The sequence below is a fragment of the Manacus candei genome, unplaced genomic scaffold, assembly GCF_025592945.1.
Source record: "Manacus candei isolate 608988 ecotype Guabito, Panama unplaced genomic scaffold, ASM2559294v1 h1tg000021l, whole genome shotgun sequence".
Taxonomy (NCBI): Eukaryota; Metazoa; Chordata; class Aves; order Passeriformes; family Pipridae; genus Manacus; species Manacus candei.
In genome coordinates, this window is record NW_026138069.1 from 3,687,796 (window position 1) to 4,187,269 (window position 499,474).

General features: G+C 35.9%; 1 protein-coding gene and 1 long non-coding RNA gene across 11 annotated transcripts; one reads left to right on the plus strand and one right to left on the minus strand.

Moving 5' to 3' along the window:
• Positions 1-44,861: 44,861 nt before the first annotated feature.
• On the minus strand, positions 44,862-49,254 carry LOC127470466 (uncharacterized). 2 transcript variants are annotated; one of them, XR_007904305.1, is made up of 5 exons: positions 49,158-49,254; positions 48,869-48,907; positions 47,168-47,278; positions 46,561-46,662; positions 44,862-44,983 (listed from the first exon to the last, which is right to left on the minus strand). It is a non-coding gene; the product is annotated as an uncharacterized LOC127470466 (long non-coding RNA). The 2 variants fall into 2 exon arrangements; XR_007904306.1 differs by having other exon boundaries at positions 49,079-49,244.
• A 68,919-nt stretch (positions 49,255-118,173) lies between these two features.
• DGKB (diacylglycerol kinase beta) lies at positions 118,174-463,898 on the plus strand. 9 transcript variants are annotated; one of them, XM_051785972.1, is made up of 27 exons: positions 118,174-118,237; positions 147,493-147,757; positions 177,756-177,832; positions 183,901-183,921; positions 204,699-204,852; positions 206,186-206,221; positions 207,723-207,863; positions 212,694-212,743; positions 215,616-215,690; positions 216,219-216,338; positions 226,101-226,218; positions 228,841-228,929; positions 229,010-229,126; positions 233,236-233,334; positions 240,924-240,956; positions 244,615-244,731; positions 249,135-249,208; positions 256,028-256,102; positions 263,686-263,771; positions 266,065-266,154; positions 268,417-268,577; positions 323,733-323,797; positions 383,102-383,192; positions 388,757-388,952; positions 448,266-448,386; positions 449,702-449,762; positions 459,104-463,898. In XM_051785972.1, exons 2-27 carry the CDS (start codon positions 147,688-147,690, stop codon positions 459,209-459,211), a joined length of 2,445 nt encoding a protein of 814 aa, XP_051641932.1. In that variant the 5' UTR covers positions 118,174-118,237; positions 147,493-147,687; the 3' UTR covers positions 459,212-463,898. The 9 variants fall into 9 exon arrangements, with proteins under 9 accessions (XP_051641932.1, XP_051641930.1, XP_051641931.1 ...); XM_051785970.1 differs by lacking the exon at positions 118,174-118,237 and adding an exon at positions 118,544-118,633; XM_051785971.1 differs by lacking the exon at positions 118,174-118,237 and adding an exon at positions 118,692-118,806.
• Positions 463,899-499,474: the final 35,576 nt, after the last annotated feature.

The window sequence follows — 499,474 nt, forward strand, 5'->3', positions numbered from 1 at the left end:
GGTTTTTTCCCTAGTAGCTCACAGATGGATAATTCATCAACTAGTTCTCAAAATAAGAAGACAGATTTTCTTCCTTTTAATTATCATGTATCTCTCACAATAACTCCTATTTAGGACCATCTTAAAACTTGAAAAGGTGTAAGAATAAAACTCCCTTTCCTCTGCCCTTTTTCCCATCTAATGACAGTGAAAATGTTTTCTGAAGGAGCTTCTAGAAACCCTTCCAAGATAAACAATTGCCAAAAGAATATTAACTGTTTGGAGGAGTTTTAAAAAGAGGGATGGATTAACACTCTAAACTTTGCTTTAGGGACAAATCTGACTGTGTCAGAGTCTCCTTATGTAACTTAACAGCATGAGCTTGTCATACAAAACAGTTACTTATCAACCAAAAACAAAAAAAAAAGGAAGGGAAGGTAGAGACTAGTGTCTTAGAAATCTGCTCTGTGTTAGCTACTTTTCATCTAGTGCTTTTCTAGGCAAAATTGTAGCAGTGGATAGCTATTTGGTTATTTAAAGCAGAAATATTTTGCAATCTTAGTGGGTCTTAATGTTGAAATGTTAATGTCTTCTTCCTTTTCACCTTCTCAGTGCTTTTTGAGTTGTAGGATATGTTAGACACAAAAGGCTTTCACATTTAGGAAAAGCAGTAGATCCAGTAAGACACCTGACTAAACACAGACAATACAAATTTATTTTTTGTGGTTCACTCCCACCCATGTGAGTTAATTCATCTGTGTTTTGTCTTAGTTGATCTGTCCTCATTCACTCAGCTCTTGACCTAGTCATGTACTGACAACCAACTTTGTATTCAAATACAGGCATTGAGCTGACTTCACAACCCTACTGAGATTACAAAAGCCAAATGTGCCTACATCAAGCGAGACAGTGATGAAGTCTTGTAACAACTCAAGCACAAAACCAACTAGGCCAGGTGAGAAACTGTCCAATACTTTTCCCTAGATTTTAAGAGGGAAGAGGGAGGAAGGAAAGAGCAGAGCCATGTGAAACTGTCTCAGTGACCAGGGTGTGCAGCTGTGTCAACACTGCATTGTTGCTGCCAAATGTCTTTGTGACTGCAGAGAGCAGCTTTTATTCCATCTGGGAATAAGGAACTATTTTTCACAAACATTACTTTCCTTTTAATAAATGAGATACACTAGGATCTGTTTTAATGGTCTAATGGACTTAAAATTACCCTTTGCAGCCAAATCATTGTCCTGTTTTGAAGTCTGCTGGGGCCAATGCAGACATATTGCACATGTAAATGAAATGATACTTCAGAGCAATGAAGCATCTGCAGAAGACACCACTGTGCTTGTTTAATGCCTTCTCCACATATCTCATGAGTATATAGTTAATAAAAGTTAAATAACATGCAGCAAAGCAAATTCTGTCAAATCTTGTACCAGATCACCTACTAACACAATCATAGAATCGTTTAACAGCCCAGATTGGAAGGGACCTTGAAAGATCATTTGGTCCAATCTTTCATCTGAAAGAGACTCTAAATGAGATGACGTAGCACCCTATCTAACTGCACCTTCAAAACCTCCAGTGATAGGTACTCTATAGCAGCCCTGAGTAGCTTGTTGTGTTATGGATTGTTCTCACTGTAAAAAAATTCTTTCTTTTATCAAGATGAATTGTGTGAATGTCTTCATCCGAATTCATATAGCTGCCATAACAGATGAATCAGAGGGGAATTAGGCTCAATGCCCACTATTATTCTTGAGTCAGTAGAATCAAGAATAACCTAATAATCTAGATCTCTGTTCCTGTAATATCCACTCCCACAATGTTTAGCAATGGTCGTCAGATAATTAGGGATACCAGGCGCTTAGTGAATTCAAACATAGTTTTAGACAAGCCTATATTGAAACTGCTTTGTTACTTTCTAAGAGAAGTAAAAAATTTCCTTTCAATCAGCTTAATCATTTGTCATGTTTCCAGGCTTTTCAGTGAGCTACTCAGGGGGCAACAGAAGGAGTCACATGACAAGCTGCATGTGGAGCACAGGCACTCAGAGTAAAAGGACAGGGTTTGAACAGTGGTTTGTGCTACAAGGGCAGCTCACTCAGTGCTTTAGAAATCATCTAGAATTGTGCTTTGGGATTCACTGATGTAGACCATGGAACTGGTTGTATGTATTTCTGTGTCAAAGCCTTTTTTAAATTATCCTTTAAGAAAAGAAATACTTTGAAATTTGCTTTGGCTTTGTTTTTCATGGGCATTTGATATCAGTTTAGAATCTAAGTATGTAGATTAGGTATAAATATCTAGGTATGTAGAATAGAGATTTTTCATTTGATGAAGACTTGGTCTGAATTGCAAGGGAATGGTTTTGGAGGAAATGCTAAAATGGTTCCATTCTGAAGACCAAAATAGAAATATTTTTTTAAAGTGATATAATGTTTTCAAGGGTAGGAAACTAGGTATTTCAACTTAAGTTCAGATTTTTCTGTCTAAAAAACAAAACAAACAAACAAAACACCAAAAAGCAAACACAAAAAAGACCTCAAGCAACAACCTCTTTCCTGAGTTTCTTATTGCTACTATACAGTATTGATATTTTTTTAAAAAAAGCCCATATTTTAATTAAAAAAAAATTTGCTTTAATTTAGAAAGCATGCAACTATATTGACCCAAAATACCTAATAACAATGAATCAGCTTTAGACAATAATAACTTCAAAAAACTCTCATAATTAGTGTTCTTCGTTTTATCTTAAGCTTGTAATATTCTGAAGCCAATTTATACATTACTAAATATTAAAACACCTAAATCAGCAAGTCAGAAATTTGGCTTTAATGATGGGCTAAATTTCCTGTGTTATATCCAGCAAAGAACTGGTAATGAAGCACAGAGTGTTTCACAAATACATACATACTTCATAGGATTGTCTGTCAGTGCATGTGGAAGAGATAAAAGTACTCTGGAAGAAGTTCAAAGGAAATATCCTAGTAACTATGGAAACAAAAGCCCTTCTGCCCTATGTTGTGAAGAAAAAAGATTAAGTTAGACTAAATGAACATCTTCTTTTTAGTACCAGTTTGGCTGAGACACATTGGTCTTGCAGAGATGATGAGGCTTTAAAAGAGATAATGATGAGATATCTCCATAAAACTCCAAATGCTTTTCTTATGACCTGGGGACAGCCTTGAAACAAGCACCTTACAGCATCATTCACTCACATATGATTGAAATCAAGCTCCAATTCAGGAAAACTCTTTCTTATGTTTGGCTGGAATTCCAGATTTTGTGCCAAATATGGGAATCGGTTATTTCAATTCTAGTATGGCTCAGGCTCTGGACTTTTTAATAATAAATAAATAAATGAACTTCATAAGTTCAGTATTGCAGAAATTACAACTCTGAGTCAACAAATGAGAAACATGAGCATCCGTATTCTGGTCCTTACATAAACCTTTAAATAACATTTTATTATATTAAACATAACCTAATAATAGTTACATAAAGAGGGTAATATAAGAAAATGTTACAAAAGGACTGGAGTCATTCGGTGTGAGATTTATACAAGAATTCTGGTCCATCTAATCTTCTTCAACCATTTCACTACTGTAATAGCAATGGGCAGAAAAAGCATAGTACGACATTATATATTCCATGCTAATATGAAACATCCATTATTATTATTATTATTATTATTATTAACATAAAAAAAATTCAAGTTTTCCTTATACTTTTGACTCATATATCTCTTCTATGTTTATCCCTGTTCATTTATTTATCTATTTTTCTTTTATTCTAAAAAAGTGTATGTGGGGGGAACCTTGTTCACTTTTGTTTGAGTTACACCAGAGTCAGAGTTTGGCAACTGAGAAATATTACTTGTCAAAGATCTCTTGGAATACTGTAGGTATATTTTTAATTTATTGTTAATTCCCTGAAGACAGTTCTTGAAATGCATTTGTCCTTTCTACTGACTTCTTTCATTTCCTCAAAGTTCATTTGCCCATTTGAGAATTTTTATCTTTTAGCTGTCTTTCCTAACTCTGTGTTTTCATTAGGTTATCAGCTGAGGGAGCTCAAATCAGTCCAGCAGTTCGACTACCTAGGCAACCTCATCTCCTCAGATGGTAAGATTGATGGAGAGATAGACAACAGGTTAGCAAAGGCATATAGTGCTTTTGGAAAACTCCATAAAAGAGTATGACATAATAAATGCTTGAAGAAAAGCACAAGATCAGTGTTTACAGAGCCATTGTGCTGTCTGCTCTTTTATATGGTTCCGAATCATGGGTCATCTACCGCCACCACCTGTGACTCCTAGAACGCTTCCATCAAAGCTGTCTCCGTACAATCCTAAACATCCACTGGTCAGATTATGTGACCAATACATCTGTTCTAGAACAAGCAGCAATCACAAGTATTGAGGCCATGTTGATGAGAACACAACTGCGTTGGGCAGGGCACGTCTCCAGGATGAAGGACCACCACCTTCCTAAGATCTTGCTTTATGGTGAACTTGCCACCGACTGCCGCAAGAGAGGAGCCCCGAAGAAAAGATACAAGGACTCCCTGAAACAACATCTCAACCTCGGCCATATTGATCTTCATCCCTGGTTTACTCTGGCCTCCAATTGGGAGGTCTGGAGACACACCATCTATAATGCAGCTGTCTCCTTTGAGAAAGCACGCAGGATCACCCTTGAGGAGTAAAGACAATGCAGAAAGAATCGTGTCTTGCAGAATGTACCACCTAAGGAGTCTTTCTGCTGTGCCTTTTGCAATCGGACATGTCTATCTCGTATTGACCTTACTAGTCACCAGCGTGCTTGTAACAAATATGGGTAGAGCCTTTCCCAAATCTTTGTTCGCGAAGCCTAGCCATGATGATATGTCATATTATAAAGTGAATTAATTGTTTTTGCATTTACTGCATGTAAGTAATTTGAAGTACTTAGTACTTTTTCTCTATGTTAATAGTTGTGTAAAAAAATACTATATTTAATGTGAATTGCAAGATATTTCTGTAGACTCATCTACACTTATTTTAAAATTACATTAACTGTGTTTTAAGCTTAAAGGATTTGCTCCAAATTTTGAGCATTTTGTTTCTATGCTAATGAGCCACCAAGTATTATGAATGATTTCTCTACATTTTACATGCAAGTTTTATAGAGATTTTTCCTTTCTGCTGTCTCTTCAAGATTCTTACAAAGCCCATAAAGGTGTAAGTTGAAATGTCTCATCTGAGGCAGTTCAAGACACAGTTTGGCAAGAGAGGTCTAAAGCACAACTTGCATTTTTCAGTTCTGCATTATGACTTACAGCATGCCAGCTGTAATCTCACTCAGAATGAATAGAATTTACTGTAGGAACTATGTAACAGTAGGATTTACTTATCTTTATCAGAAAGGCTTTTAATTTAGCTGGCAACAATGCCTTGCCAGGGAAAGTTCCTCAAAGCACTTTACTCAGATTTCGATAACTAACTGATGAGGCTTGGTTACCATCTTTTCCATATGTCAAGAACAGAACTTAAGATACCAATGAAATTGTTAGACTACTGTATTCAAAAATGTAACCAAAGGTATTATTTTATTCTCTTTTATTCTCACATAGTTAATTATAGGTATGCTTAACCCATGCCCAAAAATCTAAGCAAACCAAAAAGCCCTCCACAACATACCTTTCTGGCCTTGTTCTCTGTCCTTAGCTCTCCCTACCTAAAATGAGAACTGTTGCAATTACTAACCTTCTGCAGAAGACTTGGAAATTGATAACTCAGCAGACATAATGAATAGCTTTTTCCAATTTGGGTCTGTGGCCCTAGGCAGAGATAAAGCTCTGAGATCATCCCATTCTCCTTTTCTACTACATAATTATTTCTGCTACAGCAGCACCTTGGAGCTTTAATCAAGCCTGAGATTCCTTGATGCTACAGAGCAAACAATTACAGAATAAAAAAAGGTCTCTGCCTGAGTGCACTGATGCACAGAGTAGTAAAAAGAGAGACATGAGATGGGTAGAGACTGATGGAGAAACAAAATGAAAAGAGAAGTAATACTAGACAACCCATGACAGTCAGAGATCTCTCTGTGTACATGTTCAGGTTTTCGCACTGCAGAGGTTAAGTTTTGCAGGCTAGCTTGCAGAAGAAGTAACTTTTCAAACCTTAATGGGGAGCTTCTCTCCAATGGCTGCGTGGGCGAAGGCCGTGATTGCACCTACAGCTCTCTGTCAGAGCAAAGCACTTGTAGCTGTTCCAAAATCCTCAGCCATGCTGCTTTGATGATTGGTTCCCTTAGCAAAGGGTGGTTGAAAAGCAGAGCTATTTGTACTGTGTTTCCTACATTGCAGGTAAATTTACAATTTACATTTAAAAATTTACTACACTTTTGAACTGCCCTTAAACAGCTTAGTATCACGACACAGAGTGCTGGCTCCGTTACACACAAGATGGTGTCTAAAGGCACAAACAATGTATTTCAAACTGAAAACTAATTGCCAGTATAAAATTCTGCTTTCTTATCTATACTTTTCTTGTAAGTATATCTCTGCACACTTTGAGAGACTGTGAATATTATTCTGTTCATAATTATTCTTCCATGCAATTTCTTAAATACAGGAAGTGAACTTAAAAGATAATTACATTTTTAAATTGACAGAAGAGCCCCTCTGACAAAGTTAAAGTTATTTGAATATATAACAGGATCACAATACTTCTTGTGAGGATTTAAAGGTAAATGGACTGAGGAGAATGAAAAGGATTCTTCTGATATTGGTACTGTGCTTTCAGAGAATCCACAGGGTGTCCCCATCTATACTGTGTCACAAATCTCTTCTTCAGTTTGAGTAATTTCAATTAACCAACAGCAGTGCACTGGGAAAGTGAACTTGTCTTCAGTATCAAAACAGAGGATAAAAATAATCTGTGCTTTTTCCAGAGCTATTTCTTGCCTTTTGTTTCAGCTGATTGCTTCTATTTTAACTTAAAGCCTTAGTGTCAGCTGTGCTATTTCTACATGAGGAAATAGCCATGGAAAACTAGACTTGATCTTTACAATTTTAGAGAGATATCTAATAGTCTTAATCTACTATTTCTTTTAAGTTATATTCTAAGTCATGGTACGGAAAAGTTCTATTATATGACCTGCTGACATAGCTGTAACTTGGAACCCTTTTTCTGCACCATGTTCTCTCACTAGTGTTTTTGCTTCACACTACTCTGGAATCATTCATAATGATGATAATATCTATGTAGGGTATGCTTCTACTCCTCTCAAATCGGTATCAAGTTAGAAGAAGTTCTTTTCAGCTTATTTCCCAAGTAGTCAGATGCACTGTGCTGTTTCAAATTAATGTCCCAATGAGGGAGTTAGCATTAATAGGGAAGTTAAACAAGATGATATCATAATAAGTTGTTTCAGACAGCTTCTTCCTTAACATCTCTTTTTGTCTAAGTGGCTTCCAGGGAAATAGGTTGCTCTAAGGTGGGTGCAAAGCTGATGGGGTAACTATCAAGAGTAGGAATCAATTGCTATTTGTCCCACTGGAATGATGTGTTAATTGAAGGTTTTCATTGATCTTTGAGTCTGGAATGGTTCTGTATTTCAACAAGGACCAATAGAATAAATTCACTTGTTGAACTTGCTGGAATGTCCAGCAAGTGAATAGTAGCTACAACTTTTTTGGAACATTTGTAATCCAAAAGATCTTAGTCAACTGGAGAAATCATAATAGTTGATAGTAGGAGTAGTAGTAGCAGCGGTATTATTAGTAATATTGTTGACATTTCTGTTTTATTTTGCCTTTTAAATATGTGCAAAGTTCTGTCCTTGATAGAAATCATCAAATGTGAAAACACAGGTTGGAGAATTACTCTTAAGTAGTACTAGTTCCTGAGAAAAGGATTCTGCTTACTGTGAATTATAACTGAACGTGAACCAAAAATCTGAGACTGCTATTAAACCAAACATTTTAGGAATTGGATAAAGAGCATAATTTTTAATGCACTCAGTGTAACATGTCTATTCTACCTTGGCAATATGGGAACTCAGTACAGAATAGCTGTGTTGCATTCTAAAAGTAGGCTATCTCACTTTCTCTACTTGTAAAATTCAATGGGAGTGTCATTGTACTATATAGGTTTAACGTAAGGTTTGGTCCATGTTGCTGCACAATTCTTTAAGGATAAACATAAGAAAAAATTTCTTAAAACTGGGAACTAACTAGCAGAAGGAAAAAAACATAGAACTACATTAAATATGTCAGTGAAAAATCACAGAAAATTCTCTAAAATAATTATATTGCAATGTCTGTTTGTCCCAAAAATGTATGATACTAAAGCACTGAAAAAACAGCCTGTACATGCTTACCAACCAGAAGTAAAATCTGCTCTCTAATGCATGGCTTGCTTGTGCACTGCCATGTTTCATCCTTTCTTCCTTAGCTGATGATATATAGGTCTGTCAGTGAGCTAATGAGGTTTTCTAAGAAAGGGTTTTCTCTTGTAATGAAATATGTAAATAAAACAAATTCAACTGGAAAGACTATGGCAACCTGTAAATTATTACAGAATCAGATAAAGGCCAAAAATTATTTTCAGTTATTCTTTTCACTGCACTTTAAAACATTCGTACAAAGTGAGTAATTAGCCTCTGAAGCCCAGATGGACACAGGCAAGCCTGTATGCGCATGGGCAGAATCCATCCCTATAAATCCCTCAGCTGAAGTTTGTGAATGTTCAGGAGGAAACCATACATCACTTCAGCAGTACTCAGTGAAGAAAAAGGGGAAAACAGACTTGCTTTAAACCAGTTCGTACAAATGATCCTTTGGTTCCTTTGGAGGGCCAAAGAAAGAGAGTGCCTTTTTCAGTTTCTTTATTGACATTAGAACTCCCCAGTGGCTTTCCATCAACACATTCCCAGTTTGCATCTTCTACAGAAGTTTCACACAAGTGTCAACTCCAGATGGTGGCTTCGGAAAGGGGTGGTAAGAAGGGAAAACTAAATCCTTGAGGAATAGTGGGCTGCTATCCAATTTTATTTCTAAACATTATCTTACTGAGTTTTTTTATGCCCTTTCAGTTCCTTTGCGGTAGGAATAGCTAAAATGACTTGATACTATTTTGCTGATGCTTAACTAAATCAAATTAGATGTCTTAGGTTTTTGTTGTTTTGTTGAGGTGGGGGTGTTAGTATTATTGCACGCTACTGTTTATTTCCTAGAGAGTTGCAGATAGAAACTAGCAGTTCCACTGGTTATCCCAAGGGGATGGGAAAGGAAAAAAAATAAAAAAATATCTCTGTGGAAAGATGAGTGAGTCAGAAAATTTTACACTAAGGGAAATAATTGCAATCAAAGAAAATGTACCAGTGCTCTTAGAGAATGGAATGTGTTTTGTGTCTTGAAGCATCAAGTAGAACATATGAAGTCAATATGCAGGTAAGAGAAAATGTTAAAAGGGAAAGCGATAATGGCTTTTAGTTCCTTTAGAGCTAGCCTAGCTTCAGATTTTCTTGGATGGTGGATTTGCTCTTAAAATAGCATAGACAACTCTAGAGAGTGAAAAAATTCTACTTGAGTATTTGTTCTCCATAAAGTGACCTGGTACTAACCCTATCTCTTATTCAGGAAATCAGGTCCACATGGTTTTAGCTGAATCTGGTCTGTTTCAGTAGTAAGGTCACCAAAGCAACATGTGTCCTAAATCCTACATTTTCCCATGCATCCCCAAAAGAATTGCAAGAGATGATATAGTGATGTTACAGAAATGGCAATAGCACTTTATTAGGGACACTAGAATAGAAAGAAAGAACAAGAAGATTATAGCATGCTAGATATGTTCTCATTGTTAATATAAAAGAAGAAACTGCCTATCTTGTGCTTTAAATTTTAAAATTTGCTTCTGTTTAGAAATGCACTTATTACGATTATCATTAATGTTATCATTAACATTATGAATAACATCTGAAATGCTCAATCTCTAATTAAAAATTTCTAATTATCATCTTGGAAATTCTAATTATTGTCTGTTGAAAACTTCATTGTTGCCTCTTATATTGATACTGCTGTATCTAGTATAACATCAAGTTTCAGCCTTTGAGTTTTGTAAATTTTTTTGGTCTTTGAAGATCCTTTTGCTGTTGATAATCCAGTTTCTTTCTCAATCCAGGAAATATAATACATCTTGAGCATTTGAAATACCATTTCTGTTGAACCACTTTTACCTACTTAATTCCAATGTATAGTCAATATTCAGTAGGAGATATGTTGGGGGTTTTTCCCCTGCATGTGCTTGAGAACATTTCTAGGCTTCTGGAATATTATTCAAATATCTAAAGCTAACCACACATGCAAGTTCATTGACTTTGTGATAGCTGGACTCTGCAGAACATGGAGATTTTCAGAGATCATATTGGTGGAAATTGTACATGAAATTAATCATGAATGATCTGATTTACACATAATTACTTAATTGTAAAAGTTAAATAATGGCATGAAGTAATATTTTCAGATATAGGATGACTGTAGGTTTTCTGGCAAAATTTTTAAAAAAATATTTCTAAATTTTTTTGCTCTACTGATTCCTGCTTCAATTTTCAACTAATTAAAACATGACCAGTGGTTATAAAGCGCTATAAGGCACGAAGGAAATGACTCATAAAAAATGAAGGGAAATTAAACAATAAAAACTACTGTGATAGTTTTATGGTTTTCTGCTCAGAGAGAAAGAACCAGAATATGTGAAATAAGTACATAACAAGTAATATCACCAAGGTAGTAAGGTATGTGTTGTAAGTCTCTTACTTGCTAGAAATAAGCCACCCTTTCTCTTCTCCTGTGCAGGCATATATACTTGTATCAAGCTAGAATGATGGCAAAAAAGTAGAGACGGATCTTTCAGAGATGTCTAAAATGATGCCAAGTAGTGCAAGAATAAGGTTCCAATGCTCTCTCAGTGCTCTCTTGGTCAGAACGGTACGTACCAGGCACAGCTGTGCTCCAAGGAGCCCGGAGGGAGCCCTGCCCATGGGCAGTCACATTTAGGGTGGGTGTGAGGCTGCTGCTTAGGGCTCTATGGCAATAGAGCAGAGTGGAGGTGGTGGCATAGTCTGGCAATTCGGACACCCTCTGTAACTGTCTACCTTACAGTGGGAGCCCATCTGGAAGGAAGGAAGGAAGGAAGGAAGGAAGGAAGGAAGGAAGGAAGGAAGGAAGGAAGGAAGGAAGGAAGGAAGGAAGGAAGGAAGGAAGGAAGGAAGGAAGGAAGGAAGGAAGGAAGGAAGGAAGGAAGGAAGGAAGGAAGGAAGGAAGGAAGGAAGGAAGGAAGGAAGGAAGGAAGGAAGGAAGGAAGGAAGGAAGGAAGGAAGGAAGGAAGGAAGGAAGGAAGGAAGGAAGGAAGGAAGGAAGGAAGGAAGGAAGGAAGGAAGGAAGGAAGGAAGGAAGGAAGGAAGGAAGGAAGGAAGGAAGGAAGGAAGGAAGGAAGGAAGGAAGGAAGGAAGGAAGGAAGGAAGGAAGGAAGGAAGGAAGGAAGGAAGGAAGGAAGGAAGGAAGGAAGGAAGGAAGGAAGGAAGGAAGGAAGGAAGGAAGGAAGGAAGGAAGGAAGGAAGGAAGGAAGGAAGGAAGGAAGGAAGGAAGGAAGGAAGGAAGGAAGGAAGGAAGGAAGGAAGGAAGGAAGGAAGGAAGGAAGGAAGGAAGGAAGGAAGGAAGGAAGGAAGGAAGGAAGGAAGGAAGGAAGGAAGGAAGGAAGGAAGGAAGGAAGGAAGGAAGGAAGGAAGGAAGGAAGGAAGGAAGGAAGGAAGGAAGGAAGGAAGGAAGGAAGGAAGGAAGGAAGGAAGGAAGGAAGGAAGGAAGGAAGGAAGGAAGGAAGGAAGGAAGGAAGGAAGGAAGGAAGGAAGGAAGGAAGGAAGGAAGGAAGGAAGGAAGGAAGGAAGGAAGGAAGGAAGGAAGGAAGGAAGGAAGGAAGGAAGGAAGGAAGGAAGGAAGGAAGGAAGGAAGGAAGGAAGGAAGGAAGGAAGGAAGGAAGGAAGGAAGGAAGGAAGGAAGGAAGGAAGGAAGGAAGGAAGGAAGGAAGGAAGGAAGGAAGGAAGGAAGGAAGGAAGGAAGGAAGGAAGGAAGGAAGGAAGGAAGGAAGGAAGGAAGGAAGGAAGGAAGGAAGGAAGGAAGGAAGGAAGGAAGGAAGGAAGGAAGGAAGGAAGGAAGGAAGGAAGGAAGGAAGGAAGGAAGGAAGGAAGGAAGGAAGGAAGGAAGGAAGGAAGGAAGGAAGGAAGGAAGGAAGGAAGGAAGGAAGGAAGGAAGGAAGGAAGGAAGGAAGGAAGGAAGGAAGGAAGGAAGGAAAAGGAAGAGGAAGGAAGGAAGGAAGGAAAAGGAAGGAAGGAAGGAAGGAAAAGGAAGGAAGGAAGGAAGGAAAAGGAAGGAAGGAAGGAAGGAAAAGGAAGGAAGGAAGGAAGGAAAAGGAAGGAAGGAAGGAAGGAAAAGGAAGGAAGGAAGGAAGGAAAAGGAAGGAAGGAAGGAAGGAAAAGGAAGGAAGGAAGGAAGGAAAAGGAAGGAAGGAAGGAAGGAAAAGGAAGGAAGGAAGGAAGGAAAAGGAAGGAAGGAAGGAAGGAAAAGGAAGGAAGGAAGGAAGGAAAAGGAAGGAAGGAAGGAAGGAAAAGGAAGGAAGGAAGGAAGGAAAAGGAAGGAAGGAAGGAAGGAAAAGGAAGGAAGGAAGGAAGGAAAAGGAAGGAAGGAAGGAAGGAAAAGGAAGGAAGGAAGGAAGGAAAAGGAAGGAAGGAAGGAAGGAAAAGGAAGGAAGGAAGGAAGGAAAAGGAAGGAAGGAAGGAAGGAAAAGGAAGGAAGGAAGGAAGGAAAAGGAAGGAAGGAAGGAAGGAAAAGGAAGGAAGGAAGGAAGGAAAAGGAAGGAAGGAAGGAAGGAAAAGGAAGGAAGGAAGGAAGGAAAAGGAAGGAAGGAAGGAAGGAAAAGGAAGGAAGGAAGGAAGGAAAAGGAAGGAAGGAAGGAAGGAAAAGGAAGGAAGGAAGGAAGGACCTTTTCCTCCCTACTGTCTTGGGGACCATGCCTTGCTGATCTCTGAACCACAGGCAATATTACCAGCATATACATCTTCCTGGTTATTACCCTGGCCCAGGAAGCCACCAAATTACTCCCTTATTGCATTGTGATATAATGTATAAATGTGATTAAGATATAGTTCGAAGGAGATACTGTAATTAGCATGAAATAAAATTGCATTAGAGACAAATAAGAAATCTTGGTAATTTACTAGAATTTCCTTAAGTGTTGTTTGCTAATACATTAATGAACAAGGAGAAAAACTGTGCACAGGAAGGATGCATGAAATGGTGACACTGGAATACCTGGTAATGGAATTTCTTCCCATTTAATAAATATGCTCTGTAGCATCAAAAGAGCTACTGTTTTTCACTGATAAACACAGGACTGGGTTATAAATCATTAGGAGTGACAGATAGTATTTATTCAAGAAATGTCTCAAGAAATCTACATGAAGCTAAAGATATAGGAAGACGGCTGGGGAGGAGATTTAAGAAGTGAATATAATGCTGTGAAGTATTTAAGTATTTTTTTTCCTCAATTTTGTTTCCAAGAATGTTTTACATTTTAAACCATGTAATTGTTAAATCACTATAAAGAGTAGAAACTTTCAGGAAAATAATTACTTGGATCCAGTATTTATTGTAATAGAGATCTGTACCAACATTTGTAGAACAAATAGTCAATTTTACTACCTGGTTAAGCAGTTTAACTGTTTCAAACCCTGTATGGTCTAGAAATACCAATCTGTGATGGAGAACATGGTAATTCAGGACCCTATTCCATTTAAAGGCATGCAAGAGCTAGGAAGCCTTAAGGTACTATGACATAACTACTATTTGAATAGCAATCCAAAGACATCCTCTTGAAATGCAGTAGAACAAATTTTTTTTGTAAATAAAGGACCAAATCCTTAAGGGTGTTCTCTGTTTCCTTCTTGAACAGCAGAAAACATCTGGACCTTACTTGCCTGGAATATTAGAAGAAAAAAGGCTGGATGTAAGAGAAATCAGAGACCAGAAGTTCCAGGAATGTAGCCAATTTTATATTATAGTCAAAGATTATGTAGCTGATTCAAAGATTATTGTGCCTCCAGGATATTTTTCGAAACAGAGACACTGGGGAAATTAGGAGGAATGAGCTAAAGGTGTGAGGTTAGACTGCAATGCATTACATCAGCATGGCCATTCTTTTTCAGAAGCATGGCCTTGAGTTATTTTAGTCTAGTGAACCTTTGTATGAAATAAAGAGCAGCACAAAAATTGGGTGATGCAGTTCAGTTCACACCTTCAGTTAGTTCATTTTAACTTCCCTAAATGTCCTTTTACAGATGGGTCAAAATTCTTGGTCAGTGATATCATAATGTCATGGAGGAGAGCAAAGAAGAAAAGACAATAAACCCAACTAAAAGGGTTCAAGGTTTAGCAGGAAACAAACTGGAGTCTCTAAAGGTGTTGAAAGTTTGACAATAAAAGTGGATTCCCCCACTTTATACATTAAAAATTAAAATAAAAATATTCCAAATCCCACATAATTACTAAGTGTATAAGAATTTATTGTTTCTCAGGACTTAGGTGCCCTTTACTAAAGAAACTAAAGTGCAATATCACAAAACACATCCTAAGTCATTGACTGAAGTGTACTGTACTCTTATTGTTTCTTCTCCTGGGGTGCTGGACTCACATCCAAACATATCTCTTAATGTCCTGTCCCATTTCATACATTTGCAAGTGTCAGATTCTCTCAGCTGTAGCAGTCAGTTCACAGAGCTCAGTTAATTTAATTCCAAAGAAGTTACTACAATCACTCTTTCACTGAGAATGAAAATATCATATATGATATAATAACATTTTTTCAAGGAAATACATATGCTTTTTTTCTGCTGCCTAGTCTCCTTAAGCTCTTTCCCAAGTCAACACCAGCTCAATTTTTTATAGTTACTATGAAGCCAATTATTTAAAATTATATATATTTTTTTTTTTTTAACTGGACAAGAGAAATTATTTGCAGCAGTAGACTTATAACAGTGTTTAGGGTTTGCATTTTCCAGAATGTGCTATTACCATACTGCAGAAGGTATGAGCCAATAGGAAATATCCATGTCTTCTTCATTTTTTTCCCATCGATTTCCTTCATTGTTAGCTGACCTTAACAACTGGATTAAGATCAGTTTAAACATTCAGGATTTATAATGATTTCACCTGTGAAGAGTAGTAGCAGAATGCAAGGACACTGTCAGATAGAAGTATGAGAAATGTCTAGAAATTAGAGTGAATGGGATTAAGTATCTTTATGGAAATCTCTTCTGTAACCCTTTTTAAAGGGAATTTAAAGCTGCTAAGCAGCGATTTCGCTTTGAAAAATTAGTACAATTGAAAAATAAATGCTGAAGTCAGTAATGTCTCCAGCAAAAATATACTTGAGACATCTAAAATTAATCAGCTAGCAAAACGCCTATTCAGTATTTTAAAATACCTATAAATAACTTGGTATTTTAATTTTTTATTTGTTTTTAATGATGGAAATTAAAATTCTATTTGAAAAAATTAACAGAAAGCAAGGCAAAATTTCTAAATAAATTGACATGACCCATGTTTGTAAAAGCTTATTAGTCACTCTTCCTTTTCTGAATTTGCACTCTAGGTGTGGAACATATGATGTTTTTTAGGCATCTAACCATTGCATTCGTATGGACAGAGGCCAAGGCAATGGCCAGTAGCCCAAAACTAGACATCTGATTGAACATGTGTCTCTTCTCCAGATTTATTCTTCAGGTGGGAGGCTAACAGGACCCTTACAAATCCTGTAGATATTGTTGCTGAGAAATACTATGCTTCTACTTTGGGAGATGGTTCATCCTTTCAGGTTTCCTAACTCTTGTAAGGAAGAGCAGATCCTTTGTCTTTCCTGGTTGATGTAGTAGTAATAGTCAGAGGAGAACTGTTGGTATTCCCATCCTCCTGCTGCAAAAGTTTTTCCTCTTTTATTTTTATCTGTTTCTTAAGGAGCTTAAGATCACATTGTTTATGTATTAATGCATTTTCTTTACTATAATCTTCACATTACTGGATTTTCTCCTGGAACTGTTGAACCATTCATTTTCTTCAGACAGTCATTTGTTATACAGGTAAATAATATTTCATAGGATGAATTCAACATTTTTAAAAAATGCAAAAAAATTCTTTCAAAATAATTAAATAGCCAGCAATTTTCTAAGCAGCGCTAAGCTATTAGTGCAATCATCATGATGGAAAATTTATTGATTGAGTACCTTAGAAACAGACATTTAAAACTGCTTTGCTCTCCTCTACATGCATTCCAGCTTTTTTATTTCAAAGCTTCCCTAAATGTGTCCATATATTCAAGCTCTTATAAACTCACATATAGGGATATTTCAGGAGCTTTTAGTTTTTCACCTGATATCAGACAGAAACAGAGCACACTATGTTCTTAATAATCATACTTCTAAAAATTCTGTGTATTTATTTTTTCTTTTTTTATAAGTCTTCCATGGTATTTGAAAGATACTGTGCCTTTCATGTTGCCAAATCAAATTCCTGAAGTGTAAGTAGACAAAAATAGGAGACAATGAAAATGATGAGTACAACAAAGTGAACACACTCTCTGTGTCTTCATTCGTGATGTTACAAACGCTTCAGAAAAACATCCAGATATTTTTCTTAGCAGATTGACAATTCCTTTTTTGGTATATGGCCATATCCCAACAATCCCTACCTTCATATTTCAGTCAAGTTTAAATAGTGGGAGCATGATCATACTACTTCCAGAGAAGAACAACAGTCCCTAGAGAAACTGAAAGGAAGATCTATTCAAATAGTAGAAGTTTTGGTTCAGTGGCTGATCCAGAACTGTTGCACAGTGAAGAAGGAAAACACTGCAGTTACATTTGAGCTTCTTTTTCAGATTTATTTGTGTAATTTCTAATATACTTCAGGAGTGAAAAGAAGTTTGGAAACAAAAAAACATATTTAAGTTTAAATACTTCCTCTTGGAAATGTCAAATGAAAAAAAACAGTATTATTTTGAACTCACCTTCTTGACTTGTTTTTTTTTCCTTTTTTTTTATCTTTTTTTTTTTTTTTAGCTTTGAATTTGCTGAAACTGTAACCAAATTCAGGAAATTGCACTTCTTAGGAAATTTATTAATGCCAACTGGTTTTGCTCAGATCTCTCTAAAACTGCTTCTAGAGTTAGAAGTTAGTTGGGTGAATCATCCAAAGACTAAAAGATCAAAGTAACTGTATTTCCCTCCATTATGTTGTCAAAGACATTTTGGATTAATTCAGTGATGTACATAATATCGTGTATTACTGAAATGAGTGTATAGCGATGTACTCCTAAATAATTCTGACATTATCCCATTTCACAATGTGCACTTTTTTTCCTAAATTTGCACTGTAATTCTCTGTTGTCAAGAACAATAAGTCAAACTATTTTTCCCAAGTTCACACTGTGATTTTTATCATCTACCCTCTCTTACAGCCAAGAAATGCCTATGAGTAAGTGCTAAATGTTCAGTATTTCAGAAGGAAAATATTTTCATTGAAGCAGATGCTTCACGAGCCTAAAACATTTCCTGAAAGAGTTGCTATTCCCCACAGGATAAATAAAAGCTTTACAGACCAATTATTTCTTTGAAATGAATATGACTACCAGTATTATTTTCTGTGCAACACAGGAAAACAAAATTACCTTCTATATGAAGTGAGTTATCAGTTTACAGAGGGGATTTATTCCTTCAAACTAAATGTTCTGCTACAATCATAAAAATGGCTCCAATGTTCATTGACTTGTTTATGTGAACATCTGATTAATTGCTTCCATCACATCAACCTTCCTACAATGGCTTTGATATTTATTTAATGAATTGAGTTTTTTTCAATTTCGTAAGTGTCTGAGGAAGTACTAGAATATGAGACTCTATCAGTAACATTTAGAATATTTAATTGAAATGAACCCTATGAACTAATCATTCACTGCAATGGCATTAATTATACGTCACATTCTTGTGACATATTACTATGATTAATCTCTGCTATGGGTACTAGGTACCTATGAGTTGCAACCCATTAAAACAATGCCTTTTACATAAAGATATAATATTTAATTAACTGAAAAATGAGTACTTTTTTTTACAGAAATAAACATAAGTGATGCAAAACATTACAAAAAAATTAAATGGAGGCTCAAATTATGACGTAGAAAGCCAAAACACATTATTCTGTAAAAAGAAAAAAGCTTAGAATATAAAGGCAACAAGGAAACACTATAATAAGTTTTGTCACTTTTTACTTTGGTAGTTTTACTGAAACTGCAATATTAGCTAGTGAGCCTCTATCAGACACATTACATTAGTTACCTTTTTTAACCCCTCAAAAATACTTGTAGTAAACACATTAAAACATAAGAAACAGCTCTCTTCTAAACTGAAATGTTTACTTAACAGTCATCACTGTAATTCAGTCACTAGATTCAGACACCTCCTTCCTTAGTTTAAATGAGAAAGCTTTCAGACCCTTAAAGGCAACAGTCTTGAACTGTGAATGAAAACTGCTTTTGTGTCTACTGGAATTGCATTGCTGAATGTTATGATTCTGTTATATTAGAGACCAACAAAAACCAGCTTATACAGAGGTTGGAGCATAAGCTTCTGGTTCACCCTGGAAAAGCTGTAGATGTTTTTTCTCTTTTTCCCTTCCTTTTTTTCCCTTTTTGATTTGTATTTTCTTAAAGTTATTTGTAAAAGATGCTAAAGCCTATTGTAAAAGCAAAAGAGGAATTTTCTTCTTGGACGGTTCTAGGGTCAGTGTAGTGCACATTAATTGTAATTTAACAATCCTAGTCCTTAGTCGTCTGGGGCTGTATCCAAAGATTACTGACGTCAATGGGAACCTTTCCACTGCCTCCATTTTGGCTCAGGTCCTAAATTTCTGTGGCAAAATATAATGCTGTGAACTAAGCTGTCACAAAAAAAAATATGTACTGCAACTCTTCAAATCTCAAAATAGCAGAATGTGTACAGAATTCACAGTAAGAATTGTATTGCTATTCTGAGATGCTCAAGCAGAAAAGTACTGCTGCTTTTACCTCCAAATTACTGGTTTTCCTCTATGGAATAAAATAACCTATCTCAGTCACGTATATTCTGTATAGGGAGAAAAAATTCACTTTAAACTATTCCATGATGCTGCTTCTTAGGCAATTCTGATGAGATTAGGAATGCTGAAAGGGTGATGAAATAACTTTTGTGCTTCTCAGTAGTAAATTCAGTAGAAGAATTAAGCCAAATACTTCTCTATTCAGTTGCCATAGAGTCATTTCACAAAAGTAAAGTGAAATTTTTCCCTTGCTGTTTCTGAGTAAAATGATTCATGCAGTCAGAGAATTTAAGGATAGCATGAATTATTAGGAGCTTAGCTTTCTGAATACTATACTGTTTTGTATAGAAATTCCTGCTTATTGCCTTTCTGTTCATTGGAACTTTTTAATGACTCATTTGGATTTGTGTTCAAAGTAACAAGGCTCATTGGATTCTCTTGATACTTGCAATCTAAGATGGCTTTGCTGTTGCATCAGCAACCTTTAATTAATAGTAATTGTTCTGTGTTAAAAGACAAAACACTGAAAAGGTCATAAAAGATAATTACACCTCATATAATATATATGACGATAGCTTGTTAATGTTTTAACATGAAGCTTACAAAAATGTAGCCTGTTAGGCTCACTCTGTGACTACAGTTGTGTATTGTACCTATCTGGCTTTCAGGGAAGACAGAACAGATATTCATTTGGAAATGAGGCATTGTGGGATGAAAAAATTTTAGATGGGACATTCTTGTCTGACATTATGGTAGTTTTGAAAGACCTGCACTAAAATTGGATTTACCAATGATTATGGGGTTTGCCACATTTCTTTCCACTTTGGAATTGCTGCCTTTTGGAGTCAATGAGTAACTAAAACATGATACTTACCATAGTTAAGAAGCTTGTTATCCTCTGGGCTGGTAGAGAATAATTCCAAGAACTTCAAGTATTGTTTTATCCACAGGAATGGTATTTAACATAATTTAGCAAACTTGGGAGGATAGCACTGAAAGTGGGCAATATTACACAATGGATTTGGGGGGAAAAACAAGGCTGGGCTCTCAAATTTCTGCATGATTTGGGAATCTGACATAAGGTTCACTTTTTCTACCAACAGAGACAAGTGGCGTTAAAGAGATAAATACTACACATTATAGCCTGGCATCATTTTACACACAAGCTGTGAATCACAGCAATTTTTAATTAAATATAAACAATTTTTAATTAAAGTTCATTATTCTCCACTCACTCAACAGTGCAAGAAACTATTGTTCTGGAGAATGATTCACTCACTTTCTACATGAGGGTAAACCAAAAATGCAAGGATTGGTAAAAAGATCAATAATAGAAAATAAGGAGACACAGTTCCCCTGAGAAAAGATAAAAGAACTTCTCAGATATTTCCTGTGAACATTCCTTTCCCCTTTTTTTTCCCCCTCTGTTTTAGGGAGAAGGGTTTTTTGCAAGACTGTTCACTGCAAGCTGTGGGAGCTATATATAGCAGTATTTACTGCTACAGTAACACCTCAGCAAGCACTTTTTTCTTTGCACATCTAAGCCTGTCTGGCCCATTTTAGACTACAAATAGCTCTGCTGCAGCTGTTAAACGTGACCAGTTTTTCTCACACACACTCTCCACTCAGAAGTGCAAACTCTTTCTGGAGAATTTCCCTGAGATAGCAGGTATCAGTATATTTGAAATAGGGACACAGTGTTTCAGAGAGGGATGCCACGAATAAAGTAGAAAAGGGATTATGGATATGAAACTTTGCTTCCATAAAATACCTCAAAATAATAACTCATGTATCTAGTTGCTAATGGGAACAATGTAAATCCAGGTTTATGGGTTTTAGGTAAGGTCCAGAAACATTTCAGCGTCTGTGGTTTTAGAGTAGATCCACAGAAGTCTGTTTTCAGTAATAATATTTTCCAGTGTATTTTCATTCTGTCAGTAAGAACTTCTAAGGGTCCAGTCTGGTACAATAAAAAAAGTAAAAAAACAAATCTGATACAGCAGTACTTCTTTACATAAGAATGTTGATCCTTTTGTAAAAAAAACCCCAGAGCACCTCAAAAATTTAAAAGAGTAATCACGGTTTACAGGACAGGGATTTCATTGGATCAATTAAATTAGAAGACTATATGATTAACTGTTTTGGTTGGGGTTTTTTCCACATATTCTCTATTTATGTGAGAAAACTAAGCTCTAAACCTAAGCTTTAAAATTAAGTCCTTTCAAATTGAAATAGAAAAGTGCTTTTTAAATGATGTCTTAATGTTACTGAAAAGTCATAGGCATTAGGGATGCCCTTTTCCCCTGGGAGAAGATAAACTCACGCTGAATTCATTCTGTTTCTAACCAGAACAAGTGCATTTGTTTAATCCTGATTTAGGTGGGTATATCCAAGATTATGGTCATGTCCTTAACAAATAGAACTGCAGGTAAATCTAAAGCTTTAATTTGAAAAGTAAACAGTAACAGTTCAAAGCACAGATATAACAACTATAGATTCTATAGATGTGGAATAATGGCCTATGAATCTATAGATAATCAAATATGACAAACCTCAACTTTTAAAACAAAATGTGCAGCACTGAAGATACAGTATATTGATTTGCATTCCCAGGCTCTGTAAGCCAAACTACAAGAAAATCACTGCTGATTTTTGAGGGCTTTTTGTTTTCAAGCTAGCTGCTAGCATGCAAAATCCACTCTTGATTGCTCAGCTTGATGTTCCACTTGTATTTAATCTTTCAATGAACAGCAGTATAGATGCAAAGTAATGTGAGGAAAGCACTTTGGTGATTTATTCTGTGTTCTGAAATGTGAGATTAAAAAAGAATTACAGAAAACATTTGCCTATTTTGTGGGATAACAGAGTGATTTTAAAATCACAAGTCTTTTGGAGAAGATAGCAATATTGTATATGCTTTTTTTCCCAAAGAGCTAAAGATAAGAACATTTTTTTCACTGTAATGAGTTTTAGTCTTAATATGAACTCAATTTATAAAAAGTAATATAAGTCTTTGATGAACATTCTTGATGGGTAAGATTAGTAGCACCTTGAATATTTTTTTTTATCGTGTGGGATGAACCAATGGAATAAACTCAGGTAGCTTCATTTTATAATGGGAGATTCTAAAATGGAAGCTTTGCAATTTTTAGTTGCAGACTACCTAGTGGTCTGACTGAACGTCAGAATCACAGAACCACAGAATCACAGAATGTTGGAAGGGACCCACAAGGATCATCACCTCCAACTCGCAGTACATTGAAGAGGCCCTTTTGCATTTGCATCCAAAACCAATAGTCCAGTTAGGATGGTAGTTTGGATATAAGATTGGAATGTCATTTTGATGTCATTTTGAGCATTACACACAAAATCCTTCTGTGGATTTTAAAAAAATTTCATTTAAAAAAAATTTCTTCCATCTCCTGAGGTATTTTTTTAAAATAAATTCTGAAGTCATATTTCACAATTTAGTTACTGGTGAAGGTCTGAAAGGATGGTGCTCTAAGAAACCTTTTTTATCTAATTGAAAACTGTTAGGAAAAATCAGATATCTGTAAAACAAAATAATTCTCATATAAGAACATTTTCTTTTCTTTTTTTCCTTATGAAATCTGAGATTCACCAGAGAGATTAATATGAGCTGAAGATAACTAAATAGAGTTTAGAAAGAGTTAATGTGAGAAGAAAGAAAAGTAATAAAATACTTCATCTTTACAAGCAGAAGCTAAACCAAGAACAAGTTTAAAATACTCTTGTGGTGCAAATCAAATGTTTCACACAACACGTTAAACACTAGAAGATAGACCACGATGGAAGTGAAAGGCTCAGTATGTCATGAGTCATCCAGACTCCTGTCAAGAGCTTTATGAGATAAAATGCGGCACAGCTGAACTTTGGTGCAGCGACTTTTGTTTGTCGCTGTCCATGGTGCTGTTGGACAGCGCCTGAACATGTTGTCAACCAGGAGGACGGTAACTGTCTCTGTTAAGAACAGTCGTTCTCATTTTCGTTGATATATTATGACTATGATCTTCAAATACATAATATATTCCCATCACAATATGTCGTTTCCTTCCACTTCTTTTTGTCTCAAGCATACTGTCAGACACAACATTAATTTCTGTATATTCAAAGTGCTGATTTGTTATGAAAATGTGTAGATTTTCAGCCGGAATGCTTTTAAGGGTAACTATTAAACCCAAATTTATGACTCTTAGTAAATGTTATGATCTTTAGAAAACACAGTATATCTCTCGTGAACAAGAATCAAATGCCTTTGAAGTAGAAGGAGAGAAGAGGTAGAACGTGGATGGTTGGATGGGAGTTACATAAATGGAGACTGAAAAGAGGGAGATACGCACAGGAAAAGCATAATGAAGACAGGAAAATAAAATAAAAAATAAAATCTAGGCATGACAACAGAATAGTGAAATGCTAGTGTAACAAACCAAAGAAAACAAGAGAGTGCACTCCTGTGCCGAAGTACCAGATTCTGCTAGTTCTAATTTTTTCCAGTAACACCGTCAAAATCTCTTCACCCACATCATCTGTCAATATTGCCCCTCTGCAACGTTTTACTGGATATTACTATCTCTTTTAATTTTCTTCGTAGTCCTTTCTACCAGCTATTTCCCTAAGACAGGTTAGCTCTTCATCAGAACTTCTTGCCATATGACAAAGGTGGAGAAAAATACACTTATGTAAACACTAGACTTTCCCTGATTTGGGTCATGTTGGTTATATACACCGGTCACCATTCTCACGTTAATGGAACAGATGAGGGCTCATGTTCAGAGTGAAACATGTTCAGAGTGAAACAGCCTGGAGTGAAATGGGTATGTTGTCCAGAGAGCTGAGTATATAGTGCTCTTGAGAAGGCTTTCTTGTTGCCCATCTGTTTTGTTGCCAATATGGCAATTGCAGCAAGTTTCTTCTGAATGTCTGAATTCTTTCTAACACTGTGAGAAAGAGACCAAACCTTTCAGCTGAGGGACTTTCCCAAACCCAATCAGGTAATGAGGCTTCAGTACAAACTTGCGCTGATTTGTCCAGCCTACAGAAAAGTTCATGACCGCTGGAGATTACTCATGTATACATTTTTCTTTCTAATATCTATCATTATTTCACTTCAGATTCTTAAGATATGTCACACTGATTTCATGTTCGAAAGCCAGTTTTATACCCTTTGTGATCCTCACTGTTTTATATCAATGAGCACTACAAGTAACAACTTATTTCTTTTTCCCACTAACCTAATTTATGGTTTATGTCTTTTGGATACAAACCTTGTTGGCATTATGTTCTCTTTTAGTTTTTTAGAAGCTATGTCTTTTGGATACAAATCTTGCTGGCATTATGTTCTCTTTTAGTTTTTTAGAAACAAGTAATTCAAAATGTGAAACATTTAAAGGCTTAAGGTTAGGTACATGACACATTTATAAGATCTACTTTTCCTTTGAAACAACTCAATTTTTATTAGATTTCATGAAGCACTTGAAGCCATTTGAGCCCTACATAGCACAGCTTCATAGTACCTATAAAATGAGAAGATAAATGGAACTCGTTGCAAATACTACAAATTACATTCTGATATAAAATTGATCTCTCTAAAATTAAATTATTAAAATCTTGTAACCTTTCAAATGTTTACAAGGACATGTAGAACAATAGGCTGTTTGAAAATAGTACATTATTGAAAAATGTATTTCTACCATTCCTTACTGGAAACCATATCTAAAGGTTTCCCTGAAAATCACATCAGTAATAAATCTAGGGTTCTTTTTAAATGTTTCTATATATTACTAATTTGAATACTTGTAAAATGCAAGGAAAGTTATATTTTGTATATCATGAGAGCAGAATATTTCAGAATTTGTGGATACTTTATGCTCCATTAGACTGTATTGCATTGTACAGTATGTAATTGTGACATGAATCAAGCAGTGAAGTATGGCATTAATAAAAATTTGTTACTGTATTGTTCATTTTGTATTGCAGCGTTCAGTCTCAGAGGTTCTCATTACAGAAAAGGTAAAAAGGCTCTGTTTTCCCTGCTTTTTAGTCTTCTAAAGCTCTTAATTTTGAAAAAAAAATTGCTAAACAAAAGTGAGTCCTTAGACTTTTTTTGGAGGCTAGGTAGCCCAGATGGTAGCCAGTTCTGAGTTATGGCAGTTTCCTAAGTATCAAGGTCAAGACTTGAAGCACAAAAAGAAAGCTGTTTGTTAAGCATTTTGCATTCTTGTGAGACATTCAAAAGACAGACGCACCTGACACATTTGACAGCATCAGAGGAAGTAGCAAATGTGATGACAAAATGTGTCTAAGAAGGCAAAGAGATACCGTGGAGTTTATCTCCATGTTTTCATAAGAAAACATAATTTGGGAGTGGTTTGTATGCTAAAAATGTTAAAGAAATGCTGAATTTTTCATTATCACTTTCTTCTCAGAACATTTACTTACCTACAAACACACAAAGTTTGCTGAAACTCAGCAAAATGACCAAATCCTCACACTATTTTCTTGAGGTTATTTATTGGTTCAGTGGAAATACTACATTTTTTTCACTATCCAGAAGACAATGCCCACACAGAGATTATCTGTCATTCATTTACCAAATATTTCCAGAGGAGGACATAAGTGCAGTACTATTTGTTGATTTACTCTCTGACAGTGAGAAGGACGAGTTAAGGGGTGACAAATAAAACTGTGTTGAACATCAGAAATGGTAAAAGAATAAGTATAAATGCTATGTGAATCTGGACAAAGTAGCCTGCAGTGAGGTTGAAATCATCAGACTCCTAGTTATCTTGCCTGAGGAAGCTCTCCTTGCCAACACGTATAAAGTTGTTTTCAGACTAAGCTTGTGGACTAGCTTGGCATTTCAGCGTAGAGACGAATATCACAGGAAAAGTGAATTTTTCCAGTCCAGATAAGGCTGGGTATGATCAGATAAGATAAGAGGAGAAATGTGAAAAGGAAGAGGGGAAATTATTGAAACAAGCAAAAAAAACAACAACAAAAAATAGATACTAGAAATTTGGCTGGGGTCTAATTGATGGCTATTCTAAGGGAACATTGGTTTTAATAATAGCTGTCAGAAACCTTTAGTGTACCTATGTAGCTCAAATCTGAAATTATAACTGAAGCTGAAGAAAAACTGAATGTGGCTTGAGTACATATTTCAAGAGGAATATTTTCTCCAGTTATTATTGTAGTTAAGATGCTACCTGATTTGCCCCACCTTAGGTTGAGTTCCTTCATGTGAAGTACCTGAATTATTTTTATTCTTAGCCACTTGACAGCATTTGTGTGAGGCAGAAAAAAAAAAAAAAGAAAATACATTTTCAGGTGAAACCTTTTCACACTGAAGGCAGCAGTAGGTTTGCATTCAATGCAGTGGAGCCAGTTGTGAACTGATCCTTTTTCTTTGTGCAGAGAAGCAAAATTAGGGGTTTGTGCATGAAAATAAAAAAATCACTGGTACATGTAAATTACATGAAGAATTCCAGGTGCTTTTGTGGTGACTATGGGATTGAACATAACACATCTTTAATGTAAATATAGACAGTGTCATTATCCCATTCCCGTATTCCTTTGCATGGGAAATGGTGGTTGCTGACTATCAAAAGCTGTCGTGACTTTACATGATCTGATCTTCTAACTGAAGACTTTTTGTTTTCTAGTGTATTATCCTGTTTTATCCAGAGTGAAGTGGTGCTCTGAAGTGATTTAATGTTGCCTCCCATAACAGCATATGGGCAGATACATAATTTTCATCAGTCCTACGTTGCATTTCAGTCATAATTTAACATAATTAAGAAAGTTCTACCTTAAATGTGAATTGCTCCATGTTCAGAATTGAAGGATCAGTAAATTTTATCATTCCTCAAATATCAAGTGTTAGAAAAGGATTACAAAGATGCTTAATGCAGAATGACTCTCTAATTGAATGATCAATGCCCTTTATGATTTATTGATTTATTTTTTTGAGAGTATTTGTGTTGGTTTGAACATGTCTGTGAAGTAAGGAGAGTTTTACATGCATTTTAAGGTTAAAGAGATGTTGCAATATCTCATCTGAATTGTAAACAAAATTTATGCTTAGCCACTTATTTTATTTACCATATTTATACTTCAGGCCAAACATATATCTATGTTTGACCAGAAAAATGTATTCCTGCTTGACAGTAAAATTTGAATGCTTTATGGCATTTTTTTACCTTAAAAAACACGCAGTCTGTTTTCTTGCTCAGCACATGTCCTGTGCACGTAGTATGAACAAGCAAGACAAATATATTTTGTCTAGTTTAACTTAATCATTGTTTCTTCTGCAGAGATTAACTTTGATTCATGGTCAAAACTGAAGGCGACATAACCATTCTTCATATGTTTTCTTCAATACACAATGATGGTGTTAGATCTTCAGTTTCTAGTAAAGAAAATTATTGCAAATATAACTAGATATAAGCGAACATCTAAAGACCTGTGAAAGTATTTCAGTCAGAAGCTAATTTCAGCCTTCTTCTAAAACTGTAACAATGTGGGGAGGAGAAAAGTACTCATGAAATAATAATACATTTATATATAAATAATATGCTTTTATTATCTCTTGTTCTCTTGTTAGGAAGCACTGTCCTCAGAGTGTTATCAAACTGATGATGTCTCATTAGCAAAATAGGATTGTAGGAAAAGCTTTAAACACTATCTCTACCTTATCTTCCCACTGTGAAAGGGATCAGAAATTGGCTAATTTTCAAGAGACACTTAAGCAGAATAAGTGCTTACATAAGTAAGCACTTACTGAGCAAGTAACTTCTCCTGAACTGTGCTACTTTGCGTGGCAAAAGTGCCCTTGTTACAACAGTAGACAGAAAAGGTCTATAACGCAGAAGGTCTCTAAAATCTGTCTGTAGTACCATATTCATAGCAAACTTTACAATGCATGGGTAAATGATCAGCCTAATTCCATTTCTTATACCCATCATAGAAGTCCTTTCCTTCTGTTCCCCCATCTGTCTATGCCCATCTGTTTTCTCCTTTATTGACCTGTAAGGTCTTTGGGGCAGGGGTTGTTTTTTATGTACAATATCTAAGGGGATCCTGCTTTACAACTAGGAATGATAAGTAAAACAGCAAAATAAGTATTTCATAACTGAACTTGCATATGTAAGAAACTAAGCTATCTGTAAGTTATAAACACTTGGAGACCTGAAAACTTCAGATTTAAAGCTAGTTAAGGGGTTCTCTTTAGCATATAGACAACTTCTGGTATCTGTTTAACCTGTGTGTTAATAACCTGTGTATTTTTCCTTACGTCAGAAGTACACAATTCATAATTTTAGGATTTGCATCATCTGTGCCACCTGTCTCTTTGTGTGTATGCTAATTTGTAAGTCCTTTAGCAGCACTCCTAATTTGTCTAGTTAGAAACTCACATTTCCCCATGAAGGAGTTTCACACATATTTTCTTTAAAATTTCAGTAATATAAAGGATGCCAGAGGAAAGTTTAAGGGTTTATAATGGAAGCAAGAACAGTTAGGGTTTTAAGTTTATGACAGAGGCCAACTTGTAGATATCTTCAAAGCCTGACTAAGAGAAAAACAGATTGTGGGAAAGTAAACAAGTTTAGTCCATGGCAAAGTAATTTTGCTTAGTTTACCATTTAGTGCAAAGTATTTATAACAAGCCAAATTACCTCATTTTTGCATTAGGCTGGGCATGTCTATAGGAACAATTTCCATGTTTGCTTCAATAATCAAAATATATGCACGCCAAGGCCCAGCTATCTATTGCTATTGACATTTAGTGACCACTACTGGTAATCCTCTGGTTGTAGCAATTGCAAGTATTTAAATTTGCCAATTATCTAAGAACAATGATATCTATAATTTCTTTATTACATAGCAATTTTTACATAGGCTTTTTCTTTCAATTTCATGATACCCCATGGACAAATGTGCTTTGTCAAAACTCTGGAAAGACCTAATGTATATTTCTTATCTTAAATATGTAAGAGTTGTTTGTATGAGAAACACAGGAGAGGCTTGTCTCAACACTGGAGTGATGCCTTCCATGATGTGCATTGGAGTCCTAATCCCCCAGTATTTCAATCTATAGGATATGACCTCTTGTATTTTCCTGTCCAATCTGGCTTTCCTTCTAATGGACCCAGCAGTGGTTCATACCCAGCTTTGCTTCAACAAGCAGTCAAGGTGAGGCAACAATTCAGACAGCAGGGTTTCAATTCACATGCATTCCTTGACACTTGGTACATAGTGAGATGGTCTGCCTTTCCCGCTTCTGCCTTAAAAGCTTTTGAGTGCCTTAAGTTATACAAAACTAAATAATTTTAATAACCATGGAAGGATACTAGCCAGACATTACTTTAAACGTGGAATATAAAATATTTCCAAGCAGTGTCTCCCGAAGGAGACAAGAAAATATTTTGCTAGCATCCCGTAAGATTACAAGGAACAATCGCATAATATAGTCAGAAAAAAAACCAACCAAACAAAACAACTCTTTGTCCAGAAAATAAGAATAATTTCTAGGAAATTTTAATCCAAAGATATTTAGGGTCATAGAAGAGGATTTTAGCCATTGCCAGTTCAGTATACATGAATAAAATAAATAAGTGAAAATAGGGATACAACAAAAGGCCACTTTTGCTGTATGTGTGGAAGTGGACAGATCATTGTATTGAAGGGAACATTGTTAGTAACAGAAAACACAATTTATGATATATATATTTCACCACTGTCCTCAAAGTCTTATCAGAAAATATATTTATTTTATATTTAAAATAAAAAAAAAAGTGACCTAATAACCAGAGTTGTTTCTTTTTTTTTTTTTTTAAGCTCTGGTCACACTGTTTCAGGTGGATCTTTATACTGCATACGGAATTCCAATTCCTTCTTAAATCCACCTGCTTTTGTGTGTAGGAAGTAAATTGTAACTGACAGATTTTATGGGAAAAAAAACTCAGAAAACCAACAAAACCAAAAAACCTCATAGAACCCCACAAAAACAAACAGTAGAATAGCTGAGTTTAGATGTAATTAGAAAAAACCCCATTTGTATTCCATGTAAACACAAGACATTCCCTGGTGAGTTGTACTTTCCAGAAAGAAAAATACAGCTATATTTAGGCATCCGTACTTTTTGCTTAGATGCTTGTAAAAAAAAAACAACCACGCATCATTTTAATCCTACTGTTAAAAAGAGATGTAGAAATAACAACTATCATTTCCTGCAATATTTTTCTAATTTTTATTCATTTCCATTTAACGATGGAAAATTGTTCATACCATTCTCATATAGGTGAATTTTTAGCTTATAACAGATGATATGTAAGTGATAAAAGATAAACAACTGAAAATTATTCTTTTTGCTTCTTGCTATCTGGAACTCTGTGATTTGTGTAACAGTGCATTCTAGCCATGTTAATCATGACCGATGCTATCTACGGTGACTCAAAACACTGCTGTTTATGAACAACTATTGTCTTTGCATGTTTCATGATTTCATGTCTGTTTAGACTCTTTCAGAGGAAGAAAAAAGATGAACATGTAAAGAGGAAAGCTGAAGAAAGGTGAACCACAAAGATTTTAGAATTGACAAAATGTTAGCAATGTATCAGTTAGTTTCTCTGAGGTGATTATGTGAAAAGACATATAAATAATAGGCCATAGTAAAGCAATTTACAGCCACAGAATAACCTAGATTAATGCTCTGATTGCTCATGTGTTTGTATCTTATAAATTTTAATAGGATAATCTGTCATCAAAACTTTATTGTTTGTATGGTAACAATCTGCAAATTGAGAGTGAATGTTTCAAGGATGTGAAACTGAATTTCTAGAAATCAAACGGCTTTTGATGAAAGGTACTTCTGTATGTCATTTCATTGCTTAGTGTGTTGTCATTCACAATCAGAGCAATATTGTTGTCTGAAGCTGTACTACACGACTCACATTTTTTTCATATCATATATTGCAAATAATTTTAAATATGTCTTTAAAAAACTCTAAAATTTTTTCTGTCAGATAAATGTTTTCTTTACCTACATAGAAATATGTAAATCCCTTTAGCAGTAGCTAAGGGCATAAAATTGTTATCTGGCTGTACCTCCTCTAGGAAAATGGAAACAAAGTTTAAACCTCCAACAACAGCAAGAATTGAGGTCTCACAAAGTGTTTATCCAGGAGGTGAAACATTAAATCACTCTGATGAAATCTTAAATTAAGTTTAAAAAATTCTTAATAGCACACATGAACACATAACAAATAAATTTTGATACCTCAGGATTTACAAAAAGTTGTATATTGTATTCTTAAACCACTGGACTCTTTTTTTAAGAAGGATAGGATAGCAGGAGCCTGACTGGGGTTAATGAAGAGTTTAATGATCTGCTGCTCTGATGAAGACTCCAGGACGCAGCTACTGTAAAAGGAGATGTTCTGGTACGAGATGAGGAGCAGTTTGGAGCAGTCATGAAAAGATAGTTTTTGTGGGGAGCATAGTTGACTTAGAAAGGTCACCGGGAAGAGAGAAGAATGGTTGCCAGATGTCTAATTCAAATTTTGGTCTTCTGTTCAGAGGGGAGGTGTCTGGACTGATTCTGTTTACTTCTGAAGGGCAAGCAGTGGCAAAGATGCTGCGAGTTAAGGCATTCTAGATTACTGCATAACCTAAAGAGGATATTATTTGTAATTTCCTGCCTCTCTGGGAGAGAAGAGATATTAAAAGCAGTACGCCAACTGTGGTCTAGGGCTCTCTGGGGCTACTTCAAACACTGGTATTCCCAGAAGTTCTTCAAACCAGGGTACAGTGTCTCCTGCTGATGGAATGATGAACTTATACCTGTTACCGTGCACATCTGATCCATCTGGATGTGACCATCAGCTGCAGATTTGAAAAAGATATGTAGTCCACCTTTTGCAGAGGTCGGGTTCTATTGCTATAGTTTAACTATGTAAGAATTAAAGAGTTCTATTGCTATAGTATAACTAATAAGAGTTATTTAACTATAATTCTTTTTATTGCTATAAATAAAAAGATCCACTGCACAAACTGAGCAGTGCAGAAGTTCTGTGGGTATTGACTGTTTTTTTCTGCCAGCATACGTGAGCTGGAAGAGCTTGTTCACAGTTCTGCAGGTTATGGTATGTAGAGGCTTGAAAAGTTGTGGGTGAGTGATGAAGTGTCCTCTAAGAAAAAAAGAGCTCTCTAAACTTCTTGTACCATCATGTTAATAGCCCCTGTGTTAAGCTGGTTTAAAGTCATGCTGGCGTAGCCCTTCTGGATGAGAAGGGGAGAGATGCTGAGGTACGTGGGCTATGTGAATGATTTCTTTGTTTGGGGCTGTTTGTTTTTCTTGTTCTATCACACTGGATTTCAATGAATCACACCTTTCTTAATGAATGAATGAATGAATTCCCTAAATAAGAAATAACAAGTTCATTACCAACCACATCCTGGGCTATATCAAAAGAGGTATGACCAGCAGGCTGAGGGAGGTGAATTTCCTACCCTCTGCTCAGCTTGGAGGAGACACCACCTGGAGTGCTCCCAGCTCTGGGGTCTTCAACATAAGAAGGATGTGGACTTGCTGGAGTGGGTCTAGGTGAGGGCCATGAAAATGATTAGAGGTCTAGAGCACCTCTCCTATGAAGAAAGCTGAGACAGCTGGGGTTTGTCGGACTGGAGAAGAAAAGGTTCCAGGGAGACCTTATATCACCCTTCCTGTACCTGAAGGGGGCCTACAAGAAAGTTGAAGAAAGAACTTTTTATAAGGGCATGTAGTGACAGGACAAGGGGGAATGACTTCAAACTGAGAGAGGGTAAGTTTAGGTTAAGTATTAGGAATAAATTCTTTACTGTGAGGTTGTGAGACTCTGGAACAGGCTGCCCAGAGAAGTTGTGGATGCCCCATCCCTGGCAGTGTTCAAGTCATAGAATCATAGAATCAGAGAATCCACTGGGTTGGAAAAGACCTCCAAGATCATCAGGTCCAACCCTTGATTCAACACTGCCATGGTTACTAGACCATGGCGCTAAGGGCCAGATCCAGTCTTTTCTTAAATACCTCCTGGAACCGTGACGCTACCACCTCCCAGGGTAGGCCATTCCAATGTCTGATTACTCTCTCGGTAAACTATATCTTCCTAATATCCAACCTAAACCTGCCCTGGCACAGCCTAAGACTATGCCCTCTTGTCCTACTGCTGGTTGCAGGGAGAAGAGACCAACCTCCACCTGGCTACAACCTCCTTTCAGGGAGTTGAAGAGAGTGATGAAGTCTCCCCTGAACCTCCTCTTCTCCCGACTGAACAACCCCAGCTCCCTCAGCCTCTCCTCACAGGACTTGTGCTCCAGTACCTTTACCAGCCTCACTGCCATTCTTTGGACCTGCTCCAGCACCTCAATATCCTTCCTGAACTGAGGGGCCCAGAACTGGACACAGGACTCAAGGTGTGGCCTCACCAGTGCTGAGTACAGGGGAAGAATCATTTCCCTGGTCCTGCTGGCCACACTATTCCTGATCCAGGCCAGAATGCCACTGGCCTTCTTGGCCACCTGGGCACAGTGCTGGCTCCTGTTCAGCTTCCTGTCAATCCAAATTCCCAGGTCCCTTTCTGCCTGGCTGCTCTCCAACCACTCTGTTCCCAGCCTGTAGTGCTGCAGGGGGTTGTTGTGGTCAAAGTGCAGGACCTGACACTTGGCCTTGTTGAACCTCATCCCCGTGAATCAGACCATCTCTCCAGCTTGTCCAGGTCCCTCTGAAGAGCCCTCCTGCCTTCCCGCAGATCAACAGTCCCCCTCAACTTGGTGTCATCTGCAAATTTGCTAATGGTGAACTCAATCCCCTCATCCAGGTCATCAACATGTCCAGGTTGGGTGGGGCTCTGAGCAGCCTGGTCTAGTGGAAGGTGTCCCTGTCCATGGCAGGGGGCATTGGAACTAGGGGATCTTTAAGGTCCCTTCCAGTGTTCCACAGAGTACTACCTGGACATGCTGCTGTCTCAGTCTCTGAACTAGCTTTTCATAGTAAACTGAAACTTGTTTCAGACATGGGGTTATAAACAGGATCAGAAGGTGTGGATGAAAAGCACAGCCCAGTAGACCCATTCCATGGTTGAAAGCCCCCTGTGTTAGGCTGCTTAAGCTGTGGTACTGGGGCTCTCCCTGAAAGTGGCGAGATGTATTAACATTTAATGTTCATAGGTGGATGAAAAGCTGCTACTTTTAATTATATTAGTCAGATAGTTGTTGCCAGACTCAAACTAAACTGATGTCCTGAAGGACAGGGAGCTGAACTAGATCTTTACCTGCAATTTAGGATACTGACTCTATGTTGCATCATCTATGACCTGTGCAGTCTAAGTTATATAACTAATAAAAGGAACTGCTTAGTGTGTCACGAAGATAAGGTAGCACATTTGATCTAAGTCCTGAATCTGAGGATGGGGTAGGGAGAAAGGAAAAGCCTATGTTGACTAAGGTGTTAGGATAGTGATACTTATCCCTGTTTTAACTGTTGAAGTTGCCTTCCAAATCCTCAGAGATGTACAAATCACATTGAATAGTAATTACAATTTTAAAAATAAAGATTTTTCTCTCAGTTTATAATCCTGTAGATGCCTCCTCCCACATCTCTCAAGTTCCTTTTCCACTGAGTTAGTGAAGTTAGCAATGTCTGTTTGGGAGGGCACTTAGCAATGTGTGCATTTTTCCTGCTGCTATGAGCTAACAGGTTTTTTTTCCCTGAGTTTTGCTAAGGTCCTTTTGTCAGTCCTTTCTAGTCCCAGATAACTATGTGTGAAAGCTGTTTCTAGTCTTTTCAATGGTTCATCTTAGGCACTATTCCTGTATAAGGAGCAGGTTGTCACCTATGCTTTAGTATCTTATCTCTCTACCAGGTGCCTTCAGTATTTAAAACAGTAAACTCCAAACAGATTTCTTTTTTTCCCTCTCTCTAATATTAATTTTCTTTTTGGTGTTAGCTGTCATTCATACCAGGAGTGAATATAGAAATTCAGTGACATATTTAGAACTTTTAAAATGAATAAAATTATTTCCATTCAAACTTTTCCACATGAACTTTTATTATTTTTTTCCCAGAAGGAAGACAATGTGATTATTTCTAGTTAAACGTCAGTTCCTGAATGTTTATAACAATTTTATTAAGACCCATGGCTGTGCCAAAAAATTTCACTGTCAAATGTGATTAAAATTGTATGTACTGCTAAAGGATTTTTCACAGATGGATAGTTAATGAATTTCATGAGAAGTACCTGTAAACATAAATGATAACATTTGTTTTGGTTAACAAAAACTAATTTGTTAGATTTTTATGGGTTTCCAAAATACTTTTTAAATACCCTGAATGAGGAAACTACTATGCTTAAAAGTTAAGATGTTTTGAGCCACATGTACTTTTCCTGCAGCTTTTGCCTGCTAGGCCGTGCAGGGATACTTAAAAAGTTAGAGGGCAACCATGGATATCCCCTTTTACTAAGGGTTTGTATAATTCAATTATGAAAATAGATGGAATCTGGTGGTCCTACTACTTTAGAGATCCGAAACAAAAATAATAAAATTTAGGAAGCAAGGAGTGTGAAAAGGGTGTTATGAGGATATTTCTGTATCACCGAATCATATAATGGTTAGGGTCGAAAGGGACCATTTAGCTCCAACCACCCTGCCATGGACAGGGACACCTTCTGCTAGACCAGGTTACTCAAAGAGAGTTGGAAGGGTAGTGAGAAAATTCATGGGCTGAGATAAAGACAATTTAATAGGTAAAGCAAAAGCTGTGCACATAAGCAAAACAAAACAAGGAATTCATTCACCTGGTCTTGAACACCTCCAGGGCTGGGGAGTCCCCAGCACCCCTGTGCAAGCTGTCCCAGTGCCTTACCATCCTCTCAATAAAGAACTTCTTCCTAATATCTAATCTAAACCTACTCTCCTTGTCCTGTCACTAAATGCCCTTGTAAAAAGTCTGTCTCCAGCCTCTTTTTTGTACTGGAAGGCTGCTGTAAGGTTTTCCTGCAGCCTTCTCTTCTCCAGGCTAATAAACTCCAACATTCTCAGCCTGTCTTTGTAGGAGAGGTACTCCAGCCCTAGATGATTAACTTAGTGGCTTTCCTCTGGATGAGCTCCATTAGGTCCAATCCTTCTTTTGTTGGGAGGGCCCAGACCTGGATGCAGTACTCCAGGTGGGGTCTCACTGGAGTGGAGGGAAGAATCACGTCCCTCAACATGCTGATCAGCCTCCTTTTGATGTAGCCCAGGATGTGGTTGGCCTAGATGGGGGTGATATTTCTGGACAATATCAGAAGACCCACAAAACGATTCAATTTTTTTCTAATTTTATTGTAAACTCTTCAGTGTTTTTGCTGTGTGTATATAATGCACATATCTTCATGCAACTCTTTATTAAAGAGAAGAAAAACCCCAAAAATATTCAACAAGACTTGTGATGAAAGAGGAAAGAAAAGGAAAGAAAAACACTACTGAACTCAGATTTTTCTGCTGATTATGGCTGGGCAAGAGTTAATTTTCTTCACTGTAGCTTGTATGGGGCTGTGTTTTGAATTTTTGATGAAATCAGTGTTGATATTTTAGCTGTTGCTGAACAGTGCTCACAAATAGTCAAGGCCTTTTCTGTTTGTCATGCTGCCCTTCCAGTGAGTAAGCTGGGGGTGCACAAGAAACTGGGAGGAGGCATAGCTGGGACAGCTGACTCCAACTAACCAAAGGGATATTCTATGCCATATCATGTTCACCAGTAAAAGCTGGGGGAAGGGGGAATGGTAGGAATGATGATGTTTGTCTTTCCAACTAACTATTACATGTACTAGAGCCCCGCTTTCCTGGGAATAGCTGAACACCAACCTGCCCATGGAAAGTGGTGAATGAATTCCTTGTTTTGTTTTGCTTATGTGCACAGCTTTTGCTTTACCTTTTAAACTGTCTTTATCTCAACCCATGAATTTTCTCACTACCCTTCCAACTCTCTCAAATTGGAACAACTGTGTCTGGCTTGGTTTTTGGCTGGGGTTACATCATAGTACTTCCTCTGTCAGGACCCTTGACCATGATTCTTCTTGCTTTTTTCTAAATTGGCAAATTTCAAATTTTTTTGTTTTGTTTTGTTTGAAGTGTGATTTCTTCTCCCTTTAAAACATGACTACAAAACAAAAAAATTAATCATAACTCATTTAACTGAAACTTTACTCATCAGTCTATACTGTTCCACTAAAAATAATTGAAATTAAACCCTTATTTGCATTGCTTTAATAAATACTTCAGTAATGTATCTTCAGCACTTATTAAGTTATCTTCTGCTGATGTCTTAAGTTAGTTTCAAAGTTGTCTTGAAGACAGTTGAATTTTAACAATATTGTCTTGTATGGTCCATAGTACAACACTTTAGGGTTAAAGATTTTTCAGATAAAAATATATCTCATTTTATAGATAAAATTCATAGAGATAAAGAAAAATTGAGACAAATTTTGCACTAAGAAAATGAGGACAGTAGAATTTGTGGGTGATTATTTTTGTTAAAGGGCCATCTATTCATTTCACATCCTAAAATATCACTTTGGGTAATTTAGTCCAGCTCAAGTTTAAGAGTCTCTGATTCTTGGCCAGACTTTAAAGGACTTGAACACTTGAGGTTGCAGTTAGAGGCTTAGGAGTGCTTCAGAATCCTACTAGGCTGTTATTTGCAGCTACCTGTAATCTGCAAAAACTCCAGCAGCCAGAGTAAACTGCACCAAAGTGTTTGTTGTGCCCGTTGTTTAGCCAAATCTCTGAGTAAAATGCCTTTGAAGAGAAAGGACTACAGGAGAACTGAAAGAAAGCTTAGGTGGAGAGCTTCAAACAAGGCTTTCTTTTCTTTTCCACTTTAAAAGTATTTTTGAAGAAATTATGTCATGTACCAGCATATAAGCAGGCATATGCTGTGAAAATTGCTTACTGCCCTGTTCGTACCTGCCTTCTCTTTATTCTTGACACTTTTCTTATAGTTTAGCTTTGCTGAATAGGTTCATTTCTCTTATTCTGAGGTTGCAAATTCTGTGTCACAGAATGGTCTCTCTATATAGTTGTATGCTTCAAATTTAATATGATTTGAGTCATACTCTAGAGGTCAGTTCAAACACATTTTAGAGAAAAGCTGTCAGTTTGAGACACAAAGTTGTTTTGTTCTCTTCCTAAACCTCAACTTTCTGGAAGATTGATTTCAATGTAGTTGCTCTTGAGTACAATTTGTGGCAGAAAAACTTGCTTTTTTCCTTGATTGATACCTCCTGGGATGTGTGCCATGTATAACTGATCAGTCATCCATCATGACTTTCCACTGTGGTTTTGGGGGTTTTTTTGTGTTGTTGTTTTGGTTTTGTTTGGTTGGTTTTTTTGTTTTTGCTTTTATTTTGGTAAGAGCTGTGAGCTGAGACCCAGTGGGTGGAAGTCCCAGGTGAGATGCATACAGTTGAAGCCCTGTTGGTACACTCAGGGCCTTGGCACCAGGTTTAAATAAATATTTATAACAATAGCAATAACACTGAGATGCTGAATTCATGGTCATTGCCCTTACCCTCTGATTGACAGGGCGTTTTCCACAGCTTTACTGGTTAAGGTTTCCATACTATCTCTTGTCTGTAGGCCATAGTTCATCCATTGACGAGACTCTGTCATAGAGGGGAAATCACAGAATCAACCAGGTTGGAAAAAGACCTCTGAGATCATCAAGTCCAATCCGTGACCCTGTCCACTAGACCATAGCACTAAGTACCACATCCAGTCTCCCGGAACCGTGACTCTATCACCTCCCAGGTTAGGCCATTCCAATGTCTGATCACTCCCTCTGTAAAAAATTTCTTCCCAATATCCAACCTAAAACTCCCCTAGCTCAGCTTGAGACCATGCCCTCTTGTCCTACTGCTGGTTACCTGGGAGAAGAGACTGTCCCCCACCTGGCTACAACCTCCGTTCAGGTAGTTGTAGAGAGTGATGAGGTCTCCCCTGAGCCTCCTCTTCTCCAGGCTGAACAGCCCCAGCTCCCTCAGCCTCTCCTCATAGGACTTGTGCTCGAGTCCCTTCACCAGCCTCACTGCCATTCTTTGGACCTGCTCCAGCACCTCAATATCCTTCCTGAACTGAGGGGCCCAGAACTGGACACAGTACTCAAGGTGTGGCCTCACCAGTGCTGAGTACAGGGGAAGAATCACTTCCCTGGACCTGTTGGCCACACTGTTCCTGATCCAGTCCAGGATGCCATTGGCCCTCTTGGCCACCTGGGTACACTACTGGCTCCTGTTCAGCTTCCTGTTGATTAGAACCCCCAGGTCTCTCTCCACCTAGTCGCTCTCCAGCCACTCTGTCCCCAAGCTGTAGCGCTGCATGGGGTTGTTGTGGTCAAAGTGCAGGACCTGACACTTGGCCTTGTTGAACCCTATACTGTTGGATTTGGTCCATTCATGCAGCTTGTCCAGGTCCCTCTGTAGATTCCTCCTACTCTCCAGCAGATTGACACTCCCTCCAAACTTGTTGTCATCTGCAAATTTGCTGATGGTGAACTCAATCCCTTCATCTAAATCATCAATAAAGATATTAAATAGGACTGGGCCCAACACTGATCCCTGGGGGACACCACCAGTGACCGGTTGCCAACTGGATGCAGCCCCGTTCACCACCACTCTCTGTGCCCGGCCCTCCAGCCAGTTCTTAAGCCAGCACAGAGTGCCCCTGTCCAAGCTGTGGGCTTCCAGCTTTTTCAGGAATATACGACTAAGAAATGAAAAAAAAGTATATAAATGAAGCTTAACCGGGAGCAGAAATTGTTAAAGAAACATAAAAGTGAAATTTTACAAAAACAGTGACTTGTCTGCTGGTTTTGTCACAGGTTCTCATTATTAATATCTCACCAATGATACACAGTCTATAGACATAGAGTTAATAAACCTGAAGATATCATACCAGAGACACTGCAGCTATAGAAGAAGTTGCACACTACAAAGAGAATTTTTCAGGTCTTGTTCATTTCAATTAACATTTGGATAAACAGGATGTTTTGGTTTGGGGTGGTAAAGTTTGTTTTTCTGGGTTCTTTTATGTGTTTTTGAATTTTTTCCCCCTAGTTCTCCTCTATTAGAAAACAGATAATACCAACAAAAGCAGAATCAGTGTTGGACTTGATAGAAAAAGAGTGATATATGTAACAATAAAGTCTTAAAAGAAACCGGAAAATTCTTTTAGTATTACTTTTTTAATAGGAGTAACACCTTGGGAATAAGTTATTTACTAAGAGGATTGATGTTCAGATATATACTATGTGAACCCTAGAAATCTTCTTTTCAAAATTGTTTTGTCCCTGTAAAAAGCCACAAGTGAGTGAGATAGGCTCCCAATAAGAATTGATTTATGATCCTTTGTCCGTGAAACTGCTATAGACATAAATTCCTAAAATGCAACCCTTTGCTATCACCCAGATAAAGCAAAATACCCATAGCAGAAGTTACAGCAATTTTTTTGCCCTTTCTCACCCCTAACTAAAATATATTTATTCCTAACAGGAGTAAGTTTGCAAGGTTTTTGATGTTGTTGCTGGGTTTTGCTATGGAAAAGCAATGATGGGGTTTTTTTTCCCTGTGACTATATTTTGAGGTTAACATAAAGTCATATTTGAGTTGGAAAAGGGGTGAACTTGTCACAAGCAAATCTGGTTTCTTAATCTTTGCTGCCAAAATCTTTCACTAGAAAAGCTTCAGTTTGTTTTCTAAAATTATATTTATTCCACCTCCTCAAACTCCTACTCACTAACCCTTACTCGTGGGGTGTAATGAAATTAATCATTGTTAGAAAGTTGGGGAAAGCACAGCAAAATGACACTAACCTGATGAAGAAAAATCATATGGTGTGCACAGACAGTGTTTAGCTTGATTGAAGATTACACAATAAACCCTTTTGCCCTCTAGTTTTAAAGTTGCTGTTTTGATGTCAGCGTAGTGTCTGCTGTCTGGAAAGCATAAAGCAGAGGTTTTTTATTACTTTGGCTTTACTGGAGTTGCTATTAGGGCCTATCATTCTGTGGAACGTAAATTGCGTGTGTGGCTGCAGAATAATAAAATTACTTTCATTCATTAGATTATAAATCTCTGGGAAGAAAGAGCACTGATATTTTCTAGCAACTGCAATTCAAATAATGCTTAGTTCTTACTGGTCCCATAGTACAACTTTAGCTTGAGGCTTAATTTCTGCTAGGAGTGGTGCTCTCAGGTGGTTGCACAAAATATAAAAAGTAAGAATTTCTTATCCTTCAATATGTGTGACCAGTAACTCTCCTGAGAGGAAGCATAGTGGGAAGGGAGAATTCTATTTAGCAGAAATTACTGGGGCAGAGAAGTATGAAAAATAAATAACACTTACGATAAATTTGATTTACTGAGGTACTTAGTGTACAAAACTGTGTGAACAGTCAAAGCACTTAGGGTGTCTGTCTTCAGGAAGTCCATGAAGATGAACCTTAAAACTCAGAGTGAAGAGCAGCGTATCTACTTTATCAGTTTAAACTGGAAATGTTTGTATACTGTTAAGCAGGTCATAATCATAGTTCATAAGAGATGAAGCAGACTTTTTTTTATATTTGGGAGATTTTAAAGTGACTCCATGTGCCTAAATGTGCATAAATTACCTAAAATGAGGAGGTTATGTAGTCATCCAACTGTGCTTTATTTTTCCTCTCCCCCTATCCCGAGTACCAGCAGCAGTTATACCTGTGCTTCCATTAATGTCTTGACCTGTGGACTGCATGATACACCTTATCTCTTGACTACTCTGGATGCTAAAAATTCCATTACTTTAGAAAACAACTAAACAAATTCATAAAAGAGAAGTTTCGTATTTTCTGTTTTAATAAGAGCTGTTAAATACAAACATCTTTTACTCAAGTTGTTCAAATAACTGAAGATTTGCAGTTATTTAGAAATTATTGCCATATAAGCAGTATGCCCATATAAGCTGTTATAATTGATGCCTATGGATTTTTTTGATTTTTAGCTTTTGTAGATTTTAGAAGTAGCTCACCCTTTAGCACAGTAGTTTACACATTTACCCAAACCCTTTTCCCCATTTGATATCAAACCTTCTAAATGCCTTTAGTTTGTTTAGACTTCCCTCAAGGTAGGACTTCTTTCTGTTTAAGAACATGGCATCCCAGGCCTCTACAACAAGGTACCATGACAGGCAAAGCATCCTTCAAACCCAGAGCCTTGGAGGAGCTCCAAGGACTGGATGTGCTGTGACAAAGAGGAAGATAAGAAAGAGGGGGTCTTAGGACCCCTGACTCAGTTTCCAGAGAGGTATGCCAGTGGGAGGATCTGGGGGGCAGATAGATCTGGGATTGGATGGACAAATACCTTGAATTTTGGAACCCCCTGGACACATGGCCCACGTCTCTGTAACCTCATGGTGGAAGACCTTCTGTTAAAGCTACTCTCTACTTTATCTCTACTAATGATTGCCTGGAGAGTCTATTTTTCGGATCCCAAGTGTGATCTTAAGGCAACATAATACCGGGCAAATATCTTACTGTATTGAAGCAGAATATTGAAATAATTAATGCTGAAAACAGTCTACTTCATCCTAGAAAGAATGGAAGATATGAAGGAATTATGATTCACAAATTGACAACACTCAATTCTCCGTTAGGAATCCAATAGCTCTGAAAAAGCTGGCAGCCCCTAGCTTGGACAGGGGTACTTTGTGCTGGGTTAAGAACGGGCTGGAGGGCTGGGCCCAGAGAGTGGTGGTGAATGGTGCTGCATCCAGTTGGCGGCAGGTCACTAGTGGTTTCCCCCAGGGATTAGTGCTGTTTCATATCTTTATTGATGATCTGGATGAGGGGATTGAGTCTACCATTACAAATTTGCAGATGACAACAAGTTTGGAGGGAGTGTCAATCTACTGGAGAGTAGGAGGAATCTACAGAGGGACCTGGACAAGCTGCATAAATGGGCCAAATCCAACAGTATAGGGTTCAACAAGGCCAAGTGTCAGGTCCTGCACTTTGACCACAACAACCCCATGCAGCGCTACAGCTTGGGGACAGAGTGGCTGGAGAGCGACTAGGTGGAGAGAGACCTGGGGGTTCTAATCAACAGGAAGTTGAACATGAGCCAGCAGTGTGCCCAAGTGGCCAAGAAGGCCAATGGCATCCTGGCCTGGATCAGGAACAGTGTGGCCAGCAGGACCAGGGAAGTGATTCTGCCCTCGGCACTGGTGAGGCCACACCTTGAGTCCTGTGTCCAGTTCTGGACCCCTCAGTTCAGGAAGGATATTGAGGTGCTGGAGCAGGTCCAAAGAATGGCAGTGAGGCTGGTGAAGGGACTCGAGCACAAGTCCTATGAGGAGAGGCTGAGGGAGCTGGGGCTGTTCAATCGGGAGAAGAGGAGGCTCACGGGAGACCTCATCACTCTCTACAACTACCTGAAAAGATGTTGTAGCCAGGTGGGGGACAGTCTCTTCTCCCAGGTAACCAGCAGTAGGACAAGAGGGCACAGTCTTAAGCTGAGCCAGGGAAGGGACATTAGGAAGAAGTTCTTTACAGAGAGAGACTGAGCACTAGAATGGGTTACCCAGGCAGGTGGTGGAGTCACCCTTCTAGGAGGTATTTAAGAGACTGGATGTGACACTTAGTACCATGGTCTAGTTGGCAGGACAATGTTAGGCCAAACGTTGGACTTGATGATCTCAGAGGTCTTTTCCAACCTAGTTGATTCTGTGATTCTGTGATTTTAATTTAGTGTACAGTTGTTGCAGAGTTCAAATCAATCAGACAAACTGTAACTGGGTTAAATTGAAGAACAATATACAAAATTTTCCTTCACCTTAAAACTTCATGGAATCAGATGAAGATAACTAATTAACTTTAATCTCATTACTTCCTTGATTTTTTTCACAAATTATTTCCATTAGGTGCACTAGAAAAGTGGTCCATTCCTTGGTGATGGGCCTCAAGAATTTGTTGGAAGTACCTCTCTATAGACAGTTTAATGTGTTATGTTTAATGTTATTTTGAAAACCCAATGAGATCATAAAAGATCATAAAAGATCCCACATCCGGTGTGATGTGGGAAATTAGCATTTTTGTGTCTTCTTATAATGGACAACAAAGGCATGAAGAATTCTGGATTGCAGCATGTAACAGCAGCTACCTTGGCCTTTGCTCAAACCAAAAGAAATGTCTGTGACTTTAACCATGGTGGGAATCACAGTTGCTTTGTACTGTCAAAATATGGGGATAAGCCTTTATGAAAAAGCTCCTACTGTCAGGGAAAATATGCATGGCAGAATCTGAGGAGGGAAAAAAATACCCACAACAATGTAATTGGTATGACAAGGCTACATAGGTTCTCTTACTTGGATAGTAGTTTATCTGAGGTTTTCTGATCCTGCTTGCAAGTATGTGAAGGCCCTATCCAAAGGAAACATGGTGGAATTTCAGGTGTGTCTACCATTTGAGATGCCTTCTCAGCACTGAGAGCATGACCATTTGTTATGTTGCATTGCTACTGGTGCTAAAATTTAGGGTTTTGATACAACCTTTCAATTCACAGTAATTTGTTGTATAAGCTAACTGTAGTTGCTATGGAATCCCAATGAAGAGAAACATTGCTGATATTTTTTGCTCCTGTCAGCTGCCTGTTTCTCTGTTTAATTCAAGCTTGATTTTTTTCCATATCCTTTGATGGAGGGGAACGACCACTAAAAAATAATTCTCCTTGTGATGTTATCGAGCTTTTTGACTTGATTTTCCAGAGAAAGTTCTGACCTGAAATAGGAAAAAGAACGTATAAAATAAGTCAAATAATTTTAGGGTTTTTTAAATGCTAACATTGGCTAAATATACATCCTCTTTCACTAGTGATGTAATTATGGTTAAAAAAAAATGAAAGCAACTGGCATCCATTTTTTGGTGAAGAAGAAATAGTATTTACAGGGGGAAATATTACTTAAATGTAGTAATTTATTTCTTTGTCTTTGGATTTGCTAATACTTCCACTTATTTAGTGTGAAGAATCGGACCATGCGGGATGCATAATTTGATATGCAGTTTTCACTGACTGTTGTGGGAACTCTTCTTTTTGACTGCTGTGGTAATATTTGTCTTAGCCAATGATAATGGGCACTGTTATATATTTTAAATGTTATATTAGGCCACAACTTCTTGTGTAGTGTAATCTTCAGAGGAATCATTGATTCATATGTCACATAGTCATCTATTATTTAATTAATTCTTTAAAATTAAGTATAATTTAAAAATAATGGTGGCTTATACGCTGCAGCAATAAAGAATAAAATGGCAAGGATGTTTTTCTGTATCTGTAAGAAAGTCTTCGCTCCCATAAAAATGAAAGCACACTGTAAGGTTTTTTTCTCTTTCTACTATTTCATGGCCTGCCAAAGACTTAAGGAAACCCCTTACTAAAAAATCTCCATCATAAAAATTAAATTTTTCACTTGACTGGACATCAATATGGCAAGCCCAAACCAAAGTGCAGCCAGACAAATACCTTCACTTTTTTGGTCTTTGATAATGTTTAAGTCCAATTCACTGTCTTGCTTCTGATGCAATGAAAATAGAACACTTTTAACATAAAGTTTCTAAAACTACTGATAAATGATTTTTTTACTCACAAGGAAGGAAACAAGGGTTATATTTTTAGTCTTTAGTCATGGGAGAATGGACTTGTGTGTTTTGTTTTTTTTTTCATTTAAACTGACTTGCATTATTGGCAATAAAGCTGATTTTTCTTTTAAAGTGTTTACAAAATTGCTCTTCCGAAGGCTTTAATCTCTTAATCCAATTTTCAAATTTTCTCAATAGGCTCCAAGCCACCAACGAAAACAAATTGTTGCTCTTGCTGCAGTCAGTCCACTTTCACTGTGATTTAATTATAAATTTTTGAGTGTTAGTATTGTCTAAATATTTCCCTAATTTTGTTCCCTCAAGGGGAGACTCAGTCTAATGACTTTATGCTGCGGGGAATTTAGTCCCATGCACTTACAGTTTAATGCTTTTGTTGGTATACAGGTAATTCTCTTTTCAGAGACAGGAGCACTTTCTCTGTCATGAAAACTTGAATCAAATTCAAGTTATTCAGTATTTTCGTTTATTTAGAAGTGAGGAGTAGGAGTCCATGTATTAAAAACACTGACACATTTTGATTTATTTTTCCAGTTTACCAACAGTTAGGCTTATTCAGTGTTGTTTGGTTAATGTTCCCAAATGTTAATTGATTAATGCATTAACAAGTGATTAACTACTTACTGAAACATTTTTAGTTGTTTTTGGCTGTATATTTTGTTCTTCATTGGAACTGTCTACTAATTTCAGGATCTACCTACCTATTTATCAACATGGATACATCTCCTGATGAAATAATCTTTTCTTCCCTGTTCTCACATTTAAGGTTCTGTTTTCCTCTGGTTTCTTCATCTATGCTACTCCTGAAAGACAGGGAAATCTCTTTGCAGTTAAATAAAGCATCTATGACCCAAAGAGGGTATATGTTTTTGTCTGCAATTTTCTTCAGTATTTCTTACTGTCTATCTTTAAATCCCACTTGGAAATGACTTACTCACAGGCGAGGTGCCCAAGACGGAAGTTTACGGTTCCAGTTTAGTGACTAGTGTACTAAAAATATAAGCTCTTAAGTGCTAAAATGCTGTAATAACATATTCTTAATACATTTATTGCTTCTCACCTCCATTGACGCATAGAAAGAATCTTTTTCCTCCGTGCTTTTTTCTTAATTCCCTCACAGTCCAGTCATGGGTAGCATATAGACCCTACTTTTTAATGCAGAATCTCCTACCTATTTAAACATTAATACTGGCAGAGGCACCACCGTAAAGGGTGTGTGTCAGGCCTTTATCTATCTAGGTTTTTAGGAAGGTGGTAACATGTAAGAAAGTGACAGTTTATATCAGGAATAAAAGTCTGTACATTTACCAATTTTAATTGTAATCTTCACTGATTTTTCATGTTGCCTGTGAGACTTTCTGCAACTCTTTTTTCTTTCAGCTACTGGGACAGTGCAATGAACTGCAATACTAGATGGTTCTGGAGAATTCAGCACAGAGAAAGACATTAGTCAAGCAGGCCAGCAGATTCTCAACTTCCAAAACTTATTAGATCATTGAGAATTTCCTGTGCAAATATTGAATATTAAGAAACCATTTGGGCAGCTGCATGTTGACTACTTTTTATAATATATACAAGTAATATTACTTCATTGAAGATAGATTGACACTATGTCCTTTCCCATTGAATTTGACTTTTTGTATTGTTGCTTTAGGAATTATTCTTTTTATTCATAGGTAGTTAATTGTGTTATAGTCCCAGCTGGGGCCATTTTCAGAGCACTAGTAAAATGTAAATACTGACAGTTTGGTTCTTTAAGTCTGCCCTCTGTGCTGCAGTGTTGTGTTTTTCTGATTTGGGGCTAAGCCTATATCAAAAAATATCTGATCCAGCTAAAGCTGTTTTACTGTTTAAAAGAAATTTACGCAGGATTTATTCCACAAACTCACCAGAAACTTCATTTTTAAAAGCAAAAAAAATATTTTTATCTGGTAAAAATATAGTCTTCAATATTAAATTTTGATTCAATATTAAATTTACAGGTCAGAAGACTACATTCTGAGAAGTGCTAGATGTTCTGTTTTCATTTTTTTCAGAGAGAGATCAATGATGCAAGTTGACAGGGTGAGGAATAATCTGTCTGTTGAGAACTATGAATATTCAGAGTAAGCCTGATGATAAGGAGAGAATAAAGCATGTGGTTCAGTGCCTCTAATATGATTTGGCACTGAAGTCTCAAATTAAAATGCATGAAATGAGAGATAACTATTTTTTGGCAAATTCTCTGTGTTTTTTGTTACCGTATCTTCAATAAGTGTTTTAGCTATTAAATTTGTAATCTCAAGTGACTACCGATGCACTTAGTATATTAAAATAACCACGACTGACAAACATCTATGTTGTATTTTTTAACTAAAGTAGGTAAGCATGCATATTAAACCACCTCGGTGTAGTCAATTGCCTTACTTTAGGATTCAGTTAAGGATAGCAATACTGAGCCCACAGTTGCAGGTGGGAAGGCGATTGTGCATGAAATGGGGACATGGAACCTAGAAGTCTCAGGACTTGATTTTGTTCATCTAGCTCCCTCACTCAAAGATCTCTTCAGAATGTGGAAGAAGGTAATATATGGAATAATTTTAGAACTAAAATATATAAATAAACAGACTACCGAGAGATATTTTGGAATCTCCCTCACTGAAGATATTGAAGAACTATCTGGATGCAATCCTCTGTAACACACTCTAGGATGACCCTGCTTGAGCAGGGAGGTTGGACCAGATGACCCGCTGTGGTCCCATCCAACCTTAACCATTCTGTGATACTGTAATCTATTAAGATCAGAAATCCAAAATGCCATCCACACAACTACAGTTACTAATCCGACTTAACACTAAGAAAGTTCAGGGAAAAAACCTCAAATGAAAGAAAAACATAATTTAGAATATAATTTAGAAACTGATAGATATTGCCTTTTGGCCAAAGCAAGGTATATCCAATTCATTTTGTAGGCTTCCCTGATCATTTGGGCAAAAGAAATGTTGCAGATTTAACAGCAGTCATTCTTACCGCTGATCAAAGATCAAGCTGATTGAATAGCCTGGTAGACTGTGAAATGAAATTGGGAAAACTGATTAAACATGAAGTAATGGAGACAGGTTTTCAGATGACAAAAATAGGTTGCCATGTTCCTGTTATATAAAAAATCCCACAAAAACAGCAACAACAAAAAAACACCAAATGAACCAAATAAACAACCAACCAAGCCAAAAGAATAACCTCTGGAAAACAACTTTTGGCTCCAGAAGGGAAGCATGCTAAAGCCATCTAGTAGAGACCAGCAATTGTAAAAGGTTACCTTAGTGCGTATCTCTCAAAGTTTCCCTTTCCAAGCCTCTTTACTTGATTCAAATATGGAGCTATCTTCTGAAAATGCAACAGAGGAGGAAATACTTGCTTTTTATGCAATACCCTTGGATTGTGACATTGAAGAAACAAAGCCTACCTTTCTATATGTCCCTAACCTCACGGATCTTGAACATAGAGATCCTGTAGCAAAAGAGCTGCCCTAGTCATAGGGCAAGATTGAGTGAAGTTTTTTCTTTGCTGCTGTTGAAGCTAAGAGGCAGTCCAGAAAGGCATACAAACTTATTTGGTTTAGTGGTAAAGCAAAAAATTTCCTCTCTAATCCAGTGTTCCTCACTGAACTAAAATTTCAGGCCAAGGGTTCTTCTGGTTTGTGATATTTGTGGGGAGGATAGTGATTTTTTTTCTCCCTATCCCATCCTGACTCTAAAGTGAAATGCAAAAACATTTTGCTCCACAGCATGATCAGAAATCCAAACTACATTAGAAGCAAACTTGCTTCGCCTTTTGTGTTCTTGGAGAACAGAGGCTCATCTTTGACTGGAAAAAAAAGGTTACTTTTATTAAGAATACATCAAAAACTGGAAAATAAGAAACTCTGGGATGTGAAAAATATAAAAGCCTGCAAGTACAGCTTAGAATTCAAGACTATTTCTTATGAAAGTCTTTAGCCTCTAGCCTTTTGCATTCAAAATTGGTATTGAGACTCTGATGTTGTTTTAACAGGTCAGGAGTTCTCTTACAAATGCCAGGGGAAGGAAAAGGATATAAGTTGCCATTATCATAAGTTGCATTTGTCAAATATTTACCAGCAATGTATTTCGTGTCTCAGAGGTATTAGTGAGTCATGTTTGAGTCATCTGAATGAAAATTTAGGTGAATAAGGCTGGTTCTCCATTGACACTGGCCAGTGATGATGTAAAAGGAAACTCCATATCTAAACTTCCTTTATGATTTTCTCTTTGTAACATGACACCAGGATTATTTTTTTAATTTTTTTGTGAGTCGTCTTGCTGCTTAGAGAGAAGTGGTTTATCATTTATGAAATTGATGAGGGCTTTTAAACATACATGGATGTTAAATAATCCTTTTACTGTTTCTAATTGAATTTTATATTTTTGCCTTTCAAATGTCTTGCATAAAAATATTGCATGCCAAATAAACTGGAAAATTTCACATCAAGACAGAGTCACGGAAGAGATTTATCACATTAAGGCTTATATTGTGCAACCTGTATATGAATCACAGAATCATTTAGGTTGGAAAACACTTTTAAGATCATCAAGTCCAACTTCTGACTGATCAACACCTTGTGCCAGGTAGACCTATGTGGCACTAAGTGTCACATCCAGTCATTTCCTGAACACCACCAGGGCGTGGAGAATCCATTACCTTCCATTAGAATGGGCAGTCCATTCTAATGCTTAAAACCCATTTCCGTGAAGAAATTCCTCTTGATGTCTTGTCTGAATGTCCCCTGGTGCAGCTTGGGGCTCCATCCTCTTGTCCTGTTGCTAGCTGTCTGGGAGAAGAGGCCAATGCCCACCTTGCTACAACCTCCTTTCAGATAGTTGTAGAGAGCAATAAGGTCTCCCCTGAGACTCCTTTTCTCTTGGCTAAGCAACCCCAGCTCCCTCAGCTGCTCCTCACAGACCCATCACCAGCTTTGTTGCCCTTCTCTGGACTCACTCGAGCACGTCAATATCTTTCTTGAAGTTAAGGGCCCAGAACTGGACACAGTACTCAAGGTATGGCCTCACCAGTGTTGAGTACAGGGGGACAATCCCTCCCCTGGTCCTGCTGGCCACACTATTTTTGATCCTAGCCATTGGCCTTCTTGGCCACCTCAGCACACTGCTGGTTCATGTTTAGCCAGCTGATGATGCTAGACAATTAGGCTTCACACTTCTTTTTATGGTTTTATATTGAATTAATAAATCACTTAATACAGTACCTACCCCTATGCATGTTGGTTTATTTTCCTTTTTGGAGTCAGTCCCTCCACTGTTCCAGTGGAGCTAAGTGGTGGTAAATTCAGATTAGCAAGAATGTTATTCTGTGAGTCTATGGTTCTGAAGGGGTTTTTTTTTTGTGTAGCAGAAATAACAACAAACAAAAGAAACTCCACACAAAACCAATACCAAGAAAGAAAAAACAGGCCTCTTCCTTTAGTTAAGATGCACATCACTGTCTGGTGCCAGGAATGGTCTGCTTTTAATGCTGCCAATGAGGTTCTCAAAAAGCTAATGCTTGACAAGTTCTTACTAGTGGGAAATTTCTTGGATGGGTGCCTATTTTGTTGAAAGGTCTACGAAGTTTAGGATTGCTATAGAAGGCAAACACAATTCCCTCTAAAACTTACACTGTTACCAATGCATATCACATCCCCGTTACTGTATTCCTTTTAACAAAATCTATCACAGAGAGTTTCACAAAACAAAACTTTTCTTTTCATAGGGCATTAACTGTTTATTGAGGGGAGTAGATGGTGTGATTCAGGAGATGATCTATCTAGAAGGTTTCTGTTTGAAGGTAAAGACATTTTAAAAGACAATTGAACCAAGATAACTCTTAGAAGTAGTAAAGTTTTTCTGGTTTTTAAACTTTAATTGGTATAAATATGTATTTAAAATAATTTGTCTGGGATATAATAGACTATTATACAAGGCCTTTAAATCATGATTAAACATGATTAATGCTATTGCAGCTCACTTAATATGAGGCAGGCTAAAGAAGTGAAATAGTGGAGTCTGTTATATAAATTACAAAGTCATCCAAAACACTACGGGGTCAGAATTTATGTCTGGAAAGCAGAAAGACACCATATTAAAGTTCACGTAATCTTAAAGAGTTTTGAAAATCAAGCAGCTTCTCCTTCTTGATTATGATTTGAGGTTCTGCATGGCTCTGTATCCTTGCAGGGTTTGCTTTATCTAGCCTATATTCCTGCAAAAAAAGAGAACGCAGGCACCACACACAGTGTTTTCTATACAGAAAATTTGCTTGATGCGTGAAAGGAGAGAAGAGCTGAAGTCTCTAAAGGCTAATACAGAAAGGCATATATGGAGTCTGGAGGAACTAGACACCTGTGCTAGGCTGAGAATGGCATTGAGTAATCCCATGATCAGTAAATATGTTGTGCTCTTAAAAATCAATTATCCTCTTCTTTCTATGATCCTAGCACTGTTCATTTCTTTTTTTCCTCAGTTTGTCCTTTAATTATCTATAATTTTTATCCAATGACATTTTGACCTTGAGATTAACTCAGTTAGTTAGAGCGTGGTGCTAATAACACAAAGGTTGTGGGTTCAATCCCTACATAGGTTATTCACTTAAGAGTTGGACTCAATGATCCTTGTGGGTCCCTTCCAACTCAGAATATTTCGTGAAACTTTTTTTGTCATTATTATTTTCTCTCATAGATTTCCTGTATCATCATAAAAGTTGTATCTTGCTCTATTCTAGGCTTTTCCTGTGTTCTACTCCTTTCTCTATAAGAGAAGTATCAGTGCACACCCTGCTGTAAACATTTTCCAAAACCTACAGTCAAAATTTCTGATGAGTCCTGCACCTGCTTTCTATGGGAACACCAAGCTTGAAGTTGTGTGTAGCATGGAAGTAGCTTTGACATTCCCAGGTTCACTGGAGTTTCTCACTGGTATATCTGCAGTCTGTCATGTGTTTTGCTTTGGTCTGACAAGACAACACAACCCATTCTACCTATTTCTTCAAATCCTACCTGGACATACCAGGTAGAACTCTAGAGCTGCATGTTTGCAATACTTTGTGTATGGTTGTTTCTCCATTGATACTGGATAAAGGGGGATGAATATAATTCACAAAGAATTGATTCTGTAGTGATTTGTCCATTTGGGATAAAATAATAGCAAAAAAAGCCATATGCATATGAAAGCCTAAAACTGAACTTAACATGACAAGCATTAGCTTAGCATTGCTCATCAGTTATATCACAGCTAATATATGTACACTTCACATAAATGATGTATTGAGAGGGTCAGCATCTGCACCCACTGAAATTTTTTGGACTAAAATATACTCAGCCAAACTTGTGAATTTCTAAATTCTTATTTCAAATCCCAGATACTTTAGGGATTTGCTAATAAATTTGTGCATGTATGTATAGATGTACATATTAAATGTTATAGAAAATAGTATTTCCCTGGCTATACTTTTTTCATTTGCCATCTCCATTTACACTTCTTTCCTTCTTCATTGTTATAGCTCATTTAACTTTCTTCTCTTTTTGCTTCCTTCTTGCTTTTCTTCCTCTTCCATTACCTGAACCAGTATGAATTTATGGATCTGTTCAGTGTAAGTAACATAAATCACATAAATTAGAGCCACAGATTTCTTTTGTATTTCAGCATTAAGTATAAGTAATTTTTATCAGTTACATAATATCCTAAACAGAAAGCTATTAATTTGAAAATTTGGAAGAACCCAGTACCATATTGTTATAAGTCTGAAATTCATATTGGGATTGTACAGCAATATGTTCAGACATCTGCACAGGCAAATGCTTCATAAACTCTAAAGTACTAAAAAAATATACATTACCATGACTCACACTTAGTCAGATAAATAAGAAGCCAATAATGGAAACATAAGGAAAACAAGACGTATACAGAAATAAAATTTCAGGGTGAAAGTTACAGTATGCATTTGAATCACTTATATGGCAAATTTAATGGGATTAAAGTTTAATCCATATTCTTCTTGGAAATGTAACACATCGATATACACGATGCCAAAGTCAGTTATAAAAAAATGTTTTGAATAGAGCACCAAACAGAAATTGGTATTGAAGGATTAGAAAGGATTAGGAACTAGCCTAAATGAAATAACACTGAGGTATTTTCTAGTCCACTTTTAAATTCCTTTTGAAACAACACTTTTAAGAGTTTAGAATCCAACCAAACTGTAGTAAAGGTTTATTGAAAGTGTTGGAATGCATTAGGCAGAGTCAACATTTTGTTTACAGGTCCAGACACATTTTTTGGACTATAAAAGTCATTGGAAGGAAGTGCAAATCTTCAAGTGAAAACTGTTACAAAAGTAGAATTCTACTTTATTTATTAAATCTTGTGACTTAACTGAATTTCTGGACTTTCCTGGGAGATCATTTATTTTATGTATTTTTGGTTAGACTATAAGGCCAGATCCAATAAGTATGCAAGAAAGTAGAGTATCTCAGCAAGAAATAGTAACATTGAGGCTTTTGTGACTAAATTAGTAAAACATAAAAGGTTTGCTTAATTATATTTTCTTTTTAATAGCCTCAAAAGAGTATCAAACATTTTTATTCGCATTAAGTTTTCTAAAGTGACGAAAATTATAATTCTGAATTGCAGTTTATTGCCTACTGTTTTCTTTGCTTAACTCTTCTTTTCATCATCCTATTTCCATTCGCCAAAGTTCTTGCATTCATCTTTCTCTCTCCTCTGGAGTGATTCTTTCTCTGAAATTTCAAAGAGCTGAATAAGAAAGGGTGAAGTATCTGTATTGTGAGAACAATATTTGTCAGAAAGCCTGAGACATGCTAAAGAGCCCTTACTGTGACAGAAGCATTTTTCAGTGCTGGGTGACACAGCACAGAGACATCAACAGGAGTTCTGTTGGCAGCAAAATGAATTAAGCATGGTTCCTAAAAAACCTATCTCTTAGTTGAATTCTCTCACACTTAATATATTGAAAACTGGCATTATAGGGTGTCTGTCTCTCTTCCTGCCCTTGGTCCACAGAGTTTTCATATTCTATCTTTCTGTTTTCTAATGAGAATTAAGGTCAGTGGGAGGCATTAGTGAGTATTTCCTCTAACCAACCATGAATTTCGCAAATCTTTTACAGATACAATACTATTAGGGTTTGCAATTCTCTGGAAAATTGATGGACATCAAACCATATACTCAGCTGGGAGTAAAAGAAAAACCTATAATATATTTATGCTTTACTATACAAACCTCACTTTCTTAGGAAACTAGGCTAAATATGTTTCTGTTTGCACGTTTTATGCTAAAATTCATGCGCTATAGAGGTCAGGCAACAGTATGCTGCTAACAGCAAGCTGTGGACTGAGCTGTAGACAAAACGAATGAGGTGAATAGGGGCCACAGTTTTAATAAAAGTTCCTTAGCTACATTTTTCTGCCTGCAGGCAGCTATAGACATTCTTCCCCTATTGACAAATTGTCTGACACTTTTCAGATATAAAATGATTCTGCTTTGAGGTTAGTGTCATACTCCTCAGGCCAGCTGTGGAGTCCAGCTGAGGGTTTTTTCCAGTTCTGTAATACCCTTTTATTTTATCAGTGCTTTTTTGGAATTAATCTTCTGAAAGTAAAGATATTTCACTGCTATTGATGGCATTGTGGGGGGCAAGGAGGGAAAGAAAAGCATTCAGCATGAAGGCAAGGTTCCACTGATGGAGCACAAAGGAAGGCTTCAGTCCCCCCAGCTCTATCCCTGTAGCTGCTCACAAGCTTTTAACACTTCAACCAGATTAACAATGTGCAGCCTTGCTGAGTGTATACACAGAAGCAGCTCCTTGACTAAGCTTATTGAAGGCAGAAAGATGGCAGCAACTCTACCCTTAATTTCTCTTAAAGCTTTGGAGTCTGAGGAAGCGCAGTTAAGGAATGCCTTCATATCCTTTTCAAATAAAACAGGATTCACATTCCACTTTTTATGGTCAGAAACAGGGGATTGATGATTTTAGCTAGGAAGCTGAGAAAGTGCCTGGAAAATCTTCAGTGGGTGATCTGGGCGTCAAACCAGTACACTGTCAGTGCTTCAGGAGTTCAGACAAAAAAACATCATAAGTATTTTGGGCACATCATTAATAGGATGTTGGAACTGGAGAAATCTAGTTACTACCATCAGAGAAGGGCAGAGAGACTGATGAAAAAAAAGTGCATAGTGGTGGTGGAGAACAGGCATGAAGGGAAAAAGCTGACAGAAAACATTTGTAAGTTGTGCTGACATGGAGGAAAATAGGATGGAAAGGGAGCATAAACCAGGCCTGTGTCATTTTAACAGGCTCTCAGATCCTAGATTTTGTGAATAAAAGGGCTGAAAATGAGGTTTGCTATATGATAGTTTTCAGAATTGCTATAACTGGCTTGAATTATGCAGTTACCTCTTTTTATCTGTGTAGATTATAAATATATTTTGATGTGAAAGCAATGATTTCCATAGTCTGAGTTTTAATACCTCTGTGCTTTACTTGTTGATGAAAAAGCAGGGAGATGGAGTGGTAGGACCCAGTCTGGTCTGTGAGAAGCAAAGATTTGTGTTTTATTCTCTGTAGAACTGTGGGTAGGTCATAAAGAAGTCCACAAAGCAACCCAGGGGTTTAGAGCCTACAGGCATAAAAACTAATTTGACTCCAAGGGTCTTTATCTAGACTGAGATACCGCAGAATTGATTGTTTCAATTATAATTTCTAACACACACGCATATCTATATATACATCACAAATAAAGCAAACAAAATCACTAGTTATTAACAGCTGCAGATATTTCTGTTCTCATAACAGAAGCCATTTAAGTTCATACTCTCTGACTTTAAAGCCTTTTTCATGTAGGTAATTTTATTGTTTTCACATGAATTTCTTTGAGGGTGTTCCTATTCTGCAAAATACGTTTTTAGCTATTTGGGTATACAGCTAGACCCTAGTATTTAGATTCTTAGCTGAGAAAAACTTCAGTATGTCTAGGTTTTGTACATGGTTTCTTGCTGTGACTTTTGAATGATGTATAAAATATTATGACTTACATCAAGTCTTCTGAGCCTTTGTTTTCCATTCATCTGCTCTATGTTTCAGCTTTCTACAATTCTAAGAGATGTCTTTTATTGTTAACGCAATTACAGTGCTTTGAATGGAATATTTGTTCAATAGAACATACAGAAGGTATTGTTTTTGAAAAAAAATCTAGTGTATGTTTTTGAAGAATGTCAGAATTGTGCTAATTTCTATTAACTTCATCTTTATATTCCAGCATACCACCAAAAATAACCAACTCATACCTGTTTTCAGCCTCTAGGTGATTCAGTTCTCATAATGTAAAGATTCATCTGGCATTGCTAATTTATTTTCTTACCTGGAAATTCCAGCATAAGGAAACTTAGTAAGAATTTAGCTGGATTAAGTGCCTCATTTCATTAGCATGTCTAGGTTAAGAGTACAGTTACTAAAACTGGTTAGCTAAAATGGTGATTTTTAAAATAAACAAATTTGAAAACCTCACCCTATGCTTACAACCTAGGAAAGAATAAAAAAAAAAAGGCAGTAGTGGTCTTAAGGCAGCAAAAACCTAATTATGTTACCCAGACTAGCTAGCAGCTGTTTCTTTTTTTTCATGCTAGTATGCTAAGCATACTAGTTCAATAGTTAGAATACCCCCAAGATGTGGATATTCTGAAACAAGCCTGTTGGTTGCAAGAGGAAGGCAGGGGCAAGTACTTTCTTTTGGGAGTTCACTAGTCCACATATATTTCTTTTTCTTTTTTCAAAACAACAGGTTTTGATAATTGTAATTAATATACTAGTATGTTAGAACAAATTCTTTTTTTTTCAGTTCAGTTTCTTTCAAAGGCTGCAACAGAACACAGCTACTACTAAAACTCCAAAAGTGCTTTCTACTTTTATTTTTAAGAAGAAGTCCTCTAATATTAATAGATTTGTGGTTTCCTTTAAATACAGTTATGAGTTTATTACTGTAACTTAAGCTTGTAAGAAGTGGAATCCTTTTTGAATGACTGTGGTAGCATATATAATTCCTGCAGGGAAAATGGATGTGCTTCAAGGTTTTTATCAGGATGTAGGAGGAAAAAACCCAACAGTAGCTGCACAAGCCTAGAAAGAGTTTCTGGAAGAGAAAACTAATAGGATTTAGCCTGTGCTGGACATCCTGTAGAGATTCATGACAGATAGAAAGAAAGAGACATTATCAAAAGAGTATTTTACATTTTTAGGAAATATTATATAAACTTCTGTTAAATTAGAAATGAAAAATGTCACAACACCTTTTTCTAGTTGGTCTTGAGACTAAAGATTTTTATATTTCCAGTTCCACTAACTGTGCATTCCTAAGTAATTCTACATAACTTCAATATCATGATACAAGAGTGACACACCCATAGATACACCATTTGTGCTTTAAATAAGTTAGCAGGAGTCTTAGGTTGTAGGGATTGTATTTTACGTATTTTCTGAGTAGCTTCAAGATTAAACTTAGAGATCTGCATGAGTAAATAAGCCAGAAATCCTGAAAGAAAGTAGAAAATTATGTTCATGCAATACTAATGTCTCTCAGCTCTGCCATATATGAATTTGCCAGGCTAAACTTGCTTACTCTATGAAATTTGATAAGACTGAAGCCTACTGTGGTTTGGTTACAGGCTGAGACTTTGCATCAGGAGACACACAAAGAAGTGTGATAAGTAGCAACAAATTCAAGTAGCACTGGCATATTACCACTCCTTCAGCAGGCAAGAAATAGCATAAACGTAACATTTCTAACTATGTGTATGTTCTTTATTATGTAAAGAACATACAGTCAGAGCAACTTCTGTGGGATATAATTTAGGAAAGCCTCAGGGAAGAAAAAATTCTTTCACAATATCTAAGGGAATTGATATTCTGTAGCAGACCAGACAAATAGTAGCCATATAAGCTACTTAATTAGAAAGAGTTTTGGTTTAACTGCTCTCTCGTTTACAATTAGGTGTGTTAATTCAATGGCTAAAGGTCAGGAATTACTCACTGTGTCCCAGAAGCCTATCCAGGAAATGGTCATCAGCTCAAATCAGAGATGTTAATATGCAATTAAAGGTCACAGTAGCTTTTGCTGAATGAAATTAGCTGTTCCCTAGATGAACTTTTTCTGAAGGGATGGCTGCTTAGCTGAGGTGAATATGCCTTCAAGGGAACATTCTAGGTAAGCATCTGCTTTTCAGAGGAGCCAAAGGCTGTCGTGAGACAGTTTTTGTACCTACTTGAGATATTTTAAAGTGTTTTTCACATTACCTGGATAGAGATGAATCTAAAAAAGAAAAAAAAGTGAGTAAATTTACTATTGTGGTCCACGATGTTGAGCAGTTGAAAGAAGGTAAACTTTATATAAATCAAAATTAAATGTAAACAAAGGTAAGCATGTTTACCCTAAGCTGTAGCTTGTAGGTCTGTTTCCAGAGTATTTCACACTGATATTCTGCAAATTACTTTCCTGTTATTTCAACTTCCTGTTTTACCTAGTCGATACCACAGCTGTTGAAAATACACAGAATTACCTTATCACTTGCTTCTGCTTGAGCAGAAATACATGCATGGGCAGTCTTAAGCTGATTATGTTCTTTTAGGCAGCTTGTTCAAATTTTTTGTGACTCTTTTTCTGAGGTCTTAAAATCATTCTACAGCAAGTCTTAAGCCTTTCCTAGCATGGTGTTGACTGCAAAGAAAAGGGACTTTTCTATTCTATTAACCAAAACATTGAGTGATGATGAAATTCTTGTCACTATTGAATATTGTCTGTAAAAATATTGAGCAGAATGAAAGTCAGGACATATCTGTAAGAAATTTGATTCAACAAAGCTTTTCAGCTTAAAAATGAATGTGATAACTACCAAGATTAGTTACTCAACCAGTTATCATCAATTAAATTCATCCAGACTAGACAGCATGTTCCTAAATACATAGATGCATCTTCAAAACAGAGATTACAATCAATTCAAATACAGCCATGGGGAGGAGAGTTCTCCGAAATCTCAATGATTAAGCATAGTTTAGTAAATAGACTGCTAATCAAGCTGTAGTAATTTTCTGTGTGTATAGATTATGAGCCTGTCATCATCTTCTGTAAATGAGTCATTTTACTTTCAGTTTGGTGAAGGCAAGGTAGCACACATAAGCAGTCAGAAATGGTGTTTCTGAACCTTCAGTTCTACTATAATTTTTTTTTTTTTAAATACTGTTATGTTCATCCCTATTTAACTTTACCTTTGTCTTCTAGTTAACAATCATGGTTGAAAATCATTTGGAAGTTCACTCAATTCAAAGGACACCTGTACGACCGACATGTTTGTGTTGCTGTTGCAGCTTATCACAAACATGTGTCTGACTTACATGCATATAGTGAAAACTCTAGTTTTACACTTCAGATGTGCTAGTGTCACAATCTCTGCATGAAAATGCATGCTGTCATCAGAAATGTTACTTTGATATCAAGAACAGTCTTCAGGGCAGAACTCAATTACATTATTCCTTTTCAAAAGACTTGTCCTTCCATATTGCAGTTCTGCATCTAAAAATGTCATAAATTATCATGTTGTTCCATACATTGCAAAGCACACAAAGATGTTAAGTTACTGACTTTCGTTACATTTTCCAGGATCTAAAGGTAGTTCCCTCCAGCAGATTAGACTTGGACTGTTCTGGCCATCTGTTCCATTCCACCAGCATCCTTCAGCACTCACTAGATGGCTGTGTATACTTATGTATGCTTCCTTGTAAAGTTTAGGAGTATGGTAGTAATCCACTCACTATCAGAGGTGGTCTAGGAGTAGAGTGTATTCCCATATATGGTTTGTTTACTTCCTCATCTGGGTCATCTTGCTTTAAGTTTGGCTAAAGTGAGCCTTGAGTTAATTTAGCTAGATTCATTTGCTATAAAAACATGTCTATCTCTCTGCACTGAGTTTTGCAATGTTTCCTCAGTCAACCTCGAATATCCTCTATCAAACACAATTGAATATGCTGGCTTCTCGGCAGGAGTATCCTATTTGCATATTCATTGTTTGGCAGAGAAAAATAGCTAATTATAGCTTATTGTTTTCCGGTATATCTACTGTGACGGTTTTATCAGCACAGTCGTGAGGAGGAACACAAAATGAGGCAGTCTTCGAACAAACACACAACCTCTCAAAACCAAACCGATGAGTTTCTAAACTGCATTCTGAGAGAGCCCTTAGTTAATGCATATGTCTGGATTGTGCTCTCGAGTTAGTGCAACTCAACGCTGGTTGGAACCATGCTTGTTAACCCAGCAGCTGAAGCCTTGTCATACTCAAGAAGTGCAAAAGACAAATGCATTTCATTATTTACAGTACTGGCTACTTAAAAAGCAACCACCAGATACTCCAAAATAGGAAATTACTTCAAGTAACTTACAGTTAAAACATGACATTTCAGTTCCCTTCTGAATTTTTATTTTAGCCAGGGAAATATGCTTTTTCTTGTTGTATATATATGAACCTTTTTTTCTTTTTTTCTTTCATAAGTTTTTACATGAAGTCATGTATTGCAACAATGTATTCCACTTACAAATGTAGGTGAGGGGGAATGAGTATTTCTCATTTTTGTTTCTTTTAAGCACCCATTCCTGTTTTATACAACAGTAAAAGACAATTTTCAGTCTTTGTACAATTTTATCTATCTTCTGTTATGCATCATCTTTCTACAATAAACAGTCAAACTTTATGTAATACTCTCTTCATGAGAAAGGATTTTTTTTTCACTTTTATTAAATAATTGTAGTCTAGGTGGAATATTTTTTAGGATATTTGTTGACAGTTAAACCATACAACTATGCTATGCAGGTGGACTCAATATTACACCATTGACTAAAACATCATATTAACCTCTGCTTTATTTCCTACTCCTCATCTTGCATCTTAGTATCTATCTTGTCCTCATGTTCACAGTAGGATACTAAGTTGAGTTTTGGGTCTAAATACCTGCATCACTCACAGTGGAGTAGTTGTTTTTAAGATATTTAGCTCTGGTCCTGCATGCTTGACTTTGAATATCCTGCCCCAAATACTACTTGCCATCATTCTGCCCAATTACCTAGTCAGGCTCAGGCCCTCTATAGATTCTTGATTTTATTTGATTTTTTAACTGGCTCTTTGATTTTCTGTTGGCTTGACTAAGTAATTGTATAATCATTAGATGAATTTCCTAACGTTAATATTTTTCTTCATTCTGAAACTTCTGCATAATTAGAAGGGCACAAAAATTCTTGAGAAAAATAGGACAACTTAGCTCTTTTAACTATATTAATTTATGATGACTCACTGTTATTTTACACAGCCCAGACTTCTGTCTCTGATTGCAGCAGTGAGTAGGATTGCTTATGCATTGGTTCCCAATATGAGACACTTTCACCAGTTCATTCATATTCTACTTCCTCAACTTCCATATTGTCAGAAATATTGTTTCTGTCCTGGACATTAGTAGGCTGAGAGAGGACAAAGGCTAACTATCTTCTGAAGTACATGGGGAGGAAGAGTGAAATCTTAACCCAAATTTCTATTTGTATGAACGTGAATAAAACGTTGAAACCTTAAAATGATAAAAATGCTAGGTTTGAGTTTATTAAAATAAATAAATAATTTTCTATATATATAGCAAAGAAAACATACTCTGAGATAGCTGAAGCCATAGAAAGTCATTAGGAAATAAAAAAGGGACAAACTTTAAATCTAGTTCCACTTGTGTTTATGCGTGCATCACAATGAGCATGATTAAGGCTGGAGTTGGAGGTGAAGCTCTAGTGTGTGATGCGCTGGAGTATAATTGAAAGGATTGAGTGATGGGTTAGAATCATTGCTTGCAGCAGGAAAAGCAGTGTGATTTGCATGTGTGTTCATACTTCAAGCTTTAATAAAACAGTAGGGAAACACCGTAGATGTTCTTGAGTACGCTGCATACAAATTTTCAGTAGGAAATATATGCTTGACTGTCATTCTGAATGCTGATAGATTAGACTGAACAAAAGGATCTGGCTCTGTGTAGAAGATGATTCTTCAGGTTTCTATTTTGTCATATGCTGCTTGTCAGTCCTGTCTCCAGTTTCTTAAGCTTCCCCAACACAGTGTGTTTTATCAGCATGAGCTCTTGTTAGGATGATCTCTACAGTCTGAGATACCTGTTCTGAACTCTCATGTTGTTTGTATGAGTTCTTGGCAGTGTATCCTTTGATTTATAGGGAAGGAACCATCATCACAGTTAAAGAACTGGTGCTGGACTCTGAAGCAGTTTGTCTTCATGTACTTGAGTATTAGTTACTCAGATCTTTCATTTGGTTTAGAAACAGTAAAGATAGTGAGTACTAAAGGCAGTATAGCACAAATAAAACTAATCCAAAAGTACTAGGGCTGCAAGGAACTGATGTTTGTCAATGTTATTTTATTGCATCCCAGCAGCAAAAATGTTAGTTTAGAATAAATTCCTCACTTCAGATATGGGTACTAAATTAAACATAAGCAGTGGGAAAAGTCTAGTAATCCTGTTATTAAGCAGCAATATCAGTAATGAAAATACTTTAGTGGATACCTAAGAGCAATTAGTCACTTTAAGAGACCTGGAACATTCTGCTTTAAACCTACAGTTAGCAGAAGCAGCGGGATATATTGTGTAAGATTCCCATAGACTCATCTTTTTCCCTACAAGTTTTCTATCTACTATCTACTTCCTCTGTAGTTATCTCTAGTTCAACTTCCAACTAGAGAATTCCCTCTTATTATGTACATAACTAAATGTAAAAAAGAGATGTTGAATTCAAGTACAAGCTAGCTGATTGGTGTCAGAGACCTCTGGAAGGTAACACAGGGATTTGAAGACACCTGTGTATCTTCACTGAGCTTCAGGAAGAGATGTCTTTTAAAAACTACATGTAAGTCAGTCACATTTATCATGCAATGTTGTGGACAGAAGTTCACTACAAGGAACAATCTAAATCAGGTTATATAACTAACATATAAAAGTAGTAGTGCATTAGCTGTGAATTTTAAAGAAGCTATATTGACTTTGTAAATATTGTTTCTTATAGTGTGATATTTGGGAAACTGCTGAGAGATGCTGATCAGCTCTCTTATCAACAACAGTTGTGCAGACTATCGTATGTGAACTATTTTACCATGGGTTAGTAAGGAGTTTCTCTAAAATAAATTAATTCTAGCTGTTCTATATATGTCCTCACTGTTGAAATAAAGCACAGTACAGTAAGTATTTTATTTTTTATTCATGTGTTTTGCAGTGAGCAAGAAGACAAGAGCAATTTCAACTTTTAAAAATAAAAAAACCAACCCCTGATAGCTATTATAAACCCCTGGCAGATAGCTTCTCTTCTACAGAGTGCTACCCACAGTGTAGCACAGTGGATTTATAACTACAGTGTAAAATAATAATAATAAAAATATCAATTTCCAGTATTAGATGACTGTAAATTCACATTCTTAGGGATCAATGATGTGCAATGATATCAGATCGATGGGGAAATTTCAATTAAACAGAACTTCTACTGTGATTTCTTCATTTGTTTTCCTATGCCATTTCTTTCTGCCCGCTGAGATTTCTTAGCTGGACCTGTTTTAATCAATGTATTTCAGAGCTAATGTTTGCAATAATAGCAGCTTTTTTTGTAAGTGTTTTTTATATGATGTTTTATTATTAATAGTTCATAAAAATTACAGGGCCATGAAGTAAAGGAGTTTTCATTCAATAAAAGGCCATGAAGAAAACATATCATGTTCTCTGTCAGTTCTTTAATTATAGAGATTGTGAGTATCTAGGAAAGCAGGGACATCCTCTGCCATGATTCATCAGTCCATATTACAGAATCTGTTATTTGGGTTCATTATATATATCGCTTAAGAAATGTTCTAACTTTATTATTTGCAAATACAGTCACTTTATACAAGTAAAATATATACCCATTCACAAATGTCAGCTTGCAAAGTCATGAATTTAAACCCAAGTTGAATTAATAACACAAAAGAAGCCTGAATGCACTGTTTAATGTGAAGATTTATTTTCTTTTTTCTTTTTTAACTCAAGTAAACTAAAATTACATATATTATCATTACACAATAATTTATCGCAAAACTACATCATGTTAGTGATCTTCAAGGGGATTTTTTTCCAGGTATTTACGTTTTAGTGGTTTATGATTAGAGTTCATAAACCTGGGATAAGTATCTTTTTCTTTATTCCAAAAGATAATTAAGAGTATCCCAAAACAGAACTAGTAGGAGGACTGCTCTATGATTAAGTTGAGCATTGAAGGTCTGTTCCATCACACTTGTTGTTGTATTAAAACTTCACCATGATCTTAATTTAAAATAGTGATACCCAAACTAACCATATGGAAAGAAAAAGCTGAAACATCCGCTGTGACGAAGAGTTAGGCACTTGTTTTAATGTAATGAAAGGTGCCATACGTATTTCTGAGCTGCTGGATTTTTTTGCTTTACTACCTTGCTTAACTAACCTGAATGCTAGGCTAAGTTGTGACTATGTTTTATAAAGTGTTGGGTTTTTTCCCTGCATTGGTCAGTCAGCTAGAAGGCTTGCTGTCTGCTATTTCTATGTACTCCTGAAATAAAATTTTCTTGTGTTTTCACTAATATGATTAATTCTGAACAAAATCCATTTAGATGTGCTTGTTATGTATAAAGTAAGTGGTTTCCGTGAGGAAGACAAGCTAAAGGTTTAAATATTAAGGTATCAGTGAAAACTCAGGGAACTTCTGGATTTAGATTTCTTGTATTTTTAAAGTTCCTTTTATTTTCACAGCTGTTCTTATTACTTTGAAGAAAAATTGTTTCAAATATCACCATGGTGTTTAAATAAGATCATTTAACTTTAAAGCAGTCAATCAAGGAATTATTTTGGGTCAGTACTGAGCCTCTACCTTGTACTATTCTATAAAGGCATAACATGTTATACAGTGATAACAATGAAGAATTCATTGTCAGATGATTAAGAGAAGCAGCTGGTAGATGCTGTCTCTCTGTTGGCCTTTTGGATGAGTAATCCACTAATAAAGGTATCAGTTATGAAGAACAACTTTAAAAATAACTACAAAAATATTCCAATATTTGTAATACTAATAATCAACAATATTTTGTGATTTAGTAGTTTTAAAACTGTTAAATAATGTTTTTTCTCCCTTAGGTTTACTTTATAAGGAACTAAAACATGCTTTTTTTGTTTTGAGTTGTATGCTGTAGACTAGAGTACTTATTCCCCATTTGTGTGGTTAAATCAGTGAGGCTGTTTTTCTACTTAAATATATGCGTACTATGATATAAATATACCTGACTTCGTGCCAAGTACCAAGCACAGGACAAAAGACTCTCTCATCTATTGCTCATCCTTTATAATACAGTTCTGGTCAAACTTTTCAAAGCCTATAATATAATCATTCAGGGATAGTCATAAAATACTCGAGGCAGTCAGGCCTCCCATTAACTGCTGCTGATAGCAAAGAGCCTAAGTCTTACAAGTACTACAGTAATTGTATTTCAAAATAAAAGACAGCCTTTCTGCTGAATATAATCTTAAAATAAAATGTGGCAATCTAAGCATTGCAAGTCAAAGTGTTCAATGTATATTTATTTAGGGACATCCTGAGAAAAAGGCTGTGGTTTGACCATTTGGGAATAGCTATTGATGAACCTTGTTCCTTTGTGAGCTGGTTTATATTCTGAGTTTCACAAGCTTTTTTGATTACAAAGTCTTTGATTATAGATATTTGGCTAATATAGATAGTAGCAACTTTTTTCCCCTAAATCTACTACCTCATAACTTGATTAGATATAGCATATATGAATTCATATTTATGTATAAGAGGATGAGCCTTTTAGGAGACCCAGGCCAAGCAATGTGTTCAGTTTGAAATAACTGTAGGTTATGGTAGACATCAGTAACGTATATGGTAGTTAATGGGTGGGAGAGCGAGCTACCTTTGGAGGATGAGTGATCTCAGTTAACAAAGATGTTCACACAGCAGAGTGAATTGCTTTGGCAGGTTGTGTGAAGTACAGACGACTAACCCAAACTGCCTACCTAATGTGGCTAATATTAAGGGGTTGGAAATTGTTTATAAAAGTCATCCCACTTCTCTGTATTTCTCTTTATTCTACTGTGGCTGTTATTTCAGATACTTACAATTACAAACACATCAAATGTTCAAGATATGGGAATATACTGGAATTGACATTTCCTTTTTGTTTATAAACTGGAGAGGTGTATTGGGTTAATTTCCATTTAATGTGTTGAATAAACAGGAACAAACAGGTCATCTGGTTCAAGATTCAAGCTATTGCTAGTTGTTCGTGAGTATTAACATCAGAAAACATTTTTTAAAAGTAATTCATTTTTTGTTTTAACAAGGCTGCTTACAACCAAAGGAATTAGTGCAGTCACATTTGAATTAAAGAATAACGCAAAAAAAAAAAAAAAATCTAATGACATTGGAAAAGGAAATCAATAAAAAATACACTCAGGAATCAAAGCTGATGTTTTTTCCAGAAAAATTGCTGTACTGATTGTCATGAAGTATGTTGATGTCATTGTCACTATGACAACATTGTGACAAGAACTAGACACTCTAGGCTACCTTGTAAAAAGATCTTTCATCTATTTTTTTTTATAAACAGTAATTGAAATGAGAACCTCCCCCCTAGCACAGGGTTCCATTTAGAGTGAGACGATTTGTTATAGACATCGAGTGAAATTTCTTGAACAAGTGACAAGATAGCTTTTCAAGACAGGTAAGAGCAATGCATTCAAATACAATATGCTTTTACTTTTCGTCTAGTAAAACAAGGAGAAAAAAATTGCATTATCTGAAACATAAACATTTGTATGTGGAAAACTAATGTTTTGACATATTTCTCAAAAGTATTGCAGGACTCTTTATGTCTGAGGATGTAAGAAACATTTGGAAGTAACAGTGTGTATGATGTAACTTTTAAGAGGATGGGGCTTTTTTCCATATGTGATTCTTTCTGTCCTTTTAATTAAAACAATCTCTCCATCTTTATCTGTTTTTGGTTCTGTGTATTTTGATTAAGCCACAGAATCCATTATGTACTACACTTCTTTCTTTTTTTTTAACCATATTTTACTGTCCACAAATCTAGTTTATTTTCTCCTGATCTCTATCGTCTCATAGATTTAAATGTTTGTGTCTCCCCACCCACATAAGAGGTACTGCACTGGTGTCAATTGGTGTCTCATAACTTCAGAAAATTGCAGTCTCTAGAAATACCACAATATTAACAATATTTTCTGTGCTTGGTAATCTACAGGTTACTTTTTGTTGAAAATCTGTTCATTAAAAATAGTGCTTTTTTTTCTTTTCTTTTTTTTTTTTTTTTTTAATATATTAGCTCTTTAGAAACAGAGTACCAACATGATATCAGCATGGAAATACGCCTAGATAAGTTTTTCCCAGAGGTATTTGAATTCCTAGTTAATCCTAAGTGGACCAAAAACTCGTATGAGGAATCCTTTGCATGTTTGCTTGCTGTCTTTTAACTGTGCAAGCCTAAGCGAGCAGATTTATTAAGCTCTGGCTCTCTTAATCTTGATTTTAGTTAAAAAACTTTTCTGGTGTTGATTTCTAAACACATCCAAATATAGTTATCTTCAAATGATCATTATTTCAAAAGAGAATTTTAGTCATTTATCAAATACAGCATTCAAACATTAATGAAAACAACAGTGACTTTATAAGTTTCCTTTTTACATTAATATATTGTTCTGTTCTTTAATTATTCACCAAGTAAGACTAATTTAATTGAAATACTGGATAAACCAAAAAGTTATTATTTAGCTAATATATTTTGCTGAGACATAACTAAAAAATACAATGTTGAGGCAAGATTTGGGCATATAGAGTTTGAGGACAGGTGTAAGTATTCAGGAGTTTAAAAGCAATCCCATCTGAGGGGAAAAACTATTAGAACAGTAGTCATTGCACCATCAGTGCTTAATATACTGAGATCAAAGAATCAGAGCAAGTTCTATCTCCTCTAAATATAGGCTTGAAAAATTCCTGTTACGTTGTGGAGTCCAATGCACATTATCTTAAAAAACCAAACAAAACCAACGAATCTAACAAAAATTTCCCTCCTGTATACCCATCAAAAAGGATGAGGTCCTGAGTGGGTTAGCTGCCTTCTTCCCAGTAATTGAAGAGCATTTAAGTTTTCTCCATCATAACATGTTAGATTACTTACTTTAAAAGCATTCTAAGCTTCAATGAAAGTTCTCTTGTACATGCAGGTTGAAGAAATGTAAAATTTCACACCACAATTTCAATTAGTTAAATGGAGTCATACGAACACACAACCTTTGTATAAAGGGAAAAAGTAGCAACAACTAAGGTGTATGGTGTGGTCCATTGGCTCTCTTTCACTCTGTACCATGTCAGATCACTCTAAAGATGTCTATCTAGAAGTGAGTTACAATAAAACTCTTCCTCTTCCCAAATGCACTCAATGCTCACCTTTAGCTGAAAAATCTTACCCTTAAGAGCAGAAGGTGACTAGTTGCTCTGTGGATGAATCCTAGGCACAGGTGAGATAGGAAGACACCAGAGCATTAGTCTGAAAGAGATGGCTTTTTCCATAGAGGAACCTGGGTTAAAAACTGGCTGGATGGCAGGGGCCAGAGAGTGGTGGTGAATTGTGCCACATCCAGTTGGCAGATGGTCACTAGTGGGGTTCCCCAGGGCTCAGTACTGAGCCCAGTTCTGTTCAATATCTCTATTGATGACCTGGACGTGTAAGTTTGGAAATGATACCAAGTTGGGTGGGAGTGTTGATCTGCTGGAGGGCAGCAAGGCTCTGCAGAGGTACCTAGACAGGCTGGATCAATGAGCCGAGACCAATTGTCTGAGGTTCAACAAGGCCAAGTGTCGGATCCTGCACCTGGATCACGACAACCTCATGCAGTACTACAGGACTGGGGAAGAGTGTCTGGAAAGTGGCCCAGTGGAAGAGGACCTGGGGATGCTGGTCAACAGCTGACTGAACATGAGCCAGCTGTGTGCTCAGGTGGCTAAGAAGACCAGTGGTATCCAGGCTATCCAAAAATAGTGTGGGGCCAGTGGGACCAGAGAAGCGATTGGCCCTCTGTCCTCAGCACTGATGAGGCCACACCTCGAGTACTGTGTCCAGTTCTTGACCCTTCACTCCAAGAAAGATATGGAGGTGCTGGTGTGAGTCCAGAGAAGGGTAACAACGCTGGTGAAGGGTCTAGAGAGGTGGTGAAGTCACCATCCCTGGAAGTGTAAAAGAAATTACTGGACTTGGCACTTAGTGCCATGTAGGTCTACCTGACACAAGGTAGTGATGAGTCAAAGGTTGGACTCAATGATCTTAGAGGTCTTTTCCAACCTAAATGATTCTGTGGTTCTGTGAAAAACCTGCTGCAGCCAGCAGAGGCTGGGGGGGTACATTGGCAAGGGCAGAGAGACTGCTGCTCCATCTGATAGCACAAGTTGCTACCTTCTCTGTGCTTCCTTGCTGGCTTCAGAAAGGTACAAGTCCAATTTCCCTGGGCTCCATCCTAGCTACAGCCTGTTTCTTGAACCCTGTTCAACTCTCAGCCTTGTGTCCTTTGCACAAGAAAATTTAGTTTTGACCATATTGTTGGGAAATCCAGAGCTGATACTATTACTCCATGATTTTACTTCTGATGGAGGTTAGTTTAACTCTGATGTTGCTTTATGATATAAAGTTTGACAAATCATATCTGGTTTCTACAGCCAGGCAGTGGGATTGAGACCTTATTATTAAAATTTAAATGCTTTTTTAAACTTGCTTCATTATCTGACCACTAGAAAGATAATTTATTAGCTTTGTCATGATCAATAAAATTAAGAAAATAATGTATTTCATGTGCAAGTATAAATTCTGATTTTTGAAAAATTTAGAGAATTAATTACCTTAGTGAAATGACTGTGTTATATGCATCTCAGATTCTGTGCCTGTTTTAAATGCTATTAGTGTTTATAATATTTTTATGGTTTTGATATTGGAACCTTCAGTACTTTAGAAAAGAATAAATATTTGCAAAAAAACATTATACGAAAAGTAGAAAACCCCAGCATTTTCAGACCCAGATTTAACCAATTAAACCTATCAATTTATAGTAGCATAAGCAGTAACCTGTTTTGGAAAATCTAAAACCAAGTTGTAGTCAGTATTCACTCTGATGTACTTTATGGTTGTATATTATATTATCTTAATGAGAAACATTCCATAAACAACACAGAAAGGATTAATAATCAGATTAATTAATATCAGCTCTTATTAGCTTTTAGAATATAAGACAGATGTGAAGCTAATTCTTCATTAGTGTTTCAACTTAAGATGATTTTGCATTGTTTAGAATAAAATTATTCTCCATTTCCTCAGTTTTTCCACGGATGTCATTCTGTAGAGTTCATAATAAATAAAACCACAGTTATTGAGTATTTTTTAACTTTAAGCTATAAACTGAGAGCTTAAGGGGTTTTGGTTTTGGTGCTGGTTTTTTTGTTGTTGTTCTACATGGAATACTAGAAATCTTTTGAAATGCTGCCATCTTAATTTCAGTAAACTTTTTTTAAATTTTTCAAGTTTTTAAAATTTACTATTACTCTTACATGAGAATACCTACTGTATGACCACCACATTTTTTTCAGAAAGACAAACTGGAGTCCCCAGCAGAGCAAGAAGAATGATAAATTTGAAAAATTTGACTGATCATGAAAATTTGAAGAAAGTATTTAACACTCTTCCATAAAATAAAACTTATTATTTAAATATCATGGCGATCAAATGCTTCCTTCATTATGAGACAAAACAGTCTATTTTGCAATAAAGAAAGGTATTGGGAAAACTTATTATGTCTTAGGACAAAAAAACTGGAAATGTAGAATCTCTCATTGGGAATTTTGCTCGACCACTAACTGTTATGGGAGCCAGAGTTTGTAAAAGATTTAGAATAAACACAGGTTTAGATTGCGTATTTTCAAAATCATATTAAGAGGTATAAATCTGTAAAACAGCATAATTCTGAACAGTGCCACTCTAAAAGTAAGCATTTTTACCTGCTGAGTATATTCTGAATGGTGGTTTGTGTTCCACTCAGAACAGATGATTTACTGCTTTTAATCATGAATGATTAATGAACACACATGAGGGAATGACACTGATTCCATTATTTCTTTAACTCTTCAGGGGAATTAGTGAATCCCTAAATATATGCAAAACCACTAAATACCAAGTTTTAAGCAAAGACGTCATACAGATCCTGTAGGTACTGTTGCAAGCAGTGATATGCATGTTATGAAGAATTCAGTCTGAGCATCAGGTTATAGTAAGTGGGGGTTTTCTTTTGGTCTTTTGGGGTGTTGGTTGGGTTTTTTGTTTGTTTCTTTTGTGGGTTTGACTTTTTTTGTTGAGGAGCTTGGAATATTTAAAATTTCGTATCATATGTATCTCTCTGACTGTGAATTACTTATACATGTATTTTTCTTTATTTTTATACTTATTGATGCTGAGGGTTTATTTAGAATAACAGTTTTACTTTTTAAAGGGTTTAATTTTTTACAGTAGCAACTTCAACTTTAAATTAATCGCATTTTGGCATTACCTCAGATCAATCCTCACATAACCATCATCCACAAAGGGACAACATAACCATCATCCACAAAGGGACAATTGCAAGTTCCTTTCAGATTGCTTTTAATACCCTTCCATGATTACCTATTCAAAAATAAACAGGAAGATAATCCTCTATTTCAATTTCCCACTCAGCTCTGGAGTAGATTCTTTTAACATGTTGGATTCTTCATACAAATCTGCACCTTTTTAGAGAAGTAGTTGAGAAAGGAATGTGACCATGTTTCTTTTACAGATGGCAGATTGCTTCCAGTGTCCTAGTCTTCTGAAATAGTTGAGTGGCTAAAAGGGAAAGTATTTTTTCATTGTTCTAGTATATTCTTTTTTGATCTCACATCTCCTCTGTGATGAGATGGAGGCAAGTAAAACTGAGCATTTTTATTATGAATACCATGTTTCAATGAAACCTGTGCTATGTGTAATAGAAAATCTGAAAAATCAGAAATAATGGATACATTTTCTGTTGTTCTGGTTACCAACAAATGCCTTGGTGACGCAAATGTTGTGTGCTTTGTGTGCTGCAGGAATATTGAGGCTGCTGCTGCATTCTGGGCAGTACATACAGATGGGATCAAGTAAAGGATCCCAATGAACTTTGCACTTATCAGAATGCGGATACATATTATTGTTAAACATTTTTTCCTTGTAAGGGAAGAATTATTATTCCGGATATTGATGCATTAGTAATTACTGGAAAGTCTGAAAACAAATGGGCAATAGTTATACTAGTGATCTGCTTCTTCTCTGCTTTTTACAGTTCATTTATTGCTTCTGACTCAAAGCCTGTAAATCATTGTCATTGCAAGGATCAGTTAAGGTTTCAGATAATGTTTGACACTTTCACTGTGTATCTGTTCCTCAGCCCTTTGGTGTGGTAGAGTTTGCTTGAGTACAGTCTCATCCAAAATATAGGCATCTTAATAGTTTGTCTTGCCAGTGGTGTTTGTGAAGGGTGTGAAAAAGTTTCTCAGTCAGATTTGAATAATTATTTCTGTAGCATAGTATTTTTTGTATATAAATCACATCACCCAATCTCCTTTCTTCAGAGAAAAAATACGGGTAACATCAGTAAAACTGACAATAGATATAAAGGCATTAATAAATAAAACAAAGAAAACAAATAAGCCCTTTTATTGTTTGAATAATCTTGTTCCTCTCATCTCACTGCTTATAGGCAGCAGCTTTTCCCAAATATTTGTGTCCCCTCCAAATCTAAAAAATAATGATTGATGTATGCTATATTGCTACTGATGAATCAGTGCAAAATGTGCCACATATAGTCAGACATGACATAGGTAAGAATCTGATAGAGAGCCTTTCCACAACTCAATCCTGCCAACACTGGTTTCCTGATACTGTTGTCTTATTAGAGATATGTACTTATCAAAGGTACTTTAACCCAGTATATATCCCACTTTAAAGAAAGCTACAAGACCAATATAATTTTTAAATAATAGTGATGAAAAATGTATTTTGAAGTTCTCTGAGAACTTAAAATTTATGTGGTGCTTTGCATGTTTAAAGCTCTGTGTAAGCACTAATTAGTTTTTCACCTCTAGTTTGTAGCTAAACATTATATCAATTTTATGACCTGGAAAACTGGGAGAGCAAAAATTAACAATGGAGTGAAAGACCCAAAGCAGATGTGAAACATTCCAGATAAGATTTAGGAAATTTACTTCCAAAACTATCACCAGCCATATGGGGTGAGCTGATTCTTAGATTAAAATTTTGACTATAGTCTTAATATAAAGGAAGTAAAGAAGGAATAGGTATAAAATATTTAGCATTTATGCTAGAAAATATTATTTTAAAGGGAACATTTATAATGTTTTCTATGTTGTCAGCAATGTGTTTTTTTTTTTATTTGGGTCATTTGGATGGTTTTTTTTTCTGTTTCTTGAAATACTATAACTTCACCAGTTTCATCAATGTCTTGTTTTGATAACAAATAAATAATGAAAGACTATGTTTGCTGTACTATCAGTTTTCTTCTCAAGTAGATACAAAGGTCTTTGGATACCCTAATTGCTGCAAATGTGAATTAAATTTTGAATTAATTTAATGAATGAACTTTGAGAGATTTTTGCTTAAAAATGAGATTGCTAGCCAGGTAGGCTACTAGAACTTCTCCCATGTTCAGTCCTCTTTACCAATTTCTGTGAATTGCTAAGGAGAATTTTTTAAAACAGAAGTTATATGTAATTTTTTTTATTTTTTTTATTTGTGAAAAATTCTCATAGAGTTGTTGTAGAAAAAAGCCATAATTTAACTGATTTTTTTTTTTAATTAATAGAAAGCCTCTTTCAACTTGAATTTCCTTGGAGGTTTTGTTGTTTTTCTTTCTGAAGTTTTGTTACATAGAATACATTTCTACTTTGATACATTTCAGCTTAATTATCTAAAAACAAGAATCTGGGAATTACTGAACAGTGCACAAGTACATTATTAAATTACCTCATTGCTAATAGCAGACTCATTATGAGCACATTTTATTTGTTTTCCATATTAAACATACTATATCAGGAACTAAGGGTATCCACACTGTGGTCAGTAATGGATGATTCAATTTATGATCCATCAGGTTGCAACATGCCTCGCCCATGGTCAGTCCTTTCCCTCTCACAGGAGCACATTGTTAGTCTTTCTGACCCTGTATTACAACTGTATTACAGCTACATGGTGGGAGCTGTTGTCAGTCTCTTAACTAAGTAGATACATATTTTCTATAATTTATGCTATTTATATGTACATGTGAAAATCATGTTGTAGTACATTCAATTATCTTACATATTTAAGTGCCTTTATTTAATATTAGCATATTTTAAATGTCATGCTAAATAAACACCTGGAATCTTAATGCAGGTGTCTAGGAATTATGTGCCAAATATTTCCATTTTTTCCTATGTTTAATTACAGTTGATGTATGAAATTACTGAGAAGAGTTAATCTTTGCCATTTTCCCATAAGACTTGCATTTTGTTGTAGTCCTGACTCTGTTTATCATAACAAAGTAGTTCATCACAACAACTCCTATGAAAAAATGGTTAATTTTTTTCTGTATGTAATTTGTGGGCAAAGAAGTTATAAGATATAGTGAAATACATTAAAGTCTTTATTTGGAACCTGTAAATACTGGTGACTTCTTATCTGGATCTGCATCTCTCCTGCTTGCTGTGGGGATTACTGCTGGAAGGTTTCCTGACCTTTTAGGCTGGTACCACATAAAGTCTTCTTGGAGAACTGTACTGTGTTAAGGAAGTATCCAGTCACTTCAAGCATTGGCTGTGTTTTCCTGCCTGACTGGAAAAGGGGCTGTAGCAGCTCCAGCGACAGGCTGCATTGGAGCAGCTTTGTTGCACTTAATGGGTGCACAGACAGAGCTTGTTTCAAGCAGACCTCTGCAAAAGCAAGGATCTAGGAAACATTAAGGGATTACAATGCTCTCTGCATCTTGCTGTCTTTTGAAAATGTTATTTAGTGAAATTTCAGAGAAATCAAAAAATAAATTTGAAGGAAAACCTTCTTTGAGATGGGAGTTTTGATTGGAGTATGACTTCTCTGAACTGACACGTCTTTCAAAAGGTTCTGAGCTTCCCTCTTCTGCTAGAAAAGCGAAGAGAATATTAGTGGGTTGAATGTATATTAATGTGGCATGTAATACATTCTTAGTGACAAAAGAATGTAGATGTTTAGAGATTAAATAAAATATCAAAAACTGGGTGAAGATATGCAGCTGGGCTAAGTAAGCTGATCAGGAAAAACCTCTGTTAGGAAAATAAAGTATTTTTCACCTCTGAAAAAGAAAAATGCACTGCTAAAGCACTGAATAAATAATCTTGACTTCAAGGTGAAAGGTTTTAAAGTATCTCAAAAATATGAAGTAGTCAATAAAATCTTGAAGGGGAATTTAAAGTGGAAATTCATGTATATGCATGAGCAAATATCCATTCAGTTAGAAAAGGGAAAAGTAAACTTCATAAAGATTTGGGCTACCCCTGACATGGTCAATATATCTTCTCTAAAACTGTTATGAGAACTCTGTGCTGTTAGACAAAAATCCCAGCAACAAAGTGAAAATAAAAGTGGAAGATTTGAACCACAGTTTGCATGGAAAGAAAACCAAGTTTGTCATTGCAGATTATAAGAACCTACAAAGATAAGGTATAAAATAAAATATGGCACACATGATGACTTTCATGTCCCTTTCATTTTTTCTTCATAAAAGGAAGCCTTAAGACTTGCCTGATGCTCTGAGACACAGAGAAAAAAAAGGAGGCTCTGATATTAAACAAATGCTTGATGGCATTTCAGTTTGAAGGCTCAAAAATCAAGGTTAAAGGAAATTGAGATGTCAATTTGTGCAAAATAATGTACAATTTTTTTGTGCAGTTTGTTTTTGCAATTTCTTGTGCACAAAAAATAAAAGGGTAAAAGTAGTATCAGATGGAAGAACATAGGAAAAAAAAGATCTAATTCACATATTTGAGAATGAGGCTGATGAAGTTGCATTAACCCTGATATAAGAAAAAAAATTTTGAATGGTTGGTATTCAAATGGCACAATTTCTAAATACCAGTATAACAGTGGAAATTTTTACTAGATAAGAACCTGCTGTATTTGGTTTGCATGGCCAGGTTTTGGTAGCTGGGCGCTACACAGGTGGCTTTTGTGAGAAAGCTGCCCTAGGTATTACTGTATATTTTTATTTCTACCTTTGCCCCAACAATTGTTAAAATCTTAGGAATATGAATATAAAATTTATATATATACATTAAATTGCTTGACGATACTGACCACTGAAGGATATTCCAGTTATGGGTTAATTTTTAGAAGTAATAAATAGTTCAATCATTTTAGAAGCCTGATGTTTTTTATTAGACTTAAAGAAATCTTCATTTTTCTGTAGGAATGGTGGTGGTAAAAGAATGGTGTAGGAATCTCTGAAACTTGAGTAGATATAAATATACAATTTAGTTATGGACTTTAAAGTTCATGAAAATATAAATCCTTGAATTTGATGAATTTTTGATTGTATTGTAATTGTGTACAAATATTAAAATATCTTCACACAATATATGGGCTCTTCAATAAACATAGGATCTTAAAGGTGATGATAAAACCACAACACTGACAAAATGTCAACCATCTAAAAGGAAAATAAATCTGATTGACTTCCATAAGATTATATTTTAGTGATGACTAAAGTTTTGAGGGGTTTTTGTTTCATAAAATCAATAAAAGGAAGAGCATGCTTGCTTTATTTTATTTTTACGTAAGAGCTTATGTTGATCAAACAGTCATTGAGGTAAAATAATAAAAATAAACCTCAAAAAAACCATTTAATTCACAGAGAAAGAAAAACATGCAACATCCTCCTTCACAGTCAGGTTTTGAAATATCTTCAGGTGTTGCTGTCTGCCAACATGAACAGTTAACATCTTGACAGCTAAAATCATGAAACATGGAAAAATTAAAGTAAGCAAAACTTGACTGAACTTCAGAAAACAGTGTTTATCATAGGCACTGCTGTCAGATCCCATCAGTTGTTTTCCCTCGTATGTTTTGAATTGATATTAATTTCATTATGACAGAATATGTGGATTGATGTAAACAGGCTGGATTCTGCACAGTGTTCAGTTTGTAAACCTTGCTGATGTTCTAGGCCGGCTACCTAGAATTTTAACCATTATGCACCATGGATATAATATTAAATGTCCAACACTACAAAAGAGGAAAAAAAAGGAAACAAAACCCCCAGGTTTTAAGCAAGGATATGGTGATGCTCAGTGAATCTCTCTCTTGGAAAAAAATTGAAGATGCTTACCTATTTTTGTGGCACTGTGATTCAGCTCCAAGCAAGGTAAAAAATGGACTTTCACACAGAATCAGCTGGTGATGGCATAGTGGGTGGTCTGCCTTAAACCAAGGTGGTTTTTATCATCTTCTCTTTCTTAGGAAAGTTAGTTCTCTTAATGCTAAGCTGCTGTGAAAGACTGAAGAGTTAAACCGTCCTTATGTGTTTTCTTAGCTGAGTGTTGTAAAGTAACTTCATCAAGGCCAGAGCACGCTCAGTACATCTCTAAGGGGCTTAACTGCATAGTGTTTAGATCCTAAACACTTTATAACAGGAATTTCAGATCTGCCACAATGGTATTTTAGGTGGTATTTTAGGTTAATCAATCACATACTTGATAAATTTTAATCAAATTATTTATTCAAGGAGAAATTCTGTAAATTAGAAAAGAGAAAACATAAGGTTACAGGAAGAAAGACTGCAGAATCTTAGTCATATTTAGAGTTGGCTTTAAATGTTTTATTCTTCTTCAAGGCATAGTTGTAATGGTAGCTTATAACAGGTAATCCAAAACATCATCTACAAAATTTTCTTACAGTATTTCAGTTAAAAAAATCCTCTAGAAATATACTGAAAATTTATCTTCAAAAACTCTAGGATGCAATAGCATTATATTAGAAGAGTGTTGATTTCCAGAGAGGATATTGTTGAAGAGTTGAAACAAGTTCAATATTTATATAGAACATTCATATCTAAACTGGATAAATTAGACAAGATTCACCAATATTCCCTTAGGTTTTAAAGGATTTTCACAAACAGAGCAAACATAACAGATAGATTTGCAATAGTGTTGGTGCATCAGTAGCTTTAACAAGTGAACTATTCCATTAAACACAAAGAGCTATGAAAGATCAACTGAAATTAGATTCACTATTCATCCTTGCATAGCACTGCATTCAACTTTTCTCCAAATATTGATAAGAGAAAATTAAAGGGCTCTAAATCCAAATAGTGTGTTAGCCTCAGTAATATGCAGCTCTCTGGACCTGCACTCCATCTGCAGCTAAGGGATAAAAGGGTATAATAAATGAACAGGCTTTTTTTCCCTCTGGAAATATGTTTTTAAGCTATTGCCAGTCAGCAAATAATAGTTTGCTTTGAATGTGCCTGGGACTTTTTAAACTTATACATTTATGTGTATGTATGTACACTGCAAATAAACAAAGATGACCTCACTGTTTCTGGCATACAGAGGAGCCTGGATGTACTCAGCACTAAACAGATATTGTAAAGTAAAAAATGTTGTTCTTTTTGATTTAAATATACTATTGAGCAAGAAAAAGGAAGACGTGAGTCTTCATTTGAGTTCTTTAAGTGTGTGGAATTTAAGATGTCTGTTGCTGAATTCAGTGTGGTAAAACCAGTTGTTTTTCTAGTTGTGAATTTTGGTTTAGCTCATAATTCTCTGAAACAAATTAAGTAGTCCCTGGAAAAAATGTGAAACATTCCAAATACATATCCCTTAGAAGCAGGGGAAAAGAATCTAAATAAATCTTGCAATAGAAAAAATCATTACATGAAATTTTTTTTCTAGAAATTAAGCTGGTACTCAAAATAACTTAGCTGTTTATAACAGCTACATGTCCTTGTAAGTATAAGCAGAGTTAAACAAAGGGATTTCCTCAAAATTTTTGTGTCAAAAAAATAAAAAATGAAGATGTACTATTTGGCCCACTTTTTGTGCTACACTGTTTCAGATGTGGTGTAGAGAGTTGCCATTCCCCATATAGGGCTACTTTTCAAATAAGTTCATTGTGTGTCCCCACAAAAGGTGACCACTGCATACTGGGGGTCATTTCAGAAGGAGGACTTATATGAGCCACCACCTGGTACTTGAGGCAGTAGGCAGGAGGATCTGCCTCTACAGATCTTGGCAGCAAGCAGAGAGATAGACACAGTGAGCACAGGCTGTTTAGTTGCACTTTGCAGTGTTAATGCTGCTGGCACTGGAGAACTAGGTTCCTGAACACCTATTGCAAGGGGTAACAGAGGGATAAAGGTTGGGAAAAGTTGTAACTTTTACTGGTTTTGTGAAGGGGAAGAAATCTTCAAAACAAGTGTGACATTATATTTCCTTCAATCTACCTATTTTCTTCAGCTGGCTCTTGCCTCTGGATCTCAGAATAGAGAAACAGTAGCTCTGTAACATCTCGCTTTATGCTTTAAGAGCTTTAAACTTACTACTGGTACTTAATATTTTATACTCGATGCTAACTTCCTTTTGAGAAATACTAAAGGTTAAAATGTGTAAGGCAAAAGAGGTTAGAAAGCTGAAGAGACAACAAAAAGAGGAGCAAAGCACTGGAGAACAGTTCAAAGGCCACAAAGAGCATCACAGCACCTTGATTTTAATGTTGGCAGACACTCTGTCTTATGCTATGTCCTCCCAGCAAGAAATGTATATTGTTATTCAAGAGGTACACCTTGTAAAAGAGAAAGCTGAATCCTATGTTCTAAATAGCACAAAAAGCATGTTATACAGTGAATTCTGTTTAAAATCATCCAGGTATAAAACCATTTCAGTTAAAGTGAGAAAAGAAGGCCCTCATATAATAGAAAAGTCAGTTTTTGATAATTCCTGTCACTGGAGCTGCTTTTCAGGGTTGACAGGTCTGAGAGACATATTCAGTCTGAAGCCTTGTCAGACAAAACCACTGAAATGAAGGAAAACACTATCAATGGAATACTAATGTTTTCTTTGCCTAAATGAACTTCATGTTTCCTCAGAATTTCTGAATCAGTGTGGCACTTTGCTGTTTAGTGTCCAGTAGCATTTGCATCACCAACTAAATATTTCTCTGTTCTTTATCTAACTGAAGGTAGTTAGACTTTTGTTGTTGTTTTTTTTTTTAAATAGATTAAGTTTGTGGTTGATAGCATCAAAGGCATCTCCACAGATGATTTTGAAAGTTTCCAAAGCTGCTTCTGCTTCTGTGTTTGAATATTATTCTAAAGAACTAACAAGAATTCTTTTCGTAGCATCTCCTATTTAGAAATTGTTTTGACACTCTCTACAGTCTTTTGTAGACAAAAAATGGTTGAATTAGCTAACCAGTTATAAAGTACACCAATGATGGTAGGCATAAGAAAGAAAATATTCTCAATCCTGAAGAACCTAAATTGTGGTATTTAATTGCTTCACCTTTCAAAAGTTGATTTTTGAGAACTATGAAGTCAGCATATTTGTTTATTTACCCTCTGTTTTTTAAAAGAATTTTTTTTTTTAGTTTTTATACAAGTTTTATTCGTTGTGTTTTTTATAGTATTATGTAGACTATTTTCCCTCATCACTGTAACTATGGTGTGTGTAGAAAAACAAAATTAGAGGAAGGAAGGAAAATAAATTATGTCAGTATTACAGTAACTTTTGCTCCAATTATTTTGGAAACTTCTCCACATCCATATTATGAAATATAGTTATACAGCAATGCTTATTATTTTTTAAGTACCAGGGAACTCTACAAGATGAAAAATGAATGCCAGTTTTGCCCTGTCTGACGAACAGTAGAGTCAGCTTTGTTGTTGAGTGCAATTGTAGATATCCCATTCTTTCTATATGGCTTCTTTCTTTCTGTCGAAATTATAGAGGCTTTTAACAGAGGTTTGATTGAGGGGATTGTGTAAAATATGGATGAACTATGTCAAATGCAGAGTAGTAAAGAATTACCATTTCCATTCCTGAGTTTAAATTCCTGATCTAACAAAGACTTGTCAGGTTATGTCATCATGTGGTATAGATATAATATGTAAATTCTATTCAGAGAGAGAACAGTGGAGAAGACTCCAGTGAGTTGTCTCTCCCTAGAAATTTTGGATAAATTAATTCTCTGATCTTTATTTTGACAGCTATTCTTACCCAGCATTACAGCAGTGCTTGCAAAAAAACTTACTGTGGGTTTGAGGCTTGCTGAAAGATAGATATACATAAGCATTCACTCTTACTGAGTAAAATTTTAGACTAAACTGAAGGACATACTCCTATTGTAGTTTATCTATATCTTTAATTGATGACAATGGGTTATAGAAGGGGTGTTTAGCAAATTTACTATGACATCCCTTATAATTACAGAAACAATTGTCTTTAAAATAACTGCATAGTATATGAGTCATCAAGTTAATCCTGGCATATAGGTATTTTCCACTATTGTAAGGAAACTGTTTGATTACAGGTAGTCAACTGGAATTCAGAGAAAATAGGCTGATACACTTGTTTCTCATATTGTATTAATAATTACAAAAGGTTTCAAGGAACAGACAGACCTAAATACTACTTAAAGTTCTATGATATATTATCTCTTGCATTCAAGTCTGAACTACTTAAAAATGCAATAAAAAGATTATTTTAATTACTGCTTAAAACCAGAGTAATTTCATATGACTTTGAATATTATTTCTGAAAAACTGAAACTATTTTCAAATATAATTAATCATTCTTTTCTTGTAATGTTACTCAATTTCAACATCAGGCTTAAACTCTTAAGTTGCTGACTTCTGTAAGCATTTGCAGGTTATAGAGTTTTTGAGTTAAGGCCATACCTCTATATGAAATCTTGCAGTGAATAGTTCAAGAGGGATCTTTTATGACCATTTGAGATCATGCCATTTCCCTCCCCTCCCCTCCCCTCCCCTCCCCTCCCCTCCCCTCCCCTCCCCTCCCCTCCCCTCCCCTCCCCTCCCCTCCCCTCCCCTCCCCTCCCCTCCCCTCCCCTCCCCTCCCCTCTCTTTCCCTTTCTTTCCTTTCCCTGTAGCCATATTCCCACAATTTATATAACATGTTAAAAAGTTTGGTGTTTAATACATGCTACCATAGCCTCCTTGTATTCAACCAACTCAAAAATGCAACTCGTGAAGACAGCTCATACCATCCTGAAAAATATCAGATGATTCACCCTCTGCCATTTTCTATATTTTACCATTAGCTGTGGAAGAAGGTTAGCAGACAGATTTTAAAAATGCTTATCAAAAGTTTAAACTTACACATGGTAGTGTAGTTTATTTCAGATGCATTAAATGCTATCCCAGTGTGTAGAAATATAAATGACTGTTAGGAAAACTGCAAGTGAATGGTTTCAGGTCAAGCAGACAAATGATGAAAAGAATTTCTAACAGTCAGATTGGTATCACACTTATTTATGTCAAGTAGCTGTTTAAACAATACTTATAAATGCTACAACCTTGTTGTGGTGAGGTTCCCTCATGCCAAAATCAAAGCCTTTTTGTTGCATTTTAGCAAAAACTAGAAGGGTTATGAATTTGCCAACGGCTGCTTTGTGCAAAACTATTTACACAGGTGAGAACTTTCTTATGTGATCTGTTCACTAACTTCACTGGAATTCCTCATATAAACATGCTTCACCATGTGAAAAACTGTGTTGTCCAGTGCTCGAGTTTAAAACCAGGTCCATTTAGTGAAGTGAATGTATCAATTCTTGACAGCTTGACAAAGGCAGTATAAATTCCTCTAGATTGTGATTTAGATTCTGGTATTTTCTTAGTGTAGAATATTGTGGAGATTAAGATTGTTTCTTAATATTTGAAGATCATAAGTTTCTTGAAAACGCTTTGCATTTATAATATTGTTACTGTTCTTAAGAAACCAGGGATAGAAACTGTGTCAGGTGTCCCCTGACATAACACCGATACAATATGTCACACATGCTATAATTCCTGCAAAGCAGGCCAGTGTTGGAAATCATAATGCTGTCCTGCAGATGGGAAGATTTCTGTTCAGAAAACCAATAAATGTCCTCTTTATCTGGAGCTGACACCACTGAATTAAAGGAGATGAAGACTAAATTGCTAAAATGGAAAGCAATATATATACACATTTAGTTCTGAACTGATCACAGATGCATATTTTTCTTATCGCATCACAGTTATAGCTTGGTGAGACTGTTGGAAAGAAACTTACGCCATGAGCTGATAATTTCATACAGCAGATCCTTTTCCATCTAAAGTTTAGGGATGGTTGACACTACCCTTAAAGAGTGATATGATTCAATATATACGGTGAGTCTTGGGCAGTCATTTAAAGACATCTATATTTGCTATAAAGGGGTATAGCTGCTAGTCCATTGAAGATGGTGATAACTTCAATAATATGGTGGAATGTAGGAGTGACTGAATTTCAAAACCAATTCTCAGTGTTTGAAATAGCAGTGAGATGCTTGCAATTGCTTTCTGCGCTCAGTTTGGGGGTGGGAGGAGATATCAAATCTTCCCACTTTTTTAAATTTTAAACCAGATATAATGCTAATTTAAAGAACTATCATGAAGATTGTGCTGAAAATTAAGAATATAATGCAGATGAACAATTAAAGGTTAGTTTTTCACTTAGAGGAGATTGTTGTTCTGAGGTACAGTATACCTCATTCCATATTTTGGCAGGGCAATTAAAAATAGATCCTGCAGCATAATTTATCTTTGCGAAACCTTGGAAAGAATCCAGAACTGAAATCAGTTTACTTTTGTTTCAACTGATTCTGCGACCCATCAATGTTAGGTCCAAGTATGAAAAGGTTTTGCAGGTTTCTGCTGCCCATTGCAATTAGATTATGTAGATGGCATTGCAAAAGCTTTTGCCTTCTGGAGTTCTTTGTTCTGATGCATAACATGGCTCCATTTTCACTCATATGCAGTTGAGATTGACTGTCTTCCTGGGCCTATAATTATTTATGTTGTACTTCATGCCTTGTCTGTGATTTTTTTTTCTAGATTGGTTGTAAATTAGGTCATGAATTTGCTATTATAATTGGTTAATTTTGGAATTTCAAAATTTACCTATTTCCCCCCTCAGTTATTATCCAAAGTGTAGCTTGTTATTTGAACAACTACTTTGAAAAATTATGTTGTTGATGTACAAAAAAAGATCAAAAAGCACATAGAAGGCAAAAGCTTTTCCGATTTTCATTTTCTATTTTTTTAGGAATATCTAACTACGGCAGTTTTATTTACTGACAATGAAATGTTGCTCATACCAATGGTGACTCACTTAGCGTTTTGCTGAGTCTCTGTGATCAACAAAATACAATAACAGTACAAAATTACTGTAATTTGGGACTTGGATCTATGACACAACTCCATTTTGTGTTTGCTTTTCTTTGGGGCTGAAAAGGTTAGATTTCTAAAAATAGGACATGATCCAATAATCTGTAGAATTGCCCATCCTTTGCTTTTGAGAGTCTGTGACATTTTCTTTTTATGACACTGGGTTCAGTGGTTTTAGAGAAGTACATTTGTGCTGGAAGGAAATGGTACCAAGAGTGATTTCTGATCCATTCCCCCTTTTCTGTAAATACTTGCAATTTTTTTTTATTATAATTTCCAAGAGGCAGTTTCCAGATGGCATATTGTTGCTGGGGGGAGGGGGAAACATTAAGTATGACCACACCATACTGTACAATGTGGAAAAGTATATGTTCCCTTGTGAAGCCTATCTGTATTGCAAGGTATAGGCAGTAAAGATGCTAATAAATGCTCTAAAATGTGTTCCCAGTTCCTATGTGTACTAGCATATCAAATACCAATCCATTCTGACTGATACAGACAGTTTGGCAGACACCAAGACCCTCACACTTGGCTGTCTACAAGCAAACTTGAAATCCATGTTTAGGCATAAAAGTTCTAGTGAAATAATTTTCAGTGGTTTTGAGCCTTGGCAGCTGCTTTTGGCTTCAGGATAATTTTTAGTTATTCGCCGTTTCTGGAATCATTAATGATGTTAAATGGCAGTGAGTGGGTTGTATCAATTGTAACTTCTCAAAAGAAAAAAAATAGAGGAAATATAAGAATTTAATCGTGACTTGGAATCATTGGAATCTTATTTGTCTATTCTAAAAATAATTGTTGCCATGAATAAATGAAAGCATTTACCATGTTAACATCTGGGCAGAAAGTCAGGAGGTGCATTTACTTCAGTTAATTTACATACAGAAGAATAATTTTCATTGTAGGCACTGTGAGGATTAAGGGAAGTTTAATGCATTGGTAGATAAAGGTCAGCTATCAGAGCATGCTAATCCCCTACATTAGAAACATATCGTGTTCCAGGTAATCCACTGTCCTAGAATGTCTTCAGGGCAAAACACCATGGAAGAACAAGGCCAGTTAGGTTATTTAAAAAAGCGTGGGTTTTTTTAGATAGAACCCCAAGAAAATGTCAACATTGCACTTTCTCCATCTTTTATGTAGGAAGACCTCTACAATCAGTGTCATTCATAAACTAACTGAAGTAAGAATGCCTCTCATCCTACATTTGAATCATCTGAATTTCTTTACAGGACTTGTACACTGAGGTTCTTTTTTTTTTAACCAGTGTCCTTTGCTGTGCATACTTTGAAAAAAATACTCCAGAAGAATATCAAAATACTACTGGAAAATGGTAAATCCTAAAAAAAGTCATTAATATCAGTTCTTTGGCCTTAGAAAGCAAATTCTTCCCCTCTGATGGTACATTACATGTGTGATATGTGCTGGCTTATGATGACTTCCCTGTGCTTATCTACTTCCAAGACAAGTTGGCATAACACTTATTTGCATTACATTTATTAATAACAATTAAAAATTGTAGGTCACTGAAGTCTGGTATGGGGGCTGAAGAGAAATTTGCCACTACCTGTGTGGATAACTGTCAAAAAGACTTGATTGTCCTATATCTTCTCTCTTAAACCTTTTCAGTCTAGATCTCAAGAGAGCAGCAGAAACAATTGTTTCTTCACCATTGAGCAGAGTCAGGTGACCTTTTCTGTCATTCTTACAATACATAAAATTAGTTTTAATGTCACCATGCCTCATCCTGAGATCAATTTTAGAAGATTAAAATCGTACTTCATAGAATGTACTACTAATTTTCTTGAATTTATTTCACTAAATGAGCATGAATAATAGCATTTGTAACAGGGCCTCATTGCAGCAGGTGATGTGTGTTTATTTTCATAAAAATGCAAATATACTGAATATATAATATTTTAACCAACATGTTTAAATAAAGCAATTTAAATAATGATATTATATTTCCCTAATACAGAAATGACAACAGTTAAGTGTTTTGGCAAGATTACTATATTTCAACTCATTGTATACTAGATAAGAAGCTCAGAAAGGCAAAAAATTTTTATTTACTGTTACCAGTAAAATCAACAAAGCCTTTCAGAAGCCTTTTAGTCATTTCCTTGACCTCCTTTCTAATGAATATGGTTATCATTAAAGTTGAATTCAGATATTTCCGTACTGAATTGGGTTTTACTCCTGGACCCATTCCATTAAAAGCACCACATTTACCTGAAGGTAACTACCATTATTTATCTATTACTACGCATGTTTTGCTGTTTTCTGTTTTTACAAACAACAGAGTATTTGCACAGCACTTTGTTTATGGCATCCTGACTTAAGTCCGTTATTTCATAGGTAGCAAGAAGTAAGGAAAAGATTTCATACTGATTCAAGTATGGATGGTATAATTAATTTGGAATGATGACTATAATGCCTTCCAGATCAGCTGGATTGAAGAAGCAACTTCATTCAGTGTCAGTACTTATAATCATTTACTGGAACATGTCTTCCATTACTCACTACACATGATAATATATGTAACTGATGGAATGAAATATGTGCTTCCTCACATTCCATAGAATAGGCTGTATATCACAAACAGTTGATTGACAAGTGTGTACTTATTTTTTCTAATTTCATTGCCCAAGCAGGGTGAAGTAGAAATAAATAAATAGTTTAGATAGTGAGAGGTAAAGGATATTTTAATAATCCTAATGACAGGGATGCAAAGAGCTTTTGTTTGTTCTAATTATTTCAACAGTTCTTTAGATGATGTATAAAAGTAATCAGTCAGTTAGGAATTTTCTGAATTTTTTTTTCTTGTGTCTAATTTTTTTTTTCAGTGAAGATAATCTCTGATCAGTCAGATCCCAAAAGCTGGAAACATGACTGCCCTATCTTTCATGAACGTATTTCATGCACTTGTGAAAGTGGACAACTGTGGACAGTGATGACTGCAAAAAATATTGGTGAATGTTGCAGGGAATAATTGGTCCATGTGTTCTACATAAATTCTGCTTACATATTGCAATAGTTGCAATAGTAAGCCATTTTTCATTCATGACCTCTTCCAAATTCATTACCCTCTCTGAATATCCAACATAGTTGTCTATTCCGCATCTTGTAGATGAAAAATATCTGCTGAATTTATATTATGCAAAAGATAATAGTAAAGGAAGACTATTGTTTCTATGAATCCATAAATATTAACCATGTATGGAGGTTGTGTGAATTATAATACGCATAACATCAAAAATGCATGTTATGGATGCAGATGCCTATTTGGGAAAATATAAAAAAACCCACCTTTCTAACTAAATTGGAAGATAACTTCCATTATTCAAAGATGTCTTATTTTTACAGCTTCATACATAATCAAAAATGTAATCTTTGTGGCCAAGCGTTTTGTAGGTGTTGTTCAACACCTTCAATTTAGTTTGTATAATTCTCCTACCCGAAGATATGTCAGTTCTGTAACTTTGAAATCAATTGGGACAGAACATTTTCTCAGCAAAGAACACTGTGCTTCTGAGGCAAATACTACCTCTAATTTTTCAAGCAGTCCAAAAGGCAAGAAATATATCCTTTATTTTTCCCCTTTATTTTTCTACTGTAGCTAAAATTCATGCAGTACTTTATCTAAACAGGTTTCTTTGACTGTGGCAATTGTTGAGACTGAGCTGCACCTATATCAAATAAGATTAGTTCATATTTCCTATATAAAATCGCTCTGCTTATATCGTACATGGGTTTTGACTCTTAGTGTCTCTGTGGTTTATTACTATCTTTAAACCTGATGCATAGTCAGTTGTTTCTCCTCTTGTATTTTTCCAGCTGGGGATTATTCCTACGTGTGATACTTTGTACTTTTCTTTATTGAATTGCATCTTGTTATCTTTTTTTTTTTTCTGGATCACTTTTTCAATTTGTCAAGGTTACTTTCAATTCAAATCCTATTCACTAAAGTGCTTGCAGACGCTTTCAGCTTAGTATTGTCTGCAAATTTAATAAATGTACTCTCTATTCCATCATCCAGGTCCTTAATGAAAATATTGAATAATACTGAATCCAGGACAGGCCCTGTGAAATCCCACTCAGTATTTTCTTCCAACTTGAAAGCTGGTAACTGCCCTAAGTATAGCTTCGTATTTATGGTGCGGGCAGTTACAATAGTGTCATCTGGATTACTTAATTCTTAGTTTATTTACGAGTATGGTACATAAGAACGGCAAATGCTTTGAAGCAGTGCATGTGTGTTACATTTACTACTTCCACCTATCAGTAAGGCCTAGTACTAGTCACAGGGAGAAAATAGATGAGATTGATATTTTCTCTTGCCAAGTGGATATTTGCTCTAGATTGTCTGTAATCTTTAGCCAAAGATGACTATTCCATAATTTTTGTGAGAGTTGAATTTACACTGATTTATTTTTTATTTCTGGATCCTTCTATTCTATTTTTTCTAAGTTAGGCACAGCTGTTTACATCTTTTGATCTTTGTGTCCTCCATATTCTCAGAGGAAAGACAAATGCTAAGATTATTCCAGTTCATTCCTCTATTGGTTTCAGTAGCCTGTAAATTGCTATTTACTTCATTGAGCCATCCCTTTTGAATTAAAAGTGAAAAAAAAATCTTCAGTAATAAGTTGGTAGCTTCCCTTTTTTCCTAATAAGTCTTTGACAAGTTCTTATTATACTGTATACTTTCTACAAAGAAGTTCTTAGTATACAGGTTTATGTTTCAATATCGTTTCTTTTCTGTTTTCCTAATCAATTTATTTTTTCAGGTACTTTTGCAATTAATTGTAATTATTTCTTCACTTTACAGCCACGACTAATTTATTGTCACCAACAACTTTGTCATCTTACTGCTGAGTTTTTTATAAAAATGCTGAACAGTATGTCTCTGGGTTTCTGCTGGCAACCCCCCCCCCCCGATTTTTTGTCTTAAATGGTGTCTCCATTATTTGGGATATTCCTCAGTTCTCACTTTTATTTGTATGACTTAGTTTCCACTCTTTTTAAAATCCTTCTTGAACCTTTGAACATCATTTTTTTTACCCAACCTTATTGCATTTCCTAATTTCAGGTTTCTTTTTTTCTTTAAATAGTTCATATTGTTCCTTCATGTGATGATCTTTAATGACCAGAGGGCTGGAACACCTCTCCTCTGAAGTCAGACTGAGAGAGTTGGAGTTCTTCAGCCTGGAGAAGAGAAGGTTCCAGGGAGACTTTAGAACAGTCTTACAGTTCCTGAAGGGGGCCCAAATTAAAGCTGAAGAGGGACTTTTCACAAGGACATGTAGGGATAGGACAAGGGCAAATGACCTTTAGCTGAAGGAGAGTAGGTTTAGATTAGCTATTGAGAAAAAATTTTTTACTGCGAGATGCTGAGACACTGGAACAGGTTGCTCAGGTGATTTGTGGATTCCCCTCCCTGGAATTGTTTGAGGCCAGGTTGGATGGGGCTTTGAGCAACCTGGTGTAGTGGGAGGTATCCCTGTCCAGGGCACGGGGGTTCAACTAAGTGATCTTTAAGGTCACTTCCAACTCAATACATTCTATGACTCCATGATTCTATGAGATTTTTAAGAAGCTTCTAAGACTTCTGTCCTCTTTTATTAAAATAAAACTTACTATTCTATTCTAGTGATGTGCCCACAAGTACTGAGTAGACCAGTGCTTGAGGTACAAGGACTTCAGGTTAGTAAGATTTGTTTGTCTTTAGTATCATCTGACTGTGCAGTATTTGAGGCATTCCTAGCACAGTCTCAGTAGAGAGGCTGTGTAAAACACAGGGGGGAATTTACAGTAAAAAATTACCTAAATCTGTTCCTGTTTGAAGAGATAGCAAACCTGCATGAAGTTTAATGGGAACAAAATTAAATAATTTTGAGTGCTGAAGTATGTATTAACAAATGCATTTGCAAATTATATTTTGTTTTCATCATTCAGAGAACAGGAAATACAATTTAATTTAAGAGCTCTTATCTTCAGCCACTAAATGATAGATCTTGATTAAAACAACTTGCAATAAATTAGAAAACTTTAAAGTCTCTAGAAAATATAGCAAGGAGTGAGGAAAAAAACCCTAAACTTGAAGTCTCAGGTTAAGCTTCACGCTTGTGAAAATACACTGGAACTGCATTTTCATAAACGTTAGACACTGTACACCAGGCTTAAGAGCAAAACAGTCCAAGAAAATGTCAAGACAGATTTTCCTGATAAACATTCTCAAAAAAGGTTTATTTCATTGGTATAAGATACAGCAATTTCTGATGGAATGAAAAATTTATGTTGAAAGAGTATATGATGTAATTAATTATTTGTAGGCTAAGAAATATTTCAATTTTACAGTAGCTTACCAAACAAAGTTTAAACAGAGGAAGGAAGGACCTGAAGTTGTTTAAGATATCTCAGCTATCCAAAGACATCTTTTCATTTTGAAAGTTGGGATTAATGGAACCTGAATTTTGTTAGGTTAAATCTATGAAACAAGACTTTTAGTTGAATAAAAGGATGAGTTTTGATCAGAAGCAGTAAACTGCTTTTTAGTTAAAAATGTTTTATCTTAGCTTTAGCCTCTGGAGGAGTAAACCATTATACTCTGATGTTGCTAGAGGCAATGTTTTCTTCACAGATGGTCAGTTACTCCTTTGTTTTGCTTTTCTTTTGATTCACAGTAAAGAAATCTAGCTGCAACCATATAAAAGGGGTAAGATAATTATGAAATAAATGACTATAAACTCCTCTGGGTTATCTTAGCTTTTTGATTTAAAAAAAGTATTAATAAATGCATCTAAAACATTTATAAACAAGATTAGAAGTCTCTTAAATTTTTTAGCTCTGACACATATAGTTTCTATGATGTTTGGCATCATGCAAAAACAATAATCCTAAGGCTTCTGGGAAGTCTGAAGAAATTCAGTAATTGTTCAAGGGAGTAGACTTTTAAGATCTGATTTAACTAGTTAACATCAATCACAAAATTACTTGTCAGAACAAATAATTTTAAAGATGCCTAAAAAAATCATCTTTGATATTCTCAGATGAAATTTTGGAAAACATGTTTGCTATCCAAGCTGTTTTCAGCTAAGTAATGAGTCACCCATGAAAATAAAACTCCAATTACTTTGGCAGATTCCCCATTTGCAAATGCCTTACAATAATGCCAAAATCTCTTCCACTGCTCTCAAGTTCAACTTTAGCTTTGGAAGTTATGTGAAGTGATATCTACCAAAATTCTGTCAAGCAGAACATACACTCTGAGTACTAATGCATACAGATAATCTATTATTTTTCAATAAATAAAGTTACAAAAAATTTTACTTCCATCAATGAAGCTACCTTCACTAAAGATAGCATTTTGCCATTAATTTCTACATATTCAAGTTTTAAAAATAACTTCAAATCTCAAAATAAGTCCAAAAAGTGCTGTGGAGAACAATGTCATGTAGACTACCATAAGGGAATACAAATATGTCAGTCTCACCCTTATTCCACAGTAGCAAAATTCTTCTGGAACCTACAGGGATTTGTTTTACATTATTTTTCTTTATTTATCTTTCTCTGGGGTTAAAGCTTGATCTTAAGGGGTTGTTTGAACTTTTCTCTGACTATAAATTTCCTGTTTACATTTTAAAAGCTTTCTTGGGTATGGTAGCATCAGCTGGAAAAGCAAGGGAAAGAAAATCTTTATTAGCAAGACCCCCATCTGAAATTTTATTGTAGTTAAGACTGTGTTAGTGAAATCCAGCTTGCCAAGGCCATCCAAAGTAGTTTCTGATTGACATTTGTAGAAATTGTTTCCAGGTTAGTATTTGATTATATTAATGCAAAATATATAAGTACACAGACTCCATGTTTATATATGTAAAATTAAGGTTCTCAACACACCTCTGAACTTATTTATGATAATTCGTGCATCCCACCTATTAACAAGTGAAGATGGACTCCACTGGTGTAAAAAGCACTTCTGTCTTTTCACTTGGGAAAAGTGAAAAGTCTCTTCCAAGTTTCTTCCACAGCCCCTGATGCTGCAGTTCACACCTCAGAAGTAAGCCATACAGAGGCCACCCTCTGATACCTCTGGAACTGCTTGCTATGATTGCCAAGAGCTCTGGTTTTATAAACTTTGAGCCTGCAGCCTTAGAGCACGTGGCTTTGCCTGTCTACAGTGGGAAACTGAAAATCCTGGATTTTCCTTTCAGGGAAAACTCTTTTTTTCAGTCTTTCATCATTATCTCAGCACTGCGTAGTCATTTGAAATCAACAAAAATATCAAATCTATTGCAATACAACATTAATAAGTATGTTATTTTTATCAGACATGAGATGATTTTTTTGTTTGCTAAATAGCAGCTCTCATGTTAGTTCTGGGCCATAAAAAAATGGAACCTAGTTTATGAAGCCAATATTTATGTATAGAGAACTGATATGGTAGCCAGTATTGTGGTGTTTGTCCTCCAAACAGAAATCAAATATCACCATCAAAAAGCCTATTTACAGACAAGTGTATATTCTAAGTGTTCTTTTCTTATTTTATACTGCCAATTTCTTTTTTTCTTTTGAAGCTTCAAACTACAGTCCCAGAAGGCTTTTAATATCTAGAAGATCTGTCCTTAAATGGGTTATGCTGAGCGTAAGTGGGTTACACTAAGGAGAGATTTCTCCAGCAACTGTGAGTCACGATTTAAAAGATTGAGGAGCTAAACATAGCCCCTGCTGCTTTTTGCACATGAAATATTAGGAATTGAATTTTGAATACATTATTTACATTTAATCCATAAATGAAGTTGTTGTCAATTATGCATGTGCAGGTTTTTCCAGTTGTGGGTTTATTGTGTTATGCTTGTGTAGACATTAAAACAGATTCTGTGTAACCACAGCTCAACTTTGCCAGCACTGTTCTTTCAATTGAAATGTTGGGGAGTTGATTCCTAAGTGAAGGATATCAACAGGCAGATGAGAGGGGATGTGGGAGAAAGATAAGAAGTAAATTAAAGGGTGGAAGGTAAACCTTGAATATACACTACTCTTATATTACCTTGAGGTTTATTTATTCTCTAAAGATCAGATCCTGCAAATCTTGTTGAAATTGAACTTTTATAGGAGCTTGTTTTAAGGAACAAAAGTAAAATCCTAAGTTTTTTATTGTGTATCCAAGTCCACTTAGTAAACATATTGAAACTTTGGAGGTTTTTTATTTTCAAATTTGTCATCAATTTATTAATCATATTTATTTCATTTTGAAAATAAATTAAGAAATTGCTCATGTATACCTATCTGAAAATAGACAGAAGAAACTATATTATAAAATAACAACATAGCAGAAAGTGTTTCATTCCATCATGCAAAACTCAAAAATAAATTCCTTTCTCATCTTACAGACTTCTGCTTAAGAAATTTATCCTGCCACCTACTTCACCATATGGCGAAGCTTTAAGAGTGCTAAGTCACAGTAGATGTTTCTGTAAGCATTTGTGATAGTGCTGAACACGTGTCTAAGTCAGTGAAGAGGGTGAACTCGCACATTTGTAGCACAGCTGATTTGAGCACTACTTTCTTTTGTAATCTATTTGCTGAAGTAGGGCTTTACACACCTTATATGTTCTCCAACACACTTTCCTAATATAATTACTGTTCTGAGATTCAGATTGTCCTTTCTGCCATCCAGTGTTTGGTTTTATTTTTTTTGTTACAAAATATATTAACTTTGCTATTTTAAATACCCTGGAAGAAAACATTTCGTGTCCTTTTTTGAGATGCTGTTATCTTTCATCTGATTGATCCTGTAAGTTTATAACTGGGGATAAACACAGTTCTAATGATATAAAGTGATATTATTTCAATACTTTAAAAGGATTAAAAAAAACCCCAAACCAAAAAACAAACCTGCAAACAACAAAGAATAATAATTTATAATGTAACTCATGTAACTCATGTCTGAAATCTCTAATGGCCAACTTCATTTTCTTCTGGCCTGTAAGCAAATACTCTTTTCTACTAAAAGTACTGGGAGAAGAAGACAAAGAAAAAAATGCCATTCCATGCTACGTAAGACATCTTTTCACTGGTTTTATTAAATATAGTTCGATCTTTTTCCTGCAGAAAATAGTATTTATTATTGACCATTTCAGTAGCCATTGTCAAAAGTTTAACTGTAGAGCCAAAGTTTTAGCCTGGCATGCTGGGTAAAAGCTGCTTTTTCTTTTGCTATGAAAATCATAATTTAAGATATTTGCTAATTATATAGTTTGATAATTATAAAGTTTTCCATCCACAAGCCTAGATTTTCTCAATCCCAAAGAATATGACTTTTTAGCCAAAATGTAAGATGTTTTGCTCTTGATGCTTTATTTTTTTTCACAAGCTAAAATTCTTACATACAGATCAATAATGTAATCCTTAAGTTTCTCTAAATGGTACTATTATAATGGAAATGCTGATACAAGAAAATGTATTTTTTGTGTCAATATATGTCATGTTGTCTATGGAAGTTCAATAATTTCCCACTCTACTGGCAACCTTAAACATCCTCTAAAACAAATGTGGTAAATGCTTACTGGTAGCATGTAAATGATGAAGAGTTACAGATCCTTCTTAAAAAAGTAAACATATATTAGTTTCTTCTTTAACAAAAAGAAGAAAAAAACCCCTGCTTTTCAGTTCAACTGGGTACATTTGAAAAATCTTTTGACCAAAGTATAAAAGGAAAAAAAATAAATTGTGTGTGAATTGTTAGGAAATATGTTTTGATAACATCAGTATAATAGACTTATCACTACAGAAATATAACTTCCCTCTGATCTTTCTGTGCCTTTTTCTGCACTTTTTTCTGCTTCGGTTAGCTATTTCAACAAAACTTTGCACTCTTGCAGCAAGTTCACCTTCAGAGAATAAACTTTCTCACTGAGCAGCAAAAATGTGTACATTTACTTACAATGAATTTTCCAGAAATACTTGAATGAATGGGGAGATTCTGCATCAGCTTCTAGCAAAAGGCTTATCTAATGCCCCATGTGAATGCTCAGTGTATTGTTTTGATTAAAGCTTGAATGGAAAACTGCTGATCTGAGGTAGTACACATTATTGAAGATGCAGACAAAGCTGTTTTCAGATGTGTAAATTGCAAAAGTGTTGGTAGTAGAACAACATAAATTGTGTGCCGTTCCTAAGCTGTGCAATATGGGTTTGGACACATGGTATATATGAATAATGTTTCTACTAAATTTATTTGCAAATACAACTTATTTGCAAAGAGTAAGTTAAGCAGGAATATCAAGGGATATGTGGGATAGCATTAGAGAAACCATTATCTCTGACTTTTCTGCTATATAGTGTTTTCATTTCTACACTCTTCCACCATATACCATCTGGTTTAGCTGCTTATTGTAACTTCACAGTGGTTCAGTTTCCTACAGTTTACACACTTCTATCTGTTTTATAACCAGCCTAGGATACTAATTCCATTGGTTATTACAATGCAAGGCTGATTTATTTTTTTTTAAGTCTGCCTCCAGAAATGCAGATATAAAAAGCAAAATTACTTTGCTGATGTAAACACACTCATTCAGTAATGCAGAAAACTTGATTTCAATGGAACTACATTATCACTAAAAGTGTTGGTTTTTTTTTTAACAAGGATGCAATTGCTTTACTGTTATTTACTTCACATGAAGTGATATACTTCATGTGTAAATGCATTTCAAATGTTTTAACTTGCATATTAAAGGAAACTGATTTCAAAAACAAGGACAGGTTTTGAAACTATCTGCTGCCCAGCTCAAACCTGTCAGGTAATCAAATTGTTTTGTTCTCCTCCTGATGTTCCACAGTTATAAATGAATAGAAGATATGCAGAGCCACAGGTGGTAAAAATGTTTGGAATTAACAGTAGCCCACGGTAGTATTATTGCTGCTGAGTGCTCTTGTTCAAATGACCATGTTAAATCAGAACACATGGTAAATCAAGTACTTGATAATTGATTATTCTCTGCATCGTACTGTTTATTTTTAGCAACCTGGTTTATATTTTTATGGAAATATATTTTCTTTTTATTTCCTTTTTTTAATATAATAAATTTATAACACCTCATTCCCTAACTGATGCAGTTCCAGGAGGAGGTAAGCTGTTGTCTATATACTGCTGAGTAGGAGTAAGATCCTGACGGGGCTATAAAGGGTACATTTTTTGCCAACACAAAATATTTGCCTTTTGGAAAATTCTTTGCAGGATCTATGAAACACTGCAGTGAGTATTTCTCATGGCCTTATGAGAGTCTCACGGTTCAGACCATGCAATAGAAACTTCACACTTGTCCCATCTAACTGCAACACTTCATCTATGCCTGCTGTTCTTGAGGTTCACCTAAGGGTGGAGGGGATCTTAAATGATCCTACAAGGGCCCTGTTGCCTATCCCAAAGGTGGTTAGCCTCAGAATGTGTTTTGAAATCAGACCAAACTGCTTGGCTGTTAGAAAAGTGGGAATATGAAATACCAAGTCCATGAGACACCCAAGTGTCAGGGCTCTACTGAGATCTCTCAGGTCAGAGAATTGCAGAGAATTGTTCAGCCATGACATCTAGAAAAACACATGCTGTTTGTAAAAGCTGGACTGGCAAAAGAACCATTGTCCTGGTCCACATTTTTAAACTGGAAGTTTTGCAGTATTTCCACAGAGACAGAGTAATCTGATTGATTTAAAAGGAACTGCTACTGATTTTAAAAAAGTAAAGAGTTAATTACAGGAAGGTCAAGGCTGCATGCTCCACTTTAATTAAGTGTACTCTCAATATTATTTAAAATATGCAAGTCAAATAGTCCTTTAAAATAAGGAAAAAAAGAACTCTTAATTTCCTCTATTTTAAACACAATTTTAAAGAAGTCCTCAGTGACAGCAACAAGATTCAGCTTGCAGATTGTGACACTGGAATTTAAATTTCCATATATGGATGTCTAGGTAGAAAAAAGTATCCACCCTTTCTAGCTGTTGGATCTGTTGGATACAGCCTGGACAGCTCACTTCAAAGCCAACACCCACACTGGGGTTGCTGAATGTCTCTAGGTTCTATATGCTGCCTTCATTATATTTTCACTGCCTCTAATGGAAAATCAGTCATAAACTGTAAGTTAATTCTTACTTAAACAACCCTTAGGGTTTATACTATACATTTGTCATGGGCTTCTAAACCCACTTTCTATGATACTATGGGGGGGTGAACAAATCCGTTCTCCCACTTCAGTACCAAATCCAGTATTTACTATAAATGTCCAAGAATTTGAGATAAATCATTATTAGGAAGAATGAGATCTTCTTTCAAAAAAGTCTGGTCCAGTGGGCTGATGATACATTTTCACTTTTTGAATGATCTTTCAATAAGAGCATATCCATCTAGAGAAAGTTTTCATTCCAAATTCATTAATGGTTTTAGTTCTGCTTTTGTTCCTGATTTTTTTCAAGAGTTGAGTCTTCTTGCATTAATTCTATATTCTATAAATTATTTTGACTAAATAACTTTAATACTATTGCGTGTTCATGAGCTTTCCCTTCAACTTGATGCACAACAGTGATGTTCTCTATTTTATTTCATTTTTTTGGATGAACAGTACAGTTTAAAAAAGAGAAGAACAGCTTCTCAGACTTTTAGGGGTAAATGGTTATGCAAATCATAAAATTATGAACTGATGGTAGTTCTTGAACAGTGTGCAATTACCTTAATGTCTTCAAGTAATGTAACTTCACAGTCTACAGCAGTCTAATTGGGTACCTTTCTATACACACAAGGTACAAAATATTTATTGTCAGTCAAGTTCCAGTGACAATATACAGAAGTGGAATGAAACCCAAAAGATATTAAAAGAATCCTTCCATAAGAATCTCCCTGTTTAGAACAAATTAAAAAAAAATAGAGAGGTATACTGACTGGTATCCAGAAGAATGTTAATTACTAGCAATACAGGAAGTGCTTCTTTCAGATCAGGCTGTACATATATTAAAGTAGGAGAATTTTATATCTGGATCTCACAGGTACTTGCCTGTTTCTGTTTGTACTGTGTGTAGCACTTCTGATGTATGATTCAGTTGACATAATATATACTTTATATATAGACAAGTACATTTAAAATCAATATTTGAAATTACTTCTAAAAAAAGGTGAACATTATTTCCCACTGCTACAAACCATTTTTTATTGTTAATTCATGAATAATAAACCAGGATTTCCCCTTTTTTTTCAAGGCTGAGTATTCATTTTGCAAGATATAGATTACTTTTGCATAACTATCAAGTGATAACACGGTAGCAGGGTTATGGAATGTTGTGTGATGTAATTATCCAATATACAATACAAGTTTATGTTCATTTTATTGCTTGAATTCTGAACAGCTTAACAGTCAGTCCATAGCAAATCTTGCATTAGAAGTCTCTAGTTAAACTTTTTCACTATGCTTAGTATTCTTCTCTACTGTTTACAGTTAAAACTTAGTAACAAGTAGGACAACTAAAGAGAGTGTTCTTTATACTATCCAAGGAAGAAAGGATCTGTTATTCTATTTAAATATACTTTGCTTTTTCTCTGTCTTTGGTTCTATGCGATGATTGGCTTAATGCAGAAAATCTACTCATTACATAAAAGTTACAGTGAAACAGATATTTTTTCTGATTATAAAAATTAGGGCAAAACGTAAATACTAAAGGTAGTCTGCCCTCCCCCCCCAAAAAAAAATTGTACTGTATTTTGAGTAGTTTGTTCAATCAACTTTTTGTAATGATTCTGTGGAAGGAAATTTCACTGTAATCTAATGGAAATTTACTTAATAGGTATAGACAGAAAGTTAAGTATGTGGTTTCATACTCATCATTTTCAGTGTTTCTGCATTTGTAAAGAGAAAGTCAGGAAGAACTTAGAGACCACCCCCTCTGACTTCTGTGGAGGTATACACCTCCAAAAGATTGATTTTTCATTATTTAACTATTTCCAAAATATCTCTTAGCTGTCTCACCAAAATGTCTTAAGCCTATAGGAAATCGTACTGCATGTGTTCTACCTGTTATTCAGAAAGAAGCAGTTCTATCTAATTCACATTTGCACAAGACAAATGAGTGGAAGAGCAGAACTCAACAGAAACAGGAATCTCAGAGTTATCCTGCAAGTCAGCATCAGAACAGTGAAGTGAAAGGATCTCATGATTCTCACTGTGATATCCTGGTTTTTAGGTCATAAAATCTTTCTGATTCTTTATAAAAATGAATAACTAATTTAGTTTGAAAAGCACCTTGAAAGGTTCCATCCGCTTTGCAACCTATCTATTTTTTATTTTTAGTGCAGTAGCTGGTTGTTCCACAGGAGCTAAGTATCTACATCTCTTGGATCAACTTGGAATGTCTGGGAAAAAAAACAAGTATTCCATGACTCTGCAGTATTAATCAGTGTCCACTGTGCTTTTCCTATGATATGTTTTCTAAGTAAAAATCAACTGACTAGTTGCTGTGCAGATACTATTCTGCTAGTTACACAAAGGGAAAAAAAAAGTAAAATCTTTCAGCTGTCATTACATAGCACCAAACTTGCAAATGACAGACCTACAAAACCTGCTATACATTCAGGGAACTCTTTGTCCAGACACAATTTCTTTTACAAAGCGTAAATTTCAGGAAGGGCTGGCTATTACAAGAATAAAAATCCCAAGATTTCAATAAGACTATTCATTACAATTCCTTTCATATGTTTTTCTCTTAGTATAATACAGTGGTCCTTAGCTATCTGATCTAGCTATTGCAAGGGAAGGCTGCTGCTCTTCTTTCTCCTATGTTTTCTTTGCCTTTGAAAGTATATAGATTTAAGGGAGCCGAACTGTAATTAAACAATGAAATAACTTTTTTTTCCTTTAAAATTATCAAACACTTGATTCTGCTTCTTTTCTGAAACATATTCAGTCCCATTCCTGCTTATATATTATTTTGTCAAGGCCATAGCTTTGGTTCTGATGCTATCGTTCCAGACCGAATATCAGTTGAAGTGATTGAGACTTTTTTATCTAGTTGGTATGGAATTATATTTTAGTAGCCCAGTGGGGAATTAGAATTACTTTTATTAAGAAGCTTAATTCAATGAAAAACTTTTTCAACGAACTTAATTGTCAGCTTGTTGTGCCACTAAAAAGAAATACAGGACTAGGGCATCAACAAAGCAAAGTGTTGCTTCTTTGCAAGTGTTTGTACAGTGAGAGCTAATGATTTTGTACTTTTGTGAATTACAGATCTTTCTTGAATTTTTAATCTATTAATTCAGTTCAGCTGGGAAAATTGGAATGTTTCTAACTGCAGCATCATTTACTATGAATATTTCATACTTTGACAATTATTCTGAATGCCTTTTAGTAAGAAGGTGTTTTTCAAGTACACTTTTCTTAAGAATTAATATTAAGCACTTCTTATTCAAGTGCATAATTTGTATGCAGATGTAGTATCTCTGATTTTGACCCATTACTATAGCTAACTTTTCATCACTGTTTATCTCAGGATCAGTAACATCTTGCTGACTGCTTCCTGAAAACTGTCATCGCTTTTTGAGTGATGACAAAATAGAATAACTACTAAATTTTTCTAAATATTACTAAAATAGAAGAATCCCTACAGATATCTAAAATAAATAACTAACCCAGTGTTATATTTTTTTCTAGTTGAGATTTTATTATTAGGAAAAAGGATTGCAGACTGAGAGCATTATAATGTGGGGAATATATCTTTGATTTTATCTTCCTTTTATATATACATAAATATATACTCATTTTATATATAAAAATCTAAATCTCAAAATTCTCCTGAATTTATAGATCATTAAACAAACCTTCCATTTCTTTGTGTTTTCAGGATATTTCTCTGTTTCCTCTTTGCCATTATTTAGTTTCTTAAAAATATGGAAAGTTAAAATGAGTTAGTATTTGGAAGTTTTCAAGGCCAGGCTGGATGGCACTTAGAGTAACCTGGTCTACTGGAAGGTGTCCCTGCCATAACAGGACGTTGGAATTAGATGATCTTTAAGGTCTCTTTCAACCCAACCCATTCTATGATCTATGATTTCATCTGTTTGCATCCATCAGTTTTTCCTCTGACCTATTTATTTAACATTGTCTTTCTACTCTTTGCATATAAGTCATCAGTTTAATTTTTTTTCTAAGAATAAGAATAGAGTATATTTATGTAATTCTAACTAACAAAGATCTCTCCATTTTCACATATCAAGGATCCTATCTGTAGCCACTAATAATGGAAAAAGAAAATCACACCAACCTTCTCTATGAATATTCACTAATAGAGACTAATTCCTCCCGCTGTATCTTGAATAGTATAATTTAATAACTTCTAATTGATTACAGTTGTGACATCTAATTAAAACTTTAAAATAGTGTGAAGTGAAGGATATTAAAACTCTAACTGAGGTCTTTTCATTTACTGTGGTTTTCAGTCAAGTCAAAGCTCAGCATTTTTCCTAAATGCAGGGCACTTTTTCTTTAAGAAGGGGAGAAGCAGCTCTTGCGTACTTTCACTTCTAATAAAACTTGCAAATTTGGCCATTATGGGAATAGATTGATCCCTTGGGCTAAAAAAAGTAGCTCAGTTATTTAAGAAGTAGCTTCGAGCAATTAATGGTTTTATCTGCATACTAAAATTGTTTTGCTGCAACATTTCTATTTTAAATGGAAATGTGTCACTGTATGGCCAACTTTGCCACAAGTCCTTAGTGGAATCTTGAAAAACCTGCAAAGATCTCAGTCTCAGGAGGGGCTGTACTGTAACTGTACAAACTGTACAATACTGTATTAAATCCTTATAGTGACAGAGTGTTTGTACAGCATCAGTCTCGCAAATTCTTCTCTCCTGGCAATTTCCAAATGCTTCATGCCAAATACGTCCAGTGTCTAACAGACCTTGCACTGAGTCTTTGTAAATTAGAATCCCTATTCTTATGTGGAAGTAATCCAAATTGTCCCTGCTTCCCATTGTGTGCATGTGGGTCAGCTGACAGACCAAAGATAATAGGTAAGTGCTTCACTTATGCTGAAACCTTTCTCCCAGTCAAGGTGCTAAACTGAGTGTCCCTTACCTGCTTGCTCGTTGGCTTTCATAACATTTACAAGAATTTATCATCCCTGAGATTTCTACCCTTCTGTTCTTCTTAACTGTCTGTCAAGTTTAGTTGAAACTGACAACTGTATTAAAATATTACTGAAAGACAGATCCAAAAAGAAATAGGAAGACATAAACCTCCTTTCTTTTCTTTTTTTTTCCAAAAGACCTGAACCTGGTTAAAGATAAGTTAAACCAAAATCCTCCCTAGTCATAATGTTATTAGATCATATGTTCACTTTTGAAGAGTTTTATACATGAGGAACACATTTTTTAATTGTTATTTTACTTTAGAGAAGACTTCCAGCTTCAATTAGTCCATTAGTTCCTCTTGCCAATATGTACTACACTACACTAATTAATGCTACACAAAAGTATTTCTCTTCCAGAAGTGATCTTGAATACTTTTTTAAAATTACAATATATCAGGGCAGTCACGACTTCCTGGTCTTCCCAGATGTCCGACTTAATGAATTAATTTTTCTGTACCTAACTAGAGTACTTTCTTTGTTGTTTCTGCTATCTGATTTCCATATTTGTTACCTGTATCACTGCTGAATTCTATGTTGTGTGTCAGTGTTAAGACTGCAATATATTATGATTCTGGCAGCTTATAATAACTGAATTGGGAGTGGATATAAGTAATAGCTACATCTATATTACTCTTCTAAACCATTCCTGAAGAACCATCCTGCTAAGGGTTCTCTGTATGGAGGAAACTTTTGTTCAAATCATCTTTTTAAATTCTGTGGACTCTAGGCCCACCTTGCTATGCTACAGGTTACAAGAAGTCCCTACTGCATACTAGCAAAAGTGCTTTTTGTACTTGATCTCTCTCCTCTGCCTTTTCTTTCTGCCTTTGTTTTCCCTGCATTCTGCACTTCTTATATGATGAAATCCCTGGTGGGGAACCCATCTGACTCTTTTCATCTCTGCCACTGGCTTCTAGGAGGTGGAATAGGAAAGATAGTGTGGAGCAGACAAGAGTATTAAAGCCAGTGCTGCCCTTCTTGTAGACAAAGTTCATTCATACATTACATTCATCATAAGTGAGTTCTGAACACGGACCATAACAGACAGACATATACAAATATAAATCAGCAACTGCTGCAGACTCTAGAAAAGGAGTACAAAGGACCATGGATGCATTTCTAAGAACACTTCAGCTATTTTAAGTTAAGCTTTTCTACTAAATCAAATGGGCATTAGTTAATAAAATGCTGTTATATCACAGAATCAGGGAAAGTTAAGGGGTTAGAAGAGACCTTAAAGATCATCTAGTTCGAAACCCCCTGCCATGGGAAGGGACATCCCCTACTAGAGCAGTTGGCTCAAGGTCTTATCCAACTTGGCCTTGAACATTGCCAGGGTTGGGATGTCCACAGACTCTCTGGGCAACCTGTTCCAGTATCTCAGCACCCTCACAGTAAAGAATTTCTTCCCAATATCTAACCTAATTTTCCCCTCTTTCAGTTTGTACCAATTATACTTTTTCCTGTCATTTACAGTTCCTGACAAAGAGTCCCTCTCTGGCTTCCCTGCAGGCCCCCTTTAGACACTAGAAGATTGCTATGAGGTCTCCATGCAACCTTCTCTTCTTCAGGCAGAACAGCCCCAACTTTCTCAGCCTGAAATATGTCTTAGTTTTTCGAACAGTAAAATCAGCTTTGCAAATAAAAATAATTCCGTTAAATATTCTGTCACCTTTGTTAAAAGCTGAAAGTTGTTTTTAAAAGCAGAGTACCAATTTGAATAAGACTTGAATTTACACTCATCTCTAAAAAAAATGGAGCTGTACATTTATGATGAACATCACAGAATTAAAAAAAAAATCAAAACCAACCAACCAAATGAAACAAAATGGGAGATTGTTGAACTTCGGCAATTTTAAGCAGTTTTTACATTTTCTGAAGGTGGTTCAGGTGAAGAGCTGGTGGTTCAGGTGAAGAGCTGGAGAAGGCCCTATGTATATCTTACACTAGAGCCCCATACATAATTGCAGCTCTGATGGCTACTATTTGGAAATGTTGAGCAGGATATCTCCCTTTCCTCTCTACCAGGCTTACTTCCCTCAGTATCTATGTCAGGTGAAGCCTCCTACCTAAAAATCAGGGATCAATCAATAAAGAGTAAAAGTGGTGCATGATATCTGAAATTCCTACTCACAAGTGCTAAAACACTGCACCAAGAATAACTGTACGCAGGTGGATGACTATTCATGCATATGGAAATGTACAATATCAAGGAGGTAGTTTCCAGATAATAAGCCTGAATATATAACTGAAAGAAATTAGCAAAATTTTCAGCATCAGGACTGTTTTTTGTTCTGAGGGAGGCTGTGCATGTGTACTTATATTAGCAGACAGACAGATGTAATTCAAGACAAAGAGACTAGTCTTGAAAATAAGGGCTCATCAAAGTGTTTGTTATACACTGAAACAGGCTCAGCATTGCAAAGCTATTAACACTAAGGAAGAGTTTAAAAATATAGTTAGGTCACGTAGAAAGAAAATTAGAAAGATGAAGGCACAACTTGAACTTCATCTTGCCACTTCTGTGAAGGATAACAAAAAGTCCTACAGATACATCAATAGCAAAAGGAAGGGCAAGGAAAACCTCCATTCTTTGTTGGACATGGGCAGGAATATAGTTATCAAAGATGAGGAAAAGGCTGAGGTATTTAACACCTTCTTTACCTCAGTTTTCAACAGTAAGACAGGTTGTCCTGAGGACAGCTTGTAGACAGAGATAAGAATCTGAATAGCCCCCCTGTAATCAAGGAGGAAACAGTTAGTGACCTGCTAAGCCACTGATGGATCCTCAAAGTTTATGGGACCAGATGGGATCCACCCATGGTGATGAGGGAGATGGCAGAAGAGCTTGCCAAGCTGCTCTCCATCATTTACCACCAGTCCTGGCTCACTGCGGAGGTCTCAGATTACTGGAAGTTGGCAAATGTCACACCCATCCACAAAAAGGGCTGCAAGGAGGACCTGGGAAACTACAGGCCCGTCAGCCTGACCTCAGTGCCTGGCAAGGTTATGGAGCAGATCATCCTAAGTGCAATCACACGGCACCTACAGGATGGACAAGGGATCAGACCCAGCCAGCACAGGTTTAGGAAGGGCAGGTTCTGTCTGACCAACCTGATCTCCTTTTATGATCAGGTGACCCGCCTGGTGGATGAGGGGAAGGCTGTGGATGTGTCTACCTGGAGTTCAGCAAAGCCTTTGACACCATCTCCCACAGCATTCTCCTGAAAAAGCTGCAGCCCACGGCTTGGACAGGGGCACCCTGTGCTGGGTTAGGAACTGGCTGGAGGGCCGGGCCCAGAGAGTGGTGCATCCAGTTGGCAGCCGGTCACTAGTGGTGTCCCCCAGGGATCAGTGTTGGGTCCAGTTCTGTTTAATATCTTTATTGATGATTTAGATGAGGGAATTGAGTGGGCTATCAGCAAATTTGCAGATGACAGTAAGTTAGGGGGGAGTGTCGATCAGCTGGAAGGCAGGAGGGCTCTGCAGAGGGACCTGGACAGACTGGAGAGTTGGGCTGATTCCAATGGGATGAAGTCCAACAAGGCCAGGTGCCGGGTCCTGCACTTTGGCCACAATAACCCCCTGCAGTGCTACAGGTTGGGCACAGAGTGGCTGGAGAGCAGCCAGGCAGAAAGAGACCTGGGAGTTTGGATTGACAGGAAGCTGAACAGGAGCCAGCAGTGTGCCCAGGTGGCCAAGAAGGCCAATGGCATCCTGGCCTGGATCAGGAACAGTGTGGCCAGCAGGACCAGGGAAGTGATTCTTCCCCTGTACTCAGCACTGGTGAGGCCACACCTGGAGTACTGTGTCCAGTTCTGGGCCCCTCAGTTCAGGAAGGATATTGAGGTGCTGGAGCAGGTCCAGAGAAGAGCAACAAGGCTGGTGAAGGGACTTGAGAACAAGTCCTATGAGGAGAGGTTGAGGGAGCTGGGGTTGTTTAGCCTGGAGAAGAGGAGGCTCAGGGGAGACCTCATCACTCTCTACAACTCCCTGAAAGGAGGTTGTAGCCAGGTGGGGGTTGGTCTCTTCTCCCAGGCAGCTATCAGTAAGACAAGAGGGCATGGTCTTAAGCTGTGCCAGGGGAGGTTTAGGTTGGATATTAGGAAGAAATTCTTTACAGAGAGAGTAATCAGGCATTGGAATGGGCTGCCCACGAAAGTGGTGGATTCACCGTCCCTGGAGGTTTTTAAGATGAGACTGGATGTGGCACTTAGTGCCATGGTCTAATAACCACAGCCATAGTGGATCAAGGGTTGGACTTGATGATCTCAGAGGTCCCTTCCAACCTGGCTGATTCTATGATTCTAACATATAATAAAAACTGCTCAAATGACTACAGAAAACAGATGAAGCATTAAATTTGCTGGTATACTCAAAATCTGAATGTAAAATGTTAGCCAAAACAGTGCAACTAAGGCAGTAGCAAATGCATGCATTGTACCTGATTTTTGTTAAATTTAGCTTTTAGAAACAAACATTTCCTTTGCCACTTAGCTATAAGGTTGGAGTTCATATAAGCCAGATGAATATACACACTCCCATGGACTCAGTTTATATTAGAAACCAAACCAAATCTGGTACTCCTTGCTTGCCACTGTATAAGTATTCACATAAGAGAAACATTGCTCCAGATAACTTCAGTATAGAGAAGTAAAACATATATAAGTAGTCAAAAGGTTTGCTGTAAAACTAGTATAAATGATTGATTTGATTATGTAGGTAAACATTTAAAATCAATTTCCAAGTATGTGGTTCTTGCATCTTGCTGCTTAATGCTTAATTAAGCTAATTGAGCTCTCGTTCTTTAAAACTTTTTAGAAACCTAAGAAACATTAGAAACATATCCATAATGGCTCTAGTTTTCGTAGCTGGGACATTATGGTAATTCATGCAAAAGCTGAAGTAGAGTCAAAGGCAAATTTATAGCATAATCTTTTAAACAGCTTTATCTGATAGACCTTTCAGAGCATCTCCAGCAGGTACTCACATCATCTTCAAAAGTGTCACCATTTCTTTTTTAAAATTTGTCAGGACAATGAGAAAATGACAACACCAAAATTCGAAGAACTTGTTTCAAACCTTTTCTGAAGGGGTTCAAAGCCCTTGCCTTACCTATGCCAGAATTTTAACATTCAGTCTGGTCTTGATGGAATCTGTCTCTGTCACTTCTTTTGAGGTAAAGAAGATAAATTTTATTGTATCAGAATTCAGTTCAAAACATGGTTTTATAGACCCCCATGTGTGGAAAAGCATCCCAGAAGAAACTGAAGACAAAATTAAGTTCTTGGCCCTTCTGGAGGAGTACCAGTACAGTACCATTCCTGGGGTTTTGGTCCTATTCAACTTTTCCGTGTTGGTCAGCATTCACAAGTAGTGAAGGTTGATGAATTATCTTCTTGTGAGGTGAAATTTGCAAGTTTTAGGAAGAGAAGTCTGGACTGGGGCACTCAGGTCATGTACTTCAACCACTGGGCAACTCTGGGAAACCTGCTCTTGGTGATGTTGACTGAGCCAGGAGGCTTAGAACAGATGACCTCCAGAGCTCCCTTCCAACCTCAACCATTCTGAGATTCTGCTAAGTTTTTTTGAACATTACCTCTTTCCTTTGTGGCAATATTTCTGAGTAAAAAACCAATTCCCCTGTGGTTTGCACAGACCTTGATTGTGTGTTTACAGTGGAAATGATTGAAACGTATTATATTTAGTCTCCCGAAGGTGACATAAAAGGAAATAGCCCACAGAAGGCCTAGGCATTGATCTGTTAAGTACCAACAAAAATAAGGAATTTGTGGACATCTTTACAAGTAGAACTTTAGTTACACATGGATTTTTTTTTTCTGACTGAATATTTGAGGTTTTTTGTCCTAAGGGAGGATTTAAAAAATTGCAGTCTTAAATCACAGTGTTGGTTTTATGTGCATAGATCCTGGATGTCAAAGTCAAGTAGTTGACCACCAGCAGAACTGAAGAATACAGCAAAACTATCTAAGCATGCCACTGAGTGCTTTACTTACAGGACTTTCTGCTCTCAAAAAAGACTTCCCCTATTTTGATCCTATTCATGTGGTGAAAATCTAAAATAAACTATGTTTGTATCTGTGACAGTGCAACTAGAAGAGAACTTAACTTTTAACTAGCATGTCTCATAAAACAAAATACAAGCCCAAAAAATGTATTGATAAATTTCTACATTTTTCCCTGAAATCTGCGTGTGCATATGTTCCCAGAGAAGTGAGTGAAATATTTTTTGTTACATACATGTAGAAAATGCTAAAAGACACGAACATTTTAATGACAGTAGGCAGTATTAAAAATAAAAAAGTTTATTAACTTTAAAAAAATATTTATATAAAAATGAGTTAATTAGTATCTATAGTGTAACGCTGATGTGTATTTTATATATAAATATTTCTAAATATATCAGTGAGGAAAAACAGCAGTACAAGGTACATAAAAGTAAAATGTATGTTCCTGTAGGGATCTACTGTATTTAAAAGATAGTAAAATATCCTTTATTACATTGCTACAGAATACGTTATTCAATTTGATTTAAATAGATCCCTGACTTTTCAGCAAAACAAAACTCAGATAAAGAAAAGAATTCATAAATTCCACCAAAAACTGTACAAGAATCTGAGACTCAAGGACTATAAATCGAGTAGGTGCTTGCTAGCCACTATTTTCCATTCTTGATTTCACTTTTTTTTCTGATTCTCTTAAATCCACCCAAAGTTTCTTTTTGGAGACTGTTGGTGGCTTCCTTTTTAGTAACTTGAAGGAAAAATTCTTTTCTTTTTTTTTTTTTTCCCTTCACCTTTTCTGCTTTTCCTACTTAATTTTCACTGATACAAACAATTTTTGGACAATGTTCTTCTTTGTCTTTATTCCATCAGCCCTCTAGAAAACCTTTATTTTAAAGTAATTAAATGTAATTAATTCTGTTCGTATTATTTCTTTAAATTTCCTTTAACAGATAAGTCTTCTTAATGATTTCTAATTTATTTCATCTTTCCAAATCTAAACACTCTGCCTTGCTTTTAAGTTCTGTTCTCTTTCAGTCATAATAATACACATACCTCTTGAGTATGTAGCATAATGGTACAAACCCCCTAACTCTAGATGCTGATTGTGTTGTTAATTATTCGCAGCAGTCAGGTATACTCAAGTTAATATAGTTTGATATATATGTCTAGCTTACTTACATAGCATATTTCCTTCCCTCTCTTGTTTTTCAAAAAAATTTCTCTCCTGAACACATTTAATGAAAACGCAAATGAACTGGGACTAATTACTTAGTTAGATCTAACTAGTTAGAAATGCAAGTTTTGAATTCTTCTAGTTCACCTGACTGTTTTATGACAAGTTATACTCAAAAAAGTGAGTAACAGGGATATGTGTAAATTTTAATTTCATCTGTACTTTAAAATAGTTTCTTATAATTCACTTTCTAACGCTCATATTTTATATGTTGCTTTTTCAAGCTAAGGAAAATTGTAACACCATTAGTTCTCTATGTATTCTTTTTCCTCTCTTCTCTTTCCCTGTGCTGCATCAACCAGGAAAATGCTACAGTTTTCTTTTATGGTTTACGTTGAGAGTATTTTCACGGAAATTCCTAGATTAAATTAAACCCATGAATCCTTCCTCTGTTTTTCTCTTCATTATTAATTCCTTAGCTGTTTAGTCAACTCTGTCCTTCTTTCTCATCTTTGTAAGTTCTGCACCTTTGTTCTTGGTTGTAAATCATTTTGTACTAATACTTGTTTAATTATTATCTGCTAACTATAATCTGTACTGTGTCTGTGGCAGACACATATTCTGTTCTATGTTGCCACTGTCAACCCTTAAATCTAAGGAAAAGTAGCTATTCTCACTTCTGTTTTGTTCCTCTCATCAGAAATAATGTAGAGAGATGATTCTTAGAAATTCCTTCTGTATATTTATTTTTTTAGACATGACATCTTACTGTTGTCCTTTCATTGATCTACCTGCAGGAAGCGCATGTGCAGGCATGATGTTAAACATAAGTAGCATGAGCAAAGCAAAATTTAGAAGAAATTTGGAAAACAGAGGAAGAAAGATACTAAACCCATGAATCCCTCAATGTCTTTCATTTGGTATTTTAGTGACAAGAATCATCTCTGCACCAGACTATTACAGTGAGTGAACTAAAAGCATCTAACTTTAATAATTTTGTCCACCAGTTTTTTTGATTACAATTGACCGGAGATTATATTATACTTCAATTGCACTTGCACTAAGTTTAAAATATAGCAGAAAGCCTTCCTATAACAAATTACATTGTTTGTTGAATGATAAATAATAATTCTGCCATACGTGTTAAAATTCAACAAATGTTTAAGGACATGTCATATTTTTTCACACAGTTGAGACTGTTCAGTAAACATACATATGGTAATTAATGTATTAAAACCATACTTTAAAATATAAAGCCATATTTGAGATATTTCATATAAATATATCTCTTTTTTAATGTCTGCTAGACATATGCTTTTTTTTTTATATCCTGCATATATATATAATGAAAAGTAATTAAAAATTATGCATGTTACTGTTATAATGCTACATCCAGAAACAGACATTTTGCCCATTACCTCCTGCCCCAGTAAAGTACTAAAAGATTTTTATAGAGCTTAGTAGTCTTTACTTTATAGTTTCAGAATGACTGAGCCACTAGACATCTGCTTCTTAAGTAATCTTTAACTAAATAGTGTCTTTTCAGACTGAACAAACATTTCTCATTTAGTATGACTAAGAGCTCATTCCTGCATCCAGTTGAAACAAATAGTATCTTTCACGTAAATTTTATTAGCTTGTCAACCCACTGCCCACTCATACCTCTAAAAATCCTCCCACTGACTTTAGATGGTTTGTCCAAGGTCCATCTTTGAAATAGGAACGACAAAAGGAAAAAAACCCTGCATATGTACATGGAAGACAAGAATGAGAGTAAGTTATAAGAAAAAAAATAGCTTTAAATTCACTGAAAGGTACTCAAGTATAATGCCTTTGTCTTTACTTCATTTACACTTGTCATTCCTTTCTTTAAAGTACCACTGATGACACAATGAAACCAGACAAATCCCTTAGTAACTCAAGCATTGTTTCACTCATACGACAATGTATAACCACTGGCTCATATAGAATTTTCCAGTCTGGCAAAAGGAAGACTTCAAGGACACCTAACAGGAGCCAATGGAATTAAACCCATGAGGAGTCTATCACGAAGACAGAGACATGTTCTTCATAGTTATGTGTGGTGGGAAGACATAAGGTTATGGTCATAAGTTGAAATGAGAAGCTCAGACTTGATATATGGAAAAACTTCTTCACCATGAGGATACTCCAGCACTAGACTACGTTGCCCATAGAAGTTATACAGTCTCTGTCCTTTGAATAAAGCCCCTTAGTCTGGCCGCAGATTTAACTCTTACTAAAGATGTCCTGAGAGTCTTTTCAGCCAGAATTATTCTATGATCCAGTTTTCAAGGTGTGATCCATAAAACGCTGGATGGAGGGGGCTAATGACACCCCTTGTTATTGTCCAGGATGGTATTGGCTTGCTTTGCTGCCAGGACTCAATGCAGGCTCATGCTCAGCTTGCTGTCTGACAAAATTCCCAAGGCTTTTTCAACAGAGTTGCTCCCCAGCCAGGCCCCATCACTGAAGTTTTTATCTTCCGTAATGCAAGGCTTTGCATTTGTTCTTATCAAATTTCATAAAGTTTCTGTCAAACCTTTCCTCCAGCATGTCTGGGTCTCTTTGGATAGCAGTCCTGCCCTTAGCATGTCAATTAGCCCTCCTAATTAGTCCTCTTACCTGCAGACTTGAAGAATGAGTACTCCTGTGCATCCTCCAGGTCACTGGTGAAGATGTAAGGACAGACCCTTAAAGATGTAAAGATATATCCCTGGGTAATGACACTTGCATATAGATAGAGTACAGTGCATTAACCCAACCATCCAACCAGTTGCAAACCCATCTAGTTTCCACCCATACAGTCTTCTATATCCCAGCTTGGACAGAAGAATGTTGTGGTGGAAAGCATAGAAAGCCTTGCAAAAGCCAAGATAAGTACCATCCACTTTTCTCCTCTCATCCATATATTCAGTTAGTTCATCACAGAGGACAATCAGATTTATCAGGCTAGATTTACCTTATAGTGGGTTGACCCTGGCTGGATGCCAGGCACCCACCAAAGCCACTTTATCACTCTGCTCCACAACTGGACAGGAGAGTGAAAATATAACAAAGGTTCATGAGCTGAGATAAGGACCAAGAGAGATCACTCACTGAAAACCATTGTGGGCAAAACAGGCTCATCTTGGGTATAATAATTGAATTTATTACCAACAAAATCAAAATAATAAGATAATAAGAAGAATAATAAGGATAATAAGAAGTAAAATAAATCTTAAAAACATTTTTCCCCCACCCTTCCCTACTTCCCAAGCTCTACCTCTTCCTCCCTTAGCAGTGCAGGGAGACAGGGAATAGGGGTTATGGTCAGTTCATCACATGTTCCTACCTGCACCTACTCAGGGTGCAGTCCTTCAGGCACAGGCTGCTCCACTATGGGTTTCCCGCAGGGTCCCAAGTTCTACCGGGAAATCTGCTCCAGTGTGGAGTCCTCTCTCTAGAGGTCAGCAGGTCCCTGCCAGGAGCCTGCTCCAGCATGGGCTTCCCATAGGTTCACAGCCTCCTTTCAGGCATCCACTTGCTGTGGCGTGGGTCTCCTCCACGGGCTGCAGGTGGATCTCTTCATTGCAATGGTCCTCCTTGGCCTGGAGGGACACAGCTGCTTCACCATGGTCTACAGCATGGACTGCAGGGGAATCTCAGCTTCAGTGCCTGGAGCACCTCCTCCCCTTCTTCTTCACTGAGACCTTAGTGACTGCATAGTTGTTCCTCTCACATATTCTCACTCTGCTCTTCTCTGGCTGAAATTACATCTGCGCAATATATATATATATTTTTTTTTCCCTTCTAAATATGTTTTAACAGACTCATTACCATCATTCCTGATTGGCTCAACTTTGACCAGTGGTGTGTCTGTCTTGGAGCCACCTGGCGTTGGCTCTGCTGGACATGGAGGAAGCTTCTTGCTGCTTCCCACAGAAGCCACCCCTGTACCTCCCTGCTACCAAAACCTGGCCATGCAAACCAAATACAACCCTTAGTAAATTCATGTAGGTTGTTCCCACACACTCACCTGTCCTTCATATGACTCAAAATATGTTCCAAGAGGACTCAGCCTAGAATTCTCCCAGGGACAGAAGTGCAACTGACTGATCTGTAGCAGTTAGATTATCAAGCAAATATGCTTGTATGTCAGTGTTAATTCAAGAGGTGTGAATTTAGATGCTTTCAGTTTTACATCTTGATTGCATTAATGAAAGAATAGCTAAAGATTTGGCTAGAGTATCTCGTATACTGGATAACAAGCCCACAATCAATAATTCACCTAATTAATGTAATTTCCTCTGGTTTGCCAACAGTCCTTGATTTTCTCAAGTACAAATGTATGCTCTGTGGCACATTTTCCTTTAGATTTTATACAGATATATATTGACTATCAGTAACGTGAGTGGCAGCAGACCTGCAAATGGCTCTGCGTATTTCACAAGAATCTTTTCTATCTTGAACAGTGCAAATAAATATGTTACTGTATGTGTCACATGTACTATGCATACTGTTCTATATTATATTCTTATCACTACAATAACTAATTTAAAGTAATGCAAGCATGATCTATGAAAGGTCTTATTTCTGACAAAATGGTTTGATTCCTCTTTGGATCCTTATTACTGATTGCTTGTGAATTTGCTGTTTCTGGAAGGGAGTAATGTAGTCCATCTGTATATTGACATTTTCTGATGAAAATACACGAAGTATAAAATTACTATGAAGATTTTTTCACTGTATTCCATTTTGTCTACAAAAACCATCATATAGTGTTAAAATTTCCTTAGTTATATGAACAAAGTTTTGAGAAGATTAATTTTTTTCTTTAACCAATTCCATGAACTACATTTGTTTCTGACAACCATATATTCTGAAACAGGTTTTCTTTATATATAGCTTGCTGTTACCTCAACTGATTTCACATGGAGTCAGACTACTTTTCAACAGTTTGTACCTGTGACTTCGTACAGTCATGACACCACTGAAGTCAGATTCGTAAGCCTGAACCCCATTTCTTTCAAAACCACTAACATACAGTAACCAGAGATGACACTGTTGCAATGTCTTAAAGGCAAATAAAAAGTACTGGAGACTGAAAATTATTTTTGCTGTTAAGGTTCTTGAGTTTGGTGCTTTTTCCTTTCATGAATCATATCAAAATTTAGGGTCCCAAGTTCATCATAGTTTTATTTAAATGAGCATCTTAAAGTCATGCTCAGTAACAAAATTCATTTAAATATCTAAACACAGATCTAAGTATATAGCATAATAAATTTAATATTTAAAATTCTGGCTGTGGTTTCTAGACATCTGTTATTTTCTTTTCTGTGAGGGAGTGAGCTTTTAAGAGACAAACTTTTTGCATAATCTGTTTATGGTAGGAGCTTGATTAAAGGAGGACAGGAGCATACACAATTTGGGAAGCATCCTGTTTCTGGAAGAGGATGATGAAGCTTTGTATTGAAACCAGAACAAAGCTGCTTACACGAACGGGCCACTCACAAACAATGCCATTGAGCTCTGTGCTGAGGAAGCTTTTAGACATTAACCAGAATCCATCCATCCCCATCCTCTACCTATTCTCAAATCTGCACATAATGCAACAATGTTTCTAAAGCTAGGCATGGGGGTAGCAATCTCCTAAGTATTTTCCAGTGGAAAAAAAAGTCCTAATGTTAGAATCCTTCAGTTTGACATCTTTTACATTGATCTTTCACAGCTCAGCCAAGCAATACAGGTTGACTTTGGCCTGTATTGAGGGTTGCTGCTTTTCTAAGACAAATGAAATGTTTAGTGAAGGGGTTAACTTTCCTTCTTGTGTCATAAGACCTTCAAATTTAACTTTGGAGTTTTAAAGCTACAAATGTCATTGGAGTTGTCATCCCACACTATACATGAACTTGAGGGACCTTTCCATTTCAATAGGAACTGAAGTTGAACACTGTTCTACTATGTAGCAGAAGAGAACAGTAAAGGCCCAGCTGAAGTGAGTATATGGAAGTTATGCACAACATAAAAAGATGTATTTTTAATTGTGAACATAATTTTTGGTAGGAATTTTCATTTTTTATATGACCTTGTGTAACTGAGAGTGCTTGAAAATGATTTTTAAGGCAATAGGGTCATTCAAAATCAGTCCACTCTCCCTCAAACCACTAGATCAAACATTTCATTGCAAGGCCTATTAAATTTTTGTGTTGTATTGGAATGATTGATCACAATTAAGTATCTACTCCCTGTATTTCAGGGTTTTGATCCATATTTAGTAACTTGTGGCTGAAATATACTGGGACTAAATTCCTTCCCTGGGAGAAAAAGAACCTCTTGAAATCAGCGTTTTAAAGGGAAAGCTATATATTAAACATAGGGGACTAAAGCCAAGTACTTGACATGTGCTACTATGAAGCTACTGTTTGGAAAGATATTTATAAGGTTGACTACTGGATGAAAATTTAAAGTCTAATGTCTGTGATACTACATCTCTGAGAACATATTATTCCAAAGTTCTAGAAAAATTGTTGTTTCTTTTGGTTTTGTGAGCATATGAGGAGAGTGGAATACATTGATTTAAACAGGTTTTGAGCTTATTAGAGACCATCAAAACTATATCAAAATGAAATTTTAGTTATGAGTGCCTTTATATCAGTGTATGTTATAAATATGTATTTGTTGCACCACATAACATAAAGTTGGAAGAAGGAAGAATGGATACAGGTACAAAAGAAACAAAAAACGCTGGTAAATGTTTTGTATTTTCAGGTTTCTATAGATTTATTATATAAAATTATTAGCATTTATAAAATAAAATTTTATTTATTATATAAAATTATTATCACTGCTAAATCTCAGCTAGATTGCCTGAAACACCCTTCAAAGCTGAAGTATTTTAGTGCCATATTCCAACAAAGCTAATTTAAACGGGAATTAATAGTCACTATAATTAATCAAACCATCAGATTCACAACTGATGTTCTGAGGCTAACCCGGCCACTCAAGACTCGGTTAAGAAAGAAGTTTGGCAGTGTTACTACTGCTTAGAAATCTCCCAGTGTTTCAGAGAAATTTCTTATGGTCAAGACAAATTGCCATTAAACACCCTGGGAACCTGTCACTGAAAGTTTGATAAGCTCCGTTGTTCCCCAAGTGGGAGGCACTGGCACAAAGATATCAATTTCCATGCCATTGCTGCTCGGGTTGCTCTTCTATTTCTTTTCCGAGTAAATCTGCTGAGGTGTTGCTACCCACAGAGAGGTTCCGAAACAGGTGTTGGAGGAAAGCGGGGGCACAGGGCAGCATTCCGAGCAGCGAGGTTCGCGAAGGTCCCTCGGCAGGGACGGCCGGATGGAGGCTGGCGAGCGGGGAACAGCGTGTAGCTGCTGAAAGTGGCGCGGAGCCGGGCACTGGGCTGGCCTTGTCGGGGGCCGGCGGCTGCTGGGGACCTGCCGGAGCCGTGGCAGCAGGGGCGCAGCCTCTCCTGGCCCCTCGAGCCGCGGGCTCCGGCGGCGCACCTGCCTGGGAGCGGCTCGGCGGCCGCCGCTCCTGCCGCGGGGCGCAGGTACGCGCGGGGTCGCCGTGCAGGTGCGCACCGCCGGCCGCGCCCGGCCCCTCCGTGCCCCGCGACTGCGCGGGGGCGGCCGCGGCCACAGCCCCGCTGCCTGGCAGCCCGGGGCGGTCGCCACCTGCGGGGAGACCCGGTAAACTTTGGGTAAGTGTTGCGCGGGCGTAGCGCCTATGCGCGCCGTGGAGCGGGTGGAGAAGGAGAACGGAGCTCTGCGGAGCGGTGCGCTGCTCCTGCCGCATCGCCGCCCCGGCGCGGAGCGGCCGCGGGGCCGCGGGGTCGGCGGGCGGCGCCCGGGGGATGCGGGCGCCGGACAACAGGTACCGCAGCTGCGCGGGGGGCGGGAGGGGCCGCGGGAGGGGTGTCTCTGTGTGTGTGAGTGAGTGTGTGTCGCTTCTCCCCTCCCCCGTGGTGCCCGGCCGGGAAGGGGGTGGGAGATGTGCTGGCGCACCGCCGCTTAAAACCGCGCGGCCCGGAGGCGGCTGCCTGTTCCCGGGAACAGGGCGGCTGCGGGGTCCGCGCTGTGCCGCGGAGGGCGGTGAGAAGCGGGGCAGAGGGCGGCGGTGACCCCGCGGGGCCGGGCCGGGAGCGCTGGGCTGCGGCAGCCAGCGGCGGGGCGGGGCGGGGGGCTGGCGGCGGTGTCGCCGCCGTCGCTGGCGGTGGCCCGGCTGGATGGCCGGTCCCGCAGCTGCCCAGGGCGCCGGGCTCGCTCGTATCGCAGGGCCGCGCGTCCCTCCGCCCGCATCGCACTGCAGTAAGTTCGCGAGTCGCTGGTCGGCCGAAGTGGTCGCAGCCGCGGAACTGGGAGGGGGGTCCGTGGTGCGCGGGTGTGTGTCTGGGCGTAGTGAAGGGGCTAGACTGAAAGTTGTAGCTAACCGTGCCGTATTGAATTTGTCACGACGTGTCGCTTAGATTTCTTGTTGCTGCCAATTTGCCTCGTTGACCTACATCACTTTGCTCAACCCCAGCCAATGTCCTGATGCTGCCCCTGATAGCCGGGTTCAAAGCGGTGAAGTGTGAGGCATCCACTGTGGATGTGAGCAGAACGAGGGCAGGAAACAAAAGATGCAACTAAAAACTTACGCTTTAAAGGCTGGTCTTCTTAAACTTATCCTTTTTTTTTTTTTTTTTTGTGAGTGCATTGTGAGTATCCTGCTTTGCAAATGGATTAAAGGGTTTTTTTCAGCAGATTACTGTATTATAGGTATTTTATCCTCCCTAGCTGAACAAGCACATTGTAGGTCTTCAGTTCTTCATTCTGTTTGACTGTTTTTCTACAAATTTAGTGAAAACTTTATTATTTTTCAAAGGTATTTTTATCTGGTTGATATAGGTTTAGAAAGACGATGGAAAACTTATACAATCCTACCATAAAATAAAAAGACAGTGCAACAGGGTGGGGAAAACCAGTAATTGTAGCAGGAGAAATAGTCTTTTTAAGTTTTCATAAAAGCCACTCAAATTTCCTACTCCCATTTAGGTCAAATAACCTAAGGTAGCAAGGTAATAGTTGCTCTTTGCACTTGAATGGTATGATGCACGTATTTAGAAAGTCATTATACATCCGGAAAAAAATCCATACCAAGAACCTAATATGCATTCCCAAATGACTGGACTTGTGCTATGCTTTATGGATAAAATGACAGGAAATAAGTCCCTTGTTTCTCCCCAAAGTGGTAATCTGGTATTGCTCAGAGCCTGAAATGCCTGTCTGGTAGAGAAGGAAAACAAGCATCAAGAAACATGGGGCATCACGAAGCAACAGTTTCCTCCAGGGGCTTATGTCATCTCTTGTTCATTTGTCAAGTTAGAAGGACTTCATTATATATCATGGTACAGAAGGCCTGGAACAATTATTCAACAGTCTGAAATGGTTTTGGAGTGATATGTGTTATGCTATGGATTTGAAATATTTGGGTCCAGTTGTGTTTAATCTAATTTAGGTACCTGCAAACAGAAGTTGCTGCTCTTAAGCAGCTTTAGGAAAAATTATGCTTTCTGTGTTTGTTTAGGAAGAAGGAATATATATGAATTGTTACTTTCAAGCTCAAATCATCTTTTCTAAACACCTTTAGGTGTCTTGAACATTTAAGGAACAGTGTTCAGTAGCAATACATGAATGAAGAGATATTTTTTTAAGCCTTTATACAGTTTGAAAATAATAAAGTTAATAATTGTTTTGAAGAGCACTAGACATCAGGTTTTTTACTTAGAAGGAGGTTCTGCACTGTTTCTGCTCTGGAACTAAGTGTCATTTAGGTGCCACTTTATAGGACGGGTCTAGGTACCTCTTGCAAATGGAATGAGATCACAGAAACAGGAATAAAGAGGAAGATAAGAGTTGTAAGAAACCTGTTAGAGCAGCATTTTGATAAAGCAGGGTGTAAATAGCACACTTGAGAGTTAATACTGGAAAACTTCAATCATTTGGCTGGATAGCTGGACTGGACTTCTTTTGCTTTGTGTGTGTGTATGACAACAGCACTGAGTTCTTGTGAATGGTACATATAGAATGAAAGATAATGGTTTGAAGTCATGCTTCATATTAAATGTAATAAAAATTAGCAGCATATAGGATAGAATCATAGAATATCTCAAGTTTTAAATGACCCATAAGGATCTTAGAGTCCAACTCTCTGTTCCTCACAGGACTACCTAAAACTAAACTATATGACTATAATCATTGTCCAAACGGTCCTTGAGTATAGATGATATATGATGTTTAATTTTCTTTGAATTGTTATGGTCTTTATTAGATCATTGATAAATTAAGCCTTCTGCATACACTTTCCACAAGTCTTTTAAAGCCTGGGTTATTTCTGGTGTTTCCTTGGTTAAAGTTAACTTTGTTGCAAAGAGCACTTTACATAATCTTTATATTCAGTGTATCTTCTCATCTTGTGTAATGGTAGGAGTTGTGGATCCATGTAAAAAGTGTATGATGAAACATTCCCATCTGTATCTGGAATTATGGAAGAGTGGCAACAATCAGAAGGGTTACAGAAACAACAGGTCTTGTTTTGTTGTTTGGTGTGAGGGAGCAAAAGAATTTCAGCCAGATTTTTACCTGTGGAAAGGTCAAGGTATTTGTGAAGGACACTGATGTTTATTTTAAAGTTATGATAAAGCTCTCTCAGTGAAATCTGGGAGACATCAACAGAGTGCAGTGCTGTTGAAGAACAGGATGCTGGCCTCCTGAAATCATTATTCCAGCTCCCTACTTCTTGTTTTTATCAAGTAAAGTTTGCAAGCTGCTTCAGGAGTTCCCAGCTGAGCTTTGCAGTACTGTCTAAAGTAAAAAATAAATCAATAAAATGTACTGGGCCTTGCTCTAAATGTCATTTCCAATTTTTTTTATGCTTGTGCAGAATAAGTTTTAGGTCTTATTCTGAAGGAATTTTAGCATTTCATAGCCAGTTCAGTCAATAATAGATGGTATAAAAGGTTAAAAAAATCTTTCTGTGACAACAATTCCACATAAAGGATCTCTTGACCTTCAGTAGAGTTTCTTCAGGGAGTCCATTGTTTCCTGTGGCACTTGCAAAATAATTAGTAACAGTAGTAGTAGACTTAGGGCAATTACTTGTCCAGAATTTTAGTTTTTCATTGCAGTATTTTATTAATAATTTTCTCTTTGGGGACTACTTTTATAGCTAAACCAGCAAATTCACAGTACTTCAGGAAAGCTGAAGTGACATACTGGGTCTCACTGAGAAGAGTTTGATGTTTTTAGTTATTTTTAATACCTTGTCTAAAAGAGTGAAAAAAGTTATAAATTTGAAACTGGTATCTTCAGTTTGTCAACCTGACCTAGTTTTCTTGACACTAATAATGCTCTTCCTATGGGTAGAAACGATCTGATGCAGGTAAGGTATTTTGGCTAATTTGGGAAGTTGAGAAGTAAATATTTATATATTTAGTTGGAATTGAGATGAGTAACTGTCCCCAAACACCCTGTAAAACAGCTTTAAGCAATGTAGAACACATTTTCTTTTTTAATTGTTTCTGAAGAAAATAGAAAATTTCTCTGAATAATGTTTGCAGCAGTGTAGCCCTGGGGGGATATAGTTAGTTTGCCACAAGTTTAAAAGCCTAACAAATGTAAGTATTTGGAGACTGTTTAATTATTTCTTGTCCAACCCCTTAACACAAGTTTGGAATGTAAATGTACAACTCTGATGCTATTGTTTTGCCCTGAAAAATAAAACAAAGACAAGCAAAGTTTTAGACATGTTTGTCAGTACAGTGTTACTAATTAGACTTCCCATCGTGGGGATCAGTTAGCTTTCTATCTTTAGATAATGTTTGTTGTTTACCATAGTAAACCATAACTAAAATGACATCTAGCTGCTTCTTTCTTGTCTGCTAGAGATTTTATGAATGGACTTTTTTTTATGCTGGCAGGAATATTTAGTTAGTACAAATGCCATGAATTATTTAATTTTTTTTTAGTTTGATTTTCATCCACATTTTGATTACTTGGTTTGAAATTGTTGTGATTTTTTTATTAGACATACAATGAGATGTCTAGTGTTCAGTAATTGTAATAACTAGCTCATTCTCTAGTCCATTCAGTAGGATCAATCTCAACAGATATACAATGCAAATTTTCGTGAAAGTTTACGTTGCACTACGTACATGAAACTCTGTGAGCCTTCTGCTATGACATGTGCTTCACTTCCCTTTTGAGTTGCCTTGTGGAATATTATGAAGCATTCCAGTGTAGTGGTGGTTTAGTCAGGGAATGTGGAGAACTCACACAGTTAATAGAAACTTGATTCTCGTTTCCTTTGTCTTTTAAAGCACATTGAGTCAAGTAAAAGCAGCTAGCGAAATTTATTCTCTTTAGTCTAAGTTTGTTATCAGGTGGACAGTTCTGATGTTTACACTGGTTTGAGTTTGGAAATTACATGAAATCATTCCTAAACACTGTTGAAGTATATGTGACTTTTTCATGCAATTACATATTTATATGTTTGTGGTCTTAGAGGGTTGACAAGCTAAATTTAAGTAAAATAGAGAAATGGCAAATAGTAAGGCAGCTGTATCAACCTTGGAAAGAATCACAGATGGTGTGAAGTCAGCAAGTTTTCTTGTCTTGTCTTCTGAATGGAGAAGTAGTGTTTTCTTGTAAATCTAGATTGTAGAGATTATGGTCTAGAAATAAGCAGTATGAACCACTGCATCCCAAGACTCAAGAGTCCGCTGCTTTTTTTCCAATGGCATCTTTTGTCTCTTTAATTGTGGATTTTCCCATGTTTCCTGCATGAACTTATGAATTAGTCAATTGAATGGGAGGTAATATTATGCCAGAAATAGATTTTAAGAAGGGATTAAGGAAAAAAGAGAAAGAAAGAAAAAAAGAGAATATTTAATAGCTAAAAAATCATACTGAAGTAGATGAAAACTAAAAAATATGTGAGTACAGGCAGGAATGAATTAAGCAAGCAAAAGGAAGTTTAATGCTTACCATTAGTTTTTGGTTTTGTTTTGGTTTTTCGTTTGTTTTTTTCCCCAAGGCTAGTCTTCGATGAAAGTTTTTCCTCTAAAATTTAAAAGAACCTGAGCTAGTGAATTCTGGGAAAAGGTTTTAGGATTAGAAATGTAAAACTTGGATTAATCTCCTTTATGTAACCAGACTGCTGCTTCTTTACACCCCTAGATTTTTTTTACTCAATATCTTTACTTTGTCTATTTCTTTATATTTTGATAATTTAGTCATCATTTAGAGTTAAAAGTTTTGAAAATGTTAAAAATATACATCAATGGGTATAATTTCTCTTCTATTCAATATCTAAATACCATCTGGTTACCTTCTGTCTCTTCTATTATTGCTAATGGAAAATCAAAAGCACCTGCTGGGGGAAATTTTAATTTTAAGATGAGCATCCTTTATAGGTCAGTTGAAGTACATTCTGGATGTATCCAGGTCTCTCAATTCATTATAAGGGGTGCCTGGCTGGGATGACTCTTTCACAGTTTAAGGTCTAATTTTAAGGCATCCGACTTTGGGTGAGATAAATTATACCCTTGGGTATTTTCTCAACTAGAAGTGTAAGGAAGAATTGAACTCCTAAGAATGTATCAAATCTTCTCCATGCATTACTGAATATAAATACAAAATAAAATAGCCTTAAAACAGTAGTTCATTAGAATGGGCCACATACCAGAAGTTAAATATCAAAGGACCTATTTTTAAATGTATCTAAATAAACAAGTACTCTGGAGCATTTCTGTTTTTCTTCATGTCCCAAAAACATGACTATGGTATGTTTTTGTCAAAAAGTCTCTGTCCTAATTCCTTATGGATATAAAATATTCCAGTAACGCATTTTAATGGAAAATAAAATTACAGAGTTTTCTAAAAATTCTGGATTTACTTTGAAACTGTGAAGCCTTACACAGGCATTTAGGTTTACTTTGTTCTACATGTCACACACATTGAAAAACGACTACATCTGTGACCAGGTTTATCATCATATGCTGTTGTAAATTTAAAATTGTGTAGTACTGCAGTGACTTCTGCTCAGGAGGGGCAGTGGGTCATTTTACCTGTTTTTTTTTTTTAAACACTAATGACACTAATGACAGTGTTTGTGTTTAAACAGGCTGATAACTTCTATGTCAAAGAATTCAAACCTCCTAAACCATATTATCTTTTATAAAACAGAGGTGTAAAACTGTATTGCCCTTTGTTAGGTTTAGTGCTGTTGACACAACTGTTACTTCATAAAAGTAGAATGACTGGAAGAATCCTGGGGAAATGCCCAGCTTTGAAGATTAGGTGTTCTTAAAAGCAGTAGATTACTCTGATAAGAATATTCTTTTACTTCCTCTTTAAATTTAAAATGCCAAGTGGTTACTTTGTGTTCCGCATGTAGTAAAATATCATATCCAGCTATGAAATCTTTTGCCTTTGTGAATTCAAAATAGTAACTTGTAGAAGAACTTTATGTTCTGTCACCGACTGTAGTTCCTGGGTGCCTATTTAGAGAAAACAAAGCCAGCTTACATGAGTATTCAATAATTTAGTTTTCTACCCTGTATTGCACAGTACACCAATGTTGTGATTTTTACCTATCTCTGTTGCTGTTAAGAAAAATAATCTTGATAGCTGATCCAGTACTTATATCTAGTGGCTTCTCCAATGAACAAGGGGAAGTTCAAATCTCTACTAAGGATTTTCGTGTGTTCTTATTCAGGTCTGTTGAGCTAATGAGGTCAGGGTAACTCATCTGTCAATGACAGAAGAATTTGTAGAATCTCACAACTACATTTTTCCAACAAATAGTAACATAGTCATATTTCAATGTAGTTAAACGAACAGATAGCTGTAGAGGAAACTAATAAGAAAATATGAGAAATACAAAAGATCTTGTACTTTTAAGAGCACTCTTTCAGAGTTTGGACCATACTCCCTCTGACCTTATCTAAGTCCAGGGTACATGCCTGATCAACTGTGGTCACTCAGTGAAGCTTTTTCATTTTGAGTCCTACATTAGTGACTCTCAAAATGCTGTCCAGCTAAAGAAAGAGCTGACCTCTTACCCTTTCAGTATCCTGATCTGCTGATGTATTGAAACAGTGAATTCTGCATGATTAGTCCAGGACCCTAGCTAAAAGGATAACCACTGCTATGGGCGTGGAATAATGCTTTCATCATCGAGAAACCTTGAAAACTTCTGTAGTTCATCCTTAATTCATCTGCTATCTTAAAGTAAAATTAAATAAAATCATTCTTTTCAGAATCCAAAATCCAAAGTAAACTACTGTGGAACATGGACTTACAATGACAGCATTTGTAGAACGGAAAGACATTCTTGCTTTATTTGTACTAAAATCAGATCAAAATCTTCTATATATTCTGACAAGGTGCAACTCCTTAGATTTGCTTTGAGGTCAAGCTCCGATTTGTCTTGCATTATTTACATTCCTGGCCAACTTTCACTGGAGAGCATCAGAAGCAGGAAAAGTTTGCCAATTCTTGTACATATTTCTTGGCATCTTCTGCAGTTTTCATTCAGATTCAAATGTTTAATTGCTTCCCCATGTAGAGTTCTTTCATTTATTCAGGAAAAGTTTCATTACCCCTCCCCTTGTCTTGTTGACTGCTCTCATTCTTTGGAAATGCAAATATGTATTTGGCAGAGCAGGTGCCATCTCTTTAAGTTATGAGCAAATTATTAACCCATGAAGGAATCAAATGCTGTTCCTCCCCAGGGAACTTGATGCATGCATGCCAATATGAAAATCTTGTTGCTGAACATTGTATTTTCATATCAACATGCATGCCGGTAACTTTCATATTAATATGAATCACACATGTAGATCATTATTACATGTTGATATAAAAATTGATTTTCATTCAATTCTGTGTTTGAGAGACATGTTGACACCTCTGTAGGTGTATCGTACCTGTATGTATACTTTCTTTATAGAACCTAAATGTTTCAAAGATTTAAACCCAGTATCTACTACATCCATTTAAATGTTTTAGGGATATGCAAGAAATAGTGAGGCTGTTTAAAGAAAAGTTCCTTGTGCAAAGCACAAACTTTGGAGAGATTTTAGGCTATTTAATAATCAAACAGCTGAAGACAGAACAGATGTGGTGATGATTTTCAACCTGTGGGTGTTGTAGAAGGGAAGATAATACTTAGTCTTGCCTTGTCTTCAACAACGTTGTCATTGTTTCTGCAGATTTAACACAAATTCTACTGAATCTTTCTTTTTTAAGATAACCTAATGGAATTCAAGAAGGGGAGGGAAAGAAAGACAGTTCACAATGGAATAACCCTTCTGTTTTAATAATTTAAAAACCTCATAATACTCTTAAAAACCTTATAATTGATGTAAACAGCATGATGAAGACCCTAAATACTGTCATGAAGTTTATGATGGAGAAGAATCTTATGCATAGTAGATGTATTCTTTTGAAGAGTTGATAATGCAGATTACATTCCTTAATATAACTGCAGTTGGATTCTGTAAATGACAGCTGCACAATTACAACTAAAAGGGATGTTTCCATTAGTTATTATCTAGTTATTTTTGAAAACTATACATATTGCCAGTAAAATCTTTTGTTTGTATGCCCCTTTTGTTTGTGGGAAGCATGTTTCATATATGTGGCAAGTGAACATCCACACTGCAGAGTGTGTAAATAGTGTAGCATTTACCTTTTTTTTTTTTTTTTTTATTCAGAGGAAAATATTTACTATTAACCAGTTTGTCTGGACTTTTTTTTTTTTCTGGTAGAGTCATATTCTGTACATTGTCCTTAAATTTCCCTGTGGCTTATTTATATCCATATCAAGATGAGGCACTGTTAGTAGGGCAGGTGAATGGGATCATTCTTCATACCTCTTCTTAGAAGCATAAGGATTGCTTTACTGAAGTCTGTCTGGACTAGTATGATGTCTCTTCACAGTGAGTATCAAGGGAAGAATATAACAATAGGCTGAGCATCTCCAGAGCATTCCCCCAGGCTCCAACACTATACAGATTTTTATTTTACAGATATCTGCGATAGCCCATTGTTTCATTTTGAAGCTGGAAGAACTCTTGTTTAATCTTTATAATCAGGTTGCTCCATCTTTTTTTGTCCTCTTTTTCCAGTTCTGTTGTAATCAGTTTGAAAATCCAAAATACTGTGTCATTCAGAATGCAAGCATATCAGGGACCTATACAGTGAAATAAATTGTTTTATTCTCTGTTTCTTTCCAAATACTTTTATTTTTAATTCCATTAAGCACTGATCTGATGTTTGCTAATTATAATTCCATAATTTTATTTTATTTCTGAGTGATAATTCATCACTGATGAGCTCACTGCTCATCACTTTAAGTGTATTGCTAGAAATTTTTTTTCTATGTGCGTTACTTTGGATTCATCAATGCTGAACTATTCCAGTGGGAAGTGGAGGATAGCATTAGCAAGGAAGAGAAAGGAGAGTCAGCCTATTGCGGGATTTAATACCTATATTATATCTAAATTCTACTTCAACTCTCTAAACCTTTCCTGTATCTATCCTTAAAAACATTACAGTGTCTGTGTTAAATATTTCATTGGTATGGATTTAACAACTAGAATAATGACTTGATAATCCATTGGAAAAGGGTTGTTTTTCTTTGTGAATAAAATACACAGTGAACTTTATTTAAAAGATACACTTCATAACAGTCTAATGTATCACACCTCTTGCATAAATGTACTAATTTAAAGAATTATTAGAAATAAAAATGTTTTTAAAATATTTTTGAAATGTTTAGATTTTTTGTTGTTTTTCTGTTTGCTAGTCTTCTAACCTTAACCATAATACAAAATATTCTGCTGCATAATAAATAGGTACTTGGATTATGTTACTTAACAGCATAGGTGTGTCCATATAAGAATGCATACCTTCTGTTCACCATTGGTGAATCAGAGCTCAGATCAGTCCAACAGTTTAATTACCTAGGCAGCCTCATCTCCTCGGACAGTAAGATTGACGGAGAGATAGACAACAGGTTAGCAAAGGCATACAGTGCCTTTGGAAAGCTTCATTAAAGAGTTTGGTGAAATAAACACTTGAAGAAAAGCACAAAGATCAGTGTTTACAGAGCCATAGTGCTGTCTACTCTCTTATATGGATCTGAATCATGAGTCATCTACTGCCACCACCTGCGACTCCTAGAACGCTTCCATCAGCGCTGTCTCCACACAATCCTAAACATCCACTGGTCAGATTATGTGACCAATACATCTGTTCTAGAACAAGCCGCAGTCACAAGTATTGAGGCCATGTTGCTGAGAACACAGCTGCGTTGGGCAGGGCACGTCTCCAGGATGAAGGACCACCACCTCCCTAAGATCCTGCTCTATGGTGAACTTACCACCGGCTGCTGCAAGAGAAGAGCCCCAAAGAGAAGATACAAGGACTCCCTGAAACAACATCTCAGTCTTGGCCATATTGATCAACATAACTGGTCTACTCTGGCCTCCAATTGGAAGGTCTGGAGACGCACTATCCATAATGCTGCTGCTCCTTTTGAGAACACACGCAGGATCACTCTTGAGGAGAAAAGACAATGCAGAAAGATTCGTGCCTTGTAGAATATACCACCTAAGGAGTCTTTCTGCTGTGCCTTTTGCAACTGGGTGTGCCTGTCTTGTATGTGCCTTTTTAGCCACCGGCGTGCTTGTAACAAATGTGAGTAGAGCCCTTCCCAAATCTTCGTTTGCAAAGCCTAGTCATGAATGAATGCATACTTTCTATATAAATTTATATTGACTACATGTTGAATATGCCACTCATAGATGTTGTGAATGGGATTAAATTTGTAGTTGTCAGAAAGTGTCTATTACAGTTTAGTTACTTACAGGAATTGAAGTTTTGAGGTGGCAGTTAGAGAAACAGTTCCTAGTAATATAAATGAATACTGAATGCTATCAAATGACTGTGTTAGTCTGTAGATTTGAACTTAAGAAGGTGAATATGATAAAGCAAGGAAATGGTAAATGAGAAAGGCTGATGCTGTCAGACTCCTGTTACTACTCCTTTTAAAGTTTACTTGTTTTGAATATGTTGAGATATGAGCAGTGTTTCTTAAACTTTGAAGCTTTGATGAAAAAGTGATATATAGTTTAAAATTAATGCATCATAATGCTTACTATTGAGGTGTGACCTCTGGTATTGTGGGTTTATTTTCTGTGTGTTTTCTCTAAGCTGTATTTGTGTCATGGCCCCCATAGCAGATGCATAGAAACCATATGCAGACAGCTTCTAACCTACTCATATGCTGAGGGAGTTAACGTTAGACCATGATGAATTCATGCCTCTGGAACTGTCAATGACCTTCCTCCTGCATGTGGAGCTCCTGCTGACATATGTGGGGATTTCACTTGTGTGAAGATCATGGCACCTGGTCCCTGAGGGAGGCTTTGGTTGAGCAATTTGCAATCGGTAACGTGGGAATTGTTAGTGAGCTCTATTTGAACTGCCCCACTGCAGTCATGACACCTAGTTTCAGTTCTCCAAAATGAATGAAGATGGGTGGATCTGATATTTGATTAGTTTTGTAACCTTCAGGTCTTTAGGTGATTTTTCTCATAATGGACTTGCACATAGAAGAAAATGGATGTGCAGGTGTGGATATAATATAAATTCTTTTTACTTTTAATACAAGAAAAATATACTTGATTTTTTTTTATTATTTTTGTATTTGTCTTTAATTTGTTTTTAATTCTGCTTTCTAGAAATATGTAAATTATATACATTAATTTTTAGCAAATGAAAATTCCAGTCATGAGGCTCCAGATAGAGCCCTCTGCCCTAGATCACTTGTTTCTGTATACTGCTCTATACTGATAGTCAGCTGTAGTTTTTTTTCAGTTGAGCAGATGCCATGACGATAAGAGTCTTAGAAATATGGAAACATAGTAATATAATCTAGGGAATTCTTTAGCAACAATTATATATTTCTTTTGCTACATGAAAATACATATTCAGTTATACATAGAACTAAGTCTTGTAAAATAAAAATGTTAATGTGTGTGTGTAAACCTCTTCCTACACCAGAAAATCATAGAGTCAGTGAAATGTGCATCGGAAATGAACTCAGCTTTGGGTTACTCCTCTTATTGCCCTTTCTTTTTTATAGCATTTTAGAAGAAAATCCTGTTGCATTTCCTAAAACAGACTACCAAAAGAGCAACTGAGGAAAGTTCTAATCATGTTAGTCTTATACCCCATCTTAGCATCTTCTGACTGTCAGTGCAGCCTTGTTTTTTACATCTCTGCTGCTACCTCTTGACTTGCCATGTCCTTGACCTATTCCTGTTTTTCTTTTCCACTGGATGTTGATAATGCACTTTGGGGAGGAACTGTGAAGGTGGGACCTACTTGGGCTGATCTCAAATGGTGATAAGGCACTGCTAGTGGTGACTATGGTGGAGACAACTGCAGCAGAGAGAAACTGAATTTTTGCTCCACAAGTCAGCAATTTTATTGGGTTTGGTGTTTGGGTTTTTTTTGTTTGTTTCTTTAATTTTTGTCATTGTTGTTTGGGTTTGGGGGGGTTGTGTGTGTGTGTCCGACCATCCATGTCCCAAGAACTTGGGGCAGCTGGAGAGAACTGGTGTGTCTAGGAAATGAAGGGGGAAAAGAGATAAAGTATTATAATTTATTTTTTTCCCAAATAATTATTGCCATGAAGAGGTGGCAAGAGGTTTTTTACCCCCCTCCCCTTCTGAAATGGAATTCCGGTAAAAATTGAGGATGCTTTCATGTGTTTGACTTAGTTGTGTATTTTTTCTTTCAATTTTTGTAGACATCTGGTTTGGTTCCTACAGTCATGATATAGGGAGTAGGCAGTTTGCTGGTATTCTGTTACCAGTGGGCAGGCACTGACAGGGTTGTCATATGCACAGTCACACTTGATTTGCATTTTCTTTCAGAGTGGATTGGGTGTATTTCCGTATCAAAATATTTATTTTTCTACTTGGGATGATTACAACGGTTAGTGATATATGAAAAGTCAGTCTGCTCTCCTATTTACCGAGTGCTGTGGCTAAAATTTACATTGTATAAGAGCAAGCAGGTCCTAGGCAAAGATGCTCAGAGTTGAATGAGTCTTTGCTTCTCAAATGAAGGAATGGACTGTATTATTTGTATAAATTGCACTCTGAGGATTTCTTCTTCAGAGAACCAAAGTGCAACTGCTAAGGATGGTTTGTGAGAGCAGATAACAGATTGACTGCCAGAGTAAAGCAAAAAGTCGGTAGGAACAACCAGACACAATCAAATAAAATCTGTCACTGTCTGCCTTTCCTCCCCTCCCCCCCCCTTTGTGTGTGTATGCGTGAGTGAGATATTTAGAATAATTTTCCTGGTAGATAAAAACACAGTGGTAAATGATTGTGCATGTTTGAGAGGTTCTCTGGAACTGCTGTTGTGTTTTTTAGGAGAACCTCTTGACCTGAGTGGAAACACGGTGAACTTATTCTGTTCAGGTAGAGCAGGAAAACTGCGGCTGCTGATAGGTCCTCTTGTGCTTGATAGGTCCTCTTCAGGCAAGAATGTGAGACTGGGAGGTAGAAGAGTCAAGAAGGGTGAGAGGAGCCAGGACAGCTCACAGTCAGTGGGTGAGGCAATGTGCTGTGGCTTTGGAATGGGTAGAGCAAAGAATTTTATTTTTGAAGGCATAAACTAAGCCCTTGGTGAATTCCAGAGCCCAAACAAAATGTTGTGGTAAATGAGCAACATCCAGTTAGAGAGGTGTGAAATGGTGCTCAGAAGAAGCACACTGGGATCAAGGATAAGTTGGAACTGATGACTGGGAGATGTCCAGAGGATAAAAGGTTTTTCGGCAAGGGAAAGAAAGATGTCTTCATGTTGATGTTACAATTGCTGTGATTTCATATCAAATTGTTAGAAATTTTTTATGATGTTTTGCATTTCACCTTTTTTTTTGTTGCTAGTGTTCCAGTTTGGACCTATTTTGACAGGCACATCATCTGCATGACTAAAGCCATTCTAAATATAAAAAAAAAATGCTCCCTTACATCATTCATATTCAAACAAACCCAGATCAAACCAATCCAAAACCTAGATCACCCATAAGAAGTTGTATTGCAAAACCGATGACACCCCACGTGTGCTGTGAGGGGGGTGGGGGTTAGATTCAATTTGCCTCTTGGGTATTTTAGAATTAGTGTCTGTAAAATTTGACTAACAAATACTAATAGTCTAGAGCATTGGTTATGCTATGAAAACATTGGAATTCTTAGATAATAGAAATTTAATGAAGTTCATAGAAGCTTTTGTCCTAATTGTAAGTCAGACATGAGATAATATGAAGCTGTACTGATGCAGAAGGTTATTGTTCTTTTGAAAGGGGTTTCAGATGACTTCACCAGGGAATTTCTGAGGATGTTCCTTTGTGTATCTTGTAAAATAACAGCTCTGGTGCAGTGTAAATAGGGATAGTATACTTCCTAAAATAAAGTATTTGTTTTGGATTTAAAGCAGAACTTTATGCTTACTTTGGTGTTTTACAGAGATCTCATTTTACAAGGAAAGTCGTGATGTTTTTGCAGAGTTAAAATTTATAGTTGCACTTTGTGTCAGAGAAATGGTCTTGAAAGAGAGAATAACAAGACATAACAATATTTTTTTCGTTTCTTGATATTCTGTAGAGCAGGTGAAGTGCATCTAAGGTATTTGGCATGATGAAATTTATTCACAGTGTTGACAGACTAAAAGAAAGGTCCAACTCCCTCCCCCCAGCCTGTTGTCCTTTGTGTCCCTGTGGCATCTGCACTGTTTGTGGTGTATCTTTGTAAGGACTGAGATGACCTTCAAATGTGAGGGTAATGTTAAACTGTCAGATTCTAAACTTTTTGCTCATGGCCATCTGGCCTCACTAGATCCTTGCCCCTGTGCCTGCTTGGTTTTGCTGACGTGGATGAAGCTGTTGGCTGTTCTGCTGCTGTGACAGCATTGCCTGGTACCTGTGGCACAGAGTATTACTGATGGGAGTGTGAGTGGAAGGGAAGGGAACCAGCAGGACTTGTCTTCTGGGAAAGCTGGGACTCCCCATGCAGCCCCTGCATCACAGGGATCCTTACCAGCTCTGCAGCCATGGAACTGTCTTCCATGCATTACTGTCAGTCCATGAACCCTTCTCACCCATTTGGGAATAGATGAAGATCAAGGGGATAACTTAGTGGTAATGGTACAGCTTTCTAAATTTTTCAAAATATTTTTCATGAAAAGTATTTAAGTTAGGTAAAAAAAGTACTTTGGGACATGTTGTTCCATTTATTTTTGAAGACTATTCTCCATAGAAATCACTGGAGAGTTCTTAAAACAGATGGCATGATGTGGGCCATTGTAATGCAATTTTCTTTGTAAAATGCTGTGTCCCAGGGCAAATTTACCACAAATGGAGCAATCGTGATGTCCCATAAAAGAGAAGACATGTGTTTTTGCAGCGTTTGATAGATCTGAAAAATATGCATAACTCTGCCAAGCAAGCAAGCCCGCTATTTTCAGTAAAGTATTTTGGGGCTCTTGGAGTATTTTGAAAGTGCTAGTACAGTAACTACTCTGACTCTTCAGGAAAAGTTTGTATAACTAAAATTTTAAACATCAATAAATACAATATTATCTGGAATTATGACTGTCAAGAAGACATGTTAGATCTCTCTCCTGTTGAACTTTTTGGCAGAAAAAGAATATACATTTTTTTGTTAATATAGTTTACTGGAACTTTTTAGTTTATAGATATAGATTTTGAGACCCTAAAGGAATACAGCACAGATATCAAAATAGAATTGATATTCTATTAGATTTCTGGTTCACAAGTAATCAGTGGAAGTATTTATCTCATCTGTTATCTGTGCCAAGTAGGACTTAGTAATTAATTAAGCGACACTATTGTAGGAGGTCTGCTGCCATTATAGGTGATACCTGTTATTAAAAGGGCTAGATAAATTTTGTGAATAATTAAAATGGGGAGAAATATGCAAAAGAACATGAGATTATGTATTTTAATCAGAATATTCTGATGTATTCTTTACTGAAATATGTGTGTTCATAATTTCACCTGTATCATAGGTAGGTTTCTAAAATACTAACAAGATAGCATAGCATTTATGTTTGGTATACTTATCTCAAAGAGAAATGGAAATAGAAAACATAAAAATATGTTGTACATGTATTTGCAACAGGATATTTTACAGTGAATTTTGTAGGTATACTAAATCTATGTTTTTCATTCTTCTAACATGCCAAAAGAAATAGCTTGCTTATTTTAGCTGTGCCAATTCAAGAAATGTAAGCTAAATCTAGTGATGCAATTTGTGCCTGGGAACCTTGAGGACTGGAAACTGCTAACAGACGTGAGACATCTGTAGTAATCTCTTGAATAATCTTTTGTGTATCTGAGAAGGCCAAAGTCTAAAAAAGGCTAAAGGCACTGAATTGTCACTTGCTTGTGAAAGCAGAGGATTTGACATTTTGCAATTTTGTATTCCAAGTAGCAGCAGCTTTTTCATGATTTCTCTTTACTCGTCTTCAGGTACACACCTTTTCTCCTCTTAAGGGGGAAGACAGCACAGGAATTGAGGTTCAAGACAAGATGATCTGTATTTGTTTTTGGCACATTGCTCAGAGTCTCCATCTTCCTTGAACTTAGGATTCTTTTGCTGGGACAAAGAAGTGGGTACATAGGAGTGTTTCTGGTCCTTGAGATGTAGGCTCAGGCCCTGGGCACCTCCTTCTACCACCATTTTGGACAGGGCTTGCTTGGCCTGTGCTGGCCCAAATCTGTAGAAAAGGGATGGAGCCACTGGAACTGGATGGGAACCGTGACATTTTCTAACCAGCATGTGTGACTGGAAAACCAGGACCCTGAAGCAAACCACAGTACAACTCTTAAGTAATCTAAAAAGAGCCTCAGATTTCTGGAATGGTGTTATTATTGTGTATATGTAGTTAAATCTGTAAGTGACGAGGTTTCATCAGAAGTATCTATTTCCTTTTAACTACTTGTTTTAATTAATGGTATATTAACTAGAGCTAGCTGTATATGAGAGCTGGAGAATTTTAATAAAATTATGTGGCTTGGGTAATGAAATAATTTTTATAATTTACAGCTTTATTTTAAGTTATTAAATACATTTTTAGGCATTTAGACTTAAATTTACCAATTCCAACTTGATAGGATAGACAAAAATAAAGCTGGTAAGAAGTAGAACTGTCTTATTTACGTGCATAAATTATCACTGTTTATGTTTAAATATACTCAATTACAAATCTCAGTTCAGTTCCTGACTTTTCCACACATGCTTCCTGTGTGATAGTGAGCGAATTATTTAAGAACAAATGTTTCACTGTGTCTAGTGAATTTGAAATGCAGTAATTAATGCCAGTTGATACCTAGCCACTTTTTAAAATTCAGCACTAGGTCTATATTATTTTGTAGGAATTTAAGTTGTCCACTTCTTTTCTTTAAATTGGGATATTTCTCATTTGATATTTTCTGGTCCTTGTACTTAAAAGTTAGCAGGTCTGTACTGTTGTGTATGCTGTACTGTCTCTGATGTAGTCATAGAATCACTGAATGGTATAAGTTGGAAAGGACCTTAAAGGCTATGTAGTTTCAAACACCCAACCCCCACCTCCCCAAACCATGAGCAGAGACCCTTCCACTAGACCAGGTGGCTCAAAGTCCCATCCAGCCTGGCCTTGAATGTTTCTAAGGATGTGGCATCCATCACCTCACTGTGCAGTCTGTTCTAGTGCTTCACCACCTTCACTGTAAAGAATTTCTTCCCAGTATCTATCTAAACCTGCCTTCTGTCAGTTTGAAGTCCCCCTTGTAGTGACAGGACAAGTTCCCCTTGTCCTATCACTACCCGCCCTTGTAAAAAGTCCGTCTTTGGCTTTCTTGTAGGACCCCTTTAGCTACTTGAAGGCTGCTACATGTTCTCCCTGGAGCCTTCTCCAACCAAAAACCCCAGCTCTTTCAGCCTGTCTTCATAGGAGAGGTGCTCCAAACCTCTAATCATCTAATGGCTCTTCTCTGGACTTACTGCAGTAGGTCCATGTCCTTTTGTGTTTGGGGCCCCAGAGCAGGACACAGCACTCCAGATGGGGTCTCATAAGAGCAGAGCAGAGGGAGAGAATAACCTCCCTGAACCTGCTGGCCACACTTCTTTTGATGCAGCCCAGGATATGGTTGTGGCTTTCTGGGCTGCAAGCACACGCTGTCAGCCATGTCAAGCTTCTCATCCACGAACACTCCCAAGAGCTAGTCTTGATCTATTCTTTGCCCAGCCTGTATTTGTGCCTGGAACTGCCCCAACCTTGCACTTGGCCTTGTTGAACTTGATGCATTTGCACAGACACATCTCTTAAGCCTCTCAAGGTCTTTCTGGATGGCATTCCTTCCTTCCAGTATGTAAATCTTATCTCAGTTTCTGCTTTATAATACAAGCACATGATAACAACATAATTAGTAGTTACTTGACATTTTTCATCTGTTCCATTGGTCAAGCCAGCCTGTAAAGAATGAGCAGGAAAATGAAGTGTGTTTAGGCACTGTCGAACATCAGAGTGCAGACACCCTATTTGGGTCAGAAAAGCAGCATAGTGCCCAGGCTGCATAGTCCCAATTGTCCAGTTCAGTTCAGCTCAGGTCTGGGATTTCTGCCTGTGCAGTCTAAGCAGCTGAGTGTAAACAGTAGTATCTCAAATTTGGAGTCGCAGATTTGTATGGATGCACATCACCTGATATGCATGACCTTTCTCTGTGGTGATTTTTGTTTGTTTGCTTTTTCTTCTTGTGGCTAAGTAATTTTTTCTTGGGTAAAACATCATATATTACTTGGCATGCCTTAAATGAGAAAGCAGAGGGGTAACTGTCTTTTGGTTTACTGCAAACATTAGCAAAAATAGTTAATTATGAAAGTTGCAGGAGTACAGCAATATCAATTGGAACATATAAACAAGTTAATTTTAAATGAATTTTATATTTTTGAGGATAGAGAGTTTATGAGGCTTTATGTGATCGCTGATGAATGTTCTCAGAAGATAAAATTTCTGTTTCATTAGTAAGTATGACTTTATCATCTCAAATACAACCTTTGGAAAAAGAACTTATGGAATGGTTTTAAATAACAAATAGTATAAATTTTCTCTCTTTTTTTAATGTCATAAGCTATACCAAAATAGGATGACCTTAATAAACTGAGTGACTTACAGATTACATAGTTATGATATTCCTGTGATATAAAGAGGATACAGGCAGACCAAACTTTTTTAGGCTTATTTCATATTTAGAAGAATTCAGTTGTGCATGTTTTAATACAGGGCAAGTGAAAGGAATGACTCATAAAAAATAATTTAGTACAGTTAAACAAAGATTCTGAACTGTGAGGGTGGTGAGATGCTGGAACAGGTTGCCCAGAAAAGTTGTGCATACCCCATCCCTGGGAGTGTTCAAGGGCAGGATGGATAAGGCTCTGAACAACCTGGTCGATTGAAAGGTGTCCCTGCCCATGGCAGGGGCTTTGGGATTAGATGACCTGTAAGGTCCCTTACAACCCCAGCCATTCTATAATTCTATGATTTCTATTAACATAACTGTTTTTAAAATTCACATGGTCTCTAATTGATGAAAGCAAGTTTTACACGGGTGGCTTCAGAGAATAACGTTATACATGTATATCCCATACTCTTATCCGATGTTGATAAGAGAAGACCACACAAAGGACTTTTGAAAACGTCTTCATTTGAAAATTTTCATCAATTCAAAATGGTAAAATAGAGAATAATTCTTAACCCTAAAAAAATCTACTCGTGGGGTTTGGTTCTCCCCCCCCAATTGTCTTGATATTCTGTCTTACAAGATTTCAATGGAATTCAAACTCTGTGATATAAATATTTCATATACAGTCTTCTCATAAAACATCTAGACTTTTAGTGATGACTGTACAAATAGATGGAAGAAGAACTAGTACAGTAGTTGCTACGTACAGACTGAGCTGCATAAAGCAATTATAGGGTAAAAATATTGAAAACCATTGAAAGTTGAAATGTGACTTAAGCTTGTGCCTATTGATAACTAACAAGGTTTTTCTTCATAATTTCTCCTTAGTAATAGAAAGCTGGGCATAAGTCTGTAGGCAATTTTGCCATTTTCAGCTATAGGATGAATGAATTTTCAGGATCATTTGGAAGTTCTGCAGGCCAAATTTTAACTCCTTTAGTTATCAGTGTAAAACAACTTTTAAACATTTCTGTTTGAGACACCTTTGTTTCACTGACTAGACCTTCAGTTGGCTCAAAATAGTTATGTAGGCATGTTCTGAATGTTATGTTGTAGGATTATAACGTTTGAAGCAAATAAAACAATTGAGAAGGACTTGAGCTTCTGACTTGCAATGCATCAAAAGCAGTGTGTGCATCCCAGTGCATCAGCTGAGAGACTAACAAAACCTACAGAACTGACTGCAGGCTGAAAGCAGAAAGGCTTCTTTAGGTGTGAAATACTGTAATAGATACAGCTTTGCAATTGGTTGTAATTAGTACTGCTGCTTTTCAAGTTAAGAATATAAATTCATGGGGGCGGTACATCTCTAATTAGTATTACCAGTGCTCTTATCTGCTACCTCTGTTCTGTGTGGGAGTGAAGTCCAGAAGATTGAATCATGTAATTATTCCACTTATAGAAGAACAAATGTTGTGTTACCCAGCTGCCATCCATTTTATTATACTTTTTTGTCATTGAAGAGGAATTCTTCAACAATTTAAATAGAGAAACAACAATGAATTGAGTTTCTTTTTGTGTTTGTGTATTTATTCTACTTTCCTCACTTTATCACCTTCTTTGATTTCTAGCTTTTCATTAGTTACCTTATTCTAATACAATTTTTATAATTCTAATATAATCTTTTTGATGTAAGGCTAAATAATATATTCAGAACAGACTAAGGATTTTTTTTCTTTCCTTGCTAGATGTATTTGTTTATTTATTTTGAAAGAAAACAAAAGAAAGTGTATCAAACATTGTTTTTATTTTGCTTTTTAAAACTATGGTAAAAATGAATTGCACAGAAAATGACTGATATTTTAAGCAGCAATGTTTATGGTTGAGAAGTAAATCCCGCTTGGTATCTCACTATCACTGAACTCTTTTGTAGTAATGCTAATGAATAAATATGAAACCATTTGTAGTTGTCTAGAAGGCTCCATGCTATCCCAGTGGACAGTGACATAGCGCCAGCTATTCATATCCCAGGTCTGCTATAATTTAATCAACTCCATGCAGCTCTCTCCCTAGGGGGAAAAAAGAAAAAAAAAAGGAAAAAAAAAAATCCATCTAGTATAAAACAATCTAGAATGAACTTCTGCTATGAAATCCTTTAACCTGCCTGCTAACCTGATCTCTATTATCTGTAGTTTTCCTGTTGATTAAATCAGGTTCATATTTTCATAAGTTATTTAAAAGGAATTCCAGCACCTTGTTCCCAGTTTATTTTAAAAGTGCATAAAGCATTTGAATTAGGACAGCAGTGAACAAATCTTTTCCTCAAGCACTGTGGAACATTTTTGTCACAAGACTAAAGCACATCTCTTCAAAGGCTTATTTCTGAGCATGAAGTAGGAATTTCTGCCCCAGGAAATTAAGAATCATCAAAATTCTTCCCCCATTGTAAATTACACTTTTCAGCTTTGCTTTCCTCTAATATAATCACCCCTAGAGCACCTAAATATGGAGAGATTAATTAAGTCCAACAATTAAACAAAGAAATCCCGGTATCTTATTGCAAACAAAAGTTAATTGTTAGACAGAATTTACGGGTTGTCCCATGAGAGGGAAAAGAAAGAAAAGAGGAAGAACATGTGACAGAAAATAGTTAAAGAGCTTAACCTCCACTGATATGGGGCTCAGATACTTGTGGTGCTGGTTGTGGGGAGATCTATGTAGAGGTCACATTGAGGGATGCACTTCTGGAGTTGGTGTTCCTGGAGTAGGTGGTAGAGACATAATTTGGAAGTCAGAGTTTGTCCCTAAGATGTTTGTTGTAATGCTCTAGATTTTGTAGGAGTTTTGGTGGATATGTAGAAACAGAAATGGATGACATGAAAAGAATTGTTTGAGTGATTGATTAATCCTCTCATCAGAGTGATTTATCCAGTGGACAGCCTAATGTGCTCTGTTGCAGAGAACTTACTACAGATTACATAGCTATATACCTATCAAATCCAGTCCTTTCTGTCCCAGATTGCTTTGTTCTGTATATTAAAGAATATCAGTCATAAACCTTAGTGATCCAACCTTCTTTTAAGGCTTTTAATATTCAAATAGTATATTTTTTTAAATTCACAAATTTGAAAATACAGCTGTCTAGAAATCTTTCTACCTGAACAGTTTATTTTCCACTTTTTGGTACTGTCACATTTTTTTTCTCCCTTTTTTTTTTTTAACTCTCCACCAGTTTCAGTACAATGTGATCATTTAGTCATAAAAAAAGGGTACCAAATTTTAATGGCCCTGTGGGCAAATTTGCTTGTTTAGTCATCGTTGTAAAATAAAAAGGATGAGTAACTCCTCAAATTTCTTTTTTTGAGTATTTACTTTTTAAATCTGTTTTTGTAAACAGTTATTGAGAAGTTTTTAATGTTGGGGACAGCTCCATGACTCTCACTTGGTGGAGCTTTTTGAATTATGTACTATTTCTCTCATAAGCATAAATTAAATTCTGGTCAAAAAGGTGTCAGTTTATTTTTACTTTATTCAGTTATACTATTTAAAGCAAGAAAAAAGCCTTTATGAACTCATGATGCATCAGTACATCTATTTTGTGGTATTTCCTTGTCCCAGATTGATGTTCGGTTTTGTTTATTTCAATATTTCTTTCAGTGAAGAAATCACTGAGAAATTTGAGTGTAGTTCTTCTGACTTGGTAAGTAATTAGTGTAGCAACTTGGAAATAGCAAGCCTAGGAGTTGGAAAACTGAAGATCTGTCAGAAGTTGCTTTTAAAGAAATCATGTGATGAAGTTAAGGTACAGGAAGAGTGTCTTGGTTTTGGCTAGGATAGAGTTAGTTTTCTTCTCAGCAGCTGGTACAGTGCTGTGTTTTGGATTTAGTATGAGAATTGTGCTGATAATACACTGTTTAGTTGTTGCTAAGTAGTGCTTACCCTAAGTCAAGGACTCTTCAGTTTCCCATGCTCTGCCAGTGAGGAGCTGCAAAAGAAGCAGGGAAAGAGCATAGCCAGGGCAGCTGGCCAAAGGGATATTCCATACCATGGAATGTCATGCTCTCTTATAAACTGGGAGAAATTGGCTGATCACTGCTCAGGGATGAGCTGGCTAGGGGAGGCTGGTTGCTGCTAAGGTGAGCAATTGTATTGTGCATCACTTGTTTTTCTCCCCTCTCTCCTTTTGGTATCTCCCTTTTCATTATCATTATTGTTCTTAACAACTTTGTTTCAATTATTAAACTGGTCGTATCTCAGTCCATGAGGTTTACCTTTTTATTTTTCTTTCCTGAATTCTCCAGCCCATCGCACTGGGGCACAGGATAAGTGAGTGAGTGGCTGCATGCTACTTGCTTGCCAGCTGGGGCTAAACCATAACAGAGTAAAGCAAAAATTACAGTCAAAAGTGTATGCCTGTATTTTAAATGTAAGTAACTATATTCAGTGATGTTGCTGTCTTGCATTCTGAGCAGTTTTTATCGAAGCTCAGCTTTTGTTGCTAATATCTTTCACTGTCATAAGCTGTAGCATTAGTGAAATATTTTCTCAGATTCATTTTGCTTATCATGCCACGATGGGGCTTGTGTTGCATGTGTTCCAAGTGTTTACTGATATATTCCATATAAATAATTCAAGGAAGTGAATTTGAATAATTGCTTCTCTGAGGAATACAGTCCATATCTTTGTATTAAAATTTAAATAGCTGTTTTTACATGTCCCAGACTAGTACACCTGGGAATAGTCAGGAAAATAAGTGTGCTTTTGAGTTGTGCTGGTCACTCTTTTAAAGGGAGAGACTTTCAGCTTGATAAGCAAATTGTCACTGATCTCAGTGTATCAATGTTTATAGTTTATATTTCAGAATTATGTTAATTTACATCAGTAAACATCTTTTGCTAAATTGAAAAAAAATTGTACTATATGCTAAATATGGTGCAAAACAAGGGATATTGTTATGTAAAATACACAAATCATATAATAAAAAGCAGTGTTGTTTTGTTATGGACCCTCATTTTTTTTAATCCATGCCAGTCATCTAGCAGCAATTATAATTAATTACACTACTTCTGTATTTGAGAGTAAAAAACCCAGAATGGTGATTAGCAGATACTTTAGATTTCTTGCCCATCAAACTCTTCATTATTAAACTTTCAACTATGCAAATTTTGAGTATTTCTGTCATTACAGACATTGTTCTCTACGAAGTATAAAATGAATTGCAGGAACACCTACATATGTCTTGTATATCTGTACATAATGCCTGTATTTCCAAGAAATTAGAGATTACTAGCATGTTTTTGTGTGGAGAACAGAGAAAAGTGTTTCAGGCACATGTGGAAGCATGTGTTATCTGACATGTAAAAATTCTCCTTTGGAAAATGTGTGATGTCACCCACGCTGAAATCACAGGATCTGGCTAACGAAGTTCTTGAAAGGCATTATTGCTTCAGCCTCCATACCAATTAAGGTATAAAATATTCTGTGTTATTTATTCCTATTGTTTAGGCAAAAATCACTTATCAGGCCTGTTGTGGAAAACTGTAGTTTCCCTAGAAGGAAACTTGCTGTAACCCCAGCAGTGAGGATGGACCTCAGAAGAAGCTCTCCTACCTTTCAGGAGGAAACAGAGGGGGTTGGGTTGGTTGAGAAGCTGGATGTGTTTCCATGGGCCAAAGTTGGAAGCTGAAACTGCTGGTGGGACTGATGTAATTTTTTTTTCTCCATAGTCTCCAAAAACTCCTCTTTTCTTGCAGTGAGGACTGTACTGAGGTGGAATGAGATGATTTGAATGGTTAGGTTGGCATTTAGGGGATGCGCCTCTATATTTTTTTCTCCACTGCATAATTCTTTCTCTTCTCTCTTCAGCCTGGCTTCTGCAGAGCAGCCGAGGATTTCAGTGGCATGGGGAATTCCAGGAAATCTGTTTGTTAGCATTGTTGGCTGAATGCTAAATAATTTGATTTGTATAGTTTTTTTAACAAAGCTTTGCTTCCTAGTTTGGGTATATGGTAGGAATCCTGACAGAACACTTAATAAACTCTCAAATCCTGAAAGGAAAATGTTATAAAAAGGAGACTGGAATTCTAAGACTTATTATAGTCAGTAGATAGTGGAGGAAGATTTTTTTGTTTTTGTGATAAAATGAATAGTTTATTAATGCAGTGTTTCTAATTTCTCTTATTTGTAAGGTCTGCTTTGTGTCTGGTTGAGAGGACTGTGAATCTTGCCTAAGGGTATGCTAGCAAAATGTATACATAGATCTGAGTTTTCCAGAATAGGTCAAACTCTTAGAGGATTGCTGAAAAGCTCCCTACCTGACATCGTATGTATTTTAGCTGTGTGCTGTATTGTGTTCTTCAGAGTAATTTATCTCTGCATGAACATGTCAAATCACTGTGTGTGTCTGTTTAGAGCTGCTGATCTTTATTTTGCCTGCCAGCAAGCACATTTGATTATTGTTGTAGTTAAACATTCTGTTTTTTCTATGTGATAGTATCATCCCTGTTATTGCTTTCCTCTTCATGTACTTATGTATAGGTTTCTTACTGCGTGACCTTCCCGGAGTACTTAAAGAGCAATAAAATAAAGTGTAAAGGAATGCATTTATGTTAAACACTACTGGAAAAAGTTATATAAATTAATGTTTTTTTGTACAGAAGTTAGGGTATTTATATAGTATATAGGTGGTCTTCCATCGTTTACCTTAACAAATGGTAAACATCATGTAACACAAATAGGCATTGATGGCTTTTGTCCTCAGCACCTATATACTGTTCTTGATTTCTTATAAATACAATATTATCTATATAAAATGGAAAGATGTCTCTGTAAAAAGTTTAATTGTGAAAAACTAAAGGATGCAGGGATTTTTCCTTATTTAGGACTCTGCTTCAGCATAACTTAACAGGAAACTGAAAAAAGGAAGCCCCTATAGAGTTCCTTTTGCCAAGATCTTTCCCGTTATGTTTCTGTTTATTCCTGCATCACACACACTGAGGTGGTGTACAGGACCTGGCTGGAGGCCAAAGACCAGCTAGCCATCCCCAGAGAACTGCCTACCTCCCCATTCCTATTCTGAAATACACCTGGCAAATTTGCTCCACTACATCCCCCACAACCTTCCCTTTCAAAGGACAGAAATTGGATTTAGAGTTTTCCAATATAAAAATGTAGCCTTAAATTCTAGTTGTCATCTATTCCATGACAGCTACTGTCTTACACACAAATTACATCTTCTTTCCTGTGAGCTGCTATGCCCATACTAAATTTTTTGCTGTCATCTCATTCAGGTCACATACCTTTTCTTACAACAGTAGTTTTAGGCAGTAGAACCTAGCTGTTGCAGATAATGAAGCTAATGTAGTTAAGGAAACAAATAGTAAAACTGGATGAAATTGTGGTAGAAAATTTTGGTTATATTAAATCAATCATGCAAATATGAAAAAGAATTCAGTTGTCAAGAATATAAGAAAAATATACCTATTTGAAGAAATAAAACTGTCTTCAATACAATCTAATCAATTGTCGGAAATGAAACATCTCTAATTTGATTAAAATGGCCCCGTTGACCATAGTTATTTTTTTTGTTATGAATATGAGGATTGAGGTTCACAATACAGAATGATAGCTTTTCTTACTGAATATCACTTTCAGCTTTTGTAGTAGCTGACCTTTTTCTGGTACTGATGTTGATTCACTGATGTTTGAGGGCTGATGTGCCTTGCACTTGGCCAACATTATCCCCATTAATGTTGCTTTTTTTCATCCCAATCTCCACGCTCCTGTTAGTTTTTGTTATTTGTTCAATCAGTGTTTCCACGTCTTCCAACATATCATTTATCCTCCTTTGAGGAGATGAAGAGCATAGGAATCTCTTGTGGTACAAATTTTTAAAAAACAAAGCAATTGTTATTGTATATAGTTAGCCTTAGTTGCTCATAGTCCATGCATTCAAATCATTCATCAGGAAAGGCCTGAGAGCAATGAAAGCATGCTCTGGGACTAAGGCATCTTCCTGTGTGAGTTTCTTTGTCCAGGAATGATACTTACGTATGTAAGACAGAAAAAATAAAAGAATAAAGGTCTTGTCTGATTAAGTTATTCTGGGGGGAGGGGGTGTTATATATTTCTGTTCCTAGCTTTTTTCCTTTCTGCCTCTTTATGACATCTTTGTGCTTTTTCTGTTCTTTTTTAGCTACCAATCTCTTCCTCCTTAGCACTCTTTCCATTACTGTGTTAGTATCTTCTGGTCTGAATTTCTTCTTTGCTCTTTTTGTAATTTGACCCTTATAATTGATACATTGCTAGGCATATGAAGAGGTTCCATTTACAGTCTAAAATTAGCTTTCTAGTCTAAACTTGTCTTCTAGGCAACCTCTGTAATCAATAAAAGATAAATACCACAGGAAGGCAATTCATCACATTTCAAGATTATGTTGAAACTGGAGGGATTAATTGCTGTCTGGATCACCTGTCTCTGATGATTAAAGGGAGTACCTGAGATGACAATCTCAAATGATGTATCTGACTTTCAGATGGCTAAAATTAGATGAAAAGTAGCCTACCTGTTGTTCCAGGAGTGGTGTTGCTAATGCATTGTTTTTGTGAGGTCTGTCCTACAGAGGTAGAAACTGCATGAAAGGGGGATGAGAAGACACCCACAGTTTGATCTTTTTTTTTTTTTCCTGAAGTACGAGCAGTTATACTTGAGTTTTCACTAGTAAACAGCAATGTTGTGATGTTCTAGAAATCAAACCCCTATTATTTTAGTAGAATAGTTAATTGTATAGCTCTCGTGTAAACTTCTCACCAAACTGCAGAACCTTTTTCATTTCATCGAGAGAAGCTTCAGAGCATTTCTGACAAGGCCACACAGTGCTGTAACACAACATAATGGGGTACAAACCCAGTTATAGCAATCCAGTTTTAAAATCAAAAAGAACTCCAAGTTTACTGATAGGTAGTATCTACTATTGTGGTGGTTGTTACTAAATCAGAAACGTCCCCACACAATCTGTCCAGATGCATTTCATCAGAAACAACATTGATAATTTTTGATTATCAATGCTGCACATAAGCATTTGCAATTAAAAAATAAATAAAATTTGGAAATACATGTAAAATTGTTTATGGACAAATACCATATGGAAGGATTTTGAGCAAAACTGTGTATCAGAAAGTATTTATCAGTGACAATTATTCCCATAGGAAAACTGGTATTTATTGTTCTAATATTTGATCTTTTAACAGTGTTGTAACGTGCCACTGAACCAACGCATTTGGAACAGTCCGTAGCACCAAAATCTTCATCCATGTAGACTGATGCCATCTCTGCACACCCCAAACACTGTGAACTGAAGCTAAAAGTCTTTATGGAGTTTGTACCACCTGGGTCAAAGGGAATATTCTACTGATATATATATATCGAGGACCTTTACTGCCGATATGACGAGCCAGGAGAAGTGGGTTAACCTTAGCCCTGGAGAATTCTCTCAACTTCAAAAATATGCAGAATGTAAGTAATTTTTAAAATATTTTGATTTATGGCTAATTAAAAATTAGGAATATTTTGAATGCAGAATATAAAATTGTTATATTATTGATATTATTCACTGTCAAGTAAGAGGTTAAATTATAGTTTATGTTTATTTTTTTAATCCAAAAGGTATGTTCTTTAAAAGGAAAGAACAAAATCTGTTGGAATCTGTAACATTTTTTCTGCATGACATTTTTCCAGTATGATACCATGTCGACTGACTATGGGTTATGTGACTGTATTTGGAGAACATATTTTTAAGGCTTTACCTTAATTTGCCTCAATTTGCCATAACAATTTGTAGGCCACTAGAGTGGGGTTTATAGTTGAAAAGAAGACTTGCTCAGTCATAGAGGAAGCATGGAGATTCCAAGAGAAACACATCTAGGTGTCCAATATGAAGATAATAAATGCTATAAACAATGTGAAGGAGTTGTCCTGTGAAAGAGCAAGAAACAAAAATCTCTCTAAGCTGAAGGTTCAGTTCTTTAGTTATTGCTCAGGCAAAACTTCCTTTCAGTTTCTTGAGCAACTTAAATGGCTCAGAATTATGTGCTTGGAGAGCAGATACTGAACATGAAAGACAAAATTAGGAGATGGTTCGGAAGCCTGATAAGAAATGAACTGAAAAAGTTGAAGAACATTTTGGCAGTTCTCCTGTATGACAAGTAATCTAAATTTATGTTTTTAAAAACAGAGGACATCTGATATGATTCATGAAAGTTATTGATTTATTACTAAGGGAAACATATGCTTATAAGGTAAAATGAATACGGGTGATTGCGTTTGGGTTTTTGTGCCTGTGACATCACAGCATATACTTAATAGTATTTCAGTGTAGTCATCTAACAGAATAATCATCAAATGATTATTAGAATTAATAATGGGATTATTATTGAATAGTACATTCCACTGGAATGTGATTGAGATTCATAATATTTTCTTGTTATCAAGTTAGACCATGAATTACAATTTATATAATGCAATGTCATTTAACAACAACAAAAAAAGAAATCAGGTAGAAATATTTAAATTGTGCTTTCTTGAACAAGTATATTTGAGTCTCACAGTTTTCTACAGCAGTTGCTGTGCAGTTTGGCGTATTCTATTTCTTAAAGAGTTTCCGCCCCATGTCACATTCTCATCTCAAACGATAAGCTATAGATTTGAAGGAAATTTGTATCATGTACTGCTTTAAATCCTTAATGATGTTACTGGGCAAAGAGCTATTTTGTTTCTCATTTCATAGTGAAATATAAAGCATTGTATTTAATCACTTAGGATTTTCTGTTTGAAAGAAGGTCTTAAGAATCTGGTATGAATCTGAGAAGTGAAAATATCCATGCTTTTTAGTAGTTCTTTTATTTGTACGTGACACAGAAACAATAAATAAAGGGAAACAAAGTCCAATTACTTGGATTTTAGAAAGAATACATCTGAATTTTGTGCTGATGATCCACTGCTTTCAGAGACCATTGCAAAGAACACTTTGCATTTCACATTTTTGATATGAATAAGCTTGTTTGCTTTAAATTACATCACCAAAAAATAGTAACTATAATGGAGCAGGTTTGTTTTTTTTTTAATTACTTCTGAAAATATTTAATATTTCCTGGGAAAATATTTTAAAATTATTCTTCAATATTTTTTTCAATACCAGAATTAGAAGATTCATAATAGACATAGAATAGTTATGTGGGTTTTTTTTATTTCCATTTATTCTTATAGTTTAAGCCTCCAGTGCTGCGTTTGCCAAAATATTTGTTCTCTTCCATGCAGGGAATAAAGACATTTAAGATATTCCTTTCCATTCTGCTTCCCTTTGCTCCTCCAAGACTTCTTGCACACATTATAGTTCAGGGCTGTTGCTTTAGTAGAGCTGTTGATACCAGAATAAAGTATTTGGGGAAGTTGCCTGAATTTATGTTCAGGTTTGCGTGTGTAAATAAAGATATGTTGTCTTTCATACTTCCTCTGCTGTTCTGTAATAAAAGGGTGTTAGTTGTTTGAAAATGTGAAATGTGACACAAAGATGTGTATAAACAGTTCAATTTCTGAGGCAATTAGAAAAAAAATTGTTAATCGTATATAAATTTTCATGTAAAATGCTAAGGGAATAAAACCTAGGTATAGACCTTATTTTGAATTTCTATGCTGTCAAATTTAATTTAGCTAAATGACTACAATGTCTTTAAATGTATGACTTAAGACTTTGAAATGCAATTTTAAAAAATAAATATTTAATTGTGTTTAATATATTTGAATTTGATACATTTTAATGTAACATGCAGAGATATACAATGTGACAGTAGATATCTTTAGTCATTCTTAAATAATAATTAGATTATGGGGAATTTCATGAAGTTTGAATTTAGAATTTCTTTGATATTTCATTGTCTTTGTTGAACATACCAAGATAGTGAACAGAAGAAACACCATATTTCGGTTGGTGACTTGGTAGAGTTTGATTTACTTAAGAAAATAAAAATAATAAAAAATCCCCAAACAACAAAAGCCCTCAAACAATTTCTTAAAAAAAGGCATTGCTCATTTCTCTCCAGTGTGGGATTTGAAGTACCAGTGGGTCTCCTTCAGAATGGAGGGCTGATACGTGTGTCAGAAGAGAACACTGTAGGGAGATTTGACTTTGTGGCAGTTGCCCACCAACAAGTGGTAGTGATGAGTCCCCAGCCTTGCCTCGTGCTAAGGAGTAGGTTTCACCAAAGGACTTTGGAATAAGTAGTGAATTCATAGTAAAGTGGTTTGTCTTCCACTCACCTGCTGATATGCAGGAGTGTCATTTGCTCTGGTGTAGAGACTTTACTTTGTAAATCTTACCTAAATTGCATTATTTTAACTATGGAAATTTTGAACAGATACACTGTCTTGAATTTAAAAATACAATGTTTATGAACTGTATTTTAATTTGAATCAGGCCTAATGTGAGTATTGGGACAAAGAGTATAGTCTACCAAAACTTGTCTACCTTGGATGTCAGTGCCTTCGATTATACTCTTAATGGCTGATAGTCACAGTTCCCTTCGGAAGCTGAATCCCCTCAGCCTAAGCTGGCTACAGAGCGAGATAGAATTTTGCTTATGTGACAGTGCCAGCCTCTGCCCTGGGCATAAGCACACACCACCTTGCAGATCTGAAAGCCTTAGTTTGGATTCCGTATAGCTGATAACGCAGACTATTCTCCTGCATAGCAGACAGGGCATACTCGTAGGAGTGAGGGATTTAGGTTTGAGGGTTTTGAGATTAAATCTCGGTTTGAAAGCATATCCTTGATCTTTCCCCTATCTAGAAGCAATCCTGTCTCACTTCTACCTATTTTATGAAGAAGACTTGCTGCCAGGTTTTGCTGAAATCAGTCACACCTGCAAGTGTTACAGTTTCTGAGAACAGAGGAATGGGTCCACCCAGCTTCTAAGAGACGGTGACTCTTCTGGTCTTTATGCTGAAACAGAACTCATGAGGCATCTAGATGAGCTACTTCTCTTCAGCATCAATTGACTTCAGTCATTTAAAGAAATTTTCAACTATATTAAGATACAGACTGCACAGATAATAAGCTAAAAGTACATGAAGAGTTGAGCTGTATGGGCACAACTGTAACTGATTGAGTGTGGACATTATGTATCTGTCTTGGACTTAGAGGTCTGAATCCAGTTTTTTTTAGTCACCAGAGTAGGGGTTGGATCTTTCACTGTATAAAGCCCATTAATGAACTCATGTGGATTCTAGTGCTCTGAGAGGGACATGTACTTTCCACTTTCTGACTGAAAGACACTTGGCTCTAGTTCAGAGTAGTTCTGCTTTTAATTAATCTTCTCTTAGCTTGATGATAGCCTCTCTACTCTGGCAAGTACAGTTAAACAAGGCGCACTCCCCAGCTCTGTGTGCAGGTACTGTCCTTGGTATCACTTTGAGAAGTTCCTACCACATCTTTTTTGCCCTTTTTCTTCTTCACATATTTATAGTATGGTTTGCTGCTTTATCCAACTATATTGTTTGGTGAACACAAACCCTGAATGTAAAATTTCTTGCTTGAAATACATACCAGCTTTTCTCAATTTCCATAAATATAACTCAACAGCAAAGGAGAATCAGTTCTCCATCACTGTTCCTACTCGCACAGTATTTCCCTCTAAGCAACACTCAGAACTTCACAGTAAATGAATATCTTTCAGTAAATTAATCCAAGAAATATCTGTATTTTGTCTTACAGAATTATTTTTGAGCTCAATTCAAGGCAATTTTATACTTCCAATTTAAGCCCTTTCTTCTTTTGCCTGCCATACTTAAATAATTGGGGGCTTCAGTGAATTTTTGGAACAGTTTAAATATTACTTAAAATTAAAGTATTTCTAGAGTTCAAAGAGCATATTACCTAATACTTGGCTCTTTGCAGTTAATATGCATATGTGTGGTTTTGGAAGAAAAATTATTTCCAGAGACAGTTCCTCTGTGTCCTTCTTGCCAGTCAAATTAAAAATGTCCTCTCTCCTCTTGTTTCAAAGAGGAAATAGTAAAAAAGATTTTGCATTAGATCTTTGCTTAGTTTTAAATTGCCTCAGAAGAATTTGTGAAGAGTAGAACAACTGAGATTACTGGTGTACTTATTATAGAATACTGATAATAATGACAACAACAATAATGTAACCCACACCAAATGCTGAAGATTCTAGGAAAATATATGCACTCAAGAGAAGAAAATTCATATTTTTTTTTCTCCTTTAGATTTCATGATCAGTGCTAGCTGTGGGAAAGAAAGGTGAAAAGATGTAGGGATTTTTCTGCATATAAATGTCATGGCATAGGGTAAGGTATGTACAGGACTCTTCAGGTAGAGACAGTTTCTTCTAAGTTATATAATACTAGTATATGTAAATCTTATGAGAAGCAGCTCAGGGTTCCAGGGTTGTTTAGCCTGGAGAAAAGGAGGCTCGGGGTAACTTTAGTGCTCTCTACAACTTCCTGAAAGGAGGTTGTAGACAGGTGGAGGTTGGTCTCTTCTTCCAGGCAGGCAGCGACAGGAAGAGAGGACATGGCCTCAAGCTGTACCAAGGGAGGTTCAGGTTGGTACAGATTTTCTTTGTAGAAAGAGTTGTTAAACATTGGAACAGACTGCCCAAGAGGTAATGGAATCACCATCCCTGGAGGTGTTCAAGGAGCGATTAAATGTGGCACTTAGTGCCATGGTCTAGTTGACAAGGTGATAATTGGTCAAAAGTGGCACTCGATGATATTGGAGAACTTTTCCAACCTAAATGGTTCTGTGGTTCTGTGATACGTTGTTCTGTACTACTCCCTACAGGAGCCTGAATTGTAAGGGCATTAGAGAGAAATAATATAAATAGTTTCATTGTGATTATTATCTGTATGGTAAATTGGATTAGTTTGGACAGGTTTTTTTTTTAATCCCTTTTATTAAATGAATTTTGTATCTCCTTTTTATTAAATGAAGTTTTATGGCTGTTGGAGTCCAAATTATCTGTTAAGGGAAATTTAAAGGATCCTGCTCCAAAAGCAAGTGAGGAAATATTGAAGAGATTGGAAACAGTTAAATCAAGACTATTTAATGAGTCAGCTAGGCATTAAAAAGAAGAAAAAAAAAAAAGAAGCTCTGCCGTTCCCTCAGTAGGCGGGGAAAAAGACCTCTGAGATCTGGCAGCATGTACACTCTGGGGAAATAGCTTGGTTTTGTGTTGTCCTTTCGAGTTTGTCAACAAAATGTGCCCTGAGGAAAAAGCCTGAAAAACCTTTTTGCAAAACTTTTGGCAACGATTTTTTCCCAGGCCAGTGGAGGAGGCCTTGGACAGTCTGTCACAGCCTGAAGATAGAAATAGATGCTGAGTGCTACTGAAGTGACTGTGAGAACAGAAACAGCATCAGCAGCTGCAGCGTCTTTTGATGTAGTATCAATAGCTACTGCAAGAACTAAACAGTGTAACAATTTTACAGGGGAACAGAAAAGAGGAAGTTGTGAAAAGATCACTGAAGAAAAATGGGAAGGTCAGCAGAAGTTTTGGTTCAAAATGAGGTTGCCAGAGACAACCTCTTGAGTAGTTTGATTCTGTGGTCCTCACAGATGGAAAATATTTTCTTTTACAAGGGGTATAAATGATAACCTGGGGGGAACTTCATAAATGTGGCAGTTGGTCAGCAGCAGCTATGGGCTATTACACAATCTCTCAGAGTGTCCCAGGCTTCTAGTGCCACATGGAATTGTGCTACTTTTAATGAGTGAATGGACCTCATCAAATACAGATTGCCAAAACCAGCTATTTTTGAGTGTATGGAAAGTGGAGAGAGAAAATTGATGGTGATTACTGAGAAGAATTTTATCCTAAGTATTGGATTTCAGGATTATGGTGTTTCTGCTCCTGTTAGTAAAGGTGGAGGAAATTAGGTTCTCAAAAAGTTTTGTCAGAATCTGTCAGACTGGCTGAAAGGTGGAATCTGCCTGTACAATATCCCATGCACTTGGGTGAACTTAACGGAGAAGGATACTGGGTCTAGTAAGAAAGCCACTCTTTGCATGCAAAATGGGGATGGAGTGGCCAGAAAAACAGACCAGTTGATAATTCATGGAGTCTGAATCCCGAAAGGTGGACTATGAACTATGCTTATTGATATAACACTGTACATTTTGTCTTCAGATATGTGACTTTAAATCCCTTGTGCACATTCCTGTGTTGTACCAATTTAGAGAAAATGGGATAGAAACATTATATGTGATATATTTAGGTTCTAGTCAGATTTACTCGGTCCAAAGGAAGGATGTTACATACAGTCTGCACTAATGAGGATATTAGAGCCAACTTTGACTTGTGTTAGACTGAAATCCAGGATAGAAAAGACACAAAACTGTGAATTTGTTTTTCATTTAACCAGTCATAGTTGAGACTTGGCCTCTGAAGATCGTATCATAGAGTAGATTGAGAGCTGGGCACCAATATCAGCTGCAGAAGTATTAATGGGTTTCTTTCCTTTCTTTAATGAGGGTTTCTGTGTTAGGTCTTGAAGAGGATTTAAGATACGGTGATGAACTGAGCATTTCTGAAGGAAAAAAGCTGATAAACACACAGTAATACAGTATGATCTGGAGCTCTGTGGTGGGCTTTCTAATGAGGTAAAATGCTTAGTGTTTCTGCCTTGATATGTGCCTTTCAGTGAATAGCAGTTGCCTTTTTACCCAAACAGAAGTGAGTCAATTCTCCAGCTAACCTGTCAAGGGTAAACAGTATCATATTGACTCTGTCCACAACTGTGAGTAAGGAGGAGCCTTTTACGTGGGTCAGGTGGGATACTTGTGTATGCAGAACTTGTTTCCTGCTTCCATACTGAAAAAGGGCATCCAACTTGTTTAAGGTATAATAAACTATTTAGAGAAAGGAATGATGTAGAAGAGAGTTCTGAACTCCTTGCTTTGGTTAAAGGGTCTATGAAGTTATTCCTGAGTTACTTAAATACATTTGCCTTCGTCATGCAATAAAGTACTTTTTGTTCCTCTCAGGCTACTATATATTCTAATTTGATGCATTCTTTTAGGAACTGTTGAGTTTCACAGAACTGTATTTGAATTTTACATAGTAATGGCAAAAAGTAAAGTCACAAAGTGACTTTTGGAGTATCTTATTTATCTTATTACACTATTATGTTCATGTCTTAGTTAATTACAGGGATCCTCTCCTGTGTTCTGGCTGCAAGAAACTCTATAGGTCAGCTGCAGGGAGACAAGTTTTAAGAGCAGAAAATAGTGAATTTATATTTGTTTGCTACTATCAGCTAGCAGAATTGGGACACACCTGCTGTTTATTAGATCCCTCAGAATCATAGAATTGTAAAGCTTGGAAAAGACCCTATTCCCCTACAGAGCAGAAGTTTCTTTCAGATTATCTGACTTGTTAAGGAGTTCTGATTTAAAGTGGTTATAGTCAACAAAATGCAAGACTACTGTTGCTGCTTTGTGCTGTTGACTGGAGACTGCTAACAAGAGGTCATATATAATAACATGAAGAGACTTAGTCTATTTTGTAAAAGCAGAGAATGCAGTAGGCCCTTAGAGTAAACTTGTAATTCAAAATTTTTGAAGATGTTGACAAATTGGTCCAGGGTCAGATCAGTTCGATGAAGCACTAGCTGTTTTTTAGCTTCAGTTTCTGTCCGAAAGAGCTGTTTCTAGTTCCTGAATATTTGATTGCCAGGGTCAAAAATATGATGGTTCAGAAAATTGTAACTTTTATTTAGGGGTAACAAAAGTATTATGAAGCAAATGGTGTCACTTGTGCTAGTGCTAACACACTTTATTTGTCCATTTTAGGAAAGCTAGTGGAAGTGTCAAAGTTTTCTACCTATTTAGATCTCTTATGAAAGAAACGTTAGAGGAACTGAAAAAGGAAAAAAAAATGATTCAACCTGTTCAGTAGTACCAAATTGCATTGATCCCAGAATCCAGAGAGAAAATACTGTTAAGAAAGGCTGTTATTACAAACCCATCATTTGAACATATAGAGGCACTGGAAATGCATGCTGTGTGATGAAGAAGATACTGTCTCATCATCAAGAGCATTTGGTGGCCTTACTACAAGATGACAATTTACCTGCAAGCATCTTGTACATCTGCTTCATCTGGGACAATGTGGAAGAGATGGCAATCACTGGAGAAGACTCTGAGATTTGCTCAGTCTTGCTGAGCAATGAAACACGGTAGTTCAATACAGTAGGGATGTTGAATTGGTTGTGTTGAGACTGGATAATGTTAGACCCTTATTTTCATATTATTATTTTCTAAATTATGTTACTAAGTTTTCAGTGTTTCTGCTGAGGGCGTAGTGGGTGTTTTTGTGCCTGGGAAAGATTAAGTTAGTCAGAGTTCTAGCACTGCCGATAGTATCAGGGCTTGTGTTAACTCTTATACATGTAGATAGATCCATAATAGAAGGAAATTATGATAAAGTCTCTGTGGGAAAAGTTAATAACTATGAATTTTCATTTTCAGGGAAAACATTGCAAGAAGGAAATTTTATAAAGAGTTCTTAAAAAGTCCAAAATAGAAACACTAGTTCACAGAATCACAGAATGGGTAAGGTTGGAAGGGACTATGGTGAGTCATTTGGTCCAACCTCCCTGCTCAAGCAGTGTCATCCCAGAGCACATTGCCTGGAATTGTATTCAGTTGGTTCTTGAATATCTTCAGTGAGGGTGACTCCACAACCTCTCTGGGCAATCTATTTCCATGTGTGGTCACCTGCACAATAAAGAAGCTCTTCCTCACATTTAGGTGGAACTTCCTAGTTAGATGCACGAGTTTCTGTCCATTGCCTCTTGTCCTATTGCTTGGTACCACTGAGAAGAGCCTGGCTTCATTCTCTTGATGCCTTCCCTTTAGATACTTATAGACATTGATGAGGTTCCCTGTCAGTCATCTTTTCTTGAGGCTGAACAGGCCCAGCTCCCTCAGCCTTTTCTCATAAGAGAGATGTTCTCAAGTTTCTGTGGCTGAGGAATTCATGGTGTGCATCAGCTGGTCTTTGAATTCTGAAAGGCAAGTGGTGTCATCTTACCTTGCTTTCTGTTTCCTAGGTCAAAAATAATGATTTCTTTCTAAAATTGAAACTGCACAGATACAAGTCATCAACACCTGGTATTGCATCATCAGCTGTTACTGGTGTTGAACATATATTGTGGCTATTAAAAATCTGACATATGATCATCAAATTACTGAATGTGTATTTATACACTGTAAAATGTATAAACATTGATTATGCCTTTGTTATATTTCCTGTGTTTCTATGTATCTTCCATATTTCATTTCAGTTATTGTTTAGTTGTTTCTATGGACATTTGCATGTAAATAGTAAGAAGCTTTTGTTTCTTAAGAGTTCATCTGTTCCTGTTGCTTATTCTTATTTGGGGGATAATTCAATTGGTTGCTGTGGAAATGAGCCTGATGTCACAAACAGAGAATTACAGTTCACCAAGCCTTGAAGAAACAAAATGAAGGGAGAATGGACTAATTGGGGAGCCATGTGACTGTAGCAGAATCTCAGCTCCCATTAAAAGCATGTATTTTTAGTCTTTCTGTTTCCATAGAAGAGCTGGAAAGTGTAATTCAAATGGTGACAATTCATGACTCATCAGACAAACTGAAAAAAAAAAAAAATACTTGTGAGAGAAAGGATGATCCAACTTCACTTTTATGGGATTTAAACTCAATAAACCAGTAGCCCATGGTAGGTCCTCTCAGCACAGAAAAGCTTCATATGCCTAAAAAGAGAAGGGGAGAGCTGCTTGTCCAGCTCATCAACTGAAAAAATATACTTTGCTGTTAGTGTTACCGCTTATGCTGTTCTGCCTCTCCTGGCTTTTTAAAGAAAGAAGAGCCAAAGCTGCCTTCCTTGTTCCTCTTGAGGACAGAAAATATGTTGCTCTGTGTGCCTCAAATCAAGAATTGGAGGTGTCTGTTTGAAAAAGAGTGGGCTTAGGGCTGCCTGATAGTGTCAGAAGGCCTCCCTTCTTCTGACATTGGTTGGGGTTGAAGGGCTCTGGATTACATTCCTCTCTGTTGCTTTTTGCCAATTAAAAGAAGCAAAAATTTAAAATGTGCTCATAATTGCGTATGTTTTCATTGTGTTTTTAGGCCCTAAAAATACATTGCTTTTTGTGTGGCTCTGGGAGATTTTTAGTAGATGTTATGGAGTGTCACCACATAGTTTTGTTGGCTGCATTGCAAAATTGAATGCCTTTTTGAGGACATTACTGATTGCTAAAGTTGTCTTTGGAACTGTCAGATTTTGTGTAGATCATAATTTTATTAAAACCAGTACAGAATATGTAGAAAAGAACTTGTGATTAAATTCCAATATAACCATTTTCTGAAAATACAAATTCTTGATTTTATTTTAAACATAAAAAGTTACAAATAATTTGTGTTATTGCAGGTGACCCTGCCTTGGCAAGGGGGTTAGACTAGATGATCTCCAGAGATCCCTTCCACCCTAACAATTCTGTGATTCTGTTATTGAGATACTCAAATTAATTGTAGCAGTCATGATAGTGATAATGAGTTTGTTTTGAAGAATGTATTTCCTAGAATTAACTGGACCAGTAATAGATGCTTTCATTCATGAAGACATACGGAATAGCTTTAAGATGCTTTGTTAACTGTTGTTTCTTTGTTGTTGGTTTTACCTTTGCTTGTTGGTTTTTTTGGGGAGGGGGTTATTTTGTGGTTTTTTTTTTTTTTTTTTTTTTTTTTTTTTTAAATAGAGGGCCATTTCTACTTTTAATATGATATTTGTTTGAAATTCACTACAGAGATGGGACAGACTCCAGCATCCTCACCTGTATCAAAATAAAGACCTTGGCAATCATTAGAGACATGACTTCTTTGGAAGAAAGCATACACTGTATATTGTTTAAGAGCCTGTATATTGTAGCAGTCAAAATGCATGGAAGGGAACAGTGAAGATTTTAGATGTTTATGAGAGGAGGATGGGAAGATGGTTTATATACTAAGTATATGTCTGAGTTCTTTAATGAGCAGAGGCACCTCAGTACTTACTAAGCTTAAAGAGTTTGAGAAATTACTGAAATTGTACTAGAGATGATGAAAGCAGATTGAAGAGATGCAAAGAAAAGGAGTGAGTGACAAGATAAGTATGTTACTCTAGCTTTGAACTGAGGTTACAATTTTAGCAGCACAAATATAGGAGAGTCAGAGTTCCTGGGTAAAAAAATATGAAAGTCCTGAAAGGGAAAAAATATTAAAATAAGTGAAAACTAAGATAAAGCAAAAAAATTGGCTTCAAATGAAGGTGGAGCCTACCAACTCTTGTTAGACCAAAATTCATGAATCTGTGCTATTTTTACAACCCCTAGGTAGTGCTGTGAGTGATTTAAGGAAACTGAGATGAACAAATTTTAGAAATAGGTTATTAAGGCAAAATCTAAGTTGGCTTTTAGAGAACCAGAACCGCAGACAGGAGCCAAAATAGAACTCAGTATCTAAAGCTTAATTTTTGGAAATTCTGATTTGACATTTGGTGTTTGGTTATGAAAAATAATAATTAAAAGTAATTGTGAGACTGATAGAATGACTGTAGCTGAAGGGAGTTCTCATAGGGGCTAGCCAAATTTTATCATGTAGCAAGGATTTAAATTACTTCATGCTATTTTGTCTTCTGTAGAGAGCCCTCTAGAAGTTTTTCTATGAATTCATTATTATTAAAATCTGTGAAGATGTACACAAGCACTATTATTTTTGATTCTAAAGAGTCCCTTCCAACATAGCATATTCTGTGATTCTATGATACTTATTTTGCAAATTTTGTGTTAGGATGAATCAAAACATATGCTCAAACTGGAATTTGAAAAAAGCCACTTACCGTCCCTTTGGAGGTGCTCTTATTCTAGAATAAATCAGAAATGGTTATTCATTCAGAATTGTTTTAGCAGATAAGAAGACGGTTAATTAAGAATTAAATAATACTTAGAGTATAGATGCATTTCATGTTTTAAGTATAGAACCATATTTTCATATTTTCAGACACAATGAACCTTGTCACATTGCTTGTCAAGTCCAAGCTCATTGTTTTATCTGTGGTCTAACGTGATACCTTCAAAGAAGACCATGCTGTCTCCAAACAGTATATGACAATATGCTGCAAATTTAAATGATCCATACTTTAAGAGAATTCTAGGATTTTTTGGGATTCAGAGAAAGAATGTTAATTACGTTGTCCCAAATGGTACAAAAGCACGTTCTGAAGTATTTCCCAGTGCAACTCTGTATTTAAATAAAAGCAAGTGCTGAAGTTTTTCTGGATTAGGTTTCAAGATGGAAGTGCCAGAGTTAACACTTTCTTCTAATGGTGTTCTAGAGATGTAATGACTGACTATGTATGAGGACTACTAAACTGCTCTTCAAATTACAAACTCTTCCAAACAGACTCTACTCTTAAAATACTTTTCAGTTCTGTGTAAACATTGGAGCTTAAAGTTATCCAGTCTCATATTTTTAAAAGTAACCTGGGTAAACCTAAGTTTACTTTGAATTTCATGGTTTTCCTACCATTAATGTATTTCAGAAGAACTTGAGTTCCTTTCCAACACCCATCCCTTTTTTGTTTTTTAATCTCTCTTTTTGTTATCTGTCCACAAAACCTATGTAGCATCTTTGGCTAGCTACACACTCTCCTCTCTCAACCCCCTAAAAAAACAAGGGAAAAACACTCAAACAAATCCAGTCATCTCTACAGCTTAGTATCCTGTCCCTGGAAGGCACACATCTAAAAGTTTTCGAAGGGTTCCAGGCACAAATATGTCGATCTTTGTTCAGGGTCTTTCTCGACAGAAAAAGCAATACTAAATTTTGCATAATTATGCACAAAGGATTATAACCACATCTTCATTTAGTTCTGTTAGTGGAAACTAGCAATATGGTCTGCACTATAGAAAGTCTTTGGGTTGAAACTGAGTCAGGCCTCATTGTGTTGTGTTCTATCTAATGAATAAAGCTGCAGAAACTGCTCTATATAACTTGGGTTAATGAATAAGGAATATATTATGTCATATAAAACTTGCCAGTTGATATGTACTTCAGGTTTTATCCTGAAAGATGTTATTTAAGATAAGAAATGACATAATTTTCTTGGATAGGAATGTCCACCTAATATGTTATATGTACAGAAAGTTATTCTATCCCATGCAGAAAGAATTTGTCATGTCCTGGTTTTCCCCTCAGGAGTTATGACACCCAGGGATATGCAAAAGCTCTTTCCATACTAGTTTGCTCTTCATGCTGGCAGTGATAGAAAAGTTGTGTTCTCTTGCTACTGGCTGCTACACATATAGTGCCAAAGAGTAGTGTGTGTAGTGTTCAGAGGTGATGATTAAGGTAAACTTTTAGAGTTTTTAATTGTGATTAGTCCTGTATATAGCAGGAGGTGAGTTTTTGTAAGTTTTTCTCTTATTCAGACCACTAATACGTCACTATGAACACTATGTCACTCATAGCATTCTAGGGTTTTTTTTAAGACCAAGATTCTTACAGACCTCGCACTCTTACCACTATCTTTCAAAAATAAAGAATGATAATAAGAAAAAAAAACCAACACATACCACAGTTGTCAAATAGTTTTAGCTTGGAAGAGTTCATAATCTACTTTTTTTTAAAGATTGTGAAGCATCTCTGGGGATTTGATTTCTGCATTGTTTTACTAAATGCCTGTTTTTATCAGTTCAGTTTTTTTTTTCATAAGCACTGTCTCAGTGCCCTGTTCTGTTTTTCAAAGTGTATTCTACATTTTTTTTTCTCCTTTTGTGAAAGGGATGAAAATGCTTCCCATTTCTCCCACCTGTTCAGTTATTACAAACCAATAATAATTACTGTGCAAAATTGAAACAGATGGAAGAAATGGGAAACATTTTCATCCCTTTCACAAAAGGAGAACAAAGTCCTTTATCATTGCAGATTTTTATTATTTTCACTATATATTTTTTCGTAATCAGTTTTTAGTGTTAATAGTTACACAGAATATCAGTTTTGTCCTAATCTTTCATGAAAGAACACTTCACTAGGAGACATTCCCACTTTTATTGATACAAACTTTCAGTTTAGTGTAAGTAATAGTCTTCCATATAATTCTGAAAAAAAAATTTCTTTGCATAGATATTCTGGAGTTGTTTTCTCCCCCATTTACATATTTAGTCTTAGATAAAAGTCTAGCAGCTTATGCTGCATAATTTCAGTGACTGATGGAGCTTTGTAAAAGTTGCCAAAAGTTAGCCAGCCCTTGCCAAATGACCATAAGTAGATAGCTTTGGAGGTTGCAGATCTGAGATTTTTCAAACTTTTTTGGTTTGCATCCAGTTGCATTTTGAGATTTTATGTAGTAACGCTGTTGAATTAGTAATTCGAATAGTCATTTTAGGGGAATGTTCTGCTATGTTCCCACTTGCAGGTCTGGAAATTCAAATGGTGTCTTAAAACTTCCAAGCAGTCTTTAGCATCTGCTTTCGGAGTCCTGAAAAAACTGAGAAAATCAAAAATTATGTTTTGTTTTAGGAGTGTTAATTTGCACTGTTTTCTATGAAATTAATTCTATACATCACTCTTTTCTATGAAATTAATTCATTATCAGCATTTCTTCTGAAAAGACTACTCCATTTCATTTTATCAGGTTTTTTATCTATTTTTAACCATAGTCAGAACATAATAGATTTTTAAGGTTACATTAATCCTTTGTCTTAAAAAATTATGCAGATCAAGTATAAACACAGAGAGAGTGAAGGAGGCAGATAAGATCTTTTTTTAGAAGTTATTTCGATTAAATGATTGCAAGTATGTAGCCATCAGAAATAAAAGATAAGTAGTTAGCAGGCACAGGTGAAAAAAACAGTAGCAATTAAGATCAGAGAAATTTTGGATTAAATAAAAATAAAGAGGAAAGAAGGCTTAATGGGAAGCAAGGTAGTAAGCATGAAATGATCAAGGGTTTATGTGAGGATTGGAATAAAGAGAGAAGCCACAGAACTGGGAAGAAGCTGAGGTGCGAATAAGTAAGCATACAGTATTCCTCCAGTGAAGGATTCCATTGTGTTTTCAGAAAGATTGGGATGTTAAAATTAAATATTAAAAATATATTTGGTTTTCTATATTTAATTTATCTTCTTTTTAACAATTTGAATCAATTCTTATCTTTGTAAAGTGCTGAATGTCTTCACAGGCCACACAGTCTGAATGAGAAGCCTTCATTCTAATTTTCCAGCTTTTATGTGATTACAGTTAACTCCATATGATGCACATTGTTGTATTAGTGACTGAAGTTTCTGATAGCCTGAATTCTGATAGCAGGAAAATTGTGTGTTTTCTGTGTGCATTGTGAGTCCAGCACCGGTAGCTATCTTGTTTTGTTGAGCTTTTGGGAAGCTCTGGCAGCCTGCAGGCTGTCTTTCTGAGTTGTGCTCTCAGCAGTAGTCAGCAACTGTCCCACCCCTTCCCTCTCAGGATTCATGTCCTCCCTTCATCTCTTCACCATCCTCTTGCAGCAGTGCCGTGTCCAGTCCCCACACAAGCAGCTCTGCGTTTCTCCTTAGGGCCATCCTTACAACACTGTTTGGCAACGGACTGAATGCTCACGGGTGGAACTGATAACCTGTGCAGAACTGAAAGGGGCTCTGTGTGAGTACTTGTGTTGTGGGTGCTGACTTGGACATTCTGACGAGGATAAAAGCCCATTATGTTTGGGAATTTCCCAGAGAAGCAATGTGCTTGTGCTGTACTTTGCAGTGTAGTGTAAAGATTCCTAAGCTAGGAATGAGCAGTAAAGTGGTGCAGCAGCACAGCTGGAGTCTATTTTCAGCTTATTTCAGGATCTCTAGAATTCCTTCAGTGCCTGATTCAAGCTAATCTCAGTCTCTTTACATAATAGTGCCATTTGTAGGCACACAGAACAACACTTTTTTTGAAACAAAACACTGCAGTATTCCTTTCAAAACATTTGGATGCTTACAGAATTGAATATTTCAGTATTTTACTTGGTGGGGGAGGGCAGGTGAAATAAAGGAAAGTGAAATTTGATTGTCAAAGAACATGTCCTGGGCTGCGTGAAAAGTGTGGCCAGCAGGTCAAGGGAGGTTATTCTGCTCATCTACTACACTCTTGTGGGACCCCATCTGCAGTTCTTGCCTGTTTCTGAATACTCTAACATTACTTTGCAATTTTTTATGGGTTTTCCCCTCATGTAGAGAGCATTAGGTGAAGTATTTTTATTTTGAAATGGAAGTCATCCTTTTGGATCATTGGAAAGCTAAGGTCTCTGGAAACTTGGAAAATTATGAGATCATAATTTTTAGATTTTTCCAATGTCTCTGTAAGTGATATAGGATTTCTGAGCTTTTTCTGTTTAACAGACATTAGTTAGAACTTTTTAAAAAAAGGCATGAAGGAACAAAAGAAGAGAGGTGAAAGAATAGGAGATCAGAAAACTGAACTTTTTCCTCTTCTGTCTTTCTATTTTTGAAGTCTCATCTACCTCTTCCTTTCTTTTCTTCTCCCCATCTTTTCTTTGTTTCCTCTTGTTCCATTCGTCCTTTTTGGTGACTAACTCTTCATCTTTCTTTCCTTCTCATGTCTTTTCTGCTTACTTTTGCTCTAATTATCTGGATCTTAGATGCTCTGGAGAGTATAATTGTTAATCTTCCTAATGGAGCAATATAAAATTAAATAAACAAACCTGTCCAGTGTGATCATACTTGGTAGAATTGGATGGATTAGGAAGGGATATAAATTTGAATCCTGGGACTTGGGAGTGTTGATAGTTCATTACTGTTATGTTGCCTTTGTCTGTGGCAACATTAAGTTGATGAATACCAGCATCATGTTACTGATGTTCTGCTACTAGGTTAGACAACTTAATGTTGTTATAATACCTTTATTTTAGGGCTACACATTCATAAAACATTTGAGTAAGCTTATGTTAAGTTTGTATTAAGCTTATAGTAAATAGACATTTATCTCTTTCTTTTAAATACGCATCAAGTTTAGCTTAGGGGCATATCTCTGTAGTTTGGCAATAGGTGACAGAAGATATTTTAGTAAATTGATTTGTTTGTCTCCTTTCTATTCCCCCCTCCCCCCCCAAGATGTAACATTAATTGGCAAGGTAGATGCTTCATGCTGCAAAGGTTACTGGTTGTTATCAGGAATGATTTAAGGAAGGACCTACCCAAAGATGGGGGACTCATTTGTGATTTGGAAACAGAGTTTTGCGAGGAAATTCTTGGTGAACTTGCCAGAAATCAGTAAAAGATAAATGACAAAATTGCTCTATAAAAATTTGTGATTTGATCAGTATGATGCTTATAGCAACTGTCCATAGTGGGTCCTAGCCTCTAATGGTTCTTTTCATGGAATAAATTCGTACAGTATATGCTCAAGATATTTTATATGTACCATGTCATTTTACAGTAGACCTACCATATGGCTGCATGTTTCAATAGAGCAGAAAGATACTAAGTTGGATGATATAGATAAGCATAAGTAAAACTGTCTCAGGGTATGCTCACATTGCAGTCAAATTGGGAGTATGTCTCCCACAGCTTTAAAAGAACTGGCTTAATTTAGGTACTTTTGGTACCTTAGAAGTAAATTTTTGACAGAGTGACTGGTTGCTCTCCTATTCCAAACTGTTAGTTAAATATACAAATAAATTCCACAGATCACTCACTATTTGGTGGCTCTAAAAAACCCCTAGTGAATGTTAGAAATGCGTTTAAGATGACTTACGTCTTGGAAATTATAGGAATGAAACCCCAGTTAATAAAACTTAACTCTGAAAGATTTGGACTTGTTTAACAAGTTCTTTATCTTATTATTCATGTTCTTGGCATTCTCGTGAGTAAGAAGCACTCTTATTGTGTTACGTATCTGGAATTTGTAGAACTTTGTTTAACCCATCTGTAAAAGTTCTTCCCAGTTTATTTGATGGAGTTTTTAGTTTCTTGGTTGATTTATTTCATGATATCATCATGTATATCTGTCAGGTGCACTCAGTGACTAAACTTCTATAGTTAAGTATGAGTTGCTTGACTTTCATCTTTATCACATGATGCCTTCAAAATTACATCTTTTTTTATTCACAGAATCACAGAATAGTTAGGGTTGGAAGGGACCTCTGGCGATCACCTAGTCCAACCACCCCACCAAGGCAGGGTCACCTAGATATTCACTCAAGTATATTTATCCAACAGTTCATCATTAGTGTTTTAAGGAAAAAAATCAGTCTGGATCTGTAGTACTTGTCATTCCTTTCCCTTTGAATAAAGGTCTGTCTTCCCTGTGACTCAGATTTGCTGAGAGCAATTCATTTTGCATTTACCTAAAGTAAAAAAAGGTGATTTTTTCAAAGGCAGAGGAGTAAGCTTATAAAAGTGAACAGACAAGTTTTAAAGTTTTAAAACACAATACCTATGTATTACTCTATCCATCACACAGTAACTATCAATTGGTGGTAGCACACAAAAGAGCAAACATCTGTTCTGGGGAATAAGGTTGGAGAAAAATGAGGTAAGTGTGGGAAAATATACATGAAGAACAGATTGATGGGATAAAGCCATGAAAAACTGATTATAGGATAATTTTAGGATTAAAGATATTTCTGAGGGACTGGAACAGAGATGGCTGATAATTTGTGTGTTCTTGCTTGCCTTTTTTTATTAGCTGAAAAGGGAATTCTAAGAAGTGATAAGAGAGAAAGAAATAAAGCTTGAGAGCAAATGGGCTTTGGCTTCTAAGCCTCTAGAGGACAACTAACCCAAATGTATTAAACTGCTTAAATTAAATAGTCAAGCAGATATTTTTTAGGATTAGAGATCATTGCTTGTGGGAGCTGCTTATCTAAATAATGTTATTACCTTGCCAGGTAAGTTTCTATGAAAATGATCTTGGAGTGTCTCTTTCTGATGCTCTGACACAAAATACCATTTGATAAAGTCACAAATAGTCCTGGTAGTAGGGTTTAATGCTGCCTTTGTCATATATAGTATGTCAATATAGTATAATACTATAAGGTTTATTCTTACTTGTTGTCTCCTTAGAATCCTGGAATGAGCAAAGAATTATCCTAGTCCAGTTTTGATATTAAATTGGAAAGGTAGAAGATGAACTAAGGCAGATACAAAGTTCAGATCTAATATATTTGTGGAGAAAGGGAAAGTATTTACAATGCATCAAGCAAGGATCAGTAGAGCACAGCTCTTCAGGAGTGTTAACTGATCTTATGAGCTTTCCTTTCTTTGATGTCCATGCATGATACCTCTCTCCTGTACTCTGTTTCTCAAGTATAGTCTGTTATGGTCCATATTGTCTATAAAATTCTATGAGAAATTAATGAGATAAAGCAGTTAAATAATAGGAGAAAATATTTAATGCTGATATAATAAAGATTTGATATAGGAATGCTGTAAAAAATCTGTTTATACCAAACTTGGACACAGTTGGCTTAAATGGAAACAGAATTTTTAAAATTTGGAACTCCACAGATAGAAGATTTATGGAATTACTACTTGAAACATCTGTTTCTCAGAGTAATGAACATAAAGCAGACTTCTCAGGATAGGTTTGCAATGGTAATTGTTAAGATAAATGAGCATATATTAGCCTTAGTTAATGCATGAAGCTATAATATAGATACTGAGTTGCTTTGCTGTATTAATGAAAATAGGAAAACTCAAAGTCTTCCTAACATTTAAGACACACTATTAGCCTCTTACCAATTGTTTATTAAATTTCAAGTTTCCGGCAATGAGGAGAACAATATTTTCCCAAAAGTTAGGTCTTGAACTGGAATTGGGACTTTTGACTTTTTAATGCTCAATCTGTAGCCTTTTTTCCTTCACTTTTATTTTTTAATTCTGTCTATTTAGCAGTGAGCTTTTTCAGTAGCCTTATAAGGTAGCTGAATGTGTAAATACCACAGTGGAAACAATCTCTGCATCATATCATGCCTTTGTAATTAAGCAGTGGTTGGGAGACTGTGACTTACAGGCAGATGTCTGCTAGCAGCTCATTCCTATGGACAACAAAGCTAGTTATTTTTTCAGTGACTAACTTTAAACTTTCTATATTAATGTTTCCACAGTCTCAACACCTGTAATACTATAAATACTCAAAGACTGTACTCAAAATGGACTTAACAGCAATCTCATCAGCAACAATGATAAATGAGAACTGCTCTTGCAGTGTCAACAATTTCAACACTCACAAACTTAATGTTCTACAAAGGAAATACAAATTGGCAAGACTTTATATACGCAATAATGATTTTTTTTTCTTTAGTCAGGAGTATTGAGTCAGGAACCTTCAGTCAATTTCTTATTGCATAAACTGCAGTACAGTTTTAACAAATATAGAATATTGTATAATGCCCCAAGAGGCCAGATCTGCTTATGCTGTCTATAGATGTGTAGAAAGTTAAGAAGACGTGTTCTTTTTCCCTTACCCAGATTTTTATGGGAAATTGATAGATTAGATCAGGTAATTTCTTACTGGTTGCAAAAACTGATCTGAATTCACCAATTTGAGCATATTATGTATATGTGCATGTATATATAAACTACAGTGCAAGCACTTGGCAACACTGAATGTATGTATACAGTGTCCATATAACTGCATCATTTGGAGTTTCCACGTCCAAATGCAGTTGGGCAATGGAGAATTTTGGGCATGCCAAAATACCATTACACAGTGACATTACTACCGTTCTTGGTAGAGTTTCTGATAGTTCTGATTGCCACTAAATGTTGAAAAGCTTTTGATAGAGTTTTTTTCTCTGAATCCTGGGGACAACAGGCTCTAGTGAATTCCTTTTTATCTGCCCTTCACTGCTACACCATGCATGGGATCACAAATTAGGAGTGATATTTAAAACAGATAAAGTGCAATTCAGTTAATACTCATACATATCCACAGCAAGTGCAGGAACCTTCATCATTTGTAGTTTAAGATCCAGAGCCATGTGTACTTGTGTTGCTAATTCTTTTAGTTTAATGGCCTAGGTATGTATCTGATTGTAAAGCCTTTATTCCTAAGAGAAACTATAATAGAGAATCATGATTGTAAGAAGTGTAGATTTTTTTTTTTGAGTAATGTTTCTTTTCAATAGTAAGTAAATAAATATCAAAGTAGAAGATAGATGTGTCTTAGTAGATCAGGAAACCATTAAGCAAAAAAAACTAAATTGAGTTGGAGTTTTATTTTTAAAAATAATCTCTTGATTCAATATTTATATTCCCTTATTGATAAGAGAATAAATTACTGTATTTTGAGAAAATTGCTACAGGCAAAAGTCAGAACAAGTGTTGACTCCAGTGTTCAGAGAGCTAAAATTTCGTTTCTGAAATACAGTTTCAGCACATAAGATGTCAAGAATTGTCCCTGTATAAACACTTAAAACTTTGTAAGAGGTAGAGTAAAATGAATTTGATACTTTGGAAGTAAGAAACATGATAAAGCAAAATGGGGAAAAAAAAAAAATAATTGCTAAAGCTTCCCGCTTCAAGAAGAGCACAAGACCATTTTAGGGACAGTCTATGCTGTATGGAAGAATGGAAGAACCAGATGTACCTTTAAAATTTTGTCTTGTAATGAAAGAGGGACTTTAAAAAAAGCCTGCTTATAAAGAAAGGGGGAGAAGGGAAGACAAAATGACAAGCAAAACCCCAATTGCACAGGGCAATTTATACCAGCTGAGGAATTTCCCCCAAGATCTTTAAAATAAGGGCAGGCAATCAAAAGAAGCCATGGTACCTTGGTGAAATATGTTGCCAATTTTTAGTCACCCTCATGGTGAACAGGTAAAATGCATTATCTTAAACTGCTTCACACTTTCCCTTTGCACAGTTACTGTATTTTGTATGATATGTGATAATTTAAGTGGTAATGTAAATTCAAACCTGTAAGTGTTTAATATCTTTGCATGCCTTGGTATTGCATAACCACTTTGGTGATTTTATATTTGGGATATATGTGGAAATATAAGAGACTGTGTACCACTTCTTAGTAAATATTTTATATTAAAGGAATAGATGAGGAAGCTAAAATTTGCTGATAGGAAAAAAAATCATGCATAATAGTAACATATTAGGTAGAAATAGAGTATCTTAGACCTATCTGTAGAGGCTTAGAAAAAATATATGGTAATGTTTTCTTAATTCTATTTCTAGCATTTTTAATTTTTGATTTCTGAGACAGATTATCAAAATATTTCATTTTAGGCATGTAAGCAATTTTCTGCCATTTTTACTAGCTACTTCTTTTTAGAATAACTACCAAAGTTATTTACTTTTCTATATACCTGTGTACATACATAGGTATGTAAGAATATACAGTATGCTCATATATCCTATTCAATAACTTTTGAAGCCATAATAAAAGTTTTGGTTAAATAGATAATAAGTTCAAGGTATACAGATTAAAAATTAACAGAACCATAGAATCAGTAAGGTTAGAAAAGACCTCCAAGATCATCAGGTCCAACCCTTGACTGAATGCCACCATGCCCATTAAAACTTATTGCAAAATACCTCATCCACTCATTTTTTGAACACTTCTAGGAAGGGTGACTCCACCACTTCCGTGAAGAGTGCCTGTTCCAATGCTCAACCAGCCTTTCAGAGAAGAAATTTTTCCTTATAGCTGACATGAACCTCCCCTGATTGAGTCTGTTTCCCCTTGTCCTGTCTATAGTTGCCTGGGAGAAGAGGCTTACCCTCACCTGTCTGCAACCTCCTTTCAGGCAGTTGTAGAGAGTGATAAGGTCTCTCCCCAGCTTTCTTTTCTCCAGACTGAACAACTCCAGTTGCCTCAGCCTGTTCCTCAAAGGTCTTATGTGCCAGACCCTCCCCCAGCTCCGTTGCCCTTCTCTGGACACACTCCAGCACCTCCATGTCCTTGTTGTGAACACAGGATTCAAGGTGCAGCATTTTGGGAAAAACAGGAACAAATGAACTAGTGTATTTTTTAAAATGTAGATTTCAAAACCAGTAGAAATATTCTCAAATTCACAAAGCCATTTCCCTGTTTCCACTTAAAATCAGAAATAATGCCTGCTAAATTTCAAACCAAACTAGTTTGGTTCTTCACTGCTAGTTAATGCTTAGATTTAGTGGTTGGGGTGAAATATGTTGTCATTAGCATTCATTCCTTAATTTCATAGAGAATTTTTTCATCATCATTCTAACTGAAAAAGTTTTGAACTGGCAGCCTGTATCAGATATTTTGACCATCTATAAACAGGAAATTAGAAAAGAGACAGGACAAACCCTGCTGAGGGTTTGTACGAATTTTCAGGCTCAATTGTGGTGATGGGATCTGAGGTCTGGAAAGGACTCCCGAGGCTTCTCCTCCTTCCTGGTCTCAGGGCAAGGTGTTTGTTAACAGGCTGACAGCCTCAGACTTGTGCTGCCTCCAGGGAGGCGCCTGATGCCCAACCCTAGGGCTTCCCCCAGCTGTGATGATGGGACAGGCCCTGGTGGCCAGGGCCTTCCCTGCTGACCCAGAGGATCCACAGGGTCCCAACCCCAGGGAGCCCAAATCCTCACAGCACCCTGACATCCTGAGTCTTGCTCCTAGAGATGCACTGTGAGGAGCTTTCAAACTACTGCAGACTTGATTTTCTGATTATCAGGAGACAAAGGAGTCCAAAAGATGCTGAGAAAGTTAGTTGTAGTCATCTTAAAAGTGTGAAAACCAATACATTCTTTTTCTTCTTCAAGTGTTTTGAGGTACACACAGGACTTACCTGCAGTTCCACTCAATTCCTGGAGTCTGTTTTTGTCCTTTACTTGTTTCTTTCTTTGAAAGTTTATCCCAGTAGCAAACAAAAATTAAGCCTCCCCAACTCCCTGTTGTTTGCCATATACTTTTCATTTGAACATCTGCTGAGGGAAGTGGGATTTGGTGGACGTTTTTTATTAATGTGGACTAAAGATGTGTTGGTACATGCAGTCAATATTCCTTTTTTCACAAAGAAGTCCTTGTCTGTGTGAGTATCATTTAGTACATAGCAACGGTTAAAATGGATCTGTCTTACTCCTTGTGTTGCTGAGCCCTAACAGGGAGGATGGGTGGAAGAGGCAGATCCTGCATTGGGTGTCAGGAGGAAGTTTTCCTCTGCAGCAGGAGATTCTGTTCCTACCTTCCTCACCTTGCCTCTTCTTCTACCTCCTCCATTTCCCTTTACAGAAGTCACTTTCCATGGTATTTATTTAGGCAGCACCATCCAATTCTGTCTGGGTTTCTAAGAAGCTTTTCTCCTAATTGATTGTCACAGAATTCAGTAAGAATGTAATTTTCTGAAGGGTGGAATCAAATTCTTGTGATCAACGGGTGTTATCCAAACCATTGACCGCAGCTAGCGAAGGGAGGTCTCCTTTAGACCATGGGAGAGTGATTGCCTTCTCTGCCTGGCCACTCTTTTCAAGGTCATAATAGGTTTTAAATTCTCACTACAAGAAAACCAAAACTGAATGTTTATCCCACTAAAAGTTTTAAATGTTTGTCTTCTTTGTGAAATTTGCATCAAAGAACTCACAAACCAAAACCAAGGTGTGACCTAAATTAAAAGAGCTTTGCTAGTGAGCCTGCAGCCGTGCATATGGGAAGCATAGCATATGTAAGCTACTGCCTTCTACTAGTTCAGTAGCAACCATTAGGCATCTCTTACCAACACAGACATGCTGCGAGGCTGAGTCACACTAGATGAGCCATGTCTTTACTGGAACAACCTTTTTGTTGAGAGGTGAACAGTTTTTACTCTATGGTGCTGCATACAGGTTTGTTGGCAGGCATGGCCTTTTTAACACACTGGCATTTCTAGACCAGTGAAGCTTTAGATTAAGCACAGCAATAGCTTGAGTAAAAGCATGCTCTGAACAAAATGAACTATTCCAAAGGGAAAAAAAAAAGCTCTCTGTATAAATTTATATATACACATATTACTATAGGTTTCATCCACAAAAGTCCATAGAATAAGAACCTATATAAAAATTGCAATGTGAATTGATTGCTGGATTTCTCCCAACGCTTCTCATTGGCTTATCTGTCAAGCAGAGCTTTCGAGTTCAAGCTAGGCTTTGTTGCCATGCAGAAAATTGTGTATAGAGGGTTGGACCTTTTGTTTTTCTAAGTCCTGATAAGATGTATAGGAAATCTCTGTGGAGCTTTTCTATATAAATTTTAAACTTGACCTTAGTAGGACTTTGTATACCTGTGGTATTTTTCATATTGCATTAAGTTCACAAAAAGGATATAGAGGTAGAAAGTGCTTTACTTTTTGTTGTAGGTGTTAAAATTAGATATGGTCCAATAGATATGCAGGTTGTTATGAATTGCTGTTGAGAATAAGAAGGGAATTATAATACAAACATTGTTTTCTAGTGCTGATTTCCCTTTAAATTGAAAAACAATTCTGAGTACATAGCTTGCGATTTATTCTGAGTTTTATGTAAGTTGTCTTATATGTCTTTTTTTAAAGAAAAAAATCCTTTTCAAGGATTTTTCTGGGATAACAGAGAAAAAATGTAGACAAAGTGTGTGATCTGGGCAAGCTTTCCTTCTGTTTTGTGTTTTCTAATTATGGGAGAAATGGTACACCAAATTCCAGTCAACTGAGTGCTCAATTTTCTTCATCTGAAGTTGAGTCACTGTAAAAAATGAATAATAATTTTTAATGTGGGCTAAACCTCAAACAGTTTTGAACTTAGTATGTAAATTTGTCTTCAGTTATAAAAAGTATCCTTGTTAGGGCTGAAAGATAGTTAAGGAAAAATAGACGTTCTGATACTTTTGCTGTTATATATGCAGATTTCCTTTTTCTGGTATCATTGCTTTAATTGTTTTGCCTTTATTCTAAAACAATACAACATAAGCCCAAGTCTCATCTATATCTCTATTGTTTTGGAGCCTTTATTTTAAAATAGAATTTCTACAGCACTATATGGAATCCAGCTACTTTTTTCCCATGTACTAGTAATAGCTTTTCAGTTAGGACTCTTCCACATCGTGCCTTCCTGGAGCATGAGGTAGGATATGTCATCTCACCTCATCCAAGGCAAACTCTGATTCCTGGGCCACAGTTTCCCTTTTTCTCCTTCCACCTTCTTGACTAAATGCAAATTGCAACGGAAGATGGGTTGAACAGTAAGAGTTTTAAATGCTTTCAACCAGGGGAGAGAATTGAAGACCTTCTGTATTTTGACTGAATCCCCAAAACACTGCCCTAGTGGGTAATAAAAATAACAGAACTGTAAATAACAAAGAAAAAAGAGATTTTTCATGGCATACTGCATTTAAAGCTACATGAAATTTGCACTCTACCAGCTATAACTTTGCAGATAACATGGATTTAAGTGCTACCATGACAGGCTATGTACTATATCTACATGTATTTAGAAACTTTCTCTTGAGGAGAGCTTGGAATACAGAGACTTAGACAAAGAAGGCATTTGTCCTTTATTTAAAAAAGAGGTAGGCGTAATCCAACAGAGTTTAAGACCATATTTGTGTTTTAACATGAGTAGGGCTTATGAATTTACTGAGATTGCTTCGAAGTGCTAAGTTAAGCAGAACATCTGTACTTTTGGGTAACAGTGAGAACACAGGTTCTTGTTAGATGCTTGTGTTTACATCATCATTTTCCAGTGATTATGTAGATGATTTGTATCAGACAAAACTATAATGGAATCCATAGCATTGTTGTTATTTCCTGCTTAGAAAACTTAGGAAAAATATCTAGTTACTTCTGTGTATATTTCCTGGAATTTTTTGTTTATTTCTTGATGGAAAGCATGTGCTTGACTTTTTTTTTTTAAACTAGACTTGATAACATTTTATTGGAGTTTCTCATTTCTGTCGAATAGAACTTTCTAAGACACTGTCTCCTGTTTTTACTTTTTTTTAATTTGTTCTCCAAACAAGAGTGAAACTTGAAAATTGTGTATTCTTCATATCTCTTTAGGTCAACTTATGAAAGATGGACCATATTCCTAGTACTAGTTTGCCTGCTAGAGGCTGAGGAAGGAGAATTAATTTTTCTGAGGATTGTCAGCACTGTTGAAGAGTACGCATGCAGAAGATTGTGCGTTGGTGTTTGACTTAAAATATCGATATGTCATTTTGAGCATTTTGAAAGATCTCTATTCTAGCTTGGATACTGTCACATGAACTGAAAAAATGATTGAATGACTGTGAACAAAAGATTGGAAAACACGATTCTGCCTTGGTTCTAGTACTCAAAACAATTACAGCTCCTGACCAGAATGTGGAAATCTCTTGAAAAGTTTTGCTGGACAACTAAAGCAGAAGTTACATCCACAGACCATTTTTATCTTGAGAGTTATTTCAAACATAAAACTAGCTGTGCTTCTTGGATATGAACTGTTTTAAGCATGAAAAAGATGTCCCTATGCATATTGACTATCTTGGTACTTGACTAAGAAAAGTATTAAAAAAATGGAAAGTAAGGATTTAATTTATTTCCAATAAGTAACATAACACAGGTTTTGCTTTATTATGCATAAGCATAATACTGATTTAAAGATGAACAGACCAACAAAATTTGAAATGAAAAAGCATGGTCATTGCTGGACAAAAACCTCAAAACACTGTTTTTCAACCCCTAGAAAGTGGTCCATATGTATTTTATTTATGGGGTTTTTTTTCATAAAAATATGTGAGGAGACCTTACTGTCTTTCTGTTTGATGTCTGTTTAACCTCTTTCCTCCAAAGTTCAGAAAAATCCTTTTTTTAGCATGACATTCAATCACCTCTGTTATACATCTCATCTCACATTGCTGCTTTCATAGTTATTGAATTCATTATCATAAGATGCAATGATGCAATGATTTTTACATATAACCATCTATATGAATACTGGAAAACATATTAAAATAATAGAAAACAAATAAAAAATAAATTTTTGTCAGTCATCAGTTTGTGTGCTTGTCCTAAACAGTAAATGTCTAATCCACCAATTTCTAATTACAGCTCATAATAAATTTTATTTCTTATATTGATTTATTCTTTTAATAGTTCATTTGTCTTTTTCACATAAAGTTGTAAGTTTTGCTGTATTTCAAATGACACAGCAATAAGACTATAGATGACTTTATCAAATAAATATTTGCTCTGACTGTCCATAAGACCTGCTAAACTCCATTGCTTACAGTTGACCATACTATTGGAATACATCCATTTAGTTACAATAGATGGTCTATAGCTGTTATGAACTGTTACATATCTATTTTTCAAATCCTTTTCACTATATTGTCTCCTTACAGGTCACATACTTTGCTAAATATATGTTTTAGAGTCAGGTTTAAGATACTGGATTTCTTTGAAGTCTAAGAACTATTACAGTACTATATTTTGTTTATATAATTAACAAAAGCCAGGTTAGGTTCTAATGTTTGTAATATTAAGTGTTTGACTAATTGCTCATGTGATAGTCCTTGCTTGTCTCCTTTCCTTCCAGGTTTTGTTGTAGAAATAAAGGTGCAGACATTAAGTTTACCTCTTCTTCATTGCATCTGGTACTCATTACTAGTTTATGGTTTACTTCAGTCTTGTGGCCATTATGCACATTTGACCATTTTACACTCAACTATTGTATTTTAAAGAAAAAAATGGAGTTAAAATTATTTTTATTGTATTGCTGAGATATTTAATGTGGAAAAGACAATTATGTGCATGATGAATTCCAAGTGAATCTGAGTTAAAGGGTTTTATGTAGCGGCTACTCAGTGAGATAACTACTTTGTTATTCTGCACATGGACTGTTAAAAACAAGTTGGAAAAGTTATATCTACATGCTTCTGAATTCCAGGGATTTGCACAATTCTGTTAGACAAAAGACATCCAGAATTTACTGTAACTGACAGCTGTTAGAATATCTTAGAGGTCTGCAAAAATTGAGGTTTCGAGAGCAACATTTGTTTTCTGTGACATGACCAATGAAGATTTTTTTTCTACAAGGTTCCCCTTTATCTTCATATTGTCTGGCTCCTCTGACAGTTCCTCTACTCACTGGCAGCTCTGCCAAAGGAGATTTAGTAGGTGGGAATGACCATGTTTTTTAGGTGACTCAGGTTTCAAGGACAAGATAAGTGACTTGAAATAATCCTGCAAACAACTCCTTTAGAAATATCCTACTTAATAGTTAAGGATTGGATCATGTGTTTGTTTCTGAGCATTTTTTTTGCTTGATGCTTTTACAGTGTTTAGTGAGAGGGTATTGTATGCTCTCATTTTCTTTGTGCCCACAGCTCTCTTGTACAGCTAAAGAAAATTACTAATGTGCATTGAGAAAAGCTATTAGCAGTTTTGATTGTTGTTTCGTTAATTACAGTTCATATTATGTAAATCAGTTTTCCGTATTTTCATTTTCTCTCTCTTTATTCTTTATTCAGATTCCACCAAGAAAATTAAGGATGTCTTAGAAGAATTCCATGGCAGTGGTGTGTTAGCAAAATATAATCCTGAAGGGGTAATTCTTTTTCTTTCTTAATGATCAGAAATGGTGGGGAGAATTTGCATATATAACCAATCTAAGCATTTGAAATAGAAGATTTTTTAAAAATCAGCTGTTTGGGGTATTTGAAACTGTTAGAAAAACAAAAATATGAGTATTTTGAAAAACTAAAAATGTATGAATATCACATTAGACAGACCGTCTTAATAATTTACATAAACCCACTTCTTTTTTTTTTTTTTCCCTAAGATTTAGGAAACAAACTGTCATGGTTTGACCCCAGCTAAGCTCCAAACAGCCACTCGCTCACTCCCTCCTCCCCAGTGGGGTGGAGAGAGAATTAAAACAGACAGTTTAATAAGTAAAACAAAAGCTGTGCACACAGGCAAAGCAAAATTCACCACTTCCCACATGCAGGCAAGTGTTCAGCCATCTCCAGGAAGGCAGGGCTTTGACACATAATGATTACTTGGGAAGACAAATGCCATCACCCTGAGTGGTCTCCACTTCCTTCTTCTTCCCCCAGCTTTATATACTGACCAGCATGCCATATGGTATGAAATATCCCTTTGGCCAGTTGGGATCAGCTGTCTTAGTTTTGCCCCCTCCCGACTTTTTGTGTAGCCCCAGCCTCCTTGCTGGTTGGTGGGGTGAGAAGCACAAAAGGCCTTGGCACTATGTAAAAACTGCTCAGCCAGAACTAAAACATCTCTGGATCACCAACACTGTTTTAAGCACAAATCCAAAACATAGTCCCATTCAAGCTACTGTGAAGGAAATTAGCTCTATCCCAGCCAAAATCAACACACAGACATACCTCCACCAAAAAAAAAAAAAAACCAAAACCAAACCAAAAAAACCAAAACAACCCCACAAACCTAATTATAAGATTAACATGCTTTTCAATTATTTTTAAAGATTTGACATGTTAAGCATAATTTCAGAAGTTAGTAAAATCTGTTCTTTTAAAATTCTGTTTCCCTTGTACTGTTTCTGGTAGTGGGATTTTCTGATGTTATGAAACAAAGAATTGAGCTGGAAAGAAAAGTGTTTGCGCATTGTCACTACAGATTCACCACTACACAGAGTATTCTGGTTTGGCTGGTAGAAAAAAACAGATTGTTTTCTTTTCTTATCCTCATTTGAAGTTTGTATTTGCTTAGCACATCCTAGTAGTGTGATTCAGAATGTAGCTAAATAAAAACCTGTTTCAGTAATGTTTCTAATATTAATGTTTCTAACTGTGCTCACACTGCGTGAAATTCAGGACAGAAAAATGTGCTAACCATTATGAAAATTACTTAATCTTACATTTCAGGGTGTAAAAGACAAGAATTACTGGAAACTAAGATAGTTATAACTCATTAAGTATTGAGAAAGTATTTGACACTTTGTACTTGGAAAGCAAAATGTTGGTAATTTTAGTCAGTTTCTGGGGAAAAAGTTTTGTGATTCAGTAAAATAGTATAAGTTGATGCTGTAAATGATCATCTTAAATTTCCAGGCTTTTAGTTAAATGCAATCATAGAATATAAAAGGATGGGAATGTTGTGATCATCTACTCTATTCTCCAGTGTAATGTAGGCTGTAGGAGCTATTGTTTTTTATTAGAATATAGGCACATTTTTGTTTGTTCTTTTTTTTCAGGAAAAGTCTGAACTGTTGATTTACAAACTCCATGTTTGCTTTTTTTTTATTTTACTTTAACTTCTGCAATTTTCTCTGTGCTCTTAGTGTATGTGATAAAATGGTCTTTATATATTATTCATGTTTTTTTTTCTAATTTTTCACTTTGTCATCATACAATGTCTTCAGTTTTGTGAAGGGTCCCTGTTAAAGTTAAAAATGTGTATTTTATGGGTATTTTAATAATATGTTGCCAAGCAGGTAATATGTTATCAAATTATCAATTGTGTATAAACATCGTTATTTAAAGTGGTGTGATTAATCTCTTTTAACAAAGTCATTCTTCCAGCTTGGGGGTGTGTGGACGTTGAGTCATGGCAAAATGTGATCAGTATGGGCACCCAGGACAACTGCTCTAATTTGAAGCCAGGTGAATTGGCAAAATTTGTGCAAAGCTGGAATTAATAAACACAGCTGGTCTTGAGACGAGTCTATGACTCTGCATAGTGTCTCCCAATTCTTCGTTTCACAGCTATTTGTTTGCAGAATCCTGCTAGTGTATTGCAACATCCAGGGATTATAGAGCAGGAGAACACGCAAGGCAGTGAGCAAGACAAGAGGAGGGAAGGGGAGGAAGAATGCAAGTCAGACGCTCTGTAGTGACTTCAGTGTCTTCAGGAGGGATCAAGGTCTCACTGACTGCTGAGTCTGTGTTGGACCTAGGCTAAATCTGACAGCTTTTGTACTTTACTGGTTAGGACTTAGACTTCAGGGAGTACAACATAAAGAAAACATACCTAGCAACAAAGCTACTTTGGATCTGGTAGGATTTGTTAGCTCAAGTTTCATGCCATAGGCTGCTGAACTGAAAGCAAAGTGACTGAGCTTTCCTCTGCCGCAGAGTGACTATTGTGTTCTGACAAGAGAACTGCCTCTACACAGGTGTACCTGTATTTTTGTCATGCATTCAACCTGCTGTGTGGATAAACTCTTTACAGAATGATTTACACATTGATTTTATGTGGTTGGATGAGGACTTCATGGGTTAGAAGTAAATAATTGATTATCTGTAAATGGGCTGACGAAAATTGACTGATCCAGCTGAGATCAGTCATAGTCCAGCTATTTATTTACACGTTATAGACAGCACTTCCGTTTTGTTGCTGTATTTTGTAGAGGATACCATCATATTTCCATTTTAACTTTCTACTTCCTATATTGTTATCTTATAAGCACTCAAAGTGTTTTTTTCAAGTCTTGTTCTACCAAAGGATGGTGCTATTTTTTACCAATAAACATGGGACAGAAGAGCTATGGCAAAAATAGCAGAGAGATATATTTATGTACTTAAGATAAAACCTTAGGAACTTCCTGATTCAAGCTTCCCTCTGCTTAAAGGGTTCAGAAATTTACTCCACTCCATTGCTTCTATATTGCAGTTTTTATCACAAGCTGATCCAATGGGATGCAAATAGCACAAGAAAAGTTACTGGTATTTGGAGTTTGTTACCTGAAGTAATCTGAGTGGATTTTGGGCTTAGGGGAAATGATGTATCTGATTATCAGAAAATTATCTATTATAGGGAATTTATTTATGAAGCTTTTAATCTCTACTTTCAATGTAAAAGCGATAACCAAAATTTCTGCGAATTCTACTGAATCTCTGCCCTTTCACCTTCTTCGCTAAGTCAATATCAAATGGGTAGTTAAGAATGGATTTTATACCTGGATATAAGACACATAGGTAGGTTAAGACTAGCCTCTTGGAAAGCTGTGATTTGCAAATATTCTTTTCATTATTTGAGATTTATTTGTATTAATTATTTTCAGTCTTTTCACTTTTAGGGGAGCATTGAATAGGTTAACAAGAATTAGGAAAGCAGATAGAGCTAAAGGTGGTATCTAAATGATCAGTAAGTATACAATATTGTGTGCTTGTAGTCCTAGTGTTGTCATCCTTTTTGAATGCATCATAATTTCTTGTTTGCCAAGGATGTCATTGGTCCTCTTGGCCACCTGGGCACACTGCTGGCTCATGTTCAGCTGCTGTCAAACAGCAACCCCAGATCCTTTTCCACTGGACAGCTTTCCAACCACTCTCTCCCAAGTCTGTAGTGCTGCATGGGATTGTTGTGACCCAGGTGCAGGACATGACACTTGACCTTTTTGAACCTCATACCTTTGTTCTCAGCCCATTGATGCAGCTTGTTCAGATCCCTCTGCAGAGCCTTCCTACCCTCAAGTAGGAAATGAAAACTCCCACCCAACTGACCAAGCTAGACTTGATAAACTTGTCCAGATTGTTGACAAGGATATTTAACAGGACTGGCACCAACACCAAGTCCGGGGAAACACTACTGGTGACTGACTACCAGATGGATATAACTACGTTGACCACCACTCTCTGGGCTCAGTCATCTGACCAGTTTATTACCCAGCAAAGAGTGCACTTGTCCCAGCCATGAGCAGACAGTTTCTCCAGGAGAATGCAGTGTCAAAGGCTATTCTAAAGACCTTAGAGGTTTTCCAACATTAATCATAACAATTCTATGGAAGTCCAGGTAGACAACAACTACAGCCTTTCCCTCATCTACTAAGTGGGTCACTTTGTCACAGAAGGAGTTTAGGTCAAGTAGGACCTGCCTTTCCAAAATTCATGCTGGCTTGTTCTGATCCCCTGATTCTCCTGTATGTGCCATGTGATGGCACTGAAGATGGACTCCTCCATGACCTTCCATGCCACTGACGTCAGGATGACAGGTCTGTAATTACCTGAATCCTCCTTCCAACCCTTCTTATAGATGAGTGCAACATTTGCCAACCTCCAGTCAAGTGGGACCTCCCTTGTTCACCAGGACTACTGGTAAATGATGGAAGGTGGCTTGGTAAGCACTTGCACCAGATCCCTCAGTGCTCTTGGGTGGATCCCATCTGACTCCATAAACTCACATATGTCTTAAGTGGTGTGGACAACGATTTCCCTTTGGATTCTGGAGGCTTCATTCTGCTCCCTACCCAACCTTCCAGCTCAGGGGGCATGGTACCACGAGAACAACTGGTCTTACTATTAAAGACTGAGGCAAAGAAAGCATTATGTACCTCTACCCTTTCCTCATCTTTTATCGACATGATTCTGCCTGCATCCAATAAAGGATGAAGAGTCTCCTTAGCCCTTCTTTTGTTGTTAATGTGTTTATCTTAGAATCACAGAATGACTTGAGTTGGTAGGGACCTTAAAGATCATTTAGTTCCAACCCCCTCGCCATAAGCAGGGAAGCCACCTACTAGATCAGATTGCTCAAGACTCCATCCAACCTGTCCTAGAACACTTCCAGGGATGAGGCATCCACATTTTCTCTGGGCAACCTGTTCCAGTGCCTCAATACCCTCTGTGTAAAGAATTCCTTCCTAACAGCTAATCTAAATCTTTCCTATTTTAATTCGAATCTGTTTCCGCTTGTCCTATCACTATTTGCCCATGTAAAAATCCCTCTCAGTCTTTTTTATAAGCCCACTTCAGGTACTGAAAGACCACTATGATATCTCCCTGGAGCCTTTTCCAGGCTGAACAACTCCAACTCTCTCAGCCTGTCTTCACAAGAGAGGTTCTCCATTCCTCTGATCATCTTCATGGCCTCCTCTGGACCCACCCAAGTAGGTCGATGTCTTTTTTGTGCCGAGGACCCCAGAGCTGGATGCATCACTTCAGGCAGGGTCTTACAAGGGCAGAGTAGAGGGACAAAAGCACTTGCCTCAACCTACTGGCTACACCTCTGTGGATGCAGCCCAGGATGGAGTTGGCCTTCAGGGCTGCAAGCAAGGACTGCTGGCTCACGTCCAGCTTTTCATCCCTCAGAACCCCCAGGTCCTTCTCCACAGGGCTGCTGTCAATGAGGTCTCCCAGTCTATACTTGTACTCGAGATTGTCCCAACCCAAAGTAGCACCTTGCACTTGGACTTGTTGAACCTCATTAGGTTGTTGTGGACCCATTCTCAAGCTTCTACAGAGCTCCCTGGATGTCATACCTTTTTCTCTTGTCTTTTTTTTTTTTTTTTTTAATAGGATTTATGTAGTTTATAATTTTATTAATTCTGATAAGTTCTTACATTAAACAACTCTTCTTGATAACAATTTTTTTTATTTTTTTTATTTTTTAAAGTACACAGGGATGAAAGGCAAGCATTAGATTTATTTTTTTTTCCTTGGTTAACTATCACTGCATGTTTAAAAGTAAATTTCTTGCACTGTCTAATCAAGACTAGCATGCTGACTTTGAGCCATTTTCTTGAGTTATGTGCTAATGCAAAAAAATGGGATATTCTATCTAATCTCTTAAACCTGTTCATTTAAATCACTAACCTTTCACCAAGAATATTTCTTTTACAAAAACAGAGCTTTAGAGTTATGACACTGCACTAATGTATGTGTCTTCTTTCTTTCCTTGCATGCCTTACAGAAACAGGATATACTTAATCAAGTAAGTAATCTTAATTTGATTTTTTCTTTTTTTATGCATGGGTTCAGTATCTTTTATTTTGTAGGCTTTTCATTGAGATGTACTTGTTAATAAATACTGCATGTGGCTATTCTGTCAGATAATAGATGAATATTTAAAGCTGAGAGCAGAGTGCACTCTGTTTATGGTGGCAGACTTTTCCACTAAACTTCATTTTTATCATTCACAGTACATAATTTTGCTAACATTAATTGAGTTGAATATGAGAAATAAGTTAAGAACAAGTAATTGACTTGTTCCATATTTGTCACAGAAATTTCTGCTTCCTGTGAGATCTTGTAATGGTTTTTATTATTCTAAAAGGACAAGAACACACATCGGAAAAATATTACATGCAGATTCTATAACCATATAATACCATTTATATGTAGCAGGCTTAAAATTGAAGGCTTAAAAAATAGATTTAATAATTTGAATAAGGCTTACAGTGTGCTTTAAGCGATTGTGACTTTGCAGCGATTGCAAGAGAAATGGTTAAAGAGCTGATCATCAACCCAAGAGGCTACTCCTGAGAAGCTTCAGTAGCCTAAAACCAGGTATAAAAGTAAAATGAAAAAAAGAAAAAAGCTAGGGAAGAAGGACTAATGAAATGAACAAGTTTTTTTAAATGACCCAGTTATTCTTTCTTTGTAGCATAGAGGTGTTAAAAAGCCCCTTCTCTGCTGTTCTGGCAAGAGGCAGCCAGAACATGAGAACAATGAAAAAGTCAAGAGAGTGAAAGGATTAGTTTTGTAGGAAACCCTCACTTTCTGGGGTCAGAGGCCAGTTGAGTTTTTGGAGGTGTGTTACTAAGAGCAGTACTCCCTGTTCACAAAAGGACTCAGTTTTCTTCAGATTACCAAAGTTACTTTTTTTAGAAAGCTAGAAGAGTGACTACAGTGGGTCTTGAAAGAGAAGGTTTTCAGGTTAAAGCAGTGTGTCTGTGACCAGTGTTGAGACTAATATCATCAATATTTAGCTAATAACTTTGTCAAATTAGATGAATACTAATAGAATCAACATACTAAACCAAATTTAGGAATTGTTGCTAAAATTGAGAAATTCTGGATACTACACTGGAAAAGCTTGATGATTTTATGGACTATAGTAAATGGAATGAAATGCACTCATGCAGAGTACAGTGTGCTGTACCCTGGCACAAGAGGCATTTTTAAATAAATTGATGTGTATCTAGTTGATCGCAGGATGAATGCAAAGCATCATTGTGGTTTGGTCGTGAAGAGGAGAAATATGTTACTGGGATGTTGTAATAGTACTCCTGTGGCCATGGTGGTCTGAGAACAAGACAAAACTTGTAAAAAAAGGTAGTGTCTTAGGCCCATTGACACACGTGGAAAACTAATTAAAATTTCAAGCACACAGAAATATGGTTTGAAAGGATTCTTTATGCTTTTTCCCTAAGCTATGTTCTTTGATGTAACTGAAAATATTAACTTACTTTAAAGACCTTGCCTTGTTATAATATATAAAGTGAAGTATTTCTACTGCAGATAGGAAGATTTAATTTTCTATGAAAAAGGTACTGCAAAACCCACATGTGACAAAGTGAACTCAATTTGGAACTAATTTACAGAAGGGTTAGTGCGATGTGCAGAACTATAGCATATATATTATGTTGGAGAAACCTGTCCCTCACGTTTAGGAAGCTGGAGTTGTATAATTCTAGCTATGTGTCCTAGTTAGGACAGCTGAGATCAGTTCATCATGGTGGGTGTAACCCAAAACTGTATTCTATAGCCTTCCATGTCATTTCCCAGAAACTAGACTATTGTTGTCAATAGACTATTCGCACCCTCTGCCCATAGAGCATGGTGGGTGTAACCCAAAACTGTATTCTATAGCCTTCCATGTCATTTCCCAGAAACTAGACTATTGTTGTCAATAGACTATTCGCACCCTCTGCCCATAGAGCATGGTGGGTGTAACCCAAAACTGTATTCTATAGCCTTCCATGTCATTTCCCAGAAACTAGACTATTGTTGTCAATAGACTATTCGCACCTTCTGCCCATAGAGCCTGACTCCTCAGGCTATAAACTAGGTGTTAAGAGGCCTGTGAGATAGGAGGATGTTTCTGTCCTCACACCCTTTGTGAACTCCCCGCCCTGAGGAGAGTACCAAGCATTCCTGCCTGAACTGGAGGATATATAATCTTGGAGTTTTGGAACATTTTTCAACCCACTCGTGGGATCCAGAGGACGGCTGCATCTCATCGCTCTCAACCAGACTTAGACCACCACTGGACTGCGATCACCAGTTCTGGCCAGACTGCAGCAGCTCTCCCACCAGCAGGTTCTTCCCCTCTCCCTTTACTTTGGACTCAAACAGGGCCCAAGGAACACCACTTTGTTCAGGCCCCAGGGTACTGGGTTATACATTTGGGTTTTTTGTGGGTTGAGACCAATTGTTTGTTTGTATTATTGTACTTACTGTATTATTTTAATAAATTGTTATTCTGACTTATAATCTCTCCTTTGAGTTGGGTTCATTCCCCCTGCTGGTTAACTTTTAAACCAGCACATTTTGGCGCCCAACGTGGGGCAGAGAGAGAGAAGTCAGAATCACAATTTCATTTGAAGCATTTGTCTATTTGAATATAGAAACTCCCTGATCACCATGTTGTTTGATGCACTCACATGGATGTTGTATTTGAGCCTGTTCATATTTCCACAGATGGCGTATTATTTGCCTGTTTTGATGCTCTCTTTAAGACCAGGGAGAGGGATCCAAATTGTTTTATTAATATATTATGTTTATGTCATTCTAACATCAGAAGCAATGAGTTTCATTGTAAATGTGTATTCAGTCCTGTTTGCCTGTCCTGGTTTGGGTTGCTACCTCTGGGGCCTCATTAAAAATCGTACCCAGCTTTTTGGGGGAACAGGGGTGGATGGTTTCCAGCCTCCCACCTCCTTCTTCCCCTTCAGACCTGCTAAAACAGTTTTTGAAAATATTGAGTTCCCTTTTGATGTTAAGGACAGCATAATGTTATTGTTAGTGTTGCTCTGTCTGCTCTGTACTGTGTACACCATGTTTAGGGTCAGAAAAGTGCCTTTTAGGGAGGTTGGTTGGACACCTGCCCTGGGAGCAGATAATGCTGAATGGCACGGGAAGTGGGAGGCCATCAGCCAGTATTTGGAAAAGTTTTCTCCTCCAATGACCTGGAAATTCACCCCTGAACAACTGCAGGATCCTGTTAGCATGATAAGACTGGTGAAGGAAAAATGCTCTGGCAGCTCCAGAGATGGCCAGCTCACAGCAACCTGCTGGGCCCTGGCCACTGCCTACCGGGCACTGCTTGACATGATACAGCACTGTCAGGGCGAGGAGAGAAGGACCAAATCCGCAGACACCACGTCCACCCAAACCACAGCTGAGTCAGAGGGAGAAAGAAATGAACCAACCAGCACCGTGTCCACACAAACCATCGAGGAGCCAGAAGAACAAGCAAAACCAATAGCAGTCGCCCCTGTCCAGAAAAGGAAATCAAAGACTAAATCAGTTCGCATAGCAAATGATGACGAAGAGGCGGGACCTTCACATCCACCGGAGGAGACAGAGCCAGAAATAATCACTCGGTCCCTATCCCTGGGTGAGCTACGTGAGCTCCGGAGAGAGTTCACACGACAGGCGAACGAGTCCATTCTGACCTGGCTGCTCCGAATCTGGGATGCCGCAGCTAACGATACGATCCTAGATGGGAGTGAAGCCAGACAGCTGGGATCCCTGTCTCGAGATGTAGTCATTGATCAGGGGATTGGAAGGAGGCAGGAAACTCTCAGCCTCTGGCGGCGACTGTTGTCCAGTGTGAGGGAGAGATACCTTTGCAAGGAGGACCTCCACGTACAGCAAGGACAGTGGAACACGATGGAACAAGGTATCCGGTGCTTAAGGGAGTTAGCTGTACTGGAGATAATCTTTTCAGAGGATGAAAGATTCCCTAAGAGTCCAGATGGCGTACAGTGCACCTCCCAAATGTGGTTAAAGTTTGCACGACTCGGGCCAGAAATGTATTCCCGCTACTTAGCAACGCTGCAATGGAGGGAGGGAGAGGACAAGGTGGGAGCATTGGTTAGCAAACTCAGGATTTATGAAGACACTGTCACCGCCCCATTACGAGCCCACGTCTCATCTGTGGAAACCAAACTGGCTGAACACGTCCGAAGCCTAGAAGAGAAAATTGAAGAGGGACACCAGAAGCTAAGAGAAGAAATTAAGGAAGGGATTTTCCATATCTCGCCAGGACGAACAAGAGTCTCTGCTATCAGGAGCCAGCGTCCCCCAGCTAAGGAGAGAAGGTACACTCCACGTAGCGATCTATGGTTTTACCTCCGTGAGCATGGAGAAGATATGAGGAAGTGGGATGGGAAACCCACCTCTTCCTTAGCAGCCCGGGTACGTGAACTGAAAAGAGGAACAAATACCATAAAGAACTCTTCAAGGGTAAACGTTGCTCCAGTCTCTCGTGGGCAAGACTCCAGACGGTACAGGAATGATGATATGTCTGATCCTCTTGAAGGGACCTCCAGGTCATACCCACAAGAAGAGCACAATGAGTACCATGACCAGGACTAGGGGTGCCCTGCCTCTAGCCAGGTAGAGGAGAGGGACAATCGAGTCTATTGGACTGTGTGGATTCGGTGGCCTGGCACATCAGAGCCACAAAGATATAAGGCTTTAGTGGACACTGGCGCACAATGTACATTAATGCCATCAAGATACGTAGGGGCAGAATCCATCTCCATTTCTGGGGTGACAGGGGGATCCCAACAGCTGACTGTACTGGAAGCTGAAGTGAGCCTGACTGGGAAGGAATGGCACAGACACCCCATCGTGACTGGTCCAGAGGCCCCGTGTATCCTTGGCATAGATTACCTGAGGAGTGGGTATTTCAAAGACCCAAAAGGACTTCGTTGGGCTTTTGGCATAGCTGCTGTGGAGACGGAGGAAATTAGACAGTTGAACACCTTGCCTGGTCTCTCAGAGGACCCCTCTGCTGTGGGACTGCTGAAGGTTGAAGAACAATTGGTACCGATAGCCACAGCAACAGTGCACCGTCGGCAATACCGCACCGACCGAGACTCTGTGACCCCTATACATAAGATGATCCGCGAACTGGAGACCCAGGGGGTGGTCAGCAAGACTCGCTCACCCTTTAATAGCCCTATATGGCCAGTGCGTAAGTCCAGCGGAGAGTGGAGGCTGACGGTGGATTACCGTGGACTCAATGAAGTCACACCACCCCTGAGTGCTGCTGTGCCGGACATGCTGGAGCTCCAGTATGAGCTGGAGTCCAAGGAAGCCAAGTGGTATGCCACCATTGACATAGCCAATGCCTTTTTCTCCATTCCTTTGGCAGCGGAGTGCAGACCACAATTTGCTTTCACTTGGAGAGGTGTGCAGTACACCTGGAATCGACTGCCTCAGGGGTGGAAACACAGTCCCAGCATTTGCCATGGACTGATCCAGACTGCACTGGAAAAGGGTGAGGCTCCAGAGCACCTACAGTACATTGATGACATCATTGTATGGGGGAACACAGCGGGCGAAGTCTTCGAGAAAGGAGAGAAGATAATCCAGATTCTCCTAAGAGCCGGTTTTGCCATTAAACGGAGTAAGGTCAAGGGACCTGCTCAGGAAATTCAGTTCCTAGGAGTGAAGTGGCAAGATGGACGCCGCCTAATTCCAATGGAGGTGATTAACAAAATAGCAGCCATGTCCCCACCAACCAGCAAGAAGGAAACACAGGCTTTCCTAGGCGCTGTGGGCTTTTGGAGGATGCATATCCCCGAGTATAGTCAGATTGTAAGCCCTCTCTACCTTGTGACACGGAAGAAAAATGATTTCCAGTGGGGCCCCGAACAACAACAAGCCTTTGAACAAATTAAACAGGAGATTGCCCATGCGGTAGCCCTTGGGCCAGTAAGGACAGGACAGGACGTGAAGAACGTGCTCTACACCGCAGCCGGGGAGAATGGCCCTTCTTGGAGCCTCTGGCAGAAAGTGCCTGGGGAGACCCGAGGACGACCGCTGGGATTCTGGAGTCGGGGATACAAAGGATCTGAAGCCAGCTATACACCAACTGAGAAAGAGATCCTGGCTGCCTATGAAGGAGTTCGAGCTGCCTCAGAAGTAATCGGCACCGAAGCGCAGCTCCTCCTGGCACCCCGACTACCAGTGCTGGGCTGGATGTTCAAGGGAAGAGTTCCTTCCACACATCATGCCACCGATGCCACGTGGAGTAAGTGGATCGCTCTGATCACGCAGCGAACCCGGATAGGGAATCCTAATCGCCCTGGGATTCTGGAAATTATCACCAATTGGCCCGAAGGTGAGAGTTTCGGACTATCCTCTGAAGAAGAGGAGGAGAAGGTGACACGGGCTGAGGAGGCCCCACCATATGACAAGCTACCAGCAGATGAAAGGCGATATGTGCTCTTCACGGATGGCTCCTGCCGCATTGTAGGGACAAACCGAAAATGGAAGGCAGCTGTATGGAGTCCCACACGGCGAGTTGCAGAAGCGACCGAAGGACAAGGTGGGTCAAGTCAGTTTGCAGAGCTTAAAGCCGTTCAGTTGGCTTTGGATATAGCTGAACGAGAGAAGTGGCCAAGACTCTATCTCTACACTGACTCATGGATGGTGGCCAATGCTCTGTGGGGATGGCTGGAGCGATGGAAAAAGGCCAACTGGCAGCGCCAAGGGAAACCCATCTGGGCGGCGGAGATGTGGCGGGACATCGCTGGCCGGGTAGAGAAGCTGAGTGTGAAGGTCCGTCACGTAGACGCTCATGTAGGCAAGAAACGGGCTAATGAGGAGCATCATAACAACGAGCAGGCGGACCGAGCTGCCAGGATTAAAGTCTCTCAGGTAGATCTGGATTGGCAGCACAAAGGAGAATTATTTCTGGCTCGATGGGCCCATGACGCCTCCGGTCACCAGGGGAGAGATGCAACATACAGATGGGCTCGTGACCGAGGGGTGGACTTAACCAAGGACATTGTCTCACAGGTCATCCATGACTGTGAGACATGTGCTGCCATCAAGCAGGCCAAGCGGGTGAAGCCTCTATGGTATGGTGGACGGTGGTCAAAGTACAGGTATGGGGAAGCCTGGCAAGTTGACTACATCACACTCCCCAAAACCCGCCAAGGCAAGCACTACGTACTGACCATGGTAGAAGGAAGCACTGGATGGTTGGAGACATACCCCGTGCCTCATGCCACTGCCCGGAATACCATCCTGGGCCTTGAAAAACAAGTCCTGTGGCGACACGGCACCCCGGAGAGAATTGAGTCTGATAATGGGACCCATTTCAAGAATGGCCTTGTAGACACCTGGGCCAAAGAGCACGGCATTGAGTGGGTGTATCATATCCCCTACCATGCACCAGCTGCTGGAAAAGTTGAGCGGTGCAACGGACTGCTGAAAACCACTCTGAAGGCACTGTGTGGGGAGACTCTCAAACACTGGGAGCTGCATTTAGCAAAGGCCACCTGGTTGGTCAACACCCGAGGTTCCATCAATCGAGCTGGCCCTGCCCAATCAGAACTTTTGCATACTGTAGATGGAGATAAAGTCCCCGTGGTACATATGAGAGGAATGTTAGGGAAGACTGTTTGGATTAGTCCCACCTCAAGCAAAGGCAAACCCATCCGAGGGATTGTTTTTGCTCAGGGACCTGGTTCCACGTGGTGGGTAATGCAAAAAGGTGGGGAGACACGTTGTGTACCACAAGGGGACCTAATTTTGAGTGAGAATGGTCTGTAATGTTTCATTGTATATATATAGATAGATAGATAGATAGATAGATGTATATAGTTTTAAAGGGATATAGTTTTTAAAGGGGGTTAATTTGGGCATGACATGGATGGCATAGAATAAGGGGTGGATAATGTCCTAGTTAGGACAGCTGAGATCAGTTCATCATGGTGGGTGTAACCCAAAACTGTATTCTATAGCCTTCCATGTCATTTCCCAGAAACTAGACTATTGTTGTCAATAGACTATTCGCACCCTCTGCCCATAGAGCATGGTGGGTGTAACCCAAAACTGTATTCTATAGCCTTCCATGTCATTTCCCAGAAACTAGACTATTGTTGTCAATAGACTATTCGCACCCTCTGCCCATAGAGCATGGTGGGTGTAACCCAAAACTGTATTCTATAGCCTTCCATGTCATTTCCCAGAAACTAGACTATTGTTGTCAATAGACTATTCGCACCTTCTGCCCATAGAGCCTGACTCCTCAGGCTATAAACTAGGTGTTAAGAGGCCTGTGAGATAGGAGGATGTTTCTGTCCTCACACCCTTTGTGAACTCCCCGCCCTGAGGAGAGTACCAAGCATTCCTGCCTGAACTGGAGGATATATAATCTTGGAGTTTTGGAACATTTTTCAACCCACTCGTGGGATCCAGAGGACGGCTGCATCTCATCGCTCTCAACCAGACTTAGACCACCACTGGACTGCGATCACCAGTTCTGGCCAGACTGCAGCAGCTCTCCCACCAGCAGGTTCTTCCCCTCTCCCTTTACTTTGGACTCAAACAGGGCCCAAGGAACACCACTTTGTTCAGGCCCCAGGGTACTGGGTTATACATTTGGGTTTTTGTGGGTTGAGACCAATTGTTTGTTTGTATTATTGTACTTACTGTATTATTTTAATAAATTGTTATTCTGACTTATAATCTCTCCTTTGAGTTGGGTTCATTCCCCCTGCTGGTTAACTTTTAAACCAGCACACTATGAAAGAGAAAAATGTAGCATCTTGCGAATATCACCAGCAGAAAAGTTTATGTTTTAGACACTGGGAACTCAGTGTTTTTCTGGCGCTCTGGGCAAAATTTCTAGGGAGAGCTTCCTGGATACCTAGAGAGTTGGGAAGCCTGCCAGGCAAAGATGCTGGCAGTCTGGCTGTGAGCCTGTTTTCTGTGGAGTGTGTTGAGGGCACTGAGGTGTAAAATGTTTCAGATAGTCAATTTCTGCTGCAAAACTGTTTGCATTTGAACATTTTGTATGATCTTTAATGGTCCCTCTGTCTCCTTTTCCTAGTCTATGCTAACAGTGCTAATCTCCCTCCTTGATATCTTCCTTTCCTTTTTATGCTTCCCTTCTCTACCTTAAGATCCCATCTTTGTCCTTCTTTTGCTCTACTTTTTTGTATTGCACAGCACCGTATTTTTAAGCTTTATGAGCCTTGTTATGTTAAGACAATTTTAAAACCTTTGCACAGAGTATTTCTTTATGAGTAGGTTTTTTTTATGTGTGTGTGTTTTGTTTTGGTTTTTTTTTTATTTACTGTTTTCATTCTGAAGAACAATATATTATCTTCTGGATTGGTTTCTATGATGATGGCTGCAGCTACAATTGATTCACCTGCATGGTGACATCTAGATAACATTTATGAAACTGCATAGAGAAAAAAAATATAGAAAAATATTTTAAACTATAATTTATTGTAGGAATTAAGCAACTAATGAAAATGTCTTGAAGTCCTCTTATGCAATACAGGTATTGATATATATGAATGTATGCATATATAACTAAGCAGATGCCACTGCTCATATCTTTTTACCTCTTTCTGAACTAAACTTTTAAATTCTGGTAAGGAGAAACTCAAACTTAGTTATCATAGCTACACTTTTACTAAAACCTGTAAATTTACTTGGGGTAAAGTAGATGTAAGTTGTTGACAAATGGAATGGGACATTTTAAACCTTTTTCTATTGGTATAAGAGATTATTTCAAGTGAAAGTTCCAGTTAGTCAGGCTCAAAATTAGTTAAATCTCAGAAAACAGTTAATTCCTGAAGTGGAAGTTTGTCAAGTATACTTCAAAATTAAAGAGGGAGGGATGGACAGTGACTGGTTTCTTACAAAAAGTGATGTAGCAATTATTTTTAATAAATGTAGCTGAACTAACCTCCACAAAAGTTTACAATGGGCAGAGAAGGTCATTACAGGTAAAATATGTAAAAAACTACTGATACAGAACATGTACAGAAAAATTATTTTTCTTAATTTTAACCACATTATGAAAATGATAATTCAGATATGTTTGTAACTAAGTTTTTACACAATCTTCACAAGCAGATAAAATGTTTGTTTCAACCCGAACTTTTTGTCATAACTGACTTTCTTTAGGGACTTATTCATTTTGCTATTTTATTTGGTTTTAGTCTGAACCATGCTGCCTACTCCATTTTTCCTAACTTCTGTAGTAATTGTAATTTTTGGATGACAAATTCTTCTGGGACAGAATGCAATCTACATACTTGTCACTTTGTTTGGTTTGTAGTAATTTCAAAAGACTCTGAGTGGTGATCTCCTACAAGATCCTTCTAGAATGTGCCTTAACACTCTTTCTTCTTAAGAAACTGCCACATTTGTATAGTAAATATAGCATATTTAGTAAAAATAATGTATTAAATATACGTATTTATATGTGTAATACCTATGGATGTACGAACTTGTGCATGTATAAAATTATGTACTAAAGAAAAACTGCTGGTAATAAAGTGTCTTTGGTTTTTCTTTTAACCAAATGTAAGATTGGGATGAGACTGCAGTGGTTGGTGTATACATTTCAGACTTATTTTGGTATTGACATCAATTTGTTTTAATAACATGAGAAAGTGCTAGAAGATTATGCTTAAAAATCTAGTTATTGCATAAAAATTTTCCTATTTCCATTTCAGATGCTTTGTTGCTTTTACTTCTTTGAAGAGCTGAGGGAAAATTTTGGCAATACTATATGTCTGTGTATTGGTAATATCCAAATATTATTTGGCCATATGGAATATTTGGTAGGAGCAGCCTGTGAGAGTGTGTGATTTTTATTTTTTTTTCTCTAAACATTCATATCAGCAAATGAGAATTTGAGGCTGCTTTAGCTAAGAACTAGTTTTGTTTGGTTACCAGAATTTTCAAAATTAATCATGTAAAAACTGTATTAGAGCAAATGCTTAGATCAGAAAATGCTAAGGACTTTCAATTTAAATCAAACTTTACTCTGATGAACAAAGCCAATCTTCATGAGGAATTCCAAAATTAATTTGACTTTCTACCTTTGAACATTAGAAATACATTTTAAACACAAAAAAATATGTATTCTCAGTAATTAATGGTTTTTAGCTTATTAACCCTCTCTATATGGTCCCTGCTTTTTTTTTCCCAAAAACCTAGAAAATTTTTCAGTAGTTCTTTTTTGGGTCAATACAAATTGTTTAAAAATAAATAATCAGTTAAAGGAACTTACCCAAACCTAAAAAATAACTCAGAGGTATTACTGTCAGTAGATGAAAGCTGATTATAACTCTACATTTTTGGCACCATTTTGAGATCAGGTAACATAATTTAAAAAGTAATTAATTGATAATTACATTTCACTGTAATTCTCTTTCCATTATCTCTGAAATTTTCTCTGTAATAAGTAAAAATCGTATTTCATGCAAGTCTCTTGAAAGAAATTATTTATCCTTTTTCTTTCTTCTCCCTTCCATTCTGTTTTTCAGGAAAATAAAAACAATGGCTTATGTTGAAATATTTTTTACAAATCTAAAAGAAGAAAAAAACAAAGAGAATGTGATATTTTAAAAGAATTTATGGGTGGAGATTAATTTCAAAAACTAGATCATGTCTTGTTCCCATTTATGTGGCCAGTGTGGTGGGGAGGATTAAAAGAAGTTATTATTCTACCCCTCCCTGCCCTACCCCATCCACAATGGGGTCCACAATAGTCTTTTGTCAAGAGACTATTAATAAGTTGCTGTTTTGGTGTCTTGTAAGGAGAAAGAAAGTGGAGTGATAGAACTTCTCTTCCTTCCAGTGGAACTGGTTGTTGCATTTACACCAGCTAGGAAAATATAGAAGACCATTAGACTGCTTCAGTTGCAGTTTGTTGTTAGGGTAGAGCTTGGGGCAGAAGCTGCCACTTTCTTACTAAATTATTACTTCTCTTCAAATGTCTTAGTATGGTAGGAGATAAAATATTATAGAGCATAGTTAAAACTTCTGTATAGTTTTCTCTAAACTACAGTAAAGGATGCCAAAACTTGCTTCACTTGTATATATCCTTGTATATTCCTCACTGAGGAACCATGTTTTATGTATTCTTAGTTTCAGGATATACTGACTTGTGATGTCTATACCATGTAGAGTTCTGTGTGTTGGCATAAATCTTAAAATATGCATACTTGGATTTTTTCTTGATCTTACTCTGTACATCAGTAAAGCAGAAAAACAAATGATAAAATTGCACAGCTTAACTGCTGTAAGAGAAAGAAAGAAGTCAAATACACGCAGTATTTGTAGATGGAGTTCAGCTTCTTTCTCTCTGTTGTACAATGTAGTAGAAGCCATTCTGCTGCTTGGGACAGAATCAAGCATTTTATGGCATCTCCATAGCCTGCTGTAGCCATAAACAGAATACAGAGACCTGAGCAAGACCTGTGGTTTTAGTTGAGTGTTGGTCTGTATATCTCTGATACAAAATTAGAAGACACCTGAAATTGTCTGGTCTTTTGCCAAACATAGTCATAACTGCTGCTGGGAAACCAGTCCTTCAATTCCTGAGACTGAAAGACACCCTCTATGAACTAGCACTATATTAGTGTTACGTACTTATCAGCGAGTGCTTGAGAAGAAGAAACAGAACTCTTATCGTAGTCACTGGAGATTTTTTAAAGCATGTTAAGCATAGAGTGATGTCCATTTTTTTTCCTTTGAGTCCCTCATATTCTGGGAATCTGGGATTCAAAAGAAACTGAAGAATGGAAAGCAAGAGCTTTGTTTTATGCCATTGGTTTACAGTAGAAAGAGAAGTAAGATATATGCATTCTTTAGTGGTGTTAATAAGGTAAAAAGCATCTTATCACATGTGTTACAGTGGGTAACTGCAAAGAAATTCACATATGGTCATGATAGCACTATGGAAAATAGTTATTGCTTTATTTTCAGTTTGGTAGTATTCTGTGCATTAGCGGGAGAATAAAATCCCTGACTATTTTGTTAATCAGAAATAAAGTGAGATTTTTAATGCCTCTGAATCCAAAACTAGTTTTAATATTTTCTTTTCTTTATGGTTGTTAATCCTTTAGATAACGTAATCAGTGTCATCCTGGATACTCTCCTGAAAAATATTGTTTATCCTGAAAACTGTATTTTTATCTGATCAGTTGCCAGATCTTTAACCTCTTTGTGACTTCCAACTCTTTGCAGTTAAGATTCCTTAATAACTTTTTTTTTCTGGTTCAATGATTGTCATTTGTTCAAATGTGTCTTTTTATGTGTGCTTGCTGTTCTGTCATAGGATTTTCTGTGGTATGTTAAGAGGGATAAACCAGTGTTCAGATTCAGGGAAATATAGTATCATCTAATGGATTGAGCTGGAAGATCATCTAGTTCCAAGCCCCTTGCCATGAGCCCCCTTCTGCTAGACCAGGTTGCTCAGAACCCCATCCAGCCTGGCCTTGGACACTTAAAGGGATGGGGCATCGAAGCCACCTCTTCTCCAGGCTGAACAACCCCAGCTCTCTCAACCTGTCTTCATAAGAGAGGTTTGCTCAGATGGAGAAGGACAATAAAAACCCAGGCTAAAGAATTTTCTATATAATTGGAGTTTTAAATGTATTATTATAGAAAAATAGGTAAACATCTCAGAATGCTTGGTGAGCCATTAAGACGTTTGCCAGGAGCTTTTAGCAGATGGGGATGAAGGAAATACAGTGTTCTGTGGAGAACAGTGTTCTTTTAGATCTTACCTCAGTTCTTCCACTGAGTGCAGATTATTCTTTACAACTTGAAAAAAACTCCTTTTGTCTGCTCCATCACCATTTTCCTTAATAACGTCAGGCAGCTGCTCAAAGAAGGTTGCCTTTAGATGTGGTTGAAATCTCTCAGGAGTCCAAATCTGGGGTCTGAAGCTCATTTCCAGCCTTTCTTCCCACACCATTTATGCTTAGCCAGTGATCCCTCCTTGACAGCAGAGTTAGTGGAGACAGCTAAGAAGTTTGGAAGAAGGATTGATAGCCATTGCTATTTCCCCCTATGCCTACCTGGCCCAGGTGTTACTCCCCCACATAATCCAGTCTGTCCACAAATGGCATCGTCTCTCTCTCTCTCTTTCCAGATTTTTATTTTAGACAAAATAGGTGCTATATGGTGTTACCTTTTGCAGCTGCCACTTTTTATATCCATATAGCTAGTGTTGCTTTAGTATTATATTCTTGTATTTTGCAAAATGTGTAAGACGTTGTAGCTGAGTTCCTTGGGAAACTGTTTTTTATTATATTATTCTAATAATATTATTATGAGGATAATTCTTGGCCTAATTATTTCTGTTTTATCCTGGTTCTAAAAGGGCTAATTGAGGAAAGGAATTTTCTTCAAAGTCATGGGAGTTGGCAGAGCAAATCCTAATTGTTTGTAGCTTCCTTGTAAAGTGAAGGATACCATAAGCCATAAGGTTCAGAAAAATTTTCACCACAACATATTGGTTGGATATGGGTTCTTCAACAAGTAGATTTCAATTGAAACTGAAGATTTGGGCATATATGTCTATATTTTCTTAGTCAAACATCGCAACAGGAATGTTCTCCTAGTATCTGGAAATAAGACAGATTTAGTCTGCTTTGTTTCACTGTTATGAAAACTGCTTCTACTGTTTTTAAACATAAGGAAGTAACAGTGAGTTGTTTGTACTAATGGAACTTTTTGTATGTAATCTGTTCATGACATTAACATTAAAATACCCACAACTGTTAGGTGTTTTGGACTAATGCATATTTGCCAAAATGTCATTGTGAAATATATGCAGGATATGAGATGACATGTTATAGTCCCGAGGCACTGAATTACCTCTCTGAGCAACTTACAATGGCTGTTTGCTGCTTCATTTAGTACTGCGTATAATAGTATGTATAGATGAATATTTATTTATCTATATGCAGTACATATTTTTGTTCTTTGTTTCTTTCAACATAGGCATAGATTCAAAATGGGTTATTTCCACTCTGATTAAAGGTAGCACCCAACTCTGGTATGGCAATATAAAAAAAAAAAGAAATAAAAAACTTGTCTCAACTATTTTCTATAGAATTTACCTAAGCATCTTGAATTTTTCCACGTGTCCAGAAGTACTGCCTGAACAGCTGAAACATTTTGACATCTGTTTTGATACCTCTCTTTTAGTAGCCTGATCTCTTAAACATGTTCAGTTTATCTCCTCATTCAAAGGAGTATTTCAGTAATTAGTTTGGTCACATTTTTATAAACAAATATTTAATAATTTTGTTGGCATAGACAGTACAGAAACCTCTTTTTTTTCCCCTTAGTGAATCTTCAGCTCTTTCCTGATATTTGGATGCTCTTTAGAGAAAGAGACATAAGTTTGAATTTCCTCAGGCAAACAGGGGAAATCAACCAAGGTAACTCCCACTGGTGAGGTGACTACCAGGAGCTTTTTTCCCAGAAGCAGGAAAATCTGTCGCTTTTTCTATGCTTTCAGAAGGAAATGATAGTCTCAGTTGCACTTGGTGCACAGTGCCTTTTTTTTGTAGATGGTTTTTATTTTTTATGAATATGTACAATGAGAACCTTTTTTCTGTGGCCAGTCGGTGACTTAGACCCCATTAGAAACTTTGGGTTGTTTCTTCTTTATTAATTTGGAAGGAGCTTACAGGAAAAAAAAATACTTATGGATCAAATGCTTGTTGGCAGTTTAGGGCTAGGATTAATTTTGAAATTTTATGGATGGTTAATTAAATGTTATGGGTTTTCCCTGACAATTTATCATGGAGGAAAAGATGTGCATTTTTAATTTCCTATGCATTGAGCCATAGTGAGTCCAGTTTCATGTTTCCTTGCGGAAAAGATGAAAGTTGTTTATTGGTTTACACTTTTTATTTTTTAAAAATAATTGTAAAGTTAAAATTATGCAGTGTTGCTTATGCCTTCTGTCTCTTCTCCTTTTCTTTTCTCCAAGGTGAATATATAACTTTTTTTTTTAAATTCAGTTAACTGGAACCAATTATAAAATCTATAAATAGGAACTGATAATAATGACTACTTCTAAAAGTATTAACAAAATAAATTTTATAAGGATGTTATGGTTTAAATTAGCTGAAACTCAATGGGGCTTTTGAATGTTTTGTTACCCAGTAATACAGAAGATTATAAAGATTTATGAAGTCTTATTTTGTAAAGTTTCTTTTTGTAAGACATAAGAACAGGAGCTCCAATAAACTTGGTGAATCAGATATTTGATATATAAAAATAGGAATCCAGTTATATATGACTAGTATAAAAAACCATACCTTTCTGTGACCTACAGAACCCTTTTTATTAGAGTCAAAGCTAAAACTGCATAGATTTTTTTTTCTTCCTTTTGACTCCCCTCTCTCCTCAGAAGATTTAGGCCAAGTTATTTGAAAGTTCTTTCATGTTCCCCTGATTCAACTATGTCCTATTTTATCTCTCTGTTATGTTGAAAATTTTCCTGAGATCCCTAAACTTGTGATCATAATCTCCCTATGCCCTTACAGTCTCTTGTGAAATGGAATGAATTAATTCATGTGCCAGGCTAATTGTTGTCAGTTTGGTACATCCTCTCATGCTCTCATCCCCTCACTTGGGAAACGTCATGGAAAATGCCTTCTGAAATGCTAAATCCTTCTCTCTCAGGTTCATTTAAATTCAGCTGCAGCTTCTGGAAGGCAAGCAACTGTTGAAAATTAAGCAATTAGCCTGCGTGCTTAAGAAAACAACATTCACCATTATGGCTTGTACATTATTCTGATGTTATTGATCTGAACTGTTTAATTAATGTTTGAGAATTCATTAACATAAATTATTTTCAAACCATATCAAAATTTATTGAACTTTTCATCCGAAAAATTCTGATAGTGAGATTTAAAAAGAAAATATTGTGGTTTACATAGCATATTGGGCATGATGCATGTAAAGATGGAAGACTATTGTCCTCTGCTTTCCTTATTTTGTTGTCTTGCTTACCAAAACATTGTGCAGTACCTTTGAAAAGTGGTTGGGGCTGGGGAGAAATGTAAGTAATTAAAGAAAGGGTAGCTACTTGCTGCAGCATTTCCGTATTTCAGAAGGGTAAAGTTCCATGAGGAAAAAGAAAAATAGTGTATAATTTCAGAATAGAGAAATGTTTATAATATTGTGTTGTTCACTCTCCTGTGAAAGTTATTTTAAATTAAGCTGAGCAAATGTTTTGTATCTTTCAGTGTTCTGTTCTAAATGAACTTACTTAATACTAAAACCTCTGCCTGGTGAGAATGACACCTCTCAGTGTCTTCTACAGTGGTCCTCACAGGATTTCTTTTAAGAAATTATTCCATTTTTCTACAGTCATGTAATAGGTTATGTATATTACAGTAAGAGAGAGATGATAGAGAAAGCACTGAAATCAATTTAAAAGTGAGCTGCTTTTTTTAAAGCTCACTCCTTTTTCATTGGAAAGCTAGATGGATAATCTAAACTACTTCTAGATCTGCTGTGGTCTATCTTAGTTCTATTATTTACTGTATATACATTTACAAAAACATATATCCAGAAATGACTGTACTACTTTAGAGTTCAGTTCTAATAGGATAATCTTCACTGATTATGTTAGGTCCTCTAAAATGTTTTTCAGCTATGGAGTACTAGAATCACAGATTTTGTGGTTTTGGGCAAGAACCTAAACACAAGGCTCTACACATAGATCTCCCTTGGGCAGGACTGGTTTTGCACATTCTTTACATACAGCATGTGGTTTTACATCTGAATTTTGGGCTATTCGAAACATTTATGAAATGCATTCAAACCACTTACCAGCTCCTAACTAACTTTCAGCATAGTTTAAAAGCTTTTGGGTGAGCAATGTCTGAACTCTGGTTGTATGAATGTTGCTTCTTCCCTTGGGGACTACAGGTCACAGAACACAATAGAACAGAGGATAAAGCACTTTCAAGTGAAGAAATCTGGCTGTGGAACAACCACCCACTTTCCTTTGTTCTTTGCTGAGCACCCTGATTGGTGGCAGTCAGGATGTCAAATATAATAACAGGATGTGGCAACCAAGTCATGTGTTTCTTTGCTATCTGTTGTCTTCTCTGGCCAGAAAACATGAGGCAGTTTGGAACAAACATCTTGGAGGACACTGGCATAAATTATAGTTTGACCATCATTACAAAATATTGAAAAGTTTGAAGGTTTTTGAGAAAGAGAGACTTCAGTAAGAAGAAGCACAGAATTTTAACCTTATTTATTTATCCAAATATCTACCAGGCATAATTCTGAACTCAAAAGTGGAAAAAATGTAGCATTAGGGATTTAGTTATGGCTGGCAGCTTGGAGGACCAATGTCACTTGGGCATTAAAAATATTCAAAGAATATTTTTAGCAGTATATACATAAAATCCACAGACAAAGTAAATAAAGAAAATATTGATGTAATGAAAAGATATTTTCATGTCCATCCATGGTTTTGCTTTCCTTTTTCACTTAGCTATTCTTTTTTTGTGTATATGATTTAGTGAAATAGCTAATACGCATTTCATTAATGCACAATTAACAAAGTAATTTCACATTGCTAAAGTTGGTTGATTTAGTGATTAATGTATTTGTTATGCTTGCAGTTAAAAAATACATTTATATAGTGTAGACTAATCACCGGTTTACTTGGATGCTGATACAACTCCTTTTGCCGTTGTGGTTTGATAATTTATACACAATGAATTAAATGTCGGTAACTATTAGAGAGAAAAAATATGAAGTTTGTAGCATGAGTGAAACAGAATATGATTTGCCAAAGTAAAAGTGTGACCAGAATTCTATGATGAGGCAAAGATAGTGAGTCCATGTCCAAGTTGATTATTTCCATTTTACACCCAGCTTGAGCATTGTCGACACTATTTTTTTAGATCTCTGCTATTTTAATCTTCAAGAGGTGACAGTTTTATTGGTTTCACTGAACTTCTTTCTCCAATGAAGTTCTGTATTAGAAGCTCAGCATAGATACCCCTTTGCCAAGCTTTCATTCCTAATAATGATGACTTGCACAAGAGCAGTCAAATTTTGCAATCTGTGCTGCTGGTCCCTCATGAGGGTATTGATACACATTTAAAACATTAACCTGAGGCAGTTAAGTCTTGGTCTTAATGGAAAAACCTTGTTTCATGTTGGCATAAAATGTTTACATCTCATAAATACATAAAAATAAATCGAAGAAGTCAGGGGAAGAGAAATCTCTGCTCCAGAGTGTTAAAATGATTTTAAAATAATTGTAAAAAATTATTTATACTGTGACTCAGATGTCAAATTCACTAAGGTGTTTGGAAAATTTAGTTTTGATTTTCTTTTTTTCTGGCATGGTTTCAAGATGATTCTTAAACTAAAGGAGTTGCACTAGAGTTTTCTATGGAGAAATGGAGTCTTCCTGAAGCATGGGGAGAACTCTCAAAGTCAATTTTGTGGTATAATTTGTCTTTGTCTCTTAATTTTTTAATGATGACAGGTTACTGTTCTGTTTGATCTAGAAACAAAGACAATAACGCTATTTTGTACAGATTAATGATAAGCTGTTTTAAAGTCATTTATGTAATGAGCAGCACCATTGATAAGTATGCAGTTGTGTCAATATCTTTCAGGATAACTTTAGTAGTTCGGTATTAGCAGGATGGGATCATAATGCTTCACATTGCTGTGACCCCATTGCGGTCTAAACCTTCCTCGAGGGGGAGGTGCTGATCTCTCCCTGGTACCAGGAACAGGACACAAGGAAATGGAATGAAGTTGCATCAGGGGAAGTTCAGATCAGACATCTGGAAAAAGTTCTTTGCTGAGACGGTGGTCGATCAGTGGAATAGGCTTCCCAGGGAAGTGGTCATGGCACCAAGCCTGTCAGAGGTTGAGGAGCATCTGGATAATGCTCTTAGTCATATGGTTTAGTTTCAGGTAGTCCTGTGAGGAGCAGGGAGTTGGACTCAATGATCCTTATGTATCCCTTCCAACTTGAGATATTTTACGATTCATTTTATTAATTGAAACAGACAATGCTGTCTTAACAGGATCAGTCATCAATGGAGTTTTATTAATCAGTTCTTACCTTGATGGCAAAAGCAAAGCCAAATTAAAGTAAATAACAAAAGTTTTGAACCAACAACTTGTTTTTTCCCCCCGTAAGTAATGCTGTATATCTCAGCACTCTCATTTGACTACTGAGACCTACCCTATTTAAAATAGGGTGATTAGTGACTCTTTGACAAACACCAGCAGAACATGTTACCACCTTGGAAAAGACGGAAGGACTTCAATTCTCTGAATTAGACATCCAAAAATCCCCTGCTTTTTGTCTAATTATAGAAAAGATAAGATATGCTAAGTACATCCCTGTGAGCTCCATAGGTGCCTTTAGTTGCAATTTTGTATGTGCTGTTAAGCCATATTCTAATCAACAAACTAGAGAGCATGAAACTTGATTTCAGGGTCTGATATGAGGGCTCTGAATTTGCTCTGGGCTATCTCATACTGAGGTATTGTAGCAATGCTGTCAGTTTTCAAAGTAATGCTTAATTCAGTAATCGCTTTCAAGAATAGCTGTGCCAGTCTGTATCTTCAGAAATCAGTGTTTCAAATACAGTCCAAAGTTTTTGTTAACAGAATATTATTTGATGGATTAGTATGAATTTTTTTACAAAACATTCACTTTTTTTTTTCTTTTCCCCCTCACTCTAGACAATTGATTTAGAGGGGTTCAAGCTGTTCATGAAGACTTTTCTGGAGGCAGAGTTACCAGATGATTTTGTTGAGCATCTTTTTACATCATTTAGTAACAAAATATCTCACTGCAGCCCATTAATAAAAAACAAGCCACAGCACCTTTCTGGAGGTAAGTGTTAAAATCACAGTAATATAAGAGCTAAAGGTTCCCTCACTCTGCTATTTTACTTCTAATAGCTTTAAATATATGGAGTTCTAAACTATATGCTGGTGGGGGAGGTTGTTCTGGTATTTGTGAAATTAGAGAAACTAACTCACTCATGATAAGAAATGCTGTGAAAAGAAATGGAAATTAAATGGTTTAATCTTTTTAATTCATAATAATGATGCAGCTGAGACACCAAGTGGACGGTCTTTGTCATGTTAATGCTAATCAGATTGCTATGGTTACATGATCTTGCTGCCTACTCTACTGTATAAACAAGTAGAAGCCTTCAGAGCTTCACACCCGAGGCTCCTGATGGAGATCTATTGTTTCTGTGCCCAGTTACTGCTGTTTCTTTTAATTGTCTAGGTGTGATTCTGTTGGTAGTAATCCTACATCCTTAGCAGCTTTTATTTTAAAAAATCATCTTTTATCATTCTGGTATTGTACTTCTATGATTTTAACACTTCATCTGTAGAAATTATAATAACTGGTTTTAGGTCATTGCCAGATTTACAGATAAATTCTGCCCAGTATAGGCCATACTCGAATTTCTTCATTTTTACTATAATTCTCTTTCATGTATTTTATTCTTATGTGTGATAAAATTATAATAATGATAATTATTATAACATCATTGTTAAAGTTGTTATTATTGTTGTTGTTTAAACTGTATGCTAAGTTTCTTACTCAAATGCTTCTTCCAAAAATTTTTTTCTCCTGCACAAACTTTTCCCACTTTGTAGTTAGTTTTCATCTTTTTAAGTTACTAAGGACTTTAGAAATAATATAACAAAATACCGGCTTAGGAATCTTCCATTTGTATATAATGTAATACCAGGAGGACTGTTTGATAAATTGTTATATCAAAAACATATTCAGAGGGGCAATTCAGTTCACCTCATGAAAGAGTTACTTGTGCTTGAAAATATACTGTTTATATTGTAATTCAATTACATGAGATTTAAACTAAATGTTGTGTCTTGATAATTTGTAGCATTTAAAGGGAAAAACTGTGCATTAGTACATTTTGATGTGCAAATGGCAATTATGCAAACTTTTGTTTTAGGATATCTAGTAATTTTTAAATATTGCTAATAGTGAAAAAAACCTGACTGGTACTGCAAAATAAATTTGACAGAAACATTTGACATTCTTCTGGAAAATGAAAAGATACATGAGAGCTAGAGAAGATGACAAAAAAAGTAGTAGAGTTTGTCAGTCTTTCTGGTACATGTTTGTTTTTCACTTAATGTCTTTTGGTCCACTCATGTCTGTTTATAAATTGTATTTTCAGTTAAGGCATCTGAAGAGAGATGGAAACAGATGCCAGGTAAGCAGAAGCACTGCGAGTCATCTGTAAGTCAGAACATTGCAGTCAACCTCTCCCACCTCTGTTTTAGAAGTAATAATTTAACCTGTACCTTGCAGCTGATGATAAGTTAAAAGATACCTTAAAATTTGTATTACTTTTCATTTGGATGTCAGGACTACATATTTTTGAAAAGAGTTATCCCAAGTTTTGAAATACTTTTTATTCTGTGAATAATATTCACATGACTGGAATGCGAACTATTTGTGTAAATTTTGTGATTAAAGCTACCATCTGAATTGGATAACATTTTATAATGTCTTAATTTTAATGACAGTTAACTGACATGCAAGCTCATTAAATAGAACACTGCCCTGTTAAATATTTTTATTCATTTAAATATTTATTTTCAGTTTATTATTTGCCTGAAACCATGAACATGGACTTGATTCCAAGATACATTTTCTGCATGCCAATTTGCTCTTATTTACCAAATTTTATTGTTTTAACATGTGTAAACATGTATTGTTTTAACATATAGAACTACCTTTTAACATGTAGACTTTTACAGATGTCTTCAGAATGCAATGAAGTATTTCAAAGTAAAAATAGGGCAGTGAAAAAAACCACACCAAAATTCTATTTCCATTTGCTACAGTAATTAACTTGTTCAAGACAAATGGATGAGAGAAATTATGTATTCAGGTTATGTGCGCAATGATGAATCTGTACTGAATTAGTTACAGAAAATTTTTAAGAACAGTGTATCCTTTTGCAAAGTTTCATCTTTAACATCACTAAAATCAGAAAGAAACGTAACAACTTGTAAAGAAGGTTTTATTACTGCTTTCTCCGTGTTCTGCTGTCCTTCCCAGTTTTTCCAACTTTGATCCTGCAGATTCCAGTAATATCATCAGGACTGGTCATACTTTCAGGTTATCCTGAAACAAAAGAAGTTTGGCAGTTTTGAAACTTGTATTCTAAGTGGTACACTGGAACTGTTGTTAATCGTAATGTCTGAGTACATATTTAAAATCTATGTTTATTTCCTCAGTAGTTTGTCACTGAGGCTTCCATGTTTTAAATATGTACTGCACTGACATGCATCTGGCTGTGTTTTGGGGATAACAATACACTTGGGTGTTGACAGAGTTTGACACTAAAACATCTTCAATTAGTGTAGTCGGTGTCAATTTATAAATGTAGTAGATTAAAATTATTCACCAGATTGGTTTATAGCCAAATGACATCAGATCAATGCAAATGAAAAAAAGGTTATGTCATTTCCATAATTGGGCTGGTATTCTGATAGTTTGCTTTATTTGTACAACACTTTAAAACCTTACTATCATTTAAATTCTACCTTTACTGGATAAACTATGAACACAAATTGTTTAGAACTTTGGATGAAGAAGTAATCTGAGATTCACATAAAACAAAGATGCATGTATGCAAGAGTTTTGTTTTCATTTTCTGCTTGTATCATATGTGAAGACTAACAACAGCTATTGGTTATTTCCAGGTCTGAGACTTAACAAAGGTACCTCTACATCCAGACCTCCTACTCCTGCCAACTTACATTTACCCGACATGATCCAGCTGAAAGATATTGTTTGCTATTTATCACTGCTAGAAAGAGGAAGACCAGAAGACAAGCTAGAATGTATGTTCTTTTTTAAAGTTAATTTTATATATTTATTTCCACAAGTCATCAAATGTTCTGTTTCTGAGTTTAAGAATCAGTTTTGAGACAGCTGCATTATAAAAATATGGTTCTAGGTGACTGTTATTGCAGAAATTATTTTTTAATCTTTCTAATAGTATTATTTTGATGAGATTTTAACTAAATTTGCTCTATCTAGCACTCGTAAAGATGAGGAGTAAGGATTCTACATTCTGTAGTTAAAATAATCTTTTCTATACTGTCATCCCTTGATTAGCATCAGATCTGAGAAAAACAAATGATATATACTGAGGATACCTGGATATATAGATGGAGTGAATAATCTGTACTAAACAAGCTAATTCAAAAAAAGAATAGTTAGTGTAGGCTGTGGGCTCTATAATGTTAGTGAATACTGAAAAGCCAAGAATGATCCAAGTCTGCCTCACTGTTGGGAATGAGTTTTTGTCTGAGTCAATAAAGCACAACACCTCTACCTATTAAAAAATAACTTTGAGTTTGATCTGTGAATTGGAGAAAAATGTCCTCATTGAGATCAAATATACTTCAATATACTTAGCTAGTCTGTCTATAGACAATCTGTGGGATCAGGCTCTAATATGGTAAGTAAACATTCAGTATGATAGGACATGCAAACAGTAGGCTTCTGTCAGAGTAAAAATTCATTACATGGTTACATGACCACATATTGTTGAAGTATCTTGTTGTATTGTTGAAGTAACCTGTAGTTAGCTTACAATGGCAACTTTGTACTATAAGATCATTGATACCTTTGCCTCAGCAAAGATTATAAGCAGCTATTCCCCAGATTTAGTGATACCAATTTGGTATCACATGATTAGAATACGAGAATGTACACATGAATGTGCATCCAGAACACAAGCACAGAAAAACTAAGTTCTTAGGATTGATTTTAGCTTACAGTGTAATAACTGTTTCACGGTAGCAAGTTATGCAAGCCTTATCAGAGCTCTGAAGAGCTCAGTGCACAAACCATAGCATGAAATGTAGATTAGTTGCCTCCCCTGGTGTCAGGAATTGGTACAATGAAAAGGAGGAGAGACAGAAGAGCAGGTGATTATTATAGTTTAGGGAATTTTCCATGAACTTCCTGCAATAGAAACTACATGTGCAAAAGACTGTGTTCTATATGATTTAGGAGGAAGAGAGCATGATCTCATAGGTGTATGGCCCTTGAATATTCAAGGTCATTTGTATTTACTGTGTATAATTATGGGCATATTGTTTTATAGGTTTATTTTCTACTTTTTTATTGTATTAGGGAGGGTTCGGAACATACTGAATCCTGAAAACCATGACACCATGGTTTTCATATAGCATGCCTATAATTACCCATAGCAGAGGCTGCATCCTTGGTGAGTCAGTAAGTTCACAAACTGGCAGGCGTCCCCGCCAAAAGGCAACGTTGTCCTTGGTGTGAAGCTAGCTCACCTCCAAGAAAGCACTGTCTGCTTTTATACAATTAATTGAGTGACCTCAACCTCCCAGGTGTGGCCAGCACGGCCCAGCCAGAGGCCCTCAGTCCCACCCTCTTGGTTATGTAAGTGCATCCCTTGAGCGCATGCGTGAGATCTTTGGACATCCCCTCACACACGCACAGTATGCCTTGGGGGTCTTTCTTAATTGAGTCTGGGAGCGCTACTTCATCCTCCTCCTCCTCAAATTCTCCTTCCAGTGACATTGGAGGACAATTAACCAATCACAGAACACCAATTAAAACAGTTTATACAGAAGTTCTCCCTCCAAGGACGAATTCACTGTTTTATCAGCGAATTTGGCAGAGAGAATATAAACTACTACAGGTGGCTGGGGCCAAACACAGACAAAAAGTATCAGCATAAATTCACCCTGGTACAGTCATACAGACTTAAAATATACCATGTATTGTCACATTTTAGTATCTAAATTTTGGCTTATACTATACCATTAGTATGCAGACTTTCCCATTGATTTTAGTTGAATTCTTATAAATTAATGGTATAATTTCGCCCTTTGTCTGAAATAGTTTTATAGCAGTAGATCCTGTGGCTGTAAGGTAAATTATAATTTTCAACAATGAAGTGAATAAAGAAAAATTACCTATTGTGGAGTTGTTGACATTAATATTAATACTAATCTCTAATCATGATTTTTTTATTATTTCTCTGATGACAAAAATTGAAAAAATTAATCACAGCTGAATGTTTGGAAACTTACTTCAGGACAAGCAGAAAATTAAAGTGGTGCTTTCAAATAGAATCTGGTATAAGCTGGAGGATAAAATACACTAAGAGAAAATAATACGTAGGTTTTGGATCTGTATGATCTACAGATTTTCATAGATTTACAAATATTCCATCAGTTAAATGGATTTTCCAACCTATTAACAATGTATTTCTAGAGGTCTTAAGCAGTGCAAACCTCACCTATTTGACATGTTCAACATATCTATTATTTCTAATCTATGTTTGGCCTGAATATAAAGAAAATCCCACAGTCCTCAAAGAGATACCTTAGAAGAATAGAAGATATCCTTTAAGGTCATATTACTGTCTAGTAATAGAAATAGAGTGCTATCAGGTAAGGGAATGGGAAAAGGTGACTTGAGCTCTGCAGTTTGCATCAGAGCTTCTGTTGGGTTGTTTTTATCATTTTGTTGTTGTTTTTTTCTCCTAGAGTGTGTAAATCAGTGAGAACATGAATATTTAGCAGGGTATGAATAGAAAAGAGATTGCGTGCCAGACCAGTAGCATAGTTTTTCAGAGTCTAGCCAAGAACACAGATTGAGCCTTTTTGCTACCCAATACATTTGTAATTGAAAAGACTTGTTTGCTACAAAGTGAAGCAGTTATAATTATGCTAATGTCTGGTTCTAAATGTCTGATTAGAACTACTGATTCATGTTAAGTGAAAAAAAAGTTGTAAGCACTATTTCTCTGGAGTAGGTAAAGATCATGGAAATGCTAAACCTTGCCTTCATGATAACTGTAAAATGTTCTTTTAACCACTGTATTAGAATCATGGAGGGGGAGGAAAGAGAACCAAATGATTTGAACTTTATCACTGAGTGAATCAGTGATTCATCCCTATGGAAACTGAATGCTTAATGGTACCTTTGTCAGATAATATTAGCTGTCAAGCTCTGAGATTTGGTAGAAGGCCTACTAGCGGGGGCAGCACCAATCTCTGGTGAATTTTGACATTAACTGTTGTTTTACACTGAAGTGTCTCTGCTATGTAACTCCAGGCAAAGAAGGAGATTTTTATAGGCTTTCTTAGCCTATAACTAATGAATAGTGGGCCTTTGTGGCTTTAAACAGTGTACTACAGTAAACATCATCAATCTCGTATTACAGCTCTTAAGAGCAGTGCAATGTAGTGGCAAAAATTGTTGAAGTGGTAGAGCAGTGTAGTACCTACCATTTTTCCCCACAGTTAGATGAACAATTTATTCCCCAGATGGAGGATATAAGGGAAGCAAGCCAATCCATATAACAGTTAAATATATTTTACTGTAAGTCCCAAAATAATCAAATTCTTTCTGAATTTTACTTTCTAATTGCTAAGAATTTTCTCTCACTTCTCATTATGGTGTTTCCTGAAGACTATTATAAACTTTGCTTGCAGAATTTATTGGACTGTAACAGCATTTGCTGTGGATCCAGTGTGCTGGAATTCTTCACTGTTATATGTTATGTTTCAAAAAACATCTGATAAGACAGTTTGTAAGCAGATTGATTGGGTTTTGTTGTCAGTGACAGCATTACAGTGTCCTGTAAACCCCTCAACATGGGTTGACTTCTTCATCCCTAAAAAATTGGTCTAGCGCTAAAAAAATTAGCACTTTTGAAGGGGATGGTGGGTGTTTAGATTTCAGAGCTCTGGCAAACTGTCCCAGAAAGTAGGGACAAATAGCAAGGTATATGTGGGCTTCTGCATTTCATCTTTAGTCTTTTAACAGTATTTCCTACCAAAGCTTTAGACTTCTTTCTACTCTGCAGTCTGATGCAGTATATGATCAGCTGAGGAAGCTGCTTTCAAATATCTTGGTAGACTTACCCATTGTTGTCACTGGAATCAAGTCTTGATACAATCTTGAAAGTACATATTTTCTGGATATTCTCAAAGTGCATCTTCTTTTCTGGGTGACTTCCGAAAATGTTTGGAACACATTTTCAAATTGATGAAGCAAGTTAGGTTCTGGGAGAAGCCATGCTGGCAGTTTGTGAGGAATGTTTATTGTTGGATTGGAATGATTAGATACTTAAAAAATTGATCATCTGTTTCATTTAGTTGGTCAAAAAATACTTTCTAAAGTAATATTACTATTCAATAGCGATAGCTGCTACCAAGGGCATAGGATAGTATTATTAAAATTTAAACAGGTTTATCCATATTTGCCTGACCAATTGTATGTTATCCAATATTTGGTGAGATGACAAAGAAGGGCCTTTTGGGAGTACTCACCATGACTACAGATCATCTCTAGAAGGAACAAAAATTAAGTTCACAGACCAAATTAGCTGCTGGAGTGACAATGTGGAAAAGGTGCAATTACACTGTCCAGCTAATATGTCTTGTTGGAGGCACTGGTAGTTGCTGAGTGAACCTCTCACATAATATAACTTATGTGGTGAGTCTGCAGTTAGAGTGATCATTAAAAGTAAATGTTAATATTTGCCCTTTCTTTGAAACTCAGGTTTAGTTGTTTTGTGTTTTGGTTTGGAGTTGTTTTTTATAAAAAAAAAAAAAAAAGGTATTTACTATGTTTTCTAACCAAGTTTCCCTGTCTCTGTGTTTTCTTTTCAGTTATGTTTCGCTTGTATGATACAGATGGGAATGGATACCTGGATAGTTCGGTAATGTTATTTGTGTATTTTGATGCATTGTAAGAGTATGTCATCATGGAATACCTGTGCAAAAATACATTAATCCAAATCAAGTTTATATTTAACCTGAATTATTAGAAGCAGTATAAACTGTAGTCGATAAAAAGTCAACAATTTTAAAAGTATATCTTGAGTTTTCTTTTCCAATAAGCTGCTACTTCTACTATTGTATAAATTTTCAAATGTTGACACTGCTGTCATGGAGTCCTATTCTATAGTCTTCTGATTTTTCATCATATTACTGTAGGGGACACATTAATGTAATTCCAAAAATTCTAGTATGCTGCTGGGACCATGTGTATCTCAAAGCACCGTTTGTAAAGATTTCATTAAAAAGAGTAAGTATGAGAGTCACACAGTGAATTTATGTGGAGGCATGTCAGAACTTCCACGCTGTTATGAAGAACAGAGGAACAATGTTAAAGGCAAACTTTTGAGGAGTAGCCCAACCAAATGTTTGAAGAAAAATCAGAGGTATAACAATAATTAAAAAAAAAAATGTAGCTATTTTTTTCTGTTAGCTAACAGAAAGCAGTATTTTATTGGCAGTGATTTTTTTTTTCTTTGGTTTTTTTGCCTCTCCTTTTTTATCTCCTGGAAGCAAGATAGCATAGAGTGAATTGGTAAAGAAGAGGAGCTGGTTCCCATAAGTGACAGGGAAATTTTTGCCTGCAGGCCGGTTCATGATAAGGCACATACTGGCGGCTGAAATCTTTTCACATATCTGGCAGCTCACCCTGGGATAGGGATGAAGTGATTATCTCTGGCCCTACCTCTTCCTCCTGTTCTGAAGCCCCTGCTTCCTCTTCATCCCTCACTAAGTGAACTGATTTTTGTCATGGGTTTCTTCTTCTGTGAAGGGACAGCTGCTACCAGCACAGGTTCCTCTGGTTCAGCTGCAGTTTTGAGTGGCCCCAGTGCCTGTTGGTCTGCTTTCCTCCTCCTCCCCCTGAGGGTGCTGTCTAGTATCGAGCAGTGTCTGATAAACAGTAGCCAGGCCCCAGCCCACTGCATAACTTTGCACCTCTCTGAAACTGCCACGGCATTTTTCTTTCAAATATTCTGTCACTTTATCAGAGTTGTTCGGGGGTGAACTTCCAAAGCATTGGAACAGAGTAATCCTTTGAAAGCTGGCCCATTTTCTCTTGCTTTCCATGCCACTCATGGCTCTATCCATCCTCAGGACAGACCTCTGAACAACCTCCCTGGAAATCTCTTTCTTAACTCTAAACATCGTGTGGATCGCCCTGAGGAAAACCGGCAGACTTAGCAACAAGAACATTTTTTCCTTAACATCCAAAGAGAATTAAAAATTCTGAAATGCAGTTGTAACAGGCTTGAAGGAGGAAAAGAGTGTGAAAAGCTAGGGAAAATCATCCTCCCCTGTCCCCCCACAGACTGGGTGTGATTCTTAATGGACTCCGAAAGGTAGTACCTGAGGTATGAGTAGGTATTCAGCAACACTGAATACATATCCCAAATGGCCCTCATGGCCCTTGATGTCATGTCATAAACTGATATTCCACAGTACATCAACAAAGCAATCCTGATCCCTCTCCCTGCTCTGAAGAATAACATCCCGAGGAGCACATAAAGGAATATATATACAGGGTTAGGTACCATGCCCATATGAACAAACCAAGCAGTATTGTGACCAGTGGCTCTGTACCTAATACAGCAAATGCTGAAGTAAAATTGTTTTCCAGCCTGTTCTGGGCAGATCTGTTGTTATCTCAACCCTTCATGCCTCACAGTAGGCACCAAATAAGGCTGTCATGGTTTAGGAACGGTACTCCCCAATTTAGGGCTTCCACTGAGACTCTCCAGACCACACTCTCTCTCCTTTCCCACTCCTGCAACAGAATGGAGAGGAGACTTGGAGACACAAAAGGTAAAGATCACAGTTTGAGATAAGAACAATTTACTAGAAACAGCAATTATATAAGGAAAAGAACAGTAATAACAGCAACAATATTAGTAACAAAGATGTACAAAAGAGAGTAAATTACATCCAAAATGCTCGCCACAGAGCCTGCCCCTACCTAACTGCAGGCATGCTGCCCTGACTGCTCTCTCCAACTTGGAACTGGCATTACCCAATCTCTCTGCTGCCCACATGTACTCAACCAGAAGGACCCCTTTCTTTCCAGAAGAGACTCCCTTTCTCCTGCACCTAGCAGTGACTTGAAGTGGTATAGAATAACCTCCAAGTCTCAGCTATGCCTCTCCTGGCTATGGCAAAAATTTACCTTGGCTCCTGGCTGGAACCAAGACAACACGAGAATTCAGAGTGGTCCTAGGTAAGCACTGGAAATGTTTACTAAGCAAAATTATATATATGAGTATAGAAGAGCAGTAGTGATACATGATCATGGGGAAATTGCAACACCGTTATGGTAAGAAAACCTCGTATTAGTTTATAGCATCCACTTTATGTCTTATTTCCATTATAAAGTTTTGAACCACGCAATAGCTGTCAAAAAAATAGTTTGTTAGAGTGCTGGAATTTAAAGATCATTACAGCATTATATCACAGTGTGGACATCAAATAGTAAAAACAGTGCTCAAAAGACAACTAGGAAAGAAGAATCTATTACTACTTTGAATTACTTTAATTGTGGGGGTGTATTTCACCTCCCTGAGTGCTTTGCAGTCCATGCCTGATGTTTTGCTCATGAAGCAGATTCACCTGAGTGGACAGCTTCCTGTGTAAAGGACATTCGTTTGGAACATTGATGAAACAGTGTCACTGAATTCAATATGGTTGAATTATAAGTTGCTTTGCAATAGAATGTTTCTTTATAATATTGCATTAAATATCATACTTTTCATTCATCTGTAGGAGCTGGAAAATATCATTGCTCAAATGATGCATGTTGCAGAATACCTTGAATGGGATGTTACTGAACTCAGTCCAGTAAGTATCCATTTCATCACAATTTTTTAATGTTGCTAGAGATAGCATTTTACGATATTTCATGTCGACATGTGAATCTATATGTTAATAAGATAGAAATAAGAATAGTCTGTGTTCCACTATGGCACTGTCAATTAGCACTTTTACAAGTATTTTGCTGATTGAATCTAATCTGTGAAACATTCTTGCTACAGTTTAAGGGTTTTTTTTAATGCATGTAGTAATTAACTTTTATAACACAACTGGTTCATCTCTGAAAATTTCTTAAAAGCAACTGCAAGTACAGAGGGAACCCAACTTAGTTTGAGATCTTTCAATGATAATAAAATGTAAATAGGAATATGACACTTCATTTTCTGAACTGTCCATACTCGTTTTACTACAGCTGCCATACAAATAATATTTCCCTTACTTTTTGTGCGTGGGTGAGGGAGTTGGAGATCTGCACATATTCTAAGAAGAAGTTGCTATATTAGAATATAATAATAAAAAATTAGAATTTATGAGATTTTTCATTAAACTGTGTAGATTCTTCATGAAATGATGGAAGAAATTGACTATGATCATGATGGCACTGTTTCTCTAGAAGAGTGGATCCAAGGAGGAATGACAACAATACCACTCTTGGTCCTCCTTGGGTTAGAGAATGTAAGTATTTAATACGAGTGTCAAGTCTCTGCTTGCATGTAAGTGTGGACCTCAGGCTGGTTTCTCTGAGGCCTGTATGAAGAATACTTTGCTTTACTTTTCTTCAGTATGGCTGAATGACATGCAAAGAGCAAAAATGCATCTTCAAAGGCAGAGTTACCATTACCATGTTCGAAGCTCCACCAAATAAGCAAGCTCTGGAGCTGGAAGCTGTAAAAAGCTGATTAATTTGCCCTGCTAACAGCATGTTGTTAATTCCTAGCTGTAGTATTATTTGTTAAGAATGTCTTACTGTGCATGTGTATGTTACAGCTGACTTGGAGCAGTGTCTAGTATTCTCAGCATGGTACTGGATTCTGTGGCCGAATTGTACTGAGTCACAGAACAATCTGCATTGAAAGAACTTCTGGACATCTGGTCAAGTCTCTTATTAAAGGCAGGGCCATGGATTAAGTTATCCATGTCAAACCTAAATAATTCCAATGAGGCAGATTCCACCAGTTCTGTGGGCAAACTCTCCCTGTGTTAATTGTTCTTAAGGGAAAGAGCTTTTGTTCTTATGAGCAGAGGGAATTTCTTCTGCAGCAATTATTGCCTGTTGGCTCTTTTCCTGTCAGAATACATCCCTGAGAAGATATTCTGTCTCTGTAACTACCTTAATAAACTATACTAAGTAGCAATATCAAAGGGAACACTTACACCAAAGGATAGAGTGTTATGAAAGATGAACTTGTGTTCTGTACATTTACAACTTCGCATTAAGGATAATACAGATGTAATATGATCAGTTTTGGACTAGTTAAATGCAACTTTTTAAGACTGGCATGTTGCCAGTGCCACCTGCTGTCCTGTATCTGAGCTAATTTTGAACACCTATCTAAGCATATGTTTCAAATGCATTTCTGTTATTTGAAAGAAAATATTTTTATTTCATCTTTTCCTAATTAATTTTTAGATATTGAGGTGAAATAATAAATAATATTTATTTTCCTCATATAGTTCTATGGCTTCAACTAAATCTAGACTGCTGTAGTTGCTCTATGGTATTTTATTTAGACAAAGAATGGTCAGACTGAGACTTTGTGTAGGAAAATATGTAACAAACCAGTTTGTTGAACAGAAGATCTGTAAGTCTTGCAAAATCTTAATAATCAAATTACAAGCAAAATACCTGAATTTCAGTGTACTTGGATTACTGTAAATAGTAATTCTCTAATTCTATATATGAGACTGAGTAACAAAAATGTTAAATTGCTTCCCTGTCATCAAAGAGATATTTGTCAAGCCGAATTCAATTATTTACGCGCAATTACTTTAAACAAAGGGCACCAAATGCTCTCAAGCAATCAGTACAGTAGATAACTGATAGTCACTTTCAGCACAGATTTTTCTTTTGTGACAGGTAGTATAGAAGTTCTGGGAGTAGTTTTCAGTGTCTACATTTCATTCTTTCTAAATTTGAAGCTCATTAAATTATGGCATAAATTAATGTAGATCCTTCTGTAGAGGTTTATTTTCATATTAAAGCATGGTTCTCCTTTTGAGTGTTTTTACTTGTTATCATGCTGCATGTAGCTTTACTATGGAAATAGTAAAAATGCACAAATAGCGATCAAAATTCTATAACCTGGTATCAGTATGGGCCAGTAATACTCATCAAGAGTATTACTAGTTCTTGATTCATTTAACGGACATAAGCGTACAGTTGTAGAAAAATAGCATGTAAAATATATTTTTTATTATATTTTTGGATCAATAAGCATAGTTCATTATTCTATGGGTTTTTAATGTTCTGCTTTACTGTGAATGAAGTCCATTACCTACACATGAGCTAATTTGCTAGTCATTTGCTAATGATTCACTAGGATGTGATGCCACCCTTTAAAAGGGCTCTCCTATTTCTTTTGATGTTTAAAACTGCTTAATTTTTTAAACCATTTGCAAAATATGTAGAGAAAAGCAAAATTTTTATATTTTCATCAAATGAGCAGAAATTTACTACTTCTGTTTGTACACAGTTCTAAATGATCAAATCGAAGTGTATTTTAGGACACTGAAAAGTGAAATCAATAAAGTTAAAACTCTAATGCCTGTCTGTCATTATTTTGTGTAAACTGATAGCATGGTTTTAATGGTTTTAGAGCATCTGATGTATTACCCAAGCACTTCATTCCAGTGCATAGTTCCCATTAATGGGATGCTGTCATTATTTTTACATGTTGTTGTTAGATTTTGCAATCCTAGCTTCCCAAGACTCTGCTTTTTTTGGCTGTCTTTCTCCTTTTAGTTATGATAATAAAAAGTAAGATAAGAATCTTTTGAATTCATTAATCAAATAATAAAGTGCTGATATCTTAAAGTTTTTCTCAAGCTGGTTAGTATGTGAAAATAAGGGGCATAACCTACTGGCTTATGATGCATAGACATTTCCAGCTGCTCATCACATGTTGAAAAAGAGAGAAAAACCCCCCAACTAAAACAACAAAACCACACAAAATCAATCAAACAAAAACAAGCAAACAACACCCTAAACCAAAACAAAAAATGGTCAGGAAACCAAAACCCACCAAACAATTCTACCACCTTCTTTTACCTTTAGTTGAGTATGATTTGGTTCTCTACTGAACTCAGCAATGACAAAATTTTAAATCCAAGAATTCTCTCTCTCTCTTTCTTTCTTCCTTCCCCCCGCCTTTTTCCTAGACTTTCATGACATTTCCAATGCCCTTTTAAATTTCTTTGAGATTACTAAACTAATTTCTAAGTTGCTGGCACAGTTCAAAGATCAATTCCAGAGCTTGTCTAGTATGATAGTGACAAAGAATTGTCACTGTAGTTTATTTAAATAAATTATGACACCAGTGAAATGTTTAATTTGTTTTGGGTTGGGGTCCATTAACACTGTAATATACTTAACTCTTGTACAGGGCTTGTATGAACGATACAAAATTCTCAGCTGGTGTAATTTGTTATGCTAATATCAGTGAAGCTATGATAATTTATTTCAGCTGCAGATTGTCATAGTACCTTCAGCTACAATGTTTCTACTTAATCCTTGGTTTCCTTTAATAGCTATACAGAAAGGTCAGGTACCATAAAATTTCTATATTACATTTAAATCCTTTCAATCAGTTTTTATTACATAGTGTATTAAGTGATTTAGTTACAATAATTGAAAAAAAAAAGGATCATTTAAGCGAAGTACGGAACTGTATTATACAAAAATAAAAGAATAAACAACTTAGTGTTTATGAACAGCAGTGTTGAGATAGCCTAATCTCTCACAGGTTTGTGGTCTTTGCCCTCTGACCACAGCAGTCATCCCAATATATATAAGATAATATTAGGCTGTTACTACAAGTATTAGCTAGCCACCTGTTAGCAAGTCAAAGGAGTAACAAGGAAATTTGCCTGATTTCCCTTCTGTGCATGCACTCTCTCTTTCTCTCTCTCTCTTTCTTTCTTCCTTCCCCCACCTTTTTCCTAGACTTTCATGACATTTCCAGTGCCCTTTTAAATTTCTTTGAGATTACTAAACTAATTTCTAAGTTACTGGCATAGTTTAGAGTCAGGGAGATAAAGGGACAAAGACCATAGAAAGGTCTCATTTCCCTAGGAAATCAGCCTAAATATCCAGTTTGCTTTATCCTTCTGGGTTTTATGCTCTATTTCCTCCTAAGATTTGATTTTGAAGTTGCTATGAAGGTAGACTTTATAAATACTGAATTTTATTTTATTTTATTTTATTTTTATTTATTTTTAAAATACATTTTATCTCTGAAAATGTTGCAGAATAGAAACAATGTATTTGAAGTGTGATGCTTTACAAGGCAATTGATCTGCTAAACAAAACAATTTGGGTGCAAGATAAGGAATTTAAATAAGAACTGAATTAGTTCTTTTTCTGTGGGGTTCTGTGGTACGCATACTTTTTGGCAATTTGTTTTAGAAGAAAAGACCTTGGGACTGTTTACATGTATAATCCATTTGTACTTGGATGACTATCCTTTTTCCAATTAGAAGTGGCTGAATGTGTTCTGTGCAGAAGCTACTGAAACCTTGGTTGTTAAGACCAATAATTCTTTATCTGATGTTTAGTTGTTCCAGTTTTGTGGATTTTTTTCATGCAATTCCCTCATGTAAAATGAGAATTTCTTGAATAAAAAGAAAATGTTAACTGTAGAGGAAATAGTTATCCGTGTGGTGTAATTTTTAATAATAAGTGTATGAGGTAGAGTTTTTTGCTGAGTGGTACACTTTATTCTGCAATTTTCGCAATCCTCACCAACTTTCCAAATTTAATTTTGCATCTTAAGGGAATAGTTTGTCTCCCATCCAAACACAAGTTGGACAGAGATATCCCTGCAGTACTCCCGGTTGGTAATTACACTTTTGGGAAGTGGCCTATTGCATGCTGGTGACCACTAGGCTACTTATTCTACTTGTCTACAGTAGAAACCTTCAGTTTCTGACCTTTTTATTCCATTCTGCATTAATTTTAGATTAACATTGTAAGTGAAGGTGGAGAGTTGCCCTATTGACTCTCCTAGCATTGCTTAAAATTTCCTTGGTAATCTGAGCACAAAAAGCCTCTGAAGTACAGGTTTGGTCAGCCATTTGCATTGTACTCTGCTCTTTGGTAGGAGTTCCTCACTTGTACCATATTATTCCACCCTGTTAGGGTAAAGGCATTTGGTTTCTCTTGTAAGGTAATTCTGTGCAAGATATTTTGGTCCCACTTCTCCTGTAACAGATCATTACTACCACCTCTGTCAGTGATTGTGCAAAACGTAGGTATAAAATGCAAGTTCCAAAGTACTAGAGTTTAAAGAAATCTCATGTTTTAGGAAATGTTTTTATTTCCTCTTCACTGGCCACTAGATGTCATGGTTGCACTGTACCTGGTACTGTACGGTTGCTGAAAAGCTGCTTTAAGGTGAGAGACAAATTGAACACCAGCAAATCCTTCATAAAGTTATCAATAATCTGTAATCAGGCCAATATGCCTTACTTTTAAGTCACCGATTGTAATTTTCAACCCAGTTCACCTTTTAAGTCAAGGTAAATTTCAATGTGACCAACGTTTTTGTTTTATTGTGACTATGCTTCAATTAAATAATAAGAAAATACTCCAAAATTTTATTTTGGATCCTCAAGCAGCAAATATTATGTGATTTCACTCAAATAATTTAAAAATCAAATTTTTAATTTTTTTTTAACTAAATATGGGATAGAATACTGTAACGTGAGTCTGCACTTGGGAAATACTGCTTCTTACGTTGATATTATGTTATTATTACCTTACTATTTGAGCTCTGCGTATGTGAAAGTGGAACCAAACTGGAGGTGTGCAAACATTTGCAAGTCTAAAGTTGTATCTGTTGTGTTGTGAGTAGTCCCTCCTAGGCTGGGCAGACTGCTGGGCAGTTTCATAGACTTTTATTTTGTTCAGTGAGGAAAGAAGGTGATACGGCCTTTTATTGTCCTGAGAGATCTTTCTCTAAGTCCTGTCTGAAGTACGGCAGGTAACTTTTCTAAAAGGCTGAAGTGCCGATACACCATATGCTATTTCCATACGTCCAGAGGGTAAACTCAAGCCCCTTCTAGAAGCTGTATCTTGCCCGATTTGTGCCAGATCCTTCCCAGCTGGAAGCAGACTCCCCCAAAGTGATAAGGCGAGCTGTTTTACCGGTGTCATTTCACAGCATCGCCAGCAGAGACCGCGATGTTAATGCTTTGTGAGACTTTGGCAGCGGGAGCTGCTAAAAAAGTGCTCGTCTCTTTTCTTGACGGCGCTGCTGACTTTTATGCTGTGCTAGCTCCCACTTGCTTGCAGGAAGTTTGCAAATGCCTTTTCTTACTACAGTCACGCTTTTCCTTTTGTCTTTAGTTTGACAGAAGCTCAGGAAAAGCCAGGAGTAACTAACCTGTTCTGTGTATAAGGTGTAAAATAGATGGTATTTCATGCAGGTATACAATTTATTTACAATTTAATTTCTGCAGCATTAGAGTCTCTTTAGATGAGAGATGGGGTCGGGGAAACTTCATGCTTTGGCTTTTCATGAAGCTTTTTTAAACAATTTTCCCTCTAGTGGGAAAATTTTATTTCTGGATGAGTGCGTGGATGAAGGCTGTGGAAGTTTTTTGTTTGGTTTGCTTTCTCCAACACACATGCACAATATATCTCAGAAATTAGAAGTGAGAAGCCTTCCAAATAGGATATCCCTCGAATGAGGTTACTCCCTCTCCAGCTGAACCAGAAGAGACTTAAAACCCCCTCTTCCCAAAACAAATTGAATAAAACGAAACCTGATATTAATTCTTTGCTGAAAGCAGTATAGAACATAACTGCATTTGTAATAAAAGGAAATGCTGCATAGTTTAATGGACACTCTTCTCACCTTTCACACTGGCTGAACAGTACCCAATGATCAGTCATAAAATTGTCTTGAACAAGTCATGTAAATAAATTTAAATATATTTTTTAAATAAATGGAAGCAAAATAACAGGCAGGGGAAGAATAACAGCTACTCAATAACATCCTTCTCATTTGGATGCTTGTTACTGACTTCTCACTGAAAAGACTGAGCATGCTGGTATTGCAGACACACTGTAGCTGTTTAAAGACGATGTGTTTGCTAGGATCAAAATTTATCAATGATTTCATTACCTTTTTTAAGTCTCAGAATCTTGAATTTTGTGCTTGAAATCTGAAGATCACTTTGGCTGCCTTTATCTACAAATATCTAAAAAGCTGAAGTAAGTTAATATTAAACCAGATTAGGGATGTGTAGCTGAATTCTGTGACAGCATAAAATTTTCCACTAATTCTAAGGCTGACTCTTTTATGGTTGACTTGCTTTTTAAGGTCAGGTCATCTCGGCAGTCAAATCCATGGTAGAAGGGTCAGGGCCATAAGTTAAGAGAACTGTTGTTAACAAAATAAATGTTGCTATTGTCATTATGTGTTAAAGTCTGCATGTGACATATGGAGGCTTGATTTTCAATGATGTGTATAATGAAGTGAGGAAGAGATTTTTACTGTACCTGCCCTGCTTTGAGTTCTTCTCAATGTCTATTTGTTTTTAAACTCTTCCTCAGGATATGGATGCAAAATGAGTTAATGTCAGTAAATGCACTGATGTGTCAGAATTGTGGATTTTATTCATACTTAAAGACTTGCATTGAAGGGGCTTTATTTTGTATTATGTCTTTTTTTTCTTTGGCAGTGTTTTAAAAAGTTATGTGCATGCATAATCATACGCAGCACTTTATTGCTTATTTTTGGCAGTGCACAAGAGCAAAAATTTAATTTGTTCTTTTCCAAAAGTGCATTGTGTTTATGTAATGGATTTGCATCAGTTGCAGTCTGTAACACAGCTAAGTGTTTTAATTGGCAGAACACCCACATCAAGACTTGTTTGTTTTTCTGATAAGGAAAATGCCAGCTAAGTTAGACCATATGTTCTGTTCAAATAAGAAGTAGCATATTCACATGTAATGGTCATTCTTTAAAAATAAAATTAAAATGAAAAAGTAACGCAAAACTAGTGTAGAAGAGGGGCAAGTTTATGCATAAGTATGAATTTCTCTTAATTTTCACAAACAGCAAGTATTTTGCCAAGGAAAGCTGGTCAGCTCACATTTTAAGTGCTTGTGGTTTATGACTGTATCTGTTGATGACCTGAGTGATGTTAAAATCAAAGTGTTAATTGTTTGCTGTTTTTTCTCAGAAGGATTTAGATTGTCTTTATTGTCTACTTTCAGAAGACTTGAAACTCACAACCTATATTGTAGTTTAACCATACTTTAAAAATGTGTGGAATATGGGAGTAAGATGGGAAGAAAAATAGACGTTACAGAGCTCCATGTAATGAAATACATCCTCTTCAGCTGCCAGTCATGAAGGAGCTTGACAGGCTTCTAGTGCTTCACAGCTGCAGAATCTATTTCTGCTTCTTCAGGGGAAATTGGAAAACTTCCACACTCTTTGCCAGCCTAAGAATCCCACATTAGGCATCTGCTGTGCTTTTTCTGCAGAAAGGGGACCCTGACATTGCCCAGCTGTCAGAGAAGGCATTTGAACTCCTGCTGATAATACTGGGGAAGCTCCACTTAGGCTCTGATCCTGATATCTCACTAGAGAAAAAAAGTATTTCAACTGACTTCAGTTCCTTTTGTTTCTAGGTAGTTTGCAGGAAATATTCAAAGTGGTGTTCTGACTTAGACCTAGCTCCGAACCAAACATTCTTAGTTTGTTAGAGTGCTGATTTTCCTTCAGGATTTATTTTCTTTTTGCCCACGAGGATGAAGAAGTCTTCCTCATATTTGACTTGTTGTAACAGCTAACTCCTAGAACAGAACAATACTGATTTTAAGGACATAACGTGTATAGTATATGCTAATATAAGACAAAACTGAATTTTTATTAAAATTTATGCCCACTGACTTACATTGGCTGTCCTTATCAGTGAAAACCATCATACTATTGAAAATCTAGTAAAAAATATTGTCTATACATGATGACAAGTAATAGTAGTAGTAGTTGGATGTGAGAAATCAGAAACTAGATAAGAACCAGCTGTTGATGTGGTTTCTGAGAAACAGAGATTGGTGTGACTCCCTTTAGCTGTGTGACAATTTCTTTTTGGTAATGACATGACCAAAAGACTATAGAGCTTCAGCAATACACAATGAAACATCAAACTACTGCATCTGCTTTCCAGCTGATAGTAACTGCTGTTATTCCACTGGATGTTATATTTGTTAAAACATAAATAAAAATTTAAAAAAAATCATGATATTGCATTAGGTTAATGTAATTATTTTTTTAAAAAATTAAAACCTCTGAAGATTAAAAAAAGCAAAAGCCTCATGGCCAGACTTGCCAAGAAGCCAGGAATTTAGAGAATTAATTTAACGTCTGTATCAAGTGCAAATAATTTTTTAAACCATCAAATAACAGTGGGATCTCAGAATGATTCCATTAAGGAAGAGAAGAATCATGCAACAGAAAGCTTACTTTCATAAATATAAATGATTTGATAATATTTTAGTGGTTTGTATAAGTTACAGTGGGCCCCTAAGTTGTTTAGTGCCGATCAATTGATCAATTTATTCATGCAAGATTTGAGTATACTGCTACAGCTGACTGAAAAATGTGGGCTTAAAACTAAGGAATTCTCTTTCTGGAGAAGAGGTCCAGGGTGTAAATCTCACCCTTAAGTAGGTGGGTTTTGATAGATTATTGGCTGTATAGGGTAACATAAATTAAAGCTGGCAATAGTTATTGTGGTGTGGTTAGTTTTCCCACTTCGCAAATGTTGGTATACGTTCCTAATTCTAAGAGTCATTAAGAATATCTGTGCAGTTTTAAAAACTCCTTTCTATTGTTTGTTTTGGCGAGTTTTATCTTCTAACCTGCAGCACCTTTATTTTTAGGATTAGTCTAGAATAAATTTTATTTTTAATACTAGTTGTAATAATGCCTAGATATCTGGATAGAATTGTTTTTCAGGGACGACAGCAGCCTGGTGAGTTTTTTTGAAACACATGGATGTCCATGAACTTCTGAAGAATTTTTTTGTTATATCATTGCCTGTGTATTTAGAATGATTATGCTGTGATCTGGTACAGACTATTAAAATGAAGTAACAGCTTGTCTTTTACGTTCTTGAGTCAATCTCCAATTTTTATTGGCACTTATATATTTCATTGTTTATTTTATTAAGTGAAATCTGTTTCTTTTATGTCCTGTGCAGAATGTGAAAGATGATGGGCAGCATGTATGGAGATTGAAACACTTTAACAAGCCTGCCTACTGTAATCTTTGTTTGAATATGCTAATCGGAGTAGGCAAGCAAGGTCTCTGCTGTTCTTGTGAGTATAAGCATTTCGGTGTCCATGTGTATACATGTCTATTCCTAAAAATGTTGCTCTTGCTGCATAATAAAGAACTCATAGCTTCCCAGTACAAAGCCATTGCTAGCACAGTAGTGTCTCCCTCTTGTCTTCTATGCTTGAGCACTCAAGGTTCTTTTTTTTATTTTTCAGCTTATTTGGCTTTTAAATGTGTTGTTTGAGGGATTTTTCTCTTTTATCAGAAACAATTTTAGAGTTATCACTATTAGTTCCCTTTTGAGTCTGCCACTTTTTTTTTTTAATTCTCGTGGTGTTTTTTATTTTCTATTAGCAAGTATCATGCTTAAGTTTCAGCCCTATAGTTTTGTTATTCCTCTTTTTTTTCTTGTTAATAATTATAGATATTCTTTAAGAGGTACATTGACAAACATCTAAGTCCCATGTTTGTTGATTCAAATTTTGCACAGAATTCTTTTTCTATTAATTGTGAAGGTCAAAATCCCAGTTTCCCAGAAATTGAGTTTCTGTAACAGTTCTAAAGTTTTGTATAGTAACTTGGTTTGTATTCATTAATTTCAATCCACGTATTTACTGATTATATATTTTAAGGTAAAGGACAACAGAAAATCTATCTAATTTGACCTTCTTTAGACTATTAGGTGCAATCACTGGCATTCAGTTCCTTGAGTTGTATCTATGCATATCCTAATAATCTGTGTTTGACCAGCTCATAAACTGTATCTTGAGAAACCACGTCTTTATGAAAGATACCTTGTCTCCATTTGAATGTTTCAAGAGATGGATGATCCATATCTTTCTTTTGTGGTGTGTTCCCATGATTGATCATCTTTTTTTTTTAAGACCTATTTTCTGATTTGAATATGTCTTGTAAATGGTTCCAATGACTGGTTCGTGTTATGCCCTGCTCCATAAGATTAATGAGATCTTTAGTATCCACTGTATTCTTCTCAGGATGGTACCAAGTCACCTTTCATTGTTCTTTTTGGTAAATTAATCAGTTTCTTAGTGTAACTTACTTTCTCCATTTTTGGTATGAAAGATAGCCCATCACAGATGATCAGGACCTTTCTGCCTGTATATTTCTATCATTTTAATTTGAGATTAGTAGGAAAGAATGACGATTTTGAATTGTTCTGTGGGCCACAGATCTCTGTAAAACATAATTTGGATGTAAATCCTTGTGTGGATTTTCACATCATATTTTCAATTTCACTCACGGTACTATGACATGAGAGAGATATATCTTTTAAAATTCAAACAAATAGAAATTGTGTAACTTCAGGTTATTAAATGCTTATGACAGTAACTGGAATATATATATATATATATAAAATACTGATTTGACTGTTAGATCTTGAAATGTTATATTCTTCAATATTCTTTTATGTCAGACTGATGTTTTTTCTACTGCAGTGTACCTCTTTAGAATGTATTTTTTATTGTGCTTGGCGTTTATTTGCTGAGAACAGTGGTCTCAAAGTATCTGAAGAACATCCACATGCTCCTCTCAGTTACTTCATGTAGGAAGAGGCATGAGTCTACTTAAAAAACTGTTTCACTATTTCCGTATCTTGCTAAGCTTTTTCTTCAATATATTTTCAAAGCATTGCTATAGATTTCATTATTTGCATTTTAGATTGTGTGGGAGGAAAAAAAAAAAAGGGGAACCGTAGGGGGCCTCACCATCCCTCCATGGTCCAATCAACAATGTTACTCCCTGCAGTTTGTCTGATTAATGGCTGCGCCTCCCACTGGGTTTGTGTAATAGGTGCAAGCAAGGTGTTTAGAAGTACTTTGTGCTTAATTGCTCTCGAGGTCAAAAGCGTGAGACACCGTGCAGGGAGAAATTCATTCTCAGTTTTTAATAGTTGACTCCCTTGAATGCAGGCATAAGCTATAGCATTATTTCCTTATCTTGGCACAGTTATATCGTTGAAGTCAATAAAACTTTGCATTGTATCGTGGTATTTGTGTTTTCCAAATGCAGCCAGTGTGATCTGGTCACTACAGACCTGGTCAACTGTAGCAGTTACCTAAAGCTGATGTGGAGGGCTTAGGGGAAAAAAAAAAAGACTTCTCAGGAGTTGGTATTTGGAAAATAAGAGTTAAAGTAGTTAAATATATGGTGGTTACATGGAATGCATGAAAACAATTGCTATTTGAAAATGGATTAATCAGCTATTTAAGATTTATAAATCAATAGAAGGAATAACAAATTAATTGGGTTTTATTTTTGTACTTGCCAGCTACTCTCATGCCTATAGTTCATAAAATATAGATTTCTTCTTACTAGCAAATGACACCATTTGGCAGTCATCAATTTATCTTTAATATTTTTTATCATTTGGAAATTATTGTGAAAAAATTTAGCGATCTCTGATTTAATTAAGCATTTCCTGTTATGCAATGATGGTGCATTCTTGGATTTCTCACTTGCATAATATTTCCTGTTCTAATTGGCCTTTTGTATTCCATGGAAAAAGCAGTCTAGTTTAAGTTTTCATTGACTGATTGGATTGATTATTCAGAGATGGCATGCTGGTAATGTTATTTGTTTCACAGAAATGTAGTCAGAAACACCATTGCCTCAACATCTATTAATGTGTTTCTTTTTTGCAGTTTGCAAGTATACAGTCCATGAACGCTGTGTCTCAAGAGCTCCCGCATCTTGCATCAAAACATATGTGAAGTCTAAAAAGAATACTGAAGTAAGTTTGGGGTAGCATTAACTTTGCCGTGTACCTGTTAATTTAGTAACTCTATGTATATTCGCATTTTTCTTTTGCAGGTAATGCACCATTTCTGGGTAGAAGGCAACTGTCCAACAAAATGTGATAAGTGTCACAAAACTATAAAATGTTACCAAGGCTTGACTGGACTTCACTGTGTTTGGTGTCAGATCACAGTGAGTATACTATAGTAAAACCTTTAGCATGGGTTAGAGAGATAAAAATCATAGAATATTTTTCTATAGCCTAATAATTTGAAAGGTCTCATTCGATTTTGTCATCAGCAATGGCTAATGTGTGTTTAAGGGATGGTATATACAGAATATTCTTAGGACTCCTTAATTGTGGCAAGCCAATACTCTTAAAGGTGTGCTTCACTTCATGACAATATCCAAATGAAAGTAATGTATACCACTCTAAAGAGCAGAATTCCCAACCTATGCTACGGAATTATTACAAAAGATTACGGAAAGATTACAAAAGCATTTTCAGTACCAGGGAAAATCAAGGTCACTGTGACACTACGGCAAAGTCCTAATTTGTGGCAAATGAAATTGAGGATACCTGGTAGGATACAATGATTCCAAGTGTTGGGGAACAATAGCAGAGACATGTTGATAATATACGAACCTGTGCACCAAGTCTAATATATACAACTTTTGAGCACTCCTTATTCAGCAGGAACCAATAACTGAAACTAATGACATTCAGGGAACACTGCCCTTATAAGTGAGATCTTCATGCTAGAAGGAGCAACACCAGTATTTCTGTTTCTAGCCAGGGCAGGATTTAAATCTAAATGGGGAGAGATTCAGCCTTCTTCACAGGTTTTTGCTGGGTTTGCTGATATCATTACTATTATTGTTATTGTTATGGAACAGCAGTTGTTTGTTCAGTGCTTTAAGTAATAATATGAGACTGAGGCATTTGTGAATGTTTGTTTTCAACATACAAGTTAGGATGTTTTATGACATATTTTCTTAACAGAAGAATACAAAATATGAAACATCATCAAAGAAAATAGATCCAGGATACTTTCAGTGTTAAGCTGTTATGATTATTTAAAAACCAATGTTTTAGAAGAAAGCAAATATGTAGTCCAGATTGCTGTCAAAATTTGGATAATTTATGTAGAGAATAAAACACCCAATCCAAATTTTTTTTGCGTGCAGATAATTAAATTTAGGCAATGGCTATATGTGTTTAGCAAGACAAATAAGAGTGTTCTACTCTCTATATTAGAAGTGTTTACATCTGTATAATATGTGTTTGTCATTCAAGAAATACATAGTATGTAAGGCTCCCTCTTAAAGTCAAAGGAAGTTTCAAATTCTGTATCTCCTCAGTAGAAATTATTTTCTCATTATTTTGTGTGAATCTGGACCAGATTTGTAAAGGTTTTTTACTACTTGAAGGTGAATGTCAAGATGCAGAGGATTTTCATAAGAACTGGTATTCACTGAAGAAATACTGAAGAATTATTTATAACTGAAATCACTGTAAAGGAAAGGAAGAGGCTAAATACTTTTGAAAATATCCTAAGTGCTTGTGTGCATATTTAAATACCTAAATGTCTGTCAAAATTCCAATTAAAATGAGTCTGTGTTTTTTGACAGTCAAAATTGAAAATATTGGCACTGAGGTTTAAAATTTTGCAATTGTACTTCTATCAGTAATTTAAAGATTTTTTTTCATAAAATTAATGTTTATTTTAAAAATAACTTTATTAATATTTTTATTTAATTTTTATAGCTTCAGATGTAAAATAGACACATAAGTGAAGTCTGAGTATTTTTAAATACTTCAAATTACTCCTATTCACTTTGCTTGCAATTCTTTGTATTTGATATATTCTATTGCAATAACTTTATTTTCTAATAGAAATAGCTTTATTACATAAAAAGGTATTCTAAATTTCTATCAGATACATGATTTTTGAATGGATATTCTGAAATTATATAGTTATCATCACATCCTTCACACTTTTTCAACTCCTTGTACTACACATTTATGACTTGTAATATAAGAGGATGCTAGCTATTACACAACTAATTCTGAGCCTCTTTCATGCATTTTAAGTTTCTATCCTTACAACTTAATGGGGTCACTTCTGCTGTCACATAACTGAATCAACTCCCAAAATTTAGAGGTGTTTTTCACTAAGAAGGCTTGCTATACTGAGTTCTCAGCCAAACCCCTGATCACTCTCCCGTACACTCTGTAGTTATCTACCAAGGTCATGTAAATGTTTTTTCTCCTCATTTTGCCTCCAGCAAAAACATTTTTTCCTACTTTGCAGGCTTATGAGGGATGTAATATTCTACAGGATCTAGATGTGGGGGAAATGTATTTAAAACCTGCTGAAATGATTTTTTTTTGAGAAGAGATGCATGTTATTTTATTTCATTGTGCTAAGTGTTATTTTCGTTAAAGCTACATATCTCCTACCATTTTTGTTATCTACTGTGTGCCAATTCTGTTGTCAAAAATCAGCAGAGACTATTAAGAAGATTAAGCTATTTTTTCATAGATAAGTTTGCGTGCCACCAAGTAGCAAAGCTGCTAATTACCACTGAATGTGTGAAGATACTTTTATTTGATGTAATGTGGCCTGGTGTGCATTAATTATGGTACAAGTAGCCTTACCACTTAGGCAGAGAATTAGCATGACAAATGATTTAGATTACAGGGCTACCAAAATACTCTCACAATAAGGCTTTAAGCTCAGAGTAAATCGAGACTTGTTAGACTTTTATTTTCTGTTGCTAAGTAACTGCCTAAAAAGGTAACTTTGCAGTATAAATGAATTTGGGCAATGCTAATATTAGGTGCCATTCAGTTCAAAATTCAGAAATGTTATGTCAGCATTAACTTTACCAGATAACTTAATGAAGACCATATTACGAGTAAAGTTTATATACATCAGCGGTTGGTGCAATTTTATTGTGATTTTAATAGAGTTCATATGAGTTAAATTATGTAGAGGGAAAATGAATCAGTCATTGGAAAAATGTGATTTACAGATGCCGACGTTGAACTACAGATTTTGTAACAGATATTGAACCTGTTGAACTAATGCTGGATGCTACCTATTATACTACTTAAATCACCTGTTAATAAGATTTTTACTTTACAACTCCTGTTATTTATTAGCCTAATTATTTTTCTTTACTTCAAATATACGTATCTCCTCAAAAATAATAAGCAGCATGGGAAACTGATGTTACCTGAAGACCTTAATGCACAGTTTATTAAATCAATGTAGAAATAGAAACACAGAATAATTTAGGTTGGACAAGACCTTAAAGATCATCAAGTCCAAAATAATAAACTTTCACAAAATTTCACAATATTAGGTTTATTTCCTTCTGAGTATCTCTAATGATATTGCAAAGTATAACAATTAAATGTGAATGTTTTGCATGATCCAAGCACACAACTGTTCCTTTTTACTCTGTGACTGGGTAGTTAGAGACATTTGAATTGAGTTAAATTCTAAATTATCAACAAGAACTCTTGATTGCTCATGCAAAGTATTTCAGTAGATTTATCATTACTTGTTACCATTTTATGTTGATGTTAAATACATATTTTTCCCATCAACCTTTGTAGCAATACAGAATTAAGCCAATGCTCTTTCAGTCAGCAGATCTGAGAATATTCATGTTTTCAGAGTAGAACTCTTGTCATTGCTTTCAAGACAACTGGATGAATGCTGAGAATAAATTAGGAAAAGGGAGGGTAATTCAGGTTCCTCAGAAGTGGGTGGAAGCCTGAACGTTGATTCTACCCAGACCAAAATTTACCCAATGGAGCTTAAAGCTCTTAGATATTCCTGTGTTATTCTCTTATATTTGAATGGGTAGTGACTATCAGCGTCAGGTAGGAAACGCAGTTACATCAAAGGCTGCCTTGAATTACTTACTGGTAGTAGAGCAGAAGTTCCTGCTTCAATGCAAGGAGCTCTATTCTGAAATGAATGTTTTGATCACTGATAACACTATGCTGATGTTACTGTACTGCCATGCCCCATTCTTATTTTGTGTGCTGATCCACACATACAATTTCCAAACTGGAAAATACCTTAATCCACCATTCTTTGCTTCAATATAAATTCACTGGTTTTGTCAATCCTAGGAGACTTTCCACTGCAGTGTGTTTCATTTCCTTCTAGTACTCTAGTAATAATTAGGTTAATGAACTCACCTTGTTCTAAGATGCTCATTTGTTTACGCCATAAGTATAAAAGGTTTAAGTTGAATCTTCATTTTCTATCTTTCTGTAGTTGCATAACAAGTGTGCTTCACATCTGAAACCTGAATGTGACTGTGGACCTTTGAAGGACCATATTTTACCACCCACATCAATCTGCCCAGTAGTATTGGTGAGTTGTCCTTACGTGTATTTCAGTTGTAATCCCCTCTCATATGGAGCATTAAAATGATGCTGGGACTGTCAGCCAGGTATTTGTTACATTCACAGGACTATGTGAACCTTAAACACAGTGTGTAATCCTGGCTGATGCGTTTAGAGGCATGAGCATGTTTTATTCTCTGCATATTGCATTTTCCTTCATGTGAGAATGAATTTTCTGTAGGGCATATTATAACTGAAGCTGACTCAGGTTTTATCACTTATTCAGACTGTACTTACCAGAAACTGTATAGGCAGAACACTTCTACATTTTACATCTTTTATAGATCCAACTTCCCAGAATAATGAAGTTATTCTTATGAGCAGTTTTTGCTTGGGATGCATATTGTATATCTGCAATGCTGAGGTCTCTGATCTAAGCCGGAGGTTACCTAGAATGATGACACTGGTCTTGCAGTAAGCTATGCATCAATATTATGGTATATTTTATTCTGCAATCGTGGACAGTAAATTTCTCTGTCCACAAAAACAATAACTCAATTCAATGAAAATAAAAATGCATGCTATGTGTAGGTTGTATAGAAAAGAGCTGACCATTTTATCATTAAAAAAGAGCTTGAGAATTAACTTATGTATTCACATACTAAATTGGATATTTTATGCTTATAAAAGTCATAGCATCATCATATTCATAGAAGAACAGATGAATGGTCCTCTTTAAATATATTTCATAATAAGAGTAAGAAATGCATGAACTTAAGAGAGAATAATTTTTTGCGGGGAGGAGAAACAAGAAGATATACCTCCTAATCTTAAACCAGTTTCTGATAACTAGGAACCATAATATTTGTGCCTATTGTAAATTAATTATTTTCTGATTAATTCAAACAAATTAATATAAATTCTGTTTATAAATCTGCAAATGAATGGATGCTAGACTATGGGATTATTCCATTGCTCTCAATGAAGGTAAAGCAATGGAAACCTGGTTTTAATATTTACGAAATATTTTTAAATATTTTTAAAAGTCATAAGAGCAGTTTTGTAGTTTGTCTGTATCATATTTTGGTATCATCTGGACAAGCTCTGATTAATAATTGTAAAATATTATTTTAAGTTTGTTGGATGATTACATTCTGCAGTACGTTATTTAATTTTCAGGATTTTAGGTCATACTTTAAAAGTCAGCATTTGGAATCTATGATTTTGTTATTGGACTGTTTTCATTTTAATGTTATTTATCATTTGCCATTGTTATAAATGGAATAAACCTCAGCATGAAATTTCATCTTCAATTATATTGGTGTAACTCCATTTTCTTTTCAGGAGAGGAAGAGGAATAGAGGAATTAAGATTTTTATTCCACAATTGGAGTTTAGTTAAGTTGTTTAGAGGATATGTAAAACCACTCTAGAGTCAAATCACCCTTGAATAGGTTTGTTTTATCTCCAAATTTTGAAGGCATAAGCAGAAGTAAATATGTTTTCCTGTATCAGAATCATATTACTAACAACATAGCACAAGACATGTATTTCAGCACAATGTATATTGTCAGGAATGGAAAATGTATTTTTCTGTGATTTAACAGGGACTTAAAATTTTTGTAGTATATTTGCTCATTTAGCAGTTTCTTCCAAAAATGCATTACAATCTTGAGTTTACTTATGTTACAAATAGTATCTCAGTGACCTAGCTAATAGAAATTCCTTCTAAAAGTGATTGCTTATTGTGTATATATTATTAGTGTTGATAATTTTTAATTAGTTTCTTCTATTTCCTGTTACGGGGATTCCTTTTGAGAAAGGTAATACTCCAATGTATGTGAACCAGCACTCTCAATAATGACAGCAAAACCAGTGAATATATCTTTTTCAAAATTGTCTAAACATAAGTGTTTGATAATAAAAATTCTGTGTTTAGACATATCAAATCTGATATACCTGACAGTGTAAGGGTCTTTCAACTAAGACACAGATTTAGATTCAATAATCAGATGAGCAATGAAATTCTTGCAATGCTACGTTTATGTGAAAGGTAAATAAAAGTAGATAACCACAATGCTTGCCGTACTAGGCTTATCCTTGAGTATTTTGAGGTGTCAGAGAGGAATGTATTTTCTTCTCCCACAGAATAGATTATAGGAGTTGTGGGAAAATAGCAAGATGAAAAATCTTGTATCTTTGATCTCCGAAAACTGTTGGCCCTGCCTACCATCTGTAATTTGGAAGTCCAGATTTCTTCCAGAAAATTGCAGAGTTCATCTCTGCAAGATGCCTTCTCATAAGTTTTCCTTCAAGAGTACAGGCTAAATCCCTCTCATCTTTTCTCTTTTGCAAAACTAAGGACCTTCATACTTTTGCCTTTTTTATCCAACATGTCTCATGTCTCATTTCTTCAGTTCTTGTCAAGTCCAGCCTCAATGATTTCTACAGAGATAAAGGACTTTTTTCATGAATTGCATTTCACAGCACCATGTGCTATACCAGTGCTGCCAAACTGATCTCTAAACTGCAATTTGTTGTTCAGGTCCATATCATCTCAGTTTTTCCATTTCCTAAGTATCCATTAATGTCCAAAATCACTATTTCAACTGTGAAAAATAGATTTAAAAAATACCCTTCCAGATTGTAATATCACAAAGGGTGACACTCCCCTAAACACAGCCATCTCAGGTGTCTATTCTCGACTACTCATTTAGGATCTCTTTAGACATAGGAGAGATTTCTCTAAAATAGAGTAACTCCTAATGGTTGGAGAGAGAACCGAGATGCCTGGTCATCTGAAAGTCAGATGGTAAATAAAGGGGCTCCCATCTTCAAAACTGCACAAAATAGAATTTATCAAATGTTATTCTTAAATATGATAAGCATCATCAGCTGAAAATGAAACAACGGGGAAACTCACAGAGTTGATACTGTGTACGTAATGAAAGCATGACATATCTGTCTAGATTCAATGTCTTACAAAGATTTTTAATATCTCACTGCAGCAATTTTAAATGTTTTAGTAAAATGTATCCTGTCAACTTTAAAACTAGTCTGTTTTACTTTTCTGTTTACCATATATAAGGCTTGTTGTATGGTGAAGTTTTTTGTTCAAGTTAAATGAGTTTTGTTATAAACCGTGTGTGCAGATTTCAAGTGATAGTCTTTTAATAGATGTCAGATACACTTTAATGTTACTCTCTTTTATTTCAGTAACATTTTAATTAATTCATACTGATTGAATAAATGTACATTGAGACTTGTTTCCTAATGAGGGCACATTTAGAGGAAAGGTTTTGCATCATTCTGATATCCTGTGGGTAATTATATTCTAATTATATGGTGGGGGGAAAAAGTCTATAACTCAGTGCTGATATTGTTCATTGGACCCAATTAATTATATGCACATAATGAAAGTTCATGATAAGGTTGACTGGCAGTGAGTTTAAAAATCTTTAACTCAATTGAATCCTAGCCTACCAAGAGCTCAGAATTAGATCATAACCAGGTTAAAAACTGGGTATTGGAATGAGATGAGTGAGTAGTGAGGAAAAAAAGATTGGTCTCTGCTCATGATACAGGTTCTCTCCCCCACCCCCTTTATAAGGTAGAAAGGGAAAAATGCATTTTTGCTTTTTCTTTTCATGCCTGCCTTTACTTTGCTCCATTTATTGATGAACACGTAGCATGTTCTAACTCATATTTATGTTTGTAGAAACATAATTAGATTTTCAATTTCCCACCAAAATAGATACAGCCTTGGTTAGTGACGAACCAACCAATAAAAACTTACTATTTAATAGATGTGTAATTATTCCATAATGCATGATGATTTTGATCCTCCTGTTGTTTATGTGAGTTTTACAATAAACTGTTTTTCACTTAATTTCTAACATTGGTTTTGAAAACTATGATTAAAACTACTAATTTTGGAACAAAAAGAAAATTATGGTATAAATTGAAAAACATAAGGTACTCTGCTTACAGTGTGAGCATTACTATGTGGCAATTACTACTGTCTCCGTAGTAACCAGTTTATTTTAAAGGTGGAGGCTCTGATATAATATTGAAGGCAAGAAATTAAAGAAATAAAATTTAAAATCTAGTCCATTTCCTTATGTTTTAATTTTCAACTTGATTGTTTTGCATTCTGGGGAAAATGTGTCATCATGATAAGTTTAAAACAGCTCACATTTTGTTTCTTTCCTCTTGTGAATGAATTTGACTTTTCTTTTGTGTAGTGAAGTTATTGCAACTTTTTAGGTCAAAATCATTTAAGAATAAATTCAATCCGATTCCAGTTTGGTTTTGTTTGTCATTTTATTGTCCAAAAACATAAATGGTCAAAAATCTTTTGTTTATAGCTAGTTCTATTTAGGCGCATAAACCAACGTACACAGCAGATTACAAATGTTTTACCTAGGAAATATGCCTTATGCAACTACTTTATAATCTGTAGTTTCAAATTTTTGTGTAAATATAGCATGTTGACATGCTGGCAAAAAAGTAATACAGAATTAAAGTTGAAAATACTGTTTAAGAATTTTCTTTGACTATTCGGTATTTAGAGATAATACATAGAATAGCTAATGGCAATATTATAATTGCAACATTGTTCAATAGATATTTTTTCGATGTCTGGTAATATGTTTTACTAATACTATTTTTCTGTGAGGTATGTAGATGCTACTCATACGGGAAAGCAGAGTTGTAGAGAGAGAAAAAGGGAATTAGCAGTGGCTGGTTGAAGAATGAGCTTTCTTAATCCCTTTTCCAGTTTTTAATCCTAAAATGATTCTTCTGTTTTTATAATAGTAGAGATCAGTTTTAGCTCAGCTGAATCCAAGCTCAGCACGGAACAGAGAAAGTCAGTGCAGTGCGTAAGCATCTTTACAAGCAACTCAATCTTTTGAAGTTGAGTACTAGCCTTATTCTGGATTTCTGAACAAAGATACTATAGAAAACCTACAGTTCATTGAATATAGTGCTTGGGGTGGGGGGTAGTTGAATTTAAATCTGGTTGTTAAATATTAAATAATGACATAGTGATTGAAACAGATTTAAAACCCAAAACAAACCACTTTTTTCCTTTTCAGTTGTGTATCATATTGCAACATCAGTTCTCTGAGAATCTAAATCAGACTTGAAATATAATGGTGTGCTTATCTACACTAAGAGCTTTTTCATTTCTTTGAAGTCAGAAGGAAATTAATAATTGCCCTGGAGGAAAATGTATCTTCCTAACTAATTATCTGTTCGACAAACACTGTTCAATGTTAAAATAATAAGATGCTGATAAACTGAAATGGCAGCAATTCAATCATTTTAAGTTATATCTGGTTGCCTGCCCACAACTCATCACTACAGTCTGTCCCTAAGTTTATTCCTTATATTCTCTCCCATTGGAGTTTAACATGGTTTTATTTTCAAAATTCTTTTCCAAAACTTTTATGTTTCTTGGACAGTGTATGTAATCAGGTGCTATAGCCCAAGTTCATTTTGAGTTGTAAATCAAGTTAAAAATCTTGGGCCCTGCTGTTGTTGCATGTTGATGCATATATTGAATCAACACAAGATATAAGGCAAGTTCTTTAGACAACTGAATGAACTGAATGAACTAAGGCCGTAATCCTAAATGAGAAAGAGTTGATTGTGATTTGATATGTAATTCTTTATTTAGATGAACTAAACAAATGAAACACAGTATATATATAAAGTTATCACATAGTGGTTTCTTGTTTAGAATAAGGAACAAGTCTTGCAGTCAGCAGTTTTAGAAGGTATTCTTAAATGACGTTGTCTCCATTCCAGCATTGTCTTTTTGCATGTATTTTGGCCACTAGTATTAGGGTCACAAAATGCCACCTTCTGATTGAAGGCATTTTTTTTCTTAGCTGCAAATGTTTCTAACAAGACAGCTCTCAAATGAATTAGAAGTCTTATCTTTCCTTTATAGTATGTGCATGTGCAGCTCACTGGACAGTATTTTTGCTAGAGAATTAGTTGATAATCTTGTCCACAGGATGACTTTTTCTGCCTGTGGATGTAGAGCTGAGTATTATGCCACAGCCCTATTAACCTTCAAGACAGTATAATGTGGTGTCCTAATACTGGCCCTTTTAATTAGCATGTACAGAGGGTTAAAGCTGGAAATGTGGAGAATTTAGAAAGGAAATTTTCAAAATATTTTAGCACATCTGAATCGCAGTTACTTGGATGTGGTGTCTAATAGATATTGCAGATAGATTACTCCCCATGGTTTTAGAGTCGTGGTGACGTGGGGTTTTTTTTTAGTATTTGGTTATTGCATAACTATGAACAGAAATTGTGTGGAATGGGATTTTTGTAGTCAGGGTCTTGAATGCCATATAAGTTTACAAAATTACAGTCTAGGAGTACTTATTCTAATGTTATTATTATTCTAATGTTATTATTATTCTAATATTAATAATACTCTATTGTTATTATTATTATATCCTTGGAGATTCCCATGTCATTAAACAAAATAGCTCTAAGGAATAATGAAATAACCTTCCTTCAAGTTTCTTAAAAAAGACCCCAAAGCATCAGTTTGGTATTCAAGTCACATATTTAAACTTCCATGGCCTTCATCCTGCAAACATTTGAGAATATCTTTACATGGTATTCTGTTAATTCCATCTGATCTTCTATGACCAAATTTACCTGATAAATATCTTTCAAGTTCAAGTTTTGGAGTTCTAAAATAAGATTTTTTTAAAATAACTCTATCAGTTTATTCTTAGTAACACAAAATTTGGTTCTCTCCTTATGCACCCCCATCCCCAAGTAGGGTATATGCTCCATCTGAATGTACATATTATAAAAGAAGTAAATATCATACAGAAGAAATCTCAAGTTTGTAGTAGTTACTTGAAAAACTGTGTAATGTTATTAACCATTCACTAATGACTTTGCAATCCTGTTAAATGCATAAGTAAATTGTAGTTTCATGTTATAAAATAAATTGCTTTAAATCATTTCAGCTGTGTAGGAAATAATCCTGAAAAATAGATTTACAGTTATTGATCAAAAGACAAGGTGATAAAAGGAATTTTTGCTTCATCGTCCCAGCAATGTCAGCAGTTAAAATGTAAAGAGGTAACTATTTAGTAAGCCTTTAGTTACTATTCATCTATTTTTTTCTAACAGCTACAGTAGAGTATGATAGTGTTTTATGTAAAGGAAAAGACTGTACTGCTATAAAAGGAAAGAGTAGTTGTAGCAGGAGGTGGCTTTTTTAATCAAGATTCCTTGATTTGCATGAGGATTCAAAGACTTGAAATATAAAATAAAAAAACTCCCCAGGTAGCAAGTATCACTTTTTGCTATTCAAAAGAATAAAGTCCTCAGGTTTTCTAATATTTTTAGCTGGTGCTAAAATGATCCCACACATACTTTCCAGAATTTAAATTGTTAATATTACAGCCAAAACATTGGGAGAGTATGCCTGTGCAAATGTGTAAAAAAAAAGCACCGTGTATGTTTGTTGTTAAGTACAAACTGCTGAAAGGTAACATTCCTTATGAACATTGTCCATGCCCTTTGCCATCACAGCTGTTCAGTGTTGCAGCCTAACGTTCTCTTTTTCCAACAGACGCTTCCCACTTTAGGAGGTTTGCTCCCTGAGGTGCGTAACGGGAGGCATCCATGAACACACGAGTACTAACAGATCGTGATATTGTACATTCTTTTTGCTATGAAGTGCATTTTGGGGCTGAACTGAAAATCTAGATATTACATTCTCTGTTATTATTTGAAAAGCAGTGTCATTTATCAATTATTTTCTTATTTGGATAAATATGAGATATTCGCAAATTGGGTAGTTCTTATCTGACAGCGATCTCTCTGGAGCAATCCTGAATGGTAGAAGCTCCAGTTAAAGGGTATTGCCTGCAAAGTGGGAATTCAAGGGGAGAAAATAAGGCATGAGAGGTGCAAAAACGGGTGGAAAAAATTTTTGTTGTGGTAAGTACAATTTTGAAAGGTATGTGCTCTGACACATACCCAAAGAACAGAAAAGCTTGAATCTTTGAGCCATCAAAATGTACAATACCGTCTAAACTGGTGTATTCTGTATCTCTATCAACCTCATGCATGTCCACTAAACAAAATGGTTCACAGATACAATGATCATTTTGTATGCTTTATTTAGCAAGATATTAAATACAGCACAACTGTTATAGAAACATTTCTCACCTTGAAAGATAAATTTTTGCATTTTATAAAACCATTTTATTACTGAACGACAATTTTTTCTTAATGTTGTTAGAATTTGTAAGCTGTTATCCACAGATGATTTTGTTAAATTGTTCTTTTCTCATTTAAAAATTACATTGTTTAGTTTCTGATACCCTCTGATAGCTTAGTAATGTTATAGTAATATTATAGTTCCCAAAAGTAAGATATTCAAAGTCAGTTTTCTATTCCATATGTAAAACAAAGGGTTTATGCAAGAATATTTAAAATAGATTGTTTTAAGGAAGTGGTAAATCTTTTTGTGTTTCATTAATAGATATATTCATTGGAATTATAATATGCATTATTATGTCATACAAGCTGTGTCAGATCCTCACCTAGTGTGATACATATAGAAAAATTATAGGATATATAACTCTAGGAAATCTAGAATCTCCTATCAGCTTCTTCAGAAATTTTTCGGAGAGCACTGTTGGTAGAGATGGTGACATTTATTGTGGTATCATACTCATATAAGATGGGTGATACAAAATACTTTATTTGTACTTTCTTCAAAAATCACCAGTGAAGAAAGCAGAGGTTCAATGATAATAAGGTCAGATATCAATCTTTGATTATTTTATTAACACACTAGACAATTCTGTATCATCAAGATACTTTTTCCTTCATATTGTGTAAGGTACATAGTTTAATCTCGTGTTGTCTTTGTCTGTGAGTCAAGCAATAGTTTTGCTTATGGGACAGGAAATATAAATTGGAGAAGGAATGTTGCGTCTATAATAATGCAGCAGTCATAAGGCCAAGCCAGCTGAGGGTATTTGCTGCTATTTGTATCATGCTGGAACAAAAACCCCAATATCCAAAACTTTGCTTTAGGTAATTGTTACTGCATTTTGCATTTGAGTGATTAAAACCAGCAGGTTTGGGCACTGTTCTCAGCAGTGTATAAATACTTTTCCTCTAAATAACAGCATGATATATGCAAGAAGAGTTTTAGTGTTACACTTTATAAATAGACCTTTTTTGAACAATGTTTTTTTTTAACCTCCCTAAATGCATAAACTCAGTGTGCTGGATCTATTCCTTTCTGTTACCTTTTCCTTTGAATTATCACAAATATCTTCTTTACCTTGAGATTTTCCTGAAGTTTTTAAAATTTGCTCTCCATTTCTGATCTCTGTTAGAAATCAACATTTTTACTACCTGTTTCTCTGCTTTACTGGCATCTGATTTGATTTTTGAAGATGTTACATTATTCATGAGCCAGTTTTGTCCACCGTGTAAAATCCTGTTTAACATGGTATACTTACTTTTTATAAGGTAGTGTCTTTTAAGGGTAGTTATTCACAAAGTTGCCTAAAACCCCAAGGGAGCTTCTTAAATATGTAATGAAGTGTAAAGATTCCTTCATACTGAAGTATCTTACTTAATGCCAAGTATCCTTGGCATTAACCAATACCATTGTGCAATAATGATTTGTTTTAGTTCGAAAATGTTTCTGTGGGTGCCTCATCATAGTTCTACTTTCTAAATAATCATCAATAAGTAAGAACAGAGTTGGTGATTTCTTAGGCAGTGATATGTACAGCGTTTGTCTGTGTTTTAAAGGTTAGGGCTGAGGTGAATACCTGTAATTGTTTCTACCATTTTCTCTATATAGAATGAATGATATTGTAGTCTAGACTCTTGGACCTGCTCTTGAACTGATCGAGTTACTCAAAGCATCCAAGAGCTCAGTTAACTAACCTCCTAGTCATCTCACTGCATACAGGAATTTGTGCAGAGATCTCCTACTTTCATTTTTTCCTGTGGCATAGGTTTGTCAGTTCTTTTATACAAAATGTAATCAGATTGCCACAGCACCTGGCTACCCAAAGCAGCCTGGGCTGACCTGCATCACTATTTGCATCAGGACTAGATTGAGTCTGTGTCAGTCTCCAAACTTAAAGAAACTAAAGATGGTATAAAAATGGTCATGGTTCACATCTGTGTTAAGCTGGGAGTTATTCCCTTCCTGCTCAAGAATCTGTGTCAATGTTTTTTACCAGTAAAAACTGCTCCAGAAAGAGTTTTGTGGATTAATTGCTAGTGCAATCCCTAAGGCATTATCAGAGGTGGGTTTGGCCTGGTATGGAACAATGAACTGCTTACTGAATGCAGTTGCAGGGGGTGCAGAAGAGTCCTTCATGCTACTTTCTAGTGCAGCAGCTTTGTGCCAGCCCATTCCCCTCACTAGTTTAAAGCCTCTTCGCACTTGTGAAGTGAGGAAAGTGGTTGGGGTGCAGTTGGGACTGGGGACATCAATTCTATTTTATAAACATCTGCTGTCTTAATTTATGGTACATTTTTTGGACAATCTAAAAGGACATGCTGGGTACAGTTTATAAATAGAATGAGATACAAAGAACAAGGTTGTTTTTTTTTTTCTATTCAGAGTTTTCTGAAATGGCCTGATAACAGTTGAAAATATGATTACAGCAACATACTTCTGAGCTTTCCTCTTTCAAATAACCATCTCATTCTGCTGTGTATCAGCAGCAAAAGTTGCCAACAGCTTAGAATCTGATGTAGATTCTGTTTTCCTTCTGATACAAAATACATCTTTTATAAAAAACCACTCAGCCAATTGATTATGGTACACTTAGACCAGGTATATTTTGCCAAAGTGGAAAAGTACTTTGGAGCATTTAACCTCTGCTAGCAGTTAGGATGAAATTTTGATAAATTACTGATCTCTTATCAATTGCATTGTATGATTTGCTTTCAAGTTTCAGAATGCCACCCTGGTAATGTCAGATTATCTTTTCACATCATTACATTAGTTTGTATTGTGACTACACACTTTTAATCCATCTATTGCCTAGTCATTATGAAATGTCCAGGCACATAGATAGATATTATGTGAAGTGGTCAAACATTGTGTATTAACTTGACTGGGATCTCATTTTCATTAAAGCAGAATCTGACATTACTCACTAGTCAAAAAGCAACTGTGTGGAGGTACAGTCTCAATTACAGTTGTATAAAATACAGTTGTATATATAATGTGTTAAAATGTTCAATTTTCTCCTTTTCTCTTCTTTTTCAAGGAAAGACAGGCAACAGTGAAAAAAGAAAAGAGTTGCCCCCAGCAAATGAACAAACTGGGAGAACGGAGCAAAATGCAAAGAGCAAATTCTGTCACTGTAGATGGACAAGGTCTTCAGGTGTGATTATTGTTATTTTAATTTTAAGCAGATGCTTGTAGGTATGAAGACAATTATAGACTGAGAAATCTTTAAAGTGAAATATACATTCACTCCTCTAATATTTCACTTTTACATATTTTAAAAATGCAGTAGGTAAATTCTTCCATTGATTCAGGAATCCTGTGATGCAAATCTGCTTCTCATGTCAGTGTTAGGATTTCCCAAGAAATTAAGGGGTAGGGAAGACTAAATCACTTCTACTGTAGGATGAAACTGAACTAGTTTGTTTTGGTATCTGTCATACAGTGTTGTGTAAATTTACTTTATGAATCTATGTCTTGATAACTGTTCAGTTTTCTCATTTGGACCTGTTAATTAGTAGATAGAGTAAACTTCAAGGGTGTAATTTGTGTAGGTATTTCTAAGTAGCGTATTTGGCATATTTGCATTAACAGTGGAGAGAAGTAAAGTGTTTTCATTACTAGCAATATCTGTAATAAAAATTGAAGGTTTTCTGCTTGAAAGAAAAACCTGTGTGTGTGTGATGAGCTATTTTAGGGCAGTGACTTACAGGAATGCCAGAAGTTCTGCCTGAACTTCTGAGTACTACTAAGAGTATTTTTGAGTAAAATTAGTGTTTACATGCATGATGCTGCTGCTTCATTTCCTCAGGAATTAAATTATCATCATGATAACAATGTGATAATAATTTAGTATATGTAGTTGTCTGTTATTTCTATCTTTTGATATGTTGAGCTTCAGTGAAAAGATTCCCTTACTATGTAAATTGCTTTATGCATCATAATTATTTCAAGATATACCTTATTGTGTCAGTATAGGAAAGCTTATTTTATTGTTTCATTGTTTTAGGTTAGTGAAACATTCTCGTTATGACAACATAAGGAAAAGAAAAAAACCCCAAACTAACCCCAAACCCAAAAAACAAACCCTAAAATCTATGCAGTCTCATGGCTTCTCCATTGATAGTGTAGTAGGACATTACAGCAATCATATCTATTGCTTTCAAGCTTCTCTACCTGAACTTATCATTCTCACAGGCTTCATTGCCATCCAGATTGCCTGTACCAAACCATGGAGCAAAAAGACCAGAGTATTAATTGACAGAAAGCTCAAGTTCTAATCAGGCACAGTGTGACTAATAAATTGGTGCTAAAGAAAATGCATGGAGTGTTCTAACTTTTGGGTGATATACATGCAATTCCATTGAACCAAACTGTTCTGGATAGAGAAACATTTTTACTTATGGGCATAGTTTATTTTCAGCTCTTTTTCAAGTGTCTGTTTTCCACTCATGTTATGCAGTGCCTGGGATGTAGTACTTGGTCTGTTCAAAACAGCAACTCCTAGCATGACTAACTCTTGCACACACAACCTTAAATTATTATTCTCCTTTAAGGTAATTAGGTCACAAGATTTTCTGTAAGTTTGTCACTGTGATCCAAAACTTATGTTCTAGATTCTCTCTCCATGATGAATCGAAAGCCTAGGATTCATCGTTGCTTGTTTTTATTATACTTGAGATGGAGAAAAAGAGAGGGCAGACTAAGATGGTAGAATTATTATTGAATGGATTTGAGGTGGTTTTTGAAGTGCTTGGTATTTTTTTGTAATGAGACATTTGTAATGTAGTACATGATACAGTACTGGTAATCATGGTGATAACATTAGAAATAATTCTGTGAATAATTAGTGATGGCCCTAATTTGCTGATTATACCACAGTCTTTGTTTTTCTCTGTTGGATTAAATTGGTTTTGAGTAACAGGAATTCATCTTAGCCTCAAATACTACATTTTTGATTGGTAATAATATTAAGACCTAATTATTGTGAGGGCTGAGTGGATCTTGAAGGATACCATAGTGAAAGGATGGATCAATGAGAATGTTAGGGATTTTTTCACTCACAGATTGTATAATTTTGCAACTATTTTCACAAAGATGTAAGGTACCATAAATATCACTGGTAATTAATGTTAGCATTTTTCCCGAAGATGGTCTGGAGAAAAAAATTCTGTATCTGATCAAAGTGTAGTACTCTAATTCTCCCATATCTGGCATGCTACTCTAATACTCTGATTCTGCTGGCATGGTCTCATTTTAATGATTTTCAGTAAGCAAGGATAGTTTTCATAAAACTTAATCAGTGTGTTAATTGCATTTGTTTATGATTTAAGTTCCTAAGGTAACATAGATCTTCATACTACTCCTGTTAGACCTCTGTTTTCAATGTGGGAGAAAGTATATATAAACAGTCCACTGCTTATTTCTTTTTCTTTTTACTCTAAGTCACTTGTCCTTTAACTTCATGGAGATTGCCTTTAAATCATGCTAGATTAAGGCTTGACAATGTGCACCAATTTAGTCTAAATCTTTAGTTGCATTTTTATTATATAAAAATACTATATGTTATCTGGAAAAGTAATTTTGAAAATCTGTAAAAAATTAGTTAAAATTTATTTTGAAACCGAGTGGAATACACACTAGTTATTAGTTTTTTGGGTATTTTGATGATTCAAAACCTTCTGCTTGTAATAATATGTTTGAGTCTTGAAATAAAAGATTTAAAATAGAAATAAGTCCATCATTTAGCTTTTGTTGAGAAAAGTATCAAGACCAAACCTTCTTTCCATCAGACAGCAGTGAGCAGATAACTTAGTGGCAGTGGAGGTCTGCACGACTAAAAGACAATTAATCATAGTTAAGCACATTCATCTTGCTTCTTTCTAGCTAACCAGCATAATGATCAGGATTATTATTTCTAATTAGAGGAAGTAATAGATCATGTATAACCTTAGGATGAGTCTCATTAATTAACCTGCGTCCTAAGGGATTTCAGTAGGTATTCCATCTCTGTCACAATGAGCACCATTGGTTTACACTTAGTTCACAGGAACAAACATCATGGGAATTGGCTAAATAACTAAAATTGATTAAAAGAGTAGATAAAAATTAAATATATGACAAACTTCACTGTATTCTGCAATTTGATGTATGTTTCAACATGCAGCACTTTACTGTGCCAGAAGGTGATACTGAGTTGGTTTTATGTTAAGTTTAATTCCACTGGGTTTGTGGAGTTTTCCATTATTTTTGTATGTATTGGAACAAATTTGATTCTATTGTTTGTGAAATCATGAGTGGAGTTGACACACTAGTGCTTAACAATTCCTACTAAAAGAAAAGTGCTTTTAGATGCCTGTAGGATTATATGCCTATGTCTATAGGATGCCTGTAAGACTTCTTAGCTATAAAGTTTCTCAGGTTCTACCTTAAATTGCATTTTATGAAATCTTCAGCTGAAGAGATTTTGTTATTTCAGGAGTTATGAATAGGGATTTGGAGCAAGGCCTTTCAATGTATCATTTTGAAACAGAGATGGTCTAAGCTTCATCCCTGAAGTTGTTAGTGCATGACTTTGGAGGTGTTGACTTTGAACTCTTAATATACTTTCAAACATTCTGGAGTTGATTTATGTCTAAAAGTGATAATTTTTAATATGAATAGTCTAGTTGAGTGGTTTAAAACAGGTATTAGAGAGAGATGTAATTTTTTTTATGTTCAAGTCTGTGGAGTAAAGGCAGTGAACACACACATATCAGAGTGTCTGAAAAAATAGAATAACACTATTGCTTTGAAGGAAGGTGTTAGTTTGTAAAGCTAAATATTTATATGAATGTGTAAAACTTTCCCTGCACCAAAGAATTAAAAAAAGAATTGTTAGAAATAATTGTCTCCTGCAGTATATCCTCCTCAACATTCTTTTCTTCAGGCTTGCCCTTCTTCTACATGGTTTCTCCTGTGTTATTTTATGTTTAGCTTTCTCAGGTGTTTAGAGGAACTCTTTATTGTTATGGTTGCCACATTTTAGAAAGTGTGTGATTTCATGTCTTATCAAATACTGCAGGTTTCTGTAATTTAAAAAAAAATAAAAATTATTCTGTCAAGTTTAAAATTCCATATAGCTATATTTGACCTTCATAGTAGAGTGTCATTTCTCAGTCCAAAATACAATTTCTTCATAGCTTTTTTCCATAGGAAATTACTGTCAGAATAAGTCATGCCTGTCTTACATCCATCAGTAGAGAAGAAAACTTTAAATGAAACATATACATATATATGTATATGTGTGTATATATATATATGTATATATATATATTACAGTGGAATTATGGGTTTAAATGGTACCACAGCTGTAAAACAGATAGCATTAAAAGAGAAGTCACTTGCAAGTTTTGACAAATTAATGAAGTGAGGATTATTGCAAATTACAGTATTGCTTCCAGCTGGATTACATAGCATAACATAGAGTTTGCATTAAGCTTTTTGTTTTCTGTCTACTATAGGAAAAAATGAATGCAACACACAGCATTAATGAGTGGCTGTGTTATTCCCTTCTTTTAGATCACTCCAGTTCCAGGCACTCATCCACTTTTAGTTTTTGTCAATCCTAAAAGTGGTGGGAAACAAGGAGAAAGGTAAGGTTTTTTCTTTTTTTTTTTTTCCCCTCTCTTTCTTTATTCTGATCTCTGTGAGAGAATTTTAAAAGTTTGTACATGAGAAAAAAATCCGACATTTTGTACTGTTATGCCTCACATTTGAACATCCTATATCCCTGTAGTAATAAATTCCGCAGTTACAAACTAGAATTAGGTCTATAGAACAGTTTTGTTTCAAATTGAAAGAAGTAGCTATATTCAGTGCATGGGTTTGTGGGATTTGCATGAAGATGTGAGTTGTTGTATTTTGCGTTGAAACTTTGAATTGCTGACAGTTTTCTTTTAATCTATGTAATGATTTTACAGACAGGCCAGTAATTTAAATTAGAAACGGTGTTCCATTTTCTAATGTATGACTTGCTTTTTAAACATTTAGTAGTAGAGGCTCTCATGCCTCTCCATAAGATTTCCTACAAAGAAATCTTTTGATTTTCTTAGATGGTAAGCATTCTAACAATCCAGTTACAGTATTAAAGTCCAGTCACACAAACTTAAGAGACATAATAACTTTACATATGTCAATAATTACATTCATTTAAGTTCAAAATATCTAGTTTCTTACTTTAAGTGTTACTGTATTGGAGACACGATAAAGCAAGGAGCATTTTCCTCCTACTCAGTCCATCAAACTCAGGGAGGAATGCTGCATTAGTTACCCCCTAAATAATTTTTCCTGAGTGTGTTTCAGAATCACAAATGCTAACAATATGGCCATTTTTGATAATCACATAAATCCCTAAGTTTTTATAGCCTAGCTTACCATGTTGGTGCTGTAACTTTCAAGTCTTGAAAAAGATTATGGCTAAAGATGACACCTGTGGATAGCGGGTGATATGGGTAACCCAAAGCAAAATAGGAGGGATTCAGTGGGATTCTAAAGCTTGGAACCAAGAAAGTAAACTACAAGCAGGTCAGCTTTCCCTAGCTTGTCCCCATAAGAGGCCCTAAAAGTAAGCTGTCAAAAGTGACAAAATCCTGCAGAGTAGATGTTAGGATAATTCTCAGAGCTGAAGAGCATTTAAACAAAAAGGTATTCAAAGGCTTCTGAGAGAACAGGTTATCATTTGGGAGCTGACTATGTAATCCCTGGAGTGGTATACCTAGATCTCAACTAGGCGTGTCAAAGGCAGTTAATGATCTAAAAGATTAATTCTAAATGTTTCAAGAACATGGCTTTGCAATCAAAACAGAACTGTGAGCCATCCTGAGCATTCATGTTTTAGACACAATAGCGGTGTGAGGTCGCTCTGGTCTACTGTGCAGTTAGGGATGCTGTGGAAGGTAATCTGCACTAGCACTCAGTTTGACTCTTTTATAGTACTTACATGAAATGAGTAGATCAGAGATCCAGTCTGCAATTATGTAAGTGAGAGGCAGGTTAGAGAGCTGCACTTACATAGTTAGTTATAGCCTAGAAACAATTTAATCAAATGCTGTTTCACAGCTTTCAGTTCCCAGCTCATAATTGGTCTCAAGTGTTACTATCTGAATGGGCTTAGTGCATGAGGGATGTCATTTAATGTTAGATGTTCTCCAGGGTAAAAGCAAGTTTAAAACCTGATCTCCATCCCAGGCTCCTATTCCCATTCACGTATTACAGTCTAACACTTCACAGGTTATGTCAATGAAACTGTTACTGAGGCCAAACAGGTCACAGGAATTATTTGAATTTTAAAGAGGAATGTCTTATGCACACTTCATTTACTAACACCATTATCTACAAGTGTCATTACACAATGAAGTGTATAGCATGAGGGCAGGCATCAGCAGCTGAGTATAGTAAAATATAAGAACCTCTTAAAGTGGCTTTGATACTGCACACACACACACACACACAATATGTTAAATTGCATACTAATGTGTTGAGGTCGTGCTCAATATTTGTGTGTTAAGGGAAGCACATCTAAAGGTCAACTGCATGGTCATGTAAACATACCTCAGGTCATTCACCAGCAGGAGATAATATCTCATGGTTAAATCTAAAGGCAGATTCAAAAAGGTTAATAAAGTCCACATATGGACTATTTAGTGAGAAGGGGGTTCCCCCCCCGTCTTTTAGGTGTTAATGTTTCATATCAATACCAGTAACAAAATTATAAAATGAAGATGTTAGGAGTGCATATTAGTTTGAATATTTAATCTAAGGGATAAAAACTTTCTCAGGGAACGATAATATTTAACTTTTTGACTTTTCTCTGCTTTACAGTCAGTAACCAGAAAGAGAGGAATCCTATATTTTTCCTACCTTCCAATTTTGTGCCAGTTATATGTTGTGGAAAGTAAAATCACAGGACATTTGAAGACATAAATTACTTTGCAAAATGCACAGTTACGGTGATACAAGTCAGGTTTTTTGATTATAGCAATTCTGTAATTTGGTCAGGTATTGAGAGGTTAGAAGTAGAGGATAAGCTGTAACAAAAGTAAGATTTCCACAGTAGTGAAAGCAAAAAAATAAAACAAACCCAGCCCACAACCTTCTAATTTTTATAGATGAGAAAATTTCATTATTTTGACTCATTCGGATTAAGGTAACCTTTTAACAAAAGCTATTCTTCTGTCTTTACTTAGAATTTTCTGTATTTGAGAGGTCATGATGAATAAAGTTATGATTTCTAATTGACTTTCATTGAACACAGAAAGGTTATTGCAGACTGTCAAGACTCTAGTGTTCCCACAGTTCCCTGTATGAGATTTTATGCCTTACCATATGGTAACCCAGCCCATTTCGTTGCCCTTAGACTTGGAGAGAGTGTATGCATCCATGTGATAACCAATTGAGTAAATACACTCCCCCAGTAATACTCTGCCATTTCCTTTTGTATTTTGCAATTTTTTTCAAATCTCTCAAATGCAAAGGAAAAGAACTGAGGATCACTTTAAGGTAAAAAAAGTTAGGTACTTTAGTTTTAGTTTTTGAATATTGGAACAGTTATGGTGGGAAACAAATGGATGTGTGGAAAAAGTGCATGAGAAAACAAAAAATACATTCTGTACAATCATATCTAATTACCTTATCAATAAATTTTAAAACTTTGATTCCATTAGACAGTGAGAGTTTTGCAGAATGTGTAGTGATAAATAGCATGTTATTCCTGAATAGGTTTCTGTTTTAAAGACCAATGGTATGACTTTCAGATATATTTGCAAAACAAAGAACTATAACAATAACCCATTTATACTTTCTTCTTGACTGAGAGGTTAACATTTATTACCCATCAGGTGAAACAAAACTTTATTTACAGTGATTTGGACTTAAATTATTTTGTTCAATAGACAATACATATGTTTACAATATAACAAAAATATAAGTCAATGTTTATTAAGAAGAAAGTAGAAAAATAGAATTGAAGTTGGATAGTTTAAGCCTTTCACTTACCAGAAATACGTTTTAACCGAGCATGAGATTGGACAGGAGTTCATCAAACGCAGTCAAGTGTGTTCCTCAGGCTATATCAAACTGTAACATGTTTTCAGTGATTGTACATGATTGTGCATGAAAAAAATGGCAGGACATGCATTTCATCCTATCAATGCAGGATGTCTGCACTTACAATCTGACTAATCAAGGCAACAATTTTCAATAATCTGTGAATAGAATGTACATATTTAGTACATCACTGACAAAATAGTTTCTTTCAACAGAAAGAATATACAAAGAATATATAGTGCATCTAAAGGCCGTTGTTAAGGGTAATGTTTCTCACATAAGAGTCCTTCTAAATCATGCTGTTGTTTTGCCATACTCATTACTTTGATTTCCACTTCCCACTTTTCCAGTTTATTTGCCTGACCAGCAGGTGAGTTTAAACAATTGTTTCCTTGACAAATTTGCGGTTGGATGCACTGTAGATCAACTTCCGTACACTGATGTTTCCTGCTGACTCCACATTCAGTGTCTGTGCAGTACAGGTTGATGATATCTTTAACCTTTGCTGTTTTCAAATAACTTTGGTTGATAGTAGCTCTTCCCTCCTACCCTCTGATTAATCTGGCTTTCTGAGCTTTCATTTAGCATTGAGACAAAATGTAAAAGCTGTTTCAAATTATCTTTTTCAAACTTTGTATGTCTGGAAGAGCAGATCACTAGTATTCTTTTAATTTTGGGGAGGAGTCTTTGGCTTCTTTCTTCTCTGAATTTAGGGTTAAAGTAAGCCTATAGTGACCACATCTTGAATTCAGTCAGCCCCTGGATGACTGAATCCCCCAGTTGTGGCACAATTTATTGCAATGGTCAGCTTTTTCCACAGTGTAGACAATTTCATGCCAGTTTTGAATTGCCACTTTAGAAGACAGCTCAGTCTAACTCAGCCTAAGGTGCACTCAAGAGTATTTTCTTCAGCAACAGGGCTGTTAAAAGCCGATAATCCCAGCCCCTTTGGCCACTCCTGATGTAATTTTCTACCTCCTCAGTTATACTAGTTATATCTAGTTTTCCAGATCACAGAATAACCCCAAAAGTGGTTACAGAAGCACAACTGTTTGTTGGCAAGTGGTAATTTCATGAACTACCTTTGTTCATTAAAATGCACTCCATCACAAAAATGGCTTTTGGGGCATTTCCCGTCACACCTCCTCATGGCCTTGTCAGAACAAAAATCTAGTCACAAAGAAACCACATCCAATTCCCTCCTTAGATGTGGAAGCAAGACACGGGGAGCCATCTCAGTTTCAGTAGGTTGTTTGGTACTGTAGATGTAAACCCACGCTCAATTATTGTGCATTTCCTGGGCTTGCACATGGCACCCTGTAGGTCTAGTTACAGTTTACTGTGAAGGCAATCATTTATAGATGGTGTCTTCCTCTTTTTTTGGTAGAATGTATGAATGGAACCAAACCATCAATTTATTAATTTTACACCTACTAGAATACATAAATGAATTATAATAACTTAAAGCTTGAGGTGTCATTTGCAGCGTGCCATTATAGAGTGATTAGGTGGAATTGATGTTCAACTAGTACCTATGAATGGTATGCACTGAGTCAAGTATGATTCACTGTAATCTCTTCATTATTGCAGTTGGAATTCTGAGTTTTGAGTAGAGAAACTTGGCGCCCTCTTTATTAAGAAGGCTTTTATAGCATTTCACTGTTACCTGACAATAGTATTGTGAGTGTAGGTACTGGCTAGTATGTTTGTAGCACCAAACTTTAGGCAAATAACTCTTAAATCTTTGGGACCTCATAACAATACTGTTCATGAACTTACGATCAGCTACACAAATTAAATTGCCAGCACCTTTGTCCAGGTTAAATCCTATACGTCTGTGAGAAGCAAATTACACATACTAACTAGAAAACTCTCCTTTTGCATTGGTAATATGCTGCAAATGGAAATATATATATTGTTTTGTAAATCCATTGTCAAAGGTCTGATTTAATCATCATCACAGCCACTGACAATGATGTGTGCATCCTTGCTAAGTGAAACTAGCAAGGATATTGACTTTTTCTGTCAGGAATGGCATCAGGAGTAGATTGTGTGAGTGTACTTTAATAAAATGCTTTGTGAAGAAGCTGATATCACTAAATAATTCAAAAGTTAAGAAAATGTTCCAATTTGGCAATTTTAGAGATAATTATGAATTTGTTTGTATTCAGTATTTTTACATACTTGTCTTCCACCTAGACTGATAAATTATGCATTGCTCTTAAGAAAATAATATAAAACAAAAATCCCTCAATGTGCACATAGATTGTGTCTAGACAGTTTTATTGTGCTGTATTTGAAAATGTGGACATTTTAGCCTAAAATTCAGCTCTTAGTTTGCTTCTATTTTATTTAAGCCATTAAATAGAAAGGAAGAAATATTTCAGTGGAAAAATTAATGCTTTCTTAAAAACATTTAAATATTAATTAACCTAAGGATAGAGATATTAAAATTAAAGGCAAGACAGAGGGGTTTATAATTTAAACTATTGCCATAGATCTCAGGTATATATTTATTCAATCTGAGCTCCAACTCTTGTGTGCTTACTTGTTTCTTTGTAAGAAGTGAATCAGCTACCACATTATAGTCAATGTAGGAAATTACATTTCTAATATTTGTAATGAAGAAACAAAATGTCCGTTTTACTTTTAGCACAAATAACCTCAAATTTCTAAAATTACAGTTTTGAGGAAATATTTGCTGAGGGTGAGACAGCAAAGAGGGTCCCTTATGGGATAGGACAATACTTTTCGTACTGTATCAATAGTTGCTTCCTATTATTCAGATAATTTTCAAATATGTGTAATTTAAGTTAAAAAGTGGTTTCAAATATTTTTTATTTTCTTCCCATTTAAATGTAATCCTGAGGAAATGTAGTTGGCCATAGCCTTGCTTTCTCAGAATGTTGTTCATTCTATGGGGACATTTTTGATGGGTGGCAAAGCCAATTTGCTTTTGCAATTAATTATACTTGTAATTTAGTGTTAGCAATAAATTTCAGGAAGAAATCTCTCCTTTGCCATGGAGTTACTTTAATAGGAATCAATTCACTTTTTGAAATGCTTTTTTGACTCACCTTTTCTTGTGTCATTATACCCCCTTATCCTATTTTTTCTATCTATATGCAGTATTTGAATTTTAGATACCTTGTAGCACTTCTGTCTCAATTTTATACCCCAAAATACACTCTATATCTGAATTATAATTGCTGTGTTCAATTATTTGATTTTTTTTGTTTAAACGAGATCCTGCAGTTCAAATAATTATAATACTTGTTAACTTCTTTAATTCTTTCATTTGATAGGTTTAAAAAAAAATTCCTAACATGTAAGTAAATATTTTCTCCTTGTATCTTTTACCTCCTCAGAATTTATAGAAAATTTCAGTACCTTTTAAATCCTCGTCAAGTTTATAGTCTTTCTGGAAATGGACCAATGCCAGGGTAAGTCTACAGTTAATATTATTACCAGGAACTCATTTAATAAAATGCTACATAATCAAATGAACAGACTGAAGTACATATAGCATGTTTGGAATGTATCAACACTGCAGATCTCTGAATGGCTGCAGAAATGTATAGGTATTATTTGTTTACATCTACAAATAAAGCTACATCTCATATGTTTTACTGAAACCCATGCAGTACTCTGTAAAAACTGTGGGATAAATTTCATTCTATTTCTACTATATCAGCAACCTAAGTTCCTGTGGGAGCTACTTCTATGTTATAAATATCAAGCAGCCTCAAAGACTCAAGACCTGCAGCACATCCAGTTCTTTTACACAGACACACAAGTGCACATACATGTGTCTGTAATATGTATACACGGTGTACATATATATCTATTCTTGTACATGTCAGATGTAGATTGTTGTTTCAAGTTACAGTGACTGCACACTCCTTATGAATTACAGAATTTTGGTGATGTAGTGGTTGGGAAATGACTGACCAGGCTGGGTTATGCTGTCGGAGACTGAAGCGTTCTCTGAACCAGCTGACATTGCAGTCACTCACTTAACCTGCTTTCTCCATGAGTCTTCCTAATTTGCATTCGTATGAAGACAGGAGAATTACAGGGTGTCAAATACCAACCTTTGCCACCTGATATTGTCTCTCTTTTAAGCAGTGGCTGCTTTGGTAGAAGAAAAGAGATAGAGCAGCACTGAACATCTGTATCATTTTGTATGTATTGGATGTTATTTAGTTATGTCGCTGATATATGAAATTTTACATCAGTCAAAAGAGTCACAGAAGGATATTAGGATATAAGTTCACTGACATTATATTGTTCAAATACTTCTTTAATATATATTTTTATTTGTTTAGACTGTTTTCTTTGAAGTTGGAGGAAAAGAAGATAAATGTGGAAACATACATGTTTTGTGCCTTGCAAAGTTTTATTTCGATTGTCACATATATATTACTGGAAAGAGTATGCTCTGGCAGTTTCTGCCAGTACTTCTGGGTTTAAGGCCAAATATACAAATATTCTTTCTTTAAACAATGCTATATCAGCTCTCTATTTATTGTGTTAGACTTGAGATGTGTATAGCGTTGATGAAAGTGAAAAGCATATTTGGCTCAATCCTTTTAGAAGTTAGGATATCTTACACTGCAGTGTGACTAAGGTTCAAACTGCTGAATGCTGCAAAACCAGCTCAAAAAATGGAAATAATGACGTGCATGATTTCTTTCATGCCTGCAGTTATCTTGTACCTGAATGCTAGTGCTGTTTTAATGTAGTCTTAACACATATGGAAAATTTAAGTAGTCTTAGTCCAAAGAATTAGTAGACTAAAATTAACTGACACAAAACTAGTAACCAATATTGTTTTGCATACAGTATAATAGAGATGCCATGCTAAAGATTGAGATGATGGTTTTTAAAACAACTGAAATATTGTTCCAGTTCATCTTATTTCATTGAACTTAAAAAAAATCTGGCTGCATTTCTGTCCATTAGTGACTTCATTTTCATGTATCTTCCCATGTGAAGGAAAATGTATTTTAAGACAAAGGCACAAGAGGGCAGTGTTAAGTTCAAGCTGAAACCTTGCACTGAAGCAATTTAAACATTAGTCTTTTGAACCACGACAGTGTTTTTTAGAAAATATTTTCAATTTCTCTTCCTATTAGGAATCGAAATAGTTTTAGTTCAGTCACTTTGAAGAAATTTCTAATTAATTTTTAAACAGACACTGCTTGTTTTGGTATATTTTTTATTCATTCCACAGAAATGAATAATGCTAAATTTCCAGTTTATCTCCTGCCATCACTTCTTGCCCCTGGCAATACTATGTAGGCTGCATGTAATTTGTCCCTTAAGTGAGAAGTTGAATATACTCTGGTATTTCACTTACCAGTACTTGTTTCTTTTTCTGCAAGGACTGTATTACCTAATAAAACCTGCCCATCCATCCATCTGTCCACTCACTCATCCATCTCTGTAAAGCCAATTATGCTGGATTGTCAATCAAAATGTTACGTTTATTTAATGTTGTCATATGTGTCATTTAGATCAAAATGTAACAGAGTTGGATATTGTACAGCAGAGAGAAAAGCTAAAGTGTATTCCTCATCCTACTTAGTTATTTAGTAGAAAGGGATAAACACAACATATTTTAAAGCATTTATGATTATTGTAATACATTTTAATGGAATCTATTTTGAGAATTTTTTTTCTTTTGAATACCATTTTCAGACATGTTTACTCAACCTAGAGAATGTTTATAGTAGGCAGAATTTGCATTTTTTGGTAGACCCAGGCTGTCTACTTTAACCCATAAGTTAATGTTTTTAATTTTTGATGGTATTTTTCTCATGGGCTGCTGTCATCAACCTAGAAGATAATGTTCACAAGTTTTCTAACTTGAGTTCCAAACATCTGTGGCTAACATGAATTGATATTTCCAGTTCATTTCTGTCAAAAATATAAGTGTCTTCTATTTGGAAAGCAGGGAGAAAGACAAGATAACTAGGAGACTAATAAAATTGTAAATCTTAGGGGGGCTGTGAAACTGATGGGGTTTTTTGGGGGGTTGTTTTGGGGGTTTTTTTGAACAGCTCAATTGCTATGCCTGTCATTCTTTCTCTGCAGTGGGATAACCATGATCTTTCATGGAAAAGTGTTGGAATAAAGGGCTCCAAAACCCAAACCAACAACAACAACAAAAAAAAAGCTCCCAAAACCCCCAAACAAAAAACCAGAAAAAAGTCCCACCCAGCCCAGTTATAATGTGGGTTTTTTAATAGATATGCTGGTGTGTAGCAGGTCAACAGAAAAATATTTTGAACAAGTTGACAATGAATTTTAGTATCACTATCTGAATGTGCAGTTAATGAAGTGAATGTTGCCTACTTTCATGATAGATGGGACTGTACTTGAAGTGCAGGAACAGCAGCAAAGACATTTCCTGTAGCTTCTTTGTGTGCCTAAGCTAAGGTCTTTGGAGCAGTTTATGTCAAGACTCATGTACATGCTCTCTATAAAAATATGTCCATGATGCAAATAAACCTCATGGCAGTGACTCTGGCATTGTTTCCTTTCTGGCAATGGAGACTAACCTGCTGCGAGGCCTGAAAATCAAGGAGCTCTAGGCCAAAGGGCAACAGTACACTTTAAACATGTGTATAATAAATATTTTACACATTCTTTAATTGGGAGTAGAGAAATGTGAGTGAGCTGGAGAAACCTTATAAGCTCTGCAGCTGAACACAGGCATAAAAGATACTCCACAGTTACAGGCTGCTACAGTTAACACAGTGATGTGAAAATTGCTGGGCTGATGCATTGTGTAATTTGTGCCTAGCACCTGTGTTTTTAGCCATGAAAAGAGTTTCCCTGTTTGGTTGTTATATCTCTATAGGAGTCTTCTACTTCTGACAACAACTGTTACTGTGGATTTAATGATCTTGAAGAATCTGAAATTCAGTTATTGTTCACCTCACAGAGAGGTAAATAATAGTGGGATGAATAGCAGTCGAGCCACAGACCCGCAGGACACTGTAGGGAGGTCAGCGTTTCACAAAGGCTTTGTCCCTCTGAAAAGGCCCCTGTTCCCTAAAGTCTATTATTTAAAATGTCTAATTTATGGGGGTTTTATACTCTATAATAGAAATTATGTCCACAAAAGTTGTATTTCTTTGTAACTTCCTTAAACATTTAATTTGGAGAGCAGGTAATTTTTAAATTCTATCTGCAATTTTGCTTCAACAGGCTTTTTTAAATCCTAAATTCTGCCCATTTAAAAGATGCTCAAGACATAAAAACTGAATCCCTACAACTTATGCTGTAATTTAGTTGGGAATCTACAGCACCTGGGCTTTTATAACTTCACAAAGCAATAGGCTTATTTTGAAAATTACACTATTTTCCTTGATTATTTGAACTGATTGTTGGAGCATTTCTTTGCTGTTGGACATTTGGAATACCCAGAGTATTCTGGGAAGAGATATACACCAGGAATGTTTTCAGAAGATAATAGCTTCATAATTATTTTCTTCTGAAGGAAATCTTGAATCCGGTCCATATTTCCTTGGAAGAATTACATTTTTGCAAAAGAATGGCAAAGCCAGCAGTGATGATTTGGTTGTACTCTAATGATAAAAATTACTGTTGTACACCATAAATCAGTGGTACTTAGAACTCAGCAAGTGTTCACATATGAAACTTAAATCCTGAGTTTAAAGATATATTTTGAACAGCTGTTTAACAGTATTTTTGCTTCTATGACATCTGTAGTGTTGACAACTGATACTTATGCTGAGATACAAATATCAGAGGATTACTCTTTGATTGCAATATTGACAGTTTTAAATTTTGCTTCCACTATGAGTGAAGAAGACTGGCTGAATCATTTCACACATTGCTGTTGTTATGCCACCTTGTGTGGCTGAGACCAGAAATTCTGCATAGTGCGTTGCTTCTGGGCGTAAGAGAAAAGGTCATGTGCAGGTATCTAAATGGAAAATATTGCAATTTATGTTTTCAAATAGTTTACCTGTGAGTGGGGTAGGATTTTCTTAAACAGTTCTGTAAGAATGTGTATGTGTGGTATCTGTGCATAAATCAATTAATTACATGGTTCAACAGCAAATAGTTACATCCTCTAGCATTGGTGTTTTATTCATAAATTATTTTCCTGCATTCCTATGGATTTAGGGAGGTGATTATGAAAAACTGAACTAGAGTAATATAGGTATTTTAAACAGTTGCCCTCTTTCAGGTGGAAATTACAGATTTATCAGCAGAAACTCAATAATTGCCTTTGCATGCATCCTTGTTTCTGGCAAAATAAAATAAAAATAGGCTGCTATCGAACACCTTCAGTGCTTAAATTTTTTTTAGGAAAATAGGACTAAATTTGTATTCTAGTCCTTTAACTTAGTCTGACGGTGCACAAAACCTTTATAATTACTTCTAATTTTTTTTAGTTTCACTTTAAGCCACTTTTACTAAGTTCTCAAACAGTTTGTTTTTGTTTTTTTTTTCCTTTTCAAATCACATCAAAAATGTCCTGTGGAGAAAAAAGTGACAGATGCTGTTAAACAATGATTGAGCACAACTTTCTTGGTAGGCAATACATACTTTTTCCCTGAAGGTCTATAAAGAAATATTTCAAATTCTTTCTTTACAACTATAACAGTTCCTGAGTTTGAATGAAACTGTATAGAATGGAAAACCATGTTCCCTTCCCAACTATTAATGTAGGCTGCACATTCTAATTCAATGAATGAGATTTATTTACATATATAATTATATAACTATATTTAATCTTATAAAGTAATTTGATTTTATAAATATTTATATTTGCTATAGTTTATTTATATACACTGCATTTATATATGCAAACATACAATGTAAGGTATATTATGCATTATTTTTATGTGTTTTGTGTGTTAGATTTTTATATAATGTACATATTTTATATTTAAATTTATGAAAAGAAAAAGTTATGTGAACTTAATGCTGTACTTTACTCGGAAAATTCACTATCTATGGATATAAAGTACTCCAAGGGAAAAATGAATGAAGCTTATTGAGAATTTTTTTGACAATATGGTTTTGCCAGATTCTTCAGCCCCCACTTTTTTTTTAAGTTATACCCTTTTGATGAAGATTAAATATACAGTCAAAATAAAAAGAATGTTTGATAACCATAGGGTGAAGAAGCTTGTTTATAAAAAGAGACAGAGGTTTAGGTCTGTGTTCTGCCAATCTGGATCAATGTTAGCATCAACCCTGGACTTTTGGTGTTGTTCTCGTTGGTTGTTTGGTTGGGTTTTTTCCAGACTTTCTTTTTGACATCTTTTACAAAGGTAGAAATGCTTAAATATTTATAGACGTCAGTAGCCTGCCACCACTTTTGGGCTATTATTCGATTTTAAATTAAGCTGAAGTACCCTCAGTATTGGAAGCAATATAATTAAACCTTATAACTTTGTACAAACCCAACACATTGGGGCAAAGTGAGAATGCTGGTGACAGGAGGCATTTGTCTCTATGCCAGGTCTCTTGAAGTGATGGAGATGCACACCTGTGGGCCAGGACATAACTCAGTGCCTACTCTTACAGTGGTAGGAGGTGACTTCCAGCAGAGGGTCTTTCAGCACATATGCTTATTAGAAGATATGTTCCCCAAGTGTACCCAGTCAGATCTGGCACATGACAGTTTGGATCAGAAGACATCCTATAGCACTTCTCCTACAGATGTGTGAAGTGGAATGTAAGAGGTGAGAAGGGTAAAGCAGACTTTAATGCAGGGCCAGTAAGCATCCTTCAGGCATTGTACTTGACACTTGAAATTGCCTAAGAGCTCTTCTGAGCAGAGAAAATTAGAGGGAGTGGGACATCTGTTGAGTTTATTTCTATGTAGCTTTGCTAACCTTGAAATTCTGGTCCAAAACTAGAGGCCTAGAAGAATTTTTAGGACTTCCTAGGGACAGGAACTCCATTCCATGTGAAACATTAAAATTTCATAAGGAAAAAAGTATGAATTAGAGATTTGCAAGCTATTGTGTATATTTATTCACATTTAAGAATTTTTAACAATGTATTAGTTGTGCATTTATTAGGACATTGCAAACTGGAAATCAGATCTGGTCACTAGAATATAGAATATGCATTAAGATATCTGTCACACTAATGAATAGAAGGTGCGTGAATGTACATATGCACATGCACTCACACACACAGAGTCATTCAACAAAATTACTGGAAGTTTTCTGTCTAGTCGCGATTTATTTGTAAGGCCTAATTTCAGCATGTGTCAAAAGCTATCATGAAAAGATGCTTTTAAATTTAAATTATTGCAATTTAGGATTGTTTTAATATATACTCACTTGTCAGCATTATGGGGCATAGGTATTGAATGAAGGCGATAATGAGGTGGTGATACTTAATGGATATGGAAGCAGAAATAGCCAGGCAAATACTACCAAAGATACTTTACTTTTAAAAATATGGTTGGATGATGAAATGGGTGTCTTAAATCTGATGCTTTCTCATTTCGTATCAAACAATGATGGAACGTTGTTTATAACAACTACAGAATATTCAATTTAATATGTAGTAGTATACTACCAGAAATATGATGTTTTCATATACTTTTATATCTAGAACTTCACAAGGAAATGTTATGGCTAATACATTTAGATAAATTAGACTTTTCTTTCTTGAAAGACTACCTATCTATTTACAACTAGGTGAACAGATAATATTTTCTGACAATACTTTCAAACAAGATTTGAACTTAGACAAAGCTTTGGATTAACTCTCAGGTTCAAATGGTTTCTAGTATTGGTGTACCATAATAACCATTGAATTATCAACTTTGATTGAACTTTTTCAGATAATGCAATGTTGGATTGTGTTTGTCTAAGAAATGAATGCATGAGCAGAAGCAATTATTATTTCAAGTGTTCACTTGCCATTTACTATTAAATTAAATGTCTCAAGCCATAAAATGTTTGCATAATGCACAATATGTTTATCATAATTGGGTATCTTCATTTACTGTTTTTAGGTTAAATTTTTTCCGAGATGTTGCTGAGTTCAGAGTACTAGCATGTGGTGGAGATGGAACAGTAGGCTGGATTTTGGATTGCATAGGTAATCTCTACCATTTGCATAGTTGTGCTTGACTCGTGGTTTTCCTTTTAATGCTCTTCCTTATATACCAATGTATGGATACAGCTATTTCAAACAAGACCTTGTTCATTTAAATTTCTGAAATGTATTATTTTGGGATATGATTATTTTAAAGGATATTCAAATTGAAAAAGATATCCAAAATTTCTAGAAGTCCAGTGTTTGTATTGCTCTGGGTTCCCTGAAAGTAAGAAATTTGAATTAATCTATTCTAATTTCATTTCAGAGTCTATTCTCCAATTGAATCAAATCTAAGTTGTTATTTTAAGACAATTTACCTTAGCTCACTTGCTTTTTCACTTACCAAATTTTTGTATATGCTCTATTATCCTATAATGGAGATAATGTACTAAGAAATGGTTCAACTTTGGAGTTTTTTCAGTCAGTTGTGTGTAAAGTCCTGTGTACAAATCGTTAGGAAGGCCCAGAAGTCAAGGTATTACAGACTTAAACTTCTCAAAGCTTATTAGGGGGAATGTCTTCCACATCATTTATTTGGTGTTAGAGAGGCTGCAGAGAAAAAAACCGGGCATATGTGACGATGGAAATTAGGAAGGGGATGAAGAGAGGTCAAAAGACGCAATTGAAAGTTTATCTAGAGTGTTTAAAAGTGTGTGCTTTGGGGGGGGGGGGAGGGACCAGAAAACTTTTAAAAAGTTCACTGAAAATTAAAAGTGATGTCATGAAAGAATGACAGCAAAGGCATATTTCTAAACTTGGTTGGAGAAAAAAAATCTTTTTGCAAATGCAAGCTACTGATTGTAACTCTCAAATAGCATTCGGAGTCATAAATCAATGTACGTAAATATCAGGGGTATTGCCTAAATGTGGAAGGAGTGAAGTTTTGCAGCTCTTAATTGTGTCATCACCTTTTTCATGAGGTCTAAAATGTCATGCAGTTACTTTCTCTTTCAGTGACATTATTCGGACAAAAATACTCTATTTTTTCTTCATAACTTACTGTCTTCTGCAGCAATTTCTGTGTTACAGAACTAAGAAATTTTTTGGGGGATCCAGGATTCATCTGTTTCATAAGTGCAGGAAGTAGATTTTCAATGCTGCCTTTTAGGGAGCAAAAGCACTTTGGCATGTAAAGTGTAAGAAAGCACTTGCTTCTAGATCCTTTCTAGTCTGGTCTTCCCAGATCTCCTAATATACAAAGAGTCTTAGCTGAGAGTAAGGGAGGAAGGGAGGAAGTAAGGAAGGAAAGAGGGAGGGAGGAAGAAAGGAAGGAAGGAAGAAAGGAAGGAAGGAAGAATTCTCATCAGTTTGAGACTTTTAAATGTTTTTTTTTTAAATTATTTTATTAAATATTTAATTATCTTAAAGATTTTCAGTACACTGATATTGTGAATGTTAAATCTTTCTAAAGTATTGATAAATATCAAGACGTCCCTGCTGCATCCATTTTATAGATAAATTCCTGCTGATTATTGCTGATAATTTTGCATTATTCTATGAACAAAATAACTGATTGTTTGATTAACCAAATATAACTTTTAAACTCGACATGCTATTTGTTTGACAAATTTTATATTTGAAATTTTATACCTAGAGGATAGCTCCCCTAATTCCAGCTTTTCAGAAAGAATTTTCCACTTCTTGATGATGGTTTTCCCACTGGATTTTGAACAGAGATTCTTGGGCTTAAGATGCTACAAAAATATTGGTAAAGACTGAAAAGATGCTATAAATTTATGCATTTCAAAATATTGCTTATTAAATACAAAATAGACTTGATCAAATAGATCAGTGCTTGTTTAGAATAGCAGGTTTAATTCCTGATGGGCAAACCCAACTAAGTCCTGGTGTTAGTTCCAAGGACTTCTTGGTAATGGTGCTCATGTGTAGACACAAATCCAGGTAAATACATGATTAAACACAGATTTGGTCACCCAAATTAAAAATTACAAGGTTCACCTCATTATTCATGCCCTTAACTATTACTCTTTTGCATTTGTAGCTGGGAATGGCAGAGCTGAGAACAAGAGAGAGCACACCATATTCAGTCTTGGAAAGCTCTTGAGTATCATTGCTTATGAATACTTGTCTATGGGTTACAAAAATCCTTTTGATAACAAGTAAATTAGGATTAAGGATTGAATATTGACTGAAGAAGGGGCTGCATAATGGACTGGCTTGGTAAAATGCTCACTGCTGATGAGGCAGCATAATTTCATACACAAAAGGTGTCTTTCACTGAAACAAAACCTAACAAAGTTCCTTAGTTATGTTTTTCCTTCTTTATTCACAGAGAAAGCGAACTTGATTAAGCATCCTCCAGTTGCTATACTGCCTCTTGGGACTGGCAATGATTTAGCAAGGTGTCTGAGATGGGGAGGAGGTAAACACAAATTACAATATAATGTATTATGGAGTTAAAGGGAAAAAAATAACTTTTCCATCCAAGTCTACATTTGGACTTCTTTTTTATGAACCACTATCACCTTTCCTCTTTTTGGAATTAGCTGTTTGTAAATGTTGTATAGATATATAAAATATTAAAGGTTTTAATCACTCTTCATACCTTGTTTGTAGCTTCTGTTGACACCAAAAAGGCTCCAAGGTGTAATGAGAGTAGTGTATAGCTGTTTAGTTGGCTTTTTACCATCTGTATTGCAGTTATTGATTTGATCAATACCTTGTAAAGGAAGTAGTCTTAAATGGGTTTTAGTTGGGACTGTTGTGAAAGGGTTACTGAAAACAGCTAATAGTGGGTTTGGAGTGGTTTCATCTTTTTTTAATATTTAAAAATATTAAATGAAAAATGTGTCTCAGCCTAGGACTAGTTCCTTTGGTCCACTCCCTTTCTGTTCTCCTACAGAAGATTCCAGACGCAAAGTGCTGTGGTGCTATTTATTAGGAAATGAGAAGGCAAAGAATGCTGAAAGAAGAATATACATACAGTCAAACCTTTAATACCCTTTGCATCCTTTCCTGGATGTATGGAGCTTTACTCTCAGCTCCTTCAATAACTTATTTCCATTTAGAATTTGCATTCCAGGATAACTTGAAGGAGACACAAGGAAGAAAGACTTAGGCAAGACTCAATCCGGGGTGAAAGCACATCATTTTATGGGCTCATAGCCAGGTCTATTTCAGGTCTTGGTTGTTTCAGTCAAGATATTTTGTATTTGGAACTTGGTTGTTTATTTGAAAGTTCTCAGCCTTTGCAGATACCTTACTACTTCTGTCTCATCCAAGTTTTCTTTCCAAATGTCTGCCTTGTTACCAGAGAGTCTTTAGCAAATTCTTAGTAGTTTTCATGCTATAGAACTTCTCTGTTAACCATAATGTTCTGTCAAATCAATTGAGGACCTCCTTCATTTTCTCTGTCATGACTTGATTGTTTACATTCTCATAGTCTTGAGGGGAAAAAAAGGAAAACAAACAAGCCAAAACCCAATCAAATCAGCCTTACCTCGCTTTCTCAATAGTTCATAGACTAGTCACAGAATAATCAGGTTCCCTAGTCCAGTCTCCTGTTCTAAGCAGGGTCAGCTATGAGAGCATTTGATTATATTAGTCAGGAGCTGTTCCTCCATTCACTTTTAATGTTCTAAGTGATTCCATTTGGACTAAAATAGAAAAAGTGTGAAAATATTCTGGCTTTCGTCATTCTTTGCCCGGTTGCTTTTTGGTAAGCAATACCATAATACAGATTTTCTGGAACTTCCATAGATGGGAGAGGAGACAGGGCTTCCAGAAACTAAATTGCTGGTGAGTGATCTCAAGAATGCAGACAGATGGAATTGTGCACGCTGCTGTTATGCAGTGGTTAGCAGTAACTAGCAAAAGTGTACCATACAACCATAAAGAAATACATCAGCAGTGGGTTTTGAGCAAGAAGGCTTTCAATGGTTTTACCTGCTAAAGCTGTTAATGATCCAGGAAATACATATTGCTTGAATATGAAAATTCTTCTTATTATTTGAAGAAGGAATGAATCCACAGATCTTAGTTGTCTATTACAAAGTCATTTGGTCTGAATGGTATTCAGAGTTGATAGTCACTTAGTAAAATCTCCACAGTTTTTATGCATACACACATGCTTGTTGTGTGTACTCAGGAGTGTGCAAATAAGTTTTCTACTCAGTTTAGTATACAATGTAGTGAACTACTAGTGAATTACATGTGAGTGCTTCTTGGCGAGTAAGAGTGAGATTTCTCTACAGAGCAGGATGAAACACATTAATAGGTTGTTGAAATATGGAAAATATTATTTTTGCTGATAAGTCATCAATTATGGATTTGAAATTTTGGATTTGTTATGCTAGACCACATTGAAACAATCCATAAAAAATAGTAGATTACTTTTAACCTTTCAGTCTCTTGTCAGGCTTTCATCAGACAATCCTGCTTCTCGGGTCTTATATGCATAGTTTTCATTTTTCTAGTCATAGAATCATAGAATAGTTTGGGTTGGAAGGGACCTTTAAAGGTTAGTTATCTACTCCAACCACTGCCTCCCCCTGCAATGAGCGGGTACATCTTCAATTAAATCAGGTTACTCAGAACCCTGTCCAACCAGTTCTCTAGAAAGAGAAAGAAAATGTAATGAAACTTTATTATGCTTGATTAAATAACTGGTTTTATGTTTTGCTAGGTTATGAAGGTGAGAATTTGATGAAGATCTTAAAAGACATTGAGAATAGCTCAGAGATTTTACTGGACAGGTGGAAATTCGAAGTAATACCCAATGATAAAGATGAGAAAGGAGACCCAGTGCCTTACAACATCATCAATAACTACTTTTCTATTGGCGTGGTAAGACTTATGCTTATCCTTAACTGATTTTCTTTTTCTGTTTTGAATAAATATTTGCATCACATGTCTTCAAATGAAGAATTGTTGGCTATAGATCATTTATAATGTTGTTTTGCTAGTGAAATGAATACATAGATGACTGACAGCAATTTGCATAAATTTACTTCCTCACATTCAAACCAGAACTATTTTTCAGGACTGTCTACCTTCCCATTTATATAGAAGATATTTGTATTGTTCTTAATGGTTTATGAGCAGCTATAGCACTAAATTTATATTGTCATTTTGAAGGTCCTATAAAAATATAAAGGAAAAACTAATCACTTAATAAGAACTCTAAGCAACCTTTTCCATTAGTATTCACATAGTCCAAACTGTTTAAAGGAATAGTTGCATTCTTTATTCCTTCAGGGCAGCTTTAAATAATAAAATAATAATACAAAAAAAAGCCACAAAAAAAAAAGCCCCACAAGTGTCTTCTTAGTTCTGTCTTATAGGGATATTCACATCTTGAATGAATTAGAAGGAAAAGGGATTTAAACAGCTCTTCATTTCTGAGGAACTGCATCTCTGGTTTGTGCTTCAAACGTGTTACATGTATGATCTACATTTCTTAAAGTTAGCATGAATTTCTTTATTCATATTTGACTTTTGGTTTGTTGTTAATTTTAGATACTGTTCTCAAGAACCATTACTTCATATCTCACTTAGGTGTTTCCCATTTGATTCTTCCTGCCTACATGCAGAAACTTAATTGAATTCTACTCTCTTTTAATTTTTGCTGTTTCTCCAAGGCACTGTGAAAACTATTGGTGACCTACAACGTATTGCACATTGCCTCATAGATTCCTGCCAAATAATAAGCACAGTCTCTAATCCAGCATGAGTAGAACGTGCTGTATGAATTTTGTAACAGTATGGCAGAAATTCTATTTAATAACAATCTAAATGTATGCTTAGAAAGGCCAGGAGAGTAAAACTGAATAAAATTGTACTTGATATGGGGCTCTTAGTGCTGTAGGACCGTAATTCAGGTGGGAAGGGATTGCAGAAAGTCATTAGTTCTAAGCAGGGTCAGCTATGAGAGCAGATCACATTGCTCAGGACATTATCCATTTAGGTCTTAAAAGCCTCCAAGGATGGAGATGGCACAACATCTCTTGGCAACATTTTGGGGTGCTTGACTATCTTTATGATGAAGATTTTTTTCCCAATATCCTGTCTGAATCTCTCGTTTCAACATAAATTATCTGTCTCCCCTCCTCCTATTATATGCTGCTGTGAAGAGATCTGGCTTTTTCATCTTGATAACCTCCTCATAGGTACTTGCAGGCTATTAGACCTGCCTGAAACTCTTCTAACCTGTGATCCACCTTATGCAGCCAGTCTATTTTCTTTAATCTTTTTCCAGCAATCAAGACCATAATATCCTAACTTCGATGCAAGAATGCTGAGGTAGACAGTGTTCAAAACCTTGCTGAATTGAGCATGACATCCACTGCTCTCCCCTCATCTGCCAATCAAGTTGTTTTTAACATAGGCAGCAATCAGAATTAAATTTACCTCTTAGAAGGAAAATGATACACTAAGTTGAAAAGGAATGTTGGAGACAGTAGCATATATATGTAAAAAGTTTGATTAGTATGTTGAAGCCGAACAAGACAATTTTTTCTATAGCAGTCTGAAAGCTCTGATGTGTGTGTAAGTACTGTACTACATCTAAGTACAGGGAAAAAACTAAGAAAGAGACTAAGATGTAGTAGGTGAATGACTGTGTGTAATGGTCAACCTGCTGAAAGCACAAAGCACAGAAGTACCATAAAAAGCGTAAGCCAAGCTGTGTCAGTTTCAAAGCAGGAGCTAAAAAACATCTAAGAGCAATGTAGAATAAGATAAAGATTTTTCAAGTGCTCACATCCATCATTCTGTCAGGATGGCAAGATACCAGGAGAGAAGTTCCATCTGCTTCCTAATAATACTGGAGTCACTGAAACAAGCTAAATACCCAAGAAAAAAAAGTGCATTAAATCATATTTGCTTTAAAAAACAAAAACATCACCTCCAAGAAAACCTAATCAAACCAAAAAACCTCTGCAAGAATATAGTAGGGTCATCTGAAAATGGAAGCTTGTCTTGGAAAGCCACAGGTTTGGTGAGCTGGACAAACATAACTGGTAATATTAGAGGACAAATAAGCAGGTATGATAGAGACAGGAGACATTAGGCCACCTGTCAGACAGTGGCAAGTTCAGTTACTTTGGAAGAGATGACATTGCTCAGGACATTTGTTTTGGAGAAAATAAAAATGTTATTTTCCCTGTAATCTACATGACCAGCTTTAATAGTGATACATTCATGCACTAGGTTGATATTTATCCCAGTGATCATCAAAGACAGAGTTCAGTAATGTTAGTGTTGTGTTATCACAGACTGTATTCTTGGGCTTTCCATCTCTGCAGTTGCTTCAGTAGTGGAATTTCAGTTATGTCACTTCATTTGACCAACTTGCTGTTGTTATAAACTATCAGAGGGAGTGCATGTGTAGACAGAATATGTCATTGCACATAGTATTTGTCATGGTTAGCCTTTTCCCTATGGATAAAACAGTCAGTGTAACTCTTGCTAATTTCTTCAAGAACTTACCGTTAATGATGGCTCAACGTGTATATGTGGACAGTTGCTTTGGGTAAGCGCTTGTGTGCTGTAATACCCCTGCAAATCTTTATTTTATCCTAGCTTTTTTCCATATCTGTATCTCAGGCCTGTAAAACAAACAAACAAAAGCAAACACTTCCTGACTCATTTATAAGGTGTGCTGTCTTAGAATAGAGAAATATTTTCGTAAAATTCGGTAGTAACTCTTCAGTTCGATGCTTGAAATTAACCCCTCAAAAAACTAAAAAAACCCCATGCAAACAAAATAATTATCAAACCAAACCCCCATGTGCTCATGACTGTATGCCATTGTTCCCCCAAAACAAACTCCTATTTTTGAAAACAATTGCTTACAAGTCTACTCTCAGATCTTGCCAGGATTGACCCAGTTTCTTCTGTTATGCAGTGATAGCAAAGCATAAATGCACATTGTTAATTGTAAATATAAGAAAGGTATTAAGCTATTGGAGAGTGTCCAAATGAGGGCAAGGAAGGTGGTGAAGGACCTTGAGGGGAAGCCGTATGAGGAGCGGTTGAGGTCACTTGGTCTATTCAGCCTGGAGAAGAAGAGACTGAGGGGAGACCTCATTACAGTTAGAACTTCCTTGTGAGGGGAAGAGAAAGGGCGGGCACTGATCTCTTCTCTTGCTGACCAGTGACAGGGCCTGAGGGAATGGCCTGAAGTTGTGTCACGGAAGGTTTAGATATTTTTAGATATTAGAAAAAGGTTCTTCACCCAGATGGTGATTGAGTGCTGGAACAGGCTCCCCAGGGAAGTAGTCACAGCACCAAGCCTGACAGAGTTCAAGAAGCACCTGTACAATACTCTAGGGAACATGATGTCACTCTTGGGGATGGTCCTGTGCAGGGGTAGGAGTTGGACTTGATGATCCTTGTGGTTCACTTCTAACTTAGCATGTTCTGTGATTCTGTGATTCTCTGATATATTTGGAGCGTGTGCCCTATGAGGAGTGGCTGTTTAGCCTGGAGAAAAGGAGGCTCAGGGGTGACCTTATCACCCTCTACAACTACCTGCAAGGAGGTTGTAGCCAGGTGGGGGATGGCCTCTTCTCCCAGGCAAGCAGTGACAGGACAAGAGGACATGGCTTCAAGATGAGCCAGGGGAGGTTTAGGTTGGGCATTAGGAAGAAGTTGTTCACAGAAAGGGTGATCAGACATTGAAATGGGCTGTCCAGGGAGGTGGTGGAGTCATTATCCCTGGAGGTGTTTAAGGAAAGACCTGGCACTTAGTGCTATGATCTATTTGACATGGTGCTATTTGGTCATAGGTTGAACTCCGTCTCAGAGGTCTTTTCCAACCCAATAGGTTCTGTGGTAAAATTGATGGGCATATATTCTCTGAAATTCGCAATATATTCAGTGAAGTTCACGATAATTCTGTGAAATTCATAATAAGCGAAGAACATGGTGAAATAATCATTTGCTGATTGAGACCTGAGCAGCAGCCATGGAAGATGAGTGACCAACAGACAGTGAGGCAAACTCTCACATAAATATAAAAACCAGGAAGACATTGTAACATTCTTTGTTACCTTGAGAAGCACTTCCATCTGCACTGCTAGCAAACCCCACACTGGCATGGTCAAAAATTTTATATACTGCTAAGATGTGAAGAAAGGGTTCTTTTAAGCTTAGGGATAAGTAGCTTAGTTGTCAAGCAATTTTAGTTAGATAATAATCACTTAAAATGAAAGTGATTGTCAAGGCTGTTCATCTCTTACTGGGAAGTTATGAAAGGATATCAAATATGTAGGGAAAGTATAATGCTTATTTTTAGTGCTTCTCAAATGATTGTCTCAAAGTGAGACAAAGTGGGTATTTTGATAACCCTAAGAATGCCTCATTAAATGTTCTGTTGTGATTAAACATTAGAAACCTTGACTTTCACTAAATGCCTAGTTGAAAAGAGGGGAAGGAGGAAGAAGCCATGTTATATACTTAGGGATAGGAAAAATGTGTGAAAGAGCAAAATATCTATGCTTTCTGTACTTTCTCTTCAAAGTGGATATTCAAGAGAAATGACTCATTGTTTCTCTCTACCAGAGCCACCTTCTAATAATTGAGAGGGGCAGGAGACCCACAGGAGTCCTAGGAACAAGCCACAGACACGCAGGATGCATGATGGAGGCAGAGTTGTGTAGGCAAAATCATAGTGGAGGTTTAGGGTTTGAATTAGTTCATTAAAAGTTAGGAAATACTGTGAGCTAGGCAAAGTCTATTCACTCATACTCTTTTTTTAAAAACCATTTTTATAACTTACTTCTACTTGGATTATCCAATAAAAGTACCTGGAAAATTGCTCAGTAAGTCCTAATTTTCTAAGTGTGGGCATACTAGCAGTATTGTAACTGCCACACATTCATGGAAGATTAAAAAAACCCAAGCAAAACCCAACTAAAAAACCCAGAGAAATCAGGCAAAAACTATAATGAAGTTCTTTAAAAAATATCTCATTATGATTTGATATCTCATAATTAATAAATTTTATTCCTAAAGATAGGTGAGTTCTTCAGAGGCTCCTCCTTGACTGGAGCAAATAGCTGTAGGCCAAGCCAAAGGCACAGTTGTAATCATCTGAGAACCAAGCATCATTCTGCTGCAGCCAACTTAGCTAGACCCTGCTTTTTTACATTTCTTACACAAACAACTTAAAAATATTAAATAAAACCTGATTATTTTTCTCAGATAATGGCTTATCTCAAAAAAAGGCTAAAATTTTTTAAAACGAATGATTCATCTATTTCCCATTGACTTCCTTTATAATAACTAATAACTAATTCCTTTATAGTAGCTAATAACACTTTGCATTGCTTTCCATTTTGTGGATAATAATGCTAAAAGAAACTATGAATAGATCTTAAGATGAGAGTCCTAAAGTAGCTTTCCCACAAGCAAGCATAATTTTGAATTTACTATTCTGCCACTGAATTAACTTAAGCGTTTAGCCTTTATGGTGCCAAAATTAGGTTGACATGAGTCAGTACTGAGGATCTTTAACCATAAACATTTTCTTTCTGTTTTCTTTAATTGTTTTAGCTTTTAAATAAATCATAAATTTATCTGATGTTAATAGGAGATAAACTGTTAACAACACTGTTTAACTATCGTTTGAATTTTTGTAACTGCATGGGGTATTACAGAGCATATGCTGCTAAGCCTCTTGCAGTTCTGTAATTAGGGTGTCGGAGTATCGTAAACTGAACTTGCAAACATCTGCATTGTCTTTTAGTACAAGTCCATATGGAAAGAAATATTACTGAGATAGATTTTAAGGCAATTTATTCTAGATAGTGGCACAGTGCAACCTTCCCTATGCTAAAACAGCAGATACCATTCTAAAATGAAAGCAAGCCTTACTGGTGTCAGGGCAGTATTCAAGGTGTAAGAGTAAATCGAGAGCCATAGTTCTGATTGGTGTTTACAGATGGCAGCTCTAAAGATTATACTAATGAGATCATTGTATATCCTTGTGTTTAATTAGTAATATTCTGTATGAATGACTGATTAGATAACTCTGATTTTCATGTCTCTTTTCTTCCTCTTGGGCCATATTCCATGAAAATTTTAAATTAGTTTATGTTTTTGACCACATTATGTAGCTGTTATGTGTGTAAAGAACATACATAGTCTCTCTGTTCATGCTGAGGTTGATTGCCTAATGTTCTGTCCAGGAGGACTGCAAGGTTTACTGTCTCTTAGGAAAAGAGCAGAGTCCCCTAGAGGCTTACATTCTTTGTAGGTCCAGAATTGCTTCTCCTTTGTCTAGACTGATCACCTGAATGCATGCTTTAGGGTAAGCCTACTTGGGATCTTTGCTGTTGCTGTTCTTTTACCTACATACGCTGAAGAGTTGTCAGCAGTCAAGCTCCCTAGGAAGCTTAAAGCTGTAGCTGATTTCATTCAGACTATTTCATTTGCATGAGATACTTAAGATGTGGAAAACATCTTATTTGTCTACTTACTGAGACAGGATTTAAATAAGAATCTTCCAACCTCCCTTCAACTGAAAATTTGAATACGTGGTGCAAACACATACACAAGAACATATTGGAGGGCAAAAAAGGAGTGGAATGCTCTAGGACAGTAATTAAGACAGTAACCTGGAAGAGAACTGGGATATCCAGATTCTTGTTCCATCTGTTGTTTTTGTCCATTTGATTATCTTGTACATGGCAATTCAGAAACTTACATTACTATGAATGACTTCTTTTCTAATATCAATAGGTAGAGAATTTTAATGCAAAAACTGAACTTACGGAAGTAGAACATCTCAGTCTTTCATTCAGTCTTTACAACACGTGATAATTGAGTTCATAGCAATATGGTGATATTCTCACTTGTATGATCTACAATAAAAATATTTTTTGTGAATGTTTTTAGAAAAACACAGTAAATATATCTGAATGTGTCTGGAAATGTTCTGTAAGTTCTTCAAGAAACAAGTCAGTACTATATGTTGGTTTAATAAAAAAAAGGCAGTTATTTAGGTAGAGGGGAAACTTCTTTAATACTGGTAAGTTGTACTACAATCAAGATGTGTTTTCTGAAGAATTATTATCACAAAGTAGCAAAGGTCTAAGACAAAGACAAGTGTACTTTTGTGACACCTAATACGTTACTATCCAAATGCACTATTGAATAGTGACAAATATTACATGGCCATGACTTAATATCCTTCAGTCTTAACCAGTCACTAAGAGCCTCTTATTCTGCCAGTAAAGAAAAATATGACTTCTTAATTCTCTTAATCATAAATTTTAACTTGTTAAGGGTCTACTTCCCCATACTCTGTCATCAACCTCTACTTCCATTAAATCTCTTTTTTTTTTTTCAAAACTGGAAAAAAAAAAGAAAAATCTTACATAGAAGCCATATTTTTAGTTTTTCTTGAGAAAGAACATTTCATTAGCATTGATAGGAACTTTGACTATCAGAATTTTTAGTCTCAAATACCAGTGTCTTAAGTAGGGTTATTCCTCTAACTGACTATGTGGTCCCATAATCTTTTATTTTCTATGTAGTTTTATTATCTATGCTATTTTTTAAGGTATATTTATTACTACAAGAAAAAGGAGTTTATTAGGGAATATAATATTTACAACTAGGAACGAATTTTTGTTTTATAGTGGGCCCATATTTTGGAATTTCAACGCCTCACAGCATTTTGGTGTTCATGGTGGTTAAAAGGAATTTGTTTTCCCCCATAGAAAAATATCATAAGGGCATTTGCTGATTCAGTGCAGAATTTAAGCACATGAACATTTTAACACTAATTTAATGTGACATTTAAGTATGTGTTTAAACTTTCCTGATCTAACGAAGCAGTTAAATACTTAGTTAATTTTTTAAGCATTTTCTGCATTTTCATTAATATGGCTGGACAAATGTACATGTTAAATTCTGGGCATTTGGTGTAAGCTAATTAATTATTAAAGTGGGATTTGTAGGTATACATAACTAAAAACCATGTTTATTGGTTTGCTGAACTGATATGAACATAAACACATGCCTAAGTGATTTTGTGAATCCTAATCATCACTTAGAATGTGCTAATGGAATGCTGTGATATATTACATTATTTCTGTGCCAAAGTGGGAAAGAACACTTCGTAATAAACAGTATTATTGCTTTGTAATCCAAATAACTTCTTTTTTCCTGAAAAAAAGGGTTAAGAAAATGAACAATTCATCCATGTGTGAATGCAAATGTAATATTAAAAGATCCATATTGATACTGGGTATGTCATAGCCTCAGTCTTGTAGCCAAATGCGTAAAAGTGTTTTTTCTATCTGTGGAAAGAATTCTGCTCTCTTTGAGAAGGAGTATGTTCAGAAGAACTTCAATCCCAGATTTAAAATACTGTCATATTGAGAAGTCATTGGTAATTCAATGTTTCATTATCTTGTTTAATTTCTTCACATTGCTAGTTTTACTAATTAGTTATTCTTACAGGTTTTTAGTACTTGCTTGTTTGAATCCTCTTTAGTCTTTTCAGCATTATTGCTATTGAAATTCCTCTGCAGAAATTTTGGATATAATATATGGCAAATATGATGACATAGGGTTTTTGTTGCAGGGGGTTATTTTTTCCGTAAGGCAGAAAACCACAAGCTTATACTACGTGCCACGTAAAACTGGATCTGTAGAACAATTCATAAATAAAGAGCAATAGAAGCCTGTCTGAAGATTCCCTCTTGCTAATGTCCTGCGATATTTCCCTGGACATGGAGAATGTGAATTCCATAACTAGAACATAACTACTTATCCTTAGCTATACTGCAATGCTGCCGGTGATGTTTCCTGTTAGCTAGTTTCTGTCTACCCGTATGGATTTAGTTTACCTTCTAAATCCCTCTTACCATCATAGCCTTCTGCCATTCATAAAGTGTATCAGAGTACCCTCACAAGAGGGTTCCACTGTACTGCATGGAATGTATAAAGTACTTCCATGCAGAGAACCAAAGTTTCATAGCTTACTCTACTACGTAATGAGAAGTACTACTACAAAAAAAAAGATGATTTCCAGAGGTACCGTTTGTTCTATTTTGTATAAGTACAAAGAAATTGACAGAACTTAGATTATTCATCCTGTTTGCTTGGTTATTTATTTATTTTTATTTTAATGCCAAAGTGTGAAGGTATGGCAGTCTGTGCTGGAACTTTCTGAAAATATGTATGTATAACATTTAGATTTATTAAGGTTTGCGTGTGTGATTTCCCTTATAGTGCAGTAAGAATACTGAGGTTTGTGCTGAATTCACTGTAGGTTTCGTCAGGTTCAGTGAAAATATATTTCTATGGGCTATATTTAAAGTAGCAAGTAATTTTGCTCAGTAGGAGTGTAGCAAATGATGCTGAGTCCCTTCTGTCTACAAAACATGAAGTTTAGGAGTCTTAATTCAAACTGGATATAGTCTGTTCCCCTGCTATGAACTCTCCTAAACGTGCTTATCCTAAAGTGACCTAAATGACTATCAATGGTTTGTAAAACAGAATAATTTCTAGAATTCAGAAGATGTATGTTAAATTTCATGATTAGGAAAGCAATTTATAATAAATAAAATGCAATTAGGCATTATAAACTTAGTAAGCAGATACTACGAAGGATATTTTTTGAGAAGTACAGTGAAATGAAACTTCCAGTCGTCTGATATTTTACCATTGCATACCTTAGCTAGTAGAGATTTTGAGTCTTGTATGTTCAGGGATTTTGCTGGGTTTTTTTTTTCTTTTGTTGCGTTGTTTTGAGGGTGTGTTGCATTTGTTTTCATAAAGGGAAGGTCTATAAAGCAGCCTAGTCAACAGCTACTGTCCTAAGTGACAGTTATAAATGAGAGTATATGCCTAAAGACATAATTAATCTGCAGTGAGCTCAGAACAGCTCCTTAGCTAAATGCAACTAAATCAGCTACATAGTGTGTAATTAACTTACAACTATATTAGTCCTAGTACAATATTATTCATTATATATGTAAGTTATTTTCTCCATATGAAATTTGTAATATTCTAAGTAATGATTGAGAGTTGATTATAGTATTTCATTTATATGATCATAATATAATTGTGATGTATGTTCATCTTGTTAATGCTGTTATTCCTAGTTGTTCTTAAAAGAAATGTCAAGGATGTCAGGAAAACATGATGTGAGGTTTTTTTCCCACAGGCCGAGAAACATCTATATTCAAATGACATTGAAATTTTAATCCTTGCCTAGATTTTGTAATTCTGCTTGTTAGTGATGACAGGAATGTATCAAGGAAAGATAGAAGCCAACTTTATATTGAAGTCAAGTGTAAGGAGAATAAGGTTTAAGGTTGGTTATAAGATTCATTCTGAGCTTAAAGTAGGAAGAAGTTTAGAGGACTGAGAAAATTACTTGAAGAAAAAAGGCAGATATTTTGAAGACATGTGGGGCTAGCAATAGAGATAAATTGCATCTGGAAAAGGTTTATGAAACATGCAAGCTGTGCAGAACATAAGGTGAGCTCTTTGTACACTGATACCTTCACCTGGTATGGTGGGTTGACCATGGCTGGATGCCAGGTGCCCACCCATCTGCTCTATCACTCCCCTTCCCAGCTGAACAGGGGAGAGAGTAAGATGGAAAACAACTCGTGGGGACAGCTAAGGCAGTTTATTAAAGCAGAATGTAGGTGAAAGCTTATGCATGCAAAAGCGAAGCGAAAGATAACACAGTTTATTCTCTACTTCCCATCAGCAGCGATGGGCGGCCACTCCCAAGAAGCAGAGCTCCAGCACATGTAACGATTCCTCAGCAGGCAGCCATTGGAGACAATGAATGCCTGCCTTCCTGCTCCTTGCCTTAGCTTTTATATCTGAGCTGACGTCATATGGTCTGGAATATCCCTTTGGTCAGTTTGGGTCAACTGGCCTACTTGTGTCCCCTCCCAGGATCTTGCCCTCTATTAAGAAATGAATGTTACAGTGCTGATGGTGTGCTCAGCAGTAGCCAAAACACTGGTGTGTTATCAACACTCTTCTAGCTATCAATGCAAAGCACAGCACTATGAGGGCTGCTATGGGGAAAGGAACTCCAGCTCAATCAGACCCAATACACCTGGATAAGCTGCAAGACATATGTCTCTGTGTACACATGTAAAACTATGTGAAAAATAGCTCAATTGTAATCATTCTGTTTTCATGTGAGAGTTAATCCTGATATGTGTAAACAAGTTTATGTAAATGAGTTGCTTTACCAACTTCTCCCTGACAACATCATTTACCTTTTTCCCGTGCCATTAAAGATCCTGTCTCAGAACTTTACTTTCACAGGTCTGCCAGAGCCCTACTGAGTCTTTTCAGATTGCCTGTCTGTAGCTGAGAGGGACCAAAGAAATCAGAATCATGCTGACTCAAGTGCCCATTGAGGATATGAAGTACAGTTATTTCTGAGAACACAGTATAAAAACCAATCTGTTACAGGTAACAAAGATGGAGATCCATTTTATAGGCATTTTAGATCAAATTAAATTTATAGATATTTAATTATATACATTTAAGAAATAAATTCTTAATTAATTGCTTTGAATGAATTATTGCTTAGGAAAGTAGCCACTGGAATTTTTTTTCTCTACCTTCTAATTCTGAGTGTCTTACTTTAGAAGAATAGTCCACCTGTTGACTATATTCAAAATTGCTGTTAGCACTAGAAAATTCATCTGTGATATTCATCCATAATGAAAAGGGTATGATGTTATTTTAGTGTTTTATGTAGTCATACGTGTTGTGTTCTTGATGCAATGAAGTAGAAAGATAAGTCAAAAAAGAGTAAAAAAGGCATTCTGGACAAAGACACAGGTATAAAGAGGACAAAAAATCAAACATAGAATTCTGAGATTTAAGATGGGCACCTCTGCATATTTGAAGGAGAAATTTGATGCATGAATTGCATGTTAAATAGGCACAGGGAATTGTTTTTTTTGGCATCCACCATACAATCATATGTATAGTACATATCTGCAGTCAATCTTGAGACCAGATAGAGATTCTTCTTTCAAATACTCAACAAACACTATTTAGGAAGCAGTTTTTAGTTCTGAGAGATCTGTATATATCTGAGAAGAGCTCATGTCACAAAATATATTAAAATAATAATAGTATATCAGACATTTAAATTATGTGCTCTATTGAATTTACAGCATGTGCTATACAAGGGGGGAATTATCTAAAAATCTCAGAGACCTCAAGTTGTCTGCCATGTAGCATTATGTACATATCTAGAGAGTTGATAGCTTAATTGATATTCCTGTGGTACAAAAATATTCTTTATATCTCCAGATCTGAATGTTTTCTACATTTTGATGGCAAAGTCCCAAAAGGAACATGATTTAACTAAACTGAAAGTGGGTGGATTTAGCCAAGAAACACTTAGTCTTATGTTACCATCTGAACCAGGTGGAACTAGAAGCAAATTACTGAACATAAGTTATTCCATGTCCTTACTGGAACAATTTGTACTAAAAAGCCTCTACAGACACATAGCCAAGGAGCTCTCCATTCACTATTTGTGATTTTACACTTCCTTCATTTAAACTGGAGCTCTAAGGGTATAACATAGCAAATTCTTTTTTTCTGTGTCAAACCCAAGACTACTTAAGCTTATAAAGTGCCAAAGAATGAGTCAAAATTGTTGTCCTCATGCCGTCGTTTTCTGTTACTGGTGATGTCACCAAGGCTGAATGGGCTGATGTGGCACGCTGGAGTAAAAGGCACAGGACCACGCATTTTAGTCAGTGCTTTCCAGTGCATCCTGCTAAGCAATCTCACCATAGAGGATGCTCCTGTCAAGGTCTCTGGAAGCACATCGACACATACAGCACAGTGTGCTGTGGTACACTGTGCACCCAGTTGCACCTGCACCTTAGTTTAGCACCACTAAGCGACATACACACTCTTCAGTTACTGTCTAATGTAGACAGAGCACCCTTTCCGTGGCAGCCTGTGGTACCATCCCAATAATGAGGTTTCTGGCTAGTGGACTGTCCTTGGTATTACATGCAGTGCTGCTGCAATGGAAAGACTGCTCGTGCAGGCATTCCAGTCCCTTCACTGATGAAGAAAGAGCTCCTCAGATGCTGGGCTGTCTAGGCTGTTCACATATGCTCTCCTTGCTTTTCTGCTCTGGCTTTTCATGTTTTCCTTTTCAGTATACTCTGTAACTCACAATGTTATACCTTATAACTCATGTTGCACCAGGGGAGTTTTAGATTAGATATTAGGAAAAATTTATTCACCAAAAGGGTGGTCAGGCTGCCCCAGGAAGTGGTAGAATCACCATATTTGGAAGGATTCAAAAAATGTGTGGATGCGGCACTTTTAGGGACGTGGTTTAGGGGTGAATATGGCAGTGCTGTGTTAAGGGTTGGGCTTGATGATCTTAGAGGTCTTTTTCCACCTAGATGATTCTATGATACAAGAGAAGCATTAGAATTGGCACCAGTCACTTCAGAACTGATCATGGTATTAGCCATGTACAGTTGCTGTCTAGACCTGTTATCCTAAAAATTCTTTGCCATGTTTATCCTGTATGTAAAAAGTAATTAATCTGTATGTATTGCATGTTATTGCATCACTTCTTTCTTAGGTGTATCCTTGCATTCAAACAAATCAGATAATCCAGAACGCTAAAGGAAATAAATAGCAGAAGTCTTGGTATTGTCTGGAGAAGCAGATGTAAATGGGGATTCTCTGGACTTTTATATGACTAGTACTTAGGAACAGAAAGATGCACAGATTATATAGATTCAGCCTTGTCGATCTTGGTCAAAGAAGAAAAAAGGAAAATCAGTAAAACACATGGCCTGGGAAGCCAATTCTGATCCATACAGAACTTGTCTAAATTGCAGCATTTCGATTCCTTTGTGGAGTAGTAGGAAGAAGATCTGCTGCCTTGCATCAGTAAAATCCCATAGCTGGTGACTAAGAGAACTTCTACTGCCGTTCTTCCACCTTGGGCAAACTCCATGTCAAAGGGGATGATGTCAGATGTTCACTGATGTGTTTCCCTGTTTGTCTGTGACCCGACACATGAAACTGATTTATCACCTGCCTGAAATATCCAACCACATTCACTTCTTGCTAGGGTTACAAGGAAGCAAACAACCCTGCTTTCCAAACAACAGTGGCAGTGAATATAACCAGTCATAAAGATTGATACCTGGGTAGAAGTTGGGTAATATTAAAAATGTCTGTGCATTCTGGGTTTCTACTTGCCTCTCTTGATTTCAATGAGAGTTTTGCTATGGTGATCCTATTTATTTTGTTTTGTCACTTTTACACTGAGTAGGTTATGAAACTGAGAGAAGGAAAGGCTCTGCCAGTGTTTAGAAAAAATGTTATGTTAAGCCAAAAAGAAGCATGGTGGCAGGAGGGTTCTTTGATAGTTCTTCAGTCCAGGAAGATAAATATCAGTTCAAATACTGACTGTTTTATGCTTTCATTGCAAAATATCTCTGAAGAAAGAAATTTTTTTTCAAGGGAAAAAACTAACAATGGGACTCGAATGAGAAAAAAGTCATTTTCTATGATCATTTTTAAAGTTATTAGATTAATAAGCACAGCCTTAGTTAAATGACATTTCCCTTCTTAGGAGTGTTATTGACATTTTGATATGAGACAGAGCGACCTTTAATGAGATCTTAATCAAAGGTAATGTTTATATAATGATACATGAATTCATAAATGCTAGTCAAATAAAAATACTGTGGTCCATTTTGGCCTTCACCTTATGAAAATCTGTACAGGTCATAAGATGAAAAACTCAGTGACTGACAACTCTTACTTGACTGTCTAATTATGTCTGGCTAATTGTGCAAGTTAATGTTTGAAACTGAATCTCACAATGTAACTTAATCCATCACCCAGAAAAAGGCATGGAAAAGATACTGATATTTTCTCCTTTGTTCAACATACAATGTCCTAAATGTTTGAGTTCATGGTGATTTCTCTTCTCACTAAAAAAAAAAAAAAGTTTCAGTTAAAAAAAAATGGCAAAGTTTATGTGAGTTGTATGTTAGCAACCAAAGAAATTTGCAGACTAGTAGATAGATCCTTAAAATTCCTGTTTCAGACCTTAGTTATTACTAGTGATTTCTGTTAGGAAATGCTTTGTTTCACCAGCCAAAATCACAGTCTCTTACATTTTGTTGTGGCTTCAGAGGGCAAAAACCTATGAAAAAATGAGGTTACCCAAGATACATCCAACCTGACCTTAAACACTTCCAGGGATGAGGCATCCATGGGGCATCCCGTAGCTTTCTTTGCATGATTTGAATTTATACTATTAAGCACAGATAAAATAGTGATGTTATTCTTGTACTTTTGTTCATCTGTAAGTAATCTGTGCTGTGGATTTTCCATTACATGGGTAAAGATATAATCATGATGCCTGAGCATGAGCCCAGAATGAGAGCAGCCTTCTTCATGTAATACTGTTCAGTGTGCACATATCAGATCAGGTCAGAGATAGCTTAAGGATGCTCAGTTACAGGATCAGACTTTTTGTCTTCATTGCATCTTTTTTTTCTGTGTTTATAGCTTAACTGATATATAGTTTAATATATATATCATATAAAGAAACTGATATATAGTTTCTTTAGTTATACCAAGTCCAGATATTTGAAAATGCTTTTTAATTACAAATTTTGACCTAAAATTTAATTTACTTTTTTATATAATATACAGCCATATAATCCTTCTACTCTCAAAATGTGAAGAAAAAAATTTCTTTAAAATATTTCTTCATAAGGAAAGAAGGAATATTGTATATGGGATTTTTTTTTCTAGGTTATGGAGCTAAAATGAAGAAATAGTAAATGAGTTGTGGTTGTATTTTTAAAACACTGTTTTCAGTCTTGTTATTTAGTCTAGATTTATCTGTTTGATTGAGATGTCTCAAGAGGAAATTTTCCTTTCCAGGACTTCTGAGAAGCTCTGTGCCACTTCAGACTAGTCAGATTTATCTATCTAATTCTAGTATTTTATTCTGAAAATTTCTAATTTCGATATACCACTGCCAAATTCCTTTCATGTTGTTGTGGGCAATTTTTTTGTTTGTTTTCTAAGGGTGTGGTGTTTTGGTTTTTTTTGCTTGGGGTGTTTTTCATTTTTTCTTTGTTTTGTTTTGTTGATTTGTTTGGTTTTTTTTAAATTTTATCTTACAGAATTTCAGAGGACAAAATATGTCCATTTTAGAAAATGACACAAGAAGCAAATAATCATGAGGATCAATATTTCTGAATTGTCGGATCAGATATCAAAATGAAGCTTACAATGTAAAGCAGCACTTAGCCTTGTGTGCACAATATTAGCTGTCAGTTTTGCCTATATGGCACCAACATGTGTTTATGCAAACAAAACATTAAAAAGTCATGGGGCTAATGAAATTGGTTCTTGTAACTTTTTGTCACCACAATATACCTTCATTTCATAAGTAATTGTCAAGAATTTAAGTAACTACCTCGCCTCATTTCATTTTGTAGCCCCAGAAGTAAGTACACTTGATGTCACTTGATTCGCAACTACGCTCATGTTACTAGTTATCCCTTAAAAATGGCTCTCATGAATAATGAAAATAAATTCCCTTTCTACTCCCATAGCAAGAGGTTTTAAGTGCTACCACCTGGCATCTTAGCAAAAGATCATAATAACCATGTTTTCTTACAATAGTTCGTTGAGATAGTACATGGTAAGAATGAACAAATTTCCACTCTTAGAGACAAATTAGAGTCTCAGTCTCTACTCAGGCAAAAATCATTAGCAACTTTGTCAGACCAAGACATAAATGGTTGTTCTTAGAAGCGTGATTTGTTAAGTCCTTATTTTGTCTTAACTATTTGGTCTTGTTTGTTCTCTAGGAAGTTTAAAGTCAAACTAATCTTCTTTCCCCACTGTGTGTTCCATCTTCTCTTCTACTTTCTCTGTATGTCTGTTCTGTCTTCATTTGTATTCAGCCCTTCACTCTTTTTCCCTCTTCATGGTTCATTCATTTATCCTGTAGTGCCCATTTATTAAGACCTCATCTTCACAAGTCTCTGTTTTTAACTCTGTCATTTATCTGTCACTGTTATGTGGTAGGAATTGTTCCTGTTTAACAAAATCAGTTTCTAATTCCATTTAGCTAAGTAGGTTCAACTGCTTTGTGTGGACATTGAAGCAGTTTAAAAGTGGCTAAAACAGTTTTATCTTAACCCAATTAAATTAAATCAATTTTGACCACTCTTTAACCACTTTAAAATCAAGCACACAAATGAGTGCATCAATTTTGTCTAAATTAAATTAGATTAATCAGCACATTTCAAATCTGTAATCCCTTCCTATGCCTTTTTACATTCTTTCTCACCAGATCACAGAGTCCCACCCATTTTCTTTTTAATCCAGTACTCTAAGTTCCAGACCAGTCTGATTCTGGAATACGCCTGAAAATTGTTTCAGATTAACAGACTGCAAAATACAAAATTTCAGAATAGAAATAACAGTTTCAGACAAACTGTGACATTACACAACACTGTGATTGATTCAATACTAGGGCACAGAAAGTATTCCTGGAGATTAAATTCTCTGTCATTAGCTAGTGTACACTTCAGCCTGTCAGAAAGGTTAGCAGGGCTTCTCAGATACCAAATATTGGAAATAGCAAGGGCAAATCTCAAAGAATAAATTATTTAACAAGTATGTTGTCTGAATCAACCCCAGTCTTTCCTCTCTTCTCATTTCTGGGTGATAATAGCTATTCTTATTAAGGAGTTTCTGTTTTAAGACTGTCAGTTATCTAGAAATGAAGCACAGGACTTAGAGTTAAAAGACTGCATACCATAAGGCAGCAGCTCTGAAGCACTAATTGTTCCTGTTCAGTAATCACTTGAATATAAGTTCTTGCTAGAAAGGCAAATACAATCCTTGAATTTCTTCTGAGGGGAACACTGAGTGAACATAACATGCTCTGGATGCGGTCTTGGTAAGTTTGTCCAGCTGTGACATCCATATTTCAAAAAGTGTGTTGAAAGATTCAAGGGAGTTCAGAAAAGTGTGACAGGATGGTTCAAAAGGTTTAAGAGCTTTATTGCAAAAGACAGTGAGGAGACAACTTGATCAGTCTAAATGCACCTTAATGGGAAGAAAATATGTGCTAGTCAGCAGTCTGTTAAGATAGTGAAGATCCTCAAAATATAAGCTGAAACTAGACAAATCGAGGTTGGACATGAGTCACTGAAACTTAAAAACTAAGCAAATTAATCAGGGAGATAATTGTCTGCTTACTTTCGTCACTTGAGCTTTCAGTTCAAGACAGTACTATTTCTGGAAAAAAAAATATATAGCTCAGGAAGAAATGGCGTTTATTTAGGAATGGCAATGTCGAATGTTATTTCCTATTTAGACAAGAATCATAACGAAGGCTGCATATGTGGTGAATCCTTGGTCAGTGGAACCTTTCCCACATACTTCAATTATACGAGGAATTCTAATTCCAAAGGAAAGAAGGAGGGGAAGCAGCAGTGCACAGGTGGGCTGTTGCTGGAGATAGTCCTTCCCATTCCAGCTTGCTGGAAGCTCCTCTGGCTGCTCAGTTCCTCAGCCTGCCTATGGTTGCTTGCTGCTCCAGTGTATGTAATGCTATACTGCTGCACATCTATAGCAAAAGAGATTTCAAATGGCAGAGTAGATATACAAATGAAAAGAGGCAGAATCTTTCAGCAGAGTAGCAAAATAATGCAAAAGAATTAAGAGTATCATAGTTTAAAACAGATATAATAGTACGATTATAAGGTCACAATGACCATAGTACTTACTAAGCAACCTTTTCTTTGATCCATAATACTGTGGATTTCTTATCTGCCAGTTATCACGAGAAGGAATATTTTATATAAAAGAAAATGTGTGGAAAAGTAGTGGGCAATTTTCCCATTTCTTACAAAGCTAAATTATATAGCAGTTTGATGTTTAACAAGCTGGCCTACTTGATTTGAACCATATTACATATTTCTTCATGGGATGGTTCATAAAGTTTCCAAAGTATTGTTAAAGCAAATACTTCACTTAAAAAACATTCTGTTCTTTAAATGTCCTCCTTCATCACATCATCTCAGTCAATCTTTTCAGCCTTTACTCCTTCTTCTGTTTAAAATCTCAAAAAGTCATTGCAGTTGATGTGTGCCATGTGAAGCTTAACTGAAGCTATTTAAAGGCTACTGAATTTAAAAGACCCAGTTGATTCTTATGATGGTTTAAAAGTGGGGTTAATGGCAAGAATGATTTTGTAGTTCACAGAAAAAGTATAATTGAAAATGCTGCACAAAATGTAACTATGTGAAATTGAGTTGCAAAGCAGCATAGAATAATTAAGGTCTTCCTCACCCTTGGCTCATTGCTTAAACTGTGTGGATCTGTGTCATTTTGTGTACCATTTCTTTTTAACTGTAGTTGAAGTTAAACAGCATGTATGGTGTCTTTTTTCTGTCAAGAAGAGTGACAGCTTCTATAATTCCCTTGTTTCACAGAGTATAAATATTCCAATGACTGTTTTGATGGCTACAGTCATTGAGTTTTAACATGTATATTTATTGATTGCCTTGTTCTGATAATTTATGGTCAGCTGCCAAGAACAACTAAGCCTTGCAGTTAAAGATGGTTTTTCAAGTTAAACTAAAAAAAAAAAAAAATAAGGTTTCTAAATGTAAAACACATGTTAAATAACACAGAATTCTTGTATTTGGGTGATAAAAGAAGGCTGGGCAATTAATAATTCCCCAGGAGATGACTTTCTGGAAGCCCCTACCTGCCATTAATTTGCAGAGAGTTTCATATGCAAATAGTTATGAAAGCGCTGCTGAGGAATCTCTAGCTCCAGGATGTATTTACATAGCATTGCTGGTCAGGTCAACCTGGAAGATTGCATACTGGGCCTATATTCTTCTTGAAAATGTATAGACATTTTCTCCTTGTGGGTGGAATATAAATGCCCCCAGGATGTCTGCAAAAATCTGCATTTTCTGCTAACTTGGATATATACAAACATACGTATTGAGCAGCTAAACAGTTACAAATGCTAAGTGGATTTAGGAGTCTTATCTTTGGGAAAGTTTTATTACACTTCCATTCTTGATTTAGGTCTAAATAGCAGAAGCAAAAATTGGTATTGTTAGTTAAAGTACTGTAACAGCAGAATGGATGCAGAATGCATGGTAATTGTGATGAGAAAAAAAAAGTAGACTATAGTTTACTTGCAATGAGGCTCTTTGTAATTCAGCCAGTTTATAAAGATGTCTTATGTCACTGCAAATTTAGTGAAATGGTTAATAGGGTTAATGGTTAATAGCCCTTTTATTCCCAGTGCTGTGCCCAAAGCAATACATATTTTAACCTTTCTGGTATTCAGCAAATCTAATATCACAAACATTTGACTATGAAGGCACAGTCTTCATATATGTAAAAGCTGATTATGAAGTTGTACCTTAGTTTGTCCTTGTTTAGAACAGGAATGAAAGTTTGTCTTCTCTTAGATAAATACATAACATCATTATCACACTTATCAAGGATACCATCATTATGCAGTATTATTTATACCATATGTAAGCTAAAGGACTAGAATGTCTTCAGCTTAATGCCCCATCAGATGTTGGAGAGAGTCAATACATTCCTCTCCAGATTGCTTTTCTAGCCAGTTGGTTGAATCCTTATGTTCTGCTTTGTGCATCATTCTTGAAAATGAGTGGCCCAAAAGCTTGATAGAAATGAGAACCAGGATTTATTCTCTCAAGTTAAACTGCAGTGCCTCTGAAAATTGGCATTTTTAGGCCAAAATGTGTAATTTCACGAGGAAATTTGCCTATAGATTTGCACTGTTGTGCTCTTTATAAGCTACTGCTTGCAAATACGTTCCTTTGAGGATCATACAGAACTTCCTTTGCTTTTTTAAGGGTTTTTGACAATTCTTTGTTTGAGCCAGATTGTATATATTTTATTAAAAGGGAAAACAAACCCAAAACACATATTAGCACAGTTCTGTTTTCTGTGGTGTACCTATATTTAGTTCTTGCAAAGTCAGCCAAATGAAGGCTTTTCCTAGAAAAGCCAGGGAAACTTATTTTCCACCCAGACTTTCTAATGAACCAAAGGCTTTTCCCTTTACCTGGCCAAAGTTCTTTTAACTGTGCTTTTAAATTTGCAGTGACATAAGACATGTTATATACTGACTGAGCTATAAAGGAGCCCCACTGCAAGTAAAACTATAGTCTACTTTTTTTTTCATTACCATTGGCAAGTACCTGCCAATAGGAATTATAGCATTAACTAATTAGCAGTCACCACCAAGGCATAAATCACTACTATAGTACTCAGTCAGTGGTTTTTTTCTGGATATAGAGTTTGATTGTGAAGTTTTTAGGCACATGGTCAAGGTCTTACTGATTTCATAGGTCTGATGCAAATGTGTAGTCCCCATAGAAATGTTAAAGAAATCACGTGCTTAAATTCCAGTTGTTCTGGTCATCATTCTAACTACTGACTAAACACCGCAGGTAATTCTAGCTGTGGGTGCTATGTTAGTATTAATTTGTGAATCATCTATACTGCATTACCAAAAAAGAAATAAAAAAAATCTGAAACTGACTGTTTTGTTCTTGCACCGGATCAAGTTTTAAATAATATTTTTGCAAACATCTAAGTACAGTACACCATAGAACCTGGATGGAGTGCATCCAAGTATCAAAGGGTACTACCCAGCACTGTCAATATGTCATCTAGATGTTAATTTCCTGCATAAAGGGTTTACTAGCACTTTGCATGTAAGTTGTATAACTTGTGACCAGCTGCTTCCGTGTGCAGTGCATAACTGAAGGGAACATATGGCTTTAATTAAGTAGCCTATTCTAGCTGATTTTTAGGCATCTATCCACATGGCATACAATATTTGTTGAATCCAAATCAAGTTTCACAGCTGTCTCTTGAGATAAACTGATTGACTGACATGAGCTGCTTTTAAACACTGTCAGGTTAGTTCCCATAACCTCAGGAGATTCAAACAATGGGAAAAAGAAAAAAGACTCAGCAATATGCATGAAAGCTCACATGACTAGGCCAGATACATACATATATATATATATATATATGTATATATGTTTAACATTTCAGGCTAACCTTAATGGATCTCGGTAGCTACTGATGTGGCATGCAGCAACACAGAGCCCAAGAAATCTCCACGTTTTTCCGATTTGGCTGTATCATGTACAGTGGTTTGACACCAACCTGAATTTTCACAGTAAGGACATGCATAGCAATTGTGAAGTGGAAGAGACTAATTATCAAAGTGCAGACCTGGTGCCTCACTGTTTCATATCAGTGTAGAACTGGCTGGTATTAACTATTAGGAAAAAACAGTAAAAAAGACAGCCACTAAATACAATACTACTCTTGTTGTATTAAATAAGAGCTTGTTTATTTGTTAAGTGCACTGAACAGCAGCTGAGTGAATCTGCTTGTGATTAACTCTGATCGTGGGATGTACTTGCTGATGTAGATGGAAGAATGTAAAAATCAAGGTTATGAAATACGAAGAAATATTCATAAATCTTATGAAAGTACAAACGTATTTTCTGTAGTCTTTTAGAGCAATACATGCTGAAAGAGAAGACAGATAATCACAGCTGATCTCACATAATACACTGCCCCTAAATTTTACTAACGATTTCATGTGTAAAATTAGAAGGTTTGTATTTCATTGGCAGGATTGGGGAACATCTTATGTATCTGAGTTACATCTCTAGGTTTGTTTCAAAAGGCTGTGTTTTATTGCACAAGATGTAGAATGGGAAACATGGGCTAAAAGGGATTCTGAAAACAATTTTAGAAGCCATGAAATTCTTCTTGGGTAAATTAGGCACTTGGAAAACTGATTGAATCATATAATGAATTCTGACTTACTGATTTTCTATAGTATAGTGGTGATGGCAAGAGCCCAAAACTGACAAGTGCTGTGAGGGAAGGGTGAGAGCACTTTAAATGCCAAGTTTGGAACTCTGTAATTAATAAGCTGCCTCTGGTCTCTACAAAGATAAACTAAAGATTGTGAATTTGAGAAGATGTATTAGTAATGATAACTTTTTACAGTCCGTGATTTATACATCCATGGTAGACCTGTACTCTGTGACTTTTAACACTTGAAAATATTGTGGTGAGCTCGAATTTTATTTAAGCCAGAAGAAATAGGCTTAGTCAAAGGATGGAAGTGGAATATAACTTTCTTGACACATCTACATTGAATAGTAATATAAGCCAGACTGAGAAGAAAATGGGTGTGTGACCCTTAAACAAAGGAATAACAAAGGTAAATGTAAGCAGTAAACCCCTCAAGGCTTACTCATTCCTGAGGCTTAGGCATGGAATAGTTTCCCAAGCCAGACAAAATGATATAATAGTTAGGAAAGATCTTTATTACTAAAAATAGTCTCTAAATGTGTTTTATTGATATTTAATATGTTATATTCAACTCTTGTAATGACTTCTGAATTTTAAAATCAAGAACTTGCTCTTTTTTTGCTAGAATACTTCTTTTTCATATTTAAGCTTATTTAGTATTTAGTGAACTGTGACGTAAATAAATATCAAATGCCAAATTTAATCAGAGCTAATAAATCCAAAGGAAATGATGTTTCAGATAAAACTTTTCATGTCTCCAATCCAGGACAGTTATGACAAGAACTGACCTTTTACTCTGTGTTTGTATAGTCTTCTTTGCACTGGGGATCATGACAACAATTCTTAAATGCTGTGTTAATACAAATAATAAATAACTGTGTCCTGGCACAGGGCAATAGGAAGAACTTTTGGGAGGCAATCACAGTATTTTTGGCTGCAGAAGGCAGTATTTTTGTAGGGCAAGTAATACTGCTTTCTCTGTTCACACAAAAATTTCTAACCAAATAGAATTAATCTTTTAGAATTAATCTCTATGCAATTAGATTCAAAAGCTTGGGGATTCTAGACTGTCCATGTCAAACTGCTTTGTTCAGGGTTTTGCATTTAAAATAATATATACCTGCAAACTTTATGGTTCTATCATTTAACAGCTAAACCCTTGCTGTTTGGAAACCATGGCAGCAAGATATGATTATGTCAATGAGAAAATGACTGTGTATCAGGCTGACAGTAATAAATGCTTAATAAACTAAAGACAGTTGTTTTATAGAGAAGTGCTTAATATTGAAATCTCATATTAGAAGTACTTCTAATCTGTGATCAGGGATTCTTAACTACTGTATTTGACTTGTGTAATTGTGTATGGTAACTGAGCTCTGCCTAGTTTCAAGGGGAAGAGTATGGTAGGAATTTTACCCCAGTGTTACAGAAGATCAAATAAAAAAGTCAATGTGATGATGGGAGAAAGAATTGACTGTTTTAATCTAAAATTTACCTTCAAATATCAGCAATGAATTTTAGTGCTGGCTTCCTCTACATAGCAAAGAAGAAAGTAACAGAATAACAGCACAAAAGTGATTTTAAACTTACCTTTCTCTCAAAATTCCGTGTACACTGAATTACTGAGAAACAGCCCTGTATGCTTCTACTTGTGTTTGGTTTGACTGTGCTCTCTCTACAGTTCCAGTTTTCCATAGCTCAAGAAACTAGATATTCTGTTTCACTGAGGAAAGGGGTGTGTATTACCTGCCAGTATGTGATAAAAGGGTTTGGAGTTTGTTTTGTTTTGGTTTTTTTATTTACTTTATCCAGTTAGGGCGTCTTGGTTTGATTTATGAAACTGTTTTCAATCCCCTAGAGAACAAAAAGAAAGTACTGTCCCGTAGAGTCTGCACTTGGCTGTAAATTGAGTCCAAGATACTCTTACTTGTTCTGCTCTTGACTCCCAGGGGGTACTGTGTTGGTAGTGCTACCAGTGTGAGCGAGAAGTTTGCTCCCCTCCCTGCTATCTGCTTCGTGTGTAGAACACTTCAGCTTCATCTCTACAGCTTGTCAAATTTGCTGTGTGTGTAGTTCCCCCTATTTGACATATCTGTACCTTGCAGATTCCATTTTTTCAGTAGGATGCCATCAGATAGCTGAGAATAAATATAGACATAAGCAAATAAAACTGTGGGGGCATCTATCTAGTTACTGGGGATATTTTTGTTAGACTGGGATTGAACCAGCTGAAGCCAGTTTTGTGTTTTGGTTAATGAGGAGGGTTCAAATTCAAGCCAGCCCCTAGTCTGCATCCCAAAAATCAGTGCCAACTTTCTTCACCTGAGACCACGAGCAGGCCAAAATACAGTCAGATACTGTGAATAGAGTTGAAGCTGAGTTCAAGGTAATAGAATGATGAAGAAAAACACTGGGCAACTTTAGGATGCTGCTCAGTGTACCAATTTCCCCTGTGAGATGAGGAGTCTAATACTTACTAAATGCTATAATGCACTTTAGCACTAATAAGGTCAAAGAGAGTGTTCCTGTGGACTTTAATAGAGTCCACACACAGCCTTTGAAATTTTAGGTAAAACGATTGGTCAAGGAATCCATTAGTGCTCCCATTACCATTATTACTGTTTTATTAAAAAATAAAAGTAAAAAATCAAACAGAAACAACAAACACCATTTAGTAAACACATCTGAGGTAGTATTTTGACTACTAACAGGCTCATTTATATTTCTAGTGGTTTCCTGTGGTAGTGAAATCGTGATAGAGGGATGGAAAAAAACAAATAGCATAAAACCTTAAAGAAGTCACTTTAAGCAACAACAAATATTACCAATAGTTCAAGAGATTCTGTATCTCTTTTTAGCAGTAATAGATATTTTTTTCAGTCTTGATTATTTGTGTATGGAAGTTGTAATGTGCAAAATCACTCTTTTGAATGCTTTCTACATTAAGCATGTTAATGTAAGGCTATATATTATGTAAGACCATAATATGTTCCTTTATTCAGTGCAATCTCAAGATTGAACCTCTGCTTTCTAATGATGGGGTGAAAAACATTTATTTCAAATGTGTTTAAGAAAAAAATAAGAAAAAGTATGAATGTATGATAAGAGATATATAACTAATTCATGTCAAAACCAGAATTTCAGTGGAATGAAGATTTATTTTCATTACAACTGTAGGTATAAAAGTACTATTTCCTTAATGCATGGGGATTTTTGATCATGAATTCCACCAGTATTAAATGTTGTGTATTTAAAAAAAAACAAAAATAGAGAGCAGAGTAGACTTCACATGAATCACACTTTAAACACTTGTGTAGTCAAAGAGATACAAGAAGATCATTAGAAAATGCTTTTGAGAGATTTCTTAAACTTTACTGGTTTTGTTGTTGAGGATTGGATGCGTATGTTTTGGAGTAAAAAAATTCTTCTTAAAATACATATCTGACACGTACCTCATATGCCTTAAGACAATTTTCACTACAGTAGCTTCACAATTGCTTTACTGAAGTAAAGATGGGTACCTGTGCTCACAGTACTTTTATCACTGTGAAAGCTTTTACAATCTACTGTTTTACTTTACAATTAAAAGAATAAAAAAATAAACTAAGCTGCACACTGTTTGTCTTTTGTTACAATCACAATCTAGTGTAATTGAAAACAGAAACTGAAGTAGAGGAAATTTCTTGGTAAGGATCAGAAAAATTGATCGAGTCATCAATTGGATATGAATATTTTTAGTAAGTCCTAATTTGATTCTCAAGAGCACTTCTTACCATATTGCTGGTGATAGCCTGAAGTTGAAAAGTGAGCAGTTTTTCTCCAGGCAAGGTGAGGAAAGTATTGCAGTAGGTTAATTACTGAAAAGATTGCCGCTCTGAATTTGTTACTCAGGTATTTTTAGGATGGTCTTAATTATAAAAAGAATGCCAATAAAAAAGAATTTATATTTGTAACTAACAACTTTTCCTCTAATCAGTAGCCCCAAAGCTATTTGAATCTAAGTCACACAGGTTGAAGTTACAGAGCTGGATGTTTCTTTTCAACTTCTAGATAAGTTAGCCATCTATTTCTTGATAGCTTAGAGGGCGAATCTGTAATATACAGAGCTAAAGTTAATTTTATTCTTGTTATCTCTTGTAGTATTTTTTCAATAATTTTCCCATATATGTTGTCTCATGCTTCTTCACTTTACAATTGCTGAAAAGCTCTCTATTAATCTAATCAAGAGTTTTTAAAACTTCTTTATTCACTATATCTTATAGTGCATTAGTTGTCAAAAAAGCAAACTACTAAAATGCTGTATATATAGTTGTCCTAAGTTGGATATTATGAAGTCAGTTTTGCCTGGTGATTTTTTTGTTATAGCTTAATTTTTCTCATGCATTCATCAGAAAAGAGACTCCATCAATAACATTTGTAACATCTCCTGATGTAGGCTTTCATAACTTCTGCTGAAGAGGCTTTCAGAACAATACATAAATTAACACTGTGGAACTTTGGGAGCATTCTTCTCTGTGTGGTCTGTCTCTGTGAGCATAGCTGCAAATAACCATGGTTTGTCCCTATTTACTTATTTTCAAATGATTCAGTATGGAGTCCTCTCATACAACTGGAGAGTCAGGTGGGAAGGGGAGTGAAGAAGTGAAATAAATGCACAGAAGTGCAGTTTCCTTGTAACTGAGGTAAATTTTGAAACCTCAGTCTACTGTGATTCAGTGGCTGAATTACTAGAGCAGGAAGTCTAAATTAATGTTTTTCTCTTTGCCTTGCTGGCTGAGGTTTTTCTTAGCAGCTTTATCATCCTTTTTCAATCTACATATTCTGTTTTACTTGTATTATTTATCCTAGTGCTTTTAAAATATATATATTTAAATTGATTAAATTGGCAGTACTAATCCAGTAGGTTAGAGTGCAAACACATATGCTGAGTGTAGAAAGCCTTTAGTAGCTTTTAAGATTGATTAGTTAAAATAAATAACTATTCTGTGATGTCCAGTAGCCAAAGAAGGTTTAACTACACAGCATTTTACTGTGAATATTTCATAAGATTTAGCATTTAATAAATTGAACTTTTAGTCATGTTTAAAAGAGAAGCAAGAGTAATTTGTATGCATTGGCTACTGATTGTAAATTATAAATCTGTGGGATTGAGTTCAAATTTCTAATTGGTGGAAAAAAAATCAGTAATTAACTGGGAGTACAGAAACGATTTTCTATCAAAGCTGTCTTCCACAGAGAATTCTACTAAAGCTGTTCATGATTATAAGGGTTATGATACATGGAAACACTATAATTTGTATATAAATGTCAGCATGGTATAATCTGATTATAAAATGCTTTTGGAAATTAGAATGTTCCAATTGGGTGAAATAGTTGAATGTATATCTGTCTGTTTAGAGTTGGGTAACTATTGGGTTCCACAACATAAGGATGCCTTGAGAGGCAGGGTAGGTGTGAGTTATAGGCAGTAGGAACAAAGCAAACAAAATAAGATATTTACATCCTCTGTAGTTGTAGTCTGATGGATACCTACAGAAGCATAAACTTCATGGTGCTGCAGTGTCCAAATGCCTGTAGTTCTGCAGGGTTTTTTTTGACAATGATACTAATGATCATTAGATTTCCTGATTTTTCAGTTGAAATTTATGTTTAATATCTGTTTACTCATCTGTTCTAAATTATGAGGTGTTTAGCACTTATGAAATGTGCTTTGTTTTTTTAAAAAAATAAATTCTTTATAATTCACACTCCTTTTCAGCAGATACTAGAGGAATCAAACCTTTGCTTTTGTGAGTCAGCTACTGAACAGATTAACAATTACTAGATGTAGCCATACCCACTTCCTTATTTCACTCATGCCTTCACTTCCTACAGTGGGCAAACAAGGTGACATCTAAATTAAAATATATACTATTGAAGTTTTGCAAAAATCTGCTTGTGGAGATTGCTCACATTGGTGGGGGGACAGACCTTTGGTGCCTTTTTTTTTTTTTTTCAGGAGAGCGAGTAGATGGTCAAGAGGATTGATGATCCAGTTCAGGTAGAAAGTCTACATCAATTTTTGATTTTGCACAGGTCTACTAGAAGAGTTTAGCCATGTCTAGAGACAGTGTTGAAAGAAAAGTAATCTATGTCCCTAGGGGCTGTCTGGGTACTGCTTTCTATTAAGTATTATTATTTTAACCAAATTGATCTGGGGGTTTTCATCTGCTTCAGATTTTAAAGTAGAAAGAAAACATTATGATAAAAACAAACCTTTTCTCAAATTATCAAGTTATTAAGAAATCTAACTACCTCTCTTTCTTCTCCTCTTTAAAGTTTATCTTTCTGTCTTCAGTACTGTGAATTTTATAAAAATTTCATTACAGATATTGTAATGATATTCTACATTGAAAATGTAGAAATGTTGAAATTATATGGTTTAGTAGTATTGGTTTGCATGAGTTCAGGGATCAGAATCTGGTTGGTCTGTTGTGGGCAGATGAAGAAACAACATTAAACAGTAATGAAAATGATAACTTTAGCAATTGGATTCTTTATGAAAACAGTAATGTAGGAAGATTCCATTTCTTTGTAGTCCTATGTTGTACTGCATTAAAACTTCAACTGAAGATGAATAGTGGATCTGTAAAATAATAATCCACTTATCTAAATGTCCTAAGGACTGTAAGAACTTCAACTCTTCTTTTTTTTTTCTTTTACTTGAAAAGTGTAAAATACAGCCTTGTTGAAACTCTGTGTGCAAACCTATTGGTATTATGGTAAATTTATATTTAGAGAAAAGTGCTAAGAATGAGTATCGTAGTGAAAATGCTGTGTTTATTTGAACAGCAAATGAAGAGTCAAATGGTTAATATATGCCAGTATTTCTTTTAAATTCAGAAGCAGTAGGCAAGGTGACTTTCAACCCAGGTTTATAATCTCTGCTCAGCCACATGAAACTTGGTGCTAGGAGCAGAGCTACAAAAATCAAAAATGTCATGAATGGTGGAAAGCAAATAAAACTTCCCTCAGTTCTCTTGCTTTGTTATTCATTCTCTGTGATTATTCACTCCTATGCTCCTGCATAGTGTTCCTAAAGGCAGAATTGACTGTCTTGTCCATCTCAACACTCTGAAGAATCTTGATGCAGGGGGAGAGATTGAGGAAACAGCAGGAATGAGTGATTAGATGGGAGCAGAGAATACCAGAGAAGCATAAGAATGTTTATTATATATCTCTATATCTGTCTATCTATCTACATCTCAAAGATATAGGATGTCACAATACCTAGGAAAGACATCTTGCTTAAGCCTCAAAGGTAGCAGGAGATAAGTCACAGACACACATAAGATTAAAATTTTGCACATACCTGGCAAGGATTTGTAGTTGTGGGGTTTTTTTCCCTTACCTGAATCCACCCATTCTGCATTACCTTCAGCTACGTAGACCAGGGGACTATGCATCAGTTAAATCAGTCCTTGGACCATTTTGAATGTTTTAAACTAATTTATCCCTCTCTTCACATTCTTATACAGGAGATAAACATATGGGCTTTTATCCCTTAAGCTTCCAAACATATTTTTTGAAGTAGAGTTGCAATCTAGTGTGGGCAATTATTCACTGAATAAATAGGATTTACAGTGTTTTTTATTTATAGACTTTTATATGACTCTCTTTGCAGTAGAAATGGTTGCAAATTAATATAATTTCACAGTGAGGTTCAGTATAAGAAAATAGTATTCCCATTTTACAGAACCCACAGCTTGAGAACAAGAATTTAAAAGCACCTAAATCTCCAGGAAATTATGTTCCGTAGTGAATTTGTTTGGAGAAACACAGGTAACATTAGCTGATGGTCTAGAAAAAATTCCTTACTTTTAGTTATGTTGGCATTCTGCAGAAAAACTTTGTATTTAAGGTTATGTGTCTAATTGTACTCTCTTTGAAAGTGCTATGCTACTAGGGAGTTCCACAGATACAGGAGGATGATGTACCAATCTGTGTCAATCTTTCTGAGTTCAAAGAATGACTTGAAATCAAACTAGTTGTTTTCTTTCTTTCATATTTTGTATATTTACCAAGACTGTTGTATGAACCTGACAGGATGGGATTAGTGGGAGATTCTCCAAATTGATCTAAAATGTATTCAGACAGTCTCTTTTGCAGCTTTGCTACTGTCAGTTTTGTTGGGTGTGAAATTCATGGACAAAATATTTAATTTTCAGGAGGTTTTTTTGTTTGCAGTGTTTCATGTTTTGGCTTTTTTATTAAAGAGATAAAATGTATCTTCTGTGATTTTTTTGAAGGGTTTACAGGATGAAAGGTCTTAAAGGAATTTTCTGATGCCCACGTCCATTGAAAAATGTATGAGTGATATGTTCTTAAATCACTTGTGAATTTTTACATGTCCAGTTGTTTTTCTAGCAGCCCTATTGGGAAAAAAAAGACCACCCATTTATGTTAAACAATATTCAATCAATTAGTATGATATTTTACATTTTTGTAGACAAAACAAAGAACTTAAGATAAAATTGTATTAATTCCAACTGTAAGCAGTCAATTAAAGAAAGAAAGTCATTGTGGAAAACCCGGCATAACCATAAGTAATAATTCTTATACTTGATGTGAATGAGAAAAATTAACTTTTACTTTTAATTAAATATCATGCCAAAAGGTATTCAAGCCATTCTGACATATGTAGAAGATAGAATAATAAAGTACAGACCCAGTCTTAATCACTCTGCATTATTAAACATTAATATACTGTCATTAACAGTATCTGTTATAATCCATGTCATTTTGTGCCTTGCAAGTGAAGCACTCATCTCATTTCAAATACTAATCACAAAAGCAGATGCTTAAGGTTCTTGAATAACCCTTTTATTGCCATGCTTTGAACATATGTTTCCAAAGGGAGTCTGAGCACTGTCAGTGAGGTATATTATAAAAAAAACATTATGCCTTGGCTGTGCTGGGGAGGACTTTTCTAATTATATTTTATGTTGATTCAAATACTAGATTCCAATTTGGATCCATCTCATGAGCCCATTTTGCCCAGTTTTGGCCAAATGTGATGACTTACAGTCCTGCAAGAGATCCCCCCCTTTTTTTTTTTAATTTTTTTTCTAATCACTTGAGAATTATTGAGGGTGCAATGTGGTGCCATGTTTTTCATGGAGGAACAAGAGGTGACACGTTACTTTCTGGGTGTGAACTGAATACTAGATATTGTAAAATTGCCCGGTTTGCATAAGTAAAATAAGGCACTATACAACACTCTGTTGAATGAGATGATGTCCTTCTCTTTAGACTACATAAACGCTATTGTCTATATGTAAGGATTGTAACAGAATAGTATTTTTTCTACCTTTCTCCCTGTAGTGTTAAATCATTTAACATTAAGTCTTATTATACCTCTTTAAGTATGTAATTGTTCCCTTGTTAGATTCAGTTAGATTCAGAATAGAAAAAATGTGCGTTAAATCCAAATCTGGACAATTTGAAATACTGATGTTAATGTGGTCTCAATCATTATACCTCTACTTAAATCTCCTACAGGAATTTTTAAGCGTTGTGGAAGATAAATGCTTTTCATTTTTTTAGGTATTTATTAATTTTACTATCCTCCATCACTGGACACTTATACACACTCATACTTAAGAACAGAAATACTAAATACTAAAACACAGGAAAAGACTTCTGAGGTTCACTATATTAGCAAAATGGAAAATGGAGAACATTATTTTTCATATATGTCGTAATGGTAGAGATTTATGCATACTAATACCAGACGAATCGTAATAACAGAAGCTAAGTCATTTTGAGGCAGAAGCGTATGAATTACTTTTTTTTAGTTGACAGTTTCCCTGTAAGTGACTTGAGCAAGGTCACAAAGACACACTAGTACTTTCTAACTCTCAGAAGGTGCTAAATGACCATAAAACACCCTGCCCTTCACTGTAAGCAATTTTGGATTTAAGCATAGAAATTTATGATCCACTTCTTGTAGAAGCTACTGCTTTAGTTTTAAGACTTGGTAGGAATGGGGTTTTGCCCAGTACCAGACTGAAATTTGAAGGTTAGATAGGCTCCTTATTATTGTAGGAAGACTGGATTTTTGGGGGGGGTTATCAGTTCCAATTCCTTATAGTTTTATTCTCATTTACATTCACCACTAGAAAAATAATAGTGCTCAACATCATTCTCTACCTTTTGATAAGCTCAGGAGATACTCCTCTGAAAAACAACTTCTTCACTCCTTCCCTGTTTTCTGTCCTCAGCCATCTTTGCAGCTTCATTGATTTTAAACATGATCCCTAATGAAATAAAATGTACATGAACATATTGTTATATTTGTGTAAGCATCACTCTGATTTCTGAGTGAAGTGAAAGAGATGTAGAGGTATCCGTAATTTATATAAATTGGTAACTGGTGTAGGAGAGAGGCTGCTTTTGAAAGAAAAGCAGAGAGAACTCAGCTGTAAATCTAATTCATAGCAATACTGCATTAACTATCATACAATTAGTTTTGAAATAGCTACAAGATGGCACAATTTCTTGGCCATCAGAGTTGTCTTGGTAGTTAGAGATATGTAAGTATAACAAACAGGCATGTAAACATAACAGACAGACATGCCAGTAAAAAATGAGTTTTCATTAGTTCTGATGCTTGAAAAATGGTTTCTTAAATTTCATTTATTCATACCATTTTTGATCTGGGTTTTTTGAGTATCTAATTGGCATAATACTCTCCTATAAATAGTGCTTTTGGGTTTTATTTTAGTGTTCAACCTTCTTCCAGCTCTTGCCATCTTTAATACGGCAATGGCTGCTTAAGTTCTTTCTTGACACCTTCATAGTTTGCATTCTTCACCACTTGATCCCAAAATGTCCATGTTTTTTTGATTAGTCCTAGCTTTTTGTCCTAAATTTTTGGTCTTCAGATATAAGTAGCTGTCATTTGGAGGTTTCTTGTGGATTCTCATTCTGAATTTTTCTCTTTCCCATTTTAATCAGTGCTGTTCGCAGGTCTTCCTTGGTGAGCCTGAAAAGATAGTTACCATTCATTAATCTGTTTTTTCACTGTCCTCCTACATAGGACCAACAGTGCATTTTCATCTCGTAATGTCAAATTCATCATGGGTTCCAGGTCTAAATAGGGCATGTTTAGGAGAAATGTGCCTTCTTTTGGATTCCTGAACCATTTACACTATCTGCTGTTGTTACAGCTGCCCTGTACAAACAGGAAATGTGAAAGGCTTTTACTTTTGCAGCTATGGTAGGTATTATAGGGGACAGATGGATGCCATCACCAAATATTTATCCCTCTGCTCAATGTGCAACATCTCTGTTATCTGCATGTATACGTAATTTATTCTCCTTTGTGTGCCTGATCAGTTTAACCATCCAGGCAATATTTGTGTTTCTGATGCCACTTACAGAGTCAAACTTATTCTTCAAGGTATAGTGTTAACCAACTGTACATTTATCGTTTACTAAAAACTACTTGAAACTTTTAGCTCTGTGGACAAAAATATGTTTTGCTTATGTAAACTTCATCTCCGCTAGCTTATTTTATGTATAGTTGTACTGATGAGTCCTTTTAAGATTTGACAGGTTCTCTCTGTAAGGTTGAAGTGTTCAATATGTTCAAGACATACTGCAAAAGCAAAGTAAAATCTAATTTAGCAGGTTCTTGACAATTACAGTTTTGTTTGGAATTACGTGCTTCTTTTTTCCCCGGAATTTTGTTTTCTATTTCAAGCAAACTGCTCTTTTTTGGTCAGTTCCTTGCACAAGTCAAACAATAGGCAACTGCTAAAGTTAACGCAGCTTTCACACCACAAATATTCCTACAATTCTCTGTGATTCCTTATATATAAATCTTGGTAATCTAGAATCTGTAATATGTTTACAGGCCATTTCCTGAACCTATTGAAATCTTTAGTAGACTTTTTGTTGTTCTTGTTTCAGTTCAAGGGCACCAAATTTGTCTTCTTGCTTCCCAGATTATTTGGCATATGCAAAAGGCATCCATCAGGACATGTCTTAAAAGACTATAGTTGATTGTCTTTTGTACATTCTATTGAACAATGGTAGGTACACTATTGAATCAGCCCAAGTTATCCACAAAAAGTCGACTTATTTATACTGGTGAATTTGTAGGGATGGATAATTTAGTAAAACTATTTAAATTCAAGCTGGCAACATTTTCTCTGAAAATTGATACTACTATATGGTAGGTGAACAAAAAGATTTTGGACCATTGGATAGGTGTTAATATAGAATCCAATACTGTTGCTTGAAAATAAAGTTTAGTAAGTATCATAAGATTGATTTTAAAAAATAAGTGAACCTGTTTTATTTTACTTTGTTTTCTGATAGTTCATTTCTGTTTACAGAATGGTGCCTGTCTTTTGTGGTTTTTTCCCTCAACATTCAGAAAGACAAAAATGATAAGTAAAATAGCAAAGTAATGCTTTTGTTCCATAGATGTACGTTTCCTAGCAGGGAGCATTTTTAAGAAAAATAAAATGTATTTACGTCCAAGTTTTCATCTGGAACTTGAAATTACAGATGTTTGTATCAAAATTCTGATTGTAGAATTTCTGTTCATCCAAACACAGGACAAAAACATTGTCATTGTAACCTTTGTTTACAATCAACAAACCAACTGAGCTCTAGCTGCTAAACATACATAATGAAAATCTGCAGAGATTTAAGGATAAGAATCAATCACAAAAATGACATGGAAAATCTTTCAAGTAACTAATAAGAACAAAGATATCCTAATCTGTCTTGTGCAGTCCGTAAGCAGAAAATTATTAATTCTGTTGGAAAAAATAGCTGGTTAATAATTACTAGTGGCACTAGAGTACTGAAGAATTTAAGCAAAATTTGCTTTGGCAAAATCATTGCTTTGGATCCTCAGATGTAGCTGAGGCACACTGTAAAAGATGCCAGGCGAAGTTGAATTAGAGCTGTTTTGTAGTTCCCTGATTATGAACAGATAAAAAAAAGCTCCAGTTGATTGTATCTAGCCATGGGTGTGTTCATAATGCTTTGAGTAATTCCTGTGAACCTCCGTAGCAGAGGAACATTTTTGTAATCTGGGAACAAGAAGAAAGAGGAGTATGTTAATACAATCTGTGTGCAGTTTTGCAGCACAGGTCAGATAAGATCTTTGACCGCACAGTATTACCACAGCAGCAAGCAACAAGCAGAATGGGTCTGGGAAACTGGGACTTTTTTTCATCACTGTGCTTTTTTTTTTTTTTTTTTAAGTTGTTAAATGAAGTAACAAAGAAATGAACATGGGAATTTTTCTGAAACTCAACTATCTGTGATTTTCATTTCCAGGAACATTTTTTATTTCAATTATAATTTAGTACAAAGCTGGATTATTGATGACAATTCTCTATAAACATGAGCTTTTAAGATCAGGATGGACAACTGTTTAGACCTTCATGGCTGGGAATCATGCCATTGCTACCCACAGCCGATGAACATACATGGCTATTTGGCTCTGTACCTCATGCCATCTGTTCAGATGGCATTTTACCTGCTCACAAATTGGTTAGACCTGTGCCAAGAGCAATTGCTCTAGATGGTTACACTGCAAAACACTGCAAGTGGTTCCTATTTTGTACAAAGACTCTCTCTTTTGGACACCACTTTAACACTTTGTTACATCCTGTGGACATACCTGTATACTGCAGGGATTGGACATAGAAAAAGATCATGTCATCATCCTAACTCTCTTTTACTGCTGCAACTACCTTTCTAAATCTTAAGAGAGGAAAACAAAATACATGTCATTTGAGTTGAAGGTGTTTCTCCTTATTTTCCATCTGAAAAATAATCATTCATTACTAGTTGGTAAGAGCTAATGAAAAGCTCACAAAAGTTAATAGGAATATCTGCATTGATATTAGTGTAGAGCTGTAAATTATAGATTATAGTGTGTGCTTACTAGTGGACAAAGTCAAGTCAACTGACAGTTGCTACTTGTGGTTGGTTGGTTGATTAACTGGTTTCTGGAATAAGTTTCTGAGAGGAGTAACAGGTTACAGAATTAAATTCAGCTGAGGTATACCGTAACCAAAAGTCATCACCAAGTGACATTTATACAACCTATAGAATAATTCTGCTGAGTCTTCTCTATTGAATAGATATCCATGTCATACAATTGGCACATTTGTTGACAGCCTCGACTGTGAACCATGGAAGTGAACTTATTGCTTGCCAGCAGAAGCAGCTCCCGTAGGTAAAAGCCAAAGGATATTGGCAAGGAAACCTAAGCTCAGTGGATAAATATAGGACTTTATGTAGAAAATGCTGTCATCCTGCCAGGTTTCATAGCCACTAAAATAATTCTAAAAAAAAGACTAAAGTAATCTTTTTGTTACTTTCAAGAGTTACAATGTAGAATTCAAAGTATGTGCAAGTGTAAAGCAATTATTTGCCTTTTTGTCTTTGAGTATAATTAAGTGTAGGAGTATTGTTATTTTCTTTCTGTGGACTTCTCCCTGTGCATGAATGTCACTGCTCACTTTGAGCATGCTTAGTTGAATCAGGATGATATCATTTACGTGGGTGAGTTTCCATATATTTGCTAGTGGGAGATATGATATTTTGCTGATTATAATCTGGAAGTGTTGCCAAAGCCCTTCATCTGAGTTCCACATAAGTAATACTGACTAGGTTTTGATTCGTAGAGGAAACCCAATGGGAAATAGCTGGGTAAACCTTAAAAAGGAAAGCAAAGAGATCAAAAGTCAGATCTGTTTGCAGTGCAGGATGTGGTCTGCTTGTAATTTGGGTAGGTATTTTCTTGTTTTCACAAATCACTATAAAGATGAGATAAAGTCCTTATATAAAAGAACACATTTTTACTTTTAAGCACTTTTAAGTTCATTACAAATTTTATATTGTGCAACTCCTGTGTTGTGAGGTGACTCATAAAGCTGATGACCAGAATCCCAACCAACTGAATATCCATTTCTCATTAATTTAAAAGAGGCTAAGTTGTTATTTCTCAGTGAAATTTTCACATAGTAGAACAATTGATAGTTGTTCCAGTGTTTTAAACCATTTGGTTCCACTACTCATAACAGCTGAAATTTTGTCTAAGGACTGTATCAGTTTTGAAGAATGTAGAGAATGCTTTAGAAGATCTGTCACTATACCTTCACACTAGACTGACACAACCTTTTATCCCATTTTAGTACATCAAGCAAGCAGCATTGCATGTTCCATGTTCTAATAAGGGTTAATAATTCAAATTTTGTTCAAAAAAAACAGATGACAAAAAAATATAGAGCTTAAAAAGATAGTAGTAATGATTTTGTGAGAATTGACACATTTTGTACTTTTCCGCTTATCTATAGGAAAGATGGTTAATACTGAAATCTGTTGTGTTCACACTAAAGCTTTGTGGTGGTACAGCCATCTCCCCCACCCCTCCTCCTCAGTCTACACTGTGATCTCAGAATAAACTACAGAACTGGCAGGACTGTGTACTGCATTAGTACTGTGAGGCTAAAAAGCAATAATTTACATCTACTTGTATTTTCATAGCAGAAAATTGCCTTCTTGTGGGAATGGTGAAACTTCACTGTTTTATGTGGCATAAAAATGCTAGCAATTGGATGGGCAAAGTAAAAGCTGGTAAACTCTCACAGGTCTAGTGTGCACTGCATTCTAAGTTGAAAATTGGACATAGCTGAATGCCGGGTGACCCTTTAGCTGAGGCATTCTGAAGTAATTTGAATAGCAGTATTCTTCAAAAATCCCTGAAACATTGGGAACTGATTTGTTTTACTTCCATGCAAATGAATGGGAATTTTCCTTTCACTTCACTGGGAGTAGAGTTGAACATTTCTCAAGTTGACCAGCACAAAGTAACATTTATAGGCAGAAAAAGGAGAGATTTTTTTCAGCTCCAGGTTCATTTTTAAAAGGCACTTTGCTGTAACCATGTAAACCTATGTAACCCTACAGTTTGTTAACACTGAACTTTAATGAGTCCTGATAAGAAGCCAATCAGTGGATATCCATTTTGCTAGTGATGATCTGAACTCCAGCTGATTGTCCTAGCAGCTGTGTGACTTCATTACCATTAGAAAGGCATACAGCCAAGCCAGCTGGAATCGAAAGAGGCTACTGAATTCACATAGCATGTCAGTTTTTTGGTTTACGTATCAGAATTACAAATTACTCCTATTAAAAACAAACAAACAAAAAAATAACCTACAAACGAGGTTCTTTATGAAGATATATTTTAAAGACAAAGTTTAAAAGCTTTATTATACCAAGTGGAGGCTACTTTGTAATATGGATGTTGAGGATTTTTTGTGCCATGCTATAGCTGTTTATATCTCTGTAATGTAAACTAGACAGAACATTTGCACTTTTGGCTATAAACAAAGCCCTAACTCCTCATTTCTTAGTTAAAAAAAATTTTTTTGTCTTTTGTATTAATATTTTGAGACCAAATTATTAGTTTCTCTTCTTGTTAACAGGGGAAAAAACCTGCTGCTCTTTGACAATACAGGTTTGTGAAAAACATCCAATAACTGTTGTAATGAATAGTATTTAACTGCTAGAGACAATATCCCTGAGGAGTGATTCTACCTGGCTGTGGATATTTTTAAAACACAGAATAGTACAGAGTGTGAATGGTGAATACAGAAGCCTTATCACTGATTTGTACATACAGCACACAATAATCTTCTCGAAAAAAAAAAAAGAAAAAAGAAAACAACAAAAAAATGCAAGGGGAGAAAATTGTAATTTACAAGCAGGTCATGAAGGAAGACCTATGAAACTACAGAACTGCTTTTAGATTGGTGCAGACTCAGTTGAGTCCTGTGTGCAGTTCTGGGCCCTACAGTTTAAGAAGGACGTTTGGGTACTTGCATTCATCCAGAGAAGGGCAACAGAACTGGAAGGGCTGGAAAGTATGTCCTGTGAGGATCAGCTAAGGACACTGGGTTTGTCTTGGTTTGAGAAAAAGGAATTGAGGAGCGATCTTCATTCCCCTCAAGGGAGGGGAAGTGGAGAGGGAGGTGCTGATCTCCCTGGTATCCCATGATAGGACGCATGGAAATGGTGCAAAGCTGAATCACAGGAGCATTAAACTGAACATTAGGAAACGTTTGTTTAAGGAAAGAGCAGTCAAACCCTGGAATAGGCTTCCTAGAGAGATAGGTGATTAAATCCCCATGTTTGTCAGTGTTTAAGAGGCATTTGGACAAATCCCACAATAATATGCTTAAACTTTTTGTCAACCCTGAAGGGGTCAGGCAGTTGGACTAGGTGACCACTGTTCAAAACTGTTCTGTTCTATTCTGTTCTGAGTGGTCCCAGGAACTATCTTCCTAAGCTTATGTCTAAAGTAAAATTTTATTAATGGATCTATTATATTCAAGCAAATGAAGAGGATATAATTATATACTTGAAACTTAGGGAAAATATTCCTGCAGAACCAGAATAAGTAGAGACTCATCTTGTTAGTCAAGAAATGTTATTGCTACTTCATATTTGAGTTCTTTTTCCATGTACTATAAAAGTAGTCCACATAAAATGGACCAGAACACAGGAAGAACTTTCTGAATGAATTACTTCATTAATCTCCTATGTCAGTTGGCTCTCTTCCTTGCATGCACCTGCACCATATATGTGTGCTTTCTTGTTCTCATCTTTTCTTCTGTATTCCTTCTCAATGAATTTTTTATCCATTCTTCAGAAGAGTATGACTTTCCCTGTAAAAATAAAGGAAAAAAATTAGGCTGTTGATATGCTATGAAAGCTATGTTGATATAACTATGAAAATGTGTGTTTCACTGATAAATATCAGAGCATATTACTGAAACTGGGCCTTCTCTTTCCGGGGTGACTGTTTCAGACTAGCTTATTGTATAAAAGGTTGCAGCAACAGCACTGTTCTCTTATTAGGAAAGAAAAAGATAGAGGAAAAATACTATCATGCTTGAGCTGTGTCTACCTGTTAAATTAGTGTGTACAATTTTGGTCCTCACGAATCTTGTCAAAATTGAAGTAGACTTAATGAAAGTCAAGAGGAATGATTGAAGATATGGAATAGCTTCCATCAGAACAGTTATGTGGGCTAAAATTCAGTGGTATAGAAAACACAGCAAAGATAATGGGGTCTGTGTAAACATGAGTTAGAAGTAGATGGTGGGTGGTGAATTTATGTTTACTGTTTCTTCCAGTATAAAAACTGAAAGGCAGCAAATGAAGCTACTAGATTGCAGCTTCAAGGTAAACAAAAGAAAGCATTTCTCTATACAGCATGTAAATAAACTGCAGAACTCCAAAGATGCTTGCAGTGTGTTGGATCAAGAGACTGTGAAATTCATGACAGGGACATTTGGTAAGAACTGTTCAACAGGGACCTCTGGCTCTCAGAGAATATTTCAGTTTAGAAGGATTATCTGAAGATCCTCTAGATGAAGGTCATACTTGTAAAAAGTCTGATCAGATCACTTTCGTTAGGGACTTCTCTAACTGAATCTTGAACACCTCCAAAAATGGAGATTTCACAGCCTGTCTGGGCAGTGTTTCACTTCTGTCTTGTTGCCTTTCATCTATCATTGTGCACCTCTGGCAAGAGTCCATCACTCTTTTCTGCATCTGGTAGCTGTAGACAGCAATAAAGTCACCTGTTGCCAGCTCTCTGTGATATCAAACAAGTTGCTTCAGACTCTGCTCAAGTGGCATGTGCTTCAGCCCCTGAGCAGCCTACTGTCCCTCTGCTAAATATATTGTGGTATCACAAAATGACTGAATGGGTAAGGTTGGATGGGACCACTGTGGGTCATCTGGTCCAACCTCCCTGCTCAAGCAGGGTCATCCTAGAGCACACTGCACAGAATTATGTCCTGTCCGGGCAGTTCTTGAATATCTACAGTGAGGGAGACTCCACAACCTCTCTGGGCAATCTGTTACTGCACAGTAAAGAAGTTCTTCATGTTCAGGTGGCACTTCCTGTGTACCAGTTCCTGCCCATTCCCTCTTGCCATATTGCTTGGCACCACCAAGAAGAGCCTGGCTCCACCCTCTTGACACCTTTCCTTCAGATACTTATGGACATGGTCTGTCCATGTCTTTCAAGTAATGGGAAGCCCAAGACTGAACAGTGCTCCCAGTGTGGTATCAGAGGTGCTGAGCAGAGGAGAAGGATCACTGCCCTGTGCATGGTAGATACACTCTTGCTGATCGAGTGCAGGACACTGTTCATCTTTGCTATAAGAAGTTTGGGTATAGTTCTGGGGTTTGTGTTCTACTCTTTGGCTGAAAGCTAGGTGTTCTGGATTCTTTATGTCATCTAAGTGCCTCAAAGAAAACAATATGTCAGAGATCTTTAAAGCAGAAAACTTAATGAGACCAAAATTTGTGATGCCTAGACATTTAGAAAACCACTTGACTTTCAGTTCTGAGCTGTATCCTTAGCTAGTCTGTTTGTGCTTTCTGGGTAAGTTTATCATTTGCTTTGGAGTCAGAGAAACTTCAATATTTTTAAATTTTTTTCTTTGGTGTATATATATACATATTTATATATATATATCATTTATTGCTTGTTTGTTTGTATGTTTATTATACACTACAGGAATAGTTGTGAAATAGAAGAAAGATTTCTAGTGCCTGGAAAAAAGTCCTAAAACAAAACAAAAAAAACCCCAACCACCAAAAAAACCCAGAACATCCCCCAAAAACCAATCCACAAACCATAGTATAAGCTATTCAGTAGATTCTCTTAACGAAATGTTTCTGTAATATTTTGCGGTAGTACATTGACCATCACAGGAATGAAATTCTCTTTATTATTAAAAAGTTAAGTTTTAGTTTATGTGACTGCACCTGCAATAGGAGGAAAATGGCACAGCCAGGAAACTAAAATCACACTTTTGCACAAAACTAAATGATTCCATAGTTGTTCAGAAGTTTGTAAGGTATATATGCTTAAAGACATCTAATGTTTCATCCATGCCAATAGTAATTAAAAAGAATACATTCATGTAAATAGTCTAAATAAACATCGTTACTTTGGGGTTCATAACTTTTGTTTATGTTATGCCTCCCGAGATGATTGATAACAGGCATTGCAAAAAATTTGTTGATAGTAGACTTAAAGGTGAAATTAGAAAAATGCTGTTTAAAAATGAGAAAAAAAGCAAGACATTAGGTTAAATATTAATTTGGATGTCTACAATAATGGGTACATATGCTATTTAAGGAAGTAATTATTCTACTGTGTAGTCAACAAGAGTATCGATTAGAATTAATTCACTACAAAAAGTCTCCAATCATTTTTAACAGAAGTTTTTCCTCTTTAACAGTACCCTGAAGCTTGTCTTTTTCATGGTCAATTTAGCAACAAATTTGCAATTAATCATTTGTTGATTGCAATGAATGGTCTGTCGATAATATGCAGCTTACATTGCTAAAAGGGTTATACAAAGCTTTATTGTTTTCCTTTTGTCTTGGGAACACTTTGTCTAGCTATGTTTCCTAGAATGGATTTTGAATAGATATTTTGAAGTAACTCGTGCCAGTTTTAAAGACACACCATGGACTGCTCTGAGAGTATTAATCAAGATATGCCCTAACTTTCCTCTGGCATTACAATATTTGGACATCTGTTCTGACTCCTTATATGTGAAGTAGGACACATTGGCATAAATGAAGGGTTTCATTATCTTAAATGTCATAACATTTGTTTGAATGACTTTGTGTAGATTTTAAACACTGAAATTGTTATCATGGTTTTTTATAGAATTCATTGTCCTTTCAAAAGACTATAAAAATGGAAGACTTGTAAAAATTCCTTCCATGATTCTGAAAGCATAATTTACAATTTGTGTAATAACACTGAAATTGTTGTAGATGATACTTTAGTAATTTTGAACAGTGTAAGAATTCTTACTGAAAGAAAACTAAGGGCAAAAAATGCTTTTATTCCAGAAATAGTATTTTTGTCACAGATAATGTATACGTGAAGGGCATTATGAAATGCCCCTTTGGGGAATGTTGACATAGATGATTTATTTGGAAAGTCATGGCCACTTGGACGGCAACTTTCATTTTGTTGGAAGGAAATGTCTGTTACCTCTGTGGTCCTTAAAACAGTGTCTCAATAGTATATTTCTTCTGACTAGGAAATGGCTTTGAATACAATGTACATAATCGAAACTAAAAGAAAGATAAATCCTGATTTCAAGCTTTTCCAAAAGTTTGGAAACCTTTTGTTTGCACTGACCTTTAAATTGCATATTTTTTTGTAGGTTTTGTAGGTAAAAGCAGGATTTAACTGATTTACATTACCCTTATTAATGCTAGCATTATACAAAATAGTTGCAACCATTAAGATAATCTTACTCTGAAATGATTTCTGATGTCATATGGATATGCTATTTTTTCTTGAGTAACAGTTAATATTAACAGCATTTGTCTTGGCTATCATTATAAGGATTACTTATTACAAACATCAGCAAGACAAGTGTCTGCTTACTGTGCAGCAAATTTTGGAATTCTAGCTTGTCATTTAGTATTGATTACATTATTTAAGTAGTTGAGCAAAGCAGCACTTTACAAACAGGTGCTCTTTGATTTGCAAATTTATAAAAATCTAGGAGCAGCTTTCAGCCTGCTGCATTGTTGGTTTTTAAGGTAAAAAGTTGAAGGATGATTTGACTATGCTTTCATTTAGACCAAAGATTTCTTTAGATCTCTCTCATGAAGCAAATTGTTATAAAAAAACAATGGGGTAAAATATGTTTATAACATCATTGTCTGGCCTGGAGTTCAGAGAAACTGTCCTGTTCATGTTGTTTGCAGTGAAAATTCATGGACCTAACTTTGACCATGTACTTTGCTTGTCTCCTGAACTTTGCTTTTCCTGCCTCTGCACTGCAGCTGGCTGCACCCTTATTTTGATCAGTTGGAGAGTAACTTTGTAAACTAGACAATTAATTTGCAGAATTGTATGCTACTATTTAGTGTAAACAACTTCGCCTTCTAGAAAACCTCATATGTGTTGGAAATCCTGAGTAAATGGGACAAGGAGTTTTTATGCAGATATAGAATCCTCCCAAACAATTTGAGACTGAGAAGAGGATACTGGCATAATATATTCAAAGCTACCATGAAAACTGTAAGTTGCTAAACAACCATGACGCACTGAGTCTGTCCAGATGGTTAGGCGAAAAGCATTATGCAAGTGCACTCTTGGGGGGAGGAATTTTTTTGCTAGAAAATTTAAGGGTTTACTCAGTTCCACTACACTTCCCTAGACTTTTTCACTAATATTCTGCAAATTTGGATCCTTGGGATGTGGAAAGGCAGCAAAAGCATTTCTTTGACCCTCTCTGAAGGATCAATTCAGCACTTCCAAAGCAATTTGGACATTTTTATTTCTCGGGTTCAAAATTCTGTGCATGTTAAATCATAACAAAGGGCTCTAATGATGTTTCCAGGATTTCTGACCACATCAACAACTGCATTTTTTATTTTGCTGTGAAATTGCTAATGGTGAAACAATATTGCATAAACCAATAGTTTATTGGTTTATTCAATAGATATATAGAATTGGTAGTTTCTGAGATTGCTGGGTGTTTTTCCCATTTCAGCTGAAACCATTTTTATGTACATGTTGATTTTCTAAAAAAAAGTTTCCAGTTCTTAATTATTACTGTCTTCAGTACAAAAAACCCTAATTTTTTTTTGTCCCTATATATCAATATTTTGATAATAACCTGGGACTTATTCCCTTTATATCACATAACAGAACCTCAATGTGGAATAAATAAATATGTTTAACCTCAAAGCTTTTTGATGTCCAGAGTCTACAAAAATAGGTACTGCACGCTGCGTAAATCAGCACTGCAAAATATTTTACATATCTAAATTATTTATTCAAAGCAGCTATAGAAAAAGCTGGATTTGCTTTGAGAGGAAAATATATGTGAATTAATTTTGTAAAATTTGACTACACATGTTCGTATTTGGACATATTTTAACACTTTTCCATATATCCAAATATTAAGTCCAGAAAAGACTTTTCGTTTTCTAAGCCGTAGCATGTTTTATGTTGGTTGCTTTTTAATACAGGATCCTTTTATTCATAGAGAAAATCTTTTACAGCCCCTAAATGCTCAGTAAGATGGCATCTAGTTTGATTTTTTAGTATACTTTGTTTTTCAGATACCCATTACTGCAGAGCCTAGGCTTTATTTAACTTGACAAAAACTCATATCGAACACTGTTTATATGAACTAATTATATTATTTGGTTAGCAGACGTATTTCAGAGAATAATAATCCTTATTTTCATGGAAATATTGGTCATTGTAATGTAGTACATAACTGAGTTTTGCATTCCAGAAAGGAGTCTGACCATTTACACTGTGTATGAAGGCAAGTATTCATTCACCTTGTAAGTTACAAATTTGATTAACAGTAGCAGTAAAAACAGTGTGTGATCAAGGTGATCTGCTAGGGTGTAATCTCTTCAGTCTAATACTGCAATGAACATTCTTAATTTCATTTTATTTCTGCACTACCCTTTCAGATACTCAGAGAAACCACTCGGGTGGGAGTAAACTTGGCACGAGTAGCTCACATGAATCTAGTGGGTTCTTGGAGGCTTCTTAGTTACCCAGTCGTTTTCAAACTTGCTGTTAAATAGGTTTGGCTCAGTTTGATACAAAACTTTTCTGCTGTTTTTCCTATGACCTCACCCTGCTGTAAGGCAGACTGTCTCTTTTGCATTAGCTGTAAGCACTGTGGAGAACCAGGCCATGTGTGGGTACTTGCGTTAGACTCTTCCACTGCTTCTTCAGGACTTGGAGGCCCTCATAGTCTGTACAAGTATTTAATATTCTTTAACACCTGAAAAGACTCAGACACCTCTCACTCTTTTCCCATGCCTAAGGCCTATAAGCATGCTCTCCAGTTGCTATTGTTACCTTCTCACAGCCGTATCATACTTTGACAGACCCTTAAGGTCTCAAATGCTTACTGGTACAAGGAGGTGCCTACATGGGTTGAGGATAAAGGAGGGAGTAAGTTTGATGGAACCTCCACAGAAGTGTGAATTGGAAGCCTTATACACCTTAACAAGAAAATAAAGTAGAAGGATTCAGAAAATATTTTGATTGATGCAACATGAGAACGAATGCAGGTATTGAGCAAAAGTCAAGAAAGATCCTTCTGGGCCTACGAGAAGGAACAAAAAGGCTGTGTGAAAAATGTAAGGGAGAGGATCTTAAAAAGTTTGTCATAAATCAGTGAAAAGAGATAACATCTGTAGCTAAATAATCCAACATCTAGCCCTAATTTATGACTGTGTTGGGTTTTTTTATAAATTAATATTAGTTTGTCCAATAGGGAAGATAATAAATAATATTGTAATGCAAAAATTTAAATTTCAAATAGAAAACATAATGAATGAGGAAAACAGTGACCTTTTTCAATTAAGAGAAAAATATTCTTTCAGAGTGTAAATCAATGAGAGATGTTTCAGTGGTTTGCATATTTCTTATAAAAATAAATATCTGCTATGGAAACAAATGAATAACATAAATATGTATTAAAATTATAAGACTCTGTTGCCAAGGTTTTGACTAACAAGTTATGGGAAGTTGCAAAGGAGCAGTCAGGTGAATATTTATTATTTGATCCCTATCAAGCAAATGAGCGTATAAAATGGGTGATGATACAAGATTTGGCTTGGACCCCAGTGAACATTTCAAAGGATTGCTCAAACTATTGCATTTCAGGCATAACTTCATAAGCTTTAGAAGTTAGGTGTGCTCAGTTTCTTGTATGATTAATAACAAAAGATTTTGAAATGGCAATTCAGAGCAGAAACTTGTCAACATGCCTTTGGAAGAGCCTTTTCAAAGAGCTTTCTTCTTACTTTTAAGTATACTGGGAGGATAGAGGGAACATCCTAGCAGTTTAGGTGCTTAGATTAAGGGCCTGAATTAATCCCCTAAGAAAGAATACTATAATGAAAACTTAAACAGTGTTCAAAATGAAAATACTCAACAGAGTTTATGTTGGTTTGGGATTTTTTTTTTCCTTTTTTTGGGGTGTTGTGATTTCTTTATTAGGAGAGTGTTTGAAAACCATATATTAAGTTGAGTATAATTTTTCAAGACAGTACACAAGCAATTATTCCTTATCCCAAGTTTGTCTTTTTAGGTTTTAATGCAATGGCATTAATTAGTATTTAACAAAAAAAAAAAAAAAGCTTAGTAATTGAGCAAATTACTCACTTTACTCTTCTAAAAACTGCAAAAGTGCTGGCATGAAAGTCTAGGCATTCATTTCAAACCAGATAGACTTCTAATGTAAACTTTTTTTCTGTGCTTTTTACTGAACATACCTGCGAGCCATTTCTGTGTGCTTCTGAAGAATAGCTAAAGCAACACTGCAGTTGCATTGCTTATATTGACTTTCAGCCTGAGTGAGTTGTGTCCTTGATTGTGTTATGCTCAAACTCATTGTGCAGGATGATTTGGACAATTTCAACATAATTCTCAATCAGCAGTTATCAGAAATGCTACTGAAGGTTTACCACAGAGATCTTTTTAATATACAAGATATTTAATGCACTGTCTATATGGCTCTGTTGGCTAATTGCCATGTGATCGCTTTTCTTCTCCTCTTTTTAGTGACTACATAAACACTCAGCATGGACCTAGAAAAATCCTTCTCTAGTTACAGTAAATTTAGGGTGACCAAATATAAAGAAAGGAAGATGTGCTCATTAACACAGTGTATCCTCAGCAGAGATCATCTTACAGGGTACATGTCCTGTGTACTGCATTGAGTCATGGGGCACATGACACATCTGGTCTGATAATAGCCTAACTGTCTTACCTCCCAGTCTTCTTTGATGGTCATTGCATTTGATTAATAACTTAAAAATATAGATACATAGAAATGTAATGTCAATTTCTAAACCCCAAATTCGCTTCTCAAATAAAGTCCTTGAGATACTGGTACAAAGGCTTGTCTTATAGGACTGGTCTCTGTACTGGTCTTTACACAGTGGGACATGTGGTCACCCTGTATGAACTAATACATTATGATAGTAAATAGCGGCGAGTCCATTTGTGTATATGTCCACATGTTACAGAGTTATACACAGGCAGAACAGCTTGGTGATTTTTTCAACAGAAATATCTTTTCCTGCAAAATGGATTCCACTTTTTATCTGTGTGAAACAATTCCAAATCAAATTGTGCATTAACAGTGTCAGAAACTCAACAGAGATCTGACTTCAAATGAAAAGGGAGATGAAATATGCTTGCATTTGAAGGTTTGTTCCAATTTTATGTTACCATTTCCAGATATACCATCCTCTGGTCTTTTGTCTATCATTTATAAATACTGTGGTTACTGATGTTTCATCCTGGGTTTTGAGATATTACCTATTTAAATGAGTATTTAAAATATAAATTCTTACTTGACTTAGTAATACATGTACCTTTGAAATATATTTGAACATGACCATCAGAGGGCTGACTGTCAAGAATATCACTGACAAAATGAATAGCATTACCTTGACAGTTTCTGTTGACAGTTTCTGTGTTTTTCTTGGAAAGACAGGAACACAAATTTTTCAAATTTTTGTTCTCAGATTTTTTTGTAAGATAGTGAATGATCATTATCTTTTAGTAAAGCTGTTTGAAAAAGCACTTGAAATCTTCTTACTCTGATGTTCTCAAACTATCACCTTTCTCAGATATACTGGCTCAGAATATCAGTAGAAACTAAGACAACGATAGTAACTAGCGTTTCACCAAAAGTAATGTATGAATGAATTAATTTTTTTTTTAAATCTCTTCCTCTCTCAGGTTAATTCATGTAATTTAATAAAAAACCTGGGAGTCAAATGTGAAGTGACAACTGGATTCAAACAAGTCAGGATCTGAAGCTTCTTTGTTACCTTTTTTTATACTTGGTTAATCAATGGTTCAATATGATTTGTTTATCTGAGATTGTTATTATGGGGGGGAATACTAAAACAAAGGATGTACCCATGTTTTTTGTGGGTTTTTTGCATATTTTCAGAAAGTAGAATACATAATCATAAGGATGTTTGTTTATCTAGAAAATGACTTTTAAACCACTACAGTGAACTTTCTTAATCTATTTTCAGTGATTTTTTTTTTACATCTGTACTATTTCACATTAATAACTGATGTGAGTTAACTGGTTGTTCAGGTTAGATTTGCATTCTGATCCAAAGATTGCAGGTTGCTGAGTTATCCCTTAAGCTTCCCAGCCTTGTGGATCCATTAAGCCTTAATTAAAGAAGCATCTTAGAAAAAAAAAAATAATCAGACCATTTATATCCAAAGAAGATGCACACTGGTCATTTGTTTGTTCACCAGCATAAAAATTATTATTTAATGGAAATTTTAATCACAGCAAGCTTATAGATAGACATATATTAAATGCATTAATCTTTCTATAAGGTTATTCGCAATGTATAAGGTTACTCCTCTGAAAAGACTGCTTCAGATTGCTTTCCGGTAATGCTAATACCCATTAAAAAGATGAATATATATGTGTGTAAGTCAATCATAAGGTATTAAAGAGGTGTAGCAACTTAAGCTTCTTTTCTTCTTGGCAGGTCACTTTGAGAAATGTCCTAGTTCAATTAAAATATTTTTTCCATTTCCTAGGAGTAGATTCAGATATGCTCTGTCTGTTCTCTATCTTATCTTCACTGTCAGGATTTAAAACAAACCTGAGTGAGATATAAGGATAGTCCAGCTACTTCAGGCACTGAACAAGTTCAAATGTAAGGGTGCATATATGTGTTTTTGTGTGCATGTTCATTAGATGTGCATCCAGGGTGAATATTTGTCCGATGTAGGGATACATTTTTTAAGAGTGTGTGTACAATTTTGTAGAATTTAAACTCAGATAAACTGCATTTTCTGTTCTTCAAGCACCCATTCTTTCATCTCTACTTTTAAAATGCTACAGTAGTGAGTGGAAACCATATAAATGAGGGAGGGATACAAAAGAGCACACGGTGTGATAGTTTTTTTCAGATTAGATTGGTACTATGAAGTTAAAGTTAACAGAAATTATCATCTAGGCTATTGTCATTTAACATGTTAATGACTGAAAATATTGTATATCTGAAAAAAGGAATGCAGTATTTTAGAGTAGTAGTGTACAACGCAAATATTCATATAATAGTCTCAGAAACACAAAATAGTCAAATTAGTTCCTTGGTTCTGCCATAAATGCTCTGTATTCAGCATTACTTTGTGTCTACATTGATTTTGATGCAAAAGTATTCCTGGAAAAAAAATCTCAGTTCTTGGATGCTTTGGTCTGGATGCTTTGGAAAAATACTAAAATACTTTAGATATAAAATGAGCTCTGTGACTGAAGTATAGATGAAGTGAAAGCTAATAGTTTCATATTAGAGTGGTACCATAAGATCTTCCTTCTCCTTTCATCTTGCAACAGGCTTGACAACAACATTGTGTCTCCTCAGATTATTATTATTAATAATAAAGTTTTTGCAAATTTTCAGCATGTTTGCATGCACTTAAGGTGTGTTTCTTTAAAAAATGGAAAATGTTTAGATTCAGATATGGTAATGCTGGAAAGTTGTATTTCAGGCCCTGATACATATCAGTTTATTTAAAAAAATATAAATAATGCTCAGAGGTGATATTAGTTACGTACCAATATCTGACTGTCATGTCACTTTTCTAAAAAAATCCTGTTCACTTGTTACTTTTCTAGGTAATATGATGAACTGTGTGAGTTTGCTTTACTGAATGCTGCATTTTCTCTTTTGCATTACTTTTATAATAAAATGCAAAAATGATTTCTCATATTTTACTGGCCATCCACAATATGGGGTACTAGGAAAAGTCAGCATAATTAAGGTGACAATATGCAAATATTTGATTCACCATGCATATGAATATTGCTCCATTTCTCAGTATAGTTAATTAGGTGATTTTAATATAGTTTGTGACAGAAAAAAAGAAATGAATTTGCCATTGGTCCATCAACAGTTGTGTGCTCCAAACGAGTTGGGCTAGAAGCCACTGTTGGAAATGACTGAATGAAGTATGCTAAAATTAATCCTGTTTCTAATGTAACCAGAACAGCTCACAATGAAAGACCCTCTTCTCTCCTAATCCAGCAAATTTCTAATGGTTGTTCCTCAGGATTTGGGGGTGGCATCTGGTAGTTCCAGCAGCTCTTGGGAGACAGTACTTGTATTCCTACTCATTCTCAAGTTCCTCTTACTTTCAATTCTTCCCATTATTTTTCATTCATTTATGCCAGTCTATATGCTACTGTCATAACATATAAAAGAATACAGACATTTGAAAAACAGAAAACTCAGTTTCTTGGTTTTCTTTTCTTTTTTTTTTCCCTCTTATGTTTTTTTCCCCTAAAGCAAAGGGTTGTTCTGCTAATGCACAACCAGCATGGGCTGGTTTCAGATTTTCCTATAGCAGGAAGTTATGGTTAGGAAGAGGTCCCTAGGCTAGGAAATCTAACGACTCTCTACGTTGGATTTGATTTAAGATTTGAAAGAACAATTGGGCAGTATAAACTGAAGAAAGCCTTAGCATCTCTGCTTTTGAGCTTATCTGTGTGTAGTTACTATTCTGGTTTACAGTTTCCATTAATAAAAGTAGCTCTTCAGCAATTTTTTTTGTGAAATTGGTCTGATATGTGCCTGTCTTGTGTTGTGCCTGTCAGAATTAGCTTTGTGTATTACTTTTTTTGCCTGTCAGATCATTAAGTTAGTTGATTCATTTTGGAGTCAGAAAATGTTCAGGGAGGGGAAAATTTTGATCCAATCAACCTTCCATGGAAACAACTGCCTGTTTGCCGTCTGCAGTGGGCATTGATCCCTAGCTTGTTTGTGCCTTGCATTTGTTATGCATGAGTAAGCGCATTAGCCTTTTCATTTCATTCATTAGACAGTTAGTCCTTGATTAGTGTTTCCTAGTTTCTGTCAAAAACGCTACTACTTCTTTATTCATTTTGTCTTGGATCTGCCTTTTGCTTCAGTGCATAGAAAATGAACAGTTAAATACAACAGTAGTCCTTTTATTTCTTTTTCATATAAAACTGGCTAACAAATATACTTTTCTAATGCTGGCACATCTAATGTGGGATAAAGTATGAATGATGGGTCTTTCTAAAGTTAACAGAGTTATTATTTTAGTTCAGCTGGCAGGCTTTGTTTAGAAGTGTGATGTCTCAGGGTTTACTGTCAGCTTTATTTCATCCATCTCCAAGAACTGTGGGATCACCTGGATACTTTTGGATATTTGCCTTATAAAATTGCACAAAAAAATAAATTTAAAATAATGATGAGTGCAGTTTGAGAATACAGCACTGAAGATTTCAGATGAGTTTGGATGACAGGACAGAACAATAAGGCATTTTATGACTAACACCAGTCCAGTCACTGGGGAATTTTGCTGTGATTTCCTTGTAGAACAGTAAAATGTTGAATGACAATTCAATTCCTAAAAATAATAGAAAAATGCATAAATAATTTTGTGATGTGCATAAAACAACAAACTATGGACATCTTTAGAAACTACATAACGAGATCATGAATAAAATTGGATATTTTAATGGATCCAATCACACTTATTTGTGATTTAGATTAACATTTATTAGTTTAAATAAAATTAAAATTAAAATTATTTTAAGCAAAACTTTTATCATGTTTGGAATAATTATTAATATATGATTTAAGTATTTAATTTTTATTTTTTCCTCCAAATACTCATTCTCATTGTTTTAAAATAGTTTTAAATGTTGCCAGATATAGTCATACTTAATTTAATATTTCTCTCTAATTCTTAGGTTTTGTATTTCCATAATTGTTGAAGTTTGTAAAAGGGGGGGGAGGTTCATGTAGGCGATAGTTGGTTATAGTGACAGTTTTGTTTGTAGTTTTTCTCAAATGCTATTTACATAGAAACTGAAATTCATTTTAATTTCCTACTAACTGAACTAACTCTTCTTATATATCCAGAATTTTAAGATATAATATGAAGACATGATCTAAATGGATTTCTCTGTGTTTACTATCCTTTGCAAGACTCATGAGTTGGTAGATTTCATACTCTCCCCTCATTTAATACATACATTAAGATGAAAAATCAATTTCCAGTTTGTAAAGTTTTAATGATTAGTATGAGAAATAAATATTACATAATCTGGACTGAGGAAAACATTAACTTCATACCTGCAAAGGAGATACAAAAATGCTTTGAAATCACTTCCAAATATTCTATATTCAACAACTCCCACCAGCACAATGATTTGATTCTCATTTAAATGTTACAGACATATAAGTATTTCATACAGCTATTTCATTTCACATACAGGTTATTTATTATGTTAATAGCATAATTTACTTAATTTTAAAGAGTTTTGATAGCATTTATTTCAAATAAGAAATCTGTTTTTTATATTAAACTATTTTTACCCCTACATGATTTCACACCCTGACATGTAGCAAATGGGAAGTCTCCTGACATTTATTCCAATCTTCCACCAAATTTTAGAGAAAGTTATTGAATGGCCTTATGCAAATATCAACTTGTATGCATATCAAGTAACTTTGCTGACTCTTATCACTCCCCTTTTTTAAAGAAAAAGATTTCAAATACTTTATATAGTATTTCTACTAGGCAGAAGTGTACCAATGGTCTTTTTGGAAACCTTCACATCTGGATGATATTTGCTGTATGAAATTTGAAGACACTTTCAGTAAATATAACTATCACGTCTGATTTGTAAAAAGGAATAATGGAGACTGCAACAGGAATAATATATTATTAAGTTCAGATATATCCCATTCTGGAATTAGTGTACCTGTAAGCTTTCTAACTGATAAGAGTATTGCTCTTGTTGAAAATGACAGTTCACAAAACACCTTGTTTACAGTTTTGGTCTTCTGTTTTGCAATTTTCCTGTCACAACAGATTTATGGTGGTTTTTTTTTTCCTGTTAGGATGCTTCAATTGCCCACAGATTCCACATCATGAGAGAAAAACACCCAGAGAAGTTCAACAGTAGGTAAGAATCTAAAAATACATGCATATAAAAATGTTTTTCCATGTTATTAAGGTGTGTTCTGTGAGGAGTAAAGTTTTACACTTCCTTTAAAATATTGATTCTTATAGAAGAGAGGAAATTGGTTCATTTTATATTAAGTATATGCTTCCAGACCGCTTGTAATGTAACTGTTTCATATCTGGTATTTCAGCTGAAATCAAAAGCATTGTAAATAAGCTGTTCTCACGGGTGCGATGTTTGACTTGTAAGACTAGCATGGACAAGATGATGCACTGTGGTTGTGAGGTTCCCTGAATTTTCACTTTGCCTTTAGGCACTGAGGAACACTTCTTAGACAGTTGCAGATGGTGATCCTTATGTTTCATTCACACACACACTGGTGCCTTGACAGCGGTCTCTTCCATATATACTCTAAGTAAGGGCAAGTGAATGCCATTTTACACATAAATGCTTTTATCTTTAAACAACTTTGTATACATAAAAAAGAGTCAGGAATGAGACTTTGCATCTGTTTCTTGTCTTGCTTCTTGAATTTTCAGTATTATCGCAGAGCTTTTATGGAGATTAAAAATGTATTACATTTAGTGTAAATTTACCCTCTTTCAATATCTGGTTTGTTCAGTAGATAACCTTCATAATGCAATGTTTATGTTTGTCTCTTCTTATTTAGATAATTTAGCACGTAAGTTGTGATGGGTAAAAGCAACATTTCAGAAACTTTAATTAACATTTAAAGACACATGCAGAGAGGAAAGTAAGATACAATGTTATTTGGAATATATAGGGGATGTCTAGAAATAATTATTAACACAAATGTTTTGTCACTGTGAGCCTAACCATAGACTTTCTTTAGTTGTTTTTTTTTTTAGTTTAGTGGGTGACCTGGAAGATCTTGGGTAGATGCAAATCTTCATAGACCTCAGCATGCCAAAATATGCTGTTTGTGTTCTCATCTTAGAGCTGTACAGAATGATGTTTGAATGTTTGAAAATTATCTTACTTCTTACTGTTTTCACATTAAAAGTATATATTTGACATCTAACAGTCAGAGTTGAGGTCTTTTTTCTTGAATGCTTAATCTGTTTAGTATCTGTGCAGTGTCATACTATGAACCCAAGTCTGTGGGTTTTTTTCAAGTCCCACAGTACATATTTGTTTTCTACTATCTCCTTTTCCTAGCTCTGATGCTTCTCATTCTCAAAGAATCATGAGAAGGTCTGAACTCAAGCCTGATCTGTGTATCCCAATGTATTATCCCCTGTCAGCAGGACTAGAGATACTGGACTTTTAGCAAATGCAGATATTCTAGGCCTTGAAGATGAAGCTAGTTTATCAGTGGTCTTTCTGCATATTTTCAGCAGTTGGCAATTATAATTTATAAAAAGCTCAGCTAATAACATGAGTTTCAGATCAGATTTCATGTCACAATAAATCATATGCCATTAATAACATCTGCTAGCAGACTCACCTTGAAATTCATCTATATTTTAAGGAACCTGATGTTTCTAACATTATCTTAAGGAAATTAATTACAAAAATATATAGTTCCAGTCCCTACGTACTTTGGTACTGTGATATTGAAAGAACTTGAAAAAAGCAGTGGTTCTCTAGGCATTCAAAGACTATTTAGAAAGATTATGCCTTTCTAAAAAGAATATAAAGTCTTGAGCAAAGTATTGTAATAGAAACTGATTTTTTTTGTGTGTAGTGAGAAAAAAATGTGGATTTCTATTTTTGTTGAATAGAATTTTCCAGATGATGATGGTTCACAAATACTTTGTTCCACTAACAGTTACTTGCATGTGGCAACACTCCATAATATGTTGCAGCAGCATTTTCCTGCAGTGTGTGAAAATAAAACCCTTTTTTAGATGTCTGCTAAGCCAGATTTAATTCACCAGAATGTGGAATTTTCTATGCAATCTAAATGATTTAGCATCAGCAAGTCCAACTCAAGTCTGATTAATAGTGGGCTCCATAGTTAACAGCACCTGCTCCTTTGAAAATCCTACATTACTCATTTGAAAATCCTACACTGTCATATGTACATATCTCTTGTGATTTAAGAAAAATAATACTTTTTTGGTTTTATTTTAGTTTCCTCTTGCCTGATTTTCCAACTTTTTTAGCTTTCACAGCTATCATTCAGTTTTTCAGAGCAGGCCTTTGCACTGACAGTCTACTCTGAAAAATGAACACGCAAAAAGTTTCCTTGAAGAGGAACTTTTAAGTTTATACAGTGTGCAGAGATCTTTTGAAATCCGCAGGTGTTGTACTTATTTCAGTGAAGTAAGTTAGGCTATTTGGGGTTGGAGAATCTTTTGCATTAAATCCTTAGTAATGATCCTCAAATTCCTGAGGGCATTCCCTACCACTCTGATCATCTGTACATAGAACATACTAATAGGGAAACTCCTGACCCATTGTACTTGAGTGGAAGCAGAATCTTCCTGTATTTATGTTCTCCAAATGAAGGTGAGAGAATATTGCAAGACATAGAAAGACTTTTTTAATGACTGCTAGCCAATTTTGTGGCATTGTTTGGAACTAAGTGACTAATTCTTGGGAACTGTGACACATTTTGAAACTCTACAGTGTTCATACATTTTGGACACAAAGACTTAGTATTACTAGCTTATTAAAAATAAAAAGAAATAAATTAGGGTGTAGATTTGTAAATTGGCTAGAGATAAACATTTAAGTCTTTGGAAAATCTAAGTTTGTGTAAATGCTGAAGAACTAAAAATCCACATTGTCAGTTGTCTCCTTTGCAATGAAGCACCTGTTTATTTGAGCTTGTTAATAAATTGAAATCAAGTCCTTCGACAAAAGGATCTTCTGTGTTCAGAAGCTTAATTTTCAATGAAAAGATACTTAATACATGCCTTAATATCTTGGCAATTTTATTCTTCTAAGCTGCACTATGGAATGGCTCCATATTGTTTTCCAAATAAGGCTCAACATAAATATCTGCCAGTGATTTTAAAATATTTTTTACTTGTTCCTAAAAATGGATCTGCAAGAGAATAGTTTTTTTTCTAGTGGTAGTCAAATAGCAAAGAATGGAAGTGAGAGCACAATAGTAGCATCCCTACCTCAGTCAAAAGAAGGAATCCTAATAGACCAGTTTAAGTAATTATATCTTTGGATCATTAGCACACGTTATCAGAAATCAGGCTGACATTGCATTGAGATTTAAATGTGTTCTAAAACTGCAAAATCTAAGCTGTCACATTACCCACTCTACAGGTCTGAAGTGCTGACAGCCCAGTGCTTGAGGACGCCGACTTTCCTTCCCAGCATCTCCTGCTTCAGAGTAGGGTCAAATTTTCAGATTTAAGTGTGGAAAGGCTGAGTTTATGCCAGAGGGAACAAAACTTGCAAAAGCAGTATTTCAAGTAACAGTGTCATTAAACTAGGACATACAGTTGAAATAATGATTCAGTTAGGCCAAAATGCCCTACAGGGACCTGTATAAACATCGTAGACTCGATGCTGGGAATAACAGATGTATGAATTATGTGACTGGAATATACACAGGGAAACAAAGGATACTTCAACAAAAAAATAATTCAAGTTGATATTATCTATTCTAAAATAATATTCTGTTCAATTAGGTATACTACTTTGACTCTCTAGCATCCTGTAGCATAAAAGATATTTCTTAGTTTCAGTAAACTAAAGTAGGATTTATAAATTGCATTTACAGTCCTAAATACATTGTCTTTGAGGTTTTCAAACATCAATCTACTCCCACATTTCATAAACAAATCCAGCATAAAAAGTTCCTAATAACTTGATTTGCATCATATTCCTGACCAAGGACTTTTGAGGTTCCCTCTCAACTTGCTTAATTATGCTTTTTTTTTTTTTTGTACTGCTATCTATACTTTTAATCTCTAAGGAAGTTTTTAAGTAATAGAAAGTAGTGACTTACTTCATGTAAGTACTCTGAAGGAGAATAAGGAAAGACCACAGTAAGAAAAGTTTGGAGAAATGGCAGGGAAATGAACCTTTAGCAAGTTATTCCATGTGTCCTAACTTGTGTACTGCACTATGCAATGGAGTTATCATAGCATCATATCTTGACTGACCTCAAAAAAACAAAAAAGGAAAAAATCCTGTAGCAAAGAAACCAGAACACAGTTATTCCACTTGAATACTGGAGTTGAAAGCAAGTTCCAGTTTTGTGACCGAGAGAAAAAAAGATCAGTTTAAAAGCAATTTCATTTGTCATGAGGTGAATGAAATGCTCCATTCTCAGATGTGCTTAGTCTTTGTTTTAAAGCTGGTTTATTTTGCCTTTGAATTGAACAGTCAAAATGTTTTGTTTTGAATAGAACAAGACTATTTCAATATTTTCAATATTGTTCCAGCTTTTCAGTTTAAATGATGGAGTCTCTTGGTTGGAGACACAACCACATATTTGCAGTGAATATACTAAGCATCAACACAACATTTCTAACTCAAATTGCAGATATTTCAGTCTCTTTCCTTCAACTTCTCCTCCCTTCCTGGTTGTGACTGATATGAAAAAGCTTAAAAAGAAGACACTGGCTCCACAGAGAGACCAAACTGCAGACATCTGTTACCTGTCCCACTGAACCCAAAGGTTCCTTTTCTTTAAAGGATAAGACTCCAGGGAACAGTATCTCTGGACTCAGGCAGCATTACTGCAACTGCAGTCATCAGAAGCAGCAAAGTAAGGTGAAAATATTTATGATAGAGTGTGAAATATTTTCCCGTGAGCGAGAGATGGCTTGTAGGTAAATTAACATCCTCTGCCTAGCTCTTGGTTATAATGTTTATAGAGAGACAGAAATAAAAAAGCACAACCAGCATGTTCTTTTGTCAGTTCAAATATGTAGCAGCCTACCTTTAGAAATAATACCTGAAGAACATAATGTGTGCTTGAGCTGGGACAAAGGGAGATAGTTGGAGTGTAAAGCTGATTCAACCTACCTATGTCTGTTGACTACAGAGCAAAATCACAGCACTTTGCATCTGTGGTATCTGCACCTCTCTCTTACCCAAGAGTTCATATTTTTATCATTTCTCTAGAAAGTGTTAATGGGCTAAGGCCCTCTGCTTGAGAGACTTCTTGGTCTCTTAAACATTATTCTGTAGTGGCTGTCTGAGACACTGGTGTGGTTGGGAAACCTTAGGTTCAGACTCATGGGGACTAGAGGCAGTGTGCTGTATAAAATGTATGTTAACCAGGAATCCCTAAGTCCTGAGCATCCCCTGTGACTTCAAAGTACATCTCTGAAAGCAGTGTGCTGTGTCCGGCCATACGCAGAGCGGTGAATTTATGTTTGTATTCCCAGTGTCCTCAGCTGTCAAATTCACTACTTTAGGACTAATCAGGGTTCAGGTTTTGTGCCGTTAGAGTGGTAAGGGCATTTGTACTGTTCATTGGGCATTTCTGTTTGTGGGGGTTGTTGTGTAACACCTGCCATACTGCACTTTTAAGAACAAACAAGAAACTGAAATATGTTCTACTACTATTAGCAAGATATGAGAATGTTGGGGTTTTTTTCTTTAAGGGAAGTTACATGTTTTATAAGATAAGTGATTCCCAGTTTTTAAAGAAATAGTTGCTTTACAAATTGTCAAGTAAAATGTGTCAGGGTTAATGTTAAAGGATGAAAATCATTTAATTTCTAGGAGACAGTCATATGGAGGGATTGGTGCACAGTCATATGGAGGGATTGGCCCAGCATGCACTGCACAAGTAACAAACTGTTGATTCACAAAAGGTCTATCCATATGCTATAGGCCCAGGTCAATAGAATCTAATTTTCTTCAGCTGGTGTCAGGCTGGCAAAGGAATTTATTGCAGATGATGTTTCATTACTCAGAGCAGGTCACTGAACCTTTTCTATGGATTGAGGTGCCTAGTGGATGTTTTACAGATTCTTTAATTAATTAAAACTACTGCCCTTTATTATAATATGTAACTCTATAGGAATTAAATCTCGGTTTCTTCCACTGTATAGTCACACCATTTGAAATAACAATTAATAACACAATGATAGAAAAAGGTTCCTGACTTATTTCATCTGTGGTAAATTCAGAAGCGAAGAGAGTCTATAGCAGAATTGGGAAACACTGTAACAAAACTGCTAAAATACAGCTTGCTATTTGTTGCTTGTTGATAAAGTATGGTCAAGTATTTCTATACAAATGAATAAGATTGTTTTCCTTGGTTTTTTATGAACACACTGAATAAAGTACATTGTGATAAAATTGTTTTTGATCAAATATTGTTTGTTTGGAGAGGGATTATAGTCAGAACTAATTAGTACTAACATGTAAATTTGAAGCTTCAAACTTCATTTTGAATAAATTAATCTTCAAATCACAGATGTAAATGGAAAATCTTTACATAAATTTGATGTTGCTATATTTCATGTTTGTAACAGATGCTAGGCTTTGTAAATGGTTAGGCAGCAACCCTTTCTAATATATATTGCAAAACCAACAAAACCTTCTTTAAAAACCCAGTCACAGTTGTTAAGTGGCCACAGCGCACTTACATATAATGTTATTGACAATATCCAAGCCATTAAAAGCCATGAAATGAATTGTTAAGGGATAAATTTTACACTTCCTATTTAATAAACATAAACAGATTACTCTTTAGTACAAAGAAATTAAAATTTAACAACATGAAAACCTTACTCTGAACTGTGGATGCTTTATGGGACTTTTTTTTTAATCCTTTGATTCCAGTAATTAAGCCCCTACTACAATACCTATAGATAATGAGGAGAGTCCAAATACTCCTTTAGTACAGCACAGACTGACATAATATGCAGTATGTGCTTTTACTTGCCTTGTCCTTTAACTCACTAGAAATTAGGTCTTTGAATTTACTTCAGATTCTGAATCTTGCAACTAATGTGCTCCAGGCTTCCAAGTCTGCACTCTAAAATTGCAAATTGGTTTGTATCATATTAGGCAGTCTTAGGTAATTGGAAAGAAATTTTTAAAGAATTTAGTCAGTCCTCCTAACCCTTAGTACTACTGTTCAAAATTAATTTTTAATAGATTGTCAGAAAAGTAATGCTTTCAACCAGCATGTCAGCCCCTGATTAAATAACCTATAGTTTTTATCTTTGCTAGTTATGTAACTGTAGTGATTTTAAGTACTTAATGTATCAAATAAAGAGCCTGTGTCACCATCTCCATCACTTCAGATAACATTTTCCATTTGCCTCTTCATTCTATTTCAATGTAGTTTGCCTGGTTCATGCCTGAGTGTTTTTTTCATGTAAGTAATTTGGCTGCTTTCTGATCTGATTTTCAGTCCCTTATTTTTATTACAGTAGATTACATAACCCTTTATAAGAAATGTGCAAAGCTAGAAATATTTCCAAACTTATAGTATGCAGCAAAGTATAATTTACATATCTTACAAAATAAGATTGATCCAGTGGGTATTCCTCAGGTAAAGTTCTTATTTACTCCTGATGTATATCTTCATTTGATTAACACAGGATATATTTTACCAAAGACAATATTTTGAAAGGACTTGTTTTTAATAATATAGAGCAATTCATATGATGGATTTGTATGAATAGCAAATGATAGATGCAGCTGTATGATGGTATCTGTTGTTATAACTTCATTATTGCTAACATTTCCTTCAGAATAATTTTGCATTTTGGTTTTACTTGTAAAATAGTAAGTACTGCTTCTTTTTATTTTACCTAATATGAACGTAAGTATATAATCAAAATTGAGAAGTATTTATCTTAGTACTGAAATATCTCTTTAGCATTGATATTACCAAATTATATTTTCTATTCTTTTATATGTGTTTTCATTTTACATTTTTTTATTTTTCATTATGTAATGATATCCAAAATATTATTTTTTTCAGTATCTTTGTGTGTCTGTGTTTGTGAAACATATTTTTAATAGATTATCACAAAAAAAAATTACAAAACAAAAAATATCACCTGGCCTGTCTTCCCCTCATGACGCTTCATTGTCTGCCAAATGGGAGTTCTGATGTGTTTTTGGAATACTATATTGGTCACTTACGCCTTTGTAATTTCTTATGTTCTTTCCCTTCCTAAGACAGGCTTAGGATATTCTCATTTTAGCATATTTCTGTGTGCTGTCATGGCAGTGAAAGAATACCTTCTAGCTTCTCTTACAATTGTGTTGCTGAATGATTAGTGCCTATTGATCTACATCCACTTCTAAAGTAGAAGATTAACAGATGTTCATTTGCTGTCTCACCAGTGCTCAGGGCACTAGCATCCTAGGATATTTTTCCCTTTGTCAGACAGAGAAATTATGTGAATTTAAAGAAATTTTGCCAACCTGCTCAAACAAAAATTGTTTTTGTTTATTTAGGCCTCTACTCTGCACTTCAGGAAATACACATTGTGTGTATGTTACCTGTCTTGAGTGCTCTCCAGTATTCAACTCTGGTTTGGGTGAATGGTTCAGATCAAAATGTTATATGGCAGATTGCTGACTAAAGAACCAGTATACCCCTGACTCCTTCCAGCTCAAAATGTCCACGAGTACTCTCTGGGTAAACTGTCAAGACAGAATACAAGACAGCAAAAGAAACATGTGGCAAACAATGTCATTTTGGTATTTTTTCTCAAAATTTTAATCAACAGTAGTTACAGAATTCCAAGTTCATTTATTGGTCAGGGGTTGAGAGAATGAGCTTGATGTTTCTGCTGCGTTCACATATCATGGCATAAAATGGATCACAATAGAAAAAGAGAAAATCATTGGACATAAAAACTGTTACCTAGAAATTACTTGGAATTTATTAAGCTTGGAAAGTTTTCAAATTCTATCCAATTTCAATCCATGTAAGTCAACTTAGATATAGCAAAACTTAACACAGTTAATAGATTAATATGGTATTTTAACATCATATTGAATTTACATTAATTTTATTCCTGATGTACTAGAACTCAGAATATCACTTGAATCCACATGACATCGGTAGATGTGGTAAAAGCTACTCAGGATTTTGATTTAATAGTCAGAGGAAGAAGCTGTCTGTTACATTTGCTATTTTTTTGTTCAAATTAGACTTAGGGAACAGCTGCAAGTAATACGGTTTCCTGATTCTTGAGAACCTTTTGGTTATGCTGTTTTTAATAAAGATTTGTCCATATGAGGAACAGCAAGGTCTGTTAACCTTTCTTGCAGCAAGCTATTTCTGAGCCAATTATGAAGATGTCTAAAGGCATCGAATGCTCTTTGGAACAGTAACTTGTGATTTGGGAGTATAATGGCCAACTGAAGAACTTTCTCTGTGGTTAGTGTTTTTGTGCTCACAATATATAAAAAACAAGGGCAGCATTGATTTATTTTTTTATGAGCTAAAATACTTCTTGGATTTTTTTTTAGTTATGATGATATATTAATAACTATAGTAGCAGCAGAAGTAGCAGAAGCTTCTTCAGTAATTTGGATTTTGATAGTAAAGCCTTGAAGGCTGTGTTAAGCTGTCAATCTAGCGTTTTTATCAAGATTTTGTTGATGTTCAAAGAAAGAAAGAAGTGTGTTAATCAAAGAAATATGTTCTTGCTGGTATGAGGCAGCTGACTACTTACACCAAATGAAATCTTCAATATGCTCAGCTGCTTTGATTTCATAGAGTATTGCAGTGTAAATCTTCAGTGAAAATTATTTGGGAACATAAATGTAATTGACAAATTTTCAGGGGCTTTTAAAAATTAAACCTGAGTGAATTGACCTAAGCAGGGCTTGTCCAAAAAAATGTTGAAGTAGGAAAGCTGCACAGCAGCCAAGACACTGAAGCCTTGGGACTATTTTTACACTGGCGTAATAGTGAGGGCACTCAGCCGGGAAGAGGGAGCTTGGGGTTCAGGTTCTCCTTCTGAGAACCTTTTACTTGGAAAGTATTTTAATCACTGACAACAAAATAGCAGCTGGTCCACAATGCAAATACAAATGCCATAGTTTGCAATAACAGCAGAAACACAGAAAATAACTAAGCAGGTGGGAATTTGACTCTGTCACCAGGTTGCCATGTGAAAAAGCAGTTTTGTATTATTGGAAGTCTCATGAAATACTAAGTTTTTAATAATGTCGTTTAAATTACTAACAGTATTTATCCACTACTTAAGTCACACAAGCAAAATAAGTATCATGGAACCTGGACACACCTGCTGCAAGGGAGATTCCTAACTGCTTTTCTTAAATCTAGAACAGACACTAATCTAAAGTATTTGCAGTCTGGCATATTTCATAAGTGCACACAGTAGTCTTCCTTCTGTCTATAAAAACTCCTTTGCCATCACCTTGTTGAGGAATACATCCAGGGCAGGCAGCTCAGGTTGCAAGGGCAGTCTGAGATGCAAATTCAGATACAGACTGAGGGTGGGAGCCTGAGACAAGAGGCGTGAAGACCAGTTGTACCAACCAGGTGAATGGACACTCGGAGACGCAGCAGAAACCAATTAGGAGGAAGAGCAAGACTTGCACTCACTTGAACTGAGGGTATGAAAGCCCAAGGGTCCCTTCGTTGGGGGTCCCTCCTCAGAAGCACCCAGCTCGAGCTGTTTCTCTGTTACTGCACCATGAATAAATTGCTTTATGAAACTAGACATCTAAGACTCTGCTATGGGAATTCTAGAGCCAAACTGGTAAGAAAACTCGGTCTGACTGCATGTTAGTGGGGTGTGTAGAGACTCAAGTGGGGCACCATTGTCTCACTGGAGCCGCCAACTCTGAAGGGGCTTTGATCCCAGCAGTTAAAGTCTCTGGCATTGGGAGTGTGACTGACAGAGAGTCTTGTGAATGGTCAGACTGGGTAGTTTCCTTAACAAGCTACAATGCCCAAAGACACTAAAATTGTAGAATAGGGGAATATAGGCGTGGTGCAGTCCCTGTTGGAGAGACGTATTAGACACAGCAAACACTGCCAAAGAGAAATCTGCTTTGAAAGAAGATACCTTTCAAGGCTACTCTAGACCATCACTGACTGACAGTTTCTCAAAATGTTTCATGGACAGTCACAGCTAACCTGCGTAGTGAACTACTTCTAAACTGGATGGCACTGCAATGTCTGCATGAAGCACAAGACGTGTTCTTCTGAGGTTTAGAGTAGATTTAATCACTGAAGGACCAGGCAATACCACTGTAGCTGTCTTACTTGTACGTCCAGAGCCATCTTAGTTGGCACCAGCTCTACCATCCTGGAAGCATGCTCCATTACAAAGTGGAGGTACGACTGAAGCATTGGATAAAATGTGTGCAGTGGTTGAATATACTGGATGACAAGCTAGCAGTCCCTGGTATCTGACATTATACCAACTTCTTATTCCTTACCAAATGTATTTTAGCTGTCTTAAGTGAAGGAAATATTTGAGATTAAATTTTAACTTATAAATTTTTTATTGCTATAAGGCATGCTCATCTTTTCCTTCCTCTGGCATCTTAAGACTTGTCGTTTCTCTTTCTGATCTGACTCCTTTTTTCATTGCCTTTCTTGACTTTACTTTGTTCCTTCACCTTATAAAATAATCAAGGATACAGATTTCAACAAAACTGTACTTTTGGTTAAGAAGGATTTCAATTTTTATTATAAAGCTAAATTAAGAGCTGCTTAATGCTCATGGTTTAGTGTTTTAATAAAAAGGGAAAGGGAGAAGCTGACAGGGCAAGAGGAAACTACTTTTCAGCCATGTCTCTCACTTGAAATCTTAAGTGTTGCTTTGTTTGGTCTATTTATTAATTTTTTTTCTGAAGTCTTTATTGTATAATGTCTATCATTTTCATAACTCATTTCTTTGTGAAATAAAGTGATATAAAGCTGCATGTGATGTACAATTCTACCAGAATACTCTTTGACAATATACAGTTAAGTAATAAAACCATAAGTATGGCCATTTAGTGCTCTGAACTAGTAGCGCACTGAAACCTGTAGCTTGGAAAAGGTTATATTCAGTTTCTGTGCCAAGATTTTGGTGCACAGTGAGAAGTCTGTGAGAGCTTCTAGAGATGCAATCTCTTCTAAAAGCATATAGAAATGAAAGCCCAGTGCCTGCTGAAAAAATGGAAAAGTGATGTTAAGATTTAGAGAAGTGACCCTTCCTCACTAAAGCCTATTCAAAGCATGAAGTATCAATGCCACTGCAGACTAAATAACTGCTATCTTCTTTTCCTAGAGTTAATTACTTTTATACTTTTTTGAAAGCATTCTGTAATACCTAACTGTGAATATTTTCTTACTCTATTCTCCAAGAATTTAGATTTGGGAATAAGCACAGATCTGTTGTCTGACAGTGTGAGACAGTGTATCACTGAAATCCTGATCTATCAGAGCTTTTATATTTTTCACCTTTTGTCATAAGACATGCTTTTGATCTTCACACTTGTAAGTTTAAAAATGTAGAGAGGTAGATTATATCATAAAAACAACGACTTTTGTCATTGTTTCATTAACTCAGTTACTGTCTTGTACATTAAAATTAAGTAACTGTCCAATATTTCAGACTGTCTTATTTTACAGACTACTGGTAATGCTGCATGTATAATATCACAGAATACTGAACAGTTTTTATGTCTGGATATATCTTACCCACAGGAGGTGAACTTTTAACTGTATCAGATAATACTTAAGGAAAATCAGTATCTTTATAGTTCTTTACCTTATGAAATTCTAGATTGCATGTAAGGGCAAAGTATCCAGCTTTTTGAAAGGAGTTAAAAATATGTAGCTAGTAAAGCTTCCTCAGAGATAGTGTTGGGCAGGAAGTAGTTTCCCTGATGTGAGAACATTTTTTCTATTTAAAGAGAAGGCTAATTCAGATAAAAAAATTGGAACCTGCCTTAGTGTCAGAAAGGGAACTTTGCTTCTCCCACCGTTGCTGCTACACTGAGAGCTGCAGTGTTTGCTTGAAATGCGAGAATCCCAGCTGCAGCCCTCTGATTAAGAGTCACCTTCTTCCTCTTTGCTGATTAAGTAAAATACAAGTTGCCCTGTGAGAGAAGGCTTGGGGTTTTGTTTCTTTGTTTGTTAAATGTCGAATGTTTATTTATATGAAGCAGAGCACCTCAACATCTTGGAACTGATGGATACAGTATAGGTTCATCCAAGGGACTTGGATGATGATTATGCTGTCCTCCTGCCAGGGTGACAACTCCAGCAGGTAACAACAAAAACTGTGTCTAGAATTGCTAAGGTAAGAGCTCTTACCTGAGATGTTGGATATTAAGTTTAAGCTTTAGTGGAAATACGGTATACACAAACTGTGTCACCTAAATCCCAGGTGATATATGTTGACTCACGAGAGATAGTTAATAAGGCATAGCTAAGTATGCTTTTATATGTAGCTTTAAGCCGATATTCCATCTGTTACCTAACAACTCTTTCTAGATGAAAATTCCATTAAAATTGGCTTCGTTATGTGTAGTTTTTTTGATTTCACTGCATAATATAGCCTAATCAAAGATAGCTGAAAATAATCCAGGTTAGCTCTACATGGAAGTCATATTATCCTCTAAGGGAGAAAAAACCAAAAGTTAAAACTTGCACCATATTGTTTTACTACCATGACCAGTGAAAGAAAATCTTTAGTTAATGGTGAACCCAATTGGATTTCTTCATTACAGGGCAGACAATATGGCCCTGTATTTGTTCACAAGTTGGATTCCTATATGTATTCACAAGCTGAATTACAAAAACTAAATTACAATGATTGATGACATGGAGGTCAAATTTTAGTCTTAGGTGGAATGATGTTTTAAATAGTGATGTATTAAATATTTCTGTCAAGATTTCTACTTTTCATGGCATAGATTAGTCTAAAGATTTATTCCAGGGGCATATTTGGAAGCACTTCAGATTATGTTTGGATTGGTTTTGTCTTCCAGGTTGAAATGTCGAATATTAATTGTCAGTTTTACAGAAGAAGAGCTAGACATAGAGAGATGTTAGTTTTCTCCCACTGCTTATGATTTAGATCAAAAGGAGGGGAAAAAATTACATTATCTACTTTGGACTTAATATACACTTTGTACATTGGAAACTAGTGAAAATAGTTTAAATGTTTGCTAAATTATATCTCACTATAATAAAAAATGCACAGAGAATATATTTGTTTCTTACAATTTTAGAAACAGTTGATATCCTCATTTGTACTTCATAATCCACCACAGTGAAGGCTTAATAGACCATTAAAGAAACGGTGGGAAGTTAATTTTAATATGTAATGGTGTGAGGGGTTTTATTTTTTCCTTAATACAATGAAGCTTCTAACAATTTTATTTGCGAAGAAGATGATTATTTAATAAAGTGACAAACTGTCCCACTGATAGGATACATTAATTTTCTTCTAAAGCTGTTCCTTGTACTCCATAAGAAGGTGATAATTAGGTTTGCAGATTAGAATAACGTAATCAGACCACTTGTGTGGATGCTTGTTAAAATATATTTTCCTCTTCGTATAAGACTCATAATAATTAAAAAATGTTTAAAAAGAGAACCATTCTTTTTCGGCATGGACTTTTTAAATGAATCCTAATAATATATCAAGTTATTCTTAAGCTAATTCAACTTTTTAAAAGGTTAATATTTGAAAAAGAATATGGGAAGTGATTAACTGATGAGTTTAAGTATTAGCATTAGATTTTGCGGGAACACCTACAATATAAAACAGCGCTCATTCATATCCTGATTTAATTTCTTCCACTGTCACTCCTGATTGTTCCATTTAATCTTTCTTAAGTCACATAGAATTATCTTGTATGTGTAAATTAACAATCATTTTCTAATTTCACTGCAAACTTGAAGCACTGTCAGAGAAAAAGAAATATACTGGCAATGATTAATTCTCTATTTTAAACAAAACTAAATGCAGTTACTCTTGAGGTGGAGTCCACACAGAGTGGGTTTTTTGGTGACTCTAGACTCAAATAAAGGCAGTAGAGAAATAACAATGACTGTGAAATGAGTGGTTCAAATCTGAACGATCGGGTCTTGTGTCTATCACACTGAATCAGTGCAACATCCACTGACCTTACATTTTAAAACATTGAAGCCAATTTCCTTTGCTTAGGATTTGTGCAGTATTAAACACTTCTTAAAACTAACTTCCTGGCCTAAGCCCAAGGTGGGAAGTATGCAGTCTAAGATCATTTAAAGTGTCTTTAAGTGTTCCAATTCCATCACTTTTAATAAGACTAAGATTTTTTTTTTTTTCCGTAGTTCAATGAAGTCTTGTTCTAGGGAAGAGGGAAGAGGTTTTGTTTGGTATTTTTTTTTTGTTTACAACAGACTTGAAATTAGCCTTACACTAAAGAATAAAAACTGTTTTCATAAATATACCTTAGTATTTCATCAGTCTGTCCAAACTTTCAAGGTCTGAGATGTTTCATTATAGCAGTTATGATCATTGTGTTGATTAAGGAGGGCTGATTTAAACACTAATAAACCGGCATGTTCTGGCTAGAAGTTACTTCAATTTCAAATAACTGAGTGCAGAAAATATGTTACATTAGCAAGGGTTCACTGAGTTATTAAATATTTCTTTCATCTAATTTGTACATACATTCCAGTAACCCTACTTTGTGTGCACAGTTCCGTACATATATTTGATATACCAGTCTAATCAAATTCAGGTTGCTGTGCGGACATTTTTTATGAAAAAGTGAAAAATAATCAGTTTCTTTTTATTACCATTATGAAAGAAGTGAAAGAATATTTTTTTTCTAGTGTGCTAAATATACATACTGTAAAGGACAAATATTCAGTCATTTACAGAAGGGGATGCAATACTGACTGATTTAACAGCAGTAGGTTAATATTATAGACTCAGTCATGAAGGGATTCTAAAAATACATTTTTAATATTGTGAAGTCCTTTTTTTAATCATTCTTGGATATTAACAAAATTTTCTTATCATTTAAAGTAAATCATATGACAAAGATTAGCCTGTGCTCTTACTCAGAAATTGATCAATAATGGCTCTATAAGCCTATAGGTCAGCAATTTAGAAACAGTTCACCACATTTTTCCCTTTCTAAATAGATCACTTACAACAATCATCATAGTAAATACCTAATTTGGATGCTACTTTATGTAATAAATCTAGATATTTTTTCTTGAACAAGACATGCTCATAAGGCGTTCTGGAAAAAATGGCATTTTTTAAAATATCTCTAAACTACATAAGTCCTCAAGGTAGCAGTCATTAGGTGCATGTCCTTTGTTTATGTTACAGGAAAAGGTAATATAGGTAGGGAGTTCCAAGGATACATTTTCAACCTTTGTTTCCAGCATCCCAAGCCTGATGAGATGTGCAAAAAACTTTTCTCTTAGAGCTTTTGACTTTTATAGGAAAGCAAACAGCATAAAGACAGCAGGATTATTCTGTCAGATTCTGTCTATTGGATTCCTGACTGAAGTAAAATACCCTAACTGAAATGTTACTGAAGAAGCATGATGGTCTCCCATCAACTTGGAGTCTGCAAGCCATTCTATGTATGGTAAGTTCTTCACAGTTTAAAAGAAGGACCAACAGGTGCTAGGAGGTATAGAAATCCTGTACCAGCTCTGTGCACGACCGCCTGTACTGGCCTTCCTTACATTGCCACATTGAAAGTAGATGATTTATAGAGATCTAGCTTCAACTCCAAAGCAGTAGGAAATTGAAAGAAAATATGCTTACAGATTCATTATGTCCTACCCCACCTCTAGTTTTAAGGTTACCTTTAGAGGCTTACCTTTGTCTTTCGTGTAATAATATGTGCTTAAACACCCTGGAAATCATTGCAAAATTAAGGAAGAGAATGTAAATTTCAATTATATTTACATCATTAGCTTCATGTGTGTTTATAATTTCTCTCTCACATGAATATGTAAGACCTTAGATGAAGTCTTCAAGGGTAGTGAAACAGGTATATAAAGGTGGAAATGATTTTTCAGGGAGTCTAGGACTGAATTGATATCCTCTGAAATTCAGCTGAAGGCATTGGTTGTCAAAGGATACTTCATCCTTTTTATGTATGCTTCAAAGTCATGCACTAGCGAAAACTGTGATTTAATCTGAGAAAAGAGTTGATGAAGTAGAAATAAGTAGTGAGCTTTTCCCCTTAACCCCTTTGCAACAAACTTAGTAATCTTACTAATTATTGCAGTTTCCTCCATTGATTACATTGCTAAACCGAAGGGTGCCACAGAAGGCAAGCAGAGTGTGCTTTCCTAAATGGAAAAATATTAAGCATTAGCAAAATTATTGTGAAAATTTAAATGTTAAAAATGTCTTTGAGTGTAATAAGGTTAGGAAGTTTAGCAGGTCATCACATCTTATTCATATTACTCAGATTTTAAAGCATTCAAGTGTTAACCTTTTGAAAAGGAGAAAAAAATAAAAAGAAAAATGAAGAGGCCAGATGATTGGGAGATACCTAATTATCTGTTTCTTTAAAGAAGATGTAGTCAGGTCCAACCTCATTCAGCTGCCAACACATGCATAAAGCTGCTGGAGGGAGCTCCTGTGAATACCCAATTGCATGGCCCTAATTTGAGATAAAATAATGCATCTAACTATACTGTTATCAATAATTGATAGGTGCTTATGAGAGTAATTCATTGAAATCTCACCTCTGGCCCAACCTCTGCCACTCCAGGAAGCAAGATTCATAGCACTTTTCTCTCTGGTTATATCCAAATCATTGTGTGAGCTTTATAGGGGGTTTAAGCAGTAAATTGTACACAATAAACATATAGAAGAAGCCTAGCATGAAGTAGAGCCTTTTGATAGCAGTGCCTGCATTTGTTTGTTTTCATTTTCCCTCTTTAAGGATATATATAAAAAAATATCACTTTGTTTGCTCCCCTGCTAGGAGTAAGCTTTTCTTGAATGTCATCCATTTTCCAGAATTCTAAAAAATTGAAGAGCTTTGCCCTTTTGACCTGCTAATACATCTCAGTCACAGTTCACTGAGAAGCTGTGACAACATACACAGTGATAACTAGGTAGACTGTTACATCCCCATTTTTTTATTCTTGGCTATATCTTAGCTATTACTGTGACACAACTCATCAGATTTGGAATAATGTAATTGATTTATGAGATTCCACATAATTAAACTAATCACCTGCGAATATATCCGAAGGGATCTTTTTATGTAACTAGTCTGGATATTTCATTCCAGTTTTGTGTATAACAAAGTATTTAATGAGTGTATTATTGGATGATTGCATACGATATTGTTTCTGGATTAAGCAAGCCACTTCTCTGGTTTGTAGAGGCCAACAAATGTGGTGATACACCAGTATTATTCCCTATACCACATTCTTCTCCTACCTCAGTTATGCAGAGTCTAGAGGCTCAAAAAGGAGAGTAGGTGCTGTGGTTCTCTTGCACAGAGGCATTTGTATGAAAATATGCATTAGGCATATTTCCACTGAAACAAAATAAGTGTTTATGTACTGAATTGCAAAAAAATAAAATGTCTTAGAAAAAATACAACAAATATAGGTTTGGGCACTGGTTTAAGTAAAAGGGTGCAAAATCACCTGTGAGTAAAATCAAGGCAAGAGCTATGTAATGCTCTCCTTGATCTGCTGCTTGTCAATGGAGTGGATTTCATGAGCACAGTGGAGATTCGTGCCCATCTTGGCCACAGTGACCGTGAAGTGATCAAGTTTAAAATCTCTGTTGCCAGCGAAACCTCAACTTTGATCATGAGGAGAGCAGACTTCAGGCTTCTCGGGGAATTATTAAGATCCCCTGGGAAAATGTTTTTGCAGGTGCTGAAGTCCATCAGTGCTGGTCACTGTTCAAACATCACCTCCTAAGGGCACAGGAACAGGCAATTCCTAAATGTTGAAAGTCAAGCAGGTGAGGCAGAAGGTCAGCTTGGCTGAACAGGAATCTTTTATTGGAAATAAGGCAAGAAAGGAAGGTGTATGTCTAGTAGGTCAAGTGATGTGGGAAGAATACAGAGATGCTGCTTGCCACTGTAGGGAGAAAATTCATGCAGCCAGAGCTCAACTGGAGTTGCAGCTGGCCAGAAATGAGGGGACAACAAAGAGTTTTTTCAAATACATTAAATGGCAATAGGCAGTATAGAAATATCATCAGCCCATTAGAGGATGAGAATGGTCACCTCACAAACAGGGTCAGAGGCAAGGGAGAGGTGTTTAATGCTTTCTTTGCCTCTCTCTTCAACATGGATGATGGACCAAGGGGGTCTCAGTGCCCTGAGCTGGAGGATCATGACTAAGAGAATGATCAACTCCCAGTCTACCCTGAAATTGTGTGGTATCTTCTGCTCTAGCTAGATCCTGGGGCCTGATGGGATTCATCCAAGAATTCTCAAAGATTTTGGAGCAGTCTTGGGAATCCAGAGGGGTCCCAGCTGACTGGAAGATGGCAAATGTTGTCCTGATTTTCGAGAAGTGCAAGAAGGAGGACCCTGGAAACTACAGGCCTGTCAGTCTGACTTCAGTGCCTGTTAAAGTTACAGAGTAGATTATTCTGGGAGGTATTGAAAAACACCTGAAAGACAATGCAGTTATCAGTCACAGACAGCAGGCCTTCGTGAGAGGAAAGTCCTGCTTATCAATCTCGATTTCCTTTTATGACAAGGTAACACACCTAGTTGACCCAGGGAAGCCAGTTGATGCAATCTTTTTGGATTTTAGTAAAGCTTTTGATCCTGTCTCTCACAGTATCCCTCTGTCCAGCACACAGCTGGATAAACACATCATGGGCTGGGTGAACAACTGGCTCATGGGTCGAGCACAGAGGGTAAAAGTGAGTGGGGTAACATCAGACTGGGGACCTGTCACTAGTGGGGTTCTGCAGAGCTTCATCGTGGGCCCCATTCTCTTCAACATCTTCCTAAATGACTTGGAAGGGATACTAAGGGACTGGAAGGGATACTAAGCAACTTTGCAGGTGGCACAAAAGTGGGAGGATGTGTTGGCTCCCTCGAAGGCAAGGAGGCCCTGCAGAGAGACCTTGACAAATTAGAAGACTGGGCAATCACCAACCATATGAAGTCAACAAAGGGGGTGCTGTATTCTGCACCTGGGATGGGGCAACCCTGGATGTATGTACAGACTGGGGAATGAGATGCTGGAAAGCAGTACCATGGAAAGAGACCTGGGGATCTTGGTCAATGGCAAGTTGAATATGAGTGCCCTGGTAGCCAGGAAGGCCAACCATGTCCTGAAGGGAATCAACCACAGCATCACCAGCCGGTCGAGGGAGGGGATTGTCTCGCTCTGCTCTGCACTGGTGTGGCTTCACCTTGAATACTGTGTGCAGTTTTGGGCACCAAAATAAAAGAAAGATATTAAGCTTTTAGAGAGTGTCCAAAGAAGGGCAACAAAGATGGTGAAGGGCCCTTGAGGGGAAACTGTATGAGGAGCGGCTGAGGTCACTTGGTCTGTTCAGCCTGGAGAAGAGGAGACTGTGGGGAGACCTCATTGCAGTCTAGAACTTTCTCATGAGGGGAAGAGGAGGGGCAGCCTCTGATCTCTTCTTTTTGGTGACTAGTGACAGGACCCGAGGGAATGGCCTGGAGTTGTGTCAGTGGAGGTTTACGTTGGATTTTAGAAAAAGGTTCTTCACCCAGAGGGTGTTTGGGTGCTGGAATAGGCTCCCCAGAGAAGTGGTCACATAACCAAGCCTGACAGAGTTCAAGAAGTGTTTGGATGATACTCTCAGGCACATGGTGTGACTCTTGGGGATGGTCCCGTACAGGGCTGAGGGTTGGACTCGATGATTCTTGTGGATCCCTTCCATTCTGTGATTCTGTAATATATTGTTAAACCTTTTGCTGAACAGCCATGGCTTGATCAAGTGTTGACTAGGACAGTTGATCTGTTGCTATCTCTAGACTAGGAGAAATGATTTTTACCTCTATCACATCCTGTTCATTCAGGTCTTGTTTTTAAGAATTCCCTGACAACCAGAAATAATTTATTTTTATATTTATCTCACTGAAAATCCATTCTATATTCCATTTTTTTTAATTAAGGTTAGAAGATTTGAAAATTTTTTGTTTGCTTTTTTCCCTACTCAATGCTAAATATTGAAGGTAATTATTACAATTCTGTGTGTGGATTTCTTTTAATTCAGCAGGAATAACCTTGATAAAATGCTCAGTTTTGAAAAGGCGCTCTTTCAAGATGCAAATTAACACAATTACGTTAGTTGAAAACATATTTGGGAGGTATGCAATCAAAATAATAAACTAGTTAAATAAAGCTTGCATGTGCAATCACATTTGGTAAATAAAAAATATTTTCTAATGAGAAACCTGACGAGATTTGCTTACTGCAGTTTTTAGTTCAGGTTTTACATAGTTTCAGTTTTATGCCATTGTAAAGGTGAATGCTTTTTTGGGCTGTGGGGCAAAGTAGGAGATAAAAAGTCAACAATTCTAGAAACAGTGTAAACTACATGTCTGGAGAAGAAAAACAGCAATATATGATATCCAGGTCTTTCTCTTCACCCACACTCCACAAAATAATTATGTGGGACAGCAGTATGGGGTTTTAAGTCAGCACTCAGCAAAGAGCTGATGCTTGAGCTCAACTTTGTTCTTCACATTCTCCAGTCTGAGATGTAGAGCAAATGCTTCTTAGAGAGGGAGAAAGTACATAATTATTGTGATAAACCCCAGAGCAGTTCATCTTCAGATGAAGCTAAAGGAGGCAAAGACTCTTCATAGTGGCTCCCAGACAGTCACAGAGACAGGAACATTCCTTTAGATCTGCACACTGTATATGGCAGTGATGCTGCAACTCTGCCTTGTATAGGAGTTGGTCTGTTCTTTTATGCCTTGCAGGGAGTCACAAAGGAATTTGAAAATGTAAGAATAAAAATAATTCGTCATGAATTTTCCAGCAAATATTTTGAGTTATACCAGAAAACCCATGTGAATACAGTGAATATTCTGTTGTAGCACCTGCTTTGAGGGAAATTTTCTTTTTTTTTTCCCCCCTCTTTTTAAGTATGGTACTTTGTGACTTGAGTTTTTAGTGACTTTTTAACATACTCTTTTTGACCATCTCATCCTATTAACTTTAAATGGCAATTTAGAATATGCACTATTTTGATGTCAGACATCTGTAATCTGGGTTGCCCTACTTTTCTAATAGCATTATCAGCAGAATTTATTACTGATTTGGCTACAGGAAACTAATTCCTTGTAAATAGAATAGGAATCCTATCTTTCAGTATCTTCAATACTGAAAGTGAAGGGGAGAGAGTTGATCATACTGAGTCAGAAAGAATGTATATCTTGTAATTTTTAACAGAGAACATGAGTTGATTCGGTTGCAGGATAGCAAAAATTTCTTTTGTTTTTGAGGAAACTTTTTCTGAGTAAGAAATGTAGGATTTCCTGTCTCACTAACCTATGCTGGTTAGGGACTTGCTTTGTTTGATTATCCCAGATATACACATTCTCATTAAGTATCCATCCAGAGGTTTATTGTGGATAGAAGAGTCAAATCTATTAGCTTTCAATTTCTTTTTACTGTAGTAACGTAAACATATTTTTAATAAAATAGACAGGAAGAATAACCTGAGGGAATAGTTCAAACCCTCCTGACTTAGAATTGCCAATCCACAGAATGACATAGCATTTAAGCAAACAGATGGAAGATGGAGATCAAGAGCTATTAAACATTATAGTCTAGTTTCCAGTACAGAAAGTCTCTGAACTACTGATGCCCAGAAAGCAGAGGAAAGTGTTGCTCTGTATTTTCCTTATCTGTAAAGGCAGGAACTGAAGTAAACATTTGAGACAGCCAATTGAATTCATTGCTGTCACAGATGACAGTGCAATAAAATTACTCAAAAATGTTCATGTATCATCAGATCTCCAGTACTGTTACATACTTCTCTATCTTCTACCAGAAATTAATGTTAAATAACGGGACACCCAAAATCATATTGCGTAATGGAAAGAATGGAGATGTGATCACAAACAGCAGTCCTATACCTGCAATATGATGAATTAAAAACAACCAACCAAACAAACAAAAAAAAAAAACAAAATCAAAACTAGGGATAAGAAGTCCAAACCCTTCCAAGTGAACCCAAAAGGCAGACCATTATCTATGCTGCTAAGGTAGCAAGAAAATCACAGCTGGCCTGGAGTAAAAATTACCAGGTGGGCAATTGATTTAACTTTTTATAACATGAACATGGCTGGCGCTTCAGGTAACTTAGTGGTATCTGGAGTGCTGGCAAATATCTAACCTAAATCTTTATTTCTCTATAGCTAATCTATAGTTAGGAAAAGAGAGGGAAGAAGCAACTTTTCATCTGAGAGGGGTTACATATGTATCAAGAAGAAAAAAAATTCAGAAAAGAAGAAACCTAATGGTTTGTTATGAACATACCTGAAAGATATCGTGCATATATCACAGATTACTGCATTTTAAAATTAACTTTTTAATTTCAGTAATTATTCAAATCAAAGTTCCATCTATCCTGTTACTTTGAACAAATGTAGACATTTAGCTCTTATAGTAGGAGAAGTGGAGTTTTCCTGAAGAAATTAGGACTCTTTTAGTGAAGTAGTTTATTTTATTAAGTGCTGACACACTCAAAACTGAAGGCAGTAGTCAAATTTACAGGGTAAGAAAAGGCAGTGTGTCCTCATTAAATGTCATTAAACAGAACCATAACTGAATTCTATTCCGTTTAATTTCTTACAGTATTTTGTCAGCATGAAGTTTCCTGAATCCCAACAACTCTAATGATAGAACAAGAATATGGTTTTTGAATTTGTGTAATTTACCTTTAGCTAACACTGCCATGTATTTGGTGTCATACTATTAACTTGGCTAAAACAGATGGCTTTTCAGATCTGATCACGTGTTCGTAAACTCATCTGACAGTCATTGTCAACTTTTTTCATGTGGTTTAAATATCCAAGTAGCTGTTCCCATCCTCTGGTGCTGCTTACAGCAGCTCTCTACCAGAATTAACAACTAAATCTATATACTTTGGCCCATCTTTTGGCCTGTGTTTTAATTAATGCCTACTCGCGTATAATTTGATTACATTCCAGATTTTCCCATTCAAGACACTCAGAACTATTTTTGAAAAGTGATTGGGTATATTGGTTATTATTTTAAAAAAATTAAAAAATAAAAAGGAAAAATTATAGGGAGGTTTTGATGTATGTTTCTGACACTTTCTCTGTTACAGTCAATCAACAGTATTGATTTTTATGGAGTAATGCTTGCTTACAACCAATGAAGATCTTATTTTCTAGTAATGAAGTTGCAACTATTTTGACCGACAGATGAAACAGTTTTTCCAGTGGTACAACAATTGTCCACCAAGATACATCAGCCATAGCCTTTACAAACAGGCAAATGTCAAAATGCTGCAAAATGTAACATTTGTAAATAATACATCTGATGTGCATTTCTAGTGATTCCTTTATTCTTTGGGCAGAATACATATATATTATATTTATTTCTGGAAAAGTAACTTACGGTTCCATTTTATTACTAATTGCACATCCATAGATGAACGTAATACTAATGAACTCTTCTGTAAGCAACCAAGCTAATGAAGACTGATTTCCTACAGATGTATGTCCAGTGACCCTTAGTGTCCTTGCTGTGACAATCCCATTTTCATATATGGTCTTAGTTCCACATGCTGCCCTGTGTTGTGTGTTACCAATTAACCAATCAGTATTTGCTGATTTCTGGGCTTTGTTACAAATGGAAAAAGTGCCAGAAGCTTTCTTTAAACTGCAATTATCTTATTTGTGTGCAGGCCATGTATCAATAAAAGAAGTAGTTAAATCTTTAAGGGCTCATCGACTATTTGGTGTTTTGTAATTTTGACTCTTCTTCCTCCTTCCCACTCCCACAAAGTATAAATCATTTGTAGCCTTATACAGTCAGATTCAAATAAAATTTTGAATTTGATTGATCCACGGTATTGCATCCAATTTAGACATATTGTATGTGCTAAAACTGTAAGGTCTTAGAGTAATTGACTCTTGAACATAATGGGTTATAATGCTGTCATTAAATGACTGATTGGTTGTTCTATGCTATTGCAAAGAAATACTGTGGAAAAGAATGTCTGGAAAGTGCAGATGTTCATCCATCGCAACTGGGGGTAGATTTGTTTCTTTTGATGTGTAATTGCAACTGATAATTGTATAGAAAAAAAAATCAGGATGTTTATGGTTCAGATCTCTTTCTCTTACTGTGCACTACGTCTATTCTGATGTTGACTTGTCTCTGACTGCTAACACTATCCACTTCACTAAGCTACCTTGTATGTGCATGCCCACAAAGGAGTGATCATTTTCAGTATTTCCTAATTTTATTGTCCATGCTCCCCATTATATCACCAGCTCAAGTTCTGCTGGCTCTCCTTTCCTCTCAGCCCAGCCTAGGATGCAGCATTTGTCTTACCATTCTTGTTTCCTCCAGGAGACTGGCATCTAAAAATGCCCTCAGGATAACCTTAAGATGGAGAGGGCACAGTGCAGGTTATTTCCCAAGCCTCTAAAAGAAATTTTTGGTGTTATGTCATTTAAGTTCGTCTATAAATTTCTTAGCTTTTAATAAATCATTTGAAGGAATAAACTTCAACAATGAATCGTTCACCTAATGTGGATTCTGATTGATTAATAAAAAAATAGGGCAAGTAGCATCTCCTTCTTAAAATTTTGTTCATTGCCTTGTCAAGCCCTCATTTGTGTCTATGCCTATAGTCCTACATGTCTGTATTGATGTACATTTGTGTGTGAACTGTGTGCTCCTTGCAGTGCTTCCTTTTACCAAACATACCTATTGATCCTCACACATGAGCACATGAGGACATCTGTATAGTGTGCATTTAACTTGAACATGGGGGCTCTTAAAGCTTCTATAAAATAAGTAGATTCATGGGTACATTAAATAGGAAATAACATTGCCTGAAAGAGAAGGAAGAAATAATCCTAACATCCTATGATATAAAATAGAATTTTGTCAATTTAATTTAGTTTAGTCCTAATTTAATTTACTAACTGTTTTATAAGACACTATCTTATGACATACCTCTTTTCCTCCTAAGTATATTTAATGTCCTAGCTGAAAGATTTCAATGATTTCCTAAGTTATTCCTTGTTTCCTTTGACATTTGTCATCATAAGTAATTTGTATGCTTTTATCCTTCGATCAAAAGAGGGTGCCCCAGATTATCAACTAGTTTGATAAAATCTAACTGAATAAATTGTGTGGCTGCCCTAAAAAATGTCTGTTTCAGCAGTATTATTTTTATGCTATTTATTTAATCTGTAGAAATGCATATAAATTAGATATATATATATATAAGAATATGAGTGCATGCCCTGATGCAGTGAGAGAACTTAAAATTTTATTTCATACTTTGAAAATTCAAATATTCACTGCACTCAGTAAAGTTCTGATGACAATGATAATGACTATCAAAAATTTTTGTTTGGGTTGTATTTAATGTAATCTAATCTTTAATACTTTGTTTTCCTCATTATATGTATACTACCATATATAATATTTTCTTTTAGTATATTTGAGTAGATAGGTGTAGATAGGATTTCAAATTTTCAAGAGAGTATCACCATAATTGGATAGATGCCATTCTGAGAAAGCTTATACAAGAGAACCCAAACTTTGAATAATACTAATTTAACAGAATAGACATATCAGACACTGTACATCAGGGTTGTACAATAGCAAAACTATGGTTGTTTTCTGTGTGAATTTTCATAATTGTGATTAGACCTAATCATTCTGTTTTAAGCAGCCATAATAATTTCATATTCTTGTTATAGAGGCATATTACAGTGTATCAAAAAAAATCTATAGAAAAAAGCTTGCACAAAATTGTAAGAAGTTTTTGCATTTGTAGAGAATGAATTAGGCCCATTTTCTTTGCTGTTGACAAAGTACATTCCTTTTAATCTACTCATTATAGGGAAAGTCAGCAAAAGCAGGGGAGGAAATACAGAGAGATTATAGGAAATGACTGTTTAAAATACATCTGCAAATGAGTAATGCTGGGCTTGTGTTGCAATACTCCATCAATTTTCCTAGTATTGTATTCACCACATGTGCTACACTGTGAATTTGTGTGTTATCTTTTTAAGTCTTAAAGGTGCTTCTTTATCCCCAGACATCACAACATCACATAACCAGAATTCAAGGCATGTGTTTTGGACTTGATTTACTAGGAAAAGTACTGAATTTATGGGGTTTGTATGTTGTTTAATGTATCACTGTTTAGAGCTCAAGTTCATTGTTTACTGTGGTGAAAATATGTCTTGTAAATTCTGCAAGTTCGAACAAATTAAGGATTTAGTTAAGAATTAATAATGATTTAATTTGTAGAAATTATTGCTTTATTTTTGATAGGGATAATTGCTCCCTTTCACAGTAAGATGATCTCAATCTTTTTTTCTATAGGCACTAACTCATTATTGCAATGGAGGGACTAAGTACTGCTACACATTATTTTATGCAATTGTCATTGAAAACACTCTGGCCTATTTTTAACAAGGAACTTGTTCTGTTTGGTGTTTTTTTTTTCAAAATAACAAATCAATTAGGACCATTTAAATTTTTTTTTTGTCTCTAAAAACCCATTTAAAAATCAATTTTTAATCTTTAAGTCATTCATTCCTGCATTTTATTGAAAACTCAAATATAGATACATATTTTTAATTATTAAATTTTTTAAATAACTTCATTCCTGACTCAACTTTTAATGATAAGTTTCAATGTAGAACGTATTTTCAATAGATAAGAATAAGAATTTATTGATAAGGGAAAGGCAGATTGTAGTGTACCCGGACGCATAATTTATTGTGAGAGTGATAGATCTAGCTGAAGAAACTGTAGGAAACAGAATATAGAGTTCTGAGACAAAATGCCAAATAGTTGTGAAGACTGACTATTTTTAAATAAAAATAATGTTCACTCTGGAGTCCAAAGCTCCTTCTTTTAAAGCTAGAAATAAACATCTGTTAGTTTTTCCATTGTAAACCCTCATTTTTATGGGTTTATAATAGGGTCATAAAAAGTCATTCCATGCTGAAACTTGACATCATAAAAGGCTAGGAAAGTCCTTTGGGTAAGTAGTAAATAGATTAAAGGACGATGGAAAGGTATGTTTTCAGTACAAGTACACTGAAACACATGCAAAATCTCATCCCATTGTCCATTTGACTTGTACCCTTTAATCGTAGTTCAAAGCTAAGCCGAATTTCTTCTTTTAGAAGTGTACTTATAGATTCAGGAGGTACTTTTCCAATTCCATCCCTAAGTAAAGAGAGAAAGCTCATGGGGAGTGAACTATGAAATTCTGGCACCATCAGGAGAGGAAGCCTAGAGGTCATAAGACTTTTCCCAGAACTCTATCAGTTCTAGGCAAGAATCTTGGCCCAATGCATCTTCAAACCTTGCATGTCACTTTCTTGCTTCCTATCTAGTTTTAGCTCATTAAAATTCATAGACATATGAATTTCATTAAAATCTAGATTCTTAGTATGTGCATTTCTATTTGCAAAAGTAAACAAAACAAAAATACATGTTCATAACAGAAAAGCCTTGTAGACCAGTTGAGAAAAGTTATGATGATAAGTTTTTTATGTACCAAATGGCAGCATAGGGACACTCCCTGGACTGTCAAGAGAAAAAATTAATTTGTCTTTTTTTGGTTCATTTTGTTCTGGATGCAAAAGTGAAAAATCAAGGCTAATTTCAAGCACTCGTGTATTCTTTTAAGACATCACTGGCTATTTTTACATGAACTGTTTTCCTTAGATGTGATCTTGCATTCACTGAAGCAACTGCTAAATAATTCAATTAAGTTTACCTATAAATAAGCCAAGTAAGTTGTGGCAAAAGTCGTTGAAGCCATGGTCTGAAATATTTTTTTTAGATTCAGTTGCCAAATTACTTAGATCATAAGTGGAGACAAATCACTTAGAACTAAATAATGATGAAATTTGAAATATCACTAATGTAAGCAAAAAGGGTAATATGTGGAATAAAGTGCTTATCTGTCTCCTGCTTTGTAAATGGTTGACCTGAGTTCTGTTACTCTCAAAACCCAGTGTCTGGAGACATGCACGTGGAGAAGGCAAGTAATTCTATTATAAATTCAGCTTCCTTGGGTTGTTCCTCCTCTTTTTGCTTTTTCTTTAAATGTAATTACTTCTTATCTTCATTCATGATTTTAAAGTATAAAATTTTAAACATTATTACTCTGAATGTTTTGGGGTTTTTATTACTTATTGTTTCTTAATAACTTCCATATATATGTCTAATGGTGCATGACCATTTAAAGGATATTCTATGATTAAGGCATATTAAAATCTGTTGCATGAAACAGAGCCTGGTAGTTTCAGACTTCTTTTTGTGATCCTTTTGTTTATGATGGCTGATCTACTTGTGACTATGTGGTAAGGACTTATCTGATATTCACAGTATATTTTCAAAAAATAAGGCTTCTGCAGTAATTAATATGAGAATTTCCTCTGGTGTGAATCATGCATGATCATTAGAAAGGTAGGTACAAAGGAAATGACTGTTTGATACAAAGGGTATTATTGTTTAAGCTCATAAGTAGTTTCTCAAGCAGTTCCACTAGGGACAGACTTGTTCAGCCCAACGTTTTGGTGATGATAATCAACACTGTTGGCTCTGGCTTCAGATAGACTGGATTGACATTATGCGCATTTGAAATGATAGCCCAAGAGATATGAAAGGAGATACACGTTTGGCTCAGTGATGATACACGATGATTTAACTTAATAGCTAAGCTCTGTTAAAATGAGGTTCATGCCAGAATCACAATGAGGCTTTTCCATCCTATAGCTACATCTCTAATTAGTAACATAGCAGAAGAATGATAATAATCTGGAGGAGGGGATCGAGTGCACTGTCAGTTGGTTTGCAGACAACACCAAGTTGGAAGGGAAGAAAGGTTCTGCAAAGGGATTTGGAGACTGATAGATAGGCTGAGGCCAGTTGTATGAAGTTCAAGTAGGTCAAGGGCCAGGTCCTGCATTTGGGTCACAACCACTCCATACAATGCTACAGAACTGGGGAAGAGTGGCTGGAAAGCTGGCCGGTGATAAAGGACCTGGGGAAGTTAGTCGACTGCTGGCTGAACATGAGTCAGCAGTGTGCCCAGGAGGCCAAGAATGCCAATGGCATCCTGACCTGTATCAGAAATAGTGTGACTAGGACTAGGGCAGTGATTGTCCCTCTCAGCACTGGTGAGGCCACACCTTGAGTACCGTATTCAGTTCTGAACCCCTCACTACAAGAAAGACATCGGGGTGCTGAAGTTTGTCCAGAGAAGGGCAACAAAGTTGGTGAAGAGTCTGGAGCAGAAGTCTTATGAGGAGTGGTTGAGGGGAACAGGGGTTGTTTAGTCTGGAGAAAAGGAGGCTCAGGAAGGACCTTATTGCACTCTACATCTTTGTGAAATGGCGTTGTAACAAGAGTGGGTCAGTCTTCTCCCTGAAGTTGCAAGTCATTGGACAAAAGGAAATGACCTTAAGTTGCATGAGGGGAGGTTTAGATTGGATATTAGAAAAGTCTTCATGGAAAGGGTTGTCAAGCATTGGAACAGGCTGCCTAGGGAAGTGGTTGAGTCACCATGCCTGAAGGTATTTAAAAGAGGTGGTGAGCTTGGCAGTACTGGGTTAACAACTGGACTCAATTATCTTACAGTTCTTTTTCAGCCTAAATGATTCTATGATTCTATGAAGACAGCCACCACAGATGAGGATTAAAAATCATCAGGTTGGAGGAACATTTGATAAAGGAATTGTTTCTTAAGGAGAGTTAGATGATGTTTTCCCCATTCAGCATAACGTAATGTAACTATTTAATAGCAAAGATAATTAAAATTACCAGAAGAAAAACTGTCAGATAAATGTGAATTATAATAATATTCAGTAGTATAATATAACTATTATAATGATATGTAATATTCAGAAATATCCCAGTAATTAGTACAATACATTTGTTCATGTTGTTATTCACAACCTCAAATACTAATTGAATGATTTTTTTTTTTAAGTATCAAATTTCTAACTTCAAAATGTTGTGGGAGAAAAAGGAAGGAGCAATTGTTTTAGATCTATTATAGTTTGTGTCTACCAAAGAGGAAAAATGAAGCTAAAGATAGAAGTAGAATCAGGCTATCTACTCTAATACATTTATCTTGATGCTTAACTATATAGTGCCCAGTTATTCACGGGAAGTGGTCTAAATCCTTCTGAAATTAGCATGTCTATTTTCATAAGCAAAGCTTAATCTAAAATGAATGCCTAATATTCAGTAATGCAACTGTAATGAAATGTCATTTATGAAGAACAATTAAACATTTGATCCCTTTCTCTTTTAGTGCTAACCTTTAGGGAATTTGCTTTATTTAGACAATAGCATTTCTTTTTATATCTTTCGTACATGGGAGAATCAGAAATAAAAGATTATTAAGCAAGCTTCAACATGTCCATTTGATGTTTTACTCTTATAATGTGAATTTCTTCAGGAGAGACATAGATTATCTTATCATCACTTACAGAAGAAACCAGCTAATGCAATGCCAGATCAGGGGTATTATAAAAAGCCAAAGGCAGGCAATAGTATTTGCATTTAATGAAACAGTGATTTTTGTAATGTAGCTGACTAAGGGAAAAAAAGATCTGATGCCAATAAAAATCTCATCAGGTGATGGTTTTGACAGAGCATCTCAGTATCCTTGTCACCCAGAGCTGTCGTAAACAAACTACTGATGAGACAATGATAATAATTAGCATAGTGTTAATAGAACATAGATGCTTATAGCTATTTTTCAGCTACAGTGAGCTGAATGCAGGCCAGGCAGTGCATGTGGCATAACATCATAATATGCTTCTTTTTATTTACTGTGGAGCTCTTGGATCTTTTCTTATATTCAGCTACAGGTCCTTGCTATAAATCCTTGCTGTAGTTCGATGATATTAATTTTTTTTTACCTCAAAGAAACTGTACATCAAATAAAAAAATTCAGAAATATCTAATGGAGCTGAATCTCATATATTGTGTTTTCAGAAACTCAGTGTTTTTTGAAGCTGGCTCTCCAAGTCAAAATTCTCTTTTTTATCCTGCAGTTATAACAATAGAACGTTGTTAATGAAGATTAATCCTATCAATAAAAAAATCTTTTTTTTTCTGGTAAAACTTGTGTTAAAAGGAAACCAAAAATATCCTGAGGTTAGATACAGCAAAAGGCATCAGAAAATATCCTTCCTTCCTTCCTTCCTTCCTTCTTTCCTTCCTTCCTTCTTTCCTTCCTTCCTTCCTTCCTCCCTCCATCCATCCCTCCTCCTCTCCCTCTCTCCCTCTCTCCCTCCATCCCTCCTTCCACTGGGGTGAGTTGAGCTTCAAACATGGATGGTTGTTACCATAGATTGTTTTTGACTAAATACTGGGTTGTTTGGCTGATCTTCCAGGTATGTTGCCTCTCTGGGATGTTTGGCATTGATGTTAAAGAACTGTAGGTTGTTTTTCATGGGTAATTTAGGCAAATAATGAAACACATTCCACTATGTTCCTAGGCATGAGGCACAGAAAACTAATATTGGCTTTTGTCTTGACTTACTATGCTGCTACCTAATCTCTGACAGTAAAAAGAAATACCACCTCTTTGCCTTGTTTTTGTCACTGTAGAACCTGACTGGAATTTTATTCCTGCAGATGTGGTTTAAATCTGTCCAGATGCCACATCTTACTTTTTCTAGTCTTCCTGTGCCTCCTTCACCTTGGCTTCCTAAAATCTCCTTTCTAAACATGTTTGGTCAGACAATAATCTCTAACCATTTAAAAATAAACTGAGGAATAAATGTGAAATAAATGCAAATTGGAGATTGCTATCCTCTCAAGTAAGACACATAATAATATTGTTCTCATTCTGAGTCCATTTCTGCTATGAATTTTGGCCTGCTCCTTACAAAAGCTCTCTATGCAAATAGGAAGTCTTACCCAAGGACTTTAGGAGACTGTCCTTGAGTTAGAAGTGATTTGTGGAACACAGACTTTTTGATTCCAATACTGGCAAATAGTATTGATTTTTTTAATAAAAAAATGTTAGTGTGTTTGAATATTTCTGGTCTCAATCCTCAATTCCTTATCAGAAAAGCTTACTTTCAGTTGCAAATGTCAGATTTTGTCTTTATTGTGGTAGAGAATATTTTAATGTTATGGTTTGAATGCTCCCTTAGGCAAAGTAACAAAGTACAAATATAAAATAACTAAATATATTTTTTTCCAATGTCATGCTTTTTGAGGCCCAATACATGATTTTTTAATATTGGAGTTGGCAATACCACTGTTCCAAATTGGAAAACACCATTATATAAGAAATAATAACATTGGCATTCTCTCAGAAATCTTCTATCTTTCCAGAGAACAGAAGCCTATTATCTGATCAATAATGTGGAAAAAAACACCAAACCTACATTTCCAATAAATGTAAGGGGTTTCTGATTCACAGACCATCTTTTTGTTTTGTGTTTCTATCACAATTGTGTCCTGTTCCATGCCAGAGGTTTCTCGTTGCTTTAGGAATAATAAGAATGACAACAAAAATGTTCCCATAAAAATTAGAATCTTTTTGATGCTGTGACCATCTAGTCAGTTGCACTTTGATTTTGGAAAGTAAGTTCTTAAACTTATGCTCATAAATAACTAAATAAGCCTACTTGGAGTACCTGATCTCTGTAAGACAGTTCTCTTCAAAGTCAGGGCATTCCTTTGAAAGGTGTATTTTTATGTAGTCAGGAAAGTGTTTTCAGCCTGTGGGATGCAGAGCACAGCTGAGCAGATTTCCAATCTGAATAGGACTTCAAACTTCTGCTATGCTTTGAGGACACGGTAGCAGACCAAATGATGTATCAGACAACCCTAATACGTGTGCAGTTTTACCATCCAGTCCTAAACAACTAATGTGCACTGGCAGCAACAGCTTGCCATCTTAGACTATACCGTGTAATACATGTTGTACTTTGTAGAGCACAGATCCTGCCATGAGCTAGATTATACTGTGTCCTGTACAGATGCTACTACTGCTCTATACTCCTGTACATTTAGTCAAATCTCAAGCCTTCTGAGAAGGCATCTGGGTGACTCATCTGTGAGTCCAGAAACATGCAACAGGCACAGCTTTCCCTTGAACTTTCCCACAGATGTACTTGTACAGCAGTCTGGAAACAAGGCAGGTCTGGGCTTGAGTATGGGATTGAGCTCATACACAAGAGATGCTATTGATGTAACCACAGACTATTGTACAGTTAGAAGTTACTTAGATCTTAGGAACATATGGCAGTTTGATTGATGTAAGTTACATCAATTCATTTTAAACATGATATCTTCTGTAATTTTGTATAATTAAATTGATTATTTTTCACTTCAAGAAGAAGACGTCAAAGAATGGTAGGTAACTTCAGAGTGCTAGTTTACAAAGATTTAAATTGAGATGTTATGTCATCTTTCTGTTTTTAAGTTAGCTTAAAGTATCATTTATGCAGAGGTTTAACACCAGAAGGAATGATGCATAAATTTCAGATTAATGTTATTTCTGGTAGAAAGCCAAAAGAGGTTACATATTTTCCAGAAAATAACTTTTTTATTTGTTTAGGTAAGTAACTCAAAATCATTACATACCTTTATGTTTCTTGGTAATATTAATGTTTGTGGGTGTTCTGGGTGCCTCTTGTGCTCAGGCTATAATGAGTGAATTTTTATATATCTTTTTTTTCTTATGAAAAATTAAAGTGTATCTTTTGTTTGGATGTGTATCTTTTTGTTTTGTTTTGTTTATTTTTATTTTTTTTGACCTTTAGAGAGATTTAGAAAGTAATTTCCCTAAGGAGAGACTTTATTTTAGGGTTACTACTTTATAAAATTGGAAACAAAGTACAGATATATTTTTGGGGGAAAGTTCTCAGAAATTATCTGATACTCTTATAATTACTCAAGAGTGAAAATAAAATTAAATCTATGGAAAAATACAACTTTCCGTTAGACTTAAAAATGAGAGCTGATGAATAACATTACACAAGCGATTTACCAACTCTGTATCAACTTACAGTGTTTGGAGTTGTCAATATTTTACCCCATGTTTGCCCCTGTGTTTTTGCAGGGGCAGACAGCTACTCTGGGAAAGCAGGCTGGTGGAGAACATGCAATGCAGCCCCTTCCTACCTTGGAAAGGGAGGCTTTTATAGATTGCTCGTGCTAGCAATCTAGTTGGATAGCACACTACAGCACTATCCAACTGCAACTTGCAACAAAGATATCTGCTATATATGAATGCACAAGCAAGCAGTAATGCTGATAGAAACCACTAGATCTATATCTCTTTTTGCTGACATGTGAGCTTAAAACAATATGACATAGTCCTCCCTCAGCCTGAACAGCTCACTGAGCTTGACAAGGACTCTAATAGAAGACAAGCAGTTCTGCATCGTAAGGCTTTTGATGGAAAGCATAAAAGTACTGCTCTGTCTGACCGCTCTCTGAACATGCTAGAAAAATGACAGATTGTCAAAATTAAGTGCGATGTTGTTCACATGAAAACAAAGGAAACACGATGAAAACTTTTAGTGATAGGCATAGGTTTAGTAAAGACTGTTTTGCCAGTGCCATGCAAGTGTACATTAGTGATACTTTCTTCAAACAACTGCTTGTGCATAAAGGAAGAAGATTATTTTGCTTAAGTTTGATAAGTTCTTTCAAAATTGGCTTTTCTTCTCTCTAAGCTCTGCAGGATAAATAACTATGTTAAAAAAATGGCTGTAAAATCCAGACTGAATTAAGACACATATATTAAAAGTGTAAGCTATGGATGTTGACTTTTGAAGCCCTTTGATTATGTCAGTGACAGAAACATACTTTAGATCTTGTGATTATGAGAAAAAGTTGGAAAACATGACCTGACATAACCAGTATCGCTTCTCTGTTTTTCTCTTGGCAGCCTGAAACAATTATTCTAAGAAGTGTGGATTATCCCATTTTCACTTTGCAAACTAAAAACAATGTGAAAGGAAAACTGCAATACGTTGTGATACATGCATATGAATTTTAAAATTTCTTCATTTCTCTAGACTTTAATCTAAAATTATTTTCTTCTTTAAATCATTTTTGTTCTTCTCATTCTTCTTTCTAGGCTTATCTTGCATATTTTTATTTCCAGTTTATGACATATTTACTTTATGTTAAATATTATAAATTAAAATGTCTGATATCTTGGTTTTAATCTTTAACTTAAAGGTTAAATAATATGGCTTTGTTAAAAGGGAATCAGACCTTTGAATATTTTTGCGTCCCATAAGGCATTTTTAGTAAAATCTAGGGCTTGCCTTAGTTGTGGGAGAAGCTGCCAGGTTTTATTGACATGCTAATAATCCCAAATGGGAAAATTTGCAATGAGTACATCCTTTTAGATGACTGCTGTGCTCCCTTGAGATGTCTGGTTATGTAACTTAGACATTTAGGGACTGTAATACAAAAGGAAATATCAGCAGCAAGACAGAAGTCTGGCTCTGATATTTAAAAAGCAGAGGTTTCTGTGCTCTGCATTGGAAAACAGACAATAGCTCATGTTATTCTTTTTGTATACAGTTCTTAATCTAGATGCTTACTTTTACTGCTCTAAAGGTTGTTTGTCTCCTAATGCTCTTTGTATTGATGCTTGATTATCTGAATCTTTTGTTCCAGCTAACCACAGTTAGATGATAGTGAGAACTGCAGAAATTTTGCCATCATAATCATCATCATAAATCATAGGCCATAAGATCTGCCTTCTGTTTAGAGGAATCAGCTTTTTTATTGACTGTCTTCCATAATTAATAGCACTTTACTTTGTAAATCAAATTAGCCCACTTTTCCTATAAAGATTTAGTGTGAGATCATTTTTTAAAACACTAAATGACCTTGACAAAAATAAGGGATCAATAACATGTTGATTAGCAGATTGTTTTCTGTAATATTGAATGTTTCTTGTGTTGTTTGTTTTCCCGGTTGCAAGACTTGTAGAGGTTGAAGGTCATTGATACCTCCTGGTAATTCTGTTTCCCATAAATAGTTGGTTATACTCTTGTCTAATACTGATGGATTCTCTTCGGCACATGTGTGTATTTTTAGTGGAATATACACAGGCCCTTACCCTCTTGAGTCACAGTTCTGCTCATAGACACAGAGCCATTAAATATTATCCTGGACTTCAGGTCTCTCCCATGCCCATGTCCAGATCCTAGGGTCAGCTATGAGGCAACCAGGTTGCTCAGGTCTTTATGCAGCCTGGCCTTGGAAATCTGACAGTATGGAGACTGCACAACCTTTCTAGACAAACTATTCTTGCTCCTTCAGCTGTCTGTTGAAAAAATTCATATGTCCTATCAGATCTTATTTCAATTTAAGTCCTCTGTTTCTTTCTGTCAAACCATTGTGAAGAGCCTGACTCATTCCTGTGGGCTCCAGCAGGCTGTTATTTCCTCCCCTGCCTCCTTTCCAGGCTGAACCAAGTCCAGCCCCCTAAGCTTCTCCTCACACGGGACAAGTGCACCAGCCCCAGCCACCTTGGTGGCCTCTACTGGATGTCCTGAGCTTCTCCTTTGATGGTAGGACTGCCTGTGCCCTGATGAGATTACTTGGATCCTCTGTTTCACATTGCTTCTTACCAGCTTTTTATGTATACATTGATTAAACTTCAGTCAAGTAACGTAAAAGGAACTTCATGTGCCAGAAGCCCATGGCCAATCAGACTTGACACATGATGTCCCAGAGGGAGTATGAAGCCAGGACACTGCACTGCATTCAGCAGACACCTTAACGCCAAAGGAAACCATGCTAAAATGAAATATGTTTACGCATATTTCAAGCTGTGTAAACTTTAGTCACTTGAAAGCAAAAGCCTGCCACATGACCTGCACGAGCACCTTATTCCCAAGGTCATGTCATGTAATTGAGAAATTTTTTCAAAAGAGCAACATTGGCAAATTAAGAAGTCTCTCAAGTTCAACAGCTGTCTGCCTGCTCCCAAGTGAAGAATATGTCAAGGGAGTTGTAGGTTAGGTGCTTTTGTCCCTTTCCCCCATGATTAAAATCACTTCTCCTGGCTACATCTCCCTCGGTGCCTTAAGGCTGTCAGGATGCGTTGTGCAAGTCTAGCTGGAGGGGCGACTGTCCTGTCAGCACCTAGGGGCACACTGCTGATCACAGAATAAATTCCACTCTCTGACGTTCTCTAAGGACAGCAAAGAAAAACAGGTGTGTCTTGAAGTTGGGCTACTCATAAGGTCTTTGCACCAGAGAAAGTCTACTTACCTTCGCTTTGAAATAATTTTCATCAGTTGTTACTGCTTCTGATAATGTTTTGGTTCTGTTGATGCCATGTTGTTTTATGTACATTGGTGAGACTCCTGGTTTTCTATTTTACCTGTAATACAAAACTTCCACTCGTATATGGATCAACTGAGAATGGTGATCAGCTCTCAACAATCAATCATTTACTTAAACCCTTAGGTATGGGTAACTTTGGGATTCTTGTGACACCTCATCAGCAAAGCTCTGTAAGGAACTTGCCTTCCTGAGTCCTAGCAGTTGAGTAAAACATTTTGCTGTAGACCTGAGAGACAACAGGAGCAGATGAGTGAGAATGTTTATATAGAGGTCATTTTCTTAACATAATCACATTTTAAAATAACCAAATTGATTATTATTTTTTTTTTAGGTCTCTGGCTAAAACCAAAGAAAAAAACACTTTTACAAATGTGCATTATACAAAGGAAAGAACAGTGCTAAAATCAGACTTTCAAGAGTGTATCATACTAATGCCTTGAAAGATCAAGACCGAGATCCTGACCTCATTGAAACACGTGAATTTTATTTTTTAATTAGCAGCATCAGATTTCATTCTAGATACAAGACATTAGGGTGTAAGTTCCCTTGCTAGTTGTTAGGATATGAAAGTATTACAAATGCCTAAACTAATTATCAAACTATGCACATTGTGAAGAGGATTTAGCTCCTGCACAAAACTAGTGCTAAATAGGAATGAGATAAAGATATAAAACTGAACACAGAAGATATTGTATCAAAGAAATATCTTAAAGGGTTTAGTTTCTTAACAGCATCTAGGTTGCAGCACTTTTTAATGTAACAGGAGATTAAAAGTATATTGACTGGAAGGAGTCTATAATATGCTACATGAAAGCCAAAATTAATTTTAAGTATATTTTGTTTCTAGTACTTTCTTATAAGCATGTTATGCAAAATAAGTGTACAGTCTACACAGGCTAATCCATAGGTATAATTACTATTATACATTTTTATGCCCAAAATGTTTGTACAGACTTAAGCAGTTATTTCTTACAGTGGAATGTAATGTCTTTGTCAGAGAGCTGTAAGAAAACATTGACAGCAAAGTTTTTGTCTTATAAAAACTGGAAGTGTGTTAAGTAATACTTCAGAAATGTGAATAAGAGTTGTCTGGATTGATTGTTCTTAAAATAGCTAAATGGAGGGTCAAATATCCGGAAAATACAACTTTAGGTCATATGTGGAGAATTATGAACTTTTATTTTAGAGAACACTGACTCTGGAAAGGCCTAGGTAGTTCATGCCTGGTAATGAGTTGAACAGGAACTTTTGAGAGTGATTATGTGGCTTGAAGAGAAGATAAGGGCTTTGGCTTTATGAGCAAGGGAATGAGACTTACATGTAGGAGGGTCATTCTTTATAGTTCATATGGTGTTCATGAGAATACTGCTGTGATGTTCCATGTAATTCTAGTGCCTGGTCTTTAAAAAGAACATTGGCATTTGCAACGGTTTCTGAAATAGCTGCAAAAATTGTTAAAAGTCGGGAAAAAGCTATGAAACATTTGAATATTTGTCATAAAACAGAGAAGATTAAATTCTGAGATCATCATAGCAAACATGAGATTCTATTTATTTTTAAAATTGTGAAAGGTTGTTTAGTTTAGGAGATAAAGTATTAGAAGGCACAGAAGCTGCAAGTAGGTAGATTTGATCTAGGAATGAAGACTACAAATACTCATCAGTAGACATAATGAGCTGGTGAAAGAATTGTCTCACAAGTCAATGCCACTACAGTTCCCTGAGAACAAACATAATGAGAACAGAATCCCACAATAACAATACCAAAAGCAAACAAATATCCCCTCCTAGAATATCAATTGCATCACTTGGGGATAATGTGAACTCCTAAGTCCTATGAAAAAGTAGAGGATTTATTTTTTATTTACATCTTGCATACTAAAAGAGTAAGGACAAGAACCAACATCTATGAAGAATTTTGGAAGGACACCTTTTGGGATGCTTTTTCAGGCACTCCATTCTATGGCTTTGATCTCATTGACTTATCTTTCCACCAGACCTTACTCTCTGCCAAAGATTAGTGACATTCAGAAGACCTCAAGGCTCCATTTTTAGGGTGGATAAGCATTATTCCACGCAATATTAATAGATATTTTCAAAGTGAGATGTACTTAGGAACTTAAGTTCTATTGATTTTCATTATAGTGCTGTGTGGAGTGATCCAAAAAAACTTTACCAAACCAAGTGAATTGCTTTAGAACAGAGCAGAGTTGTTAGAGAGTACATAAGGGGGGAACTCTGGGTACTCTCCAGCTGTCAACTAGTGCTGACCCCAGTACCAATAGTAGCTCACCAGAGACCAAAGCTGCATCTTGGGAATTGGCACTGTCATAAAGTTCTGTTTTTCCTTCCGTACAGCACTGCTGTTTGGACTTAACCTCTCAATTTAGAAGATCCATTTTAAGGATCAGTTCCTTAATCTTTATTTAGGACTATGTCAGCTCTCCTTTTGATTTGAAGACTGTCACTCAACTAAATGTGGTAACAATCTGGATAGGCAATTCTGAAAGAAAAAAAGAATGGTTGCTTATTATAGGAACTATTGCTCTTCAAACCACTTGCCTGAATAGAGCCATAGCCCCCATCCTTTTCCTGTTTCGTTCTTCCTAATAGTTCTTGAATTAGAGAAAAGAAGCTGTGGCAGTGTGGCAGTTGTGGCTGTGGCTCTTATGATATCTGTATAACCCATCTGAGGGCTGAGTATGAGGCTTTAGATAAAATGCAGCACATTCCCCAGCAGGCAGCAGTCTTCATGTGCATAATTTACAGTATGGATCTAGTCACAGCAACTAGTAAGTATGAAGTGGGGTTTTTTAAATGCTCAGATCATCTAGAGAATAGTTGCTAGTTTGTATTTTTTTTAAATGTTCAGTGTAAAAGCTGTAAAATTAATGGTTTATTTGTCATGCTGTGATAGACTGTATACCTTTATCAGAGAAAATGTGTGTATGCAATAATGCAGAGTGCTCAGATCAGAGACTGTAAGTCTTCCTGGCTGAGAGCAGAGCATAGGTTCTGTGATCCGACAGTAGAGCCTTTTAAAACTTCAGTGTTTAAAAATGAGAGAGCTTTCTTGTGCACTTCAGGTAGAGGAAAGAGAAACAATTTTAGTCCAGCAAACATCTGGTAGCTCAAGAATGAAAAAATGTACTGATTGGTTCTGACAGCTGCCTGCTTCGTAGTGGTATTTAACCAGAAATATTTGAAACAGATTGATATGAATAATGAAGGATTTCATGAAGTATGACAGAAATAAACTTCACCACAATTTAACTCATTAACAAAGAAACAATGTTACATAAGGAAAAGTCCTTATTTACTGTTTACCTCATTTGTGATATTTCATTTTTAATAACCTGACAACAAATAAGGTTTTTACAATAATTTTCTCCATCAGGTATTGCAAGTATTTCATTGTGAAATAGGTTGAATGGGATGTCATAGTCCTTTAGCTTTAACAAGTGCTGCTGATGGATGTGGTCCATTTAAATGTACAACAGAGAGCTGAACTAGATAATGAACTTATTATTACTCTCTGAGGATTACAGGTTAGTCCCAAAGGAGTGCAGTAAGCTAGAGAAAATCCATATCTACTGGCTAAACAATGGCCAGAAGGCTGACTGGAGATATTGATTTACTTTCTAGGCCATTTAGACCTTAATGGTGGAGAAAAGCTGAAGTGCTGTTTACTTTTCTGCCAGAATCGACCAAACAACCAGTCCATTTTTTAAAGACTTTTGATTGATTTCGCTTAGAGGAATTAGAGGTGATTTATTTTTAAGCTGAAAGCAACTCGTAAATATCTCCCACTACACAGGTTCCATGAGAGTAAATGTTAAGTGGAAATGCTTACTGAGAAATACTTTGCTGCAAATCAATATGAGCAGGTAATACTCCTTGATAGGAACAGTCAGGTGTTGGACACCTTTTCAAGAGTGGTCAAGCCTCTGGTTGTGCTCTGTGAGACACAGTGCTTTTAAGAGACTTAACTTTTGTGAGTGGGTATGAATCTGATTGCTCGGCTGAATTTGTGCCAGCTGTACCCTGATGACTTAGAAAAGGGCCATGGCTCTGGGAGTGTAAGTGGTGCTCAAGGTCAGTAGTGAGCAGCTTTAATATTTGATTGGATGAAAACAGTAATTTATCATGTGACAATTGCCCATGATACTTCATACTCACAGCAATATCTAGCTCTAAGGAACAACTTAGAGAAAAAGCAAGCTAAGATGCTGGAACCTAGTATTTTCAAAATTAGGCAAGCTTTAAGAAAGAGCTTTAAGAAATATTTCTGAGCATACTACCATATAATGACATACAACTAAATAAAAAAATATGATTGCTATTTCCTAGAAATAGCCTGTCTGGGAAAAGCTGTACATTTATACAAATGACTGTTAGGTGTATTAGGGTTGTATGTGTAAAAAATGTGGTACCAAAATGATTCTTTGGCATGTTCTCATGGAACTTACAAGAGTAGAGCTGATATGTTAGTAATATTCCTACTTAGAGATAAAGCCACAGTTTTACACGATTACCGACACATAGTCTATAATTACTGCTTAGGAAAATTCTGCAGGAATATTTTTTTGAAGTCCACTTGCACAGATGAGACCTCTTCTCAGAAAGCATTGCACAGTTCTGCCTTAACATAATAGTCTCTGTTTATTGGAAACAGCACTGTTTTCACTAAACGGGCTTGGCTTTTTCCCTCCTCCCCAACCCCATCTCTGAAGGCAGTTAGACTTGGTTAATATGTTGCTTATATCTTAACACAGAAACCTGTACCTGTTACCTGAAAATTACTAGAATTACAGTCAGCTCCAGAGATCCCACAAGAATGTGCAAATATGCATCTTTTAAATATGAAAGTTATATTTCAAATCCTACATGTGTCTTTTGCTACCTCTCCTACCAGTTAAATCCTCCACAGAGACATTAGATTCGGCCTTGGCACCATGCTACACAGCTGAAAACTGATGGGAAGAAGAAATATTCAATTTTTTTCCCATTCTGTGGGAAAGACCCTAACAACAAAGATTGCATTACTGTAAGAGTCACTAGGACTTTGTTTCAAATTGTGCAACAATAATAATTTTACTGCCCCTTGGAGCTTGTAGACTGATGCAGAGGAACTAGAGAAAAGCTAAGAATTTCAGTGTATAATTCCTTCTAGTTCTGCAGTCTACATTAAAATGAAAAATGGTGGATTCATGTGTGTTCTCCACTGAAAAACTGAAAAAGCTTGGTACACCCTGGGTTTCTTTAGAGTATGTCTTTTGTAGTCAGCACACTAAGTTTTAACTTAGTAAAAATGTACAACATGCTTTTGTGAAGTCCCAAGCAGAAAATTTTAGAGACTGCTTCATACATGGTTTCTCTGGGTTTTTTTGTTAAGGTTTGAAAAAGTTCCTTTGACCTTTCTCAGATGAATATTGTAGACCTATATTTTATGGTTCTTATTACTTTTCTTCAGTCTTCTAAAGTTTATGGCAGAATACATTTTGCAGACCTGTTTTAGATGCTAGGCTTATATGCTTTAATACACTCGTAAGATTTTTTTTTTTTTAAAGAAAGCCAAACCTTCAAGCTAACTTCTGTAAACTTTATACATCTACAAGTGTCAGTAGAAGTGTTACCTGCATTTCTCAAGTAATTGTGGCGAATGCTGTGATGCAGCATTTTATGTGCTGATAATTTGTATTTCTTTACTGAGTATTCACAGTTTATCTGCGCATGGATGTTAACAAAAGCTGTGCAGCTGATGTTTTCTGCATGTCAAATAAGATGAAGAGACAAAAAAAACCCCAGTTTAATATAAGCTTTGTTTGTTTGTTTTGACAGGTTTTTTTGTTGTTGTTACTTTCTAAATTTAATCTAAAGAATAATTGGAAAAAATTATACACTAGATGTATTTTAACTTTCATTTAGGAGTTGGTTAATTTGGCTTAGTTTAGATCACTTAGAAAAATATTATGTCACTTAAAATTATGAATTATAGTCCAAGTTCTGTAAATTTGAAGAAATTAGATCAGTGCTTCCAAATGACAGTATCCCCATTCACCATATTTGATTTCCTTATGAAATTTAAGTCCTAAAGTATTGCTGACTTTACAGCAAAGAATCATTGTTTCCATGAATTTCAGGAGCTGAAAAGCAGTGAGTAAGGATGAGAATAAGAAATCTAAATCTGGGGGGTGGTGAGGGTGGTGGGGTTTTTTTTGGTTTGTTTTTTTCTCCTTGCAAGTGAAATGCATTAAGAAAGAAAACAACAGCTGGTAACATGGAGCTGTGAGAGCTTTTAAAAAGCTGGGGTGAAGTAATGATTAGAAATGCAATATGGAGCTGTAGTATAAGAAGTAAAACTGAAGGCACTGAACTAGACAAATATAATTTAGGCAGAAGCATGGGTCTAATTACTAGACTTGATAGTTTAGAATTATCACCCATAAAGGTTGATTCCTCACCAACTCTCTGACTGCAGAAAAGAATCCTACCAGACACTGGTACTAAATTTACAATTCCTATAGCATATGATTATCAAAAAATTAGAAAGGGAGATTTCTTAAAGTGATCTTTGTGTATATTCCTGTATGAAGGGTTATATAGACTTCTCCAAAGTGAAATGTATATAATCACAAACATATTCCATAAAAGAAACACAGAGAACCATTTTACAGGTTTACTTTAAGTGTGCTTTTGAAAAATTAATCAATTTCTTCTTGTTTGTATATATTTTGAATGTTAATGGAGCACAGGGATTAAAGAATAAGTGCGCTCACTACAGGCATATAATAAGTGAAACAATGACATACTGGGTATATAACTGTTATTTGCTGATAATCCAACAAGATTTTTGGAGGAATGATCCTTGGTCACATAGCTTTGTACACAGGAGCAAAACCACTATACTCTTCCTAGCTTTACTCTTCTAAATTGTTATTTTGAAGGGTGAGATGGTAAGTAATTATAGTAGTAGAATTTATTATTTATACAGCTATCATGTACATTTTCAATGCTAAGTCCCGGTTTCTACTAAGTAAAGGCCTTCTGTCACACTAAAATTGTATTCTGAAGTCTCTGCACATTTACAGAACAGCATTTTTAACCACAGCTGATGACTGCGTTCAGTCTTCAGGGGAAAAAAGTTGCCTAAAAATATAGGCTCACAAATACAGCATTAATTGTAATATTTTCAGGTTTTAAGAAAATCAGTGGCCTTTGAAAAGCGACACTCATCCCATCCTAATCTAAAAATAGAAAGGAATATACTGTTATTTAATAATTATGAAATTTCATTTCACAAAGAGAATAAAACTTGCCACATATTTTACCTACCTGTTCTCTCCTGAATGATCTGCACCTGAGAGCTGGAAGCTGTGCTGTAACCCTTCTGTAGGAAAGCAGGTAGCAGAGTGTCCACGCGTAAAGTGGGACAGCTTAATATCTTTATTTATGTTCTGGATGAGGGGATTGAGTTCACCATTAGCAAATTTGCAGATGACACCAAGCTGGGAGGGAGTGTTGATCTGCTGGAAGGCAGGAGGGCTCTTCAGAGGGACTTGGACAAGCTGGAGAGATGGTCTGATTCCAGTGAGATGAGGTTCAACAAGGCCAAGTGCCGGGTCCTCCACTTTGGCCACAACAACCCCCTGCAGCGCTACAGGCTGGGCACAGAGTGGCTGGAGAGCAGCCAGGCAGAAAGGGACCTGGGAGTTGGGATTGACAGGAAGCTCAACATGAGCCAGCAGTGTGCCCAGGTGGCCAAGAAGGCCAATGGCATCCTGGCCTGGATCAGGAACAGTGTGGCCAGCAGGACCAGGGAAGTGATTCTTCCCCTGTACTCAGAGCTGGTGAGGCCACACCTGGAGTACTGTGTCCAGTTCTGGGCCCCTCAGTTCAGGAAGGATATTGAGGTGTTGGAGCAGGTCCAGAGAAGAGCAACAAGGCTGGTGAAGGGACTGGAGCACAAGTCCTATGAGGAGAGGCTGAGGGAGCTGGGGTTGATTAGCCTGGAGAAGAGGAGGTTCAGGGGAGACCTCATCACTCTCTACAACCACTTGAAAGGAGGTTGTAGCCAGGTGGGGGTTGGTCTCTTCTCCCAGGCAACCAGCAGTAGGACAAGAGGGCATGGTCTTAACTCTGCCAGGGGAGGTTTAGGTTGGATATTAGGAAGAAATTTATTACAGAGAGAGCAGTCAGATATTGGAATGGGCTGCCCAGCGAGGTGGTGGATTCACCGTCCCTTGAGGTTTTTAAGATGAGAATGGATGTGGCACTTAGTGCCATGGTCTAGTAACCATGGTGATGTTGGATCAAGGGTTGGATTTGATGATCTTGGAGGTCCTTTCCAACCCAGTTGATTCTATGATTCTATGATTCTTTTGCATTTAAGGTGCTACAGGGAACACAGGTGGACTGGGTTCAGATCTTGGGTTTATCTGTGGTTCTAAGTTACTAAAAGCCCTAGGTATAATGGTGCTTAGATATATTGTCCTACTTAAATACTTGCAAGGATATATTTTGTAAATTCTTTTTTAGCAAGTAAAATGAGAAATAATGAGACTTCATTTATCTTGAAGGATTTGGGGGAAGGACAGTCTGCTATCTAGGTGAAGTGTTTTGAAACAAGATGAGTTTTCAGTTTGAGATTAGACAGCTTAATGCAGGACTCAAAAGTGCCTGCATACATAGGAACTAGATGTCAGTGCTTTCACTGTAGTCAGTGGAGAGCCATTTATTTCTCTCAGTGAAGCCTGGAGAGCAGTTCTGCTCGCTCAGGCCTGGTGAATCACACCTTCAGTTCCACTGAGTAGATTTTTTTTTCTTGAATAGGAATGCAGCCGTCTACTTCCCAGGTAGACAAAGGCATTGACATGCTGAAGTGTGGTGTTAAGCTCAATCCAAGGCAAGCCATCTCATTTTTAGAAGTGGTTTTATTAAAGGGATAGAATCAGGAGACAATGAAACTTCAAAAGGGTGAGACTTCCTCAAGTCATAAACCAGCTCTTCCAGTAGAAAAAGAAACTTAGAATTCCTCCGAATCCCAGTCAGACAGGCAAAGTCTGTTCCCAGTTCTGTCAGGTTTAAATATTTCTTGAGGGAATACTGAGGAAAAAAGATTCAATCAAATATTTTCTCCTACACAGAGTCTGATGTTTCTCTTGTGTGTTCACAGAAGAGCTGCTCCCTGTTCACCTTAAAGTATTTGATTGCTTACTTCTTTTTTTTTTTTTTTTTTTATTTTCACCTCATCTTCTCATTGTGTCTTACTTGGGAATGGCATAAAGCACAGTGTTTCAAGCATTTTAAGGGAATGGGAGGATTTAGTTGGCAAGAATTGAATAGCAGTATTAAGATACTTCAGCTTTTCAGTTAGAGTTAAAATATTGGGTAGAGAAAAATATTTAATTACATATCATCACCTATATTACAGGTAAACAAAACTGGTTTGTTTGTTTGTTTTGTGAAACAAAGCTACAGTTGTGCATGTGAAGCAGCCGATAAGGAGTTACTCCTTCAAACCTGTCCCTGAGCCTCTGAACTGTCTTAATAGTGGTCTCATTAATATAAGTACTGCTCAGTGTCATGTCTGCTTTTGCATATCCATATTAGTGGGTAAGGGAAAGGACATTTTTTTTATTTGTCTGACATAATTTAAAGATGAGATGGGGAGGTCTGTGTCCTTGCTCTGAGATAGTAGATCTATTATAACATATATGGAAAGGGCTTTTTTTCTTCTTGTTTAAGGAGCTTCATTGGTTCTTGAGTATGATCGAAGCTGGTAAATGTGAAACTGTTTATGGACTTTATTTTTGTTCATGATGAAAAATCTCTTGAGATTAATGAGTCATTGGTACCTCAGCATCTGCTCCCAAGACTGTGGAATTTGAGAAAGAAACTGAGGAGAAATATGAGGATAAAAATAAGTAAAATGTTAAGAGCAGAAATCTTCGTGATAGTGAATGGACACAAAGGATTCAAAAAATGTAACAGGGATGTTCATTTAGTGGAGCAAAATGACAGATTAAGTCACAGATATAATGAAGACACTTTTTTAGTAAGTATTTTGAGAAACTAAACTGTGTTTTTTTGGTCTTACTAATAAATTTGTTAAAACAAAATGTGTTCTAAAGCAAGCATCAGAATTCCTTATTTCAGAGATATTACTGTTACAAATTAGAAACAGTACCCTCTTACATGGAGGAATATCTTGTAAACTATGTCAGTCAGGTATCACATTGTTTTATAGTAGCTAGGTTTTGTATCAGGTGCTGTAGGTTAAACAGTAATTTGTCACAGTTGAGTATACCACTTTTCTATAACTTGGGAGTAATATTTTTCTTTTTTCCTCATGAACATCCTGTTGCATGTTGGCACAAAACAGATGCAACCTAAGGCACATCTCAAAAGTCATGAGTTCCCCCTGCATTGTAACACCTAGCATGTGGTCCAAAGATCTTAACATTTTTGGGATATGTTGCTTATATTTCAATGTGGGCATTTTTACTTGTATTTTAGGATAAGATTCTCCTCTGTATAGATGTTAGTAGTAGGCTTCTCTCTGTTGGAATCTATAGTGTAAAGAGGGTGTGTAAGAAAGGCATCATGGTTAATCCAACAAAAACAGGTTTCATAGCTAATAAGTGAAGATTGTGGCTTATGGATATGATTATTAACCTGGTGTTGCTCTTGTTTTTGGGTTTTTTTTCTGGTTACTCTAGCAAAGGGAGCACTTTCAGTTGAATTCATTGCACCTTTTTGCACCTTTTATCTACAAATATACAGACAACAGATGATGTTTGGGAACATGAGCACCTGGCTTGAGTGTGTGAACTGGTATTGATAGCTGGACTGTCTGTACAAATATTTTATCCAAATGGATAGTTTGAGCCTGACATAAGAAGTAGTTTCCTCTCTCCCCCTTCACATTATTCCCTTCGAGGTGAGGAAAGCTTCATTCAGCTATTTGTGAGACCAAGACTTTGTCCTTGAGAACTAATCACTGTTTGTAAAATTAGAATTATTTTTTATTTTCCTCTATGCATCACTTCAAATTTATCTGCATTAAATGTCATCTATATTTATATACCACAGCCACTAAGTTGCACGGCCCTTTTGCAACTCTTTATGAGTTGTGTTTATTACTGAAAGTGGTTTGAGTGAGCAACGTGTCCAGGAGTGGATTCTCGGCCAGATGTGAGAGCATAGCTGAGGGCAGGACTAGAACTGAAAGGGCAAGGGGGAAGAATGGGAGTTACAAAATGGAATGAACTGCAGACGGTTTTGAGAAAATTGGGCAGAGAGCTGAAGAAGGGAGGCAAGCAGACAGGCAACAGAGATGGCAACCCAGCTGCATGCAGATCAATGAGCTACAGTGCAAAACTGTGTTTTAAAGCATGAGAGAAAAACGGAGTCAAATGCAGCATTGCAGCAGTAGAACTAATAAATGTCAGGGAGAATGATCTCCCAGTGTTACTTATTGTTATAAGCATTTATGGGTTAGCTTTTCAACTATGAGTGGTATCATTTTATGATAATATGAAAATTTTATTTATTGTGTAAAACTGGAAGTGTCCTATCAGGATTTTAACTTTTCTTCACTTATCTGTAAAATCTGTGCTTATGCTTTGTGCCATAGGAGATTAACACTTAGATTTTCCAGAAGAACAGTTGGTAATGGAAAAAAAAAAAAGAAAAAATTGACAAAGATATCTCTATTAGAATCATGCCAGTCACACATAAATCTCTTATGGATGTGCATCTCCACTGGCTATTTCCTTACCTTTGCATATGATTCATTACAAAGCAGAACAGGAATTATATGATTGTTAAGACAGAAGTAGAAAGAAAAGAAGAACATTAGAAAAAGTCATACATTCTTATTAATATATATTATGTGCTGCAATGAAATCATTTTACCTAAGTATAAAATTACCTAGATAATAGATTTATGAACTGTAAGAAAAGATGGAAAATATGTTGTCTGTTGAAAACTTCTGTGAGAGACTTGATAAAAATATTCTTTATATTGAATGTACAGTGTATTAAGATATTTATCAACCAAAGTTTTATTTTATCAGATATTGAGTATTTATTTAATTAGATAAAATGCAATGTATCCACCTATTTTTATTACCAGAAATATGAAGTACAATTTCTGCAACATATAACATGCTGTAAATTTTTACTTCACAGAATCACAGGATCAATTAGGTTGGAAAAGACCTCTGAAATCATCAAGTCCAATTTGTAATCAAACACCACCATGCCAACTAGACCATGGCACTGTGCCATATCCAGTCTCTCCTTAAACACCTCAGGCACAGTGACTCCACCACCTCCCTGGGCAACCAATTCCAATGTCTAATCACCCTTTCCGTGAAGAAATTCTTCCTAACACCCAACTTACACTGTCCCTGGAACAGCTTACAACTGTGTCCCCTTGTCCTGTTTCTGGTTGCTGGGGAGAACAGGCCAAGTCCCACCTGGCTACAACCTCCTTTGAGGTGGCTGTAGAGAGTGATAAGATCACCCTGAGCCTCCTCTTCTCCAGGCTAAACAACCCCAGCTCTCTCAACTGCTCCTCATAGGACTTACACTAGACTCTTCACCAGCAACATTTGCCCTTCTCTGGACTTGCCTCAGCACCTCAATGTCTTTCCTGTAGGGAGGGGCCCAGAACTGGCGACAGTACTCAAGTCGAGGCCTCACCAGTGCCAAGTACAGGGGAAGAATCACTTCCCTGGTCCTGCTGGCCACACTATTCCTGATACAGGCCAGGATGCTACTGGCATTCCTGGCCACCTGGGCACACTTGTTGATCATGTTCAGTTGGCTGTCACCAACTGGTCCTTTTCTGCTGGGCTGTTTTCCAGCCATTCTTCCTCCAGCCTGTAGCACTGCATGGAGTTGTTGTGGCCAAAGTGCAGGACCCGGCACTTGTTTTATTGAACCTCATACCACTGCATTTGGCCCATCTATCCAGCCTGTCCAGGTCTCTCTGCAGAGGCTTCCTACCTTCCAGCAGATTGATGCTTCCCCTCAGCTTGGTGTCATCTGCAAATTCACTAAACTCAATCCCCTCATCCAGATCATCAATAAAGATATGAAACAGGACTGGGCCCAACATTTACCCCTGGGGACACCACTAATGACCATGTGCCAACTGAGTGCAGCACCATTCAGCATCGCTCTCTAGGCCTGGCCACCCAACCAGTTCTTAATCCAGCAAAGAGTACCTGTCACTTGCTCTTGAATGTACATCTTACAGGCTGGGAGTCATTAAACCAAAAGCAGAAATTTCAAACACACCTTAATATACTTCTTTTTCCAGACAGACTTTTATTTTCCCCATACATTCCATTTTTGTATTGCTTTATGATGTAAGTGGCCACAAACTCTCTGAATTAAAATCATAGAATGGTTTGGGTTGATAAATATCACCTAGTTTCAACCCCTCTGCCATGGTCAGGGACAACTTTCATTAGACCATGTTGCTCAAAACATCATCCAACCTGGCCTTGAACACTTCCAGGAACAGGGCATCCACAACTTCTCTGTGCATCCTCTTCTGGTGTCTCACTGCCTTCATCAAAAAGAATTCTTCTTTATGTTTCCTCTAAATGTAACCTCCTTTAATTTGATAGAATCATAAATAATAATAAACCTTCCATAGAGCTAGATTATTCCCAGCTGTATACTACATGGAGTTTTACCCTATTCTCCGAAGTCTCTGGTACTAACCACTGTCAAGTGACAGAACTTTGGAACAGATGTTCAGCTTTTTTGCCCAGCATGGTATTTCCTATACTCCTAGTTTCATTTTTAGACCTTATTATCTGTATTTTCAGACTTAAGAAATATGTGTTTTTACTTGTATCTCCTTTTAGGATTATTTTTTTTTCTTCCCTCTGTATTTTATCATAATACTTTTTTCAGCTTTGCAGAACTTCAATGCATTTTGAAATTAGGTTCCTATCTTTTCCTCATTCTTCTCTTTCTTGATTCCTCTATTTTCCCTGATTATAATCTCCTCTTTTTTCACATATACTTTTCATCCCCTTTTTCCTCTTGTACTGTGCACAGTTTCTCCTCTGTGGAAATGCATCTCCATTTCAGCACACTTTTCTGGTATTTTTGGTTCCCTACAGAGGTGGTTCAACATGTTGTTCCACATTTGCTTGGAGCAGAAGACAAAAGAGTGAAAAAGGAAGAAAAGGGAGAAAAGGAGGTAGAGAGACCTGTTCCTTTTAAGTACATAGCCTGAACCTAAGGGTCTGAGCACTTTCCAGACATATAGTGGATGAAATGATAAGCACCCACTCTATATGGCTTCTTTCCTAGTATTTTTTTCCTACCTTAGAATTACTTTCTGTTTTAAATTCATTACATTCTGTACACTGTTGTTCATGAATGCTGCTCTTAGAATGGGAGCTATGAGTTTATGATATAGATTGAGATCAACTCTTGACACTCACTAACAGAGAGACAGTATTTCTGCAACAAATTGGAATAGCTTTAAAAAAAATGTCTTCAGAAGGCAGTGCTTAGAGATTATATTCTGGGAAAGGGTATACTTGATGGAGGAATTCAAGTTCTGCTTGTCCATGAGCAGACATTCTTGCACAGATTTGTGGTAGAGATTGCTTCCTGTCAGTGGACCTTTCAAGGAATTTACCTTGGAAGAATGAAGAATTATAGTACTTTCGTGGGTAAAAAAATCTCTATATTTAATGTAGCTTAAAGGATAAAAGTTGACAGAACTAGAGACAAAAATTTCTTGTTTTACTGCCATATGAGAATATTGAAAATAAAACCTTCTCAGAATCTATTTCCAAGTGGTCATAATATAGTTAAATTCTGTATGTATTTTCATGCAGATGGCTAGAGACGTATTCTTGATGCAAGGCCATCCTTATGCTAAAATTAAAATGTCTTCTCAGAAAGTGTAGCTGTATTAAAACAGTTCAAAGTGTATGTTATCAAGCACACTTAATATAAGCAAATATAGATGTTTTTCTCCAGTCATTTTCAAAAATGGCCAAAGTATTTCAGCTGAAATTTTATAAAAATTACAGTTGAAAATTTTCTGATGTAGAATTTTTTATCTGAAGTCATTGAAGCTTGACACTGCACATTAAAGTGGAAATAAATATAATAAATATAATAAATTGCAGAGGATTCTGTGAGGCCTTGAAAACAGCATACGGGCCTACATACCAGGTCCAAAGCCCTGTGTTCAGCGCAGATGGCCAAATGCTTCTGACAGATAAAACCTCCATTCTGTATCAATGGTCTGAACACTTTCACACACTTTTCAGTACTAGCCGTGTAGTTCAAGACTCAGCAATTTTGATACATTACACAACAACCAGTGAAGGATGAATTGGATATTGTCCCTACTATGGGAGAAACTCTTAAGACCATACAGCAGGTGAAAACTGGCGAGGCAGCTGGGGTTGATGGAATTCCACCTGAAGTCTGGAAGCATGGGGGCCAAGCATTCCATGCTAAATTTCATGAGTTTGTGGTGCGCTGTTGAGAACAAGGTGTACTACCATCAGACCTTCATGATGCAGTCATCGTCACCTTGTATAAGAAGAAAGAAGATAAATCAGACTGTTCAAATTATTGAGGTATTACTCTGCTCTCCATTGCTGGCAAAATCCTGGCAAGAATGCTTTTGAACAGACTAATACCCGCTATAGCAGAAGGAATTCTACCTGAAAGCCATTGTGGTTTCAGAGCCAGCAGGAGTACCACAGACATGGTGTTTGTTCTCAGACAACTGCAAGAGAAGTGTAGGGAACAAAGGTCTTTATGTAACCTTTGTTGACCTCACCAAGGCTTTTGATACTGTGAGCAGAAAAGGTCTGTGGCAGATTTTGGAACATTTAGGTTGTCCCCCCAAGTTCCTTAAAATGATCATCTCACTTCATGAGGATCAGCACGGCCAAGTCAGATATGGTGATGCACTTTCTGAGTCCTTTCTAATATCCAATGGTGTGAAACAAGGCTGCGTTCTTGCACCAACCCTATTCACAATCTTTTTCAGCATGATGCTCCAAAGGGCCATGGCAGACCCTGATGATGATGATGGTATCTACATTCGATATTGTACTGATGGAAGCCTTTTCAACCTAAGGCGACTGAAGGCCCACATCTTGTCCAGGAGCTGCTTTACGCTGATGACGACACCCTCGTCACTCACACAGAAGTAGCTCTGCAACATTTAACATCCTGCTTTGCAGAGGCTACTGAGCTTTTTGGGCTGGAAGTCAGCTTAAAGAAGACAGAAGTCTTCCATCAACCTGCACCTCAGGAAGTCTTCCATCATCCCCATATCACCATTGGCCAATCAGAGCTCAAATCAGTCCAGCAGTTTAATTACCTAGGTAGCCTCATCTCCTCAGACAGTAAGATTGATGGAGAGATAGACAACAGGTCAGCAAAGGCATATAGAGCTTTCAGAAGACTCCATAAAAGAGTTTGGCGAAGAAAAGTACAAAGATCAGTGTTTATAGAGCCATTGTGCTGTCTACTCTTTTATATGGGTCCGAATCATGGGTCATTTACTGCCACCACCTGCGACTCCTAGAATGCTTCCATCAATGCTGTCTCCATACAATCCTAAACATCCACTGGTCAGATTATGTGACCAATACATCTGTTCTAGAACAGGCAGCAGTCACAAGTATTGAGACCATGCTGCTGAGAACACAGCTGCGTTGGGCAGGGCACGTCTCCAGGATGAAGGACCACCACCTCCCTAAGATCTTGCTTTATGGTGAACTTGCCACCGACTGCCCCAAGAGAGGAGCCCCGAAAAGGAGATACAAGGACTCCCTGAAACAACATCTCAACCTTGGCCACATTGATCTTCATCACTGGTCTACTCTGGCCTCCAATCAGGAGGTCTGGAGACACACCATCTATAATGCTGCTGATGCTTTTGAGAACGCACGCAGGGTCACTCGAAAAGACAATGCAGAAAGAATCATGTCTTGCCGATACCATCCAAGGAGTCTTTCTGCTGTGCCTTTTGCAACCGGACATGTCTTATTTCCCATTGGCCTCTTTAGCCACCAGCGTGCTTGTAGCCAATGTGGGTAGCGCCCTTTCCAAATCTTTGTTCGCGAAGCCTAGCCGTGATGAAATAGTAAATATAAGAAGTGTAAGTAGGATGTGGTAGAAAGTGTGACAAACTTAAAAATGTAGCAATAAGCTCTTGCCTGAAGTGTAGACCTTTAATGTCAGAATATGAATTTGTTATTTAACTTTAAAGTACTCCTCTTTTTATTGTCATGACCTTTTATTAGCAGCCTATAACTGGTCTATTGTTATGCATGTTCTGACAGAGTATGCATACTGCAATGAAGTATAGATGCTCTTCCCGTGTTGAATAAAGTATTTACTATTTCCATATTTAGATACAGGACAAATTTTCAATGACATGCCTTTTAATTGCTTAATCAGAAAGGTTATATAAAATAGTTTTAGCAGTAGGGGGGTTTCTGATTAACTGATAATGGAGTAAACCCATATTACAGACTATTTTGATTATTTTGCCTTGATTGCCAAATATTAGACTGATCTTTTTCAAAAAACATATCCAAGTTTCTAAGTCTGATATTTATCCACAGTATAGAAATGTTGTAAGAAATTGCAGTGTTTGCCTCTCTATACTGTCTCGAGAATTTGTTTCATCCCTGTTAAAGAAGGTCATTCCACTTATCAGAAAACTGACCAATACCTGAAGATGTGGAACACTCCCAGCATAAAAGGTGTTTAGGTTCTCGAAGTACAGTTTTGTTTTGTTGCTCCTACATCCAAAGGCTGTATATTTTGACATATTTTAATAGAATAACAAGATTAGATAGGTCAGCTTTTAATCATGATTGAGGTTTTATTTATACCAGTGTTTTAAAGAAAAGTGCTACTGTATAGCACTTTTTTTTTTTTAAGTGAAACAAACTTCAACTTTTTCTGGTCATGTCTTATTAAAAGTTGAAATCATCAGCTCCTCTAGGAGTGAGAGAAAATATACATGACAGCAGCCTGTGACTCAGTTTCTTACAGTTTTAATGTGGCAAAATTGTCATTAAACATGTGTTTGTTTACCAACCTAAAATTTAGTTATACCATTGTGAAAGAAATTAGAATGGCCTTAAGAGCAGTTCATTAATCTTCTAAATGGGTTCTTCAGCTGTTTGCTGCTGTCTTGATAAGAAGATGAGCTTCACCTTTTTGAAAGAGGAATGCGAGTGGAAAATACAGATTTAGAGGTTTTTTTTTAAAATTGTTAGAAAAAATGTAGTATTTACTAGAATAATAAGACTTGTCTTTCTTATAGAAACTTTAGTATAATTTCTCTGGATTTCTTTATTCAACTCTGTTTTGTATCTGTAAGAAAAGTTCCAATACAAGTTCTTGTCCAATAAAAGATACAGTGTATTTGAATAAAAACATGGAATCTAATCTGTTTCATGGCTTGTAAAGGAATTTGGTAAATCCTTTTGAAAATGAAGAATAAAATTATTTGTATCTACGTCTATCTTTGTACTCAAAAAGTTGTCAAGTTGTCTTTCTATGCTTAAAAACAGAGATACAGTCAACTCAAGAATGGAGCATGGGCGCACAAGACTACATTTTTTTGCCTAATAGAATCTTATAGGTTATATTACAATTACAAGAAATACATCTACCATCAAAACCTCACCTGATATATTTCCTTAATCTTCTGTCATATGATCCTACAAGTTTTAGATCTATAGATCTAGATTTTTCTAGTAATCCTTGAGTGCATTGGCAATGATGAGTTTTATATTGCTGAACTCAAAGTACTTGAATTTGACACCATATTCTGAATGACTATAAAATATATGCCTATTTTAACTGTTTAAATCAAAGAGTTTGTTATATAGAGTGCTAATAAGTGAGTCAATTTAAAGCAGTCTTTTCAATAAAGAAAAAGAAAAGATGCTTCATTTGGGATAAAAGTCACTGAATCACAAGAGGAAAGGCTATCAAATGAGAAGATTCAAAGGCTTGTTACTCAATAACAGGATCAAATAAAAAATTTTTATTTTTGTGAATATTTACATCAAGGTTTTGGTGTTGGAATTTTTTTTTGTTATTCGTTGTCCCTGCGTGGAAAGTAGCAGGATAATAGCTGCATCCAGATTTTCCAAAGGGATCCAATGAAAATTCAGGACTTGGTTCACATTTGTTTGGAAACTAAAAGACTCTGAATTTCTTCATATACATTGACACAGATAGAGCACTTGATCCCAGGTCAGTATTTCAGTGTGATAACTAATCTGCAGGTATAGAAGGAACGTACATCAGATCACTTCCATTCATGGATTTGTGAAATCTGGATGCTGAATCTGGCCTGAACATTTCTGTTGTTGGAACTCCTTTGAGAATATGCCATTTAGCCCAGAGCAGGTTCTCAAAAATTGTTTCCTAACACTTTTAGATTTTCTGCATAAAAACGTTTGAAAATTCCTATAACTTTTTTCATTAGGAATGTGTCAGTTCCTTATTATTCTTCTCTCCCCAGTCTCTGTAGGCTGCCAGGTTGGACACCCAGACACCCTTCTCATACTGCACCAGGAATTGCTGGCTCTTGTGCCAGCAGGTTTCTGGAAGTGGCTGGTACAATAATGTCCCTTCTCACTTTGTAATTCTAAGAGTCATTAAGTGGACTGTAAGAACGACTAAGTAGACTTGTATGTGTAATTTGAAATAAGTACTAGGTAGGGTTTGTACTTTTGCTGACATGTTTTACAGTCATCTACGTCTGTGTTTCAATCTGCACTTCTAAGTCATGCAGACAGTCATTTTCAAGTTACAAGCACGCTGTGCTGTGCCTGTGTCAGAGAATAGTTTATAAAATTGGAGTAACTGAGTTCATATCTGATTCTTAAGTGTGAATAATGAATTCTTATTCAATGTCTTTTGTTGTTGTTGCTCTTTTTTAGCTGCTTTTTTTTTGTTGCAAAATAATAGTTACTCATGAGAGTTAAAAAAAGTACACATACTTATTTGAAATGGTTCTATTTGCGTCCTGATTGTATTTAACAGTATGCAGTAAATCTAGTAAAATAGAAGTGCAGTCTTTATGTATTTAAGAAGAAAAAAGGTGTAAATTCTGCCTGCTGTCATGATAAACTCAGCAATTTACTAGCTTTAAATACAGTTTTATTTTCCTGTAGAAACTGCTAATGATCTTCAAGATGCAGGTCTCACTGCCCATTTAAAATGTCTCTATGAGCAAATTACCTGATAATACAGCTCTTCTACTGCAAAATATCTAAAGATTATTAGATCTGGAATTTTTATTTTCTTCTAATACCTCATCTGTCATCATGCACAGTAAAGGCATTTGCCTTTACTTTTATCTAACTTAAGGCAAGCTACATTTTTGTCTTACCTCTTCTTCATGATGGGATTGCCCTTGCACATTCTACTACTCTGCAGGATAGAGATGTTAACTGTGAATCAGAAACCGTATTGTAGGTGTAAGGCATAAAATAAAATCGATACATTTTTCTGAGCCATGTCACTGGTTAAGTGATAAAAAATATTCTGATAGTCACTGAAAAAGAAAAGTCAAAGGTACATTTGAACCTGTCAGTTCAACACATTCCTGTTATCCCTTTAGGGGATATCATACAACTTGACACCAACATTTAAGCTTTGAAAATTATGAGCTCATCTATTTAAAATGGGATGTCACATGTTCCCAAGACTTTGCCATTACTTATAATGGAAGACAGGATGATCACTTTTGTCACACATTGATAGTGAATAAGATCTTTCTTTTTTTCTTTTCTTTTTTTTTTCTTGTTTCAGAATGAAGAACAAATTTTGGTATTTTGAATTTGGCACTTCGGAAACTTTCTCAGCCACCTGTAAGAAGCTGCATGAATCTGTAGAAATAGAAGTAAGAAACTAATTGTTGCCTTTATCCTTGAAATGTCACTAGTTTGGCTGAAATGCAGGGAACAAGGGTACAGAGTGCCTGAATCCAGTAAGGCAAAGGAGTGCACATCCTTTCGACCCTATATTCCAAAATATTATTTTTATCGTGTCTATTTGTAGTGTAGCCCTGAACACTGGAACAAAGTTCAGTTTGATGATTAGTGAAGTCTTAATACAGTAGACAAGGTCAAGAGGTGAAGTATAGCATTAGAAATCAATAGGGAGTGTGGCTAGGTCAGATGGAAAAATGAAAGACTGTTGGAGGGAGTGAGAGCTGCTGCAGGATTAAAATAAAAAAAAAAATCTTATTATTTCCAGGTCCCAAGGTTTTATAACCTTTAAAACTCAATTCCCTAAAATTGTACTTACTTTCCTGAATAAAGGTTAAAGAATATATGTATTTTTTTGAATCATTCCCCTTCATTAAATACCTTTTCTCTCTGCACAAGGGGTCATCTTTCCATTATACATTGAACATTAACTGAAAAGACACAGAATAGTTACAGACAAAATAGGAATTTAAAATAGTGTGCCACTGCCACTTTGATGGCTGATGGAATAAGTGGCTATATTACATAAACTCTTTGGGGGATTGATGTTTATAAATAAGGACATGAAAAATGTGAAATGAGTGAAAGTACAAACATGAGAATTAAAGTTAAATAATGAAATCATTTCTCAGGAGGATTATGGTGCTTTTCCTTTCCAATAGTAATGAGGAACTGCACGTGTCAATGGAGTATTTGTATAGCAGCATGAGGCACTCGGAGAGGTATGGTGAGAGCTGTGAGTCTGGTCAAAGCCTCCTGAAAGAGGAAGTCTGAAATGATCTGAAGGGACCATGAATCTGGTAGCAGAACAGTAGCAAAGAGTACTGAGACTGAAACTGTAAGACCTGCAATGCTAGATTTGCCTGTTATCGTGTTATGTTTCTTCTTAAAGTGGAAACATGCTCCTCACAAGTTGGATTAAAATATAATAAAAACAAAACAAAACATCAACCAGAAACCCTAGAAAAAAAAAAAAATCCCCCTTGATTCCCAAGACTGCTTCACAAACATGCATTTGGGGAAACAGTGTGTGAAAAATATTTCATTAGTTATTGGAAGAAATGCTTACTGGTTTGATTAGATTTGAATATACTGCAAGTTAAATGTACCTTTTGATTAAATTCAAATTGATGAGGAGGCTTTCCCAATAAAATACTAACATCTGGTGAAAATCATACATATCCTGATACATACTAAGAGGTGAACTTATATAATTGTAAACACTGAAAGGGTGATTTAATGTTGACATCCCAAAGCAAACAAGTAGGTATACGAGTTTGTGGTGCTGCTGATACCAGTTGTGTAGTTATTACCAATTCATGTCAATAACTATTGTTACCAAGATAGTATTACATTGCCAGTATATGAGACGTTTGTTAATATTCACTTCATCTATCCTGGTCATTATCATTAGTCCTACAATTAGGAACAAAAAGCATAGTTTCCAAAAGTTTACAGGAAGTGGTAGGAGGTGGTTATCTGCAGATTTATTTACAATGAGTAAATTACAATGCATGCCAATATGCTTCTTTGAACATTATCAACATTTGGAAGTAGCACTGTTTTAATCTAATTTTTAACCTGCTGCCCCTTACTTGGGGATGTCACTGTAAGTGAGAGCTTGATGTATGAGACCATATTTCACTCAATATAATGCACAAAGAATGTGTTTGCTATACAGCCAAATTTTGAATTAACAAAGCCCAGGAAGATTAAGGTTGTGTATCTCTGAGCTTTGAGACAGTGATCAAACATTGTATGGGCAAATATTTGTTCAACCCTATATTTGATTTCTAACCTAATTAAGATTGGTTTTCCTGATGTTGGTTTTCCATGACTCATGTTGTGCATGTTTTCTTCTGTGTGAGTGTGAAATGCAGAACGAAGTTGGACACAAGTCTTATGTTATCCAGAATAAGATGTGTTTTTGTTTCCAAACTGGGATCCAAGAAGTTGAGGAGAGAAACATAGGTTCTAAAGGGAAAGAAACTAAAATGGAAAAAACCAACCAAACAAACTAGGACAAAATTAAGTATTTATTTTTAATAATAATGTGTCAGTAAACAAGGCTGATGATTTTAGAGTTTAAAGAACTTGCACTTTATTTCTGCTTCAGTAAAAAAGAAGGGTATGTGAAAGGTATTTAATGAGAGTAGGTAGAGATGAAGTGTAAGCGGGGATGAGATGGATCATACCTGCAACACTGTAAAAGCATTGTCAGATCAGTGTAAACCTTCTATACCACCTGGTATTAATGGGTGAAGGAAAGGAGTTTAAAATGTTCACATACTCTGGCATTATATTGCCCTTGGTTACACAGCAAAGCCTTAATCTCAGCTCTTTTCAGGCATAGATATGGATATACTCAACTTAGAGATGATCTGAAAATGTTTGATATATTAAATAAAGTATAAATAATAATATTGAAAAAGTGACTGAGGCCAGGAAAGAAGGCAAAAAAGAACTAAAAGAGATGTATTTTCTTTCTGATCTAGGTAGGCATGCTCTACATTTTAAAAGCATATAGTAAAAGCTTTTATTTTTAACAGCATCGTTGCATTATTTGAAATTTAAAAAAAAAAGGAAACGAAAAGGAGCAGAACACATCTGTGTTTTGTTGTTGTAGTATATGAATGTGTTAGGACAAAACAGAGCTACCTGTAGCGCAAACTTCTTGTCTGTATATGAACAAAAGAAAGGCTTCTTTCCTAATTCAGAAAGTTGCTCATCACTCTGGGACTCTGAGGCCTCATCACATAATTGTGTTAGTGTACTACCTGCTGTGCTCAATATTGAGTGAAAATGGAAGCTAGACCCCGCACCATCCTATTTCACAATTCGTCTTTTATTTAAATAATTCCAGTCAGTTTGGGGGACGCCAGACCTTTATAAATTAACAGCAGGGAAATACCAAAGGTGTCAGATTGCATATTTATCATCTTTCTCGTGTAATACTTAAATATGTATTAAGAAGTGACTGACATAAATTAGGCAGATTTCAGAAGCCACAGGCCGTGGCTTGTAGAGGACCCCCTTCTGCTTGACATTTCATCCTTGTCAAAGATCAAATTATTTTAATTTAGGCTGCAAATTATAAGAAATGAAGACTTCTTTGTGGGAATTCCCTGTGGTAATCTGACTTTTGTTGTTACTGCTGCTTGTCAGTGTGCAAAAGATATAATATGCATGCAAATAAGGTTAAAAAATATGTACTATCTAATTATCCAGCCAGTACATTCCACTTGAAGACAGTGGGAGGCCTGACACACAGTATGTGTTTGATTCATTGAGGCCTGCAGGGTATTTACACAAGATTACTTTTAATTATGAAATTAATATCTGTTTATCTAGAATGTATAGCAGTAAGTGAGCATACACATGAGCAGAATTTTTAGCAAAATAAATCATCTTAGTATTTAATACATATAAAATATAGGGGGCAACCACAAATTTGTTTCCAGAAATCAGTGAAGTCCTATACCTTTTTTCTTGTAAGAAAAGTGTGATTGAAAAGTTACACTTTCACTTACGGTTGTTGCCACAACTGCCAGCTCACTTTCAGATGTCTTTTGACTTTAAAGGTTTCTGTGTATGAATATAATCTACAGGTTTAAAATTTAATTCTTGAAGAGTAAATATGAAATGGAAATCTTAGTGTTGAAATAGTTCTCTGTCCAGATTTATGCTCTTAGAAGAATTAAGATGTGTGTGCATTATAATACAGTTCTGTTTTGTGATCTCAGAAATTTTCAGAGTAAACAAATAATTATTCACAGTTATTTTTGAGTTATACTTTGCTTTTCTTCTTCAAAGCTGCGATAAAGGTTTAAGCAGAGAGGAGGAAGTGCCAGTGACCCACAGAGCAGCAAGCTGCAAGATGTCAGTGGACTATTACTGAAGCATGGTTAATTATTTTTCCAGTTTTCTTCCTGATTATTGCATATTGCAATTACAAAATAATACCCTTAATCAGTTTTCAATGGATCACTAGATCCTTTGCTAGCTTGCAGAAGAACGTTGCAGAAGTAGGATCTAATGTTTTAAAAAATATGCTGCTCTACACTGTGGTGCATATGACTTGCCAGGATATCTATATACTCCATCTTTGTTGTGAGGAATGAAGCTAATCTAACTCTAGACAGGGTACATGTATATGAATCCTGGGAATTTTGGCTGGTTCAGTGAACTGATCAGTAGAACTGAATGCTTTGCCTTTCACCTGCGGGTTCCACTGTAGTAATGTGAAGTTGGGTCTTTTTTTTATTCTGTGGAGTTTCTTCAGTATTTTTCTACAATTTTTTGTGAGTTAGGAGGGTCGAGTTATGAGTTATGTTGGTAGAGGGACTTAGCTTGAGTAAATTATAGCCAGCGAAGGGAAGGTGTATCCTATCAAGCTAGGTGCATCTCATCCAGTGTGTCTCAGGTGAACTGTATTTGCAAATGTCATAGCCTTCAGCCACTGGAGAAAATGCTGCAGTTTGTCACTCAACAAGTTGAGTGTCACTCAACAAGTTGAGTGACAAAGTTGGCTGATAAGTTAAGAACCCTGAACCGTTCTCCAGAAGTGCAAAATATGGTCCCTTATAAGATATAATTGGAAACCAGATTTAGCAAAGAAATGTACCTCTATTGAATGCCTATAAGTCCAGGTTTGCTGTAGGAAGCGGGAGAAATACATACTGGTAACACAAGATGCCCTACAGTCATTATTTCATCACTGAAGGGACTATCCCACAAAGATTACTTCTGTGTGTCCAGTAGGTCTTGGTAAAATTTTAGGTCAGTGATACCTCTTCTTTAGCTCCATAACCTATGTTTTCCTTTGGCAACGATGTGTATTTAAGAGAACTGGATAGTAGAGGTTCTGGGATAAGAAATGCTTTAGCTGCATCAGCATTTACTGTACCCATTTCTACTAATCTTACCTCCTAGTAGGAGTTATAAATCAGGTGTAGCCCTATGCTGATATGCTTATTGTGCCTTTGGATTGAAACTAATACCTGTGTGGTGTTCTGTGTTCTCAGGGCCTGTTCCATGAGGCTTTGTATTCCCTACCTGCAGGGACTTCTATATTCAGTTTCATGTGGAAGGGACTCAGTTGTTACAGTGACAAGTATCATTGCAAAATCATCAGACAGACAATTTAGCTGGAACAGGCATCAAAACCCCTCCAGTTATTGATATAGAAATTTTGGTAGTATAAATGGTTTTCTGTTAATAGCTGTATTGAAGCTTAAGCAGTCAAAAGCTGACTAGCAATCATGTTTTACCTTCAGAATGAGGATCTGATCTCATACCTCCTTTTCAAATTTAAGTATATATCTTAGGTGTAAATATTGAATAAACTATTAGCAGTGTTAAGAATGATGAATTGCTGAAGAAAAATCTATCTGATAGGTAGAATATTCAGATTTTTCTTTCTCTCTTATTGTTTTCTCTCTCTTTTTTTTCCCTTCTTTTCCCCCTTTTTAATCAGTGTGATGGAATTCAGCTAGACTTAATCAATATATCTCTGGAAGGAATTGCCATTCTGAACATCCCAAGCATGCATGGTGGATCGAATCTTTGGGGAGAGACAAAGAAAAGACGTAGCCACCGTCGGACAGAAAAGAAGAGGTCAGATAAAAGAACCACTGTTACAGATGCCAAGGAATTGAAGTTTGCATGCCAAGGTAAGCTTACAGATTGATATAGGCTATCTGGCTCAATACAGTCAATTCAGCTGTATAAATGACCTTGTATTGCCTCTTGTCAAGAAAAAGGATAGACAGTTCTTAGATATTTCCTTTCTTGTGCATTTAGCTTTTCTGATGGGAAGCACTGGCGCAAAGGCATAAACAAAGATGTGCTAACAATTACAGTCTTGCAAACCTGTCTCAGATGTTACCTGTTAAGCAAACTAAACACACCACTTGGTACTGTTTGCTACTGTGACATTCAGTCTAGAAGTACCTGGAGATTTTGGAGTTGGAAAATGCTTCCTGAGCATTTATAATGCTTCTTAATGTCAGTGTGCATAAAACTTGGGGATAATCATGCCCTGTTTCTAGCAAGCTTTGGATAGAGGCAATGGAAAATTAGAGTAACAAGTACAAGCTGCCTGTACATTTTATGTTACTATACTGTGATGCTGTATGCAATCCTTGAATACATAAGTTGAAGTTGACTTGCACAGGCAAGGCTCATATAATTTCCTGGTGATTACTCTTGATAAAGCCTATAATAAATAGTAATTTCTGTTCTACTCTGAGAATCTGAATACTATGCATTGTAACACATTGCTGCATATCACAAGTTCTAGTGATTATAAACCATCACTCTCTTTACACCAAAGGGATGAACAGACTAGACTTTGAAAATATTTAGGTTTTTTGTTTGTTTTTTTCTCTTTTTATTCTACAGAAAATATTGTCTTATCTTCAGAATATCTTCCTGCTTCTCCTCCTTATTTGGACTGAATACAGATCAGGACTGTCTTATACTATTATGATCCTTTTACTAATATTGATATCTTATTTTTACATTTCATCAGCAGTAATTTTTAAGTCACTAGTTATATTCATTAATATGTGTTGTAGTTTTAATTCAGCTAAATTATCTGGATTACAAAAGTTTAGGAATAAAGTATTTTTTTATGGCTTGGAGGCTGCAATAGGTACTAGGACTCAATTTCTGTAAGTTTGAGCAATTTGGTACGTGTTCTCAGTATTTCAGTGTGACTCACCAGTACAGTTTGTTAGCTGAAGTTCTTTCAGGTGCTAAACTTCACTTCAATGTCTGTATTATATCCTGATGTTCAAGAGTTGGATGCAGGCTGTTGGGTAAAGGGCTCACCAAAATTTTTCCTTTTGTTTTGCTTCTGAACATGGGGAGACAGGACATTTATCCTTTTGATAGTGATGAAGCAGATATTATCACTTCTTTAAATATTGAAGTTATGTATGTCTTTGCATATGTAACAATGATGTCAATCTACTGACTATATTTGGGGTATTAAAAGGGCATTGCTACACTCCATTTTCATTTTCCTGGACAGGATAAAATAAAATTATAGTAAAAATATTAAAGACTGAACAGGAGTTGCTACATTATCTGTTGAAGTGTTCATAAAGCAGACGTTAAGCACCTTAATTTAGAAAAGCTACTCTCATGACTTTGTTTCTAATCACTTCATATGCACTGTGGATGGAAAGTAGCTTCATCCAAAAGGCAATTTTAAAGCAGAGATTAACTTTTCAATATCATAAACTATAGCACCTCTCTCATCACTGAGTACATTGATAGTATTATTGTTTGCGTCTACAGTAACATTTTAGTGCTGAACAGGAGGATGCTTCTTGGGTTTCAGTCGTCCATATTTACTGTGTTCCAGTTTGCAACATTGAGCAGTCTTGAGCATGTAAACTGGATTCCTTTTAAATGGAGGTAGGAAGGGGGGGTGTACATACTCTGACTGCAAGTGGGTGTTCAGTCCATGGAATAAGGTTAAAAGAACTCAAAGTAAAACTCCAAAATGAACGTGGTGAGAACATTTGAGAACAAAGTGATTTGCTCTGTGGATCCACTCCTGTTTTATTCTGCAAAGAACAGTCACTTAGGTTCTATCACTAAGATAAGTTCTCAGGCTGAGTGTGCTTCTTCATCTCAGAATTCAAGATTATTGCTGAATAATGGAATTCAACCAATTTTATGGCTAGACTTCTCAAATAGTTTTGATAAATCTGAATCTACTCACTGTGGAAATAACTGACTGTTTGTCAGTTTTAAAGTGTTATGAGTTCCTCAGTGGCTGATTGCTTTCTTAGGCACACTGTACTTTTGGCACACTGTACTTTTGGCACACTGTACTTTTGGCACATTTTACTTTTGGCACATTGTACTTTTTAGCTGGAAAAAAATATTTTGCATAGTATTAATGCCTGGTGCAGAAATAGGTATTGCTTTATTGAGAACCGTGATAAATACATACCTGCCTGTTAACTTTTGTTTGTTTATTAACTTTTTCTGAATAAATATCCATGTAGTTCATGTTATATTCAAATAAAGCATCTAATCACTTTACAACTAAACACTGCACTTTCTAGGAGACAGTAATCAAGCATCATATTTTCCTATGGATATATATATATATATATATGTATATATATATATTTATATATATATTTATATATATATTTATATATATATACACATCAGGTTTTGGTGTTGGATTTTGTGTGGAGTTGTTTTTTTTAAAATCTAACCATTTTATATGGGACTTCTTGGTGTCATGCACATTTAGTTTTAGACTTTTTAAATTGCAGTGAAACTGTGGGGTTTCTTTTAACTGTGTATCAATCTGTATTCTTTTTGTCTCTATTTTTATGGTTTTGTAAGTTGACCATAAATACCTGAATTGAAGCTCTGAGTCCCTAAATGGGGTACTTACATAGACTAGTGGAAGCTGTCTCCTCACTCTGGGTAGTTCGGTGCCCCTGAGCATATTGCACTGCTTCTCTCAGAACAGCCCTGGGAGGACTTTGAAAACTTCCAAAAAGTCCTCTGTGAGATCCTGCTGCTGTCCTCCCCCTCTTGCACCTAACAAGCCATATACATGACAACATGTTCATCACTGCAGGAAAAAGGGTCAAATTTCTGCCAAATCATTTTTCTTTCTTGTATATCTGTACAATGCAGGGAAGGAATATTCCTCTGAGCCTACTTCCCTCTTTTTTTTTTTTTTTTAGTTTGTTTTTTTTTCCTATTTACTGTTTCTGCCTCCTGATGCAAAAAGGCTTCTATTTTCTTTGCCCTTCCCATTACCCACCTCTTCACACTCAATAGCCCGACCACAATTTACACTTTAAGTAGTCAAATGGACATCTGCTTGGAAAATAATCTGATTATGTGCAAGTGGTCTGAAAAAACAATATATTGAAATGTAGCAATTTAAAAGGTGCACTATTTAAAAACATTCCCTACTTATCTCATTAGGAGTTTGTGCATGTATGCTAAAGAGTAACATGAGACACTCATGGCATATAGGTGTGTGTGTCTGTGTGTATTCTATTTCTATTTAACTAGTAACTGGCTTTAATATTTTTCTATAAAACATGTATGAAAATATATTTTTCTGATTATCTTATAACTAGTTGGGAAAAAAAAACCTCACATATTTACCTGTACTGTACTAAATATTATCATAATCTTTGTTAATGGAAAAAAATACTCCAGATTTCAATCAGCTTCTGTGCAGAAGTAGAGAGGGTATTTCATCAGATGTTGTTAGGGTAAAAATCAGGTGGGTTTTTTATAAATTAATTTAATTTTAATTTCTAATTTATCGGTACAATTTCTTTTTTACAAAGTCAATGCATTTGGAAAAACTATAACTACAGTTATATGTGACAATCTGTGAAAGTAGATGACTTAATTAGTATTTTGACTTTATGAATCTGACACTTCTAATGTTTCTATATGTTGTTTTGTTTAAAATCTTCTAGTATGTACATAGCTATGATATATGTATCCACAACCGATTTACAGGTTTTAGGTGTTACTGTGAACTATCCTTGAATATTATTTGGGTAGGACTTTTGTTTGAATATACACAGATATTGATAAATGCCAAAAATTAGTGCTTTAAAAAGATGAAGATAGTGCACAGAAACTAAACTATGAGTTGAGAAACATAAATGCAAATAACTGAGCTACTTGTTTGGAAATTGCATCCAAAACGTAAGTTGAATGACAACATGTCTTACATGAAATATATATTCCACTTATGTTAAGTGTTAAACAGTTTTCTTCCTCACAGAGATACTAAATAAAATTTTCAAACCTTTTGTGACAAAAAAGAAATAATATTTTCAAAATCTCTCCATTAAACTTTTTGTTAAATGAAGTTGGGTTCCTTTGGGGTGGCTATTGTACTTTGATTCACTTTCATTTCTGAAGTTCAGTTAGGGCCTTGTCCTGAAATGGAATCTCTTTTAAAGTCTCTTAAGACTTTATTGCAAACATGTACGTAACTTGTTTTTGCACAAGTAGTTCCACTCACCTCAATGGACTCGTTCCTGAAGACAATATCTATGAACTATTAATGGGTGAAACCTTTAGACTATAAATATTTCAGTGCAATACTTTCTTCATATTTATTTTGTACATCACCAGGCACACTGATACTTAACCAAGTACTTACCAGGTTGATCTGTGCATCTGGTTAAAAGCTGCAGTGAGCTGTCACTCCGTGACATGCCCCTAAACTAGTTCAAGACAATGTGCATTCATGTCACATCACCCAGGCCTAAGACAAGCTTACTAATATGATTCAATACCTCTGTGTGGAAATCTCTGTTAATAACTGCATTATGACTTTCTGACTGGAAATGCAGAAGTTTTGGAGGTAGAATAATGTGTATGCAGGCAGTTCACTGCAGTTAAAAGCAGTTAAAAACATGCAGCATGCAGAGACTGTGAAGGCCTTAAAACACTTCAAAATATCTATATATTTTTAAAGAATACAAAATACCTTTCTTAGGTGTCAAATTCCCCTCTACAGGATGAAGAAGAAGCTTGCCTATAGCAAGGGGATTCCTGACATGTTCTCTAAACAACTTATGACTTGGGCTAGCAGGCTTATTTGATTTATGGAGGTCTTTCATAAACTACACTCTGGCCACATGACCTTTCCTTGTTGAAAAAATTAGAAACTGTGTTCTATATACAAAGTATATGTATTATATACACTAAATATACTCAGTGTATATTCACTGTTGGTAGACTTCAGGTTATTTTTGACATGGAACAAGGCATGTATAAAGAACTCTGTATAATAATATTTTTATTAAATGCTATTGATAATGTCATGGCTAGATAAGGTAATAGCCCTTATTTTGTATCTTGTTTAGACAGCTTTCAGCAACATAGACATTAAAACATTACCACAGAGAAAAATAGCTAATTAGATCTATTTCATAGCTAGTCTATGTTAAAGCATTAAACCTGTAACATTAGTCTAAACATTGTAAAAAATTTTTCTAAATTTATTCAAACAATACTTTTTTCCTGTCAAAGTATATGCCATAGCTCTTCTGAACATTTTACAGCATAAAATGAAGCTTTAAGGTAAAGGTCACATATTTCTGTGTAGAATTTTTTGTTACGATTATGTGAGTGTGTTGTTTACAGTAAATGAAATCCTTCTGAGGGCTGTTCAGGTTAGGGTGACATTAACTTCAGTGTCTGAAAATCAAGCCCATAGCCAGTAGATAGAGCCACCTCAACAAAAGTGTTTATCCTGTACTCAAATAAGCATCTAAGGAAGAGTAAAATGCTCACTGGAGGTGACCCTCTCCAGTTAAGTGGAACTTAAGGAAGAGGCCGGGGTAGACACCTCACTTCCTGCTGACTAGATGGTGAGATAAATTTCTCTAAGTTCTGCATATGGTAACAGTTCATCAAGCACTTGAACAGTCCTTGGAGCAGGAATGGGAATTGGGCATCACTCTGCCAGATAAGACTTGAGCTGAACTGTGTTCTCTTCTATGGATCTGGTGCCGATGTGTCCCATGTCTCTCATGAGCTCTGTAATCACCAATCTACTGAGCAGAAAGGACTGTGACAGAAGGTCTGTCTTTCCAGTGTGTGCAAGCCCCGCTTGAAGTGTAGTTTCCAAGTGCTGGGGACTAGAGTAGGGGAATACCTGTTTGAGGTATTATAGTATAAGCAGGGTCGGGAAATACGGTAGTATTCGATGGTGTTGTATTTTGCCCTGTCTTTAGTTTGGATTGCATTATTTTGTCACCTTTTAAACATGTGAATGACATGCTGAATAGCCTGTTTCCTTTGTGTGCCTTTGTGTTGCAGCCCCCAGCCAGTGTACACTGGCTTCTTCTACCTGCTGGACAGCAGTAAGTGGCCACTGTCTCAAGCAAGAACTTAGCAGGCAGTGGGAGCTGCTGTCTCACTGGGGGCAGCTGAGTGGTGTAACTCATCAGTGTGTGGTGTTGATCTCTGACTTTGCTGAGGTTGCAGATTCAACAAGGGCAAGGAAGCCTTGCTGATTTCTCCCAGTAGAAGGACCTGTGTAAGGCAGGATGCAACTGAGAAGCTCCTTCTACTGATATATATTGGTTTCCAGGTTTTTGTTGCTTCTTGTAGAAACTGTGGAACAGAATGCTCCATAATGTGCAATGTGTAACTGCCAATCAGCAGTATCTTATCTCCTTGGAGGCAGTGATTTCCAGGCAGGGGGGTGGTGGGGTGGGGGTGGGAAGGGACAAGAAGGAAAAAAAAAAGAAGAAATGAAGGAGGTAAGATGTAAACATCACAGTTTTCTCACATTAACAAGTTTCTTCATGGTAGAGAGGTAATTTTCCTGACTCAAAACTTGGATTTAGGCTGACTGTCTGATGGAAAAGTTGGTATTCAAATGCCTTTGTCCCATATTAGCTACCGAAGATTGTGTAGCCTTCTTGGCTCCTTATTTTTGATGCATGCTCATATTTACTGGAACGACATATTCAGATATCAAAAAGGACTAAGTGGCACTTTATCCTAACCATTTAGTTAAATTGTGCATTGCACCATTAGTTTGTAAGATCTGTGTTCAAATTTTACTTTACCAAGCTGGTAAAGATAGTACAGGTTTCATAATAGGAGAATGTGGGCTGGAATGCCATGATTTGATTATGCTATTAAAAAGGCCTTTTCCTGTCTTCTCTTCCACCTCCACCAACCTCCACCTCCCCCATCCCCAGCAGTAAAGGTTTGGGGTGCCTTTATCTTTTTCTCTCTTTAAGAGATGCTGTGTTTAACCCAAGCCTTACTCATACAAGTAGTTCCATCAGAGTGTAGGATGGAGTCCATAATTCATAACACAGTTTGAATCTTTTAGAAATACAAATACAATTCCTTTCGACTATGAAATACTGAGTTTATTTTTATTAGAAAGCAGTAGAACCTTGAAAAGTGGCTTGATAGTCTGATTTGGTTTTATATTTATAAAGCATGTATATATGTTTCTATGCAATATAGATCATAGTAGAAAAACAATTTCCTTTTATTTACAAGGCCGTTGAGATTGTCATTGTATTATACATTTTGGTGCACAGAATGTTCATTTTCTTTCAAACGTTATTCATCGAAAGAGGATAATTACGGTGTATTTCACAGTCTGCCAGAAGGAAAATGTATCTTTGAAAAGTTTCATTTCCCTTAAGTTGCTCATTTTCTATAGGAAGACAGAGCTATTAAGTAACATACCCATGACAAAGATTGATTAAAATGGCATAAAGGAATATCTTATCTCTAAGTACAGGGATTTACATGTATAACTCCTATGACATTAAATGCAGTAGGTGAAATTAACTCTAGCTATTGTATAAAAAAAAAGTCTCAGTAAATTGGTTTGTACAGAGAGGTGAGGGTGGGAGGTATGGCATGTTAAGTAGCAACAAGAAGTAGGAAGTTACTTATTGTTTCAGGGTACACCTACAACGTAGCATCCAAATTATCACACCAAGTTCCAGCATTACTGAAATATTCTGCTTGGGCTCACCTTGACTGCTAAATAGTGGAAACATCACCTTGTGATGTGGCCAAGATTCTCGTATTCAGCCAGCTACTTAGAGCAACTCAGGCTCCTCTGCAGCATTCCAGGTAAATTTAGCCTGGGTCTGACTGACCTGGAAAAGGGATATGGCCTAATGTGCAGGGCCTATGGCACATACCTCAGCACAGGTGTCTGCAGAAGGTTCATATGATCTGTTCCACAGTACTTCCAGTGCTTAACTTGGCTTTGCTGGGAACCCTTCATGAGTCTTTCACCTCATTATCCCGGGTAAATGAGCACTTACCTGATTGACAGCCATTAGTTCAGATGTAAATGGCAGAGGTTGTCAACACAATAACTAGATATTTTGATTCCTCACACACACTAACTGCAGGATTAGTAGCAAATACCATTTTTTGTTGTAGCAAAACTAATCAGCTTACCAAGGTTTTTTTCTTTTTATTTTTATCTTTTTTTTTCTCTTTTCCTTTTTCTCTCCCTTTTTTTTTAATTTTTTTTTCCCCCATTTCTAGTACTGAAGGCAACAGTTCTACTGCTATTTATCTGTGTGAAGACTTCTTTTTCATTTGAAAATGCTGTGAAGCTTTGCAGGATGTGAAGCTCTGTAATACCCATATCATTTGTACATGATAGGAGAAGTTAGTTTGCTTTTCCTGAACTGTTTCCTTGAGGCTTTCCTCCACATTGGTCTTGCTCGGACAATACCTTTGCTACTGTTTCAACTACCATATACAGCTTAGTGGCACAACAGCAGATATAGCAGATGAGTAGCTGTTATTTAAAATTTACCATACCATTCATCAAATATAGATATTTGTACAAGATTAACACAGGGCATAACTCCTTTTGAGGGCAATTCCACTGTGACCAGATTTATATGAATGAATAATAAAGTACCATAGCTTAGGGCAGAATTTCACATCTTTTATATGTTGAAATGCGACTAGAAAAAATTAACAAGTCTCAGATTAAAATAATAATTAATAATAATAGTAATCTACGTGTGTATTTTTAAAAGTATAAATTTAATTGACATTTTGGGGTTTGTAATCACATGCCTTTTTCTCTGCTTCACCAAGGACTCCATAGAAACAAGTGAATGATTTTTTTAAATTTCTCATTGAATATATTTTCTACACTGTATAGTGATTTATGTACACATACATTTATTTTTTTTTCATTCTCATGTTTTTGTAGAGGGTTTTTTTTTTTCCTACTGCTGTGTTGTGGCATGAGTAACAATTATTGTAGAAGTGGAACAGAACAGAAAGTAGCCCCATCTTAGTTATAAAATAACCATATCCTATTATGGTACTTTGATACAGAGTTTTTCTTTAATTAACAGAGTGAAAACATCTGTTACTATCTCGACATAGGTTTTGAGTTTCATATCAGTTTTAAAGTTTGGGTGTTTCTCTGCTTCTGAAGTTTTTCAGATATAAATTATTTATAAATGTTACTTTTCTTCCAAAAGCTTACAGAAAGTCAGCAATTAACCAACTACAACAGGTGTTTCCTTTCTCAGGGAAAGCAATACATATGATTATTGTAATTTAGGTTCCTATGTGAATTAAGGAATTGGCCTGTCATTAGAAAACATTGCAAGCACTTGGAAAATGTATAAACTGAATTAGAAAGGTTGGATGAGTTTAAGACTGACACAGATTTAACTCCTTCAGGCTCTCTTTACAACTGAATGACTTAATACTTGCATATATGGCTTAGATTTACAGTAACATTTTTTGATTTCAAACATACGTTTTTATATTTTGACCTTTGTACAAAAAGCTGCAATCACCATTTCACAATATTCAATTTGTGTAATGGCAGACAAGTATTCCATAGGAATACTGATAGCATATTACTCAGATTGTTTGCTCATTTAACCCTGCCCCAGGTGCCAGAATCTTTAGATTAAAGATACAGAAATAAAAATAGAATAGCCTAGCAGATCATTTTTAGCTGCTGTAACACATAATCGTATTCTCTGATACATTCTAGCTATTACTTGTTAATAGAAAATTTCAAGTTCTTGAGTGTCTGCAAAAGGTGTCAGATTGACAGCAGTTTAATTTTGAGTAACAACAGGAGAGACATCTTCAGCACACAGTAGTATTACTGATAAAAAAATATGTAAAATATTCTAAAAATGTAGTGATGTGAAGGACCTGGTAAGACCTCAGGTTGGGTGTATATATATTTGCATTACTTACTAGAATTTACAACAGAAAAATTAGTATTTGTGTATGAAACAGAGACATGTAGAAAAAAGGAGCATATAATAAAGCAAAAGAGTCAAATTCAGTTTGTTATATTAGAAAAGCTGATTTTTTTCTGCTAGTGATGGGTTTTTTCCCCTCACTCTGCTAAGACTTGTACTAACCAAAGCGGTCAAATATGTGTATCTATCAATACGTACTGGAGTCATGCAAGTATTTTATTAGTGCCTACTTACTCTGCAATGAGAGAGGGATTTGGGTGGGATTTTTTTCTTACTTGTTGTTAAAATCAATTTAAAGATTTCTTTTTTTTCCTCTTTCTCCATTTGTTTTCTAGCACCCGTGGACTGCTAGCAAATATGCTGTTAGCAGAATGCTGTGTAGCAAAAGCATGTATCCAACCAAACCAACAAAAAGCACTGCTTGATAGTTGCATTGTTTCAGTTGAATATTTACAGAAACCAAGTGTAAGTCTGGCAATTTTGTGCACTTGTGCTGGCGGTAGTAAAATTAAAGGAGAGGAGGTTTGGTCAAACCATGTCATCTCTGTGACCTGCTCTATTTTTCACCTACTGCCTTTAAATCGTAGCCTCCCTCCTGACACTCTTAAGCATTGCCAGTAAACCACCAGGTTGTTTATAAGAGCACATTGTAAAGTAGTTTGTGTTGGAAAGTATGAGCTGCCCAACAAATTAATGGCATTGTGAGGTGCTGCCTGCTGGGGTGAAAATAAATTGTAAGAAAATATAGGGAGACAGGTAATGGGCACTAGCTATGCTGCACAACACTTCTCAAACTGCTGCTGAATGTGTTCCAATAGATATGGCAATAACTGTCAACAAGATTTACAATACTTTCACATTTACACAGTGAGAGTAGAAAGGTTGAAAGAGTTCTATAATTTTATTTAAAGTTTAGCGCCACTATTTCTGGACCTACTATTTCCAGGCAATAGGGTCACAAACACACTGCTTATTTTTCATATGTGTCAGTGGGGGGGTTTATTATCATCATCGGAAGTCCTTGAAATTTGACATAAGAAAAATAGCAGAAAAACACAGGTATATACTTAATTGTAAAATCCAAGTAGGTACAGATTTTGCCATTTATTGTATATGTTGTGATTTCTGATAACACTAAATCATGCTGCCTATGTATAGCCCCAGTGGGTGGTTCCTGCAGGCAACACATTTTCTGACTGTGCTTCTTTCCCTGATATTGAGAAGGTGCAGATTAAAGCCACTGTATTTGCTTTGTTGTCTACTTAGCATTGCATTCCATGCTGTAGAAATCTTCATGAGGCTAATTGAACAATTTTAAAGGTCCACTGTGCAAGGCTTAGGAGTTGTCCCATCATCCTCCTTATCAGTATTCAGACACATATCTTTCCACTTACAATAACCTTCAATAGTTGTTAGCACTATAGAAATAATAAAATTACAGTCTTGAACTAAATTTTCTTTTTCTGGTTTGCACATCCTCAATGGAACTTGTAAATACCTTCTATGTGTGTTACTTTATAATGAAAACTCTGGTTGCTAGTTAAGTAACTTCATCTCATCAGAAGGCTTGCTTATGTTTTTCAGTGGCTTTGGCTGCCAACCATTAAGAAGCCTTCTTTAAAACATGGACTAAAGAGCCATGGATTTGCAATAGATTACAGATGATATTTGTGTACTTTTTTTTTTAGTTTCTTGTGGGTCTAATATACTATTGAATTCAGAAAAATAAGTAATATCCTTAAAAAAAAAGAAGTAATTTTAGAATCCAGTAAATAATCTGAGGCTGACCAAACCATTCCTTGTATTGCTTTATATTATATCAACCACATGAACAAATTGGCAGTTAGTGATTATTATTTATTTTTTCTGTGATAACATCCAAAGGTCTCAGACACTAGGAGCTTTATAAACACAGATCAAATGAACATTTCCTGCTTGAAGTATCAGAAACACAAAGGATAATTTAGGTTGGAAGGAACCTTAACAGGTCATCTAGATCAGCCTTCTCTGCTCAAAGCAGGTCTAATTGGATCGGGTTGCTCAAGGGCTTGTCTATAACTTGCACTCTAAAATGTCTAAAAATTTATGATCTGAAGTTCATTTGCTAAAATCTAAGGGCTTGGTTGTTGAATGCAAGGTTAAGAAGTCCAGTTTCAAACTACATATGTGTGGCAGTCAGTATGTAATTTGTTTTATTTTCATCTTTCTTATTCATTCGATCATAACATTGGCTGACCCAATAGTCTTATCCTAGATGCTCCTACTTCTTTCTAAAAAATAAGAGTTCTCTACTGTGGACTTACCTTTTGGAAAAGGTCTCAGAATACCCACCCATGAGCAAAATCAGCACTGTCATGTGAAACCACAGAGGAAGTGTCACCTCTACTGGAAAATAGCGCACTGGAATTGATCCTCTCATTACTTTTCATGATCAATGTTCCCTGCCTTTTCATTTCATCTGAAGTTTGTAAATAACCTCTTTTGGCTGCTTCAGGTGAAGTCCCAGTATGTTCATCGGTTCCTTACAGACCTGGTTAGCCCAGTGATGGTCAATGTGGAGGCACATACTGAATTTTAAGTTTGTCTTTAAAACCGTTTAGAGCCAATTGAACTTAGGTGAGTTCTCAAACCCATAGTATCTTCTAGAAAGCTTCCTTTCCATTTATCTGGACTCTAGATATAGCTGAGAATATAATTTTCCCCTTCTAAAGTATTTAATTTCTGCTTATTGACCTTCTACTTTGTGTTTCTTTTGATTTCCATCCTATTTTATTGTAAGAAAATGGTTTAAAGTTTAAGACCTCTGGATCCCAAAAAGCTTACAGACCTGTAAAAATAATTGTAAAAAGCTTCGTGGAGTGCAAATGGCATCATATTTATATGACCTTCTACAGATAGCAAAAAGTTTCTCATATGTTGCCATTTTCTCTAGGCTGTGTGGAAAAAAATTATTCACAATCCAAGTTTTTACATTTATTCTGATATAAATTCAAGAGTCACAGAGTGTTCTGAGTTGGAAGGGATCAGAGTCCAGCTCTGAAGCAAATGGCCTCTCCGGGGATCAAACCCGTGACCTTGGCATTATTAGCACCGTGCTCTAACCAACTGAGCTAATCTTAGTTATTCTTTGCCACATTGTGAATGTTTAGAACCATTACCAAAGAACTGATGGAATGGATGATTAAGTCTTTAGAGCATGAAAAAGTTATGTTAGTAAGAAACAATCAGCAATTTTTGTTATAACATCGGAAATAATAATAAGATGTAGACACTTTGAGAATTACTGAGTAAGACGTAATCAGAAGACATTTAAAACATCACAAAAGTAATTGCTGTATAATTAATTGGAGTGATGGAGTTGATTAATCTAACTCTGTCTGAGGCAATTTATTAAACTATGATTTTCTACAGGTAAAAATCTGTATGGTTAGTCCCATATATACTGATAATATTTTTCAGCTATAAAATTGCAAGTCAATTATCAAAGTATATAGAGATAGTTATTTAGGAATCAATTAATGTGGAGATAAATAATGTTTCTTTTTAATATTTTCAGCCTAGAGGTCCTTTTTTATAGTTAGACACAAAGACTTAGTTCAAATGTCCCTGTGATGAGGTCACTCTGTTTGTTTACATATGTGTCCAGGTTTGCAAAACTTTGTCTGATGACTACCTAAGCTCTAGCTGGGTGTAAGACAGCTTACTACTAAATTTCTTTGCAGTAACTTATATTTTAAAGTAAGAGTCAACCCAATATTAACATAAAAAACAAAGGAAAAATTTCTACATTACAGACACCTACTGGAGGGAGGAAATCATGATATGTACCTGCAATATATATATTTTCAGTTTTCCAGTGTATGAATTTTGTGCTTATATGATATCAAAAGAATTGTTTGACTATAAGGAATTAGAAGCTCACTTTGATCAAACCTCTATGAAATAATTTCTCCTTCTGGAAGGAAAGAACACTGAACATCAAATCTAACATTGCTTGCTATGATAATAATTTTAAAACATATGTATTTATAATGATTGAAATTAAGATCATCTGCTAGTTACTGTATTGAGTGGTGACCCCTACTAAAGCATTTCATTGTATTGCTACAGTATCATCTCAGAGTTGTGATTCCTGAATATATGAAAAAGTCAGTTTAATAAAGACAAACAAAAAAGATTGCAGTACAGCATATGAAAATCCCAAATATTTTATCCCAACTAGAAAAACTACCGTTATATTTCTTGTATTTTATTCACCTCATAGAGAACGCAAGTGAATGACTAATAAGGCTTTCCTACCTGGGCATCTCTCTTTGGCCACACTAAAACTCCTTGGGAAGGAGTCTAAAGCAGCTTTTATTGACCCTTTCCTCTGAGCTGCTGAGGCTGGTTGCTGAGATCTGTGTAATAAACAAAATATTGCTGGTCTTTCTTTCTGCAGAGATGTTCTTACTACCTCTATTCTGAGTATGAACATTTGACATCATCTACATAACTGTATTGATCCAGTAATATTTTTTTTATTACTTCCTTCTCACGAGTCCACCTTTATGAAGTACTGTCTGCTTTGCTAAATTATTTTAACGTGTTGTGTCTTGTATTCTGTTGAGTTATGAAGTAGTCATATGTCAGAAAATTCATGGCAATTTGTTGGCAGTACCAGAAGAGACACAGATCAGAAGGGCTTTGACCATTTTTATCTAAGTCAGGTTTAATTTTTGTATAGCCAAAGTTTTGTGGGTGAGATGGCAATTGTTTGTTTGAATGATTAGAGGTAATGTAAAAGTTCACTTTTACATTACTTTAACTTGGACAGAGTCAAAGGATGTCACTGGTATAAAACTAGTACTGTATTTATGAATTCTTTTTTGTCTTTCTCTAGATCACATTACTGAGTTTGACTCTTATTTTTATTATTGAAAAAATAGAAAAAGAGATATTTTATAAAACTGACAGGGCAAAAAGTCTGCTTAATGGCATATTGTCTGTTTAAAACATCATCCAAAATGCTGTTAGGACTGCCTATACCAAATTGACAATATGTCTGTTTAGTGCCTTAGAGTTCAGAAATTATTTCTTTACAAGCTAACTGGAATATTTTATAAAATCTATTTTGAATAACTTGAAAAATGTGTGGAATACTATGCCTTGTCAAAATCTGAAAAAAATCCCTAAATTGTCAGACATTTCTTGAGGGTAATATCAAGGCTTTGGATGGCTTTGAGAGACAGATAGTTAAAGAAAATTTCTCTTGGCAGTTGGCTTATGGAAAAAGATTTGTTCTACTGGGGAAATGAAAGAAGTGTGTTAAAACAAAAGCTAATAGGAGAGAAGATGGCCTTTTAGCTTTAAAAGTGGAGGAACTACTTGCAAGAACTTGAAAGAGAGAGTGACATTGTGACCAGTGAATTCAAAAAATCACTAGATTCCTTTCATTGTACATGCATTAAATATCTTTTGGTCTAGACCACATGTTTGATTTTCTTTTTTTTTTTTTTTAAGGGATTTGGGGGTCTTCTTAACATATGTTCCATCATTATAGGAATCTGACAGACCTATGAAGTTTATGACAAGTCTTGCCAATGTGAGCTGCTAGATAATTGACAAAATGTTGCTAGATAATTGAAAAAGAAAAATCCATTTAACTAACATATATTACTTGTAGAGCATGGTAGATGACACTGTTACATATCTAGCAACAAAAGGTGGCAGAGCATGTGAAGTGGCATAGCTGGGTTATTTTGGCAGGAAAATGAAGTCAGATGAGTGTGTATTTCTGCTCCTTAATAGAAAATGCTTCCTGCTGTATAAGACCCCAAAAAGGCATTACATACCACTAAGATGTTGTTGTGATGGGTTTGCACAATGATAGTTCTGCTGCAGGATTTATGCTCTAAAGTATGTGTGTTTACAGTGGCTCTGTTTCCAGTGTAATCTTGAAAGCTGCCCCAATCTGAAAAGTTAATTAAACCAGTAAACAAAGTAAATCTCTTAATTCAGTGTTATGAAGCATGTGTGTTTGTTGTGCATCAGCTGAAAATTTCCCAAGTATTTAGTAAACACCTGTGCAATCAAAGGATAGTTACTAATGAGTATAGTAGCCTGCCCTTATGTGTGTAACAACTTTTAAATGTAAACATTGGTTCCCAGTAGTCTCTACTAATGCAGTCTTCTTAGTAATTTAGATTTTGTGCATTAAACCAACTACATCCAGAGATCACCCATCTTCATCTGTCAATGGCTACTTTTTCTCTTCTTTGACTTCCCTGACCTCCCACAGCAGCTGTTCGTACAGTGATTATCATCTAGTGGAGCATGCTTCTGTAAAACAAGCTTGCATTTTTAAAATAGGCATGTTAATTTAGTGTATACTTTCATTTTAAAAGAATAAATTCAAAATTTGGAGAGAAGGTTGAGAAAAAGAAGCTATTTTAAAGCAATTGTTTACTTTATTATGGTATTTACATATCCCCATTTCACCCACCCATAATAAAATACTTTCTAATTGGCACGAGTTCAGCCCGCTCAGAATTGGTACATAAATACAGAACTGCATAGCTAACAGTTTCATTTAGAGGACCACACACAGTTGCTGCACATGTGAGAGAAGCAAGCTGACAGATGTCCACATCCCCTGGCTCTAAGAATAATAATAACCCTCCAACCTAACAGACTGTAAGCAGGAAAGGCTCTCAGAGCATTGTCACCTTTTCCCCCCACTGAGAACCAAGTACATTCTTGCAACTTTTTACATTATTTTTCCCTAGTCATTTACATGATTTTTCCCCCTACCTAGAGGTAGAAGCTACGTATCTGAGTGGCTTATAATAAAAATCCCCTCAGGAGAGGAGATTAATTTGCGTTTCTTTATTATACAAAAATAGTGTCACTTTTCTCTAAAATAATAAAACCTTGAAAGTCATCTCAGTCTTCTGGAGGCAAGAATAAAAAGTGGGTATTCTTCCACACCACAAGGAAGACTGATGTGATGGTTCAGTGGTCATCTGGAATTAGTAGGTAAAGTACTTGTTGTCCCTCCACCCTGCTTCACAGAAGACCTGATTTATTTTGCCCCACATGTAGTCTGCACCAAGATCTCGAGGTCTTTTTGAAAGCTTGGATTTCAGTAAGAAGGTTCTGATTTTTGGTTCTTCTGGTTGCAGAAAATTACCTGACTGAAACTTAAAGGCTCAAAAATTAGAAGGAAAAAAAAAAGAATTATATTTCTTTTGAGAAAGAAAAAAAATCTCATGACTATGGGATATTACTCCTAAGTTCTAACTCCATGAAACTAGTGGCACTATCAATTTTTGCCACCCATTATAAGGAAAAATAGCAAAAGCAGAATTTAGGTATTTGGAAGAGAAGCAATATATTATTTACAACTAAAATTTCCTAAACTCAAAAATTAGAAATACTATGGTAACTGACAGTTAAGAACATAAAAAAAAAAGTGTGCTTTCACCTGAGGTGTTCCCTCAATTTTTCCCTGACATGCTGAGTAGATTTTGAAATCTGCGTCACTGCATGAGATACTCAGAAAGAAATGTTTGTGTAGGAAGAGTCATGGTCTTTTAATTACAGACTCTGTTTACACTAATACCAGAGCCATCAGCAACTGCATCCATGCAATGTCAGCAGTAATTAGCACCGAATATATAGGCCTCTACTCAGGAAGAATTGCTGAATGTATGATTTAACAGCACTGGAAGTGCTCCCACTCTATCCCACAAAATAGCATTTTTAATATGAACTACAAGTGTCTAAAAAGGAGTTGCTGTTTAAGTCTAGTCTAGATCCTAGCTTACTCTGTGCTAACCTTCCCAAGAAAACAAGACCAGAGTTAGTGGAATACTGAAGGTAAGAGACATATGAACAGTATAATGTAGCAGCAAATCTCATTTGACATGAAAATTTTGGTCCTGGCACCTTTGGTCAAGGTGCTGACGTAAGAGTGCTTCAGTGGACTCATTTCTGACTTGCAGTGCAGCTTCAGTTACTGTGATGGAGGCTTAAACCCTCTAAGTTGAAGAATATTGCAAGTTTAGTATCACAAGTTACTTGGACTAACTTGGCTACACAGATTTATGCCAGCCTATTCTTCAAAAGTGGGTGTTTCCCCTTCAGTGCTAAATACATCTCTGCAACATTTGTTTACTTGGTCATTGGTGTTCAAATCTGAGTTTCTTCTTAAACCAAAATCCTCCATCTTCTTAGTAGCATGCAGAACATAGTCCCAAAACCACAAGGGGGGTAAATTCATTTTTATTTTATTTTTAAATAATGGAGCCTTTAGATGAACCTCCTGCCTTCAGCTGGAGGTTTCTCCTCTTCCCTCAGTAAAGGGGTTTTGGGTGCAGAAGGCTCACTGAAATATGGGTGAAAATTGTAAATAATTTAAAAAAATACCATACATTCTAAAATCTCCTGCTCCTTGCTGAATTTGTTTTGGCATGCAAAGACACTAATGCACCTGTGGAGAGAATGTTCTCTGTAATGGATGACATCTGGTTTGAAGACAAAAGTGGAATGTCAGTAGACATAGTTAAGGGAATGACAATGATAAGAGCCAATCTTGCTGGTAACTGCAAAGAGGTCTCTGAACAACTGTTTGAAACACACACAGCTTCCTCAGAAAACTCTGCATATATATCGAAAATATCTGCAACTGCTTACAGACATGTTAAAAAAACCCACCTTTTTTTGTTAGAAAGATCTGCCTTAAGTTTCCAAGATGTTTTAGAAGCAGTCTTGAAACAAACTTTCACTCCCAATAGTGTGTATAAAAACAGCACATCTGTTCATAGAGGCAAAATTCTGCAGTCTGTATCATTTCTCATTTAGACAAAAGTAAGGATAAACTTTTTTGAGATTTTTTGATAATTTTTGAAAATTTTTTTTGTTCTATGTTAAATTTAGCTACAGTAAGTCTAAAGTTGTTCAGCCTTATGTAGCCTTAATTTCTGTTGGATTATTGACTGCATGTATGATTAAACATATGCATAGTCCACTTAAAATTAGCTTGTTGATGAGCTTTGAAAGTCTTGATTAAAATTTGTTTAATAGTTTGACCCAAAATTAAGATATGAAGTCAGGTTAATGCTTAACTCTTACACAAATTCCTTAATTCCCTAGCTGGGAATTTCTCAGAAACCATCCTCTCTTTGTACAGATACTGATATTTGAAGACAGGACATGATCTGTATATGTATACTTAAATGTGTAGGAATCAAATTATTATTTATCTCTGCTTCTAAAGATCCTACCTAAAAGGAACACCTCCTAATTTGCACTGATGGTACTCCTTTTTACTGCATGCCTTATTGTTAGAAATAAATACAAAAAACATATATTTCCATTCATTTTTATAGTGAATGCCATGTAGTTCTTTTAGAAAGCAAGTAGAAAATACTTAGACTACTTTGTTATATGTGATTGACAGTTCTTTCCTACCACCTGCTTTCAAGAGCAAGCAAAGATCTCTTCTTAATTACACTTCAAATTCTGTGTAAGACCTAGGTAGAGAAAGACTGTAAAAAAAAGTAATAGTGGAAATTGAAGAAGACAAGTAGACTTTTTTAATTGTACAGTCTAGATCTTGCAAACCTCAGCATAGAAATCAGTTCTCATGTTCATCACACTTACCTTTCAACAGCAGCTGCACCATAGCTGTCTGCCCAACCAGGGCATGGTTCCTCTTGTGCTCCTGAGGTAGGTGTTTGAAGTAGATCAGATGTATCAGATTATAGTCATGTCCGTTATTCAGACTCATAGTCATGAATAAATGGAATTAATTATCCACAGGAATATTGGCCCCAGAAATATTTGTTAACCTGTAGCTGATGAAAAAGATGTTCCAATAGCCCACTCACCAATGCAGCTGTGATAGGACAGTCTAAAAGGGGCACAAGATAAACCTGAAGGGCTTTGCTGTGGTAATCCTTCTTCCTACTGTCTACCAGTTTCCTTAATGTGTCAGTATTTCACTTACATTTGTGTGACCATTCTCTGAAGGGAATACTAATAAAGCCTCCAGATGCTAAAATCATTCTGAGTTACTTCTGTGTGGGGAAGTCAATGTGACTCAAACCAGGAGAGAGACTTGGTTGAATGAGTCCACTATAGATGCTGAGTTTTCCAGCACGCTGTCACAGAAATTTCTGCCCTCACAGCTGTTTGTATGCACCCCTAAACTGAAGACAGGCTACGAGGAGCAGACAGGGACCAAAGCAACTATAACTGGGGTAACCAGACCGAGTAGAACAGCCTTCCCTATACAGTGGATCAATATGCTGCAGAGCTCCTTGGTAATGACTAAGAGTTTTTGGTGGCTGTGTTTTTAAAGATATGTTTCTCCTACAGTAAGATCAAGAGATTCTCTTCTGTTTCCAAAAGCAGCAAATCTCTGTGATCCTTTGTAAAGATTTTTCTTTTTTAGCAGAAAATCGTAAGTATGGCCAATGTATATCTATTCGAAGTCACTGTGGTTTTTGTTCCTACAGCTATGTGTATATAGATGTAGCAATGCTAATATGATTTAGGGAAAGAAATGGGGGCCAATTGTGATAATGAGAAAAGTATTATGTGAAGGTGAAAGTAAACATGAGTTTCTTTCTCTCTTGTCTACAGGAGTGTCAATATATAATTTTTACAAACTAGCATGTAAAATATTTGAAAATATAACTCAATATACCTGTGAAACATTCAGCATTCCAAAGGAGTTCAGAGTAGAAATAGCATTACGTAAGTGACTATTTATTTTTTTTCAGTGGAGATATGTTTTTTAATATCATTACTAGCAGGCAAATAAAATATTTGCAAGTTTATTTGTCTGCATCTGGAAGGCTATACTCACTCATTCAAGTAGGCCAAGAGCTCTCAATTGTTTGGACCAGGGGAGACTAAGAAGTTGTATTTGAGTGCTGGCAAATTGAATCATTCAACAGCATTTATTATTTTGTCCCTTTATTAAGTGCAAAAAGTATAAAGCATAATAAGCAGCTACAGCTCATAAATTAAATTATTTATGCTATTCATAACCTTTTTAGTAACAGGCAGATTTCCAACACGGTGATTTACAGGTGTTCTTCAAGAAACCTAATCAAAGTATCTCTTGTTTTTAATAAGCCTTTATATGAACAAACAATGAATAGGCCGTTTTGTTTAGTTTACCTATTTTTATTTTTTTGGGGTCCCAGGAAACTTAGATGCCAGGTATATAAACATACATCTTCGGTTTTATGGAAAAAATATTTTAGGGATCAGAAACTTCCAGCCCTTTAACAACCAATATGTGATATTAATGGTCAAATTTCAGAGTATTAATGAGGCTTCTAATATCAGTCAGGAAATTAGATATTAATAATGGACCTGAATCTAACGCAGTGAAATACTCCAGAGCTTTGAATGCATTCACATTCTGACCTGAATAGGAGAGAAACAGCTTATGTCACCAGGCGAACAGTCCAGCTAAGTCACTTATGTACAGGACAACCTCCACATGGCAGCCTAATATTTCAGGTATCTCCCTAAGTAAACTCTTTCCACATCTGACTTCTGCTGACAAAGCAAGGTAGGTAACTTTCCAGATGTTTTCAGACCAGTGTGTCTGTGAGGAAGGACAAGTGGAAAGGACTCTTTCTGGGCAAAATATGTACTTGAAAAACACCTAAACTGAACAGGTAACTGAAATAGTATAGTATATACTGTTAGTGTTTTATATGTTATTAGTCATGGAAGATATTCATAGACCAAAACGAAAAATTATGTTTTCCTGAAGCCACTGTGAATTAATTTGTGTGTCAAACAATTTGATTTGTGAGTTTCTCCATTATTTTCTATCAAGGGCTACAGCCCATTCTCATTTTCATGATAGCATCTCATTTTTATTAGTTTACAAAGACTCCAATGCATAACATCCCCAAGAGAGTCATAGCAGGCTTGAGTTTAGTAGTAGTTATAAAATATACTGGAAATAACTATTTCCAGTAATTGAATACATTGCCTTTGTCTTTGGGTTCCAAAAGAAGTCTTAAGAAAACTATTTTCCTACAGGCTATACTTTACTTTCACCAGTCTCTAAGCTGGTCATATAAAGTAGCTTGCTTTCACATCTTAGCACTTTGCAGTAAAAGCAATGATAATTTTTGTCTGTTCTTGTTTAAATGATAGACCTCCTAACTCTCAGTATATAAAGCTGTATTTCTTCTCCAGAATAAGATGAAACCTTTGGGGGAAAATGTGTTTGTTTGAATAGTGCTTGGAAGGATGGAGGGTGAAAGACTCAATCCAGATCCAAGTGTAACACATAGTGCTCTCCTGGGGCTTGTTACTGAAGGTAAATATATCATGATTATAAGAACAAGCAAAATTCAGGTTGCACTTTGACAGACCAAGTCATGTTTCATGCTCTCAGATGAAAAACCCTTCCCATTCAAATTAATTCATAAGACACTGATGATCCCTGTACCTCTTTAGTCTGTACTACGTACTGTACCTCCATACAAGTCTGATTTGACTGGATCAAGTTTAGCAAAAACCAAAATGATTATCCATATATACAAGCAATCTGAATAATTGGAAGGACTCTAACCCTGAATCTTGTTTGATTTCTCTCACATGCATAGCATTCAGTGATCTAGATCCAAACTACATTTTCCCCGTGATTTAATATAATGGGATATGTGATAGATATTAGCGGGGAGGAAAACATTGAAGAATATGTAAAAGATAAATGTCAGGAAATTTAGAAAGCACCCCCCCATAAGGCTTGACTTTTTAATGCATTCTTCAACAATTTAAACAGACTCTTTCCTAGTTTTTGCATCCCTAGTAGTCTTCCATATTGGTAAATAAAATATTTTAAGAATGTTGTGTTGTTTTGTTGTGTATCAGGAAGAAACTTGCTTTAGCAGCAATCAGTTGGCTTTTCCACTGTCTATATTTCTGTATCAAATATGAGTAGTTAAGTTAATAGATAAAACATTTAGAAAGAATATTTAGTATGTTTAAGTCAACAGGTTGGTCACCTCACTTTGCCAGTGATACAGTGTGAAGAAAAAGCTATAGAGATCTACTACATGTGAAAGGGATGTGAATTTTGTTGGTAGATTTTATGCCCACTGAATAAGGCTAAAGTCTTCAAAATCCCAAATTTCAAGTTCTTCATGTTTTGGTTGGTCGGCTGACTGGGTTTGGGTTTTTTTTTGTTCTTAGCACTAGCTTCTCCTTTGTCTTATGCAGAAAATAAGAAAGGTTTTGGGGATTGATCCATACTTGTGGGCATTTGAAGGAGAATTTGCCCAGTTTTATACGTGATATGGTGGGCTCTGTTATGTGGAAATTACTTAAAACATTAATTATTTTAGTTAAGAAGATCAAGAATTTTCAGTTTACACATTTACTGATGAGAAATGCTTTCATTAGGCTGACTAGACCAGGGTTACCAGTGAGAAGGACTATGAAAAACAGTCCAGTCTGCCCTATAGAATTTTCTCTGTAAACAAGGTACACATTCAGGAAACACAAAAACAGTCTGACCACATGAGCAAGTGGCAAGAATAAGCATGTACTCCTGTTTGTATAGTACCTAGTATACCCCCTGTCCTGGCTATGAATAGCATTCTGTGGCCATGGTAATTCAGATGAGAAATAACCACAACTAATCTTCTTTCAAAACTTTGGTGTAAAGAATAATAAACTTTGTTCACCTGAGTGTAGAATTAAGAGGTGACTAAGCATTATGCAAAACATTACATTGCAGTAGTCTTTAGAGATGATTTCTAGAAAAAAATGACATTTCCACTGCCTAACTTCGGTACTGATGTTAGGCTGGTGTCCACTGCTTATTGCCTCCTGCATGTAATTACTTTTCTGGAAAAGGTGATCCTAGGGACACACATCTCCTCATTTAGATATTTCATTTGGGTGCCTAACTGCGGGAAGTCTGTTCATATCTACCCACAGCTCCCAGGTGGCTGTTCTGGTGCGTCACCATGGTTTGATATATAATGCTACCAAAAGTATAAAGGCATTTGAGCTGTGGACTAAATATGCAGACAGGCTTTCCCTAGTAATTCTTACTTGGTCAAGTTTCTTTGGATAAAACTAATTTATTAAATTATTTTTAAATTCAACAGCCTTCTACTGAAGAAGAGGATTTCTTTGTTCTAATCATGACACTGCGACAGCAAACTCTTCTCCCATCTAGTGAGGTACTTCCATACCTGCTAGTATTACTCAGCTTCATCAAAAAATAGATATTAAACAGTAAATCAGCAATGGAACAAGGAAAAAGTTGTATGAAAATACGTAATGAAAGCTATTCACTGTATATTTTATAGGTGCAAAGTAAGCCTTAATCATAACCCTGTTAGGTGCTAACATTTAGTTTAACAACAATGAAGTGTTCCAATAATACCAGGATATTATATTGGTTGTGTTTCCAGTAGGGAATTACTAAACTTAGCTGAGAAGGACTCCATGCCCACTTTTACATGAGCTGCAAGCTCACTGCTTTTTGTGGTGGATATGGTGTTAAGTGTAAGCAGGGATATTGTAAACTGAAGTCAAAGTTTGTGAGCCCCTACCACATGAGGACTGATAATAGAGGCCCTTCATTTAAGGAATGGGAAAACTCTAAAACTGCTTTGAAATTTGTAATGGATGAAAACATCAGCCTTGTACAGATTCCATGTTTCTGTTTGTCCTTTGATTGATCATTAGATTAGTTTAACTTTGAACCTACAAACATAAAACAGTAGCTAAAAAGTAACATGTTGCACTTTTACCATAGTAAAATTATGATTAAAGATTATTCATCTGGGAAAATTCAAATCTTCCTCATAAATACAATGGCACTTCAAAGGGGAACTAATGATATAGTTTATGAATTTTAATTTCTGTTTTAAAAGTCAGCAAGTGCACTTTCTATAAATGTAAACCATCTGTTGGCACCTTCTAAAAGACTAGAATTCAGTTCATCCAAGTATGAATTATTTATTTAGGATTTTTTTCCCTAAGTAAACTCTATGTTTTCTTTTTTTTCCTCTCTACCATAATAAACCATGTTTCTGTGTTATGTGAAGTTTAAAAATCAACATATTCATAATGGTGACATATACAGTGTGAAATGTTTTGAATTAGTATTACATCATAAAGATAGTGGAGAGTAGTTCCTTTTTTTACTGTGGAAGCATATTTTGTAACATGTCAACTTTCACTACTTTTAAAGGGTATTTTTAGCTACAAGTAGCATTAATTTCATGTAAAGAGTAAGGCAGTGGTGGAGTTGCTATTGTAGGTCTATCACAATGCCTTGGAGAAGTATGTTGCTTACCTAAGACTCTAGAAGCTTAATGTGAGCATGTATCTGTGTAGATTTGATGATTAATTTAACAGGACCTAGAGTAAAACTGTAGGAATACACTTCCAATATGCATTCATATCAAAACAAAGGTATGTTGATGACTCTTTCCCTGGTAGGAATTCTTAGCAAAGAGCAGCTCTAGATCCTAAAGAAGCTCTGGCTGGCACTTGATAGTTTTCATGACACTTCTATCTCACGTGGTTTATTTATTTATTTATTTCCTGGCAGCTGTTCTTGATGAGATATATTTGGAGACTAGGGAGAGGAAGCAGAAACAGATGATCTATCTTGTTGCACTTTGCTAATTAGAACAATTCCCAGTGACCTCCATCTGCATAGTTTCAATTTTGCCTTTGAATCATGAATCAACAAACGTTTTTTCTATTTGAAAGCCCACTCTTCCTTGTGAACAAATAGTATGTTAGCCTTGTCTTTATTTTCTTTTCAAAAAACCCCCTATTTGCTAGGAATTAACATTTATTGCAATGCGACCTGCAGAGACTTGTTTGGCAGAAACAATGACCACATCATGAAACTTAAACCAGTTTTGTCACAGCACAATGGGTGCTAACAGGCAATGCTATAACTGCTTTTAAAAATCACCCTTATTACATACCTTGTTTCCATTACAGCTTTGGACCTGTGATTCAGTGGCCTATCACATTCAGTCTCCAACCATTTCCTGTCTTTACTAAAGCTAGTCTCTCAATTGCTATTATTTTACTGTTCTTTTACTAGATTATTATGAAGTGTTTACTATCCATAGATGTTTCTTTCACTGCTGTTAATTGCAGCATGCAAAGGAGGATGGGTTATGCTGGAAACATAGATCAGTAAAAATTCCTTTTGGACGGAATTATGTTTCCTCATCACCGGCTTCCAAAATCTGTATGCCCCTTAGCGGTGGTTTCTTCGTAAATCCTGTTTAATTTAATACTAGGTGTTGTCTTCTTATTTCTTTTCTGTTTTGTATCAGTATAAAAGTTGAACTGAGGTGTGATGGGCATTGTCTTTTAATGATTGCATATTGTGGTGTGATGAGTTTCCTATGTGTCTGCAGACACATAGAAAACACTTGTGTTTTCAGGATCACTAAGGGAAGGTTTGGGAAATGAGAACTCATAAGTATTTAAGCACTTTGAGATTCATACAGGGTCATCATCTGGGACTGCCCATTTCTCTCCATTTGTTGTAGGGAAGACCTGGAGTGACAAACTGACTTCAGGCATTAAGTGGCTAAATGCAACTGAAATGAAGGTGTACTTTCTCCTGCCCAACTGCCCCCTCTCCATCCCCTGCTTGGACAGGTTTTGTTTCCTGAAATAATGTATATATGTTGTTTTTAATAATTAATCAGAGCTATCATTCTCTAAGTTCTTCAAGTACTTTCAAAATTATTTTTTACAAGCAAACACATTTTTTAAAATAAAAGCCTTTTTGATGTGATTTTAGTTTCAAACCAGATTCAACCTAATGTAGATCTTGTTTTGGTTAGTTGTAAGTGTCCTTTAAGAACACTCCCCTGTTACATTATTTTTAATTTACATTCACTGGATTTATACAGGTACTAAATGTTCTCATAAATACTTGCATCAGTTTCTCAGGTTGTAAGATCCCATCAATTCATTAATGTAATTTAAATGTTGAATAAGCTTTGTAGTTAGAGATCCATTATGGACATGAAACCTGAAACTTCCTTTAAATACATATTATAAAAATGATTTAAATAAGATTTTCAATGAAAAAATAAATACAATAATTTTTACTCTTACTGTATTTTAATAATGTTGAAATTTATTTATTATATTTATAGTGCAATTAACCCCCATATTATTATTTATCTGATACAACAGATTTGTCGGAATCAAAATGAAATGTTTCAATGTTATTAAAGCAAAATATTTCTTTTAGTTTAGAATAAATTTTGTAAGAATCTTAAGAAAAATTCAGTATTTTGAATTTTTATTCCAAAAGCACTGGAAACATTCTTGCCTACATGATGGAATTCTAAGCTGGCTACTAGCCTTTCAGTCTCTTCTCATTTTGGATTTAGACTCAAACAGGTATTTCTTTCAGCTGACTGTTATGTAGTTTTTATCTTTGCTAACATGCTTTGAGACCACATTTGCACAGCAGAGCCATCTTTTAGATCAAGTAAATGAGAGAATGACCCAAATTCTGTTCTGTTAATTGGTGTGAGTAGTTTTACTTATTTCAGTACAACTATTCAATGAGTAACAAAGACAAGCCAGCAAGCACAGGAATTAAATAGTTTTTATTTAAGCCATTTCGATCTTTCTTTGTTATTTCATTCTCCTGCCCATTCCTCTGGAGAAGAAACCAAGTTGCTGGGGAAAGAGATTCACAGTTTGAATTTTAAGAAATGATTCCATCTCATATATATATAGCAAGCACTGAAACAAAATTCAGTATAATGTGCAGCATGGTTGCATGGGTTCAGTACATCATCTAGATGGGAAGAGAGCTGAGCTGCTCCGCCCCAACTGAATTCAAGCCTGCTTTCCTGAGATAGCAATAGAACTTTGTGCACCTGCATTGCTACGTATTTGTCAGTATAACACATGCCTTCTGCTTTCACCTCTCTGCTTGCCCAGAGATGCTGCTGGCTGACGCAGAGGGCTGTGGGCCAGCAGAGCCAGAGCTCTGCTGTGTCCGCTTTGGGGGGAACATGGAGCATGTTTTCTTGTGAGAGCTCTGTGTACGGTGGCATCTGCTATTATCCTAATCAAGTACCTGCATAAAGTTGGAGGCAGCTTCCCAGTGCCATATAGGCATTTAACTTAAACATTTATCATTACACTATAGCAACTGTATGAGGCCAACATCTCTCAGTCTAGTTGGCTCAGGGGCTTGTTTTGTAACACTCTCAGAGCTGCCAGCGCTCAAGACATTTGGTGTTTTTCTTCAGTCCCCAAACCATGGTATCACGTGATACAGTAAGAATATCTTTCATTTTATTAAAAAAAAAAAAAACCCACCCAAAAAAACCCCAAAAAACAAACAAACAAACAAACAAACAAACAAAAAAACCCCCAAAAAAACCACCAAACAAAACAAACAAATGAAACAACAACAAAAACAAACAAAAAAAATAAAACAAAACTCTGAAACACGAAAGACATTTTCAGCCTCTGTGAACACAAAAGAACACTTGAAAATATTTCTTTCATCACACCTAAACCTGAATAAAAGGACTCTTCTTCCAAGCTTTTTGTTTGTGTTTTTAAGAAAGTCTCATTTCAAGGCAGCTGACAGATGATTTCTTGAACAACTGAGGATGTGTGTTCTACACTGGAGATACATTACGTGTTCTTAGGATGGAGCCAGAATACTTTTTCTTTTTCTTCTGTTTATTGAAGAGCTTTCATGTCTTTGGGTATGAGGTCTCCTTAAAATTTACTGTCACTGACATTTCTATTGAATTTAGAAGGTCTAACTTCATATTCAAACATTATTATTATTGATTTGGGAAGTCATAAGAGGAGAGTTATATTTTAGGTATTAGCACTCTTCTTAGGTAGCCAATTACATTTTATGGAGAATAGTTTTCCTCCATTCTGTTAGTGATGTAAGTTTTGAATAGTCATAAGTTATTTCCTAAGGGTTTATTTCACATTTTAAGAAATCAGTGGGTCTGGAATTCTGGTGAAAGCCTGACCTAGATTGCCTAGGATGAAAGCTTGATAGGTCTCTGCCTTTTTTGAAGTAATAACCCATGCCTGAACAGAAAACATGGGCACTGCAGATTTTCCCCTTGGTTCTGAGTAGACAGCATCCAACTCCACAAATACAGACAGATATTTTGGCCAGTAATCTGTGCTGTGGAAGGATGAACATATTGAGCATGTAGCCTGAATTCTCTCTCCTCTAATGTGGTCTGGAGATCACTGCTAGGGCAGCATAAGAACTGTTTCTTACAGTTGTTTTGATTTGGATGATTTATTTAGCCTTATGTCCAAATGAGGATTGCTCGGTAATTTACAGAAATATCATTTGTAGAAGATGGAGTCAAAATTTGTAGCCACCAGAGACTAGTAATAGGAAAGGAAAATTATGTCAGCCTGCAGGCAGGTCATTGACTTAGTTAAATGAAATCTATTTAATTTCTTGCCTACTCTGAACTGAAGAATGTAGATTTACCTTGCACTTGGGCTTTTATGTAAATGTGTGTGGAAATGTACAAATTATAAAAGTTCAATAATCTGCTACAGTTTGTTATATTTTTCTGTCTTATTGTGTTACAGCTGCTGCTAGTACAATACCCCACCACAAAGTATTTTATTTGCCATTTTCCTTACTTTTTATAGTGCTCTTGAAGAGGAGCATTTGACACTCTCCTTTCTCAAATATATGCTTTAGTAAGTTTTGTAAGTGTGATGCCATGTGGTTGTTCTCCCAGACATTTTCCTTTAACGTTTTCTGAGACTACAAAATTGGCTTGTGCAATAGGGTTTCCAATTCAATAAATAAATATATGCACATTCAGCTCAAAAATATTTTTTCTAAGAATATTTATCACCAAAGTAGTGACTTTTTTTTAGATGGAAAACACAAGAATCCCAGAAGAATAACTGCTTTGTAAGCAAACTATGTCACTTACTCATTTATCCAGTTCTTTCTCTAAATGGCTATCCTGGCTGCTTAACAGAGATGGCAAGAATTCCGACAAGATAAACTTGAATACCTGAAAGGAAGATACATCCTTACCTCAAGCAAATTATGGTTGCTTTATATGTCTTGAGGCACAAAGTCTCTATTGCCCCTGAAACTGCAATCATAGCTCAATTAACATTTCTATTTATCTTTTTTTGTTGGAATTTGTTTCAGAATCCTTCTTTACTCACTCTTCCCATAACATTTTCTGCTGTGGGTTCAATAGTTTATTCCTTATTTCATAAGGAAGCTGGTGCTTATTTTGAATTATTTTTTAACTTTGTCTTCTTTAAGTTCTCTTTGAGTGTTTCCATTTTCTTGCATTATAAAACAGTATATCGGCCTAGTTAGGAAGCTGTGAAGTCTTGTATTTGGAGAAAAAGCTAAGATGAGAACTGATGATGACAGAAAAAGTAGGACAAAATTATTCTGATGTTCATATGAAAAAGATTTATAGTGGAGAGGCTGAAGCATCTCTTTTGGGCTTAGTGATATTTACGTAAACTTCCCTTAAATCACTTTTTTGCATGCAAAATTATAGGTAAAAAGGTAAAAAGGGACAGCCTTTGTAAGGTCATGCCCAAAGAGTTTGTTGTCCTGTTTGGAGGAGCTCTATTTTGTTGCCTTCACAGAAAAAAGCCAGATACCCTGTAAAGTATTTCTTATTCCTTGACATCAGAAATCTGTGATGATTCCTACATCTCGGATCCCAGGCGTTTCTCATTTATCATGCCTTTGAGCCTAGCTGACAAACTTTCTAGCTGACAATTTTGAACATTACTTTTCTCTGGCATCAGCAATAACCTTGTCTAAGCTGTAAAAGCTTAGGTTCAAGCTACATTCTATTTTATGTTCTCATACCCTTTCTTGGCTTGATTGCTTATATAAGTTTAAAAAAAACCAGCAAGCTGGAAACAGAAGCAGCAAAAATTATATGAAAAGGATGCAGTAGCTGCTGCGCTGTTATACTGTAGATGAATAATAGACTAGTATGTAAACAGATGCAAGTCAAAGATGCATGCAAAATGGATGACAGGAAGCAAGCAGAAAGAAAAGTTAGGAAAATAGGATTTGGGAATATTTTATCATTTTTCTGGGAAAACGTTGTGCCAGTGTCATGGCAGATCTTTGTGATACAGTCAAACAGAATTTCAGAAGTACCTTTCTGCTTTGGGCATACATTTAAAAAAAAAAAAAAAGGCTAAAATCTGCACATGCACTTACTGAACTTTTTTGATGGGGGTTCAAAATGAGCTATTCATCAGATATGTAGTTCTAGGTTATTACTAGACCAAACAAAGTTCTGCTTTGTGAACTCTGACAAATAAAAATCTTAGAAGAATCATGTCTGTAGTGAAAGTGAAAACCATTATCTTATGTTTTCATAACTAAAGCATTGTTTAATTCAAATTTAGTACCATCACCAAAACATGAAAGAAAACAGAGGGAAGACATAGAAAGAGAAGACAGGCAAAGGAAAAATACTTACAGAGAAAATATGCAGAAAAATAACATTCTGGCATTGAAGAACTGAGGTGTGTGTTATTTCTATCATGCTGGTTTTGTTTATGTTGACTATAAACAAACTGATAGACATCACTTGCAGTGTTTTGAGTTACATAGGATTCAGGAAAGATTAAGCTGTTGACCTGCATGCCATTTGGGGACTATCACCTCAGGCAGAGAGGACTGAAAGTCATACTAACCCCTAACACAAGGATAAGATGGAGCAAGAAGAAATATCTTGTTTTAGGTAACTTCAGTGTAAGGAAAAAGTGGTTTGAATTGCTCAGACTTTTAAGCCTTATATTGTTTCTTTTAGCTAAGAACTTACAGACTGGGAATGTTCATCTAAGTAGGCACAGAGCATGACTGCAGAAATATTCCCTCTTCAAAATATATACTGCTGTGTATCTGTTCTTCATAATCTTAATCTTCTCTCCAGTCTATAGAAATCTGTGCTGTGCTAATTCAGGAACAGTTTGTAACTCTTTCTGTAAATCTCCTGAGTACTCTGCTTTTGTACTGGGAAGGTCTAGCAGCTGATTGATAAATCTACCCTCAGCCGTATAATATTCAGCTATTTTTTATAATAAATTGTCATTTAATAATTTTATATTTCTCTTTACTGTCACAGTGGATTTTTCACAATGTTAAGAAATAAACTTTATTTTTTTTATTTTAAAAATAATTGTGCTGTGATGGGCATGTTGAGATTTGAACAATTAAAATCCCATTTTAATGATTTTTTACTGTCATAATTGGAGTTGGATAAGCATAGCCACATTTTCTGTAGTGTTTCCACATATATACATTTCAGACTGAAAAGTACAGTGCACAGTCATTCAGGGGCCACAGGTAAAATTAATCGACTCAGCATATTTGTCACCTTAATAATTTTGACACCAAGTTTTTATAAAATTAGCACCAATGTAAATTTAATGGGACTGACACTATAAAAGAAAAGTAAAACAGGCAGTCTAGAAACATTTCTGTGCAATTTAGGCACATCTCTCATGTTTACTGTCATAAAATTTTATGGCTGCATAGAGCAGTCAAATTATCTACAGGAAGCTAAAAATTAATAAATACCTCTTTAAGTATGCAAGAATAGATTAGGTGTTTTCAGAAGAAGTGAGAGCAGCATTAGACAAAGGAATCTACAGTCATACATGCACATATCCATCCTATTCTGTTCCAGTTGAACCAGTGGAGATTTTGCTGTTGTCTGAAGTAGATGCTGAATCAGAACTGAAATCTAAATAAATACTTCAGTCATTCAGTTTTATCTTGTTATGGATCTTCTTCTTTATAAGAAGAATACAAAAAGGTAGGATGACCATGAGACCTGAGGATATGTGTCAGTGCTGGGCTGGACTCTCCCAGTGCTTCCAGATGGCATAGAGAGAGCAGCGTGTGTGTGCAGTCAGCTGGTCACAGTAAACCTATAGGTCTTCTGGCCTCTCTTTTAATCTCTGTATGGGCTGGGAGAACATCCCCTCTGTTCATTCTTACTGCACCATTACATGTGCTTTTAAAGACAGTATAGGAGTTAACGACTAGTTTTTGAACACACATCCTGCTTCCCATTCCAGCTTGAGCATGGTGCCAATTCAGAGGAGTTAGAAGGGAGCACTGGGGCTTCAGCTACCCAACATGCCAGTATGTTGTTATAGAGGTGAATTTAGTGCCTTTTTTCCCTTTCGCGATAACCAATCAGTAGTTATGTGTTCTCTTTCAGACAGTGGTTTTCCTTTGATTATTTTTCTTAAGCACAAAAAACATCTCATGTGACTACAAACAAAACCAAATTCTGAATCAGAAATTCCCCAGGTGTCTTATGCTTTCTTAATATTTTATTGTAATTATGACTTTTTTTTAATTATGGAGGTTATATTGCTCTTTTAAAGTGGCATAAATATTCTGAAATATTGTGGAATGAAAAAGAAAAGCAGTGTACTGTCATAATATGAACTGTGCAGACAGACAAGGGATACTCTATTCAGAATCTGGCTTTGTAATCTGACTTGCTTTCAATTTTTTAATATATTTCTTAAACCATTCCCCCAGAGTGAGGGAAAAAAATTAGCTAAATAACTAGTAGATAAATAATTAGTGTTTTCTAGATTTGCAGCTTGACAGTACAATTCGTCTTGTGCATCGGAAAAAAAAATTTGCACAAAGACGCGTATCCAGTTTCTGGAAAGAGCTTGGCTCCATCTTCTTTGCACCCCCCCTTCAAATATTTATATCCATTAATAAGAGCACCTCAAGCCTTCTTTCCCCAGGCTAGACAGTCTCAGCTCTCTCAGCCTTTCCTCATAGGAGAGATGTTCCTGATGCTTAATCATCTGGATGGCCCTGCATTGGACTCTCTCCAGTGTGTCCATGTCTCTCTTGCACTGAGGAGCCCAGAATTCGACCCAGGACTCCAGGCACAGCCTTACCAGTGCTGAATACATGGTAATGGTCACCTACCTCTCTGCATCTGTGGGCATTATTGTGTCCAATGAAGCCTAGGATACCACTGGCCACCTTTATAGCAAAGGCACATTGCTGGCTCATCTTTAATCTGATGAAGAACCCCAGGTGCTTTTCTGCCAAGCTGCTTTCAGAAAGCTGGTTAGCCTCCACATGTACTGGTGCCTGGGGTTGTTCCTCCCCAAGTGCAGGACTTTGTACTTTGCCCTAATGAATTTCATGAGGTAATTTCACAGCTTCTTTGCTGTGGTTTATGAAGGCTTCTTAGCATCTGAACAAAAGATTCACCTTCTCTCATGGTGTGTCTAACAAGGGGACCTTGCACGGATATAGACCCATATATAGCTTTCTACTTAGGCTACCCTAAAAACAATACCTAGGAAGTGGGGAAATTTAAATAGCCCAGGGTTGTAGTATTTACAGAGTAAGACTAGCAGCCAGGAAGGGGCATAAGGGCTTTTTCTGGAGACTTATTTCTAAGGTAGTAGTTAATCTCAGGAAGTGAACAGCATTTTCCAAAGGGTTAGTGGCCATAAACTTCTCTAACATGATAGGGTCAACATCCTTAGCTACGTTTATGGTTGTAAATTAAACAGGGCAAAACTTCAAGCCCTGGCACATGCTTATTACAAAGACTACTGCCTGGTGGAAACTAACTTTCCTAGATAATGTCTGGGTGCAGGCCAGGGACTGTTCCCAACAGGCAGTACTGACAAAGCCATACTGTTATCTGGGACAAGAGATTTAACTGTATGGAAGGAAGCAATTCTGTGCCAGTTAGCCTCAGGGCCAGAAAACCTGACCTTGTTTAGTTTAGCATTACAGACAGAATACTTTGACTGGAAGGCAAGAGGAGGGTAAGACAAAATGCAGAGAACTCAGCAGTTGATCCATGGGTGTAGGAGGAGGCATCATACTGAGTATTCTCAAATGAAATGTTGAGACCTACTTTGGCTAATATCAAGTCAATGCATTGAAGGGGGTAAAGAAGAGGTGCAAAACAAATAATATTTGTATCATTTGTTTCCTACATTTACACATTTCCTACTCTAATTTGATTAAATTTTTTTCCATTGTGGATCATTGGTGTATCTTCTGGTTTTCAAGAGTTATCTTCTGCTTTCTTGGGGAAGTAACGATTCTCATTCAGAGGGCAGGACCTCTCAGTGTAAGCATTAATTATTATAAGCTCAGTGTAGTTCTAGAAAGTTCTTTGTGTTACTAATCACAGCCCAAAAGCAGTTTCTAGGCTGTTTATATTAGATTTGGTGTCTTTCCATATTAGAGATTTCAGTTTTTACTAAAAAATTAATGAGATTAAAGATACACTATCATAACAGGCAGGTCCCTATGACTTCTACAATCTCTGGTATTAAAATGATAATAGTTGCATTTTATGAATTAATTCAGATCATGTGGCAGTAGACAGTGACTAGCTTTGCCAGAGCTGTAGAGTAACAGCTTAGCCTTTATCCTTCAATGTTGTTATCATCCTCATTTACTTCTTTTAAATTGAGGAAATAATCAATAATACCAGCTGCAGCTGTTTCTGTCCCTTTGTCTGCCAGCCAATCAGTTTCAGTTGCAAAATCAAAATCAGAAAGAAGCCTACAGTCATGGAATTAGTGAAGCCCAGAGACTTATGATGTAATACAGTCTCTAAGCTTTTCAAACTAGAAATTCTGCAATGAGAGCTTGATAAGTCCTTATACCTTTCTGCCTTCTTTCTCCATTCATGCAAATGTATATATACCCACATATGAATACACATACCCGTATTTACATGTTTTTTGCTCTATCAAGCTAATGTACATAATATTTGAAAGTTTGTTTGGGTGTACTTTTTTACTTTCTTTTGTTGTTCCTTGTTTGTTTGTTTTATTTTTTACAACTTCAGAAGGATGTCTACAGATGTAGATAATGTATAAAGGAGAAATATTTGGATGTTTGATTTCCAAATAAAGACTTCCAAAGCAGAGTTGCATGACAGGATCTGTATGCTGGACCATTCTAGAATGAAGTCACTGTAACTTAAACCATACATGCATGCAGATATACTTATCCACCTGTTCTGGTCAGACATGAATAGTTCTAAATTCCAAGTTCTATAGCCTCACTATTAATTATCCTAACCTGGGACCACTTACATTCTTTTAATATATTCAACTTAATTTTTGAGACTTGCTGTTTTTTTTTCCTTCTAACATCATGCTGCTCACCTGTAAGTTGAAACACTATACTTACGAGCATAATCATAAAAAGGACTGGTTCCTGATTATAATAGTAAAGGGTAATATTGGAATAGGTTTTTATGGAGGTTCCCAGAACTTGCAATAGAGGCAAAGAGGTAGCCAGGATTCCCTAGATATTAAGGTGTGGTTAAATTCAGAAGACTGAAGGAGAAGTAAATTGATTGCTTATATGTCTTCACTAAAATAGTTTCATGAGAGGGAATATGCTCATTCCCTATGTGCTCAGTATAAACTTTCTTCCATTTCATTTGTTTCTTAATGCAATTCAGTCTGAGATAGACTGCTTTCTAAAATTAAAATCTTGGTCCTTAATTAGGACAGTATTTTAAAGAAAGCATCGATAGCATACCCAAATCCAAGAAATCTGAATTGCATGCCTTGTTGTTCCTTTGCCAGAGCTCACAGAACAGCTTTCGTGGTCATTTATGACATGCTTCTCTGAAAGAGAGAACAGAGAAATCTGTGCTATAAAAGCTGCTCTGAAAGCATTCCTATCTCCCAGCAATGCACTGTAACGGTGTTCGGGAAGCTCAGATCTGTACCGGGGGGGAGCCATGAATCCCCCCAATGCCTGTACAAAGTTAAACCACATGAACTCTGCTGTTACCTGATTTCTATTGAGTAAAGAGACAGCAGGTGAAATGGCAATATTCAACTGTTCTTAAAAATTATTTTCAGAGTTCTGAAAGTGAAAATCTCGTGACTTTTTTTCACATAGAACTAACAGTATTCGCAACTGTTCTTTCTAAAATCTTTATCCTTACTGCAGCATGGTTTCATATGCTGGAAGCAATCTAAAATTATAAATTGTTAAAAATAAAAAATACTATGTGAAGGTTTGTGATTTAATTCACCATGATTCAGTTAATCTTTATGCAAATATTGAAGTTGGAAATCCTCAATATAGAGGCTAAATAGTTCTGAATGTTAGTGTTGTGTGAAAATGGCATGGAAAAATGTATCTAAGTAGCTATTGTTAAAATACTTTTTTTTTTTTTAAATTTGAATTGTGTTCTCTTAAATTTTTAGGAAAATATCTTTCTCTTTATGGTCACAAAAGGAGTGAAAATATAATTACAAAATAGTAATTACCAAATAATCTATTGAAAAATTTATAGAAATTATAATACTATATTTATGAAATCTAGAGAATTGAGGGAATTATTTAAAATAGTAAGTTTAAATAACTGTGAAGATGAACAATTTTCATAATATTTTCAGAAAAGTGTGAACTACCAAAAAATACTTTTGTGTAGCAAAATACAAATTAAAAAATACAAGCAGTGGGAATCCTGTGAAACAGAAAAACTACATCATACAGAAATTTGGGGGTTGCCATCACTTGTGTAGCTATGAGTGTCTAAGCCCTTTGAGCCTTTTGTGTATTATTCCTTGAGAAATATCATTACACTATCTTATGAATTTATTGTAGGTGCAATTTGACGTAGCATACAATAGTATTACAGGTACTTTATTCCTGCTGAGTCTATGGACTGTGGGTCTTTCTAGCAGAGTGCTGTACCCTGTGTGGGGATAGTATCAGGGAGCATCAGAGACACTCTCATCATTGTCAGTGTGCTCCGCTGTATCCATCACTGATATTCTTGTAACTTTGCCTGTTGCAGCACTAAAAAAACCAGGTTCTTTTCCTGTTTTCAAAGGCATAATCTATACTCTGACTGGAAATGTGTCTTTTACCATGAGTATAACCTTCAGTTACGTTACGGACCTTTAACACTTTATCACTGTTTCAGAAATGTTTGACTTATGTTGGAGCTTTGTGTTTCAAAGTGAAACATAATGCTATGTTATTCTTCTAGCCAGGTTTTTTGGAGTTTGGTGCTTTTTTTTTGTTTGTTTGTTAAGTTATATGCACCTCATTTGTGCAGATATTTCAAAAGGTGATACAATAAAAATGCATGGTTCAACTTTTTAGTTTGGGTAGAATAGAAACTAATAAAAATTAAAACCTGTGGAGCAAATGCAGAGTTCCTGACCAAAACCACACATAACCCAGCTGAAGTTCGGTCAGCCACACTAGCAAAGCAATAGCTGAGTTAAATCCGAGCCAGATTCCTCTTTTAATGTATACATGTACTATATTTAATGTAGCCAAAATTCTAGGAACTAAGGTCCTTTAATCCCTCATGGTATTTGCTAAATGACCGCATGTAAGTTTTTGATTTTTCCCTGGGGGAGAAGAGATGGAGGGGAGCACTCACATATATATATATGCACAATCTAATTCTATGATTGCAAATGCAAGCTTACTTAAGCAAATCAGGAAGGGAGATCTGGCATGTTGATTATTTTAATTGAATTGTTTCCCTGGATCAGTCAAGAGATCAGAGCTTGTTTATTTCTTTTTCTCAAATGTTTTTCTTTATGTAAGTGTAGTATGAGTATTTATGCTTTTAATTCTTCTCTGCCCCTCTTTTACCTTACTTTTCTTTGGGGGAACAATTTCTCTAATTCTTTCCCCTGTAAAACTATATACTCTACTGCAAAAGCTTACTTCAGCCAGGTTTCCATCCCTATAAAATGTCTGCGCTTTAAAAACAGAGGTCTGTACACTGTAATTTGGAACGTATTATTATGTGTCTTATTATTTATTATAGGTATTTTGTGTGTGGATTTACACATGTTTTTTCTTCTGAACACATGATGCATATCAATTTTGGGAGAGAAAAATTTGATACTAACATAGCGTGTAGAACTTCTTTAGGCCTTATTGGGCCCAAAGAACAGTGTAGTAAGTAGTACATATTATACACAGGAGCAGCATAAAATGTGATTTTTATGTTACTATACTGAAGTGGCGTAAAAACTGGTTTGCTGCTCACTACCAGGGGATAATATTTTTGAACATGATTCTTTGTCCCTTGGATTAATACAATTTATTGTTTTCATTCAGTATTTGCTGAAGGTCCAGGGTTTTTTCCACTATGAGGTGCAGTGTTCTTTCAGATCAGTAGAGTATTATACTGTCCCTGTTAAGGAACAGTTCAGTGTTTTCCTTATTCTATCACAAGTTTATAATCTAGCTACAGAAATTCCCAAGGTCGAAAGATGACATTCAGGAATCTGAAGGACAAACAACATATTTTAAATCTCATCCTAGTGTTCAATTTGTAAAAGTGTAGTAAGCACATATCACACTTTGATAATTTAATTGTATTTCATTTAGGAACTGTTTAATTTTTAAGATAAACTTTGACTTTCAAGAAGTTAAAGGCAAAATACTTGAGCTTGGGGCATTGAAATTAAGCAGTATGCAGCATAACACTTCACTGTGCATTGCGACATTTGATAAGATCTGCAGGACAAAGTAGTCCAATCGGTTCTGTGAAATCAATTTTAATATCAAAATATTAGTATTAATAATTAGATGGGATCCCATGAATCTAAATACAACTTAACTTGTGATTGAAGTGCCTAAAATCCATCTAAACCACAGACAAAGATCCATACTTTTAACTTCTACCACTTCTTCCAGGAACTGAAATACTTTAGGCACTGATCAGTTGCCTGAAACTACCTGCTTGGTTGGATACTGATAACAGCTGTAACTTCTAGCATTAATCTGGAGAGAGAGAAGTGTGCTTTCTACCTCAAGCTCTGTTGTGACTTAGTTCAGGCGGGGAGATACCAAAGTGCCATACTAGTCAGGAGCACAGATAACTTTTTCCGGTCCTTTACTTTTTCACTGTGGACTGCTAGTTAGGGGCCTCATCCTGGAAAGATGTCTGGGTACTGTTCTCCTACTTTGTGTGTAGCTGAATCCATGCTCCTGTTTTCAGGAATACTTTTTCATGCTTTCCTCTTAATCCCATGACAATTATTGTTGTTCTCACATGCTAAATGGATGGTCCACCAACATGCTATGAAAACTGGTAGGCACTCTTCTGTAGGGCTTAAAACCTAAGGGTATCACTACTATGAGGAGCTAATCACTCAGTGGCTATAGCCACTCTGTGGCTATAATTCTCTTTCCTAATAAGAGGAATTGTTGATTCATCAGTGCCCGTCTTGTAAAGTGGTTAAAGTAATCAGATCCTAAAAGGGAGTGTTTGACACTTACTTCTTCCCTATGCAGCCAATGAAGAGAGACTTAATGGAGGTAGGTCTCTCTCTTTCTGAGACAGGGAACTTGGGTGTGTGTCTGTAGAAGGGTTGGATACACTCAGCTCCTTCCTCCTTCAGCATCCCCTGAACAGAGGGGCTAGCATTTAGATGCAGTGCATTGCAATTTGTGATAATAGTGAATAAACCAGTTACGTCTAAACAGAATTAAAATATACTGTGTTTTAAAAGGAGATACTGTGACATTAAAAGAATCAGTGTGCCAGTATCCAGTAAGCAGCATTAGTAAGAGGTGGCAGGACATGGAACATGGCATAGAATGAATGATACAATAATAAAGGCACAACAGATGGCTGTTCTGGTACTAGGAGTACCGACGTGGTTCTCCATAAGCTGAGAAAATGAAGGAATTAACAAGAAATAAAAAAAAAAAAGGAAAAGACTAGTAAGTATATGTTATGAATTTTGCTAGAGCAAGATACTAGGCCAGAAAATACTTGCACTTTTCAGAGGAACTGAAAGGTGGTAATATAAGAAATCTGAACTAAATAGTAGGTAAAAAAGGTAATGTATGCTTTACCATAGGAAATGGTCATTGTTATTATAGGTTTGGGTTGGGAGAAGTTGTTTGGTCATTCTGAGTCCTTTTAGCCTGTTTTTTGCCCTGTAAATTAGGGATACAGCTGCATGTCTGGTGCTTCAGAAAGTATTGGTACTATTCGGATTATTTCCCTTGAGAGTAATTTATGGGCATGGAAGGAGAGGGGAAGGGGATAGTAAGTGTTCCAAATTCCCTTGTTTGTTGGCAAATGTGGCTGTACCAGCTAAATAGGAGTAATCTTAGATGGCATAACCATGCATCTGTATCCATTTAGCATGTGTTGGTACTCACCAAGTAGCAGGGAACCTGCAGTTTTTTGGAAATATTCATCAAGATTTGTTTTGAGGGTTTTGCAGGGTTTTTTTTCTTGTCCTTCCTCACTCTGTCTTCAGGTTTGGTTTTTTTCAGCATGTATACATAGAAGAGCAGTGAGTTAACAATGAAAATAATTTGCAATGAGTGATAAGGAAGTAAAAGAATACCTAAAAAACCAAAATATATACACAAATCAGTGGGGACAGATGATGTTCAGTCAAGGGTTCTTAAATAACTGTCAGAATAGGTTGTGGATCCACTAGCAATAATTCTGACAAATCATTAGAACAGGTGATGTACCAGGGGTCTGCAGAAGAGCAAATGGTTTGCCAATTAGTTGTAAACTGGCAGATTGGACCACCTGGTCCAGCTGTATCTGAAATGTATTTCCCTTAGAGTTTTCCTCCCAGATTTTTATTCCTAGGCTACTGGGTTCACAGTTTGCAACAAAGAGAAATAACTGAAGATTTTTATATAACACAGAAAAGGAAAGAGTACACAAACAAAAACAAGCCCCATAAGCCTGATTTGGTCTTTAAACCTCGTTGTATAGTTGCTACTTGTGAAGCTTGCTCTCTTCAGGTATTTTTCTTTTCCATTTTCAAAGGATCTTTTTATACCTTTTCTAACTTATTTGTGAGCCTCGGCTGTGCTTTCAGCACAAAATCAGTTTGGAGAGGTTTAAAAATATAAATGGTCAAAAAGACACTAATATCGATCACTTTTGGCCATCACCCAAAGGCAAAATGCTAAATAAAATGCCTTCAGTTCTTAAATAAGAAGGCAATAAGTATGGGAAGTATTATTGTAACTGTTCATTTTCAAATACTATATGTAATTTATTTCCACAAACAAGTGTTAACACTCAGGTCTTAAGTCGGAGTATCTTACACCAAATGTGAGTTTAGGTTGTAACAGTCACAATTTGGTTAAAATTGAGGAGGGTAGTTAGAGAAATATTATGAGATATTTAATGTTAAAATTTTTGAAACATTACAGTTAACTGTCTGTCTAATAATTCTTAGGGTTTTTTCCAATGGTTAAAACTGTTTTACATACTTCTAAAAGATATATTTAATTTGGTATGGAAAAAAATTGTGTTGTAATGAAAAAAAAAGTTGTAATAAGCCAAACATAATCTGTAAACTCATCAATTTTTATAGTATGGTATGAAAATAAAAATTCAATGTTGATCCAACATCCTTCTATACCTATTCAAATATATACTTTAAAATGACCAGGTAGAAGTTTCTGTTTTTCTGTGAAAGCCACAAAATATTATGCCAAACAGCTAAATGGACTTTTAATTTCTTATTGTTGTGTATACAAGGAACTATATGAAGGAGTATATAAACATTATTTTATATAAGTGCTAACGGAATATAGGGAGATTTTTTATTTCTTATTTTTTAAATTACAAAAGTTGTCATTTTATATGCTTTGTGTATGGCAAAAAGCCATTTAAAAAAAAAAAAGAGTCTGGATGTCTGAGCAGCTGATGTTTGTAGCAGGAGGAAGAGCAAGGACAGGCTTAATTCTGCAACCAGTGCTCACATTGAGTAACATCTGTTCATGTGAATAGTCCTATTGAGCTGCAGGCACACTCACAAGCTCAGAGAAAAGCCATGCTACTGTATACAAGTGGCTTTATGATGGTCAGCCTAGAAGGAGATCATTGGCATTGTTCAGATGAGCAAGGGCTAGTCAGCTTGAAAAAGATGTGAAGCCTGAATGCCCAAATAATAACTGAATTTAAGGATTTTCCTTTATACTGTGAATTTCTTTCATAACTGTCCTCATTCATGCCTATTAAAATCCCCATGGATGGAAAAATAGTTGTGAACAGTAAGCTGGCATTTTCAAGAAGGCTGAGTGATTGAGCTAAAGTGAGAAACACTTCTCAACTCAGCCAAGGAAAATACGAAGTTAATCATAAGTCTGTGCTGGGGTGGAATTTCTGCTGAACTGGGGAGGGAGCACTGCTCAGTGATATTGCCTAGTGCACACACTCTGCCAAACCTCCCTTGGGAGTCAGCAGTGAGATGCAAAGCATGTAGTTTACATCTTAATCTCGTAGATTAATAGTAGCAATTATTTTTTTTTTATCGTCTCCTCTTGCTTATTATTTATGTATATTCCAGTACCTCCTAAGGAGCCTAATCAGACAGTGGAGTTACAGGGAACAGAGTACTAAACAAGCAAAAAAAGTGATCCGTGCCCTGGAGAGTTTTGCAATCTGCTTGGTGTTTTGTTGATGATCATGACTGATCATTGATTTCACATGTGAAACCAGAGTATGAAAAATTTTGTAAGAATGTGTATAAATTAAGGTTTTCCCATTCCCATGAGATCCAGAAGAATCCAGAACTATAGCAACTATAAATAGTTCTTTTAATTCAATAGCTACAATTGGACCAGGATTGTAAATGAGATATGGTGGCTTTGCTAAAGTTACATAGCAGTTATATAAATGAGCTGAATGGAATTCAAAATCCCTGCCTTTCCTCTCTATGTCTTTGTCACTCTGTGATTAATATATAGATAAAAATAAAATGAAAGTGTTTAAGCAATAATGTCTTACACAACTCATCTGATATTGCATCCGTTTAGAAAGTTAAGATACCAAACACATTGTGGTTATCTTATTCCCACAGAACTGGCAGGCTTTGGAGCAGATCCCAAATAAAGATCTATACTACATATTATTAGCAGTAGTCATGATTCCTATGATACAACCTCAAAATATGGTCCTAGTTTGTGAAAGAGGAAAAGCAATAGGCAGTCTTTGTCTTAGCCTTTACAGCTAAAATATTGCAGCAAGAAAATCTGTGTGATGGGGGCTCAGCAAAATGTAATTTCAGTTTGATAAAGCTTTAAATAAATTTTTAACCAACAACTTTTGCCAATTACAAGATTAAAAATTTAATTGAAAAGAATTTACAAGAAGTAGGATTAGATAAACATAAAATTTATATAAAATGTTTATTGCATATGCATGTGGAATATTCTGTAAACTTACTTTGCTTTTATGTTTTATTTACACTGAACATAAAAATTAAGTTAAAAGAAGAATCTGAAGGCTACAGAGTTAGACCTCAAAACATAGGAACTTCCAGTATTCACAGTCAAACTTTAATTCAGTCCTCATGTGAAGACCACAGTTTTCTGGATTTCATATAGTGTTGTACATTGTATTTTCTGTGGTAAGTGCTATGAACTTTAGTGTGTAAACTGTGCTTTGATGATATAAAGAACTGTTTAAGCAATGGGAATTAGCATTGGCAATGTCATATTCCAGGATATTTTGGAAGAAAATGTAAGATGGAGAAAAAATATCTCAAAACTTAGCAATTAACTGTTTTCCCTTACTGCTCTCCTTTTATCTTCCTCTTTGTTTTTGTTTGTTTTCATGCTATAATCAAAATAGCATTAATTAATTTTGTTTTATTCTGAGGGGATACTTTTCCATTTATTCAGCAGATTTAGAACTGAGTCCAGTTCTCATTATATCTGAATATAAGTTGAGTCAAATTTTGTTGAACTTTCTCTATGCTTTCTATTGAGAGAACAGTTGTTCTTAGATTGATTTTGTTTGATTTTTCCTTGAGTAAATCAGGATGAGGCATCTTGGTTTTTTTCATATGTTAACTGTATAAAAATATTTCTACTCTTGCTTATTTATTTTTTGTGTATCTGTTGAATTTAACAATGTTTCTATTAATTAAAATACCTGGAATGTTAAATTGGTTTTGCAACAGCTTGGGGGTTTTAATAAATTCAAATATAAATAAAACAAATATAACACAAGCCCCTGAATTTTAAGCTCAGATTGACTTGGCAGTTCCCTTTATATTAATTGTATACATACTAGTTTCTTACGAGTAGTCAAAACATTAATGTTTTTACTTGTACTTTTAAAGTCTTTTTAACTGAACATTGCCAGAAATTACAAGAAGCTGATAACTGCCATACTGTTACAGATGTTTCAGCTTCTGCAGCAAGAACTCTAACAATATTTTCAAGAACATTGATATTTTTAGCATTTTGTAACTCTAGTGACCATTATTGGCTGTGAGAAATTAGATACCTTAAAAGTAGCAAATGGCAGGTTTTACAGTTATTAAATAAAGGTTTGATTCATATGGGTTGATGGCAAAATTACGGCATGTTTAACCCAGCTCTTTAAATATGATTAACATAAACTGATATTGTAGTTAAATATTTAGGTGATGCGCAAGACATTTTTTCTCATGGATTCCTGATATTGTTGTCATTTTCTGGAAATATCACAATTTATATCACACATACCTATAAACCTGGAAGAACTCTCTCTTCTTTTAATTTCTCCTATTCATATAGGGGAGGATTAAAATTATGCTAAATTTTTTATAAGTCTAATATCAATAAATGAATATTTAATGAAAGACAAAACAGGCATACAGAACAAACCAGTTTCAACAGCTGTGATCAGGTTTTTGTTTAGTGCATGGCACACTTACCCAGGATTCTCAAATCAAAGCAATTAGATATGTTATGAAAAGAGGACTATGACTACTAATGCTTTATACTTATACGTATAAAGTAGACTTTTTTTCTATATAATCCGTCAGTTGTGAGGTGTTCTTTCACAACCCCTAAAGGATTGTTCCTTTTCATTTTAGTCAGCCAAAGCAGCTGGGTCTTTAAAGCTGCAAAATATTTGCTTACGACCAACTGCTGTTCTCTACACCGCTTTTCATCATTAACAAATATTTTATTTTTCACTATTACTCCATGCTTGTCGTAACTTGTTGAGGAGAAATGCCGTAACATGTATCCAAATTATCAATGACTCCTTTGTCTCTTCTGACCTGATTCCTCCCACGATGTATGCCTAGGAAGGTGTTCTGCATTCTGCAAAAGGTCCCGCAGACTGGCAAATGTGTCTGTGCAGACACAAAAATACATCTCTAGGATTCCAGCAATAGGATGATCTCCTCAGACCTTGACACATTTGTGGTAGTAGATTGAAGTAATTGGTTGGCCAAAATCATTCTAAAGATTTTTTTGAAGTGTGACTGAGATGTCTTAAAACAGGGACATTTGATCCACTTTTGAAATGTCTCCTGAATAACCACAGCCATATGGTTTGTAATCTGTTGCTGCAAATCTGTCAGGACCCTCAGGCTGTGATCTCATCCTCAGGGCAATGATTCTGATGAGTCTGTGGTGTTACCCTTGTCTAGCAATAATAATAACAATGCATACAAGAAATACAGATGAAACATATGGACATATGCATCTGATACTGTGTGACTGTGGAAGTTCATCAGGTTCATGACAGTCTATCACTAGACATGAGACTGCTTGGGAATCCCAGGTCCTGCAGGCAGAAAAAAATCACAGCACAGCATCAGAGCTCAGAAATTGAATGAACTGAGTTTTGCTAACGTATAGTAATACTTATTTACGAAAGATATTTTAAATCAACCACCCAATTATTTCATTTATTTAGAAATGCAACATGCTTTTACCAGATGGTGTTTCATATCAGGTCAAAAAATAACGAAGAAATTTGGCGTTCGAACTAACTAACAAGAAAAGATGAGTGAGTAGGGATTTAAAATTTTTTATAGCTTTTTCTTTTTTTTTTTCCCTAAAATCAAGCATTTGTCATGTTCTTTGAGTCTCTTCCCGTGGATTTATTTGTATTTACTTCATTTTTGTCACACCTTATTAGAAGTTAAGAAAGATAATTTACAATGTGGTGAAACAAATGCCCAATTCCTAGAGAAGTGTAGACTTAAATAATTTGTCCTTTCCTTTTTTGGAGTATTTATTAGGCATATTCAAGAGGTTTTATCAGTGGCTGGGGATGGAAGGAGGTGATTTGGAATTGCCAAGAGAAAGAAACAGCTTTTTGAAGAAATTCCTTCAAAACTCATTATGTCCTGTTTTACTATTGGCGATATTTTGTTCCTGTCTTGAATAGAAATGTAGGTTTTGTTAGAAGTGCTGGATAAATAAAACCTGGAGAGCTGTGGTTCACACTCATTAGCAGTGCATCAACACGAGTAGATTTTCTTATCCCAGAATACAAGAACTATTCTTATATTTCTTTTTTTTTTCCTTTTTTTTTTTTCCCCTCTGCAGTCCTTGTAACAGTCTCAACTTTCGTTGGTGTTCAACTTTCGTTGGTGCCATGGTAGTGGTAAACAAGCCATTGACTTTGACTTGAACTAGCATGGCCACTGGTAGTTTTTTATAAGTTTTCAGGTTTAAACAACCATTGATTCCTGAAATATTTACCTAATTAAGAAATAAAAGATTGAGCTTGAGCCACTTAATTCAGTAGGTCATGGTCTCAATGGACTCTGTTTGAATCTCAAATATTCCAAAGATAATTAGGTTTGGACTTCAATGAGTCTGTCACAAGTGACTGGTTTTGCATTTCCTACCTATCATTTCAGACAACTGTCGCATTCTTTCAAGTGTTTTAAGTCTTCTACCAAATATTACCAATATTTCCATGAATCAGGTACGTCACTTGAACTTGAAATAAAAATTTTTATTTTGAAGATTGATTTTAAAAAGTGACTTTACATGAAAATGTAGTATCTCCCAGGAGAATGGATGTTCTCAGAGAAATGAGAAGTTTTAGTCCAACTTTAGTATTTTAGAGAGGAAAACTTTCTCTACAGGCATTTGATCCATGTTAAATAGATCAAAGGTACAGTTCTTCCTTGAATGGTTCTTTTTTCCTCAGGTTAAAATGCTCATTTTCCTCAACCATACATTTAGAAATTACTAGTCACTCTGGCTTTATGCTTCTATGACAAGCAAGACCCAAAAGAAAAAAAACCCTGTGCCTAAGATCCAGGAAATAGCAACCTGTCTTTTGCTATGCTAGAATCTAAAGCCAGATGTATGATACAAATACTCTAGTGGAATATGAAGGTAAAAGAAGAGATAATCTGATGTATACAGATGCTAGCAGTCAAAACCACTCAAGCTGTACTGAAATGTCCTTTGCACCTGGCACTGGAGGCGTTAGCCATGCCAGTTCAGTCCCCCAGCACAGACAGATGTTCTTGTTGTACCACTTCTTGTGTGTAACATTTAGGTTTCTGTTTAGCTTGGCATGGCACACATAAATACTGTACTCCAAAGGCCACCCATTTATTAGTGCACCTGCATTTTTGCTTTCTTTAATTTAATTCCCTTTGTATATTGCATTCCTCTTGTGCTGCTGATCCCAGTGCAAAGTAGTGTTATGGAAAAGAAAATGCAGCTAGCATTACAATGCATGAATTACAGTGATCAAAAATACTTTTCAAAATCAAGCACATAGTATATTATACAAGTAAGGCTGAATTTTCAGATGCCTCAAATATGTAAATTTGAGCTTGCTTCTTGTACACAGCCTTATTTATGTTGCTTTATAATTAGTATTCTGAAAGCATGTACCATAAAGTAGTTACCATAGCAATAGGCCTGTATAAACAGAACACCTAACAGTCATGCTTGAAACATGGATGTAGTCCTTTTGACATTACTCAGTATTCATGCTTAAATGATTTGTTGGACAGAGACCAAAATTAAGGTACTTCCAAAATTTGTCTCAGAATTTTGTTGAATGTAGCCTAGAAGGTAAAAATTGCGAAAATATGCATGAACAATCTTCTGTCCTTCCAGATGAATTTCCATATGTAACCAAAAAACAACCCTCCCACCCTTACTTTCCGGTATTCAACTTCTCAAGTTCATATGTGTCTGAACAGAAAAAAAGTAATCCTATATACATACTATTTCAGCTTTGACCCCAATGCCTAGAAAAGGAATTTAAACAAAACTATATAATAAAGATGAATTAGTGAAGTTAGAAAGCAAAGATAATTTCCTGAATGTGTCAACCAACATCACAATGCCAGTAAGTAACTGGAAGGCTCGTCCACCTTCTGGAACTATCTGAACATAGGTGGTTAGGAATTACTGCAGCAGAACTACTTTCAGGAACTCACATGTAAGGACTGTTATTTGGAATAGGATTGCCATATTCATGTTTAGTGTAGTCCAGTCTGAAAACAAGTAACATGTATGTTTTCAGATAACTCTGATCTCATTATCTGTTTCTCATGTAAGAGAAACATACTCTCTATCCTTCAGAAAAAAAAGTGAGAGTGAAAAATGAGAATGAAAATAAGATGAGAATAATCTCCTTAGTTTTCTAGGTCTCCTATTTTGTATTAAAATCCTTGAGAATATATTTTTCTTACCATATCAAATCTCTCTAAGGCAAATCCATTAAGGCTTCATGTTTCAGTGGATTTTCAGCACAGGATCGTGGGAGGAGTTAGCTCTAGCTAAAGACTTTGCTTCTGTATTTCTCAGATACCTGAAATGTTGTGAGTGGTATTATAGTTCAGATCACTTTTTTTTAGTGAAAGATTGTGGCATTCCTTTTGTGGCAGAATACCATAAAAATAAATTGTAACCAGATCCAGGGTTTTTTTTGTAATTAATCTTTTCTTTTCTTGTTTGGAATGAAATAAACTTTCTTTTTTCTATGTTATGTTGTTCAGAACTGGATCAGTAAAACTAACTTGAGTCTTGCTACTGTGGCACTTGTGGCTGACTCTGGTCTTTTTGTCCTTGAGAAAAAAATTGGAAGTGTTCTGTACTTGATCACAGTTATGGAAATAGCTTTTCTTCCTATTGTGTTGTAAATAACTGTTGACAAAAGATATTGAAAAATATCTTTATGTCAGTCATTAATATTTGAAATATTGAAAGGTATAATAAGAAATTTATTTTTGCTTTCTTTGTGGTCCTTTGAAATGTTGTTCCATGTAAAGCACATCACATACATTTTCTTGCAGCACTATTAGAAGTAACTTTCCCCTTTGGTTTCTCCAATAAAAAAAGGTTTCAGCTATCCTGGATGTCTTGTGAACCAGTAATAATACAAAAAACATGGAATATTTAGCAATGTGTGTGGTTCAGATAGGAAGAAAAATATCTGCAATTGTCTTTATGTAACTAGATTAGATAGCAGAGACCAAAACCCCCAATGACAACTAATGAGAACAGAATAAATGCAAGGAAAATAAGACCTGTGAGAATCTGCTCACGTACTTGGAGCTCAGTCCTGGAGGTAACAAGAAAACTTGTCACCCACCAAACAATGAGCAAGTAGAGGTTGTATCACTTCTGCAGGCCTTAGCCTCCACAAAGAAGCTAATGTGGTAACTTTGAGTGGTAGATTTAGCAGAGCTCCTAGATTGACCAAGCTAACTTGTATCCCAAGATTCTTCTTGGTGATAACAGAAAAATATGCCTCTCCAGAAAACCAGACCTCTTAGACTCTTCCTCTGAATCACTGCCAGGAGAAAATTCTAAGCTTTCTTCAATTCTCCATATATAAGTTTCTAACACCGTTAGATTTCCTCTCAAGATATAATCCCTTCATGTGCTTCTTCTGTTGCTCCTTTGTCAAACTTGTCAGCCCATTGGAAATGTTCTGGAAATCCTAGGCCACCTCAGACAACACCAAATACATTTAGTTTTCTGGGAAATTAAATAAAAGCTTCTTTAATTTCACTGACTGCAGGAAGTTTAAGAAGACACTCTGATTTACATAGATGCTACAAATACCTGCCCCAGGGTTCACTGGATTTGACTTCATTCAATTTTCTGATGCTACTTCTGTACAAAGAGAAGATCTGAACAATGTTTATAATGGAAACTGCAATCCAAAGTGTGATTGTAGCATTTATTTAATTAAAATAACCCAGATACTGAGGGGGTGAGGGCAAAGACACTTAGGAGGCAAACCAGCCACTGAGAACTTGAAGTCTCAGCAAACTCAATACACTATATCGATGCCATGACTGCTGTTTTCTTTCCTGTTATTACCTATCCAAATAATCACCTTGGATATCTCTACCATGCTGAAGATGCCCTCCCCAGCTGCAGTAGAAATACGTAACTTATAATGCTTTACCACAGGCATTTTACACCATCATAAATGATTAGAAGTAATCTATGAGACATCTCACTGATGTTCAGAATACTTTCCTGAGTTAGGTTCTTGGTTCATAAGTAAATACTGCTGTTGGTCAAACCAGTATCCATTCTGCATAGTGTGATATCCAAACACTATGGAATACTAGCATGGTAGGGGAAAGAAATGGAATTGGTTCTCATGAAGACAAAGAGGAATGAAGACCATCTCTGAGGGTTTCTGAACTCATGTAGCAAAATCGCTACTACTTTAATCAAAAGGAGTTTTAATACTCATGTAAATGGAATGAACATTTCCTTTTGGCAGATAATTGAAAAACTCTTTGGTGGATAAATATAGGGATAATGCCATTACTGGAGTTTGCTACTCTGCAGAAAGGGAACATTTATCCCCTGTTAGTACTAGTCCTCCTAGAAATGTACAAATCAAAGCTGGTTTTCATTGATCAGATTTCTACATTTCCATCAATATTACTGTATTTTTCTTTTCTAAGCTGTGGCATTTTTATAAGCTAATCAAATATCCAATATTACTAGGAGCCATTTAAAGTGAATGCCAGAACTACTAAGGAGTAATTTGAGAATTAGATCTATTTTTGTTAGTTGAAATGATCTTGACTTGCTCGTATTGTATTGTACCTGATGCTTAGTAATATGATAGTACTGATACAAATAGAAAGATATCCGGTTTGAAGTTCTTAAATATCTGTTTAAAGTGGTGAGCCGTCCAAGCACATTAAAATTCCATTTTCCCCCATACAAGTGTTTGCTGCAGATGACCCCCACTGATCTTAAATATATTTCTGTATCTGTAACTGAATAGAGGTTTTCCGTACAGCATGTTCTAATGGTACTCTGGCCTTTAGCCAACAAGGCACTGAATAAGGCTATTTTTAAAATACAGAAACTGGGAACAGCTGCAGCAATCAAATTTGATAAAAACAGAGAGGAACTTTGCTTTTTTTTTTTTTTTTAATGGTTTGTCCAAGTTTAGACTCCTTTCATAGAACAGCTTTTGTTCTGTTGGATGAAGGGGGTATAAGAGTAACACAGTGAAATCCTTTTGAACAAATAACTTTTAAAAGAATACAGATTAAAATAATAGAGAGCTTTTTGGTGCAACAGCATGTTCGATGCAATTGTACCTCAAACTATTTAAAGAATAAATCCATTAAAAAGAATACATTTTATCTGCCAAACTTTACCATAAAAGGCTTATACATAATGCTCTCCCAAACTGGAAGATGAAATCTCTTGTTTCAAATTTTGAACATCTAAACATTGGTATTTGGGGGTAGTTTCTATGTGGAAGTGATTTAATTTGAATGCTTGGGGGTGGGTTGGATTTGGTTGTTGGGATTCATTTTCCTTTCCTTCTTTTACCATTAATGAAAAGAGTTTCTATGAAGAACTCTCCTGTCCTTCCCGATGCTAAGCTGGGAAAAAAAAAAAGTTCACTTAAGGAAAAGTTTTACAAAGGCCTTCTGTGCATATAAAAAGTTTCATTAAATATTTAATTATAAGGACTGATTCTTCCTTGTTTGTCCTCCTGCTTTTTGGGAAAACTTGTCATCCTATGATTAATGAGTGTCAGAAGATGACTATGTACACAGAAAAAAATCCATTACACAGTAGTAGGCTGAATTGTATCTGTTAAATGATTCCATCTGAGGATAGAGTCTCTGTGATAGACTGATGCAAGACACGAGATACTGGGTGAAATTCAGGTTACATTGAAATCATTAAGAGTTATGCCACTGAATTCAGCAGAGATAGGATTTTATTGATTGTGTTCATTTTAAGTGTCAAAGCGAGCACCTTTGCATTCTTACTCCAACAGAGCTAGTTAGTGCACCATCAGTTCTGATGGTGGAGCAAAAATCTACTGAATTTTTCACATCATATGAATGTATATCATATGTGTGTATGTCCACAGAGGTATAAAATGTGTATGCACTTTTGTATGTGTTTATGTATATAAAATATTTGCTTAATTTATTATCACCATATCTGAGTATCTCTCCAGGGTGAGAATTACAGCAGTGATATACTTACCTTCAGTCTGAAAGGAAGGCTTAACTTGTTTTGATTTGTTTTAAAAACAGGAAAACAAAATATGAAGCAAAGAATAAAGACTAGAGAATCAATACTGGCATGAAATAGATGTGTGGATCCACCTGAGATTTTTAATGTTTACAAGCAAACTCAGCAATGCAAAATACTTGAAACTGGGTCAAATACTATAGATATAGGACTTGATGTATATCCTTGAATTCAACATTAAGAAGGAAAACAGACTTTTGAAAACAGAAGGTTTAAATTCAGGATTTGCTGATTTATTTCCTGTCTCTACCACAAACTTCACCTGTGATCTTGGCCAGGTCGGTTCTGCAAACTCATGTGCTTAGCTTTATGTGGAGGAAATAATATTATGACTCTTGTGGGTCTACACACAATATATACAGCTGAATATGAGAACAAATATTTTGCAGGACCTAAACATATATGTGTACAATTTTCACTTCGTAAAATGGACACAATAATATTACTTTCCCCCAATTCTTTGTCTGTTTTATTTGTCTATAAATTCTTGGGTAGGAAAACTGCTTTTGTATATGTCTGTGAATCAGTAACAAAACAGAGCCTTGACATCATCTGGACCATGTACAACACTGATATAAACAATTATAAATATTGAGGCATGTTACTTCAGGTAGCTTCTCTAAAGGAAGACATACCAAAACCCAGGATGTACAGACTGCACATGATTTACTGATGTCATTAAACACGTTTTTAGTATTTTTTGCAACAGTAGTCCCTATCCTTGCATATGTAAGCAGCCCCACATTCCTGCATAAGGGGTAACTGGAGATTTAATACATGCTGTGTTCTAGGAAGATACTGAAACATTCATGAGGTGAAGAGCATTGAGCTTGGGAGTTTTTCAAGGATCCTCTGGCATCATATCAGCTTTCTTGTCCAGTATTTTAACTTGAACCAAAAAATTTCCAGTGTGATGCTTACTAGGGTTTGATTACAGTTAGTAAGATATGGAGCCCCTTCTCTTTGAAGACAAACTGCTGCCAGAGACAGATTTACCACTGACCAACAGTGTTTTTATGCAAATGTGCCTGAGTGAGTGCAGTAACCCCAAGTTATAATAGAGTCATTCAATCTCTTGCCAGGACAGCAATATTTATATATTGCGAAGATAAATTGGATATCAAAACCAGTTCCATTACAGGGAAAGTTCTCTATGTAAATCAGTTATTTCTAATCACACCATGCTTCTTCCCACCCCCTACCCCATTTTACTTTCCTTGCTTTATCTTCATAGATGAATCCCAAATGCATTTTTCTCCTGTGTGTTCACTTTGAATATTGAAGCATTCAGCTAATGCCAAGCTAATGGGTAATGTAAACTCCTCATTACGAAACTTTAGTCTCCAAGTGTGTTTCTTCATGCCTCAGGGAAGGGCTATACAAGGCTTATATTCACATACAGTGTTTTGTCTGCCACTTGTGCAAGTTTCTGTGTGAACTTCTCTTTCTCCTGATGCCTGATGGGAAGAAATGGGCAGTCAGCTCCCTAGTGACTTTATCTCCCCATCAGGAATGAGTGCAAGGGGTCAGATGCCCCTCTGCATGCTAGTCACCGTCTGCTGACAGCAGTGCTCCCCTGGGAGAGCTGGCTTTGTTTACTGACAGGGCTAATATGAGGAGACACGTGAAGTACTTTGGTTTGTGGAAAAGGGCAGGAGAGGCATAGTGCTATGAAAACATTCCCACACACTCTAATGGCTCATTCACATAGAAAACAAGCGAGAGCCTTCAGCTCTTTCACAGAGCTCAAAGTAGAACAAACAGACTGAGGAACCCCAAGGCACCAGTCAAAAAAACACTTTCCTAATGGACTAATACCGAGATGCTCTCGGTGATAGCTTACCTATCAGACTTCAGCTCTCATTTAGGCAACTAAATGACTTGGTTAGAATGAAAAACTGCTCAGTATCTGGTAGTTGCTTTTGTTCACTGTTAGGTGCTAAATTCTTCTTGAAAAATCTAACCTTCAGTTTCCTAAACCCAAACCGTCTAAAACTAGTTATAATAGGTGAAGCATGAATTGGAGAATTTCATCAACACAATCACGAGTTATTTCCCTTGAGAATGAAATTTGTTGGATGCAGAAGAAATGCAACATCCCTAAAAAGAGATATGTTTTTTGCTTTATAGTTGTTAGAGACACGGATACACATTAGTGTGTAACTTTAGAATATAATTTGAGGATTGAAAAGAGGAGCTTTCTCAATTAGGTCTCAAACACAGTAGGGATACATGTCATGGAAAAGTCCACATTATAAGTTGCTTTAAGTGATGAATGATGTTTAGTGAACAGCAGTATTCACTTTTCTCCTTTAAAATTTATAAGATGTATAAACAGTCAACAAGAACAATGATACTAGATCAACCCGCAAGTTTGTGTAGCTTAGTATCTGACTTCTAACACCAACCTGTATTAGAAATAAGGAATAAGAAAGCAAACTTACAGTGATTTTTCTCTTAAGATATCCTACTGAATATATATCATTTTTGATTTAAGGAATGTCAAAGTCTAATAGGGCATGATGGCATAACAAAGTATTTTGTAAAACAGGATTTCTTGCTCGTCTAGAAGTGCTATGAAGCTCCTTGGTTCTTGCACTTTGCAAAATACTGAATTACAGTATGGCACTTATGATTTTCTCATCTTTCCTCCATTCATCTCTTTACCTCCTGAAGGCTGCTAGTCTAACTTATTTTCATACAGAAGTTGCTTCATAATTGTTACCATGGTTTTAGATCTGTTATTTCCAATTATTTTATCTCTTCCTCTGCATTGCTGAATGGACTATAACTACAAACTCTATACTTTATGGAGGTACCAACTGTAATATCTGACGATCATAAATCAAGCATTGTGCTGATATTTTCATAGAACTAGCCCCAGTAACTCCACAATATTAATTCCTGCATGATGGTATCAATTGTCGTTCAGCAAAATAAACAGATACAGACATATACACAGGGACACACACACACTATATTTATTTCCAAAAGTTATATATATGTACATAACAGTCTACATATCTATAGTTAGCTCTGTTTTCCCTCATGGACATTAAGTTGAATCTATTGAACTCTCTGCCTTCGTATAGCTCCATTACTCAATACTGTAAAATTTTTAACTTTTTCTATAATTGGCTTTTGTCTTTCCATTGTTGAATCCTCCGTAACGCACTATTTCTATTTCCAGGTTATTTAGTGGTATATGTTGAGCAGTACAGAGGCCAGCACAGATCTTTCTGAGAAATCAGTTATAAACTTCCGCCAGAATGAGGAATGACTTCCCCATTCCTATCTTTTCATTTAACAGAAGATCAGATTTCCTTTAATAGAGCTTAGTCTCTTTCAGAGTCTTTGGTGGAGACCTTTTAAGAACAAATGTCATTCATTCATTGATGTCTTGACCCTTTATATTCAACCAGTGTACCTATACCTATAGCCATGTAACATCATTGAAGAGTGGGACTAAAATAGACATACTCCCTTTTCCAATTTTGTTCACTCTGAGTTCTTATCAAAGTCAATATATCGCAAGGATTTGTTGAAATGGATATACTATTGAAAAGCATGAGGTCAAATATATTAGCGAGAGCAGGAGTGTGAACTAATGCAGTCAATAATTTCTTGTTATATTTGCTTTAGCTTTTACTGCTTCTGAAGGAAAGTTATGTCTAATTTAAGCTCGATTCTAAAAATATTCATATTTAGCCTAAAATAACTCCACTTTGGGAATGTGCCACTGCAAATGTGAAGTTTTTAAAAAGCCTTCACTTTTTTGGTAGATGAGAGTATTGTTCAGTTTCATCTTCCAATATTTAATACACCACATTTTTTGAGAAGTGTGGTATAGATCAAAGAGCAGGATTTGGCCCTTAGTTACCTGCTGTTACTGGCACTAATCTCACAGCTATTGAAAAATGATGCATCAAATTTATATCGCTGCAAATGTCACTATTCTGAATCTTGCACATGTTGCCTGAGCTGTCAGAAATAAAAATCTGTTCTTAATTATTCTCCCATTTAAAAAATAATAATTTTCTAATAACCCAGTGAATAGGAATTTGATGTTTTCTTTGGCTGGAAACATTTTAATGATTTAGTACATCTATAAAGTTCTGTGTGCTTTTATAGTATAGTAGCTTTTGAAAATGAGTAGGACTTTCCCATTTAAAATCCCTGTGGCTACAAAGAAAAGCAGAATTTGTTTAAATCTCAGTTAAGTTTAAAAGTGAGTAAAATAAGGAAAATGTTTCAAGAAAAAAATAATTCAGTTGAAAGCCAGATATACAAAATTGTGGTTATGTGTGTTACAGGGATGCAAAGTATAAAAATGTATATTTAGAATTAATCATATTGTATATTTTAACCTTTTGTCTATCTTAATGTTTTCTCTTAATAGGAAAAATAGTGTTTATTTTTTCTTCACCAATTTATATGGAACTATGATGAGAAAATTAAAATAGCAGACAATATTAAGAAAGTGTAAGAATAAAAATGAAGGCCTGGATAGTACCAGATAGTACCAGATTTTCTAGTTGGAGGCAGAATTATCCAGACCATGAATCCTATTTGCTTTTAATATTTTTTCCCCCATCACAGTACTTCTTTCAGTTAATTACCTTCATTGAAAGCCCAAAGAAGTGAACGGAAAAGACTCCCATTGAAACTTTGGAATAACCTCATAGATATGATGCAATTCTACCTTCCTTAAAGGTGGAAGGGTTTAAAATATACAGAGTAATGTGCTCTCCTTCATTTTTTTTTCAATGTGATGATAGACTAACATTTTAGCTCCTTGCTATGCTTCACGGAATAATGCACCTTTTGGAAACAAGAACATTAACAGCCGATTCATAAAACACACATATTATACAGCTAAAAAAAAGAAACACTTCTTTTTCTTGTCCATTTGGTCTTGGAAACATGTATTTACACAGGAGCATACAAAACATCTCATACAAAACACACTAGTTGATTCTGGATAATATTTCATTATCTTGCTTGATTGCTTCTCAAACCAGACTGCTATATTACTGCTTAAGTTTCTGTTTGTATCTGAAATTCTAGACAGAATTTGTCCTTGCTCCTCAAAGTCAAGCAAACAAATATTTATTTTGCCAGATATATTATTTATTTAAATAGTTTTTGAACTTTAATGCCAAAGTGCTATGTAGTCAAAAAGCAGTGTGAAACAAAAATATATGAGTGCAAATAAGCACTACAGTGTTCAGGGAGGCTATGTGTATAGTAACTGATAGAAGGTGTTTTTCTCCCTTTTTGCATTGCATCTGTGCACTAATTAAGACAACAATCAAATGCAAAAAATAAAAAGCAGTCTCATAATAATAATGCATACACACGAAGGCTGAATTAGAGTTGTACAAATCATCTGGAATGTGATTTTTATAAGAAAATTCAATAGGGTCTGGCATTTTCTTTAGAGATTTTAAGTACCTGTTGAAAGAATGAACAGCACAAATTTCTGAACTGCAGCATGTCATTCTGTGTGGTTCAGGTGAACAAAGTGAAGGAACCTCTCCTATTTTCCATATAATTAAAGTATTTTTTCATTATTTATGTATTAAAATAAACCATGGATAAAATTATTGTATTTTAGAATCATTTTGGTCAGGATATTTCAGGCTGGTGTGACAGCAGGCCCAGTTATGTCCAACCTTAACGCTGCAATAACTTCTTAGGAATAATCATTTTTGCCAGTTCTGTTCTCCACATCTTTTATGATCAGCTTATTTTCTGACAATTCTAACTAGTCAAGATGATTGCTGTCAAAATGCTGTCTAGACAAAATGTGTTTTTTTAACTTTTTGCAGATCTGAGTGACCAGCTTATGGAAGTGGTTGGTCTGGAAGGAGCCATGGAGATGGGACAGATATACACTGGTCTGAAAAGTGCTGGAAGACGTCTTGCCCAGTGCTCGTCTGTTGTCATCAGGTATTATTAAATCTGTTGGTATGTGTGAGCTGGTGATGGTGCAGTATGCTAATGTGGTTTATCGTTTCTGAGCTCAAAGTGGCCAGAACATTCACAATAAGGACTGGAAAAGAGAGAGGTGGTCAATTCTTTCTCAGTGAAGAATTCTTCAGGAAGAATTTTCCAAAATTTATTAAAACCGTAAAGTCTGCAATTATAAGCCTAAAATGAGCATAAAACAGAAGAGTAACAGTAAAAACTTTAAGAAAATAAGTAGGATTTTCCAAAGTACATTTTATTGAGACTCTCCTCAAGGACTGAGTGGTGTTGACTTAAAAAGTACTCTCTCATATGGATGCAGAAGAGAAATAAGGTCATAGGGGTATTCCAACCTTCTCTAGATACCAAGAGATAATTCTTATAATCCTACATCAGCAGGACCACAATTGTGAAAGATTCAAGCCCTTCCAGAACTATAGAGTAAGAGTTCATTAAACATTCTTCCCTCCCTCCATTTATGTCCATAAGTGACAGTGGATAAATCCATGAACTGTTCACTGTTTTCATATAACATCCAAACCAGAATTTCCACTGACCAGTATGAGTGCTCAGTTGACTAACTTTTCCATTATTAGGTTTATCCTTTCCATGTTATTTCTAATAGTCTTGAATGCAAACTGTTATAATGCAGAAATACAGAGAGAGAAAACTAAAACTAAACAAAACTAGAGAGAGAATACTGTCTGTATCTTTATGTTAAAATCAGCACCCCTTTACTATCAATTTAAATTTATAGCATGGTATAGACTGAATATAGTACAAGCTTCATTCTCTGTGAGTGTTCTAACTCAGAGGCAGACACAATATAAAAACATATTTTATAGTTCTAATAAGTGGTGACTGTAGATCTAAAATTTATTCCTTTTTTCCTTTATAGTTTTATAATATACAGAATTATATATAAAGAGTCTAAATTATAAAAAATAGTAGAAATTCCTCTGTCTTTACAGGTAATAAGGTTTATTCCTGGAGTTCTTGTGTAATTCACTCTTTATTTCACAAATTAGACTCTTCTCCCATGAAAGAGTAGCATCTTACTAACAATATGTGTGAATGTTTGCCATATTTTTGCTTTGTGTATTGAAAATCAGACTAAACCTACTAAGTTAACTACATTACCTTTGTAAGCACATTGGGTCATACTGGAAATTGCATAGCATTTTAGGAGTAAATGAGGATTATATCTGTACACCATCACATATATGCCTTTTTAATAAATACATTTATCAATTTGGTTGAGTTTCTTTTTCTTACATTATGAAATTTGTCCCTTTAGAACCAGCAAGTCTCTGCCTATGCAGATAGATGGGGAACCTTGGATGCAAACTCCTTGCACGGTAACTGCAACTGATTTTTTTACTTTCTCTTCTTTTTCAATGAGACAAGGAATTTTTATTTTTTTTATTTAAAAGACAACCATTTTCATCAGCATTAACTCAATTTACTTAAATAAAATCTTCACACACTGTTTTTATATACTTCAATAATCTCTGCATTTTCAATTTATCATTCTGTTTTTAACCACAGATTAGAATGGAATAAAAAGGCATTTATTTCAGAAATTTGGAAAATACTCGAAGGGTGCAGTCTCAGAATCCTTTTATCTAATTTAATCATTTATTTATGATGATGTATCAGATTTAGTCTCTATTGCAGAGGCAAATTCAATGTTTGTTTTGATGCTAAAGTGTATAAAGTAACTAATTATTCTTAAAAATTTAGGAAGCTTATCTATTGTATTTTTAAGAGTTCATATCAAGAAAGTTTTATTTAAATCTGAAATTTTAACTGTGCTGATTAAATTATACAGTAGAACTATTATTTTTTAAGTCCTTACAGTTTAAAGGCAAAATAAACGAAACTAATTGGTTTCTTGTTTCAGTGCCCACACATATGAAGCGAAGGCAGGTAAACATCCATCTGGATTGGTTAGGATAATATAGGATAGGATAGGAGCTTGTTCAGAGAAGGTTCTTTGAGTAACTTTACAGACAACACAAGAAAAGTGGTATCTGTAAGAAGTCTCCATTTTCACCTCTCTCCAGTAAATTATAGAGGCTAACCAAGCATTTGGAGAAGATGTTGAAGAAATCCAAGCTCTTTACTGTTGTGTGTAATCTTAATAATATATTTTAATATACATTTCTACTAATTTTATTTCCCTAAAGAAAGCATATTTTTAAGTAGATCAATTGCTGTAGCTTTGCAGCTTGTACGTATGACAAGATAGAAATGTGAAGAAGAAGAAATCCCACTTGAGATGAGAGTAATTCTCCAAAAAAAAGGGTACTGGATCACTTTCATGAGCATTATGTCTGTAGTAGAATTAAAAGCTACACATAAAAGTAAAGGGAGCACCTTCAGTAAGGTGCTAACAGGCATGCAGCTGATAATGTATGGGTTAGAATGACAGAAGAGGTTCATGATAGTTCATGTTTACCAGGTACACCATAGTGTACAGCTGAACAGCATGAAGAATGCCTGAACTATCATTCTCTATGGAAGTGCTCAGATTCTGCAATATGAGGAGAACCATATGAACACCTACTGTATCAAGGCAGAACAGTGGGGATTTTATTGCAGGAAACCTTTTAGAATTAAGAGATATCATTATCTTCACCTCTTCTACAGCGATGGCTCAGTGCAGAGCAACAGTACTGAACCAAGTAGTTACTTGTTCAAGAAAAAGACATGTAATTTTTCAGTTGCCAGATTACAGAAGAGAACTTATGGAGGGATGCTGGCAATAACGTGCTTTTTTTGTCTTGATTGCTTGCTCTGTGCAAAATCCCTGCTATCTGATTGATAATGCTAGCAGAAGCTGCCTGCACGACTGAGGACAAACCTGGAAAAAGAGACAGTTCTTACATTTCAATTACTGACCTGAGGAAATAGTAAATTATTACTGGTAATTACTGCTGTCCAGTTGAAGTACTGTTTTAAAGGGGATAAAAATGGCATATACTTTTCCATGGAACCCATTCTTTTTACTATACCATTGTTAAGAGAATATACTTTGCATTGTGTAAGAAAACCATGCTGTTGAATGTCCTTATTTCCTCTGAGAAGAAAATACACGAACTATTTAGCTATACCAATGCACCTCTATGAATTCAGATATAGAAAAATTATTTTATGTTATTAATTTTTCAGGATTTTTTTTTCTCTGCTGAGGAGCTTAATTATTTATTGCAATTGCTCTTTGCATTATTGTCCATGTACCCCCCTCTGTTTTCTACATCTTAAAAAGGAAAAAACATGTATGGTCCAACCTCTTCTCTTATCACTGATTCTAACTACAGTACAGCTTTTTCTTGAAGTTCTCTGCAAGGTAGCTAAGAATTACTCTGGACACAATGAGAAAGGTTGACATTAGCTTTCTCTCAATCAAAGCTTAAGATTTGATTTCTAAGCCTGTGCTTCACAGGGGCCTTTCTTTGGAAGCCAAAGCGTACTTGATCACATAAATACCAGGGTGACATGTATCCAAACCGTAGTACGAAAAAACCTGCATAACATCAAAACAGCTCCTTACATGTAACCAGCTACATAGTCACTTATTTGAACCTACTAGAGCTCAAATTTCAGAAAAAAAATATAAGGATGCCAATATAAGAATAATGAGGTTTGTCTTCCTGGAGAAAAAACTGCATTGTTCTCCCAAAGATTCCAAGGGAGAGAGCTCTGCACGTTGTTCAGTTGCACAGATCATGTGCATCAGTGAGACACAGCCGATGAGCCTCACTCATTTTTTTCTTTGATCATCTTAGGGACTTCAGAGTCATCTAAGTTCAGTAGTTTTAGGGGCTGACCTATGTTACAGAAACTAAATGAGAAAGAAATTCATACAATCGGCAGATGTTGAATCAACCCTCACCCAGGCTGCAAGTGCTTAAGCTCAGAAGTCCTTTTCTGATTTGCTTCAGGTTTTGATATAAATGAGAGTGTTTTGCAAATGACTTTTCAAGAAATCAAATTCGATCTGATCAAAATTGTCCTACTTTCCCATGATACCTATTAAGGTAAACAAGTTCTGCATCAAATCCGTATTATGCATGGGATGCAGCCTGCACATGCAGGCTTGATTCCTGTTGAGGGAATCAACAGTTTATCTTTGCTGCTTCTCCTTTCTGACTGTAAAAAGAGATTCATACAAATAGCACGAGTTGCTGACAGCTGTCCCTTCTCATGCATACAGAGACTGTGCTATCCCAAAATGACAGTGTGAGCTCTAAGAAAATACTGTAGGATGTGATAGATAATGCAGTGATTCCCCAGAAGCTGAGATCAGTGATTTTTTTCCTTCCTGTGATCAATTTCAGTACTCAAGAAATCGTTGTGTGCTTCTTTTGACATCTTTTATGATCTTCTATTGCTCATGCACCTACATGAAAGCATCCCTACATGAGAACGAGAATGCATTCCTGTAGGTTCTGTACGCACTTAAAAATGCAAATGTCTTGGTCTAAAAAATTGTCATCCAATATTATTCAGTATGTTGAACACATGCAGACCACAGTGTCTAACAAAGTCACTCTGCTCTGGTATAATAAGACACAGCATCTGAGCATCAAATTGTATTGGTTTTTTATAGAGGAGTCTTTGAGAGAAGGAAAGATGATAATGCTAGTGTTATGTTAAACATCTCCTCTGATTAGCTGAGGAAGAAATTCTATCAGAGCTCTCCCAGACAAATATAGACACATGAAAGATATCTATGGTTTTACCTGGTCTCCAAAAAGATCATTAATAGTAATGAAACTTCAAAGACTCTCAAGTTAATTCAATAAACTTCAGGCTTTAGCCATCAGGATTTTTTTTAAGAAAAGTAATCTTTCAATTTAGCTACATAAATTATTAGCATTGTTTTGAAAAAATCCATAAGAATGTTCCATCTTAATTTGAAATAACTGCGATTTCAGTTCTTTCATCTATTCCTGACTTGTTTGGCATCATATCTGAAAGAGTGTCAAGCTGCTAGAAACACTAGACTAAAAGTAGAAAATGGAAATATCTATGGAAGATGCAAGAATATTGCCTAAATAAAGAAATTAAAATGAAAATCCATAGTCAGAACTCACCTAATGGATTGCCAGTAATATAGTTTCATAGACACATCTGAAACACATAGTATTTTTAGAATTGTTTAATGATGGAAGAATTTCGAGTAAGTCATTTAATAATGAAACCCAGAATTATTATTTCAAAATATTATCATTTAAATGCCCCTTAAGAATAAGTTTTGAATGAATGGTTTCTCTCTACTTTTTCTTTTAGTCCCTAGAGATGTGATGAGCCAGAGCACAGACTGTACTGTAGTTAAATCCAGAGAGAAACAAGAACTAAAACCAAAATTAACTAAACCAAGCTTTTATTAATAATCACTATGTACCAGAGCTCAGTGAAAAAACTAAAACAAAGTAACAGATTTGCTTTTATGTAGACCCATTGGCTCCAACACCCTACAGATCGCATGAAGAAGCTGCTGTTGTATTCTAGACTCTGTTTGTGTCTTCTTTCCATGCCTCTCGCTGTATTAGTATTTTCTTATCAGTTGTTTATAATGAGAGTTTAAACTTCTGTACCTGCCACTTTAGAGCAAAGAGGAGCTGGGTCCTAGCTATGGTAGCTGATTTCAGTAGAATATTAGCCAATTACTACATGGTTAACCCATAAATGGAAGTCAGTCCCTAGAAAAGGTTTTTGGTGTTATAGTAAAATGCTGTGTTTTTTTTCCCTTTGAGCAGCAGTGTGCATACATTTCTGTTTCAAGGCCAAATTGATTTATTGAGTTTTTAACATTTTATTTTGCATCTGGGCATTATTTTTTGTGGTCACAGGTACACTGCACTTTAATTAGTTTTGTTTACCTATGCATATTTTTTCTTAATTTCACAACAGTTGTTTTTGTAATTGACAAAGCAATTTACTGCATGTGTGCTTTCTGCACCCCAGACAAATCTTCTAACATGTAATGCACCTTTCTTTCCAGTTCAGATTGTTAAGAAAAGAATTAGTTGTGACTAATTGCCAATTAATTTGCAGTGGTTTTAGGGAGGAGGGGGGAAAAACAATTGCACCTACTAATTAAATTTTAAAATATTCCAAAGTGTCATCTTTAGGTATCTGTGGAATACATAATTTCCATTTTAGTTCTGCACTGGATCTGTAACAACCCTGAACTGACAGCTCTATTAATTTAAAACCTCAATGATACCTATTAGTACAAAACATGAAAAAAATGCCATTAATCATTTATTTTAATTTTGCAGCTCTGTCATTTTCTCAGTATGTTTAAAAATTATGATGACACCATAATGTTTTCCAATCTACCTGTATGAAGGGGAAACGGATCACACTACTTAGGAGAGAGACTAGAGTATATTATTAGAGCTTAATTAATGCCAAACTGATTAGATTTGATTGCACTTTGCACAATAATATTGTTTAGAAATTTATTTATGATGTGTTGTGTAACGCTATATTTAAAACAACAAGTCTAGATCTGAGAGATTTTGTCCAAAATGTCACATAATGCAAGTCACAGGTTAATTTTGTTCAGCACTGCCTGCATTCTGTAGGTCTTATTCACATCATGATACTGCATACAATTCTTGATTGCCTACAGGAAGATAAAACTATTTGGTACTTCTGTGATATAGAGGTGTTGCATCCCTCCATTTCCTGTATGGGGAGCAGCATTTAGGCATCTTTATATGGGAAAACCCTCATAACCTCAAAACAACCAACATCTAAGTCCTGCTGATAACATAGAAAAAAGTGACCATAAGCTAAAAGATCCAAAAGTTTTTCTTCTGACAGTTTTTTTCCCTCTGTCCTTAAAATACAGTAATATGTTCTTTAACATTGAAATATTATAAGCAGAGCTGATTATATCTGTTTCCAGTTTTCCATTGTCAGTTAGCACAGTTCTTTACTACCTGTATTTATAGCACCATGTTTGCTGAAATAGTAAATATTTAGAAATTCTGTGAAGTCAGGAGCATGAAGGTAACCAGCACATATTGTTGAAAAAGGAACATGAAAGCAAAATTGACTGACCTAAAAGACATTGTTATCACACTAAAATTATTGATGCTCACTGCATATCATTTAGTGGATGCATTGTATTAATGTGGCTTCAAGGCGTATTTTGAAACTCTGACCTGCTCCTGAACCAAATAGATGTCAGGTTTATGCATTTATAAATATTTTTAGTATCAAAAATGCAGGCTTCTCCTTTATTAGAAAATTTTCCATTGACAAAAAAGGAGAATTATCATCTCTTGAGAATTATGTTCTTTTAATTAGGTATGGTGTTCCTTCCCATGAATACATCATTGGACACACTTTGTAATATTGGAAAGGTGATTCAAAATTGCAAATACAATATTCTTCTGCTAAACCTATTTACTAGATATACCACGGGCTAAAATCTTGGTTTCAATTAGTGAGTGAGAGGTTTTTCATTGGCTTCAACAGTTTGAATTTAGCCTAGAAAATTGTGCATTGGGTTTACAAGAAAAATCTATGATATCTTAGCAATTCGTGTTGCTACTTACTTACCCTCTAAATGGAATTTTGTTATTTCTTGATTTTGCCTGTTTTTAAATATAAATTTGTAACAAATAACTTTTTTTTTCTCCAGCAGCACTTCAGGCACTCCCCTTAATTTATGTTCAAAATGTCCTCCATATTATGTTCAAGGTATTATATATTGTTAATAAAATTGAGTAAGTGATCTCAAAAACTCTTTTCCAGAATTCCATGGTAATTTGTATGAGTATGTTTGTCAGGGTATCATCAGTTCCTAAAAATATATTAGGTTAGGATTTTAGCTTTCTGGATTTTTTGTCTGAGCAATTTCTCATTTGTGTGTGGGATTCATAGGGTAAATCTAGGAAAAATGAGAAATAAAAAAAAATCTTATTTAAAGCTTTTATAATTGTGTTTCTACTAAAAAAGACATGAAGTTGCTTGCTGAATGAAAGAGAAACTGAATGGTAAAAGTTAGTCTTTAGACTCTCCATGTGCACACACATAGAATCTATATACAGCTGTAAGCAGGAATTTTTAACTTAACAAAGTCTCCATTTCTTGTAAGTAAAGCTTTCTCTCTCTCTGTCTTTTTTGTCCTTCCATAGAGCACTTTCAATGTTCAGTCCTACCTTGACCTACAATGTTATTTCTCTGTCTGAGATCCTCAGTGCTTCTTCCCATCTCAAAGTGTGTACTATTGCTTGTCACCCAAACTCACAGCTCCAATTCTGGCAGTGCTGCCAGTATGAGAACAGAAGCAGAAGTGAGAGTCCAGGGCAGACATGCAGTGCCTGAGAGTCTTGAGAAAGACAAAATTAGCCTGCTTCAGGCAAAATAGTGCAATGTTTTGCAAACACACTGATCTCTTTTTATCAACCAAAGATAAGACTTTTTTAATTTTTTATTTTCTTCGTTTTACAGTAGGAAAGTAAGGAATTGATGGTTACCATTGTTAACCAATGCAATATAACAGAGAAGTAAAAAAATATACTTTCAGTTTACACATTATTTTTTTGTTTTCAGAATGTAAAATACATTTTGTGCCAATTTAACAGTTGAAAATATATCTTGTAGAAATGCATATAGGACTCATCCCCATGCACATGAGTGGTTAATCATGTTCAGGCATCTTAGCTGATCTCAGCTGATAGGAAGCAACATACTGAAGAGGTCATGGTCTCTGAAACAGATGGCTCAAGCCAAAAAAGAACATTACAAATGATAAACATTTACTGAATATGTAATTGGATTCATCCTGAGCAGCACTGAACAGCCCCAACCCAACATGCAATCTGTATGGGGTCTCAGGATTACCTCACGTCTTCATACTAAAACTGTCTTTTGAGCTGCCCTCTTTTATTAATTTTAAAATGGAGTTACTATGATTTATCTCTGAAACTCTGAAGACATTCCTACTGCCACATCATGGCCAAATCTTGCAATAAGCTGAACCCTTATGACTTGAAAAATTCACTCACACCAGCTGTAGATTACTTTGTGTATTGATCCTCAGGATCAGGTTGATGTTATGACTGTTCCTGAGCCCAAAAATATGTCTTATGAAGCATGTGAAAGTTACAAAAATTCTTGAGGCAATTTTCCAGGACCAGATCATCAGCTGGTACTATGTGACATCAATGGAATAGTGCCCATTTACCCCAGCTACAGATTTGGCTTCCAAAGTGGTGCCTGAAGCAGAATTTCTTGTGAGAAAATATGTTGGTGCCAGTCTTTGAAAGCAAGAGTTATTATCCATATGAAATTAATCTAGATTGCCAAAAAAACCCCATATGCTAAATTTGATACTAATGAACAGTGTTGACAAAAAGAGGTCACACTTAAAATTTGAGACTAATGAACTAAGGTGGCATGGAAATGAGCATTTGGAGAGTAAAGTAAAGGCTCTAATAGAGTTAAACCAAACCACTCACTCTATTGAGATTTTTATGTTTCTGCCTCCTTATATTGTAAAGTAAATCTCCACCCCAAGAAATGTCCTGATCTATATTTTAATGAGCCTCTCCACGTGACATACATTTTTTGTTTCATTACTATTAGTGAATGACAAGTGAAGGATATTCATTTTAACTTGAAAATGTCAGGTATGTACTTTAAGAGATATATTTTTCCAGTTTTTAATGAGGTGGTGTTTCTTTTTGAAAGAAATACCCATCTCTGATGTGGGTACTATGCAGGTGACAACTGATATTTAATAAGTGATGGTTCTTGTATTAGTCGTAGTTCACTAAAGAAAATGTCTCGGATTGCTTTTGAAAAACTCTTAACGTCACTAGCCCAAAGGCAAGATGTGACCTTTTTATTACATAATGAGAATCATTTATTATCTTACAATGTATCTTAAAGTCACAGACAAAATGCCACTTTGATAATTGCTTTCAATTAGCTTTGAGCATAGCATACATTCATAAAATGTCTTCTCTAATTTAGACTTGAATTAGAGAAAATTGCAGACATAATCTACTTTAAGGTTGTCTCATTTAAGGTGATTCGTAGTTTTATATCAAAGAAATCAAAACGGGTGGCTTTAGAGCAGTATTACAAAGTGTTTTAAATAGTCTTTCCAATATTTGAGTCCATTCTATTAACAATTAATTAACAATTTAGAATGCTAGTTCATCTTTTTTGACCTTTTTTGTGTATTAACTTTATATTTTTGTTCATAATGGTTATTTTGAAATTAAGCAGTGTCCTGTGGTAAAAGAGTACAGCTTGATTAGATGTATAAATAAAGCATATGAAGACATGTCAGATCTTAATAATAGGCAACAGCTTGGTCTTCCAACGTGTATGTTCTTTCCAACTTTTAAATTCTTCCTTAACAGTAAGCAATAAATCCCACACTCAAAAAGTAAGATTACATATTGGCATGTATTTTATTGCATACAATTTTTAGTATTTATTGTGTGTCTAATTTAAACTTTGTGGAAACAATGGTTACACATAGATTGGTTTACTGCATAAGTAACATCGTTCATAAAGAAACCGAGGTGTTTTCCTTTTATCTTAGGTTAAATGGACAAGGTTTGGAAGTCACATATGAAGATAATTCAGGCATCTCAGATACTTGGCATTTAACTAGCCCAAGGGATAATTCTGTTTTTCTTCTTCCTCCCCCCAGATAAAAATTACTCACAAGAACCAAGCCCCCATGTTGATGGGACCTCCTCCAAAAACCGGTCTTTTCTCTTCTATCATCAAAAGAACAAGGAACCACAGCAAGGAATAAGCCTATGTAGTTTAGTTTTCAGAAAAACAATTAGCTTTGTTGGGCTTTGGAATATTTATGCTGGAAATCTTTCAAGAATTTTAGAACATCTTCTACTTGCAAAATCTTGGATTTTGGTTTAACTGTTTCTGTAACTGAGCTAATGTAAAACTATGCTACTAGAAAAGATGTTGTCACAGTTTTGTAGGCATTTTGCATGATGAAAGCAGATGTTTACATAAAGTGATGCATAATTTTTGTTGCATGCATTACCATTTACTAATCTCTGGGCTAATTCTGCCATGGAATATGGGAAGAGAATGTCATGGGTAATTTGATTTTCTCTCTTTTCCATTTCAACTTTTTCTACTACAATGATCACATGCCATAGGTTCAATAGTATCTCTTGAATCAAAGATCTTCACATGAATAGCCAATTTGACCTGTTTCAGAGTAAAGTTTACTACAGGTCTCATTAACCTGTATTTTTAGTTTACCATTTCTTTCTACCCTGAGAATATTTTTATTCAACTGAGTATTGAAATCTCGGATTTTATTCTGATAACTCCTATGTATATGAGTAACTGTACCTGCTGAAAAGAATTAACAATATGTACAGTATTCAAATTATCATGACTATTCTTGTGTATTTTTTTTGTTAAGATTGGAAGCCAATGCAAGTTTTAGCAAAAATTATAACACTAAGGAAATCATATTGAGTGAAGATAATAATTCTTGCAAAACTATCCATCAGAGTTGTTTGCTGAAACACTAGAATTATTTTCATGAACAATACATCTCTGTAACATGGCACACTTTAAATCATTCTGCATATTGACCAATAGCATAGTGCATATGCACACAAATAACCAAAGCTCATGCCTAATTAAAGTGCATTTCCCACCAAAGATTTAGTGAAGGATGCTTCAGAGAAATGGGTTAATGCATAATTAATCAAACTCACTGGAGTAGACTCACTTCTGAAAATTTACAGTTCTTTTGATTACATTGACAATGTCCAGACAAATGTTGGGGTAGGAAAAAACATTAAATTAATTGCAAGTAAATACTCACTTTTCATTTGTTTCATAAGTTAATAGACATAGTCACATACTCTAAATATTGAGACATCGACGTGAACTCTAAATTAATTTAGAAAATTAAATTTATATCCAATTTTTGTCATAATTATTTATAAATTTATGCCATCCATAATTTACTCATCACCTAAATTAATCTCATAAGGAAAGAATAAACTGTTATCTATTCCCCTTTCATAGTCTGCTGTCTGGAATCAAAACATTTCTTGTCATAAATTTTGGGGAGGCAGTTGCTCAGGTTTTAACTTTCTTAGCCCTTTTAGAGACTTCCTAACAGCTTAGAAATCATAGTACAGGGATTTGTCCGAGGTTTGCACAGCACTGTCTAACGTTGAAGGGAAGTCCAAGAACGACAACTTTTTTCGGTCCTGCATATAAACAGTCCTAATCAAAACTTTTTATGCAGTCTTAACATTGTTTTCTGTTCAGAGTGAGCTGCTTCTCAGCTCTGCATGTCTTAAGTTTTCAGATTTCCTCAAAAAACAAGGAAAAAACAAAACTTTGCTTGAAATGCATGATTTTCCATTTTTATCCAGACTTAAAAATGTTAATGGTTTATTAAATCTATTTTTCTATTGATTCATTCATCCATTTTAAAAGTAATACTTCATCATGCTGTAGTGCACGGTACTGTGCATGTATTTAAATAAAGTTGCTATCATTTGTTCCTCAGTATAAGAATTCAACAGAGTCATACTTTAAATAATAGACACTGAAATACAAGTCAGTATATAGTTGATAAGGGTTATGTCTTTGAAATATAAAGTCTGTGTTCTGTAAACATTAGGAGGTAAATACCAATTAATGTTATGTTCCGCATTAGGTAGAAAAATATGAAGGTGATTATTTGCTAAAATTAAGATCTTGTAATTCACCCTTCTTAGGTCCAGTGGTGTTGATAATTACAGTTACTATAGGAGTAAACTCGTATTTTTCCTGTGCATTGCAAACACACACACACACACACACACACAGTCACACACACAGAGAAGCATTTGATGCACTTAACTATGAACACACATAAGTATAGAGCAAAAGTTATTTGCAAAAAGAAGGAATTTGCTGACATAATGTTACATAAAGTATATATTGGTTTTATGAAATTATAGTTAAGGTGGTAAATATTTTCACATAACTTGACATAGGTTTTTCTACCAATGCTCTCAACTTTTTGTGGCAAAAATGTGTTTAACAATAATATATAATGTGCTCTCTATAATTATCTCATGAACATTGTAACTCTGAGAACAAATAAAATTATACATAAGCTATTATTTAATAATGTGTGCAATTTTAAATGTGCCAGTCTGTGATAGCACTTACACACTTTTTCATGTAAAGAGGGATAGATGAGTTCATGTAATCACAATTACATACAATTCTGATTAAACATATAAACGGTAAATCAGATCTGTTGGTCAGTATGTGTCAGATTCTCACTGTAACAAAATACAAGAGAGCAGCCATCATATTGACAATTATCATAGCAGTGACTGACTTTCTATTAATCTTGATTGTTTTGGGTTTTTTAGTATGGCCTCCTATAATTTTAAACCATGCTCAGGTTGAAAGTATTGATGGTGATGAGAAAACCTTAGACTGCATAAAACATAGTATGAAAAGAAAATGGTTGATTTCATGAAAGAGAACTTCAGAGCGGGATCCTTTTTTTTTCTCTTCAGTATGCACAGAACTAACATCATGAAATTATTCATTGGTATAAGTGAAACAAAGAATATATGCATATATCTTCATGCAGCTGAAATAGATGCATTGTTGTTACATGGACTGAAGAGCAGTATCTGTAAACCTACTCTTTACAATGAAGCATTCTTTAAGGCTTCATTAATGACATTTGCAATGTAAATGGCAATTACAAATATGTAGGAATTAAATGTGACACTTGATTTGCAGATTTTTCATCTCCCTACCAGAGCATGTCAACTGGGCAATGTGCTAAGGAAAGAACATGACATACCAGGAAAAAACTTTAGCTTCTGAAATTGGTCAGTTCCTCACTTCACATGAGTTCCTGCTAAAAAGAAGTGGAAACAGTATTTCTTGAGGAGACAAACAGAGAATTACTGTTTCCAATACTTGTAAGATGTTTGCATACACATCGTCAAGATTATTTAAAGCTAGGGGGTGAGACCTCATGATTTAGGCTTATTGGTGTGCATATGTGTATGTGCATGCTAGATCAGGTAACATGCTGATAAGCTCAGGACTTTGAAGAGCTAGGAAGCCCTTAGTTTCTGAAACAGAAATAGACATCCTATTGCTCACTCTTATCAACTTTATAGTGTTTGCATGTACATCATAACAATGATTAGCTAATATCCAAAATTATTTAAGGCAAATAAAGTTACAGACTATAACATGTTTCCAAACATCAGTGTAAGACGTAAAATAGTCAATTATGGTAGGAAAGGGAGAAAAAGACCTTTTTTATTTTTTTAAATCTGTTGGTTAATATTTGTTTGATGAGATTATAGCTGTTCAGTGACTACTAGTGATTTAGGGTGCTAGTGATATTCTGTAAGTTTACTGCCATCAACCCCAAGTGGCTTCTGGGGCTTGTAATTCTGAGGTGGACCATAGCAAGACCAAGACTTTCTGGGAAGCAGATACTTCAGGGAAGTGTTGTCCCTCATCTCTCTGGAGAAGTGATTAGGGAGAATGGCTACAAATTTGGAAAAAAAAATTCAGGAAGAACTATCTCTAGACAAGGAAGGAGGAGAAGAGCAGAGAACTCTGCTAAAGAATGACAAAACAGATGCTCAAAGTAAAACATGATGGGGTGGATCGCTCCAAGGCAGTCCACAAAAATGGTCGTGCAGGACCTGGGAGGCCAGATGAAGGCACTCAGGACTAATGAGCAGTGATGAGCTAGAGAAGGGGGTAAATTAGATTTATCTAGAGACCCCTTCTATTTAAGGCTGAAGGACTTTGGTAGTATTTCCCTGCTTTGTGGAGAGAAAGTTTGAGACAAGTTGGACCCAACTGAGCCCTTCACATGAAGTGAGAAGGACTTGCAAGAAAAGGAGAGCTGAAGGACAGTCAAAGGAAGGTAAAGAACTTGTCAGAGCTTTATTTATTTCTGAGTACTTACATACCCTAAAAAAAAAAAAATAAAGAAAAAAAGAAAGCCTGAAAATAAATAAATTTATAAAACTGAGGTGGGCCAGAGAAGCACTGATCAATGTTTTATGCAAGAGCGGTGAAGAACGTGTCAGCCTCTTGTCAGCTAATTGCTGCTTGTCTGCAGCTCCATCAGGAAAGCATTCTGCTTTCTCTCCTCTGTCCATAAGGAAGGAAACTTCTTGTGGTCCTGGTGAGGTGAGTAAAAGCCTTATTGTAGCACTGGCTGGAAAATGAATAAAACATGGGCAAGATCTGGAGGCTGTTAATGAGATATAAAGTAATAGGTTAAAATCTGTGGCATGTGAGGCTCTGAGGGAGTGCTATGCAGCAATATCTGATGTGAAAACTGTCCTCAGGTCTGTCAAGGTTTGCTGGTGTCTGCCCAACCTGGATTTGTGCCATGGTGAGCCTGCTGGCTCTTGTTCCACATTTTTGCTCAGACTGTTTTCAGTTGATTTTGAAATAAAGAGGTTTGACCTTTCTGTTCTGATTTTTGTGTGTGTGTGGATGGAGCCTTCCCATTATCAGGTTCTCTTAGTTGTACAAATACCGCTGAAGAAAGGAAACTTCTCCTGACTATTGACTTCCATTATGTGAAACTGCCCAACAGCCTGAAACTATAAATAGGCAACGATACATTCTAGCCTCTGGAATCTGAGTACAGTGATATTTCAGAGACTGCTTTCTTTCCTTTCTGATTCATGACTCAAAGAGACTCCACGAGAAGCACCTCAGGACTCTCTTTAAATAGGACTCATGTAAAAAGTGATAATCATTGGGCTTTGTTACTTATAGAAAGGTGGTAGCGGTGTTGATGGTAAAGCAGCAGCTTCATTGAGAGGTACCCAAATTGTGATAAACATAAAAATCATTTGCTGGGTCTAACTGAGTGAGAAGGAAAGATTTCGAAGTTTTCAGGTCAATTTTTATTCTAATGTTGATAATGACTGAAAATACTTGGCTGTTGATTAACCTATTTGAAATAAACCTTTGTTTGGTTGGTTGTTTTTTACCAAGGGTCAAATTCACATGCCATGAAGGAACACAGCAGTTTGCATTAAGTAGGTTTTTCAGACAGGGAAGTGAACACTTCTTACTCTTTTGGTGAAAATCATATTTATGGGCCAACTTGTGCCTGCCTGACATCTTCAGAGCTGTCAATCTGTTTTCATGAAGTATACAAAAAATAACCCAACCAAACGAACCGCATAATAATAATTCTTTTTAAAACTATTTGTATCTGCAGAAGGAGAATGGTGATTTGTATGTCCCTCAGTGAGACAAATGGACTTTGCAACATGAGCTTCAGCACTGTAATTTCTGCCCAGTCATGAGGTTGGCTGTTGCAGAGGGTGTGGTGTAGGGATTCGAGTCTGATGATTTATGGTTGAGTTGGGGGCTTTTAGTAAACATGAGTGAGTTCTAAACATCTCTTTTTATCTCAGAATGAGAAGAACTAGAACTTTGATTCAGACAGATATAAAATATGTTTATGGTGTACACATAAGTAAGCAAACAAGTGCAGGAAGATCTATTCCATCTAAGCTGAACTTTACTTCCATATGTTTCAATTCAGTCCTATTACTAAAGGAAAAAAAACAAGAACTTGTTAATTTAGGTAGCTTGGCAACATTTGGGGAGGAAATGGGTGTGGTGTGTTTTTCTCCTTGTTAGTATGACCCTGTTACAAGAATACATACATATACATTAAGGACTTTAACCTCATTTACGTCAATCACTGTTTTCTGTGGCTATATTATGAACAGTGATTTTTTTTTTAAACCAGCTAAATCTCTCTTTTAATGATTCAATATAATTAATTTATAAGAAGTTTGAAATATTTGGTCCAACTGCCTGATCTACAAAGTCAAGGCTTTCACTGAGATGCAAATTTAGGCCTTTGTACTCTGTCAGTAATACTAGCCAAAAATTCCTTAGCCTCTGTTCTATCAAAATATACAAAATTGTGGGGAGAAACCTACTTTTCTTAATCAATCAATTTTTTCTAATTGGATTCAACTGGATTCCCATTTCAGACCAAAATCAGACTGATTTTTTTTAATGTCAAAATCTTTTGTGCTTGAATGTTAAAAGAAAAAGTAAAGTTTTAATTTGTTTAATTCATTAATTCTATTTCATTAATGTAGTGATTAACATTGTAGTATAACTGACTTTTCACTTTAAAAAGCAAAAAGTGAAAAAAATTATGCATTATTAATTCAATATGAACGTAATTCTTATATCCTTTAGGAGAATTTTTAAATTCTTGGATTTGTTCAAGATCCTGAAATGAAACTTTCAACTTTTGTGCTGCTGCAGTTGACACAAGACTAAAAGCTTGCACATCAAATTCTAGTATTTATATAAAATCTCTGCATTTTTGTTATTCAAATAAGTGCACAACTATGAGTTATCTTCAAGAGTTGATTTCAATTCATAGTTCCTGCTTTTTCAAATTAATTTGTCAGTACAAGTCTACCTTGTCACTGAACAAACACAGAAATAACAGAATAATGATAAACAAAAAAATTATTTCACATAGCATAAAAGTTTACTAAATATCTTAATAGTTCTCTCAAAAAACAGTAGTGGACTCTGATTTTCACTGAAAATAGAATGGGAGGATAGTTAAATAATGGAAATTCCATTATTAAGATATCCTGACTATTGTAAAATAAGCAAATAACAAGAATATTTTTGACTAGGCATTGTAAGATAAGTTATTGACAAGGCAGATATAATGCTTGTGTTTCTTCTAAGGTACACTGTAACTCAAATAAAAATAACCATTCAATCACATTGATAAGGCATTTGTGCATCACTGTAATTCTCAAATATGTCTTTAATGTGTTTTAATGTATCTCTCAATCTTTTGGGTGAATTATCAGCTAATACTGTGTGATAGCTAATCCGTGAACACTTTTTACCTCACAGTAACCCAAAATATGTATGCTATCTGAAGGCTTGCTATTCTTTGTGATCATTGCATATTTATCACTAAGTACTGTTAGAATGTCTAACCCGATTGATAGTACACTAAAATCCTTGCTATGACAATCATCAGTCTTATTTTTATGATCTTGGGACAAGAGGTGAGTGGACTCGCATGAGGTTAATGGGCCTTTAAGAAAATGTTATGTTTCTTTGGTGCAAGATAAGGTTCCCTTCTTCTGATGGGAATCTTGTCACTGTATAAGATATAACAGCTTTCTCTGCCAAAGAGTTGAGATATTAGCCTGTGTGAAATGATCTATAGTTTTCCTTGGCTTGCCTACTGAATCTTGGACAAAAAAATAAATCTTATGGCAGATGCCAATTGTTCCCTTTTGGTATGTGTGTAGAAATATGTACTACCACAAGAGCTAGTAAAAGCATTCAGATGCAACCAGAACAGTTGTGCTGACAACCGAGAACAGAGCTGAATTCCTGGAATCAGGCTCACACAGGCAGAATCTGAAATGTTCAGAAAAGGGTTAAACTTCCTTTACTCGTTTCTAGGGTGACTTCTGTCTAAAAATGTAAGAGTACAAGTAGGTATTAAATACGTCTATAACTTGCCACTGCTAACACTCATATGTCTGTGCAATATTTGTGCTATTTTCTTATCTTAGATATAGCACAAATGGTAATTTTTAACTATTTCTACTATGTACTTCCTCCGCAAAACACAGTGCAATAGCATAACCTATAAAAGCAGATTTTTAATAAGGGCAATAAGAAAATGTTTTAGGGAACCCAAGATACCTTCTGGTCCAGCATCACAGGAGATAAAAGGTATTTGCAGGAAAAAACATCGCACAGTGCCAATCCATCTCTTCTCAGTAAAAGTTTGAAAGAGAGAGGACTTCTGGACAAATTACAATGTCATTTATTGTTTTATTCTAACTTGTTCATAAATAAATTTGGAGAGTTGCTATGATATGAACCTCATCAGAATATGCAGCCACAACTGCATAAGGGAGAATTGAGAATATTTTGGCAGATCTGGTTTCCCTAATATACAGAACCTCTTCCATAAATTTTCCTTGATTAGAAACAGCCTGCTTGCAAGGTACAGAAACACAGAAGTAGTCACTATTTGTTTAATTACTTGGTTCCTTTAAGGTGTTAAAACATTTTTTCCATTTTCCGTAATCACAGCTCTGCAATGACTACTGTGAATATTTTTTGGCAAGAATAATCAGTATTTAAGATGACTTGTATAGGAGATGGCAGCATACAATATATTTGCATGTCATGCATTTCTGCTACAGTAATGGAGATCCCCTTGAGAGCATTTAAAGTCCTAAGGTGGAATGTGATACTAAATCATAGCTTTGGAGATTATGATTAAAATATAATCTCCTTGTTTGAGACAGTTTAAAGTGAATGATGTGGATGTGAAATCCCAACTCCTGCTGAAATCACTGGTTTGCCATCGCAGCCACAGAGCCTGGGTTTTGTCTCTGCTGTCTTGTGGTAGGGCTTAGAATATCTTTCCTGCCCCAGTTAATATGTCTCCAGAGAAGTTCAGGTAAGAGATTGAGAAGTTTTGTGCATTGACACATCTGTAAAAACCTATTGAATGGTTGCATCTGTGAAGTTGCCCCACACTATTGGCCTGGAAACCAGGTCACTAGGTGTCTTCCCTTCAGCAGAGTACTCTTTCCTCTTTCTCACTCTTTCTCACTCTTCTGTGTCCTTAGCAATTCTGTATTTCTATCTTTAAAAACATTGGCTTCAACATGTTGTATTAGAATATGTTTTCATCTACGCAGTTCCATTAGGTGGTGGTTAGGCATTAGACTTAGAAATGGAAATTTGAAGTATCTCAGGTTAAGGAAGAAATCAAAGACTCCAGTTTTCTGGCAAACACTGTAAGTGCTATAACCAATATTTAAGTGAGCCCTGCTCAGTTAAGGACTCATCGTAAACTCCACCTTCTGAATCTCAAAGACATGGGAATTTTCAAAGTCTGACTATGTGGAGTTTGCACAACACTGGTTTTTTTGCATTTTGCAATTCACATGTAAATTTTATGGATTATATGTGGAACTGTGCATCTTATTTAACTATTCAGGGCCCTAGAAATCTACCATTAGTATCTGAATCACCCTACTGGGGTAATATAACACCAAACTTGAGCATGAATAAATAGTTGCTTTGAACCTAGCTTTTAGGACTTCAACAGACTATTGACTTGGTAACAAATTCTGTGCTGTTGCCTTAAGAGGCCCTGACACAGTGCTGCAAAACCGTGTCTATGCACAGCATAACACAACCCACTCCTAATTATTTCTGCCTAAAGTAGCTACTGCTGTTGGATTTCTTGTCTTTTATGCTTAAAACAGCAGTGACGCAGTAATGAGTCAGGCCTTTGCCAGTGCTTAAATATCCAGTGCTAAGTGCTATATAAAAACATTTAAAATATTTTCTAAAGCTGATATGTGTGTAAACCTTGATTAGGATTTCATAGGTCTAAGGCATGCAAGTGGTGTACAAAGTGTGCATCTTCAATCTCCTGCATTTATATATAGCTTTTTGTTTGCATTATGATCTACTATCTGTGTCCTCTGACTACTGTTTTGTTATTTTTGGCACTCATTGCACACCTTCAAGCTTGTACTGTCCTAATGTATGAAGCCAATCTCATAGCTTAATTGTTTCAGTGTTTTTAGATTGCTAATCAATAGTTAGCATAAAGCACATATTGAAACATAAAAACAAAACATATTTTGTGTCACTTTTTCTTCATAACTAAAAAAACTCTCAAAAAACTATGTCTCATTCCTTAGAAAAATTTTGCATGTAGAATAATAAAAATATTTCAAGTTAACTCACTGCTCTAATACAATGGTAAAGGACGATTAAGAATATTAATTTGAATTAATCATTTAATTGTCACGTGGTAATATTGAATGTAGAAAAGGTACAAGGTTCTTGTCCTTATTTATTTGTTTTCCATTATTTCTTAGTGTCATTCAGATATTCCCATGCATGCCATTAGGCTGGACTGCCTTGCAGTTCTCTGACTTCTGGCTCATCACTGTTGTATCTTTACCTTCAGTCATAAAATAATAACTTAATGTTCCTTAATCTTTGAAGTTTTTGTTTGTTTTCCCATCACTTTGTCTTCCATCTGCTAGTTTGCTGCCTTTGCCTTGTTCATACACTTCTAATTAAAGTATTTGTTATTTTTATCTCAGTCACAGCCCTTGTAAATTTTCTTTGTTATTCAGATCTATTCAGAGTTCACCTCTAAAGGATTCGAGGTCTGTCAGTTCACAATCTTATCTTCTCTCAGAAACCATTCTTAGAATGTTTTCCCCCCCCCCCCCCCCCCGGACACCCTGCCCCCACCCCTCTTCCCTTCTGGTTACCTTAGGCACAGGTTATTTGTCTTTACTTTGAGGCCTTTAGTGGCTCATGTCTACCTTAACAAAAGGTATTTTTATATCTATGCCTAAAATCATTTCATTTTGAGAGCTCTCATTGTGTAAAATCTGTTTGATACAAAGGCAAATGCTTATTTGTGTGATCTATATCCAATCAAGCCATGACAACATTCTGTAGCCAGTAGTTTTATATTTTAAAGAAAATATTTTGGAGGTCTTAGCATATTTTATATCTGACTAATATTCCTATGGAATTGTCTACAAAGCTGCTTCATTACCTTCTTTCAAATCCTTCTTTCAGCTGTTTACAAAAAGACCGTATTGTAGCTATCACCACAGAAATCAGAACCTGTTTTCTTTCATATGCCCACATATCTGTACTTAACAGTTTTTAAATTACAGGTTTTCTTTTAGGGATGAGGGGAAGGGAACTCCATGTTCTGTGGTGTTAGAGCATCTAGCACAATAGGAGTTCTGATCCACAACTACATCATTTAAATGTTAAGCCAACAGAGATGTATCTATGTAATTTTATGTTGGCAGATGGATTTATAGCCCACTGATGATTACATTGCAGGTCCCATCTGTACATGATCTGCAGGGAACATGAACCTAGCTAGACTATTTACTCGGTCACAGTTTTAGCTTACTGTTCTGAAACTTTTTTCATTCATTCCCTCTTCTGTTGGTCAAAAAAACAACTGTGACATACGGAGATTTCACTTCTTCCCACTGCATTCTCCCCAGTGTTAGAAGAAACTGTAAGATCTTTGTCCCACAAGGGGTCCGTGGATGTGCTTCTTTAAAATCCCCCTGCCTGCAAAACAAAGAAGAAAAAAGGGTGCAATCCCAGATCCAGCAACATTGGAGGCATCCCTCCTTTCTCTCCTGCACACCTCAGGGAAGCCTGTCTTGTCAAATTTTTTTAACATTTAATTGATTTGCTAGTGACCTGATCTAGGATCAGAAAGAAAGATGTAAAAAGTCTACAGGGTGCCACAGTAGAGAGGGAATGGATCCCTACTCCTGTTTTTCGATATGCTTTATTTATTTTATCTCCTATCTACCTTTTGTGACTTGTTTGGGTTCCATTCCTCCAGTGAGAAACTGCATTGCTAAAGCTCATTCCATAACTTTAGTGGGGGAAGTTCAAGAATAAAGAAGTATATGTATTAAAAATGAGGAGAAATAAGAAAATGCAGAGTTTGTCATAACTTCAGTAAGCTACTTCAGTTTTGTTGCCCCTGCTTGTTATTTCCCATTGGTGTTTGCCAGTTCAGGGATAACAGAGAGAAAGTAAGATTACTTAGAGTCAGGGGAAATTAATGTGTTATTTGCAACAGAGCTGAAGTGCAATGCATTCTGTAGAAAGTAGCTTTAATTAAAACCTCTGTTTCAGAAATAAAAGAAATAGGTTGAAGTCCACATGAAACAAAGGAGGGGAAAAAAGTTGCATTGTCTTGCATTTTTCTGTTTTAGAGAGTGCCTACAAGCTGAAGGCAATGTCTAGTGCCAGGCTGTGCCTAGTTTGCCATGGGCTCTGCAGCCAGGTTAAAGGAACACTGTCTGGCTATGGCCTCCTGAATCGGCTGCCCTTATAATAGACTGGGTTTCTCCAACTTTCTCAATCTGCTTTATGAAGGAAGCACTATCTTAAATCTACATAGTACTGGTGACCCTACCCTTCTCTCTAATGTTCCCTGTTGGCCTGACACCTTTTAATAAAACTCAGGAAGTGTATTTAAGAGTAGTTTAAGGGTTGTTCTTGGTGTTTTGTGCCTTCTCGGGCAACCCATTTCAGTGTATTTTCCATCACTGTATGTAGGTACAGTCCTTGCTTCTTTAAGTTTTCCTGTACAGCTGATTCTTCTCCTAGACCTTCTTACCTTCCTAACATAGGAACTAAAATTTCAGAGAAAAACTTACTATACTTTATTTCTTTACCATATATATGTTTTTTGGCAGGGAAATGGATATATTTCACCCTCCACTCATTTGCTGACCAGATAGTATGCACAGAGAAAGCTAAGTACTAAAAGAATTAAATATTTTACTTCTCCCAAGATTCCCGAGATATTTTTTTTATTTTCTGCATTTCCTGAATGAAAGTATAGAGGAAATATCTCTATTGCTGTCTTAGTCCACAGCAGTCAGCTAAATTGTTCTAGATTTTACATGAGATTAGAACCCAACCTGGAAGGTTAGTTAAAGTAGATCAGGATAAGGAATTGTTCTGAAAAGCATTTCAGATTGCATATAGCCATCTGGTTTGAGTCTACAGCCATCAGTGGCTTTTGCAGAGGTGAGAAGAAATTCCAGATTCTGCTAGCTGTACTGGCAATGGTGTTCTTACTGTCTTGAGCAGTCCATCCTTTCAGCAGCAGAATGAATTGCAAAGTCTGGCTCCCATTCCCAAGGGAACTCTTTAGAACAGATCTTTTGTTCAGCAAACCTGTCTTTAAGAGGCAAAACTTTTTCAACTCCATAGAGAATTATTCATCAGTTATGTCAGAAGTCCTTTAGTAAAGCGAAATGGTGTTCAATGTATGACTTGCGTTTTTTAAAATAAATAGCTAGCTCTTGCAAAAAGGTTTTCATCCCGTATATTGGAGAAAAGAAGTGCAAATAAAACTTGTAGTATTAGGGTTTTTTTAATAAATTCAAGCAACTTTTTAATTTTTTTTATTTTATTTACATTAAAATTATAAGATTGATTGCCTTTTACTGTAAAAAATTAACTTTTGGAACATCTCTCAAATTCTCATTGAGAAGTTGTGTAGCTTTGGATTCATGTTGGGTGATGTGATCTCACTACTGTGTTTGTAGTATTCAGTTTATTTTGAAGAGGGACTTCTTGTTAATGTACAGAGGATGCAAGCTTATCTAAGTTTTGCTGGAGGAAGAGATTCAAAAATTTGACTCAAGATTTTGAAATTTGACTTATAGTTTTACAGAAGGGGCATTATCAAGGCAACTCTTTTCAATGAACAGAACAAAAAGCTATAACCTGCAAAACCGACACGACAAGACTGATTTTGTCAATTAAACACCTACTTCACCATAGGCAGCTACGACTCAGGACCTAACCTGAGATGTGTGGCTTTGCTTGTTGTTTTACTCCCTGTGAGCATTTGTTCACTTACTGCCATGCAGATAATGCATTGCATTTCACAGCACAGCAAGTTTAATCAGGACATGTCATCATCAATTTGTACCGATATGCACTGATGGACAGGGTTTTCCAGGAGCATGACTAGCTGTTTATCAAATGATCGTCAATTCTGGAGAAGAAATGGTGCAATCCCCATGTTGTTTTACAGCATCTGCTTTATCATCTGCTCACAGGAGCACCTTTTTTTCCCCTCCTTCCCTGGGTTTCCCTTTGTAGCTGTTACTTGTAGACAGCTTCATTTATTTCTGCTGATTTCTAATTCCTTTAGGAGAGATGTCTAAAAGATATGCTTGATTTATTGAAACATGTTGTAGAACTGAAATGGTTAATGATAGCAAGACAAGACTAAATACCACAATCTACATTTGATTTCTGATGCTTTCCTGTTATTTACAAAGCATCTCTTTGAGTACCATAAATAATTTACAGTTCAAAGTGAATACTTCTAAGTGCTAAAAAGCCAAATTCACATTTATTTCACTTGCTAATGTTTTCATTTTATAACACAAAGCATAAAACACCCCTCTCACTCCTCTATAGTTTAACAAAAGTGCTATTAGATTAGCACAGAAACTCCAAAGGACTCTTGTAACAGTAGGTTAAGGGCGGTATCAGTCGTTCAGTCTTGCAGTCCCTACTACAGTAAAATTCTAACTCCAAGCACAGAGAATTTTACCTGACAAAAGACACCAAGTTTAAGCTTTTAGCATGCAAAACTGGTTGTCTCACAAATTTATTGTTTTATTGCTTGGAGGAGTTGAACAGTGGGAATAACTCTGAAAGCTAACCCTAGAGAATGATTTAATTTTATTTGGACATACTGTGACTTGTTCATAATAGGTAGAATTAGCACACATGACCTCCAAAATGAAATCATAGTAGCAAATACTTGAAGAAAAAAGGAGCCATAGAAATCAAAATATTTGTCAGTGATACGCAGTTATGCACATCAACTTTAAACAACTCTTTCTCTTCTTGTTACTCTCATATAGTCTAAGTCAAGTTAAAAGAACTGGTAGAAGCACTGACTAGTTGAACATTTCTACTATTTTACCTAAACCACATAAGTCTTCATTTTATAATGCCCAGTTCTTTTTAAAGCTAAAGACCCCAAATGCTACTGGCAAAACAAAAGCAGAAGACAAAAAAAGAAAAGAAAAGTTAAAAAAAAAAAAAGAAGCAACCATTAATCTTAGGGCAAAAAGAAAAAAACTTAAACAGAATAAAAAAACCTACTCCTAAAAAAAAATTTAGTTTAATGTCAATATAGTAATTATCTTGTCTTAAGATAACTGACCTCATTAGAAGATTAGCTGAAGAAGATCAACTCCCACCTCTCATTTTCTGGTAAAAAGATAAATATAAGTTCTGTCCCATATATGCAGACCAAACAAATCAATCTAAGGGACATCATAATTCAGGTGAAATAAGAGATGAGCTATATCTGAAAATTATTTCCAATATTTGAAATCTTGTATAATTTTAATACTGTAGTATCAAATATTGACAAAAAAAATCAAATACCTGTAGAATTTTTGTAAAGAGAGGGAATATGTTAAGGATCTGTCTGTATTCAGTTTATTCTAGTATTGCTTGCACTGATTGATGAAAAACTTGGTCCATCAGATGTATTTATTATCTGTCATTATTTATTCACCAGCTTTTCATTCTAAATGATCAACGTTTATTTTGCCCACTGAAGCCGATGTAAAGGATTGCTACATTCACAGTTAAAATTAATCTCCAGTGTTTGATGTTGCCTAACAACTTCACACAGTAGTGTAAAGGGGGAAGAGGGAAACAATCAATGCCCAGAAGGAATTTTAGGGAAATAGATACTAATTCATCAGATGAACATTTCGGCACTGGGGACAGGTTCTTAGTTGAGGTAAATAGGAGTAGTTACCTCAGAGTCAGTGGAGTTGATTTATTACCAACTGAAAGACCAGCACTAGACCGACAATGACCCAGCCCCTGTGAAAGGACATGTGCTATTCACGGTGAATACCAATGGGGTGGGCCTTTTGAACGGGCCTGAGTGGACGTTTTGTACGTCTATGTGATTTGGCAAGTGGTTTTGTTTTCTGAAGCCTGAAACAATTTGCAAATTTGGAGAAAGAATACAACCAGAAAAAGAGAAGGGGAAAGGAAAAAAAAAAACCCACAAGCCAAACGCCAAGATTTTTGGTAAATGAAATCATAAGGACAGGGTGTCTGTGCAACCCTTTTAACAAGTGAGATGGAGCTAAGGACACTTCTATGGCGAATGCCAGCCTCAAATCCTATCTGCATTAAAGGACTTGTGCCCTCATCCTTCAGTTTCTAAGAGAGCTCTCTACCATGAGGCCCAGCATACCAAAGTGGAAGGTATCCTTTCCTCTAAAAACTACACTTTAAATGTACTTTGGAGAAAGCCTAAGGTGTGTTTTTTGGGCAAGAACTAGTAGATAGACTGGCTGTTTCATGGGGAATAACTGCCTCAGGGCAAGGAGTTGGATTTCTCTCTGAATTGATGGGTTTCACTGAAGTTGTATTTGACAGCTGAAGAAATGAGGAATTTTTTGTGGCCGGCTAAGAAGATGCTTTGTATCAAGCCACCAACTTTAACTTCCAGGGCCCTCCGTTTCTTCCAGAGTTGTCAAGGAAGAGGTGCAGGAGAGGAGCAAACTGGTGATGGCCCATTGGACACTTAGATTGCAAGTGCTCAACCTTAGTTCAAGTACCCTAGTGCACAAAATAAGTTTCTTAAGTAGTATATTTGATGTAGCTATTGATACATTTTTAGTTTTCTCAAGTGTATTTGATGCCATTGTCCCTCATAATACCTGAGTTTAATAATAGAAACCACAGTGTGCGAAGTGGGCAAGTATTGCTTGTGAAACAGTTAGTTTCTTCAGCTTTTTAAATGAGTTGTTTGTCAGCATTTCACAAAGAATTGCAGATTATTGAATCTGGTCCTTGCTCCGGCTGACAGCATTTAGGAAAAGAATAATGTTTTATGAAATATAAATATATAGCTATACATTTATAGGCATATTTATGAACCAAAAACTGCTACAAATGTAGTAGTAGTTATAAGTTAAATTCAACAACTAAATAAGAGCTACAGTTTCAATGAATAGAACTATGGGTTTGGTCTTTAAATCCGTTTTTTCTCTCTTTAAATTAATCTTTACCACGTAGGTATTGTCTTTATAAGTAAGGATGCAAAGCATTTATCTTAAAAAAAACAAACAACAAAACCCCCCAAAAACAACAACATAAAAAAAAAACCCTAAAAAAGCCAAAATGAAACAAAAAAATCCCCCCAAAAAGGAGAGGGACAGTTTAAAATGCCATAAGTCCTTGAGCTGTCTATTCAAAATCTGAAATGTAGCTAGAACTGCAGGCAGCTTTAATGATAATGCTAATTGCCCCCCGACCCCCCATCTCTGCTAACATTCAAATCCACTGTTTCTTCTGGATTTCATTTGGCAATTGCATCCCACTCAATATGAAGGCGTGTGAGAGAGAAAAATCAGTCTGCTAGCATACTATATTGGACCCAATTTCTTACTCATTTCATGGCACTAAGACTTCTTTTATCTGCAGGAATGCCAACTGATAGAGCAAATGACAGATGAAGCACTCACTTGCAACAGTTTGGCTACAGAATTAGGGATACTTTTTTTCCCCATTGTGAAATACCCTTTGGTACTGGCAAAAAAATTCCCAAACTAACCCAATAACAACAAAAAAAAAAAGAGCTTGAAAAATCAACCATGTTTTCAAAGGCATCCAAATGAGTTGGCATCCAAATCTCATATTCCTTGTACCATCACATGAGAGCTCCACATATATTTTTCCTAAATACACAAATTGTTGAAAGCCACCAGTTACTGAGTTGTTAAAGGAGAAGAGCTGGAGTGTCCTTAATTTCTGAGAGGCTTGGGTTACTCTTGTTATCTGACAGGTTTTCTAGTTCAACAGCACGTGGAATACTATGGGAATTGTACTGCAACACAGGAAAGATAAACAATTTTTTAATAGTAGTAGCACAGTACTTCGATCTTTTCCTGTCTTAAAATCTTTTAATTTTATTCAGAAGGTTTCCCACTTAACATTTTTAGAATTTCTGATCTTCTCAAAAAGAAATTACTTTTTGCAAAGCTTTCATGGGAAGCTTCCATTTTCATCTTTGTTAGTAATTGCATTACTAATCAGTAATTAGTCCTTGCCAATTTTTATGAAATATTCTTTTACAAAGTCACTAATTAGAATCACAAAATAATTTAGGTATATACCTCTCAAGATCATTGGGTTTTAGCCTCTTGCTTAAAGCGGACCTGCAGGCCTAATGCCTCTGAGGTTAGACAAAGGACTTATCTAGTTAAGTTTGGAATATCTCCAAGGGTAGAGATCCCACTGCATCTCTATTGCAGTATCTGACCACCTTTTTGGGGAAGATCTCTTCCCAGTGTCTAACTGTAAATTCCTGCAAATTATGTTCATTGCCTCTTCTCTGCTACACGGATTAAACTGATCAGTCTGCAGTTCCCTAGATCTGCCCCTCCTGAAAACAGGTGTGACATCTGTCTGTCTCCAGTCCTCAAAGAGCTCCCACAGTAGCATCCACTCTGAATGCTAGTCCATTCAGAGACTGCAGAAGGGTGTGTCTCAAAGAAACTTGCTGGCTCCCTCAGCAGCCTGTAGAGATCATTCAGTCTGATCCCATGGATTTGCATGACAAATTTGCTTTGAGTCTTCCACATATATTAACACAAGTAATACATGTCCCAGCATTGTTCCCCAGGATTTAAAGGCAGACCTGAAAGAAGCCTTTGCAAGTTATAGCAAAGCAAAGCAAAGCAGACATCATGTTCCTCCTCGTTTTCTTGTCTTCTCTGCCCCATTCAGCAATGAATCTACACTTGTCTTTCTGTTTCTTCCAAGATAATGTTCTTACTGTGTTTTGATTTTTGTTTGTTTGCTTATTTCTTTTAAAATATCTTGCCATCTGAGCTTTGGTTTTCCTAATTTCACTACTGAATGCCTAGGAAATGTTTTAATGATTTTGGGTAGTCCAACATTGCTTTCAGTTTCTGTAAAATTCCTCTTAGCATTTGACCTCTGTCAGGAGTTTTCCATTCACCCAAGCTGGTTTCCTGTGCTTGACTATTTACACATTGGAATGGACAATTCTTGTACTTTGAAGAGACTGTTGTTGAAGGTCAACCAGCTCTCCTGGGCCTCTTTGTCCTTCAAGGTGGTTGCCCATGTGATTCTGCCTATAAGTTTGACTTGGTTATTTGACTGTAGTATCCTGTCTTGTGTCATGAAAACATAAGTTGTAAAGACGTTATTTTGATTTACTGAAATTTGTTCTTAACCTTCATGGTGAAAGAAAAAAAATTACTTGGGGTTAAGTTTCAGGAAACAAAATGAGACCAAAATGTTGGTTCCGCCTTGAAGTAATGAAAATACTTTAATACACCCACACATAGCAGAATAAATGAAGTTTGAAGAAACTAACAAATGGTGGCTTAAAAATCCTGTGTTTATATTCCTCTTACCTATTTTGTTGCCCAAAGATTTCACCCAGAAGTTGCTGAACATCTGGAAAAAAACTGAGTGATGTCTTGGTGTAGCAAAAAGTTAGTTACCCAATTACATTTCAAAGACCAGAAGCAATCTAAGGGCAAGAGCCGAGACTGCAAATCTTAATGACTGTAAGATTCACTTGTGAGCCTCTAAATATACAGACCTTGTATATATGGTATACAATATGTGGCATTTCCAGTAGATTTTTGAACTCAGGAAACAGTCCTGACGTTGACAGTGTCCTTGTCACTTGACTGCACTGAGTGGAAAATTCTGCTTCTCTTTGAGCAAACTTCCCTTCATTGGGATTCTCTTTTCTCCTTAAACTTCAAATAAAACCTTAAATATTTCCTCAGCTCGCCAAAATTAGTGCAGTCTGGTTGCTAGCTATGGAAATGGTAGCTTGATAGATGATTTAAAAAGAAGATTTATGTATGAGAATGATTTCTTTAAAGACAATAGATTTATCTTAAAATTCAATATTTCTTCAGGTAATGGGGGTCTTCGTTTTAGAAAAACTTAATGAGCCACATTTTTATAAGTAATCAGAAGGTACTCAGCTACTGCAGATAAAAATAGCAATAATTCTTTCTTCCTCTTCTGTGGAGGAAATAGCTCAATTAGCTATTTTTATTTGCTTTCTTGTGCGTATGACAAAGTAGTTACCATCCATGCAGAAGTTAGACCCATTCAAGACAGTGAGTCTAGTGAACTTCATCATCATCATCAAATGATACCTCTTTATTAATGTCTCAAATCAGTTTTTTATGTCTAGGACTTATGGATTGTGAATTGTTGGTCAGGGTAATTTTGTCTCAGTTTTACAGATTTAAAGGACTCTCTAAGGGCTTTGTATGAAATGAAATTTTCTTTCATTTCAACTGAGAAAAAAAAACAAACCTTTTTTTTATTTTTATCTTCATCTCCATGGGTTAGGTACTCACCATGAATAGGTACGCAAGTTAGCCAGCTGAGCAAAAGAGTTGGCTTCTGTTAAGGGAGATCGAATGGGGTTCATAGATAGACACAGGTAGGAAAGATGGGTTCCATTCATCTAGCATCAGTCAAATGAAACTGTTTATATGTTGATAAACAACTGTGGAGCGTGTGCGTGTCTGTAATATAATCATAAGAGGAATTTAATGTTCTTTCCTTAGTGCTATGTCTTTCACATAGGTCTTCGATTTACTACCTCTTTGTCCTAGTTAGGACAGCTGAGACCAGTTCATCACTGGATGGGTATAACCCAAAACTGTGTATTCTATAGCCTTCCGTGCCATTTCTCAGAAACTGTTATCAATGAACCATTTACACTATCTGCACATAGAGCCTGACTCCTCAGGCTATAAACTAGGTGCTAAGAGGCCTGCAAGATAGGAGTTGCTCTTGTCCTCACACCCATTAAGGAACCCCCCCACCCTGAGGGAGGTACGGAGCATTCCTGCCTGAACTGGAGGATATATAATCTTGGAGTCTTGGGACCTTTTTAACCATTCGTGGGATCCAGAGGAAGACTGCAGACCACCGCTCTCGACTGGACTGCAGCCACCACTTTTCAACCAGACTGCAACCATCACTCTTGACTGGACTGCAATCACCACTCTTGACCAGACTGCAACAGCACTCTCACCAACAGGTTTTTCCCCTCTCCTTTTCCTTTGGACTCAGGGGGCCCAAAGAACACCATTCTGTTCATGCCCCAGGATGCTGGGTTATATATTTAGGTTTTGTGGGTTAAAACCAATTGTTTGTCTGTATAATTGTACTTATTGTATTGTTTTATTAAATTGTTATTCTGACTTATAATCTCTCTTTTGAGTTGAGTTCATTTCCCCTACTGGTTTACCTTTAAACCAGCACACTCTTTTATGGCAGTGATGAGTTATTCCAGACTCTTTCTGATTTGGAGCTGGAATGGATATTGGTTCAATGAGAAATGCAGGCAATAGCCAGCAAATTTTAGAGTACATAATGAAGGAGTTTTGTTTTAGTGAGAAATAGTGAGAAAACTAGAGGAGAAGCCCCTCAAAAGGTGCCCAAGAGACAGCAGAGAAAATTTCTGACTTGTTTGGAAGCTTATATCATTGAAAAACTAAACAAGCAATCTACCAGAGCAATAAGGCAAACATGAGAGAGAAAACTGATGCTTAGGCTTCATAAGGGTAGGAAGAAACTACTTGACTATTCTTGGTCTTGTTTCTATAGCTGCTTGTCTGATGTACTGTCTGGAACCCTTTAATTCACAAACATCTGGCAATAAAATCTAGAGATTGCCTTTCATGTTTTCGTCACTTTCAGTCTCCAAGTCTTTGAGCACTCTACTTCCTTGTCTTTAGAAGAATAAATCTAAGGCTTTTTGAAAATTTTTGCAAAAGTTCATGGAATTGGATTTCACTTTTGTGTAACAACACAGATATTTAATCACAGCAAATGAGTTCCAGGTGTTATAATCTTCACTACACAGGCTAAGAATATATTTCTGAAATACGTGCACCTCAGTAATTTTGTTCCTATGTAAAAATGTTCATTTCATCTCTCAACCCCAATCGATTGGTGGTACCATTTAACTATTTTTATTTTTTCATCATAAATATCTCTTTTTCATACAAAACTGTATTAGTTGATTATGGAACCAGAAAAATGAGTTACGCTTTGTGTTTCTTTAGAACATTATTTAATTTTTCTCATTAATATTTTGATCCTTGCAGTTTCAAAGGAGTCAAAATAATTTGAGAATATATATAATGAAAAATTACAAAGTGAATAAATAGCTGTTTTCTAAAAAGAAAAAAAATCTTCCTCAAGATTTTTTGGTAGTATTTGACCCAATATACGTATCTTTTAAAAGGTAACAATCCTTTAAATAGAAGTATTACAATTTTAGAAACGGGGGGATGTATGTTCTCTACTTCTTTTAATTGAGCCTTACACTACTGAATAAAAATGTTCATCTTTAGAATTATCTGTTACTCATTTCATCCCTTTTATTTCAGAATCAGCTGCAGATTACTCTTTTTCTCAAGGAAATTTTTAAGAACTGTGTTGATTGGCTTGTTTATTATATGACTCAGTATTTTTTCTGCTCTGAATTTTAGCAGTTTTCTTTGGTCACTGGATGACCTTTTAGTGCAGTCCAGCTGCTGTCTCACCATGTACACTACATGCTCCACAAACAGGATACAGATCCTAAAAGGAGCAGTGGTCTGAGGGAACTTTTGGACTTCAGGCATAGCATAGATTGAGGATCTGTGGGATTTGATCTCTTCAGTATAAGGTTGGGTGGGGATTTTTGGGGATTTTTTTGTTTGGTTGGTTTGTTGGTTGGTTTGGAGGTTTTCTTTAAATCTCCTTTCTAGATACAAACTGCAGTTTCACCAGCATAAGGAGCATATGAGGTCATAGTAAATCAGACAAGGTGCAGCCCATCATTTTTCTTCCCACTGCTTGAGTCAGTGAGGAAGGAAAACATTATATCACGTTTTTGTAAAAGCAGGTTTCTCTCTGATTTACTTGGCTCACTAGTCAAGCCAGTGAGAAGTGAAGCCAAAGTTATTCCTTTTCTTTACTTCTTTTGGTCCTTTCCCAGTTTTTTGTCACTGGAGTCACAAATTGAATCCTACTGAGGGAGGGGAGCACTATTTCCCTGGGAAACCTAGGAAAAACAGTGATGATCTCGCTCTCTGTGAAAAAACCCAGTGGTCTTGTCCTTGCATTTGTAATTAGTCAATGAGAACCTGGGAAGGATAGGAAAAGCACCTGTGGAAACAAAGTACTTGGGATTTGCTCTGAGATTCTGTCAGCTCAGGAGAATAAACAAGGAGTACTTTGGTAGGAAGCACAATAAAAACAATACTCTGTTTACTATTTGTTCTTTGAGATACACATCCACTCATGCTTTTTACTTTGGGGGGGGTGGCAGAGGGGGGCTGGAGTGTTTTGGAGCAGGAGGAAGAATCATAAAAGTCACTTTTCTCTCAGTGAATAATTAGAAGTTCAACTGGTCACATCAAGGGCTCGGGGAGAGGACAGGCACAGATGTTATGGGCGCAGCAGTCACTGTCACAGTCATAGTATGGCTGTGATGACACAGGTATGCTCAATCAGTTTTACTAACCTGCTTTCTGGCATTCCAACAGAATGGGCTTATCTGTTCAACTTACATTATATTATGAGTAGAAAATAAATTTGTATTAAATTTCTCTTGGTTGGGTTTTTAATACATCAATGCTTCAGATATTTTGTTACTCAATCTAATCTAACATCTATTATTGAATTTTCAGTTTCCTAATCTGACCTCCATACTTTCTCAAACTTTTCCTTTAACACATATAGCACGCAAGAAAAACACATCTTCATTCATCTCTGTCTTAATTTAGAACACAGTGTACTTTTGATCTTGATTTGTTCGGTTTTTTTGACTTAGGAAAATGAGAATACTAAAAACAAAAGAGAACATTCTTTTCTATTTGTTTGTTTGGTATGGAGTTCTTGTTGATGAGGTTTTTTGGGGGTTTTATTAATCTGCTTGTAAGTGGTATTTTTTGTTCTCATTAATTCATCATATTGTAATAGCATTTGTTTTCTATCATCTTCTGTGTTTGCATTTAGGGCTTGTGAAAAGTGACAAACTAGACTGCCCTGTGAAAGTGAAGCTTTCTGACAGTCCATAAAGCAGATACTCATAAGCAACTACAGCAAACCTCATCCTCATTCTATTGTATACCATTTAAGAATTAATTGTTGGAGTATTTTTAAAGTTTTATATCTTGCTTGTGGACATCAGATATACAAATGAGGGCTGCTTTTACCGAGGCAAACTAATGTACTTGACTCATATTTACAACAAAATATTACCTTTCAAAAGGAATTTGGATTTTGGGGGTTTATTTCATGCCAGCCAACTGATCTAAATTCATCTGGTTCAAATTCATTCAGCAGTTCAGGAAAAGATCATTGATTATGAGTTCTTTAAAAATTCCCTGTTGTGCTACTTCTAATAGACAGTTTCCATCTTACCTTTTTTTTTGTATTCCAAAAACTGTTTCTAGTTCTGATATGAATATTGTATTGGTCGCAGACTAGGTTTTTTTGGGGGGTTGGGATTTTTTTAAGTTTTTCCTGGGTTTTACTAAAGAGAGAAACATCTATATGTGTTTATTGCACTCCAGTATATGCACCTATATAGATAATAGTACAACCTACTGGGTAAGATGAGGAAGCAGTAAGAAACTGAAAGAGAACACAGCCAGCAGCTTTAACCTGGACTTAATGATGGATAATAAATTGATGACAACACTAATAAAAGGACTTAAGTATTTTACCTTTAAATGAAATTAGAATGAAACACCAATTAGGCTTGTTTTAGAACACTTATCTTTATTAATTTGCTTTGCAATCTAACTAATCCTCTCACATTTCTAAATTCTGCATTACACTGAAGTATTCTGAATGATTTGTCTACAAATAGGAAAAAAATGGTGTTTATTAGCAACTGACTAGACCTATTCATAAAGATTTTTACTCTTTCAAACACCATTATGATCATGTTTTAGTTGAGAGCATACACTTTTGGTTAAAATAAACATGTGGAACTTATGCAGTTATATGTCTGCTTAGAATTAAGCTGTTTGGAGAGGTTACACATCTTAATGATAGTTTCTGATACCTGTTTTCAGAATTTTTTTGGTAGATTCTATTATATTAAAATTTATCCTTTTTTTGACCACTTATAACAACACACTGCATAATTAAACTTCTAAAGTAGCTTTGAACAATGTATGAATGCTCTTTTCCAATTCAACAGATGCATCAAACATGTTTATTTACTCAGATTGTACCTATTCATTAATCAGTAGAGACTTAGGGGCTACTTTACTGTATTTATCATTTTGCAGTGGCATCAACTGCTTTTCCTCCTGCTTTCTACATCAATACAATATTAAGTAAAGTTTAACTTTTACTTCCCTTTCTTACTGACGATGATAACTTTGGGTGTCTGTCTGATTATGTGGCATCTATTATAGCTTGAGCCAAGTACATTTGATGTACAAAATGATACGCAGAAAAGAACTTCTTACTGAGAACTTCAGAATCCTTAGGCTTCAGACTTTAAACATAGATTCTCTCAATTTAGGGTGAGATTTGTCATCCTGCTGAAAACAATAACCATTCTAAGATAATTCCTACCTAGCAGATCAGAAGGAATAAAGATCTCCCAAACTATAGCTTTTGGGGTTGAATCCTAATTATCCTGAATACACAGAGTTAAATGCCTGAAATCACCGGAAAGATAAACATTACTTTTACCTGGGGATGAGTTGGATCTAGTGGGTTCCTTGTTTTGAAACAAGTTCAAGGAAGAGAACTTTCACACTGTGCAGACTCAACATTTTCTACTGTACATTTAGATCTCCCCGACAATTAAATTAGTAGACTCCACAGATACAACTCACATATTCCTTGTGTCACATAGGTCACAAAATAGCCTAGTGAGCTCTGATGTGGTCTGCTCTGGTTCTGGAATTTTACCAACCACACTAATATTTCTGAAAACAGAAGTTTACTATGAGATTGTATCTTTTACTGGTCCCCTTAAGCAGGGTAAGAATGTGCCCTTGGACAGCACAGTGGACTCTAGTATCTGCTATAGTGGGTCACTTAGTGGTGAGGAAAATGTAACAACTCTGGTGTGGTTGAAGGTGAAAGTTCCCTGGAAACAGGTTTGCACAAGTCTGTGTGTGTCTCGGGGCAGTAAGCACCCTTTTCACACAGTTCAGTTCCACTTATATCTGTGAATCTGCCGTTAGTGTTGGTTAAATATAATATATAAATAAGTTGAGGAAACTGTTCCTTAAAGCAGAGTATCACTTGCGTTGTTTGTCTGTGAGAATTTTGGAGAAGAGCTTGTGTTGCTAGCAACACAGGGAAAGGGAAATTACTTTTTGAAAAGGAAAATATGCTTTCCTGAGATTTCTCTTGCAGTGCATTGAACTATAGATAGACTTCAATGAAAATTTCAGGCATAAGATTTCTAGATTAACTATGGTATTGCCAACAGTGTTATTTATGCTACAAAACTGTGCCTATTAAAAATAACTTGTTCTGATTATAAAAATGCCACATAATGTGTCAGCCCTACTCCTACAGTACAAGAACACAATGGACCCAGAAAATTCATGTATGTAACAATGTCTGCCTTAAAGTTTTTGATAGCATTTGGCAAATTTCATATTCCTAGAGCAGGCACAATAGGTATTGGTACTACTTCAGTCCAAGTTGTTGGTTTTGGGTACAAACTGACCACTAATAGTTGAATACTAATATTTGAATGCTAATATTTCCAGAGACTACATAAAAATGTAATAAAAAATAAGCTTTTAAAATAACAAAAAAATCCCACCAAAACCATGGAGAGAAAAAAACTAAAATTATGCTATTTTACTAGATGGAGAATAGAATTAAAAAATACCTTTTTTTTTTGCTCTTAGATATTCTTCTAAGTAATTGTCCTCAGTGACTGGGAACTGTTTCAGATCTAGTTCGTCTATAATAAACATAAGAAAATTAGTTTTAAAGTAAGTGAATAAAGAACAATTTGGTACTTATTTCATGTAATATGTATAACTGTTGCTACAGTCAATAGCTGACCTAAACTAAATACCTCTGCAAGTATTCCAGTTTAGAATTCCATCCATTTTAGATGTCTAACAATGCATCTAAATACTTAAAAAAGGCCTATATGAAGTTTACACTTAAAAGAGAATAACTAACAACACTGATGTGTGTCTGTCTACAACGCTTTTTTATGTTGTCAATATTTTTTTGTGCAGTTGGGCACTGTTCAGCAGCGGGATGCCTGTGCAGGACTGGAGGATGTGGCCAACAGAGCTTATCTAGTAGCAACGAGAAAGCACGCTTTACAAACAAACTTTTAATTTACTTGCCATCAGACTGTGACACATACTTCAACTCCATTTTGTGAACTCCCCAAATGTTTTGATTACTATCACCTAATGGTCAACATTTGATACCTCAAAACAGAGAGACAAATTGCTCAAAGCCCAGAATTATGTGCTATATGAAAATGGTATTTCAAAAAGGCCCATGACTTTTTTCTTTATCTTTTAAACCTTACCACTTGTGCCTGTACAGGTTATTTCACTACTTGTGTAGGATTTATTTTGTTGAGTTAGAAACTTAGCAACAAGCTAGCATGACAGTTTTTTGCTTTTTTATTTTATGTTTTTTTTTGTTCAAAGATAAACACATTTGACTTGAACTTCTTTTTTCACTGTGATACGGAAGAGGAATCCAGGTACCTTTTTTGTTCGTATGGGTTTTGCAAAAGCAGAAGAGTCATTGTCTGCATTGTTATTTTGTCTATATTTCATGACCTTCGAGCTTTCAACCTTTACCCTGTTGCAAATCAAGTTTCTGCTAGTACAAGCAGCTCCTGAAGCATCCACTTTGGTCACAGTCAACCTACACAGGTTTCTTGAGGATGTTCACCCTGTGGTTTCACAGATTCTGAAACAGGAAGCAATTTAGCGAACTCTATTCACTGAAAAGAGTCGAATGCCCTCTGCTTAGAAAAAGACAACTGACCTAACATGCATTACCATCCAAGTGGAAATAACTTCTTGGGTTTGCTGCTCAGTTGCTTTTATTACCTTTCTTACAGAGTTAAACATCTTGTCTTGTTTTCTGCTGGTGCTTTACATTTGTCACGCTACTCCTTTCAATAGGCTTATTATATGAACAAAGCTGAAATTTTTATTTATCATCTATACACAATTTATACTTAAATGTGGACATATCTGCATAATGCAGTAATTCTCTCATTCTCTGTGCATTGGGGAAAGGAGGTAGGGTAAATTAGGTGTGCAGTTCAATTACCAAGCTCAGGAGTCATAATCTTGAAGTTGCTATTTAAGCTATGTGAATGATGACAGCATATTCAACTTTGAAAATAAGAGCAGTTACTTTCAAAGTGGTTTTTTTTTCTTATTACTGATGTGGGAATGCATAATGCTTGATGTTCTTTCCAGAAACACATACGTACATTTTCCCTCTTCTAGATGCAGGAACAGAACTTGCAGAGGTTCATAACTATTGTATCATCACTATCCTTTTTAGTGAATAAATACTGCTTATCAATAAAACCTCAGGCAGATGGTCAATAATGGTTAAATATGAGGAAAGGCTACAATGAATGTCTGCATAAATTTATAGGTTGATGGTAAAGACAACAGAAAACTCTGAAGGCTGAACAGAAGGGTTTTACACATTCTGTAGAGATTAGAGCCAATTTATTCACTGGAAATTGGGTATCTTCTTATCACTTTGGCAAACCTAAGAGTTCTGTGGGATTTTAGTATCAGAAATGTTAAAGAACAGTTCAGTCAGCAGCGTTATCTTGTCCTAAAGATTCTTGCTTAGTTCTATATACAATTTTACTTTTATTTAGTCTCATCAAAAAGCAAAATAGATGTTTGTTTGCTAAACATTTATAATGAGTTATCCCTTGCACCAGAGGAAGTTTCTTTAAAAATTCCAAATGTTATACAGGGTACCTTAGAGCTAGATATATGTTGCAAGCCATGCTTTAACAGACTGTGAACCTAGTAAATAAGAAAGTAAGGTGACAGCAGAAATCACATTCTGAAGTGGTGTCAGAGCACATAGAACCCCTTGTTTCTAATTCTGTGGTTTAAACTTAAAGCATTTTCTTCTCTATTTGTAGTGGACATACATTTTTTATTTTTATGACACCTAACAGGCAGACTATCCATTTCTTTGTAGAACTGAGTGCGAGTTAGACAATTTAAGAAAAAAAATATAAACTTACATTTTTGAAAATCTAGGCACAAAAGAGAATTTCTAATTTGTTGTCCTGCTAAGGTCACACTTGAGAGCTTTGTTATCACACTAGATTTTTCTCCCACTCCTTATGGGTTCAAAGCCATATGATCTGGCTGCTGAAAGTATTGGAGAATCCTTGTTTATTCTTTGTCTGCAATAGGTACAAAATGTAACACTGTCTAGAGCTGATTTATGTTTTTCCAGGAAGTTAACACCATATCAAATTTACTACAGAAAGCCTTTCTATCTCTGAAATGTTTTCAGAAACTTCTCATTGCTCACCTGCTTTGACTTCCTTTGCAGCAAATTCTGGACAGCAGAATATGAATTAGTGTTTGTTTGTGCCTGAGTATCCTTCTTGACTGGTGCCCTTTATGGTTCCATCAGGAAAGTGTGAATGACTTGTGTAAAATAGTATTTTCAAGTGCAGAAAGGTCCTGGAGGCTGCTTGTACACCAGCACCAAAATAAAACTTTAACTCAGGTCCTGTAAAATGTGTAACTCAAATCCACATTGTAGATTTCTTTATAAGTACCTTGTTCACTAAAAACTATCACGATCCTTGACTGATAGGCACTAGGATGCCTAAGACATAAGATATCATTCCACGGAATAGTGAGGGGAAAAAAAGCACATAATCACTTTTTTTTAGAAGGAAAGGAGTGTGTTAAATCTGACCATTCTCTGAACCTGCATAATTAAAACATCCAAATATCATTTGGCCTTTAATTACTGATGTCTTCATAAATATGAAGAAATGGAATCCTATTCATTACCATTCTCCACTTGCATAATATTTGGGGGACTTTAAGGATCTCTTGGCAGGGAGAAAGCCTAGAGAGAAAGGTAATTTGGAGAGAAGATAACCATTGTGTTAAAAGGCAAGTATTTCTACCAATTGGAACGGGCCATTTAAAAATATGATGAGGTGGCTTTTATCCATTTTGCACATCATTATCAACCATTATCAATGAGGTTTTTCAGTACATCTTTTTTGCCTGGGCCTAGAGATGGTTCAGTGAAATATATTCCTGTTCATTTTCTTGAATATGAGGGATTATTTTGCAAAGATATAAGTAGAGGTACCTACCTAAAAAAATAGTGCCGGAAACATAGAAATGGCCATATTCCACTACATAAAAGGCAGAGCAAAGGTGAAGCTGGAGCTGAACTTGGTAGGGGATGCAAAGAATAACAAGAAAGGCTTCTACAGGTATGTCAGCCAGAAAAGGAAGGTCAAAGAAAGCATAGCCCCTCAATGAGTAAGGCTGGTGAACTGGCAACAACAAATGAGAAGGCGGCTGAGATGTTCAACAGCATTTTTGCCTCAGTCTTCGATGGCAACCTCTCTTTCCACATCTCTTGAGTGGATGGACTGCAAGATGGGGATGGGGGGAGCAAAAAGAGGGACCTGGACAAGCTTGAGAAGGGAGCCCAAGGTAATCTCATGGGGTTCAAAGTCAAGTGCAAGGGACAATCCCCACTACCAATACAGTCTAGGGGATGAATGGATGAAGAGCAGCCCTGCCAAAAAGGTCTTGGAGGTGCTGGAGGAGGAGAAGCTGGACATGAACCAGCTGGTCATGACCCAGTTGTACCGTGAGCTGCATCAAAAGGAATTTGACCAGCAGGTCAAGGGAGGTGATTCCGCCCCCCTGACTGAAAGAAGGTAGGTTTAGATTAGATACTTGGAAGCAATTCTTTACTATGAGGTTGGTGAGAGACTGGAACAGGTTGCTCAAAGAGTTGTGGATACCCTGTCCACAACTGTCCCTGGAAGCGTTCCAGGCCAGGTTGCATAGAGCTTTGAGCAACCTGGTATAGTGGAAGGTGTCCCTTGGAACCAGATTATCATTAAGGTTCCTTCCAAACCATCCTATGATTCTATTATAAAAATTATGAATATGCTAGAAGTATCATTTTGGAGTCTGTCCACAGGATAATGATGTTTGTTTGATGAAGAGAAGTTCATGACAATTTGCAGTTGCAAATGTATCTTATGTGGGGTAGATAAGGCTTTTATAGAAAATAGACAACAATAGGACATTTATCATTTATCTCTTGCCTTTTTTCTCTTCCCCTCCCCCGCCTGTGTTCTTGAAAGGTAGCAATATATTACAGAATTTTCTGGTATAATGATGCTACTCTGAATCGATACATGAAACCTCATGTTGCACAAAGGATACTGAGCAATTTTATTTTATAATAGATTGCAGAAAGTGACCACACTTTGCATTTCCTGCCGTTACAGTGGTTTTTGGCTTTCAAAGTCTCCATCAACATAAAGAAAGTAAGAGTCAAGTGAGATACAACATGCAGTGAAGAGACATGGAAACTAACGATAAGGTAGGAAGCAGACAGATCTATACCAAAGTTCAGGTTACAGTCATATCTCTGTCTCCATGTATGTTGTCACACCACCCCCAAATGCTGAAGACTGCTGTGTACTGAAGAAGCTATTAGCATCTGAGAGACAGGTGCTCTGTCTGAAGAATAGCATATAGAAAAGATCAACACTGGGCTCTGCATTACCACCTTGCATTTAATTAACTAGCAAAAGAGCCCAAAGTAAAATTAAATTAAAGGTCTCACTTAAGCCGGGGAAGGTGAAGAGTTTCAGAGTTAATCTGCCAAATAGTATTTCATCATTTCAAAGGTAATCTGCAGTTTTTGCACACAATCAATTATGGCCAGCCTGGTCTTTGACACAGTAAAATTCTTGAATATGTCTGTGCCTTAAGCAGAATTTCTTCTCTTTTGGAGAAAGTAAATTTACATCATTTGCAAAGAGTTTATACAACAACTCCATGTTGGCCGAAATGAATTATGCATGATATTTTGGGACCAGCAAACAAACTCACTGTTTCTTTCTTTAATTGGACGGCTGAGATAATAGTTGTGAAGTTCTTTCTTTTCCATTACACTTGGAAAATCCTAACAAAGATGTAGCTACTTTGGAGTGCAAAAGGAAGTTTTCACTTACCTTCTGTCTTTTCTTCATTTAATTTGTGTGTATGTGTGTGTGTAATCCATATCACAATCTATTACTCAGAGTTTCTACTACAGAAGCAAAAAAGCCCTCTTTCTAGAAGAAAATCTGTTCATAACTGACAGAATACACTGGAAACACAGAGTGAGTTTTCATACTGAACTTCTCCATTTCTGTTTAGATAGGCTAGTAAAATAGCATATCTAAATATTTACATTTTAAACATGAAAGATGTCAAAAATGTTGTCAATTTCCTTTATTTTCAGTAGGCAAATAATGTATAGATTTTCTCCATTGACATCATACTGGTTGAGAGGTCAAAGGAAGTGTAGGAGATAGCCATATTTACAATATTACTGGAAGTATACAAATTCTGCAGTTGGCATCTTCAGTGGAAGTTTAAAAGTCACTTTTCAGAAGTGTAACATACATTTATTGACACGTATGGAATAAACCTATAGACAGACTTGGCCCTGTGTAATTTTAAATCGTATTTGCATGTCTTTGACAATTAGATCATATAATGTATAAAAAGTCACAAAAATGTCTACAGTGCATACACATTGGCTTTCTTTAAAATGCTCACTTTTAAAAATATATACATTTTGTACTTTTTATAGAACTCTTAATAAATTCAGTTGTAGGAACATTTCTGTGGACCTTAACTAGACTATTCCCATGAGTAAGGCTACTGACAATGCAAAGATCAAATGCCAAGGACAGTAACCATGAATGTCTAATAGATCAAGAAATGAAGTGAGGAAAGAAAAAGTGTGTTTATTTTGTTTTATATTTTAAAGACACTACCTCAGATTAAATTTAATATTGCACTTGACAGCTCTACAGTTGGAAAAATATCAGTAGAAAACAATCGTAATGAAAAGAAAATTCTATTTTTGGTTAACAATTTTCATGTGAGATTTTGGATTCTTGGAATTTAAAGCAACTGCCATACAGAAAACCAAAAACCTCTGTAGAAGATGATGAAGGTAAAAAATTCCCTGGGATGTCTAATTACATGTATTGTTAAGGAGACTGTTCTAGTAAATACTAATTTATGAATTCAAGATGTAGTTTCTTCTAAATAGTTCACAAATGCAGTAAGCTCTTTGACTCCTTTACATTAAAACTAACCTCTTTGACTCCTTTACATTAAAACTAACCTCTTTGACTCCTTTACATTATAACATCTAAAATATTGTCTTCTGAAAAAAGAGTTTAGAACATACTTTATTTTAAATCCCATATGCTACCAATGCTGATCTTCATTTGAATGCAGGTGGATATAAATACTTTTATATGGAAACAAAGCTACTGTTAGTTTGCATTTCTCTTCATGGAAGAACTTATGCCTAGATAACAATGGTCTCCTTTCATTATTATTCTCAATACATGACTGCAGAATATTCATATATTAATATTGGAATTAGTACTATTTTATATTTCTGTCTGCAGTATCTCCCCTCATGTTCTATCCAGTTACGTTTGCTCACAGCTCATCCTCTAGCTCAGAGACTAAAGATGAAAGAATTGAGGTACTTTATTATAGAAAACAGAAAATTCTAGGGAAATGTTAGGACTTCTATATGTGAAAAAGTTGATGCCAAAAGAGAGAGAATAAGCTCTTTGTCTCTGGATAGGGCAAGAAGTGATGTGATTAGTCTGACTATCAAGAACAATCTGGCTGCAAGGGACAGTTAAGCACTGGAGTAGTTTGCCTGGGGAGACCGTGGAGTCTGTTGCTGGAGGATTTTAGAAACTGGTTGGACAAAGGTGTTAGGTGTGGCGTTTGTGCCACTTGTGACTTGGATCTGAGGATGGACTAGATGGCCACCTGAAATGTATTCCAGCTCTATTTTTCCATTTTTTCAATAAACAGACTACACAAAAATCTTTACTAAAAATCTATTAAAACAATTACAATTGCTTTCCTCAGCAAACCATCTCTTTTTATTATTTTCAGAGATGGCTTATGTTTATTGTAACCTGATAGGTTCTATTCAATTGATTCTTGTCATTTATCATTCACCATATGGTTCTCTCCTAAGTCTTTATATTCCTTTGTTACTTAAATCTGACCAGGTAAGAAAAGGAAGTAGTCATCTTCTGTTCACAGAGCAACAAAAAAAGGTAACTAACACCTGTAGCATGCCCCCTTCCATTCTTATCATGTTTTTATGTTGAGGAATCCATTCAGCATTTTCAGTGGTCTAGTCAGTGCTGCTTTGCTGGCCTGAGTAACCCCTCAAGTCTCACACTACCGAGGCCTTGTGGCATGCAGTTGGTATTAGATACCCTCGACAGGATTTACATAACCTCCACCACCTCTGATAGGAAGTGTATTCCTTCAGGTCCACTTGAGGCCCTTACAATATCACAAGTTTTAGTCCTCCTTACAGGGACACGCCACACAGACATTTGCTATCTCTACTGTTAATACGAATGTCTTAAAACCAGAAATATTATACTGTAGAGTGATGCTAAGTGTGCATACTCAGTGAAACAGTAAGAAGCTTCTTATTGTGACTAGTTCATATGAAGTGTTACGAATTACTGGAAGCATATTTATGGTATCAAAAAAGCCGAGGTAGTTGGATATTCAAAGCTAATGTTTATGCTCTCTTCTTTAGCTTATGGGATTTTTTTAGGCTTTGGGGGTTAGGGCACAAAACACATTTAAGCTCAATGTGAGACTTAATGCCAAATTGCTAATCTACTGTTAATGTAAAATATTCCCAGGAAATATAGTTTCTGTTCCAATTAAGTTTAAAACAAGCAGCTCCCCACCTTTACCTACACAACACTACACATTTAAAATTCACTTATGGAGGTAAGTTTTACTCTAATTATTTCACAATTTTTTATATGTGACATTAGGTCAAATATTCCTTAGAAAAGGTGTAGTGAGAGGGTGAAAAAAAATGGAATACATTGTGGTCAAACTCTTCTGAAGTTAACAGAAATGTTCCACCAACTTAATACAGATTTACATGCAGAACTAAAGGACAGAGCAAATAAATAACTCTGTAACTTAAAGTGAGCATAAGTAAATTTGTTGTCAAAGTTGAAAATTACAGATTCCTACTTCTCTTATCTGTTTCTCTAGAGAAAATCAATAGAAAAGGCATAATTTTTCTCTCTTCTTTTGAAGTTACCTGGAATTTAGGTATAGGTGAATGTGTTGAATTGAAAGGACAGAGAAGCTGAAGAGTGACTGTGCGACAAAGCTTAACTAACATTTTCTGCCAAAGTAGCACCATGCAACCAGTTCAGTAAACCTTCTTAAGATTAAAACAGATTACAGTGGTATGAAGTGCACCATCTTCCATGTATTTGAAGGCTGTTGTCAACTTCAGTGCACTGAATTACACTACTTGCTGAGCACTGTAGTCCTTTGTAGAATTAGACTTGATATAGATGGGGATTATATTGTTTCCAAAACCAATATACCAAAATTTTCCATGTGTCTGTGTACCTCATAGCTACAACAAAGTTTTAGTCATCCTAGAGTGAACACTACTTTGGTATGCAATATCTATCTGTGGAAGTAGACCATTTGCTTCATATGCCATTATTATGCAATTATTTTTAAGATGAAGAAGTGTTTTAATGCTGAGGGTGAGAGGAGTTACACCTTCTCAAGTATTACACAATGACCTTTTTTCAGAGTCCTCTTAAGATGTCACTAGAGAGTTGATGATGCTCATGCAAAACACTCAATTATTGATTTTTAAGCACTTTCAAGATTCTCAAGATGCAGTTTATATGCTTGTATAGTTTAGAAGATGTACCACAGCTCATGCTTTGAAAAAGATGCCAGATATTTATGGTTTTATGTCACACATGACCTCCCAAGGAAATACTCTTATAGTTGAAGTGCAGGCAAATCAAAAGAATAGAAAAAAGTGAAAAGCTTTAGCAATAATTAACAGTATCTAAAAACATCAGCCTTTAAAACCCATGATAACATGAAGCAAAAATAGTACTTTTCTTTCTATTTAATTTCTTTCCCAAAGTATTTCTCAAAATCCTTAGAAATGTTGGCAGAAAATTCCCTTTAACTCATCTATGTAGACAGATGTCAAAACAGAAAATGGTGTTTAGCCTGTAGCATACTGTGAAGTTTTTTTTGTGGTTATTGTTTTATTGGGCTGGGAGTGTTTTTAGGGATTTTTTTTTTTCCTTGCATTAAGTAACTTTCTCAAGTAGGTCTTAGTGCTGCGGTTTAATGAGGTTTATATGTGGTCTATTGGAAAATCCACAGGAAGACCATTTTTACATGCTTGAGAAAATGTGGATTAAATTCCCCAAGTAGGGCACACAATCTCACTCACATACATTGATAATAAACTTTTTTTCCAGATTGTTGACATCTGGATTGTTGACTAGATTTATATTTGTCTTTAGGCTTCTGACTATGTTAGTAATGCATAGCCCCTATTGATTCCAGTATGGGTTAGGAGCTAGTTATCCATCTTTAGACAACTTCGTATCTGTCAAAATCATAGTTGCAACTCTCTGAATAGAAATTTTTCCCTTTCAAAAACATAGCGATTAAATCAATTTGATAATGAGTTATAAGAATAAATGCTCTAAAACAAAAATTTATTTTTCATAAGGAAATACAGCTCTAAATTAATTTCTCAAATAATTTTAAAGTATTTCTTAGCTTCATTTTAGGCTGAAAACTAGAGACTATAGGAAGATAAATTTATATTAATTTATATTTTATGACAAAACTTTAAAAATCCATTATTTATATGCTAATGCCTGAGGTGTAGTTATTAATGTTATTTTCAATTTCTGTTTGTAGTATGATTTCCAAAATATTTTAGTAATTTTCTATTTCTTTGTTAACAAGAATTTTAAATAGAGTTAGCTATAATTTTTGATGTTAGAATCACAAAGACAGGACTGAGGTGAAATTTTTTACTCACTAATTTCACTTTTATGATTAATGAGAATTTTAAAATTATGCCAACAGTTCTGCAGATTACTATAAAACACAATTCACAGACTAACTTTAATATGATGATTATTATTATAAAATATGCTACTTTTGTCAGAAAATTTTCAAAGTCACAACTGTCAGTTTTCATCAATTAATTATACTAATGCTTTATAAATATTTTCATACATAATTATTTTTACATTGTTTCTTTTTGGCAGAGGATGGGTTGCACAATATATCCAGGTGAATAAAGAGGATAGCTCAAGGACAGATAATCTGATTTTACATGTCCAGACAGAACAGTCCGTTTCAAGTCCATATATGTATAAAACTGAATTCTCTTCAGAGATTTCAGGGGAAAAAACCCCGCCACCCATGTGATTTCATGACTGAGAAATTTCCCTAGTAGGCTCTTTATCTGCATTGTTTCTCTGCAGCCTCTATGTTACAGTCTTTTAAAAGCCATGTAGTTTGGAAAAGGGATACTCTTGTGCTTTGGTGTGACTGCTGGATACTGGGTGGGGAAACCTTCCAGATGAAAGGGGATAGTCCTTTGCCAGAAGCAAGTGATCATGCACAGCTGGCAAAACCTTCTGGGGTGCAGCATGGAGTAGGTTGAGGTGCTCACTTTAAATAACATCACTTATTCCAAAAATCCCCACCTTTAGAAATGTAAAGCTTTTCATTTTCAAAGAAGAGAAATGAAAAGCACTCACTTCAATAAGAAGTTGCAGGAAGTTCTCCTTAAGATATTGGCAAAGTTGGGATGTCATTGTGCAGATAAATAACAGACCATCTTGTCAGATACCATTTTACAGCTGGTTGTGCTTTAAAAAATTGTTCGACTGCTTAAGGATATTACTTTAAAAAACATATCTTACTGAAACCTTTTCCCAGATTTTCCTATTGATTATTAAAAAAAACCAAAAACAAAACAAAACAAACAAAACCAAAACAAAAAATCCAAACAAACGGCAAAAAAACCCCAACCAAACAACAACCCCCACACACATTCAGTTGCAAAGAACAGAGACTGAATGACTGTATAATGCTGCTAAGGACTGATCTCTGCTTTTAGGGATGAACATGGCTGCAGTCTTTGAAGGCAGAGGGAGATATGCTATCTAGCACCCCAACTGTTGTCTTATTATGTGGCAAGGAAAATGTACAACTGTGACTAGCATTGTTGGGCATGGGTGACATCCTTATCACCCTCCCACTTTTATATCATCTGTCCCCAGTAAATCTCTCTCTAATCTGTACTAGAGATACAAGACTTACAGTTGAACCTGTGCGGTGTATTGGTTTATCACCTACAGAAATGAAGTACTGGCTCAAGTGAAGATTATAACTGAATAAAGTGGATGCTTGTTAAAATTCTCTATTATGCACTATTGCCATTTCACAGCAGAGAATAGATGGATTAAAAATGTGTGCTGATTACTATACAGCTGGGACTTTTTAACAAAACGGCTGCATACTTGTGGTATGCCAAAGAGCTAAACTATGTTCTCAGAAGCACTTAAACTGTGAATCCATGAGGACTCTTAGTTGCGGGGATGAGGTCCCAGCTTCAGTCCCTCAGCATGCTGGGCTATGTTCCTTATGTGGGTGATGTTTCTGGGAAGCACAGAAAAGTTCCGAGAGTCTCTTTAGTTTGATATGGTCAAGAGGAATACAATGCACCCTGCTGCTTTTTGTCTCTTTGTTTTTTCACACACTTGTTCTGTTCAATTACAGCAAAATCAAAATACAGAATATTGCATAAAACCCTCACAAATATTTGAATTGCATTCTCTTTTCACTTTAAGGACTTCATTTACTTGAAATACAGCTTACCAAGCCAAACTGAGCCCAAATTTAAACACATTCATTGCTACCACCCCACCAGTAGTGTGTGCTGTGTGAATTGAGATCTAACAACAAAATTTATTTTGACTTAAAATGTGAGAATAAGTTTTTCCTGACATCTCCATCAACATTTTGCAAAACTTTTCACTGAAATTCAGAAGTCTATATGAAAGTCTTAAACAAAATTTCTGACTGTAATTCTGTTATTTTGTCTATGCCCATTCCTTCTGTCTGTCTAGTATTGATGTGACGATTTTATTTTTTACCTCACATGCTCTTTGTTTTGCCCATCTCCCTGGGGAAAAAAATTATGTAGTTCCTGTAAATGAGACTTCTCAGGTGATATTCTACATCTCCCCTCCCCCTGTTCTTCCTCTTCCCAGTTTCAGTAAACATAAAGGCTGTAGATAATGTAAAGATTTGCCTTCTGTCCTTTGGTACAAAATTAAATAATTGCATATGAACAGTATATGCTTTCCTAGTCCCATATCAAGACCTCTAGACCCCACTAGTATTAGTTACAACAGACATTACCCAGGATAATCCTTTAGTTATCATACTAGATAAAAAAGTTCTGAGCTCATTCTGCGTAATTGCCATCTCTATGGAAATTTTAGTCAATACAAGAAAACTAATAGGAGTTGAGCTAGAAAATCAGACTAGTATCAATAATTAAAGTGAAAATAGGATCTCTCGTATAAAATTTGTATTGACAAGGTAAATTTTGATTTAGAACTAGTGAAATGTGGCCTGGTAACTCACAGGATTTGATCAAGGTTCTTTGGGCTTTTTTTTTCTTAAATTCTGAATTTCTTAAAAATCCCTTAAAATTAATTTCTTATATTAAAAAAAAATTAAAAAAAAAAAAAAAAAAGGAAACTAAGACCATGCTCCCAGGTCATGTAAAAAGTCACTCAGCTGATGACTAGGGAGTGAATTGGTCAGCTCTTGCAGTTTTCCAGATCTCATCTTCAGGGCTGCTAGATGTGGCTTATTTGAAACTCAACACTTATGACAGCTTTCTCTTTTACTATAAGGGTCACTATTCCACTGTTTTAAAAACCCCTGTTATTAATAAACAGCATATGACACTATCATCATCAGTACAAGTAAGCAAACAAGCTACCTCTTTTTCTTCTTGTCATTCCAATATTTATTGATTTATCTTAACAGTGATAAATAGGATGAATGTAGTTTTGTATTCATGACAAGGTGAGTTATGTTTAGTGTTTTACCTTAAAGTGATGTGTAGTATTTTTGTA

Excerpts from the sequence above, each read along its gene's own strand:
- DGKB (XM_051785972.1), top strand. The coding sequence starts at position 147,688 with ATGACGAGCCAGGAGAAGTGGGTTAACCTTAGCCCTGGAGAATTCTCT. Across the intron at positions 240,957-244,614 it reads TAGGAGGTTTGCTCCCTGAG|GAAAGACAGGCAACAGTGAA; the intron begins GTGCGTAACGGG and ends TTCTTTTTCAAG. Across the intron at positions 383,193-388,756 it reads ATGAATCTGTAGAAATAGAA|TGTGATGGAATTCAGCTAGA; the intron begins GTAAGAAACTAA and ends CTTTTTAATCAG.